Raw genomic sequence first — 576,716 nt, forward strand, 5'->3', positions numbered from 1 at the left:
TTTGGATTCCTTGACTGGCCCGTCCTCAAATCTCGTTCACTTTCGCACATTCAACAAAACTACTGACAATAAACTCAAGAACCAGTGTCCGCAATTTCTTTCCCATTGCCTTTTATCCTGCCTTGTTTTAACTGTTTTACGCCTTCAGAAGAATTGAAATGTTATGCACGAAGGTTATGGACGACTTTTAAGGTGCTTTGATGTGTGCTTTTGGTGCTTGGACAGCCACAAACACGATCCTCTCATGCCTTAGTCTTTTGTTTTACGGATGAAAAATGTCATACTGGTTTTGAACGACGAGGGTGACTAAATGATGGCCGAAAGGTCCGTTTTTATTTCAGAGGTTATTCAAGTTTGTCAGTATCATTAATCAGGCCAAGCGCCCCCTGGAGGAAGAAAACTTTGTGTCTCATGTAATAACTCTTTTGCAGACAACATGTGCAATTTGCAGTGTGTTCATGCCCGGGGGTTGGCATTATTATATTTTTTTATGTATTTATGTAACACATAAAGTATTCACAAAATAACAGAATAACCTAGTGACAAAAGTTGACAATTTAAATCTTTTTTTGTGTGTGAAGAGTGTAACTTTTTTCCTTTCAGTTTTCATTACATTTTTAAATTTAAAAAAATGTGTTACATGAAGTTGAAAAAAAATGTAGTGAAATCTTTTAAAAGCTTTTTTTTTTTTTTTCAGTAAACTGTATTTTATTAAAAAAAGTTTTTGAGTAGATTATTTGGTGGGGGGGTTCTTGTTTCAAAGGGGGCGTGAACCGAACAAAATTGAGAACCACTGCCCTGTGATATTCTATTTGGCCTTTGAAACTAATACCCAAAAGATTAAATTCTCTCAATATTTACTCACCCTCATGTCATCCCAGATGTGTATGACTTATTTTCTTCTGCAGAACACAAATAAAGATTTTTAGAAGAATATTTCAGCTCTGTTGGTCCATACAATGCAAGTGAATGTTGACCAGAACTTTGAAACTACAGAAAGCACATAAAGACAGCATAAAAGTAATCCATAAGACTCCAGTGATTAAATCCATGTGTTCAGAAGTGATATGATAGGTGTGGGTGAGAAACAGATCAGTATTTAAGTCCTTTTTTACCATAAATCTTCACTTTCACTTCCACATTCGTCTTCTTTTGTTTTTGGCGATTCGCATTCTTTGTGCATATCACCACCTGCTGAGCCGGGAGGAGAATTTATAGTAAAAAAAGCACTTAAATATTGATCTGTTTCTCAGCCACATCTATCATATCTCTTCTGAAGACATGGATTAAACCACTGGAGTCTTATGGATTACTTTTATGTTTCCTTTATGTGCTTTTTTGAGCTTCATAGTTCTGGTCATCATTCACTTGCATTGTATGGACCTACAGAACTGAAATATTCTTCTAAAAATCTTCGTTTGTGTTCTGCAGAAGAAAGTCATACACATCTGGGATGGCATGAGGGTAAGTAAATTAAAAGATAATTTTCATTTTGATAGGGTAACTTCTTCTACACCTTTAAGGCTATTTGCTGTGGTGAGTTTAATTTGTTGGCTGTTGTTTTGACATTTTAAATCCAACATTTCTATCCTCTGTTTATAAATGCTCACACTTGAAGTAGGATGAGATTATGAGCTATAATGTTTTGACAAATCCTTATACTGTATTAGTGTAGCCAGCAGTGACAAATAACATAGCATTTTTTTTTATTTATTTTTTTAAGAGTTTAGGTTAAACTTTATAAGAATGTATAAGGGGAAGTGTAGTATATTTTAGGTATATATGTTACTGGTCACCATTTGTTTTATGTTTCTTACCATTTTAAATCACTTTTCAATATTTTTTATTTTATTTATTTATTTATTTATTTATTTGTTTACCATTGAAGCCAGCTACCTGCAGTTATTACAATTGTGTCACTAGAGGGCGCTCATCTATAACGTTTATGTTGAATGACTGAAATTATCTGTTCTATCCCAAAATTATAGAATTGAAAGTCCAACTTTTTTGTGACAAACGTATAAAACACTGCAAAAAATAAATAAATAAATAAATAAAAATAATAATAATAATAAAAACTTTGTTAGGTCTGTCTCTGTCTGTATTGATGTGTGTCTGTGTGTGTGTGTGTGTGTGTGTGCGTGTGTCTGTGTGTGTGTGTGTGTGTGTGTGTGTGTGTGTCTGTGTGTGTGTGTGTCTGTGTGTGTGTGTGTGTGTCTGTGTGTGTGTGTGTGTGTGTGTGTGTGTGTGTGTGTGTGTGTGTGTGTGTGTGTGTGTGTGTGTGTGTGTGTGTGTCTGTGTGTGTATGTGTGGGCAGGTTTAAGTGGTTTACGAGGCTTATTTTTAGGTTACAAACTGGTAATTACAAGGGTATTAAGCTATAAATGTGGTTTATGAGGACATTTCTAGTGTCCCCATAATTCAAATCACTTAAAAAACATACTAAACGATGTTTTATTGAAAATGTAAAAATGCTGAAAGGTTTTTGTGAGGGTTAGTTTTAGGGGATAGAATCTATAGTTCAGACAGTATAAAAATTATTATGTCTATGGAGAGTCCTCATAATGATAGCTGCACCAACATCTGTGTGTGTGTGTGTGTGTGTGTGTGTGTGTGTGTGTGTTTAAACTAAGATTAAAGCTAACCTATTGGTCTAAATCTACATTTAGCCATACATATATAATCAGAAGTGATCTTTGCTGAATTACTGTTTTAGTACCATAAGCAGGATGTCTGACTGCATGGCAAGATTTTGTGGTAACATAAAATTTTTCCCAGTATCATTATCATCTCACTGTTGATTCAGCCCTGACTTTACCAAAAAAAAATGGAATCTTATGAGTTCAATCAAACACACATCACACAGAGCAAAACATCCCACACACTATTATCTAAATCAAGGATCTAGAGTGCCGTCATCCATTTGTCAGGTGATAAAAGAGAAGAGTGATGAAAAGACTGATAAACATACAGGTGGGGGATTTTAAAACAGCCACACACCAAATCTCAATATATGACCAATTTCCTGTAAATGTCCTTTGACTGCTCTATATACAGTTTGTCAAACAGACAGTCTGACTCACTCTGATGTTTTACCAAAGCCATTAGCCCAAATTTGCGCTACAATTTAAATACAGTATATTTATGTAATGACGATAATATTACACCTTGCTCATTTCCTCCGCATTGTTTAGAATGAGATGTGCAGTGTAAACAAGATGAAAGGATGTTCTTGCTTTCCACAATTTTTATCAAGCCCATTGATCACATGTGGTTGACGTTGTTCGCGCAGTCACAGCAACATGTTTCATCTGCTATCAGAAGTTAACTAGGTAGAAACACTATCTTTTAGAGTTTGTACTGGCTTACTGAAACTGTGAAAATGACAGGAAAGCGTACACCCAAATAGTAAATTTCTGTCAACATTAACTCAAGTAGATCCAAATCCGTTTAACTTTACTTTCTTAAGTGGAACACAAGCAGAAATTGTTTTCTAGAATGTTGATGCTGCTTTTTCCTATACAGTGAAAGTGAATGGTGACTGAGGCTGTCAGTTCCTAACATTCTGCCTAACATCTCCTCTTGTGTTCTGCGGAATAAAGAAAGTCATACGGGTTTGGAACAACATGAGAGTGAGTAAATGATGACATAATTTTCATATTTGAGAGAACTATCCCTTGGACTGAATGACCTTTCTATGTTGATAACGTTACATTATAAATGAAGTGATGTTTATAGATGCAATGAAGGAGTCACAAGCTGTACTCTGCAATGTGTTTCCTAAGTTGGGCCTCCTAACGGTGAAGTCTCTGAAGTGTGAACATGTCTCTTCCTGTGTATGTGTGTGTGTGTGTGTGTGTGTGTGCATGTTGCCGAGAGAATGAGAGATATATCAAACATCTCGCAGCTCCCATATCACATGTTCTTAAATACACTAACAGATAATGTACAACTGCCAAATACATTATTTGGTTGGAACTGTTTGCTCATCTTGATTCTGAGCCAGTATTATGGACTTTATGAGAAAACATGGTCTTCTGGAAACCTCTCTCATATTCAGCTTTAGGATTTCTAGTACTAACATCAAGAACTCTCTGTGAAATTCAAATTCAAACTGAAAACACATTTCCTTGAATGTTCTACAAGAGCAAAGAAGCAAAGTGGCTTGTCTTCATTAAAGCTTTCTGAGACGTGTCATGTGAAACCATTCACTCATTTCTCGACAGTCTCAAAGGCTTTAGAGTAATCTAAGAAAAGTGCTTGTTTGCTTTAAAAAAAGAGATGCAAGCTAAGTTCCCACCACACATTTTTGCACTTGTTATGCTACACTTCAACTGAGAACATAGAGTAGAGTAAACAACAACTGAATTTTGCCATTAGATCTATTTCACATTTAGTCCTATTAGGACATTTAAATCATATAAGCTGCCTAAGCTTAATTTAAATCACTTTAAAAAAGCCTCAAGTCTCATAAAATTGTTACATTCGAATTCAGACTCAGCGTTAGGTAGAAGACTTTCTGTGTTAACATGGTTTATTCATTTAAGCACTTAGACATCTTTAACCTCTTCATATTCTGCTTATTTATTTAATAGTTTTGTATGAATTATAATAGGAAAAAATAAAGTACTTAATAATTAAAGATTCATCTGTAACTATTTGTGCTCATAGCAAACCATTTTTCTCACAGTACATAAAGAACACTAATAAATAGTGATTCAGGTTTCAAGAAAAAAAAAATCAACAAAACATCATACATCTATTCTGAGATTGCAGAAGTGAAACTTTTTCTCTGCAAGCTTTGTATAGACCCTGTGTCATTGCGATCTAGAGCATACTAGCAAACTACTCTTACTCTTTCCCAGGGGTGAAGTTAGCACTAGGCAAAGGTAGGCAACCTCCTAGGGCCACCAGAGGCCAAGGGTCCCCTAGAAATACAAATAATATGCTTTTTTATGCTAAACAATAATGCTAAATAATGTGTGGTGAAATTTTAAATATTACTGTTAAACTTACTTCAAACTTACTTCTCTGTCTGCTCGTATGAATGTAACACATCATAAGAAAGTGTTTCACCGCTGTTCAAATGCACTTTGGATCGCATCATTTATATGTATAAATGTTTTCCATCTGAAAGGACTAAATATTAAATGAAACAAATGACAATAAAATGCAAATTAATCTCTTCAGTAATCAAAATACATTTTGAATGTAACTGTATTCTAATGACCAATTATTTAAATTGTAACTGTAGTGGAATACAGTTACTTATATTTTGTATTTTAAATACGTAATCCCGTTACATGTATTTCATGACTCCCCAACCCTGGTAGTGGGATATACAGTATTGTAGTGATTGTGTTTTTTATATTATGTGTTGTCAGACATTATTATTCACTCCTTTTTAGAAATTTGGCACAACCAGATAGAAAGACACAACCACGGACACATTTTTGTTTGCTGTTTACAGTCTAGTGCTGTCACACAGGCCGATGAGGTATCTTAGGACACTTATTGTATTTCAGTGATATCTTTCAGGACAAAGGAATATTTTCTCCATACCACTCCATAATATATATATATATATATACATATAATATTTTTTTACAGCACCTTTAAGATAACTAAATGTGTGGCATTGAAGAGGGCCCCATCCCTGTACTTTGCCTAGGGCCCCCAAGTCACTAAATCCGCCCCTTCTCTATCCACAGTACACAGTAGGCTATATACATTGTCCACAGTATGCAATTTGATCAGAGTGCCCGAAGAATTACACAAAATTGAATTGAAATTTAAAATGTCCCCCCTTGAGCCCTCCATAATTTGACATAATTTCAGTCAAAATGCAGGACGTTCTGGCTAATTCGGGACAGTGTTCGGGACAATATTACATTTTGGACAGGGATTAAAACGAGGCTGAGGGATAGACTTATCTTCAGTACAAGGGCCCTAGAGAACATCTAATGTTCACAACTCATGATTTGTGGAGTTTTTCTCTTTAAGCAGTGGTGTAGCCAATGACTTTTGGGTGGGCCACAATAAAAATGGGTGGCAGCATATTTTACAGCTCACTAATTGCAACATGTGTAGGCTATTGTGAAAAGCGCTTCACAAATAAAACTGACTTGACTTAATTTCCATTAAGTTACCTTTGCTCCTAATCAGTTTCTCTGTGCCGTTAATGTCTAGTATTTGACTAATTCTATTGTCCAATCATCTTTTCTGAAAATAAAAAATTATATTAAAAATAAAAACTGTTGTTTGCTTCGCCATGCTCACACTGTCATTTACCGACAGATTATCACTCTAATGATGTTTTTAGAGGAGTTGTCTATTTATTTATTCATTTATTTTATTTGATCACAGATACGGCTGCACATTTAAACGCTGTGTTGATTCATTGGTTGTGTGTCCTTGCAGCCTTTTTGGACATGCCCCAAAATGCTGCACGTGCCTATAAGTGCCCAAATATGCTGTGCAGGTAGGCAGCCTATGAGAGATAAGTCTGATGTCGTAACAGTAGAGCAGTAGTTTCATGAGAAAAGGGAATACCCCTCAGTCTCTTCCAACAGTTCATGGGCACACGCTCAGAAGAGGCGACAATGCGCAAGTGTTCGGCTGCCTTTTATTCCACTTTTGGTATGTGCTTTAGCTGTCTTTTCATGCCTCAGTATTTACATAGACACATAATACGTTATGCCTTTCATTTACATTATTGCTGTGGTGTTGATTTATTTCAGTAGGTTTATTCATGTTTCAGGTTTTCTGTTTCTCTTCACATCTATTCCTAAAGAGGTAACAGGTCAGTACAATTAGTGACTATCATTGCTATGCGTGTTTTTACATACAGTGGGATTCATAAGTCTGAGACCACATTGAAAATTTGGGATGTTTCATTTAAACCTGGAAATAAACATATTTTTGGGATTTTGAAAAACGTAAACAAATTAAAGTTATGATGTAATATTACAAATATGTTTCAGATTCTGTACTGTTGGGTCACTAGTCGAATGCAAGTTTTTGTGAATGTAAATGTGTGATACTGACCACGTTAACTCCTTTGAACAAAAGGTCAGATATCTTTTCTTCCCTTCCCTTAAAGCACACAAGATGCTCTTTGGAACATTCTTAAATCATGCTGAATAACATGGGTCAACAGGTTTGATTCATGCCCGCTCTAGTGTAAGCATGCTGCCTTTAAAAAAGTCTGAAATTCATGTCATTTCAATTCAACTTTTCACTCAAATTGTTATGCCGATTTTATAATTTCTACTAAAACATTTTGTATTAAATTAGAAAAGAATGCAAAATTAAAGCACTTTCACTTGTGTTCTCAGACTTTTGGATGGCACTGTATCAGGATGTTAAACCTATTTTGGCTTTAACTGGAACCGTTATTTGTAAATGAGTGTCTGGTTAGTGTTTGTGGGATGCCATTTGACAAGTGTCAGCCTATAAACCTTCACTACAGAAAGTCATCAGGAGATTAAATAAAACCTCTGTATGCAACTTTTCATTGTAATTTTACAGGGAAGTGTGACTGCAAGAACTTGGGCTTATTCAAAAGAAATTGTAACAACACAGAAGGTAAAAAAAAACAAAAAAAAAAAAACATTTCCATAAAAGATGTGTCTGTCTATTTGTTCTGTAGTTAGAGGTATTCATAAATGTTACTTCTTATATATTATAAATACGTGTATATTCAGATCTCAAGTTACAGTGGTCCCAAAAAATATTTAGTTAGATTTGATATGAAGAATGTTTAAAGTGGGCTTACGTTGACTGATCCAGTCACTATGAAGATTTTATTTGTTTATAGAATACTTGAGATGTTATGAAATGCCAAATCTGATTATAATCACTTTAAATGGTGCCCCCTTTTCTGAAGTGGTCATTTTGAATAAGCATGGTCTTAATTTGTTTCTTAAAAACATCTTGCTGTCTCAAAAGTACTTGCATAAGTTGTCAAATTTTACCTCTTGGTCAAAGGCCCCCTCGCCACCTTTTTTAAATGAATTGAATGAAACAATTGTAATTTCTTTTCACTCAAATTATGTTGCTCCACCAATATTCAATAAAAAGATATGTTTATTTTTATTTATTTTTTTATTTTTTTATTTTGATGCACTTTGTGACCAGAAAAAAAAAAAAAAAAATGCATACACAAATTTTCCTTGAAGTTCCTTAGTTCCACCAAAAATCAAAATTCTCTCATCATTTACTCACCCTCATGCCATCTCAGATGTGAATGACTTTCTTTCTTCTGCTGAACACAAATTAAGATTTTTAGAAGAATATTTCAGCTCTGTAGGTCCATTCAATGCAAGTAAATGATGACCTGAATGATGAAAAGTAATCCATACGACTCCAGTGGTTAAATCCATGTCTTCAGAAGTGATATGATAGGTGTGGATGAGAAACGGATTAATATTTAAGTCCTTTTTTACTATAAATTCTCCTCCCTGCCCAGTAGGTGGCGATATGCATGAATAATGTGAATCGCCAAAAACAAAAGGAGAAGAATCTGAGAGTGAAAGTGGAGATTGACAGTAAAAAAGGACTTAAATATTGATCTGCTTCTCTACCATACCTATCATATGACTTCAGAAGATCTGGATTAAACCACTGGAGTCTTATGGATTACTTTTATGCTCCCTTCATGTGCTTTTGGAGCTTCAAAGTTCTTGCCACCACTCACTTGCATTGTATGGACCAACAGGGCTGACATTTTCTTCTAAAAAATCTTCTTTTGTGTTCTGCAGAAGAAAGAAAACCATACACATCTGGGATGACATGAGGGTGAGTAAATGAGAGAATTTTCATTTTGCCACTATTCCTTTAAGCGGTGCCTTTAGCCCTATTGTACCCACAATCAACCTTATTCCATTATTCTTTAGAAGTGGCTCTTGCATTTTTTTTTTTTTTTTTTTTAAAGTCTTTAAGGTTTACTGGGTTTTTTTGTTTTCTTTCAGTACTTATTTGTGAAATTTCTTTGATTATCTCATTTCTCAGGAATCCGTGATTTTACCTGCTTTATAAGGTATAAAAAGAATTATCGAAAGTACTTCTGTGATTGGAAACCTGGAAGAGACAATTTAACATCATACACACTCTACACACATCAGTGAGTGAACACTGATAATATCAATTTAAATCAGGTCACAGTCTGTCACTTAGCTTTCTTGGTATTATTATTGTTAATACTACTTGATACCAAAGTGAAGAGAATTAGAAGACTTTGAGAATTACAGTATACAATACACACTCTATTTTGTGTAGGAGGACATGCAGTTGTGTGACTGTAAATCAGAAGTTGAGAATCAATAACTCGATTGTGACCTCAGATGGATTTTCTGTGATAAATGGATACAATATGACAGCTCACGTTATTGCAACAAGTGAGGATCAGAAGAGCTGCACCTACAAAGAGTTCAGTGGTACTCCGTCACAGATGAGTATGTTTTACTCACCAAAATTATTCTTATAATTTTTTATTTTTTCCATGTTGCATGACTTTCTTTCTTCCGTGGAACTCAAAAGTAGATGTGGGGCAGAATGTAAATGACTGACAGCCTCGGTCACCACCATACACATTTTTTTCCTTGAAAGTGAATGGCTGTCAGTCCCTACTACACAGAAATCAGGAAGGATTCGATTCTACATTGGGATGTCTTATTCTGTTTTTTATTTCTGTTAATACAGCACGGTGTGGTCCTCCAAGTCCAACTTTCAAAAGAAGCTCAGGTCATCTCTTTGTTGAGGCGCACTGGGGCGATGAGAGCAGTTATGTCAAACAATTCTCTGTAAGGTTCAGAGAGTTCAGCACTACATGGTGGAACGAGGTAAATGTCATAAGCAGCACCCTGCAGTTGATTTACAGTAAGAATACGACCATTTGGCCTCCTTGCTTTATCCTTTATTCACTAAAAACAGAAAATGTTTAACTTGTTTATTAAAAATAAGAGAGCAGTGTCAGAAATTAAATATTTACCCCCTGTAAATAGACTGAAAAAAAAGTTTACCTAAAAATGTGCTTCATGTGGTAACATCTAAATTAATTGGTTTTATTCATCAAAATTATTATTTAACATCAAATTTGCAAAACAAGTTAAGCTCTATCAAAAGCATGTGTTGCATAATGTTGATTACCACAAAAAATTGTGATTCGTTGTTCCTTATCTTAAAAAGAAAATTAAAAAAAAATTGAGGTTACAGTGATACCTACAATGGAAGTGAATTGGGCCAATTTTTTTAGGGTTTAAAGGCAGAAATGTGATTTTTGCCTTTAAACCCTACATTTTTGAAGTTGAAATTAGTTTTTGTGGTTATCAACTTTATGCCACAAATGCTGCTGACTGAGCTCTTGTATTGAACCCGGAAGATTCCTTTAATGTAACAACTGGAGGTTATCACTTTTCACAGCGTAAAAATCCAATCAACGTCAAACACACTGTAATAATGCACAATATATCATAACACCATAAACACTTGGATACATTTAAAAAAATGGCAGAGCAAATAGTGGCAGATACCATTTGCACTCATAATTAAATACTTACATACAGAACAGGGGCATCACTGCAGGATGTTTATTGTGTTTATTTAGTGTCCCACAGACGCACAAACCCCTATCCCTAAACCAAACCCTAACCTTACCTTACAAATATTAACCATGGTTTCACAACAGTAAACACAGTATCACCATGGTATTCTATATTAAACCACATACAGTATTATCCATTTACCATCATAGTAACCACATATTAACCATGGTTACTATATTAACACCATATTACTGTGATAACAACATGGTTAATTGCATTGAAACTATGGCTTCCGTTAAAAAACCTCAAACTTTTCTCTCAACTCACAAACCTTCAGAGTGACCAAATTACTGTGAAGCAATTAACCTTTATATTCCTTTTTATTTATTATTATAAGCAGTATTAAAGGAAATATTAAGAGTGGAGGCAGGAAACAGGATGGGAAAAAGTTGAATTCGAACCCGGGTTCGTCCGCACGAAAAAGACACATCCATGCCATCTTTACACACTACATCCATTGCAACAAAACTGGTGGGTGCAGTTTGTTTTCAATATCTCTGATTTCACCAGACTATTGGCGTGCAAACAGGTGCACTGTGAGGCAGGTGCAAATAGTCACTCCGTTTAAATAATCCCCTTTGCACCAAGCTCTGGTTAATTTCCGAGACTGGTTCAGAGTTTACATTCAGAGTGACTTGAGAAACACTGTATTTAGGAGTGATATGGCTTGTGTTTGAAGATCTGTGGTCTTATGTATTAATATTTGCAAAGATTTCAACCTTAAAGTGCAAATGACAGAATATGAGTATGCACAAGCTGTTTCTGATTCATTAAACACCATGTACGCCAGATCCTGCACAAATTGTAATCTTTAAATCAATTGTGCACATATGCACAAGCTTTACTTCCTGCCCCTTCCCCTCCCTGAAGCGGAGTACATCATGCATTCTGCATTTTGTTTCACATTATACTATTTTTAAAAAACAGTATGCAGTATACAGCATATAATGTGCAGAAAGCAGTATGCAAATATTCAGTTTCAGTATAGTCATTCAGTTATTGTGAGTTCATTATCTGGCCACCAGTAAAACATGTGTACGCATGGTGTACTCTAGAGAGTGTGTGAGGGTGTGCACATTTTCATATTTTATAAATCCTGAGATTGTGTGGGAAATGCAGTACATGCTTTTTGATAATACTGAGCAAATGTTGCATTTATACATGAGGTTACAGGTCGTGAGCTTGTAAGCTAAAGATTGAAGATTGACACCAAGATGGGGTCATTTCTGGGCTACAACCATTACGCTTTTAAGACTCCAGCGGGACTGTTCCTGTTGTAAAAATATAATTTAATGAATCTTTAATAAAAAAGTGCTAAGCTGATTAGAATAACTTGCTGGTTTGTTGCATTTGAAGCAGTGTAGAACAATAGCATAGCCTAGAGGATTAGTGTAAATGTACAATGAAATGTATGGGCCTATACAGTATATTATACTGTATATATATATATATATATATATATATATATATATATATATATATATATATATACGTATATATATTACATTGAGTTGTGAGCTTGCAGTTTAAACTGAATGCGAGAAAAAAGTGTACACCAAAATAACGGCAAAAACAAAATGTCTTTCTGTTGCATTGCATTCGCTGGCTGCATTCGAAAACAAACATGCAGCGTGACTAAATTAGTCAGATTCACGTGACTCACAAGCCAGTTTTTTTAATGAACTGCTCCAAAGGACTTAAGAACTCATGAATGACCAATTTGAATCAGTCTGATGAATCCTTCATTGTAGGGCTGCACGATTACGACAAAAATAGTAATTGCTGATTATTTCCCTTGATACTGTAATTGCGGTTAATTTCAATTAATTCAGTTTACAGTAAAATACTTAATTTGGGTGGATCAACTGCATGCCATATATTTACAATGGCTGCACATCCAAAACAACTGTGTTCCTGAATTACTTAATTACCGTTTTATTCATCAGTTAATTAAGACTATTTGCTTTAATGGTCAACTTCACATTGGCCGTCTTAGCAGCATAAAAAACAAAGCCGTTATTCAAATTTCTAATAAATTATACACAGAAGTGAGCAACGGTTTGGTCTGTGATTGGTTACAGTGCTCAACCACTGCACAAACACGTTACATAGAAAATTCTGACACAGCATGAGTGAACCTACACAGACTGCTATAACTGACACTTCTCATGATTAGTTAATTGTGGCAGCTCAAACTGTAATCTGTTATTCATTCGATTAACTTTGCACCCCTACTTCACTGAATGAGCTCATTCAATCAGAGCATTTTCTGATTTAACATCTGACTCAACTGCAGAACCACAAGCCTTTACTTTCAGTCATATCCAGCTTTTAAACAAGTTTGTGAAACCTAAATCAGTTCTTTTTTTTAATAAATGAAAAAATATTAAAATGTTATCATTTTATGTGCATAATATACTGTATAATTTTCAGGGTTGGAAAGAGTACTGAGAAACCATACTCAAGTAAAAATACTGTTACCTCCCAAAAAATGTAGTGTGAGTAGAGTAAAAGTAGCTGTCCTAAAAACTACTCAAGTAAGAGTAAAAGAGTAGCTCATTTAAAATATCTCATGAGTAGTGAGTGTTGAGAATTGGGTTGCGAATGCAATCACCCCTTATAATAAACAATGTATTCTGCAATTTCAAAATGTAGCATACATACTGTAATTTACATTCCTTTTTATGGCTGTTTGCCAGAAAGAATGAAAAATATAGGTATTTTATAGGTGTTTGTGATTGACAACTTTTATAATACATCACTTATCTATGATAAACACTACATGAATCTGATTCCAAAAAATAAAAGGGAGACATGATTACAGAGATGGAAAGATGAAAAAGTTATTTTCAATACAATGTGCTTTTCATATCGCATTTGCTTTTTGAACACTATTGGTTAGGTTTAGGTTAAAGTTTTAGGTGAGAGAGGTAGGTTTTACTCATTAAAACCTAATATTCTAATATTCACCTTAAAAACCTTGTCTGATTTCATTTTTTCAGTCACGATATGTTCATGAGATCAGACTAAATTAATAGCTGGCCAAGACCATGAACATGCATTTTAAAATACTTGCGTTCAAAATGCTACACTAGCTCAATTGACAATAGTGATGTAAATTTACTTTTGCTTACATTAATTTGTTTATTCCTCTTATTTTGTCCCCTTTCCTCTGTAGCAAATATCTGAAAACAACAGGGAATGTGTTGTGAGTAATCTGACAGCTTCTCGTTCTTATGAGATGCAAATACGTTGCGCTCGCACCTCAGAGTGCTCACAGTGTCTTCTCGGTAAGGTCATCACTGTCCCACAGGGTGAGTTGAGGATGTGGGGTTCCAAAATGGCTAAATAAAAGTTACTGTATTATGAACTTCGGTATTTTATGGATACACTGTCAAATTTTGTACATGTATAATTTTGCTATAAAGGTGTTGTGTGTAATTTCTGTGGCATTAGTGGCACCAAATAGAATTGCAAAAATAATGAATGTTTTCAAACACTCCCTCCATATGGCATAGTTTGGACCAAGGAGGTACCTTAATAATAATACCTTCAGAGAGTGACTCTGAATTAATCTCAATGGCAGTTGCTCAGCTGGCACATGCACCCCCCGGAAGTTTGCGATTTTGAAATCCATCTCTGCTGATGGGTTCATTTATTTATGTATTAATCATTTTGCCAATCACCTGAACCGTAAATGACATCTGACTAAGCACTCTGTCTAGAGTCAAAGGAAAATGACGTCATGGCTAATTGACTGATGGCACCATAAGAACTGGGCACAATCCGAAGCCCTTCACCAGCTACTACCAAATATAAGTCAATTTCACACTTTTAAGAGCCCTCGAAAAGGTCACTGTTAAAACATCTACTGTAATAAAATGGAATATTAGCATTTTATATGTTGCTTGCAAAATAATTTATTTTGTTAGAATACTTGACTACTGAAAAAACTGAAAAATTCTTTACTGGCCCAGATGGTGCAGTTACAGCATCTAACAGGGAGGGCTGGTTAATCAGCCTAACCAACCTTGACCCCTTAATCCTCCATGGTTTGGACAAACAGGTAGTCTAGCCCTAAATTTACACCCATGGCATAACCAGTGTTGTTATATCCAGTATGGAGCCAGATTTGTGCCAAAACTAAACAAATAAGATATAGAACGTTATGCAAAGAAACACAATCCACTTTGCATAGGAAAACTCGGCTCTCAAACAAACAGAAAGCGATTTGCAAATGCAAAGGGAAATTTAAGAGAAAATTAATGGTAGTTGTCATGCATCACTGGCTTAACAATCAAATACGCAGTGTTTTAAAAATAAAAAAAAATTGTTTCACATGAACCTACATCATACTGTATTTCACAAATAAATACAATCTATTCAAGAAAATTTACAGGAATGTTGAACAAATACAAAATCCAATGTGAACAAATCCATACCACTTATGAGTCATGTGACTTTAGGCACAATTTTCTCAACCACAGTCTGAATTTTCTCCCAAATGCATCAATGCAGATTTTCTCACAAATAGGTTGTGCAAAGTCCTCTTCCAACACAGTAGCTGGCGTAATGCTGCCACAAAGGCTACCTAATATATTTTTCAGTCCGTTATGTCATTATTATTACAATGATATGAGGGAAAAACAACTTTTCCTTTCTAGTTATAACAAAGTAGGTCATGAATAATGACATTTTCTAGTATAAAATATATGTTGTGGTAAAAACGACATCTGATCTGGTAAAAAACTAGATATTTTCTAGTAATAACAAGAAAAAAACAACATAATTATGTTGTAAAAATGGCATTCTTCACTGATCTGATCTATTTATACTTAATCCTCGCTTTAAATCATAAAGCAATTTTAATAGTTTCTTTAATTTATTAATAGTTTAATAATTTATGTTTTAAATATCATCTTACATTGTACATTATTTTACATTACACAGTGCTTAGACCTGAATTCAGAAGATCAGTGAATCAACGAAGTGTCTCCACATGGAGATGTGGAGTAGTTCAATACAAAGCTGAAGCCCGTCATATTTCTGTGTGTTCCTGTTTTCAACCAAAGGTGTTGTCACTGCATAGCCCATTATAATGATTAAATCGAGTTTAATAACACAATGCATTTATCTACTTTTATTAACCCCTATGAAGCTCAGCATCAATACTTGTAAAAAAAAAAAACCTGTCCTTACCAAAGCCATCATTATTTCTTATATTAAATAAATGCTTAATAATTTAAATTAGTGTTTAAACAAGATGATGTGCAATTTCCATGTTTTCCAGCATTTTCACATTATTTTAGTCTTGATTTTCAGCACCTTTGTATAAGACAACTTTTTTTACTTAGTATTTTTTTTTTACTAGAAAATAGATAGTTTTTACTACATATGGAGTAATAATAACATCACTGAGTGAAAAAATAGTAAGTATGTTACAGCACTGTTCCATCTACTGTTTTGAAAGAGGACACTGCACAGCCCAATTGCGAGAAAATATGCATTGATGCATTTGTGAGTAAATCAAGACTTTGGTTGGTGACACTTAATTGGTATGTATTTGTACTAGTGCTGTCAGCGTTAATGCGTTAACGCATGCGATTAATTTATAATGTATAACACGTAAATTTTTTCTTAATCATGATTAAGGCATGTACCGATTTGACATTAGATTTTGACATTTTATTCAGCTCCGTGTGAGTTCTGAACACTGGGTAGAGGGCAGAACCCTTGCGATATGCCCAGCGGGGACATTACACTCGTATACACACTACAAACAATCACACAACAGTGAGTCCGTGCTGGAGAAAGGACCTCTTATAAAACAAACGCTGATGGGACTTGTGACAAAAGTTACGTTCTTCGTGTCTTTTGTAATTCAATATTTTACCACATAAGCACGTCAACTCTTACAAGCCTGCTGTGCAGCTTGTTCTCCCATGGCGGGTCTGTTGATGCTCCACTCAGATTTAACCATTTCAATTTTGTGCCCGTTGCCGGCAAGCTTCTGAAGCGTCAGCTAATGATTACCAGACAATTCGGATGAATTAGATTTCAGTACCAGCACTAAAAGCAGAACAAGATGCGCTTTTCATATGGAGTTCAACACGGCACTTGCTGCCCTGATCATGTGCATTCCATATCCAAAGTGAAAAGACAGCCTGTTGACGATAAATAGTGTGGAGGATGAGGGTTTAAGAGATTTAATATGCATTGCAAAGAATAGTATTTCTATCAATCAATCAACATCCCACTTAGACTTTGGTAAATGTTCAGTGTTACTTGAATTGATGCTATTTTTGTGCATTTCTGTCTTTGTACTGTGGAGTTTGGAAAATGTTAATAAAGCATTATTGTTACATATTGTTTTGTTCTATGGTGTTGTTCTTTCCAAAGAAGGAAATAAATGCATTTTGACAGGATAAGTATATAGAGTCAAATTTCAGCACTTTTAAAATCTGAGATTAATCGCGATTAACAATGAAAAATCATGATATCACGATTAGAAATTTTAATCTACCGACAGCTTTAATTTGTACACATTGGATTTTGTTTTTGTTCAATTATCCTGTAGAATTTTTAGAATAGATTGTATTTATTTGTGAAATATGATGTAGGTTCATATGAAACAATTTTTTTATATATATATTTGTAAAACACAGCACATTTGTTTGTGGTACACAACAGCTACCCTTCGTTTTCTCTCAAATGGACCTTAGTATTTCCAAATAGCTTTCAGTTTGTTTGAGAGTCGCGTTTTCCTTTGCAAAGTGGGTTGTTTTTTTGTTTGCTTGTCTGTTAAGTTTTGGCACAAATCTGGCTCCATAATCCGGCTGCTCAAAAAAAAATATTGCACTTCAATTTTTTGCCATTAGTGGCTGCTAGAAGTTTAAACATTAAACACTGCATATTTAATTTAACCCTGTATTTTCAAAATGCTTTCCTTAGAACTCACAGATGCACCATCTATCCGGCATGAGATTCAAGACCACCAACAATGTAATTTCATATCAGCAGGGCAGAGAAGAGTAATCGTGAAGTGGGAGGTACTGACATATGTAATTTCCCAAGGCCATATATGGGTAGTTAAGTGTCCATGTGCTTTTTTTTATGACTTTGTGTAGAGTGTATGAAAAATGCATAAGGAAAAGTGTATACTGTATCCAATGTTCTGTAACAAGTCTCCATTTCTTTGAAGTTTTTCAAAAATTTTAAATCACATTTTTGTTTCCACAAGTTCATTTTAATTGGTCCTGCGGTGTGACAAATTAATTTTTAGAGGCACAAATGGTCCATGTTGTCTTTCAGTTAATATGAGGTCATTTAATCTGCATGCATAAAATTAACAAAAGCATTAGCAAAATGCTGTTTAAAATAGTTGCTTTAGATGAGTTTGGATGAGTTTTAGATGAGTTTTGTCACACCGCACAGCATGTGAACTACCTCTTTTCAGCTCATACTTAAATAAAAAATACTAAATAAATGTGTACACAATTCCTATTGGAATTATCAATTTGAACCAATCCTTAAGGATATAATGGGATCAAATAAGAGTCCTCCTAAACTCAAATACACCACACAAAATACACTTTATCTAACATGATCTTATTTGATTCTTTTTGGATTCTTAGTTGACCCCATTAGGATACGTTATGAATGGTTCCAAATTGTAATAGAAATTCCAATAGAAATCTAGTTCAGAATTCTTAAGGATATTTTAGAAACTAGAGCAATTCTTTTTTCCTCCAGTATGCAAACAGTGATGCTGTGAATGACTATAATGTGACCGTTTGGAAAGTGTCCGGGGAACGCAGCAATCAGGAAAATTACACCACCAAAAATCTATCGCTCACACTGGTGCTGTCTTACTCTGCCTACAACATCAGTGTCAAGGCCCTCAATACTGCTGGATCGTCCCCTATCGCCAGTACAGCCATCGAGCACATGGATGTTTGGAGGGGTATGTTTCTTTCTTACCTAGTTGCCAACTACCTGCAGGCTCAGAAGTACTGTGGTTAATCATGTACAGTTATGCCAGATGCTTAATCATACAGTATACACTACATGACCAAAAGTATATGGACAAATGAACACGACCCCCATAAGTACTTGTTGAATGTTTATATTTAAAACCATGGCCATTGATAGGGAGTTGGTCCTCCCTAACTTCTGAAAAGGCTTTCCACTAGATGTTTGGGGATTTGCTTCTATTCAGACACAAGAGCATCAATGAGGTCAGGCAATAATGATGGATGATGGGGTCTGATTCACAGACGCCATTCCAATTCATTCCAAATATGTTCAGTGGGATTCAGGTCTGGGCTTTGTGTAGGCCAGTCAAATTCTTCCACACCAGACTCAGTAAAGGGCCCTCCCTAATCTTGGAAGCATACAGTTCTCTAGAATAATTATAATTTATAATTATATTTCATTTATCACACATTTGCACATATACAGTGAAATTCTTTTTTTTCACATATCCCAGCTAAGCTGGGGTCAGAGTGCAGGGTCAGCCATGATACGGCACCCCTGGAGCAGATAGGGTCAAGGGCCCAACAGTGGCATCTTGGCAGTGCTGGGGCTTGAACCCCCGATCTTCTGATCAGTAACCCAGAGCCTTAACCGCTGAGCCACCACTGCCCCTGTTTTCGCATATCCCAGCCAAGCTGGGGTCAGAGCGCAGGGTCTGAATGTCACTCTAATGCCAAGTGTACACTACACAACTTGCCACTGGTGCTCTGCTACTCACAGTCTTGTTTTTCGTTATGCTGGTACGCACAATACAGGACTGTAATGTCTCAACCACAAAACCATTCGAATTCAGCAGAATGCTGAGTTATTTTAGTGCAGTACCTGTAACTGAGCTTCTAGTGTGCATGCTGCTCATTTTTGTGTCCCTATTGTGCATGTTCATGCATTCGCTTTTTTTATACTGTCCGTTCGTATGCCATGGGCGTAGCCTAGAAATTACTTATGGGTGGGCCTCAGTAAAAATGGATGGGCCAAGTTTTTGCCCAATTTGTATTTTTACCACATTTTTCTTAAGAACAGACAAGCTGTGCATTCAAACAGTTCTTTCACACTTTCAGAAATCAGAATTTAGAATTTTTTTTAAAGTATTTTATAAATATATACTTGAAGTCAAAGAGTAATCTCTAATATTCTGATTGGGCCTAGGTCTAGTTGGGTGGGCTGGCCTACCCTTGGCTATGCCACTGTCGTCCACTTATTTCCCTTTAAATCCACACGTTACCGGCGAAAAACTGGCAGTTATGGCCCAAAATGCATCTTTAAATTAAGATAACCAAATTCATTCACAAACTCACACAGGTTATTCTTGATAACGTGAACAAACATGAAAGAATGGCTCACACCCATTTTGCACTTACTGGCACCATTTGCAAAGGGAAACAATTATAAAAAATTTTTTTTAAAAAAATAAAAAAACAGGGATTAGGGAGATGTGGGTGATGTTGTATTTTATTTTCTAATAATTTTTGTCTCCTGTTATCCAAAACCCTGCTCTCCTTTTCAACAAACATGAAATGTCTCATGCCCGTTTTTATGCTTATTTGTGCTAAGGGGGAGAAAAACAAAAAACAGCTGAAAATAATAAAGACAGTGGGTAGGGAGATGTGGGTGAAATTTTATTTTACTTTCTAATTGTTTTTTTTCTTCTGCTTCCTATACCTATCTTTCCTCTTGCACTCTGTCTGTATTTCATTGGTTTTGGCTCATAACGGTCTCTTACTCAACGGTGCTCACACCTGACAACAAGACGTCTAGATTTCAAGCTGTTTCCAAAACTATCGTTGCATCTAGGACAAGTCTCAGCATGTCACAGGAGTGCGCACACAATAAGACCGTTCGTCGTGAGATCTTAAACTTCTCGTCGCAGACCAGTCGCCAACTCAAAACATCAAAGGAGATGAGCTTGAGTCGTGTAGTGTCCACTAGGCATAAGGAGTAGCCTTAAGATTAGTCTTCACTGGAATTAAGGGGCCTTACCAAATCCCAAAATGAATCCTCATACTGTTGGCCATTAGGTGTGCATGAACTTTAAATCTGTAGCCCTTTGGAATTCGGTAATGTTCTAGTGATTTCACAGGAAAAAATTTGCTACGTTACCACTGAAAATACTGGATATTATTTGTTTTTTTAGAGTGGTTTGGGTCGTTCAATGTCAGTATAAACAGCAACAGCAGTTTCAACCTGTCCTGGAGCAGCTCCATCTCCAGTGTGTGTTACTCTGTGGAGTGGTGGGCCAAAGGACAGAGACCAGCATTCCGATCATTCTATGTGAAGGAGACACATAGAGAAATAACGAAGATATCCGAGAGTGGTACTGTTCCATTTTATTCTCTCAAAAATACATTTTTGATTTAATACTACTGTATATTATGCTTTGCTATTAATATAATACACATAAAATGTCCATAGGTATTTTAGCTTTAATGGAGATAAGGCTGATATACAGTTTTATTTATTCACAGCATTAAAGGAATAGTTCACCCAAAAATGTTCTCTTTTAATTTAAAAATCAAAATGTATTTTCTTTTTTGATATTAACATTTTATTGATTCAAAAAACAGTATTGAAGAAACAGAACATACACACACAGAATCAAATTATATGTCCCTCCCCTTGAACAATCCCTCCTCCCCCTCTTCCCACACACTACAAACATCCAGTTGTCCAACACAAAATGAAACTATACACACATACAAATACAAATAAAAAAATTAATTAAAAAAAAGCCTTCTATATGACATTCCTTCAAATGCCGCTACCTGTCCATCTCTGTGTGCCACTCTTGAAACGAGGGCGCTCCAGCCGACTTCCATCTAAGAATGATCTGTCTGCTGATCATAACACTGGCTAGGACCCAATTTTTTATGTATTTATGCCCTATATTAATGACCACTCAATCTCCTAAAAGACAGAGTCTGGGGAAAAATGAAATTTGAGTGCCCAATACATCACACATAAAACTCGGAACCCTCAACCAAAATTCTTGGAACTTAACACACCACCAAAAAACATGGGTTGTGTCCCCATCTTCTGATTGGCATCGCCAGCAGGTGGGTGTGTCTTTAAGACCAAGACTATACAATCTAGAGGGGGTCCAATAGAATCGATGTAAAATCTTAAATTGCATAAGGTGCACCCTTGCATCTCTAGATGTAGACTTGACGTTATTTAGAATCTTAGCCCATGCTCCCTCTTCCAATACCAAGTTTAAATCTTTCTCCCATAATCTCTTGAGAGAAGTTGAAGCTCCGTCCCCCAGAGTCTAAATGAGTCTTGGATGGTAACTCTTACACTCACTTGGATCTTTGTCCTTTTTAAGAATCAGACTTATCCAGGCTTGTGTCATGGTTGGCGGAAGCTTTCCATTCTTTAATGATTCCGTATAAACTTCTAGCAAAGTGGAGCCAATTCTGTAGCATAAGATCTAAAGAATTCAGTGGCAAAGCCATCTGGCCCCAGAGCCTTGCCTGTAGGGAAGGCCTTAATTACCTCACCAAGCTCTTCCAAGTTTATCTCAGAATCAAGAGAATTTTTTTGCTCAGTCGTCAGTTTAGGGAGTTCTAAAGGTTCTAATAAAGTTACTAACATCTTCATTTGTAGATGAAGACATGGAACTAAAGAGATCAAGATATAATTTTTTTAAAGCATTATTAATATCAATGGCTGAGGTAAATATTTCACCACCAGCAGATTTCAGTGAGGGAATGGTAGAAAAAGACTCTCTCTGTTTTATATATCTAGCCAAAAGCTTCCCTGCTTTGTCCCCCGACTCAAAATATGAGTCTTGCCCTGAATAGCCAAAACTCCACCTTCCACGAAACAATGGTATTATATCTGTATTTCAATCGGGTCAATTCTCTGAGGCCATTAGATGACATTCGGCGCTTCAGCTCTGCCTCGGCACTTTTAATATTCCCTTCCAATTCCACGAGTTCTTGTGCTTTGGATTTTTGGTGAATGATAGACATTGATTTCAGCCTTTAGCATTTGTAGGATTTTGCAAAAGGGATACATTAAAGCGGCAAGTATATGATTTATTTTTCTCCTTATATGGCAACACCTCTAAACACACCAAGGCATGATCTGAGACTAAAATGTTTCCAATTGAGCAATCAACAACAGTTGAAATGAGGGACTTAGATATAAAAAAAATAAAAAAAATCTATTCTAGAGTGATGAAAAAATGTATAGTCCTTACCAGATGGGTTCAAAAGTCTCCAAATATCTATAAGACCAAGCTTTTTACACAGATTATAAAGACCACATTTCAACATTAGTGCAACCCTCAAAACCGGACCATCCCCCAGAACCAAACAAACAGAAAAAGGAAAAACATGCGCATTAAACCCGCGCACGACAGTGCCAACTGGCGTCCATCCCTCCAAACTCAAAGAGCTCCCAGGACAAACTTGCTATCGGATTGCTCAAGTCCGGTGTTTCTATACAAATTTTGTTAGACAGAATTACACAGCAAAAGATAATCAATAAAACAAACTCCAGCCAATAGGCGGAATAAACACAAAGAGCATGTAGATTCATCCATAAAACTGTCCTGAAGGTGTGTTACTCTACAAAATAAACTCCAGCTCATAGGCAGAACCAGCACAAAAAAAGTGCTCAGTTTCTTCAAACAGGCAAGCAAATGTTCAGTGAGCCGGTCCACTCGGCTGCAACATGAGTGCAAGCAAATGACTTACTCCAATGACTTTGCAAGAAATACTCCACAAAACAAACTCCAGCCGCTAGGCAGGACCAGCACAAAAAAAGCGTGCAAATTCCCCAAACAGTCAAGCGAATGTTTAGTGAGCCAGTCCACTCAGCTACAACGTGAGTACAACAAGAGGACTTACTCATTCCATGGACTTTATGAAAGACATCGCTTGCTGTGGGCATGCGAATGATTTACGGCCATCCTTAGCATCCATTCGCAATTTGGCCGGGAATATCAGTGCAAAAGTGAACTTCCGTTGATGTAAAATTTTCTTGCATTCCTTGAATCGATCACGTTTCTCTCTTGTCGAATTTGCAAAGTCTGGGAACAAGAAATGCTGTGGTTCTTCCAAGAAAGCCTTCCTTTACTCCTTACCTCTCGTAACACAAGATCTTTATCAGATGATCTCAGAAATTTGGCCAAAATTGATCAGGGCCTGTCTCCCTCCACGAATCGCTGAGCAGGAACCCTGTGAGCTTGCTCGATTTCCAGCTTATGGCCTGCTATGTCAAGCAGATTCGGAAAGAGCCCATCCAGGAGCCCATCACCATACCCTGTCCCTCTTCTCCCTCCGGGACTCCAACGATACGGACATTATTCCGCTGGCTACGTTTTTCCATGTCCTCCAACTTCTCTCAGATACACTCCAAATCCACCTTGGTTGCTAGCGGATTAGCAGATAATTCCCTCTCCGATGACTCCAGGTAATTGATCCGTATCTCAACATCCCCCACTTTTGTAACCACATAAGTAAATTTTGCCTCCACGGCAGTGATCGATCGACTTATCACAGCAAGATCCTCCAAGTCAGCAATGACCTTCGTCAGCAATGCCGATATGTTCAGCATCTCTCGCCACATTTCCTGCACCTCTCCAACCAAACTGACTACCAGGCCTGCGGCCTGCTCGAGGGCGTCAGCTTGAGCACATAAGTGTTTTTATTGTCTCCAGAGCCCGAGGATTTTGAATTCTTTGACATATTGTCCTCCTATAACAGTTATGGAACAGAGTGTATCGAATCCCACCGGTTTATGTCATAAAAAGTATTAAAACTAGCAAAGTGCGCAGAGCTCAACATTCACACGTCCGATCCTCGCATGGCGTCACGTGACTCCAAAATGTATTTTCTTGTCATTTACTCACCCTTGTGTCATTACGGCCCAACATTGGTTTCTTCCTTTCATAAAATGCAAAAAAGAGATGTTAGACAGAATGTCCAAGCTGCTCTTTTCCATACAACGAAAGTGGATGGTGATTTACAGTATATTGCCAAGCTCCTAAAAGGATAAAAGAACCATAAAAGTAGTCCATATGACCTGAGTGCTATATTCCAAGTCTTTTTTTATTCAAATTATATCTTTGTCTGAGGAGCAGAATAATAATTGAAGCTGTTTTCACTGATAATCCTCCCCTTCTCCGCAGCTCTCAAATCTTGGGTGAGAAAACAATCTTTCAGGGTGAACTGTTCCTTTAAAAATTTCAGCAATGATTTGCTAAGGTGTGCAGCAAAAAAAATAAATAAATAAATAAAAAAAATAAACTTTTTTTTTTCTGTGAATGCAGTTTTTCAGCCCTATATAAGATACTACTTCTTCCTGCATACCAGACCAGACACAGATACCTGCAACATGAAGAATATGAACAACAGTGAGAAGACCTGCAGCACAGCTCAAGCTTACCTTATTGAAGGAAGTGAGTGCAAATATACATTAAGTTGACTACATGCTGATTAGACCAATTTAGGGAGCTCTACGCTAGTCCAGGCTGGTTGGCAAGGAATTCGTTTTCTTGTCGCTAGAAATTAACACTCTGCAGGGCAGAGAGAGTTTTTATATAAACTGCAGCAATGCTGGATGACCAAGCAACATTGTTTGTTATACTAGTCATAAAGACAGCATCTAAAAACTGTATGTATAGTATGTACTGTATGCAGGTGAATGGCTATGCTGTTCTTTTAACAGGGTTATGTCACTGTAATGCTTGTCTTTTGCCATGGGATTTAAATGCATGAATGTTTTGCACTGAATGCATGTTTGGAATAATACAGTTTTTTTGGAATAGATATATTTGTAGTGTGAAAGAGTCAAAGTGAACTCTGAGTGGGTAAGTGTTAAGGGGCACATGAACTCTGGCAGATTAATGTACTGTACTACAGTGTATAAACTAAAAATAAAGGTAACATGCAAAAAATGCACAGCCTTAAAATAGGTGAATTATGAGTACTCATAAGTTACAGTGTTAATCACAAATGCAAAACAATGTTGTTTTAGTGCCACGTTAAAATGAAACAAAATAAAAACATTTAGTGAATAAAGTTGATCATTGCACGAATAAAGTTGTAATATTTGAAAATAACTTTATAATAGGTCTTTTACGAGAATACAGTCATAAACTTTCGAGAATAAAGTTGTAACGTTATGAGATTGTCAGGTTAAGGAACTGAACCAATGTGCAAACAAAACTATAAAACAAAGAGGAAAAGAAAGACTCAAAAAGGTCCAAAACAGGAAAAGAAAAAAAATTGTTGTGTACAATGTGTTATGTCAGATTTTGCTGCGAGAAGACATATACTGTGTTCCAAATGCCATAAACGATGCCCCAGTGATGAGCTTTTGTAGCCCTAACGGTACAATTCTTGCACATATTTTATGACAGAGGGCAGCCAAGGCAGTGCAAACCACTTTTACCATACAGACATTGGTTTTAACAACCCAAAGAGATGTGCTAAGGTGATGTAATACACACTGGTTGTGAGCCACCACAACGCGATAATGTATTGAATATCTCATGTGAATACGGGACACTTGAGCATTTTGAGCTCTTCAATACGGGACGTGGGTCCCCTTCAAGTGTTTCTCCATCTGACCCTTTGAGCATTTTCCCACTTCAATACGGGACACAAAGCCTTCAATATGGGACCCGTATGCATATCCGTATTTCGGTGCCTGTTATAATACGGGGAAAGAGGCGTTTTAATTTCGGCCAAAATATGGGACGTCCTGACTAAACGGGACAGCTGTCAACTCTAGCAGCAACAAACATTGCATGTGACGAATGTGTTCAGATGTGGATACTGCCCTCATGAAACCCATAATCAATGGTAAAACATCCATTGCTAAACTCTCACGCATGGTGAACATACGCAAGTTTGCATCATTACTATGTGGACGTGCTATAGAACAGAACAGAAAATAATTAGATCTGGCCACATATAACTTGTATGTCTTTGTAGACAACTTTGTAGTCTAAAAAAGTCGGATTTAATTGTCATTGCTGATTTTCTCTGCAGTGTGAACAAATCATTAGATTTGTATTTTAGCATGGCGCTAAAATGCTGTTGTAGATTTGCAATAAACGTTAAGCCTGTAGGTAATTAAATGGATGCAGATCTTGATTTTTTTAACTGATCTGGTCTTAAATCTATGTAGTTGTAGCAGTAGTTGACAGAGAAGAATATAGATAACAGACTACCTATTTGTCCTTTCAGATCCTATCATTGCTCCTGGTAATGTGAGCATTTTTAATATTACCCAGCATTCCTCAGTAATCACGTGGTGCCCTGTGTCTGAGGAGGATCTGCGTGGATTCTTACAAGGCTACATTATCTACTACACAGAAAACAACACTGAAACATGTAAGTAAATTCAACCTAATATAATACATATCATATAATAACCATAACTTGGTTTGATAGCCAAGTTCATTCGTTAAAATAATTATATTTCATTTTTGGGAAAATAATGCAATCACTATACATTTGGTGAAATTGAAAACCTGTTAATAATGATAATTACAAAAAGGTTTTTTATTTTGTACAGTAGGTTTTGTAAATGTGTTATGAATGTGTTTTTATGTTTCTAAATATGACAACTGCAGTCATGGGAATCTGAACAACACCCTTTCTAACTCAATATTTTTATCTTACTGTGTCATTGTACAATATTCAATTTTGACAGCCATCATAGTGGATCCAAGTCTGAACAGCTATGAGTTGCTGAACCTTAAAAGCAACAGTGCATACCAAATTCAGCTATCGGCATTTACAGCGGCTGGGGAAGGCGAGCGCAGCGATCCCAAACCCTTTGTTACAAACCCACCGGGTAAACACATCATTTTGCAAGACGACAGTATGTCTCAGTGGTGCTATTTAAAGTCAGCTGGTTATTTGTCTTAAAACTGTTGATGATAAGCAGTAAATGACATACTGTAAGTGTGTGAGAATGCATGTCTATGTGTTTGTTTTCTCATTACTTGGACTTAAGTAGTCTCATATTTATTAACAGCGTTTGCCTCATTCCTACAGCATCCACAGCTTTAAACAGCATTATAGCCGCAGTCATCGTGGCAATAGTCATCCTTTTGCTGGCTGTTCATTTCAGCTGTCGACTTCTGCACAGGTTAAGATCTTAAAGAATGGCAGTATTTAACCAATATACCTGCATGTTTTGACACTTAATGGATATTATGTATTCTTTTTTACAGAGCTAAGAAGCTGTTTTGGCCAAGTATACCAAACCCTGGGAAAAGTAATGCTGTTCAGAAAATCGACATTGGCCATGAACTGGTAAGCATGAGACAGGAAAAAAATTAGGAAATTATACTTTTTGGTTTATCATGGTAATGGAAAAGGAGTTTTCCATTTCCCAAAAATCCTTATAATGTGGCAGTATCCCGATACCATGATGGTATCAGATGGTAATACAATGGTACTTAAGGATTACCAAACTTACAAACATTTATCGAAATTACCATGGAAACTGTCATGTTTTTTTTTGTTTTTTTTTTTTAGACTTGATACCATTGTACTACCATGATTTTATTATTATTATTATTATTATTATTATTATTATTACTTAGTACCATGGTACTACTACCATTGTTTATTTATTTACTGGACTTGGTACCATGCTACTATCATATTTTTACCATGGTATTGCTATGTTTTGTTTTTGTTTTGTTTTTTAGGACTTGATACCATAGTACTCATATCTTTTTTTGGATGTGGTATCATGGTACTAACATCTCATGTAACAACTCTGATTGTTTATTCTTGCTGCATGCTAAGAATGAGTTTTGAAATGTTTTTTTGGACTTGGTGCCAAGGTACTGTTATATTTTTTGGACTTGGTACCATGGTATTACCATATTTATTTATTTATTTATTGGTACCATGGTACTATTGTGTGTTTTAGTTTTTTTGGGACCATGGTACTACTATATTTTTGGACTTGGACTTCAATAAGTCTCCAATAAGCATTGAAAAATGTACCACAAAAAAAGTGGTAGATTCCTTGTAACAACTCAAATTTTTATTTTTGCTGCATGCTGAAATTGAGTTTTGAAAAGAGGCCCAAATGAATGAACGGACTCAACTTTATCTTTTCTCTGCAGGATATTCTGGAGCCTCTGAACAGACAGAGGTTAGAAGAGAGCGAGGGATGTGATTCCAGTACAGTGTGTGTCATTGAGAGCAAGAAAGATGTGTCTCCTCTCAGCTGCCCTCCAACATCCCCGCCTGGTGTGAAGCCCTCCCTCCTGATCCTCAGTGAAGATGAGGCTAAAACACCCATCCTGGTGGAGACCACAACCCCAGACACCCCAACACTTGCCCCAAACAAAGAGTCTGTTTCCACAGAGACCTTTTCAATGGACCTGAATGAGAAAGACTCTACTTTAAGAGCTTTTACTGACAATGACATCACAAGTCCAGAGAGCAAAGACCCTGGAGATACCATCTCCAACATCATAGGAACAAACTCTGCCCCCGCAGCTTCTGGGAAGCCTGCTGTGGTTTTCATGAGTGATTACACCACTATGGAGTTATTCCAGCAGGTTGCTATGGCTGGTATTAAGGGTCCATTTGCCCAAACAAGGAGCTCGGGATTTGTTTCTGGACATCCAGGGCAGGACTATGTACGCCAGTCCTGTTTTGAAGGAAATAATAACCCATCAGGAGCATGTAACGGTACAGACATCTTGCGCACAAATATTGCTGTGCTCTGAGCGTACTTCTTAAAAGTGTATCAGTACTATACAGTAGAAAGTGTACACTAAGGACTGCTGACTTTTACATCTGCCTGACAGTGTCACATTCAGAAGATTTCAAGGATTGTTTCATGTAAAACAAAAATGTTAAAAAAAAGTTCAGCTCTGTAGACAGCATCTATGGCATGTTGTTAATTACCACAATCATTTTGGCTTGTCCATCATTTTGTAAAACAAATTGTGTTCACTGTAGTAAACTTTCAATGGAAGTCAACTTTATACAAACTTTATACCTATATGGTTAAATCCCAGAGATATGTGGCTCTTGTGTGGCTCCATGCGGAAATTGTTTCAGTGGTCAAAAACCAAATGTGGGTCACAAAGCCAGATTTTCTTGTCCGACAAAACAAATATCTGAAGTACAAATTATGTTGAAACTAGAAATATACCTTTATTTCAATATCAAGAGTCAAAAATACACTGTTATTAAGTATAAGCGACACGTGGCAAATCTTCAAAACTCTGTAATGCATCTTTACCCAACCGTGTTTGTACTATTTTCATATTATTCTTTTTCTGCCGTAAAAGTGTGTGGGTGTTAGAGATCTTAAATCGTATAGATAAACTCAACTTGGTGGCAGATGCTTAAGACTAAAACATAATTACAAGCTCAAAAGTTTGTGTAGACATGAACTGTGCTTGTTTTTACAAAATAATTTCCTGTGGTAATCGATAGCATGCCAAAGATGTCAATGAAGTTTAACTGGTTTTGTACCTTAAAATACATGACAGTGGAAAGTATTATTACACTTATTACAGGGACAATCCTCCTGGACAAGAGCTACTTTAGATGCCTTGTTCAAAGGCACAATGGTGATGGCTCATGGCTCATTCTTTACTGCTTACTGGCCGTGAGCTGTAGCCACTACACCACACCACCCAAACACAATGGAACAAGCCACTTGCATTAGCTGGGAAAAGACCCCGGTTTCCCACAGGTCACACAAGAACTCTACCAGTGAACCACCAATGCGCACTACAAGAGACCCAAACCCAAACATCAATTACACAGTCCCTGATGTTCCTTAATCATTCTGCAACATGTGTCTACTTCTGTATTTTCTAAGTAAATATATTTTTACAATATATAATTTTCTACATGCAAGTTTGGACACTCAAGCCACACTTCAAAATGTATGAATGGCGTTGCATTAGTTAAATATCAAACCAAGTGGAATGTTTTTAAAGAAAAAATATCACAAAATGAATTTTTTTTTTTTTTTTTTGATGTAAATGCTTAAACAAGATATTTAGTGTTCAAACTGAAGACAAAAAGTATCTGGACACTTTCTGGTTGTCAGACATGTGGATTTGAGGTGTACTGACTTCTTACCTCCACTAAAGTGCATTACATTACTGCATTCAAAAATGAAAATTATCTCATTATTTACTCATCCTCATGCCATCCTAGATGTGTAAGTCTTATTTATTTCTGTAGAACACAAGTGAAGATTTTTAGAAGAATATTTCAGCTTTGTAGGTCCATACAATACAAGTGAATGGGTATAAAAATGTGTATGCTCCAAAAATCACATTGCCTTTATGTGCATAAAAGTAATCCATATGACTCCAGTGGTTAAATCCACACCTTTATAAGTCATATGATAGGTGTGGGTGAGAAACAGATCAATATTTAAGTCAATTTTTGCTAGAAATTCATCTCCCTGCCCAGTAGGGGGCGATATGCAAGAAGAATGTGAATCACCAAAAACACAAGAAGAAGAATGTGAAAGTTTAAGTGGAGACTGACTGAGCATGGAGGATAATTTATAGAAAAAATTGACTTAAATATTGATCTGTTTCTCACCCACACCTATCAAAACGCTTCTGAAGACATTGATATAACCACTGGAGTCTTATTGATTACTTTTATGCTGACTTTTGTGATTTTTGGAGCTTCAAAATGTTGGCACCCATTCACTTGCATTTTGAGAACCAAAAGAAATCCTTCTGAGATATTCTTCTAAAAATCTTCATTTGTGTTCTGCAGAAGAAAGAAAGTCATACACATCTGGGATGGCATGAGGGTGAATAAATGAGATATTTTTGATTTCTGGGTGAACTATCCCTTTGCCTTAAGTGTTCAAATACTTTTGAGGGCCCCTGTATTTATTGTATGCCATATTTTACAGTTTTAAAGACCATTAACTCTGATATTGATAGACTTGAGGAGACTGCCTTTTAAAAGAGGGACAATTGTCTTATTGATGCACCTTGGGGTTCATTTAACATTTAGAAAAACACATGCCACAGTATCGAATATCTCAGAAGTATATCCTCTTTAATGTAAATGTATGTTAGACAAAATCTGTTTTATACACATATACTGTATATCTAAACAGATGCACAATCACACCGCTCACTAATCAATATACTGTAGTTACTTCCATCTTATTCATATTAGTTCCTGCTGCTAACAAGTATATACTTATATATACCCACTCACTAAAGAATAACAAAATAATAATATTCAGAAGCATAAAGCTTTAAATTGTCATTATTGTGAATGAGACAGCAGTAACCGTTAACAACTTTACTACCCTCACCAAGGCTTCTTAATTAAAAAAAAAAAATAAAAATAAAAATAAAATTTAAACATTAGAATATATGCCACAAAACAATACTTGTCTGAAAATATCACTGTAGGTCTCTGTTTTCTCAGGTTCAAGCAAAATACTGCTTAAAAAATAAAGATAAAAATATGCATTTTACACAAGCTTTGCTATGTTGTTTAGGTTACGCACTAGATAAATATTCATTTTAGACTGAACAATCATTTGTTTTTAAATGTTCAGCCACACAACCTCTGCCGAGGCACTTTAAACATGCACTGTGCTTCTACACAGCTCTCCAGGAGTGTTATTCTACACATATTTTACTAATAATTTTTTTTTTTTTCTTTAGTGAATAGAAATGGCAGAAGTTACTTGACAGGTACAATGGGTGAATCTCATGAAAACTGTCAAGAAATGTCATCAAAAAAAGTATAAAGAAATACAAATGTTCAGGACCACTACACTCGTTTATAAAAAAAAAAAAAAAAATTATATTCAAATTTTAAAGCAAATTTGTAAAGTAAAAATCGTAGTGTTTGATGAACTGTTTTAGAATACCAAAAAACCCGGACAAGATGATCATCAACTGTATTCCAGTGATGAGAATGAGATTTCTTGCATTACGTTAAAGAGAATTTGGAGGGTAAATTACCATAAATTACCATTAAAAATAATGTACAAATCCATATACTAGGGTCAAATAAAACCCAGACATTTAAGAGATTTGCCCAAGTATAGTAATAATGGCTGTTTTAGTAAGATGGATAAAAAGAGAGACATGGAGCACACAAAAACAGCATAAAATAATATCTTTTCACACGAGCGTAAACACGTTACGTGCAAAAGAAAACAATTTAAAAAGTGACCCCATTACAATCATCTCAACTGTTCAATATCCTGCAGCTTTCATCACAAAAAAGATCTTTCCAAAACTTTACATTATCATCCATATGAATATCATAGGACAGGCAGCATATTTACAGCGGTAGAAGATGTTTTCTAAGAGTTCTCAGAATCATACAATCACACACCGATGGACTCAAGAGAAAACACTTTAAAAGCAGTGTCAGCTGTTACAGTATGATACAGTATGATACAGTTTGTGCTCTCCAGACACAACCGTTACACATCACACTTCTAGGTTTGGCATGTACACATGTTGATCACTCAGCAGCCGAGAGTTCATCCTCCTCGGCGTACATGCTCCTGTAGCTGCCGTTGTGATGAACTTGGGGAGATTGGTCATCACTATCGGCAGATCCAGACCCCTCCATGTCACTGTCATACACATGGTCCACCTGCAAGGTCAAAACACAACTCAGTAAATGGCATTTCTCATGACCCACGTAAACTTTCCCCAATGCACTTGACTCTATGGAGTGAAGCATCGATAACAGCATTATGATTTCATCGTTGACCCTGTTTGCAGCTGACCGGACAACTCACGTGACATACGTATGTCTGCCTTTGCAATGACAGGTTCAACTTTGGCACCTGAAGTCTGTAATTTTCACGAATGATTTTGCCTCAGTAAGTTTCTTTTACACCTTATCCCAACCAGATGTGATGCGATGCGATTCCAGTGACAAGCAACAGCAATACGTTCACACTGAACATGATAAGGCTGCGGGATGCGGCGCAATCACAGTTGTTTAAAACATATTTGATAGGGGACCCGGGTAGCTCAGCAAGTAAAGACGCTGACTACCACACCTGGAGTCGCAAGTTCGAATCCAGGGCGTACTGAGTGACTCCAGTCAGGCTTCCTAAGCAACCAATTGGCCTGGTTGCTAGGGTGGGTAGAGTCACGTTGGGTTAACCTCCTCGTGGTCGCTATAACGTGGTTCTCGCTCTCGGTGGGGCACGTGGTGAGTTGTGTGTGGATGCCGCGGAGAATAGCGTGGGCCTCCACACACACTACATCTCCACGGTAATACGCCCATCAAGCCACGTGATAAGATGAATGGATTGACGGTCTCAGACGCGGAGGCAACTGAGATTTGTCACCCGGTCACTACGCCACCACAAGGACCTAGATAGAGCGCATTGGGAATTGGGCATGCCAAATTGGGGAGAAAAAAAAACATTTTATATTTAATGCACTGTTAAGAAGAGCTGCATTTTTATTCTGTTACCTGATGAAATGAGTCATAAGCATTACATGTGTCTTTGTTACTGATGACCGATACAGTATCAGCCATCAGATTTACATCCTGGAATGTAAAGAGCTTAAATGGATCAATAAAATGGACCAACATTTTTTCACACCTTAAACATCTTAAAACGGAAATAGCTTTCCTTCAGGGAACAAACTTGCTTAATTCGGATCACCTTAGATTGAAGAAATCATGGATAGGTCACATTTTTCATTCTAAGTTTAATGCAAAAGCAAGCAAACAGCCATACTAGTAAACAAAATAATTCAATTTTAGGTTTCTAACATTAATGCTGACCCCCAAGGCCATTATGTTATCGTTTGGGGGCATCTCTTTCACACCCCTGTCGTGCTGGTGAATGTTTATTGTCCCAATTGGGACAATGCGGCATTTGTGAATAAGCTTGTCTCTGCGCTGCCCAACTTAAATTTACATTATTTGATTTTGGGTGGGGATCTTAACGGATCCAATCTTAGACCACTTTAATCCCAAACCAGCAACCAGCTTGTCTTAATTTCTAGCCAAACTGGGTAAAGGCATTTTCCTTATTCTCACATGTCCATCATTGTTATACCAGAATTGATTACTTTATCACAGATAAAAACCTTTTGACGTCATTAAAATGGGTGGAATCTGACCATGCTCCCTTACGTCTCTCATTTTTTTTAGCTACACTGGTTGTCCTTTGTGGTGGTTTAATTCTAGGCTGTTGTAAGATAAAGTATTTTGCCAATTCATATCAATCTCAATTGATAACTTTCTAAACTTTAATTCATCAAACCTGGTTTCTCCTTCCCTTTTATGGGAGACTTTTAAAAGTTGTTATCAGTGGAGACATCATATCATATTCCACCTTTATGAATAGAGAGAAGGAAGAAACAACAACAACTTATTAATGCAATATCAGAAATCAATCACAAGTATTCCACATCCCCTAAGCCTGAACTTTATAAAGAAAGAATTGCTCTTCAAACTCAAAACAATTTGATTTCTACATCTCAAAAAGAGCAGCTTATTCTTCGCTCGTGTGGACTTTTCTAAGAGCATGGGGAAAAGGCTGGCTGACTCTTAGCCCATCAACTTGAATCAAGATCTGCATCACAGATTATTTCTCAAATTGAGGACAAGTCTGGAGAATTGTCCATTAATCCCCTCACAATTAATAATACTTTTAAAAAATGTTATTCTAACATACATAAATCAGAGTCACCCAGAGATCAGTTGTTGCTCATAGAATTCTTTAATAAAATAAGGGTTCCAACCATTTCATCTGAACAAAAAGAAGAGTTGGATGAACCCATTCATCTTGAGGCAATTTCTTTGATGCAGAGTGGCAAAAGCCCAGGGCCTGATGGGTTCCCAAAATGAAATTTTCTGCCAAATTAGTGCCCTTATTATTCAACATGTTTGAACATTCTTCATCTCAAGGCACTTTGCTGAAATCTTTTACTGAAGCATTAATTACACTTTTATTGAAACCCAACAAGGAGGCAACCAAGTGTACTTCATACCGGCCAATTTCTTTGCCAAGTTCTGATGTAAAAATTTTAGAAAAGTTTGTGGCTATTCGTTTGGAGTCACCCTTGGCCAATGTAATTTCAGCCAATTGAACAGGTTTCAATAAAGGGCGGCACTTATTTTTTAATGTCCACTGACTTCTTAATGTCCTTCACACTCCCCCGTTCCATGAAGTTGTAGTATCACTCGAAGCAGAAAAGGCGTTCGACTGTGTTAAGTGGGATAATCTTTTTTTTTTTTTTTGCAATGGACCAAATTTATAGAGTGGATCCATCTTTTGTAAACCTCTCCTTGAGCATCAAGGGGCAGTGGTGGCTCAGCGGTTAAGGCTCTGGGTTACTGCTCAGAAGGTTGGGGGTTCAAGCCCCAGCACTGCCAAGATGCCACTGTTGGGCCCTTGAGCAAGGCCCTTGACCCTATCTGCTCCAGGGGTGCCGTATTATGGCTGACCCTGCACTCTGACCCCAGCTTAGCTGGGATATGTGGAAAAAAAAGAATTTCACTGTATATGTGCAAATGTATAATGTGTGATAAATAAAATTATTAATTATTAAATTATTAATCATCAGTGATTACAAATAAATTGCATTCTGAAAACTATTCTCTAACAAGAGGTACCCGTAAGGGCTACATCTTCATTTCGTGGTATACATACACTACCGGTCAAAAGTTTTGAAACACCTGACTGAAATGTTTCTCATGATCTTAATCTTTTGATCTGAAGGCGTATGCTTAAATGTTTTAAATTCATTTTGTAGACAAAAATATAACTGTGCCACCATATTAATTTATTTCAATACAAAACTAAAATTTAATAAAAATAAAAAAAAATTTTTTTTGAAATTGATGACTTGGACCAAATAATAAAGAAAAGCAGCCACTAAGTGCCCAACATAGATGGGAACTCCTTCAATACTGTTTAAAAAGCATCCCAGCGTGATACCTCAAGAAGTTGGCTGAGAAAATGTCAAGAGTACATTTCTGAAAATTCTAGGCAAAGGGTGACTACTTTGAAGATGCTAAAATATAACACAGTTTTGATTTATTTTGGATTTTTGTTTAGTCACAACATAATTCCCATAGTTCCATTTATGCTATTCCATAGTTTTGATGACTTCACTATTATTCTAAAATGTGATACATTTATAATAAAGAATGAGTGTTTCAAAACTTTTTACCGGTAGTGTAGGTGGGGAGTGGAGCAAAAACTCTCTCTACAGTATATGCAGATTACCTTTTCCTCTATATATCAAACCCTGTATCATACATAAGTGACATTACCAATTTGTTTCATGCCTTTGGTACACTTTCAGTTCACAAACTAAATGAGTGTCTGCCTGTAAAAGAATTGGCTAGGAATATTACCATTTCATATAGCAAAACCTGGGTTTCAATATTTGGGTATTAACATCACACGTAATTTTAAGGGTCTTTATGAAAATAATTTTGCACCACTCTTAATAAAACAAAGCTGACTTGCAAAAATGGAGGATTCTATACGTATCTGACCTTAGCTGGCAGGGTGAATTAAAATGAATGTCCTACCTAGATATTTATATTTACTCCAATGTCTTCCTATCTTTTTACCCAAGACCTTTTTTCTTTCTGTAGAAAAAAATATTTTCATGATTATGGAATGGAAAGGTTCCAGGATTCGAAAAGAGTACCGTCAGAGGCAGAGGGTCGAGGAGGTCTGGCACTCCCTAATCTTATGCATTATTATTGGGCGGCGCAGGTACAAAAGATAGCTTATTGGATGCATTCGTCAGGTATTGACTGGTGTGAAATAGAGTCCAAATCATGCACAACAACTTCTTAGCAAGCCTTAGTTACAACCTGCTTACCTATTAAAACTGCACAGTACACATGTAACCCTGTTGTTCACTCCACTCTTAAAATTTGGACCAATTATGTCAGTAATTCCACCTACGAGAAACACTCGTTTCAAAGTCCAACATGTAATAACTATACCTTCCTGCCAGCTAAATTAGACTCCACCTTCTTGCATTGACAAAAGAAGGGCATTGTTCAATTCGGTGATCTCTATTCTGAGGGCTTATTTTCTAGCTTTACTGATTTACGTTCTAAATATAATCTTAGTCAGACAGATCTATTTCATTATTTCCAAGTTGGACAATTTGTCCGCACTCACAGCAAATCATTTCCTAAAATTTAATGGTAGTAAACAACCACACCGTCTTTTTCCAGAGCAGCCTGTATTTCTCCTGAGGTTACCTGTGGGTTTTTCTTTGCATCCCGAACAATTCTTCTGGCAGTTGTGGCTGAAATCTTTCTTGGTCTACCTGACCGTGGCTTGGTATCAAGAGATCCCCGAATTTTCCACTTCTTAATAAGTGTTTGAACAGTACTGACTGGCATTTTCAAGGCTTTGGATATCTTTTTATATCCTTTTCCATCTTTATAAAGTTCCATTACCTTGTTACGCAGGTCTTTTGACAGTTCTTTTCTGCTCCCCATGGCTCAGTATCTAGCCTGCTCAGTGCATCCAAGTGAGAGCTAACAAACTCACTGACTATTTATACACAGACACTAATTGCAATTTAAAAAGCCACAGTTGTGGGAAATTAACCTTTAATTGCCATTTAAACCTGTGTGTGTCACCTTGTGTGTCTGTAACAAGGCCAAACATTCAAGGGTATGTAAACTTTTGATCAGGGACATTGGGGTGATTTCTGTTATCATTATGATTTAAAAAGGAGCCAAACAACTATGTGATAATAAATGGCTTCATATGATCACTATCCTTAAATAAAAGACAGTTTTTTGCATGATCAGTCATATTTTCAAAATCAATGCCAAAATTTCACAGTTTCTGCCAGGGTATGCAAACTTTTGAGCACAACTGTAGATTAGAGATCTGGATTTGGTAGATTGTGAAGTATTCAAGAAGTCAAGAATTGTATTCTGTACAGAATAAGAAATTATCAATATATTTTTGACACCCCTGCTCAGTAACCATCTCAGCAGTATTTTATCTGCAGGTGGCGAACAAAACGTCCTAACCCCCTCCATCTCCCACCTGCAAAATGTTTTCACACTTTGTTTAAAATATGTCATATTTTGGGGAAATACATCAGCTTTACGGTTGAAACATGTTGATGGTTAACAGAGTCAGACATGGGCAAGCCTGTAAATGTCAATCTTTATGAGGTTCAGCAGTAGTCATCCGTTTCTCATCTAGAAAAACTAGAGCAGCACCCAAAGATAGGGCTCAGCTACATGTGCAAATTATTTCAAGTTATCTTACCATGTGCCGTGTGCTCAATGAGGTGCATAGGGAGCAATGCGATTTTCAAACAACATTTAACTGTGGGAACTCATTTCTTTTCATTCGCCATTTTAATAAATTTGTTAATGCTCTACAGAAACATCAATGCAAACATGTGAGTGATCATGAGAGTTGAAACCATAAGGAATCAACACTGGTAGCTTGAAGGCGCCTTCTAGAATTTTTCCATCACCAAATCTGATTACCACTCCGCTTTTCTAACCGTTAAAGACTATACGCCTCCAGAGATTAGCTGTTCCTGGTATTTGCGTAGTTTCATAAAAACCACAATATGAATAAAATGACTGTAATTTGGGTGGTGCTTGTAACCCTGGCAATTTTGAGCATTGCAATTTTTTTAAGTTAGAACATTTACACTTGTAGTTGGTTACATTCACGCAAGTAAACTTGTATGGGAGACACTTCAAACCAGCATTACTACTACTACCCTTTCAGCTGGCTATCGAGAGAAAAATCTGTGTAGAGCCAGGCGATATAGCAAATACTCATAATATATTTGCGCTGATTTTGCCGGCTATAAAAATATAAATAAAGTGACACTGAGAACATTGCATAATGCGCTTTTTATTTGGCCATTAAGTTTCCGGTAGCACTTTATTTTCCAGTACTGTTCTAAATATACTTACTATATAATTACAATAACTAGAGTAATTATTAGGTCCTAAACCTTACCACAACTCTAACCTTAACCCATATCAAGTGCATGCGGTTACCTAATATTACTCAGTAATTTCTTGGGTAAGTACAATGTAAGTATACTGAAAGTATACTTGTCCCACAACTCACAAGTATGAGAGTGTTGAAACAAAGATATTGCAACAGCATTAATGTTCTTCTGTACTTCAGAAATTTGGAAGTAAAAACGGCCTTAGACTTGGGAAGTTCAATTCATTTCAATTCCGATTTACAAGCTCTCGATTTGATAACGATTCACATGGGTGTATTTCAGTTATAATGCCCCTTTTGCTTACATATGAAAGAAATTATTTCCCAGCTAATTCTGTTAATTATACAGGGGACCTTCTAAGTAGGTACATTACATTTACATTCAGTCATGTACGAAATATATTAATTTTACTAATTATATTTTATTAGTTTTTCATCATTTTAGTCACATTTTGGCTTTTTAAAAATGAACAAATAAATGTATTCAATCTATAAATATGATGTTTCATATATTTTTTGTTACATGTTTATTGTATAATTGCATAATTTGTACAAGTATTTACATTGATTTGTTGAACACGTGTTAAAATCTGTGCGGTCTGCATTTCTGTAGACAGTGCCTTTAAATGAGCAAATGTTTACGAGAGACTCGAATGGTTTTACCTCATCTGTTCGATGCATGATTAAAATTAAATGTTTATTTTTTATTGTTTTTAAACTGACAGTAGAGAAAAGAAAGGGTATTAAAAGACATTATTCAGTGTCAAATGGGTCACGTGGATCTCGTCTTTGGACACGCATTACACGGAACAACTTTTACTCTAAACACGCAGTGAAAGGATCTCGCCGCGGAATACTCCACCACTATACTACACAATTACTGGCGAGTAAAATGCAAACAATTACCAGCGAGTTGCCAAATATATACATTTTAGCCGCATAGCATAAATTAGGTCGCAAATGCGAGTGATTTCCTCTCATTGTAGTAGAGGGTTGTGCATAGAGTTAAAGATCTATCTTGGGATTTAAGAATCGATATCGAGATCGTTCAAATGAAGATTTCGATGCATCTGAAAATTTATATTTTATCCACCCCTCTGTTTTTTTACTAAGCATTGTTATATTTGCACAAATAAATACAAATGATTAAATATCATTCTTCCTTGTGTTCATTCAGTGAAAAACATGCCTTCATTATTTTTACTGTTTTAGTTCTTCAGTTTTTGAATATTTCTAGCAACACTAGTTGTTTGGTTGCCATTTCACAGCAAACATAAATAAAAATATTAAAGATATATATTGTAAAAAAATAAAAAAATAAAAAGCAGAAAAATATTGAGATGTTATGCATTTATTTTTTGGCTTTATCGCCCAGCCTTGAATATGTTGTCAGGATTTTACTTGGCACTGGATAATGATCCCCCAAGACAATTTGTGCAAGTAAATGGTTGGTGTGTTTTTAGATGTTGCACTCACCTGTGATGGTTTGGCTTTGTGGTCATAATTCCTGCTTTTTCTCCTGAATGCTGGGCTCTCCCTCCTTTCCTTGCTAACGTCCCTCTCTTTTTCCCTCTTTCTATCCTTCTTCCCTCTGGAAATATACAGACTAAGTTAGGAGGTTCAAATGAGCCTGTAAATGCAATGATGTCAGAGACATAAACATGGTCAAAATAAGTGAACAGTTTTGGTGATGGTGACTAGACTTGCCACAGTATCATAATTTTCACACCAGTGCAGTGTTCACGTTCAAACCGACTAACACTGTTATTACCGCTGGTTGGATGCTAGGTGGTTCTATGGGTTAATTTTCTTTTAAGCAATAGTCTACACAATAATGCAAGGCAGCTTGATTTCAAACTTTGAACTTTATTTTTTATTTATTTTAACTAAAAATGCAAATGTAACTGGAAAAGTGCAATTAAAATTGTGTTGTTTAACTTTTTGAAACATGGCTTTTCAACAGTTGTGAAGGGCAACATCTCTTTGACAACGAACCTATGTCATCCGTGCATTCTCTACCGGTCGGGTATTTCGTTGTCCAGGCAAATACATCACTTATTGTGGGTTGTTGCGGGTTTAATGTTGCCGTTTTATTACCTTTCATCCCAGGACCCAGTTTAGCTGCTTCGGAAGGTTAATGACTTTGAATGTGTGTGAACAAATTTGTTTTGTTCCCTCCCAGGGCTGGACGATATGCAAGACATTTGTTCACAATATTTGTATTATATATATATATATATATATATCTCACAATATCCAATTACATCGTCAACCCCCCGGCTGAGGGATCGGTGAAGATTCTTGCTTTAGTGATTTTTGCATTAAAAATGAAATTCATTGGTTTAAGTTTTTCATTTTTTAAATAAAAGACATTTCTAAATACGAAGTGCACTTCAAACTAAACGAAAAAGCAATTAAAATAACAAAGTGGTTGCTAATTACTAATACATATTAAGATCTAAAAACAATTCTAAATGTAAACATAATAGTTATAATGATGATAATATTCACCATGGTTCGAGGTGAACGTGTTTTTGTATTATTTTATGTTTTAATCACAGATGAATAGGCTGCAGAGTTGCGTTCACAATGATCTGCTCTGTGGAAATAAAACGAACTGAACTCAGAGCACCTCCTACGCTGAGATGGTCTGAGATAATTTACAGCATTCTCATAGACGACACTGTTCTTGCAAAATGTTTTCAGTAGACTAAAACAAAGAAAGTGTGAGAACACTTTACATACACGTGTTTCAGGAGACTGCACGCCTCCGAACAAACAGTGCATCAAAAATGCGCATCCACAGCTTTTCTGTCATCTGTTCTTAAAAATATAATAAAGTGTGTTTCTTCAAGCATGTGTCTGTGTGTCTACCAGCATTTCTTGTGTCATTCTGAATCTGAGACGTCTTACAGTTACCCTCCATGTACATTATATTCGCTACCTGCAATTAAACGTCTTCTGTCAGTGCGCGTACTTTGCTGCCTGTGTAATTTGATACGTTGGTAAAGAACATCTGGCTTTCAATTGCGTTATTTAGGTTCATTTATCATGGGTTGCAAACTATTCTATATTTAAGGCTATTCTATTCATTAGGCTATTGTATTGATATTGGACGTTCCATTCATAATGTTTCACCCTTTTACCCGTTATAAAATGTCACACCGGTGTTGTCCCTTGTACCAGGGTAAAACCTTAAAGGTGACCTGGCTCTCCGCCTTAGCGACCTGGATCACACTGTAACATAATCTGTAAGAGTATTACAAGACTACGGTGTAAAAAAAAATTAAATTCTTAATCAGTACTTTTGCAATTTTTTTCCAGTAAAAATTTCCTTAAAACAAGATACATTTACCTGAGAAGTAAAACTGCCATAAGGTATTAAGACTTGTTTTCAGATAATAACTCTTGAATATATTTTGTGAAGTGTGTATTTTTACTTTTTCTATTGGTTGATGTTTTTCTCATGTTTTCAAAAATGTTGTGGCTTTTCAATCCAATATATACACGTTAAAATTATCTAGTCTTTCTCTTCTGGGAAAATGAACTAAAAACATTGCTGAAATCATCTCCAGCTCAGGGTTGCATACAATTTTTGTCCAATCAAATGCTCTCTAGTAGGTCTGAATGATTTGGACCAAAAAATCAAATTGCAATTATTTTGAAAAATCATTTGAACTGCGATATGATAAACATGAAAAAAAAAGAAGTGTGATTCATTCAACAAAAAAAATTAAACCATGTTTTGCCCATGATTTACTGCCAACTGGAAATACTGTTCTATAAAGGGAATCCTTTTAAAAAGAACCAAAATAAATAAATAAATAAAACACAGTGGGGAAAAAAACATCACAATCACATTGCATCTGTCCGATGTGTACATTTTTTTTGTCCATTTGTGAAAGGGATAGCTTGCTTTTCATCATTATTTTTTTTTTAAACCCAGCCAACTTGAATATTATATTATTGCAATATAAAAATAATATTAATGTTAAGAAATAATTATAGAAATATTGTATAATAAATAATAAATATAATAACATTATAATAGTTATAATAATATAGTAAAACAATTTATTTCTTTAATAATTTCTTAACTTGCTCTTGGCTTTACTATGCAGTCCGGTTAAACCTCAAGCCTCAAAAAAAATTTGGCAGAAGTTTTTATTTTGAACTTTGTAGTGGAGTTTTAATGCATCCTTTTAATGCAGTGAAATACTCATCTGCCTTGCTGTCCACAAAAACACACTGTCATGGGGCTATTTTAATTGTAGCGACCAAACATAGAGGTACAGTATGTAAAATCACGCAAATGTGCAATTAAAGTGAATCTGGAGTGCTTTAAATATAATGCGCTCAGCGCACGTTAGCACACTGAACAGAACTCAGAGCAAATCTGTCAGTGCGCCAGATAGAATTTGTGTGTATCGAACACAGAACCGCTCTGATACCTTTGAAACCACACTGACCCCTTTTACATTGAAACTTAAGAAAGCACTACAACCTACAGACAAAACAGCTGCGCACATAAGCGCAGCACAGCGAGCAACACGTTCAGACTATTTATTTATTAAATTAAAATCGCAGCCCTCTCGGTTGGATAATTGCACTGGGTCATATCATGATTTCGATTTTTTTCCGATTACTCTTTCAGCCCTACTCTCTAGAATAACAATGCCCCTCCCCCAATACCACAGGCCAATAGTACAAACCCATGGTTTGCTAACTAAAGGTTATTATTTAAGAAAGAGAAAAGCCATTTTTTTGCCATTTAGGTTATATTTCGAAACGTTATTTTAAAAGTGTACTGCAGGTTTAATGAAAACACTCTTTTCTGACCTGCTTGTACTGCGGGAATGTCTGGAGCCACTGGAGCCTTTTGGAAGCATCCTTCCCTTTTTGTCCCTCTGCCTCTTTTCATCCCAGTCATCATCCTTCCTCACCCTGCTGTCTTTCTCCTTCCTCTTGTCCCTGGGTAGAGGAGAGAGCACTGACCTTAAATGTCCTGTATCAGTACACAACAAACTGAGCATAAAGACGCCTGTGTTGTTATGCAGAATAACCTTGAGTGAGATTGACTGCGGCTGCGTTTCCTGTCTCTGGAGCGCGAGCGTCTCCTGTGGGACCCACGCGAGTCACTCATCCTCTGTCGGGATCTTTGGGATGGCCGACCCCTTCAACAGCAATAGACCAAATCAGTCATGTTTTACATAAATTATCGAACTGAAACAAACTGGAGATACAAACGTAAGTAGGTTTTAGGATGTGCAAGATCTACCTGTGTCTGGATCTGGATCGCTTTCTTCGCGAGTATGACCGGGAGCGAGATCTAGATCTTCTGGAATGCCTGGAACTGCTGGACGAGCGGTTTTTTACAGCTAGGAGAAATAACCCAAAACTGTGAATGGTGACTGAGGCTACACTTCTGCCATCTCTTTTGTGTTCCATGGGAGACGGTCTTATGGTTTTGGAAAAATATTATGGTGACTAAATGAAAGAGTTTTTATTTTTGGGTGAACAATCTCTTTAAAAACTGTTAATTGTGTCGCACGGAAAAAGTGTTAAATCACTCTCCGAACCTGGCTCAATGGCAGCAGCAATGGTGGATTGAGCCTCACGGACTTTCTTCATAACATCTTCCAACTCTTTGGCAGCAGCCTGCGGCGTGAGCTCTGGAGGCTTCACTATGGCATTATTGGAGTGGTTTATCCTGAAAATGGTGACGTTATGCTGATTAATTGTCATTTAAATCTAATACACAATCAGCGACCACTTTATTAGGTACACCTCTCTCATATTGGGTAGGACCCCCCTTTGATCCCAGAATGGCCTGATTTCTTCGTGGCATGGATTCAACAAGGTGCTGGAAAAATTCTTTAGAGATTGTGCTCTATGCTGACGACAGCATCACGCATTTGCTGCAGATCTGTCGGCTGCTTATTCATGGTGCGAATGTCCCGTTCCACCACATCCCAGGTGCTCTATTGGCCACTGGAGTACACTGAACTCATTTTCATGTTCCTGGAACCAGTTTGAGATGACGTGTGCTTTGTGGCATGGCACGTTATCCTGCTGGAAGAAGCCATTAGAAGATAGGTAGGCCGTGGCCATAAAGGGATGCACATGGTCAGCAACAATACTCAGGTAGGCTGTGGCATTTAAACGATGCTCAATTGGTATTAAGGTGCCTAATGTGTGCCAAGAAAACATTACCCACACCATTACACCACCAAGGCAGAATGGATCCATGGATTCATGTTGTTCACGCCAAATTCTGACCCTACCATATGCATGTCACAGCAGTAATCAAGATGCGACAGAGCAGGCGATGTTTATCCAATCGTCTACCATCCAGTTTTGGTGATCCACTGCAGCCTCAGTTTCCTGTTCTTAGCTGACAGTAGTGGTACCCAGAGGGGTCTTCTGCTGCTGTAGCCCATCTGCCTCAATGTTCAACATGTTGTATGTTCAGAAATGATTTTCTGCATAGCACTGTTGTAGTGTGTGGTTATTTGGGTTACCGTCATGTTCCTGTCAGCTTCGACGAGTCTGGCCATTCTCCTCTGACTTCTGTCATTAACAAGCCGTTTTCGCCCGCAGAACTGCCGCTCGCTGGATGTTTTTTGCACCATTCTCTATACGCTCTTGAGACAGTTGTGCATGAAATTCACAGGTGATCAGCAGTTTGAGATACAAATAAAAACACCCTGTCTGGTACCAACAATCATCCCACGATCAAAGTCACTTAAATCACATTTCCTACCATTCTGATGTTTGGTCTGAACAGCAACTGAACCTCTTTACTACATCTTCGTGATTTTATGCACCCAGTTGCTGCCAGATGATTGGCTGATTAGATATTGCCATCAATGAGCAGGTGTACAGGTGTACCTAATAAAGTGGTCACTGAATGTATATATCACTCAATGTTTGTATGTGCTTAAAACAGGAAATAAAATGTTAAAATACTTCACCCTAAACTTAAAGTAAGGCTGGTGAGTGTTGTGAATATTTAAAGGGTTCAAAAAGGAAACACTAACTTCAGTGGTCTGTCTCCAAACATGACTCCATTGAAGGTTAGCGCTCTCACTACTGAATCCTGATCCGCAAATTCCACGAAGGCAAAACGTGTAGGCTGAGTTTCATCTCCAGCCATCCGCACAAACTTTACATCTCCAACCTGCTTGAAGAACTCCAGCAGCTGCTCTGCTGTGGTAGTCTGTTTTTGCAGGAAAAACAATTATATATAAATAACAATTTAATTCTGAATACAATTAAATGACCTCAGCTGATGTGCTACATCACTGGTTTAATAAATAACCATGAGAGGGAGAAAATTCTGCATGATTATCACGTACCATGTGATTACCAAGTTCAGTCAAATTCACTATGAAATACCTGTGAATTCAAGTTGCCGACATAAACCGTCCTCCTGATCTCGTCGATTTTAGAGGGATCAACATTACCCATGAGTGGAGGCTGTGAGGTAATTCCACTCAGAGCTGCCACAGATGTATCCAAACTCGTCTTCAGGACCCCCAGATTAGCTAAAGGAAGACCTCGCTGACACCAGACAAAATACAACAATACAAGTTAGTGTCTGTTCGATTATACAACCCTCAAATATTAAAGTAAAATTCAAGGTAACTCATCATCAGCATCTGTGGCCGAATTACCACAGAAAACAATGTTGGCTCATCCCTCAGTTTGTACAGACCAAATGGAAAATGTGTCTACAGTAATACAATTACAATAGAAGACTAACATGAAATTACAAATAACATAGTTTCGAAAGTATAACCAAGAGGCTGAAACTGATGTGACAGAACTCTTTAATGAACCAATAAAATTCAATTAGTTAACTCTTTATGGTGCAGAATGAAGGGACTGTTTCTGGGTTCAACCCTCTTCTACGCAATCCAATCAGGAACTTGTACTGTGGTGTTCAGCCTCCTCCTCCCCAGCACTACATGTCTAGGTCTTCTATAGTGGAAGGGCTCCAGAATGCGACTAAAATGGTCGCAAATGCAACCAAAAATAATTGTTTGCGTCAAAAATTTAAAATCTAGTCGCCACTGTGACAGTCTGGTTGTGTGCGTTCATATGCGGTTTTGTCAGATATCATCTTGTGAGTTATTGAATATATTTTACTACCACTTTTTTCTTCTGATAATTATCGATTGGGATTGGAGTAGCACAATAAACTGCATTTGGGATTTCATTCAATTTGTACTCTTGTAGACTCTGTGTCTGGACCATCCAGTAACACTAAAGAAAAACTAAGGCAATATTTTAAAACAATTACAATTAATAATAATAATAATATATATATATATATATATATATATATATATATATATATATATATATATATCAAGCTTTTGACACTTAGGACAATTGAGGGACTTGTACACAACTATTACACAAGGTGCAAACATTCATTGATGCTCAAGAAGGCAACACACTACTATATGCATACTATATGTAAATATCTGTAATGTCGATTCTGAAGAGCAGTACTAAATAAAAAAATATATATATTTTATCTCTTATATTTTTATAAATTATGAAAGGGGTGTGAACATTTATGAGACAAAAGGGAATGCAAACTTATCTTCTCCAAAATATGTACTGTTTATTAAACTGACTCTGGCTTTCTATCTTGTTTCTGAACAGCAATCTAAATCGAGAAAATCTGTGATCTGGCGACTAAAAACAGCCATTTGGCTCCTTAATGTTTCAATTTAGGAGCCAATGGCTCCTAAGTAAATTTTTAGTCTGGAGCCCTGAGTGGCATGCATAAAGCAGATCTAGTCCGCCAAGACCAAACCTACCCCATTGTCATTACAATCAATTAATCTCTTAAATCTAATCAGAGAGTTGTCGTAACTGCACTAACGTTGTCTATGCAAAATTATATCCAATATTTCAAATAGAACAAAAACTAAACTTGGTTACTTTCGTTATGTATCAAAACAAGGATTACAAGAAGGGCCTTGAAAGTAATGTGATGTTGGAAATGGTCTTGAAATTTATGTGACTTTAACATGGACCAAACTCCAAACACAGGAATCTTGTCGGTAACACATAACCAGAAGTTCATCCAACTAAAGATAATTCAATCCATAATAATAACAGTAATTATAAATATTATATATTATATATATATATATATATATATATATATATATATATATATATATATATATATATATATATAATTCAAATAATTGAAAGCTAGAGCATTGATTAGACCAGGGGTTTTCAAACTTTTCAATGCCATGGATCCCCAAATATGATTAAATCCTTGCACTGGACCCCCTTCTAAAAATATAAATCCAGCTTTATTTTCACGTATAAAGACCAAATTTTACTGTGTAAGATAAATATTTTATGATATTATAAGATATCATGTTAGCAAAAATAATTTGCTTTAATATTGTCATTGTACTGAAGCCAAAATAAATGATTAAAATATCTCCAAAAATATAGATTTTCTATTTACACTATTTATTTTTAAGGTTAATAACTATTGCTGTCAATATAATAAAATAATAATGATTCATCTCCTGATTTCAGCCAGTCTTCAAAGCAGAATGAAACATTAACAATGCCAAATTTGGTAATATCAAAGGTTTTTTTTTCTTTCTCTCTCTCTCTCTATTACTTTTTATTTTATTTTATTCACACCCCCCAGCAACCCCTTGTGGCCCATTAAATTTATGTAGGTGATTCAACAAAATTTCAAGCTTTACATTTCAGTTTTTAAACCCTCCAATACACTTGCCCCACAGGCTTTATAAGGGCAACACTGATAACATGTTTTGGAAAATTTTTGTCAACATTATTTTCTGTGGTAATTGAGAGCATTCACACAAGTTGATTAAAAAAAAAAAAAAAAAAAAAAGTTGTACTTCACCATGAATATTTTATTAAGTTTAACTCTTTAAACTCTGATTCATTTTTGCGCTGCCCCCTGCAATTTTTCACACTAAATGTAAAAGTACACCATTCAAACACACTGTGGACTGATTGCAAAAAATAGGTTTAATTTTTCAGAAAATCCCCCAAATAATAATAAAAAAAGACTCCAATTATTCATAAATAATATTGTGTTTATAATTTTACGATAAACAGAAAGGTTTTTTTTTATCTTTATTTTTTAGTTGTTGTCACAACTTTGTAAGCATGTAATTCTGGTTCTGTTCACACTCTCACTTTGAAAAATCTTATTTCATTATTTAATTCCACTAGATGGCAGCAAGCACTAGAAAAAGATTTCTTTATCGCATTCCATCCCAATATACAGATCTGAAATGTAGATGGCGCTATAATGCATTTTAGCCCTCACAGATGTGCTTGTCCACAGACATTCCATCTAATTTTCAGTTTATGCACCACCCTCATTGTTTAATTGAATATCTCAGCCTCTGAGTGGACTAGAAGTTCAATCTAGGTGTTGTTAGAAAGCAGAGATCCATTTTTGTGCCACTATGTAACATTTTATCATCAATAGTCGAAAATATATTTTTATGATGATTTAATTATCATGCTTTTCCTGCTGGGTGGCATAATTTGTTCTGGATATCCTACATATAATGATGGATTATTCAAGTAAAAAACATTTTTAAAACAAATTTGGGGCTTACAGCAGCAATGATCAGTGCATTAAAGAGACATATGTATTTGATGACTTAAAAATAATATTTAAATTTGTGATTCTTTTGAAAATCTTTTGAACTGTGTTATTAGGGCAACAAAATAAACTGTGGAGTCACATTTCTGAGAATGAGCGCTTTCGTTTGATATATGACTTGTCCGTTTAAGTGCCAAGAAAAAAGACTTTTGTATTCAAATAAATATTTCTATCCCTTTACTTCTAGGGGGCGCTAATTTGTGACGCAAATGTTTCATTTCTTATTTTGATATTTTGTGTAACAAAAATACAAAAGTGATGATATCCTCTGTAAAGCTCAGATTCTAAGCTTTCAAACGATACCTCATATGCCTCACCTATGTATACGAGGACTTTAATGTTTTACGTGTAAACTTTTTCCCGCAATACAGTGGCCCCCTGTGGGCCCGCCGGCATAGTGAAATATTTGCGTCATTTACCGAATAAAAAAAATAAAATAAAATTGACGGAAAATTAATTTCTCAAATAAAAAACAAGAACACGACTTAAACCACGCACGGAAATTTTCCTTTTAAACATCCTTGTGTCGGCAGCTTAACTTTCTCTCTCTCCCTGCATGATGCACGTGTGTGAGAGAGAGCGTGCGCTCTCATGCAACTGACGGTGAGAAAATGGCACTTTTTAATACGAAAAATATCAGGGCAGCTATTCTTCAAGCAAATCATTTAGGTCAATGGAGTTCATCTGACAAGAAAGTTTGGGAACCCCTGGGATTGTGTTCAGAGTAAACTGTGTGTCTGTATGTGTGTGTTTTTACGTTCTGTAGCGTAGCGGGACTGGGAATGGGCAAAAGTCCTCCTCCGCTCATCAGGCTAGCGACGGGTGTGACGGGGGCCAAAAGCGAGAGCGCCTTTGCCTCTTCAGGGATTTTTCCTAGAGAACAAAAGCACTGGCATTACAGAGGCCAATGGAGACATCGCCCTCTGCTTCACCTACGACTGCACCCAAGAAGCAGTGTCCTCCAACTAACACCCACCCTGAGCATCTCCATCCCTCACCATCAACTGTCTTCTCAAACAATCTGAACTAGCATAGCTACTCTCCTTTTTTTACTATCAACACAAGACATACTGTAAAACAGGATGACTTTTGCACAAACAAAACAAAGAACATTTGTGATTTGTCCTTTCCTCTCTTTTTTAAAACAAAAGATTAGAACAGAACATGTAGAGAATGAGTTAACACTTGTGGTATGGGTCACCTGTACTGGAAACATATTGGTCATGAACCATACGATATCAAGCATGGACGCTTTTCTCCCTGGGGCGATCGTTTCGCAGTGTTGGAAAGGGTGTGCAACACAAGACAACCGTTCATGTTGGCTGCATCACTAATAGCACACATCAGATACAGAAAAGAAGAACATTTTAAGTGTCTTTGAGAAATCCCCTCCCCCCTCAAATTGACACCCCTAAAAAAAGTTTTGCCTTAACAATTAATTTAACAAATGTCAACAAATTTCCTTTTTCCAAATATGCGTTTCTGTGCTTACAGTTAATGTAGTAATCATGGATAAACTGATTGTTCGTATGTCTGTGCTTTTAAATGGGTGAAGAACTAAATTAAAACCTCTATGGATCTGACGTTCAACCACTTCAGTAGTACAAGTATGTAAATTTTAGGAAAATGTTCTCCCCCCCCCCACCCCCAAAAAAAAAACATGCAATAACATGCGCTATTGTATTTTTAAATAAATTTCGCTATGTCCTGTCATTGTGATGAATTTACTTACAGTGCCTTGGAAAATTATTCAGCCTCTTACAATTTCACTGAATTACTGTTCCTACACACATGATGTTTGAAAATACTTCTAATTGCAACGATTCAATCAACTGCTGTTCCTATTGGTGCTTCATTAGGCGGGCATTGTAGGATCAGTACCACCGCAGCAGGAATGTGGCCCAAAATTTCAGACTCTGTCAGAACTCCGTCAAAGGCCATCATCAGTAAGCATGTCAACCACCAATCCAACCCTGCTAATTTTCAATTAACACAAAATCTTCTATGATCTGCAGAGTTTGTCTCAGACAGCCACAGCTATAGAAAGTGGCTCTGCAAAATGTTACAATGTGAGGATTCAATTGTAATGCAAACATTTTAGTCTTCAACCTTTGTTAAGAATGTTTCAGAACATAAAAACGCACCATTTGATGAATGCGAAACATATTTTGAAATGTAAAATCACACAGAAAAAAATATTAGTATACAAAAGGACTTGTAACTCAGTAAAATTAGATAATTTGTTACAGTGGCAGTTCACCCAAAAATGAAAATTCTATAATAACTTATGGCATTCCAAACCTGTATGACTTTCCATGCTTCCTACGGTTAACACTTGACCCCAGGTCAGGCAGAAGTGTGAATGAATTCTAAGAGCTATGGCAGAGGGCAAGACTTTTAGTGAATAACCACTTAAAAATATGGTCAGTTTCTCACACAACACTATCGTATGGCTTCAGATGACTTGGAATATACACAATTTTTTTTTTTTTTTTTTTTTTTTATTTACTTATATATGTAGCATTTTGGCATTATGCTTTTTAAGTAGTCTCAACTTAAAATTTAATTACATTTTATGCCCAAACAAGAAAACTTTTGTTAAATATACACAAATGTATCAGTTCAACTAACTTTATTTACTTACTTTAAGTCACACGAATAAGATTTAACCACTAATAGCAAGTGGTTTCAAATGAACATTTGAAAGGAAATAATGAGGTCAGGCATTAAACTTGATTGCACATAAAGCTGCACTTCAGCAATGCAAATTCACATGTACAAAGAAAAATTATATGGATTGAACAGGATTCCACTTCACCAAAGCAAACACTAATTCCATCTAATGGTGACTTTACATGAAACAGCTATTCACAGTAAAACAAACTCAAAAATACTAAAAATAGCAAGAATCTCTATAAATTCTTAATAACGACTAATTCAATTATTTTTGACGAAACAAACATGCTTACATTAATCAAGCACTTTAAGCTATTCCCCACAACCTCAGTTAGGTTCTTGATAGTTTGAGTTAGTAGTACTTATTTTTGGTATTTTATGGATTTTTAAGCCAAAGTTCAAGAAACTCACAATTATTAATTTATTTTATGTATTGTTAAAGTTCACCTAAATAATTAAGTTTAAGTTTGCCTTAAAATTTATATTTTTTGTTGTACACATGAATGAAAATTAAGTAAAGCTAAACATTTTATATGTACATTTCTGAGTAGAAGCTATTTATTTTCATACTTTATGGTTGTTGAGCCAACATTTTTTTTCAGTGTAGTGCAAGAGTCGTATAGACTACGTTTCTTGAGCTTTTCAGAGCTTGAGAGCCTCTGTACACATTCACTTTCATTAAATGGAAAATGCTACCAGGACACTTTTCAAAAATTCAACTTCTGAAGAAGAAAGTCATACAGGTTAGATAATAAATGAGGGTAAATGGCTTAATGTAAATAATGACTATGAGGTGAACCATCCCACAAGGGGTCTGAATACATTCACAAGGCACTGTGTATACTACATATGCTTCAATTGATTGAATTTTAAATATTATTCTTCTGAAAAAAAAAAAAAAAGAAAAAAAACCTGAGCAGATCAGTGGAGAGGAGCTAGAGAAAGAGAGAGAGGAAGAGGAGATCTGAGCATAATTTAACATCAGTAACAGCTGCCCTTGTACCGTTCAAACTTCCCTCCAATACTTGGTGCCAAGTCAACCTGGACAGCTTTCAAAGACAGGCAAATGAGTGCAACTGTAGAATTGGGGGCGAGGGACAGGGGGACAGGAAAGCAAAAATAAAGAAAAACAACACAATGAATATGCAACTCTTCTAAAAGTAAAAAAGGGACAACATGTGAGAGAAATAAAAAAAAAAAATAAAAAAAAAAATAAAAGGAAATGTAAATAAAATAAAAAGAGACAAGGTGTCCATCTCGGAAGGTTCAGCGGCTACGCTCCTGGTCACATTCCCCCCTTGAAGGCAGCGTGGGCCCCCGCGGGTATAGTGGCTTGGAAAAGAAAGCCTTGAGTCAGGCTAGTGTAGTAGTGTAACGCCTGGGCCACTCTAGTCATCTGATATGCACACATAATCAACACAGAAAAAACATACAAAAACCAAATTAATCAACGTAGTAAGCCATCCAGAACTAAGTCACGAGGACAAGCATTTAAGGCAAGAGGGAAGCTTTGTTTGTCATGAATACGGACGTTTACAGTAAGAAAGAAAAAAGAAAAAAAAAAAAGTAGAGAGAAACAAGTGGTTAGCCAGTTGTTGCACTATAGACTTGAGAAGACCTCACCCTGTAACCTCATATACCCTGTAGCCATCATACTCTTACAATGCTCAATTCAAAATCAGCACTTTTCACAAAGAATGGCACACAATAGGGCTCGAAACTTCAAAATGTCAATTTGTAGTTCTGTATAAACAAATGGCCAATAAAAGCTGGTGCTTCATATCAAACTAAATCTTATTTTATTTGAGGTTTGTAATTTTTGCAATCCTTGTACCAAACTTTATGTTGGAGTACAGTTTAAAACCTACATTTATGATTATTATTTTCTAACAAAAAACAAAACAAAACAAAATAAACAAAAATACATGTTAAAATACATAAACAAGGGGTAACAGGGTTGAATATTTAGAAGGGCTGTCAATTTAATAAGTCAATTTAGTGCGATTAATTATATGAAAAATAATGCGTTAAAAAAATATACAAAATTAATCATGCCCCCGACCCGTAATAAGGAATGTTCCAACTATTGGAGCATTTCAAGCTTGATGTAACATTTTAATGTTTATGCGAATTTGAGGCAGTAGGGGGCAGTCAGCGCAACTCCAGAAGTACAGGCAACCTCGTCAAACCAATGAAAGCAGACAGCTCAGCCTTTCACAGATGATGCTCTTGCGCTCAAAGACAGATAGACCGAGCACAGTAGAATGCAGGGATCTTGAAGAGGTGTTTCAAACTATGTTTAACATAATACAGTGTCCTAAAAACCAAGCGGTTATGACTAGAGATGCTGAAAACGAATACGTTTACAGTGCAATGACATATAAGCATATTTAAGATCATAGATGGCTCCTTATTACAGTGGTTAGGTCAGAGTAGCTAGTCTTTGAAAAATAATAATAATAATAATAATATAGTATTTGTAATGGAAAAATAGTAGTCTAAACACATGAAACTTTTAACTACAACAGCCACAGTTGTAAAAAAAAAAAACAAAAAAAAAAACATTTGTGTCAAAATACCAGTTACTGTTAACACTGTAACATCGTGATGTATTTTAGTGAGGGTGATTGTGTGATTTGAAAAATATTTTATATGGCACACGTGTTTTCTCTTTTCCTCAGCGCTGTTTAAAAGGTTTTTCTTCCTCCATAGCGCTTTAAACAAGGAAATTATTACTGGAATTTAAATGGGTCGCATCAGTTTTGTGGTCTGCGCTGCAACATCGAGGAAAGTCTGGTTGTCACACGTGCACCAGAGATACAGTAGGTTAAAGCAGAGCAGGGCTGCATTTCCCAAAAGCATTGTAAGCCTAAGCAGATCGTAGAAACAATTGGTGCCAATGATCTCTACCATCAACTTAAGCTTGCGAAACTTTTGGGAAACCCAGCCCTGATCATTGCCGCAAGTGGTTCTGTGATGCTCGTGCGAAAACCAGACTTCAACTGCATGCTCATTTCAGATGAGAAGCATATTAAGCATGTAATAATGCAGAAAAAGACATGCATACAATTTTCAAAGGAGGAAGGACCCTGGCATTGTTCTTTCCCTGCTGTCCTGGGTCGCAACCCACCAGCTGAGAAACACTGATCTAATGTATTTAAATGATCTGAATTATAATCCTTAATATATATCATTTTAATTTATTATAATAGATTTGTAGGCGAATCTAGAAGGTTAATTCGCCATTGGTTCCATCGAAACTTTCCTATGGGTTTTTATAATGCTAGTTTTTTATTAATGAGTAAAATAAGGTCTGTGGTAAATATTACTTGAAGATACTTGGACTTTTTGTTCTACAATATAAATAAATTACACACTCAAATGTGAAAATCTGAAGCTGCAGTAAAGCAACATAAAAAACCACAAAAAAAAACAAAAAAAACATTACTGTTTAAAAATTCATATTTGAGGTATGAAAATGTGTCATTTATGTTGTAGAACAACAGATTGTGTTGTAGATTTTTTTTTTAAATCCTGAGGGAACCCATGGCTTAAAAATGCTAATTCTTTTCTGGGTTTTTGGACTACAACCTGAACAGCTCTATTAAGCCATGATTTGATAAGTGGTTAAATTGTTTTGTGCCAAATGTCAGTTTGTAGTTATTCAACTTAAATTTCTCATCAAGTAAAAGTCAAATATTTATTTAATAAAAGGTAAAAACGAGAATATTCCAATTTTGGTCATTAAAATAAGTAAATTATAACAAATATGTTTTTATGCAAAGAACTAGATATCAATTCAACATGTGTCAAAAATATGAAAGGTGGGACAGGAAAATTTACAACATTTTGAAGAGGCATTTGATGTGATTAAAACTAGCTACTTTTCATGCTATGTTAATTTAATTGTAGATCATATTTTAACATATACTCCCATGGGATTGCATGGTATGCATCTTTATTGCATTAAAAAACAAAAAAACAAAAAAAAAAATTATATATATATATATATATATATTGGATAATAATTTGTACCTCATCAGTATAAAGTACTAATCACTATGACAAGCTCACTTTCTATTAAAGGGATAGTTCACCCAGAAATGGAAATTCTCTCAGATGTGCACGACTTTCTTCTGCTGAACACAAACAAAGATTTTTAGAAGAAATTTCAGCTCTGTAGTCCATACAAGTGAATGGGTTTCAAAATTTTGAAGCTCCAAAAAGCACAAAGGCAGCTTAAACTCAATACGAACTCACACAGATCAATATTTAGGTCCTTTTTTATTATAAATATCCACTTTCACATTCTTCTTTTATTTTGTCTATTCACACTCTGTGTATATCGCCACCTACTGGACAGGGAGGAGAATTTATAGTAAAAATGTACTTAAATACTGTTCTGTTTCTCACTCACACCTATCAAATCACTTCTGTAGACATCAATTAAACCACTGGAGTCATATGGATTACTTTTATGTTGCCCTTATATGGATTTTGGTGCTTCAAATTTCTGGCACCCATTCACTTGCATTGTGCAGATCTACAGAGCTGAGATATTCTTCTAAAAATCTTCATTTGTCAAAATCTTCATCTTCAGCAGAAGAAAGTCATACACATCTGGGATGGCATGAGGGTGAGTAATTGATGAGAGAATTTTCATTTTTAGGTGAACTATTCCTTTAAGTTAGTGTGGACTGTTTTTGTGGTTCCTGTAAGCTTTATAGCTTCAACATTTATCTTCAACATAATTTGTCTAATAGTTCACACATAGCAAGCGACTCTCAGCTAAATTCAACAAGCAAGCTAATCTGAACAATTAACTATAGCATCAAACAGCAAGATACATTTAACTATCATTTACTCTTTCAGTTCAAACACAGATACTATTATTCAAAGGCCACTAAAAGGCTGGGGTGCAACAATTCACTCTCAACAAAGTCTGATACCTTCCATTTGATAATTGTTCATTCAAAATCATAAAATGAAATGGATGAACAATTTTAGCTTCAATCAAATTAATTTATTAATTAAATGAATTAATGGTCACACAGCTCTGTTCTTTAAAAACTCAGTGTTTATGTGACTATTTGTGATTTTATGCGATGTTGGCATCCTTTCTTACTGACTTCCTATATTTTATTAGTAGCCTATTATTATTTTAAAGTAACTATCAAAATTCTGGTAAATCTCACTACTCGGACCAATACATTAAAATGCTTAAGTGTAGGTCAGATGACCCCTTCATGAACTAATAACACTGTGCAGCACTGATCCGTTGAGTTAAGATCAACACTGAAAGTGTGTTCACACAGTACTGATGCTATTACATAACACAAAGTATGATCTTAATCACCTCCATCCTTTCCACATCCTCCAGCTCAACTGATAAACAAGAGAGCCGGTGTCACTCACTCCACACATCTCTACTGAACACAACAGAATATGCAACACAGCTGATAGCAGTCATACCTCAGCACACACACAATCATGGTTATATTACACACATCTGGGACACAAAATAATGTCAGGAAACCAATAATGTTCTGCTTCTTCTCAAAAGCTTGATTTGAAGTCAGATACTCAGTGTCTTTGTCTGATCAAGCACACCAAAGTAACACGCATGCAGGTATACTAACCTTCTGCGCAAGGCACAACAATCAATGCTCTGTCAATAAAAGCAGTGTTGGTTAAATGTTGTGCCACACCAACACTGGAAGGCTCTCGATACTTTATGTAACAAACTTTGGAGGAAAAGGAAAGAGGTGCATTGCTGAAAGAGAAAAGACAAGTGATTTAATCTCTTTTTGCTGGATATGAATGTAGTACGTTGCATATGAATAATATTTTTTCTCGTCCATGTTGAAAAAGGAGATCATTTTTGGGCAGGTCTTGTGAAGACTTCAAATAGTAGGCTAAATGGTGTATATAATAAAGTAGTGGATTTCCAATACCAACGTTCAGCCAGAGAAATTGTCAAATCCATCTAAACATTTCACAATGAAAGCATTACACCATTTCAAAAAGCATTTAATTAAAGCAATAGTTCACCTAAAAATGAAAGTTCTCTCATCATTTACTCACACTCATGCCATCCCAGATGTGTGTGACTTTCTTTCTTCTGCAGAACACAAATTAAGACATTTAGAAGAATATCTCATCTCTGTAGGTCCATATAGCAAGTGAATGGGTGCCAACATTTTGAAACGCCAAAATCCACATAAAGGGAGTAGGGATGGGCATTTTGGTCATTTTGTCTACTCGAGTACTCTAACTAGACTAATTACTCGTCGAGTGCTCGGGGGTAATGACATGTACATAACTGTATATATAATAGCATGTCTGACACACGTCTTTGATTGCTGCATTGTGTCTTGTTTCAGTGTATTGTCTATTCATTATTATAGGCTGTTCGAAAAAAATCTGTTACAAAATGTACAAAAGATTGCATAATCAAAATATTGCATCATATTTTGTCATATGAAAGAATGGGCACAACATGTGTCTGTTTGTTCTTCCTTCAGGTTACCGTAGTAATCTGTTTTTTTATTCATTTATTTATTTCCCTTTTTCTCCCAATTTGGAATGCCCAATTCCCAATGTGCTTTAAAGTCCTCGTGGTCGCGTAGTGATTCACCTCAGTCCGGGTGGCGGAGGACAAATCCCAGTTGCCTCCGCGTCTGAGACCATCAATCCTCGCACCTTATCACGTGGCTCGTTGAGCGCGTTGCCACGGAGACATAGCACCCGCGCTCAACTTACCACGCGCCCCAACGAGAACGAACCACATTATAGCGACCACGACTCTACCCTCCCTAGCAACCGGGCCAATTTAGTTGCTTAGGAGACCTGGCTGGAGTCACTCAGCACACCCTGGGATTCGAACTAGCGAGCTAGCGAACTCCAGGAGTGGTAGCCTGCATATTTTAACACTAAGCTACCCAGGCCCCCACCGTAGTAATCTTAGTAAGCACGCACCAGTTTTTTTTGTGACTGTCTGAACCGTCTATTTTCAAACCGCGTTTGGCTTAACAGGAGACGCCATAACCATTGCGTTTTTAATATGTGTTAAGCTGAAGTTCAGTTTTGAAGACGCTGCATTCTGTTCCATTTAGCTGCACCCTGTCTAGCTGTTTGAAACATTCGTCTGCTGTATATGCGCTGCGTCAGCACGTCGAGTCCACTGCCACACGCCTGGTGTGTTTGAGTGTGTGTCTCCCCAAGTGTTCGCTCCTGTGGGGAAAGCCACGATGCTCCGTATTGTTTTTGCTGTGATGATTCATGAAGCGTTCCATTCAACTTGGAGAGTCAGAATTTCCACCTTTCAACTGGGGAAAGTGCAACGGAATGACACTTTATATCGGACATCTAACTTAAAAACTTGTGCGTAAATCTTCATTTCGACGAGATGCTGGTGCGTGCTACATCACGCAAACATGTCAGCACCCAGGGCAGGGAGGTTTACAGTCAGTGACAAACATTCACTTTTATTAAAAAATATCCATTAATGAGTCAAAGTTCTTATTTCTTACATTAAATGATAGTAAAACGTGTTTAGCATATGTTTTGCAGAGACAGGTGTTCAAAACACGGGTAATTACACTCTCTTTGTTTTATCGTAACGATAGCATTGCAGCGTCGTATATCAGTTTGGTTGCCATGACACGTCTCTGACAATCAATGTACCCCTACAAATCACAACGTAATATATCTCAAAATCCCTCTTTGACACGTTTGTGTTTAGTTGTCAGGTAATTGACATTGAATTTCGAATTATGTGAAAAGTCATATCATGCATGATCACCATCAATCATCGTTTTCATGATCGAACATTGCTGCCACGTCCGAGTACCCGAGCCCATACCTAAAAGGGAGCACAAATGTAAACCATACGACTCCAGTGTTTAAATCCATATCTTCAGAAGTGATATGATAGGTATGGGTGAGAAACAGATCAATATTTAAGTAATTTTTTTGGTCATAAATTCTACTCCTTGCCCATTAGGGGGTGATATGCAAGAAGAATGGTAATCACCAATAACACAAGAATGTGAAAGTGAAATTGGAAATTTACTGAGCAGGGAGGAGAATTTGTACTAAAAATATGGATTTATCCACCAGAGTTGTCTGGAGAACTTTTATTTTTCCCTTATGTGGATTTTGGAGCTTCAAACTTTCAGCACCCATTCACTTGCATTGTATGGACCTACAGAGCTGAGATATTCTTCTAAAAATCTTCATTTGTGCTCAGCAGAATAATGAAAGTCATACACATCTGGGATGGCATGAGGGTGAGGAAATGATGAGAGAATTTTCATTTTTGGGTGAACTGTACCTTTAAAATGCTTTGACGTACCTTGGTGCAAAATGTAAAATCCAAGGAATATAAATAACATGGTAATGTTTCAGTATTATGCTACATATCAAAGTAGTATGGTATTCCTGTCTGACACTGTTACTGGTACACTGGCAATGACACAGAACTTTCTATAAGGGTATCACTGCAAAAGCCTGATCTGTGCATGCTGCGTGTATTTGATGTTTGTGTTGATAAGTAAATATGGTGTGCGTTGTGTTAACAATGCAAAAATGCTCTGATGTATATGTTGGGTGTGTGTGTATGTATCGTGTGTGCTAAATATGCGTGTTGTTATCACTGTAAAGAACGTGTGAATGTGTGATGTTTGACATGAATCTAGGGTGTGTGTTGTTCGTGTACAGTTTCCGTTTGGCGTGTTATGTGTGCGTGTTTGATGCGTGCACCGATGTGCTGATGTATGTTCAGTGTGTATGCATGATGTTTGTGTTGTTGTGACTCACTCCGGCGGGTACAACCGAAGCTCCTCGATGTCTCCCAGGAAGCCGAAGAGAGTTCTCATTTGATCACTGCTCACCGCCGATGACAGATTAGTTATTTGAATTACGTTCGTCCCAGGCAACCCGCTCATTTCACACTACACTGAGGTTCAATACTGTGGAATACAGTGATAGATCCGAGTGATCAGCCCTTAGCTCGCCCCGACCTGATGGAAAAGATGTTAGCAAAAACGCTGCGCACAGCAGCAGCAGTCTGACGATGAGCTCTGCTTAGACAACAGCGCCGCCCGCTGGCCTGGAGGCCCATAACCAATGGCGGATCTGCGTTCCATTTCAAATTTTTATGTCCTTCCCTCGCATACTTCACTCCGTGTCATGGCTGTACGTCACCGCTTACGTTTCGCGAGTGTCCACTACTGGCGGGAAAGAATGACATTTAAAGTTAAAGATCAGTTGAAGATAATGGCTAGCAAAATAACAACAGCATGCTCATGAACTGCTTTTTATTTTAAACAATTTAAGCGTTAATTATACAGTATTAAGAAGATAGCAACATTTGTGCCGCAGTGATGTACTTGAGGAATCGAGAATGGGCGGCGAGTGCTCCTCGTTGCTGCGAGTTGCGCAGTTTGCGCTCTTTTCCAGAAAAATCCCATAGAAAAATGCAAATAAATGTGTCCCCACTCAAGATATACATCCACTGAGGTGCAGATGCATTCTTTGTTAATTAAAATATAAAGTTGCATTTAGGCGGATTAGAACCCAGAACCTCTTACGCAATAAGCAAAATAATTACACTAGATCACCCAGTCAGACTCCTATTACTTCCCCCATCGCAATCTTCTGGGGTCGTAAATGTAAATTATGTAAATTCTGTGGAAATGAGACTGTTCCATTTGAAGATGTAGACCCTGAGATGTAAACCTACGTAGTGCTAAGGTGAATAAATGGCCTGCGGTGCAGAGATGTAAACATTATCGATGATGAAAAAATATGTCCATACCTGTGTGCTTAATTAAAAACCAACTATGTTCGTTTGCTCTAAATGTTTATTCCAAATGACCAAGAAATACTGAAAAAGAAACAAAATATTGACCACTTGTGGAAAGATCAGGTGTATTCTTTATTTTGAGCCCTCGCATTTTTTTACTGTGCTCCATTTGCAGGTCACTTTGGCTCTTCATTTGCTTCATACTTTATTTTCCTGCGTTGGATGTACGGCATGAAATTGGTCCTTTTCAGCTTGACCTTTGGCCAAGGTACCTCTGATAACAGAGGTCAGGGTTAATCTGTTATGTTGTGTACTGTTCAATTATGCATTTTGTAATGTATACTTGGACAGACAGATGAAGGCTGTATATTGCAAAATGATCAGTGTTGGGTAAGTTACTCTAAAAAAGTAATTAATTACTAGCTACTAATTACATCTTCTACAGTGTAATTAGATTACTGTACTTATTACTCTGTCTCTAAAATAATTGCATTACTTGTTACTAATTACATTTTAAAACACTTATCAACCTCGACCAGATGAAAAATACAAGGATAGACATGAAATTGTTCTTTTAATTCATTCAAATAAATCATATAAAATCAAATAATTTATTCATAAACTGGCCAAAGAATTTAAGACGGCTGCATTAAATTAGAAAACATACATTTTAACATTAGACGTTAAATTTACATTTTAAATTCACTATGGTTTTATATAGAATTGTTCTATAGTCCATCAGAAGTCACTGTAATTAAATTACTGAAAAATTAAGAGTAATCCCTTACTTTACTTTTTTCAATGAAAAAGTCATTATGGTAATTAATTACTTTGTAATGCATTACACCCAACACTGAAAATTATATATGACAGGGGCACTCGACTACGGCAATTCGCACCTGGAGATAAAGTGCTCATACTGCTCCCAACATTAAGCTCCAAATTACTTGCCAAGTGGCAAGGGCCCTTTGAGGTCACACGATGAATGGGAGATCTCGATTATGAGGTAAAATTAACAGATTGAGGTGACACAAATATACCATCTCAACCTAATGAAATTATGGAGGGAGGCGGTCCCTGTGATGTTGGCAACGGTAGTTGCCAACATGGGATTCTTACAGGAAATTGACTTATAGAAGTCAATGCAGTGTGTAAATTTGACGTATACTCAATGCCTCGCATTAATCAGTTGCTCGATCAGTTTTGCACAGCTCGCTTTTACTCAACTCTGGATTTGAAAAAGGGTTTTTGGCAGATCCCCTTAACGCCAATGTCCCGTGAAAAGACTGCCTTCTCCACACCGTTTGGCTTACACCAATTTGTGACACTTCTGTTCGGTTTGTTTGGGGCCCCGGCTACATTTCAGCGCCTTATGGACCGAGTCCTCAGACCACACTCTGCTTATGCCGCATATTATGCCATATGCAGTATCTGGGGGCCGTTCTGAGGTCGCTGCAGTGAGCAGGGCTCACGACAAACCCCAAGAAGTGCGCAGTTGGACGGGTGAGGTTCCACTTGGGTCACGGGCAGGTGCGTTCCCAAACTGATAAGACTGCGGTGATTGCAACCTGCCCAAGACCCAAGACCAAAAAGGAGGTGAGACAGTTCCTGGGGCTGGCTGGCTATTATAGAAGGTTTGTGCCTAATTATTCAGACGTCACCAGCCCGCTGACTTATCTCACTAGAAAGGGAGCTCCAGACCTGGTCCAGTGGACGGAGCAGTGTCAACAGGCGTTTACGCAGGTGAAAGCTGCACTTTGTGGCAGACCGCATTTACAGTCACCCTATTTCTCTCTCCCTTTCATTTTACAGACGGACACTTCAGACAGAGGGTTGGGGGTGGTGCTCTCGCAGGTGGTGGAGGGGGAGGAACACCCGGTGCTGTACATTAGCCGCAAGCTCTCACTGAGGGAGACTAAGTACAGCACCATTGAAAAAGTGTGTCTTGCCATCAAGTGGGACGTCCTCACTCTCCGGTACTACCAGCTGGGGCGTGCCTTCACTCTCTTTTCAGATCACGCCCCACTCCAATGGCTCCACCGCATGAAAGATGCCAAAGCGTGGATCACCTGCTGGTATCTGGCTCTACAGCCGTTTAGGTTCGAAGTGGTCCACAGACCGGGGGGAGTAGATGGCTGTCGCAGACTTCCTTTCCAGAAATGGGTGGAGTGGTGGGCAGACAGGATGACACCCTGGCCTGAGTTGGGCGGTGGGGGATATGTGGCGGTGGGGGCGTGGCCGAGCATTCGTCTAGAGAGAGAGAAAGAGGTAAGGGTGCACACACCTGAGTGCTATAACCTGTTTCTGATTGCAATAAGCATTGGGGAGAGTAATATAAGGAGGAACCATGCCAGTGACAGAGAGAGAGAGAGAGAGAGAGAGAGAGAGAGAGAGAGAGAGAGAGCTACCACACATAAGCTAAGACTGTGTAGAACTGTAGACGCTGAAAAGCGTGATCATTGAATAGTTTGCTGAAAGGCCATTTTTGAGTTTGTCTAATTAAAGATCTACCTTTGAGTTAAAGTCCCAAGTTTCCCGTTTCCTCCTTTCCCACTCAATGAACCTCTTCACAAATTGTTATTAGATTAAATTACATTTTAAAATACTCAGAATCAGATTACCGTTATGTTATTAAATTGTTAATAATTTATTGATCCCTCTAATTATTTTTTAAATATAAAAAAAATAATAATAATAATTGTATTTCAGCCTACAGCTGATATTGTTCGGAGGACTGTATATGAATGGAGGACGGGGGTGGGATGGGGTGTGGAACTGCACCCAAAGAACTGATACTAGCCACCAGCAATAATTATAGTAAAGATGGAGTGGTAATCCACACATAAATGCCGAACCAATTAAAAATGCAGTAAAGTTTGTTTACATTTTGCGAATTGCTTTTTTACTCGGCTTCAAAAGTTATTAGCATAAGCATTTGTGAAACTTTGGGCAGTTGGTGGCGCTAGAGCAGGGTTCCTCAATAGGCGGCCCGCGGGTCAGATCCGGCCCGCGAGAGACAACTGTTTGGCCCGCGTCAAAGGCCTGATCACACCGAATCTGTGACAATTTTGCGAGACGAACCTCCGACGAAACACAGAGTCCGTGAAAAATAAAAACCAAATACAATTTCACCCTCGTACAGTAGGCGGCGTTGTTGCTGTTCTACAAACATTTTCCCAGTCTCCTGCCCTGCCCAGCTGTGAATGCCAGATGAACGCTGTTAAGGCATTTAGTTACCTATTTTGGCATAACTGTTTCATTATGTTCTTTCCATGGTGTTGACGCATGTTGCATAAATATCATCCTGTTTATATTTGAACATGTATTTTGCTACGAGTAAACGGACACCCGAACCCAACTACTCTTTTTATAATGTCTGGATTAATGCCTGGATGATATAACACTTTTAATGCCAGGAGAATATGATATACATTAAATAATGTATATTAAGACAAAACACCATAAGCAGCCTTTCAAAAACAGACCAGGTGTTTGTAGTACAAACGGTTCAGTTATATAATTTTCGGGGGTGCCAGCTGCACCTACATCTGTGAGTCATAGTTCATCAAGAACCAGGATAGTGCACATCTTGATCAGTGTCTCAGGATTGCTACAGCAGAGTAAAGTCCCAACATCAGAGGTTGCTTCAGCCCGTCGCTGTCACTTCTCTCATTGAATGGGGAGTATATGTCAATTAATACAGGTACAGTTTGGAGAACATGGAGATCCAGATTCGTATTTGTGTTTGGAACAACCTTTTAGTTTAGCCACCATGATTGCTCTCCCTTCGGAGTGCCCTTGGGAGGCATCATTTATGCGGTTTGGTAAGTGTCAGTGTTGAATGATTGACTCACTCGTCACACAATTGTCGCCATCTGCTGGCGCGTGATAACTGGCCACATAAACATATAAAATAATCGTTGATATTTGAGCATATGATATTCAAATTCCATTAGGCCTGTAGTTTGCGTAAACGTGCTACGTCGTTTATGTAGCATTTTTAAATATGTTGCATTTTGAATTGCATTAAAATCGTATATTTTCTGTTTTTTATTTATTTATTTTGCATATGCCATATATCAGATTAACGTATGATGTAATGATGCAATACTGAAAGGAGTCACTGTATCTTCTCACTCTTTACATGTTTACAAGATAAATTTTTCCACAAAAAGTAGGCACCGGCACCTGTCATCTAAATCTCTCATAAATGCAATAGCCTGCAGAGCATTCAGGTGCAGGAATACATATAGGAGATCACAAGTTTGTGATATATATATATATTTATTATTATTATTATTTATGTTTTTATGAATAAATATGAATTTGAGAAATTAATATCATCAAGTTTTCATAGGGATACACCAAAATGTGCCATTTTATAAATGTCAAAATGCCAAATTTATTAAATAATATATAATAATAAAATAAATTAAAATTTAATGACCTTTACACTCAGCCATTAGTGTCCTCTTTGTTTTATGATTTTCTGGTCACATGTCAACACAATGGCTACCTGCATGTTAGTTACACAACACTGATTTTGATTTGGTGGACAAAAGTTTTTTAAAACAAAATTGCTAAAAAATAATAAGTAAATATTATTCCAAACTATATTTTTTAAACCATCTTTGCCTTTTAATGAGACTTTTTTTTTTTTTTTTACAATCACAGAACAATTAAACATTTCTTTTACTTCAAGCCCAAGAAAAAAAATGAAATTACTCTGAACTCCGAAATTGAACACCTGTTTATCATAGGTGTAATTTAGTCTTTTTTTTTTTTTTTTTTTTTTTTGTGAATTACATTTTTATAGTATGTTTAATAACTATGCATGTACAATTTCTTTGTAATTTTCTGCAGAAATATTACAATATGTGTAAAAGCCCAGCTAATGATGTAAACACCCTGTATCTCAGCTTGAGATCATTAAGTCTCTGTTGGGTCTGGTGGGTCCAATGCTCTTTGAGACCATCGGCGAGCTGGAGAAATACCATCCATGTATCGCCCTCAAGTGATAGCTGGGACATATATTTGCTCTCTTCCTTGCAAACCTTTACACATTCCTGCTGGCTCTGTTCAATGAGGTCAGTGCTAAAGTAAGAACCCTGATGAAGACAGGAAATCATTGTTTTTTAAGAAAAAATATACAGTATAATGAACAAAACTGTTTGTCTCTCATTAAGCTTGAAGAAGAGAAGTCCATAAAGAACACCAGCATTTGGTGCATGAAGGAATATTATGCCAACTACACCGCCAACAACCCAAAGACACAGACATTCCACCTCCTACTCACCCTGCTGATGTCATCAGAAGCCCGTGCTGGGAGACCACCGTGAGACTAGCAAAATGTCACACACCCTTCCCAAATAATTCTAATCTGTAAAGCCAACAGAAATTGAAGGAATAGTTCACCAAAAAATGAAAATTCTGCCAATACTCATTCAGAAATGAACCAGGACTTGGGGCTAAAACGCCAGAGAAAGCACTATAAAAGCATCATAAAGTTAATCCACATGAGTTAATCCAAATGTGCAATATATTCAAAGTGTTCAGAAGCCATATGATAGCTTTATGTGATGAATTGACCAAAATTGAAGTCATTATTCATTGATAGTCTTCACCTTTGCTGCAGCTCTCAAATCAAATATGGTGCCTATTCATATTTGATCTATATTTGTTGATGTAAGCAAACCATTTACCTCCAATTCCCATTTATCTAATAGGAGTTTGTGAAGCTGACCATATCAGATATACAGGAGAAGTGTCTGACCATCCTGATTGGTGACTTCCTGAGAGCGCTGACTGTGCATTTCCTGAATTACTGCTGGTGCTGGGACCTGCAGGCTGACTGGGTGAGTCCAATATACAGGCTCATCACAATCCATATCTGTAGCCTAGCCAATCAGAGCCATTTCAGGTTTTCATAACTAACAACCTCTTTCATTCCCAGCCTTCCTATGGTGAATTTGACATACTGTAAGCAGCAATGTGCTCGGTTTGGTTTTCAACTAAGGAATGATCTGGTAGGATTGAATATACATACAACAAGATAACTACTTCAATATGATTAGCAATGGGCTGAATGAGAAACAGAAATTCTTCTGTGTTGATGCACAGGTAAAGGCCTTGTTTAGTTACATGCTTTTTGAAGTTATTATTAGCTTAGCAGCATGCTAATGACTCTATTAGAGTGCTAGTCAAGTCCCTTGCACACTTCACGTGAGGTGCAAGTGAATGTGCATGAGTGAATGTTAACAAGATTTGCTGTCTTTAAAGAGTAACTTAATGAGGTTCCATTACATTTAGGATACTGCCTTAGAAGGCAGGTAGCAACCCATGTAGACAGTAGAAAGTGAGGCAGCACTCTAGGTTTTTGAACAGGACCAAAGTAAAGACATTGAAGTGTTTTTATCTTGAAGTGACTTCCCCTTTTTTTTTCTTTTTTTTTCTTTTTTTTGGTAACCCCTTACAAATGTATCACCATTGACTCAACATTGGATCCCTGTATACCTAAATTTAGAATTAGCCACCATACTGCTCTGTACCTCTAGATAGCCTGCTATTTATCTTTGTTTGTCAGGATGGGGGTGTTCTACGCTCCTGGTCTGGTGGGCATCAATGTCCTGCATCTCCTGACCTCCATGTACTACCAGTGCTGGGCTGTAATGGCCTGTATTGTCCCTCACGAGTGAGTCTTTAAAGCTTCCATATCCAATAACTTCTATATGGGCCTGTTACTGCTCATCCTCTTCCTGAGTCTCCTGCCTGTGGTTTACACATCATGTCATTACCTCCTTCCTTTGACCGTGGACTCTTCAAGACAGGGGCGTAGCAAGCATTTCAAAAGTGATGGGGACAGAACGATTAGCGCACTAAGACGAACATAAATATATAAGATATATTTTTAAGGGTCTCAATCGATTTAAATTTTTTATTTAATTAATTACATGATTGACCAGTGCATTTTAAATTTACCATTTACACATTTAGACATTTGCTGTAAGAAAGACACAGTGTAAACACATTTGCCCTGTGAAAAAGTGCAGGGGACAAACTTTGGTTTTATTGAAAGTGAGGGGGACATGTCCCTCGCATATTCTATGCCCTTGCTTCAAGGTAACAAGCACATAAACTCACATACGCATACATACACATGCATACACACAAAAAATCACAAGGACAGGTTGTTTTATAGTTTGGCCACCTCTGATACTATTGGATGAGATGCGTCAGAGCTGGCATATTTGGCCTTTATGTAGTATGGTGTCTTTAAAGAGAAGTTGGAGGTGACACATAGTTACATAATGGTCATGTTTCACTCCAAAATCAAAAACATTATATTGTAGAATGTAGCAATTCATTTAATTCCTTAGTCATTGTTTGTAACACAAATTTGTTTTAGGCAAGGAATGAGGAAAAGAACAGACGAAACAACAAAGACAGCACTAACCAGGTGTTGAAGGACCTGGAGGATCTACTTCACAATTGCTTTCTGGCACCCCCTGACCCTCTGGAGAAGAGTGCATGTGCGCAAAATTAGATAACATAATACCTTATTACAACTGACCTAAAAGCATTCAGACATATTATTTATTTGTCTCAAATTAGACAAAAACCCTGAAGCCCCGATGTGTTAATATCAAAATGGCTAAAAATCGTCTGTTTAATCAGTCTGGCTGATATTTATTGGTATGATACAGTTGGTAGCAACTTGAAGCGATAATTTCAAAATGGCCAAATATCGGTTGTTTAATCAGTCTGACCGATATATCCCAATGTTATGACTGGTAGCAACCCAATGTGATAATCTCAAAATGGCTCAATATCGGCTGTTTAATTATTCTGGCCGATATACTGTATCTAAATGTTATAACTGGTAGCAGCCCAGATGCGATCATCTCCAAATGTACAAATATCGGCTGTTTTATCAGTCTGGCCGATATATCAGTATGATATAATCATAGCAGCCCCATTGCAATTAAATATAAATGGCCAAAAATTGTCTGTTTAATGAGCCTGGCTGATATATTGGTAGCTGCCCAGATTTACATTTATGCATTTGGCAGACACTTTTATCCAAAGTGACTTACAGTGCCCTAATTACAGGGACAATCCCCCTGGAGCAACCTGGAGTTAAGTGCCTTGCTCAAGGACACAATGGTGGTGGCTGTGGGGATTGAACCAACAATCTTCCACTTACGCTGTTCAGTGCTTTAGTCCACTACACCACCACCACTCCAGATGTGAGAAATTGGCCTGGCCAATATATTGGTCTATCTCTAGTTAACAATATAAACAATATTTAAGTTTTATTTGTATTTTGGTTTAGTTTAGTTTAGCAAGCATAAGATCACTTACTGTATGCTACAGTTGGAGGCGTGTGTCACAAATGATGGATTCAAGGTAAAGATGAAGTCAAACAGACAGGTACAACCAGAACTGGTTTAACCTTGTTTAACCACTCAACCCAGCCTTGCCAGTGGGTGTGTTTAAGGAATAAAAGGCCTGGTTCTGTTCTTAAAATTACCTTTTTCAGATCAGTTCTCAGACTTCAGAAACAGGTGAGATAACTTTATAAGCACATTTTACTGCACAACCTCTTCAGTATACAATATCTCAAGTTATAGATGAAATTACGGAATCTATTAAATATTTGGACAAATTTTGCAATGACCGTTCATAAGCTCATAAGCTCAACCTTATGCATTTTGTAGCTTGTTTGACCTTTTCCAAAGGAGCAAGATGGCATTCTTCCAGAAATTTCTCGATAAAATATGTAATGATGACAGCACCAAGGTAGGTAAACACTAACAAATATACACACACCTACAGTATCTGACATTCAGTGTCTGTTACGTTTGAATTCTCCTGAGTAAACTTTTGTGCTTGATGTTTTATTAGGGTTATAAAGGTGGTCCCGCTGAGACAGCATACTTTGGAACAATCAAGGCTGATCCTAACTTTAATGCCCAAAATGATGCTGCAAAATTGAAAAAAGCCATTGAAACCAAAGGTAGAGGTTTCGTGCTAAATGCAAAGTTAAACAAGCAAATCATTGTCCTCATATTTGTGATTCAAGTAGATAGACTTTTGGACACTTTTTGTATGTGTGTTTTGATGAAAACAAGGATGACAGCCCAGATATAATATGTTGTATTTTTGTTCAACTGCTGTTATAATGTAACATAGAAAAAGTGCAGAGGACATACCCCTGCAGAACCTAGAAGAACTTTCCTAGAATGCATTCCTCGAATGATGTCATAGTTCAAAAGCAGAGAGCCATAAGCTACATGGCACTGATTCTTACTAGGAAAAAAAACAGGTTGAAGAAGGTGTATGCTTATATTTGGGTGCAACCCAAATAGTTCACTCAAAATGAAAATTCTCTCATTATTTACTCACCCTCATGCCATCCCAGATGTGGATGACTTTCTTCTGCAAAACACAAACGAAGATTTTTAAAAGAATATTTCAGCTCTGTTGGTCCTCACAATGCAAGTGAATGGTGATCAGAACTTTGATGGTCCAAAAGGCTGTATAAAAGTTATCCATAATACTCCATTGGTTAAATCCATATCCTCTGAAGCAATATGATAGGTGAGAGTGAGAAACAGACCAATATTTAAGTCCTTTTTAAACTGTAAATCTACACTTTCACTTTCACTTCCACATTCTGGTATGGAAGTGACTTTCACATTCAGCTACCTACTGGTCAGGGCTGGACAAAGGTGGAGATTTATAGTAAAAAGGGACTTAAATATTGATCTGTTTCTCACCCACACCAGTCATATTGCTTCAGAAGATATGGAACCACTGGAGTCTTTGGTTTACATTTATGCCTCCATGTAATTTTTGGACATTCAAAGTTCAGGTAACCATTGCATTGTATGGACCTACAGAGCAGAGATATTCTTCTAAAAATCTTAATTTGCGTTCTGTAGAAGAAAGAAAGTCATTCACATCTGGGATGGCATGAGGGTGAGTAAATGATGAGAGAATTTAAATTTTTGGGTGATCTATCCCTTTAATATACAGGTGCATCTCAATAAATTAGAATGTCGTGGAAAAGTTCATTTATTTCAGTAATTCAACTCAAATTGTGAAACTCGTGTATTAAATAAATTCAATGCACACAGACTGAAGTAGTTTAAGTCTTTGGTTCTTTTAATTGTGCTGATTTTAGCTCACATTTAACAAAAACCCACCAATTCACTATCTCAAAAAATTAGAATATGGTGACATGCCAATCAGCTAATCAACTCAAAACACCTGCAAAGGTTTCTTGAGCCTTCAGAATGGTCTCTCAGTTTGGTTCACTAGGCTACACAATCATAGGGAAGACTGCTGATCTGACAGTTGTCCAGAAGACAATCACTGACACCCTTCACAAGGAGGGTAAGCCACAAACATTCATTGCCAAAGAAGCTGGCTGTTCACAGAGTGCTGTATCCAAGCATGTTAACAGAAAGTTGAGTGGAAGGAAAAAGTGTGGAAGAAAAAGATGCACAACCAACCAAGAGAACCGCAGCCTTATGATTGTCAAGCAAAATCGATTCAAGAATTTGGGTGAACTTCACAAGGAATGGACTGAGGCTGGGGTCAAGGCATCAAGAGCCACCACACACAGACGTGTCAAGGAATTTGGCTACAGTTGTCGTATTCCTCTTGTTAAGCCACTCCTGAACCACAGACAACGTCAGAGGCGTCTTACCTGGGCTAAGGAGAAGAAGAACTGGACTGTTGCCCAGTGTTCCAAAGTCCTCTTTTCAGATGAGAGCAAGTTTTGTATTTCATTTGGAAACCAAGGTCCTAGAGTCTGGAGGAAGGGTGGAGAAGCTCATAGCCCAAGTTGCTTGAAGTCCAGTGTTAAGTTTCTACAGTCTGTGATGATTTGGGGTGCAATGTCATCTGCTGGTGTTGGTCCATTGTGTGTTTTGAAAACCAAAGTCACTGCACCCGTTTACCAAGAACTTTTGGAGCACTTCATGCTTCCTTCTGCTGACCAGCTTTTTAAAGATGCTGATTTCATTTTCCAGCAGGATTTGGCACCTGCCCACACTGCCAAAAGCACCAAAAGTTGGTTAAATGACCATGGTGTTGGTGTGCTTGACTGGCCAGCAAACTCACCAGACCTGAACCCCATAGAGAATCTATGGGGTATTGTCAAGAGGAAAATGAGAAACAAGAGACCAAAAAATGCAGATGAGCTGAAGGCCACTGTCAAAGAAACCTGGGCTTCCATACCACCTCAGCAGTGCCACAAACTGATCACCTCCATGCCACGCCGAATTGAGGCAGTAATTAAAGCAAAAGGAGCCCCTACCAAGTATTGAGTACATATACAGTAAATGAACATACTTTCCAGAAGGCCAACAATTCACTAAAAATGTTTTTTTTATTGGTCTTATGATGTATTCTAATTTTTTGAGATAGTGAATTGGTGGGTTTTTGTTAAATGTGAGCCAAAATCATCACAATTAAAAGAACCAAAGACTTAAACTACTTCAGTCTGTGTGCATTGAATTTATTTAATACATGAGTTTCACAATTTGAGTTGAATTACTGAAATAAATGAACTTTTCCACGACATTCTAATTTATTGAGATGCACCTGTATATTTCAGTCTTAATTAAGAATTGAGTTGGTCTGGTGACAGGTGGTTTAGGGGTAGGCCATTCTTACAATGCAGTACATTTTCATGTCCCCATCATATGTTTTAATATGCTGGATTATTTTAACCCATTAATGGTGTGACAAATTGCACTAGGTGTAAATAGCAGCTGCAGCATAGTGCAACTATTTGCACTCCAATAGAAACACCACAATGGAAACACAAAAATTGAAGACAAACTGCACACCTAGTGTTGCTGCAGTGGTGTATGGTGTAACAATGGTGTGGCTGTGCATTTTTGTGTGTGGATGATCCAGGTTCAAATCCACCTTTTGTCCCACTTTTTCCCATTCTGTTTCCTGTCTCCACTCTTAATATTTCCTTTAATATGACAAAAATTAACATTAAGGTTGATTTCCTCACAGTGATTTGGTCACTGTGAAGGTAGGATTGTTGAGAGAAAGGTTTGATCTGGGTAAAATTAGCCATGGTTTTACTATAGTATTATTGTAGTGACCAGTTGTTTTTTTATAGTTTTAATGCAATTATCAATGGTGTTACTACAGTAATATGGCGTTAATACAGATGTTTTTTGTTGCTAATTACACTTAGTGTAAATAGCATCTGCCTTAATTTTGTGGTTACTATGATTTTACTACAGAATACCATGGTGACACTATGGTTACTGGACTCTAAATAAACACAATAAGCATGCTGCAGTGATGCCCCTATACTGTATGTAAGTATTTAATATGTATGAATGTGTATAGTTTACTGCATGTTCAGGGTAGTTTACATCAGCGTCTTCCGCAGAACGCATTTACATACGCCCTCCGGAGAACAGCGACGGGACAATACCGCAACGGGGCACCCCTGCTGCCACAGGCCCCTGGGCTTAAGCCCAGGTAAGCCCGTGCATATTAGTATTTGCACTTTAGTTAATTATAAGGGCTCAACCAGACTTATATCTCTGAGAGTCTGGCATAGAATCAGTGCCATATAACATACAGTGCATCCGGAAAGTATTCACAGCACTTCACTTTTTCCACATTTTGTTATGTTACAGCCTTATTCCAAAATTGATTAAATTCATTATTTTCCTCAATTCTACAAACAATACCCCATAATGACAATGTGAAAGAAGTTTGTTTGAAATCTTTGCAAATTTATAAAAAAAAAAAAAAAAAAACCCACACATGTACATAAGTATTCACAGCCTTTGCTCAATACTTTGTTGAAGCACCTTTGGCACAAATTACAGCCTCAAGACTTTTGGAGTATGATGCTACAAGCTTGGCACACCTATTTTTGGGCAGTTTCTCCCATTCTTCTTTGCAGGACCTCTCAAGCTCCATCAGGTTGGATAGGGAGCACAGCCATTTTCAGATCTCTCCAGAGATGTTCAGTCAGGTTCAAGTCTTTGCTCTGGCTGGGCCACTCAAGGGTCATTCACAGAGTTGTCCCGGAGCCACTCCTTTGTTATCTTGGCTGTGTGCTTAGGGTCATTGTCCTGATGGAAGATAAACGAATCACCCCAGTCTGAGGTCCAGAGCGCTCTGGAGCAGGTTTTCATCAAGGATGTCTCCGTACATTGCTGCATTCATCTTTCCCTCGATCCTGACTAGTCTCCCAGTTCCTGCCGCTGAAAAACATCCCCACAGCATGATGCTGCCACCACCATGCTTCACTGTAGGGATGGTATTGGCCAGGTGATGAGCGGTGCCTGGTTTCCTCCAGGCATGACGCTTGCCATTCAGGCCAAAGAGTTCAATCTTTGTTTCTCATGGTCTGAGAGTCCTTCAGGTGCCTTTTGGCAAACACCAGGCAGGCTGTCATGTGCCTTTTACTGAGGAGTGGCTTCCGTCTGGCCACTCTACCATACAGGCCTGATTGGTGGAGTGCTGCAGAGATGGTTGTTCTTCTGGATGTTGTTCTCCCTCTCTCCACAGAGAAACGTTGGAGCTCTGTCGAGTGACCATCGGGTTCTTGGTCACCTCCCTGACTAAGGTACTTTTCCCCTGATCGCACAGTTTGGCCGGGCGGCCAGCTCTAGGAAGAGTCCTGGTGGTTCCAAACTTCTTCCATTTACGGATGATGGAGGCCACTGTGCTCATTGGGACCTTCAATGCTGCAGAAATTTTTCTGTACCCTTCCCCAGATCTGTGCCTCAATACAATCCTGTCTCGGAGGTCTACAGACAATTCCTTGGACTTCATGGCTTGGTTTGTGCTCTGACATGCACTGTTAACTGTGGGACCTTATATAGACAGGTGTGTGCCTTTCCAAATCATGTCCAATCAACTGAATTTACCACAGGTGGACTCCAATCAAGTTGTAGAAACATCTCAAGGATGATCAGTGGAAACAGGATGCACCTGAGCTCAATTTTGAGTGTCATGGCAAAGGCTGTGAATACTTATGTACATGTGATTTTTTTCATTTTTTATTTTTAAAAAGATTTCAAACAAACTTCTTTCACGTTGTCATTATGGGGTATTGTTTGTAGAATTTTGAGGAAAATAATGAATTTAATCCATTTTGGAATAAGGCTGTAACATAACAAAATGTGGAAAAAGTGAAGCACTGTGAATACTTTCCGGATGCACTGTACTTATCACCCAATATAGAGCTGTGTAGGAACATGTAGACTTTTAGCTATTGCCCTTATCCATTACTGATTATTCACCATTAATCATGTGCACTCTCTGCACATTTATAAAACATGTACACACCAAGATTCATCAGAATTACTTATTAGCATTACTAGAATTGGTATGATCATAAACAGACAGAGCTGTTTATGTGATAAACTGCATTGATTTTAGTCTGTTTTCCTCATGAAGGTGTGGATGAAGCCACTATTGTGGAGGTGCTGGCGAAGAGGAGCAATGCACAGAGACAACAGATCAAAGAAGCGTATCAGCAGAGTGCAGGAAAGGTGAGAACAAACATCACAGTAGAGGTCTGCGTGACCAATCCGACCCGTATCATTAGAATTTAAGCTTGAATCCAAACCATATTGTTAGATTTTAATCCCAAACCAGACCCAAACCTGAAATCGCTCACTCTCTTTATATTTTATTCTCAAAGCAAGTATTGTTGTAATAGGCTGTATTTTATGTAAGCATCGCCATACCCAACATCAATAACTAAGCAAGCTTATACTGTGCAAATACACAAGTCAATTTAGTCAAAAGTATAAAGCTTAAAAATGCAAAACTATCAACTGTACTTTATTAGCACTGGTATAACTACTTTAGAAGTGCAAAATTGAAAGATTTTTTATTTTTATTTTTTAAACCAAAGATGCCAATCACATGCACGAATTAATAATTACATTTAAAGAAATTCCTAGACGGTGCAAACAAATAAGATAGAATTCAATTACCAAATTAAGGTATGGGAGATGCCATTTACACTTATCGTAAAAAGTGGCTCATGCTACTTGCAGCCTGATGTAAATTGTGGCTGATATGATTTGCACAGCAGTGTTTTATAGTATATTCTGAAACATTATATAATCTAACAGCATTCAGTTTATCTAGTAGAATATGTATTGTGATGGAACTTAAATATATCTCTGGCAGCAAGATGAAACACACCTGATTTGTCACATAATGGTGCCTCTTCTCTAAAGATAATGGTCCAGGGAACAGGTAACCGCACTGCTGTTATGACCCTTGCTCCCCGCCGGATGAAAGGCGCGCATGTGTCCTCCCGCCCACCCTGCCCCGCCCTACCTAAACCAAACCCTTCTCTGCACTGCCCAACTTCCCTGATCATGATGATTTATTTACACCTTTTGTGTTCATAATTTAAAATAAAACATTCTCCTATGGCTGACAGCATTCAGTAACCGTGTTTCTTTACTTACCTGGAATGGATATGGGGAGAAGAGTAAAATTGGCAAAAATCAGCTCTTCACCAATCATGAGTCAAATTTACATACATATACTGGCGGCCAAAAGTTTTGAATAATTTACAGATTTTGCTCTTATGGAAAGAAATTGGTACTTTTATTCACCAAAGTGGCATTCAACTGATCACAATGTTTAGTCAGGACATTAATAATGTGAAAAATTACTATTACAATTTGAAAAAAAAATTCAGAACTTCTTAAACTAAATGAATTGGTCGACTCATATACAGTATTTTACAAAAGATTCAAAATAGTTGACTGGCAATATGGTTGACCTTGGAACATTGTGTACCATTGTTCTCTGTATTACCTAAGTAATCTGAAACAGACCAGACTCATGGCGAAATTATTGGAAAGTTAAAGATCAAGAAACTGTGGTCTTTTACTAATGCTAAGCTAAAAACGTGTAATATCACACATTATAATTGGGAAAAAAAAGATAATCCATGACATTACTTTGTCAAAACATGTTTTGGGAGAACCCCTTTTTAATTCCAAAAGTTTTAGGGTTACATTTTACAGGGTTGAAGATCAGTTAAAAAAAATTCTAATAATGACATAGCTAACAAATATCAAAACTGTGACGAGGCAGATGAGGAACGAGGATCTAAATGCAGCTTTAATGAAAAACAAAAGATGAACAAAGTAACTCGGAATAAAATGAAACAGAAACACGGGAAATCAGGCACAGAACATGACAACACATGTAAAGAGTGACAAAGAAACCAGCTGAAACAAGGGCTTAAATACACATGGGCAAACAAGGAAACGAGGAACACCTGGGGAAAACAAGCAGGGGAAAACCAATCATAAAATGAAACTACAAAAAGAACTACAAACTAACAGGAAACAGACACTAAACAAGAATTTCAACATAAAAGTCAACACAAAAATAGGGACTATGTGACAAAAACACCACACCACATTCTTTATAGTCAGTATTCATGTGCCTTGTACAAAGAAAAATATTTCATCTTTTGCATTTTGTAAAAACTTGATGACTATGTTTAGTTTAGCTTATTTTTTATTTAGTTTTTTTTTTTTTTTTTTTGATGCTTATTAAGAGTAAAAATAATGAAATACAGATCAATACTGAAATATGGATAAAGAGAAACATGTGAATAACTTTTTTTTTTAATTCTTTTGCTTTAGCCTTTGGCGAATGATTTGAAAAAGGCTCTTAAGTCTCATTTTGAGGAGGTGGTCCTTGCCTTGTTGATGACACCACCTGAGTATGATGCTTTTGAAATGAAAAGAGCCATGAAGGTACAAAGTACATACTTTGTTTTAAAAATATTTTTTTATATATGCTCCTTAAAAGTGAGTACTAGTGACTGTGTACACAATTATCTAATTTTGCATGTGTCTTTATTCAAAGACTTTAACACTAAAATGTAATTAACAACCAGAATCTTGGAACAAATGAGGCGCTCTTAAGTGAAATTCTGGGGACCAGATCAAATAAGGAGATCTCAGCAATGAAGAATACTTTCAAAGAAGGTAACAAGAAAAAAAAAATTCATGCATCATATTCCGAAATGTAGATGTGCGTGTTGTTCACCTCATTCTCTTTCACAGTCTATGGAGAGCTACTGGAGGAAGATATTAAAAGTGAAACTAGTGGACATCTCGAGACTGTCCTGCTTGCTCTTTGCAAGGTACAAAAATGGCATTGTGCCATGTATAATTGTTACACAACAACAACGAATTCTATTATGTGTATGGACTAAATTGTGAAATATTACAATATCTCATAACCTCAGGCTACCAGGTGCGAGGACCAAAACATTGACGATGGACTGGCAAAGAGTGATGCAAAGGTAATTCCACTGTGGAAAACCACTACACTACAACAGTTGATAAAAATAACACAATCTCCATTCACATGAGCTCATTTCTTTACAGAACTCATGTCTAAAGCATTTTGTAATGACCTGCTCTGAGCGAAATTAGATAGTTAAGTTGGTTTCCAGAAGTAAAATACTATTTTTCAGCGATAACCTATAAACCTATCTAGACTTTCTGAGCCATGAGCTCTAAGATTGTTAAGTGATGGCATAAAAAAAAGCCAAAAGTCAGTAAGATTTCAATTTCACTTTAAATACACCACCCACAAGCAAGATCCAGCATTCAGCTGGATGCTCCCAGCTGTGCAGTGATGTTGTGGTTGGGTTCGATGTGCTGACAGGGGGTTTCATTTTCGCAAGTTTTAGCAGAAGGTTCCGAGATGTCTTAAAGGCTGGCTGGGATATGAAATTGGGAGGTTGTCAGTCTGGGACAACCTGCGCAGCTTGCATATTGTTAAATCTTCTTGTATTTGGCTGACCAGATATGGGGTGGCTCGCCAATGTATAAGAGTTCTTCTAATACATAAAGAAGAGTAAGCCAGAACAATTGCTCATGGGGAAATGAGTTTATAGATGATGATTGTGTAGCAGAGCTCTTCTGAATCTTAACCCGAAGTTCTGTCTGTGTGTCAGAACTTTATACCTGAAGAGATACAGTACTGTTTGTATGGTTTTCCTCAAAACTGACCCTTTGTTGATCTGGTTAATGTCCCTGCAAAGCAGTGACCAGATGGAGACCTGTGATCACACTGTCCCTTTGTCATTCTGGTTGTATTTTACATTTGGTTCACCTTTACAAACAAAGATTCAGTTGATTGCATCTGAGGCACAGTCACAATATAAATACATCTGACTACAGATAATTAAAAATACACTAAATTCTTCAGTATCATCCAGGTACTATTAATAGGGGAAGTTGTGTGCTGTTGTGATTGGGCCCAACAAGTTGTGTAAATCGAGAAGAAGAGAGGGCCAAGCACTTAACTTTGAGGCAGAGTGAATAGCAAATGTTACTTTGACATCCCTTCCCTCCAGAAAACCTGGAGAGATCTGCCTATGAGGAAGGACTAAAGCTAGTGAAGTACAGTTCCTGTGATGCCCAGTTCAGAAAGGATGTCAAATGGTCTAATAAGATGAGATGTGCCATCTACTCTAGCTCTTTGATGAAGTTGCTCAGTAGACCCCAGTTAACGTTGTGTGTTGTGCCTTGTCATGATTGGCCTTCCACTGTGGATTAAGGCAGGTAGACTCGCAGGTCTTTTTTAATTAATTTTTTTATCCCCTTTTCTCTCCAACTTTGGAATGCCCAATTCCAACTACTTACTAGGTCCTCATGGTGTCACGGTTACTCACCTCAATCCGGGTGCCGGAGGACAAGTCTCAGTTGCCTCCGCTTCTGAGACCGTCAATCCATGCATCTTATCACATGGCTTGCTGTGCATGACACCGCGGAGACTCACAGCATGTGGAGGCTCATGCTACTCTCCGTGATCCACGTGCAACATACCATGTGCCCCATTGAGAGTGAGAACCACTTAATAGCGACCATGAGGAAGTTACCCCATGTGACTCTACCCTCCCTAGCAACCGGGCCAATTTGGTTGCAGGGGAGACCTGGCTGGAATCACTCAGCACACCCTGGATTCAAACTCGCGACTCCAGGGGTGGTAGTCAGCGTCAATACTCGCTGAGCTACCCAGGCCCCGAATCGCAGGTCTTAACACAAGGTAATAGTTCACATGGGGAGGGCTCCTCACGAGGGACAATGCTTCAGTTGATGCTCATTAAATAGTTATCAGGGCTGTCAATCAATTAAAAATTATTATAGTATTGATTTATGCATACTGTATATCAATATTTACAATATATTAATACTTAACCAATATTTATTAATAGTGTTAAAAATGATTATTATTATATTGTTAAAAATAATTACAATTCACTGATTCTTGAGATAAGGGACTAAACATGTCCTACATACAAAAGTCACCTTTATGTTAAAGAGATAGTTCACCCAAAAATGATCTCATCATTTACTCACCCTCATGATGTTCCAGGTGTGTATGAGTTTCTTTCTTTGGCAGAACACATTTGAAGAAAATGAACAAATATCTTAGCTCAGTAAGTCCTTAAAATGCAAGTGGATGGTGATTCGACTTTTGAAGCACCAAAAATCTAAATTCTAAAGCAACACGATCACTTTTGGTGTGAAAAAGATCAATATGTAAGTGCTTTTTTAACTCTAAATCATCGCTTCCGGTCAGCAGCAGAATGCACATGACGTAATTGCACTGGCATTTGAGACACGCGAGAACTGACGCATGTGCGACACAAGTGGAAGAGCAGCGCTGTTTACAAGTGAGTAGGAGGAATGCTGTACAGAAGCCTCATTGGTTTTGGTTTAGATCTGTATTTATCTGTTTCTTTACTCACAATGGTGCATTTGTGTGCTTAGACTGGATGTCTCAACCGAGAGGAGAACATGAGATTACGTCCGTAAAATGCCAACGTGAATACATCAGAGAGACTGCTTGAATTCTACCCTCTCGTGAAGCTTACCAGAAGCATTGGATTATTGTTAAAAAGCACTTAAATATTGATATTTTTTCACACATAAAGCAATCATAATGCTTTAGAAGACTTTAATTTAACCGCTGGTGTCGTATCGATGATGTTTATTCTGACTGTCTGTGATTTTTGGAGCTTCAAAAGTCGAATCACCATCCACTTGTATTTTAGGGACCTACTGAGCTTAGATATCTTTCTATTTTTCTTTAAATGTGTTTTGATGAAGAAAGAAAGTCAAACACACCTGAGATATCATAGCGGTGAGTAAATAATGAGAGAATCTTGATTTTTGGGTGGATGACCCCTTTAAAAACCAAAACATTTATAATAAGTAAAATACTGGAAAAGTTCAGTCTAAAGGAAATGTGAATACTCCGGGCATTTACTACTTATTAAAATATTTTGTAATCATTTAATTTGAAGTTTTTAAAATACATGCTTTATACTTAGAAGCACATGTAACTTAACCTGTCCTCAGCAAGAAGTCACAATGTTAAACGACCAAACAAAGTGTTTAAAATGCAACAAATTCATAAATAGTTATCAAACAATACATACAGTAAACTGTAAATTGTATTTTCCATAAAAAACTGCCAATCAAATTTGTGTCCTCACTTTGCGTCAACTCAGACACAAACAATCAGACAATATCATGGTCAGCTATAACTCTGAAAACCCTTTTCCCACTTCCTGCTCATGGTGGATGCAACAGTAGGACACGTGGTCTGGTAAATAACATTTTTTTAAATATTTTAAACAGACAATGTTGAATTTTCTGCAATCACAGCTTCAGCACGTCAACTCCATCATCCAGTTGTGATAATTTCTGTTAAGAATTGTGGAATCATTTTGCCATTTAAGTTTAGGTTATTGAGGCAGCTTCAACTAAGGGAAAAAAAAGAAAAAGGCTCCAGTGTTAAACACATGGTTACGATGGAAAAATATTCAATTTTGCCAACTCAGGAAAAACAGGGGGAAAAAAAATTATAGAATGTATTTTATCACTTAACTCCTTTACTGAACACCATTATTAGATAATTAAAGACTTTACACTCTTGTTGGATGGATATAATTAAATTAACATGCTTTTTAGTGTGTCTGACGGAGTTGACACAAATTACAGTAAGATGTAAGTTATGAAATGAATAAATGTCAATTTTCAGAAAAAACTGTGTTTTTATAAAAACCTGTTCCCTTAGATGGTTCGTTAGCTGAGAACTTTGTCTACAATTATATCCATTTCAAATTAATTTAGTATTAAAAAATAAAAACTAAGATTTAAAATATTTTTTGTCGGACAAGTCTATGGTAACTCAGATAACCGCTCTCTACAATTGTGGTGAGAAGAATATCATCTCAGAATGCTATTCTGAGATGCGGGTTGGCGCTGTTTTGGTGGCACGAGGGGGACCTACACAATATTAGGCAGATAGATTTAATGTTGTGGCTGATTGGTGTATATTGTGGCAGCAGACAAGTAAAGCATTAATACAGTACAAAAGGGGCTTCAAATTCAAAATATTGTTTGTTTTATTTCCATATCATTGAACATAGCCTACTTCTGTCTGTGTTACTTTTTAATTGTTGGTCTATGTACTCATGCATCAGATGATTTTGGAGCATCACACTGGTTGTGTCACGTCTTACTAGTTTTCAGCATCTCTAGCCATAAGCAGCATGTTTTAGGACTTTGTGTCAAGTTAAACATAGTTTGAAACATTGAAAAATGCGTCTTGAAATATTTGCATTCTGTTGAACTTGGTCCAGCTGTCTTTGAGTGTAAGAGTACGTCAGCTGTGGAAGGCTGTGCTACCTGTTGCTCCGTTGGTTTGACAAGGCACGTTGCCTGTACAGCAGGAGTTGTGCTGACTGCCCCCTACTGCCACAGATTCGCAAAAACAGAGGTGGTAGAAACATTCCCTATTACGGTCGGTACATGATTAATTGCGTTAATTTTCTTAACGCGTTATTTTTTATTTAATTAATCACTAAATTAACACGTTAATTGACAGCCCGAATGGTTACATTAATTTCACATTCTCTATTTAAAACTCAACATTTTGTTAACTATTTATTGACCACAGGCAAAGGTTGAAACATTGCCTACTGTAAAATGGGACATTTAAATATGCATTGTCCATCAAAATAATAAATACAATACTGGCTTTGACTTTGTTATGTTGCTGTTTCAGACTCTCTTTGAAGCAGGAGAACATCGTGTTGGCACTGTGTGCTCTGTCCTGATTGATGTCCTGACATCCAGGAGCGAAGCTCAGTTGTGCAAAAGTAAGTGGAGGAAACCATATGATGGATTACAACCAAAGATATTATACAATACATGGCCAAAATTTTGTCAAACCCAAACACCACACTCATATGTGCTTGTTGAACATTCGATTTCAAAATTATGGGCATTAAAGGGATAGTTCACCCAAAAATGAAAATTATCTCATTATTTACTTACCCTCATGATATCCCAGGTGTGTATGAATTTCTTTCTTCACCAGAACACATTTGAAGAAAATTAGAAAAATATCTTAGCTCAGTAGGTCCTTAAAATCAAGTGGATGGTGATCTGATTTTTGAAGCTCCAAAAATCACAGACGGTCAGCATAAACATCATTGATACAACTCCAGCGGTTAAATTAAAGTCTTCTAAAGTTATACAATCCTTTTGGTGCGAAAAAAGATCAATATTTAAAAACCACTGACCTCTTTAGTATGCCCCATTCTTCTGAAAATGTTTGATTGCATGGATGTACAGTATGTTTGATTATATGCACCTGAAATACCTAAATCCATCAATTAAAAGGGGGTGCCTATATATGTTTGGCCATGTATTGTATTAGATTATTTTTAGGTATAGTTGATCTGTTTGAGGCAGTAACAGTGTTATTTAAAATGCATCTGCAGTTTTCAAGTATTATGGCCAATACAGCAAGCAGAATTTTGCTAAAGCCCTGGAGGGTGAGCTGCATGGAAGCCTTGAGGACTGTCTGATGACCTTAGGTAAGGAAACAAGCCTTCAATTTAATCTGTGTGTATGTATGTGGGTGTGGGAGACACCCAGGCTAGACATATTAGATGCATCAGTGGCCATCTAAATGAAGGCACTCAACAAAAACATGTTCGAAAGTCTATTCAAATGAAAGGAGCTTTTAGAAAAGCCTGTTTTTCCAGCTTTGCATGTTGAGATGGGTGCAGTCAGCACTATTACACAAACCCTTATCGCACAAAGATAAGATACAATGAAGCAAGATTAACTAATTCACATTTGTGCACACATAAAGACACCAAACAATGATATACAAACTTAGCAGTGTTCTTACTGTCTCTTTATTGTTTTAGTGAAATCTGCTTGGAATAAACCTGCCTTCTTTGCAGAAAAGCTCCATCTGGCTATGAAGGTAAACTTCCCATGGAATTTATGAAACTTATTCCAGTAAATCCATTCAATACCAACACAGTATGTGCTGCACAAGGTTTTGATATTTTTAGGAATTTTCACATGAATTTAACTCTGATATGGCTTTCTAGGGATTGGGAACCAACACTGACACACTGACTAGAATCATTGTAAGCCGTTCAGAAATCGACCTGCTGAAAATCATTCAAGAATACAAGAGGATGTATGGCAAAACTCTTCAAGAAGACATTCTGGTTAGTGTCCATGATTCAGAATGTGTGGTCTAAAAATCTTAAACCTACTTCCTTAAGTCAACATGAAATCTAAATGTAACCCTATTTAGATTCTTAATACATGTCCCTGGTCCTGTTGTGCATGATTCATCGATAAACATTATTTCAGTCATGACCACTCTCAAAAGGATTTAGCATGTAAATGTGGGTATGATATATTGATTGGATATTGGTCTTGGCGGACTTAGAAAATACACAACATACTGAGTTAAGCATGTTGCCATGCTGCTGCTGGACAGTTAGACAAAACGCAAGATATGCTGCATCAAACACATGCACAAATAAACCTTACAAACAATGTAGCAGATCTAGGCTAGTGCTGCTGGGGTGGAGGAGGGTTTCAAAGAAAAAGTCTCACTGCACACAATGGTGAAACCCATTTATCTGCAAAACTGAAAATATGTAGAGAAAACTTTCCACGATCCAGTCAATTCCAGATGGATAAATTCAAATCCCTTCCATATCCTTTTTCACCTGCTGAAGGTTGAGCTGTAGGTGGTTCCTTTATTCAGGCCAAGACGTCTGAAAGGATGGCTGGGATATGAGCTATGATCGAAGGGTTGTCAGGTAGAGCTGTGTATCATCCATGTCGTAGTGATAAGTTAAGCTGTGTGCCTTTATAATTGGGCCTAGTGTGTTTGTGTATATTGAGAAGAGAAGAGAGCCAATCACTGAACCTTAAGGCATCTCAGTGTTTAGATTTTTGTGATATAGACACACCTCACTTCAAGGAAACCTTAAAGGATCTCCCCATGTGGATGTATTCAAGCCAGCAATGAACAGTTCCCGTGATAAATTGCAACGGATAAAATCATGTCCCACCCTAGATTTTTTTAGTCTGAAATACATCAAAAAGGGTTGCGAATGCCATTTCATGTTGACTTTAAGGGCCCTATTTTAAGAGTGTTATCATTAAGCACAGCGCTATACGATAACTCATAAGTGCAAAGTCAGTGGGCATGGCCATGAAGTTTTGGTATTTTCGTGCAAGCATACGCAAAGTCTAGTTGTAATGTGGGTTTGGTGAAATTGTGTGTGCAAAGAGCTAATGGGCTGGGTCAAGTGAAATTTAATTTTGAGGTACTTCTCTGGTTATTGCACCGTCTGCATCCTATTATATAGTCCATTCCCTGTCAAGCACCAGAGATATAAACAAAGACAGCACATTCATAAGAATTTGGTAGTGTAAATGGGCTATATGCTATGAATTAGAAGAATAGATATATGGACTTATGTTATTTTGTGCATTAACTGCGTCCTTGTTGAATGTCAGGCATATTTCTTCTTTTACACACATGGAACATGCGTTCCCATCAGAATTTGGATGTTGGCTTCATTAATTATAAAGAGTGAAAGTATTATTAATCAAATGTATCAAGAGACACAAAAATCATGGCTAGGATTAACAGTGATTTTATCGGCCTTCAAGGTTAGGCTGTGGATCAAGGGATTTTTTTTTCTTTTTTTTTTTTTTTTTGCACACACTTCACTTCTACCAGATGAATTTGCTTTATAAATTAAATTCAAAAACACACACACACAAAAAAACTTAAATCAAAATATTTCTAAATTCAAAATAACATTTCAAACCAATTGAAAATATAATCAAAATAACAAAGTGGTTAAACAATCATATAAAACCACCTCCCCAAATCTAAAAATTTTACCCTCTCCAACCTCTTCCACCGGCTCCTTTTCAGTGATTAAAAAATCACTCTATGACAACAGGTGGAAACATACCAATACAAATTAGATCATAAATACAATTCTAAATATAAACATAATAATAATAATAATAATAATAATAATTATAATAATTGAAAAATAAACCATGTCCAATAGAAAGTTTAACACAAATCTCATAAATATTTGTTTCATAAAACGGCTGCAACAGTGATTGTCAGGAGCATAATTTGATGTTCCTCTGGTGGAATCCCCAAACTGCAAATGCAGGAACTGAATTTAGATTTTGTGCTGAAAACAGACCTGCTTCTCAAACATCTTAGTGCAATTACCTATTTCTCATGAAAACAGCAAATTGCACTTTGCGCCACTTAATTAACATATAATACACCCACAGTTTGCGCACATACATCCACAGATAGTGCAAACACTCCCACCCACGCCCACTTGTGCTTTGCACTGGCATGTAAATTGTGCTTTGAATTAGCACTCTCACGAAAATTAATTAAGACGTTGCACACAATCGTTGTGTGTTGCACTGCACCTAGTGTGGTCACAAAAATAGAGCTCTAAGTCTTTTTAAATCCATTAATTTAACAATATTGGTTAATTTGTACACTAAAGTAGGTTGTGTGTTTGGTTTTACAGAAGGAAACTAGTGGAGATTACGAGAAGATTCTGCTGGCTCTCTGTGGAACTCAATAAACATCTTTTACTCAACTACATCACATAAAAATGTCTGTCAATTCATCACATGGGTGCATTTTCAGATGTTAGCACAACTCAGTCTCCATGGTGTGGTTCATGAAAAGTGTTTCATTAAAATAAAAAATAATAATAAAAAAAAAATGTCAGTCATTGTGCAATTTTAGTGAATATTTACTATATATTGCTATATGGCTATTAGTTGCCATACTTTCAAAGTATTATTATTATTATTTTTAGAAAAGTTCCACAGTTTATTACATTTACATGGCAACTGTATTCTAGTATTTCATTGTAACAAATTACTATTAAATCTTGTAAAATCCTGACACTATTTTACAAAGCAACACATGTACTGTTTTCTTTAACAAGTGGCACTTGTACTGTACAAGAATAAAAGAGCTCTGGCTTGACCTTATCTACAGTATGTCTAGTGTCAATCAAGAGACAAATTCCACAAGCTCATCCATCTACACCGTCTTGTACCACATGTAGTTAACAATTTCATTTCATAGTTAAGTTTAGTTTTGCATTAGACTTTCTTTAGGATAACCACTCATTATCCTTCACAAGACCACTCATCCTACAGTTAAAGGTATGTGCAGGAAACATTTTAAATGATAGATTCTTAAGTCCTACCGACAGGTACAACCAGAACTACCTCTTAACCCTCCACCCATTCAAAATCTTTCCTGTGGGTGTAGGTGAGGAATAAAAGGACCGGTTCTGCTCCTAAAAATATGCACTTCGTACCAACTCTTACAGACTTCACAGGGGAACAGGTGAGATTCAGTATCTTTTCATTTCACATCCTTTTGGGGAGCTTGTCTTAATTCATTAAGTCCGAAATGATGCAGTATTTCAAATGCAGTGATTGACAGCATTGATGGTATTGTATTACATATCTAGATTTACATACTGGATCTAGACAATGATTGCATGACTGTTCATAAACTCTTAAGATCAACCTTGTGCATTTGCTTAGCTCTTTATAGCTACAAAGCACAAGATGGCATTCTTCCAGAAATTTCTTGAGGAAATCAGTAATGATGACAGGACCAGGGTAAGCAAAGAATTTATTACTCTATATTTATTGGTGTTTTTGGTGAATGAAATCCGTCAACACAACTTGACCATATTTAATCTCAAAATCTGAATTAATTATATTTTGTAAAAAGAAAATAAATACTTTTTTTGAGACATTAAGAATCTTTTTTGTTTTTTTGTTTGTAACATTATTTTCATGACAGTTAAGAACATTGCCCTCAAAACTGTCATTACCATAATGTGTCCAGGTATTTTACTATGGGTATTTATATACTGTATATACTTTTAATGAAAATAATGTCATGATACAAAATACAAACAAACAAATCTTCATAGTCCTTAATAGTATTTATTTATGTTTTATATTATTATTATTATTATTATTATTATTATTATTATTATTATTTCAGTTATTATTTTAGACTAGTATCGTGGGATGAAATATGACCTGGACAGGTTTGTGATAGGATTTGTGAAATTCATCCCTTTAGTTCTTGGTCTGACATTCAATGGCTATTGCACTTGAATGTCTTCTGCTATATGTTTTATTAGGGTTATAAAGGTGGTCCTGCTGAGACAGCATACTTTGGAACAGTCAAGGCTGATCCTAACTTTAATGCCCAGAATGATGCTGCAAAGTTGAAGAAAGCCATTGAGACCAAAGGTACGGTAGAAATATCATGGGAAATGTGAGTTTAAACACATACAATGTTCTCATGTTCTTGACACTGCAAAAAAAATAAAAAATAAATAAATCTACGGATGAAAGGGGCACTGCTGCATTTGTGTGTTGTTGCAACTGCTGTTGTGCAACAGAGAAAAGATTTGGAGGACACACCACTCCTACTGTACATTTTATAAGATTTAATAGTAATTTGATACAATAAAATACTAGAATACAGGAAATGTGCCATATATGCATTAAGTACGTATCATCCAACATGCAGCCTTTTTGTGACTTGTATCATTAGGCTTATAGTTGTATTGCTCTTAATTATCGGCTTCTTGTACACTGTGCAAAATTGCCCTTTTACAAACCAGGTTCATATCAAGGTACAGTAGAATTACTTTGTGGTTTGTTCATAAACACAGTTGTTCATATAATAAACGGCAGTGATTATGGTTTGTGTTTTGCTCTCGTGAAGGTGTGGATGAAGCCACTATTGTGGAGGTGATGGCAAAAAGGAGCAATGCACAGAGACAACAAATCAAAGCAGCTTATCAGCAGAGTGCAGGAAAAGTAAGAACACGCACCACAGTTTTTTTTTTTTTTTCCTTTTGCCACATCTAGTCAAAAGGTTTGGACACAGCCACTCGTTCTTTTATTTATTTATTTATTTAAATTGTACTATGTTCCATATTTCAGAATAATTTTTAAGTCACTAGGACAATGAAATAATGCAAAACTCTTATTTTTATAATTTGTTAATAGTTTATATATTCTTGTGCTTCATTCAGCCTCTAGCAGATGATTTGAAAAAGGCCCTGAAGTCAGATTTTGAGGAGGTGGTCCTTGCCTTGTTGATGACACCACCTGAGTATGATGCTTTTGAAATGAAAAGAGCCATGAAGGTACAACAATGTCCTTGTCTAGAAATGTATAATACACACTATTATCACAAGGATATGTTATTGGTTCATTCTCAGGAAATGGTGCCATTTGTTCTATATACTGTGTGTGTGTGTGTGTGTGTGTGTGTGTGTGTGTGTGTGTGTGTGTGTGTGTGTGTGTATATATATATATATATATATATATATAGGACATATACAGGAAATATTATTTATTCAATCTATGATTTTTAAACAGAAGTGCAGGGATGAAGACAAATTCTGAATTGTCTCAGAAAATGCATAAAATGTTAAGAAAAAACTATATATACAGTTAAGTTATGACATGCTAATTTTAATAAAATCTAGATTTAGGCATATTATTTTTTAATTCTATTTAAAGCTGTGTCATGGCTGGCTGATATTCCAATGAAAAACAAAAATATATTATTTTATTTAATTTGAAAAGGAATGAAATACATTTACTTTTGCATTATGTAACTGAAAAGAGTTACATTTGTAAATCAAATAATCCAGTCCAGTATCCTTTTAATTAATTAAATCAGTGGAGACACACATTGAGAATGACCTTACACTGTATTTACACAACCATCCAGTGCATGCTGTTTTATACAAAGACTTGAATGACTTAATTGTATTCATTTGATAATCAGAATCTTGGGACAAATGAGGCTGTCTTAAGTGAAATTCTGGGGACCAGATCAAACAAGGAGATCACAGCAATGAAGAATACTTTCAAAGAAGGTAACCAGAAGACCCAAAAGTCATGTTTTCTTTCTTTTCTGCAGATACGAGTATAAGCTGTTTACCTCTTTTTCTTTCACAGTGTATGGAGAGCTGCTGGAGGAAGATATTAAAAGTGAAACTAAAGGACATCTTGAGACTGCATTGGTTGTCCTTTGCAAGGTACAAAAATTACTTTGTGTAGCAGTGTTGAGAAATAACTAAAAGTAGTGATGCTAATAACTACAGTCATGACAACGCTCGGAATGATTTAGCATGTTAATGTGGGTATGACATATTAAAAGGATTTGGTCGCAGTGGACTAGATGAGCTACGCTGCTGCTGCTGCAGAGCAAGTATACAGGCTTGCTACTGCTCGAACACAGACACACACATACGCAGACATACTGAGTTAAGCCTGTGGACATGTTGCTGCTGCACAAGTAGACAAACACAAGACATGCTGCTGTTGTACAATTAGACATACAGTCCCCCAACAAAACAGGAAAACTGCACAAACACATACAAAAAACACAAACCCTCAACAATACAGATCTACCACCAAGACTTTTGTACTGCTGCTGTTCCAAAAAGCCATATGCACCGAATGTATTTGGACAAATGGCGCAACTCAGCTTGATTTGCTAATAGAGTGCAACTCGAAGGACCTATCAGCTTACACATGCGAGCAGATTGGCTTAACAAATCACGTGTGAGCGAGCCAATTGGCTAACAGATAACAAGTTCAAAGAACCTATCAGCTTGTGCCATGTAGAGTATTTTGCATGAACTTTTTCATATTTCAGAAGCGTGACCATTTTTCAGCTGTTTTCAAAATAGTATCGCTTTTCCAATCAGACAAGTCCCTTTTTCAGACAAAACGCAACATGTTCCTATTCATATTGTATTGCGCACACACTTTACTGCAGAGTGAACTGAAGCAACAATCAAATGTGCTGTCCTAAAGTATCATATGCAGCATTTGAAAGTCTGATTCATTCTAGTGAATTGGTTCATGCAAATTAACCAATTAAAAAAAAAAAAAAAAAAAACTCATTGATAAGAGTCTCTGTAAAGCAATTTAGGCCTTGGGTTAATATAAAATATGCTGTATTCTAAATTTATCTTTTGAAGTTTAATGCTGTTACCCTAATCGAAAATTATATATATATATATATATATATATATATATATATATATATGGTTTTTTTTTGTTTTGTTTTTTTTGTTGTTGTTGTTGAGAAATATGCCTCAGATTAAATCAGATTAAAAATCATATCATCGTATAGTTATACTCATTTAAAAAGATATTTCCCCCTTAGGTTTCTTCAATGTAGTTAGCAGCTTAGTGTTAGTAACCAGTAGTGTAGCTAACTACTTTTCTATAAGGGTAGTCTGAATGTAGTTTTAAATTATGAGTAACTTGAAGCCTAGGAAACTACAAATTTAGTGTGTATTTATGTGTATTGACTAGATTGTGAAATATTACAATATCACTGTCTCTTAACTTCAGGCTACCAGGAGTGAAGATTCAAACATTGATGAAGAACTGGCTAAGAGTGATGCAAAGGTAATGATTCTTTAATTCACCTGTGGCAGTTGATCAAAACAGCACAAAACTTCCATTCAGTAACTTGTCTCTTTACATCCAACTCTACAAACTGAAACCAAGCATCTCATAATGACCTACTGTGATCATAGAACTTTTATCAAGACTTACTAAATGGTAAAGGAATATTTCACCCAAACATTCTCATAATTTACTCACCTGCAAACTGGTCAAACTATGACAGTCTTTCCTCTGTGGAACACAAAGATATTTGATTGGAGATATGATGTGAATATATCCATACAATGCAAGTCAATGGGGTCCAAACTTTCAAGCTCCAAAAAAGACATAAAGGCAGTATGAAGGTAATTCATGCGACTCTAATGTTTGAACCCATGTCTTCTGAAGCGATATGATCTAGTTTGGGTGAGAACATACCAAAATTGTACTTCTTTTTCACTATAAACGATCATGATTTAAAGCTCACACTTGCACTTCTTCATGCTTGATGCATGCGCAGAGTGCAAGGAAGTGTAATTGAGCTTCAAATTATGATTGTGCTTAGGAAACTTAAATTTAATAAAGCAGTAGTACCACAACGTTAACTGCAGAAGGCACATATCTCTGACTTTTGTAAATATGGCACAATCTATAATGAGCTTAATGTGCATAGAAAGGAGGTGTGTTTGTGCTAAAAAGTATGACAGTGACTATTAATGATGGTGAATTTAAATAAATATGCATGGTACAGCATTGTTCTAGCACATATAGTCTCTGGTTAAACTGGATTGTGGGTCGTTAGTGAAAAGAATGCAAGTTTTATGTGCTGAAAAACAGCGTGCTAAATTGGCACCACTGTTGAGTGAATTTGCCTCATAATGTGAAATAGGGGCAGTAAAGTGTACATTAGAGTTGAAACATTAAATATAAACTTGCTTTGACTATGGTATGTTGTTGTCTCAGGCTCTGTTTGAGGCAGGAGAGCATCGTGTTGGCACTGTGTGCTCTGTCCTGATTGACGTCCTCACATCCAGGAGCGATGCTCAGTTGTGCAAAAGTAAGTAGAGTTGATTTTCCAACCTAGTCTCATAGAATAAACATTACTATTAATACATTTTTGCAAACTGACTTTATGTGCCCCATTTTCATTGCAGTTTTGTGGTGTAATGAACACTAGAGGTGTTAAAACAACAGTGTGTTTTATTCACTTTTACGCAAATAACAACTACAACAGCTGATTATGACTTTATAAACACTTATTATTCGCACTATTACTCACAAAGTGCTATGTTTTAATATCGAAACACTTTTACTATAACGCATCATTTAAAAAAAACAATACATTTTAACAGTTGTATCACAGACCCACTGACATTTACACACATATTCCAACATGATTAGCTTGCGCAGTAGCTCAGAACTCTAAACTCTGAAGTCTGCTATTCGAGCTTAGCCAAACACACAAGATGACACGTGAGACGAAAGTGTCATAGAAGCGACAAAAAGGAAGTGTTTGCTTCAGAAAATGTGCTTTTCATTTCTCATTTTGTTTTAGGACACTGTCAGTTAGGTTTAGGTGTTAGGGAAGGATGTCTGTGTTGTGTAACTCTCATTTGCTTTTAGGACACTATTGGTTAGGTTTAGGCTAAAGTTTTAGGTTAGGGAGGTACGTTTTACTCATTAAAACCTCTATCTAATATTCACCTTAAAGACCTTGTCTGATTACAACACCATTTCACTCACTTTTGGCGCCCCCCGCTGGACGTTTCACTGGGAAACTGCAGCAAAACATGTAATAAGGCACATAATTTCGTATTGCATACATGTTGCCATGGTCACGTAATGTTCATGAGATCAGGGTGTGGATTTCTCAGAGGTTCATCCTTGAAAACCTCTAAAAAATTCACACACACAAACACACACGCACTGTGACACAGACACACACACATATACATGTATGCATGTTGTTGTTTTCTGAGGTTTTCAAGGATAAGGGGGATGTCAAAAAACCTTCTGTCACACAAGCCTTGTGTTGGCTTTTGCCTAACATAATGCACAATTATTATATGGTTACATTGTTTAGTAACATTGCATTAGTTGCATTTAGTTGAGAACCACTGGTTTAGATATACTGTATTACCATTCTAATAGACAATGTAATTTACATGTTCTTTGAGGCAGTAACAGTGTTATTTCAAATGCTTCTGCAGTTTTTAAGTATTACGGCCAATACAGCAAGCAGAATTTTGCTAAAGCCCTGGAGGGTGAGCTGCATGGAAGCCTTGAGGACTGTCTGATGACTCTAGGTAAGGATTCAAGCCTTCAATTCTATCTGTATGTATGTATGTGGGTGTGGGAGACACTCAGTTGACACATGTTAAATGCTTTAATTACCATCTGAATGAAGGCACTCAACAAAAACATGTTTGAAAGACTATTTAAATGAAAGGAGCTTTTAGAAAAGCCTGTTTTTCCAGCTTTGCATGTTGAAGGCGGGTGCAGTCAGCACTAGTACACAGACTCTTATCACACAAAGATACAAAAGCAACTAAATTAAGTTGTTCGAATTCACATCTTCATTTTTGTACACACAAATACACACACACAAACAACCTCACAATGTTCTGCTTCTTTCATGATGTAGTGAAATCTGCTTGGAACAAACCTGCCTACTTTGCAGAAAAGCTCCACCTGGCTATGAAGGTAAAGTTGCAAAGCAATTCCTGGAATGTAATCCGGTTAATCCATTTTGTTATTAGTATCTGATTTTCTGATTACTCTTTTATCTGCCATAAAAGTGTCTAGGTGTCAAAAACTTTACATTTCTGATGCCAGGGGCATTACATCTGAAAAAGATGTAAAAGTTGCTCAACTGTGTGTTGAAAGTTACCACCAAAACAACTATATCTCGAGCAACAGCATAATCTGTTCTTAAATTTGACAATTTCTGTCATTTTTTTCCACATGTGCTTGGAACCCGATGTTTGTCGTTTGTCGCTATATTTTCAATTATTTATTTCAGAATTTTTCACATGAAGTTTACTGTAATGTGGACTTGCTTTCTAGGGATTAGGAACCAACACTGACACACTGACTAGAATCATTGTGAGCCGTTCAGAAATCGACCTGCTGAAAATTATTCAAGAGTACAAGAGGATATACGGCAAAACCCTTCAAGAAGACATTCTGGTGAGTCTCCATAATTCAGAATGTGTGGTCTGAAAAGCTTTTGTATTAAACTAAGGATTCTCAGATCTCTCATTTTTAAAATCAGCATATCTAAATAAAAAGTGTATTTGTGTGTTTGGTATTACAGAAGGAAACTAGTGGAGACTATGAGAAGATTCTGCTGGCTCTCTGTGGCACTCAATAAACATCTCTTACTCAAATACATCACCTAAAAATGCATGGCAATTCATCAATTCACACATTGTATTCATTACTATGTAAACACAACTTAATATCCCTATGGTGTGGTTTTTTAGAAGTGTTTCATTGGAATATAGGTGAAAAATATCAGTCATTGTGGAACTCATTGTGTATTGTGTTCCTTGACGAATAAATTCAGTTGGACACCGGAATGCTTGTTTTTTTTGGAAATGCTTTATAGTAAAATTCATAATTAATCAATAATAAACATTATACATAACAAGCCATAATAAAGTCAATATATAATGCTTTCAGTCAAATATAAATATTTATGAAATATTTGATGCGTGATCATAGCCGCATAACTTTTCGAACTATTTTAATATTTTGTGTAAAAAGTAAAAACATGAAGCTGTTTCCATTAGGAGCATTTTGTACCTGACCTGACTTTGACCTCATGTTGGTGTAGCTCAATGAAGTCAGGTTGAAACTAGTAGATTACCGCATGAAACTTCAATATATTTTATTATAATAATAATTATAAAAAATATAATTTTATAAAAAAGATGTATTATTATTATTATAATATATATATATATATATATATATATATATATATATATATATATATATATATATATATATATTTAATAGAAATTTATCTAAAAGTAGATTTTCTTAGAAAAACATTTTTGCATTAGATTTATGGTTTAAAAGATCAGGAAGAGCGTACATTCAGTCAAGTGTGTCCTAACTTTTGAATGGTAGTAGATCTATAACATATTTCATACACAGACTAAGGTAATTCAGCATGTATTACATATTAAATAAATGAATAAATAAGAGTCAAGTTCGAAATCATTTCAGATAATAATATGAAATTGAATAAAATGAAGGAATTAATGAATTTAGGACAGAAAAATTAATAAGTTAATTTAATTATGGAGAAGAGAAAATAAGTAAAAATAAAATAACATACTATTTAATAAAATAATCCAATGTGATGCTTATTGTGACTAAACATTTTACAGTGTACATTACCATCTGTCAAGCATTGTCTTAATATTGTTTAAGATAATTTTGTTAATATTGTTATTAATGGCAGGAAGAGCTATTGTACAGTGTTTCCAGTATTTCCTCTTTGCTGTAAGAGCACACAGTGCACCTGTAGAAACTGATAGCACTGTAATTGGAGATGATGAGACACCAGCAGAGAAGCCATCACAGTGGAGTGGAGCTCACACAGTCAAACTAATGTAGATCCTTTAGGAACTATTTTACTGTTATTTATGAAAGTCTAGTCTAGTGTTAAAAATGGCAAATCACTTTTCAGTAAGAACTGTTCAATGAGAAGTCTAATAGTTCTGCATGAAGTGAAGATCTTAACCATCTGAAGATGAGACCAGCAGCTCTTTTTCCATATTTACTTTTTCTTGGGATCGGACTCCAAAGTGTCCAGATGAGATTATACACAAACCGTTGGGCGGTTAAAATAACTTTAGGTGCTGATGTTGCAGATCTTGTTGCAGAAAAATATGGATTTGTGAATATGGGCCAGGTATGTATACTGTAAAACATATTTTGCCATCAAGCATTTAAAATCAAAGAAACTATTTAATATGATGGAATTAAACATTGAGTTACATCGATGAAATTTTAAAGGTCAAAATGAAAAAATATAGCTTTTAAATGTGGCTCTTTCATGTGAAATGTTCACTTTTTACAGAGATAAATTGTTCATTAATGATGTTAGATGTTATTGCATTCATTTTAAGTTTGTACATCCAGTTTGAAATGATTGTTATAAGGCTAAAAAGGCATCATGAATGTAAGCGTGTTGAATATAAGATCTCAGAATTTTAACTGATAGCTTTTAATCACAAAAGTTATTATTATTAATATTATTTATTATTACCATATTCATATAAAATGATATTTACTACAAGGTACTACAAAAGGGTACAACCACGGTTCACTTTTGGGTAATTGTTTTGTGGTGTACCTCAAAACATAGTGAGCTGCCTACCTAGACAGTATTTTTTATCATAGGCATAATCTGAGTCAGCTCATCTTAAAAATGTTGTTTAGGTAGGCTGCTCACTAGGTTTTGAGACTGTTTTGTGCTTTTGTCACACATGAAACTGGTGCATATATTGGTCAATATTCACCATACATGTTTCTGATTTGCTGTGATATTGTTAATTTGTTTATTTTGTGTTCTTCACTACTCCTTCGTAAATTCTGATTTTGAATTTTTTATTTTTTTCCCCAAACTAGCCTATCATTCTTACAAAATCCATGTCTCTGGGTCACTGGCTCTTGTATAATAAATGTGTTTAACCATGCAAGTCGAGCTCCTAACCCTGATGGGGATCTTATGCCATACTTCAGTTAGTTAACCAACTGCCACACTTCCTGTGTACACTAAAAGAGAAAAAAGTCATGAATAAACTTAGTACACAAATAAATATAACAACTGCTGAATATTACCTATTTAGTGAGTAACTCAGAGACAGTTCAATGAGATGAGAGATTAATGGAGATTTTTTTAATGTCATTTGTTTTAAATAAATATTCTGGGTTCAATGCATCAAAAGAAAGGCCTAAATGTGAATGTAAAAGTTTTCTGTGGTACAACGTAAGATGCTGACATGTGTTCACATATATTCAAATAAAATGTTAACTATCATCCACTGCAGACCAAAGTTGGATTCAAGGCCCAGATCAATTATACCTCCAAGACCCAGACTAATACTAATACCAGTACCACTAAGAATCAGAACAATACTGTACCAGACCCCCTAAGACCCAGACCAATACCAGACCCACTAGGACCCAGACAAATATTAAACCCCCCAAGATCCAGAACAATGCTAGACTCCCCAAGACCCAGACAATACCAGACCCACTAAGACACAGACCAATACCAGAACCACTAAGACCCAGACCAATATTAGATCCCTCAAGACCCAGATAAATACCAGACCCACTTAGATTTAGACAACACTAGAGCTCCTAGGACCCAGACCATTACCAGACTCATCAAGACCCAGACCAATTCCAGACCCACCAAGACCCAGAACAATATTAGTCCCCCTAAGACCCAGACAAATACCAGACCCCCTATAACCCAGACCAATACCAGACCAACTTAGATTTAGACAACACTAGAGCTCCTAGGACCCAGACCATTACCAGACTCATCAAGACCCAGACCAATTCCAGACCCAGACCAATAGTAGACTCCCCAAGTCACAGGCCAACACCAGACCCCCTAAGACCCTGACAAATATTTGACCACTCAAAGACCCAGACCAAGACCTGTTTGTCCAAGAACTAGTAAGAGCAAGATCATTAGATCAAGACACCAACTCTGCTGTGGGCACTATTTAGTTCTGTTTAAATCTGGTTTGTCTTTGGCCAACATCATAATGTCATGCCACAGGGTGTCAAAGAGTAATCCATAGCCAAAATTTAAACTCAGCTGAGTTGTGCACTAGTATCTCAGGTTGCCTCTAATGGTAAGTCTATCGGCAGTGTACGATAACCCTTTTGCTGTTTCAAAGGCATGCATCAGGGATAGATGCATAATTTATATCTCTGTCAGTCATGGTTGAGCAGTGGCTGAGTTGTGGCATGTCTATAAAATACAAGACAATCCTCTTCTCTATTTGCAGATAGGTGGGCTGGAGGACCATTACCAGTTCCTGCACAGCAGAACTATCAAACGATCCACTGTTAAAAGCAGAGGAAACCACAGTCTCATTGCCACAGAGACCAAGGTACAAGGATCATACTCAAGGCACTGTGATGCCACTGAATAGTTAATATGTTAAACTACACCACCTCATTAACACCACACACACTTACCAAAACAGATTAAAGCAGCGGAACACCAAACCACATGGCTGCATGCTTAAACTTGCTTAAAACTAAATGATAAAAAATAATGACGCTTGCTCAATTATTCATTTACTTTACTGTGGTTTGTGAAGCATGTTATGTATACAGTAGAACGTCATAAATATGTTCTAATGTTAAAGGTGGAGTGGATCCAACAACAGATGGTGCAGAAGAGAGTGAAAAGGACAGACACAATGGGCCAAACCCACACCACCAGCTTCAATGACCCCAAGTGGGACAGCATGTGGTACATTGTTAGTATGCTACACGTCACAACCAGCTATTTTAAGGGCCTTTCCATTCAAATAAGACATTAATAAACTGACCAAAACTGAAGAACAAAAGCAATTGGTTGTTTCTTAAACTTTAGGCACTTTTGGACTTATAGAAATTAAACTCCCTTTAAGCTTTTCAGATGCATCCATTCCAAAAGAATACAATTTCTTAATGAAATATTCTAATGCTCATAAAAATTGATATTTGTCACATATTTTGAAAAAAGATGTATTGTATGTATCATTTGTTCTTTAGCACTGTGATCACAACTGCTTGACAGACATGAACATAAAGGGAGCCTGGAGCAGAGGGTACACAGGGAAAGGAGTTGTGGTCTCCATTCTGGATGATGGAATAGAAAGACAGCATCCAGACCTCAAGCAGAACTACGTGAGTGCTTTGACATAAAGAGAATAAATAATTTAATGAAATTGAAAAATAAACATCAGTTTAAGATTACTGCAGTGAGTTTCAATTAGTTGTTGACCGAAGTATTTCTTTAGCTGATGCCAGTATTTAGACAGTAGATAGCCGATATAAAGTACTGTACATAAATACCACATAAAGCAATCTAACGATAGCAAATAAGACGTATACAAAACTGAAAAAACAAAAACAAAAACAAAAACATTATTGTACATAATATTTACAAATACAAAATAAAAGTCCTGCAACCTGTCATAGTGACTTTATAAGATCAGCGTTTTGATCAGAGACCTTCATTTTCCAGACGCACTAAGACTCAGACAATTCATGTCCCCCTAGAACCCAAACAAACACCAGACCCTCTAAGACTCAGACAAATGTTTGACCACCAAAGACCCAGGCCAATACTAGACCCACTGAGACCCAGACCAAATTCCTTTTTATTTAAATTTTATTTTATATATATATATATATATATATATATATATACTTACCTGCAGAAGGTATAATGTATTTTATATATATATATATTTGTAATACTGTATATATAATAGGTATGCTTTCAGTAAAGTGACAAAAGTAATGTCACTATAAAAAGCAAATATCAAAAAGATTTTTAAAATACAAAATAACACCCATTCAATGTAAATTTTGAGATATTACGAAAAACACTTGTAAAGCTACAAGGTTGAAATATATAAACTCTCTCAAGAAAGAAAATCAGTTTGTATGTTGATCACACATGTAGACAAACTTCTTGGGTGTGTTTAAAGAAAAAAATCAAACTGATTCTATACTGGACTCTATTCAATAAACTTTAATGTTTGTGAATATTATTTGGAGACTTATTTTATAAATAACTTCCATTGTTTAAGTTTGACTTGTAATGTATTGTATGTTTCAAGTTTATGTCATGGCTGTTTATAAGAAGATATTGCTTTTGCAACTTTACTTAAAGTAGGCAAAGACCACTTATAATATGATCGTGCCATAAAGCCTTTTGACTGTTGACACTATGCTGCTTTTGCATGACAGCACTTATACAGTTAACTTTATTAGCTTCTGCTGCATTAAAGTTGGATGTTGCTTGTGTTATAATGCATTATACGCTTAAGTATAACTATGAATAGGGAAAGTCTTATAATTTATTATAACTGTTGTAATAATTATATATGAGAAGTTAAAGCTTGTTATAAGGTGTATTATGAGACATTATGAATGCAGTATAATGCATGTATAATGCCTTTACAATGCATTATAAACATGGGTTTTAGAGAAAGTGTTACCAAATTAAATTTTCAGCATTTTTTTTTCAAGCTATATAACAGTGTGACAGACTTTTTCTATTTCTATGACATTACTTTGCTTCTGCCTGTGACCACCCATGTGTGTATAAAGGATATTTATCTGTCTGTTGGAATAATATTTACAAATTGAAAATATTTCAAATATTTCAAAAATATTTTCAAAATTGATAAATAAATAAGCTGAAAACAGAAAATGTGCATTATCCATTCACATGCCTGATGATACATTTTGAAACTGACATCAGAGAGAACTGACACGTCTGTTATTGGCCAATGCAATAATCTCAAAATGGCTAAATATTGTCTTATAAATCACCCTGGCTATCAAGTCTATCAATAAATTTGATAATTTAATATTGTACGTTAATATTGTGAGACATACATACTGTGCAGCCCTGTTCATGTTGTCGGTATGCTAACAGATGTTATTAATGTGTCATTCTATCTACATAAGGATGCACGAGCCAGCTATGATGTTAATGGCAATGACCCTGATCCCACACCGCGTTACGATGCCACCAATGAAAATAAGTCAGTCCATTTCCATTGACCCACTACAGTCTCATACTTTCACATCTGTATACATTTAAACCCACAATAATCTGATAATAAGAACAAAAAGAAGGATTTTCCTTTCTTTCTGTTTTCTCTAAAGACATGGGACGAGATGTGCTGGTGTGGTGGCTGCCTCCGCAAACAATTCCCTCTGCATAGTCGGAATTGCATTCAATGCTAAAATTGGTGGTAGGTTATCAGAAGTTTTTATGTTTTTGTATGTGCATCTGGACACAGTGGAGATCTATGGTATACTAGTGCTGTTAACTGCATACTACACAGAAAAATAGTGTGTGAAACAGTATGCTGTATTCAACAATAATAATTTCAAACAGTGATGTGCTATATTGTTGCTACACGTTGCATTTTTATTCAGTAGTGGCGTCCAGTTATAAAAAAAATAATAATTATAGATCACATCTAATTTTCCACAACTAATGTTTTCTGGAGTTTTTATGTCTACTGAAATTTTTGGACCTAATCCCTTTTCCCTGCACATGTAGGTGTGCGTATGTTGGATGGTGATATGACTGATATGGTGGAAGCTCAATCGCTGAGTCTGAGACAGCAGTACATTGACATCTATAGCTCCAGCTGGGGGCCAGATGATGATGGCAGGACAGTAGATGGCCCTGGACCTCTTGCCCGACTTGCTCTGGAGAATGGCATCCGCAAAGTTAGTGTGTGTCTGTGTTTGTCTGTGTGCAACACCATTGGGTAAGACCCCCAGCCAACCCCCACCCCCACCCCCCATCTCTGACACTGGGTAGCAAATATTACTTGCTACTAATTGTTTCTATGGGTCAAGAAGTCTTCCTCCAGGGGGTTAAATCCTATTCATTTTCTCCAAAGTGTAAATGAATTTTAACTTTTTGCTTCAAATTGAAGTTTGTCATGTTTTATAATGTCATCTCTGTGCTGGTTGGTTTGGTTCAAGGCTTGGAGCTCTTTGAGAGTTTTTTAAAATACCTATTGATAAAATGAAAAATACTTCCAGAACCAAGGCCACTGAAAAGTGGACAGTCTGCTGTGCTTTCTTAGAGACAACTTCTCTGACCATTAATCAAACTCATTTTCAGGGCATCTTCTTTCATACTAATTGTCATTCCACCTGCTTATTCTATTCCTATGGTGCATGTCCATTCAATATTGCTGTAATTGCTTGCTGCTATACTCACACAGAGGTTCAAGTAAAATTCCAAACAACTAAGAACAATCCATACAGGAAGTGTTGCTCTTTGCTACTCAGGGCAGAAAGGGTCGTGGCTCGATCTTTGTGTGGGCTTCTGGTAATGGGGGACAAAGTCAAGACCACTGCTCATGTGATGGTTACACCAACAGCATTTACACCATTTCTGTGGGCAGTACCACTCAGAGTGGTCGAAAGCCGTGGTACTTGGAAGAGTGCACATCCACACTCGCCACCACCTACAGCAGTGGAGACAGCCATAGCCTGGGCATCGTGAGTGATTCTTCAATTATGGGCATTTTTTGATTTGTTGGAATCTTCATTTTGTGTTTTTTCTGTGGTAAAACATTTATCACATGTCCTGGAATTAACATCTTGTCATGGTCTTGATCTATAAATGCATTTTGGCAGCATGTGTGATGGTAATGACATTTCTTTAGTTTTAGTGGAAAATGTAGATAAGTCTTGGACTTGCTAACAGAACAAGATAGCGCTCAGTCATTTAACTTTAATGTTATTAATTAAATAAAAATGAATCACTTCTGAAATTAAAATTCTCAAATAATAACCAATTTGGTAATGACACCTAATAACCCTATCTCTCAGATCATAAAGCAAAAATCGAAAAATGAATTGCTGCTCTGGCAGAGATCTCATTTCCATCAACCAAAAAAGAAACTTGTTGGGGAAAACTCAATTGTTTTTTTAAAATGCTTAGCGTGATGATAATGACAGCATTATTGGGGACAGCAATTCTTTGTTATAAAAAAAAAAAAAAAAAAAATATCTTTTTTTTTTTAAAGTTCTTAGGAAAATGGGGGACGTAGAAATGTCTTTATTTTAACACTTTTTACACATTTATTAGAAGGAAAGTTAAAAAGACTTGGTAGGGGCTTTAAGCTAGCTTCAAGCTATTAAAATTTCTCCTTTAAAACTATTATATAGTATTAAAAAATAATAATAATAATCAACCAAGAGGACAGAAAAGTTCCCAAAACTGAAGAATCACCTACATATGTGTGTTTACAGGTGACGACAGATTTGAGGCAGCGTTGCACTGATGAGCACTCGGGCACCTCAGCATCAGCACCCATGGCTGCAGGAATTATTGCCCTTGTACTGGAGGCAAAGTAAGTGGTCACTTCTGTTTTATTTGCTCACTGTGTGTTAAGAGCTAGATGTGGTCATCTATCCGTTAGATCTGGCAAACACTTTATAGTCACATCAAGGGTGGTTGTCTGGAGGTCTGCCAGCATTACCTGGCAAGTGTAAAACGTTTATCATGGCTCAACTGAATGCAAATAGAAAGTGTTAACTCTCTCTATTAGTGCTCAGTTCTTTATCTATCCTAATTTCAAAACTCTGAGATAATTTTTGGCCACTTTTGTTGTTTCAGATTTCAGCCAGAAACAAGAATACCAAGTAAAAACAAATTTTAAGGCTCAAATACTGTAATTTGTTCAAATCCCATTTTTGGTGTTTGGGGATATTTGTAGTGGTGTAGTCTTGTTGGTAACGACAAGACAACACCACTCTGGAGCTGCAGGTAAAATTATACTTAAGACTTAATTGCTGTTCGGGTCAAATTTGACCCGCCATATAAAAATAAATGGGTGATACAATAACACACAGCATTTAAACAATAAAAATAAATAAGAAATATGCCACTTTGCAGAACACAAACACACACACACACATGTTGGTGTGGCTGTCATTATGAGGACTCTCCATAGATATAATGATTTTTATACTGTATGAACTAACGATTATATCCCCTACCCCTAACCCTTCCCTTAAACCTAACCCTCACAAAAAACGTTCTGCATTTTTACATTTTCCAAAAAAACATAGTTTAGTAAGTTTTTTTTTAAGTGATTTGAATTATAGGGACACTAGAAATGTCCTCATAAACCACATTTATACCATAATACCCTTGTAATGAACAGTTTGTAACCTAAAAAAAATGTCCTCGTAAACCACCCAAACCCGTGCACACACACACACACACACACACACACACACACACACACACACACACACACAAAATGCTTACTCAATGTCTTTTTTGTTTGTAACATAATGGTCAGGGTTGACTGTAAGCATTTGGCATCTCAAAATAAAAATCTCAAAATCTGACACATCAACACAAATAATAGTTTTTTTTTTAAAATGCCACAATTTGACAAATAATTGTCTTCAACGTATTTCTTTGACATTTGTCATTTGTCCTCAGTCCATCTCTAAACTGGAGGGATGTTCAGCACATCATAGTGAAAACGTCACGTCGTGGTCACCTGAGCGCCCCAGACTGGCAGAGCAATGGAGCTGGATATGATGGTAGACAAAAATGATCTTATATTTTTAACATCACTGGTTTTATATCATTTAACACATATTAACTGTGTGTAACAGATGTATGAAATATTCCTAAACCACAAATAGACTTCCAAGTTGAATGAAGAATAAAAAGTGAAGACAGTTGAGTTTATGATGTGTACAGTATAATCAGTTGCATACTGTTTATTGACTTGCCTGTTCAGACCATTTTCATTCACTGTATCTCAAATAGTCCCATCCTAAATAGTATGCAAGATTAGAATTATTGTACAGTATATTCAAAGTCATAGTATGTTGAAAAGAATAAGCTGAAGTTGCATGGCAGAGAACACCTGTATAGGTCAGAAAAAGCTCCAGAGAGATGGAGATGAGAGATGTAACAGGTGTTTAAATGTTTCTCTTCATCTTGCAGCAAGTACCATTACACAAAAAATGTTTGCTATTTCTGCAGTTCTTGTCAAATGTGTTGTAGTATGACATATGACGGAGCACCACGATATGAAAGGCTGCAAACCTGAATCGCTCCAACGTTATGCGCTTGCAACTTTGACAGCTTTGTTGTTTATAAATAGGTGCAATAGTTTTATCGCATCGCTCTCTTAACACAGGCGCAGTACAATGACATTCACATGATGAAAAAAATGCATCCACTTCGCGCGCTCACACCAAATTCAACAGGCGCTGCTGCACGAGAGAGGGAGAGGGATGCGCAAAAGCTGATTTCATGTATTCACGCAGATTTTGGAATAAATACAAAGAGAATACTCAGAATCCCACACAGAATTTCAGGAACTGTCAATTATTTTCAATGGCAGTATATATATATATACAGGTGCATCTCAATAAATTAGAATGTCGTGGAAAAGTTCATTTATTTCAGTAATTCAACTCAAATTGTGAAACTCGTGTATTAAATAAATTCAATGCACACAGACTGAAGTAGTTTAAGTCTTTGGTTCTTTTAATTGTGATGATTTTGGCTCACATTTAACAAAAACCCACCAATTCACTATCTCAAAAAATTAGAATACATCATAAGACCGATAAAAAAAAACATTTTTAGTGAATTGTTGGCCTTCTGGAAAGTATGTTCATTTACTGTATATGTACTCAATACTTGGTAGGGGCTCCTTTTGCTTTAATTACTGCCTCAATTCGGCGTGGCATGGAGGTGATCAGTTTGTGGCACTGCTGAGGTGGTATGGAAGCCCAGGTGTCTTTGACAGTGGCCTTCAGCTCATCTGCATTTTTTGGTCTCTTGTTTCTCATTTTCCTCTTAACAATACCCCATAGATTCTTTATGGGGTTCAGGTCTGGTGAGTTTGCTGGCCAGTCAAGCACACCAACACCATGGTCATTTAACCAACTTTTGGTGCTTTTGGCAGTGTGGGCAGGTGCCAAATCCTGCTGGAAAATGAAATCAGCATCTTTCAGCAGAAGGAAGCATGAAGTGCTCCAAAATTTCTTGGTAAACGGGTGCAGTGACTTTGGTTTTCAAAAAACACAATGGACCAACACCAGCAGATGACATTGCACCCCAAATCATCACAGACTGTGGAAACTTAACACTGTACTTCAAGCAACTTGGACTATGAGCTTCTCCACCCTTCCTCCAGACTCTAGGACCTTGGTTTCCAAATGAAATACAAAACTTGCTCTCATCTGAAAAGAGGACTTTGGACCACTGGGCAACAGTCCAGTTCTTCTTCTCCTTAGCCCAGGTAAGACGCCTCTGACGTTGTCTGTGGTTCAGGAGTGGCCTAACAAGAGGAATACGACAACTGTAGCCAAATTTCTTGACATGTCTGTGTGTGGTGGCTCTTGATGCCTTGACCCCAGCCTCAGTCCATTCCTTGTGAAGTTCACCCAAATTCTTGAATCGATTTTGCTTGACAATTCTCATAAGGCTGCGGTTCTCTCGGTTGGTTGTGCATCTTTTTCTTCCACACTTTTTCCTTCCACTCAACTTTCTGTTAACATGCTTGGATACAGCACTCTGTGAACAGCCAGCTTCTTTGGCAATGAATGTTTGTGGCTTACCCTCCTTGTGAAGGGTGTCAATGATTGTCTTCTGGACAACTGTCAGATCAGCAGTCTTCCCCATGATTGTGTAGCCTAGTGAACCAAACTGAGAGACCATTTTGAAGGCTCAGGAAACCTTTGCAGGTGTTTTGAGTTGATTAGCTGATTGGCATGTCACCATATTCTAATTTTTTGAGATAGTGAATTGGTGGGTTTTTGTTAAATGTGAGCCAAAATCATCACAATTAAAAGAACCAAAGACTTAAACTACTTCAGTCTGTGTGCATTGAATTTATTTAATACACGAGTTTCACAATTTGAGTTGAATTACTGAAATAAATGAACTTTTCCACGACATTCTAATTTATTGAGATGCACCTGTATATATATATATATATATATATATATTTAAAATAAGTGCTTCAGGCATATGCTGAATCACAAATAAACCTGGTATTTTTATCATTATAAAGGTTTCAATCAGGCAGCTTGTCCGGTCGGGCAAGTAAAATTCTCTTCCCCTTGCAAAAATCCACTTGTCCCGGACAAGCGGACAAGCGTTAATGTCGAGCCCTGGCTTATGTGAGAAAATGAGTTGCGTTCAATAAACATACTGTTCCGACTTGCTCTGTTTTCGACATTTTATTGTCAATTATCCTAATTTTAGTGTATGAATATCGCGGTGTCGCGTCAAGCCTGGTGTGGACAGACAGAATGCTTGTCACTGGAAACTTAAAGTGTCGCGTCTGGTTAGGACAAGGTGTAAATCGGTACTGTCTCTTTAAGAGAAAGTGCTTACGTGAGCTTCCACTAGCAAGTGTTTATAGTTGAATGAGCCCAGTGCACATTAATGAGAGAGAATGGCTGTTTTACATCAGATCCTGTCCACTGAGATAACTTGATTTGGCCAGTTTCAGCACAGACCCAGCCTTCACTGCCTTTGATATCCCAAAATCCTCTGTGTGTGGTTCACTGGTTGTTTGAAAGAATAAACATGGCTGCAGGTAATTTACAAATGTCATTGACTGGCTGGGCAGTGAGACATCAGAGCAGGTGCCTAAGCTTTTGGACGCAGCCAGTATGTGAATTGGGAAACAGCCATTACACAGCCATCACCATGCACTCAATGTAATACACTCAGGCAATAAAGTGTTCTCATTGTCTGCTTGGTGGCCAATTTCTTATACAGTTTATCATTGGCTTTTGTGCAGTTAGTCACCTTTATGGGTTTGGGTTGATGGATGCTGAGGCCATGGTAAAAGAGGCGGAGACCTGGAGGCAGGTGCCTGCACAACACGTGTGTGAGGAGAACTCAGTCCAGAATGGCAGGTGATATAATCACTGTCATATTCATATATCATATTCTTTTTTTTATTGATTATTGTTCAATTATGATTCAAACTGCTGTAGATCACATATATGCATACTTTCTTAGTACTGTGGTGGAACCATAGTATGGTGATGCTATCAGATGGTAATTACATGGAACTCTTATGCAGCCTACCATGTTTGGTGGGGTGATCTAAAAAAAAAAAGAAAAAGAAAAAAGGGAGATCTGGTGCTCCCACAATGAATGGGGCTATATGAAGGAAAGGTGGTGATGAAAGGGTAAGGTCCATGTGTAATAGGCGGGGGCCAGCAGCCGCAACGTGCTCCCCTGCTGGATCAAGGCATGAGGGGTGGCAGCTTCTCTGATCGACTTGGCTTCCCTGGGGCTGCTGCTTTCGCGGGGAAGGGTGGCCCAGCATCCTGACCCGGCATCGCATCTATTTCAAACCGGAGGTGTGGGTCTTGTGACACATCTAACATACACCGGACTCTCCCTGCTCCGTTCTTGGACCTAGGAGGATGTCAGTACGTGCACACGAGGAGGTGTGCGTTCTACGTTCTTATGGAAGTGGTGATGAGGCTATATTCACATCAGGTGCGCCTCATCATCCGCTGCCCAAAGAGGCTTATTAAATTGCACTACTTTTCTCTCCTGTCCACTCTCGTTGTGAGCCTGGCTGATGGATCGCCTTCAGAGGAGGGGCAATGATAACGAGAGGGAGGGGCGGGTCTTTCTTATGTATGAAGGTGTTTCTATGGTATTCCAAGGTACAAAGAATACCATGGTATTAGCATGGTACATGTCCAAAACACCATGGTATTTTTGGGCATTTTCTTGTTATTGTAAGTGTTATTTGCTTAAGAAGTCACTGACCCAAATTCTCTCCATCATTGTCAGGATCATTAGCCCAGAGAGAGTGTTGAGATCAGTGTTGAAGTCCTCAGGCTGCTCTGCTCAGCGTCTGCAGCATGTGATCTCTCTGGAACATGTCATTGTACGTGTCACAATCACACATCCTCACCGTGGAGACCTGTCAATCATGCTGACATCACCATCTGGAACCAGATCTCAGCTGCTCACAAACAGGTACGAATACACTGAGCTAACTCAACCATAAAGAGTCATAACAAGAATAATAAATACATAATTAATTGAAATACATAACATTGTCAGGGGAGTTGACAAACCTGAGTTTGCTTAAATGTTCAGCATATTGCAGTAAACTCCTATTTCACCCAAAAATATCCTCAGCAACTCTTACCTTACTTAGTAATAACACTGTAACATATGTCAACCCTCTTGTTCTTTTAGAAGTTAATTGGTGCCTTTTTCAAGTTTAGAGGGGAGAGCAAAGTTACAATTTAAAGAGGGGAATATACTATGGAAACAAACTGTGCTCGCTAATGGCGTTGTTAATATGCATGCACTGTCAGCTTCAGTTGTTTCAGCACCTTGTTCATTAAAGTAATTGATGCAAATCAGGTAATGGCGCAAACACGTCCAAAAGATCTGGAATACTTTACTTACAGAATTGTATTGTACTTGTTCTGCACTGTCTTATTTTCTGTGTTATGAGCCTTGACCTAAGCATTACAATGTCCGGTGAGGCACCTGAATTGGCTGTTTAAAATTGTGCACTTGATATTCCATTTATCAATTGCTTTACTCAGTGTATTGACACTTTTTATTTAAATTACAGCCCCAGTAAATGCCCTGGAAGATTATTGGACTATTATTTTATTGATTCTATTGATGTGTTCTGTCCAGACTGAATGATCACTCCACTGAGGGCTTCCAAAAGTGGGAGTTCCTGACAACACATTGCTGGGGGGAAAAACCAGCAGGAGACTGGATCCTAGAAATCAGAGATACACCGTCTCCACAGAGAAATAGCCGACTCCAAGGTGCCCATGCTTACAAGAAAGTACTTTGGCGATAGAACTGGAAATATGCATTGGATGTGTAAATGGAAGGGTGTTGTTGTCAGGGTTAGTGTTAAGAAGGTGTCCAGGACTCAAGTGCAGAGGACAAACAAAAGAGTTTATTAAATTAGGGCAACATTAGGTATCCTCAAAGTCCAAAAATGCAGTCCAAAAACAGGTGGCAGGACACCAACAGAACCAGGAGGGCATTGGCAGAGTAAATTGGAAGGGAGTCAGCCAAGAGGGGGTACCAGAAAGACAGACTAGGTGGATGCCAGAGGAGCAGGTAGGGAGGGTGGGATGGGGAGACCATGGGGTGGCTCTGGGTAGGGACCAGGGTCAAGCAGCTCAAGAGCATGAACAAGGTCAGAGCAGGCCTTGAAGAGCAGGACTGGAGAGGCCTTGGGGAGCTGCCACGGTAGTCAGTACTGGCTGAAGATCAGGGCCTGGCTGGACCAACCAGGGATCAGGACTTGAATGAGCTGACTTAAAATCAGGGTCTGACTGGTAAGAACTTGACTGGACTGACAGTAAAATCAGCATGGACAGAACAGGGAAGAGGAGAGCCCAACTGAGGTACGACCTTCACAATGGGTAGAGGGGAAAACGACTCCTGAAATGAGGGTTAAACAGAGCTTCAGATTAGAGGCAGTGATCGAACAGAGAGCTATAGTGGCAAATCCCTCAAGGGAACTGGCAGCTGTGTCTGGCTCTGGAAGCAGAGAAGCTTGTGTGACCAGTAGCTTCATAAGTGATAGATGTAGAGCTGACCTTGGGTGATGGGGAGATTGGAGTAGGGAGACAGAAGTCGTGGGGCAGCCAGTGAAACAAGACCAGGAGAAACTGACAGGGACACTGGGCCAGGACGGACACAAAGGGGAACCAGGCCTGGAAAGACTGACCAGCAAATGAGGTATGGAGGGACTGAATGGGATGCACACAGGAGAGCGGTGGCAACCCAGGAAATGCTGGCATCGACAGGGGACTCTGGAGGGGCGATGGCCTTTACATGGGACTCTGGACAGGCAATGTACTCCACATGGGACCCTGGAGTGGTGAAGGCCTCAACATAGGACTCTAGAGGGGCGACGGCCTCCTGGAACATAGGGGAAACAGCCTCAAAGGCCATGGCAGGTAACGCAGGTGTGGCCACCTCGGCAGTGGCAGGAAAATCTGATGGCCGGAAAACAGCCTCCTTGACCCTGGCAAGGAGATCTACTAGCTATAAAGCGGCTTTCACGGTTGCAACAGGGAGTTCTGGTGGCAAGGAAATGGCCTCCGTTGCCATATCAGGTAGAGTATCTGGCTGGGAAACAACCTCCTTAGCTTTGGACGGGAGCACAGGCAACAGGAAAACAGCTTCAGTGGCCATGACAGGAAGCGCTGGCAGCTGGGAACAGCCTCCATGGCCGAGACTAGGCTGGAAGGGTGAGAGCCCTCCTTCCAATCCTTCTTCTCTTACAGGGTTGAAGCGATGCTGAAGGCTGTGGGGATGCTGCAGCTGGTTAAGCCACTTTTGGGAAAACTGCTGCGGCTCTGGCAACCTCAGGGATAGATGCAGTGGCTCTGACCATCTCTGGGAAAGCTTCATCGGCTCCTACCACCTCAGTGAAAGCTGCAGCAAGAAGTGAGGCAGGACCGATCTTCCTCCTCCTTCTCCAATTATGAGTTATTGGAGGACTGGGGATTTGGATAGCTCAGGGTGGGGGGTGGGACAATCAACATGGGGGACAGACCATGGAGTGGGGTTTTAGACTCCCTGTGGTGGAAAACGTAGCCCACAAATTTCGGAAGGAAAGAATCCCCAGCCTTCTCATCTCCCAGGAGCTGAGGGGCTCGTTGAGGTAGGTGTGGAAAATGTAATTATGAGAAGCATCGTTGAAGTCCAGCCCATCTGCCATGATAAAGAAGTCACAGACAAAGTCCCTGACGTGAGCCTCCCCTTGATGTAGGGAATAGAGCTGGTCAAGCTAGAGCATTTGCTTTCTAATGGAGCCCTGGCGTGTGAGAGATGTGCAAAAGAAGTCCTCTTTTCTGGCCAGTTTGTTCTGTCAGGGTTAGTGTTAAGGAGGGGTCAAGGACTAAAGTGCAGAGGCAAAACAAAGAGTTTATTAAATAAAGGCAACATAAAATATCCCAGAAGGGAAAAAACACAGTCCAAAAAAGGTGGAGGACACAAACAGACTGGCTGGAAACAGGGGTTGACTAGAGGAGCTGGTTGGGTGGCCGAACCGGATGGGCAGAAGAAGCAAGCTGGCCAGGCCAGAGAATAATGCAGAGCTGGCAGGCACAAGCAACCTACAGGATTCAGCCAAGAGTCAGGAGTCTGTCTCATTTCTTAATCCGCCCCCTTGTTTGCCTTGTTAAGAAAAAAGACACAGGAGACCACATGGAAAGACAACCAAAACAGAAGCCATGTGCTCAATACAAACACAAAAGACAAGACATGGGTGTCAGGATTCTGACACAAAGAAATATAAACCAAGCTGACTAAGGTGACAGGTTCCTGACAGATGTCTAGAATACAATCTGTAATACATTGATATACAAACTTTAACAGCCTTGATTATTTGTAATAACCTATTTTTCTATATTAGGGAAACTGATAGAATGGTCTCTGGTTCTTTATGGCACGTCCATACATCCAGACACACGACATGAACAGCCCCGCTCTGCCCAGCTGCCATCTGAGGATGACACGACAGAAGAATACAATGGTGATTTGCCTGAATCTTTTTAAGTATACTGTATTCTTAAGCACACAAAGTGAAGATTATTTTTTATTTATATGTGCACATCTGTTCCCTTTTCTCTTCGTAAGGCTCTTGCAACCCTGAATGTAGTGAAGATGGCTGTGAGGGACCGGGACCTCACCAATGTGTCTCCTGTCTGCACTTTTTCCTCAAGTTCAAAAACAACACACAGTCAGCCAACTTCATTTCTCTCACTGGCATTTAAAAATTGGCAAACGTTGATAATAATACTAAACAGTACACCATCTTTATTAAAGCACTGAAATAAACCTAACAAGAAACTACCTGCAGTGATAGTTATAGGCTTTTCCTGTATCTGCATATGTCCAGGAGCTGTGTGTCTGAGTGTCCATCCGGCTTCTGGGGCGATAAGAAGAGATGTAAAAAGTGTTACTCCTCCTGTAAGTCATGTTTGGGGAGCCGCAGTGATCAGTGCACAGTCTGCAAGTCTGGATTCCATCTGAATGAGAAAAAGAACAGCTGTGTGACCAGCTGTGAGGATGGATACTACCTTTACAATGGTAAGTGTGATGCTACAAATTTTTATTACATTAAATAACAAAAACCCAAGTGGCATCTACAAACAAATATTGCTTCTCTCAGAACTTCACTTTCTTGAGCCATTTTTACAATTATGTTTAACAAACTGGTCTCGAGGTGATTTTTTTCAGTTTGTTCAACACTACTGGTGAAGAACTGCAAACTTCTGGCAAACATTTGCAGCGAATCGCAAGATCATTTAAATGTAAAATAAATTTGTGGCAAGTTTGTCAGAACTGTGGATGTTTTGTAAGGGTCATCACATTAATTATGGACATGTTAAACTAACTGTGACAACCAGAACGTGTCTAAATGTGAAGTCTTAATTTTTAACAGTATATCTATTGTTTTATAACCTCAACTTATTTGTGTGTTTGTGCTGTCTTACTTTCAAATAAATGTCATCTGATTTGATATTTTGTTATCTAATGCTATCACATTTGTACATTTTTAAGTGTGACTTATTTGACCAAATACCTTTTGGGGCCACTTAAAAATCTGACACACTTTGTGTGATTAATTTGTTTGTAATGCAGAGGACAACGTGTGCAGGAGGTGTAGTGAGAACTGCATGAAATGCACTTCAGCCACTGTTTGCACCGAGTGCTCTGAGGGCACAAGGTAATAGATTTTTATGACATTTTCAACCTTCTGAAATTGCATTGGTGTAAATGAGGCAGAGTAGCCTCTGTTCAGTGTGATCAGAGATGACAGTCTTTTTCTTTGTCCCTTTCAGTCTATTGGGCAATAGATGTCAAAAGAGTTGTGAGGCAGGCTGGTACTACAGTGAGCAGGGGGACTCATGTGAGCCCTGCCACCCAGCCTGTGCTACATGTGCTGGTACAATCTATAGAAACACTACAAATCATCAATAATTATGACATCCCTCCCTATGTATTCTGCTCCATAATGTTTTACAGTGTCTACATACTCTAGTCAAACAATCCTGAAGGAATGTATACAGGGTTCCTTTTGGAATTTCAGTCATAATTTGACCAATCCTGAAGCATCCAAAAAGAGTGACAGTGTTTACTAGATTACATGGTTTACTGGTGTTAAGTCATCATGACTGCGAAGTTGTAATGTTAGATATAACTTTACAGGGACAAGGTTACTAAGCGATTTTATTACACAAAAATCATGTTAACACGTTTAATGTTTATGTCTTGTGGCTGTACTTTTGAAACAATGTGTATTTAAATTTGTATGAACTGGCCCCATTCACTTGCACTGTAAATGCCTCAATGTAATAGCGATATTTTTTTTTTTTTTTTTTTTTTTTTGATAGACGAGGGATGAGTTGAAATAATTTTTTTGTGGTAATCAACATAATGCCACAAGTGCTGTCGACTGAGGTTAACTTGTTGTAAACCTGGAACATTCCTTTAATATTGACTCAAATGTGAATAAAAATTCCTGTAGGAATATCAGTTTTTCCAGTAGGATTCTTATTTGAAAATATCCTTAGAATAACTTTGGGTTGGTACAAATTTATTATAAAATTCCAATTGGAATCCTGTAGAAAATCTTTTAGAAGGTTTTGACAGGGGAGGTTGTATGAGTGTGTATGTGATGGTTTAACGACATGTCTTTGTACAGCTGCAGGTCTGGAGTCCTGTAACCGCTGTGCTGAAGACTACCTGATGGAGAACTGGAGATGTGTGTCCTCCTGCAGTCAAGGTTTCTATGCTGTTCAACTGAACTCAGACGGCTCAGATACACAGAGCACATGCAAGAGGTGTGTGTGCTATAACATCTCAGCTTTCCAGCAGTTATTGTCATCATATTTGACTGCTGTTTTGATTCTGAGGAGTGTGTGTATGTGTGTGCTCATCTGTGCAGGTGTGATTTGAGCTGTTTAGCCTGTGTTGGTCCAGGTAAAGGGAACTGCAGTGAGTGTGTAGATGGACACACACTTCAAAATGGCGTGTGTGTTCTCAGTCATAACTGTGGTGATGGTAAGTTTTATTCTACCTACAAACCTGTTAACACAATCTAAATATTTGATATGTATTGTGATGAATGCCAACAGACACAATTATGTTTCGTGTTTGTGTGTTCTAGGTGAGTATAAAGATGACAATGGAGAGTGCCAGGCATGTGATGTGTCCTGTCATAAATGTAAAGGTCCAAAAAGTGAAGACTGTCTCAGCTGCCCCAACACACGGTAAGAAAAACGTTTCCTTTTCACATTCAGTTTGTTAGTTTTACACTGTATTTTGCCGAGAAACAAGATTGATATACAGCTATGCTATACCAACAGTTCAGTCATGAAAACTCTTGATTTAGCATGTTAATCTGGGTGTGACAGATTGATAGGATATTGGTTTTGGCTGACTAGATCTGCTACGCTGCTGCTGCTGCTGCTGCAGAGCATACTGAGTTAAGTGTGGACATGTGGAGATGCTGCACAATTAGAAAAACACAAGACATGCTGCATCAAGCATGTATGACATGCTGCTGAACAATTAGACATAAATACAATCTCCCATGTAGAAGATTTAAACTCTCACACCGTGCAGCAGTGAAACCAGCTTACCTGCACACCTGCAAATTTGAAAGTTAGGCAAAGAGAGAGTACGCAAGTTGATTGGCTACACGATTACACATCAAAGGACCTATCAGCTTACACCATGTGAGCCAATTGTCTTGACTTATCACATGTGAGCCAGCTGATTGGCGAACAGATAAGAAGTTCATAGAACCTATCAGCTTGCGCCATTCAGAGATTCATGTCTAAACTTCATTTGTTCCCTTACCTGTTAGAAAAAAACAGATCTAACAAGCTTAAGGAGCCATTCAGACCAAACACGTTCTTTCACAAAAAATTTTTTTTTTTTTAAAATAGACACCACACAAAATATGATAACAGAATGCAGGTTTTCTTGAGGTTCACGTTTAAAAGTTTATGCACTTTTTAACTTGAAAGAGAGATTAAAAAACACACCGCTCCGGTACAGCGAGATGCAGCGCAAAGGTGAAAGACGTCCGTCTAACATGTAACAACAAAAAAACATGTTCAGAGTGAAAAGCCTCTAAGGTGGTCAAGTTAGTTTTTAAAACATGTTGATCAAGCTGTTATTGGAAAGTTGGTAGATTTGTTGTTGATTTAAGGTGGTCTGCCAGCGCTTACTAGCTTCACCAAGATGGTCTACCAGGTTGATCTTGACCCCACCAGCTAGTAGTTTAACTGATCAAGCATCCAAACAAGACTTGATCATCAAATTACCGAAAATGAGCAGCATGGGCCAAATAGAGAACATGTAAATCCAACTACCACTTTAAGCTGGTTTTAGCTGGATTTTCCAGCAGGATTATAATGTTATTTCTGCTCTGTTGCTGGTTTAGCTGGCTGGATGAGGGATATTGTGAGGTCACCTGCTCAAATGGGAAGTACCCATTCAATGGCCAGTGTCATCTCTGTGACCACACCTGTGACCAGTGTGTAGATGCTGGACCTGCTAACTGTACCAGCTGTGATACAGGTGAGGACTCCTTTACCATCTTAACCCATTTTAGTCCATTTGGTCAGTCTGGGATTACATGAATCAACTGTGGCAAGTTCTCCATGAAGATTGGAACAACCTATCTGCCAAAACCTATCTGCTTTATTTATTTATTTTTTTTTTTTAAACTGTATGCAAGTGTACCTAGGAGATTTGGTGCTGTTTTAAAGGGATAGGTTGGCCACCCCCCCAGTCAGATGAAAACAGAACCTGTTGCCTACCCTGAAAGTCCAAATGTCCACCCAAAAATTGTATCCTACTCCCGGCCCTGCATGGATGTATATTTTTTGTGTTTGGTTTGTGTTGTAGATAAATTTGGTGTGGACCGGTACCTGTATCATGGTGAATGTGTGGATGCGTGTCCTCAGGCTCATTTCCACATGACACTGAAGTCATGTGAGCCTTGTCCTGCACACTGCACACTCTGCTCCTCAGCATCACACTGTATCAGGTGTGAAGACTCCTTCTACATCGGTGACGGAGTCTGTAATCCTCTGGAGTGTGGAGAAGGTATGGCTAGTATCTTCCTACTCTGTACAGTGAAATACCATTAGTGATGCCATCATTTTTGCCTGTTTTACAGTTCAAGGAGAAAATCAATCAATTAAATGAATTCTGTGTCTGTATGTAGGGGAGGTGGAAGACCCAGAATATGATGTTTGCATGTCATGTGAAGAGGGATGCAAGAAGTGTGTTCTTTGTAAGTTATATCTGTTTTCTTTTCTTTTTTATTTGATGTATAGTGGTTGGCTGTAACAGGTCAGTTTGATGTCACATTTTTTAATAAACTGGATTGAGTTGACAAAAGATAATAGACATTACCTTCTATATTTTGCAGATAATCCCAAGCACTGTCTGTCCTGCACTAATGGGTATTACAAGTAAGAAGCGTTTGAATGAGTTAATATAAATATTTGCTAGCATGTACTTGCATGTGTTGGTCAGATCATGTGACTGAATCTTTCTGTGTGTGCAGGTATGAGGAGGGCTGCTACAAGCACTGTCCTGCCAAGACATACACAGTGGAGGAGAGCATGAGCTGTGTCTCGTGTGAACTTGATTGTGTCAGCTGTGATGAAGATGAATGTTACTGGTGTGAAGCTGACCTCTTCCTGTCAGGTAAGACCACAAGGTTATCTTGAGAAAACCTCTTACAGTACCATGAAGTTACAAATTGTCACTCATTCACTAGTCCAGGACTGAACCCTAACCAAGTAACCACCTAATAACAACTTCCGAGTGGCAAGGAACCTTTCTGTCCTCACTGAGTGGAAAATAATGAGTGAAGTGACAAAATCAAAGCTAGTCAGATTGTATATAATGCATTGTATAGCATACAGCTGTGTTGAGCACGAATGTAGACAAATTAGGTTTCACTGTGTGTGGGGCTGCCCAGCCTGAAGCAACAGAATTAAAAATCAAGGGACCATTATTATTGTTGTGACTGGTGAGGGTAAACAATTTTAAGATTTAATGGATTTAAGGATTCATCGCTAATAATTTAAGGCGGGTCAATAGTTGCCCCCTGGAAATCTTCAGGGGCATGTTTTACATTATTTACATTACATTACATTTTTACATTATATTGAAACATGTAAAAACATACATCATATCATCATTTTATGTCAAACACTTCTATAAATATAATGAAATGAAAAAATTATCAGTTGTTACACATTAAAAAACAGGAATTTCATTACAGGTGTATTTTTGCCCTGTAAAGTTTTAATTGTGGGGGCATTGTTGTCATGGGCTAGTTGGGACATGATGTAACATTTTGGTAATATGCAAAAAATAATACTAGTATAAAAGTAGATTGATGATCACATTTAGATGTGTGCTCTCAATTTGTACGTATGTAGGTTAAGATTCTGTGCAAGCTCAGCAACAAAGCACAATATAAATCTTTATTTTGACAAGACACAACATGATTTTGAAACATCTTAGAAACACTCACAACATATTTTATATTGACCAATTAATTGTAATAGGGCTTTCATGGGTTTATTGTCCTCTGCAGATGGGAAGTGTGTGCTGGAGTGCCTGGATGGTTTCTATGGTGATGAAGAATCTCAGGAGTGTGAGGAGTGTCACTCAGACTGCAGGACATGTAGCAGATCAGGGGATAATAACTGTGACAGCTGCAGTGATGGACTCACACTGGACAATGGACAATGTGTGTCTGAGGAGGACACCTGCCCTGCACAGACATACCTTACCGGTGAGAGACACACATCCTAGAAGAGCATTTTATTGCTCAAAGCTTGCTCTTCATAGCAGTTATATTTAATTAAAGTATTTTTGTTTCACCTAAAATTTCTTAGGATAAAATAATATAGGCACAAATGAGACAATTGTTGATACTGGAAGAGTATAGAGCTACAGTATAAAATTAATGAGGATAGCATACCTCAGATAATTTGATCTTGGAAGAATTTGATAAGAAATGTTTGCATTTATGTAGCTGGTGGTTATTAAAAAACAACACAGGATACAAAAATATCTTTTGGGGGTTTTATTCTGATGGCTGTTTTATAAAAAAGGACAGTGGTCGATGAGGCTGTATTGAAAAATGGAATAACAAATATAACAAATATATATATACTGTGAAGAACAATGTCCCAAATGAGAACAAAAATGATTCACTGAATTTCAGCACAATGAAAAATCAGTAGAAAGAAATACAACATAATGAAATACAGCAAATGAAATACGAAAAAATGAAATACAGTAATAAAATACGTTAGAGGCTAATGACAAAAGAAAATACAAACAAGGCATTAGTCCACCCATATGCCTCAACATACATACATCACCTTAATACACCTTAATACATGCTTATATCAATTCACAGCATCTGACACATGCTTAAATCACTCAAAGCATTTTATGCATTTAACACATGCTTAAATCACTCAAAGCATTTTATGCATTTAACACATGCTTAAATCAGTCACAGTATTTGACTTATTTTTAACCAGGCATTAAGGACATGTACAACAGTTTAAAACAATAGATTTCTCATATTTTCACATATAACACGTATTACACTTATTTGGAAAACACTCTGGGCTGTAAATCATTAAATAAGATATGATTAATACTATATTTACAAACCCACATGTGTGCACAGAATGTGGTCAAACTCCACACATGCAATCCATATGCATCCTTCAAAAATAACCCATAGCAAACACTCAATTTTAACATAAATGCAACATACATGTAAAATGTGATATTTACCCAAAGAACTCTCAAACGATTAACAAAACCAGAAGCTCTATTGCACAACGCACGTTCTGACGTGTCTAACATGAGAAAGTGCTGGAAAGTGGGCGTCGCAGAGCTCCGGTGTCGCAGAACTCCAGTCTTAAAGGGGTGACATCCAATTTATGACTAGAGTTAAATTACATGAAATTTATCCACTTGGCTACATTTATATTGAAATTTTTGACTTTTGCTTACAGACTTTGGTATCTTGGTAAGTCTGAGCACAGTTTGAAACATTGTTCAGAACTCTTTTGAAATTACAAGAGCCTTTTTTAAGGAAGAAATTCTAAGAAGCTAAAGACTCAACCAAAAGTCTCAATTTGCTCTCCATTTAATCTATTTTGTATCTAGAAACAATTAAGATATTGATGAGATATCATTGTTTGACTATGAGATTATATAAGGCAATTGATGATTTCATAAAGATGTTATGATAAATATTAATATGAGGATGGAGCAGGATCGTGCTGAAAACACAAACCTGACAAAAGAGCCTTTAATTTCAGAGTGTTTAATCACTGTGCTTCACAATTAGATGCTTCAGACCAAGCCACAGTACTATACAATGAGCTTTTTAAAGTGGCTAGGTTTCGAAGAGCCTACTGTTTTATTAACAGACTATGATCAAGACCCTGGAAAACTTTTACTATCATATAGAATTGATTTAGCACTGTAAGCCTATCAAATTTTTAATTAACATTTTAGACATATACAATATAATAAATAAAGGTTCTTCAGTGGTTCTTTGAAGCACCTTGGGTTCAGCAGAGATGCCTCTTCTTGTTGGGAAAGGTTTTTACTGGATGGGCTTCTTGAAGTTTATTTTATTTGCCAGGTAAAGGCCATACAAGGAATTTGGAGTTGGTTATATGGTTCTTTCGAAATTATTTGGCTCATACAAAAGTTTGGTTCTAGGTCATATTTGTTAAAAGAGGAAAGCCCTCCTGTGTTCTCTCAATGCAATACTGAATTGGTGGTATTTTGGAATGTAAAATGTTGGCATCAGAATGTAAAACTCTTATTGGTTTTTAAATGAAACTTTATTTTTGAGAAGGTTACTACTGTTTTCTGCTCTCATCTATCAGATTATGGGGAATGTGATGCTTGTCACTCTTCATGTAAATCCTGCTGGGGCAGATTGAAGAATCAATGCAACACTTGTGTCAAAGGTCTGATTGCTATCTCTCTCTCTCTCTCTCTCTCTCTCTCTCTCTCTCTCTGTGCGCACACCTTTCCTTCAGTCTCCTGCTCTCTGCACTCAAATGTGAGCCTGATTTATAAATGTTGTATAATAAATGCAAACATTGGATGGATGATGGATGGATGGTTGTTTGGTTGGTTGGGTGTTTGATTGGTTCATTGGATAGATGGATGGATGGATGGATGCATGGGCCGATATTTAGATTTTACATTGTGTTTTACATTTTTACATATTTTCCATGTGTTTTTAACCTGTGTTTTTCAGGTCAGTATCTGAATGTGGATCAGATGTGTGTGGCTCAATGCCCGGCGGGCAGTTTTGGCAGTAAGGAAACTGGTCACTGTGAGACGTGTCCTCAGGGTTGTGCCCAGTGCGAGGATGAACAGCTCTGCACAGGCTGCCAGTCAGCACGTAAAAACCCTCTTTATCTGCAGGCTGGACAGTGTGTGCGCAAGTGTACTAGGTTAGAGCCATTTACAAACATCTAAATACATGTGAATGAGAAATTAATGAAATACTTTAATGCCTTTACAATCATATATCATCCCTGCATTAACAGCACTAATATTTACAAAAAAGTTCCAACAATCCAACAAGTCAGTGTAAACAAAGGTGAAATGATATTGAAGAGGTGACAATGAATAGACATTATTATTTAGATTATACAGATTTAGATTTTAAAGGGATCGTTCCATAATTTATTATTGTTATTTTTTCCCCCATTTTATAATTTTTCAGCAAGGTCCACTTATAATGTTAGTCAAAGTTTCTTGCACCAAACACAGCCATAATTTAGTTTAACATGACTGTTTTCTACCCTTTATCTGACCCTTAGAATTAAATGGGCTGTTTTTTTTTTTTTTTTTTTTTGTTTGTTTTTGCTACATAATGTATTCATCAGATTTTGGAAAGAAAAAAGCTAAAAACATCTTAATGGGTTTTGAATTCTGAAAAATATAACATCCTTGATGGTCATTTTTAGTGTTGCTGTATGTAGTAATAGTGTGTATTTATGTGCATGCATACTATACATATGTTCAGAGGATATCCTATAGGACAAGTGTGTAAGAGCTCTGCATCTGGTTGTGCAACATGTGAGAGCAACGCCACACACTGTCTTAGCTGTGAAGACACACTACTGCTTCACAAACATGAGTGTGTGTCAAGCTGTCCATCTGCATACACAGTGAGGGGTGGGGAGTGTGTACGCTGTCCTGACAGCTGTGTGCTCTGCTCTGAGGATGGCCTGTGCACAGGTGAGACTGAAACACACCAACCTGACAATGTTGATTATTCATTGTTTATGTGAGATACTGTACATTCAGGAATGAAAAATAGAGATGAGTTATCAAAATGGTTGTGAATAGATTCATAATTAGTCATGATTAAGCACAATACATTTTTTTGTAGTTAGAACAAGTGATTTTATTTTAAATTTGCCTAAATTTAAAGTGGTGATATTTCATATCACCATGTAACAATATAAGGATGGGCAAGGAGGCGGGAACCAGCTGAACAGTCAAAGTAAAGTTTAATAAGAAACTCAACATAACATAAACATGAGGACACACAGACACAAATGCAGCGCGGCCACGTGCATCTCTTTCTCTCCCGAACTGGCGCCTCCGGCCCCTTTATCTCGCTCTCCCGCTGATCAGCTGATTCAGCGCCAGCTGTGCACCATCACAGCCCGACCACACATTCCTCCTCATAACACTCCTCCCCCGCCCCATTCAGGCCGGGGCGCCACCGGATTCCTTCAGCTCTCGGCGGTCGGCAGCGACCCCTCCGTCCCCAGGCAGATGGCCGCGGCTGCTCCCCTGGCGGATGGCAGTGGTGAGGACTCTACTACAGCGCATCCCTCCTCCCTCCTGGGTTTTGGCACCACTGTAACAGTATAAGGATGGGCAAGGAGGAGGCGGGAACCGGCTGAACAGTCAATGTAAAGTTTAATAAGAAACTCAACATTCAAAAAAAACATAAGGACATACAGACACACATGCAGCACGGCCGCATGCGTCTCTCTCTCTCTCCCGAACTGGTGCCGCCGGCTCCCCTTTATCTTGCTCTCCCACTGATCAGCTGATTCAGCGCCAGCCATGCACCATCACGGCCCAGCCATGCCCTGCTCCTCGTCACACACCATACTAGTCTTTAGAAATCACACTGAATGAAACAGTTGTAATGTCAAATTAGGTAAATTCTTTAATGATGATAAATAAATTGAATGGTATTTCACATAAGTGAATCTCAAAACTAACACATTAACTTTGGCAGCCCAAGTTATCAAGTATATTCACGTACATTGTTCTATCTCTCACTTTCTCTCTTTTCTTCATCCATCCTCTAACCATGTACGGTACCAGACTGTAAGGAAGACTTTTTCCTGCATGTGGGTCAGTGTACCGTGGTGTGCCCTGATGGATTTTTTAAAGACACAGTGCGAGGCGTTTGTGAGCGCTGTCACCCAGACTGTGAATTATGTGATGGGCCTGAATCAAACAACTGTGATGCCTGCTCTGATCCTGACAGCATGCTCCATAATGGAGCATGTCTACTGCCCTGCCCCTCACATACATATAGGGAGAGCCGCTCCAAAGAGTGTATGGGTGAGTTTGTTACTTTTACATGTTCTATCATCAGTATTTGTAAAAATCAAAAACACATTTCACAATTGTATCTTAGCAATTCTGCCATTTAATATTAATTTGGAAAAAATGTGTGCAAGTGTACCAAGGACAACTGTTGCTGTTTTAAAGACAAAGGGTGGTCACACCAAATATTAATTTAGTTTGATCATGTTTACTTCACTTTTTATGAAGTTAATTGATAAAAAAGAATTCAATTAAATTGAATAAGCCTGTCTTATTTCTTTTGTTGTCATGCAGCCTGTGACAGTTCCTGTCTGACCTGTTCTGATCCTCAAGACACCTCCTGCACCAGCTGCTCTGAGGGTCTGGCGATGGACGCCCACGGGCGCTGTGCCACACCCACCACCTGCCCATCACATCACTACAGCAACCAGGATGGAGAGTGTCACTTGTGTCACAAATACTGCCATGAGTGCTCCGGCCCACACCAGAACCAATGCCTCAACTGCAACCAGAAGCACTATCTACTGAGTGAGTTCATGCTGTGTTGGAGTTCATGAAATGTTGACTGATGCTAGCAGATTTACAAATGGAAGAGGATGAGGGCTGCAGACCTGTTGAATTATTAATTAGCAGGTTGCATTGACTCATGGTGGCATGCTTGAGTTAAAATAAATCTTTAAATTCAGTCTTGACAACTCGCAGAAAGATTTAGCATGTTAATGTCGGTATGACATATTGATAGGATATTGGTCTTGGCAGACTAGATCTGCTACGCTGCTGCTGCTGGTGGACGAGTACGGAGACCTGCTATTGCTAGAACATGCACAGACATACTGAGTCACCATGTGGACATGTTGGTGCTGCACATTTAGACAAAACGCAACACATGCTGCACAGATAGACATTACAAACAATCCCCATGTAGCAGATCTAGGCACGTGGTGCTGGGGTGGAGGTGGGTTTCAGAGAAAAACTCTTGCAGTGCACTGCAGTGAAACCAGCTTATCTGCAAAACTGAGCCATTCTTAGACAAAGAGAGAGATGTAAGTTGATTGGCTGCCCGATTTCACATCAAAGGACCAATCAGCTTACACCATGTGATAATTTCAGCAGACATTACCTAGTTTAAAGAGAAATTTTATCCAAATATATAAAATTCTGTCTTCTCCCCACCCTTGTATAGCTTTTTTCTTTTCTCCTTTTGAACATGTTCAGGCTGCTCTTTTCCAAGCAGTACAAGTGGATGGTGATTAAAGTGCTTAAAAAAACAACAACAAATAAAGCACCATAAATGTTCATAAAAGTAGTACATACAACTCATGCAAAATATTTCAGGTCTTTAGCTTTGTGTGAGGAACCAACTAAATGTATGTTATTATTCACTTAAACTCACAATTTAAAATTGCATTGTAGTGATTTTAGTGTAAACAAAAGGTTCCATTGTATCCACAGATGGCAGCTGTGTGGATGAGTGTCCAAAAGGATTTTTCATTGGGGAGACACAGCGCTGTGAACCCTGTCATCCAAACTGCCTGAGCTGCATGGGACGACACAGCCATGAGTGTCTGAGCTGCAGAGAATACCTGTTCAGGGACAGCAAAGAATGCGTGGACACATGTCGATCTGGGTAACTACAATACCATACAGAATATCCATAGATTACAATGTTGCTCTATAACAGTTGAATGAAAATTAAACTGAATAGTAGATTATGGGATATACTGTCACATATTCCATGTTTTTGTGTTGACTTTTATGTTGAAATTCTTGTTTAGTTCCTTTTTCCTGTTAGTTTGTAGTCCTTTTGTAGTTTCATTTTATGATTGGTTTTCCCCTGCTTGTTTTCCCCAGGTGTTCCTCGTTTCCTTGTTTGCCCATGTGTATTTAAGCCCTTGTTTCCCCTGGTTTCTTTGTCAGTCTTTACATGTGTTGTCATGTTCTGTGCCTGATTTCCCATGTTTTTGTTTCGTTTTATTCTGAGTTACTTTGTTCATCTTTTGTTTTTCATTAAAGCTGCATTTAGATCCTCATTTCTCGTCTGCCTCGTCACAGAAAGACTGACCATCAGAAATGGATCTAGCAGTGTGCTTTGTCCAGTTGAGCCGAGCGAACTTACCAATTAGAGAATACTCTCGTCTGTTTAGCACCATTGCCAGATACACGGGATTTACCGATTCCCACTTGTCCTTGTATCAGATCGGCCTCATAGCTTACAAGTGGAGGGAATTGCCGGAGACCGGTGATTACACGTGGGAGGAATATGTGGAGTTAATTTTAGAGACATTCACTTCAGAGGTACCTCCTCTCTCAACCCCGGTTCCGGTTTCCGAGTCTTCCACGCCTCAGCCTGTTCCATGTCATGTCACAGCCAAACCTCAGCCTGCTTAACACTATGTCACAGCCAAACCTCAGCCTGCTCTATGTCATGTCACAGCCAAACCTCAGCCTGCTCTATGCCATGTCACAGCCAAACCTCCGCCTGCTCCACGCCATGCCACAGCTACGCCTGAGTCTGCTCCACGCCATATCACCACCAAGTTTAAGTCTACTCCACGCCATACCACAGCCCAGCCTCCCACGGCCCTTGTTTCCAAGTTAAATTATCCACCACTTGTCAGTACTCTCGTCTGCCTCGGCCAACGCCCACGCCTGCCATGGCCAATGAGCTAGTACCCTCGTCCGTCCCAGAGCCAGCGTTGCCAACTTAGGCCATCCAGAGGAGGAAGAGAAGAAAAGTTTCTGTTCCCACGGAGGTCGTCCCCGAGTCTTCGCTCATGCCTGCGACCACAGAGGTCGTCCCCGAGTCTTCGCTCATGCCCACGACCACAGAGGTCATTCCCAAGTCTCTTCCCGTGTATACGACCATGGGGGTCATTCCCGAGTCTCCGCCCATGACTACGGAGGTCGTTCCTGAGTCTCTGCTGGTGCCCACGACCACAGAGGTCGTTCCTGAGTCTCTGCCCATGTTCATGACCTAGGAGGTCGTTCCCGAGTCTCCGCCTATGCCCTCGACTACAGAGGTCGTTCCCAAGTCTCATCCCATGTACACGACCACAGAGGTCGTTTCCGAGTCTCTGCCCATGCCCACGACCACAGAGGTCATTCCTGAGTCCCTTCCCATGTTCGCAACCACGGAGGTCGTTTCCCATTCATCCAGGACTCTTTGTCTCAAGCCTCCCATGGCTCCGCCCCCAGAGTATTCCACGGCTCCACCCCCAGAGTCTTCCACGGCTCCGCCCGCTCCCCCAGAGACTATTCCTCCAGCGGCTCCGCCCACTCCCCCAGAGACTATTTCCTCAGCAGCTCCACGGATGGCCAGGAGATCAGGGAGACCAGAGCAGATCAGGCAGATGGCCAGGAGACCAAGGAAATTACCTCAAGGTGGGGACTGGGTCAGGAGTCCTGGGAGGCGGCCACAGGACCGAGACAGGGTCAGGAGTCCTGGGAGGCGGCTGCAGGGCCCCCAGAGACTATTCCTCCAGTGGCTCCGCCCACTCCCCCAGAGACTATTCCTCCAGCGGCTCCGCCCACTCCCCCAGAGACTATTCCTCCAGCGGCTCCGCCCACTCCACCAGAGACTCCTCCTACAGTGGCTCTACTGCCTGACCCTGTCCTGCAGCTGCCTCCCAGGCCTCCTGACCCTGTCTCGGCCCTGCGGCCGCCTCCCAGGACTCCTGGCCTTTTCTCGGTCCTGTGGCCGCCTCCCAGGACTCCTGACCCAGTCCCCACCTTGAGGTCATCTCCTTGGTCTCCTGGCCATCCGCCTGATCTGCTCTGGTCTCCCTGGTCTCCTAGCCATCCGCCTGATCTTCCCTGGTCTCCTGACCATCCGACTGATCTGCCGTGGTCTCCCTGGTCTTCTGGCTGTCCGCCTGATCTGCCCTGGTCTCCCTGGTCTCCTGGCCGTCCGCCTGATCTGCCCTGGTCTCCCTGGTCTCCTGGCCATCTGCCTGATCTGCTCTGGTCTACTTGGTCCTCCAAGCCTGCAGCGTCACTCTGGCTCTCCATCCCTCTGGCTCCACCTTGGTTTCAAGCCTCCCTGTCTTTTCCTTGTTCCTCTGCTCCTCTTGCCCCTTGTGCCCCCTTGAACTGCCTGTTTTACCCCTTGTGCACCCCTGAACTACCTGTTTTCCCCCACACTCCATGGACAATTTGTTTTTGTTTTTTGGAGCGTCTGAAATCCGCTCCTTAAAAGGGGGGCTCTGTCACATATTCCTTGTTTTTGTGTTGACTTTGTTGAAATTCTTGTTTAGTTCCTGTTTCCTGTTAGATTGTTGTCCTTTTGTAGTTTAATTTTATGATTGGTTTTCCCCTGATTGTTTTCCCCAGGTGTTCCTCGTTTCCTTGTTTGCCCATGTGTATTTAAGCCCTTGTTTCCCCTGTTTTCTTTGTCAGTCTTTACATGTGTTGTCATGTTCTGTGCCTGGTTTCCCGTGTTTTTGTTTCATTTTATTCTGAGTTACTTTGTTCATCTTTTGTTTTTCATTAATGCTGCATTTAGATCCTCATTTCTCGTCTGCCTCGTCACATATAGTGTATTTTAATGGTTGTGCAATTTTTTGAATACTTCCAGATACAGTATGATGAATAATATTTGTGTTAATAATAGGCCGATAGATCGGCAAGGCCGATAAATCATCCAATTTTTGAGACTGGAAGTATCGGCTGAAAACCGGGCCTAAGTAGCTGAATAACTGAAGTGTTCCAGTTTTGTTCGTTTCAGAATCTACAGGATAATGCACATTTTCTGTTTTCAAATAGTTTTAAATGCATTGAGTAATTATTGTGTTAAATACTTGTTTATTTCAGTAAAAAAATAAAAAAAAATAAAAAATTGAGACTAACAGCATTGGCCACTATAACCATGCTCCGTTTGCCCACAACTCAGTTTGCCCACAACAAATGTCAATGGATGTAAAACATTTTCTGTTTTCCAATATTTCGTGGATTCCTTTTTATGTGTCCATTTCAAGTCCAAGTGTTGTGTCCAAGTAATTTGGTAACACTTTACAATAAGTTTGTATTTGTTAGCATGAATAAATGCACTGGATATCATGAACTAACAACGAACAATATATTTTTTATAGTGTTTATGAATCTTTGTTAGCAGTGGCGGATTTAGACATGGGCAACATGGGCAGTTGCCCAGGAGTGATATCTAGAAATTCTTGTTAAAACATTTTTCCACACACAATTGTTTAGTGATTTAGTTATTTTTTATACTAACAATTTCCAACAGTGTTCATGCATCACAGGAGATTTAGGTCATTTTTGTAATTTTTTCTGAAAGTCATGAAAATTTGCTCAATTCTGTAAACTTGAAAAATCTCAAATTCTGTTTTGTGTTTAATAGAATTCTGTGGTGGAAATGACAGTGATGTAAATGCCATTTTTTATGTTTTTTAAATAAAATGGCTGACTCTTTTGCCTTGCTAAGGTTAATTTCATAGCTAACATTTTGTGTATCCTATATACATACAAATAATATTTTTACACTTTTTAAAAAATTACAACTTGATTGGGAATAACACCCAATAAAATATTATGCTAACAAGTGATATTTACCTTAAATTTTGTTTGTTTCCCTCAAACATCTCATATTTCATCTCAAGGATGCTCTTCACTGACACTTTTGTCAGCTTGATTAAAAAGTACACTAAGTACTGCAAATATTTTATTAGGGATCAAATTTTTGGTGTGGTGGAATCCACAACTATGGGATGGATTACTTTTATTTAATAGTCATTATTTTTGAAAAATTGATATAAATCATTTTTACACAATAAATATTGAAATTGTTTATGTTTATTCCACTCTTTGTTTGAATTATAATTTTTAAACATGTAATTATTTGTATTTTTATAAAGGATTTTTATAGTTTAATATTGGAAGTCTGGGTCTGGGACAAGGCTAGAACAGTACATTCTAAACATAATATGCATTTAAAAAGTATCAAAAATAAATTATGAAAGCATGGAAAAACGTTTTCCAGTTTTAGTGAGACACTCATATAACAAAAAGAAAAAGTGGAAATATGTTAGTTTTAATAAAAATAAACCACGGGACAAGAAATTGCCCTAAGTTGAAGAAACACTCATACACTATATTGCCAAAAGTATTTGCTCATCTGCCTTTAGATACATATGAACTTAAGTGACATCCCATTCTTAATCCATAGGGTTTAATATGACGTCGGCCCACCCTTTGCAGCTATAACAGCTTCAACTCTTCTGGGAAGGATTTCCACAAGGTTTAGGAGTGTGTTTATGGGAATGTTTGACCATTCTTCCAGAAGCGCCTTTGTGAGGTCGAGAAGACCTCACGCATTTGTGAGGTCGAGAAGGCCTCACTGATGTTGGACGAGAAGGCCTGGCTCGCAGTCTTTGCTCTAATTCATCCCAAAGGTGCTCTTTCGGGTTGAGGTCAGGACTCTGTGCAGGCCAGTCAAGTTCTTCCACACCAAACTCGCTCATCCATGTCTTTATGGACCTTGCTTTGTGCACTGGTAGGCAGTCATGTTGGAACAGGAAGGGGCCATCCCCAAACTGTTCCCACAAAGTTGGGAGCATGGAATTGTCCAAAATCTCTTGGTATGCTGAAGCATTCAGAGTTCCTTTCACTGGAACTAAGGGGCCAAGCCCAGCTCCTGAAAAACAACCCCACACCATAATCCCCCTCCACCAAACTTCACAGTTGGCACAATGCAGTCAGACAAGTACTGTTCTCCTGGCAACCGCCAAACCCAGACTCGTCCATCAGATTGCCAGATGGAGAAGCATGATTCGTCACTCCAGAGAACGCGTCTCCACTGCTCTAGAATCCAGTGGCGGCGTGCTTTACACCACTGCATCCGACGCTTTGCATTACACTTGGTGATGTATGGCTTGGATGCAGCTGCTCGGCCATGGAAACCCATTCCATGAAGCTCTCTACGCACTGTTCTTGAGCTAATCTGAAGGCCACATGAACTTTGGAGGTCTGTAGTGATTGACTCTGCAGAAAGTTGGCGACCTCTGTGCACTATGCGCCTCAGCATCCGCTGACCCCGCTCTGTCATTTTACGTGGTTACGAGTTGCTGTCATTCCCAATTGCTTCCACTTTGTTATAATACCACTGACAGTTGACTGTGGAATATTTAGTAGCGAGGAAATTTCACGACTGGACTTGTTGCACAGGTGGCATCCTATCACAGTACCACGCTGGAATTCACTGAGCTCCTGAGAGTGGCCCATTCTTTCACAAATGTTTGTAGAAGCAGTCTGCATGCCTAGGTGCTTCGTTTTATACACCTGTGGCCATGGAAGTGATTGGAACACCTGAATTCAATTATTTGGATGGGTGAGCGAATACTTTTGGCAATACAGTGTATATCAGCATTCCAATGGCCAGTAGCCACAATACTCTCTGAAAACTGCCATCTGTTACTGAAAAACTCATTTTGGTCGACAACAATTTTTTGTGGCATTTAGGTCATAGTTTACAGGTACATAGTAAAGTACCAAATAACCGTACAAAAAACCAGGCCTCCATCATCCACTACTGAATCATTGCTATGAGCTTGTTTTATGTTGTTGTTGTTGTTGTTGTTGTTGTTGTTTTTACCCTTTTTTGACTCGGACACTATCTCTCCCAGTTACTATCCTGACGCAGGCTCTGGGGCATGTAAGCGGTGTGATGCGAGTTGTGGAGAGTGCATGCAGGCTGGGGAAGATGGGTGTGTGAGCTGCAGAGAGGGAACGAATTTTGTCAGGAAACAGGGCCGCTGTGTGTCTTCCTGTCCTGATGCGTACTACCACGACACACACCACAAAACCTGTGAAGCCTGCCACCCCACCTGCAGAACATGTACAGGTATATAACACCTCACTCATGTGACAAACTACAGTGAGGTCAAAAATTCTGGAGACTTGTGTCTCTGCAGAAAAAAATGGGTGTTTTCCAATCAGTGGATGCTTTCAAACCAGGATGGGCATTTTTCAACTGCTTTACACAATTTGCCTACTACATTCCATATCCAACATTCTTGAATCATGCTGGATAATAAGGATCTTCAGGTTTTGCACAAACTTGTTGAGTCCATGTCAGCTCAAGTGCATGCTGCCATTACAGCAAAAGGGGGATATACCAAATACTAAGAATTCTGAAATTCACATAATATAAACTCAGCTTTTGACTCAAATTGTTATGCTGATAATATAATTTGTAATGAAAAGCATTGCACTAAGCTAGATAGGTAAAGTTTGACATACAAGACAAAGAATCATTTGATATATTTGTCAAAAGCACTATTTCTTTAGTGGTAAACTATTTTAAAGTGGACAATATTACTTAGTGCACCTTTAAATCGTCATTTTAACCTTCATTAAACAATGCTGGGGTGTCATTTTGACTGGCAGGCAGGAGTGTCGAGGACTGTGACTCATGTCACCCAGGTTATACACTCACACAGGGTACCTGCGAGTCATCCTGCATCATGGGAGAATATGCTGTGGCTGAGGTAAACTATTTGATTCTATTCTAATCTATTCAAACATGCATATATTCAGCAATGCTTTGCTTTAATTTACGTATATACAATGCTTTTACCATTCTTGCAAACTAATTTAGACCTTGCTCATTTTTTTATGGATTTGGTCACATAGATTTTTGTCATCTCTCTGCAGGATCAGGGCTATAACTGTGAGTCATGTGATGAGTCCTGTTTGGAATGTAAAGGCCCTGGACCTCATAACTGCACCTCCTGCCCAACACTGTTCATCCTGACAGCAGGGGAGCGCTGTTTGCCCTGTTGCATGAACACGCAACAGGAAGACACGAGTGCAGTCCAGCAGGATTGCTGTAACTGTACTGAGACCAGAGGTAAATTGACCTGTGCTATTAGATTTATCAATGGTATGAAAAGAGTCTTGAGATAGTGTTTTGATATGTGGATTCTAGTGACTTAAAGAATAGTTCACCCACAAATTAAAATTCTGTCAACATTTACTCACCCTCGTGTCATTCCAAACCCAATGGGTGCTTCTCATTTCTTAAATTGAGCATCCTCCAACCAGAGACCCGGAACAATCATCTGCCATCATGAAGGATGAATAAATTCTCTAAATTCTTACATTAAACATATACATAAATTCTAAATAAATCCTTCCTTCCATTCATTCTTCCATCCTTCTCTCCTTCCTTCCTTCCTTCCTTCCTTCCTTCCTTCCTTCTCTCCTTCCTTCCTTTCTTCCTTCCCTTCTATCTTACTTTACTAATGTCATTTCTTACTTTACTTTCTTGAATTTTCCTTTCTTTTTCCTTTCCTTTCCTTTCCTTTACTTCATTACTTTACCTACTTTATTTCTTCTTTCTTTCTTTCTTTCCTACTTTCCTTTCTTTGCCTTAATTTACTTTTCTCATTCTAAGCCCATAAGACTTCCTTCCTTTCTTCCTTATAATGGGTCCAAATTAAATCTTTCAAATTTTCTGGAAATAAAATGCCTAAATACCTAATGCCTTGCTTGGGCTATTGAAAGGCGCCAGGTTGAAAAGCTGTGGTAGGGCAATATGCTGTCAGAGCAAGAGCTTCCGATTTAGACCAATTCGCCCTGTATCCTGAAAATTTGGAGGAAGAATTAATGAATCTATGAAGGCTAGGCATAGGTCTACTAGGGTCAGAGACAAATAATAATATATCATCTGCGTAGAGTAGAAGTTTATGCACCACACCTCCTACTACAATACCAGGAAAATCATCCTCTTTTCTTATTGTAGCTGCTAATGGTTCCAGGGCAAGACAGAACAATAAAGAGGAGAGAGGACAGTCATGCCGGGTTCCCCTACCAAGAGAAAAATAATCTGAAATGAATCCATTAGTTTGCACTGCCGCTAGCGGTTGTTTCTAAAGTAACTTATTCCACCCAATAAAAGTGTTCCCAAACCAGTAATTTTCCAAAATCTTAAAAAGATAGTCCCAGTCCACCATATCAAATGTCTTTTCAGCGTCAAGTGAGATGGCAGCGATCGGGGTCTGATCATTCGCTACTGACCACATAATGTTTATAAAACGTCTAATATTGTCAGAAGAACTACGACCATGAATAAACCCCACTTGATCTATATGTATAAAAGATGTAATAACTCTGTTTAATTGATTAGCCAGAATTTAAGACAATATTTTTACATCTAACTGAATCAGAGAAATAGTATGATAACTTTCATCTTCATTTGGGTCTTTATGTTTTTTTAAGAATGAGACTGATCTTCATGGTTGGCAGTAGTTCACCTCTCTTCAATGACTCTGTGTAAACTTCTAACATAAGTGGAGCCAGTTCTGTGACATAAGATCTAAAGAATTCTGCTGCAAAACCATCTGGCCCAGGTGCCTTACCTGTTGGCAAGGCTTTAATTACCTCAAAAAGCACCTCCAAAGTAATATCTGAGTCCAGAAAGTCTTTTTGATCATTCATCAATTTAGGAAATTCTAATGGCTCTAAGAAATTGCTAATATCCTTATCGGTAGCCAAAGACGTGGAACTATAAAGATCGAAATAGAAATCTTTAAAGGCTTTATTAATATCTGTGGCAGAAATAAATATCTTGCCTCCAGTAGACTTCACTGAAGGAATGGTGGAAGAAAACTCTCTCTGTTTTATGTATCTGTCAAGAGGTTTTCCTGCCTTTTCCCCAGACTCAAAGTATGACTGTCTTGCCCTGAATAACCAAAAATCTACCTTCTGTGACAAAACTGTATTGTACCTATGTTTTAGCTGAGTCAGCTCTCTAAGACCATTGGATGACATTCAGCGCTTCAGCTCAGTTTCAGCAATTTTAATACTGTTTTCCAATTCCATTAATTCCTGTGCTTTGATCTTTTTAATGAGTGAGGCATATCGTATGATCCTCCCCCTAAGGACTGCCTTAAGTGCCTCCCATGCCATGCCACGGAGGACACTGAGGACCAATTAATTTCTACATAAACATTGACTTCTGTCTTCAACATTTGTTGAAATGGTGGGTCCTGTCTATATGATTTTCTTTTCTCTATATGCAGCAACATCTCTAAACACACAAAAGCATTATCTGAAACTAACATGATCCCAATTGAGCAATCAGTGGCAAAAGGAATGAGTGACTTATATTAAGTAACAGATTGAAGTCTCCACCCAAAACCATATTGTGAAGGATCCCAGCTGCTTGTAACTTCACCTCAAGATCTGTAAAACATTTCTGATCATCAGCGTTGGGTGCATAAATATTAGCCAATATAAGATTTTGCCCCTGTATTTCAGCCAAAACAATAATGGCTCTTCCTAAATTATCTTTGATCTGTTTGAGACAATAAATTGTAAATGCTTACTTATCAATGTGATGACTCCCCTGCTCTTACTTGAACCAGAATTGCAAAATGCATACCCACCCCATGCCCTACCAAGCTTTTCAGCTTCCTGTGAAGAAAGGTGCATTTCTTTAAGGAACACTATATCATATATTTTACTCTTAAGGAAAGATACAACATTCCTTCTTTTTATAGGGTGCCTCAGCCCATTAACATTCCACATGGAGAGAAACATTTTACCTATATTATTAGTGTGACATATTGACATGCAAATATAAATTGTGTATCCAAGGAAAAATTATATAGACCACTTTCCAACATTGATGTAACCATAAAATCATGAACAATCCACAGAACAGAAAAAAGACGCACATCAACCCCACGCACAACACTAACTTGCATCCATCCCCGGAAATCCAACGGTTCATGCACGCTCACAAGATTTTCAGCTACACAACTGCTACCAGATTATTATGGTCTGGTGTTTTTTTTTTTTTTTTTACATAAACCGTGACATTAAACTGCATATAAATGTATTCAATAAAATAGGCCCCAGTACAAAATAACATCGAACCCACAAAATGAACAAATGAACTCAACAATAAGTCAATAAAGTGTGAAAAAAGAAAAAAAGGAAAAAAGTGAGAGTCAGTGGGCCTCCAACAGAATAACAGATCCTCTCAGACTGCATCAGCAAAATGTATGATGTGTAGTCTATATTATTGATTAAGTGCAGGCAAAGTTACCCACTCACACCATTGATTTAATGAAAGCCATAGCTTGTCTTGGGCATGTGAAAGTCTTGCGTCCATCTTTGGCGTCAATTCTCAGCTTAGCCGGGCAAAGCAATGCGAAGCTGACCTGCTCGTGCAGAAATTTCTTACACTCTTTGAATCTATCTTTCTTCGTTTGTGTCTCTCTGGCAAAGTCCAGAAAAGCCACATTGTTGCAGTCCTCCCAGCACATCTTGCCTTTATTCATCGCTACTCGTAAAACAAAGTCTCTATCTGCCAACCGCAAGAATCTTGCCAGGATGGATCAGGGTCTGTCGCCTGTTCTAGGAAGCTGACTGAGAGCTCTGTGCGCGCACTCTATTTCGAGCCAGCGGCACGCTGTGTTGATCAAATTCAGAATGAGCCCATCTATGAACTTAATCGCAATATCTTGATCTACGTCATGAGGCTCACTGTCATTATCATCTGAACCACTGCCATCTTGATGCCGCAATGCATCAGACGTGTGCGAATGCAAGTGCATTTTAATGTCTCCACAGGCCGACGATTTCAAATTTTTCGACATCCTACACTCACAGCACAGTTTAACAATCAAAACTATTTCATTTCTCACCAGTTAATATTGATTAAAAGGATTATTGTAGCAAAGTGAAGCAGAGCTCACCTCTAAGTGACCAACACTCGCATAGCATCACGTGACTCCAACCAAATAAAATCTTGATAAAAGTGCAGAGTACTTAACACCATGAGGAGAAGAGTTTGACTTCAGTTTGTTCCTCACACAAGTCTATTCTTTAGAAAAATCAACACTTCAGAAGACTTGTAATATAGTATAAATTAGGGCTGTGAATCTATTAAAAAAATGTAACTAATAAATTGCATGTTTTTCTGTAATTAATCAAGATTAATCCTGTTACGTTACATTAAAAAAAACATTAAAATAACCATAAATATATTTAATTTACACTTTGTCTCAAAGAAACTTGCAAGAAACTAGTTAGTCATCATTTATTATAATTATTTAAATATGTACATGTTAAAATGTTCATTTTTTTGTAGATATAGTTAATTAGACACATTTTTAGAGGTATAAATCTTTGATTCAAGTATGTGTATATATGCCATAAAATCAGTGAACATGGTGTATTTAAAAGTTGGGCAAAATCTTCTGCCATTTTTCCAGCTGATTTTTTAAAATAGGACCAAATGGGCAGATTCAATTCATATCATATCGCTGGAGATCTCAAAATGGGGCAGAATCTCCAAAATAGGGCGTGGTTTATTCAGAAGGGGCGGGGTTACTCCAAAAGGGGGTAGTGCCGACTTCAAAAGGGGGCGACACCTCCACAGATGATTAGGGTAAGGAAAAGGGTTAGGTAAGGGGCTCCTTAAATTTTTGCTGGTGGTTCGGAGCTCCCACCCTTTTTGGAGATCTGTCTGCAGCTAAACCCTTCTCTGCAAAATCCGCTCCCATTTTTATTTTGCCTGGGAATGCTCCACACAATCAGTTTCTCTGCTAGGATGTGCAGTCAAGCATGTACCTCCAATTTTAGCCACAGGAAGTGGGGAAAGGCTTTACTGAAGTTTCAGTAATTGGAAAAATAACGAATACTGCATTACTTGTGTTATTTTTTTATTTATTTTTTTACTCATTAAACAGTTAAAGGGACAGTTCACCCAAAAATCAAAAGTCTCTTACTCATTTATTCACCCTCATGCCATCCCAGATGTGTATGACTTTCTTTCTTCTGCAGAACACAAATGAATATTTTTAAAAGAATATTTCAGCTGTTGGTCCTCCCAATGCAAGTGAATGGTGGCCAGAACTTTGAAGTTCCAAAATGGACATAAAGGCAGCATAAAAGTAATCCATACAACTCCAGTGGTTAAAGCCATATCTTTTAAAGTGATATTATAGGTGTGGCTAAGAAACAGATCAATATTTCAAAAACTTCCCTTTTTTCACTGAAAATCGTCTCGGTTACTGTCGTAACCTCTGTTCCCTGATGGAGGGAACGAGAAGTCGCTACATCGAGAAGTGTCGATGTAGTGACTCTAGGGGTCGCCCTTGGGAGCCCCAAACACCTCAGATCTTTGAGAAAAGGCCAATGAGAATTGGCGAGTGGAATTTGCATGCCACTCCCTCGGACATACGGGTATAAAAGTAGCTGGCTCACAACCACTCATTCAAGTTTTGTGCTGAGGAGCCGAGACAGGGTCCCGGCCATTTCAGCAGGTAGTACAGCATTGTGGCAGGGGGGACACAACATCTCGTTCCCTCCATCAGGGAACGAAGGTTACAACAGTAACCGAGACTTTCCCCTTCTGTCACTCACTCGACGTTGTGTCGATGTAGTCGACTAGAGACGTATCTAGTATAGGAGCAGGCCACGCCAGCTGCGGCCTTTTCTCTCTATGTTTTCTCTCCACAGAGTATTCAGTTATTCGGCTGGGGCCATATTAATGCTCAATATATGCGCAGGGGAAGGTGTTCTTTTCCTATCCTATTCTTTCAGGGGGAAAAGACCCCGCGGAGACCACATCCTGCCCACAGGGAAGGTAACATGTGGCAAGCACGTCATGTGGGCTCAGAGCTGCACATGGAAGAGGCGTGGTGGTAGGTCCTGCCTGAAAGGTGAGGAGCTCTACAAACACGGCGACCGGGACAGAGAGGGCTCTGTCGAAGGGAGATGCAGGTCTGCCGACAGGGAGACCGTACTGCGGCAAATACATCACAGGGGGTTACCGGAGTAACTGGCACCTGTGGAGCACCTACCTTAGTAAGGGCATATTAGCACACGTACTGGTTCCGGCTGTGAATTCCTCCACTAAATTCGCGAGCCACAGGGCTAGGGAGGAAGCACATCCAGGGTTCACGGGTTCATGAACTCACATGGGAAAAGAAGCGCACATCTTCGCCTCTTTGGAGGGGAAAGGTGCTATATGCAAGTGATACATTCGGCCAGCTGTCCGTATTCCTGAACTTACCTGTTTGTACCTGACAGAACACGGGACGAAACCGGCTGAACCCGGAGATTGTAAAATCTCATGAAGGTATTGGGTGTCGCCCAGCCCGCTGCCCTGCAGGTGTCTGCTAGAGAGGTGCCATGGGCCAGTGCCCACGAGGATGTTAGACTCCTTGTGGAGTGTGCTCGTATTCCCGAAGGGGCGGGCACGGCCTGGGCCTGGTATGCCATAGTGATGGCATCCATGATCTAGTGGGCAAGCCTCTGTTTGGAGACAGCGTTCCCTTTTCGCTGTCCGCCAAAGCAGACATAGAGCTGCTCAGAGCGTCTAAAGCTCTGCGTGCAATCCAAGTAGATGCACAAAATACGCACCGGACACAGCAAAGACAGGGCTGGGTCTGCCTCCTCCTGAGGCAGCTCTTATAGGTTCACCACCTGATCCCTGAAGGGGGTTGTGGGATCCTTGGGCACATAGCCCGGCCGGGGTCTCAGGATTACGTGAGAGTCACCCGGACCGAACTCCAGGCAGGTATTGCTGACAGAGAACGCTTGCAGGTCCCCGACCCTCTTGATGGAGGTAAGTGCAATCAGGATGGCCGTCTTCAAGGAGAGGGCTTTCAACTCGACTGACTCTAGCGGCTCAAAGGGGGCTCCGTGAAGGCCCAGGAGGACCACGGAAAGATCCCATGAGGGGAACAGGCGTGGCCTAGGAGGATTCAGCCTCCAGGCACCTCTCAGGAACCTGATGATCAGGTCGTGCTTCCCTAAGGACTTACCGTCCACTGTATTGTGCCTCGTGGAGGGAGCTCTGGCCTGAGTGATCGTGTCTACTTAGTGGTGGTAGGCCACTTAGGTCTTCCGCGTCCCATCCAAGGGCCAGACATGGAGGTTCCAGAGGTCTGGGCGTGGGTGCCAGATGGTGCCCCGTCCCTGAGAAAGAAGGTCCTTCCTCAGGGGAATTTGCCAGGGAGGGGCTGTCGCGAGGAGTGTGAGGTCTGAGAACCAAATCTGGGTGGGCCAATACAGGGTCACAAGGGTGACCTGCTCCTCGTCCTCTCTGACCTTGCACAGGGTCTGTGCAAGTAGGCTCACTGGAGGGAACGCATACTTGCGCAGCCCCCGGGGCCAGCTGTGTGCCAGCACGTCTGGGCCAAGGGGGGCCCCGTCAGAGAATACCAGAGTGGGCAGTGGGAGGTTTCTCGGGAGGCAAATAGGTCTACTTGTGCTTTGCCGAACCAACTCCAAATCAGCTGGACCACCTGGGGGTGGAGTCCCCTGAGCGTCACCTGCTGGGACAGCGCAACCACTGTGGCATTGAGGTTGCCCAGGATGTGAGTGGCCCGCAGCACCATAGACTCCATAGGAGGAGACGGCGGGCAAGTTGCGACATGCGACGTGAGCGTAAGCCAGCTTGGCAATTTATATATGCTACTGTCGCTGTGTTGTCTGTCCAGACCAACACATGCTTGCCCCGGATCAATGGCAAAAGCCTCCGCAGGGCGAGCAATACTGGCAGCAACTCGAGGCAGTTGACCGCGACCGCACGCGCTCGCTCGTGAGTCTAACTCCATGCCAAGAAAAGAGATGCTCTGAACCGGGGAGAGCTTGCTCTTTTCCCAGTTGACCCGAAGCCCTAGCCGGCTGAGGTGCCTGAGCACGAGGTCCCTGTGTGTGCACAGCAACTCTCGAGAGTGAGCTAGAATCAGCCAGTCATCGAGGTAGTTGAGTATGCGGATGCCCACTTCCCTTAATGGGGCAAGAGCTGCCTCTGCGACTTTCGCGAAGACGCAAAGGGACAGATACAGGCCGAAGGGGAGGACCTTGTACTGATACACCTGGCCGTCAAAAGCAAACCATAGGGAGGGTCTGTGTCGAGGTAGAACCGAGACATGAAAGTACACATCCTTCAGGTATCTGCCACGAACCAATCTTGATGCCGGACACACAGCAAAATGTGCTTTGGTATCAGTATCTTGAACGGGAGTCTGTGCAAGGCCCGGTTCAGAACTCGCAGGTCCAAGATTGGCCGCAACCCACCGCCTTTCTTCGGTACAATGAAGTAAGGGCTGTAAAATCCTTTCTTCATCTCGGCTGGAGGGACAGGCTCTATCGCGCCCTTGCGCAGAAGGGTCGCGATCTCCGCACACAAGGTGGCGGCGTTCTCGCCCTTCACCAAAGTGAAGCGGATGCCGCTGAACCGGGGCGGGCGCCTGGCGAACTGAATCGCGTAGCCGAGTCAGATGGTCCTGGCCAACCACCGCAACGGGTTGGAAAGCGCTAGCCACGCGTCCAAGCTCTGGGCGAGGGGCACTAAGGGGACGATCGCGTTTAACATACCTGTGTGTGGGGCCTTGCGGCAGGAGGGAGCAGGGGATGCCACGTTGAGGAGCCTCGCTTCATCTCGAACTCGTGGCTGTGCTGAGGGGACCCTCGAAGCACATACCTTGCTCCATGTACCCGGCGTCGGGGGGGTTGGCGACAGGGGAGGTGGGACTTTTTGACCATCCTCGTAGTCCATCACAACCACCTGGCCGTGGGTGTGAGTGTGGTGCGACCGGACGCGCGAAGGCGGGGGGCCCGCATTTGGGCCATCTAAGTCGCAGGTGCTCAGTGCCCGGTTGCCGTGGTAATGGTGGTCGTAAACACTGGCTATGTGACCCAGGGAGTAAGGAAACTGCTCTTTTATTGAGAATGTGGGTACCGCAGCCCGTTTGGGGTGCGGCGAACATAAAAGAAAAGGAAACCAAGGATTTACCTCCCGGCCCTCCACTGGGGGATGGAGTGGTCTGGATACCAGCGCCGGGTTTGCAGCAGACATCTCGCTCCCTGGGTCATCCATCTCAGGGGCGCTTAGGAGCCTTCCGGGTCCTCGTGCCGGCCCGTGAGGCGAGGGACGTCTGCTTCCTGCGGGGGGCTCTACGCTGGCAGCGAGAAATGGGCTCGGGCTGAGGCGGAGCCTCCTGGGCTTTCGCCGCCGCAGGGGGATGCCCTCGGCGAGCAAACAGGATACGGAATCTTGAGCCGCGCCGAGGCAAGATGTGTTGTATAGCCTCCATTTGCTTCCTCACCGCCGAGAACTGCTGGGCAAAGTCCTCGATGGTATCACCGAATAGGCCGATCTGGGAGATGGGGGCGTTGAGAAAGCGAACCTTGTCTGCGTCCTTCATCTCGACCAGATTCAGCCACAGGTGGCGTTCCTGGACCACGAGGGTGGACATCGCCTGCCCGAGTGCTCGCACCGTGACCTTCATCGCCCAGAGGGCGAAGCCTGTCACCGAGCACAGTTCCTGCATCACATCGGGATCAGGACTACCCACGTGCAGTTCCTTTAGTGCCTTGGCCTGGTGTACTTGCAAGAGGGCCATGGCATGCAGGGCAGAGGTGGCCTGACCAGCGGCGCTGTAGGCTTTGGCCGTCAGCGACGACGTCGTCCTACAGGCCTTGGAAGGGAGTGCCAGTCGATCCCGCCAGATGGCTGCGCTTTGCGGGCACAGGTGTACTGCAACCGCCTTATCCACATGAGGGACCTCTGTATACCCGTGGGCCGCCCCGCCATCGAGGGTAGTGAGAGCGGACAAGCTGGGAGGTCGGTTTCGGGCAGAAAAAGGTGCCCTCCACGACCTCGTCAACTCGTCATACACTTCCGGGAAGAAAGGGATGGGGGGGGTGCGTGGCTGTGAGCGGTGCCCCGAACCCAAGAACCATTCATCTAGCCGTGAGGGCTCAGGGGAGGGTGGAAGGTTCCATTCCAACCTGACACACGCAGCGGCCCAGGCAAGCATGGCAGTCATCTCACCGTCAGCCTCAGACTGGGTGGGCCGACCCGAAGGTGGCAGCCCCGTCGAGTCCTCGGTGTCTCACATCGCCAGTACGCTCTCTGATGCAGCGATCGAGCACTCATCCCGCTCCGGAGCTCCAAAAGGGACACTTAGCTGGCCCTGGGGTGAGCTGGTCTCCTCTCGGAACTTGCAAGAGAGCGTGCTGGGGAATGGGAGGTCCGCGGGGATTTACCCAATGGAGCCGTGCCCATTGAAACCCCCAAATCACCTCCAGCGCCAGCCGGGCCGGCCTCGTACCCGGAGGTAGAAGGCATGGTGTGGGGGGCGGCTAGAGTGGCTTTCAGAAGCAGAGAGATAGCGACTGCATCCAGGAATCACACAAAGACAGAAAGGCATCTTGAAAAAGACGCATCTTTAAAAAGACGTTTGCGTCAATGTGTTTGCTCTAATAGAGAAAATATACTCTTTGCAGGAATATAAACTCTCTTAGTGTTGTCGAAGTGCCCGGGGGCGTAATCTGCACAGATCTGTGCAGAAGGAGAGAAAAGCCACTGGAATGTGCCATATATCCAACAGCAAATGCTTCTTGGGAGGTGAATGGACCGGTAGTGGAAGACAGCTTGCTGACACACAACCGCTCGGCTCCGATGAAAAAATCTGAATGAGTGGTTGCGAGCCAGCTCCTTTTATACCCGTATGTCCGGGGAGTGGCATGCAAATTCCACTCGCCAATTCTCATTGGCCTTTTCTCAAAGATCTGAGGTGTTTGGGGCTCCCAAGGGACGACCCCTAGTGTCACTACATCGACACAACGTCGAGTGAGTGACAGAAGGGGAACTCCACTTTCACTTTCACATTCAGCCACCTACTCGTCAGGGCTGGTCAAAGGTGGAGACTGATGGTAAAAAATTACTTAAATATTTACAGTATCTGTATCTCACCCACACCTATCATATCGCTTCAGTTTAACCACTGGAGTCAAATGTATTACTTTTATGCTGACTTACGTATGTGATTTTTGAACGTTCTGAGTTCTAGTCACCATTCACTTGCATTGTATGAACCAACAGAGCTGAAATATTCTTCTAAAAATCTTTATTTGTGTTCTGCAGAAGAAAGAAAGTCATACACATCTGGGATGGCATGAGGGTGAGTAAATGATGAGAGAATTTTCCCATTTGGGTGAACTATCCCTTTAACTCTTAATTGCAGAAATTAACCTGTTAAATTTCCCTGCCCTAGTATAAAAGTGTCATATTTTTAATATTGTAGAGGTCGTATGGACTACTTTTATGGTACTGTATTCCTTTCTTCTTCATTTATTTATTTATTTATTTATTTATTTTATGGTACTTTAATACCTATGCATGTTTACTGTGTGGAGAAGAGCAGCATGGACATTCTGCTAAATATCTACTTTTGTGTTCAATGGAAGAAATAAAAATCAAATGGGTTTGAAACAACATGAGTGTGAGTAAATGATGACCAGATATCATGCTTGGGTGAACTATTCCTTTAATGTTCCTGCAATAAAGTTAAATATTGTTCCTGTCTGGGTCCTTTGGTTGTGTTAAGAATCTTTTATGTCTGTTGAAGGTGAGTGTGTCCTCAGCACAAACTTTGCTTTCCGTAACCACGAGGAAGAGGAGTACACAGGAAACCTGCCGCTCTTCATCACCACATCTATCCTGCTCGTCCTCGCCTTGATGTCTGTGGTCATCCTCATTAAGCGTTCTCTCTCTAAACGGCCAATGGCCGACACCTCTGTCCCAAGCGGGTATGAGAAACTGGGTCACGGCGACGGCAGAGACAGTTACCACAGAGGCACATCATCCTCCTCCAGCTACGGTGGACAAGCAAGCTCTAGTTCTGGACGTTTCCACGAGGCACAGCTGGTGGACCTCAGCGATCGGAAGGTGAGCCGGGATGATGACGATGACGAAGATGAAGATATCGTGTACATGGGGCAGGACGGCACTGTGTATCGTAAATTCAGATACGGGCAGCTGGGAGACGAGCAGGAGGATGAGTTGGAGTACGATGATGAGAGTTATAACTACAGATAACACCTTTACATGGTTTTCATGTGGGGGGTTACCAGAGTGAAACATGAAATTATAACAAATGTCCAGTAAAACACAATAATTGTATAATTGCATATGGAAAATTCAGCAAAGTTATGAACTAACATGTGAATATTCATTTATTGTATATGATGATATGTATCGTCATTCATTTACTTAAAATGTCTTCATAAGTGAGTTTGAATTTTAGTTTTTAATAGTTGGTCCTGTCAGGTCAAGATGAAATGCTTGTCTGTTTTGGCCATGTCCATCTTTTAAGACAAAAGCAGGGTGTTGTTCATCTGAAACATGTTTTGATTGCTTTTTTGGGTTCTGTTTTAACTGTGTGAGTGGATTTTATGGAGTGTCTGCAGTATGTCATTGTGTAGCTATAAATTGTAATAAAAGTAAAGTTAATATTTTAGGACTCAGTTTAATGACCAAAAATCCAACATGCATGAAATGTGTCGTCATTACACATAACTAAGAATTTAGTAATTTATTGTAATTACTATAATAATACCCAGTGTACTATGTCAAGGGATTTCAACCTTTACAGACCCAGGGACCCCCCAACCAGACTATCTGTCATCTCAGGGACTGGACAACGAGCAAGTTTGTATTAATTCTATATTAAGCAGTGTTAGAAATGTCACAGGTGTTGGAATAGAGTCTTAATAAGTAGACCCACGCACAACAGTTCAGATTAGATTTAAATTTATTGATTTACTCTGTATCATGATATAACATCTCAATATCCTCTGCTGAAGAAAGGCCTCTGGATCAAAGTTTTCATCTACAGTACTCATATTATTTGATAGAATTTCAGTCTAAAAGGATCAGATATCGACAACCAGGGATGCATGCAGTAATAGAATTACACGTAAATGTCCTCCTATATTCACATTCACACTTGCACACTTCCTTTTATATTGTGCTTCACAGCAATCTTTTAATTCCCTTTATAACATTTGAACCTGTTAGTTGGAGAGACTTAACGGCATATAATACTCATACACCAACAAACATACCCACATACTGTACAAACCCATACACAAATATCCTCACACATATACACATGGCTACGTTTACATGCACACCAATACTCTGATTATTGCAATAATCAGAGTATAAGGAATAATTACACTAAGATGTTTACATGATTTGGGCAAACCTCTTCAATCCCGTTTACATGCTAGTTGCCAATACTCTGATTATTCGCTGAGAAATTTTAATGTTTTAATGCTTTTTTATAAAATATTACAAAAATCTTGTTGCAAAGATGTATCTTTAAATACAGCTTGGCATAAGGAAAATTAGTCAGTCAGTTTGTGAGTCTTTTTGAACGATTTTTTAAAATAACCGGTTAATAAGAGTCATTTTGACTACACTGGATGCGCTGTCTGTTTTGATTCACTAAAAAGAATCCGTTCATAAGAGTCACTTGTTTGTGAATCGGAATACACGCGCTGGATGTTGTTGTGTTCCGCCCGTGAGGAAAAGCTCTTTTGAAATACGTACGTGACATTTTTTTTTATCACACCAAAATTCAATTCAGACTGCAAACGGACATTCACAGCTCAGGAAAATATGTTTTCTTTTGTCGTGGGGCTGTACATTCTGCAGTTGGTGAGCACTACTGCTGGAAAACAGTGCAAGAACTGTCGGGTCGCATGAAACAGAGAAGTAAGTGCAGCTTCTTCTGTTTCGTGATGTTTTTGAACCCATGCTTGAGCGTAACTTCATCCATCTGCAGCACTGGCCGCAGTCGCACATTGTTCAGAGTGGAATAAATGCGATTAAAGCTATTAAAATAGGAGTACTCCACATATCTTACTGCGATTATCATTACTCTGATTATTAGCATAATCGCAATATCACAATCACAATATTCTGTTCACATGATTAACAGTTTAATCACAGTATAATCGCATTATGAGTGTAACGGGAGCCTGCTGGTATGTGATAGCTGTACGGTATGTTTAAACCTCACTCCCCTTGCTTCAAGAGGCAAAATAGCGACTGATGCTAGGGGCTGTAACCTTTAGCCTCCTTGTTAAAGCACCCGCCGCCCATGTCAGCTGACACCGGTTCGAATCCTGCTCGGAGCGAGTCGAGCAAGACCGGTTACATGAGGGTGCATGTAAACGTAGCCATTGACACGATAGATGTTTGGAAGTAGACAGAGCAGTCACAACGTACTTGATAAACGTCTAAAACTGCATGCTCTTTAGATTTTACAGACTATTTGATTGTGTCAACTATTTTTTTCTCTATACATTGCAAACATTCAAAATAAGACATTACATCTCTTAAAGATCTAGGACTGATCTAGGTCAACTAATGCATGACTATGGATTGATTCATGAAGATGAAGTGTGTAATTTCTGTGTCACTAGCAGAAAATCGTAAGTTTGATTGCTTAGAACATTAATAGCACACCTCTCCTCAATAAGAATTACATACTGACATTTAATACTCAGGGTTAGGGACTTTGAAAAACCCAAACCCAAACTATGAGCAAGCGAACATCACTGATGGTTGTTTTTAAACAGGTTTCCCAAATACTGTACTTTTACCGTCCTGCTACTTGTCTGCCAGTGTTCAACAAAAAGTTCCCAAAACTCTATCAAACTCACATCATCTTTTAACAGAGTCAATTTTCTGGAAAGTCAACCCACAAATGTCTTGCTTATGATAGTTTTCTCTGCACATTAAATTGGAATAGAAGAAAGTATTTTAACATAAACATTTTTTTACACACCACATCTTTAAGGACTACAAATGTTTTCTCCCTGCTGAATTTGAAATAAAAAAAAAATAAAAAAAATAAATAAAAATTATAAATGAGCCATTGTTTAGATTTAAACCCATGTAGTTTTTGACAATGGCAATAATTAACTAAGAGTGCTGTACCTCCTCTGCTTTCATGACACCACATAATTTAGCATGAGAAGGTACATTGCTGGCATTGGAGCTAACAGGGTTCTATACATTGTTTTTGTGTTTAGGATAATCATGCATGCATTCATTCTGGGCAGCTCAAGTGTTCTGGTTCGTCCGAGCAGGATGGAAACTTGTGAGAGCTTAGATTTGCAAGAACTTCAATAATAAGAATGTGAGAGAGTTTAGGGCCTATTAACAGAACTGTAAAGAACAGAATCCGGCCAGTGCTGTGTTGTCACTCTGTCTAACATTTGCTAAATGCTTAAAAAAAAAAAACAGACAAATAAATCACTCATTTTGGCAGGTAAGTGCTTAAAAAAAAAAAAAAAAACTACAGTATTTGTAAATGTGGAAACAAAAATAAACCTAATTCTAGATATATTCTCTGGAAACAACTCTTAATTTGTTATGCAATTAACTTTTTCTTGTTTTAAGGATGTTTAGATATTAACAAGACAAAATACTTGCAATGCAGTGAATGTGTTTTGATGACATTTGGTTTTCTGTGATTCACTGAACGTTGTTGTGAATTCTGCTGATTTACACTTGGTAACATTGTCTAGCTCACTGACAGAGATGAGGTTTTGTTAAAATTGAAAGAATGACTTATGATACGAATTATGGAGGACTTGGTGTGCCATATTAATAAATTAATGTAAATTAATATTATATTAAAAACAACAATATGCATCAATATTTCTCTCAATAAATAAGTAAATCATGAAATGTGCCAATAAATAAATATGTCAATTAATACATCAAAGTCCAAAGGAAAATGTATTTTGCAAGTTATTTATTTATTGACACATTTAATTATTTATTTATTGAAATATATACATGATTTTTTTATTTATACTGTATATTGACATGTCTAGTGATACTTTTAATAAAAAATGTATTTATTAATATGGCAGTGTTTTTTCCTCATATGCCATTGTTTTACAGCAAAAGTATGTTTATGAATTTGTATTGCACATAAAAAAAAATTAACGGTAGTGAAAATGTTGGCAGGGAATGTAAAAACCTGAATTACGTGCCCAACTGGGCAAGCATGAAAAAAAAAATTTCAGCCTTGCTTTATCATTTGTACATTGCCCAATTAGAAAAATATCAGTTTGTGAAAATGATAAGCCTAAAGGGTAAAAATACAATATTATTGCTAAGATGCTTGTCATGCATAATTGAAGTAGCAATGAGACGAAAACAGGTGATAAGAATGTTTCAAGCACTGAGCTGGTTTTAAAAGCTACTGTCCTGTGGTGCAAACTGAGATATGAGAGAAAAAAATAAAAAAAATTATAAAGGGGGGGGGGGGGGGGGGTTGTAAAAGAGTGTGTGGTGCTCTATTCATCCCAGCACTGTGAGACATAGACATCAAAGCATAAAAGTACCCATATTTTCTTATTTTACATTATTATTGCATCCACATCCTTAAAAGACCTTTAGGAACATATAGTTCATGCATCCTCTGCTGTCTGTGCTTATGAACTGCTCGTGTTGGGTTGAGATCTGCAAAAAAAAAAAAAAAAAAAATATATATATAAAAGTAATATAACTTATATTCCCTGCAAAAGAATTTAGCATACTTTAAAGTCAACATGAAACAATATTTTACTTCAGTATTGTGACATTTCAGAGTAAAACAGCATATTCAACAAGAAAAGGGATGGGACTTGATTTTATCCATCAGGAACTTATTGTGAAAAGTGGCCTTTACATTCTACAATGAAGACATCAATGTTTGAAGAAGCTTTTTGACTGGAAAATGGAGGCTGAAGGTTAACTACTACTCAAGAGCATCTTGATATCCCAATGGTAATGCTTCTTTTTCAAATTTATTGTCATTTGCTACAATTGCTGTAGCCATTATTAGATTGACATTACTTCCAATAAATTACAGAAAAGTCATTTCAGAGCCGGTTATTTTGGTGAAAGATTAGGAAGATTTTTTCTTCTTTGGAAAAACTTACACAGATGAACTGTGCACAATAAGACCTGGAACGTGCATTGAGAAAGTAAATGGGGCCAATCGTTTTGACATCAAGTTTTAAACTATACTGTCAACATAATCAAATGGATTTTTGATAACAAGATTAAAAAACTTACATAGATGAATTTGGTGGAATCTCAGGCCCATGGAGGAAGCTGTTGATTCTTTATAGAGAACGGAAAAAGAGGAAGATTCAGATATTCATGTAGCAAGGGTTCTGTATAGCAGTATGGCATTTATACAGTGTCAAAATTCAAAAGTATGCTACTGTCTAATACTCACTTAGAGCTCTCAGCTGCTTCCCGTAGCTCCTCATCGAGTCTAGAGATAAAGACATTCATTCATTTATATGTTGATACAAAAGGATACAAAGAACATAGGGTTTAATAAAACAGCATTTGCCAATGCAAAATTCAGAGTTTTCCTGGAAGAGGAAGACTGTACATTTTAAATGCATATATGTAATAAAGATTTATTTTGTCAACATATAGGAGTGCACTAGCATATACTGTAGATGGCCTCAGAGCTAACAGACATGGACTGAAAGCCACAAAAGTCAATCTGGTAACACTTTAACATAAGCTTACATTTGTTAACATTTGTTAACAACATTAGTTAACATGAACTAACAATGAACAATACTTGTACATCATTTATTAATTTTGTTCATTTTAATTTCAACATATACTAACACATTTTTAAAACCAAACATTATGTTAACATTAGTTAATGCACTGTGAATTAACATGAACTAACAATGAACAATTGTCTTTTTATTAACTAACATTAACAAAGATTAATAAATACTGTCAAATAAATATTTTGTTATTGAAACTTATTCATTTACTGATGTTAAAAAAATGAAAGCTATTATAACCTGTTACTGCCTATTATATTAAATTAAACTTATTATAAGGTGGTACCATTTTTATTCTGATCTTATATTAAAAAGAGTCATTAAATGTTTTATTCATTTTATTTATTTGTAATGTTGGAACATTACTTGAAATCTCACAGGGCATTTAAATAATAATAATAATAATAATAATAATAATAATAATAATTTATATTAATTTCTATAGCTCCTTTCCAAAGCTTAAGGACACTTAACAATCAAAAATTAAGGCAGAAATTAAACATAAGGGTAAAACAAATGCTGTATATAACAGACACGGTGACATGAAAATAGAAAACAACAGTAGAGTAAATGAGCACACTGAGACAAGTTAAACAACTGGAAGTACAAAATGAAAGAATAGTATCAATGCATGACAAACTTAGCATTATGAACAGAGAGACAACAGCAAGACAAAATGAACATTCAGAGGAGTAATACTGTGTGAGTTTTGAGGGCAATGATAGAGGTGATGTCACTGAGGGTCTGTGGGAGTAAGTTCCAGGATATACAAGCCATGACAGCAAAAGGTCTGCCGCCTATGGTAGAAAGTCGATGTTGTGTCGAAATCTGACTCCCCACCAGATTCTGACTCCCTGCTAATTGATTGGCCCTTATCCCTAAAGCCCACCCCTACACCTTCCCCAAACACTAACCTTACTGGTCCCTACCCATAAAGCCCATTCCTACACCTACCCCTAAACATAAGGATACTAGGAAGTCCAAATTTGATACTACATTGGAACAGTGAGTAGTGCTGATGGTGCGTTCAAGTACTTCTGTAAAGTTCGTACAGTACTTATGAGGTCGGAGATTGTAAATACGATCTGATGTACCTTCGATTTACTTCAGAAAAAAATTGACCAGTTTTGCAATTTCTTATTTCTTTCTGACTTTTTCACTTACTGGCAAAGCTTGTTAGAACAAATGCAACAAAATGAAGAGCAAAGCCATGCATTAGATGTGTAATTGATGCTTAATATATTTATTTGATTATTCTCGTGCGACCACATATAATAGTGAGGACTCTGGCTGCTGCTCTTTGAATGTATTGAAGTCTGGAAATAGTTTTAAAAGGAAGCCCGATGAGAAGTATTCAAGACTTGAAGTGATGAAGGTGATTAAGGATATAGCGGAGGTGAGCTATGTTATGGAGATGATAGAAAGTTCTAGCCATGGAGCAGATGTGGGCTTCAAAGTTGAGGAAGGGGTCAAATGTAATGCCAAGGTCATAGACAGTTTTAACTCCATCAGTGTCGATGGATAAATCTGAGTAATTGGAAATTACAGTTTGAGGTCCAATAAGCATGATTTCTATCCTGGAAGAGTTTAGTTTGAGAAAATTTTAGTTTACCCACTCTTTAATATTGGTGATACATGCTTCTAATACATGCTTAGATAAATCTGTGTATCATCGGTGATAGTGAAGACCAAGACGAGGAATTATAGACCAGATAAATTATGAAGTGAAGAGGACCAAGGACAGAGCCTTGAGGGACACCTTGTGAAAAGGGGGCACAGGAGGATTTATGTTGACCTATGAATATAAAGTAATGTCTGTCATACAGATTTGATTCAGACCAGAAAAGAACAGTGTGAGATATACCAATAGATGGAAGCCTGGAGAGAAGTATGAAGTGGGAAATTGTGTCAAAAATTAAATATTATACTGTATAGGGTTCAACAGACAAACATAGCTGAGAATCCCTGGTAAAGGACATACACTATGTGCATATGCATATAACGGTGCCCTTTAGCCCAGCTTTTTAAATGTCTGTTCCTATGGAAACATGCATCCACAGGTTTTAAATTATACAGTCACCACTCCTGCACAGATTCTCACAAATACACCCAACACCTCTTCAACAGCTAAAGCTGTCAGCAACTGTCTCTCTCTGCAGTCTTTTTACATGCACAAATGATCAGTGCCTTGATGGCTCCCCTGTTTACTCACATTCTGTATATTCTAATGGCAAAAATGCATTGCAACACATTTATATGTATCAGTCAGTTATTTGTTACCAGTCAAAAGTTTATACACACCTAATCGTTTTTATTATTTATTATTACTACACTTTCCACATTTTAGAATAAAAATAAAGCGATTGAAACTAAGAATAACTCAAAAGTATGTGAATTATATAGTGACCACAAAATGTTAAACAAATAAAAACTAGATTATATTATAGCTTCTTTTTTTTCATCCCCTTTTTCTCCCAATTTGGAATGCCCAATTCCCACTACTTAGTATGTCCTCATTGTGGCGTGGTTACTCACCTCAATCCGGGTGGTGGAGGACAAGTCTCAGTTGCCTCCGCTTCTGAGACTGCCATCTTATCACGTGGCTCATTGTGCATGACACCGCGGAGACTCACAGCATGTGGAGGCTCATGCTATTCACCGTGATCCACGCATAACTTACCACGCACCCCATTGTGCATGACACCGCGGAGACTCACAGCATGTGGAGGCTCATGCTATTCACCGTGATCCACGCATAACTTACCACGCACCCCATTGAGAGCGAGAACCACTAATCATGACCACGAGGAGGTTACCCCATGTGACTCTACCCTCACTAGCAACCGGGCCAATTTGGTTGCTTAGGAGACCTGGCTGGAGTCACTCAGCACACCCTGGATTTGAACTCGCGACTCCAGGGGTGTTAGTCAGTGTCAGTGCTCGCTGAGCTACCCAGGCCCCCCTTATATTTTAGCTTCTTTAAACTAGCCACTCTTTGTCAAGATTGCAGCTCAGCACATTCTCAGCATTCTCTGTTAAATGGTATTCTTACCCATTTCTAACAAACGAACAAACAAATTTTTGTTAAAAAAAATTATACACACAGAAGGCAATTTATCTTTGTCTACAAAACTAATTTCAAGCATTTACAGTAAGAAAATAAGCCTTTAGTTGAAGGAGTTCCCATGCATGCTGGACACTTGCAGCTGTTTTCCTTCACTATCCGTTCCACCTCATCCATTAAAAAAAATTAAAAAAATGTTAGTTTGTAAAGAAATTCATACTTAGGCACAATTTATGTTTGTCTACAAAACCAATTTTACAACAATGACTACTTGAATCTAAAATTTGTTAATTTGATTTGTAGAATAAACTGAATTGTTTAACAAAACTGAAGACTTTTGTGGTGTATTTTGACTTTTGGCATAGTCTAAATTTCTGAGATCTGATTGTGATAGATTTGCATTTGGAGTTCTGAATTTCTTCTTAATTTGGACATTTGAACCTGGAATTTGAATTCTATAATAATAATTCTATAATTGAATTCTATAATCTGAATATGTACAGCTTATTCCACCTCTAAAAATTTTTTTTTTAAAAAATGTAAAAATAAAATCAAAAAGAAATCTGCTGTTTAAAAATATGCCACAAAAATGTCATGTGTCTAGAATTCAAATTAACTTTTTTTATTATTATTTAAATACTGTACTTTTGTCATTGTGCTAGCTCCATATTTAAGCATAATCCTATAGATCAAAAGATTTTTAAGATCATGGCAAACATGTTAGTCAAGTGTGTCCAGATTTTTGACTGGTAGTTTACACATCACTAATTTTTAAAGCATTTATATTGCTCACCTGATGATGCATTCAGGTATGTGGACGTACTCCATTGGGATGAGTTCTTCTAGTTCTGCTAAGCTGTTCACATACCTGATCTTACTGCTGAACTTTGAGCTGGGCAAAGAGTACATTTTCCAGTAAAACAACAGAAAACTTATAATTTTGATCACTTTTGTGTTAAAATTGTCTTTATTTCTGTCACTGTACCTGATAAACGGTTTAGTGATGGCTAGAATTGTCCTGATGAACCATGATGGATGAACAATGATGAAAGATTTCAAGTTCTTTCTCAGCCTGAAAACGTGTAAACACATCAAACTCAGATCTTTTTTCATGTGGGTTCAAATATTTGGTGCTCTGCATATTCTACATTTAACGTAGCAATTTTATTGACACATATTTTACATTTTCAGAATAAAATGTGTGGGGTGCTTGCCAAAACAAAACTCACTGCCATGATGCTATGGTGTTGTGGGTAGTTTACAGGGCATTGCTTTGTGGTTTTTAAGGTTTTGTGAGTGGTTTTCAGCATGTTACTGCATGGTTGCTAGATATGGCTAGGCTCCCTTCTTCAATATAAGTATAAAGAGTACTTTCACCAATTTTATTGTCACGTTTTTAGCACATTGCTCAGATGCTGAAGTGTTCTGAGTGGTTGCTATAGTAGGTGGCTTACTGGCCTAAGTCAAAAATTCTCTATATTCTGGTCTCTAGATATGCTCATTTTCACCGGTTTATTGTCTGCCAGGCCGAAATCATAAATCTGATCACTTTTAATAGCTCACATCTCCTCAACAACCCCCATAATTTGAGGTATCATTCATTTCCATAGAACAAATAATGTGGGATGAGTTACACACTAAAGTTTAATTCTTAGAGTTAGGAATTTTTCAAAAGTAATAGTGATGCTTACCTTAGCAAACACCACTATGCCATTAGTATATTAACATATAAATATTATAGTATATATATTTTTGTTTTACCTCCTATCAATCATCTGGTAGCATCTCTTGAGCCAGTTGAGGCCTGGCATCCTGCGGTGTGGAGTGGCTCCATTCAGATAGACAATCATGTAGTCCTCTGCTACCATGAGCTCCAGTGTACTGATGGCAAACCTGAAGAGTAATTCACCTTCATTTAGTGATTTATTATCAATAAATCTCATATTACTACTTCTCTTTCATGACTTAACATGAGTTAACAAGTCTTTATCAGTCATTTCAATTATATCAGAGCAATCGATTAACTCAAAAATCCTAATGGGAATCTAATTCTGTTTGAACTTACAGAAAGAGATTTTCCATAATCTCGTGATAGTCCTCTCTGTCACTGTCAGGCAGGAAACATGCAGCAAATACAATGATAGCATTGGCACCATTGCCATAGTAGCCTGTAAGTGGAAGAAAATAAGTAATGTGAAGGATATCCTGTCAAAGCAGTTTTATCTTAATCATTTCTCCATTAGCACACAAAGTAATTTTACTTTGTCCCTCAGTTTGTGATATCAATGTAAAAATGCATGTTAGTATGTACTTACAATGGAGACATACAGTATGCGGCAAGTGTACAGAACTACAAATAAACATTTAACATATATAATTGTCACACTGTTTCAAAAGTACAACCATAACTCATTACACATGTTAGTGTGAGATTGGTGTGATAGAATCACTTACCAGCCTATTCTGTGCAAATTTATATCCGGTCTTTCAACTCATGTCATGATTTTGTAAACCCTGAAACTCCACCCACAGGAAATACATGATAACCCATAACCCAAAATTCATCCACCTAGAAAAGTAGTCCTGCACCAAGAGAATGGTTTGGACAACTTTACAACTCAAATCTCAAAATTTGAATGAAATATTAATGAAAATGCATTAACAAAAATATAAGCTTCACATTTCTTCTTTTAGAGCCTCTGGTCAACATGCCCCATAGACTTCCATTGTAAGTGCATTTCTGTATACACATACTTCTTTTGTTTTTACAAACTGAGGATATGAGTCAAAATGATTTTCTGTGGCAATCAACAATGCTACAGAGGCTGTCGATACAGCTTAACTTGTATTTAACCAGGAATATTCCTTTGAAAATGATTATCATGTAGAGCAAGGATTCTCAACGGGTGCGTTCAAAGGATGCCAGGAGGTGCTGAGAGCAAATTAGTAGAGAGGGGGTGTTAGGTTACAAATGGGGGGGGGGTGTTTATCAGTCATAATAATCAAATCTATCGTCAAGTTCCTCTTTGCATTAAAACATTTATCTAGACTTGGAGTATATCAGTTGGTTCTCAATTATACGGGTTGGTATGGATTTTTTCCATGGTTCATCTGATTTTGAAGTCTGGCGACGCATCTGAAGTATCTGGTTTAACAGCATCAAATACACAGGCGGAGGCACAACCTCGGCTAATGCACCTGTATGGCTCTGTAGATGGTAACGGCTTAATGGACAGCGCAACACAAGCGCAAAGCTCTTAAAGCTCGAGCTCTTAAACTCGCAGCTTTGCGAGAATCAGTGAGAAGCAAGGTGCAAGAAGAGGAAACCATTTGAATTCATTACATAATTCTATATCACCACCCTTGAATTTATTATAGTAACACTAACTGTACTTTAGGCAGAAATAGACTGATAATAAATATTATCATATCACTACTTCAGCTCTATTAAATTTGTCATAGGCTACATTAGGGGAGTGAGGGAATATAATTAATTTTTGTTACAACTTATAAATATTTGTATTATTTATTTATAGTTTTTACATGTGTTTAGAGTAGGTCTACTGTTTATAATTACAAAAATGGCATAATTTGTTTTATAGAAATCATGTTACATCTAACCATGGTAGTGAAGAAGATCCATGCTTCTGTGTGATTACTATGATCTTGTTACAAATACCACTGTTAAAACTATAAAAAATAAATAACTAATGAATAAATGAAATAAATTCCTTTTTGTTTGTTGGTACAACAAAGATCCACTGACTTAGAGGGTCAACGTACCTCCATGGGAGATGACTTTTTGGTAAGGTTCAATGCACTTCATGTTGATGCGATGTTCTTGCTCTCCAATGATGACGGTTCTCCAGAGTTTGGAATCCTGCCGCTCTTCTTCAGCGGTGTATGTAGGAATTGGCTCTGCGTGTGTGATTGTTTCTTTGACAGAATCTCTCTGGGATGCTTTAGGCTCTGAGGAAAAAATTATGTGCCAAGATAGTAGTTTTCTATATGTAAAACAGATAGTTCCAATGCTAAATTCTGATTAGACGAGCCTTCATCAAAACCAGCTGTGGAATTACTGTAAACGCACCTGTTACTGCGCATTCTATAAATTAATGGTGCGTTCACGTCATGTCGAAAAACTGTTATTTTAACTTGACAACTCATAGATTCTACACGGAGCAGTTCATGTCCTCTGAGAAATTATTTGTGTCTGTGGCAACGCTGATAACCCCAAAACGGATCCATGTGCGGCTTTGTTGTTGATGACACTAAAATATTTAATCTCTACATTAATTCACCTCTATATGTTCCTACAAAAAGTTTAAGAGCAGGACAGTGCATCAGGTAAAACTGTATATAAGAAAATAGTATATCAAACAGAAATATTTGTAAACCTCTTTTTAATGACTGTCAAGTCGGAGCTTTCAAAGAAGATATCTTCTACGAGGATATGAACACTTAAGTCAGAATCTCATCCTGCATTAATTTCGACATTACGCGCCAAGTTAGTTAACACCTTGGGTTAACATAATGAACTAAAAACCCTACTAAGTTGACTCTACTCAATGGATTGAGTAAACTCTTTCCTTCAATTGAATTGAGTAATGGTGTCTCCAAAACTTGTGTAATTAAGTTCACTCAACTTGTTGTTCATATAGAATGAACTTAACTATTTAAGTTAAGGTAACTACAGTTGCAATCAAAATTATTTAACACCCCCCCCCCCCTCAGTAAACAGTCAAAGTAAGTTTTTAATACACATTTGAGTGATTTTGAGAACAAAGAGTTCAGTTTACCCAAATTTTAAAATAAAAAATAACTAATTCTCTCCACAAATGTCATGTCAAAAATATTCAACCCCCAAAGTCAATCATTTGTGGAGCATCCTTTATCCTTAATAACAGCAAAATGTTTCAAGTAAGTGTTCTCAGGCTTCGGACACCTATCTATTAGAATTTTTACACATTTCTCATGAGCAAAAGCTTCCAGCTCATTGACATTCTTTGGTTTCTGTGCTGCCACTGCTTCCTTGAAATCCCAACAAAGGTTTGCAATGGGATTTTAATGATGGCCATTTAAGGACATTCCACAACCTATCCCTGAACCAGATTTTGGACAACTTGGATGTATCCTTGGTGTTATTGTCTTGCTGGAAAGTCCAGTGATCACTGAGCTTCAATTTACACACTGAAGGCATCACATTTTTCATGCCAAAATGGCCTGATACCTGAAAGAATCCATTGTGTCAGTCACATAGTCAGGATAGCCATTTCCTGCAGCCACAAAACACCCCCATAACAGGACTGACCCACCTCCATGCTTGAATGTGGGGATGGTGTCATTCTTGTCATCACCTTGTCATCTTACTCCAGACGTACTGCTGACCCATGGGTCTAAAACTCATTTTCAGTTTAGTGTCATATGTCTATAAAACCTTCTTCCAGGACTCCACAGGTCTTTCCTAATTACTTCTTGAATATTCAAGTCAACATTTCCCTTGGTGAAGTTTTGCTTTCTTCCACACCCCAAGAAGGTTGCTGTTGTACCATATTTAAAAAATGTATGAATGGTGCTGCCAACTTTGTCTGCTGGAAATTGAATTGCCTTGGAAATGTACTTTTAGCCATGACCTTTCTTGTGTAATGAAATAATCTCCTCTATTAGCTTTTGAGACAGCTTATATTTAATTGCATTTTTTGCATAGAAATACATTTTTGCTTACAACGCTAAACTTATATTTGAAAACTTAAATAAGTGCCATTGCAGATTGATGACTTCATTTTGTTTCAAAACAATTACTTGTGTAGCCTTACAAATTTAAGAAACAGCTACATGCAATAGGGGTTGAATAATTATGACATGGCTGTATTTTTAAAAAATCCTGCTATTTAGAAATATTAGGTTATATATTCACACTATGACTTTGAATGTGTCACTCAACTGATATAGATGAAAAGTAAAAAAAAATTCTGGGTCATCATAAAAGCTTACCTTTGTAAATCATTACTGTCTTGGGGGGGTTGAACAATTTCGATTGCAACTGTATATCTAAACTCAGATTTGCCATTGAAAGTTCTTGTTTTAACTGAATAATTTTAAATGAATTAACTCAAATTTCAGTCATACAATAACACAGCTTAGAAAATGAAGATTTTAACTGATTCTAGGTCAATCCTTATTTCTCCACAGAAATGCACAGACACCTGTAATTCAGTTGCAAAATCACAAAGAAAACTGAGATAGTGTTAACAGGGTCCAACTTGACCAAAGAGGACACAGATCACCCTAATGGTGACATCACATGAAACAACTGTTTGCAACAAAACAACATAAATAATGAGGTAAAACCTCTATTAATTATTAATAAAAACTATTTAAATGCCTCTATTTGTTCCCTTTGACCAAGGAAAGTTAAATAGTTCAAGGGCAATGTTTTGTAGGTATTCCCCAAAGCCTAAATTTTGTACTCAATGGTTTGATTTATTAAAACTTAAAATCTTAAGTCTATAGATTTTTAATTTAAATAAGTTCAAGGAACTTATTTGAGTTATATGCACCCAAAACTTGACATTTCAAGAAATGTTTAATTAAGACAACTTGATTTTTCCAGTAAATACAACATTAGGCTTTACAGTGATTACTTGGTGGAAGAAATGTTTTTCCCCTTTATGTTTAATAATACGTTTAACTATTCAATGAATATTGGTGTCTTGTATCATATTGCTGTTGTCACCATTTTATAAAAGCAATATGTCATTGCAGCTCGTACATTACAGCTATTTTACTGTGGGTAAAGGGGTTTTAGGCACTTTATTTTATTTTAGTATACTTATTAAGTGTCAGCGCTTCCTTGTGTCAGTTCCAAAATCCTTGTCAATGGATCATGTGGATTTTCAGATTTGTTTGTGAATTTTGTGTTAAATAAAAATTCTGCAATTTTGGTTACATTTCATGTGCGATCAAAATCAAAACTGTATTAAACACATATTTATAGTATACATTTTCATAACCGCTTCAGTCACCCTACCTTCCCTGCCCAAACCTACCAGTCAAGCAATTCCACACTGCTGGGCAGAGAAATACTGAAATTCAAAATTAGCAACTACATTTATAATTTGAACATACTATACACAGATAGATGGATGGATGGATGGATAGATAGATAGATAGATAGATAGATAGATAGATAGATAGATAGATAGATAGATAGATAGATACTATATGTGTTGGAATTTATTTCCTACCTTCCCAGTCTATTTCATGGTCAGTGTAATCTGCCTCATCAGGTGTGTCCAGATCATCCACATTGATGTCGAGGTCATCTGGTGTGTCAAACAGGTCATCTTCACTTTGGTCCAATGACAGGCTAATAAGAGGAGCGGACAGTTTTTTTCTCTGTGTGCCACCGCCCTCTTGGCCCTGTAGTGGCAGGGATGTGGGTGGGACTAGAGGGAATCAACAGAGAGACTATTAAATAGATCATACTATTTCAAATCTGTGTTTTAAGAATTCCAAATAATAATACACTGCCCAGACGCACAATGTAAATTACCAAAGTAGGACATGTTCCTGGAGCAACATCCTTTTTTTTTTGTTTGTTTTTTTTTTAAACAACATGCCTATCAAGTAATCAGAGCTCCGCCCCATCCATAACCCCTTACCCAACTGTTCCCTAAAAACAATATTGAAAAAATGGTTGATATGATCTGAGTAATTCATGTTAAGCCTAACATGACTGGACAGAATTAGACGATGGCTTTTAGTTTGCACCTCTGATTCATGACAGTTTCGCTGCTCTGTGAACTTTCAGTAAGCTTTGTAAATGTATTCACAGATATCTTGTGATATCTTAAATTCAATCTGATTCTGTAAGTGTCAGTATTTTGCAGTCTCACCTGGTCTACCCTCTGCCCCCTCAAAACTCATCTTGTGTTCAGGAGGCTGGGCCATCTACACATTGCCAGAAGGGGAACTATGGGAGACACAAAAATTAGTGTCAGATGTCACATCAAAAATCATCATCACTGCATTTAAATATTTCTGTCAGTCTTGTTTTTCTCTATGCTCTTTTTTTATAAACTTGTTGTTATATGGAAAACCATTAAATAAAATTAGAATGGTACAAGAAAAAAAATCAGTCCATAACATTGACCCTGATCATAAAATGCAATCATCATAATAATAAACCTAATATATTAAGCACCCTTATAAAGATGGTATATTTACAAACAAGTGGAAAGTTACTAAAAAAAATTCAAATGAACCATAATAAACCATAGCTAATCCAGCCATACTTACAGGTCCATACTTTTAAAACATTTCTGTTGAAATGCGAGCTAAAAGATAGGGACGTCAGAAAGAATCCGGAAATGTTGTAGCTCTTTGATATGTTGTAATAGCACTTTTGCAATTTCTGCACTCGCAATACACAACAAATGTGCAGGCTGTCAACAGAAAACAGGAAGTAGTGTGGATAGTCTTATCTGAACTACAATTCTCTTACCATTCCTACATCAATTATACATAACATTTAGAAGCATTTACTGAAAAAGATTTTGTGGTGAAGTAAATATAGCAGAAAATATTAAGTACTTTCTTCATTGATAAGTTAGTTTAAGCATAAACTTGAAAATAGTAAGTAAATTCAACATTCAAATGTGCAAAAATGATTGACCTACCATATAAGAAAATATTATTTATGATTGTTTGTTATCTGTACAATGTCATCATGTATCAATCCTAAATTAGAAAACCAAGTCATAGTTATTTGCTAAGTTGAGTAAATTTCACTGGTTAATAAAATAAGTCAGTTCTACTTAACATTTCAAAGCTGGTGTTCCCAGCATGCACTGGGCTTATATAATTATTGAGCTTGCATGGTTTCACTGTTTGGAAGTTTATTTACACCGTTTTTATTGTTAGTTTTGTTGTTCCGTTTGGTAACTCCTTATCTTGTGCAGTCTTAAGTTAATTTTCTGCTCAAAATTACCATTCACAATAAAAAAAATGATGTGTTGATTGTCACCGTCATGATGTTTTTGCCCTTTAATTTATTACTTTTACCATTAATGCAAGGTGATGTTGTCTCATAAACTACATAGCATGCATAATGTTTCCTAGTGGGAGGCTTCTGTATGTCACGTTATTCACGATTAAACATGTGATTGTAAGGAAAATTCAAAACGTGAAATGTTCTAATAATAAGTTAGATTAAAAGTTTATTTAAGTACCATGTATTTTACATGGGGTTTTATCAAACTATACAATGATGACTCTAAGACATAATAGATTTGACAGTTTTCATTTTCTGTTAATGTATGATTTTCTGTAAAGCCGCATTGAAACGATGCGTGCTGTGAAAGGCACAATACAAATAAAAATGACTTGACTTGACATGTACAGTATATCATAATTGTAAGTAAAAGTTACTGCATTCACTAAAATTTTTAATTACATTTACTCACTCACTTTAATCAATATTATGTCATGAAATTAAGTCGATTTTCCTTAATTTTATACCATTAAGATTAACTTAGAAAAACTGTGTGCAAAATCTTGTCTTTTTTGTTTCAGTATTGTGACTACGTGTGTAAATCTACAGTACCAAAGTGCACACCCACTCACACAGTCGCAGCACACACACACACACACACACACACACACAAACACTTTTTTTTAACATTTATACTGAGCTAATGATATTTTCTATCCCCTAACCCTCACATAAAGCCATTTTCCCCAAAAGGACTGCTGGCTGGTCCCCACAATATAGGCTGAACCCTAACAAAAATATAGAGTTCAAATTTGCCACTGATTATTTTCACATGAAAATGAGCTTTGCAATTTGCGGGAAATTATCGCCAGACCTCCACACACACATTATGGTAGGGACTTTCCAATGACTTCACTTGTTTTTAAACTGAGCCTATGAGATTTTGGTAACACTTCACATTAACATACCCTTTGTTAGGGGTTTTAAATTGGATCATTAATGACTAATAATTAATTTACATATGCATTATAAATCATTGATATTCAGTTATGAAAACATGATCAAAAAGGGTGACAGTCATGCAATACTTTACAAATGATGAGCCATTTTACCTCACATGTTATAAATGTGCAATAACTAGTAACTTAAGAAAATGTACTTTAATGTAAAGTGGACACATTTGAAGAATTTATTAAGGAGTTGCCAACATTAGAAACCTACGTACATGAGGTTCTGCATGATTTATTATGTGATATATGCTGTGAATGAGAATGCAGACATAAAAAGTGTTTTTGCGGAGGACTTTAGATAACTAGGACTAGGTGTGTTGCGACACCACTTGGAGAGCACCATTCTTTTGACATCCTATTAATCTCACTATAATAATCTGTTTTTGCTACATTGAGACATACAATAAATCATTAACAAGGTGTTTTCAATTAATATCAGTATAAACAACTGTATATACAGTATATTTAAAGCATTTATAATTATAATGCTTACTATTTGGCAAGAATAGCATGAAAGTTGCCCTTTTTATTTATGTTTTATAACTGCTTATAAATGATTTATAATGTATTTATAAATGACTTATTAGTCTTCAAGAACCACTTTATAAATCCTTAACAAAAGGAACATTAATGCAAAGTGTTATTGATATTTTATATCCCTTAACACTCAGAAACCTCTTTTGCATTTTTCATACATACACTATTTAGCATGTTTATTAAGCCATTTTCCGTGTGAGGATCGTTGGCTCACCCACAATGTAGGTAATTTCAGGTTTTACTATCCTATCCTTTTACAATATAGGCAAATCCTGACACACACACACACACACACACACACACACACACACACACACACACACACAACCACGTGAGTAGGAAAGCCTTTCTCACGGCACTACAACAAACTGCCAGATGGTTGCCAGTTTTCAAACAGAGAATGAGAGAGAAAGAGTGTGGTGGGTGATCTATTCCCTCTATTGCTAAGACACTGGATTAATCCATCCATCCTCAACAGCAAGAAACAGGAGAAGGGGGAAGTGCTTATATGTCACCATCAACAACCCTTCTTTTTCTTTGTGAATCACTCTTCCGCCTCAGTGTGCACAAACACAGTTGCACACACACATAAGCAAATACATGCAGAGCCATGGATTTGAATGCTGGCTAAAGCAGGTCAGCTGTTCTGATTGGCTGAAACATCATGATAAAAAAAGAGACTTCAAGCATGATAAACACTCATTTAGGGTGTATGCACACATAAAGGCAGTTGCCGTTGTCTTGCATCATAAAGGATGCTGAAGCAAAGCCTCTTCCGTTACCAAACGCGGATGCATCACAAACAGCCGCCTATCCCTCTTACCTGCCTCCATCCCTGTGGGTTCCCATCTCAGGGTTTAAAATACTAACATGTCTTTCTTAAAACCCTCACATCCCCTGATATAATCACCCATAATACACTCACCACCACGGCTGAGATGCAGTTCTTTCTCCTGACCTGGCTTTAAGATCATAGATGTGTGCCTGTATCTCTCAGAGTCAGGGATGCTCGGCTCATCTGCTGACGACAGCCTCCACCATTTTCTGGTCATGTGACCCTCTCAAGCAACAAATAAGGGCGTGAGGCTGTTCTCTCCACCCTGAGCTTGAGATGCACATGAGTGAGAGAGGCTCAACACACTGCTGAGCAGCTAAATATGAAGCCGCTGGGGTCTGACAGAACAGGTGAACTATGAATGAGTCTGACTGTACAGGTAGGGAGGGAGAGATTTGCCTCAGGGTGGATATGATATGAAGCTGAATGGACATGAATGAGTCTGTCTGTATGGCAGAATGTGAGAGCCATTGGAACAGCTGCAAATCTGTTGAGTCACTATGAGCATTTGGGTTCAGATTTATTAAATAAATAAAGCTGCTCTCATATAGGTGGTGCATTGCGTTTAGTTACTATTTTTTATTAATAATAAAGATTACAAAATATAGGTGGTTTTTATTTTATTTTATTAATGTGGGCACTTTTAGCACTGTGGACTTCTAAAAAGTAAAGTCCCATTAAACATTTTTCACACTCTTATTTTATGTATCATAAAAACACGTAAAAAATTTTACGTGCTTTGGAAGGTTACTGCTTGATTGGAAATGAAGTAATTTTTATATATATATATATATATATATATATATATATATATATATATATATATATATATTTATATATAAATATATATATTTATATATATAGCCACAACTGTGTCTTAATTTATGAAAATGTATAGTTCAATTTTGACATAGCAAATACTGAAATAGTTTAGGTTTATTTATTTAAACATGTAATAATTTGCATTTTTATATTTCTTTTTTTTTTTTTTTTGTTTAATATATAGTCTGGGTCACCTAACCTGACACTTTATGTTTTTTTTTTTTTAGATGCAAATGTTCTTTGTAGTCTCTCAATTAAAATGAGTTCATAAAAAGTGCATGTATAATAATGACAGGCCTACAAAAATAAGAAAAATGGTGTTTAAAGCAGTTTAGTTGGAGTATATCACACTGTAGAACACTGTTGTAACATGTCACGTCAACTGATGCATTTCTGAATATGTATGCATACTGAAATCATATGCAGTATTGCGGTCACTTTCATGCTTATGCTTTAGGTCGTTCACGTAGACAGAGGATCATTCTCTTTATGAGGTTTCTTCAATGGCATAAGCACAGACAGAGAAGACTATATGTTCAGTAGACTAAGTGCACTACACAGAGATTTGCTGGTATGAATCTGTACCTTCATAATAAATGATGACAACTGAAATCATTATGTAAAAGTGAGCCCAGCCAAGGCTCTCTTTGTTTCATATCATATTCTGTGATTTAAGATTGCCACAGTGCCGAGAGTATTGTGTTGTGCATTCAGCTACTCACCAGCTTTGTGTTCCTAGTGTCTTGAAGTGTTAAAGGAAGCAATTGGAGGTGCTCTATGACCCTTTACTCAGTCCAATGTTCATAGCTATGGCAACTGTGCCACACCTAACAAACCAGGTGTTAAATTATAAATCACTACAAAAGTTATGTCAAACACATCTCAGTTTGACTAGAAACACACACACGCACACACACACATGCACGCACACACACACACACGCACACACACACACACACACACACACGTGTGTACTTATCTATAAAGGAAAATTTTTCTTTCTTTTTTTTTTTTTAAATTTGAGGATCATTGAACATGCTAACTGATGTACTGTATAAACCCACAGTACCCCATACATCATACTCATTTAGATAAATGAATTGAACTGTTTTTCTAATGCACTTAGTAAGTAAAAGTATGTAAAAATGTTAGCAAGCTGACTGGAACTAAACATGTATGCCCTGGTTAGTTTTCGTTTAGTGGTAGGGACCGTTTAGATGTAATGCTGTTTCTGCTCAAGACAAAATAAGTTAAAAGAAATCAAAGTAAAAACAGAAAACTGTACATGCAGCTCTAAAGTAGCTGAATTCATTTTACTGTATTTAGTGATCAATGAGCAGTCTCTCTGTTCCTCGGTATTGAACACAGTATATAATCCACAGCAAGAGGAGGTAACATTAATCAGCTCCGAAAAAACAGACAGAGTCCTTTTGGATTTTTTATTTAAAGAGTCTTTTTCCTGAAGGGATGAATGTAGAGTTGGTGTTAAAAGAATTCTTATGAATCTTCATAATCTTCTTAACTGTTTGTGTATTTTTAAGGATGTTTTGACGTATTTATGTACTCTTGTTCTGTCATGTTTTTATTGGGTATTAAATATTTTGTATAATTCATATTATAGAAGAAAAGCTTCCATTATTTTTTATTTTTGGCTCCTTTTCACTGTGCCATATAATTTGAAGACACAATACCATGTGATTTTTCTTCAGCCCTCTGATTGGTTGTTTGTTAGTTTGAATCCTGTCTTTGTTTCTAATTGAATGTTTCCTTTTTTTTCCCACTTGTATTCCTTTAGCCCTGATGAAGGCCTTTGTGCCAAAACGCATTGGCAAATAAAGTTTTATTCTTCTATTTCTCCATTCCATGTGTGTTGCTGGATTTGCTTTTCACTAGTACTTTTAGTACGTTTTTTCTATGCACCTTGCTGGTTTTGTGAAGTTGCACTAGAACAACTTTACAACAATCTCTCTGCAGAGCCTGTAACCTTTTAAATGTAATTTTCAGAATTATTGCATTCACATTAAGAAAATCTTTGGGGAAAAAAAGATGTTGCCATTTCTTTTTCATAATGACAGTCTTGCATCAGGATTTCAGTTTAGTTTTTTATAATTTTATTTTTATAATTTTATATTTTAATTTGACAGCACTTACAACCATTATAAAACAGTAAAACATAAAAAAATAAATAAAATAAAATAATAAAAAAAAGCAGGATTTATGCAGTCTTCCAGCACCATATTTAACCAACAGTACATACGCAGCCAAAACATACTCAACATGCTCAATCTAAAAGCTATTTTTAAGTACATAATTGTATTTGGAACATAATGGTATTTACCTTCCTGGTACCATTTTGCAATAAGTTTGAATTTGTTAACATACAGAAACTACATCAGTTACCATGAAGTAAGTCAAGTCTTATTTGTACAGCGCTTTTTACAACACACATCTTCTCAAAGCAGCTTTACAGAAAATTATGCTGTAACAGAAAATGAAGCTGTAATGTTTGTAATGTCTTAAAGTCTTAAAGTCTTCTTCCCATCTGTCTAAACAGCATGAATGTAATGCCAGTATTAGTTATCTATGTGTAACACAAGTCATGGTTTAAATTAGTAAATTTAGTAGATGTTGGTGGCCAATGTTTAAACTAAAGGATTTTGTATGAACTTTTTTTTGTATGAAGATTAATGACTAAAAGTCTTTGAAGTCCATCCCGAATTAACTGCAGAAGTGCACATAGATGCAGTGTCCTTTGTTATTTGGCTGATGAAGGCTTTGGTTGGCAATTCATTTTAAGAGAGTGCAGTCCATCATTTTATCAAGATGATGCAGGCAGAGGTCAATGAGGGGCATCACAGTTCGGCTGGAACCTTTTGGCAGTTCATTTCTGGTGAAGTCCATCCAAAGTCCAAGGTTCAGGCAGTGGCCAGTGAAGTATCCCATTTTATACAGATGGAGTTGGTAGCAGTTTATCCTCTTTGAAGTCCATCATCGTTGACTGAAGTGATGTCTGGTGTATGCCTGGCTGTAGAGATGAGTCTTTAATAGGCTGCAGTAAGTAGTCATCAATCAGAAGTCCATCATCATAGACTGAAGGGATGTCTGGTTGGCATAGGCTGCAGTTAGTAGTCATCAATCAGTGACACATAGCAGTGGGAGTAGGACATTGGGCAGGACCGGAGCAGTATCTCATATGCTCTGGTAACCTCCAGAGTTGAGACAGGGAAACAAATAGAATAATATTAGTGTTGATGCCATTCACTTTAAAGCAGGTTTAGAGAATATGAGAAGTGTTTATATTTCCGGCAGACTTAACAAATGCATCATAACTATAAGTTGATGGATAAATTAGGTGTATGCCTGGCTATAGAGATGAGTCTTTAATCTAAACTTAAACTGAGAGAGTGTGTCTGAGTCCTGTACACTGCTAGGAAGGCTATTCCATAGTTTAGGAGTCAAATAGGAAAAGGATCCACCACCTTTTGTGGATAGTGATATTCTAGGTATTATTAGCAGGCCAGAATTTAGCAATCATAGTGAACGTGATGGATTATAGCATGATAGGAAGTTGCTTAAGGACTGAGGAGCTAGACCATTCAGAGTTTTGTAAGTAATTAAAATAATTTTAAAATTAATACGAAGCTTAACAGGTAGCAAATGAAGCAATGTTAAAATGGGGCTGATATGATCATATTTCTTGGTTTTAGTCAGCACTCTAGCTGCTGCATTTTTAACCAACTGAAGTTTGTTTATTGAACCTGCAGAACATCCTCACAGTAATGCATTACAATAGTCTAGTCTTGAGGTCATGAACACATGAATTAGTTTTTCGGCATCAGAAACAGAGAGCATGCAATGTAACCTAAAAATATTTCTGAGGTGGAAGAATGCTGTTCTACAAACATTGGAAATGTAATTTTCAAAGGACAGATTGCCATCAAATATAACACCCAAATTTTTTGCTGTTGAAGATGATGTAACAGTACATCCATCGATTTTCATGATCCTTCTCTGTCTGCCCTTCTGTCTTTGTTTTTCATCTGTGTGATTTTGTTTTATGTATGAGCACATGGCTTAGGCTAATGTTTATGTTTGCATTCATATGTTTCTTCTCTGTCTGGTTTGATATCTTGTTTATCAGTTATCAGTTTGTTATCGTGTTTAGTTCTTTTTGTGTTCTTACCAGTGTTCTACCTCATGAGAGTCTTGTGTTTCCTGACTGTTTTTCTTTTGTTTAATAAAATCATTTATTTTACTCATTCCTGCATTTGGGTCCTCCATCCTGCTTGCGTACCATGACATCGAGAGTCAAATAATATTTTAGCAGATTATTTTTAGAGGTTTTTTATCCACTAATTAGTACCTCTGTTTTCTCAGAATTTAGTAGAAGGAAATTTCTAGCCATCTAATCTTTGAAATAATTGATACGCTCATTGATGCTAACTTGGGAGGCGTGATGCAAAAGTTGCAAGGTGTGGTGCAACCGCGAGGTGAAAGTGCGAGCACGAGGCAGTCATCTGTGTTCCGCGACTGCTACTGGGTCCCTGAATAACGTATATCGTGCGAGTAAGGGCAGCCGGTGGAGTTTCTGGTGCCACCCTAGGGAGTTTGTGTCTATGCAGACTCTATACTATGCGTATAAGGAGCAGCAATACTGCTGATAAGGGCAGTCTCTGTATTATGATGGGGCCTAAATCCTGATAGAAAATATTTACAGATACCATTTATCTGTAAAAATTAACATAGTTGGGAGGACACTACCTTTTCTAGTATTTTCAACATAAATGGGAGATTTGAGATTGGTTTATTATTGGCCAACTCTCCAGTATAAAGCTGTGGTTTCTTAAAAAAGGGTTTGATAGGGGGCCTGGGTAGCTCAGCGAGTATTGACGCTGACTACCACCCCTGGAGTTAAAAGTTTGAATCCAGTGTGTGCTGAGTGACTCCAGCCAGGTCTCCTAAGCAACCAAATTGGCCCAGTTGCTAGGGAGGATAGAGTCACATGGGGAAACCTCCTTGTGGTCACGATTAGTGGTTCTTGCTCTCAATGGGGCACATGGTAACTGAGACTTGTCCTCCGCCACCCGGATTGAGGTGAGTAACCGAGCCACCATGATGACCTACTAAGTAGTGGGAATTGGGTATTCCAAATTGGGGAGAAAAGGGGATAAAAAATAAGGGGTTTGATAATTGCTGGCTTAAAGTTTCTTGGGACATGCCCTAAAGATAGAAAGGAGTTATTAATATTAAGAAGAGGTTCTGAGAAGAGGTATAGGAGACACCTCTTTCAGTAGCTTAGTAGGTATGGGATCTAACATACATGTTGTCGCTTTTGATGCTTTAATAAGTTTTGATAGCTCTTCCTGACATATAACATCGAAGGACTGAAGTTGCTTGTAGGGAATACTATGAGACACTGTCTTCTGAGGTGCTGTGGGAGACAGTTGCATAATTGTAATTTTGTTTCTGATAGTTTCAATTTTATCAGTAAAGAAATTCCTAAAGTCATCTGTGGCAGAACTGCTATATTATCAACATCAACTCCATATGATTATGGTGATGAGTTGGTCCTGTCACATTTTGTCAGACCCCAACAGAGTTTAGAATATCAATAAATGCTAATTCCAGTGTATGTAATCTCAGTATTTTCATTATCTATGTGAATGTTAAAGTCACCAACAATTAAAGCTTTATACACAATAACTACTAGATCTGACAGAAAATCTGCAAAATCACTAAGGAAATCATAATATGGCCCAGGTAGTCTATATACTGTAGCAAGAGAAAGATTTTTTATTCATATTAGACAATGTCACATTAAGCATTATCACTTAAAAATAATCAAACTTGTATCCTGACCTCTGAGTAACACCAAAAACATCACTGTAAATTCTAGCAACACCTCTTCCTTGACCCTTCAGGTAAGGCTCATGTTTATAACAATAACCTGGGGGAGTAGACTCATTTAAACTAATATATTCATCCGGTTTAAGCCAGGTTTATGTCAAACAGAGCGAATCCAAACTATGATCTGTAATAATTTCATTTACAATAAGTGCTTTGGATGAAAGCGATCTAATGTTTAGTAGCCCTACCTTTACAAGATGTTTATCTTAAGTTTGTCAGCAATGATATTTTTTTCTAAATGACTTACTGAGGGTTTTGTGTTTGGCAGTTCGGGGAACAGACACAGTCTCTATATGATATCTAGGTCATACAGTCTGTATTAGTTTTAGTTTATGTGACCTGTGTGATGTCTTAAGGCAGCTAGCAGATGGATGGTTCAGCTAGTCTGTCTGCTTCCTGACCTGGGTCCCAGTTAGTCAAATAGTATCAATATTAAGACTATCATCCAAATTACTAGAGAGGAAAGCGGCACCTTCCCTGGAGGGATGGAAGATCCGTCTCTCTTTAGCAGGTCAGGTCTACCCCAAAAACTCCAATTGTCCTATTGTCTATTAATCCTATGCTATTCTCCGGACACCACTCAGACATCCAACCATTCAGTGACAATAATCTACTATAAACCTTGTTACCACAATGAGCAGGGAGGGGGCCAGAATATATTACAATGTCTGACATTGTTTTTGCAAGTTCACACACCTTTTTAATGTTATTTATAGTGATCTCTGACTGGCAAAGCCAGACATTGTTAGTGCCAACATGAATGACAATCTTAGAAAATTTACGTCAGCACTTTTAAATTTGATCTGATGTCAGACGCTCTCTCCCCCGACAAGCATTTTACACTTATACATACTTTTCCTGTATAAATGCTTCCTGTCCAAGACTAAGTCAAAAAATTGCCATGCAGCCCAATGGAATATTCTGCTTTTACAGGCGGTAAGTACCCTCTTGAGGAAGACATGTTTAAATTTGAGCAACTGTGCCAGCAAAGGGGGTGGATTAGAGGTGATTTTAAAATGCTAGTATAACTGCACAGACTACTGATTGCCATCTCAAATTAACAATTTAGTCATGGCCAGTGGGGCTGCATGACATATATATATTTTTTCGATATACAACTTAACTTGCGGTATGATGCATTTAATGCATTCATCCATAAAGTTTATAAAGATACAGGGAGCTGAAAGTATTTGGCATGTGTCTAGTATGTGTGTGTTTCTATGACAACATTGGTGTGTGTGAGAGAGAGTCAAGCAAGCAGCTTGTCAAAATGAGTCGGTCTATGTCAGCACAAGGATGTTTGCATTTTTAACTAATATTTAATATTTTCTGCACACAATGTACAGCATAAATTTAGCCAATGCATGTTTTATTTTGCACATTGGAGAAGAACATTGGGGTAGATAGGAAAAGCATGTTTTGTCTATAAAATACAAGAAACAAAATGTAACCTTCGCAATCAAAATAGTGCTAGTAAAAAACAGGCTAATATTTAATATGATGGAGAAGAGGAATAGAAAATAAGACTTGTTATATGAGGAAATATTGTGCCTATAGACACTATACTTTCTCGCATTTTTAATTTCAACATTTTGAATAAAGTCCCCCTTTGCAATATGTCCCTACCAACTTTCAAACCAAACCTATGGAAGTGAAGGAGGGACTATTTTAGGATGGTTTGAAGGCAGAAATGTGAAGCTTATAAATTTATGAAAATGTGTGTATTATTTGAGCTGTAAAGTTGTTTAAATTGTGTCAACAGTCCTTTTAGGGTTTATAGCATTATGTCGTCATGGCAACACAGTTGGATAAAACTTTGCAGAGAAAAGGTTAGTAAGTGATTTTATCACACTAAAATCATGTTAACATGCATATTGTTTACATCTTGTGACTATACTTTTGAAACAGAGTATTTTAATGTTCATAAATTGGCCCCCATTCACTTCCATTGTAAGTGCCTCACTGTAACCCATATTTATTATTTATTTATTTTTTATTATTTTATTTAAAGAAAATGAGGAACGAGTCAAAATACATTTTTGTGGTAATCAACATTATGCCACAAATGTTGTTGATTGAGCTTAACTTATATTGAACCCGGAATATTCCTTTAAGATTCCTTTGTATTTCTATTTTGTGTAAAATAGCGCACAGAATTTCACATGCTGACACCATAATATATTTTTTTACATTTATAGTAAACACTGCTCTTAATAAATACTTATAAAAAACTGACTCAAGAGATTCAAGGCACAGAGAAGAGGAAACAATAGTAATCTTCAGTTATTTCTATTCAAAAGCTAACAATGGCAATTTTATATCTGGACTGTTAGATCATTTACATTTACTGTTGCATGTACTGTACATTATTACATTGTTGCAAAGGAATGCTTGAATTGTTTGAACTGAAACAGAAAACATGTTGAGATAAGAACAACATAAGAAATTCTCAGGAATTTTGGAATGTGAGTAATTGATAACAGAAACTCTCCCTTTAACTGAGGAAACACTATCAGAAAGGGAAGAACTTGAAACCCATATCAGCACAAATGATCTTGACATTGGCATACTACCCATTCTACTCTTACTGCTTCTGCCAGAAAGTTAAAAAATGTTCACATACTAAATTGTTACTTCCCTTTCACAAACTCAAAGCAATAGGCAGACACCCCGCATGCTTTGTGCTACTGTGATCTAAGGGCTAAACCACACAAACTACAGCAATACAATTATTTAGTCATTTGAAATTAAATAGTTCCTTAAAACCTTTGCATTTGAGAAATTTAGAGCAACTGCATTTGTAAGTTATAAATCGGCTTTTGTTATTATGATGTTCCACTAAAAATGTCCAGTTCACTGTATGATTAGCAGCAGCTTTGCTCTTGCATGTAAACTAGTTCAGATCAAGCCACCCAAATATATTGTGATCATTGTGACATTGTTGATGGATATGTTCTGTCCGCCTATATTACGGTATCATCTGTTCTGTATCCATGTCAGTGGTGGGTAGAATATTTGAATAGCAAAAACAGTGGCTAATTGATTTGCATGGATCAAAAGTTTGTCTTTTTTTTTGTCACACCAAGTCATAATAATTGAAATCTTGTGCGGGAATGAAAAATAACATGGCTACATGTGGACATTCACTGAACTCATGAAGTGTTGATGAAAACATTTATAGAAGATCTGATACTATTAAATAATGTTTTAAATGTATAGCTGCAAGCAGCCGTGAAGGGGCCAAGCCCCACTGAATAGTGTGGATATAATGTTCATTGCATCTTCTAAACAGTTGACAAGTTGTCCGGAGCAAGGTTCAAACTGGTATCCATTTGATCTCCGTGGTTAACAAGTATGGCACAGGGACCACTACGCTATATAGCCTCGTGCTAAAGAGGTGATAAAGAGACATACCAAGCTTCATGTCAGCAGGTTTTAAATTAATAATAATAAAAATAAAAAAAATACATTCTGAAATTTGTCTCTGCATTTTCTGAAAACTTCGAATAAGTAGGCAATGATACATCAAAGGTTTTGTCTAAATTGACTAAGCATTATGACCACTATGTAGTGCTGTCTCCAAACTGCTCAGATACCATCAGGACATGATGTCAAAGACAGATAATACTTATCATTCAAATCTGACAAGGCTTTCAAAAGCATTTTATTAAAATTCAGTTGTAAAAATCTAACTGAAGTGAAGTCAGATCTGTGCGGCCCGGAGATTCTGGAGATTATTTTGAGCCACTGTTTGGGAAAATCAGACCAAGTGATGTGAAAGGTTTCAATTGTAAACTACATAATCTAAGATGGTAGCCACTGTAATGGGCTGAGTTTTAATGTAAGGGGTCCTTTGGAATCATCAGAAGGAGAGTAATCAGATGCAAAAATAATTTTGTTTCTAGGTCAAACAGTTCAAAAGATATCCTCAAAAGAAAAGTGCATTTTTTTAACTGTTGGTGGTGCTATAGACTTTGTCCTAGAGATCCCAAATTTGCTATGGGGACTATTCATATCCACCTCTATCAATGTGCCAAATTTCATCATTTTCCTATATACGGTTCATAGGGCTTCCATAGACTCCCAGCCAGAATAATAATAATAAGAAGAAAACTAACTGATACAATAGGGGCTACAGCCTCTTTGAGGCTTGGTCCCTAATGAGTGAACATGAATGCCACCACAATGCCACAATTACCAGTGGGAAAGTTGGAATTCTCTTTGAGCCCAGACTTTCTGAGCTGAATGCTTGAAAATGAAAGAATCACTGGTATTGATAGGAGCTGCAAGTGTGAATGCTGACTGTACAGTTTCGTTTGGATGAATTTTGTGTAATGTTGATGAAAAACCGGTTTAAACTTCCCAGAACTTATTCGTTTAACCATTTTTAAGGAACAACAAAACAAAATTGACTGTCATTGTGTTGTGTTTATGTGTGTTCTTGTTTCATGTTTTGTTTTGACACGTGTTTGCTATTTTACAATGAGAGCCTATGGTAGTAATGTGTGTTTGAGTACTTTTAAGCCAGATTTTATCAAAATAATCAAAAAACTTTAAAACATGTTGTTGCCGGGTCATTTGTAATAGTGGCACAAGTTACCCCAAAAGGATACCCACAGTGTTTTTCTTTTTTTTTTTCTTTCTTTTTTTATAATCTTTGAATAAATCTGGAGAAGAGCAGGTTATGAATTAAACTGTCAGCTCTCATTCCCAAATGAACATACAGTATAACATCTGTAACGACACCTACATTTGCTCCAAGGAAATTAAAGCTAATAACTGAACGTTAATTCATTTATGTATTGATTCAAGTCATAGTAAACGCGACAGTAAATAAACAGTTCACAGCATCAAAATGAGTGTGTTATGAGATGTTGTAAACAGCTCTGTTCAATTATGCTAATGTTATTAGATGTGTAATCGTTATTTAATTAAGTATTTCTCTTTTTAAGGGACAGTAATAATCATTTGCCTTGATTCTGATTCACAGTCCCCACAGTTTTTCAATTAAATTACTGTGTAATTAAACAATTTCTTTAACAAAAAACTTCATATAAATATGCTTTACAATGTCACTCTTCATACCAGCCCACGTAAAAATATTATCCATTCTGTTTATGAGAATATTTTGCCAAAAACTGCATCGTTCACGGCAATCTTCATTCATTCCTATGGGGAGTTCTGCAGAGCTTATCAGAGCGAGCAACGGTAGCCAAGGAGGAGGAGCCAAACAAAGGTCAATTGCTGAGTTCGGAATGGCATACTACCCATACTACTCTTACTCCTTCTGCCATATGTGTCTTTGGTTGGCAACTCTACCCACCTTGTCAGTTTTATTCCAACCAAAATCACTTGAACGCACGTACCATCATAATTATGACTTGAATTATCGGAATTATGACATCATAATTACAATTTCCATGTAAGTAGGATTACTCAGGAGAAAGCAGCATCGTTTTACTGGGAAGTTTTTGGATCATTTGTCGATAACAAATAGGCAACATGTTAAATAAAAAGGATGCACTTTGTAACAGTGTTGCACACATAGAGAGATGTTCAGAAGTGGCTCACTGAGCAACCGTAACATTATTCAATTTAACAGTATATTTATATCTTTTTTATATATATATAGCTGTATATTTATTTATTTAAATAGTAAAAAATATTCAGTTTCACGTTGTATGTAAAAGCACTTCCGTCGCCTAGGCTAGCCCAAATTAAACATCGAAAGGTTGTTCCGCAGAATGGTGTGCTTCACTGCTTCAAAAACAAAGCGGATATTCTCTGTGTCGGTGGCACAGGTGAAATGTGCGTAGATTTGTTTCTGTGTGTCTGAGTTCTGTTGCTCGTACATACTCAGGATAAACTTCATTGCAGCATCTGCATCATTTTTAGGGCCTGTGGAAAGAGCAGATACACATTTCAGTGGAATTCTACTAAGAATTTTCTAAAGTGCAGTTTATTTTTGGGGAATATCAAGCCAACAGTAGCGATGCTACTAACTTATGCTGCCTTCACATGCTATCGGAATGATCGTAAATATGAGTTTCATACTTGGAAATAACACATGAATGCCCCCTCAAGTCGTAATTACAGCTCGTAGATCATTTTTTTAAATGTGGCCTCCTTGTTATCGCTTGACGTTTAGATCATATACATTTAAATATATCAGTAACCATTTGATGAATATTGTACATTTTTACTTAGAAAATAGCATGTAATTGACCAAAATTCCATTATCGTCAGCAAGCCAACTGACTAACATATATTAGGGTGTCAAAATAAGAGTTCCCCAAGAAATATGCAAGAATAAACTTGCCGTTCTCCATGTTTTCTATTCTCTCTGAAAGCAGGGAAGCTGGATCATTTAGATAGCAATATTATGTTATTTTAAGGGGAAATCTTTTTTCCAAAAGATTATCTTGACTGTAGTTTACTTTATGAGTAGCCTGGAGCTTGGCAAGCTACAGTTTTAAAGTAGATTCCTCAACAAAGTACTGAGGTTTATCCATAATTGTTGGAACATCTCATTTCTCTAACCTCTATATTCTGGAAAATAGTCTGCAAGGTGTGACGTTGAGATCTTCTCCTCCAGGAGATCTGTCTTATTGAGGAAGAGGATGATAGAGGACTCCTGAAACCAGGGGTATGAGATGATAGTTCTAAATAGAGCTTTACTCTCTTCCATGCGGTTCTGTGGTAGAACATCATGCAAATAAAATAAAGTACCATGAATCCAGCATTTTTCAATCACATGAATCTACTGCACTGTAATGATGCTGAACCTCTATAGCCCTTAAGAGCTACTAATAGCATTTAAGATTGTGGACTAACCTCATTCTCACACTCATATAAGACCTGATCATACTCGCTCAGAGCCACCAGGTAGATGATGGAAGTGACATTTTCAAAACAATGAATCCACTTTCGTCTCTCTGACTTTTGGCCTCCGACATCAACCATTCTACAGAAACAAGCAGTGGTTTTGCATTACACAGTGGCTCAGTCATACATCCATCTTCAAACTTTAAAAGTTAATTAAAAGTACCTGAATATGACTGTCTGAAGGTCAAAGATATACTCAGTGATGCCTGTGGTTGGGATTCTGACTCGTAGAATATCCTGCAGACTTGGCAAGTAAAATGCTGCAGAGATTCTGTCAATGTCGTCAAAGTAACTAACAAAAATAAATAAAAGAGATCATTAATTCTTGGACTTTTAAAACCACAGAAACTCCCTGTCCAAATCTCTTTGAGAAAACTACAAATCTCAAGTAAATTTCACACACACACACACACACTCTCTCTCTCTCTCTCACACACACACGTTAGTGCAGCTATCAAAAAATGATTTTTATACTGTATGAACTATAGATTCTATCCCCTAAACCTAACCCTCACAAAAAACTTTATGCATTTTTACATTTTCAATAAAACATCGTTTAGAATGTTTTTTAAGTGATTTAAATTATGGGGACACTAGAAATTTCCTCATAAACCACATTTATAGTATAATACCCTTGTAATTACCAGTTTGTAACCTAAAAAATGGCCTCGTAAACCACTTAAACCTGCCCAGACACACACACACACACACACAAATATATATACAGTATATGTACATATAAATGTTGCATTAAAAAGGAAGTGAGTAATTGCTGTGCTACTATCTGTACCAAATGGAATTGCAAAAACAATGGTTGTTTCCTAACAGGTTTCCCAAACACTACTGCTGCGCCACCCACAATCTGCCATTGGTTTGGACAAATATGAAGTCCCACCCCAAACTCATTCCACTGGTTGAGCCAAAAGTTATTTGGCCGGGAGTTTCAGCCTCAGATGACAAACCTACAGAACCCCCACAGTCCAGTTATTAACTGACTGACATATTAAGCAGATAAATTGACAAGAGCTGTCTGAAATCGCTAGTGTCAATCTGATTAGCTGAGGCTACGAGGGAGTCAGAGGGTGCACCAGTTCACCTGTAAACAAAATTGAGTGCACAAGATACTGGGTTCATACAACGCAAGTCCAATAGATAGCCACAAGCAGAATCATAAACTATGCCTGTACTTATTACTTTTAGAAGGACAGAAAATCTTAGTCTACCCAAATTTCTAGTGACTTTTTGATTATTTTCTTTACCGGTTTCATACCAACACTGCAGTGCAATTGTTTGAATAAGATGCCCATCTTATACTTATTGTAGTATTATTCTATTTCAGACAAACCCGCCCCAAAATAACTTGTAAAAACATAATGAACTGTGGTTGACTGCCTTACATATTATTCAGATATACCCTCCCTGTATAATGAGTTCTATTCAACTCGGAATGTTGGAATTCCCAAATTCCTCCAATAGAATGTAACAGTGCTTTCCCACTTTTTTGTTCCTGAAGCATTTTTCCCATTAATTGTTTTCCACAGGGATTTAATGAAATTCTTCATCAAATAATTTTAATTCATGAACCAAACCAACCAGCTCTAAGGTGAATCGCAACATTACAAACTTTAATTTGAAGATAAAAATTATTTGAAAATCTGACATAAAGACAAAGGTACAAAACAGTTCTTAACATCTTCAATGAGGGCACGGACTACAAATATTCAGATATATACTGTACAAATATATAAGTAGTTTGAGAGTGTAGGGAGAGCGGCTTGATTGCATCATTCACAGTGCATCATGGGAGTGGCCAGCCGCTGCAGAGCTCTTTTGTTGCGGTTTGTTTGATGCAGTTCATTGATTGGTGGATTTTCCCCCTAAAGGATCATGGGCTGTGTAGTTTTGTGTATGGCAATTTTACTGCTGGAACCAGACTGATTTGCTCTATAGAATGCCACTTGAAGTCAGACTTTCAGTTTGGAAACTGTAGCGAGCAGGGCGTGGCCGAGCGGCGTCTTGGCAGAGTGAGGCCGGGGAGATGAGTGGTGAACAAGTTCCACCTGTGCGCCACACCGGTCTTGTGAAGAAAACTGATGGGTGGAGGAAGCGGGAGCCCGGTAAACGTCCAAACATAGATATTTATTGTAAACACTTTTCAGTGTAACAAAAACACAATAAAAAAAAACTCTGCTTTTCAGCAGCACACACATCACTCTGCTTTTCAGCAGTACCAGTACACAGACACAGGAGGACAAACAAGGAGGGCAGGTGAATCAACTGAACAGAATTAGGCAGGACAAAGAACAACATAGAACAGACAAAAATATAAACAGATAATATAAAAAAAAAGAAAAGAAATTGGAAACAAGGATGACAGGATCATGCCACTAATGAGAAAGAAAAAGATCAATCAGAGATGGCAGGATCCTGACAATAATAAGCATAAATAATTAAAAGTTCCAAAATTACATAATAATAAAACTTGTTTAGCAAACGTTTGCAGAGACAGGTGTGAAAAATGCTTAATATACTCTGTTTTGTTAATCGTACACCTGTGGAGTTGTTCTATTATCTCCATATGCCATATAACATACATACATACATACATACATACAGTATATGTATATACTATATTATATAACATACTGTAGTTATCTTTATCTACCCAAATAGTAAATTGGATGCTAAATTGTTTACTTTGCTGGATTTACTATGCTATTTGCACAAAGCATGACAAATAAAGTTATCTGAAATGTAAAAAGAGGCTAAAAATATTGACTGCACTCACTATTTTGCAGAATCTGATATCTGGAACTCTCTCCTGCGGTCATAGCATGTCTGCAGTCCCCGATCTTTCCAAACAGTCTTAATGGCTTCAGCATGTTCAGAGTCCAGTGACTGTACTGTGTCTGGTTTCACTTTTATAAGTTTCGCAGCATAGGTCTACAACACACGCATACAAATTCAGTCACATCTTTTTGAGTGGAGAGATTATACATAATTACTTGGACTGTCAGTAGCTTATTAATTGAATGAAATTTTGATATGCTAATTAATATATGCAGTACATATTAATTATATGAATACTTGCTGAGAAAAAAGGTAATTCTAAGGCGTTACATTTCTGTAGTGTGAATGTTGAGGAGTGCAGAGAAGTGTTTGATCCGGTGACGGGTCTGTTGATTGCACTCGTTCTCACAGCTCGGGATTGCTTGTGTGTGTAGATTGCAGTAAACATGTTTTTTTGTTGGTTTTTTTTTTTGGCACAAACCATAGTTTAATGCAATTAACCATGGTGTTACAACAGTAATATGTTGTTAATATAGTAACCATGGTTAATTTTGAGGTTACTGTAAATTTACAACAAAACACCACAGTGAAACTGGTTACTGTAGTAAAATCAAGTTGATTTTTTCTAAGGTAAGGTTAAGGTTAGGTTTGGGGTAGGGGTTAATGTAGTGTGTCTGTTGGACTTTAAATAAACACAATAAACACTGCAGTGATGCCCATACTGTATGTTAGTATTTAAATATGGGTGGAAATAGTTTCTGACACTATTTGCACCAGGGTGCAATTCATATCTACCATTATTTGCACCAGGTTGCAAATAACATCTGCAAAAAATAAAGGTCTTAATTGTAATAGCTTTTGGTCCTGAACATAATAAAAGGCATTAATAAAATAAAATGTTTAATAACAGGCCTTTTACATTAATGACATAACATTTAGGGCCTTCATTAAATTAAGGGTTTTGTACCTTCAACATTCCTCAAATGGTTGGAAAATTCCTTATAACTGAACTCATGGGACCTGATTCATTTTAATTTGTTTAAACTATATAACTATTTTTCAAACTATTTAACTAGAACTTTTATATAATCACCCTAAATTAACACATTAATCACAGACATTATTTTTTTAAGAGCAAACATAGTGTTTCAAAATTCCTGATGCTTACCGCATTTTGGAGATCAGCAAAGTGGATGCTGAAGTTTTCCATGGCTTGGAGTATGGCTTGAATGGCAACAAAGATGTTCTGGAATACCAGCTTGGCATAAGCTCTCCTGTCCTCCTCTGTGTAGCCTTGGCCATGTATGATTCTCATTTGCTTGATAAAGGTGCTCTTCCCACTCTCTCCTGTGCCTGTGGAGGAACATGGAAAATTCATCATGATTATTAAATGACTTTTTCCCTTATTAAAGGGATAGTTCTATTAAAAATGGTAATTCTGACATCATAGTCTACTCTCCTTGCTGTCACTCAAACTTTTATAATTAGCAGTATGTCCAGTTTTTCTTTCTTGTTTTTTTTTTCCAGTGAAGGTAGATGATGACTAGTGAATCTCAATCTACAAAAAAGTCAGCTAAGTGCTTTAAAAGTAGTCCATACAAATTGCGCTATACTCCAAGTCTTTTAAAGCTATACAAAAGTGGAGTCTCATGGGTGCCATGCGAGGGTCGGACGTGTGAACGGTGAGCTCTGCGCACTTTGCTAGTTTTAATACTATTTGTGTCACAAACCGGTGAGATTCGATGCACCCTGATCCTTAATTGTTCTGGGAAGATAATATGTCAAAGAATTCAAAATCCTCGGGCTCTGAAGACATTAAAAGACGATTACGTGCTGGGGTTGATTCCCCTCAGCAGCAGGCCAGAAGCCCTGGACTCAGTTTAGACGGTGAACTGAAAGAAATCCAGTGTGAATTGATGAATGTGTCGGCAATGCTGATGAAGGTCGTTGCAGACTTGGAGGATCCTGCTGTAATATGTCGATCAATCACTTCCATGGAGTTGGTTACAAGATTGTCGGACGTTGAGAAACGGATCGATTACCCGGAGTCATCGGAGAGGGAATAATGTCTCAAACAGATTAAAGATAAATTAGGGAGAGTCATTATTGTTTTAGCAGAAATTCAGGGGCAAAGGTCTGATTTTGGCTAATATTTACGTACCTAACGCTGATGATCAGGGCTTTTTTATAGATCTTGAAGGGATGTTGCAAGCCCATGGCACCCTTCATGATATAATATTGTGAGGAGACTTTAATCTATTGATGGACTCAGTCCTTGATCACAGCGAAGCAAAAGTGTGTAAGCCTCCTAGAGCAATACTGTTGCTTCACAGGATGTGTCAAAATCTTGGTCTTACAGATATTCGGAGACTTTTGAACCCATCTGGTAGGGACTATACATTCTTTTCATCAGTCCATAAGATTTATTGTAGAATAGATGATGTTGTTTGAAAGTATATACAGTATATATATATATATATATATATATATATATATATATATATATATATATATATATATATATGTTTTATTTATTTATTTATTTTTTAATGTTCTAATTATTGGTGACCACTGTAGTGTATGTTTGTGTCAGGTGGGGGGTGTGGGGTAATGTTTGGGGGGAGGGTTTTAATTTATATAATTGATTCCGTATTTTATGTTATGTTTGTATGATTTATGTATGGAATCAGTAAAAACTGATAAAAAAAATAAAATAAAATACATACAAAAGTTTTGTTTGGGGAGCACACTGAAATTCTGTATTTTTTTGTCCTGTTTGGGATTGAAAGCCACTGGTCACCATCAACTTTCATTGTACGGAAATGAACAGTCTGAATATTCTTCTAAATATCTCTTTTTATGCTTCAAGAAAAAATATTTTTTTTTTAAAGTGATATGATGATGACAGAATTTTTTGTTGAAACTTTAATGCCAGTGGTAAAGCCATCAGTTTCAGAGACCTCTAATGGACCACTGCATTATTGCTGCTAAATTTAATCTAAAGTATGTGCAATAATTTTAGGGGAACTGTTGAAAAAATGACATTATTTTATGCAACAAATTAACTTCTCATGCTCATTTTTAGAGATGTACACAAAGAACTGACAAAGACTGGTTTTAATACAGTAGTTTGCATATTTGCTTTGTGAACATCACCAGTGTGTCATCAGAACAGTTTCGCAAGGAAAGTATGATTTGTATATGATTTGTCTGTATATGAAACCACAGTTTACAGTTAGCTACTGTATATTTAAATGCAATATAATTAAGCATAATAGACTACATTAAATTTGATAGTGTAAATACTTTGCAGTAGATTTGCAAGGTGACGGATGAATATTTTATCCTGTGTGCCTCTGATTGTGACTGTCAAAAACATGTAGAACTGTCTGTGTAGGAATAACAAAAACATCTGTGCGCATTTACTAGCCGATCTTGAGTTTGATAATAGAGTAACCACATGTTTGATCATGCCACACGATAAAGCATCATGGCACTGAAGTGATCGAGACTCATCCATTACATGTGAAACAGGTCTGGCAAACGGGAGTTTTGCAGAAAGAGTGCAGACTGTTATCAAGGTTAGAACAAGGAAACACTAACTAGATGAACTCATTAATGTGTCCTTATATTAACATGTCATTGAGACAACTTATCAGAAACAGTCTTAACCTTATTTATCGCAAAAAAATACTGTATATTCTTATTGTAAACCATTAACTTACTCAACCATGTATAACTGTATATGCAACAAGTGCACATAGGCTACAGCTGATGCTATCACTACATCCTATGAAAGGAATTCACTCAGTTTTTACTGTTTACTTGTTTTTCTTTTATCACATACACTGACATGTTTACTTTAGTTTCATTTAGAATTAAAAACTATTGCTTTACTTTATGACACTCAATATCCTTCCATGGATGTCTTTTTGCATATATTTGCATATGGCCAGTAACAGTCAGGCAGAATCTATCCTCTTTGTACCCCGACAGGCGACAGCCAGTTACTGTGCACTAAATCACAAATGTGTATCACAAATATTTAATTTAGCATTATCATTAAAATTATTAAAATCACTGCAAAACAAACAAATACTGTGGTTGAAAAACAGACCAAGTAGCACATATAGGTCTATTCTCCAATGAATGTCACGCCAATGTTTAACTTCATTACTTCGAAAGCAACTGAAATGAGATTAATCATGAGTTATTTCAACCAGTTGACAGATTTGCCCTATATTTACAATTTCTGTTTTATAGGTTTTACAAAGCAAAATCAAAGCAGCATTTGATGTTTGATGGTACCATCTTAATTGTTGTATTGTATTCCCAAACATTTTGAATCATTTTGTAAATGTACAGGAATAGTTTTGTAACATGCCAATAAATTGTTCACTTAAATTATTAACAAGGTTTAAATGGTGCTGCTGAGCATGACAGCCACATGGGGTGTCATTTAACAAAAAACAAGCCAAGAGCAAGAACATACCTAAAAGTAATAGTTTCAGCTGCCTGGATGCATCCCGCTTATCCATCCTCAGCTGTCTCTCAATTTCTTGGTGAATCCTGAAGCTTTCTCGGTCACCACCTGACATGCAACAATCCCTCATCTTGAAGAGTCCGATTGTTTTTCACGATTGTCCACTTAATTCATCAACTCGTTCAACAGCTGTAACAAAAGCAGCGTGATGTAATTTGCAGGTACGTTTCTTCCTTATTCAGTGGACAGGGGTGTACCATTTGAGTGCACTTCAGTTTCCTTTTTCCCCTTTCAAGTATTTCAAATCATTAGATATACAGGAATAAACTTTTGTGTCATTTATTCAATATGTTTGATTAGGAAGTATTATGGACAACTATTCTGAACTATTTCTCCACTTCAAGAACCAAAAGAAAGAGAAAACAAAGCTGGGTGAAGACCTAACCAACTGCATTTAACACTGCAAACTGCCTACTTAAGTACTGCTACCTGTTATTACTAGTCATTTAGCTTAATGTGATTAGAAATGTGTGGATTCAAAAGTCCAAGTTGGAGTATTAAAAGTGAGTTGAGTATTTCTGTAACTGCTGATCTCCTGGGACAGTCTCTAGAGTGTAAAGAGAATGGTGCGAAAAACAAAAAAACAACCAGTGAGCAGCAGATATGCGGACAAAAACGCTTGGTGGTGAGAGGTCAGCGGAGAATAGTCAGACTGGTTTGAGCTGACAGAAAGGCTACAGTAACTCAGATAACCACTCTGTACAATTGTTGTGAGCAGAATAGTGTCTCAGAATGCACAACACGTGGAACCTTGAGGCGGATGGGCTACAACAGCAGAAGACCACGTCGGGTTCCACTTCTGTCAGCCAAGAACAGGAAACTGAGACTGCAGTGGGTTCAGGCTCACCAAAACTGGACAGTTGAAGACTGGAAAAAGTAGTCTGGACTGATGAATCTCGATTTCTGCTGAGGCACACAGATGGTAGGGTCAGAATTTGGTATCAACACCATGGGATGTGGTACTGTAGAAGGGGAGATTTGCAGCATGAATGTGCAGCTGACAAATCTGCAGAAATTGCATAATGCATTCATATCAACATAGACCAGAATCTCTAGGAAATGCTTCCAACATCTTGTGGAATCCATGCCACAAAGAATTGAGGCTGTTTTTGTTTTTTTCTTGTACACCTTGTGCACACAAAAAGACTTTTTCAAACACTGGTTATCATGTTACATACAAGGAACTTGTTGTAGCTTTACATCTTGTGCTCAAAATGCAGATGAACACCATGAACTAAGAGATTTTTTTTCTTTCAAATTGTTGACTATTTAATGCACAATGAGCAAGGCTAGACACTTTTAGATTAGCACAACAACAGGAACACATGGTAGACTAGCAGGATGAACTAAACAGGTCAAGCCAGGGTAGCCAAGCTGGTCTGTCTATATGGCAAGTACTGAAACCACAGTTACTCAACAAAGTGTGTTTCATTTCAACCAGACACACCATAGTGGAGCAGACTATTACATATCTATGGTGTTAAAAAAAAAAAAAAAAAGCTTTGGTAAGCAGTCAGCAGATTTTAGGTATGATTTTGGAAATGAATTACAGTAATCACACCACACTCTTTGAAAAGTCCTTGATGTTACATTACTTTGGAGCAGAGATCAGCCATGTCTCATTTCAGAAAATCTCTGTTGTTTTGTTACCAGTTCTTATAATCTGAGCACGCTGGTTGTGAACAGTCCGAGTAGCTGAAGTTTATAATGTGAAATAGAAAAACAGCATTAATGATTAAATTATTGAACCTACACATATGTACACAGTCAATGTAAAGAGTATTTCACTTTAACAATCCCATACTGGCTAAACTGTATTTTTATGGTATTTAATTAATTCTTGTGTTTACATAAGTCACACTTAAAAATGTAATTTCATGGCATTAAATATATGTTAAAAAAAATTAAATCTATCGCAAAAAAAACGCATTCATTTAGCTTAAGTTAGCTCGTTTATTTTTTACATTTGAACAGCAAAAATCATACACTTTTCTCTAAAATAACAGTCCTTTATTGCAAAAAAAGAAAAAGATAAGCAGAAAATGAAACCAAATTTAGAGCCATCCACACTATTGCAACCACATAATTTTTAGATATACTCTACAATGAGTTTTGGAGGATCACAACAGCAGTTTGGTCCTTTACTCTTGGCTGAACATGAAACATAAATTTTTTACACACATAAATCACATGACACACTCTTTACAAATCAGTAAAGAGGCACTGTCTTTAAAAACAACGTCACATACTGACCTAAGCTTGATTACACCACTCTGTCAAGTCAATTCAATACCAGTATCACTGGCTCACTGATGACATGTTGGGCAATTAATTACATTAAAAAAAAAAAAAAAAAAACGATTGTTTTACAGTATTATATAAAATTTCAAAATGCCGCATTTGTTCTAGAGGTAGACCGATATATCGGTTTTTGCTGTTTTACCAGTGCCGATAGTTGCATTTTGGAACTATCTGTTATCTGTAAAAATCTATATAGCCGATAGTTTTCATTTTATTCCTCCATGTTCCTCTGTGGCCGGTGCTGGAGGATTCTACAGTTAGAACGGCTCAATTCTCCAGTAAAACAACAGCCTCTATAGAGGTGAAATAAAAACAATCACTCACACCTCGTGGGGATTCTTTGACAACATATATCCATATTTTTATCCTTAATCCAATGCATATTTTGCTCTTTTGAATAAGTTAAAGTGTTCTAAATTGCACCGAGAGAATGCAAAGAAAATGCGACTAAATGTGCCTGCACAAACATCGTGATCTCCAACTTCATACCTAGTGAATAATTATAAACCATATTCCTCATTATATATGATCTGGTGAATATATAATCTATAAAAAGCGGGAAATCTAATAGGGGCAACTTGTATGGTATGATTATTAGTTTAGCAATACATAAAACAACCACATTAGAAGACAACTTTGGCACTTTTACTGTAAACCTACTGAAGTCTATTGTCTATTCTATATATAAATGCCCTATATATATATATATATATATATATATGAGGCTTTAAAACTTAAACTCTTAAAAGAATACAATGTTAGAATACCATACCAGGAACTATTCATTACCCTCTAATGACCTCTTGCACTATTTTTTTTCTGTAAAGTAATTATATGCCCAATATTGAGGAACCTACTAAATATTAATAGCAAATAAAAGGATGTGTGCACTTTTACATTTGACCAAAAGAACCTGCTAGAAAATAAAACTTATAATGCAACTGCAGTAAGACAGACAGTTTAAGAACATAATTTTTTTTGTTTTTTTTTCTAAAAATGGAATAACATTCAAATTGGACCCTCTGAACAAGCTCCGACGTGCAAATAATGACACAGGTGTTAGCAGATTGTGTTACTTCATACAGTTCATGTGTAGAAATATCTTCCGTGTCCAATATCAAAGAGCTGAATCAAGGATGACCAAAATGGCCTTTACGTACAATTAAAGCAGACGTGAATGGCTCACACCACAAAGAAAGGCTCAAGTCTTTTAACCAGGCAAGACGATAACAAAACTGTAATCAGTCGTTTTTCAGACTAGATTGTATTCCTTCAACGTGAGCTGCAAGATGGAGTCCTTTACAGCAGCAAACACGAATCTAATGTTTTCTGTGTCAGTCGCGCAGGTGAAGTGAGAATAAATTATTTTCTGGATTCTGGAGTCTGGATTGAGGTCGACAAACATCTTTAGGATGAATTCCCGTGCGGCATGAGAATCTCTCTGGACTCCTAAAAACATCACAGAAGAAAACAAGGTTAACTTGGTTTTCTCTAAACTGATCTGTCTTTATGGTCATTTAATAAACTGACAACCATTGTTCTGGGTGGTTGCAGCTGCTTACTGACCCAAGTTAAAGATCTCACTTCCAGTTCTTTGTCTATGACATTCTGGTTCACGTTTCTTTGGTGTAACAGAGACATTAAGGATGAGACGGGTCATTTGTATACATAGGAATGGGAGAAATCGTAACACTCAATATGGCGGCCATAGGAACGGAAGTCCCATCTTACAGTTAAAAGAGCCAACCACCTTTTTGATAGGAACATCGCCTGTCAGTTTACTTAAATTATAAGTAAACCTCACTTGCAGGGAAAAAAGGAACTTCAATATGCATGCCTATAATGTTCTTCTGTGGTTTTTGACATAATATAGCCAACTCCTGGCCTGGCATGGTTTTTTTCATTCTATACTTGATTATAGAGTGATACTTGATTCGGTATGTGACTTGGTGAAACTTAATTCGGTATGTGACTTGGTGATACTTGCTATTAAATTGACAGTGCAGTAGTTTCACTGTCCTTAAACTTGCTCACCTGGTAAATATTAATGATTAATAAAATAAAGTTGGGCCAACATAAAAAAAAAAAATTGAATAAACCCAAGTAAATCGAGTTTGATGAACCTAAATTAGTTGGATAAAACTGATATAGTACTTTGATTTGATTCTGAATGAAAGACATTAAATTATGTGTGAAATTTTCTATAATTAAATTAAGGTAATGACTCTTCTTTTCGAATGTGATGTTCCCTTTCAAATCTCTCATGGATTACAAAACAACAGATTGCAGTATTTTTACTTACCATCATATTCAGGAAAGTAATCTACAAGATGTGAAAACATAATTTTCTCCTCCAGAAGGTCTTTCTTGTTCAGAAAAAGAATAACTGATGAATTCTGGAACCAGGGATATGTTACTATCGTCCTAAACAATGCTTTACTTTCCTCCATTCGATTCTGTGAAAAAAAAAAAAAAAAAAAAAAAACAACACAACAACATGGCAGTTTCAAAGGTTATTTTAGACCTGCTTTAGTTTAGCAATCAACAGTAAATGAATGTGCTTCCATTCAAACATCACTAAAATGAGCACAGCTTGCCGTTTTAAATTCATAATATAAACATAGATTGTCCTCAGTTATAGGTTTATACCATTCACCAAGAAAGCTCGGTAACAGGCAAACTCTTAAGGACAGATACAGCTCTCTTTTTTTTTTTTAAACACAAATAATATTTATATGGAATAGAGAGCCTGTTGTTACATATATTCATTACTCCAGTGAATATCTGTCAGAGTACGTTTATTTTTTAAAGGCTATTTTTGTATAGATACATCTAGAAGTCTTGAATAAAAAAAAGAAAAAAAAAGAAAGAAAAAGAACAGTTAATTAAAAGCATGTTGAGCTTCTTTTTTTCTGTCCCTATACAGTAGCAGCGCTAGACGTCACACTATATGGGTAGTAAGTAATCAAAATAAGAAGCTGCTTTTTTTTTTTTTTTACATTGATTTGAGAAGAATATGTTTTTGATGTATTAAATATTATCCATTACTTTTAATCCATCTTCCACAACACACCTGTATTTAAAATGTATTTAAATCTAGTTAATGGATTTTCAGCAATATTTAAATAAAATTATGAAACTATAAAGGTAACATGCAAAAATAAGAAACAACAGAAAATGTAGTTAATAACTTTTATAAAAAAACATTACATAAAAATACACGACAACTTGGCCAATATAAATATGGCGACCGACTTCACATTTATGAAAAATACCCTTGTCCTAAAAATCTATTTTTTGACTCTAGTTTAGCTTGACTTAATTTGCATTAATGTGTACAACACAAAATATTAATTATAAGGTGAACTCAGAGTGATGCATAAAGTAAAAGAACAATTGTGAGATCCCTGAACTTCTTTGGCTTAAAAATCCATAAAATTATGGTTTTAAGTACCAACAACTCAAACGATCAAGTACAGAACTGAGGTTGTGGGGAATACCCATAAAACGCTGGAATAAGTTAAGCATGTTTGTATGGTCAAAAGCAACTTTTTGAAGCATTTAATTAGTCGTTATTAAAAATTAATAAAGACTTTAGCTCTTTATGGTATACCTGTAGTTTTTCCCTGCACCTGTGAATGTCTTTAGATGAAGTGCAGCTTAATCTGTACTTCTTTGGGGAATTAAGTTTAATGACTGTCCTCAGTCAATGTTTTCTTTTGGAGACAATTAAATTAAGTAGAAACAATAATATCAAAGTTCATTTGAAACAACGTGATGTTAGTTGTTAAATCTTCTTCGTGTGACATACCTTTATAAGGAAATAAAGTTGAATGAACTGATACATTTGTGTCATACTGAATCTAACAAAGGTTTTGTAATTATGCTGACCTAAAATGACCATAAGTTGAATTAACTTAAAGTGTGATGCAAACATCCAGAACATAAATTTTCTTTTTAATTTACTTTTTAATTTTGGTTGCTTGCCTGAATGTATTCTATTGTGGTTTTATTGTGTTGTCTTGTTTACCCCAACAACATATGATGATATTGAAATTTTACTTTGGATGTAAGAATTCACAAATATTATACAAATCAAAGACATTTTTTTAATTAGGTGGTTGAAACCAACAAAGGTAACCACTACTAAAGAAAACACACTTATATACTTATAAACTAGCTCTGTCTCCACTTTACAACATGTTAACTGCTGAAAAGGTAGTATGGATCATTTGGCTCCCTCTGCTGGTAGTTTATTACCTCATTGTCAGACTCAACCAAGACTTGGTCATATTCACTGAGTGCTACCAGGAACATGATGGAGGTGACGTTTTCAAAGCAGTGGATCCACTTCCGCCTCTCTGACCGCTGGCCACCTACGTCTACCATCCTGATGGAACCGGAGATCGAATTACAATCGTGAACATGATATCATATGAGTGCTGGGCTGAATTTGACAAACTCAGTTCTTCTAAACAATGCTGTGAGACATAACCACTTACAGTATCTCACAGGAGTACAGCCCTCACATTTTTGTAAATATTTTATTATATCTTTTCATGTGACAACACTGAAGAAATGACACTTTGCTACAATGTAAAGTAGTGAGTGTACAGCTTGTATAACAGTGTAAATTTGCTGTCCCCACAAAATAACTCAACACACAGCCATTAATGTCTAAACCGCTGGCAACAAAAGTGAGTACACCCCTAAGTGAAAATGTCCAAATTGGGCCCAAAATGTCAATATTTTGTGTGGCCACCATTATTTTCCAGCACTGCCTTAACCCTCTTGGGCATGGAGTTCACCAGAGCTTCACAGGTTGCCATTGGATTCCTCTTCCACTCCTCCATGACGACATCACGGAGCTGGTGGATGTTAGAGAACTTGCGCTCCTCCACCTTCCGTTTGAGGATGCCCCACAGATGCTCAATAGGGTTTAGGTCTGGAGACATGCTTGGCCAGTCCATCACCTTTACCCTCAGCTTCTTTAGCAAGGCAGTTGTCATCTTGGAGGTGTGTTTGGGGTCGTTATCATGTTGGAATACTGCCCTGCGGCCCAGTCTCCGAAGGGAGGGGATCATGCTCTGCTTCAATATGTCATAGTACATGTTGGCATTTATGGTTCCCTTAATGAACTGTAGCTCCCCAGTGCCGGCAGCACTCATGCAGCCCCAGACCATGACACTCCCACCACCATGCTTGACTGTAGGCAAGACACACTTGTCTTTGTGCTCCTCACCTGGTTGCCGCCACACACGCTTGACACCATCTGAACCAAATAAGTTTATCTTGGTCTCATCAGACCATAGGACATGGTTCCAGTAATCCATGTCCTTAGTCTGCTTGTCTTCAGCAAACTGTTTGCGGGCTTTCTTGTGCATCATCTTTAGAAGAGGCTTCCTTCTGGGACGACAGCCATGCAGACCAATTTGATGCAGTGTGCGGCGTATGGTCTCAGCACTGACAGGCTGACCCCCCACCCCTTCAACCTCTGCAGCAATGCTGACAGCACTCATACGTCTATTTCCCAAAGACAACCTCTGGATATGATGCTGAGCACGTGCACACAACTTCTTTGGTCGACCATGGCGAGGCCTGTTCTGAGTGGAACCTGTCCTGTTAAACCGCTGTATGGTCTTGACCACCGTGCTGCAGCTCAGTTTCAGGGTCTTGGCAATCTTCTTATAGCCTAGGCCATCTTTATAGAGCAACAATTCTTTTTTTCAGATCCTCAGAGAGTTCTTTGCCATGAGGTGCCATGTTGAACTTCCAGTGACCAGTATGAGAGAGTGAGAGCGATAACACCAAATTTAACACACCTGCTCCCCATTCACACCTGAGACCTTGTAACACTAACGAATCACATGACACCGGGGAGGGAAAATGGCTAATTGTGCCCAATTTGGACATTTTCACTTAGGGGTGTACTCACTTTTGTTGCCAGCGGTTTAGACATTAATGGCTGTGTGTTGAGTTATTTTGAGGGGACAGCAAATTTACACTGTTATACAAGCTGTACACTCACTACTTTACATTGTAGCAAAGTGTCATTTCTTCAGTGTTGTCACATGAAAAGATATAATAAAATATTTACTAAAATGTGAGGGCTGTACTCACTTCTGTGAGATACTGTATCTACAACAGTGACCTAGAAGTGGAGAGTGGATTTACCTGAATATGACACTGTGTAGGTCAAAGGGGTATTCAATGATGCCTGTTGTGGGCACTCGGACCCTGAGCACATCTTGCTGAGTGGGAACGTAAGAAGGATCAGAAATGCGATCCAGTGAATTTAGATAGCTGTGGACAAACAAGGGCCATACGGAGTTTTCACAGATCTAAAGCATCTCATTAGGCCTGAAAAGGTTTTGCTACTGGGATACTATAGTTTACTAATGTTAACAAATACAACCTTATAGTAAAACGTTACCTGAATTTTTGTAGTGTGCTATTATTTTCATGACAATTAAAACCAGTTTCTTCCAAATCCCATTACTGAGGTGCAAAATACAATCTCATTTTAATTACAGTAATGTGAAAATATGATTTCAATCATAAAACGGTGTTCGGACAGGATGATTTTCATTTATAAAATAATGTCACAATGCAGAGAAAACCAAATTGGTCCTGAAAATAGGCTTTATTTTCTTCAGGGCAGGATTAAGACTCCTTAGGCATGAACACATATAGTACCCCCCCAGGGGCGAGGCTAGGGGTGGGCTTACCTGACTTAAGCCACGGATGTTTCAGGAAAAGCCCTTGATGTTTTTATAACCTTGTACTATTCACCGAATTTTCATGCGTACTTTAAAATAAAATCCTTTAGCAACAGTGTCTCCTCTTAGAAAAACGGACTTAAGACAATTTTAAAAATGCAGTCGCGTGGTGCCCCCCTGGACATGGTGCCCCTGGGCATGTGCCCAATTGCCCATATGTTAAGTCCAGCCCTGATTTTCTTTGTAGAACATTTTTAATTATTTATTTTCGATTTTGGGGTGAAATATGACCTGGACATGCCTTTATGAGATAGAGGAGGTAGTTACTTTAATCAATTCCATTTTATATGAATTTGTTAATAATCGAAACTTTCAATGTTGTAGAGCTCTCCAAATGGACACTGACAGATATAACTCTTCCATATTGGAATAGGTCACTGGATAAAGACAATAAATGTAAACCCTAAATGACACGTGACTGCATAAATTGGTATAAAGAATGTGTTGGATATCTCATATTGAAGCCAGACTACAGTCCAGAGGGGAAAATATGATGGCTTAGAGGTTGCTCTTTCATAGCTCATGAGTCTTAGCAGAGTTCTCAATTATGTTTCATTTAAGTGTCAACTTTGTATCAGACGTTCCTCCTAAAATTCCTAAGGAGAAATCAAACTAGAAACAAATGAGACAATTGTTGACATTCAGTATGTGTACAGAGCTACAAAACTGGTGTGGATTGCACGGCTCAGATCCTTTGGTCTTGGAAGAATCTGATGAGAAATGTTTAAGTTCATAATGAAATGTCTGGCTTTGATTGCAGACTCTGGCAAAAGATCTTAACAAATCTTATCACAGTCTGAGACATTGTTGAGATCTCTTCCGTAACTTCTGATACAAGGGTGTTTGTCTTGAGAAGACTTCCGCAAAAGCCTCCATTTAACCTCTTTGCTCTCTAAGAAAAAACAATTCAGATATTAAAGAGATCTCATTTGCGATTTTTCCATTCTTATGAAAGGTTGAGAACGCACTCACTATTTTGTAGAATCTGAGAGCTGGTACTCTCTCCTCCGGTCATAGCACTCCTGAATTCCTGGGTCATACCATAAACTCCTGATGGCATCTACATAGGGGCTGATGAAAGTGAAGACCTTCTCTACATCCATTTCACAGACTATGTTTGCATTAGCCTGTGAAGGGAAAAGGTATTTAAAAACAAAACAATGGCTTTGCCATAGTGATACCAGCATAAATCTGATGCTTTATTCAACAGGACACACTAAACCCTCTTAGTCACGTCCTAGCCAACTTATGCCTATTTGTAACCTGGTTAAAACTTTACTGACCCATTTTACTTGAGACTCAATTTTCGTAATATTCTCTGTCTCACTACATCTGACCCAATAAGATCGAACTAATAATATTTCAACAGCACTTAAAAGAAAAATGGGTTTGCCTTCCGGGCTATCTACAAATGGAAAAAAAAAACAAGACAGCACATTTCTGCAAGGCAGTAAAACGGTATAATTAATTTCATTGCTTGGAGGGGTAATTTTGTTAAGCTTGGGCAACTTGATTAGCCACAGTGAAAGTATCTCTCATAGTTTTCGTCTTAGCAGTTGACCTAAATATAAAGGTGAGGTTACTAAGTGGCATCTACATATACAAATGGGAATTTGTATATGCATAGATGGAGCCGTGACAGTGGACGTACCTGATTCACTGAGCCATAGCCCTCATGCAGGCAATGCAGTTTTGAATCTGGCTTGCAACATTTCACTTTTCCGTTCCCCCCTCTTCTCGTAATTATTTCCTGTCATCTCTAAACTATCCTATCCACAAAAATGTCAAAAGGGCTAAAGAACCTACTGTAGCTGTGACATTCTAAACACTATATAATGCATAACATATTACTTCCTCTATAGAATGCATTACAAAACATCTTACAGTACCTTATTATGTTCGTATTTGTAGGGGATCTGGAGAGTATCCATTGCTCGTATCATGGCCTGCATTGATGTGAAGATGTTTTGGAAGACCAGCTTGGTAAAGCCTCTCCTGTCCTCCTCTGAATACCCCGATCCGTTGATGATTCTCATCTGTTTAATAAAGGTGCTTTTCCCACTCTCTCCAGTCCCTGAAAGCGGAGAACAAATGTGTGAAAAATGATTTGAACTAGCTTTGAGAAATATGATTCATTTTAATGAACCGGTTTGCTTGAATCACCACTCAAAAGTGTTCCCAGAAGTAGTGTGTTTGTTTTTTTTTGCAATAAATATTCAGTTAAATACTGCTGTTATCATAGTTTTCAATTAGGCACTATAGATTAGGCTGCTTTTAATTGCATTGATTGTATTATTGTAAATGTATCTGTTCCAGTTTGATTCTGTCACTCTACTTGAGACCCCATATTGTTTTTGGCCAAATAAAAAAAGCCAAATGCTAATGTTGTGTTTTAATATCACTCACTTTTCCTCCCAAACAAATTCCCACCACAGTCAAGTGATTCACAAACGCTTTTCGAATCAGTTCAACCCAATAATAAAAAAAGAATCAATTTCAGTTTGATTCAGTCACTACTTGAGACCCCATGTTGATTTTTTCTTTGTTTTCACCAAATAAAACAGTCTACTATTAATGTTGTGTTTCAATGTCAGTTGCATCAAACTTTTCCTCCCAAACTAATTCCCACCACAGAATAATTGATTCACAAACGCTTTCCGAATCGGTTCAACCGTACAATACTAAAATAATTGATTCTAAAGAACGATTCGTTGGCGATGGACTCGCTGATTTATCCACAAGAATGGCCAAACGAGATGCTCAGCACCTGCAACAGTTGTCCCACCTGCTGATCATGTATGAATGTAAATAAAGAGATCAGTCGTTTCTTAGTAAGACAATTAATCGTGCAGTAAAATGAAGCACTTACACAGATGTTACTTTAGATTTCCCACGCATCATTTAATGAATAAACGGGTTCAGATGCCTGAATAAAACTCGGTGTGTCTGCATTCGTAACGCCGCACGAAAGTGTAATAAAAGCGTCAGATTTGAAGCATATGGTTTCTCGTACCCAGCAGCAGCAGCTTGAGTTCACGCCTCGCGTCTTTCTTGTCGCGGCGGAGCTGCCGCTCGATCTCATCGTTGATCCGCCGCGCGTCTTTCGCCTCCTCGCTGAGGCAGCACGCCATGACGGAGTCCAGTGTCATGACTCTCCACGACTATTTACAGTTACTCCACTGGAAGAACATCAGTGCCAACTCAAATCTAATCCATAGACGTTTTCCTCCTGTTGATGTAAATGCCAGTTAGAACAGGCTCGGTTTGAACTCTCCGCTACTCCATAGGTTATAGTGGTGTCGGAAAGAATCACTCTTTTGAATGGGTTCTTTTTTTGATGATTCTGTAGAACCGATTCGCAACGTGTTTGAATCACTAGACTGTCGGTGGGTATGTTAGAACCGTCCGTAAACACCGCAACATTTGACAGTTCGTGTGTAGTCAAAAACAGTAGTTTGTAAATCAAATTTATTTTACTGCAAAAATAATGACTATAGTATCGTGTAGGGAGAGGGACTGTGGAAGCATGACTCAATTGACTTGATGAATCGGTCTTGGGAGCCGGTTCATTGAAATGAACCATCCGAACGAACCGATTCGCTAAAATGATTCTGACTTCTCAGCACTGAATAACTGTTGTTCATAAAAGACAGTAGCAACATCCACTCCCTGCTGTGTGACGCGTGGAGATGAGGGGCAGCTGTTGACAACTTTGTGTATTGCACTTTTTTGTGCATTTCTGTTACACACCTTTGTTTTCTATAATGAAAAAAAAAAAAAAGCAAAAAAACATTTCTACCAGGTTGACTTGCATTCTAATAAAGAACATGTTATCTGAATCATGCTGGAGTTACTTTTTTGACAAATACATTTAAATGTAGGAAAATCGAATCGAGAATCGTAAATCATCCTTGAGTTTGAAAAAAATCGAGATTTTATTTTTTTGCTATATCACCCAGCCCTACTATATATACACACCGATCAGCCACAACATTAAAACCATCTGTCCAATATTGTGTAGGTCCCCCTCGTGCCGCCAAAACAGCGCCAGCCCGCGTCTCAGAATAGCATTGTGCTATTCTTCTCACCACAATTGTACAGAGTGGTTATCCGCGTTACCGTAGACTTCGTCGAACCCGTCTGGCCATTCTCCGTTGACCTCTCTCATCAACAAGGCATTTCCATCCGCAGAACTGCTGCTCACTGGATGATTTTTGTTTTGGGCACCATTCAGAGTAAACTCTAGAGACTGTTGTGTGTGAAAATCCCAGGAGATCAGCAGTTACAGAAATACTCAAACCAGCCCATCTGGCACCAACAATTATGACACAGTCTAAATCACTGAGATCACATTTTTTTCCCCATTCTGATGGTTGATGTGCACATTAACTGAAGCTCCTGACCCGTATCTGCATGATTTTATGCACTGCACTGCTGCCACACGATTGGCTGATTAGATATCGCATGGATAATTGTTGGTGCCAGATGGGCTGGTTTGAGTATTTCTGTAACGTCTGATTTCCTGGGATTTTCACACACAACAGTCTCTAGAATTTACTCCGAATGGTGCCAAAAACAAACAAACAACAACAACAAAAAAAACATTATTCACAGCAGCGGCATCTTTGATTTTTAATGGGAACGGCAACAAGGCTGTGAGGGATAGACTTTCAGTCTCTTCAATGGGCTGTACTGCAGTTTAAAGTGTTTCACGGACAAAACATTGATAAAATATCTGTCCAAGAACATTCAGTATACAAAGAACTCCAGACAACATGAGTTGTGGAAAATCAGATGTAATCTTGGAGCTTTTTACAGCTTTATACCGTTCGTGCCATTGAAGAGACGAAGTCTATCCCTCACAGCCTCGCTGCCATTCCCATTAAAAATCAAGGTCTCCCTTTTAAGAAAAACAATGTGCTTTATGGGGGGGCTTTTTATCCCAAATACAATAAACGTATTGGACAGTCATATATAACATAAAACAAAACTGAAAATGACCAATAAGTATTTTGTCTCAGAATAAATGTGATAATCTCAATGACCTCACGGATCATGAATATTTTGCAGCACATAGTGACAAAGGAAAAGTACTGTGATAGATTTTGTTTGCGGTTTAGTACCCCGGGGGGCCTTTAGCCCAATTGTACCCTACACAATATCCAATACAACTCAGAGAATCAAATAAGAGTTAGAACAAATCTGTTTATCCAGTAGGATCTTATTTACAAATTATGACTGAAATTCCTATGGTAATCACATGCATTTACGATTAGCAATATACTGTCAATTAAACAGTTTAGTGGAAAAAAAGCAATACATATATATCGCTTGAAATGATCATCTCAAAAACTGCCTGTTTTTACTTTACATTTTGTGATCTTTTGATAAGATTACAAAATGTGAAAAACTTAGGTTGTTTTAAAAATAACCAGCTTTTCAGTGATGGAACACAACAAAACCTTAAAGTGGGTGTAATCACCTATATATGAGAATTTGTGTGGATAGGGTGCTATAACATTAAAATATCGAAGCACTTTCTGCTCTTTCACCTCAAGACCAGACGTAGTACATTTTTTACAAATTATATTATCAGCATAACAATGAGTAAAACGTTTAAAAATTCAGATTTTATTTTTCCCTTTTGCTTTAATGAAAGCATGCATCATGGAGTCCACAAATTTGTGTACAACCTGATGTTATCTGGCATAAATAATAATAATAATAATCAAAAAAGTTTGAAAGAGAATCTTCAATGGAAACAAGGAAACCTGACCTTATAGGCGCTAAAATGTCTCATGTCACAAATTTACTCCTATCTGATTAGTGACCTAGAAATAGTGCATAATCTTAAATATTTCTTATTCATTGTAACGTTTCCATGTTTTAAAGACTTTTAAAATCCTAAAACATTATTTCCAGGTTTAAATCAGATTTAGAATCCCAGATTTTCAAAGTGGTCTCAGATTTTTTAACTCCACTGTACTGAAATTACCTCGTTAAACTAGTGATTCTTGCTTGGTTCCACATTCGATCCATGACATGCTTTGAACAATACAGTACAGTATAAACATCTACCAAGGACCTTAATGTTAAATATTTCAAATGACAGGCATTTTCTTCTTTACAGGTTTACTTCGTTAAGTGAGATTTTTATGTTTGTCTTCAACACCCTTGAGGCGCACATGTCAGCTCCACCACTCTGTCATGACACACATCAGTACTCATCAAAACAACTCCCATTTAATTGCACCTTGGTCTCCTCCAATGGAAATCCATTCATGCATTACCAATAAGATACAAAAACAAACCCAATAAGCCACAAACAAGTGTTTAGTAAAAGGTGGCACAGACTTTATTTTTTAGATATGCAGCACATTCTACAAAGACATCAGAGGGGACAGAGAGAGGAGAAAGATATGAGAATTTTTTTTTTTTTAAAGAGAAGCTTTTGTTTCCCTCTGTCTGTGGAGAGAAAGGTATCTAGAAAGATCCATCTAAAATGGTAAAAATGGTTTACAAACGGATACAAAACAAGAGCCAGCAAGACTTAATGGATCCCGATGTCGGTGAAATACAAACGATCGATTCATCTCCTGAAGTTATACGAATTTGAAAAACGAGTGGAGAGAAGACCCCACCTTTAATCCCCCCATTCTTCCAATCAAAATAGATGTTCATTCTTTAAATAAGACTGATACGGATACTAAAACTTTTAAAGAATTAACTGAATATTTACACTTTCCCAAAAACACTCATGATCAAGAAAAAGGGCAGGGGACAATAAATCCATTGGCAAAAAAAAAACAAAACAAAAAAAAAAAACGTATAAAATAAGATTACATTCTGCATGTTGCACAAAGCATGCAGCTCTGGTAAGGCCAACAGTGGACATTACAGATGGGCTCCCTCAACTTACAAAACAGTACAATCGATAATGGAAAAACAGCGTGCAAGAACAGAAAGAAAATATTACAGAAATAAATGGATCCACTTGCTATTGACAAAACGTTTCCTTCAAATGTGTCGTTTAAATGGTTAGGAGAAATGGCAGGGAGCACATCTATCCAAGAAGTAGAGGAATGTAGGCTCTGAAAATAAGTTGAAGTCAATGGGTATGGCAGTTTGGCTTCACTCTCCACTCTCTAGAAGAACCGACCGGAGTACTGCTTCACACTGAAAGAGGAAAACGACACAGTTGAGACAGAGGCTAGCCTGATAGATCCCCGAGGGTAAATACATTAGTATGACCAGAGACAAAATTTGAACTGTGAGTTCAATGTTCATCACATCAATCAGTAGCCTAGTGATTCTATAATCTGGCAATGCAGTTACAATAAACAAAACAAATCGTTTATGGACACTTTTGGCGTAGGTGTGACCCGTTAAAAAAAAAACAAACAAAAAAAAACACCACACACTCGCCAATTTTAAAACTTGTCTACTGAAAATGTCCAACTGTGTATGTACATGCATCACATGAGATTTATGTCACTTTTTGATGAAAGTCAGGGAAATTCCTGTGGAAATGCTGTGGTGGAAATGACCGAGATGGACTTTCAATGATTTTTAAATAAAATGGCCGACTTTAAGATAAATTTCATAGCTAACTTTGAGTCCAAAAGACACAATTAAACAATATTTTCACACTTGTGTAATTTGGCAAAATTACAGCTTGACTGGAAATAGCGCTCAATCGAAATACTGAGCACGTGATATGTACGTGATTAAGTATTTTCACTGACACTTTTGTTGACTTGGTTAACAAGTATACTTACTTTTGGGGGTGAAAAAATGTAATAGGGGCAAAATTGTTGTAATATTTGAAAAATTTATAAAAATCATTTTTCACACAAATACTGAAATGGTATATAGCATGCAAGAGGTATAAAGTCAACATGAAACAGCATTTGCAACCCATTTGACTTCCGTGATGTGAAGAACTTCCGAGGTAAACAAGATACTCGATTTTGAAATATGAAAAAAACAAATAAATAAATGTCCCGGCCAAAACTTGATCTTAGTACACTCCGTGCCCAATTATTAGGCAAACTGTATTACTCAGGATTCATTTTATTGTTGAACAAACACACTGCTCTCAGTCAATCCAAAATGTTATTGAACCTCAAACCTGAATGTTTAACAAAGAAAAATTGAGTTTTGTCTTTCTCAGGGGAATATATAAGTGTGCACAACTATTAGGCAACTAAATTACAAAAATAATTTCTCCCAACTCAATTGTTTATTCTCAATTTTTAGAGTAGGTGCAACAAATAAGTAACAAAAATGACAATTAAATAAATTTTTGGCCTTTCAAAAGTATTCAGTGACCAATACAGCCACCCTTTTCAATAACTGCCATGAGCCTTCCATCCATGGAGTCTGTCAGTTTCTTGATCTGTTCACGATCAACTTTCGCTGAAGCAGCAACCACAGCCTCCCAAATGCTGTTCAAATAGGTGTATTGTCTTCCCTCACTGTAAATCACATGTTTGAGAAGGACCCACAAGTTCTCAGTAGGATTTAAGTCAGGTGAGGAAGGGGGCCAAGTCATTATTTGGGCATCTTTGAGGCCCTTGCTGGCTAGCCAAGCAGTGGAGTACTTGGATGCATGTGATGGAGCATTGTCCTGCATAAAGATCATGGCCTTCTTGAATGCTGAGGACTTCTTCCTGTACCACTGCTTGAAGAAAGTACTTTCCAGAAACTGGCAGTAGGTTTGAGAGTTGAGTTTGTCCATCTTCAACTCAAAAAGGTGCAACTAGCTCATCTTTAATGATAGCAGCCCATACCAGTACCCCTCCTCAAAGTGGTGCCCTGTGTCCATTAGTGATCCAGCCACGGGCCCATCCATCTGGTCCATCAAGAGTCACTCTCATTTCATCTGTCCATAAAACCTTTGAAAAATCTGTCCTCAGGTATTTCTTTGCCCAATCTTGATGCTTCAACTTGTGAATATATTCAGTGGTTGTCATGTTTCAACCTTCTTGACCGTGGCCATGTCTCTGAGCACTTGACACCTTGTACTTCTGGACACTCCAGGTAGGTTGCAGTTCTGGAATATGGTAACATTGGAGGATAATGGGTTCCTGGTAGCTTCATGTTTAATTCTTCAAGTCTTTTGCAGTTAATTTGCGTCTTTTCTTCTCCATGCATTTTTTGCGCCCCAGTTGACTACTCAACAAAATGTTTGATTGTCCTGTGGTCACGCCTCAATAGTTGAGCTATTTCAAGATTGTTGCATCCATCTGAAAGGCATTTTACAATATTTGACTTTTTAATGTCAGTTAAATCTCTTTTTTGGCCCATTTTACCTGAGGTAATGAAGCAGCCTAATAATTATGCAAACCTTGATATAAGGTGTTAGTCACTTTCGCCACACCCTCCCTCATTACATAAATACATACCACCTGAAAATGATTGAATCCAATAAGCATTCAAGTTTATATGGTTTGGAGTTGGAAAATGTGCCTGGAAATAATAAGATCAGAATACTCACTTGCCTAATAATTGGGTACGCAGTGTAATTGGGAAATGACATGCTCTTGAAAAATGGGCGTTTCTTACCAGAATTGAGCCAGATTTGAATACAAGATTGCAGTCGATTGTGCAGGACAACTCCCTTCTGAAACACCACCAAAACCACTTAGACTTTTGACCGAGATGTGAAGGCCAAAGGTCAAGTTCACCCTCTAGAGCATTTCGACATACAGAATGTATGTACACGCTTTCAACAAATCTTTATTATTTGCTGCTGTAAACTTTATTCCATAAACTGATATTAAATTATGCTGTCAACAGTTGGCAAGACTTTAGAAAGGCTGGATTACCTACAGCCTAAAACAATGGCTGAATAAATATTTGGCTATTGATTAGCATTTACCGATAATCCATGTGGCGGCGGCCGAAAATGTAAGTCATTTCAGAGGCGGAGAAAATGAAAAAAAAAAAAAAAAAAAAAAAAAACACAACAACTTCGGAATAGCATGCAGTGATGAATCATGCACAAGACTAGGAACATGTATAAAGTGTAGAGTCAATTTTGATTTCATGTTGACTTAATATTTAAACAAGCCAGCTGCAGTTAAAAGGACATCCTAAATTAACAACATGCAATAATAGTGAACTGTCGCATTTGCATGGGTATACAGGATACAGCACAGCATGTTACAGAAAGGAAACAGGTTTGCATTTTACTGTTAGAAAGTAGTCAGGCAGGCATGTAACATAGAAAAGGCTGGTTTATTCTCCATTTTTCCGTGTTACATTAACAACATGTTGGTATGTTGTTGTTGCTTTTGTTAATAAGAGCCACAAAAAGCAGCTTGCAATAATGAGGTCAAACCAAGTATAAACCAGGAGTGATATGTGGTAAGAGGAGAGTTCAACACGTTAGTCAGAGTAGGTTAAACTGTCAAGCCTCCTCAGTTAGGGAGGGTGAAATGTGTTTGAGGGTGGAGGGGGCAGATGATGCTGGGCCTGTGCTGTAGGGCAGACTATGATTTGTTGTCACTTCATCTAACTAACAACAACAAAATCACAAGTCTTCCACACAGAAGCAAGCCAGCTTTCACTTCATTCTCCTGGGTGCCACTAATTTGCCCCTCTGTGAATTAGATTTGGATTCTATCCGAACAGAAATAATAAAACAACCCCTTTCGTACACATTTCACAACAGGAAAAAGAAAAGAAATTTCCCCCTGAAGTTGGAAGCGGTTATGTAGATCAGGCAAAGAGAAGTGCATTAGACAGCATTAAAATGTATATGAAGCATAAAGCAAGTCACTTTCAATTTAAACACTCAAGAAAAGGAGATAGGGAGTTGATGTAAAAAAATGTTTCATCCCATCACATAAAGCATGACTAAAGTAAACCCAGGTACAAAGGAATTGCTTTGTTTTAACATTGTGTCCTAACCAGGCACAACGTGATAGTGCCAAGTGTAAAATCCAATCTCCTCTGTTAATTTGGATTTTTGGCAACAAGGCATTTTGATGGTCGCTCGGTTTCTATATAGAGCTTAACAGTGACGGCCTACTTTTTCAGTCCTTCTTGGTTCCCTAAGTATTTTTCCCATTGATAATTTCCATAGGGTTAAAAAAATATATATATTTTTTTAAACCAAACAAACCAGCTTTAATTTGAAGCCAAAAATGCTTAAAAATCACACAAGACAAAAGGCACAAGACCACGATTGTTGCACAGCTGTTTTGGCGCAATTTGCGCGATTTTCTGGTGGATATTTTCTCCTACGGATCATGGGTAGTGTGTAGTTCTTCCAGAAGTTCTGCTATTAAACAGGATTTTAAGTTTGAATTTGAAATAACGCAGACTGATCGCTTCAACTGGGAGCTCATGGCAGATCTACTTTTAAGGATTTATAAGTGATTGTTAAAAATCAATACACTTTTGGTGAAAATTAATGTGGTTTTTCCTTCCGGACCATGTTGATTTTTTTTTTTTTTTTTACACCGTTTTTTGCTTTAGTCGTAGTTCTAGACTTTTGACAAAAATGTCCTTTAAAATTAGTCAATATTTCGTTATCATATATACATTTTAGTTTTACTCTGCCTAAAATGGCATATAATTTTAGTCAATGAAAAAAATATTAGTTCATGACAATGTGAAAAATGACAAAAACGTGTCAAACTGTAACAGACCAAACTTGAATGAAATATTCAAACATTTAGAAAAAATTGTAACAATTTCTTAGATCAAATCAAACATATACAAGATAGGCTACATCCAAAAGTTTGTACAACTGTCCTTGTGGAAACCTGAGCTCCTGAAATAATAGCATATAATGAATATACTGAAGTATTAGCTACTCTTTAGAAGTTAACCTACTGTATTTTTAATTTTTCATGTTTTAGAGACTATTATTAATTTTCCATCTTTAGCCAGTTTAGGATATTGCATTGTGTGGTGTGTTTTTACTGAAACAGTGTATTCACAATAGCTTTGTTTCCATCCACTTTGAGCTATTTTAATATGTTTCCATACAGAAATGTGTGTATAATCGCTAATTGTTTACCTTTCGTCTCCCAGATGTCCCTAATTTCCCCCCCCCCGAAGTCTTTGTAAAATGGCGAGAGTATTGAGACAATTCATTGAAATTAGCCAGCTTACTGTCATTTTAATTCACAAATAAAAATCAGAAGAGGAACTGCAATCAAAAGGGAGCAGTTGCCCTTCTGATAGGACTGCAATATTGGTCCTGATGTTGCGCCTATCGCAGGTTGCCACTGGTTCCGACCCGAAAGTGAATCGTCATGGCCCTGTTCAAGCTGGCAACCTGCACCAAGTAGTGGGGAAACTTTCGGTCTTAGTATAAGGACCATCCATCCATGTGTATATGCTGTGTGCACAACTATTAAAGAAAAACTGATGCGGCGTAATATCAGGGTTTACATATGATACATTCCTGATATTCAATAGGCTATTTTGAACAATCATCTAAAGCATCGCCATCACAACTGCATTATGACCCGCATATTTGTCCAGCAACTTTTAACGACCAGCTGAACTCGATTATCATCTAAAATTTATTTTAGCATCATAATGCAATTTACATTTTCTGAAGAAACTCAGCAAACACGATCCGAGGTAAAGATTTAAAATATTTAAAAGTTTTAAAATGTTCAAAAGCTTGTTTTCTGAAAGTGAACTCATTGGACAAATAGTTCTGATAGTTTATAGTCTTGAAAAAAGTGTAGAACATTCTGATAATGTCATTCTGCCGACTTTTTTTTTGTCTACAGAACAGGGTAAAGCTAATTTAAGTTTGTGTAAAGGCAATTATATTATATATTAGGTCTAAAAATATTGTTTTTTTCATTCGTTAATCAATTAATTTAATGCTTTTTTCATTTGGTAGGCTAATTTATTTAATTTCATACAGGGAATTTTGCCATAATTTTTTAAAAAGCTAAACAATAATTTAATAGAATTATGCTATATGTTAGTGTTCCAAAAAAGCACACTGATGCTTTTCTCCTATTATTGTGTATTTATTTTTAATTTAAAACATATTTGTGCACAGAAATAATATGTTTTTGGTATTGTGGGCTAATTCCGTGAATGCCGTCTATTATTTTGAACGGTTTGGAAAAGCAGCTTTAATAAATAAACAGATGGCTACTGCGATTAAATTAATCGCAATTTGTTCTCCGTGCACTTGTCGATACATGATGAGATATTTGTGTTGGCACTCCTGGAAGTGTCATGTTTGCAGTGATCGGATCTTTATGCCGTTCAGATCTATCCATAATCATGTACAATAAATTGGCTTTCAAGGATATATACCTTGTCATAACGATTAACACAGGCTAACGACTGGGGTAAATTCTGTCATGTAACACTATATTTTTGCGTTAATGCCAATTTTCTCGACAAAAAGTGTTTCCAAACCAGTTTTCGTGACATTTGATGTATCGACATAGTGTTTATGTGCTAGAGTTAAACAGAAAAATATTATGTCGACACTTGTGAAATTTTAGCGATAATCTGCATTTCCATCAGCTTTACTTTGATGCGCTAAAACTTTTTTCACAAAAAATCCTTGGATGGAAACGTAGTTAATGTGATGTTACGCAAAGCAAGTTATGCATATTAAGACTATTCAAATTCACCTGTTCATTCGCTTCATTGTCTGTGCAGATGTAAGTTGTAATATTTCATTTACAGTATGTTGCAGACAGTGTTTAATCTCATGTATAAATTGGATGCGTTTGAGTGAGTTAATCAACCCATTTTAAAGCGCTTCGTTTTTAACATGTTTAACTCGCGCAGCTCAAGCTGGGAAATCCCTAACTTACTGAATCATTGGATTAGATAAATCCATATCTAATATCCTCTTCTATAAACAGATGTTTCTCTATATGTTTTTACATCTGTTTATATCATGCACTGTTAATATCTTGCAGTATTTTTTTCTCTTGTCATATTTTCGTCAACAGTATGTTTCAATAACAATGTTTAATTATCGGCATGATGCATCTTTTCGTCTCGTATACATTATTATTGGTAAAATCAGAAAACCCTTCAACAAAGATTTTCGTCAGTGATTTAGTTAACGAGCTTAACACTGCTTCTGGAATCAGACTGTTACTCTCTATTGGAGTCATATAGAATTGGGTATCCCCACCAACAGTGAACTCTCATTGGTTTCTCATTGAATTCTGATTTGGTTTGATATTTTTCCACAAAAAAAGTAGACAAAGAAAAAAAAAAGGAGGACATTGTGTCAGGATGGTGATGCGTTATTGGGCTTGTAGTAAAGTGCTGGAATCGGTGATAGACTTGCCTGTTCTGTAGTAGATACTGGGCGTTCTGAATCTGGTCCTGTGTGCCTGTGATGGTAATGATCCTGTCCTCTGAGCCCTCCAGAGGCTCGTCGATTTTGATAGATGCTCCCGACTCATGACGGATCTGCTTGATCCTCTGCCCGCCTTTCCCAATGATGGAGCCGGCCAGCTAAAACAAAACACAACGCAGGCAAGTCTTTTGTGATTTCAGGGTTTTTCCATCTCTAAAATGGAGATGAAAACATTTTCATTAATGAAGAAATAATGCAAAGTAGATAAAAACAAAAATAGTGATTGAAAAACAAACAGAAATAAACAAAACAAAGTCGCTTTTCGCGGGCATCGAGCTATCTTCACACAACATTAAAAACATATGACTTTTTTTTTTTTTTTTTTTTTATCTATGTGAGGAAATGACATCCCACCTGCAGTTGGTGCCAGAGTGTGCCAGAAGTTAAACTGATGATTGCGATGAAAACGTGAATGGCAACAGTGTGCATGAAAGAAACAGTGAGAGACGTATGCAAAATGACTATGTATAAACATACGGAGTGCTTCAGAGCCCAAGTACAGTGGTGTGAAAAAGTGTTTGCCCCCTTCCTGATTTCTTATTTTTTTGCATGTTTGTCACACTTAAATGTTTCAGATCATCATACAAGTTTAAATATTAGTCAAAGATAACACAAGTAAACACAAAATGCAGTTTTTAAATGAAGGTTGTTATTATTAAGAGAAAACAAAATTAAAACCTACATGGCCCTGTGTGAAAAAGTGTTTGCCCCACCTGTTAAAACATAACTTAACTGTGGTTTATCACACCCGAGTTCAATTTCTCTAGCCACACACAGGCCTGATTACTGCCACACCAGTTCTCAATCAAGAAATCACTTAAATAGGACCTGCCTGACAAAGTGAAGTAGACCAAAAGATCTTCAAAAGCTAGACATCATGCCGAGATCCAAAGAAATTCAGGAACAAATGAGAAAGAAAGTAATTGAGATCTATCAGTCTGGAAAAGGTTATAAAGCCATTTCTAAAGCTTTGGGACTCCAGAGAACCACAGTGAGAGCCATTATCCACAAATGGCGAAAACAAGGAACAGTGGTGAACCTTCCCAGGAGTGGCCGGCCGACTAAAATTACCCCAAGAGCGCAGTGACGACTCATCCAAGAGGTCACAAAAGACCCCACAACAACATCCAAAGAACTGCAGGCCTCACTTGCCTCAGTTAAGGTCAGTGTTCATGACTCCACCATAAGAAAGAGACTGGGCGAAAATGGCCTGCATGGCAGAGTTCCAAGACGAAAACCACTGCTGAGCAAAAGGAACATAAAGGCTCGTCTCATTTTTGCCAGAAAACATCTTGATGATCCCCAAGACTTTTGGGAAAATACTCTGTGGACTGATGAGACAAAAGTTGAACATTTTGGAAGGTGTGTGTCCCATTACATCTGGCGTAAAAGTAACACCGCATTTCAGAAAAAGAACATCATACCAACAGTAAAATATGGTGGTGGTAGTGTGATGGTCTGGGGCTGTTTTGCTACTTCAGGACTTGGAAGACTTGCTGTGATAAATGGAACCATGAATTCTGCTGTCTACCAAAAAATCCTGAAAGAGAATGTCCGGCCATCTGTTCGTGACCTCAAGCTGAAGCGAACTTGGGTTCTGAAGCAGGACAATGATCCAAAACACACCAGCAAGTCCACCTCTGAATGGCTGAAGAAAAACAAAATGAAGACTTTGGAGTGGCCTAGTCAAAGTCCTGACCTGAATCCTATTGAGATGCTGTGGCATGACCTTAAAAAGGCAGTTCATGCTCGAAAACCCTCCAATGTGGCTGAATTACAACAATTCTGCAAAGATGAGTGGGCCAAAATTCCTCCACAGCGCTGTAAAAGACTCATTGCAAGTAATCGCAAACGCTTGATTGCAATTGTTGCTGCTAAGGATGGCCCAACCAGTTATTAGGTTTAGGGGGCAATCACTTTTTCACACAGGGCCATGTAGGTTTGGATTTTGTTTTCCCCTAATAATAACAACCTTCATTTAAAAACTGCATTTTGTGTTTACTTGTGTTATCTTTGACTAATATTTAAACTTGTTTGATGATCTGAAACATTTAAGTGTGACAAACATGCAAAAAAATAAGAAATCAGGAAGGGGGCAAACACTTTTTCACACCACTGTAAATCGAGCAAATATTCAAAAGCGTGTTAAAAATGTCCTCTAGCAGATTTTGAAAATTCAATTCTACGGTTTATTTCAGATAATTCAATACTCTGTTGTGAATAACGTTCTGTATAATTACTTTAACCTAAAACGTTCCCATGAAACAAACAAATTGCTGAAACGATCTAAAACTGAACTGAAAATCAAAGTAAACTTGAAAAGTGTATTACAAACAAAAATATAAAACCTTAGAAGGGTTGCGCATTCGTCAATAGCCAATGCTTATGTAGGTCTCTTATTTGTACTGTTATAAAACCATAATTAGATGTACATAATCGCCACAGGTGGGATGTTTCACACCAGGGACAAAAATACATCTGACAACAGAATTTTTTCCGATGAGTAGATAAATGCATTCTCTTAGTCTGCCAATAAAAACCAATATCCAATAAGCGTTGTGCACAACATACAAGTATGTGTATATTGTGTATTTTCTGTGCACTCACATCTTTGGGGATGGTCACTTGTGTTGTAATAACCGGCCCACCAATGTCGCTGTAGGAACCTCGACCACCTGATGAAAACAAACAACTGCGATTTAGCAAATGCTTGTGTAGCACTCTCATTAGTACACTTATACAACCGCAAATAAACATAAATAATCCATATTCCATTTTCGGAGACCACATTATCTGACACACTCACCAGACTGGAAGGGCTCCCAAGAAGAATTATTGTCTTCAGATAAAACAAGAAAAGAAAAAGAAAATGTAAAAAAGTGATAAAGATGTCAGAGCTACGACAGGGAAGGATACAGAAAGAGAAAAGCAGGAAACACTAGGTAATTGAGATAGAGTGCAGCGTTCTGTTGAGCTTGTGTACATGCGAGTGTGTGTGAGTGTGTGTGTAGCTGAACAACACTCACCATATCCACCTCCACTCTGTATACAACGTTGGAGGGGGGCAAAAAGAGAAAGTGTCAATTCAGAGAGCAAACGGTTTACTCAAAGCACATAGAGTTTTGACTCTTTAAGCTTTCAATCTGACACATTTCTTTCAAATTCAAACAATAAGCCATTCGAGGTTGTGCTTTACAGAGATTTTACCATGGTTAAAGGGGTTTTAGTCCACTTCTTTGCAGTGTGCCTTACCACCCCTTATATGTGGTAAAGTCCTTGTAATGCACAGCCTTGAGTTGCTTATTGCTTTTCTAAAATCAAAAATCAATTAAAAAATTACATTAGGTTTTTTGCATGGACACTTTAATGACAATTAAGCACATTCCCCCAATGAACAAAACTCAACCTCATTACTATAATGAGAAAAGATATTTATACTATTTAAACTGTAAAGTATTTATACATCATGGTAGTATTTGTTGTAATGCCTTCAATTCATCCAAATTTTAAAATATAACAAATTATATGATACTGTTACTATAATAAAAAGAATCACAATTTCAAATGTTGTGTTTTCTCATCAGTTGTGGTGGGAAATGTACATGAAAATGTCACAATGCAAAACATCCTAAAACATGGTCCTAAAATAGGCTTCACTTTCTTTAGACAAAATATTATTTCTTATCCACCCATATATAGCCTTGGTGCATAAGAGATAATTTACAATGGCTCAAAAGTGGCTTCAGCAATTAGATTTTGCAGACACAATTTGTCCATAAATGTTATTTTATAGGACGAAATTTGAGGTGGATGTGTTGATCCTCTATATGGGCATCAACAGGCTTGCCATGTTCCAGAAAGCCCAACTCATTCAGAGCAGTGTTGCCCAAAGTTCACTGGCGGGTGTGATGGCTTTCACCTATGTATTTAACTGCTCCTTGGTAACCAAGGCAACAAGTGATTAAAAAAATCTGTTGCCAAGCAACAGCAGGCCAAATCAGTGTGCCAGGCATAAGAGCTCCACATATGCATCTATTACACTGTCACTTCAGAAGAAAGAACAAGCCGTTCCACTCCGGTTTTCTAAAAATGCCCGTTAATGAAAGGTCTCCTGCTCTTACAAGAGATGACCATCAATGGATGAATCTCATGATGTTCACAAAAATACAAATTCATAAGTGAAAATGTTAATTTGTACTCACCATACTCTCGTAACGGTCTCCAGGTCGCCCCCTTCGGTCACTGCTTACAATAAGGGAGACAAGCTTAGTTTTATATGCTCAGAATCAGCATGATTAGGGCTGTTTATAAAACAATTATGAAATTTGTCTAACGATTCATTGTCAAACAAATAATTGCGATTATGGCGATTAATTGACTGTTTTAGGGCATTCATGATTAATTCTGATATAAACTGTAATATTTCTTAAGATGCATGAGTGCCTTATACTCCATAAAAGTCAAACAAATATTACAAAGCAAATAATAAAATAGGGGTATAAGATTTCCTTTTAAGGCTTAAAAACGTATGAACGACTTGAAAAATATATTTATTTTAAATCAAAATATTTCTAAATACTTAAAATAAGTCTCCCTTTTTAGTCAACTTTAGTTTTGGTCAATTATACATTTACAGTTGTTTTTGGAATCAATATTTTATAGTATATATATTTTTTTAAATAAATATATTTTATATTTTTTTATTATATTATAGTAAAATATTTCTGTCCTAATTTCTTGACTTTCACACATTATGCTATTTGATTGCACCCATGAGCCCTTTTTTCTCAATAAACAAAACCTTTGAGATTTCGTTTCATCATTTAATCAAACCACAGAAATAGAGTTAAGAACATTTGCCATTAAACGATCATTTAAAGTGAAGCCGGAGCGCTTTGCGTTCACTATCAAAGTTTAAATTTTTTAGTTTATATTTTTGTGGGAGTTTGTCGCGAGCCTCAGCTGACATAGCACTTCACGTGCTCTGGATGACCTCAGTGGTGCGGCTCAGAGACGTTCAGAGTTCAATGAATGACACACAAACGCAATGTTGATAGCACTTATATTTTAGCTCAAAATTCCCTTATTTAGGTATTTAAATGTTATTGGAATTTGAAGTGCAAAATAATCGCAGTTCTGTCAAATAACCGCGGTTAGATCAAATTACTGCGATCAGACAATTATATAAGAATCACGACCGGACTAAGCATGATACTGAAAAATCTAAAATATCTCCAAAAGCCCTGTTGGCCAAATATTTCTTAGATTTTTTTTTATTTATTAAATAAAACAACAACCAGCTAAATGTTTTCACTACTGAAAAAAAACTGATCACTTTCAAGTACCTTAGACACTAAACAAATAAAACAAGTTAATAGTGACTTATTTGAAGATTTATAGTGAATAAGAACTTACATTTGTTATTGGATCACTTCAGAAGACATGGATTAAACCACTCGAGTCATATGGATTACTCTTATGCTACAATTTATGTCCTTTTTGGAGCTTGAGAGTTTTAGACCCCAATGACTTACATTGTATGCACTAAAACACATCATACATCCTTAGAAATTTTTTTGTTTGTGTTTCACAGAAGAAAGTCACAATTTTGAGACAGCATAAGGGTGAGTAAATGATTAGTGGACAGACATTTTTGGGTGAACTACCCCTTTAAGTAGCTTATGGTGGATGGCAGAAAATCTGACAGAAGTCTTGCAACACTTAAAAGTACTGTGTGCATTTCCTTTGCAATTTCCTTTTTCTTTCATCTAAATAGGTGTGAACAGGCCTTAGGGTGTTTAAATCTCCCGCTTCTGTGTTTACTTACTTTGGTCTGTCATCCATATTGCTATGATAGCTCTGGTGGGAATATCGATCACCTCTGTAAACAAAAAATGGTGCTGTAACATCATATATTTAATAACATAAAAGACTGGACAGATGGTCCAAAGAACACACAAGGAATGCATGAATCCTTGAAATCTTGTACACACACACAAAAAAAAAAAAAAAAAAAAAAAAAAAAAAGCAATTTGTAGCCAATTAAATAACTTTGAGCAGAGTGCAGTGTTTGCTAGTAATGGACAGCATGTTATCTAGTTTACAAAAACAAGTAATTGTACTTAGTTTACATTGGATTTTTTTAAATGCGAGTAATCAGATTACAGTTACTTTTTGAGGAGGAGGAGTTCTGGACTCAAGGACTGACAAATATAATTTTTTTTTATTTGACGTTTACTAATGTTTAATAAAAGGAACGTAAAATGGTACATAATTCTCTTAAAATTAGAGTAATCAAAATGTTCAGTAAGTAACCCAAAAGTAGTCAGATGACATCACATAAAAAGAGTAATATTTTACATTACTGATTACAATTTCAGTTCAGTGCAATTTGTAATCATTACAGTATTAATACCAGATTACATTTCAGAAGTAATCTACTCAACATAGGCAAAGTGTGTAACTAAAATGTATCTTCACTATATTGGGTATCAAAATTTTCATGTTACATATTTCTAGGTTTTCCATGATTGTGGGAACCATGGAGTTAAGAAGAATTTTTTTTAATGCTTAAAGAAAAGCATGAAAACTTTGGCTATTTTGGAAAAACTCCATAAAAGATGAGCTTCATTCTCTTACCCTCCTCTAGGTAGTGGTGGTGGGGGCAGAGGCAGATTTCTGGCCCTGCTGCCCCCTCGTCCTCCTCTCCCTGTCGGGGGTGGAGGTGGTCCGCGGCGGGGGCTCATATCATCATAATCCCGTCTAGAAGGGGGCAAGGAACGACCTCCACGTCCAAGAGGCATGCGTTCGAACCCTCCCCGACCTCGCATCGGGAACCCTCCCATAGGCCGTCGACCTCTCTCCTCGTACATCATGGTGAAGCCGCCATAGTCGTAGGTCTCATCGTAAAAGTTTGGGTCATAGGGCTGGGCTCGACCTTTGATAGGCGCCTACAGAGAATGCAGAACAAATCAGAAGTTTACTAACCAATAAGCTTTACAAAACCAAACATCTCTCACCTGTATTTTTACTAGACATTTACTCAAGTAAAAGTGAGTGGAGTTGCCCGTGCTGCCACTAGGATGTTCTAGGTGATTGCCAGGGTAGTGGCCAAGAGTGCTTTGCAGACCTTAAAATAGTTTTAGGCATTCTTGGGTGTTGCTTATTGGCCCAAATCAAAAGAGCCCACTCCCAAGTCTCTGTAACATTCTGATTTTTGCCCGTTGTATCGTCCGGCAGGCAAAAATCTGTCTGACCGCTTAGAAAAGTAATAGCACACCTTTCCTCAAGCTGCATGAGGTATGAGCTGGATTAGTAACATGCTAAAGTTTAATACTTAGTACAAGCAATAATAATAGTGTTGTCTTTTCACCTCTGCAATCAGCTCCAGAAGGACCTTGATGCATTCGACCACACGCTCAGGTTTACCCCCAACTAACACCACACGGTCAGTGGAATGAGGGCAGCACTCCTGAAAGAGCTTGATGGTTGTCTGGGTGTTCTAAAAACGAGACAACCAATTATAAATGTCAGGGAAGTGCAATCTTTATGGCAGAACAGATTTAACAATATAAAGCCACCTGGTTACTAACAACAGTCTTATTTTACGGCATGTGTTATTTTTAGCACTGTTCTTACCTCCCTCAGTTCCTTGATCTTGGCACCTTTGACTCCAATAATGCCTCCAGCCAAACTCTGATGAATCAGCAGACGCAGCTCACAGTCAAAGTCAGTCCCGCTGTAGTGCTGATACTGCCAGACAGAGAGAGAAAGAACATCTAAAGAACAATTGCACACTAACATACATCATATAACACACATCCTCATTGAATATCATGTATATTTTTGTCAATAGTCCACCCATTAATGAAAATCCTAAAAAAATAAATAAAAAAAAACCTGTATGATCTCATTCAAATCAAATAGGGTGCGACTGCACATCTGGGGCACCACAACACATCTTAAGGAGCAGTCATATTTACATTGTGCTGCAAAATTCCGCAGGACAAACAAAAAACTAATTGTCAAGCAGCCTCTTTTTAATGCTGCACTTCATACTCTGTGAGATTGAAATTAAAGGGATAGTTCACCCAAAAATGAAAATTATCTCATCATTTACTCACCTTCATGTCACCTCAGATGTGTATGACTTTCTTTCTACTGCAGAACACAAAGATTTTAGAAGAATATCTCAGCTCTGTAGGTCCATACAATGCAAGTGAATGGTGGCTAGAACTTTGAAGCTCCAAAAAGCACATTAACGCAGCACAAAATTAATCCATATGACTCCAGTGGTTAAATCCATGTCTTCAGAAGCAATATGATAGGTGAAGGTGAGAAACAGATAAATATTTAAGTCCTTTTTTACTATATATATATATATATTCTCCTCCCTGCCCATATGCATTTGCGATAGGCAAATGCTAATTGCCAAAAACAAAACAAGAATGTGAAAGTGGAGATTTATAGTACAAAAGGGACTTAAATACTGATCTGTTTCTTACCCACACCTATCATATTAATTCTGAAGACATGGATTAAACCATTGTAGTCGTATGGATTAGTTTTATGCTGCCTTATTGTCCTTTTTGGAGATTCTGAGTTCTGGCCAACATTCACTTGCATTGTGAGGACCCACAGAGCTGAAATATTCTTCAAAAAAATCTTCGTTTGTGTTCTGCAGAAAAAAGTGAATATTCAGTTCACCAAATGGCACAAGTTCACCAAACTTGAGCGCCACGTGAAACGTGTGGGGGGAAATATTTGCCACCATAAATCCATTGCGTAAAAATTAAAGATTGCGGATTACCAATGAGATTACTGTATTTCGCCCACGGAATTTAGACGTGCAAAGATAAATGTGTGTGCGCCTTTAGTGCACCACATTTGAATTGAATAAAATGAGAGCTACAGCTGAGGGAAAGGTTTTGAGTGAATAGCAACTTAAAAAAAAAAATTCTGTATGTATGGCTTCAGAAGACTGAAGCACAGAAGTCTTTTTAAATCCTTTTTGGAGCTTGAAAGCCCGTGGTTGAGCTAAACTTTTCCTTCTGTGTTCCCTAGAAATAAGAAAGTCAAATTGGTTTGGAAAGATATGAGCGTGAGTAAATTATGTACATTTCTGGGTAAACTCTGGGTACACTGCGTTTAGCACGCTTACCTCCTCCAGGGTAGGAATGATCTTTAGCAGAATCTCACCAATGGTCTCGATATCTGCACTCACACTCAGGATACTGTAGCAGCACATCAAGCAAAAGGAAAGACAAAAGCAAAACAAATGGATACAAAACTTTAGATCCTGAACCCTGCTGTACACCACAAAGCAATCAAAGGAGGGGGGAAAAAAAAGACTCTGAACCAAAAGAAAGAAAGAAAATCAAAAAGAGGACTGCTGAACACATATGTTAAAGGGATGATTCACCCAAAATGAAAATTCTGTCATCATTTAATTACCAGTTTGTCGTTTCAAACTCGTATGACTTTCTTGCTTCCATGGAACACAAAAGATGTTAGGCAGAATGGAAGCCTGAGTTCCCATTGGCTTTCATTGCCTCTTTTTTCCTTCAAATGAAAATGAGTGGTGACTGGGCTCTCTAACATTCTGCCAAACATTTCTTTTTGTGTTCCACTGAAGAAAAAAATTAATACAAGTTTGGAACAACATGAGGGTGAGTAAATGACAACAGCATGCTAATTTTTTGGTGAACTATCCCTTGAAGTCTTCCAACATTGGACTAAAATATGGGCAGTTGACATGCACTTGGTTTTCGCATTCAAATGCAGGACTTGAAGAGATGGGCGACAGCGGAAGGGCAGAGACTGAGCAGGCACTGTACAGCTGCACGAGCCAACAGAGATGATGAGAGAGAGAGAGAGACAGAGAGAGAGAGCGAGAGAGAAAGAGAGATAGACAAGCCTGCTACTACTATCCCACCACCCGAAACATTTTGGGGAGAAGAAATGCATGGCCCTTGCAAATCACTCTATGGTGCCATCAGCACGCCACATTCTTTCAACGAGGAGTCAGAAAGAGAAATCAAACCAAAAACTAACAAAAGCAGCAAAAGAACGAGGCAAGGGGAGGCAGGGGAGGCAGGGAGGAATGAGAGATTTTGGCAGATAAAGAGCCTGAACGTATGTGGACTGAGAGAAATAAACAAGGGGATGGAAATGTAGCACCAGAGAAAAATCAAAGACAACAGTGATAAATGACAGAGAGGGCCGAGAGTCATGGACAGTGATGCTGGGAACAGTGAAAGGGGTGGGGGATGGGCTCAAGAAGGGGGCAGGGGGAAGCGAGGTGGGCCGACAAGGACAAAGCGAAAAAGAGATTTCCCACAATTTCACTGTCAGTACCTAACAACATCGACAATAATCATCAAATATCATTCAAACTAGGACTGGGCAGTATGACGGTATATACTGTACAATTACCATAGTGTGGTAATTACACAGTGGGAACCAAAATCACTTAAAATAAATCTATTTTGCCTTTCTCTTACTTAAAAGTATAGTTCACCCAAAAAATTAAAACGGAGTAATCATTTACCTACCCTAATGTCATTCCAAACCTGTATGACATTTTCTTCCATGGAACGCAAAGAGAGATGTCATGCAGAATGTGAGGGATTGACAGCTGCAGTCACCATTCACTTTCATTCAGGGTCAGAAATTTAGGGGGGCATATGCCAAAAATGCCATAAAAAAACTACAAAAATGCCCATAAAATGTTTAAATGAGAGGGCAAAAAATTAGCTCGAAATGAATTCTTATGATTTTTATTTGTACCATCTGATTAAGTTCTTAATATTCTATTATTGTCCAAGTTCAAATCAAATCACTTTATTGTTGAGAACACATATGTTATATGTATTATGGCATTTAGGAGCTGATTTGGGGCTGGAGGGCAAATATTGCCCCTTCATGTAAAAGTTAATTTCTCACACTGCTTTCATAGTATGGAAATGGTGCAATGAAAGTGAATAGTAAGGCTGTCAGTCCCTAACATTCTTCTCCTTTTGTATTCCACAAAATAAATGCATACAGAATTTGCATTTTTGGGTGTACCATACCTTTGATACATTTTTCCATTACAAATTCTGTTATCAGCATAACAAGTCTAATTGACCCTTCACTAAGCTCCGCCCCCCTTGGTTACAGCTGCTCGCTCTGACAAGCTCTGCAGAACTTCCCACTGGTATGAATGGGAGATTGCCGTGAAGGACGTGGTTTTTGGCCAAATACTCTCATAAACGGAATGGACAATATTTTTATGTGGGCTGGTATGAAGAGTGACGTTGTACTACATATTTATAATACGTTTTTTGAGAGAAATTGTTAAATTACAATATAATTAGACAGACTGTGAAGCAGGATCAAGGCAAACAATTATTAGTCACTTGAAAAGAGGAAAAACGTCATTTAATAGCTATTACACATCTAATAACATTAGCGTAATTGAACAGAGCTGTTTACAACATCTCTTAACACACTCATTTTGATGCTGTGAACTGTTATTTACTATCACATTTACTATGACTTGAATCAATACATAAATGAATTAATGTTCAGTTATTAGCTTTAATTTACCTTGGAGCAAATGTAGATGTCATTACAGATGTTATACTGTATGTTCATTTGGGAATGAGGGCTGACAATTTAATCCATAATATGCTCTTTTTCAAATTTAAAGATTATTAAAATAAGAAAGAAAAACACTGTGGTTATCATCTCTGGGTGACTCGTGTCACTATTACAAATGACCCAGCAACAACATGTTTTACATTTTTTTTATTATTTGATAAAATCCCACTTAAAAGTACTCAAACACACATTACTCCCATAGGCTCTCATTGTAAAATAGCAAACACGTGTCAGAGTAATGGCGGCAGAGTTGCTAAGACAGGATTGGTCAGAAGCGATTTTATGGCGGAGCTTAGCAAAGGGTCAATTGCAAAATTAACAATATTCAGAATTTCTTTTGCTTTATCAACGGTACTCCATGGAGCTTCTTGCGTGCTTCAATGAAAGCAAGGAAATCTGATCTTTTTAATAAAGGAGAAAACTTGGTCAGTGCCACAAATTTACTTATTTTATTAGTGACCTAGAAATAGTGAAGACTTTTAAAAATTTAACTCATTTACATAATTACATTTATTTGAGTTTTAGAATCCCAAAAATTTACAACAAAGAGTCGTTTAGATTTTTTCAGAGTACTAAAACTTTGTTTATTACCAGGTTTAAATTAAATTTTGAATCCCACATTTTCCATGTTGCCTCAGACTTTTGGACTCCTCTGTATGTGTGTCTATTAGTAAGCAAGGCTGGTTTATGTTAATATAATGCAAGTAATGTGATAATACAGTGCAAGACAGGGAAAAACGTATTATTTGGGTGCAACACGAAACTGAATTTAATTGTTTGTGATTGCGTCGACTTGCTTCATTAATATAGAACTCAACTGATATGCAGTCACAGGTGTGTATTTTGGCTATTTCAAACGACTTTGGATGTAGCTAATCATATTAGAATTTAGAGTTGGAGGCTTGAAGCCATAAAACTTACATTAGTTTTACATAGAGTACTTGGTTTTTAACTCAAGTACTAACTTAGGTCAAGTTAGTGATCACTAACTTTACCTTTTAAGAATGTGAAACGTCAGAATAATAGTAGAGAGAATTATTTATTTCAGCTTTTATTTCTTTCATCACATTTCCAGTGGGTCAGAAGTTTACATACACTTTGTTAGTATTTGGTAGCATTGCCTTTAAATTGTTTTACTTAGGTCAAACATTTTGGGTAGACTTCCACAAGCTTCTCACAATAAGTTGCTGGAATTTTGGCCCATTCCTCCAGACAGAATTGGTGTAACTGAGTCAGGTTTGTAGGCTTCCTTGCTCGCACATGCCTTTTCAGTACTGCCCACAAATTTTCTATCGGATTGAGGTCAGGGCTTTGTGATGGCCACTCAAATACCTTGACTTTGTTGTCCTTAAGCCATTTTGCCACAACTTTGGAGGTATGCTTGGGGTCATTGTCCATTTGGAAGACCCATTTACAACCGAGCTTTAACTTCCTGGCTGAAGTCTTGAGATGTTGCTTCAATATATCCACATAATTTTCCTTCCTAATGATGCCATCTATTTTGTGAAGTGCACCAGTCCCTCCTGCAGCAAAGCACCCCCACAACATGATGCTGCCACCCCCATGCTTCACGGTTGGGATGGTGTTCTTCAGCTTGCAAGCCTCACCATTTTTCCTCCAAACATAACGATGGTCATTATGGTCAAACAGTTGCATTTTTGCTTAATCAGACCAGAGGACATTTCTCCAAAAAGTGAGATCTTTGTCCCCATGTGCACTTGCAAACTGTAGACTGGATTTTTTATGGCGGTTTTGGAGTATTGAGTTCTTCCTTGCTGAGCAGCCTTTCAGGTTATGTCGATATAGGACTCGTTTTACTGTGGATATAGATACTTGTCTACCCGTTTCCTCCAGCATCTTCACAAGGTCCTTTGCTGTTGTTCTGGGATTGATTTGCACTTTTCACACCAAACTATGTTCATCTCTAGGAGACAGAATATGTCTCCTTTCTGAGAGGTATAATGGCTGCGTGGTCCAATGGTGTTTATACTTGCGTACTATTGTTTGAACAGATGAATGTGGTACCTTCAGGCGTTTGGAAATTGCCAGACTTGTGGAGGTTCACTATTTTTTTTCTGAGGTCTTGGTGGATTTATTTTGATTTCCCCATGATGTCAAGCAAAGAGGCACTAAGTTTGAAGGTAGGCCTTAAAATACATCCACAGGTACTACCAAATGACTCCAATTAGCCTATCAGAAGCTAATTGACTAATTGCCTAAAGGTTTGACATCATTTTCTGGAATTTTTCAAGCTGCTTAAAGGCACAGTTAACTTGGTGTATATAAACTTCTGACCCACTGGAATTGTGATATAGTAAATTAAAAGTGAAAATATCTGGCTGTAAACAATTGTTGGAAAAATTACTCGTGTCATGCACAAAGTAGATGTCTTTAACGACTTGTCAAAACTATAGTTTGCTAAAATCAAATCTGTGGAGTGGTAAAACATTTTTTTAATGACTTCAACCTAAGTGTATGTAAACTTCTGACTTCAACTAATATTATATATATATATATATATATATATACTGTAAAAAAAATTAAGAGACCACTGCAAAATTATCAGTTTCTCTGGATTTACTATAAGTATGTGTTTGAGTAAAATGAAAATTTTTGTTTTATTCTATAAAGTACTGACAACATTTCTCCCATATTCCAAATAAAAATATTGTCATTTAGAGCATTTATTTGCAGAAAATGACCACTTGTCAAAATAACAAAAAATATACAGTGTTTTCAGACCTCGAATAATGCAAAGAAAACAAGTTCATATTCATTTTTAAACAATACTAATGTTTTAAATTAGGAAGAGTTCAGAAATCAATATTTGGTGGAATAACCCTGATTTCCAATCACAGCTTTCATGTGATCATCTGTGATGATCTGGTGGTGCTTCACAAGGCTGAAATCGGGCAGATTCATCTTTGTGAACGACACATGAATCAAGCCACATACAAGGTTATCCTGGAACAAAACTTGCTTCCTTCTGCTCTGACAATGTTCCCTGGTTTTTCCAGCAGGACAATTCTCCATGCCACACAGCCAGGTCAATCAAGGTGTGGATGGAGGACCACTGGATCCAGACCCTGTCATGGTCAGCCCAATCTCCAGACCTGAACCCCATTGAAAACCTCTGGAATGTGACCAAGAGGAAGACGGATGGCCACAAGCCATCAAACAAAGACGGGCTGCTTGAATTTTTGTGCCAGGAGTGGCATAAAGTCACCCAACAGCAATGTGAAACACTGGTAGAGAGCATGCCAAGACAGATAAAAGCTGTGATTGAAAATCAGGGTTATTCCACCAAATATTGATTTCTGAACTCCTCCCAAGTTAAAACATTAGTATTGTGTTATTTAAAAATGAATATGAACTTGTTTTCTTTGCATTATTCGAGGTCTGATAACACTGCATCATTTTTGTTATTTTGACCAGTCGTAATTTTCGGCAAATAAATGCTCTAAATGACAATATTTTTTATTTGGGAGAAATGTCAGTACTTCATAGAATAAAACAAAAATGTTCATTTTACTCAAACACATACCTATGATAATTTGATAATTTTGCAGTGGTCTCTTTCCAGATATATATATATATATATATATATATATATATATATATATATATATATATATATATATATATATATAAAACATTAACATGATACAAAACTATTCATGCGTGATAAGCTTTTTGTCATACCGCCCAACCCTAATCCAAACACTTCATTCAACAGAGACTGATAAGAATGAGGGCTCTCTCCATCTCAACCAGGAGAAGAGATTGATTATATACAATTCTGTGTGACAAGAAAGTTCACAAATTATATTCAAAGACTTAATGGGGGTGTTGGGGGAGGAGAGCAGACATATATATGTATATATATATATATATATATAAAAAAAAAAAAATGTATATAAAAAAATAAAAATTAAGAAAAAAAATAAAAATCAAATGGAACAATACACGTTTCTTAAAAAGGGGGAGGGGGACTACATGTGTGAAAATGTTAAAATGAAACAGAAGGCAGGTTATCAAAGACATGTGTTCTCTTTCTAATCAGGCAGTGAGGCAATAACTGGTGGGACATACCGCTCTGGGCCACTGCTGTCTGGGACTGATACACTGGCATTGTACTGCATTGGCCGTGGAGGTTGGCATTGGGCAAGGGCATTCAATCACATGATGTCAAGTAAGGTGCCCATTTAAGGAGGGGCACATTTATGGGCGGGGCCAACCGGGGTGTCAGGTGGGCGGGCGTTCAGGGGCGGAGGTTGGGCCAACATCAAGGTGGGCAACGCAGGAGGGGCAAGTCGATCCAGTACATGGGCAACGGAGGAAGGTGGCCAAAAACAAAAAAAGTACAGGAGAAGGAAGAGGGGGAGAAGGAATACATTTTTAATTGAATACAAGGCTATACTCATTACTCTTACTGTCCAAAAATAGTTTTTTGAAGAGACTTGGCAATGAGTGCACAAGAAACAGGGCTGGACATGCGGTTTACGGTTTATGCAATGTCAAAGATGTCAGCCCCATTTCAGAGAGCTTGTCTGTCCGAATGAGCCAACCTATAGCTACATAATGGAAGAAGATCTTCCCTCAGGTTCAAATGCATGTAACACTTTAAGGATTTTAATATTAATGGGATTTTAATGGACGGATTGGTGTCATGGGCTTTGGTTTGAGGGATTTCAAATCTGATATATTTGAGTTTTGGGCTGATAAAGTGCTGAAATGCTCATGAAAACAACATTTGGTCAAAGGAATTGAAAAATGCTGTCAGAAGTCTTGCTGAAACTTGACCATTAGAGAACAGTGCTTATAAGTTCATAATAAGATCTTAATCTTAATACTCACATCTGTGCGCAAGGCTTTAATGTTTTTGCCCCCCTTTCCAATCACAGCCCCTGCATTCTGGAAATGCAAAATCAACAAGATTTCACTTTTAATGATGTGAAAACGCACTTTAAAAATATTAAAACAATTTCACAGGTCTGATCTATGATGGGCATGTATGCCACTTTAACTGACTCACTTTGCTCTGGAGAAGCACCCTGAGTTCCACCATTTCATCGGTGTTGCGAGAGCGCTTGAAAGCCTGCTCCTCATCCATGTCCTCAGCGGGGCGCTTGCCTGAGGGAGCACAAATCTGGCACATGAGCTTTGACGACAATCTAAAACATTCCTGATTATCAAATTACTCGTTATGAGAAAGTGCCATCATGGAATTCAAAACATAACTGAGAAAAGTTCTCATGAAACTTGAAGACCTATAGAAAACTTAAATTCAGCATTTATGTTGGGGGGGGGTAGAGAATGGAAGAATCTAGCCCGATATAGAATCAGCAAGATGAATTCAAGATTCATGCAACTCTTTCGGGAAACCTAAAAAGGTATTCTCTAGGGCTAGGTAAAAATATAGAGTTTTCAATGCCTCATGGTCTTAATTTGAACGATCTTGATATCTATTCTTAAATCCAAAGATCGATCTATGTGGCAAACCTCTACAATGAGAGTAAATCACTTGCATATGCGACCAAATGGTTTTGCTGAAATGTCAAAAAGTCTGGCTGGTAAATAAGATTTCACTCGCCAGTGATTCAGAAAGGATAGGGGTTCAGCAAGAAGTTCAGCACCGAGATGTTTTCACTAGATGTTCAGAGTAAAAGTTTAGTTTAATTTGTTCTGTGTAACGTGTCCAAAGACGAGATGCATTCAATACATTTGTCGCCGAATGTCTCTTAATATTCTTTCTGTTTTTTACAGTCGGTTGCTGATCAAAAACAACAAAAAACATTTTATTCTAAATCACACATAGACCAGGTGTGTTAAAGCTATTCAGCTCCATTCTCGTGAATATATGCTCTACAGAAACACTTCTGTAAGACGCTCGCTGAACTGTCACTATTCTTAAAGAGACAGTACCGTTTTAGCTCTTGTTCTACATATCAATGTAAATACTTGTAAACAGTACAAGTTATGCATGTGTAACCATTCTTTTGCAACATAGAAATGTGAAGAAGAAAAAAAAATACATATGCAATATATGAAATTTCAAGACATCATATTTGTCAATGGAATACATGGACATGTATCTTTTCAAAAATCTAAAATGTGACCAAAATGAGCAAAAAAAACTTGGGTGATTTCTTCTCCTCTACCTTTTCTCCTGCCTTGTTTAAACTTTCGCCAGGCACCGTAGCGCTTCCTGCATGGAGCTTTCCACAGCCCAAAGTGTTAAGTCAGTGTCGGATGCGCTCACATCTGCGATTATGTACAAAAAAAATTTCTTGTGCGCACCAGTTTCTAATGGGGGAAAAAGATGACTTGATACTTAAATTTCAGTCTGTTCCTCACACAACACTACTGAATGGCTTCAGAAGAATTTAAATATAAGGCACGAGTGATATGAATGACTTTTTTGAGATGGGTGTGAAGCAATTTTCTGATGGGGAGATGTGCAGGAGTGGGCGATCGTCTGGCGGAGAGTGTTATGCAACCGCTATCGGCCCTTCAATAACATATAATGTGTGGAGAAGGGTAGTTGGCGGACCTTTTGGTGTGGGCTTAGGCACGTACCCAGGGACACCACGTGATGGCTTTGGTCTCAAGTCTGTAATTATTTCAGTGGTTATTAGAGTTTTTCAGTATCATTAATCAGGGGTAAATTATTGTCCAGAGGTTCACTTCCAAAACACCGCGAAGATGGCACTGTCATGTGGTACCTGTTACTTTACTCGGTGCTGGCCAGGATGGGATGGGTCAGTGATTTATTATTACTGGAAGTTTAAAAATGCTTTTTGAAGATACTGCTGAGGTGGATTTCAATTTACGGGAATTAATTCTTGAATGAATTATTAGTTTTTATTAAAAAAAATGGTATTGTTTCAAAGGGGGGCCGGACCAAAAAGAAAATTGAGAACCACTGGTATAACTAACAGCATTAGCACAGAGAGCATTTCTTTCACGTTAGCAAAATGGACATTAATATCCAATCTCTGTGAGAACGCTACTTCAAAGTGCAATTTTCATGCCAGCGCAAAGCACAAGAGGGTGTGGGTGGGAGTGTTTGCGCAATCTTTGGGTGTATGTGGTTAAAATGTGGGTGTATTGTATGTAAATGAATTGGAAGTGTAAATTTGATATTTCCCTGAGAAATAGGTCATTGTGCTAAGACGTTTCAAAACCACATCTTAATACAGTTCATGTACAAAATGTCCCTGACACTTGCAGTTTTATGAAACAAAAATGTATGAGATTTGTGTTAAACTATCTATAGGTCATGGTTATGTTTATATTTACAACTGCATTTATGATCTAATTTGTATTGGTATTTTTCCACCTGTTGTCATAGAGTGATTAAGTCTGCAAAAACGGCTGGTGGAAAGAGGGTAAAATATTTGAAAGAATTTTTTTGACCACATTGTTATTTTGATAATATTTTTGTTTCGTTAGAAAAGTAATTTGAATTTAGAAATATTTTTGATTTAATTTTTTCGTGTTTCAATGAATTAAATATTTTAAAGTCAAAATCGACCAGTAGAAGTGAAGTGTGTGCTGATCCAATCACTGTTAATACTAGCCATGATTTATGTGTCAGTAGATGAACATGATTATTAATAGTTACATTCCTTATAATTTAACGAGCCTGCATCCAAATCCTGACAAGAATCACATTTTCCTTGAGTATATATAAGGAGCATATCACTGTCATAGAAATATGCTTGACATTCATCAAGGACGCAGTTGATGCACAAAAGAACATAATTTGCAATTCTTCCAATTCATTGCATTCAGTCCATTTACACTACCAACTTCTTATGAATGTGCTGTCTTGGTTTATATCGCTGATGCTTAACAAGGAATGGACTAAATAAAAGGACTCAAACGATGCAATGAAATTGCACACTCGATTTCGCCAAACCCAGTTGCATCTAGACTTAGCGCATGCTTGCATGAAAATACCAAAAATTCATGGCCATGCACAGTGATTTTGTACTTATGACTTAAAGCATAGTGTTGCGCTTAACGCTAGTGCTCTTAAAATAATGCCCTAAAACTGAAATATACCTATATGAATCTGAATCTAATCTGGAAATCTGTGTCAATACCCAGTGTTCGCCACCCATTTTACTAGTGTTGACCAATCTTCTGTATCAGCCAATAAAGCCACTTTCTGCACTATTGGAAATCAGCTGATTGTTTAAAAACAGCCGATGATCAGAGCTAATTTACTGGCAATCAAAAGGGGCGGAAAAAGGCATTTGACAGTTACACACGTGTGGTAATGATAATTGCAATGCAGCAATACTAGAACACACACATAATAATCACTGAAGCGGTCACTCGATGCAGTTCAGTGTGCTGACTGACTGTCAGACCAAAGAAATGCACTTTCGCAAATGCTTCCATTATAATAGAAAGTCACCTGAATCTACTATTTATACTGTTACACCATATTGGTGGAGCATTTTATTTTTGTAGTAAATTCAAAATACCTTGATATTAGGCCAGTTCTTTTCGCTTTGGTTTCTTTGAGTGTCAGATAATGTTTAAGCACAAATTTTTGTGTGCCACTGCAAACAAACAAAAAACACTGTGGATCTTTGAATTAATAGCATTTTATTTTCCACGCATCAACACATCTTTCCTTTCGCATGAAAGTCTTCAGCTATAATTGTATAATAAATAAATGTGGAAATCTGTTCCTGTAAAATTATTTTTAAAGACATTAAAATTACCATTACAATTTCTTTCAAAGTTTCACAAAGAGAACTGCCAAACTATCGGTATCAGCAGATGTATTGGTACAACACAGATTTTCTTAAATACTTCTGCAATATGACGTATTTCCGAGTAAAACAGAATATTCAATTAAATGTGGTCCAGGACATGATCCACCTGCAATTGATTGATATTGAAAAGTGGTCTCTGTGACAGGTGGTTGGAGGGGTTGAAAAATAATAAGAGGGACTGGTGACATCAGCTGAAAAATTTAAGTGGAGCAAAAGCGGAGCAAGCAGTTACAAATTGATGAAAACACATTCTTTGGAATAATGTGTACCGAATAATGTGTAGTTCACAACAGTAAATAGGGTCCAGTTTGAGTTCATGTTGACTTAAACTACAGCTACCTGTATTGAAAACTTGCTGCAGAAAATGTAGATATGATATGGAAGCTTTCGTGGCACTATGTGATTCAGAGGTATGTTACCGTTAGTGTCAGTGTTGCTGAATGTGTTCTCTTCTTCCTGCTGCTCAATTTCTGTCTCCATTGTCTTCAGCCAGCAGTGAATATGGAATAGGCTGTCCTCAACCGGTAACTCTGAAAGACAGAGAGGATTGAGGTTTAAAACAAATAAGAAACTACCTGGTCTGTGATATATCCAAAAACATGTCTTTTCCAAATAATAATAATTAGGGACTGAAAATGTTCCAAGGAAAGAAAACGAACAAGAGTTTTTGCAGAACATAACCGAAAACAGGAACAAAGTCCCTTTCAATTGTTCAGGAGTGAAAACTTTATTTATAAATGTTGGTAGCCAGGTATTAACCAGTTTTGTTTTGTTTTTTTTCATGTAACCTAAGTCTTAATAGTTTATCACAGTAAATTTTAGGTATTACACCACTTGTTGCCTCCCAAAAATGAGGCTTCTCTCTTTTTTAGTTGAACATAAGAATATGCTTTGATTCTGAAGGAAACAGCTGCATCACACATTTCTTTGCCTTAATGCATGTTGTGGATGTAGACTTCTGTGACATGCTGAAGACCTTTTAGACAACTATATACACACCGATCAGCCACAACATTAAAGCCACCTGTCTAATATTGTGTAGATCCCCCTCGTGCCGCCAAAACAGCGCCAATCCGCATCTCAGAACAGCATTCAGAGATTATATTCTTCTCACCATAACTGTACAGAGTGGTTATCTGAGTTACCGTAGACTTTGTCAGTTCGAACCAGTCTGGCCTTTCTCTGTTGACCTCTCTCATCAACAAGGCATTTCCATCCACAAAACTGCCGCTCACTGAATGTTTTTTGTTTTTGGCACTAGTGTTGTCACTAGAGCCCGACTGATATGGGATTTTTGAGACCGATACCAATTTTATAGGGGGAAAATTCACCAATTACCGATATGGTGGCTGATATAGTTAATTTTTGAGCTGGAATGAAAACAGACCATTTCTATGTGGATTGTCACCGATATGACTATGCAAAGGTACTCAGAAGGCTGCTTTCTTAAACAAATATTTTTATCAAAGAATATTTGAAATTATTATAATAGATTGTCAACAAATTCTAGAAATGTACACTGAGAAAATAAAGAATAAATAAAAATATGATAAATAGCTAAATAAACATCAGTACTGTTTAGTATCAGTCAACTGCTGACCATTAATTCTACATGTCTGACACGCTGATACTGAGGCGTGCAGTCTCGTGGAACACGCGCATGTAAAAGGTTCTCACTCTTTCTTTGATTCTGTCTTCTGATTTTTTTGTTTTTGTTTTGCAAGAACAGTATCATCTATAAGTCCAGTAGAGAATGCTCAGATGAAGTAGGTTCTTTGCTAGAGAGATGTTGCCCTTCACAACTGTTGTAAAGCCATCTTTCAAAAAGTTGAACAACACACATTTTAACTGCACTTAATTTTTTACCAGTTTCATTTGAATTTTTAGTTAAAATAAAAAAAAATTTCAAAGTTTGAAATCAAGGTGTCTTGCTTTATTGTGTAGGGTTAACCCTAACCCTGCTTAACGAAAATTACACCATAGTACCACTTAGCGTCCAACCAGCGGTAATACTCAAACCAGCCCGACTGGCACCAACAATCATCCATGCAATTAACTAATCAGCCAATCATGTGGCAGCAGTGCAGTGCATAAAATCATTCAGATACGGGTCAGGAGCTTCAGTTCATGTTCACATCATCCATCAGAATGGGGAAAAAAAATTTGTTGTCTGTGATTTGACCGTGGCATGATTGTTGGTGCCAGATGGGCTGGTTTGAGTATTTCTGTAACTGCTGATCTCCTGGGATTTTCACACACAACAGTCTCTAGAATTTACTCCGAATGGTGCCAAAAACAAAAAACATCCAGTGAGCGGCAGTTCTGCAGATGGAAATGCCTTGTTGATGAAAGAGGACAACAGAGAATGGCCAGACTGGTTTGAACTGACAAGTCTACGGTAACGCAGATAACCACTCTGTACAATTGTGGTAAGAAGAATAGCATCTCTGAGGTGGACCTACACAAAATTAGGCAGGTGGTTTTTAATGTTGTGGCTGTTCGGTGTATAATTACTGCGTTTACATGCATGGTCAAAGGAATAGTTCAACCAAAAGTGAAAATTCTCATCATTTACTCACACTCATGCCATCCCAGATGTGTATGACTTTCTTCAGCAGAATACAAATTATGACTTTTAAAATAATATTTCAGCTCTGTAGGTCCACACAATGCAAGTGAATGGGTGGCAAAATGTTGACGCTCCAAAAAGCACAAAAAGGCATCATAAAAGTGATCCACACGACTCCAGATTTTAATCCATATTTACAGAAGTGATATGATATGTGTGGATGAGAAACAGATCAATATTTAAGTCCTTTTTTGCTTGAAATGTTTCTCATATGAATGAAGAATGTGAATCGCCAAAAAGCAATGTTACTGCCATGTTGTCATATCCAAAACAATTAAAAAAAATAATCATATTACTTGGGTACATTTTCGTTTGTAATTTTTCGCTTTTAAATATTACACATATTAATATGTTCAACTCGAATTTACTTTACCTGCAATTTTAACAAAAGCACGGAGTATGAACAATAAATGAATATTTGAGAACGAGCATGTCGTGCAAATTACCCGATATATTACACAAAATATACCAGTCCGGCGAAAGGCAAAGTATAATTTCGCCCACTTACATGAAGCCTCTCGTTAACAAGATTTGACACTGGTTATACATTAAAACGACTCGTGTAGGGCTGTGTCAAGGCCCACTGCTTTCAAAATGGTGCGCAGGTAGCACTTAGCCTGCTAGCCTTACAGTTACAGTAACCTGACAGTATGAGCCATCATGAATTATCAACACCACAGCATCCACTGAACTCCACAAGACAAAACATCTGCATTTAGCAAACTATAACAACAGTGTCTGCCTCAAAAATGACAGTAAACGAGCCCTTTCTTGTGACGATCCTTGGGCACAAAATGACTTGTTTTCAAGCGGACTTCTCACGACGACACGAGGTTTTCTTAGTTTATTTGCTGCACTTATAAATAAAGAGCTTGTTTCATTATTTAAGTCTCCGTTTTGTTGGTAAATGCGAAAACGAAGCGAAACCGCGTGATCGATGACTGTTGTTTCTCATAATCAGGAAACTCGCTCCATTTTGAGAATTGCTCCTCTTGGCTAATTTACAGCACGGCAAAGGCATGCAATGCCCTAATTCACGCTTGATACCTCTGTCATTTATTACTTCTGAAGCTAAATGTAAGAATTCAACCTAAAGTGTAATTATTGCAATGTTTATCAAAATATTTCACAAACCTTAAGGCAGCCCTCCCGTCACACCAATTTTCGCTCGAGGTTTCTGCGCCGTCTACCTTGATTTCATTGTAGGTTTACGTGCATTTATTGAGCGCTGTGATTGGCTATAACGAAAATCAAACTCGCATTATCATTTGTTAGGAAAACTGTCAATATAAAATATAAGAATATAATTGGATAAGAAGGCTGTCAGTTGTGTCGGGTTGTCCCACCCTTTGGCTTTCGCTTACATTAGTGGCTATCGCCATAGCAACTGAGAAGCGCTCTCGTGTCGTTGTTCTACGTTTAAAAGCTTCGCAACAGACATCATAAAGAAATGAGATTAGTTTTTATCGTCATTTCCATGATGAATTGATCGGTAACACTGAATTTTACAGTGATTTTTGTGCAACATCTCATCTCATTCGCATCAAATTTGTCAAAACATACAAAACTAGACAAACTGACAAGAATAAGGACTAATGTATTACACTTTTTTAGCAAATGTATTCGTAGTCGATATTATTTAGTTGTTGGATTCATTTCTATGATTAAATGCTGGTTTAGTGGTGGGTATATCCCAAGCCCTTGACATTTATGAATTATAGCACAGGTGGGACCAAGTCATTGTTTTGCAAGTCACAAGTCACAAGTCAAGCCCCAAGTCAACACAGGCCAGCCCAATTCAAGTCCCAAGTCAAAACAGGCCAGTCCAAGTCAAGTCCCAAGTCAAGACAGGCCAGTCCAAGTCAAGTCCCGAGTCAAAACAGGCCAGTCCAAGTCAAGTCCCAAGTCAACACAGGCCAGCCCAATTCAAGTCCCAAGTCAAAACAGGCCAGTCCAAGTCAAGTCCCAAGTCAAGACAGGCCAGTCCAAGTCAAGTCCCGAGTCAAAACAGGCCAGTCCAAGTCAAGTCCCGAGTCAAAACAGGCCAGTCCAAGTCAAGTCCCGAGTCAAAACAGGCCAGTCCAAGTCAAGTCCCGAGTCAAAACAGGCCAGTCCAAGTCAAGTCCCAAGTCAAAACAGGCAAGTCCCAAGTCAAGTCCCAAGTCAAAACAGACCAGTCCAAGTCAAGTCCCAAGTCAAGACAGGCCATTCCAAGTCAAGTCCCAAGTCAAGACAGGCCATTCCAAGTCAAGTCCCAAGTCAAGACAGGCCATTCCAAGTCAAGTCCCAAGTCAAAACAGGCAAGTCCCAAGTCAAGTCCCAAGTCAAAACAGGCCAGTCCCAAGTCAAAACAGGCCAGTCCCAAGTCAAGTCCCAAGTCAAAACAGGCCAGTCCCAAGTCAAGACAGGCAAGTCCCAAGTCAAGTCCCAAGTCAAAACAGGCCAGTCCAAGTCAAGTCCCAAGTCAAGACAGGCAAGTCCCAAGTTAAGTCCAAAGTCAAAACAGGCCCATGCAAGTCAAGTCCCAAGTCCTCAGCTTTAAGTGTCAAGTCTTAATCAAGTCATTAGTGCTCTTTGCACAAATTAGTGTCCAAGTAATCATCCTCCACAGTATTAGCACGTTTTAGCACAATGTGTGGACTTTTCAGACAGCCCCTTACCCTCAGTAGGCAAAATGTCCTACTTAGTGTTACATTAACGATCCGAAACAATTTGGCAATGACACCATCTGACCAGCTTAAATACTGGACCAATCGCTTCTGTATTGATTCGTTACAAGACACATAATTTCATCTTTATTTACGGGATGGGTGGCAACTCTACCTTCCTTGGTCCACAGTGCATCTTTTATCTGGTTTCAGCAATGAGGCATGCAAAATAATTCACATCAAAACTGTAGTTGCAGTGCACTGAGCTCTGCGGAACTAAGAAGTTCGCTAGCTAACCTAGTTAACACGATAAGTTAAATGCTACTGAACCAGAGCTGAAAATTGGACGTTATTGATGAAGCATCTTGAATTTTTGAACCACAGGTTCTTCATGTTGCAATCCTTTTTGTTGCTTTCAATATTGTATTCTTTATTTCAAAACAATTTTTAGATTACCTTTGGTATCATTTTGGCTGTGTCATCCTTGTATGCAATCTTCAAACTTGGTCCTACTCTCGTGGAAGTTGATCGGTAGACTGTCTGATTGGCTGAATGTGGAGCATGGAAATGCAGATTTGAAAATTAAATGAATTGTTTATTGGGGAAATGAATCATTGATTTGCCTCACATTTTTAAATGTACAACTCTGATCTTTGGTTTTAGAAGGTATAAAGTATTTCCAAATCAGAGGGCTCAAGTCCTAGTTAAGTCACAAGTCATTGTTGTCAAAGTCTAATTCGAGTCTTCTTTTGATTATGTCGAGTCATGAATCACAAGTCATCAAATTTGTGACTCGAGTCCATGTCAAGCTTAAGTCATGCGACTCGAGTCCACAACACTGAATCATAGATATCTACAGTTAATATTTCACTAAGTAAAATGCTAATTCTTTATATCAGCAATGGAAATACTACTTGTGAAAATGCTAATTGTCAATATCAGTAATTAGGTTTGCAATCGTAAAAACATGAATTCTAATTGATATTAAAAATGACGTCATTCCTCGTGGAAACATTTTTTTTTTTTTTTTTTTTAATATCTGTAATTGCATTTCCACTAGTAGAATTTTACACTGATCTGTCATTCACTCCTGTTCAAAATGCAATTACAGACATTTCTTATTAGTTGAAATTCCAAATACACATATCAACAATGCACTTCTTAATAGTAACTATATCAACAGTTGAGTTCCAACTAGTGACAATGCTTATAATTATTATTTATATCTGTGAATGTGTTTCAACAAGTTAGATGTGGTATTTCAGATATCTTGAAATGGATTGAAGGTATCAGTAAATTGTAAAGTAATTAAAGATATCTTAAAGAGCTTTTTTACAAACAGAGAACTCTGTAATGGGAAATTCTCACAAGTAGAAATTATATTGTACAGCTCTCTAATTGAAATATTACTAGTACAAATCCAGTTACAATAAGCAATGTTGGGAGCATTAAAAGCTAAATCGGCTTGCCATATACAGTATTTGCATTTTTACTAGTAAGAATTACAAATGATGAAGCTTTCTAATGACATCTTTACTTGTAAGAATGCTTCATTTTCTACTAGTAAGACTTCCAATTAAAGAGCTCTGTAATTACCTTCTAACTAGTAAAATTAAAAAAAAAATTTACTAGTTAGAACTGAATTGTAGAGCTCTCTAATTGGAAATCTTCCTGGTAAAAATTCAATTTAGAGCTCTGCAATTGGAATTAGTAGTATTTTCATTGCTTATATCGAGAATTTTTTTTTTTTGTTTTGTTTTTTTTTTTTCGCCCTCTCCTGGAAAAATAACCATAACATTTTATCAGATATTTCACTGTTCTGTGCTGGAGACTAGTTTGCTGAATCCAGCAGAATAAAAAACACAAAATGTTTATATGAGTGGAATCTGGCGAATATGGGTTCAAACTTGTCTTGCAAGATGAGACGTAGAAATCCAACCTTTGCAGTCAAATGTGAGATTTAAAGGAGAACATTTTTCCGAATCCCTTCTAAAATACCGACTTTAGGTAAATAAGACAAGCTGATAGCCTATTATTCAAAGCGCTCTATTAATTTAGTCTCCTTTTACACATAGGCTGTACTTCACCATTATCGCGACTGGAATGTAAGACTAACATACCCAGTAAAAAAAAAATAAATAAATAAAACAGCCTGGCATTTTTGTTTAGAAATTATTTTTCTAGATGCAGCCCATCGTGTGCGTCAAACGGCACGTCACACTCCGGTAATAATGGCAGTTCATGAAGTTGTGTTTTTGTGGTATAAAAAAAGAGCGCGAGGGAAAAGCAAAACAACCTCGCGTTCGAGTCCAGCACATATTGCAATGTGGAAATCATAATAATAATGTTAAATAATTGCTTAACTTACTCAATATATCAACAAATTGCCTGTCAACGTAAATCTCCCAAAGATCGCCCCATTGACACCGCTGATGACCAATCATTGCCGATATCGCATCGTTGAGAGCATTTTAAACATGCCCCTCCACATGTAATTACAGCGATGGCTAAGGGAGATGCGGTCGATGATCAATAGACGCTTGCAGGTACGCGCTGCTGCCTCTCCTCGCACGCGCGCACGCACACACGCACGCGCGCACACACGGTCTCGCTTGTTCCGTCCCCAGCGCAGGATGTGAGGCGTCAGCATCAGCACCGCAGCCCGTGTCTGGAAGAAGCGAAAATAGCGCACAATTTTGGCGCCTCAAAAACATCGCGGTGCTGAAATTACACATTGCGTTATCACCTTTCTGCGGAGACAGGAGAAGGCCACTCCATGACAGTCTCGCCTCGCGCACAACGTCTTTGCGCATCACACAGCAGCGGCGTCTCATCGCGGAATCGCTGAAATACTACAGGACGCTATTACACAACATTTGGGTTTTACTGCGTACGGGACAATAACCTGCTATGGTCGCAGGGGTTCATGGCATGGCTCTCTGGGGATTGTATGGGCTTTTATTCGGGCTGCTAAGGCTCGGCGCGGCTTGTCCTGTATCGTGCTCGTGTAATGCCTCGAGGATCTCGTGTATCGATCAAGAACCAGGGATCGAGGATTTCCCTGTTTTGGTGCCCGAGACTGACATGGAAAACATCACGGAAATGTAAGTGGAGTGCTTAAGTGAGGGATAAACATCTGTGCATACGAGTGATGAAAAGAGCGCGCGAGTGATTGCGCGTGTTTATGAGTGAGTGTGGGTGCGCGCGAGAAGTCTGGGGAGATTTGCCAATTTATTGAGGGCCGTTACATTGGAGATTGATCCCTTTTGTATCCACAACCTTCCCAGTTTCACCCACCGTCATCTATGAGGAGTTTGCTATAATAATGCAGAACGTGAGCTCTTGACTCATATAGCCTATCAAATAAACACCATGCAAATGCATACTGTGGATATGCAACAGACATTTCGTGCCGTGTGTTTGTGAGTGTTATGTATTGTGTGTGGATGTGGGTGTTTGTAAGGGGTGGGGGCCATATAGGCAATAAGTTGGCATGATGGCAAATCTAAAGGACCTCTCAGAGCATCATTTAGTGGGCTGCTGACTCACCTTAGCAGACTTTCTCTTAATATAGCTGGCAGAATAGGAAATATAAGACGTTACACAAGTAAAATGTATCAAATGCCCACATAAAGCAATTCGATACGGATCGGTGGCGATACCGCGTCCGGTTCATAGAGGTGTATCACTCAGTGCTTGCATTAGGCACCACTGAAAGACAAGTCGACTCGAGAGACCGTCAAATGATTCACGCAGCTCTGTCCTGAAGGGGGAAAAACCATGCGTTTAGACCTGAAATGATGAATGCGTCACAGCTGGTTTCTGAAATCACTGCCGACTTAACGCATAATTGAGCGTCAGTTGGTGTAACGTTAATTGTTGTGTATGTTATAGTTGGGGAGTAGTCTACGCAAACATGTCACTCCGTTTCCACGACAACGGCGCAGCGGACTCACTCCATCAGCGCGCGCTGTAGTGAATTCATGGCTTTTTACCATTGCAAACCGATATTAATGTGTTAGTAAAGGCGCTAGTTTGATAACGGAGATGTCAAATGATGGTGCGACATATTTAAGATGTTTTCAGAAAACATAGTTTATACTGATATTCTAATATTTCTATTTTGTTTGTTTGTTTGTTTGTTTTTCCGCGATAATCCTATAGCCTACCATTATTTTTAGTTTACATGCCCATATTCATTGGAAATAAAATTGAACATTTTACACACATAATATTACTGAAACTTGAATGTTACTCATAAAGAATTAGGCTATACCCAGTGGTGTAGTAGTGTCTGAAGAGGTGGGCATACTGTGAATTGATGAAAGACCCCCCCCCCCCCCCCCCCCCCCATTAAAAATCAAATAAATAATAATAATAATAATAAAAAACATGCACCCGATCTCTAAAATTCATATATTTATATTTATATACAATACATATGTAAAAAGTGTAAGAAATTTAAACATTTCCATTAAAAATATGGCTGTTGTAATGATAGTCCCACATAAACGTACAAAATGTATATCAGGGTAAGTTTGGCCTGGTGTACAGTACACGAACCATGGTATGGTAACTTGATGTTAAATATGTATTTAAATGAATAGGTGTCAATAATGTTCCTTTTAACGTCCCGTCCCTTACTGAGACGAAAAATATTATTGTTTATCAAATATCCAATCGCTTCTGAAATGAACGTTCTGATTGGTGGATCAGCTCAGTGGGACTGTCTCTTCCCCGTGCTATGATGCTGCTGCTCCACGCGCATTTAGAGAGAATCTCTGTACAAAAAAAAAAAAAAAATATATATATATATATATATATATATATATATATATATATATATATAAGAGTCAAAAACACAACAAAAAAGCCACAACACAACAAAGTTAACCCACAACACAAAAAAAGCCACAATACAGCAAAATTAAGCCACAACACAGCAAATAATCCACATCACAACAAAGTTAACCCACAACACAAAAAAGACACAATACAGCGAAAAAGCCACAACACAGCGAAAAAACCCACAACAAAGCAAAAAGCCACAACACAACAAAATTAAGCCACAACACAGCAAATAATCCACAACACAACAAAGTTAACCCACAACACAAAAAAAGCCACAATACAGCAAAATTAAACCACAACACAGCAAATAATCCACATCACAACAAAGTTAACCCACAACACAAAAAAGACACAATACAGCGAAAAAGCCACAACACAGCGAAAAAACCCACAACAAAGCGAAAAAGCCTCAACACAACAAAATTAAGCCACAACAAAATTAAGCCACAACACAGCAAATAATCCACAACACAACAAAGTTAACCCAAAACACAAAAAAGCCACAACACAGCGAAAAAGCCACAACACAACAAACAATCCACAACACAGCAAAAAACCACAACACAACAAAAAAGCCACAACACAGCAAAAAAGCCACAACACAACAAAAAAGCCACAACACAGCAAATACTCCACAACACAACAAAGTTAACCCACAACACAAAAAAGCCACAATACAGCAAAAAAGCCACAACACAACAAAGTTAACCCACAACATAAAAAAGCAACAATACAGAAAAAAAGCTACAACACAACAAAAAAGCCACAACACAGCAAAAAACCGCAACACAACAAAAAAGCCACAACACAACAAAAAAGCCACAACACAGCAAAAAAGCCACAAGACAACATAATTAACCCACAACAAAGCGAAAAAGCCACAACACACCAAAAAAGCCACAACACAACAAAATTAACCCACAACACAACGAAAAAGCCACAACACAACATAATTAACCCACAACAAAGCGAAAAAGCCACAACACACCAAAAAAGCCACAACACAACAAAATTAACCCACAACACAACGAAAAAGCCACAACACAACATAATTAACCCACAACAAAGCAAAAAAGCCACAACACAACAAAAAAGCCACAACACAATAGAATTAAGCCACAACAAAGTGAAAAAGCCACAACACAACAAAGTTAACCCACAACACAACGAAAAAGCCACAACACAACATAATTAAGCCACAACAAAGCGAAAAAGCCACAACACAACAAAATTAACCCACAACACAACGAAAAAGCCACAACACAACATAATTAACCCACAACACAACGAAAAAGCCACAACACAACGAAAAAGCCACAACACAATAGAATTAAGCCACAACAAAGTGAAAAAGCCACAACACAACAAAGTTAACCCACTACACAACAAAAAGCCACAACACAACATAATTAAGCCACAACAAAGCGAAAAAGCCACAACACAACAAAATTAACCCACAACACAACGAAAAAGCCACAACACAACATAATTAACCCACAACATAACGAAAAAGCCACAACACAACATAATTAACCCACAACAAAGCGAAAAAGCCACAACACAACAAAAAAGACACAACACATCATAATTAAGCCACAACAAAGTGAAAAAGCAACAACACAACAAAATTAACCCACAACTCAACGAAAAAGCCACAACACAACAAAAAAGCCACAAGACAACATAATTAACCCACAACAAAGCGAAAAAGCCACAACACACCAAAAAAGCCACAACACAACAAAATTAACCCACAACACAACGAAAAAGCCACAACACAACATAATTAACCCACAACAAAGCGAAAAAGCCACAACACACCAAAAAAGCCACAACACAACAAAATTAACCCACAACACAACGAAAAAGCCACAACACAACATAATTAACCCACAACACAACATAATTAAGCCACAACAAAGCGAAAAAGCCACAACACAACAAAATTAACCCACAACACAACGAAAAAGCCACAACACAACATAATTAACCCACAACACAACGAAAAAGCCACAACACAACATAATTAAGCCACAACAAAGCGAAAAAGCCACAACACAACAAAATTAACCCACAACACAACGAAAAAGCCACAACACAACATAATTAACCCACAACACAACGAAAAAGCCACAACACAACGAAAAAGCCACAACACAATAGAATTAAGCCACAACAAAGTGAAAAAGCCACAACACAACAAAGTTAACCCACTACACAACAAAAAGCCACAACACAACATAATTAAGCCACAACAAAGCGAAAAAGCCACAACACAACAAAATTAACCCACAACACAACGAAAAAGCCACAACACAACATAATTAACCCACAACATAACGAAAAAGCCACAACACAACATAATTAACCCACAACAAAGCGAAAAAGCCACAACACAACAAAAAAGACACAACACATCATAATTAAGCCACAACAAAGTGAAAAAGCAACAACACAACAAAATTAACCCACAACTCAACGAAAAAGCCACAACACAACAAAAAAGCCACAAGACAACATAATTAACCCACAACAAAGCGAAAAAGCCACAACACACCAAAAAAGCCACAACACAACAAAATTAACCCACAACACAACGAAAAAGCCACAACACAACATAATTAACCCACAACACAACGAAAAAGCCACAACACAACGAAAAAGCCACAACACAATAGAATTAAGCCACAACAAAGTGAAAAAGCCACAACACAACAAAGTTAACCCACTACACAACAAAAAGCCACAACACAACATAATTAAGCCACAACAAAGCGAAAAAGCCACAACACAACAAAATTAACCCACAACACAACGAAAAAGCCACAACACAACATAATTAACCCACAACATAACGAAAAAGCCACAACACAACATAATTAACCCACAACAAAGCGAAAAAGCCACAACACAACAAAAAAGACACAACACATCATAATTAAGCCACAACAAAGTGAAAAAGCAACAACACAACAAAATTAACCCACAACTCAACGAAAAAGCCACAACACAACAAAAAAGCCACAAGACAACATAATTAACCCACAACAAAGCGAAAAAGCCACAACACACCAAAAAAGCCACAACACAACAAAATTAACCCACAACACAACGAAAAAGCCACAACACAACATAATTAAGCCACAACAAAGCAAAAAAGCCACAACACAACAAAATTAACCCACAACACAACGAAAAAGCCACAACACAACAAAATTAACCCACAACACAACGAAAAAGCCACAACACAATAGAATTAAGCCACAACAAAGTGAAAAAGCCACAACACAACAAAGTTAACCCACTACACAACAAAAAGCCACAACACAACATAATTAAGCCACAACAAAGCGAAAAAGCCACAACACAACAAAATTAACCCACAACATAACGAAAAAGCCACAACACAACATAATTAACCCACAACAAAGCGAAAAAGCCACAACACAACATAATTAACCCACAACAAAGCGAAAAAGCCACAACACAACAAAAAAGACACAACACATCATAATTAAGCCACAACAAAGTGAAAAAGCAACAACACAACAAAATTAACCCACAACTCAACGAAAAAGCCACAACACAACAAAAAAGCCACAAGACAACATAATTAACCCACAACAAAGCGAAAAAGCCACAACACACCAAAAAAGCCACAACACAACAAAATTAACCCACAACACAACGAAAAAGCCACAACACAACATAATTAACCCACAACAAAGCGAAAAAGCCACAACACAACAAAATTAACCCACAACACAACGAAAAAGCCACAACACAACATAATTAACCCACAACAAAGCAAAAAAGCCACAACACAACAAAAAAGCCACAACACAATAGAATTAAGCCACAACAAAGTGAAAAAGCCACAACACAACAAAGTTAACCCACAACACAACGAAAAAGCCACAACACAACATAATTAACCCACAACACAACGAAAAAGCCACAACACAACAAAAAAGCCACAACACAATAGAATTAAGCCACAACAAAGTGAAAAAGCCACAACACAACAAAGTTAACCCACTACACAACGAAAAAGCCACAACACAACAAAATTAACCCACAACACAACGAAAAAGCCACAACACAACATAATTAACCCACAATATAACGAAAAAGCCACAACACAACATAATTAACCCACAACAAATCGAAAAAGACACAATACAACATAATTAATCCACAACAAAGCAAAAAAGCCACAACACAACAAAATTAACCCACAACACAACGAAAAAGCCACAACACAACCAGATTAACCCACAACACAACGAAAAAGCCACAACACAACAAAAAAGCCACAACACAACAGAATTAAGCCACAACAAATTGAAAAAGCTACAACACAACAAAGTTAACCCACAACACAACGAAAAAGCCACAACACAACAAAATTAAGCCACAACAAAGCGAAAAAGCCACAACACAACAAAATTAACCCACAACACAACGAAAAAGCCACAACACAACATAATTAAGCCACAACAAAGCGAAAAAGCCACAACACAACAAAATTAACCCACAACACAACGAAAAAGCCACAACACAACAAAATTAACCCACAACACAACGAAAAAGCCACAACACAACAAAATTAACCCACAACACAACGAAAAAGCCACAACACAACCAGATTAACCCACAACACAACGAAAAAGCCACAACAAAAAAGCCACAACACAACAGAATTAAGCCACAACAAAGCGAAAAAGCCACAACACACCAAAAAAGCCACAACACAACAAAATTAACCCACAACACAACGAAAAAGCCACAACACAACATAATTAACCCACAACAAAGCAAAAAAGCCACAACACAACAAAAAAGCCACAACACAATAGAATTAAGCCACAACAAAGTGAAAAAGCCACAACACAACAAAGTTAACCCACAACACAACGAAAAAGCCACAACACAACATAATTAAGCCACAACAAAGCGAAAAAGCCACAACACAACAAAATTAACCCACAACACAACGAAAAAGCCACAACACAACATAATTAACCCACAACACAACGAAAAAGCCACAACACAACGAAAAAGCCACAACACAATAGAATTAAGCCACAACAAAGTGAAAAAGCCACAACACAACAAAGTTAACCCACTACACAACAAAAAGCCACAACACAACATAATAAAGCCACAACAAAGCGAAAAAGCCACAACACAACAAAATTAACCCACAACACAACGAAAAAGCCACAACACAACATAATTAACCCACAACATAACGAAAAAGCCACAACACAACATAATTAACCCACAACAAAGCGAAAAAGCCACAACACAACAAAAAAGACACAACACATCATAATTAAGCCACAACAAAGTGAAAAAGCAACAACACAACAAAATTAACCCACAACTCAACGAAAAAGCCACAACACAACAAAAAAGCCACAAGACAACATAATTAACCCACAACAAAGCGAAAAAGCCACAACACACCAAAAAAGACACAACACAACAAAATTAACCCACAACACAACGAAAAAGCCACAACACAACATAATTAAGCCACAACAAAGCAAAAAAGCCACAACACAACAAAATTAACCCACAACACAACGAAAAAGCCACAACACAACAAAATTAACCCACAACACAACGAAAAAGCCACAACACAATAGAATTAAGCCACAACAAAGTGAAAAAGCCACAACACAACAAAGTTAACCCACTACACAACAAAAAGCCACAACACAACATAATTAAGCCACAACAAAGCGAAAAAGCCACAACACAACAAAATTAACCCACAACATAACGAAAAAGCCACAACACAACATAATTAACCCACAACAAAGCGAAAAAGCCACAACACAACAAAAAAGACACAACACATCATAATTAAGCCACAACAAAGTGAAAAAGCAACAACACAACAAAATTAACCCACAACTCAACAAAAAAGCCACAACACAACAAAAAAGCCACAAGACAACATAATTAACCCACAACAAAGCGAAAAAGCCACAACACACCAAAAAAGCCACAACACAACAAAATTAACCCACAACACAACGAAAAAGCCACAACACAACATAATTAACCCACAACACAACGAAAAAGCCACAACACAACAAAAAAGCCACAACACAATAGAATTAAGCCACAACAAAGTGAAAAAGCCACAACACAACAAAGTTAACCCACAACACAACGAAAAAGCCACAACACAACATAATTAACCCACAACACAACGAAAAAGCCACAACACAACAAAAAAGCCACAACACAATAGAATTAAGCCACAACAAAGTGAAAAAGCCACAACACAACAAAGTTAACCCACTACACAACGAAAAAGCCACAACACAACAAAATTAACCCACAACACAATGAAAAAGCCACAACACAACATAATTAACCCACAATATAACGAAAAAGCCACAACACAACATAATTAACCCACAACAAAGCGAAAAAGACACAATACAACATAATTAATCCACAACAAAGCAAAAAAGCCACAACACAACAAAATTAACCCACAACACAACGAAAAAGCCACAACACAACCAGATTAACCCACAACACAACGAAAAAGCCACAACACAACAAAAAAGCCACAACACAACAGAATTAAGCCACAACAAATTGAAAAAGCTACAACACAACAAAGTTAACCCACAACACAACGAAAAAGCCACAACACAACAAAATTAAGCCACAACAAAGCGAAAAAGCCACAACACAACAAAATTAACCCACAACACAACGAAAAAGCCACAACACAACATAATTAAGCCACAACAAAGCGAAAAAGCCACAACACAACAAAATTAACCCACAACACAACGAAAAAGCCACAACACAACAAAATTAACCCACAACACAACGAAAAAGCCACAACACAACCAGATTAACCCACAACACAACGAAAAAGCCACAACAAAAAAGCCACAACACAACAGAATTAAGCCACAACAAAGTGAAAAAGCTACAACACAACAAAGTTAACCCACAACACAACGAAAAAGCCACAACACAACAAAATTAACCCACAACACAATGAAAAAGCCACAACATAGCAAAAAAGCCACAACACAACACAAAAGACACAACACAACATAATTAAGCCACAACAAAGCAAAAAAGCCACAACACAACAAAAAAGCCACAACACAACATAATTAAGCTACAACAAAGCAAAAAAGCCACAACACAACAAAATTAACACACAACACAACGAAAAAGCCACAACACAACCAGATTAACCCACAACACAACGAAAAAGCCACAACAAAAAAGCCACAACACAACAGAATTAAGCCACAACAAAGTGAAAAAGCTACAACACAACAAAGTTAACCCACAACACAACGAAAAAGCCACAACACAACAAAAAAGCCACGACACAACAAAATTAAGCCACAACATAGCAAAAAAGCCACAACACAACACAAAAGACACAACACAACATAATTAAGCCACAACAAAGCAAAAAAGCCACAACACAACAAAAAAGCCACAACACAACATAATTAAGCTACAACAAAGCAAAAAAGCCACAACACAACAAAATTAACACACAACACAACGAAAAAGCCACAACACAACCAGATTAACCCACAACACAACGAAAAAGCCACAACAAAAAAGCCACAACACAACAGAATTAAGCCACAACAAAGTGAAAAAGCTACAACACAACAAAGTTAACCCACAACACAACGAAAAAGCCACAACACAACAAAAAAGCCACGACACAACAAAATTAAGCCACAACATAGCAAAAAAGCCACAACACAACACAAAAGACACAACACAACATAATTAAGCCACAACAAAGCAAAAAAGCCACAACACAACAAAAAAGCCACAACACAACATAATTAAGCTACAACAAAGCAAAAAAGCCACAACACAACAAAATTAACACACAACACAATGAAAAAGCCACAACACAACAAAATTAACCCACAACAAATTATTTTGTTGTGTTGTAGCTTAGTTTCATTGTGTTATGGCTTAATTTCATTGTGCTGTGTCTTAATTTCTTAATGTTGTGGCTTAATTTCATTATGGTGTGTTTAATTTTTTTGCATTGTGGCTTATTTTTTGTGTTGTGGCTTTTCATTGTGTTGTGCCTTAATTTCGTTCTCTTGTGGCTTAATACTATTTTGATTTGGCTTTTTCATTGTGGTGGGCCTTAATTTCGTTGTGTTGTGGTTTATTTCCGTTGTGTTTTCAGTTTCCATTTGCTTTGCTAATTTTGTTTTGCTGTGCACCCCTGGGCCACCATAGTATTACCATATTTTTTGGACATGGAGTGACATGTCCTGGGCAGTGGTGTATGTTTTTGTGATGCTATTGACACCTTCTTTACATTCATCTTTTATTGAGAATTTGTCACTCGGTGTTATTGTCACTTTATTTGTGAAATAATCAAGTTGTGTTTTATGAATACAGATATTGTCAAGATGTTAAAAATTTTTTACCTTCAGCTTTTATGGGTGAAAACTGAACTGAACTGAATTTGAAAATGATTTGTTTGGTCGCAAAGTGTATTATGATTGGAAAAAAAAAAAACATTATTATTAAACATTTATGGAGCAATATAATTTGTGTGAAAATAAATAAGACATGGTTGTTTTGATGACATACTGTATATTGTTTTTATAAAGGGGTGGCAAGGGGGACATAGTGATATAGTGTACAGTAAATACAACGGGGTAATAGTTCTAGGAAAAAATGTGTCAGTTTACTGTATGCAAATACATTTTAAACAGCAAGATGCTTTTTTAAATAAACAAATAAAGAGACTGCTTTTTCAAAATAAACACTTCAGAAAAGGGTGCACCATTTCCTGTTCATTTCAATCATACTTGTCATTTCATAACATCTCAAGTATTCAATAAACAAACGAATCTCCATTGTGATTGGATCAGTCAGTGTGAACCCATTTTGAACATTCTTCATAACAAAGAAACGAATTGCTTTAATAAAAACAAACAGTTTTACCACGCGGGCCCTTTAGTCCCATTGTATACTGATCATTCATTACCATGGAAAATGTCAAAGTACCATGGTATTATCATATTATGCCTGATTATTTGTTAGGCATGGTCAAATTAAATAGTTTGTTCTTTGACAGTCCTTATGTAACTAAAAAAGTACCATTGTATTACAATATTTTCAGACATGTATGCTATTTTTGAAGTACCTGTGAATACCATATAAATACCATTATATATGAATAAATGAATCTTTCAGTTGGTATATATCAAAGTACCATGGTGTTGCCATGTTATTTTTGGACGTACCATTGTAATATTTTTAGTAGCATTCTTTGAAGTACCTTGGAGTACCATGTTAATACAATGGCATATATAATCTATGGTTATCTTTCAGTATCATGATACGACATATATCAATATCAACACCTTTTTACCTCCACAGTACTTTTTTGTAAGGGTATTCATTTTTCCTTTCGACAGATACATCTCAAATCAAAAAAAGCTATTAACAATTAACGAGGACCATATGAAGTTCTACTCAAATCTCAGGAATTTGTGAGTATCTGATATTTAAAGGGCATATGAAGTATTAAAGACAACTTATAGGCCAGCAGTACTTATTTGCTGTTAACTTTTGCCTCCCACAGAACAGTGACCAATACTCACCTGACATCTGTATCTACGATGGCCTTCTTCAACAATTCCAAACTTCAATATCTGTGAGTATTTCTTTTTCATACTACATTGAAACTAAATGATTTGAAATGGGAATGTTTCACCCAAAATTACAATTCAGTCATTATTTACTCACCCTCATGTTGTTCCAATCCTGTATGACTTTCCTTCTTCGGTTGAACACAAAAGGAGATGTTAGAAAGAATGTTAGCCTCAGTCACCATTCACATTCATTGCATCGTTTTTTCCATACAAAGAAAATTAATAGTGACTACGGGTGTCAGTCTCTAACATTCTGCCCAACATTTCCTTTTGTGTTCCATGGTAGGATGAATGTCATTTAATCAGGATGTGCACGGATAGTCAACATTCGGTTAACCACGTGACGCACCACATTTCGAATACCATAATCACTATTCGGTTATTCTAGACATGCAATAGAGGTCTTCCACCCGACCCGAAGACGACGATTTCTGACAAACCGTCGGGTTTTCTGGCCAGGTTTGGGAGTTAGGGGCTATTCAAACATACTTTTGTGTGCATCTGCATTGTTTTTCTATATACTGTTAACACGTGCTGGATGGACATCTTTGACCTGTGTGGAATCTCACTGTTTCCGTGCACTTTATTTGGTGCTATTTTGAGTAGTGTTTGAGGAAATTCCATTGCAATAAACGTTCTTTATTCCCACGTCCCTTCGAAAAACTGATAACCATTCTTGAAACATCCCGGTTAACTGAATGTTGAAAATGGTAACTGTGCACATCCCTACTGTTTAAAGCTGAAGTGCTTAATTTCTGCATCACTAGCACCACCAAATGGAATTGAAAAAAGAATGATTGTTTTCAAACAGGTTTCCAGAACATTTTGTATTGTAACTTTTAAAAAATGACACACATCAGCTTTAAAGAAATGTGTGATGTTTTCAAACAGTTTTTCTGTATCATTATTCTTTATTTCAAATGAGTTTTTCTTGTTTTCTGTTCTCTATCTATAGGAATCTCAGAGACAATAATTTATCAACACTGTCATGGATGGCAATTCGTAATTCAAACATGTCAACTTTGTAAGATCTTTTCAATACAAGAACTTTATTTACGGTATGTACAGTATGCTGTTTGTCCAGCATGTAAGCATAATCAACTGACTCTGTTTCTTTTGGTTTGCTTTAGGTTGTTGTCTGGGAACCCTTTGCAATGTGTATGTGAGAACATCTGGATTAAACTCTGGTTGGATGACAGTGAGAGAGAGGGGCTGCAATGTCTACAGGAAAGAGGAAGTGCAAAAGCCCTCATCAGACTCACTCTTCCTTCATGTGGTAATGAAACTACAGTATATGATGTTCAATGCGCAGATAAGTTGCACATGTTAGTGGCAAAACATCATAGAATTACTGGAATAGTTCACCCAAAAATGACAATTCTGTTTTGTTAAAGAGACAGTACCGGTTTTAGCACATGTTCAATAAATCAATGTAAATACTTGTAAACAGCACAAATTATTCAATTAAACAATAAACATGTAACAAAAAATATATGGATTATATTATCTTATTTTTTGATTGAATACATGGATTTTTTCATTTTTAAGAAAGACAAAATGTGACCAAAATGATGAAAAACTAATCAAATGTAATTAGTAAAATTAATATTTTCATAATGTGCCTAGTTAGAAGGTCCCCTGTATAATTAACAGCATAAGCTGAAAGAGAATTTCTTTCAAATGTAAGCAGAAGGGACATTTTAACTGAAATAAACCCATATGAATCAATATCGAATCGAATCAAGAGCTTGTAAATTGGAATCGAATCGAATCGGGAAATCTGTATCAATACCTAGCCCTACCTCTAATGTCATTCCAAACCGGTATGCTGTTATTATTTCTGTGGAACACAAAAGGAGAAATTGAAGAATCTTCATGCAGCTCTTTTCCATATAATGACAGTCATAAAGATCACAGCTGTCAAGTTCCAAAAAGGACAAATTGTACCATAAAAGAACCAAATAAACCATTTTCCATATCTTCTGAAGCCATATGATAGCTTTGTGGGAGCAACAGAACAAAATTTAGTTTGTCATTCATTTAAAATCTTCCCCTCAGCCACAGTTCTCAGTTGTCATTCTCTATTTCGTATACTGTATTTAAACTGCCGCATTGCATTCAGTTACAACAAAAGTAAGAATTAATTGCGTTTTTGGCTTCGATGACGTCAAACCTGGTGAGACTTCTCAATGCTCCATTTTTTAATCTGAATGCAAATGTATACGAAATCTCAAAGCTTCAACAAAGGTGAAAATTTTTAGTTAACCTTTTTTTTCCAAAAAAAGCTATACTGTGGTTTCAGAATACTTGGTATATCATGCATGAGTTGAATAAGCTGTTTTCATGGTATTTTTCTGTCCATTTTAGAGTTTGAAAGCTGTGGTCATGTGGTCATTGAATGGAAATTAGCTGCATAAAGTTTCTACTTTCATGTTCCACAGAAACGACATGAGTGTGAAATTGTGACCGAATTTTCATTTTTGGGTGAACTATTCCTTTTAGGAATAACGTTTTATAGCCAAACGGTCTGAAAATACTTGATTTTTTTGTTAGTTACATTGGAATTATTTTGGTAGTTGTATGGCACGGAAGAGAGGTCAATGACAAAACAAAAAGACAAAACATGTCATAGAATTACAGGAATAGTTCACCCAAAAAGGACAATTCTGTCATTCTAAATTTACATTTAGAATTCTTTTGGTAGTTGTATGGCACGGGCTATAAACTGGAATAAAATGAACATCACCTCTAATTCTGTCTTCCAGAATATCCGCATGTTGAGGTAATCCCTGCTGTCATCAATCAAATGGCAGGAAGTGATGCTACAGTGATGTGTAGTGCATCTGGGGCCCCGACCCCTGAACTCTTCTGGAGCTTAAATTCAAGTGATCACCCTCCTCTCATAACCAGCCACGAGGTAACATCCTGCTTATCTTTTAAAGTATAAGTCTAGTAACTATTTCTTCAATATGCATATTGTGTGCAGTATGCAGATTTTCTTTATGCATAAAATGACCAACTGACCCACTACATTTACTTAAATAACCTGTATGCAACAAAGTACACTGTGCTGAATACTATATCCCCCAATGTAATGCACAACTTGACTGTCCATTTCCAGTGTGATGAATGAATCAGAAATAATTACGGATGTGATTTTTAAATAGTGCTGTCAAGAATTTTTTTCTATCAAATTAATGACATGATAAGCAGATTAATTAATCAAATTAATCGCAATTAATCGCAATTAACTGCATACATTTGCCAAAAAAGGCCCCCAAATAAAAATAATAAAAATAATTGTAAATATCATATTTAATAATAAATACGTTTTTTATTATTTAATAAAAAATAATTCAGATAAATCAAAGACATTACATTATTGTTGCAGATGAGTAAATAGTTGATTAGATAATGCAAAAAGTGGCTTTAGAAGTCAATATAGAGTATTATTTTTTTCATATTATTGAACATAAGACTTTCTGGCCTACAGTCCACATCTACTACGTTGATCAGTTTTTCCGAGGGCACATTTTTGCGTTGCGTCTACGCTTTGTTCGGTGGTCCATGTACTCATGTGCCAGATGGACGCTTTTGAAGCGTCTCACTGTAGTTGTGTCGTGACTCCTGGTTCATTGTTTTTCAGCATCTCAAGCCATAAATGCAGCCTTTTTAGGACGCTTTGTCAAATGAAATGTATTTTAAAACTTTAAACTTTAAAAAACGTGTCTTGAGACCCCTGCTCCATCCAGCTGTCTTTGTTTAGCTGTCGGTTTGTTACTTGTATAACTGCGCATTTCCTGTGCCGATGGAGTTGTGCTTACTATTTAATGCATCGTTTTTTATAGAATTAACGCATTAAATCGAGCAGCCTTATTTTTTACATTTTATATTGATTATTTGATTGAGTTAAAATAATAGTTCACCCAAAAATTTTAATTCTCTCATTACTCACTTACCCTGATGGCACCCCAGATGTGTATGTCTTTTTTTCAGCAGAACTCAAAGTTTTTTAGAAAAAGACAAAGCTCTGTCAGGTCCTTATAATGCAAGTAAACGGTCACATTTAGGCAGCATAAAAGTAATCCATGTGACTCCAGTCAATCAATGAATGTCTTCTGAAGCTAATCGATAAGTTTGTTTAAAAAATAAATCGTTAATTAAAACGTTATTAACTTGCTTCCTGCCAGCAGTTGACGCATCACGTAGCTGCTGTGTGATGTAAGCAAGTCGGCGAGTTCACGTGAGAATTCGGAAGTGCTTATTTACAACAGAAGAACGAACGTCATGCGAGAGTTCGGCCATTTCAAACAGCATCAGAGCCCTGGATGGAAGCGCAATTTTAAAGTTAAAAACGTTTTAAAGAGCACCTATTATGGTTTTTCAAATATTACCTTTTATGTAGTGTGTTATATAGCTGTTTGTGAATGTAAAAAAGTCTGCAAAGTTTCAAAAATCAAAGTGCAGCACAAATGGAGTTATTGACTCCCAAAAGAAAGAACCGATTCTGAACACCTGAAATGAGTCGTTATTAATTCCAGACTTACTTCCTGTACTAACCTACGTAATTTGATAACAAAAACCCGCCTCTGGTCTTCATTGGCTGCTCGCGAACAGCTTTGTCCCGCCCTCAAACACTACACTAAGCGGTAGACCAATCACAACAGACTGGGACATCTGACCAATCAGAGCAGAGTAGGCTCTCTGAAAGGAGGAGTTTAGAATGAATCCTTTAGAACGGATCACTGAACGAGTCGTTTTTGACACTAGGAAAAAATGTAATGCTGAAATTTAAAGTATGAGCAAATTAAAGTGTTTTTTGACCTTGGATGCATGTAAACCTACTGTATGAGACCTTTAAAACAAAATTAGGGACATTTAAAAACCACAGTAAGTGCTTTTTAATTATCGACTTGTTTCTTACATAAGCCTAACGATTCGCTTCTGAAGACATTCATTGATCGACTGGAGTCGTGTGAATTACTTTTATGCTACCTAAATGTGACTTCTGGACCATCAGCGTGCTGGCATCCGTTTACTTGCATTATAAGGTCCTGACACAGTTCTATCTCGTTCTAAAAATCTTAATTTGTGTTCTGCTGAAGAAAGACAGTCATACACATCTGGGATGATATGAGGGTGAGTACATGATGAGAGAATTTTCATTTTTGGGTGAACTATCCCTTTACAAATGCTAAATAACCATATTACCGTAACTGGATGCCACTCACATGCAAAGTGATGAGGTCATGAGACAAAAATGAAGCATACTACTGATTGAAATGTTTACTGTTACATAATGCTTACTATTTTTTTTTTTTTTTAAATAGTAGGCAGTAGTGTGTAGTGTGTAGTATTCAGTAAAAAGTTAGCTAGTATTCCATTCCAAACATAGCCTAAATGTTTTGACAGGGGCATAGAAAAGTGGAGGGGACACATTTTAAAACTTTACAGCTTACCTCATGAATATTAATTATGTGCTGTGACATTCACCCATTAGTCCTACCTGATTTGCTGAAAAGCAGGGGTTGGTAAATAGGTGCTAGGATTGCTACGTTGCCCCCACCACCATTTTACTTCTGCTTCTTCTTAACATTTTTCAAATAATTATTTGCACTCTTAAAGGGTAAGTTCAAACAAAAATTACAATTCCCCCATAGTTGTTATGTCCCTACTCTTGAGCTTTGGTATCAGATCAACCATTTCATTCTTTTATAGATGCATAACAGTGAGATCTTCCACAAAATCACAAAGCTGAGTTCCTGATAATAAACTAAAAATGATGGTGAAATACAGTTTAAAATGTTTTTTTTTTTTTTTTTAACATTTTTTATTGCATTTATACATACAGAGACAAACAAGAAATTTGCTACAGTGAAGAAAATTACATGAAATACTATGTTTAACAGAATAATCAAATGTACAGGGAGCATATTTTGTCAAAACCCTATTTAGCACTTCATACTGTATAGCCTACAAATACTGCAGTCTCCTTCCCATCAGTTTTAACCTACCTACCCCTTACACCATTTTACACATTAAGAACATTTAAACACTTAATCTCTTTAGCATCCTGTAATGGGCTTTCAAATATCTCATTTGAACACAGTGGAACCGCAGATACTTGATCCTAACCCCTGAAAGCATTTTCCATTAATGTTAAAAACACTCAAATGAAACTTACATTAAAGGGGCCTTCATCCATAGTGAAAACAGCAGCCTGTGTGACAAGTTAAATTCTTTGGGGTATAGACGAGGAAGATTAATTATTTGGTGCCAACAAATGTTCATTTTTTTTTAAAGTTTTGTAGGGCATCACTACAGTATTGAGCTGTATAGGTTGTTGTCCAAAAACCTGGAAAACAAAGCAATTTTAAGCAGTGGGTTCCCTCTGGATTTCCCTATGAGTAAAATAAGGTCTGTGGTAAACATTACCTGGAGCTACTTGGTCGTAAATTACACACTTTCATACCTCAAATGTGAATTTTGAAGCTGCTGTGTTTTAAAAAAATGTAGGTTGCATGTTGCAAGATAAGGAGGACTACAACAGCTTTCCGTTTCACCATGCACATACACTCACATTCTTGTAGTCCTTATTTAGCAACTCCTTAGCAACATAATTTTTTTCTTTTAAAACACATCGACTTCACATTTGAGGTATGATTGTGTATAAATGATGTAGTATCTTCAAATAATGTTTACCACAGATCTTATTTTACTCATAAATTGAAAAACCCCATTATAAAAACCCATAGCAAATTCCAGAGGGAACCCATGGTGAATTAACCCCCTGGGTTTGCCTAAAAATTGGCATCATGGCTGAAAAACTCTATTACTTTTCTAAAAAAAGAAAGGAATTGTAAACCAGTAACCCTAAAAATTACACTTTTGGAAATAAGTCATCCTGTACTGTTTCAACAGACATGAATGATACCTCTTTTTACTTTTCAAAGCGATCAGACGATTTCAGGATGATAAAATGGGTGAAAAAAAACATACATTTATATTGAAGAACCCGACCAATGGGACCAGAATATCATGGAGGCTTGGGGGTGGGCACCTTTGACTTTGTTTTTTGGGCCAGTAAGCAACCACCCACAACATCCTAGCAACACCCTAGCAATGGTATTGAAATGCACTCATAACACTCATAACAACCCCATAGCATTGCCCTGGCAACCACCCAGAACACATTTGCATCATCAAGCACTCATGGTGGGTCTCATTCATTATTAATCGAGTCGTTGCATACTTAAAGAGATAGTTCACCCAAAAATGAAAATATTACCATCCCAGATGTGTATGACTTTCTTTCATCTGCAGAACACAAATGAAGATTTGTAGAAGAATATCTCAGTTCTGTAGGTCCATACAATGCAAGTGGATGGTGATCAACACTTTGAAGCTCCTAAAAGCACAGACAGTCACAGTAAAGGTAATCCATACGACTCCAGTGGTTAAATTAATGATACGTAAGCGCTCTGACATGTTAAAATGAAAGCAAAACCAATGAAGCTTGTGAACAACGGTCTCTTGTAAATAAATAGAGCTGCACTTCTGGTTGTATCGCGTCAATTCTCTGAAATAAACAATTACAGTATAGTGAAAAGGACTTTTTGTAAATATTGATCTGTTTCACACCCACTTATCATATCACTTTAAAAGACATTAATTTAAACACTGGAGTTGAATGGATTACTTGCATTGTATAGACCTACAGAGCTGACATATTCCTCTAAAAATCTTCGTTTGTGTTCAGCAGAAGAAAGTCATACACATCTGGGATGGCTTCAGGGGGAGCAAATGATGAGACAATTTAAATTTTTGGGTGAACTATCCTTTAAGCGCGCGTAGAAAAAATCTCTCACACTAAATTTCACAGTTACAGTTATGCAAATTTATTCTTACCCTCATGAATCAAAATTATTTTTGTACATTATTTTTGTACATGAGGGTGTCAGAGTTCAGCCACTTATGTTGATTCTGTTTTGTTGTCTTTGTGGCTGAGTTCTGACATTCTTGTTTAGTGTCTTGTCTAGTCTATGTGAGAGTGCATGGCTCATCCTTTTGGCACTGCCATGCATTCTCTTGTCTTGTTGGTTACTGGCACGAGTGCATTGCTCTTATGTCAATCTTGAGGCATGCACTCATGTCAGTTTTTTTGTGTTTGTCTCTCGCGACCTCGGGCGCACTTTGCGTTGCGCTCGCTTTGTGCTGCGCGTACGGGTCGCGATCCATTGTCATGTTGTGCTGGGCCGCTTCGGTCTTGGTGCCTGTTTATTTGTGGCTGAACCCTCGCACAAATGTCCCATCATGTCTGTTGTTTGGCATGGGCGTATGTTGCCTTTGTCTCTGGCGATATGCGTTTGTGTCATTCAGGTGTTGTGTCTGTGAGAGTGCGTGGCTTTGTTTAGTTTTTGTATTGACACATGTCTCTTAGTCTTGCGTCACACCCGGCCTCCTTGTCTGCTTATTATTAGTTTATTGGTTTCACCTGTCCCTCGTTTACCTGTTTGATTTCTCTCCCTTTATTAGCTCCTTGTGTTTGCTGTCCTGTGCTGGATTGTTTCATTTGTTGGTTGGTTTCCTTCCCTGTCGGTTCAGTTCTTCGTGTATTTATTTCAGTTGGTTTTGTTTGTGTTCTTTTCTCCCTCAAGAGAGATTGAGTTATGTTTGTTTCCTATTTTAAATAAAAGCTCATTGATGCCATCTGCGCTTGGGTCCTTCCTTAAAACACCCCATTCTGTGACAGAACAATCCAGTCAGTACTGGATCCAGCAGAGGCACAATGGGCATCTTCCTTTTTCCATCTCCCCCGATGGTATTTTCCATCCGTCAGCGCATGATCCATCTCGTCCACCTCTGTAACGTCTGTCAGAGGGGAACTAACATGAGGGATTTTGCCTGCAATTTATTTTTTAATGAAGTGGACGAGCTGGTCTGTGATGAGACTGATCTTAAGGAGCTATTTAACATCTGCTTCGATCAGTCTCTCAGTCAGGGGGAGATGGAGAACCTGGGGCATTTGGGCTTTTGGGACATTGTGTGTCACCTTCTCGAGTGCAGGGTGTCTGCACTTCCATCCCAGGAGGAGATTCCCCAGGTTTGCATTACCATCTTCCCACCCACAACAAGCCAAATCCCCAGTCCTTTTATGACCTGTAAATGGAAGAGGAGGAAGAGGAGAAGGGCCCATGTTCCCCTGCCGCTGTCAGCGTTCTTGGCCACAGAGGCCTTTTCCCAGTCGCTGCCAACACTCCCGACCATGGCAGTCTACACACAGCCTATCCAGCTCCCCGTGGTCATCGAGTCCGTCCGGTTCCCTGAGGCTGTCGATGAGCCTGTCCAGTTCCCCATGGCTGTCGACATGCCTGTCCTGTTCCCTGTGGCCATCGACAAGTCCATCTAGTTCCCTGAGGCTGTCAACAAATCTGTCCAGTTTCCTGTAGCCACCGATGAGCCTGTCCAGTTCCCTGTAGTCATTGAGTTTGTCAAGTTCCCTGAAGCTGTCGACGAGCCTGTCCTGTTCCCTGAGGCTGTCGACGAGTCCATCCAGTTCCCCGTAGCTGTCGACAAGTTTGTCCAGTTCTCTGAGGCTGTTGACAAGTCCATCCAGTTCCCTGAGGTTATCGACGAGCCTGTCCATTTCCCCGTGGCTGTCAACAAGTCTATCCAGTTCCTTGAGACTGTTGATGAGCCTGTCCAGTTCCCCGTGGCTGTCAACAAGTCTGTCCAGTTCCCTAAGGGTTTTGACGAATCTGTACAGTTCTCCGCAGCTGTTGTCGAGCCTGTCCAGCTCCCCTCTGTCGCTGACAAGCCCATCCAGTTTCCTGTGGCTGCTCCTGAACTCTCCCCAGTGGTCATTACCCTGCCTGCTCTGCTTAGTGTGTCTGTACTGTCATCCCTGTTGAGGCCTCATCCCTGGCTGCCAGACTCTGACCTCTTCAGAGACTTCCCCCTTGGCCACCTGACCCTGACCCACTTCTGAAGCGTCTTCCCTGGGTGCTTCATCCGGACCGGGTCTTAGAGTCAAGCTTCCACCTTGGCCATCAGACTCTGGCCTTGGTCTAGATCCCCCATCCTGTTTTCTCCCTCCCTCCCACCCCTGGTTGGTCCCGCCAGCTCCGCCCAGGTTGGTCCTGCCGGCTCCTCCCTGGTCTGTTCCGCCGGCTCCGTCCTGGTTCCCTGCCCTCCCATCCTTATTTTCTGTATGTTCTGTTCTGAGGTTGTGCCTGTATGTTTGATCTTGTGTCATGTTTGGTGTTTCCCTTGGGATGCCAGGAGTTCAGCCACTTATGTTGATTGTATTTTGTTGTCTTTGAGTTCAGACACTCCTGTTTAGTGTCTTGTCTAGTCTATGTGAGAGTGCATGGCTTGTCCTTTTGGCACTGTCATGCATTCTCTTGTCTTGTTGGTTATTGGCACGAGTGCATTGCTCTTATGTCATTCTTGCAGCATGCACTAATGTCAATTGTTTTGTGTTTGTCTCCCGTGACCTTGGGCGCACTTTGCGTTGCGCTCACTTTCTGTATTGCCACGTATCTCTCAGTCTTGTGTCACACCCTGCCTCCTTGTCTGCTCATTAGTAGTTTATTGGTTTCACCTGTCCCTCATCTACCTGTCTGATTTCTCTCCCTTTATTAGCTCCTCATGTTTGCTGTCCTGTGCTGGATTGTTTCATTCATTGGTTGGTTTCCTTCCCTGTTGGTTCTGTTCTTCATGTATTTATTTCAGTTGGTTTTGTTTGTGTTCTTTTCTCCCTCGAGAGAGTTTGAGCTATGTTTGCTTTCTATTTTAAATAAAAGCTCATTGATGCCATCTGCGCTTAGGTCCTTCCTTAAAACAACCAATTCCATGACAGAGGGAGCATGTGCCTGGAGTTAGTCATTTGTATAATATGCACAAATTTCCATATGAGGGCTTTCCTTACAACCTCTGCTGTACAGCCATTTGTCACTCTTTGCAATGATGTGCTGTCACCTGAGAGCATGCGCAGCAAGATCTTTGAGTAAAGCAAAGCATGACATTTTTTAAATCAGTTATAGGTCACATGCAGTCGGCTGTATTTTTATGCAAAACCTATCCCAGATTGCACCATAATGCACAACATCTTTGTTATTCTGAAATAAGTAATACTTATTTTAGAGTCACTTAGTTATTTAGTGTCTAGTATTAAAGTATATTAAAAACATTTCAGCTTCACACAGTCCATGTTTTTAGGGCTCTAAAAACAAATACATGCATATTCAGAGTGAATGAGACCCATTCTCAACAGAAAATGCAGAAGTCTGCTTTTCTTATGTAATTTTAGGTCTATTCGTTTTCCATTCAACTCTGAAAAAAAAAAAATGCATACAATGTATTCATATTCTTTTCAATATAACAGCCATTATTAGCTGTATGTTTGGACAGATAAACTTCAGTTCGAAACTAATTCAGATCAGATACTAGTGTTGTTTCTTTCTCATAGATTAACAAAATGGATCTGCAGTCAGTGTTGACTCTAAGTGGACTTTCACCTGATGACAACGGCCGAGAGCTCACCTGTAGCGCTGAGAACATCGTCGGCCAGAATGAGTCTTCAGTCCTGCTCAATATTCTCTGTAAGACTCTTTTTCAGAGTTTGTGATGGTACCAAGTTCATTTTTTTTTTATCATCTTATCCTTTTCCTGAGGTGCACTTATAATGTTAGTCCAGGTTTCTTACGAAAAAAAAACAAAAAAAAACTATTGCTACTCTACGTTTAAGAATTCTATGTAAATGCCCTTTTTGGAATGTTTACTTATGGTTTGTAAGTTTGCTGATGGGTCTAATATACAGTAGGTTGCCTAATCCAATTCATCAATAATAACAGCCTCTTTGCAAAGCCAGCATTACATTTTGACAGATTTAAACAAACAATCCATGCTGAAATGTGCAACACAAACTGTTTGGGTCGTACTGAAATGATCAGGGACCTTGTCAGCCGCTCTTTCCTAATGTTGGCATCCTTCAGAAGGCAATGCAGAGACATACGATAATCATGAAATTTTCATGACACTAAGTTATACTTTTATAATTCTGACTGGGATATGTGACCTGAATGTGTGAATATTGAATTGGGTTTTTTTTTAGAAAATGGTAGGTTGAACTATTGGACAGGGTTTAACAGACACATTTGAAAATATGCCAAATGCTTAAAATACAGGACATTTGCCCTCAGGCTATCATATGAGTCTACTGGGCTCTGTTAAACTCACAGGGCCCTATTTTAAGAGCAATAGCACTAAGCGCAGCACTTTGCCATAAGTCAAAAGTGCAAAGTCAGTGGGCATGGCCAGTTTTGGTATTTTCGTACAAGCATGCGCTAAGTCTAGGCCCAAGTGGGTTTGGCGAAACTGCGCACACAACGTGCTAATGGGCTGCATCAATTGCAATTTAATTTGGAGGTTTTTCTCCAGCTATTGCAGTGTCTGCGTCCTATTATACTGTATATTCCATTCCCTCATCACCAGTGATATGAACAAAAACAGCACATACATAAGAAGTTGGTAATGTACATGGACTGTATACAATGAATTAGAAGAATAGAAATATGGAAACTTTCCTTTTATATGCTTAGAAAATGTTATTCTCATCAGGATTTGGATGTATGCTCCATTACTGTAAATTATAAGGAATGTAAGTAATATTAATAATTCTCATCTACTGACACACAGATCATGGCTAATATTAACAGTGATTGTATCGGCAAATACTTCACTTCTACAGGTTGATTTTGAACACTTAAATTCATTTATTGAAACACAAAAAAATTAAACCAAACATATTTCTAAATTTGAATATATATATATATATATCAAAATAATGAAATGGTTAAACAGTCATATACAAAATCCAAACATTTTATCCTCTCCAACTTCCATCGGCCCCTTTTGCAGTGACTAAAAATCACTCGAGTTTGTTACCACCTGCGGGTGGAATCTCCAAACTGCAGATGCAGGAACTGAGTTTGGAAACAGACTTGCTTTTGAAATGTCTAAGCGCAATTACCTATTTCTCAGGAAAACAGCAAATTGCACTGTGCGACACTTCATTTACATACACTGCACCCACAGTTTGTGCGCATACACCAACAGATAACACAAACGCTCCCACCCACGCCCACTTGCGCTTTGCGCTGGTATGAAACTTGTGCTTTGAATTAGCGCTCTCACTTACATTGGATAAGATGTTTTGCATGGTTGTTGTGCGAAGCACTGTGCTTTGTGCACTCACAATAATAGAGCCCACAATGTTTCATTATGGCACTCTAAAATATTTCAAAGTTTCTCTACAATATGGCAAAGCTTTACGCATTCTTGTAGAATTTACTCATTGGATTTTGTGTGCCAATTACTGTTGTTTGCATTTAAAGGTGAAGTGTGTAAATGTTTGGGTTAAAGGAATATTCCGGGTTTAATACATGTTAACCCCAATCAGAGGCAGGGCACCAAATGTTGGGCCCCAGGCACAGAACTATTTTAGGGCCAGCTAAATAATTTGGGTTTGTGGTGGAGGTTATATAAAATTGAACTGAATCTTTATTGTCCATTCTCATGGAAATGAGTCTTTGGCCCGCCACAAGGTGGAATAACAGACAAGACAGTACAAAAACATGCAAACATTCACACTCTGCCTTATGGCACTACACATAAAAAAAATAAACAAGATTTAATATACCAAATAGTACATTAAAAATCAGTAAATTCCACTAAGTAAATAACAATTACATAACATAAAAAGGACAGATAATAAAAAGCCTAATAAAAATGTATAAAACACTGTACAGATGGATATTTAACCATATAATATTATTTATAAGTAATTCAAAATTGTTTTATTTTCAAACACAAACATTATTTGAATCAAGCCATAAATTAGTAAAACAAAATGCATACAAACAAAATTAATTATACATTTATAATTTACAAGTTCTTATATTGGCAAAGTACCATAAGATCTCTGAAATATGAGGGGTGCCAGGTTGTTCAGTCTATCCTGAAATTTTTCTGCTCTCAGGTAGTTTAAGCAAATCATAACTTGCTAACTGACATTTACATAATCAATAAATAAACTTTAAGTATTATTAAACTAATTATAATATTTATAATTTATTTATTATCAAATTATTTATAAAAGCAAATTCTGCAACAATCAGAGCTGCAACAGATAAAGGTAATCCCAGAGGCGATCTCTCTCAGTTTCTGAGCTTCTCTCTTTCGATCCCTCAAAATCAAATTCAAACACAAAAACTCACACACACACGCACTAACTTGTTACTTCAGTAAGTGCTCCAGTAAAGCAGCGCAATACTCCGTTCTGAAGTGACGTTTTCGAACTAGCAATGAAGGCTCAGACTGTATTAAAGCAAGACGCTGAATCTGTGATGGAAGAAAGTAGTTCCACTCACAAGAGCGTTTTAGGGACGAAAACCAGAAAATGTCTTGAGATTAAACCGTGAACAACATATTAAGGTGTGGTAACCGTGGTATGAGCGGAATAATTGACTCCAGCCCATTGAATTATTGAAAATAATGCACACCTGAGGTGCAACGGTCACTCCACTGCACGTCGTTACCGCATTACCACCTTGGGTGTGCATTATTTTTCAATAATTCAACAGTCCGTCATCAATTATTCCTTATATATATATATATATATATATATATATATATATATATATATATATAGTATATACAGTGTATATATATATATATATATATATATATATATATATATATTACTTTTATGTCTTATCATAACATAACTTAAAACTTATCTTCTTCACGTAGCTTGTGTATATATACTTGTGTATTATATAATCAATGCCAAACCAAGTAACCAGCCAAGTTGGAATTTTCTCCTTTTTGCTTTTGGTTATACATTGTATGTTTCTTTATGTTGGTTTCTAATATTACAGTAAGCCTCTTCATTTTTTATCACTCTCTTGTATTCGTCACCCTAGTACCCCTCTATACTGCCCCCCACTCCGTGTGCTGTCGGACACTGTCCTTTCATCAAACTGCAGAAAATGTTTCCACATTCCTCTCGTTTAATCCTGTGGTACATCCTGTGATCACACTTCCTCTCCTCCTCCTCTCTTTCCTTCTTTCTCCTTCCTCTTCTCTTCTTCCTGGGTCAGTTCCCCCTTCTATCGTGCAGCTGGAGGAGCCCGAAAGGCATCAGGACTGGTGCATCCCATTCACTGTGACAGGCAACCCGAAGCCTGAGCTGCGCTGGTACCACGAGGGGAAGCTGCTGGAGGAACAGCAGTACATCAGGACGGAGATCCATGAAATCACAGATACGGAGTACCACGGCTGTCTGCAACTGGTCATCCCGACCCACATCCATAATGGCATTTACAAACTGGTGGCCAGCAATGAGTTTGGAGAGGACAGCGGAAACATCACGGCACACTTCATGCACAGGCCTGAAGTGGACCACTCCGGGACAGGTGGATCTGTGTTTTCTTGTTTTAATAATTTTAAGTTCAAACATGAAACTCTACAAGGCGCATGGTGATTGGTCCTATGACATGCAATCTCTCAGCCAACCAACTCCCTCTTTGTCTAGCATTTAAGTTTCCCAAGTCGTTTGCTGGAAAGTAGGTAAACTGCAGCCCGCTACAAGAGTTTTCTCACTGAAACCCTCCTCCTCCTCGGCGCTACCTGTCTAGACATGCTTCACTGAGATTTTATATATTATGGGCACTCGACATAGCATCTGGGTATGTTCTTAAGCAGCAGGAGCGTAATCAGATCTAGTCCATCTTGTTATATTTGTTATATCTATTATAAAACGTTAAAACTATCCAGAGAGTTTTCATGGCTGAACAATACTCCATAATGAGTTGTGTTCTATTTTATTCTCTTATAAATTGCACCTTCCACAATTAGGGTACAAATTGTTATTCCATTATGTGTCTTAAAACAACAAAGGCACAAATCCTATGTTCTTTGGATTGGGAATTATTAGATTATTAGATTTTATATGATTTTGGCTTGTCCCATCTCAGAGCTTTTAACCCTCTCATCTGTATTGAACTATTAAAATCATACAACAGTGTTTGGAGATTATCTGTTGAACTGACATTTATTGTATAGATATTTTTAGTTAATAACTTACCTCTTACCTTGAATCTGTCTGCTTTGGAACTGTTTGCTTGGATCTGGACTGTAAATAAAGTTTTGCATGACCTCCAGTTCCATCGTCCCCAAATGTCCTGTTATGGCCGCCCCTGAGGTTCCTGTCACGGAGGCCGTTCATGCCCCAGGTCGTCAAGTCTATCCTATTCCATGTCCTGGTCGAGTTTGCTGTGGCCCCTGAGTCCTCCTAAGCTTCTGAGTCAGAGCCCCTAGAGTGATACCTTAACTGAGGCTAAATATGCAACCCTGTACTCATTCTGGTATAATTTTAAAATTTTATTATTGAATTTTTGTTTAATTAATGTTTATTGCTAGAAAACAATAAAAGCACACACATCAGGGATTTAAACTGTATTCAGACAGCAAACAGTTGTAAATCTGTGAAGAAAACAGTAAAATATATGGAAAATGAAAGAGCTCATAAATTTAGTTTGCTAAAAAAGTTACAAAAAAAAAAGTGACGTAATTTAAAATTCAAACCCTGTTTGGTACCCTTTTTGTTGAAAATGCCAGATAAAGTACTAAAATAGAATTTTTGCATGTATGTGTATAAGAGCAGTTTTAAACTTTGCAATGTTTTTGTTTCCGCAGATGGAACATTCTATTATGGTAAGTTATCCTGTGACACAGCATTTTGATTAATTATAATGAGTACATTTTTATTATAACAAAGTTAGCCTTTTACCCTAATGGACAAAATATAAAATATTGTGATGAGTTTATTTAATGTTATTTACTACCAAATTATTAATTTCACACTCCCTATCCATCTTACTTATGCGGCACATGGTATTTTCATACAGACACAACGTTTAGCCCTGGTAAGTGTGTTTCTCCTTTCTTTGTTGAAAATTTGTTAGGTTTTGAATTGCAATTGTATACTCAGTGATATTTTTTATTTGTTTTACCTTTTTAAAGAAACCCCGCCATTGGAGGACAAAGTTGCGGTAAGCTTCCCAGTTGTCCATTACACTTGAAATTCTGGTTTTCCCCTGTTTTACAAACTAAGAAGCAAGTCAAATTAGTTTTCTTTTTAAAATTAATTTAGCAACAGATGCTGTTGATTGAGCTTAACTTCTGGTATTTATCTCGTATATGAAAAGTTCCTTTCACTGTGATTTATTGGTAAGAGCACATATTTTTTATATAAGTGCATTAGGGACAACATAATAGAAACAAGTCATTTCAATAAGTAAGTGGCTTAATTTCATACAATCTTGCAATACTGCCATGTCACACTAACTGTGCTAAATCAATGAAAACACCACAAATGGGTAAATTGCTTGCTTGAGTGTTTCCTCATCTAAAGTACATTTACTGTGTTAATGTGCTTTCTATTCTAGGTGTATATAGTGGTTGGGATAGCTGGGGTTGCTTTAACTGGATGCATTCTCATGTTAGTTTTCCTCAAGTATGGCAGAAGCTCAAAATTTGGCATGAAGGGTAAGTCCATTATGTAGATTCCAATTCATCTTTTTACTGCTGCTGAATGTTTTTTTTAAAGCCACATAAAATCAAAGTTAACCCTATTTAGTTTCCCTTATGTGATGTTCGGGTCAAATTGACCCATTTCAAATTTTTACTAAAAGAAAAATGATACAAGGATAAAAAATTTCAACCTGAAATTCCATGGCCTTGGCTTATTTTCTGTGAAGAACATGTCATGTCATGTCAATTTGACCCGCATACACACAGATACACACAGTCAGACACACAGAAACATGCACACACACATGCATGCTGCTGATGAATGTTTTTTTTAAAGCCACATAAAATCAAAGTTAACCCTATTTAGTTTCCCTTATGTGATGTTCGGGTCAAATTGACCCATTTCAAATTTTTACTAAAAGAAAAATGATACAAGGATAAAAAATTTCAACCTGAAATTCCATGGCCTTGGCTTATTTTCTGTGAAGAACATGTCATGTCATGTCAATTTGACCCGCATACACACAGATACACACAGTCAGACACACAGAAACATGCACACACACATGCATGCTGCTGATGAATGTTTTTTTTAAAGCCACATAAAATCAAAGTTAACCCTATTTAGTTTCCCTTATGTGATGTTTGGGTCAAATTGACCCATTTCAAATTTTCCTAAAAGAAAAATGATACAAGGATAAAAAATTTCAACCTGAAATTCCATGGCCTTGGCTTATTTTCTGTGAAGAACTTGTCATGTCATATCAATTTGACCCGCATACACACAGATACACACAGTCAGGCACACAGAAACATGCACACACACACACACACACACACACACACACACACACACACACACACACACACATTCACTCACTCACACATAGAGAGAGAGAGAGCACACACACAGATAGAGAGAGAGACATACACACACATACACCTGCTACATTGTTACAATCCATACACCGAGAAGCCGTCTGCTCCTGCTTTCCCGCTCTCTTTACCCTCTGTAGTGTGGAAACCTACAGAGACACAGAGACAGACACACAGAAACATGCACGCACGCACGCACACACACATGCACACACACACTCACTCACTCACTAGATAGGTACATTTCCTGAAGAAAATGTGAGTGGTGCTTGCCGTGGCAAAATTTCTCACCACGATGTCCCACCAACTGCCCCAAGTTGAAAAAGGCCACCCACATGACAGTAGGATGTTCTGGTCCAGAGATATTGGTGTTGTTCCATGGTTGCTAGGGTAACCACATCTGGTTGCTAGGCAGTTAACAGGGTGATACTTATCAAGGCTCCTTGCTATCCTGAGTATAATAAGTCAACCCGGAAGTCTCTACAATTTTCTGGTGCAGAGATATATGTTTTGCTATTTGGTTGCTAGGGTAAGCCAATGTGGTTGCTAGACAGTTGCCAGGGTGATACTAAAAAGGCTGCTTTCTGTCTTGAGCTATACAAGCCAACAATGAAGTCTCTACGACTTTCTGATCCTGAGATACACATCTAAGCGTTTTGGAATGGAAGTCAATGGGGTTTGGTTGCTAGGGTGCTCTAAATGGTTGCTAGGGCATGGCTAAGTAGTTTTCATGATGATACTTGAAGACTGATTGCTCACCCAAGTTAAACAAGCCAACTCTCATGTCTCTAGGACATTCTGATCCGATGATATCCGATGGATGTCAATGGGGCTGGTTGCTAGGGAGTGGTTAACCATTAAACAGAGTGATTCTTATTGGCTGCTTACTAACCTGACTCAAAGGCGCTAATCTGCAAGTCTCTAAGACATTCTGTTCTGAAGATATCCAAGTCTTTATTATAGTGAATTTTTTTTACATAAATTATAACTTTATCACAAAAAACTAGCAGAGATTAATTGCAAACATTAATCATATATGTTATCTATATTGTTTGGAATTGAGATAAAGACAATATATGTTAAGGAGTTTTTTATGTAAATTTTTATTTCTGTATTGCTTTTAAAAACCCAATAATGTCCTGGGTCAGTTTGACCCGAACAGTACCAAAGGGTCCAAAAAGTGAACACCACACAAGGGTTAATATGATTCATAAGTGCATGTTATTTCAAAGGGAATTTTTTTTTTTTACTTTGTCTTTGATCAAAACTGAAGGCATTGAAATTAATTTCCTTTTCTTCTGACTTCACCAAGGACGTGCAAACACAGGATAATGTTAACCAATAGCCAGACAGCTATTCAGGCATTGTTTAAAAAAAAAAACACACATTCAGGTCTGGCTCCATTCTGGGATGAAACACCCACATTTCATGATCCAATCAAATCCTGATGGAGAAAATTAAGTCCCGCTCATTGAATATTCTTTTATTTTACTTGGAAATACATCAAGTAAAGAATGCTGTTTCAAAATAATGTTTCAACAGTAATGTTTTATCAGGTTCATCTAAATGTATGCTAAATGCAAAAAAAAAAAAATAATAATAATAATTCAACTTATCATTTATCATGCATAGTTAGAATTGCAAAATAACAATAGGCTTATCAACTTCTTCTAATATAATTTCTAATATTCGGCTTACAATACACCTTTGAAATTCTTTCTTAGAACCAGTGCATTGCCATTTATGCATTATTCATAACCAAGCGTATCCTTTTTATTTAGATTGATTATTGCATTGTCTGAGATTTTTGCCTTCTCCACCAGGCTCTTCATCTGTCATTAGTAATGACGACGACTCAGCCAGTCCCCTCCACCATGTTTCCAACGGCAACAACACACCATCATCCTCAGAAATCGGCCCGGATGCCGTTATTATCGGAATGACAAAGATCCCAGTCATTGAGAACCCGCAGTACTTCCGCAACCCTGGAAGCATGCTCAAATCGGACACTTGTGAGTTGCCATGGCATGCTGGGCTGCCAGCGACCCCACTCCATCATTTGAAATATTTTCCAGCCCTAGGTTGCTGCTGGTCAGTTTTCATAGTAACCTCCCCTTCTGTCACCACAGAAATGATAGCAGGGGTGGCTGATGCTGAGTAACTTAATCACTGTTAATTTATAATTTTCATAACCTGTATTTGTGTCTTGTGTCTAGTACAAATATTAAAAAATTCTTAAAACGAGATTACTTATGAACAAAATAGCTTAAGATATTAAGACTTGTTTCAGTGAATATATCTTGAATTAGGTTTACTTTCTTACCACATTTGCAAATTGTTTTTTCTTGTTTAAGGATAAATCTAAGAAAAATTATGGAGTTTTATGCTTTAAGGTATAGTTCACCCAAAAATGAAAATTCTCTCATCATTTGCTCCTCCTGAAGCCATCCCAGATATGTATGACTTTCTTTTTTCTGCTGAACACAAATGAAGATTTTTAGAAGAATATCTCAGCTCTGTAGGTCCGTACACTGCAAGTGAATGGTGACCAAAACCTTTAAGTTAAAAAAGCACATAAAGGCAGCATAAAAGTAATCCATATGACTCCAGTGGTTAAATCCATGTCTTCAGAAGCGATATAATAGATGTGGGTGAGAAACAGATCAATATTTAAGTCCTTTTTTTTTTTTTACCATAAATCTCCATTTTCACTTTCACATTCTTTTGGTTTTTTTTGGCGATTTGCAATCTCCGTGCATATCGCCACCTACTGGTCGGGGCTGGTCAAAGGTGGAGAATTATAGTAAAAAGGACTTAAATATTCATCTGTTTCTGACCCACACCTATCATATCACTTCTGAAGACATTTATTTAACCACTGGAGTCATATGGAGTACAATACTACCAAATTATAAATTTCACAATCTCTATCCATTTGACTTATGCAGCATATGGTATTTTCACACAGACACAACGTTTAGCCCTGGTAAGTGTGTTTCCGAATTCAAGACATTCTCTGAAAACAAGTCTTATTATCTTACACAATTTTGCTTCTCAAATAAATGTATCTTGTTTTAAGGATGTGTGTAAGGCAAGCATCACTAAAACGATTGCTTATAATTGGTGTTAGGGTTTTTCAGAACCCTTAACGATAAATATAAAACTTTTCTGCTCAACATGTCCTGCTCTGTTAAAGCTATGGACAACATGGATACCTCAAATAATTTGGCTTGTTGAGGAGAGGTGCACTTTTCGAAGGGATTTGACTTACGATTTTTGCCTGGCAGACAATAAAACATGCAAAAAATATTTTTTTTTACATTTTGACACTGAAAGAGGGACCCATGCATTTAACATTCAATAAAACAATAAATGTGTTCCTTCTTCTGCAGTCGTCCAGCACATAAAGCGTCACAACATTCTTCTAAAAAGGGAGCTTGGAGAGGGTGCTTTTGGAAAAGTGTTCTTGGCAGAATGCTACAACTTGACACCCGACCAAGAGAAGATTTTGGTGGCTGTTAAGGTATGTCATTTACATAACAAAACATTTATTAAATAAATTTTAACATTTAAGAAATTCGCTTCAGAGAAATGTCAAAATTAACACTTATTACTATAAATGAACATTAGCCCCCACTGGTGCCTTTAATTTTTGGGTAAACTATCCCTTTAAGGTAAGCATCTGTAAGCTATATCTGAAGTAAGAGATAATACATGGCATCCTTTCTCACAGACGCTGAAAGAGGCCAGTGAAAGTGGGCGGGCAGATTTCCACCGAGAGGCGGAGCTTCTTACCAACCTGCAACATGAGCACATTGTCAAGTTTTATGGTGTGTGTGTAGAAAGTGACCCCCTCATCATGGTGTTTGAGTACATGAAACATGGAGACCTCAACAAGTTTCTCAGGTTTGCAAGAAAGCATTTATCACACCCACACTTTGAACTGGTATCAACGTTAATGTTTTAGTCAAAGGAATATTCGGGGTTTAATCCAAAATTAATTCTAACGACAGCATCTGTGACATGCTTGTGATTAGCACAGAAATTAGCATGTCCCTCAGCATGTTTACAGTAATGCACTTACAATGGAGGTCTATGGGGCAAGTAGAAATGTGAAGCTGCTATTTTTGTTAAAGCTTTTACATATATTTTTCAAAATATTCTTTCAAATGTAAAGTTGTTTAAATGGTCCAATTTAACGTGGGACTTCTTTTCCAAGTGGATGAACTTTTGGTTGCGTGTTTCAGAAATTATTCCTGTGGGTGGAACTTGTAAGCACTTTTTCTTTTTTTCAGATAGTTACGCCATTTCTGATATCCTTGTGCATATTGTGTGAAAGTTACCAGGTTTACTGAGTTTACATGCTCATGACATGGGTTGAAAGATTTTATATAACTTTGCACCAACAATGATTCTATCACCCTAGTCTCATGCACATACTTTTATTAAGTCTTGTGGCTATACTTTTGAAACAGCAAGATAAATTTGTCAACATTTATTCTGGTTATCAAATGTTGTCCCATAGACTGTTGTAAGTGCATTACTGTAAATGCATTTTTTATTTTATTTTTTATCCCCTTTTCTCCCGATTTGGAATGCCCAATTCCCACTACTTAGTAGTTCCTCATGGTGGCGCGGTTACTCACCTCAATCCAGGTGGCGGAGGACAAATCTCAGTTGCCTCCGCTTCTGAGACAGTCAATCCGCACATCTTATCAAGTGGCTCGTTGTGCATAACACCGTGGAGACTCTGCATGTGGATGCTCATGCTACTCTCTGCGATCCACGCACAAATTACCACGCCCCCCATTGAGAGCGAGAACCACTAATCACGAACACGAGGAGGTTACCCCATGTGACTCTACCCTCCCTAGCAACTGGGTCAATTTGGTTGCTTAGGAGACCTGGCTGGAGTCTCTCAGCACACCCTGGTTTTGAACTCACGACTCCAGGGGTGGTAGTCAGCGTCAATACTCACTGAGCTACCCAGGCCGTAAATGCATTTTTGATGAGTTAGAGCTGATAGTGAAGGAAAAGAAGCCAACAAGTGCACAGCATACATGGGAACTCCTTCAATGCTGTTTTAAAAGCATCTCAGGTGGCACCTCATGAGAGAATGATCAGTGTGCAGAGCTGTAATGTAGGCACATTGAGGGTGGCTACTTTGAAGAAGCAAGAATACAAGAGATTTTTTTTTTTTTTTTTTTTTTTTAAATGTTTGGTCACTGCATAATCCCCATTTGCAATTCTCAGGGCTCATGGTCCAGACGCGGTTCTGATGGTGGATGGGCAGCAGAGTTTGATGGAGTTAACCCAGCCGCAGATGCTGCACATTGCTCAGCAGATAGCAGCAGGAATGGTGTATCTGGCTTCACAGCATTTTGTGCACAGAGACTTGGCCACACGAAACTGCCTGGTGGGAGAGAACCTGCTTGTGAAGATCGGAGACTTTGGCATGTCCAGAGATGTCTACAGCACTGACTACTATAGAGTAAGTGCGGGGATTCATTTACATGTGGACCATCTTCAAAATCAAAGTCTTTGGCATCATATTATCCATTTTGTGCAATGTCTTTTTGATCTAAGGAACCTCAGTATCTCTCTCATTATATTGTACTGCAGTGGCGGCTGGTGCTTTTTCAAAGTGGGGAAGCACAGACTATTGTTTATGTTGTCTGCAATGTTGCTTCCAAAAGTATGCAAACAGTGACATTTCTTAACAAACTAACTAAACTCTAAAGTGTTTTAGCAACAAAATCAGCTAAATATCCCATTATAAAAGTTGAAATAAATGTAAGTCAAGTCAGATTGCAGATAACTGCACATGTATCTTCCAAAGAAGTGTCCAGGCATGTTTAGAGTCTCTCGTGCAATCAGCATCGTTCTTTTCTCCACTTAAACCGAATAGTAGGCAACCTGAATCTGCCATAGATTCCCATAGGAGTACGGCTTCAATAGCACGTAAGGACGGTGTGTCTACTGTCTTTTATGGACTTAATGACGTAGAGAAAAGCAGATTGCTTTATGTGAATGAATAGTGATGTGACATTTTACACTTTTATTAGCTGAAATGTTGAAATGCACAGAGTTATATGTCGGTTATATAGTTTATTTTTATTAAACAGCTAAATAATAACTACAACACTCACAAGCATTTTTTGATTGTGTACACTGCAAAAAATTGAAAATTCATAGTATTTTTGTCTTGTTTTCCAGTAAAAGTATCAAAAAATTCTTAAAAAAAAAAAAGATCAATGTACTTGAGAAGCAAAATTATGCTATGATATAAGATATTAGAGGATTTGAAAATTCTCTCATCATTTACTCACCTTCATGCCATCCCAGATGTGTATGACTTTCTTTCTTCTGCTGAACTCAAATGAAGATTTTTAGAAAAATGTCTCAGCTGGTTTAGTCCATACAATGCAAGTGAATGGGTGCCAACATTTTGAAGCTCCAAAAAGCACATAAAGGCAGCATAAAAGTAATCTATATGACTCCAGTGGTTAAATCCATATATTCTGAAGCAATTTGATAGGTGTAGGTGAGAAACAGATCAGTATATATAAGTCCTTTTTTTTTTTTTTTTTACTATAAATTCTCCTCCCTGCTCAGTCAATCTCCAGTTTAACTTTCTCATTCTTCTTCTTGTGTTTTTGGTGATTCACATTCATCATACATATCACCCCTACTGGGCAGAGAGAATAATTTCTAGCAAAACAGGACTTAAATATTGATCTGTTTCTCACCCACACCTATCATATTACTTCTGAAGACATGGATTAAACCACCAGAGTCATATGGATTACTTTTATTCTGACTTTGAGCTTTTTTGAGCGTCAAAGTTCTGGTTACCATTTACTGTATTGTATGGACCTTCAGAGCTGAAATATTCTTCTAAAAATCTTTATTTGTGTTCTGCTGAAGAAAGAAAGTCATACACATCTGGGATGGCATGTGGGTGAGTAAATGATGAGAGAATTTTCATTTTCATTTTTGGGTGAACTATCCCTTTAAGTCTTTTCAGAGAAATCTAACAAAATGTATTAACATTAATGCACATAAAAAAAAAAAAATTAAAAAAAAATTTAAAACAATGTTGAAAGGGGAAAAATAAAACGTAATTAAAAGGGAAAAAAAAGTTCATTTTTCTTACTCCATTGGCAAATAGTCTTTTCTTGTTTTAAGCATAAACCAAATTGTGTTCGATTTTTCAGAAAACAGTACTTAATATCTTATGCCCTTCTGCTTCTCCAGTCATTTTTTTCCCCCGATATTTCTACTGGAAAATAAGGCGAAAATGTTTTTTTTTTTTTTTTTTTTTTTTTTGCAGCGTCGTCCTTATTTAGCAGCGTGTTAGCAAAATACTTAAAAATAAATAAATAAAAAACAGTGGCTTCAAATTATTGTTTGAGGTATGACTTTGTGTAATTTATATTGCAGAACAAAACATGAAAAATCTTTTCAATTAATATTAACCACATACCTTATTTTACTGATAAATCCAAAACTGCTATTATAAAAACTCATAGGAATCGACATCAAGGACGAACAGTTCTATTCAGATGACCAAGAATGCCAATGGATTGTTTGCTCCAAGTATAACACAAAGCCGAGCATGCATAGCTGGAAACATTCGCATTCACACTTATGTTTCGAGCCCCGAACAGGCTGGACGGACAATATTGCAAACACTGATTGGCCTTACATTTCCCTCATGTACACTTAACAGTGTAGTATCAGGTATTATGGGTTATTATGACCAATTATTTAAATACATGCATATGAACAGCTGACTAAATATTATGGTGCCACAAAAACCAACAGTTCCCCACAGTGATTTCCTCCAGAAAAAAAGGCCAAAAGCACCATCTGACACTGAAGGGCTCTCCTCATTCTGCACCCTGCCAACACAGCCGGAAACACTGCTGTGTCAGCAGGTGTGTGTGTGTGTGTGTGTGTGTGTGTGTGTGTGATGAAAGACTATCAGCTCCCTCTGCTGTAATACAAAAGAAAAACACAAAATAAAGAGTAAAATTTAATTTATGCATTTTTATCAGGGATCCAGCAGTGTAAAAAAATCATGATAATCATGATAGGTATTGTTATATTGCAATAAGACACTGGCTGCAAATTTCATATTTCATGTGAAGATAATTCAAGTTATGCTGTGAAAATGTGTGCAAACTTTCAGTCACATTCTCCATGCTTTTTTCTTTATGATCTTCAAAACAGAACATTTTACTTCACGTACAGAAAACGCTTGAAAGGTAAAGTGTAATTAATTTGGGTTGTAAACAGTATGGCTATGATGGTCCACCAGCACCAAACCAGCATTAAAAAAAAAAAATGGGGGGAGATCAGTATGTAACTGCAGTGTTGGGCAAGTTGCTCACAAAATGTAGCTAGCTAAGCTACCCACTACTCAACAGAAAAAATAGTAAAAGCTATAGCTAAAAGCCACACTTCAGAGAAAGTATCTTGTTACTCCACAAGCTATACACTAAAAGTAGCTTGCTACATTTAAGCTACTTATTTTTATTTTTCAACCAGATGCACAGAGCATACTGTCAGACAAAGCAGTTTACATCATGTGAATAAGACTTTTTAAAATGTTTGTGTAACAGGTTTATCAAAGCCTTGGCACAGTATAGTGCATTATAAAAGTGTATACAGTATAATGGAATATAAAATGTATGTGCATGTAAAAAAATCCTATTTATACATTTTACCTATACAAACCGAATATGCAAAACAACTATTTTTACATTTTATTTTTATATATTTTCACTACTACTTCTACAAACCTATACCCAATTGAACAATTTCTTTTGCACATTCCTGTATTACAACTCTACATATATACAGTATACTATTCATCTTATTCTGTAATTCCGTGTATAGCTGTTGTATTTCTGTATGTACTGGAATCTTCTGATCAGAGGCCAAATTCCTTATGTGTGAGAGCACATCAAGGCAACAACACTTGGATATCTGATGATATTAGATGGTTATACCATGGTATTTTGATATACAACTGCCAAATGTATGTACCATTTTGTATTTACATGGTTCTAGAATACCATGGTACTACCATGTACTTTGTTTACCATATTCATATATTACTCTATTGTATTTGCATGGTGCTCCCATGTAATGGTACATGTCCAAAAAACATGGCAATGCCGTGGTAACTTTATGTATTTTCGTGTAGGCTACTAAGTGTTTTGATACTCTTTTGGTTGTAAAAATGTCTTTACCTGCAGTAGTCATTCACAAGCTGCACACGTGTTGAACTAAAAGACCTTTTTCATCACCGGCAAATGATAGGACGCATTTGCAGGTTTGGTTTCCATTAAGTGTAGATAAACCTCCACCGCAACCAGCGTTATCTTTGTTTTCCATATTGTATAGTTTTCCATTAGTGTGTTAGCGAGTGAGAAAAAGCTCCAAATGATTCGGCAGCGATTGCGTGAGCTTCCAGAGTTATTTAGACTGAATCGCAAACCGATTCAGACCAATTTGCCATAATTTACCACACGGCTTGATGTAGCAATGTAGCTTTTGTCTATCAAAAATATAGCTTCGTTACTGAAAGGGTTTTTGATTTAAAAACTAGAGAAGCTACCACCTCGCTACTGAGAAATGTAGTTCAGCTTATAGCTTCGCTATTTGTAGCGAAGCTACTGCCCATCACTGAAATTCAGGGTGGTGTAAGCTGGTCTTTTCAGCAGGGATACAGGGAGATCATTGAATCACAGTGTAAACGTATATCTGTAACAACAGGTGGGTGGTCACACCATGCTGCCCATTCGCTGGATGCCTCCAGAGAGCATCATGTACAGGAGATTCACCACAGAGAGTGACGTATGGAGTCTGGGAGTGGTCCTGTGGGAAATCTTTACCTATGGCAAGCAGCCCTGGTACCAACTCTCAAATAATGAGGTAAGATAAGTCAGATTTTAACCAGTCAAAGCATAAAATATGAACAAATCCACAGAATCCATCAGGGCCGGTTCATAAAGCAACTTTTCTTAGTAGAGCACCAGTGATACAAGGTTTGGAATGGCTTAATACTCATACAATTTTAGCCATTTATAGATAAATCAGAAGTTGTATGGGTAGAACGCCATTCCGAACTCAGCCTATGTTCAGAATGCTAGCATACTGCAAACTATCCCGGATAAACTGTATACTGCCTACCATCCTTTAAAAATAGTATATGAAACTGAAAACAGTATGCCATAAATGTTCCAAACAGTGGAATACTACATTGTCACATGAACTCAGTGTTGCTTGTTTAATTCAGCAAGTGGCGTCCAATTATCATCTCAGGAAAAAACATGTTTTTGATCAAGCTTCATGTTTAGATATCTTCATTTTTTGCAGTCTGATTAAATAATGAGTAAAGAAAGATGTTAAAAATTGCGCTTGGTTCATTTGTCACACAAAGGTTGAGCGGATTGCATTGTGGGAAACAATACGCAGTGTGCACTGTTTTGTACTGCACATTTTGGCAAATTAAGTACATCATCCAATACATACAGTATTCTGCAGAAATATGCTAGCAAACCTTTCACTGATTCTTGAGACACTGGACAAAGCAGGTTACAAAACTGAAAAAACCATTTATATATGAAGATTTTTTTTTTTATTATTAATGTGTTAGGGACTGTTCAGAGGTATTCACTTGTGTTTGGGTGCAATTTCCCACTTCTTCCATTTTCCATGTTTTTGCTTTTCCTATAGTTCACTATGGGCCAACAACGTCAAATGCAAAAAATGGGTCAAATATTTATTATAAATATTGACAAATCTGGCATTCTCTTCAATGAATGAATAAACTAAGATTACTGGATGGTTTCAAACTGATGTTCAGCTCCATCTGTTGAATTGTCACCACTGTGGAACAATATCTGACACTGCCCCCATTTACATGCAATTTAATACGCTGACTACTCCCAAAAATCAGCTTTTTTACAAAATCAAAGCAAGAAATTCACATTTGCATGAGATTTGAAATTATCATGTTATTCTCTGCTTTTGATGTCAAACCGTGAAGTGGCATGTGCACATTGCGTAAGCCAGTAAGAACGCCGGTAAAGGTGTTTACGTGTAACGCGACATTGGAGTAATGAGAAAAAAATCTACCCGTGTCGATCAGTTAATTCTTACACCATTAATGACCTTACACAGATAAAGGAACGCTGTTTAATGCATTTACATGACCATACGCAGCATAATCGGTGTAAGAACGTGCATGTAAACGCACTCACTGACGGTGTTGACAGAACAATTATATAATTTTCTGATTAAAGGCAGTAACCTTTTTTTTCTGGTGTTGATAGCTACCAATAAGACCAACTTAAAATGAGGGAAATTATCTAAAAATCACTTAACAATTTCTTTACATTAAGTGTGAAGGAGGTAACATACTACATCATGGTTGCGGCACAGAACTAGCACAGTTACTTAAAAAAAATATATGTCTGTAGATGGTAAATATGGTTAAATGAATGGTACATTGTGTTCAGAACTTTCTAGTGATCATCCCATGGTTAATTTCAAAGTTGAAATGTTGCTATTTTAAAAACTAATGGCAGATCAAGTTATGGGACCTGTTGTGCACCATGTCTCAAGAATCACTGGTTAAGTTTGAGGTAGTAGTAGTATGGTAGTAAACATAGACACAGTGTCATTCTGGACTGTATTTGTGCTGCCTCCTGCAGGTGATCGAGTGCATCACACAGGGCCGAGTGCTTCAGAGACCTCGCACTTGTCCCAAAGAGGTGTATGACCTAATGCTGGGCTGCTGGCAGAGGGAGCCCTACATGAGACTCAACATCAAAGAAATCCACAATCTGCTCCAGAGTCTAGCCAAGGCCTCTCCGGTTTACCTGGACATCCTGGGCTGACCCTGTGTGGGATGTCTTTTTGTCAGTGTGGGTGTAATCGTGAGAAAGAGAGACCGTGTATATGAGTGAATGTGCGGGATTAAAGGAGTAAGGGATGGTTTAGATTAGGGAGAGTGATTAAATAAATAATTTTGTGCGAGTGTTTAAAAATAGCTTGTGCTTCAGCCTTCTCACCACATAGACTAAAGGCCTTAAAATTGACTTTTGAGTTTTACCCATCTGGATATGTCCATATCTCTCATGTACCATACTATTTTTCTTTAGATCCTAAATGATCTACAAAATGAACAAATGGAAAAATTTGTTGTAAATATGCGTTAAAGACAATGTAGACCCTTTGTTTAACGGCCTTTATGAAAAAGGTACTTTGGTTTAAGAAAGTTTTGTCACTTTTTGTTTAATGAGATGGACAAAATCTGGATTTGATGAGGACCCAGTCACTAGCACAATGCTGTCGATGCCCTGGCGACACATTCGGGCAGACTCGATGCAGATCGCAATACTATCCGCGGAGCAAACTATGGAGTAACAATCATTTAACTGCCAGATTGACAATGAGTTTTATTTTATCCATTATTTTTTAAAAGGTCCAATTTAATTTTGGATTATTATGCTAATCCATCCTCTCTGTGCCAAGATTTGATGTCTAACCCTGAGGTTGATGAAAGGCGTGTTTTTGGATGTGTCAGTGCGCCCCATCAAACTCAGTCTGAACTTTGTAATAGAAGCACAGGGATAAAGACACCTCCGATTTTTTCTTTTTGAAGAGGCTTGAGGGTGGATGCTGAGTCGTAACTGCCATGATGTGACTAATCATTTTGGAGGCACAGGAAAACTACATCCTGACATGCTGATGGCACTTCAAGAACGCTCACAGTTCCAAGCTTTTCACTACTGACTATCCTGACCTGTGACACCAATGGCAGCAGATAAGGAAAAATAAGTCTATTTCATGGCAAAATATACTGTAATTAAATATTTGCAATTTATATTTCATCGTCTACGTCTACTTTTGAATTGCTGTAAAATGAGAAAGATGCTTTTTGCCCACAGAATGGTGTAGGAACTGCATCTACCAGCAGAATATTACTGGAACATGCTAACCAGCCAAACCTTGACCCAACAAAAGTAAAAATCTTCTCAACTTTTGGTTGCATAACAGCGCGTCACTTTTACAATCTCGTGTTTTACCTCTATGTCCTACGTCCACCATCCCCATGGCAACCAATGGATTTCTCTGATGTAGCGTAAACTCTAGTGTGTAGGTGTCCTCGATCGTCATCATGTTGCAATTTAATGGACCTTGCCTCTGGGAAGATTTTGGGGAGATTTCTTTCATACCTGTTCTTAGGGAGTACATACCGTAGATGTTGTCCATAATGTAATAGACCCTACTGAACAGCTGGATTTGATTTGCTCTCTGATTATTCATTACTATCTATTTATGTATCGTCTACGAAATAACTGCTAAATAATACATGTATGTGATAATCGACGATCAATTTGTTTTTGGTGTATTGTGGACTGTTTCAAAGCGATGGGCTTGGTGGGCACTGTGATGTGAATGTTCATTTGACAATGATACGAGTTGGACTGGCCCTGAGGTCACAGCTGAAAGACCCAATGAAGGGACAGTCTCGACTTGACCTGTGTGCTTCAACCCCACCAAACAAGATAACAGAGGAGGACAACTGACAACAAACAGGATTAAATAGACTACAAATGAATGACCTTTAATTAAAAATACTAATATCATATGCCGTTATCAGTATTTCCTTAAGGCCAAAGTATACTTCGGTTTTCCACGTGCCGCAAATTTCGTCATTAGCACACTACACATGGACTGTCCTCGTGTAGCCCAAAATTTGTAGACAGTCCTGATCTTTCCATGTTGTTGGCACATGCACCAGCCATTGACTGTACTAAAGAGTATCACAGTAACGCGTCCGTTTCAGCTTGCGGTCAAAAGAGTATACTTTGAAGCGTAACTCGTCTCGCACCATTTCTGCTACGGACACGAATGTCATTGTAAATTGTTCATCTTAAGGAGAGGTTTCGATGTAATTGGACTACATATTTTTACCTGGCAGTCAATAAAACAGAACAAATAAGAGTTGTACTGAAGAAGGGACCCATGCCATCTCTAAGGACCAGAATATCAAAGAGACTTGGTGGGCTCTTTTGACTTGGGCAAGTAAGCAACCACTTAGCTTGATGCTTGAGTTACCAACTAGCGACCACCAAGAACTACCTAGCAACACATCAACCAGAATACGTTCAGAATCATGGCAGCGAGTTTTGCACTAGCAAGCAACACTCACATTTTCTTCAGAAAATTTAAGAATCTAGTTTGTGGTGACGTAGATTGACAGACTTAAATTTATCAAGCATAGAGCATTTCTACGGCATATTTATGAATATTACCCACATTGAATTTTAGATTTAATTGTATTCATAAACCCACTGATGACCCGCTTGACCACACAACCAATTACAATTCGTCCCATGAAGACTAAATCTAATCCAGTTTCTCAAGTTTACTATCATCTCTGTTGACTAACTCCAGGGTACAATATTTGTATGACTTGTCCTCCTCTGCATGGGTAAAATGTTTCTCTATTTTCAGATTGAGGGGGCGCTTTGTGGTCTCCATCAACACATTTTGTGCCGAACTACTGATTCTTTGGGGTAAGAAGTATTGCAGATGTATTGCTCCGAGTGTGTCTGTATATATGCAATTAGACTGTAAATATAAATGAGCAGGATCAATCATTCTTTGTACACTGATGTCAAAATTCTTTCCAAACGGTCCACTGGCAGGACCTACTTTAATAGCCGACTACACAACATCACAGAACGTACGAGTTGTTGAACAGGATGTCCAATCAAGTGTTGGTCATTACGGTCATGATCTTTTGAGCAGCGACTTTTAATGACCTCTTAGAGCTTTGCACTTTCTTTATAGATGTACTGCTCATATTTTTGTAGTTTTCACCCTACAATTGTAAGCACTGCAAAAACGGGGGGGGTGGGGGGTGAGGAGCAGAAATGCACTGAAAGAGGTTGTTTAAATTGAAGGGGGCTATTTGCTAACAGTACAGATATGGAAGACATGTATTCAGTCAGTTACGCTGAACAATTTTTCTTGAGTTGTGGCAGACTGACTTAATGTAAAGACTTTATTGAACAAATATGGCATTTTCTCAGTTCTTGGTATAAGGATTTATGTCTGTTCTAAAAAGCCAGCCTGTACTTTATAATCAATTCTGTACAGTTCTAATAGATGTCTATATAAATAGTATGTTCTCTCTATATATTCTGTTTAAAAAAAAAAAACAGGCATCATGTCAAAATGTGTGATATTATAAAGGGAAGAAAAACTCATCTAATGGACCTTCGGCAATATGTGAGTGTAAATACAGTTTATTTAACGTGGCAATGTATTTGTTTTTCTGTTGTTGTTCACAATGAAAAATTTCTTTAAAAAAAAAAATAAAAAAATAAAAATCTCTGTAATTGATCAACTAGCCTTTTCCCTTATGTAGTATGTAATTATTATAACCCTTAATATTGTTATGGGTTGGTTTTACATTAAGGAATGCCATATTAATGGCAACCTTTGTCCCAGTCACCATCTACATCCAGGGGGGAAAGGGTCAAGTGTTCATCCATCCTCATTTGATATATTAAAACCTCTTAAACATTCTATATGAATGAAGAACTGTGATTGATTACTGAAACACTGTTTATGAATTTGTTTTAGTTTGTTTCATGCTCTGTATGGGTGAATTTCATGAAAACTGTCAAGCAATGTCCAGGTCAGATTTCAGATTTGCAATTTAATTTATTCCACTTTTTCACCTTTTTTTTAAGCTGGGTCACTGGTGGTGAGTGTGAATGTGTCTGTTTACATGCGTGATCTGCTGTGCGTGTGCGAGTGCGCTCCCGGCAGACTCTCTCACGGCTTTAGGTGTCAGTACTCTTATGCTTGTGCATCCTGTGAGAAGCTTCTCTGCAGTCAATGGAAATGTTCCTTGTACTACTGTGCATTTAATAAAAGTGGTATGTCTTACAATGCTGTTTATGTTGCAAATCATATTCCTACCTTCTAAAAGTGCACCAAGTATTTTTTTCCAGTCACATGACATAATTTAAATAATATTTAGTGAATTTTTTTCTAAGTGTTTTTATTTTTTTTTTAGTTAAAGAAATTCTCTTGATGTGATATTTGGGTTTAGATACCGTTAGTTAGTCTAGTCAACTGAAGTCATTCATTGGCCTGCTGCAAATTCCTACTGTAATGTAGCGAAAACGTAATTCATCTCAGTTGTATCTTAATGACAGTGAAGAGGTTTTGAATGATTTCTTTGTATGTGTATTGCTCACAAAAGATTATTTTGGTAGAAAGGCCACTGTAAGACATGAAAGGCATCCCAAGGGTAATACTGAGGTCTAACAATAGCCAATGAAGTGACAGGGGCAGCTGCTTCAACCCAAGGTGTGATTCACATGGCCAATCTATAGTAGTTTGCGCTAAACTTCTTTTGGCAAAGTGCCCATGGCTTGCATGTAAAAAAGGTATGAAGTATCTTCAGGCTTGCGGGCTACACTATTGTTAGCCGGGTTCGTTGTGATACTGCTAGTGGCGGACATGCAACTGAAATCTACTTATTTTGTTATACCATTTGCCTCTAGTGGCACACTAGAAACTACACACTTCTCCTTTAAGAAGTGCACTTTTTTTTCATAAACCTTGTGTGTACTAATACTACATCTAAAAAGGGAGTAGGGTTTTGGGAACATAAGTAGAAAAGTTTCTTAACAGGCACATGTGACTAGTATTCAGACCACAGCCACAGAGAGTAAGAGGATGGGGTTTGGTTTTCATCAAAAGCTGTGCAATGTTTTTATTGTAGTATTCTAAATTTACATTAAAAAAAAGAAAGTATGCCCATGTCCTAGATCCATTATGAAAGTTAACGCACAAATTCCATATACATCTCATTGTATTTTACATAGAGAAAAAGAGTATAGGCATGGAGGTGGCATGATCAATCACAAGGCTTTAAAGAATCATAGAGAGAGACAAAAAAAAAAAAAAAAAAAAACCCTGAATAAATAGAAGGTGCTGTCTATGAGCGAGGAGTTTAGCATGTCACTCTTTTGAAAAGTTGAACAAAAAACTGCAAATGTGGCAAGTCTTGCGCCCTCCTTTACCAACAAAGAGAGAGGAAGCTGGCGGAAAAGAGGGCTTTCCAAGCACGCTAAAAGCAGATATGTGAAGAGTAGAGCAAAATGAAAATGGAAAGTCTAACTTGTCTGTACAGGTGCATAAGTTACTGTTTGAGAGTACATCTGGTGGTTACACAGACACTAAGACATCAACGCCTAGTTAAAACGGTATAAATCTTTTTGTCGACACCTGTATATTCTTTGTTTTTATTCTCGTAGGCAACAAAACATTCTTTAAGGCAGTGCTTCTCAACTGGATTTGCTTCAGGACCCATATGTATATTTATATTGTCAAACCAACACAGTACCATAACATCACCTATATTTAAAGGAACAGTTCACCCAAACATGAAAATTCTGTCATTATTTACTCACCCTTTATTTTGCATTCCCTTGCAATACGTTTTCTGATCCCAGGCAATAGTTTTGCATTCCCTCGAAATTATTTTGGGTTCTCTTGCAATAGCTATCCACCCTTTACAAAAATTAACCATGGTTTTACTACAGTAACCATAGCTGAACTAGGATATATCGAGTAAAACCATATTAATAACAGAGGAAAACCAAAACAACCACTGTTTCACTATAGAAAACCTGCATTAAACATTTTTGTGGTTAGAACCATGGTTTTAAAACACATGGTACATGTACCACAAATTAGCCATGGTGTTACTATAGTAATTTTGTATTTATTTATTTATTTTTTGGCAGAATGAGTTTTAGAATTACCATAATTTTGGTTTTCCTGTATTATTACTAGATTTTACCATGAATATCATGCTGGAAATATAATGTCGTAGAACAATAGTTGAACAATAGCTACTGCAGCAATACCATAGTAAATTTTGTGTTAACTATGGTTTTACTTTAAATACCATGGTTCAAGTATAGTTACTGTAGTAAAACCATAGTAAATTGTGTGGTTATTGTGATTTTACTATAAATACCATAGTTGAACAATAGCTACTTTAGTAAAACCATGAAAAATGTTGTGGTTATGGTTTTACTTTAAATAAAATAGTTCAACTTTAGTTACTTTATTAAAACCAATGTAAATGTTTTTATTATGGTTTTAATAAAAATACCACCATTGAACAATTTCTACTGTAGTAAAACCATAGTACATTTTACAACAATTATGGTTTTACTTTACCATAGTACAACTATAGTTACTGTAGTAAAACCATGTTACATTTTGTGGTTATTATGGTTTGATTATAAATAACAGTTGAACAATAGCTACTGTTGTAAAACCATGGTAAATATTGTGATTATTATGGTTGAAATATAAATTCCATATTTAAACAGTTAATGTAGTAAAACCATGATAGATTTTGTGGTTATAATGTTTTTACTATAAATACCACAGTTCAACTATATTAACTGTTGTAAAACTGTAGTAAATGTTGTGGTTATTGTGATTTTACTATAAATACCATAGTACAACTATAGTTACTGTAGTAAAACAATGGTCAATTTTGTGTTTACTATGGTTTTACTACAAATACCACAGTTCAACTATATTTTCATAAGGAATGGATAAAAGTATTGCGAGGGAACCCAAAATAATTGCGAGGGAATGCTAAACTTTCTGGGAGGGAACGCAAAACTATTTCAGAAAATAAAATTCCTTCACTGTCCTCTAAGAAATTGTGTACCATTATTATTGTTACAAATCTGTGACTTTCTTCTGTGAAACACAAAAAGAAATGCTAGGCAGTATGTTAGCCTCAGTCACCATTTGCTTTCTTTGTATCGAAGAAAAAAAACAAATGCAATGAAAGTTAATGGTGACTGAGGCTAACATACTGCCTAAATATGAAAAACAAAAAAACCTGACCCGGACACAAGCCATTTGACAGCAGCAACAAAAGATATGGGAATGGTTTTCTCCTACCTTATAATAGTGTTGCTAAGTGCATTTATTTTGCTATCCTAACAATGCACAATTATATGGTTAGTTGCAGTTTATTTTAAGCATTTCAAATTTTTCTACCCTTTCAGAACCGACCTGTGACTCACCAGTTGAGAACCACTGCTTTGAGTTCATTTGCCTCGGCAAATCAGGGCAGACCATTTGTTTGAACATCCTATAGTGTCGCAGATGAGGAGGGACAAAAAAGCGGATTGCTGTTTTTTTTCTTCTTCCAATTTTGCTTTTGATCTCCGTATTTAACAAAAAATAAACTAAAAAAAATCCTAAAATTTGAGATATTTCACTCGACAACCCATTTCTGTTCAAGTAACCCTTGAAAAGAAAAAGTTAAAGAAAGCTTTGGGATATTTTTGCCTTTTTAATGACAAGGTCATTAAAAATCATGCACGCTGCAAATAACCTCATGCAGTAGTTATGGTAAACCATCCAAGCACTTTTTATTCATTAATATTCATAAATACACACAGCAGCTTCATTAGAGAAGGTCTCTGGTTTCCCCTTCAGTTTTTGAATGTGGAGTATTTATAAGGAGAGCCTCTTTGCAAGACACAGGAAGCTGAGGTCTGCCACAGATACCTACGCTCACCTGCTAAAGGAGAAAAATTAGTTATGTGGAACTGATTATCAACATACATACACACACACACACACTAATATATATATATACATATATATATATATATATATATATATATATATATATATATATATATATATATATATATATATATATATATATATATATATATATATATATATACACACACACATACATATACACACACACACACACACGCATATATATATATTCTCTCTCTCTTTTTTGCTCACTCTCACACGCCTGTTCTGATGTGTTTTGATTTATTTATTTTTTCCCCTCGCGCTCTCCTTTTATGGATTTTTACAATGTAACAAAGGTGACAGACCTGAAATTACAATCACCGAAAAAAAAAAGAAAAAAAAAGGGGAGGGGGGTGGGGACATTAGAGAGTGCTGTGTTTTGCCCACCGTCATTGGCAGTTACAGCACAGAGGACATTGTCTGCGTGGTGGTGGGATATCATCAAAGAGGTGGTGGCGGAGGCTCTTTGCCTGTGGAGCTCTCCTTCAGGTTGAGGCTCTCCAGAGCCACGTCTAAAGGCATGATGTCCACGCAGCCCATGGCGCCGAAGTCAGCAAAGTCTCGCCTTTCGTCCTCGTCGGAGGATGAGCTCTCCTCTCGCATTAGCGTGGACAGCAGCAGCTCCTGCACGAACAGGCTGCGGTCGGCGCGCTCGCTCTCCAGCGCCTGTCGTTCCGCCTCCGACATTTTCGGTTCGTTCAACCTGGCGGAAGTAAACACAGAAGAGGTGACCACTACATTCCAACATACAGTATATTCATTAAATGAAAATCAACCTCATTTGTGGGGAAGGCATTTTTTAATCCATAAGAGCTAAGAATCTGCAGCTTTCATGTTACACAAGAGAACTTCTATGCTTAAAGTATAGAAGAAACTGCGCAAAAACTTCCTTGGTTCTAATGTAAATAATCAGTGCACCAGATTTGAATGTGCAGAAGTGTGAATGAAATGTAAGAAAAATTACTGAATGTACTAGAGGTAGACCAATATATCGGTTGTACTGAATAGTTGGTGTCAATAGTCGCTTTTTCAAACTATTGGTTATTGGCAAAAATAGTGTTTCTTTGTGGCCGCCGTTGGAGTCAACACTTTTACAGTACAACAGCAGTCTCTAGAGCTGAAATAAAAACAACTGCTGTATCTAAATCTTTCATCGACTTTCACTTTAATTCACTTCAATGCATATTTTGTTATTTTGATTAGATTATCAAGTGTTTTAAATTGAAGCGAAGGCATGCAAAGAAAAATTTGACATTATGGAAACTTCTCGTCGGCACATACCATACATCGTGTCTCCAACTTCAGATCTTGTGAATAATAATAGGGGTGGGAGTCACAAGGTAACTGGCAATACAATACCGATGTGTAGGTCACTATATTATTGTGATTCTTTATTTTTGGTGTATTGCGATTCAAAACTACAATATATTGCGTTATTTCACTCATGTTTCTCATTTGCCTTCACTGGACAAGAGAACTGTTTCCAAATCACCAAATGCATTGTCAAATTGATATAAAAGTGTCAGTTTACAAAACAAGGCCAGTTTATTTCCTAATATCGATGTACAATGCAAAGCCATATGCATATAAGACCATAATGTCTCCCTATTTCTGTGGTTAGGTCAATGTAGCTAGTCTCTCTAAAAATAAATTATAGTATTTATGAATACAATAGTAGCCTAAACACTTCAAAAACATTATTTATTACAACACAAATTTCAATATACAAAAGTATAATCGGATAAACTTTTAGGTGAAATCTATTTAATATTCTAACATTTTTGTCAAAATACCAATATAAATTTTAGTAAGGGAGGTTGATTATGTGTAAAGCATGATAACTGCACCTTCTAAGGGACTGTTACTGAATTCCTATCACCACAATATTAATGTGGAAAAACGTAAATAACAATATTGATATTTGGCGTGCAAATATCAATACAATATCACTTTGAAAAATATCACATTACTTTAACATATCAATATTGTTCCCACCCCTATAATAAACCTTATTCCTTATTAAACCTGATCTGGTGAAATCTACATATACAAAACCTTTCACCTAGTGAATGTATAGGCTTAAAAGCTTCATTTGGCCAATACTTAATACAGAGCATTATAAAGGAGCCAAGTTCCCATCTTTTCAAAATAAGAGACCCCGGTGTGGTTATGGCTTGTTTATATTTACAAGTACTGTGTTATGCTTAAAATCTTCATTTTCTCTGGTTAATATTGGGTTTTTGGTTTTGAATAAACTGCATCTGTGCTTTTATTAATTTTGGACTCTTGTAGTTTCTGGGTCTGTGCCCATCATAATAATAAAAAAGACAATTTTTTTTTTTTTTTTAAACAATTGGTTAATTAATTGTTTATCAGCCTTTTCCACCACTTTAGTTATCACATCAGAAAAATCCACTATTGGTCGACCTCTAGAGTGCACTTTTAAAATATTGCTCTGTTCTTCACACAAAGCCATCATGTGGTTCGAGAAGACTTGGAACATATCATAAAAAGTTGTAGGGACTACTTGTAAGGTACGTCAACCTCCATGTTGGAGTTTGGCAGCCATGATTGTTATTTACACTGTATGGTAAAAAGCAGCCTGGCCGTTCCACAAAAAAAAAAAAAAAAAAAAAAAAAAAAAAGAAATCACTGGTTTCAAGAGACATGAGAGTAAGTAGATTTTGAAGAATTTCATTTTTGGTTGAACTATCCCTTTAAGAATAATGATCTGATCTGAGCAATCTTCAGCATGTAGGTGGATCTCTTGAGCATACCGTGTGAGAAGGAACTGGGAGCTGTGCAAGGCCAGTGGGTTGCTCTCAGTCATGGCTGTGTTTGTGGTGGTGCTGGGTGGCGGGATGCTGGCGCTGATGTTGCTAGGGTTGCTGCGCTGGCGCGTGGTGTTGCGAGCTGTCTCCAGCTGCTGACGCGCCGCCTGAGCCTGCTGGCGCTCCAGCTGAAGCTGCATCTGCAGTTGCTGCAGCTGAGAGGCCGAGGGGCCTGAAGAGTTGAGCTGTCCTCCTGCCGAGCGACGCACACCCGACAGCTGAGAGAGCAACTCTGATGAAGACACAAAGATTTTTAATTCAATTACTTCAATTGCAAATGCTTCATAGGACTGTAGTTCATTCCGTCATTAAATCTGAAGTATGTAAGTCCTGCTACACTAGCGCCACCGAATGGAACTGCAAAAATAAACTGTTTTCAAATCAGCTTTCTGAATACGTCCCGTCTGCCATTGGTCAAAGAGACAGTCCCGTTCCCAACTCACGTCACTGGTTGAGAAACATTGTTGGGGCAGGTCTAAACGGGTCGTTCAAAACAAACACAGAAATGTTTATAGTGCCACAGAGACAAAGTGTTTACAGTTTTCGAGAAAATTAACCAATTTATGGCTTACTTACAGTTGTCAAAGTTTTTTTTTATTGAACCCTGTTTGGTTGTAAGGAGTAGAGTCTGTAGTTTCGTTTGATATGTCGCTTTAAAATATCCATTAATTTTTCGTAAAGATGAAGTCTACATGTGGAAATTAGGACTGCATTCCCTCAGAAGTTGAAAAAACCTGTTAGTTATTTTGAATAATTTTCAACTATAACACATTTGTGGGTCATTTTGCTTCATTTTAATATAAACGGTTATATTTTATTTTGTTATCACTATACAATACAGTTCTATTCACTAACATTAGTAAATGCATTACTATATATTTACAATGCATTTTCACATTGAATTAAATTTAATAACCAACACTCCTGGACACATAATATAATATTTGATGAAAAAAAAAAAAATGGACTTTCTATAGCTTGTTATTAATTTCACAACATAGTCCTGCTATCCACATATGTGGACATACATTTTTAGGAAAACTATTTGATCTAGAAACAAATATTTTTTGCTTGTTTATTAGGCGCTTCTAGTTACAAATCAAAAAGGGAAATGAAAAATGCACACAGCAGTCACGCGGGGGTCTCAGGAGGTTAAGCTGTGATAGAAGTATTTTAACATAGAAAACGTTACATACATAACACTTTAAAGACGTTAACTAGAGAGTCTTTTACCTTTGTCTTATTTTTTATTATTATTATTATTTTTAACATTAAAGTTTGTAATGTTGTGATTCACCTCAAAGCTGGTTGTTTTGGTTCATGGATTAGAATTCTTATGAAGGATTTTATGAAATCCCTATAGAAAAAAATGAATGGGAAAAATACTTCCCAGACGGCTAAAAAGTGTACAGACACTGTTGTGTTCAATTGAGAAAAAAACTTAAATACTAGGAATTAAAAAGTAGGATTGTCAGTCATTTAAAATTTTAATAGAATTGATAACATAATATGCAGATTAATTAATCACAATTAAATCGCATCTATAAATATTGCTGAGAAAGGACCTACAAATAAGAATATTTTTTTTAACTGATTCTGATTTGAACTTCATCTTAGTTACAATAATGAACAAACACAACCTGTTTTAACAAATAACACAAATTATTTAATTGTTCCTGTACATACTGAATACATCATTCAAACATTCACAGTGTAGGTTGGAAAAAGTATGCAAACCCTTGGATTAAATAACCAACTCAACCAAGTGTTTCCAGAAGCTGTGGATTAGACCTAAACAAGGTTCAGAAGGAACTTCTTCAGATCAGCCATATTCTTGGGATGTCTAGTGTGAATGGCTCTCAAGGTCATTCCACAGCATCTCTTTTGGGTTAAGGTCTGGGCTCTGACTGGGCCACTCCAAAAGGTGGATTTTATTTTTTTGAAGCCATTCTGTAGTGGATTTACTTTGATGTTTAGGGTAATTGTCCTACCACATCACCCAACTTCTACTGATCTTCAGCTGGCACACAGCCACCCTGATATTATCCTGTAGGATATCTCAAACAGCAAAGCAGCTCCAAATCATGAAGCTCCCTCCACGATACTTCACTGTTGGGATGATGTTTTCATATTGGTATGCGGTGTCCTTTTTACGCCATACATGCTGCATGTTCTTCCCAAACAATTCAACCTTGGTTTTATCAGTCCACAAAACATTTTCCCAGTAGTGTTGTGGAGTGTCAAAGTGGTCTTGGGCAAACCTCCGGCACACAGCAATGTTTTTGTTGGAAAACAGCAGCTTCCTTTGTGGTGTCCTGCCATGTACACCATGCCCGTTTAATGTTTTCCATATAGTAGTATCATGAACAGAGATGTTAACCAGTTCCAATGATTCCTTTAAGTCTTTGGCTGTCACTCTAGGGTTTTTTTTTTTCTTTCTTAACCTCAGAGCATTCTGCAGTGTGCCATTTGAGTCATCTTGGTTGGATGGCCACTTCTAGGGAGAGTAGCCACAGTACTAAACCGTCACCATTTATAGACAATTTGTCTAACTGTGGACAGATGAATATCTAAGCTTTTCAAGATAACTTTGTAACCCTTTCCAGCTATATGCAAAGCAATAACTCTTGATCGTAGGTCTTCCGAGATCTCTTTTTTTGCAAGGCATGGTCCATGTCAGCAGATGCTCCTTGTGAATAGCAAACCAGGGACTACAACAAAAATGTTTTTCATTTTGGTTCGTTCTGAACAAAAACAGTATTTTATCGTTCTGGTTCTAAAGTTCCGCAGCCTCCTTTCAAAATGGTTACCGGTAAGAACAAAAAAGAATGGTGTGACGAGGAGGAGGCCGTGGCCGGGCTGCGAGTGTGCGTGCCTGGTGCTAAGTGACCCAATCAGTGGGAGAGAGATAAGAGGAGTCGGGAGTGCCTGAGAGAGAGAGACACACACACACACACGGAGCTGTGTGTGTGTCGTCATTTTATTATGTTCCAGGACAGTGTTTTAAGTTGTAATTAGTCTTGAATGTCAATCTGGTTACTGCTTCCTCCTCTACTGACAAACGAGAGGCTTGTCTGCCACACTGGTGCTGAAACCCGGGACTGGAGGAAGACATGCCAGAGAGCCCTCGCCGCTGACGGAGGTTCGCGACGCCGAGGATGTTTGATGCGGTGGTACTGGAGCAGTTTGCCCGAAGGAGCCGCTGTCGTCCGATGGGGCGGGGGAGCTCGCTGCCATTCGCCAGGAAGTGGAGGAGCTGCTGCCATTCGCTAGAGGGTGGAGGCGCCGCTACTGTCCACAGGGGGGCGGGGGAGCTTGCCGCCATCCGCCGGGAGATGAAGCAGCTGCTGACATCTGCCGGGAGGTGGAAGAGCTAGCTGATGTCCGCCAGGAGGCAAGGTCCAGTGCCACCGCCCCGCATCGCGGAGGACCGCTACCCAGCTGGCCGAGGACCAAATGGCGGCGTGGTCTGGAACTGGAGTTATTTTCTCTCTCTCTCTCTCGCTCCCACCCCTTTTCCTCTCCACTCGTCCTACCCAGGAGGTGGGGAAAACCAGCTGGCGACATGGCCGAAGGGGCAACTCCTCCCCTCCACAAAGTAGTAAGTCAGCGCCTGAATCGGGTGGTGGGGGTATGTGACGAGGATTAGGGCATGGCAGGGCTGTGAGTGTGCGCGCCTGGTGCCGAGCAGCCCAATCAGCGGGAGAGAGAGATAAGAGTTGTCGGGACTGCTGGAGAGAGAGAGACACACACACACGGAGCTGTGTGTGTGTCATCATGTTATTATGTTCCAGTTCAGTGCTTTAAGCTGCAATTAGTCTTGAGTGTCAATCCGGTTCCTGCTTCCTCCTTTACTGACGAACGAAAGGCTTGTCTGCCACAAACGGTTAATAAAGTTCTTTTTTAATTGACAGTACTCTGAACTAAGTGTGGGTGAAATACCAGTTGCAGTGTTGCCAGACCTCACAAGAGAAGCATGCAACCGGTTCTAGAAAAACGATCCCAAAATAAGCCACTTGCCAAAAATGTACTGTGATAAACCCTTTGGCTTCATGGAAAAATTACCGGAATTAAATTATCCAGTTATAACAGTTACCAGCATTTAAAAATAACGTTTTGACTCCGGAACAATTGCAAATCACTTTGTTCCCATTTTCGGTTATGTTCTGCATAAAACTGTTTGTTTTCAGTTTTGTTCCATGAACCGTTTTTAGTCCCTGTAGCAAACTCAAAATGTCTGAGTGCTTTTTCTAAGTCAAAGTAGCTCTAACCCACACCTCCAATCTCATTTAATTTACTGGATGCCAGGTTTGCCACCATCTGACTTTAATTAGATTTTGTTGACGTCATTATCCTTGGGGTTCACATCCCAACCTACACTGTGAATGTTTGAATGATGTATTCAATATGTACAGGAATAATAAAATAACGTGTGTGTTACTGGTTAAAACAGATTGTGTTTGTTCATTATTGTATTTGTAACTTAGATGATGATTAAGCCAGATTTTAAGAAAAATTTATACATAAATGCAGGTAATTCCAAAGGGTTCACATACTTTCTTGCCACTGTATATATTTTAAATATAGTACAGATAATTTAAATGCATTCCATTATTGTGGCAGATGAGTAAAGCATTGATATAAAGCTACTTTTTGTATTTAATAAGGCAACACATTGTTTATTTCCATATTACTGAACATTAGCCTATCACTGATTTAATTTTGCAATTAAATCAATCTGTCCAAAATAGATTTATTATAAGGGCTTGTCAAAGAATGCATCAATGCACACGTGTCAGAAAGAAGCGTCTCACTTTGGTTGCACTGTCATAAACAGTGCATTTTTCAGTTGCTGTTTCAAGTTAAACGTGTTTGAAACGTAGAAAAACATGTCTCGAAATCCCTGCTTTCAGAATTGTGCTCCGTGCAGCTGTGTTTGAACGCAAGAACGCATTCTCATCTTGAGCTGTTGCTAGTGTGAAGCAAGCCTAAATGTGGTTATTGGTCTGTACAGCTACTGGTTGTCAATACATCTGGAGTTTCGCTTACTGCCCCCTGCTGAAAACAGGTAGTACTTCAAGCTTAAATTGCACCGATGGTAGGAATATTCCATATTACGGTCCGGGTACATGACTAATTTAATTATTTTTTTACGTGTTATTTTTATATAATTAATCACTTTGAATTTATGTGACAGCTCTATTAAAAACACATACCGAGACCCCAACATTCACCTCCATTCCACTCAATTCCATCTACCAGTTTTTAAATGCAAGAACGCTTCCTGTGTATATGTCCCCTAACCTGTCCTTACACATTACACACCTGCTATGGGGTCCATTGCTTCCCTATTGCTTGGTGAGTAGGAGGAGCTTTGTGAAGAGGAGAGACCACCGGTAGAGCTGCTGGTAAAGTGCATGTTTGTCCTGCGTGCCCGCGGACCACCCAGCCCCCGCCCGGGGTGGAACATCCGGCGCACGTGCCGCACGCCACTGCTCTCATCGTGCACATGCTGGTTAAGGAGCAACTATTGAGAATGTGATAACACACAGCCAATTAAAAGAATAAAATCATATGACTTGTCCTGAACACACAAATACAATAATAAAAAACACTAATTTTGTCTGAGCTGTGGCACAGTTATGTTGAGCTGTGGTGCTTATCTGGGTGATGCAGGTTCGAGTCTGGCTTGCAACATGTCCTGATGCTCTTCGCCCAATAATTTCTTGCCTCTCTCTCTACTACATCTGCCAAATCAACCCAAAACAAAGGCAAAAACCTCAAAAGAATAAAATTAAATACCTGCATTAATATCCTCAAAGTGGACACAAAACCTTAAGCGATAACCTCATGCAACCGCTGTGCATACATATATATATACTTTGGAAACATATACAAGGTTATCTGGTTATCTGTGGTAACTTGTCGATATACAAACTTTTTTTTTGAAATACATAATTTCATCAGTCAGATAAAAGGATATTAAATCTCTAGGTGCTCTGTGTTCAAGTGTGAGATGAGCAGCAAAGTCATCTGTCACATGATTGGGGTCGCCACCAGGCAAAGCTGCACAGATTGGGCAAATCTGAAAAAGAGAGACAGAGAGAATCATACAGACTAGAATAACTCTTATTTTAACCCCACATGATAGGTTAAGGCCTTTTGATGGCTTTTAATCTTTATGGCTTTTAATTTGTTCCAACATGCCTGTGGATAAAAAGCTTATGGTGAATGGCAGCTTTGGTATTTAATGATACCATTAATCTGTACTACAACACACACCTAGGCAATTCCAAAACAAATATTAAGCCCTAATCACAGTGATTTTGTATACTCTAGTACTCGAAGTGTGGTCCATCTGCCCATTTTTTAATTGGTCCACTTTGGCAATGGCATGGCATCTTGTTGTTTCAGTGTCTCATTTTCATTATTATAGGTTGTTGTAACATAACCTGTTACAAAAAGGTAGGAAAAAAAAGTGTAATAAAAACATAAGGCATCATATTTTGTCATTTATGTGAAGACTCGCTGACCGCATCTCTCTGCACTTCCTGCAGGTTAACGTAATTATCATGGTACCGCCGAAAATCAAAATTAAAAACAAGGTCCCATTTTTTACTGAATTTCCAATTTAGTGAAGTCTCACATCACGCATGTTTATTATTGATCATTGTTTTCATGATCAGTCACTGCTGTCACTGAGTACTCGGGTCCTAGTGCAAATCCCTTGTATCCATCCATCCATTTATCCCTTTTGCTTAGGGATGCAAATACAGATAAAGCAAGGTGGTAAAAATAGAGATAACCAATTATTCGGCTGATAGTTTTTAAAATTGACTTAATGAATGTACAAAAACAAATTCCGAGTCTTTCCTTACTGTGACGGACACTGACAAAGGCAACAGGAGTCCAAAATGAGTCAAATCCCAATTTCGTGATTGTTATGCAACCAAAATCCCAATTATAACCAGGAAAATAGATTTGCCGCTTAACGCGGGACTTTTAATTATAACAGGAATGCAAACTCATGAGGGGCGAAAAAGGTGAGACTCACTGATCCATGAATGTTTTAGGGGGATTTTTTTTTTTTTTTAAAGAATAAGCTAAAAGCACCAATTCCAGCCATTTTAATGATTCAAGTTTAGCATATTAACTGCACAATTGTGCAGAATTAGCTGCAAAAATAAATGGTAATTTGGTGTGGCTTGCTTCAGTTTCATAAATTTGTTCAGTTTTATTAAATGATTAGTTCAGTTCTGGAGCTGTCACTAGGTGGCAACAAATGAGCATCTTCTGCGCTATGGAGTCACCGAATCATTTTGAGATGTTCACAACCGAGACTTTATCGTGTTTAAGCATAATAAGAACAAAGCAGATCTATAATTCTCGTTCAGTTTGAGAAATGCTGAGCATGACTTTTCATAATAGTGAGTTTCAATTATGTCCTTTCCTTCTCCTTTATTACAATTTTCATGACTACAAATCTACTGACTTCAGTAGAATGTTAAAGTATAACAAGAGCAAAGGATATCTATCATTTTCCTTAAGTATTTAAACTGCTGAGCATGACTTATCAGAAAAAAACAACAATAATAGCCTAATAATAACAATTTTGAGTTTCAATAATGGCCTTTTGTCAGTGTAAAGTGCATTTATCATGAATTGCGTCCAGTTGTCAGCGCTCTGTCAGTGCCAACAACAAGTGCCGCTTTGGCCTCCACATGACATTGCAAAAGCGTCACAGAGGGGCGATTTAATGAGTTTGTCATGAAAAAGCAGGAGATGTAAACAAAATACATGGGGGGTGGGGGGGGGGGATTGCTTTGATTGCAGAAAGTAAAAAGAGGACTCATCTATTTTTACATCGGAGTATTTCCTTTGTGAATGTAATAATTGTAGTTCAATAACTGGGGGACACTCAGATGCGGTAAGGTTATATTTAATTTAATTTATGAAGAGATATTTGTCTGATAATTCCAGGAATTATGAGACATTCATTGTCTCTTCATAAATCTGGACAGGTTATTTTGTTGCTTTGTACTCTTTTAAGACATAATTTTTTAGGCTTCAATATATTCGGCAGCACTGACACGAGTCAAGTGAAAGCTCCAATTCTACGCATTAATAGCTCTTCCGCCCGTTTGTCTCCTTGAATAAGATAGACTCACATGCCCATGCCGAAATGAACGAACAGCATGCCCCTCTCATTCAGTCAATTGGTACATGTACCAGGTCATTCAGTTTGTTTAAAAATGAGAAGTTTCACAAATGCTGATTCTCCAGAACCCGATTCTCCAGAACCCTTCACACTCCATTCCTGTCAGATCAGATTCACTGTGAATGCGCTGCTGTAGCAAAGCACGAGTTTGGCCGTAGCTCTAACCAATCAAGCGATCTGCCTCGGTAGGACTGCGAATGCCAAGCACGCGATTACCCGCTGCTCTAATCAATCACATGGCAGTCCGACAATTGCACCCCCTTCCATTGATTGAGGTCCCCTTCGAACGAATTGGCATGGACCTCGTCGGGCCATTACAGCGGAAGGCACACGGGCACCGTTTTGTGTTGGTTCTGGTGGACTACGCAACATGATATCCAGAAGCAATGCTTCTGGTAACGGCTGTCCGCTCGAGTCGAGTTCCGGTGTATGACATAGGTGTAGCGTAAGCTCCGGTGAGAAGTGACGAACGTGGAAGCGCGTGTTGTTTACAGCAAAGGAAAACGGTGAAAAGAAGTTTTCCATTTTAAGACTTATACAAATCTACAGTATAGCTAAAACAACTCACCTCTTTTCCTTTGCTGTAAACAACGCACGCTTCCGTGTTCGTCACTTCTCACTGGAGCTTACTCTACGCCTATGTCATATGCCGGAACTTGACTCTCATGAACGCGCGGACAGCCGTTACCGGAAGCCAGTGACTATAGTATATGAAGTTATAAATATGGATATTTTTCTTACAAAAACGCATCGCTTCAGAAGGCCTCTATTAACCCCCTGGAGCCGTATGGATTACTTTTATGATGGATGGATGCGCTTTTTGGACTTCAAAATCTAAGGTACCATTCACTTCCATTATAAAGCCTGGAAGAGCCAGGATATTTTTTAATATAACTCTGATTGTGTTTGGCTGAAAGAAGAAAGTCATATACACCTAGGATGGCTTGAGGGTGAGTAAATTATGGGATAATTTTCATTTTTGGGTGAACTAACACTAAGGTCTCTGACGCCCAGACACTTTTATGGCAGCAAAAGAAGAATAAGAAATATACTGTAGCCGCAAGCGACGATTATCAGGGTTCAAGCACATATGGCAAGAAGATGACCAAAATGATGAAAAAGGACAGAATATATCATGTGGAATCTATAGAGACAGCTGTTTTTGTGAAAAAATAACTTATTTTCATCAAAGTTGCACAAATAGGATTTCATTTAAGGCATGCAGCCCAGCATCGAACAGAATGGGAATAGAAGTAGAACAACAAGAAGAATCAAAAGAAGAAATTTGTTGAAAACATTGCTCAACAAATTATGACATTAACAAAGTTATTTGTATGCATTTGATAGACAGCATTCTTTGTAATGAAATTAAACAGAATCAAAGACATTTTCATTTTGAAAAACTGAATTTGAGGAAACAGTAAATTCAATTTCAAAGGGCCCTCTTTGTGATGTTAATGTTTTCTTTTCTTTCTATTTGGTTCTATCAGAATTTTACAAGAGCAATAGGAAAGTCAAAGAGGATTTAGAAGGAATTTTAACACTGGCACTCAATCTAGTGGACAAAATTGGTGGTACATGCTTGATTTATCATGAATCCAAGAGATTGCGGATTGCTAGACCACTTAAATTAGAAGAAATAATGCAATGTTGTAAATTCTTTGCTGTTTTTTCATGTAGTAAAAACGTTACGTTTTCAACAAAATAATGTACAGTAATTAGTAATAATGAGCCACACTCAAAATCGTACGAGTCTGTAGATAATCTGGTGTGAATCTGACCAAGGACAAGTTTGGCAAATGGTTTTGAAATTACATATTCAACAAGCACATGAATGCTGGGGTTCAGGTATCTACAAAGTTTTGGCCATATAGTCAATACTGCTACGAAAATTGTTTGGCCCTCTAACATATGGATGATTTATTTATTCTTTGAAGCTTCAAATCTCATATCAAATATTTTCTAATGGTTTTAAATGTAATAGTCACAGCTACTTAATGTTTTGTATGTTTTTTTTGTTTACATACTGCAGTAAAATGCTTGCTAGTATGCACTCATTGCAATAAATGTCTTCTGAGACCGTTTCTGTGTTGTGTAAATCTCTGTAAACCAAACTGTCACTTGGTCCACCTGACCATATACCTGCTTGTACACACTGTGTCAAGGTTATGCTTTCTTTGGCAAAAATGTGCTTGTATTTTCATGTTTTAAAGACTGTTATGACATCCATTTGAAATGTCATACATAGCTATATAATATACCATATTTTAAATGCTAAAAAATAGCAAGCGACATCTACAATATTTACATTAGGCTAACTGTAATTTACTCATTTCAGCCTTACAAGGATTTTCTTGTCCTGTAGCTTCTCCTACTGAATAACATTGTTAGTACATCCTTTATATGTTGTACAAGATTAAGAATAATTTCACTTTGCAGTTAATAAAAAAATACTGATAATGTCTCAACAGATTTTCCAGATGTGACTGCTCAGTAAATTGGAGAGTCTATTACAAACTACACCGATCAGCCACAACATTAAAATCACCTGCCTAATATTGTGTAGGTCCCCTTCGTGCTGCCAAAACAGCACCAACCCGCATCTCAGAATAGCATTCTGAGATGATATTCTTCTCACCACAATTTTACTGAGTGGTTATCTGAGTTACCGTAGACTTCGTCAGTTAAATCCAGTCTGGCCATTCTCTGTTGACCTCTCTCATCAACAAGGCATTTCTGTCCACAGAACTGCCGCTCACTGGATGTTTTTGGCACCATTTGGAGTAAATTCTAGAGACTGTTGTGTGTGAAAATCCCAGGAGGTCAGCAGTTACAGGAATACTCAATCCAGCCCATTTGGCACCAACAATCATGCCACAGTCCAAATCACTGAGATCACATTTTTTCCCCATTCTGATGGTTGATGTGAACAGAAACTGAAGCTCCTGACCCGTATTTGCGTGATTTTATGCACTGCACTGCTGCCAAACGATTGGCTGATTAGATAATCGCATGGATGATTGTTGGTGCCAGATGGGCTGGTTTTCAAAAAATCAAAGTGGTACAAAAGTTTACGCAGAAACTGAAACCTACATGATCAAATCACTTGAGGGCACCGATGGATTCAGAAGAAACTGAATTTTTCATTCTAGCCCTTACGGTTCAGATGCTATTAGCAAAAATTGCAATTCGTTTTTTATAGTGCTAACTTGTGGCCGTTTCTCACCAAATTTGGTTTGCAGCCTAATTTTGGTGACCTGTAGGTGCATGTTAAGTTTCATAACGATCGGCCATTCACAACGCAAGTTATTAGCTGCTGAATTTTGATTGGCTGCTGGCGGCCATGTTTGTTGAGTTGTCAAATCAAATCGTTCACTCAGACATTTGCAGAGTTCCATCTATGAGCGAAATTGGACGAAACTTTGCATGCATCCTCAAATTGTTTGGATATGAATGTATACCAAGTTTTGTTACATTAGGAGTTTGGGTTCAGAAGATATAGGTCAATTAAGGAATTACAAGCCACGCCTAAAGAATTAATTCACTTCTAACATCGAAATTAATTGACAAAACAAAATTCTTTGAACAACTTTGTTAGCACTGTCCCTAGATTATACATGCAAATTTGTGCCAATTGGACAAGTGGTCTAAGAGGAGTTCAATAAAGTAGGTTTTTCAGAAATTTCAAAATGGTGAAAATATTTCTGATTATATTTCTGACTAGAAAATTCACATTTTGTTCGACTTGACCAAAAGAATCGGAGGGAAAAGAATTTTGATTCTAGCCCTCATGGTTCTGGAGGTATGAGCAAAAATGTAAAAGTGCTGCTTATAGCACCACCTAGAGTTGGATGGGGGTGTGTGTGTGTATGCACCCGAGAAGTAGGGGGATTTGGGACCATCTTGCCAAGTTTGGTGTCTCTAGCGCTTACGTTTTTTGCTGCCAAAACGCATTAAGGGCAGAATAACAATAATAAATATAGATGCAAGCAACTATTGTCGGGGGCCAAGCTCATATGGCGAGATGACCAAAGGATCCTGTGGATGCTGTGGACAGCTATTTTGGTGTGACATTTCATCTGCTTTGAGCACAGTTGCAGAAATAGGATTGTCTTAAGTTATAGCGCCCCCTAACATAAAAAATGAACGAAACTCGTTATGTTACCTCAGAGTGTTCTCTTGTCCATGTGTACAAATTTTGTTAAGTTTGAAAACTGCACACAAGACACATTAGTAATTAATTAGTTAATTAGTAATTATAGGCCACACACAAAACATTTTCTTATATCTTTGGAATGATTCGATGCATCAATTCTTTTGAAAACTTTGTCAGGAGGGTCTGTAGATGATATATACCAAGTTTTGTGAGAATCGGGCAAACGGCCTAGGATGAGTTCGAAAAAGTAGGTTTTTCGTATAAATCGAAACTGTAAAAAAAAAAAAACGTTTCTTGCGGAAATGGAAATTCAAGTGACCATATCATTGTGGGATTCAAAGAAGCTACAAATTTGTATTGTAGCCTATACAGTTCCGGAGCTATAAGCAAAAATGCAAATTAGTTAATTATACTGCCACCATTGGCCGATTGTCACAAAATTCGATATGTAACTTCCAATTGACACCCTGCTTGTGTATAGTAATTTCCATCACCCTCTGCCATTCCGAATACGAGTTATAAGGTGCTGAAATTTGATTGGCCGTTGGCAGCCATTTTTGTTAATTTGTCGAATCGATTTTTTAAGAATGTATTATATGTAATTTGTACTTTGTGGCTCAAACGGCTGTAAAGTTATGACAGTTTTTTAGTTGTAGTGCCCCCTAGGGGTGAAATTGTACGAAACTTTGCTGACAAAAGAATTTTGCAGAGATAGGAGTCAAAATGTAAAAGTGTTTATTATAGGGCCACCTAGGGTCAGATGGGTGTGTTTGTGCGCCTGAGTAGTGGGGGGGATTTGGGACCATCCTGCCAAGTTTGGTGTCTCTATGACTTATGGTCTCTGATGCCCAGACAATTTAGGACAGAAAAAAAAAAAAAAAGAAGAAAATCAGTACAATTACAATAGGGTTCCAGCAGCTTTGCTGCTTGGTCCGCTAATAGATATAGCCACAAGCAGCGTAAGTTTTCAAATATATATATATATATTTTTTTTTGAAGCAAAAGTGTTATCCAACACCTATATCACCCATGTGAAAAACTAGCTGCCCCCTTAAACTAAATAGCTGATTGTGCCACCTTTAGCAGCAACAACTGCAACAAAACTGCAAGATAACTGAATATCAGTCTTTCACAATGCTGTGGTGGAATTTTGACCCACTCATCTTTGCAGAAATGCTTTAGTTCAGCCACATCGGAGGGTTTTCGAGCATGAACTGCCCATTTAAAGCCCTGCCACAGCATCTCAATCGGGTTCAAGTCAGGACTTTGACTAGGCCACTTCTTTTGAGCCATTCAGGTGTGGGCTAACTCCTATCAGAGTTCATACAGGCATCAGAGTGAAAATCCAGGACTTTTCAGCACTTTTTCCAGTACCACTTTTTCATTTTCAAGGTCCTGACACAATACATGTTTTTTCTTAATTTACTTTTTATTCATGAAACATTTAGGAATACAGAGCAAGAGTAGAGTACCTGAAACAGATTACAAATCCTTTAAAAACAATCCATTAATAACAATCCATATGAACATGGATGAATTCTTCTAAAATACAAGAGCACTTAAAATGGACTAATATTAATAATCCATAGGAACATGGATAAATTCTTGCAAAATACAAGAGCACTTGAACAGACTACAAATACTTAATAACAATCCATGTGAACATGAGATTAATTCATACACATACTACAAACATTCATGCATTAACATAAATAGCACTAAATGGAAGTGCATGTTTTTTTTTTCAAATGTTTTTAAAATGAACGAAAAACGAGCATGGATTTTACGCATGTGCAGCTATACCATAATGAACGAATCACTCTCTGAGACTACTCGTTTTTTCCAAGTCATATAAAAGATTTGTTCAAAATCTTTAATCATTCATGAATGACCCGTCACTCGGAACGCATTATAAATTAATATCACTTAAACGTGATGTAGTAATTTGACACTGACGGTAGTCCACTACTTGTTGAAAAAGCTGCACAACTTTAAGTTTATAGACGTGTCACACTACTGCTGCACCCACAGTATTAACTTAACTGCTCCGTATTCTTACCTGTTCTCTCCTCGCAAGTGATGGAGGTCCAACGATGTCATGAATTGAAGATGACCCAACTTGAGAAACTGCCGCCAAATGTTTCGGCCCTTCATGTGGCTCTTGAAAGCCCAAAGTCGTTTTTGCATAATTTACGAGCTCTATGTACATTGCTTGTGTCTGGCAAGAGCCAACCATGATAAGTGTCAATGTCCAGCCATGCTGGATTGAATTTACACTGACCAGGCATGATAGTTATCTAAACCATTACTAAGGTTCAAATTAGCCGATTACCAAAAATGAGCACACAAAATCAACTGAATCTGAGTGTGAAAATGTCGCTAAATTTGATAAAATTCATCCACCGCAGTGGTAGCTGTAAAAGGGTGGGGGAGGGGGACTCCACTGTTAACAACTAATTCAAGGCAGAAGGCAGGCTATCTGTACTATCATTCACACAGCCCTTCCAATCACAGGCGGTTTTTTTCCTGCCTGCAGGGAATATTACGAATATCATTATAGAATTTAATGACTTCTTTATAATTTGTACAAACCGCATACACATTTCATTTTTAATTTCAAGCACTTTTCCACAAAACAAACCAATTTTCCAGGTTTTCAAGACCTTACATTTTGAAAAGCTAAAATTCAAGCACTTTAAGGTCCTTGTGCGAACTCTGTCCTAAGCTTTGGATCATTGTCTTGCTTCATAATCCAGTTGTGCTTGAGCTTCAACTCACGGACTGATGACCGGAAGTTCTCCTTTAGGATTTTCTGGTAGAGAGCAGAATTCATGTTTCCCTCAATTATTGCAAGTCACCCTGCCCTGAAGCAGCAAAGCATCCCCACACCATCACACTACCACCACCATGCTTGACCGTAGGTATGATGTTCTTTTTGTTGAATTCTGTGTTTGATTTAAGCCAGATGTAACGGGACCCCTGTCTTTCAAACAGTTCCACTTTCGACTCACAGTACATTCTTCCAAAAGGTCTGAGGATCATCAAGGTGTGTTTTGGCAAAATTCAGACGAGCCTTAATGTTCTTCTGGGTTAGCAGTGGTTTTCGCCTCACCACTCTTCCATGGATGGCATTTTTGGCCAGTGTCTTTCTGATAGTGGAGTCATGAACAGTGACCTTTATTGATGCAAGAGAGGCCTGCCGTTCCTTGGATGTTGTGCTTAGCTTTTTTGTGACTTCCTGGATGAGGCGTCGCTGTGCTCTTGGAGGAATTTTGGAAGGTCAGCCAATTGTGGGAAGGTTCACTACTGTGCCAAGTTTTCTCTATATGGAGATAATGGCTCTCACTGTGGTTCTTTGGAGACCCGGAGACTTTGGAATAGCTTTGTAACCCTTCCCAGACTGATGTATTTCAATCACCTTTTCCCTCATAATTTCAGGAATTTCTTTCGACCTTGGCATAGTGTGCTACTGGGTGGGACCTTTTAGCCAACTTCATGCTGCTGATGTTTTATTTAGGTTTTGATTTGATTGAACAGGGCTGTCAGTAATCAGACCTGGGTGTGTCTAGTCCAGATGAACCCCATTATGAATGCAGTTTCATAGATTTGGGGATTTGGTAACAAAGGGGGCAAATGCTTTTTCACACAGGCCCAGATGGTACTGGATAACTTTTTTGCTTCAAAAAATAGCATTATCATTTAAAAACTGTATTTTGTGTTTACTCAGTTTGCCTTTGTTTTATGTTAGATTTGTTTTTTATTTTTGAAACAACTTAGTATGATATACATAAAAACAGAAGGAATCAGGACGGGGGTAAATACTTTTTCACAGCACTGTACAGCCTAGGACTAGTTCACAAAAGTAGATTTTCCGAAAAATCGCAAATTGCAAAAAAAAAAAAAAAAAAAAGTAGATGGAAATAAAATCGGAGATATACGTTTTGTTCGTTGTGACTTAAGGAATCAGAGGAAAAAATAATTTGATTCAAGCCCTTACAGTTGCGAAGATATGAGCCAAAACGTAAAAGTGCTTATTATAGTGCCTCCTAGTGTAAGATGTGAGTGGTGGGGGATTTGGAACTATCCTGCCAAGTTCTGTCTCTAGGATTTACGGATTTTGCTGCCCATATGCTTTTAGGGCAGAAAAAGAACAATAATAATAATAAGAAGAAGAAGAAAATCAGTACAAATACAATAGGGTTCCAGCATCTTCGGTGCTTGGTCCCCCAATAAATATAGCCACAAGTGGCAATCATCAGTGTCAAAGAGCACATATGGCCAGAACATGACCAAAATAATCAAAATGTATCATGTGGACACAGCTGTTTTGTGTAAAATTTCAAATATTAATTATTTGTTTCATTAAACAGCAATGTCATCACCAAATATTTGTTGGTTTAAGCTTTACATGAATGGAAAACTCACCAGAGGTCTCTTTAAATCATGACTCATGAACATCAGCTGGATTTAGTTCAATAAAGAAATGGATGGATCCACTCAACAACTGACTTTGTTTTTTTTAACAAAAGTGCTGTGTGTGGGGTTGGAACACCCCGTTTCCCACAGAATATTGGAGAGTGAGTCTTTTTTTAAATTTCCACCAGATTGTTGCATCAGAACAAACACAGGATTTTACATAAATGATGATAATTCACAGGTCACCGTCATTGTTATCGTGTCTCCTCTATTAGACCCAGTTGACCCGTAGCAGCTGTTGTTCGTTAACTTTTTTATGAAGAAATTACATAAACTCTAATTGTAAACTACTTTTCATTTCCAAAGTGCTGTTACTTTGACAGATATGAGGTCAAGCATGATCTAACAATGATTTTATCTGATCAAGACCACCATATATGATATAACAGATACCGTCTCCACCACCGTAGCGCATGGACTATTGTTTGTGAAAGAATAAGTGAATAAAAATAGTCATACTGCTAAAATGATGTCTTTGAACAGTATTATTTACTGCATTCAAAATAAATACAATCGAAAACAGCTGTTATTAAGTTTTGATATGGAATATGATCATATTGAAGAATACTATTATTTATTGTATGTGGGTGATTAATTTAAGCAGTAAAGACACATATTGCATGATATTTCAGAAAAGAACCCACATCATTTCTACATTGTAAACCATAGATAAACAATTTATAATAACTTTTATTAACATTTGAAGACATTATTACATTCTATAAAGCTTAAAAGATTATTAAAACTGCAGCGCTGCCTATTTCCACCATTGAAATCTGCTGCTCGAAAGAACCCGGAAGCATAGTTTCCTGCAGTGTGACGTCAGAGTAATTTAATTTGTAGAACAGCTTAATTTTGGTGACCTGCACGTGCATGTTAAGTTTCATAATGATCACCCATGCACAACACAAGTTATTAGCTGCTGAATTTTGATTGTCTGCTGGCAGCAGCCAATAAAAATTCAGCAGTTAAGTTGTCAAATCGTTCTTGTAACAATATGTTAGCATGTGACCCAAAGATGCGTGCCAAATTCCAACTTGTTCACACAAATGGTTGCGGAGTTATAACAGAATTTTAGATGTAGCGCCCCCAATGGATGAAATTGGACAAAACTGTGCATGCATCCTCAAAATGTTTTGTATAGTTTGGACCTTGCCTTCAAAAGATATAGGCCATTGAGTAAATCAGGGTCACGCCCAAAGAATTAATTAGCTTGTATCTTTGGAAATTTGGAAAGAAATTTTTTTGGCAGGATGGTCCCTAGATGACAAATTAACTAAATGGCATCGGACTAACAGCCTAGGAGGAGTTCGAAATAGTAGTATTTTCAGAAAATTCAAAATGGCAGAAATTTTTTCAGGGCGGGATATAAGTTTTGTTCGTCTTGATTCAAGGAATTCAGAAGAAACGTAATTTTTATTGTAGTCCTTACGGTTCAGAAGTTGTTACCAAAAATACAAATTAGCTCATTATAGCGCCACCTCGGGCCGATTCTCACCAAATTTGGTATACAGCCTAATTTTGACAACCTGTAAGTGCACTGTAAATTTCATAATGATCGTCCATTCACAATGCAAGTTATTAGCTGCTGAATTTTGATTGGCTGCTGGCAGCCATTTCTAAGTTGTCAAATTGTTCTTGTAACGACATGTTAGCACGTGACCTAAAGAAGATGCATGCCAAATTTCAACTTCTTCAATCAAACAGTTGCAGTTATAAGGATTTTTTAGCTGTAGCGGCCCCCTTGTGTCGAAATCAAAGAATTAACTAACTTATATGTTCAAAACGATTTGACAAATAAAAAATTCAAAACATTTTTTTGTCAGGTCGGTCACTAGATGATACGTGCAACATTTTGAGCAAATCGGACAAACGGCCTAGGAGTTCGAAAAAGTTGGTTTTTCAAATAATTCTAAATGATAGAATATTTGAAGGAATTTTATTCTAGCACTTACGGTTCGGAAGTTATTAGCAAAAATACAAATTAGTTAATTATAGCGCCACCTTGTGGCCGATTCTCACCAAATTTGGTATACAGCCTAAGTCTGACAACCTGAAAGTGCACTGTAAATTTCATAACAATCGGCCATTCACATTTACGAAAAATCGCAAATTGTTAAAATGTTTTCTAGATGGAAATAGAACAGATATAGAGATTTAGTTCATCTTGACTCAAGGAACCAGAGGAAAAAATAATTTTGGTTCAAGCCCTTACGGTTGCAAAGTTATGAGCCAAAACGTAAAGTGCTTATTATAGCGCTACCTAGTGTCAGACGGGGGCCTGAGTATTGGGGGGGATTTGGGACCATGCTCAAGGACTAACGGTTTTGGCTGCCCATACACTTTTAGGGCAGAAAAAGAATAATAAGAAAATCAGTACAAATACTATAGGGTTCCAGCACCTTCAGTGCTTGGACCCCTAATAAACATATGGGCTAATTAATACTGTATGAGCAGTAATTCATCAACAGCAGAACATTAGTGATTTGTCATTTGTCATTTTTATAAAAAAGTGATGGTGACATAGTCTTGGCTCCATTACAATGCTCTATATGTAAATATTCACAATGTTAAGCCTTTTTGTAGCCTATATATTCAGCAGATGAAAGAATATGGCCACAGACAAACATTGAAGAATTACAAAAATGTATATCTGCAACTATCGGCACCGATTTTTTGCCAATAAGCAACTATCGGCACGGAACAATCGGTAAAACCAATACATCGCTTCATGTGTTTTTATTGAATGGTTTTTATGGGAACAAAACATCAAAGAAACAAAAACCAACACCAGCTTCACACTTAAAATTTCAAAGACGGCATGTGTACTCATCACCTCCGTAGAGGTCTCTGCGAAATACCGGGGAAAACAATATATTGGTCGACCTCTAAATATTACATGAATAAATGCCAGCAAAGGTCTTGGGAAATACTGTGTTACTATTTAATGATCTTTAAGGGAACAATACATTAAAGAATCAAAAGCAAAACCAGCTTCACCCTTAAAATTTCAAAAAGATGGCATTTGTACTCACCACTTCTGTAGAGGTCTCTGCATGCTCTGAGGTGACGTGCTCCTGTAGAGATGTTTCTGTGTAGCCCATTTTACCACAGTAAGGACAAGTAAATGACTGAGGCTGCTCTACTGAGAACGCCTCTCCCCCATAATACAAGTCTGCAGAGAGTTTAGATCAAACCAGTCACCTTTATTGCACCATCAAGACATCCTTACTATTTGCTGATGAAAAGACTGCTCTACTTACCAAAGTCTACCCTGGTTAGTATGCACTGCATTGGGTGCTCCGTGGTATGTCTAGTTGTTGTTGCTCCACTTTCGTAGCAAGATGCACAAAGGTCGTAGTCGTAACAAATTAAACACTTGTATCGGCGCCCTCTGAAGTTCCCTTTTAAACACGCATCACAGCTCACACCTGCAAGAGAACAGAAGACATTTAAACACAACCAAACAAAAGTAGATTCTCTGAGGACCCGTATGGCATTTATCACAGGCCGGACAATTTACATCACCTGGTTAGTTCTGATCTATTATAATAATGCAACATCAACACTTCACATGACTTGCAACTGATACGGAGGCAAAGAACACATTCAAAGCAGCTCTGCTTTGTTACAGATTACAAAGGCTATACGCCGATCAGCCACAAAATTAAAACCATCTGCCTAATATTATGTAAGTCCCCCTCGTGCTGCCAAAACAGCACCAACCCACATCTCAGAACAGCACTCTGAGATACTATTCTTCTCACCACAATTGTACAGAGTGGTTATCTGAGTTACCGTAGACTTGTCAGTTTGAACCAGTCTGGCCATTCTCTGTTGACCTCTCTCATCAACAAGATGTTTCCATCCATAGAACTGCCGCTCACTGGATGTTTTTTGTTTTTGGCACCATTCGGAGTAAATTCTAGAGACTGTTGTGTGTGAAAATCCCAGGAGATCAGCAGCTACAGAAATACTCAAACCAGCCCATCTGGCACCAACAATCATGCCACAGTCCAAAACACTGAGATCACATTTTTTTCACCATTCTGATGGTTGATGTGAACATTAACTGAAGCTCCTGACCCATATCTGCCTGATTTTATGCACTGCAGCCACACGATTGGCTGATTAGATAATTGCATGGATGATTGTTGGTGCCAGATGGAATTAAACAAAGGTGTGTAACAGTAATGCACAAAAAAAGTGCAATACACAGAAAGTTGCCAAGTGCGTAAAGTTAAATTTAAATCAAATTTATTTAAATAACACTGATGTTCAGAAATAATAGTATAAAATAAAAAACTACAAAATACCTAAAAGCCAATTAAGGTATTATTTTTATCAAGTCCATCTAGAAAGTTGTCTAGAAATCAATATCTAGAAATAATCATGTTTATTTATAAAGTATTTTTAGTATATCAATCAATTTGTATGTATAACCATAAACACCTGCAGATAGAGTCCAGATATCTGAGAAATTTCAGTGTAGTTGAAAACGCAAGAAGCAAAAAGCTCCATTTAAAATAATGACGTAAGTCAGTGCTGCGAGCACTCGGCACCATCTAGCGGTACATGCTGAGCAGAGCAGCAAAATGAAATAATATCGCCATTTATCAAAACGATCGCTTCGCTTCCTAAATGTTGGCTATAAATGCAGTACATTTGAAACATGTCACAGAACAAAGCAATAATTAGCACTCTATCTGAATCATCATGGTAAAAGATGTGGATGATTCTCCCATTTATAGTCTATCCATTATATGATTGATATGAAGCGCCCATAACTGTCAGGTATGTTCTAACACTTTATTATAAATACATACATTTCTGTTGACATCTCTGTTGACAAAATGTAGCTTAGTGCTTCATGACTTACACAACTTACACAGAACATAGTTATTGTTTGATTAAGCTGGTGTAAGCATGCATGATGGACAAAGTCTACCTACAATCACACTGTACAATCATACTGGAAATATTACTGGCTTTTATATCAGTCTCCGTGTTGTTAACCTATGTTACACTGGAGCGCGCAGCCACGCATATTTCCACACGTTCAGCTTACCAGATTGAAGGCAGCATCAAGTCAAGTGCTGTGAACATTTGTTTTTCTCTTTTATATTCAGCCATTGGTGGATTGACAGTGTATCTAATTACAGAGTCTACTAATATTTTATGCAAAACCTCGAAGAAAAAAAAAAAAAAACACAATTGTGTCAAAACGTAAATTCGAATTAATCAAATTATAGGTAAAATTTGAGAAAGTAGCCCGCTGTGAGAATGTTATAAGTTTTCAGATGTTTTAATACAATTTATTTAATCCCCCCCAAATGACAAGGAGAACATGAATAACCCATCTATAATGATTCTAAAGTCATTTTATGATATTACTCCACAGACAAAAATCCTAGGGGAAACACTGATGGATGTCCATAAAGATTCTCCATAAAGCACGAAAGAAGGTTTTCATGTAGCCTAATGATAAACACACTGGAATTAAGGTACGCTATAGGACTGGGCGATATGGCAAAAACAACTTATGGACGATTCACGAATCGATTTTTTTCAACTTTTAAATGTACTCTAACATGATTCAAATTGTACGTTCTTTATTAGATTGCAAGGCAACCTGGTTAGAGAAATCAAAGTTCTTTTCATTACAGGAAACAAAGGTGTGCAAGAAAAATTTACTAAAAAGTGCACCACAGGGGGTTGTCAACAGAGTGTAAATGTAAAATAAAATCTAATAAACCCAGATGTTCAAAAATAATAGAATAAAATAAGAAAAATGCTAAATACTTCTAAGCCAGTTTAGGTATTCATTTTATCTAAACCAAGTCTATCTATAAAGTTATCTAGAAATCAATATCAATATCATCAACATGCGCATGCCGAGGCAGTTATGGTCTTAAGTAGGGATGCACCGATCCGATACTGAAGCTTTTAGACGGATGGCGTATCGGTCCGACGAGCCCGATCCAAATCCGATACTGTGTTAGTCATGTTCGTTACTGTCAAGCTCAAAAAAATGACATAGAACCATAAAAACACAAAGTAGTTCATATGACTCGTGCATTTTATTCAAAGCCACTTAAGACGTGCAATAGCTCTGTGAATCACAAAAGGCTGTGTTTAATAAGTAAATATATAAAATGCACGTCAGTGAATGGCGCTGCTCTGTTTACACACACACTCGCGGCTGTTTTCAGCCTTCACGCGGTGCGCAATATTTGAGCACTACTCACGAACAACATCTCAGATGTAGATGCTCAATAGTTCGGTTCACTTATAATATGCATTTAGAATGGCACTGGAGGTGCTTTATTACCAGAATTTGAATAAGAAGCTAATTAAACTACTGTGAACTTGTCTACAAACAGACAGAGAGTTCAGAATGTCAAAATAAAAGCGTGAGGGTTTAAAAGGTTAAAGGTGCACAATTGAGATATATTACTATTATAATATTATATTATATATAATCGAATCGGGATTGGTATCGGCTGATACTGAGATTTCCGATATCGGAAGAGAAAAAGTGGTATCGGTGCATCGCTAGTCTTAAGCCGGTGTATGCATGCTTGATGGACAAAGTCGAGCTACAATTACACTGTGTACAATCGTACTGAGAATATTACCGCTGTCTTTTATATCAGCCAGAAGCAGGCAATAGATTGGTGCTCTCGCTGGATCCGTACGAGCGTGTGAGAACAACTTCAAAGTATAAGCGCTTCACATGTGCTATAAGTGTCATATTCACTGCACACTGCATGTACAATAAGTTTGATTTGGTCTTTTGTGAAAACGTGATTACTGAACTACTGTGTGCAATGTTGTTATTTGCTTCTTCCTAATATATTACAAATGTCTTTATGTGCAATCAATTACTAAAATGAGAAAACTAATCAGAAATCTGAGGAAAACTGATTCACTTCCTGAAATTTCACGCGACAGGTGCACCGAGTTGTTCCTGGCAGGCTGCTCAGCCTTAAAGGCTCTGATTAGGGTGGGGGCTGGGTTAGGGCATCTGCTGCCTACAAGGAACAAGCCCAGGCACTTTTGTACAATAGGCGAAACTTCTCACTGGCCAAGTGTAATAGCACAAAGATAATGTGTAAAAAACTTGTCTATGCTGAAGTGGACATGTTTCCCTAGAGAATCAAAACAGCACCATGGCTACAGGTGAGTCTGAGGGCATTTCTTGATTCACTAACTTGCTTGCTTCCCATTATAAAACGTTGCAAGTTCAAATGTCACTAAATGTGGGCCTGTAACAACGGTGCCATTACTAGTGGTGGGTAAAAATATAGTTTTTCTGATTAATCGCATTCTTCATTTGAACGATCTCGATCTCGATTCTTAAATCCCAAGATTGATCTTTCACTCAATGCGCAACCCTCTACTACAATGAGAGGAAATCACTCACATTTGCAACCTAATTTCACGCTATGCAACTAAAGTGAATATATTTGGGCAAGCGGCTGGTAACTGTTTACATTTCACTCACCAGTAATTGTGTAGTTTAGTCGAGAAATGTTCAGCAGCGAGATCCTTTCACAGCGTGTTGAGAGTAAAAGTTGTTCCGTGTAATGTTTGTCCAAGACGAGATCCACGCAACCCATTTGTCATTGAATACTGTCTCTTTTAATACCCTTTCTGTTCTCTACAGTCAGTTGTTGATTAAAAACAACTACAAAAAAAACATTTAATTCTAATCATGCATCGCACAGATGAGGTAAAACCATTCGAGTCCTCTCTAGTTAACATGCACACATTTAAAGGCGCTGTGTTTACAGAAATGCCGTTTTTCGTTAAAGAGATGGTACCGTTTTAGCACGTGTTCAACAAACCAATGTAAATACTTGTTGAATTGTATAATATGTACTATTTACAGTAAATATGTAACAAATGTGGCTAGATGTGGGTGTGGTGAGCAACATGACAAAGTTGAGAAAAGTACAACTTTATGCAAATGAGGAGCGACTTTTGAGAACAACCAATAGGAGTGAACGGTGTCAGTAGAGCTCACGTTTCTGTGAGTGATTTCACTGTTCTATATGATTCGTCTGTAACCACATACTGTACAAGGATATATGACTGCAAAAGAAAATGTCGGCAGTATTAGCGAGTTTGATTCGTACATTCGTTCATTATATCAATGTTATGATGCATTAAGCACTGCTGCAGTTCATATAAAAACACTCTACCCTGCAGAATGTGCATTTTTAGGGACAAGAAAACTGATGCTTTGTCAAATTAGAATATAATCTTAGTTTTACAAGCAAAATATCTCACCTGTGATCAGATTTACAGTAAGAGATATGGTCAATATCAGTCCACCAATAACATTAGAGCGACAGCTGTAGGAACGCCCACTTGCGACTTCACAGTACAGGGACTAGCGACATCAAGCGATAAACTCGCTGCATTTGTGTACAGGGCTTAAATAACCCAAGAAGACACCAGCCAAGAGAGGCTAGTTTGAGCAATTTTCAACTTGTCTAATCGTATTCGAAACGTAAGTTCACCATTTAAGAAACATTATATCAGTTCTATGACTAAGCAATAAGCATCGATTGATGAAATACAGGTTTTCCTCATCTTGATTCAATGTGACTATGCTTGAGCTTGCATTACAGAACAAACCTGGAGTTGAACAGCTGCCAAACTACCTTCACAAATCAACATATTACATTAATTAGTACCGGAGGTGTCACATATCACCAGGATCCACCCATTTCCAGCTACTCTCATGCACCATGTGCTGTATGCTGAGAAACGAGGAACTAGATTCATGTGCCTTCATTCGCAGGCAGGTGACACCTCACCGTCATCGCATGCTTTTTATGGTTGTGTCTCGAAAACCTCAGGAGACGCCTACCTAGAAAGTGCTTTTGGTACTCTTGGGCACATATGATGCAAAAAAGATGTTGTCTAGCTGGCATTTAAAACGTTTTTGAGAGACAAAGCAAGCGCCAAGCATGTCAATGGTATTACATCTCAAATTAGAACAACCTCTGTCCTACATAACCTACATAAAATATTACAAATTCCTAAAAGAAACAGAAAATCATTACAGGGATAAGTTACCTAAAAATTAAAATTTTCTCATCATTTACTCACCCTCATGCCATTCCAGATGTGTATGACTTTCTTTCTTCAGAACACAAAGATTTTTAAAAGAATATCTCAGCTCTGTAGGTTCATACAATGCAAGTGAATGGTGACCAGAACTTTGAAGCTCCAAAAATTACATAAAGGAATCATAAAAGTAACCCATAAGACTCCAGAGGGTTCATCGGTCTTCTGAAGCGATCCAGTTGGTTTTGGGTGAGAACAGACCAAAAGGTTACCGATCCTCCACCTGGTCATCTAATGGTTAGACGGACCTGGAGAGGCCTTCAAGCCACAGTGTCTCGCACTCACTGTGAAATTTGGTGGAGGATCAGTGATGATCTGGGGGTGCTTCAGTAAGGCTGGAATCTGGGCAGATTCATCTTTGTGAAGGACGCATGAGTCAAGTCACGTACAAGGTTATCCTGGAAGAAAACTTGCTTCCTTCTGCTCTGACAATGTTCCCCAATTCTGAGGATTGGTTTTTCCAGCAGGACAATACTCCATGCCACACAGCCAGGTCAATCAAGGTGTGGATGGAGGACCACTGGATCCAGACCCTGTCATGGTCAGTCCAATCTCCAGACCTGAACACCATTGAAAACCTCTGGAATGTGACCAAGAGGAAGACGGATGGCCACAAGCCATCAAACAAAGCCAAGCTGCTTGAATTTTTGCTCCAGGAGTGGCATAAAGTCACCCAACAGCAATGTGAAAGACTGGTAGAGAGCATGCCAAGACGCATGAAAGCTGTGATTGAAAATCAGGGTTATTCCACCAAATATTGATTTCTGAACTCTTCCTAAGATAAAACATTAGCATTATGTTGTTTAAATTTTAATATGAACTTGTTTTGTTGCTGTACATTGTGGCGAAGATATCAAGTGTCAACCGATAGAGATGTTGCTATATCGTGTATATCGTGATACTTAAATATACATTTATACATCCGTGGGCTTATCTATCAGTGGGCAAGACTTCACGTGAGTCTGAGAGAGATGACGAAACATGGACAAGTTTTTTCCAGGATTGAACAATTTTCTCTGCCCGCCCAAGCAAATTTAATGACCTTCATCACACATTTGCCGATTTAAAAGTGCTAAATATTCTTCTCATCTGACACGTGAATGTTTCACGTAACTGTGGTGCGTGCTGTCTCTGGAGCTCCGAAGTGCGGGCGAATCAAGCTGGCTTTTGACATTTCTGCTCCAGAGACAGATTGTTAAAACCAATTAGATCCATATAGGACTCCAGTGATTAAATCCATGTCTTCTGAAGAAATATGATAATTGTGGGTGAGAAACAGATCAATATTTAAGCCAGTTTTTACCATCAATCTCCATTTTCACATTCTTCCTCTTGTGTTTTTGTTTCTGGACAGGGAGAATTTATAGTAAAAAAAAAAGACAACTATTGATCTGTTTCTCACCCACAAATATCATATTGCTTCAGAAGACATGGATTTAACCACTGGAGTCTTATGGATTACTTTTATGTGCTTTTTGGAGCTTCAAAGTTTTGATCACCATTCACTTGCATTGTATGGACTACAGAGCTGAATTATTCTTCTAAAAATCTTCATTTGAGTTCAGCAGATGAAAGAAAGTCATACACATCTGAGATGGCATGAGGAGAGAATTTTCATTTTTGGGTGAACTATCCCTTTAAAGTAACATGTATATACCATGGCAGACATAAAAAAACATGGTATTACCATCTGATACCATCACTGTCTGCCACATTACATAGGGGAAAAGTGAAAGGGAACCCCACACAAGACATGCCATGCTGTTTTCCCATAGACTGGACAAACAAGACAAATCTACCCCTTACAAAAAAATACTGTGGTGGTACCAGATGACAATGCCATGGTACTTAACGTTATATGCTGAAGTACTGAATGTTTACCTTCACACTTCCATAAAACATGCACAAAAAAACATTAGTATTAGCATTGTATTTTTGTTAGTTTCCTTTGCTAAGAGAATATATTTTGATAAGAGATCCCAATCTGAAATGCCAGTGGCAATATTACTAGGTTTAGAAGTTATTATTATTAGTTCATTAACCCCAAAAATTGAGCAATCACGGCTATCGCTTCACTGACACCCGCTAATGCTAAATCGAGACGTGCAAGTCATTCACTTGTGCCGGCCTGAAACATGACATGACTCAAGACGGCTCAACACACACTCGCACATATACAAACACACAACATGCGCTCCGGAGCGGCCACAGTGTCTCTATAACCGGTAACCGGACTGAGTTCCGGCCTATAACCGTCATACTAGCAGGGCAGGGTTACTCTAACCAGAGAGACTGTGAAATAAGTGCCTTAAAGCAGGCCCAGCCGAAGCCCTGGCCTCTCCACGGTCTACCTGCGGGAACACAGTCGCACTCAGTCCCGCAGCAGGCCAGCGACCCGCGCGTCCTCCGCATGGCCTAGCACACAGGCCCGGCTCAAAACCACACCGGGCGGCTCCGAGAAAACGCCCTGGGCGCTCTCCGCACCTTATAAGTTCATAAACGCTGCTACATTCATGGCGGCCGCCATGAGGAGTTTTCCCCGAAGCAACTGAATTGAAAACATGGCAACCCGCGGGTCAGCACTGGCCTAACGTTCAAGCCCAACGACGCGGCGCTCGGCTGTTTTTTCGCACGTACCTTCATGTCGGGACATCCTACAGACAATGACACAGCCCCCTCCTCGGGCTCCCTGACGCCTGTGAGTGGGAAAGATGCCGCTAAAAATGAAATAGAAGTGGGACGCGGTCTTTCTTTCCCTGTTTTCTGTCTTGAAGATGGATCCGGGGCACACTTCTCTACGCTTCCCCCTCCCCGTCTGTCATTAAGCGCCTGTGTGTGTGACGGAGCAAGTGCGGTCGCGGTCTGCCGCCAGGAGGCGAGCCGGCTCATCTGCTTCTTCTTCTGTGGTGTTTGAAGGGCGGTAACAAAGTCAGTTTCAAGGCAAGTCAATCCACTCATCTTTGGAACGATCCGCGGCAGCTTGTTTCTATGAATACAAGAGGCATTACAGGATTTGTTCAGCAAAAAATGAAAATTCTCTCATCATTTACTCACCCTCATGCCATCCCAGATGTGTATGACTTTCTTTCTTCTGCTGAACTCAAATGAAATTTTTTCAGAAGAATATTTCAGCTCTGTAGGTCCATACAATGCAAGTGAATGGTGATCAGACCTTTGAAGCTCCAAAAAGCACAAGAAGTACTCCATAAGACTCCAATGTTTAAATTAATATCTTCAGAAGCAATCTAAGAGGTGTGAGTGAGAAACAGATCAATATATAAGTCCTTTTTTTTACCCTACATCTCCATTATAATGTTCACTTTCAGATGTAAAAGTGAAAGTGGAGATTTAGAGTAAAAAAAGGAAAATTGTTATCTGTTTCTCACCCACACTTATTGCTTCTGAACACATGGATTAAACCACTGGAGTCATATGGATTACTTCTATGTTTCCTTTATGTGATTTTTGGAGCTTCAAATGTCTGATCACCATTCACTTGCATTGTATGGACCTACAGAGCTGAAATATTCTTCTAAAAATCTTTGTTTGTGTTCTGCTGCAGAAAAAAAAAAAAAAAACATACACATCTGGGATGGCATGAGGGTGAGTAAATGATGAGAGAATTTTCATTTTTGGCTGAACTATCCCTTTAATGTAGGCTACAACTCCTATCTACTTGAATGGAGAAATATTGAAATCTCCACAAAAAATAAAAATAAAAAAATATTTCAAATCAGCAGTTAAATCTGACAACAGTTCTATTATAAATTGTGCTTATTTAGCTCAGATTACACAAAACAAATGCTATTTTTCAGGCTGGTCCAGCTAATGCACATGCACATTCTTGAGTTGACTGACATGCTGATTTCAAGTGCACCTGGGAAGCTCGACCTCCTGTCAGGCTTTCGTTACTATGACATCAAGCATTCATGTGGGAAACAAAATACGGAAAAGCCAAACTTAAACAGTTACGCAATGAACAGCTGCAAAAGCTCTTTTTCTGTTGTACCGGTGAATAAACAGAACATTTTCTGAATAAACCTGCATCACTTATAAACGACATAAATGAGTTATTAATGCATGGCATCTATCATATTATTAATTAATTTGCTTCAAACAAACCACAGAGGGTGAGTCATTAGTTGAATGTCATATATAACAAATTAATATTATTGAAATAAATTACTGAAGCTGAAATAATATAGCAAAATCATCGCTTCCCATCATCTTTCATGTCGACACACCCCTTCCAACTCGGAAACTCATGTATCATCTGGAATTCTGAGTTTCACACTCATTAATATGACTTCACAGGGTCATCTATGTGTTCAGAACGATATTTCCAGCTCCACTTGTAGGGCACAACAGGTGATGTCTGTATCTAAAAGGTGATTTGCTCTTTTACCTTTACTGTGGAACTTCCTTTACTACATCCGCCATATTGGGCGTGCCAATTTCTCCCATTCGTTTTAATACAAGTGGTCCGTCTTGAGCTAAACACTCTTTGGCATTACACGTGTGAATGCGCTCTTGTGGTGTTCACATCGCTAACTACTGTATATTATATGATTAAAAGTATTTAGACACTTAAACCACTTAATTCAGAAAAATGCATGATTTTATTTTTTGTTTTGTTTTTTGTTTTTTGCATTAGATATCAAATTATCAAACCAAATGGTATTTATGTAAAGATTGTACAAGCACACATCAAGCAAAACATTTCATAAAAGTAAGTTTGTTAGGTTTTTAATGATAAAACTATGTACTGTTAAGAATGAAGACTTTGAAGTGGAACATACTCAGAGAAATGTATGAATGGCATTTTATTAGAGAGCGGACTATCAAAACAAGTGGATTTAAAAAAAATAAATAAATAACACAAGCACACATTTCATGCAAACAGAAGTTTGTGAGGTTTTAAATTATAGAATAAAAGAAATTGCCTACTTTTCAAAATGATAACTTTCTGATTGTCGAACTTAGTCATACATATATTAGTCACGCTTAAATATGTATGAATGTCATTTCATTAGACAGTGAAATAACAAACCAGATGGCATTTATTTTAAAGAAAGATAATGATAAATGATAAAACAATAGACATATTGTCCAAAAATATGACTTTCTGATTGTCGAACTTAGCAGAACATATAGGTCACACTTCAAAATGTCATTAATTCATTAGCAATTAAAAATTGCATCGATCTTATGCATATGCTTCAGTATTTGTAAATGAAAATAAAACACAAATTCAACACCTCTTTTTACAGCCTACCCTTTCAAAAAGTACTGTGGTGATACCATGGCACGGTGGAGCAATCAATTGACTATATGGTACATTGATATATACTACACTGTAAAAATGTCTGTAATTTTAACGGTAAAAGACTGTAAAAATGCTACAGAAAAAAAACCATTAACTGATTAACGAGTATTAACTGTAAAATATACAGTCAAAATTTTTAATATATTTGAAAAGGTACAGTATAATTTTTACAGTAGTTTTTACATTAAAATGTAAAAATGAAATTTTTTTAGATGTAAAAGTATGGTTTTCTGTATAATTAACAGTAAAAATGTACATTATTTTTAACAAGAGAGTACATGTACTTTTTACAGTAAATTATTGTTAAAATTATGGTAAGAAACAGTAATGGGGCATTCCCAGAATTCCCTGCATGACACATGATATTTCATTCTATTTTATGGGAATAGTTATAATTCTTATTTTTAATATCAGTTATGTACTTTGGGGTGTTCTGTGTTATATTTGATGTAGTTTAGTTAATGTTTACTGCATTATGTTAACTTCACAAGTGTTACCCTGATGGTGTTTAGTGTTTGTGTGAGTGAAACTGAGCACTGTCTCTACATGTTTATTGGTCATTGCTCCTGGAAGAACCACTATTGGTGAACTTCATGTCATCATGTGCTCTTCTGTAATTACTACAGTGATTAACAATACATTATAAAGTACAAAGCAGATTTTTACAGTTTCAGAAGGTTAATATCAAGTTTGACCTTTTTTTTTTTTTTTCTGTAAATTTAACAGAATGTAATTTTTTTGCAGTGCCATTGTGGTCATGTAAATTACAACAGTTTTAAACTGTAAAATGTACAGGTTGTTCTGTAAAGTTGTTTACATTTTTACTGTATTTGTTACAAAATTATTATTATTATTATTATTTTGTGTTGTTGTTGTAAAATAACAGGATTTTTTTTTACAGTGCATGATGGTACTGAATGATTACCATATACCACTTACAACAAATACCTTGGTAGTACTATAGTATGTCCAAAATGTTTTTTATTTTTGTACTGTAAAGGTACATTTTTGAAAGTATCATAAACATAACATGCAGCTACATGGTACTCCAAGGTATTCTTAGGTAATTATTAGTTAAAGGCATAGTTCACCCAAAGATGAAAGATGTCATCACCCAAAGATGACAATTCTCTCATCATTTACTCACCCTCATGCCATCCCAGATGTGTATGACTTTCTTTCTTCAGCAGAACACAAATGAAGATTTTTAGAAGAATATTTCAGCTCTGTAGATCCATACAATGCAAGTGGTTGGTGACCAAAATATTGATGCTCCAAAAAGCACATAAAGGAAACATAAAAGTAATCCATACGACTCCAGTGGTTTAATCCATGTCTTCTGAAGCAATATGATAGGTGTGGGTGAGAAACAGATCAATATTTAAGTCCTTGTTTGCTTGAAATTCTCCACCCTGCCCAGTAGGGGGCGATATGCAAGAAGAATGTGAATCACCAAAAACACAAGAAGAATGTGAAAGTGAAAGTCAAGATTTATAGTTAAAAATGACTTGAATATTGATCTGTTTTTCACCCACACCTATCATATCACTTCTGAAGACATGGATTTAACCACTTGATTATTATGGATTACTTTCATATTGACTTATGTTTTATGATTTTTGGAGCTTCAAAATTTTGGCACCCATTCACTTGCATTGTATGGACCAATATAGCTGAAATATTCTTCTAAAAATCTTCATTTGCGTTCAGCAGATGAAAGAAAGTCATACACATCTGGGATGGCACGAGGGTGAGTAAATGATGAGAGAAATTTCATTTTTGGGTGAACAATTCCTGTAATGTAATAAACCAACAATCAAACAGAATCACAAATAAAAAAAATATACACATTCACCCACACTAGATTATTTTGCATTCTTTATTTACTGTGCTATCATATTGTCATTAAGAATGAGTCCTTAAACATGGAAACAGGCAGATAAACAAAGTTGACACACTTGTGTCATGTACAAAGTGACCGTCAAATGGCCTCCAATATCTTACTGTTAAATAGACAGCAATTCTTATCAGTAAAATACAGTGCATTTTAAAAAGACAACTGCAGCAGTTAAGATAAACATTCCTACATGCAAAACATTAACCCCTGTATTTCCATATTACATTCCTTAATTATGATTATCAAATGATCAAACAACATTACCTCATCCCATAAATCAAGCATGCTATAAAAATATCGAATAGGGTCGAAATACCTTCTTGCATGTGTTTTAAATCACAGACTTGTTGGTAAAGAATTTTAAGACGAGTCATATTGCCAGTTAATAAGCCATTTAGATTAACTGATAGCTGTTTAATAAGTGAAGGGGAAACTACAAATGAGACATTTTGAGACAAAATCCATTTTGGCACAAGCGAAGTTATTTCTTTGCAAGTTTTTTTCTTTTTTTTTTTTTTAGATTATAGGCTAGTTATCCTATGCCGAACACTGATTTAGACAAAAGTTTAATTCACCGTATCTCTATTTAAACAAAGCACAATATGTATACGCCCCCAGTGTGGTTTTCTAAGTTAAAACAAATTGTATAATACACTACAAAAATAAAAAATAAAAATAATAAGATTTACACATTCCAATTTCCTAACAAAATTCCATCAAACTGAATCATACCAAAATAAAATTAAATAAAAGTTTTATTTAATTTTGCTAAAAAATTACACAATTCAATTTAATGGAATTTTGTTATGAAATTGAAATCTTAAAATAGACTAAAATATTTTTTTGAGTGTAGTTTTCCTAACATATGAAATAATTTAAACTATAAAAGCATGGTACATTATAAGGCATTCTCATATGGAGGACCAAATTACTCAATTAAATCATTAAATAAATATTTAAATATAAAAAAAAAATTATAAAATACATAATGAAATCATTACAAAAATAGAAAATAATTAAATAATTAAATCACTAAATAAATCATCAAATGTCTGTTGTATTTTGTCTTAGCATTAGTTTGAGGCCATTTGCATTTTAGCATTATCTTTGGGTTGATTTTTCATTTACGCATGAGCTTCGTGTCTTTTCATTTTCAGGGATACAGCACTCAACGACAGTTGATTGCTTGAAAATGAAAAGACACGAAGCTCATGCGTAAATGAGAAATCAGTGAAATTCATTAAATGAAAATGGACGTAAACTAATGCAAAAATAAAATACAAGTGACATTTCTTGATTTTTTTGGTGATTTAATGATTAGTTTAACCATTATATATATATATATTCATTCATATTCATTATATTCATATTCATTATGTATTTAGTAATTTATATATATATATATATATATATATATATATATATATATATATATATATATATATATACTGTATATATAATGTATTTAGTCATTTATTTAAATATTTATTTTTGAGTAATTTGGCCCTCTATATTCTCAGCTGAAGCTTATGTTCAATTAAATGTCCACATGGAAATTCTTACATCTGTTTGTTTATCTTTAAATATTGCATAAAACCTGAACAAATAAAATAATTTCAATAAAAAGCATCACAAATGTAATTTATACAATTAAAGAGCTTAATGTCCATAGAGTACTTCACCTTTATGATAAGATGTTGATATTATCAAGAGCATGATGAAATAAATCTGGATGAACAAACATTGGGGTCCAAGGGTCTGAGACCAGTCTAGTGAAAATGTTTGCACTTTGCATTTTCTAATTTAATATAAAGTGTTTCATATAAAATAATAATTATAAATTATTAGCATAACAATTTGAGTGAAAATAAAACGCCAATATTCCAAAGAGCATCTTGTGTGTTTTAATGGAAGCAAGGAATTCTGACAAAGCAGTTAACATGTTCAGTATCACAAATTTGCTTACATCTGATTAGTGACGTAGAAATATTGCAGAATCAAAAATATAGCATTATAAATAATAGCATTTTATGTCATAACTTTTTTTACATTTTCAAAATCCTAAAACTTTGTTTATTACCATGTTTAGACATGAAAAAATCCCAGATTTCCAGCGTGGTTTCCGACTTTTGAACCCCATCTTAGATGTAATGATCGCATAATCTAATGACATTCAGTTCTTGTCATTGCCACCCACAATAGATGAATGTATTCATTCACTGTAAAAAAAATCCAAAGTTAAGTATTTATCAAATGTTGGCATGGTATGGCATTTGGCTGAGTCACAATGTGGAACTTTTCCATAGACAAACAGTCTGCATGCAGAAGTACCAGACAAAGTTCACCAGTTCAGTCCTTTATGAGGCCCACTGCGAAAAGCAATGAGTTCCTTTCATGAAGGGAAGTAGTTACATTTCTAATTCCAGTTCCAGTGTGGAAATCTAAGAGCCTTCATTCTGAATTTGAGGTTGTACAGTGTCTGGCTGAACTTCTGCTGTCTTCTGCTGGATGGAGTGGCTGCAGTCAGTCTTGTTGTTGTCTGTGCTGCCGTGGCTTCCTGCGCTGCCCAGTCGAGTTGAGGCCACCACCGCTTTGACCGCTGCCTATGTAACGAAAAACATGGTATATTGTAACATGTTTTTATAATAGGAAAGTGACATTTATATTTATATAAAGAACATATATTGTATTTCTTCACTGATTTATTTGCTTGCCACAAACGGAATTGCATAAATAATGATTGTTTCCAAACACACACATTTTTTTTTTACTTCCAATTTTGTCAGTTTTACTGAATCCTCCCTTGTTCATTTTACTCAAAAATTAATGTAACCAAGTGAACTTAAATTAACTGTGTTGGGACAACATAAATATTGTTTTTTTTGTTTTGTTTGGTTTACTGAAATTGGGCAGGGTACTTCTAATTCCCAGCATGCTTTGCATTGCATAAAGTGAGAGACTTGTAGTGTTTAATGTTTTGCTGTGTTGAAATTTAGGAGAATTTTTGTTATGTGTGAGGTTTTTTTTGGGGGGGGGTTACCATAATGGTGAAGAGTGAAGGCCTCAATATACTTCCTACGAAATCAAATAACAAACAGGTGTGACGTCATTTAGAACAAAATCTGTTTAAAAAAGAAGCTGTTTTTGCGTTCGTTTCGGTGGTTTGTAACAGCTCACTGGGGTGAACTTTTAGGAAAACTTCTGACCGGCTGCTAAACACCTTATTACTGCCATTGGTCCACGTCAATGGTAGGTGTGACCTGGAGCTCCACCTACCTTGAGGTCAACAGTTCATTCTGTTTATGTTGTTCAGTCAGTCACAATCAGTCAACAGGAACTCACCGGCATGTAGGGTTATTAGCAAGCTGGTGCAAATTTACCTACATCTGTATGATCGTTCACTTAGAGACATTTTCCAAGACCATGTCATGCAATTTTTTGTTGTTGTATTTATTAATTAGTCTACTAAAGGAATCAAATCTTCTCAAATACTCTCAAGTGCCCATTCACTCATGTGCCTTCTGCAGCAAAAGCCATTAACACATCTGTCTGAAGACATGCCTCTATCATTATTCTTTTGTCTTTATTCTGCACATTAACACTTTTATATACTCATATTTGCAGTAGTATCAGTGTCATGATAAATTACAATAACAGAGTTTAACCAGCGCATATTATGGCCGTGTATAGTATGATAGCATGCTATACACGGCCATACAGTGTCTCATCACTGTCACGACTGCTATGTTGCTTGGAACTGCACCCAAGAATTTCACACACCATTGCACTTGTGTATATGGCTGTGTGACAATAAAGTGATTTGATTTGATTAACGCTATTAATTAATAATGTAAACAAGACAAATTAAAAATGTTCTACTGCATTTATATTACTCTAAATCATCAACAAGTGGTTAAAACAGCTTCTTTTACAGACCTCATGTAAATTCTACTCATAGAATGAGGCAAAAGTCATTGATAACACATTTTTAACGTTTTACATGTAGCGTTCTCATATTTAAATGTACTTCTAAACGCCTCCCTAATTGGTGTGGCCGGTGTCTGAATGTTCTGAAACAGCATACCGTTGCTTGGCCGTTTAGAACTTCTTTTTACCCCTGAACAAAGAAAGAATAAGAACTTCTCTTGAAGTATATTGGGGTCTTTATTCTTGAGCTCATTTAAAGGTGCTGTAAGCAATTTTGTCTATTCTAGAATTTCCACAAGCTGATCAATTGGATTAGCCACACCCCCTCTTTCCAAAACCCCACCCTCCAAAGATATCAAAGGAGCTTTATTGAGACTGACAGAGCAGGTTGTCAAAAACAACAGCAGCAAAATAGCACCCTCAACTGACAACTGTTATGAGCAACATGCCATAAAAATGGCATTTAAGCCTCAATAATTAGCTGCAACCACGATACTATGAGAACGCGAAAAATGAATGACAGGCAGATCAGGGACCTCGGCTCACAGACACATATTTGTTTGCTGTTTACAGAGTCTAGAGCTGTTACAGAGTCTGGTCAGATATCTCAGGACATTTTTTTCATTGTTATCTTTCAGGGAGTAGAAATATTTTTTTGCATTCCTTTCCATGAAAAAAATCGCTTACAGCACCTTTAAGGACAGGCACATTTTCAGAATGTTCTATTTACTTATTGGGCAATTGGTATACTAATCATGACAAAGTGTTTCCCACACGATGAGAGAAAGGTGCCATCTGTTGTTCCTGTCAGGTTACTCAGCCTTACAGGCTCCATATGTTTAGGATTAGGGTGGGGGTGGGGTTAGGGCATCTGCTGCCTGCCAGGAACAAACTGTGGCCCCTTTGTACAATGGGCTGTTTCCCATTAGCATGCATTTAGCATGCTAGCATTTACTGTACTAGCTCGTTAATTACGGAAATAGATTAATATGAGTTAATTTAACGTGTCTTGTTTAGTTGGGTTTAATCAAATCAATTAGGTTCCCTCTACTTGAAGTATTGAAGTTGAGATTACATGGTAGTTTTAATTTAAGAAAATTCTTGGAACCACTGATTGAATCAAGTTCAGCCAAAGAGTTATTTTTTGAGTGCATGTTTTCAAAACACTCCCCCATCTGCCATTGGTTGGACAAACCAGTCAGTGAAACCAAGGAGGTCTGTTATACCTGGAGATAGCTATCCATTAGCAACTGTCCATTCTGACCAGCAAACCTTCACCTCCTGGTTCAACAAACCTGTCAATTCCTGTAAAGTATCTGACACTCTTCAGTAAGTCAAGCAACAAATGATTTATTTACAGTTGTCTGTGCACATTCAGCTGGAATAGGAGAATGTATTTAAAAAAATAGAAAGTAATTACATTCTTCCCCTTTAAACCATCATCAAAATATGCCATTGAAATGCCTCAAACCTTGAGCTTTCTTCGAGCATTGAACTCCTGGAGTTTCTTCTGTGCTGTGTCCATATGGGTGAAGTTAACAGCCTTTCCAGTGACCCAGGGGTGCTGCAGGGCCTGCTGTGTCGTCAGCCGTTTCTTTGGATCCTGGACAATCAGTTTCTTTACCTGGAGTGTAGAGAAAGAGGAGAAACACTATGTGTCTATCTACATTTATAACAACCATCTGTGTTACATCTTCATGTCATTTTTAACAATCTCTCCCTGGAGCAACCTGAGGTTAAATGCAATTGAAATTGAAGTGGTAAAGGAACTGAATTGGATTTTATAAACAATACAACTGAAGCACCAATGCTCAATAAATAATTGCTTGTATTAATAATCATCACAATAAACACCTCTTTTGCAAAATAAAAGTTCATTAGCCTAATTGTTTTGTTTACCTGTTGCAACTTGGTCCATTACAATAGAATTCATTGGATGTGTAGTCAAATGTTCATATTATTATAATTATTACTGTTGTTATTATTATTAAATTTTTTCTTATTATTATTTTGCACCAGCAGCAGCTTCTACTGTGGCTCATGCAATCAGATTTTAGAAAACATAATATACACAGTTTAAAAAAAACATAATATACACTAGGCTACCAAATACCTAAAAATAAATAAATAAATAAATAAATAAAAAACACTTAAAACTACAGCAAAACACCTCCTTCTGTGTGTGTGTGTGTGTGTGTGTGTGTGTTTATACACTCGATTTTTAAATTTATATATTTCAATTTCATTACAAAATTACAACCAATTTAATTGAGTAATTTTAAATCAAATAAAATATCAAAACCTATATATTTTACATTTTATTCATTTAATTTAGTTAAAAAATAAAAATAAATAAATAAAATAAATAAAAACATTTCAATTCCATGGATTTTTTAAATAAAATTTAAATGTGAAAATCTTAAAAATAGGTGAAATCTTTTTTTTCTTTTTCTTCTTCTTCTTTTTTTGAGTGTGCAATGCAATATACACCATACCAATCAAAAGTTTGGACACACTTGACTGAATTTATGTCTCATGATCTTAAAAAATCTTTTAATCTAAAAGTTTAGACTTAAATGTTTGAAATTAGTTTTGTAGACAAATAAAATTAAAGCCTTTTTTATTTTTACAAAATTATTATTATTATTATTATTATTAATGGATGAGTGAAGGACAGTGAAGGAAAAGCAGCCACATGTCCATAACACATGGAAACTCCGTCAAAACTGGTTAAAAGGCATCACTACATAATTGCCATATGTCAATTTGTGTTCTTTCACATTTTTGATGACTTTTGATGAAAATAGTAATTATATGTATGAGTAATATCAATAAGTATGAGTAGGTGTGTCCAAACCTTTGACTGGCCATGTATTTATGAGCAACAAAGTCATTGCGTTTCGACAGAATAGTGTGTGACCGAATTAACCCACCAGGTCCTTGGCGTTGAGAGAAACATTATCCCACCAGGGGGAGACAAATTCATATTCACAGTTCAAGATGCGTTTAAACATGTACTGGTCTCCTCTGTCATCAAAAAAGGGCTCAAAACCACATAACCTGTACAGGGAAAGGAAACAAACAAAAACAAAATACAGGTTTTAAAGTCCAAAAAATATATACAGTATATATATATATATATATATATATATATATATATATTATATATACTGTAAAAAAAATTAAGAGACCACTGCGAAATTATCAGTTTCTCTGGATTTACTATTTATAGGTATGTGTTTGAGTAAAATGAACATTTTTGTTTTATTCTATAAAGTACTGACATTTCTCCCAAATTCCAAATACAAATATTGTCATTTAGAGCATTTAATTACAGAAAATGACAACTGGTCAAAATAACAAAAAATATACAGTGTTTTCAGACCTCGAATAATGCAAAGAAAACAAGTTCATATTCATTTTTAAACAACACAATAATAATGTTTTAAATTAGGAAGAGTCAAAAATTATTTGGTGGAATAACCCTGATTTTCAATCACAGCTTTCATGCGTCTTGGCATGCTCTCTACCAGTCTTTCACATTGCTGTTGGGTGACTTTATGCCACTCCAGGTGCAAAAATTCAAGCAGCTCGGCTTTGCTTCCTCTTGATCACATTCCAGAGGTTTTCAATGGGGTTCAGGTCTGGAGATTGGGCTGGCCATGACAGGGTTTTCATCCGGTGGTCCTCCATCCACACCTTGATTGACCTGGCTGTGTGGCATGGAGCATTGTCCTGCTGGAAAAACATTGTCATTGTTGGAGAACATTGTCAGAGCAGAAGGAAGCAAGTTTTCTTCCAGGATAACCTTGTACGTGGCTTGATTCATGCGTCCGTGAAGCACCCTCAGACCATCACCGATAAGACCTAGAGAGACCTTCAAGCCACAGTGTCTCGCACCCACTGTGAATTTTGATGTAGGATCGGTGATGATCTGGGGGGGCTTCAGTAAGGCTGGAATCAGGCAGATTTGTCTTTGTGAAGGACGCATGAGTCAAGTCACGTACAAGGTTATCATGGAAGAAAACTTGTTTCCTTCTGCTCTGACAATGTTCTCTAACTCTTCTCCATTTGAAAGTCAGGGTTATTCCACCAAATATTGATTTCTGAACTCCTCCCAAGTTAAAACATTAGCATTGTGTTATTTAAAAATGAATATGAACTTGTTTTCTTTGCATTATTCGAGGTCTGAAAACTGCATCTTTTTTGTTATTTTGACCAGTTGCCATTTTCTGCAAATAAATGCTCTAAATGACAATATTTTTATTTGGAATTTTGTAAAAATGTTGTCAGTAGTTTATAGAATAAAAAAAAAAAATAATAATTTTACTCAAACACATACCTGCATAATTTTGCAGTGGTCTCTGAATTTTTTCCAGAACTGTATATATATATACATAGACATAGACATATGAGTATACTGTATGAATATAAAAGAATTGAACACTTGCTCCTTTTAAAAAAAGAAGCAAAAATCGAGTTAACAGTGAGACACTTAAAATGGAAGTTAAAGTTGCCAATCTGTAAACGTTAAAATACTCAGTTTCAAAAGTATAGCCACAAGACGTAAATAATATGCGTGTTAACATGTTTTTTTTTAGTGTGATAAAATAACTTACTAACCCCTTTTCTGTAAAAATGTATTTCCATTCATACAACTTTGTTGCCATGATGACGTTACTCAATAAACCTTAAAACCCTACAAAGACTGTAAAACAGCCAACTTTACAGGTCAAACAAAACACAAGCTTTACCAGAAGAATTAATGTAAGTGCTTTTATAAAATGATCAGCTTCACGTTTCTGCTTTAAACCCTCCATAAATTTTCCCCATTCACTTCTATAGTAAGTGCCTCACTGTATCCTTGATTTATGCTTTTTTAAAGAAAAGGAGGGACGAGTTGAAATAAATGTTTGTGATAATCAGCATTATGCCACAAAAGCTGATGATTGAGCTTGACTTGTATTGAACCTGGAATATTCCTTTAAAAGGGTTATTGTTCTATTCTTTGTATGATTTCTGTATCTGTATCTACATTCACAAATTCCAGGAATTACACCCAAAAGCTCAAAACGTGCCTCACGAGTTTCACAAGTGCAGCTGCTCTGAGACAAAACCAAACTCTCGAGAGTGAACCGACAGAGAGTTTGAATGACTAAGCACATAATTCTTGTGAAAGAATAACTTAAGACGGCAAAGTATGTTGTGTCACTCACAAAATGTACGTGATAACTCCCACAGACCACATGTCAACCTCAGAGCCATAGGCACATCCCCGCAAAATCTCAGGAGCTGAGGGAGAGAGAGATATAACATCAGAAGAAAAGGGGGAGGTGATGCTCCCTTGTAATGCTGCTGTAGAAAAGATTGTGTCTTCTCTGTAATTCTCTTTGTGGAACTAAAGCCACGGATGGTGTACTGTTAATGAACTCATCTTTAATGAACTCACCACAATAGCCTGGAGTCCCGCACACGGTCTTCATAGTAACCTGATCATCCACAATTTTTGACAAACCAAAATCAGCTGAAAAAGATGGAAAAAGTGAGAGGTTCTTGCCCGAGTAAAACTTGCCACCATGATGCTAGGGCGCTGTTATACGGTTGCTAAGGTGTTCTGACTGTTCTTTAGAGCAGTGTTTCCCAAACGCGGCACACTTTTTACGACTAAAGAATTCTACGGCACACCACTATCCCACATAGGCTAACCATCGTCAATATTTTTCCTTTTCAAGAACTTGTCCATGTTTTCTGTCCGTCTTAGTAGCGTGTATACTTGTAATGTTTGAAATTCGGCTATGCAAATAAATAAATAAATTACATAGGTAGGCTACGCTGTGTGAGGTCACAGGTAGCAAGAGCGCTAAATGGGTAATGCAGAAACAACAAATTTGCTTCTTTTCTAATTTGTAGATTTGTTCTTGCAATGCCACAACAAATTACAGGGATGCAAACTCATGAGGGGCAAAAAAGGTAAGACAATCACTGGTCCACGAACATTTTTTCTGGGGATATTTTTTTTTAAAGAATAATCACATTTTAGTGATTCAAGTTTATTCAAGTTTACAATTGTGCAGAATTAGCTGCAAAATAAAGAGTATTTTGGTGAGGCTTGCTTCTGTTTCAGAAATGTGTTCAATTTTATTAACTGATTAGTTCAGTGACCCCTTCTGGAAATGTCACTAGATGGCGACAAATGATATTCTTATGTGCTATGAGTGAGTCAGTGAATCATTTTGAGTCGTTCATGACCGAAATCTACCAAGAGACTTTATAGTGTTTAGCAGATCTATAATCTTCCTTCAGTCTGAGCATTATTTGTCATCCAAAAAGACAACAATAATAGTCTAATAATAGTGAGTTTCAATAACGTCCTTACCTTCTCCTTCATTAAAACTTGCATGTCTACAAATCTTCTGACTTCAGTATAAGAGTTATAAACACAAAGCAGATCTACGGTATCATTTTCCTACAGTAGCCTATTTAAACAGCTGAGCATGACTTATCAGAAAAGACCACAATAATAGACTAATAATAATAACTTTGAGTTTCAATAATGTTCTATCGTCATTGTAAAGCGCATTTCACATGAGTTGAGTTGAGGCGTCAACGCTCCGTTCAACGGCAGCGTCAAGCGCCGCATGGCCCTCCACATGACAAGTGTTGCAGAAAGCGTCACAGAGGGGTGATTTTACGAGTTTGCCACGTAAAAAAGCGGGAGGCGTGCACAATAAACATTGAAAACATGTATTTGGAAGAGAGAAAAAAATCTTGCAGTTGCTTTGATAGCAGAAAGTAATAAAAGGACTCGTTTATGTTTAGGTCTAAGCGTTTTCTTGGTGAATTTAAATGAGTTCGATAACTGGGGTCTCTGATATTCGTAAACGATAAACTAATATTTAATTAAAATAAATTATGAGACATTCAATGACTCTTCACAAATTTGGACAGTTTTTAAATATTCCTTGTTGCTCAGTACTCTCAAAGACATTATTTGTGAAGCAATAACTTGTGTGTGAGAAACACTTTGGTGTAAAGTGGCGTCACTTCATAGACTTCAACGTATTCTGCAGCGCTGACGCGAGTCACGTGAAAGACCCTTAATGTGTATAAATATCAGTCACTTTTGCACATTAATCATTGCTCTTCACAAAAGTGACCGATTATGATTTCAAAATGGCAAACTTCTCCAAAAGGTGAGGAGTCTGGATCCCTGAATTTATTTTATTTTTTTTTCCATGCATTTATTTATTTTGTGGAATTTGATAATTTTCCACGGCACACCTGACAATCTTTCATGGCACACTAGTGTGCCACGGCACAGTGGTTGGGAAACACTGCTTTAGAGTGTTGCTTCGCAGTTGCTAGGGTGTTGTGGGTGGTTGCTAAGTGGTTGACTGGGCCACACCCAAATCTCTATGATATTCTGATCCCTATTGGCTCAGCCCCTTCTTCAAAGTTAATCTATGGGCATCAATCAAAAGAAAGAAGAAATCATATTTTGTTTAAAGAGAATGAATGATATTTTTGTACAGTAGGACCATTTTAGCACCTTTCCTTCCCAATTCTTATTACTGTAAAAACAAAAAAAAAAAATCTAATTGATCTCATCATTACTCTAATGCATGAATTTATGCTGATGTAAGTCAGTTATTATAATTGTATTTATTATATCATATTTTAAATATAATAATATAAAAATCTAATAATATTATTAGTAAATAAATAATATTTTTATGAATACAGACAATGATTTTATTCATATTTAACTAAAAATTATTTAAAGTAATATAATAAGAGTATATAACATTTTAATGTACTGTTTAAAACATAATAATATTATTATTAAATCTATAATTATAATTATAAATTAAATTATTAATTTATTATAATAATAATATTTTTGTAATATCTTTTTTATATAATAAATATATTTATACTACAATATATTATTAATATATTAATACATTATTAATTAAAATAATATTAACAATATATTTTAATATGATTATTATATTTTTAAATGTAATACAGTAAAGAAATAAGGTTAATTGTAATGAAAATAATCTCACAATCCAAAAATAAATAAATCTTAATGGTCCTAAAATATGCTTTGTTCTTCATGCAAAATATAATGTATTCTTTTTTTTCCCCTTTGGGTATGTTTGAAATAGATATGTTTTCATGCACTGATTATTATTATTATTATTATTTATTATTTTTTATTTTTTAAGGTTTACACATTTAAATTTCATAACAACATTGCATCAATTTGACTTGAACAATATTTAATATATGTCAAACATTTTTTAATTTATTTATTTATTATTAATGAAATGTTAAAAATTACACAATTCAATTTGATGGAATTTTGTAATAAAATTTAAATGCTTAAATCTCAAAAATAGGTTAAAATATCTTTGAGTGTGAGTTTCACCTATTATTCCCCTGACTTCATCTGCCAGGTGAAAATCAGATTTCCAATCGCTTAGAAAAGTAATAGCACACCTCTCCTTAACAAGATGAACTAAATGAGGTAGTTTCAAATCCCTAATCATAATAATGAGGAAGCACCACTAAAAAACTGCACAAATCTGTGGCAAATATTTAAATGATATGACAATCTCTGAGATTATCCATCCTTTGAAACTGAAAATGAATGTTCCTCTATAGTCTGATTACAACAGGATTAAGCCGCTTGCTTGTAAAGTAATTCGTCAACAATGGATGTCTAGGCCAAATGCAGATCCTCCCATCAGACAAACAGAGAGCATTACCTATTTTGAGCGGCGCATCTGGCGCTGTGGTGGCGTACAGGAGGTTCTCAGGTTTCAGGTCTCTGTGCACTATGCCGTTCTCATGCAGGTACTGCAAACAGAGATGTAGACACAGACGGGGTCGCCTCATGTTAATCTGTAACACTTCATGTGGTGCACACAGACGTGTGACTGCACTCATTAATGTGTCGTCTTCATCATTTTGTGTGTGATATTATGTTTATCCTCTATATTAATTTGGGAAGCCCCTCTGTGGTTGGTAAACAGATTAATCTGGGCCTGATTATGAGCAAATTCAAAGTCATGACAAAGATCTACAGTACTGATTCAACTCGCTTTATAAGTGACCGAATTTAGTGCATCAAGACATCTTTTCTCTCCTCAGAGGCCATGCCATTTTTACAATGCTTGCAAGGCAGCACGGTAGTGACATTCTTTAAACATTCAATCTTCTTCTACATCACTGAAAATATCATTTTCTTAATCAGTATTTTTATCTATACTACAAGATGAATTTAAGAGGCAACTTTGAGTAAGAGAGCAATACTCATTTTCTGATAATCTTGAATTAGGTATTTATTTATGCAAACTGCATTTTTTTCTCATTTTAGGAATTTGAATCCAACCGAATTTAGTGAATTTAGAAGAAAACTATTAAATAAACAGATATATTTTCTGGAAGCCTTACTATCCAACACAGTTTTGCATTGTATTGAAATTGATCTTGATTAATGGATGTTTAGATTATTTTTTTTTTTATCCTCTTTTCTCCCAATTTGGAATGCCCAATTCCCACTACTTAGTAGGTCCTCGTGCTGGTGCGGTTACTCACCTCAATCCGGGTGGCGGAGGACAAGTCTCAGTTGCCTCCGCTTCTGAGACCATCAATCCGTGCATCTTATCATGTGGCTCATTGTGCATGACACCGCGGAGACTCACAGCATGTGGAGGCTCATGCTACTCTCCGCGATCCACGCACAACTTACCACGCGCCCATTGAGCGCGAGAACCCCTAATCGCGATCATGAGGAGGTAACCTCATGTGACTCTACCCTCCCTAGCAACCGGGCCAATTTGGTTGCTTAGGAGCTCTGGCTGGAGTCACTCAGCGATGTTTACATATTTTTAATGGAAAGTCAAAAATACTGATTAACACATAATTTTTTCAAACATTGTTTTGTGGCTAATTTCAGTTTTTAGTGTACTGTCTATTTTTATGTTTACTTTACACCACTAAATTGGCTAGATCTCTATGAAGCAATTTTAATATTCAGGGTGTGATGTTCCATCCAAACCACCATGTTTGAGTACTTTTAACCTGTACACATAATTCTATATGACTGCCCTGTTTATACGTCATTTTGTTTTTTATGGCAACATTAAATCAAAGCAGCTGAAAAAAGTGATGATGCACCAACTACCTCTGGAATATTATATACTACTATGTTCTATTGCAGTAGACAAGATTATAACTCTTAAAATACTACCTTTTGGAGGGAAAAAAGGGAATTCTTCTGTTCTAGTTTTGAAGTAAAAATGTATATAAATAATTGACATTGATGATGTGATGCATTGTTACTGTATGTGTGTACAGTCAAAAAAATAAAATAAAAATAAAAATACAAATGTGTGTTCAGCGTGCAAAGTGGCTCTCATTACACAAAACCAAACCTCTAAAACTTAAGCTTACCTAAGGATTTTACACGCCTTGGAAGCACAATTTTTCTTTCTGCTGTTTTATCGTCTGCCAGTCTGGTCACTGAGAAAAGTAACAGTCCGACTCTCTTCAAAAAGCCACAAGATATGAGGTATCCAGGGGTAAAATTGGGATTTCGGAGGTGGGGGAACCCTAAAATTGGGTGATTACTGTTATAACATCCCTTCAATTATAAATATGGGTGTCTAAATGGGTACAACTGGGCTAAAGGTCCCCTAGGATAAAAGGCACTTTTGATTTTATTTTCTCCCAAAACAATAAACGGTAACAAAACCTACCACAGCACTTTCCTAAAATGCTGTCAGCAAAATATTTCTGATCCTTGAGATCATTGCGTGCAATGTCTAAAAGGTTGATTTTGTGGTAATCTGATCTGATATTTAATTTTTAAAATGTTGCAAATTTATGTAGCTAATGAGAATCCCTGAAACCATCACATTTATTTTGAGACATGTTCAAATGATTCATTCACAATGGAGATTCATTTGTTTATAGAATACTTGAGATGTTACGAAATGCCAAAAGGGGTTGAAATGAACAGGAAATGGTGCACTCTTTTCTGAAGTAGTTATTTTGAGTAGGCATTTTCTTAACTTGTTGCTCAAAAAAGCATTTTGCTGTCTCAAAAGTATTTACTTAAGTTGACTAATTTTGCCCTATAACTATTGTCCCTATATCTACACAATATCACTATAAACCCCCTGGGGACCTGATCCTAATGCCACCTTATTTAAAAAAAAAAAAAAAAGGATCAGAATCAAGACAACCTTTCCTTTTTATTTCTTTTCACACAAATTATGTTGCTCCATCAGTATTCAATACAAAGAAATGTATTTTTTCAGTCTTTTTTTTTTGTGACCAGATAAAAGCACATTTTCCTTAAGGTGAGCATCAGATTGGGATTCTGTTATGACTTATCTGTCATTATTTATGTATGTCATTATTGAACATAATTGTGAAAATACATAGTCTATTTGGTTTAGTATTTCACATTAAATGACAAAAGTACATAATTAATGATGATATCAGATGTATTTATGCATTTGATAAAAATCAGATGACAGCTGGTACAAGTTTATCTTCTTGTTGTCCCAGGCAGGGGGTCATCTTAACTGTGAACATGTTAACCTTCTTAAAATCGAATTACCTTTTAAAATTTAAAAGGAAACTTTGTTCTTAAGGGGAGCATCTTCCCCTACCTTTTACACAACTACCTTTTCCTCAAATTGTTTTGCAGATAATATAATTTGTAATGAAAATATTTGCACTAAATTATAAAAGAGTTTAAATTATAAGCATTTCCACACAGTATATTTGCTAGAAAACACAGGCTGCATATTCTACCCTGACTTTCGGGGGTCTGTTTCTTTGTTTTTTTGTTTTGTTTTTCAGGTTTTAGAAAATCATACCGAGAATAAACATGTTGATGTCAAATTGAATATATGCACTACTACAGCGTTAAAAATAACTAGGGATGCCGCAATTATACAGTTTCACTATTAACCGTGATTAAAAATGTCATGGTTATTCAACCGCAAGAATATAGAATCCACAGTTAAAACCGTGAAATTCTTTACTTAGACGTGGCAAAAATATTATATATATGTATAAATATATAATATAAAAGAGTTGTTAGTACGATTTTGTAAGCCTAAATGTGAAAAACTCTTGTGCATGTGTGGGAACTGGAGCTGTTACTATGGTTACGGACGGTGTCCACGTGGTGCTTGGTCAGGTGTCGCAGACTGAACATGAAATTTAGAATCACATGTAACTGGGGCTACTACACACAAACTCCAAAATATATCAGTGGAATTCGATCTACCAGACTCATATCCACCACAAAATGCGACTTAAATCGGCTGATAATCATGAGCATTTAAATGACTGACTGAAGATGACGGATGTAAATTATGCAGACAGAAGTCATAGAAAGATAAACATCCTACAAATGGGACAGAATGCTCCACTAGTCGTCAAACAACAAACTAGTGTTTAATATTTTTAGCTGTGGTGCTTTTAAAGTGATGAATTAAAAGATGCCACTTGTTGTAATGTTTAAGCGCTGACAGTGTGTGGTGCATTGCGTGTAGTTACTATCAGCGAGTAAACTTTTGAAAAGTTGTGTTTTTTTTTGTCCTCATTATTTAACCCTTGTGCGACCTTCGGGACATTTTTGTCTTTTTCCTTTTTTTTTTTTTTTTTTTTTTTTTTTTCTCATTTTGGCCGTGTTAATGCCAACAGCATAAATTTTGTCAAAGGTGTGTATTTTTTGGGGAATTTTGATATTTCAACCTCCAGTTCCAATAATACAGGGGTCAGAAACCTTTTTTCACTAAGGAGCCAAATGTTTTTTTTATTTTTTATTATTTTTTTATTAAAAGTTTTTTTGGATTCCATATAACACATATATATACCAAGCACCACGTGGACACCGTCCGTAACCATAGTAACAGCTCCAGTTCTCACACATGCACAAGAGTTTTTCACATTTAGGCTTACAAAATCGTACTAACAACTCTTTTATATTATATATTTATACATATATATATATATATATATATATATATATAAAATAACAGAATATTTGGAATCACATTATATTATTTACAACACTTCCTCCCGAACATTAACCACCCCACCCCACCACCCAACACAAACAGATACCCCAGTGATCAAATACAATTGACAAAGACACACAAACAGACAATAAAACTGAAGAAAATATTTAGAAATACATTTAAAAAAAGTATATGCTCAAAAACAAAAAGGCTACAACATATACATTTAAAATAACACGTCTCCCTCCACTGCCCCTCCCCGAGAGCCCTACAAAAAGGCCAAATAGCTGCCCCACCTCCTGATGAACATATTCATGTTGCCTAACCTTCTATATGACAACTCTTCCCAAGCTGCCACCCTGCCCATCTCCTCGCACCACACACGAAACGAGGGGGTTCCAGCTGACTTCCATCCTCTAAGGATAACCTGTCTGCCCACCATAACACCGGACAGGATCCAATTCTTCATGTACTTATCTCCTACATCAATGACCGCCCCGTCACCCAAAATACAGAGCCTGGGGCAAAAGGAGATCCGAGTACCCAATACGTCACCAACATGGGTGGTGTCTCCATCTTCTGAATGGCATCGCCAGCAGGTGGGTGTGTCCTTAAGACCAAGCCTATACAATTTATAAGGGGTCCAATAAAATCAATGTAGAATCTTAAATTGCATAAGGCGCATCCTTGCATCTCTAGATGCAGACTTGACATTTTAAGAATCCTAGCCCACACTCCCTCCTAAATCTTCAGATGACATACGGCACTTCAGCTCTGCCTCTGCACTTTTAAAATTTCCTTCCAACTCCACGAGTTCTCGTGCCTTGGATTTTTTGATGAATGTAGCATACTGTATGATCCGGCCCCTAAGAACCGCCTTAAGTGCCTCCCAAGCCATTTTAAGAATCCTAGCCCACACTCCCTCCTCCAAAAACAAATTTAAATCTTCCTCCCATAATCTTTTGAGGGAATTTAAAGCTCCGTCCCCCAGACTCTGAATTAGCAGGGAGTAATACACTGATGCCACATGACCTTTTCCAAAAGCAGTAATCACCACTCCCAGAGTATTTTCCACACTGGGGGGGTGCGTGCCACTCCCAAAAATAGTGCAGAGTAGGTGGCGCAGCTGTAAATACTTATAAAATTGAGATCTGGGAATCCCAAAATTTTGAGCCAAATTTTCAAAAGGTCTCAATATTCCACTCTCATATAGGTCACCAAGTGTATTATCCCCCCCTCACAATCCAATCTGACCAACAGAAAGGGGACTTATTAATACATAGTTTAGGGTTCTGCCATATGCTCGAGGCTACGTTTAAATAAATATCCGAATTAAACACTCTGGACACTTTTGTCCATATCGAGTGTAAATGCAAAATAACGGGGTGTGACTTAACTTCTCCGATTAATTTGATCGAAAGACTATGCAGAGGCAAGATAGGGGCAAGAGCTTCCTTTCAATACAAAACCAGGGAGGGGCTCTCTCAGGTGGAAGCGACCAATGAGCCAAATGTCTGAGACCGAATGCATAATAATAAAACAAAATCTTGGGTAGGCCTAACCCACCTTTGTCAACTGGCCTATGTAACTTATTGAAATTTAACCTGGCACGCTTACCATTCCAAATGTAGGACTTCGCTATGCTATCAAATTGCTTGAAATAAGAGAGGGGGACATCTATAGGGAGAGATTGTAACAGGTAGTTGAATTTTGGAATACAATTCATTTTAATTACATTAACTTTCCCAAACTTTTCCTAAGTGTAATAAAGACCACCTGTCCAAACCTTTTTATTAAGGGATCAAAATTAACTCTGACTAAATCAGACAAATTTGCTGGGAATAAAATTCCCAAATACTTAATGCCCTGTTTGGGCCACTGGAAGGTGCCTGGCTGGAAGTCCGTTACTGGACAGTACACTGTCAAAGCCAAAGCTTCGGATTTAGACCAATTGACTTTGTATCCTGAGAATTTGGAAAAGGAATTAATAATTCTGTGGAGGCAAGGCATAGATCTAGTGGGGTCGGAGATGAATAATAAAATATCTTCTGCGTAAAGCAGAAGCTTATGCGCCACACCTCCCGCAATCACCCCTGGAAAATCATCCTCCTTTTTTATTGCGGCTGCTAATGGTTCCAGGGCAAGACAGAACAATAATGGGGAAAGAGGGCAACCCTGCCGAGTGCCTCTATTCAGAGTAAAATAATCTGAAATTAATCCATTTGTTTGTACCGCTGCTACAGGGTGTCTATAAAGTAACTTAATCCAACCAATAAATGTACTCCCAAACCCATACATTTCCAAAATCTTAAAAAGATAATCCCATTCTTCCATATGAAACGCATTTTTGGCGTGAAGTGAGATGGCAGCGACCGGACACTGATCATTCGCTACTGACCACATGATGTTGATTAGATGCCTAATGTTATCAGAAGAGCTGCGGCCCCGAATAAACCCCACCTGATCCATATGTTTAAGAGATGTCATAACCTTACTTAATCGGTTAGCCAAAATTTTTACATCTAGTTGGATCAGGGAGATTGGATGTTAACTTTTACACTCGCTTGGATCTTTGTCCTTTTTAAGAATCAGACTGATCCGGCCTTGTGTCATGGTTGGAGCAAGCTTTCCATTCTTTAATGATTCCGTATAAACTTCTAACAAATGTGGAGCCAGTTCTGTAGCATAGGATCTAAAAAATTCTGCGGCAAAACCATCTGGCCCCAGAGCCTTGCCAGTAGGTAGGGACTTAATTACCTCGTCAAGCTCCTCCAAGGTTATCTCAGAATCAAGAGAGTTTTTTGCTTAGTCGTCAGTTTAGCAAAATCTAATGGTTCCACAAAGTTTCTAATATCTTCATCAGTAGATGAAGATGTGGAACTATAAAGATCAAGGTAGCACTCTTTAAAGGCATTATTAATATCATATTAATATCGAGGTAAAAATTTCAATAAAAGGGAATGATAGAAAGAGACTCTCTCTGCTTTATATATCTAGCCAAAAGCTTCCCTGCTTTGTCCCCTGATTCAAAATATGACTGTCTTGTCCCTGAATAACCAAAACTCCACTTTCTGGGACAAAATAGTATTATATCTATATTTCAATCAGGTCAATTCTCTGAGGCCATCAGATGACATACGGCACTTCAGCTCTGCCTCTGCACTTTTAATATTTCCTTCCAACTCCACGAGTTCTCATGCCTTGGATTTTTTGATGAATGTGGCATACTGTATGATCCGACCCCTAAGAACCGCCTTAAGTGCCTCCCAAGCCATGCCCACAGAGGATACTGAGGACCAGTTGGTCTCCATATAAACATTGATTTCAGTCTTTAACATTTGTTGGAAATCAGGATTTTGCAAAAGGGATACATTAAGGCACCAACTATATGATTTCTTTTTCTCTATATGTGGCAACACCTCTAAACTCACCAGGGCGTGATCTGAGACTAAAATGTTTCCAATTGAGCAATCAACAACAGATGAAATGAGGGATTTGGATAAATCTTTTGGACTGATGAAAAAAATGTATAGTCCCTACCAGATGGGTTCAAAAGTCTCCAAATATCTGTAAGACCAAGACATCTACACATCCTGAGAAGAGTCAGTGTTACTCTAGGGGGCTTACACACTTTTGCTTCACTATGATCAAGGACTGAGTCCATCAAAAGATTAAAGTCTCCTCCCAATATATATCATGAGGGGTGCCAGTGGCTTGCAACATCCCCTCAAGATCTATAAAAAAGCCCTGATCATCAACGTTAGGTGCGTAAATATTAGCCAAAATCAGACTTTGCCCCTGAATTTCTGCTAAAACAATAATGACTCTCCCTAATTTATCTTTAATCTGTTTGAGACATTTGAATTGTAGATGTTTATTAATCAATATAATGACTCCCTTGCTCTTACTTGAGCCTGCACTAAAGAAAACATGTCCACCCCATATCTTCCCAAATTTTTCAGCTTCTTGCGGGGAAAGATGCATTTCTTTAAGAAACACTATATCATATTTCTTACGTTTAAGAAAAGAAATAACCTTCCTTCTTTTTATGGGGTGCCCCAACCCATTCACATTCCATGTGGAGAGAGATAGTACACTCATATTAACATTTGGCATTTTGATATAATAGAAAAAATTTATTGTGTGGCAAAAACAAAATTAAGAAGACCACATTTCAACATTAATGCAACAATAAAACCCCGAACTTCCCCCCAAACAAAACAAACAGAAAAAAGAAAACATGCGCATTAACCCCGTGCACAACAGCGCCAACTGCGACAACTTTGCCATTGGATTGCTCAATTTTGCCTCACAAATTTGTAAGGCAAAATTACATAACATCAAATATTTTGTAAAACAAACCCCAGCCAATAGGCAGAATAAACACAATGAACGTGTAGACTCATTCACAGAACTGTCTCGAAGGTGTGTTCCTTCACAAAACAAATTCCAGCCGATATAAAGCCATTCAGTTTCCTTGGTCAGACAAACGAATCTTCAGTGAGCCAGCTGATGAGTGCAGCAGATGACGTAATCATTCCAATGTCCCACGAAAATACTCCACATATCATACTCCAGCCATCAGGAGGCATAAGCACAAGGAACTGACAAATTCATCCATAACTGTCCTGAAGTAATGTTATTTAACAAAACAAGCTCCAACCGCTAAGCGGAACCAGCACAAAAGGAAACGAAACACGCATCCCGGTTCCTCGGATGGTCAAGAGTCAATTCACTCGGAGGCCGCATAAAAGTATATCCCATGACTTATACAGTCCACCAACTTTATAAAAGACATCTTTTGTGTGGGCATGTAGATATTTTGCGGTCGTCCGTAGTGTCTATTCTCAATCTGGCCGGGAACTTCATTGTAAAAGTGATCTTCCTTCAATGCAAACGTTTCTTTAAGGAAACGTGTTAATCCACGAAACAAACTCCAGCCGCTCGGCGGAGCCAACGCAAAAAGAAACAAAAATGGCGCCCAGCTTCCTCTGAAAGCCAGAGTACATACAATGAGTCAATCCACTCACAAGAGAAACACCCAATGGTTATTCACCCATTGTTTCTATAAAAGACATTGCCTGATTGGGACATGTAAATACTTTGCAGCCATCGTTGGTGTTTATTCTCAGTTTGGCAGGGAACATCAGTGCAAAAGCGATCTTCCGCTGATGTAAGAGTTTCTTGCATTCCTTGAACCGATCGTGTTTCACTCTTGTCGAGTTCGCAAAGTCCAGAAACAAGAAAATATTGTGATTCTTCCAAAAAAGCTTTCCTTTGCTCCTCGCCTGGCGCAACATGAGATCTTTATTGGATGATCTCAAAACTTTGGCCAGGATTGATCGGGGTCTGTTTCCCTCAGCAGATCTGTGAGCTGGGACTCTGTGAGCTCGCTCGATTTCCAGCTTGTGGCCTGTTATGTCAAGCAGACTCGGGAAAAGCTCATCTAGGAATTTCAACATATCTCTGCCCTCTTCATGCTCAGGAATTCCCACAATTCGAATGTTATTCCTGCGGCTTCTATTCTCAAAATCTTCAAGCTTTTCAAGAACACGTTCCAAATCAACTTTGGTCGTAGGCAGATTAGTGGCTAATTCCCTCACTGATGACTACAAATAATCAATTTGTTTCTCAACATCTGTCACTCTTGTGACTAACTCAGAGAATTTTTTTTCCATCGCTGTAATCGTTCGACGTATTACAGTGAGATCCTCCAAGTCCGCAAGTACCTTCGTCAACATCACCGACATGTTGGACAGTTGACGCTGGATTCCTTCTCCCGCTGCACCATCCAAAATGAGTCCCCGGTCCACAGGCCTGTCTGGGCTTTCATCTTGAACCTGTAAGTGTCTTTTAATGTCTCCAGAACCCGATGATTATGACTTCTTTGCCAAATGTGTAACTGGGTTTATCGAATTTCACCGGATTATATCATGAAAATAATTTAAAAAATTAGCAAAGTGCACAGAGCTGTCACTCACACGTCTGCCCTCCGCATGGCGTCACGTGGCCCTCAAGGAGCCAATTTTTTTATTTTTGGTTGATGCATTTTTTCAAAAGAGCCATAGCACAAATGAATAATTTACTATTTTCAAAAACAAAGTTTTACAATAAAATAAAATGTTTATATTGCCCATAGACCACTCAAAAACAAACAAATAAGCAATAATTAATAGGTAACATGTTGCAATATGGAATTGAGTACACGTGTTTGTGCGGGTCTCCATAAAATGACTTTGACCATGTTCATGAAAAACTGAACGTCCCTTTTGGGCTGGGCGATATGTAAAAAAATATTTTAACGATAATCACCTTAAAAATATCGCAATATCCGATTATATGGTCAACCCCCCTGCCAAGGGTCGGTGAATATTTTTGTTTTATTGATTTTTCTTTAAAAATTAAATTAATTTATTGAAACACGAAAAACTTAAAAGACATTTCTAAATTCAAATAGCACTTTAAACGAAACAAGAGAAAAAAGCAATTAAAATAACGAAGTGATTAAAAAATCTTATATATAACCACCTCCCCAAATCCAATCATTTACCGTCTCCAACGGCCCCATTTGCCATCAAGCAAGCATCCGTCAGCGACACCAGGTGAAAGATTACAAATAGCCTACAAATTAAGAACTAAAGACAATTATAAATGTAAAGATAATTATAATAATCATCATAATAAATAAGCCTAATAAATTCCCTTGTGTTCCCAAAAAATGCTGCCAAATGTGTGTTCTTATCAAATGTGTTTGGATCAGGGCGTACTAGGAAGAGAAATCGGCCCGGGATTTTAAATAGAAACTGGCCTTTTCTGCATATCGCTTCCCCCTTTGGCATATCGCAGCGAACTGCTCCGTGGAAATAAAGCAAACTAAACTCACTGATGATTGGAGATCATTTGCAGCATTCTCATAGACTACATTATTCTTTCAAACAGTTTTCAGTCGAATGAAACAGAGAAAAATGAGTGATAACTCTTTACATGCACTTGTTCCACGAGACAGGGTCTCACTGCACGCCTCTGAACAAACAGAGAATCAGACACAAACATTGACAGCTTTTCTTTTGTCTGTTCTTAAAAACATAATAAAGTGTGTTTCTTCAAGCGCGTGTCTTTTTGACTAACAGCATTTCTTGTCATGTGTCACACATGACGTCTAACAGGTCACCCACCTGCAGGGTTGGGAGGGTTACTTTTGAAATGTATTCCACTACAGATTACAGAATATATGCTGTAAAATGTCATTTGTAACCTATTCCGTTAGATTACTCAAGGTCAGTAACGTTTTCTAAATACTTTGGATTACTTCTTCAGCACTGGTAGATTTTTTCACTTGTTTTGACTATAAAAAGTCAAGGATGAACCAGACTTGAGGAGGTCCACAATTTTATTTCTGAGGTCTTGGCTGATTTTATTTGATTTTCCCATGATGTCAAGCAAAGAGGCACTGAGTTTGAAGGTAGGCCTTAAAATACATCCACAGATACACAACCAATTCAGTACACCTCCTATCAGAAGCTAACTGGCTAATTGTCTAAAGGCTTGACATCATTTTCTGGACTTTTTCAAGCTACTTGACGTGTCATGCACAAAGTAGATGTCATAAACGACTTGCCAAAACTATAGTTTGCTAATATTAAATCTGTGGAGTGGTTAAAAAATGAGTTTTAATGACTTAAACCTAAGTGTATGTAAACTGACTTCAACTGTATAATACACTGTGTACACAAAATAGTTACACTCAAGACCTTAAGGACAAAAATATCCCCATTGAAACCCATTAAAACTGCAATATTTGATCCCAGGGCCATTAAAGCATAAAATCATGAACTCTATGATATTATGCTATCATTCCAGAGCCCTGGCTTCAAAATGAAAATTGTTAATATTTTCCACCAGATGGTGCCATTTTTCTCATATTAAGCCTATGGAGCAAATACATGCTTTTTTCCTATTTTCTGTTTGCTGTATTATAGAGCACTGCAGGTCAGTTGAATAAATGATGCAGCTAAAATTGTGTGGGTGTGTTGGTATGGATGTTAGAGTGTGTTTTGTATGTGTGTATTGAGAAATTTGTGTGCATGTGTGTAAAAAACAACAGTGACATTATGTAAACAAACTGGCATTAAAATCCTGAAAATGAATGAATATTTGGTAGTTATGATCAGGACTGATGTTGGTTAAAAGAATTAACTCACTGAAAGTGGAAAGTAATATTAATATATAATATTATTATGGCAGTTTTTGACACAGACATTTTTGTCCTCTAATGACATCTGAGTAACTTTTTTAAACTGATGCACAACGGTTGAAGCATTTCTTCTGTACAAATTCATGTGTTCAACAATAAATGTAAATTTTATTCATTATCAGACTTTAAATTGCCTGCTGTGAGCAATGTTCCCATTATTATGCATAGTCCAAAGATTTATTTGTAAGGTGTTGTGGACAATAATTTTATAGTGTCTGTTGCCGATTCTTTATGTTGGGGTGTCTGACAAATGGATTGCTTTAATAAACTGTTGCTGAAGAAAAAACTGTTGGATGCCTTGAACTAGGCTACATGTTGCGCCCCCACAATAATCTTGCATTTATGCACTTTTGAAGCACTCTGGAGCATATCACTGAGCTCGGGATGTAAAGCAGTGTTGTGCCCTAGATTGGAGCATCTGTTATTATATACCTCCAATTTATTTTTTGTGTATTTATCAGTTTTCTGATTGTAGGGCTGTTCACATATCCCCCAGAAAAACATCCACAAAGATGCACACAAAATAAAATAAATGCTGAATCCAAAAAAGGAGTACATACATAAATACACAAATAACAGTGAAGATTTTTACAGTATGTTGGTCAAGAGGCCTTTTGATCTCGAGTGGAAGTAGGCCTATGATATTTTGATCCTATGATGTCGCTTTTGATGCAAGTGATCCCAGATTCAAAACCCTTCCGGGTATACAGCTTTATAAAAAACTAAGCAAAATTGCTACTGCATACCAGTAAATCTCAGAAATGGGTGAGCAGTTGATTCCATATTTCACGATTTCAATGAATCAGAGATTGGACCACGGAGCAATACAGAAGCGTCTATTTATGGGGGCACGCGTTTTCATGCTGCTCTTGAATATGCTGCCTCTACCAGCGTCTGCATCTGACTAGAATGAAGCATATTGAACTTTTGAGCAGTACACTCGCTAAATAAAGTCAGAATGTGTCAATTGGATCAAATAAAAACTGGGACAGAGCCTACAAGAAATGGCACACATACATTTTTTTCTTTCCTTTTGGAATCAAAGGTGCTGAAACGCAGTTTTGAACTGTTCTGGCCCAATTTAACCCCTGGAGGAATCATTCATGTCTGTAGCATAAACAGTGCGGGACGAGTTACCGAGTTTACCCCTAACCCTAAATATGATTAATGATAATAGTTCAAACACCACTAATAAATGACAGATTTGTTTTGTTTGTTTCTGGTGATACAACCTTCAGAAAAGCAACTGTGATAATCTTCCTTAGGTTCTCTCTATCAGTTTCATCAGCTCTCTCGGTAACACATGTTAGATGGTGACCACGTGCTGTTTCTCTGTAACCAGGCAGACTTCTATGGCCCGTGCTACTCTGTTTAATGAGTTTCCGTGGTAACACTCAACTCGGCACTGGCAAGAGCATCGGGCTGATTATAAAAACAGATCTTTTTTTTTTTTTCTGTTTGGACTTCAGCAGTGGATATTGTCCTAATTAGTGGTGTTTGCTAAAGCAAGGCAAAGTGGTGTTTGCTATTGCTCATACAGTACTTAGGGTTATGGATTTGAAAAAACCTTAAATTTTGGTGCATAACACATCTCGCACTGCTTGTGCAATGGACATGTAAAATACCTCAGATTGGGTGTTTCATACATTTATAAGTGATTGGCCTAGAGGACGTTAAAACAGGTGAAAAAAATTCCATTGGCTTACCTTGAATGAGGGAGCCGAGCCATTTCTAGATACCAAAATATAATAGAGACTGTGCCCTTTTGACTAGGGCCAGTCAACAATTAACTAGCAACCACCTTGAACACCCTACAAACCACCTAGCAACTACCTAGAACACCTTAGCAGCCACATAGCAATGGGCTAAAAACTCTTTAGAACACCTTAGCAACCACATAGCAACACTCTGGCGGCACCCAGACCACCCTGGCAACCACATAGTAGAGATGTTTCATTCGTGAACGAATCGGTCTTTTTGGACAAATCTTTTGAGTGAATGAATCGTTCTTATTCACCTGCATACACTGACTCATATTTTCCGTTCACTGACGTCTCTCCCTTTCAAAGCCAATGAGCTGCTTTTCATGCCTGTAAAGACTGACTATAGCACGAGCCAATAGCATTCGAGTGCCCGCTGTGAAGGAGCATATCATTGGTTTCACCCACTGAACAAATACACCCCATCAGTTAACTAGTCGGTCATTTGAGTCTCAACGAGACGAGAGGTGGTTCGTGAACAAACTGAATATACAGGTAAACTTGACTCGTGAACGAAGATCTGCTGAACGAGATGGAGAGATGTCGTTCGTTCAGTTCGGCATGTGAGTCAATCGTGTTCAACAAGGAGAGACAGGGGTGAGATGCACATAAGACAAGTTTATAGGTATGCACAAAACATGATCCCAAATTTGTAAAAATTGTAAAAAATAACTGAAGACCATACAGTTAAAATAACATGAATTACAGATGGAAATTTTGTGCTTTGATGCACAGTGTAAGATATTTAGACTTTTCCTAAACTTTTTATTTTTCTTGGTAATAATTAAGCCCACTATTTGACAAAATATATGGAAAATAAGACCTGACATTTGTGGTGAAAATGTTTATTTTTTTAAACAATTTTTAAAATGTTGTCGTATATATGTAGACATGCAAATTTCATTTGTGTCGCCTTTAAAGACTGACTTCAGCGTGAGCCAAAAGCATTCAAAAGCGAGCTGTGAAGGAGCATATCATTGGTTGGACCCACTGAATGAATACGTCTCTTCACTGAACTAGTCGGTCATTTCACCTAGAACACCATAGCAACCATACAGCAATTAGTTTAAAAACCACTTAGGACACTTTAGCAACCACATAGCAATGCCCTGGCAGGCACCCAGAACACTCTAGCAACAACATAACAACACTCTTGCAGCACCCAGAACACTCTAACAACCACCCAGAACACCCTAGCAACTACATAGTGACATTCTGGTAGCACCCAGCACACCCTAGCAACCACAGCAATTCTTTTATAAACCAATTAGAACACTTCAGCAACCACATAAGCAACACCCTGGTAGCCAACCAGAACACCAAAAAACACCAGAACACCCTAGCAACCAAATTGCAACACTCTGGCAGCACTCAAAACACCAGCAACCACCCTGCACACCCTAGCAACCACATAGCAATCCGTTTAAAAAAACTTAGAACACTTTAGCAACCACACATAGCAACGTCCTGGCAGGCACCCAGAACACCCTAGCAACCACCAAGAACACACTAGCAACCATAGGAATCCTTTTATAAACCACTTAGAACACTTTAGCAACCACATAGCAATGCCCTGGCAGCCACCCAGAACACCCTAGCAACAACATAGCAATGCTCTGACAGCACCCAGAACACCCTAGCAACCACATACCAATGCCCTGGCAGCCACCCAGAACACCAGCAACCACCCAGAACACCTGAGCAACCGCACAGCAATGCTCCGGAAGCCTCCAGATCACCCTAGCAGCCAACCAGAATAACCAAGCAACCATATGGCAACCCTAGCAAATGGATAACAATGCACTAACAATCATTCAGAACATCTTAGCAACTGCATAGCAACACCCAGTCGACATGTTTTGCACAGGCAAGCACTATTCACATAACAAATGTAAAAATCTAGTGTTATTATTAGGATTTAAAGTATTTACTTTGGATTGAATTGAGGGAAGCTGGGCTAAAGACCGTCATATCTTTCATCTCTAAAGTGTATATTGTTAGGGTCAGTGCTCTCCTGTACATATCATTCACATGGGAAAGTCAGGCCTTTTGAATTTCAGACAAATACCTATCATACTGTTAAACCAAGAATTTCAAGAATTTCACACACCATTGCACTTGTGTATATGGCTGTGTGACAATAAAGTGATTTGATTTGAACCAGTATGTAAGATTGCCCATTTAAAGGCAGGGTCACCACAGTCCTTAGTGTAAAAGCATTCCAACTCGTTTGTTTGCAGTATCCCTCAGAGGAAGAGCAGAACAGAGCTCTAGCTTCCCAACACCAATTATTATGGTGACATGAAGGAGTGCTATATTTTAGTTGTATCCGAGGGGAATACTTCCATCCTGTTCAAACCTCTGTGGGCCTGACACACATAAGGTATCTCTCTCTCTCTCTCTCTCCTCTCATCTGAGAAGTGCATGAGGTCTAGCTTGCCAATGATGCTGTCTGTCCTCATGCCATGAAGATTATTTTAGCAACTATCCATGTAGGTTGCTGGCCTAACAAACAAAGCAATGTCCACAGTGTCATTTTTAAGTAGCCTACCTTAAAGTTGAAGTGCATAATCTCTGCACCACTAGCACCGGATTGCAAAAACTATGAGTGTTTTAAACAGGTTTCTTGAACACTGAGCCCCCCATCTTCCATTGTTTTGAGGTAGTCCCTACTCAGTGGGTGCTCAAACAAACAGAACAATGTTTTGAAAGCACCACAGAGCCAGTGTTTTTAAGAGAATCAACCTAAAGACGTCAATATACTTCTAGCGAAATTGAAGAAAGAATGGGTGTGATGTCATTTAGAAACAAAATCTTGCTAAAAAGGTGTTTTTGAGTTTGTGATTCAGAAAAGCTTGCCTGCACACATTTTTATCAACACTTCATACCAGCTGTTAAACACCTTCTCACTGCCATTGGCCATGTCATCAGTGGGTGTGACCCATTGACTCCACCAACTTCTACGCCAACATCTTTTTCTGGTAAATCTCTTTACTCATTTCAGTCAACATGAACACACTGGAGTGCAGAATGTCTAATCATTAATCTGTAAAAGGCCCATTGGCACCCATCCTACACCCATCTTTGCAATAGTATCTAAAGGCGCATCCCAAACTGCACACTTCTGCACTATTCTACACCATTTTGTAGAGCGAGTAGTATGTTTACACTGAAAATGCAACAACAAGAAGTGTACTCTAAGTAAATGGATGATGCACTTTTTCAACCGTCAAAATGGAGTCTGGAATGTTGGACACTTCATACAATCAGCGCTCACAGCTTTCACTTTGGCTGTTACGCACTGTCTCCGTGTTTATATCAACGTCTCCCTCTGAACATGCTTAGATGGGCTATACGATATGGAACAGCCTTTCTGTGGCATCCTCCCACACCCCCCCCCACCCCAAGCCCGGGACATAAGTAATGGCAGTAATTGCAAGTAATTGTAAGGGCATAGTTTATAGTGCGTAATTTGGGACACAGCTTAAGTATTTCTTTAAAAAACAATTTTTACTTTTCCATGTTCTTATGTGGATTCTTTTCACAAAACTCATCATAAAAATAAAATAACGGATGCTAAAGGTTTCATATTATGGCTACGTAGAGTGTTAGCGTAGCATTAGCGCCATGAATGCAGAATGTAAACATGACAAATTACACATTATTTACTGCATAAATATAACATTAAATCCTCATCATGTAACATTTGTTTTACATGTAGTCTGTTTTCAGAACAGTGTGTGTCTAATATATACATTTAAACTTTATTTATTAAATATTAAATATTTAAACTTTAAAGGTACACTCAGTAATTTTTTTCTCATTAAAAAACGTTTACTGCTAAAGACATTGTCATTTTGAAACATATGTATAAAATCAAGAGCACTCATATGAGATGAAGACTCTAGTTATGTCAGTAACCTTATAAAAGCTGTTTTATTCTACATGGAGAGGGTCCCCTCAAGGGGGCTGCCATGTTATAATCACATGACCAGTCAAATACTACTATCTCAGTAACCACTCTGTTATTGGACACTTCCACTCTTGTATTCAATTAATCATGGCTGATTGTGAACAGTGAATTTCTACAATGGCATCTGTAACTGAAAACAATTAATTTTGAATGATGCTGCATCCACACCACTAGATGTCACTGTAAGTCCAAGACGACACAAACAAAAACTTAGTGCACCTTTAAATTAAAAATTCATTTTGCATTATAGAAAAAATATTTATTATAAATATATTTATAAATATATTTATTTTGTAATAAATGTATTCTGAATATCCTTGTTTTATTCTCTAAGAAACACAAAAATCGATGTTTTAAAGAATGTTAAGCGTATAGTGAGGAACAGGCCAAAAATGTGAGTTTAAACCTTGCACTTTGCTTTAGCTCTTAAATCTCATTCGCACTTTCGCATATTTAAACTTAGTGTGTTGTGTTCAGTTGTGAGAAATGAGAGAAACAGCCCTTGGTGTCATCTGTCATTTAGTGACCTCACACCTGACAGACATGTCTTGATACGGCAAGTATGAATACGTACGTGCAAGCGTGAACGAGGCTGCATCCACACTAACACGTTTTCATTTGAAAAGTCAGTTTTCAGATTCCTAACCGCATTATTTTTCAAAGTATGCAGTAATGGAGAGTGTTTCCACCATTTTGGTGGATGAAAAGACCATTCTAGTGTGAATGAGAGTTGTAAACGTAGTGAAGTTAATGTGACTTACAGTGGTCTGTTCATCACACAAAGTTATTGTATGGCTTCAGAAGTATTTTGAATATGTCATAAGGACTACTTTTATGGTGCTTTTTTGCTTTTCTTACCTGATTGACCAATTTTTTTATTTTATTTTCTTGTTTTAAGGATCAATCCAAGCAATTTTGCCTCTCAAGTAAATTTATGTAATTAAATTGAAGGAAAATTCTGGGTTCAATACAAGTTAAGCTCAATCGACAGCATTTGTGGCAAAAAGCTGATTACCCCAAAAATATATTGTGACTTGTCCCTCCTTTTCTTAGAAAAAGAGAACAAAAATCGAGGTTACAGTGAGTCACTTACAGGACAAGGGAAGTTAATGGGCCCAATCCGTAAACATTAAAATACTTACTGTTTTAAAAGTATAGCCACAAGACAGAAACAATATGTTTGTTAACATGATTTTAGTGTGATAAAATTGGTTGCTAACTTAGTGTAAAGTTATATCCGATTTTACAACTTCGTTGCCATAACTCACTTTCATTGTAAGTGCCTCACTGTAACCTTGATTTAAACTTTTTTTAAAGAAAAGGAGGGACAAGTCAAAATTATTTTTTGTGTTAATCAACTTTATGCCAAAAATGCTGTCGACTGAGCTTAGCTTTTATTGAACCCGGAATATTCCTTTAAATTAATTTTAATTTAATTTTTCTTTAACTGCAATATTTTTGTTGTGATTCAGTTCCCAACAAGAAAGATTCTCAATTCTAGCATTAGAAAATACAGCATTTTTGAGAGCCCCAGACTTCAAAGGGAAAACTGCAAAAATATTACGAAGCCACTGTGGACGTCCTTGCCGTCCAAGCCAATCAGACTGGCAGAAATCTACAAAACACAAATCCAGAGGGATATCAAACAGCCAGCTGGCTTTGATGTGACAAACAAATAGAATCTGCTGTTTTGAGCAGTCCTGTGAAACTCTTCACACAGCTGCACGTTAAAAACGCTCCCTGAAATGGAGGGTCACTTCAAAAGGGACTTGTGGTTTTCACGTTTCCTTTGCCCTGGATTTATAACCCAGTGGGTTGCCATTCGCTTCTTGTAGCCCACCAACTGAATCCAGCCCGTGCCGACTTACTAACTATCTCATCTGCTTGGCAACAGCCATCTGTGATAAAATGTGAGCAACAAGTAGAGAGCACAATTAAAAAAACAAAAACATTTAAAATCCATTTACACCAGTGCCGACTGTTTTAAGACTACACAGGAAGCACGGCTTCCCCTAACATTTCTTTTGAAATGCGGAATGATGACTTTAGCATACTGTACTGTATGTACAAATAATCTTCATTACATACCACTCTTTGTCCATGGAAGTCTGTGGATGTTTTTCCATTGGAAACGTTATCTGATTGTTCATTGGACTTTGGACTTTCAATCAATTAATTTTTGTCCTGCCTGAAAGCCTGGCTTCTCTATATGAGGATTGGTCGAGCTTTCAAATGGGCAGAACATTGTGGCAAATGGCCAGTTATAGAGCATAACAGTCTGGTTCCAGGAGTAAAAATCCTACTTTTTTTTTAAAGGGAATTGATTTTTAACGATTACTTAGAAACTTTCAAAGACAGACCCAAAGTGAGCTCAGAGGATGTTAAAGGGATAATTCACCCAAAAATTTAAATTCTCTGATGATTTACTCACCCTCCTGGCCTTCCAGATGTGTATGGCTTTCTTTCTTCTGTAGAACACAAATGAAGATTTTTAGTAGAATATTTCAGCTCTGTTGGTCCTTAAAATACAAGTGAATGGGTGCCAAAATTTTGAAGCTCCAAAATCCGCATAAAGGGAGCATAAAAGTAATCCATAAGACTCCAGTGGTTAATTCCATATGTTCAGAAGTGGTATGATAGGTGTGGGTGAGAAACATTTAAATATTTAAGTAATTTTTTGTCATAAATTCTCCTCTCTGCCCAGTAGGGGGCGATATACATGAAGAATGAGAATCACCATAAACAGAAGGAGGAGAAAGTGAAAGAAAAGGAAAAAGGACTTAAATATTGATCTGTTTCTCACCCACACCTAACATATTACTTCACAAAACATGGATTAAACCACCAGAGTCATCTGGAGTCCTTTTGTGTTGCCCTTATATGGATTTTGGAGCTTCAAAATTTTGGCACCCATTCACTTACTTTGTATTAACCTACAGAGTTGAAATATTCTTCTAAAAATTTTTGTTTGTGTTCAGCAGATGAAAGAAAGTCATACACACATGGGATGTCATGAGGGTGAGTAAATTATGAGAAAATTTGAACTAACCCTTTAATCAATGGTATATGCTTCTGTTGAAGCCATCAGTCCACGTTATTTTGAATTCATTTAAAAAGTGTTTAATAGCAGAAATGTAGTTTATTCCCTCATGAAAGACGGTAAGTCCACAGGTTTGTACCTTTGTCTTTTTGTCCAATTTTCTAACTTTTTGCTTTAAATAAAAATTGGTAATATTGTGATTCACCTCAGAGCTGGTTTGTTTGGTTCATGTCTTAGAACTATTTTATGAAGGATTTTATGAAATCCATATGGAAAAAAAATGAATGGGAAATACTTCCAGAGCCAAGAAGGCTGAAAAAGTGGGCGGGCACTGTTGCGCTTTATTGAAACCATGATGTGCATGCTTGATGACTTTTGAAATATAAAAGAACCCTTGTTGAAATTACTTTTAATCTATTAGTAGTTTTCTATGTCATTTTACAATATTGACAGCCCTAAAAAATTCTTTCCTGTGTTGATTTCCTGATTTTCCTTTTGAAACAGGAGGTTGATGTGGGACTTATTGAAGGGCATGTCCCTTTCTTTTTAAATAGTCAATAGCCTTTAGTTTACATCATTTCCATTAACATGATTTGTTACTTGCCATTGCTAGTCATAAGTAGGTGGTATGAGGGAGATCTCATTCTAGAGAGCGTGTTATTGGGTAAAGTGTGTGGGTGCAATATGCCTCATTAATATCTTTGGTTTGTTTTGCTGTAAATTTTAAATGTGTAAATCTCTGTAAAATGTGTAAAAATGAAATTTGTCAACATTTAAGAGTACACTAGCATACAGTATACAGTATACAGTAGATGCTTCAAAAACAGGCATGAGCTAAAAACCACAAAACATTGATTAATAGCATGGAGGGCACTATTTTCTTGATTGCGCTAGGCACAGTGCAAGATGCAACGACTGTGCACTACTTCTTATCCAACTTTTGTGAGAGCACTAGTTCTAAGCGCAATTTTCATGCCAGCGCAAAGCACAAGTGGCCGTGGATAAGAGTGTTTGCGCTATTGTGGGTGTAGGCGTGCAAACTTTAGGTGTATTGTATGTTAATGATGTGGCGAATAGCACAAATTGCTAATTTCCTGAGAAACAGGTCATTGTGCTTAGACGTTTCACAGAACCATACTTGTTTTAAGTGCAAAGTCTAAACTCAGTTCCTGCATTTTGGATATTCCACCAGCAGGCAGTAATAAAACTCTGAAAATCAGTCGTAGTCGTTTTATGAAACAAAAATATTTTGTACGATATTTGTATTAAACTTTCTAGAGGTCATGGTTTATTTTTCAGTTCTTATTATTTTTATGTTTATATTTACAATTGTATTTATGATCTAATTTGAATTATTATTATTTTTTCACCTGTTGTCGTAGAGTAATTTTTAAGTCACTGCAAAGGTGGCTGGTGGAAGACGTTGGAGAGGATAAAATGTTTTGATTTTACAAGAGGTTGTTACCTAAGATTTTTTGAACATTTCGTTATTTTTATTATATTTTCGTGTTTCAATAAATGAATTATATTTCTAAAAGCAAAATCGACTGTTAGAAGTGAAAATCCACAGCCTAACCTGAGATGCCGATACAATCACTGTTAATACTAGCCATGATTTGTGTCACTTGACCAATATGATTAATCATACTTTCTACTATAATTTAACGCAGCGTACATCCAAATCCTGATGAGAACCACATTTTCCATGCATATAAAAGGAGCATGCCACTGTCATAAAAAATATGCCTGACCTTCAACAAGGATGCAGTTAATGCACAAAATAACGTAAGTCCATATTTCTATTCTTCTAATTCATTGCATATAGCCCATTTACACTACCAACTTCTTATGAATGTGCTGTCCTTGCTTATATCGCTGGTGCTTGATGGAACGGGCTATATATAATAGGACGCAGACGGTGCAATAACTGGAGAAGAACCTCAGAATTAAATTGCACCTGACCCAGACCATTAGCACTGTGCGCACTCAATTTTGCCAAACTCACTTGCAACTAGACTTCATGGCCATGCCCACTGAATTTATGTGTATTAATTATCGCTTAGCGCTAGCGCTCTTAAAATAGGACCCGGAGGCTTTAACAAAGCAAAATCTAAATCTAAATACATACGGGGGGTATGTACCTCCTGGGGTATGTGTAACCCTGGTTTTGGTATCACCAATATATAAATTATAAGAATAAGCCTCGTTTTAGATTAGCTGCAAAAATAAAATACAATGCTGAGAAAGAAAAGGGGAAATACAAAGAGAAAAGTGTGGACAAGTGTGTACCACAAGGAAAGATAATAAATGGTCTCCTGTGGCCCTAAAATGCAATCTGGAACCACTTATGGCTAATAGATACTGGAAATAGAAAGGTTCCCTTTCCACTAATAACAGTTGCACTGGAAATCTAATGTTTGTACAAGGTCTAGCATCATGAATTATTTACGAATGAAAGTTCTGATGTCAACTGTTGTTTATCTCAATGCCTGATATATATCCATGAGAAATTACACAGTATCACCGAATTTCAGAGGTATTCAATCAAAAATGAAATGAAAAAAATGTCTCTGTGATATTCTGGTCCCTAGATATGGCTCAGGTCTCCTTCAATTGTGCCATCTGTCAGGCAAAATTCTTGAGTCTGACTGCTTAGAAAAGTAACAGCATGCCTTTGGAGGTTTTTCGTGGAGCTTCTAGTTCAGAAAAAGCAAAAGACCAGAAGAAGGAAATCATTTTCAGATAGAAAATGTACAATACTCACCGCAACTGCCTCAAGGACTTGTTTAACAGCATCAGCTGCATCTCGTTCACTGTAGTAGCCCTTCTCCACCACCCTGAAAAAGATAAGGCACCATTCAGTCTCGAGTTTAACTCCATACTGAGGTGAAAAAAGGCTGACACCTTTTTCTGATTTTTTCCTTCATTAATTTTCAGCCTTGGTGTGAGTCCACAACACCTCGGTACACCACAAGAGATGAATAGTGACTTTTCCATCGATTGTTAATAAGAAAAGGCTGTTTTTCGAAAATAACTTAGGTCACCGTACAATTGTACGATATCAAGAAATAAAATGATTTTAAGTGAGATTAAAAAGAAGTGTGTGGCAGAGTAAAACTAGTGGGTTTCACTGTCGAAAGTTTTCCTCTATTAAAAGGTTAGTTTACCCAAAAATGACAATTCTGCCATCATTTACTCACCCTCATATCATTCCAAACCTGTATAACTTCCTTTCTTCCAGTGTTGATGCTGCTCTTTTTTTTTTCTTCTTTTTTTTAACAATATACAATATACATAATAGTAAATACACACAATAAAAGTAAATGTTGACTGAGGCAATGTACACACTAATCCATTTATGTAAAAAAAAAAAAAAAAAAAACTGATTTCGCTATGTTTACGCCTCTTATCCACACTGGAACGACGGTTTCCTCCACTGAAAACAGAGATTTTCGGAAACGCTCTCCATAACCACATACTTTGGAAACCGATGACGTTAGGAAACTGAAAATGGAGGGTTTTTTCAGTCCCTAATAGTCTGTCATTAACATTTCATTTCATAAATTAAGAGTAAATGACAGAATTTTTAATTTTGGGTGAACTAAATGATGTGTGCCCTGGTCGGTGTTATTTTGCTAGGTGATTAGTACATGACGGCATACTTGCACTGTTATTCCATAAAAGATGATGAACTCTAGTCTAGATTTTTACATATTCTGAAGAAAATGTGAGTTCAAACCCATGCAAAACTTGCTGGCACAATGCTAGGGTGCTGTACTGCGGTTGCTAAGTGGTATTCACAGTGGCATTTAGCATGTTGCTTGGGTGGTCTGGGTGGTTGCTAGGGCTTTGCAAGGTGGTTACTAGCATAGTAGGGTGTAAGGGGGGGGTTTCAGTGTGCCCCTTCAAAAAGTAAGGACGGCGAAATTATCGGGGTCCCCACCCCAGGTGGACAGAATCTGCACACCCTAATGATCTAAATGTCCCCCCGCCCTCCCCCAATGATTGCACTATAGTATCGGCCCTGGGAACTGATGTATAAACTTGCATATGCACAAAACGGGCATTGAAGTATGCATACGCAATTTCATCGGGAAAACTAAACTTGTGTAAATATGTGTGCACCGTCCGTGTGCTGTGCGTACGCACTGTTTTACTGGTGTGTGTCAAATGGGGACTCCAACTTGTCAAGTAATGACCTGAGCAGACTGATTATAGCTTTTCATATAATAACCCACATTTAGAATAAAAAAGTATGGAGTTAAGCACTCAAATCAGAAATAATGTAATGCAGCCGATATTAGACTATATATTTATGTAAATAACTGAAAGTGCAATATATATATATATATATATATATATATATATATTAATTCTGGGGTGAAATGTGACCTGGAAATGTTTTGGTGAGGTATACCAGACATGGCTCAGGTCACTCCTTCAATACATGTGATTTTGTCAGCCGTTTTATTGCCCCACAGGCTACAATTATAAGTCTGATCATTCAGAAATTTAACAGCTCCCTTCTCCTCAACAAGCCCTACAATTTGAGGTATCATTAATGTCCATAGCACAAATGATGTGGGACAAGTTATGAGTTAAGTTTTTGAAAAACCCCTAACCATAATTATTGAGCAACAGTAATTATGATGTTTGTCAGCCACCACTTATTAAAATTCTGGAAAAAATTTCAATGCACAGCGTGCAGTTCAAAACTTAATCAGCAATTATTAGCATGTACTACTTTACCCACATGGTGAACTGACCTGTCAAATAATTCTCCGCCGGTAACAAGTTCTAACACAAGGCTAATCTCCGCAGGGGTCTCGAAGATCTCCTTCAGTTTTATCTGACAGAGAACAGCATGCGAAAAGAGAACATTTCACTGGAGGAATTCAAAAACTTTGCATGATAAATTATTGATATTCCACTGCGCTAGTCTACAGCAGCTTTAATGTCTGACCAACATTTGCATTACCAGACCTTGCTAAATCAATCTCAGACAGTGGTATAGGAACAAGAAAGAGTGAACATCTAAATGCAAGTGGTCTGGTATCTTTATGCATATTTTAGGAAGTGAAACATTAGAACTGCCACAGGACAAAAGTAGACAACTCATGAACAGCATTTTTTCCCTTTAGACTTACTATATTTGGATGAGAGAGGCGCAGTAATACACCTATCTCCGTTCGTACAATCTTCTTGTCAACCTGCGAGAACAAGCAGAGTTATTGTCTGAGGACAAAGTGAACAAGGTGCACAATTATGAAGCCATTACAATCAGGTAACATGGAATTGCAACATCAACTCACTACAGAGGGGAAAATTTCTCTAAGAAAAGGAAGTATATCAAGCACTTTTATGTATTTAAAACTTCCAATGACTTTAGATTTAAAGGACTAGTTGACCAAAAATCTATATTCTGACAACATTTACTAATCCACGTATTGCTCCAAACTCATAAGACTTTTTTGTGTGTGCATGTAATACAACTGAGAAATTTTGAAGAATGCACTGGTTGCTCTTTTCCATGCAATTACAATGATTGGGGACTGGAGATTTCAGGCTTCAAAAAGGATGTAAAAGCACCATAAATTTATTATAAAAGTGATCCATATATATTTTAGCCTCTTTTTAGGATTAAAGTATTTCAGTTCCAAAAAAAAAAAAACAACAACATCAAAAGTCCATCAAATTGAACTGTGTAATGTTAAACAAAATTAATTTAATAAAACGTAAAATATTTAGGGTTTGTCCTACTCAAGTTATTGGTTTGTTTTGCACATAATAAGTGGTATTTTACGTTTATTGAACTATATTAAGACTAATTATTATTGTTTTAGTAAACTGTTACAAATTGCTAAAATCTTAAAATAAAGACAATATGACACCCTGTTTTAAAGTGAAACATTAACTTACACAAGTTATTAATTTGTTTGACATTTATAAGGCAATTACAGTATTTGCATAAAACTAACAGAAGTTCAGAATTTTATTGTAATTGAAACGTGCAAAACAAACCAATAAAATGAATGGATAAAATGTTCATTTTAAAGAGGGTCCAGTTGTCTTTAATAGATTTTACTGATTAGTTAGTTACAGCTTTTAAAAGCCAACACTAATTAGCCTTAATTATTGGCTTAATATTGTTTAGTAAACTTGAAGTATATGATTCCTGAAATTGAGCATTAATTATATTGCTTTCTACACAAAATTAAGATGTTCAATTAGTTGTAAAGTATGGCTAAGATAGCCTTACTCTACATTCAGTTAATTATTAATTACTGTCTTATTTATGCTTAACTAGTGCATTACTGTGAACCCTTAAAATAAAGTGTTACCATAAACTCTCCTCATTTGTTTATTCTGATTTCTCTGAAACAAGACAAAATATCCTATGTAATTCTGCTTCTTATGTAAATGTATCTTGTTTTAAGTATGTTTAGGTATTTTACTGGAAAACAATACAAAAATACTCAACTAAAAATTTTTTAATTTTTTTTTGCTGTGCAGTCCCCATTCTTTGTACTGCATGGAAAAGAGCAATCGGTACATTCTTCAACATTTGTCATTTATTTGCCATGGAAGAAAGTCATATGGGTTTGAAACGACGAAGGGTGAATAAATGATGACAAAATGTTCCTTTTTGGGTGAACTTAAATAATAAGTGTTTAATGATTTATTTATTTTTTTATACAAAGCTGTATTGTAGCTGTGCAAAGGCTGCATGTTATCTGATACATATTAAAGCAATATATATGTTATTAGTTAAAAATACCACAACAGCAAAGAAAACATTTTAATTTGTAAAAGCAGTAAACATCCTGGTTACTTGCGTAACCTCCGTTCCCTGATGGAGGGAACGAGACGTTATGTCAATGTAGTGACACTAGGGGTCACTCTTGGGAGCCTGAGACACCTCTGGTCTTTAATAAAAGGCCAATGAAAATTGGCGAGTGGTATTTGCATACCACTCTCCCGGACATACGGGTATAAAAAGAGCTGGTATGCAACCACTCATTCAGGTTTTATGCTGAGGAGCCGAGACAAAGTCCGGCCATTTCAGCGGGTAGTTCAGCAGGGACACAACATCTCGTTCCCTCCATCAGGGAACGGAGGTTACGCAAGTAACCAGGACGTTCCCTATCTATCACTCACTCGACGTTGTGTCGATGTAGTGACACTAGGGGTCCCTATACAAAACGCCGCAGTCAACCAGGGAACACAATTTGTGAACGCTACTGGGAGTTAACGGCGCATGTCTTCAGCTCAGGGGAGGTGAAAGGAGCTATGTGCAAGCGATACACCCGGCCGGCTGTCCCGGACTTACCTGCTTGTGCGTACCACTACACGGGACGAAACCAGTTCCACCCGGAGGCTGTAGAACCTCACAAAGGTGTTGAGTGTTGCCCAGCCCGCTGCTCTGCAAATGTCTGTTAGAGAGGCGCCTCTGGCCAAGACCCAAGAGGCCGCTACACCCCTGGTAGAATGGGCTCATGGCCCTACCGGGGGTGGCACGTCCTGGGTGTGATATGCCATAGTTATGGCGTCAATGAGCCAATGGGCGATCCTCTGCTTGGAGACAGCGCTTCCTTTCCGCTGTCCACCAAAGCAGACAAAGAGCTGCTCAGAGACTCTAAAGCTCTGCGTGCGATCCAAATAGATGCGTAAAGTGCACACCAGACACAGCAACGTATGGGCTGGGTCTGCCTCCTCCTGAGGCAGTGCTTGCAGGTTCACCACCTGGTCCCTAAAAGGGGTCGTGGGAACCTTGGGCACATAGCCCGGTCGGGGTCTCAGGATCACGTGAGAGTAGCCTGGACCGAACTCCAGGCATGTTTTGCTGACACAGAACGCTTGCAGGTCTCCTACCCTCTTGATGGAAGTGAGCGCAGTCAGGAGGGCAGTCTTCAAGGAGAGTGCCTTAAGCCCAGCTGACTGCAAAGGCTCAAAGGGGGCTCTCTCGAGACCCTGAAGAACTACAGAGTGGTCCCATGAGGGAACAAGGCGTGGTCTGGAGGGATTCAGCCTCCTGACCCCTCTCAGAAACCTGATGATCAGGTCGTGCTTCCCTAAGGACTTACCGTCCACTGTGTCGTGGTGTGTCGCTATAGCGGCTACATACACCTTCAAGGTGGAAGGGGACAGCCGCCCTTCCAACCTCTCCTGCAGGAAGGAAAGCACCGATCCGACTGCACATCTCTGGGGGTCTTCCTGTCGGGAAGAACACCACTTAGCAAACAGACGCCACTTAAAGGCATACAGGCGCCTTGTAGAGGGGGCCCTAGCCTGAGTGATCGTGTCTACTACCATGGGTGTCTGGCCCCTGGCGTCCCATCATGGAGATGGAGATTCCAGAGGTCTGGTCGCGGGTGCCAGATGGTGCCTGGGGGGGGCTGTCGCGAGAAGCGTGAGGTCCAAGAACCACGTCTGGGTGGGCCAGTAGGGTGCTACCAGGACGACCTGCTCCTCGTCCTCCCTGACCTTGCGCTGGGTGCAAGTAGGCTCACTGGGGGATACACATATTTGCGCAGTCCAGGGGGCCAGCTGTGTGCCAGTGCGTCTATACCGAGAGGTGTCTCAGTCAGGGCGTACCAGAGCGGGCAGTGGGAGGATTCTTGGGAGGCGAACAGGTCTACCTGTGCCTGTCTGAATCGACTCCAGATCAGCTGGACCACCTGAGGGTGGAGTCTCCACTCTCCCCTGAGGGTAACCTGCTGTGACAGCGTGTCCGCTGCAGTGTTGAGGTCGCCCGGGATGTGAGTGGCTCGCAGCAACTTGAGGTGCTGCTGACTCCAGAGGAGGAGATGGTGGGTGAGTTGTTACATACTACCGTTGCCGTGTTGTCTGTCCGAACTAACACGTGCTTGCCCTGGATCAACGGCCGGAACCTCCGCAGGGCGAGCAGAATTGCCAGCAACTCAAGGCAGTTGATGTGCCAACACAGCCGCGGGCCCGTCCATAAGCCGGCGGCTGCGTGCCCATTGCAAACAGCGCCCCAGCCGTCTTGGAGGCATCTGTCGTGACTACGACGTGCCTGAAGATCTGCTCTAGGGGAACACCTGCCCGTAGAAATGCGAGGTCGGTCCAAGGGCTGAAGAGGCGGTGACAGATCGGCTGAAGCCAGTGCTGAAGCGGTCTCATATGCATCAACCCGAGTGGAGTGGCCACTGCTGAGGATGCCACATGCCACAGGAGCCTCTGAAAGAATTTCAGTGGAACCGCTGTTTTCTGTTTGAATGCCTTCAAACAGGTCAGCACTGACTGTGTGCGCTCATTCGTGAGTCACACTGTCAACGAGACTGAGTCCAACTCCAAACCGAGAAAAGAGATGCTCTGAACCGGGAGGAGCTTGCTCTTTTCCCAGTTGACCCAAAGCCCTAATCGGCTGAGGTGCGAGAGCACCAGGTCCCTGTATGCACACAACATGTCCCGAAAGTGAGCTAGGATTAGCCAATCATCGAGATAGTTGAGAATGTGAATGCCCACCTCCCTTAAGGGGGCAAGAGCTGCCTCTGTGACCTTCGTGAAGATGCTAGGGGACAAGGACAGGCCGAAAGGGAGGACCTTGTACTGATACGCCCGACCCTCAAATGCAAACCGCAGGAAGGGTCTGTGTCGAGGTAGAATCGAGATGTGGAAGTACATGTCCTTCAGGTCTACCGGCGCAAACCAATCTTGATGCCGGACGCTTGCCAGAATGCGTTTTTGCATCAGCATCTTGAACAGGAGTCTGTGTAAAGCCCGGTTCAGTACTTGCAGGGCCAAGATTGGCCGCAACCTACCGCCGTTTTTCGGTACAATGAAATAGGGGCTGTAAAACCCCTTCTTCATCTTGGCTGGAGGACAGGTTCTATCACACCCTTCCGTAGGAGGGTAGCAATCTCCGCGCACAAGGTAGCAGCATTTTCGTCCTTCACCAAGGTGAAGTGGATACCGCTGAACCTGGGCGGATGCCTGGCGAACTGAATTGTGTAGCCGAGTCGGATGGTCCGGATCAGCCATCGCGACGGATTGGAAAGCGTAAGCCACGCATCCAAGCTCTGCACGAGGGGGACCAAAGGGACAATCTCATTGGACGTACCGGCAGGTGGGGCCTCACGGCAGGGCGGAGCCCGAGGTGCCACACCATGTTGTGGCCGTGCTGAGTCTAGGGACATCGAAGCACTTACCTGGCTCCTTGTGACCATCCCCGGAACAGCCTGGGACAGTGGAGGAAGAGGCCTGTCCTCGCGACCCGTGGAGACTGTAACATCAGGGGCAGATTTGTGCCACAGCTGGGCGCGCAGAGGCGGGGAGACCGCCGCTGGAGCACCAACCCTGCAAGGATGAAAAGGTGGACGTGGTCGTGATGATGGCTGTGCACACCGGTTATGTGGCCCTGGGAACGAGGAAACCGCTCTTTGCTGAACTGTTGGGTACCGCAGCCACTTGGGCATGCGGCGAAATTAAATGAGAAAGCAACAAAAGATTCTCCTCCCGGCCCTCCACCAGGGGATGGAGTGGTCTGCTTATCAGCTCCAAGGTGGGTTTTGTCGTTCCTGGGTCGCCCATCTCAGGGGCGCTTCGAAGCCTTCCGTGGGTTCTTGGCAGCCGGCAGTGAGACGGGTGGCGTCTGCTTCCTGTGGTGGGCTCCACGCCAGGGCCGGGCCGAAGGGGCGGGCTGCGGCGGAGCCGGTGCAGTCACCGCAGGGGGATGCCCTTGGCGACGAGCAGGCGGGGCGCGGGATCTTGAGCCGTGCCGGGGCAGGATGTGCCAGATAGCCTCCGTCTGCTGCTTCACTGTCGAGAACTGCTGGGAGAAGTCCTCGACAGTGTCGCCGAATAGGCCAACCTGGGAGATAGGGGGAGCAAGGAACTGTGCCTTGTCGGCCTCACCCATCTCGACCAGGTTGAGCCAAAGGTGTCGCTTCTGGACCACTAAGGTGGACATTGCCCGCCCGAGAGACTGCGTCGTGACCTTCGTCGCCCGGAGAGCGAGGTCGGTCGCCGAGCGCAGTTCCTGCATCATATCTGGGGCAGAACTACCCTCGTGCAGTTCTTTTAGCGCCTTGGCTTAGTGGACCTGCAGGAGAGCCATGGCGTGCAGGGTGGAGGCGGCTTGTCCAGTGGCACTGTAGGCTTTGGCCGTCAGGGACGACGTGAACCTACAGGCCTTGGACGGGAGCTTTGGGCATCCGTGCCAGGTGGTGGCGCTCTGCGGGCATAGGTGCACCACGAGCGCCTTATCCACCAGAGGAATCGCCGAATAGCCCCTGGCCGCCCCACCATCGAGGGTAGTGAGGGTGGGGGAGCTGAAAGATCGTGACCGGGCAGTAAAAGGTGCCTCCCACGATTTTGTCAGTTCCTCGTGCACTTCCGGGAAGAAAGGTACTGCAGCAGGGCATGGCTGCTTTCAGCGGCGCCGCAAGCCCAGGAGTCAATCATTCTTACGAAAGCAAGTCACGACCGCAACATTGCCATGGTCATGTTCTCGCAGTGAGTACATGATCCATCCACAAAGGCTGTGGGTCGCGCCCAGACACGAAAGACAGCGATTGTGATCGTCTGAAGTTGAGAGGTAACGACCACAACCAGGAATAACACACAAACGGAAAGGCATCTTTAAAAAGATGCGTCTTTAAAAAGATGTTCCGTGTGTGCCGCTCTTTTAGAGAAATATACTCTTTTAGAAAAATATACTCTCTTTTTTCTGCCGAAGCGCCCAGGGGCATTCTCTGCAGTGCACCAGTGCAGAGGAGGGAGAAGCCACTGAAATGTGCCGTCAGATCCAGCAGAGGTGAATGAGCTCAGTAAACATCGACCGTTCGGCTCCGAAGAGAAAATCTGAATAAGTGGTTGCATACCAGCTCCTTTTATACCCATATGTCCGGGAGAGTGGTATGCAAATACCACTCACCAATTTTCATTGGCCTTTTATCAAAGACCAGAGGTGTCTCGGGCTCCCAAGAGTGACCCCTAGTGTCACTACATCGACACAACGTCGAGTGAGTGACAGATAGGGAACTTATTCTTATTCTTGTACATTCTCTGTCAGGCATCTTTAGTAGTTATTCAGTGGCCTATAGGTCATATTTCAAGACATATAACAAGATATTTATTTATAGCATCTTGACAAAATAATGCCTTATAAATAGCATCAGCAAAATATAATATAATCACATATGCATTAGAGGCATAAGACAGCCTTAATATTACCTATACAATAGCAAATGATGGAATGCACTGTAGCATGTGGTAAGGTATGAGAGGCACAGTATATTGCGCTAACAACAGACTAGCTGACAGCAATTACTACCCACCATGCATCAGAGTGATGTAGAGTAATGGAAGGAAACAACAGTGAGGCCTTTTACAATGTTACAGCTGAAAGGAAATCCTGACCAGCAAACAGTGAAAAACAAAGAGCAGAGCAGAAAGCCTGGTAACATAAGGAGAGAGATCTGTCAGAGCACTCACTGTTTTCTTCAGCATCTTCACAGCATAGTGTTTCTGGGTGTCTTTCTGTCGGCATCTGAACACCACTGATGTGGCTCCCCTGCAAGAGAGAAAAAGAGCAAATGATTGACTTAGAAATGAGTTTGAGTCCATGAATTAGTATGGCTCAAGGTTAGGGATACCAATAAACCCCTAACCATAAGTATTAAACTTTGGCACATAATTCATCCTGTACTGATTGGGCTATGAACACGAATGATACCTCAAATCGTGTGGCTTATTAAGGTCTGTTAAGGACTGTTACATTACTTCTAAGTAATCTTAAAAATAATAATAATAAAAAAAAAAATTCCTGGGAGAAATAAAACAGGCCAAAGTTCTGACAGACTTATATTGAAGGAGGGACTTAAGCAGATTAACAGAGAGACTTGAGAATGTGCTCTTTTGACTTGAGTCAATAGAGTGCAGAAGTCTGGTTCTGGAAGTAAACATCCCATTAATTTTATCAGTAGACAAGTTTATTTTATTGATCACTTCTGAACCTTTAAAGACAGACCTACTCTGAGCTTCGAGATTGTTAATAGGTGGTCCAGTATATGCTTCTGCTGAAGAAATCAGCTCACATTATTTCAAGTTCATTTCAAGTTCATTTCTGGTGAAGAACTACTCTACCCATGATCCTGAAGAGAAACAATCCACCAATCAGAAAATTGTGGCAAATAAAGCTCTCCACCCACTCCCAAGACGGACTGTGTATGATGCAATCAAGTTGGTCTCCATACACTCTCAAACTACTTATACTGTATATTTGTATATATCTGAATATTTTCCAATAAACTTAAAATATATTGTTTATATACAATCAGTAAAATCAGTCTTGTACCTAGTATATACTGCATATATATATATATATATATATATATATATATATATACAGGTGCATCTCAATAAATTAGAATGTCGTGGAAAAGTTCATTTATGTCAGTAATTCAACTCAAATTGTGAAACTCGTGTATTAAATAAATTCAATGCACACAGACTGAAGTAGTTTAAGTCTTTGGTTCTTTTAATTGTGATGATTTTGGCTCACATTTAACAAAAACCCACCAATTCACTATCTCAACAAATTAGAATACATCATAAGACCAATAAAAAAAACATTTTTAGTGAATTGTTGGCCTTCTGGAAAGTATGTTCATTTACTGTATATGTACTCAATACTTGGTAGGGGCTCCTTTTGCTTTAATTACTACCTCAATTCAGCATGGCATGGAGGTGATCAGTTTGTGGCACTGCTGAGGTGGTATGGAAGCCCAGGTTTCTTTGACAGTGGCCTTCAGCTCATCTGCATTTTTTGGTCTCTTGTTTCTCATTTTCCTCTTGACAATACCCCACAGATTCTCTATGGGGTTCAGGTCTGGTGAGTTTGCTGGCCAGTCAAGCACACCAACACCATGGTCATTTAACCAACTTTTGGTGCTTTTGGCAGTTTGGGCAGGTGCCAAATCCTGCTGGAAAATGAAATCAGCATCTTTAAAAAGCTGGTCAGCAGAAGGAAGCATGAAGTGCTCCAAAATTTCTTGGTAAACGGGTGCAGTGACTTTGGTTTTCAAAAAACACAATGGACCAACACCAGCAGATGACATTTCACCCCAAATCATCACAGACTGTGGAAACTTAACACTGGACTTCAAGCAACTTGGGCTATGAGCTTCTCCACCCTTCCTCCAGACTCTAGGACCTTGGTTTCCAAATGAAATACAAAACTTACTCTCATCTGAAAAGAGGACTTTGGACCACTGGGCAACAGTCCAGTTCTTCTTCTCCTTAGCCCAGGTAAGACGCCTCTGACGTTGTCTGTGGTTCAGGAGTGGCTTAACAAGAGGAATACGACAACTGTAGCCAAATTCCTTGACACGTCTGTGTGTGGTGGCTCTTGATGCCTTGACCCCAGCCTCAGTCCATTCCTTGTGAAGTTCACCCAAATTCTTGAATCGATTTTGCTTGACAATCCTCATAAGGCTGCGGTTCTCTCGGTTGGTTGTGCATCTTTTTCTTCCACACTTTTTCCTTCCACTCAACTGTCTGTTAACATGCTTGGATACAGCACTCTGTGAACAGCCAGCTTCTTTGGCAATGAATGTTTGTGGCTTACCCTCCTTGTGAAGGGTGTCAATGATTCTGGACAACTGTCAGATCAGCAGTCTTCCCCATGATTGTGTAGCCTAGTGAACCAAACTGAGAGACCATTTTGAAGGCTCAGGAAATCTTTGCAGGTGTTTTGAGTTGATTAGCTGATTGGCATGTCACCATATTCTAATTTTTTGAGATAGTGAATTGGTGGGTTTTTGTTAAATGTGAGCCAAAATCATCACAATCAAAAGAACCAAAGACTTAAACTACTTCAGTCTGTGTGCATTGAATTTATTTAATACACGAGTTTCACAATTTGAGTTGAATTACTGAAATAAATGAACTTTTCCACGACATTCTAATTTATTGAGATGCACCTGTATATATATATATATATATATATATATATATAGAGTAGCCAATTTAAAAGCTTAACACTAAATTAATCGACAGCCTGTCTGCTAATCTTCAACATTTTTACACTATACTTTTGTAGTGAACTATATGTAGAGTTTGCTACGATAAAAATGCTGTTTAATAAGACAAGGTGGTGTAGAGTAGGGATGGGCTATACTAATTATTTTCTTTTTGATCCGATACCAAGTACTTTACTGATACCTCTAATAAATGTAATTTTTATGAATTCTTTGGATAAAATTAACTCAAATTATTACTTACATTCTTTATATATTTATAGGAAATTATTAGGCTGCTTTGTTTACCTTTTTAAAATTAGTAAGTATAAGCAACATATAAATCCACAAAATTAACCATAGATATTATTAAATGGCTACTATTACTAAAACCAAGTTACAATATGGATACTACAGTAATGCTGTAGCAAAACCATGGTTAATTGTATCAACAAAAAAAAAAATATGGTTACTACAGTCGTGGTTACTAGTCTTGGTTAATACAGTATTACTACAGTAAATCCATGAGTAGTTTTCATATGGGTATCATTTATTAACGAGGATTAAAGATCATTATCAATGTTTTAAAACCTGAATTTAAATAAGCCTGTAAAAATGGTCACACAAGCCCATTATAATACATGTCTGGTTTGTCATTACTTGGTGTGAATAACTCCAGATGCTGTTTTTCTGTCATTACCTCAGAAAAGCACGGCTCCCTCTTTGAACAAGTGCTTGACTGAAAGGGTGAGTGCTGTCGGACTGCTGGAGTATTTTAATATTTCTGCACGTCAAGATGTGCGGAAGAAAAAATAGTTCCGTTGCCATGCAACTATTCGCTAATATAATTATTATTTTCCACTTCAAAGCTTATGAGATGCATTAATATTCATGTTATCTAAATAATAAGATTACTAGTTAAAAATAAAAACTTCATATCGATATTTTTGATACAACATCAGTATCGGAAGTATCGATACTTTAGTATCGATCCGCACATCCCTAGTGTAGAGAATGTTGCGACAGGTAGACCTGATTTAGTATTTTATATATGTAATTAATTTAAATAACTTTGAAGACATCTGTTTTCACTTTGATATTAAGGGATTTTTCTGTTAATTATTGTCATAAAAACCACATTTAATCTACTTTGATTCTGTGCTGTGAGACAATAAAACTTCTTAGGAAGATGAATACTTTATGATTTATAGGCACTGTACCATTTGTAACTGACAGTATTGTCTTTCAGGTCACCTATTTTGGACTGGTAGGGGGTCTGACTGTAAAATAAACTGTCTGGAGAATAATGTCAAAACTAATGACGAACCAACTGGCGAAGCAAATTAACTGGCGTGGAGTGAATAGGAAGTATGGCTTTGAACCACTTGCCATTAAAGATGTTGTCCTCAGTAAGTTTTATTTGTGTATCATAGTGTTAATTCATTTTCATCGTTAAAGGAAACACATTTACACTTTCTTGCCGAGAGTTAGATGAGAAGATTGATAACACTATCATGTCTATATGCTAGATATGAAGCTGGAACCAGGAGATGGTTAACTTAGTGCAGTGTAAAATAATAATACATTTATAAATAATAATAATAATAAAAACTATTTAGTAATGAAAAAGAACCAATAAGATTGTCAATAAAGAACCGTATAAGGCATATCAATAAAATAAAGATAAAATTCTAAAAATATACACAGCTCTTTAATAAAGTAAAAGTATTTCTTATCAGATTACTCAGTTAATCAATGTAATAATTGGTAGAATACTTGATTACTAAAATAGCTGTAAACTGTACCCATTTACAGGCTGTGATACTTGCCAAAGTACTGACCATGCAGGGTGCCCAAACTTTTGTTATGGGCCTTTTTCTTTTTGTAATTTTGAAACTATAAAATATGTCAATTGTATTCATTTAAAATTAAATCTACAACACAATAAAGTCTGCAAAAAGTGAAGGGGTCTGAATACTTTCTCAAATGACTATATAACCCTGTAAAGTGCTAGTTTTTTCCCATCTTTTCCAGTCTTTATGCTAAGTTTGGATAACCAGCTTCATGTTTGAACAGGCAAACTTGTGCCATATTCACCTGATTGATCAATTCTTTTTCTTTGCAAGAAATGCAAGTACTGCCAGTGCGTCAAACGGAGACATTGAAAAGTTCATAAAAAGATGGCTGCAGCTTGCATCTGACAGAGATGGGGGAAGAGAGCAGGCTCTTAAGTAAGCAAATTCTTTCTAAGGTATGTTCCAAATGTTGTTACCATTCACCAGAGTTACCATTCATGTCTTCAGTCTAAGATTTCTGAGATCTATCTGACTAATTAACCATATGTGTCATTGTCTGTGCCCCCTCTTATCTCTCTCTTTCTATCAATCTGTCCCTCTTTTAGGGTACACTTACTTGAGGAGGGTCCTGAGGTTTTCTAGTTTTTTTTGTTTTGCATTTGTTCATGACACTATTTGCTAGCTCATATAAAGCTGTATGTTAATGTTAGGGTTCAAATAAATTCTCATATTTCTCATATTTTCATGGTGTCATTTTTACTTGGGGAAAAGGAGCACATATGGATGTTATGGGGTAGGCATGGGGTAGTAGGTGGGGATGCCATGAAAAAGAGAGGGTGAAAGGGCCAAACCCTCAATCCTTGTAAACTTGACATATTTTCAAAATTCTTAAGGCCAATATAAACTAATTTGTTTAAGCTTATAGTCCCCCTCCATTCCAGTTTGTTTTGCTTATTGCTTATAAGAAGAGTTATACTGAACACAAAAATGTTTTCAATTCTGTTTTAGATTAAGTGCAACTATAAACTTAATTTAGCAAACAAGCTAATATTGCTTTGGCAAAATGTCTTTTGTTGTTCTTATTAAATAGATGTAGTTTTGTATTTCATACACATTTCCCTTTGGCACCCAGACTCGGGCCAGTACCGGCTAAGTGTACAATTTTTGTTGCCGTGATTGTGGCCCTATGCCGGCAGTGTCGGCTCAGTTTTAGCACCCGGACTCGGGCCAGTGTACTTGGGCCGATTCTGGGGCTTCATTCATTTCCCGGTTTCACAAGAGTCTGGCAACTGCAAGTGGGCCAAGTTATTTCTTCTGGCCTGCTGGATCTGGGCCATTATCGGACCAAACCGTTTTGGCTACCTGGGTAATGTTATAGGTTATCAGGCACATTGAAGTTCCGTGAACCTGTGCATTTTCCGATCGGACGGTTATTTCATTTAAAAGCCGCACGCACTGGTAAAGTTTTAAAATCTTGTCTTTCTAGCAAAGTCTTTCTAGCAAGTCAATCCACTGTCGGCCATCTTTGGAACGCTCTCTGGAGGCTATTTCCAGTCATGACAGTGCAGCTCCTATCTACTTGAATGGAGAAAGACCAAAATCTCAAAAACGGTAGGTCAATATTACGATCAAAAAACATATTTCAAACTAGCAATAAAATCTGACAAAACTGGTATCATAAATTGTAATACTTTACCTAATATTACGTAAAAAAAAAACTAAATTTTCCCAGCTTTTATAGCTAATGCGCATGTGTGTTCTAGAGCTGATTGACAGGTGATGTCTGTATCTAAAAGGTGATTGTCTTCCTTTCTACATCCGTTGACCATTAGGTGCTCAGAGCTCTGTGGTTGAGTGTTCCAATTTCTCCCATTCATTTTAATATAAGTGGCCCATCTCTGCTAAATAATCTCTGTTTTAGTGCAGTGGTTGATTGACAGGTGGCTACTTTCACCCAAGAATTCCTTTGTTTTCCCCAGACTTGCGCTTTGGGAGTCAAAAATATCATTAAGCCTATCCACTGTCATGTCTATGCCATTATAATGGATGCTACGCCCCTGAATGTAGTACTTATAAAATTAAAACAAGTATGACAGATAAAAATAGACCATGACGGAAATTTTACAACTCAGTCCGTCAAACTGACAGATAAATAAAACTTTTTGTTTAGGGAGGTATGTTTTTAAAAACTACATAACTACAATTATTTTTTTAACTAAAAACATTTTACTTGCTTTTGGCACTGGAAACCTGCAACCAAATGTGATGTACAGCAAGTAAATTTTGTCATGTTCACGTATATTTCATGAGACCAGGCTGAAACACTTTCTTACTGCCATTGCTCTGCATCATCGGTAGGTGTGACCTGGAGCTCTGCCTACTTTGAGGTTGACTACTAATTCCCATTCAGTCCCATTCAGACAACATGAACACACCGGCATGAAAAGTTATTAGTGAGCATGTTAGCGCATTAGCACCATGAATGCAAAAGATAAACATGACAAATTTCACTTTATCTTCTACATACAGTATAAATTACTTTAAATCATCATCGAGTGGTTTAAACAGATTATTTTACTGATCTCATGTGAATTCTACTCATAGAATAAGGCATTATTTTTATTTATTTTTTTGTTAATGCATGATTTCCTGTAAAGCTGCTTTGAAACAATGTATGTTGTGAAAAGTACTATACAAATAAAAATGACTTGACAATTTAATGTCATATTTCTCAAGGTTTTACATGTAGTCTTGAGTGTCCACATATTTAAAAGTTCCTTTAAATGCCTCCCACAGCAGCATGGCCGGTGTCTGAATGTTCGCAAACAGTATGTCATTGCTCAGCTGTTTTGAACTTCTTTTTGGCTCTGAGTGAAGAAGCACCAGTGTGTGCCGGGGCCTTAAGCCTAGCAACTACCCAAAGCACCCTAGCAACCGCATAGCAGCACATTAGCAAGCACCACTCACATGAGGGGTGAGAATCAGCAGGTACTTGGCGGTACGGAATTATATCGATATCTAGGCCATAATATTATGATTCTTATGTTTGGAATATAGTCATTGAAACTACTATATTTTAAGATCTTTTAGATCTCCCCAAAATTCACATGTGAAAAATGTAACTTAAAATATTGATTATTGGCATTAAAATATCAATACAGCATTGTAATGTAAAATATTGCAATACTTTGAAATACTGATTATTTTCCCTACCCCTAACTAGTTGTTTAGCTTTGTGAGTTTTCTCCCTCTTAACATCTGATTTATGTTCTGATATCTTAATATCTGATTTCGCTGGCCCGGGACCACACCAGTATGTTGGATCCAAGCAAAAGCCAGCAGTTACAAACAAGCAATCTCAGCTGAAAAGTGTCCAGTGTGCAAATAAATGAAATTTGGTTTGACAGCTTGGCTAATACAATTAAAGGGGAGAGGCCACTACAGTGTCCTAGAACGAGCATCTGGGTGCTCATTAGGAAACCGGTGCCAGATCCAAACAGCTATAGAAACCCTCCCTCTCTCTCTGTGCTGACAGTACCCTCCCACTGACAGTACATGTGAATAGAAATCAGGCAAGGATAGCAACTAGCTTATTTATGCTCCAATCTGCTTCATGTAATATCCATGTCCAAAAACATTAATTTCATTTGATTATATAACCAGAAAGTATGTTTGATAGAATTAATATCCCTGCCAGCATTCAATGCAATTAGCAAAATACAACTGTAATAATAAAACGCAACTAACCAAATAATTGTGCATAGTAAGGATAGCAAAATAATTTGGCTTGCTAACTTTTAAAAAAGAGAGGAGAAAACGGGTCACATATTTTGTTGTTGACATTATAGGCTGTGCTTCCAATCGAAATCTTGTGTGCTTTGCTAAAAATTCATCTGTCACTTGGTAGAAGCTACAGTAGCCAAATTAGGCAGATGCCAATATAGTCTATGAAAGTATGTGAATTCAAATGCTTCTATTTATGGATTTCACACATCACTGCATTCCGAAATGTGTCAGAACGTAATTCATAATGCATTCAAAGTCTTGTTGCAGTGGCAAACATTTGAAGGCAATTCTATAGAGCGCAACAGCCCGCCTTTTTTTTTAGCTTCTTGATATTCAGAAATATTTTTCAAATTAATTTCTTTCCATAGGGAATTCAGAAAATCCTTCCTAAAAACATTTTAAACCATGAACCCAAACCAACCAGCTCCGAGGTGAACATTACAACTTTGATTTGAAACAAAAAAAAGTATTTGAAAATCTGACATAATCTAATTAAACCGATGAGAATAAAAAACTATAAATTTTATGTTGTTGATTATCTTTATAGAATAATTATATTTCAATTAGGGCTGTCAATCAATTTAAAATCTTAACTGAATTAATAACATGGTGTGCCGAATGCATATCAATAATTTCTGAGAAAGGTCCACAAATAAAGATAATTTAGTATATAATAATAACAATTATTATAATCTAAATAATTGAGATAGTCTAATACATTACATTATTTTGGGAGCACACATGTAAAAATTGATTAGACAATACAAAAAGTCAATTTATTGTTTCTTTTACTTACATATCAATACACATTGAGTGTTAATGGCCTACTCTATATCGTTTTTATTTTGCAATTGAGCACTTAAATATCTCACAGGACACCTTCCATCTGTGTTATTTGAAATGATTATGTACACATGCGTCAAACAGATGCTCTTGAAGAGTCTCACTTTGGGCTATCGCATTTCAGCGTCTCGTGCCACGAATGGTGCGTTGTAGGATGCTGTTTTAGGTTAAAAGTTGTTTGAAACATTGAAAAAAGTAACTCGAGATCCCTGCATTCTATAGTGCTCGCTCCAGCTGTATTTAAGCACAAAAGTGTCTCTGCTGCTCTCGATGAAGCATGTTGCCAGTGCAGCCCCAATCTGAGGCTGTGCTCACTGCCCCCTACTACACCGGGTTTGCCAAAACATCAGAAGAATTCCTTAATACGGATTTAGGTACAGTTAAAGGGCATGATTATTTGCGTTCCTTTTGTAATGTGTTTTTTATTTTTTATAGTTAATTGCACTAGATTAATGCATTAAATCGACAGCCATAATTTCAAGTTTATTGCAAAATACTCAGATATACACAAAAATATAAGCAGTTTGAAAGTGTAGGGAGACCGAGTTGATAGTGGACGGCTGCTGCTGAGCTCATTTGGTGCACTTCGTTGGCCCCAATTCTCCGATTGGTGGATATTTCTCTTCAGGATCATTGGTAGCATAGTTCTTCACCAAAACTTCTGCTATTAAACACGACTTTTTCAAAAATAATCTTGAAATAAGGTGGGCTGATGGCTTCAGCAAAAGCATATACCATCGATTTACAACCTCAGTGCACACAGGTCTGTCTTTAAAGGTTTATAGGTTATCCTTAAGAATACATTTCCCTATAGAAAAAAGTGAATGTGATTTTTACTTCTGGAACCAGACTGTTGTGCTCTATTGCCCTTTTGAGTGACAAGGTTTGTTACTGCCATAGTAAAGTAAGAGCGAATGTGGAGTGTGTGCAACGGGACTGTGTGCTTGCAATGCGTCAAGTAGTAGCATCAGCATCTGCGGTTTCTGGCCTTAGCGTACTGTATGATTCTGGACCCATAATGCTTTTTTACATTTGATCATTAAAAGTTAATAGAATGCCATAGCAGAAGGACCTACAGTATATTAATGAGGACACTCGGCTTGCAGGGTGATGCATGACAGGAAATGGATTGGGCACTTTTCCTCCAGGTCCTTAGCATTTGTCATGGACAACATGAAGTCAATACACATTAACACACATATATATATATATATATATGCAGACAGGAAACCAAATGACTTCATTCTTAACCATAAAGAATCCTCTCATCAATGTCTGGACTGTCGCACTGGGTTCAAGTCAACATGAAACAGCATTTGCAAACCATTTTAGTCCCTTCTATGACATATTTCCAAGTGAAACTGAATTTTCAGTGAGAAAAAAATACTTGATTTTCTAAACAGTAGCCTAAAACTAAGCCAAAATAGTGATTTGGCTTTTGGTCAATTTCCATTCTAGGTGACGTCAGCAGTAAAGGAAAAGTCATTTCAGAAGCGGAGCAATTTATTACATTTTGATTAACTTTTCCTAGAATAAAATGCACTGATGACAAGTAGTGCACAATAAGACCCATACTGTATATTAAAAAGTGGGGTCAATTTTGAATGATGACGTCACACTTTTAATTTTGAAACGGGGTTAGCATGGCTTGTAACCACAGGTTATGAAGTCCTGCATGCTCCCAATTTATTCAGGGCATCAATGATAGTTTGTGTTTAAGATTTAACGTGTGAGAGCATATTTAGCCTCAGTTTCATGCAATTTTGTCTTACCTTGAACCTTCACAGTTGGACATTCTTTATAATCCTCCACATATAAGTTAGTCATTCTATATTAATGAAGTCAATCTCCTTTTGTTGTAACGCTCAATAGTTGGAATGAGATGCTGGATGTCATGGTCCCGGTGAATTCACCGGTTTGTTCTGTTTGTTTTGCTTTTCTCTCCCTCATTTGTCTCAGGTGGTGCTGGCATGCATGATCGGCATTTCCATGGGAACATTGATTGTTTCCATGGGAACGCTGATCATGCCACTAATTAGCATGCTGACAGCACCTGTTCTTCGTTGATTCTCTGCCTACTTAAACCCTTTGTTGTGTCATGATCTTTGCTAGTTTGTTGTTGTGTGTTCAAGTAACTCACCTCACTCTCTCAGCCTCAGTTGGTCCTGTCTCGTATATCTGTATTGGTTGCCCGTCTCTGCCTATGTGTCTGGAGTGCGGTTACCTTCCAGTTTGCTGCTGCGCTTGTCCTTCTGCCCACACATACAAAGGAGGATTCTTCATGGATCTGCTCCCTACTACCATGACACATACATGCCTACAAACACACTCTTCATGAAGGATTCCTCACAGATCTGCTCTCTACACTGACACGATGCATACACACCTACGAACACACTCTTCACGGAGGATTCCTCACCGATCTGCTCTCTACTCGACCACGATGCACACACATCTACAAACACACTCACCGCCTTCCTGCTTCAGTCGGTGCCAGGTTCCCCACGCTTCACCAGCCCTGTGTTCTAATTTATTGTCAATAAATCCTGTGAACTGTCCCTCTGCTCTTGGGTCTTTTGCTTTCTGATAGAACAAGGGTCAGATCTCTGCTTCTAACCGGGCTCTGGAGATGATGCCGTTGCAGCTCGATGAGCTCACCTCTGTCGTCCAACAACTCCACCAGCCTCCGGATACTGGTCCCACCCAGGAAGCACCCTCACCAGCTCCGGCGGTTCCCCAAATTTCTGGGTGCTCTGAACCTCAATCCTCCAGCCCTGTTCTCAGGTGAGGCAGGTTCTTGCTGCACATTCCTTTCACAATGTTCCTTGTACTTCTTGTTGCAGCCCTCTGTTTTCCTGCCGGAGACAATGAAGGCCCGACTGCAGTACAGATCAACCAGTCATGCTGTTTCCACATTAGTGGATTCTGGAGCAGAAGGGAATTTTCTGGACATCTACTCGGCTTCCAAGTGGCAAGTTGCGGTGGTCCAGTTGGACGAACTTATCACAGCCCATACCATCAGCGGCACGCCCCTGACCATCGTCACTCATTCCACCAAGCCAGTTACCTTCGTCTCCGGCAATCATTCAGAACAGTTATCCTTCTACCTGGTCTAATCTCCATCGGCACGGTAGTGTTGGGATATCCTTGGTTGGTCACACACAACCTACACATAGACTGGTTAACCAATACTGTTCTTGCTTGGAGTTTGTGCTGTTTGTCTCACTGTCTTAACTCTGCTGTCTCCCGTCCAGTCTTGTGTTTCATTTCATGACATACCATGACTTGAGGGCGGTGTTCAGCTGGTCCCGCACCGCGACCCTTCCTCCTCATTGCCCATATGACTGTGCTACTGATTTGCTCCCTGGCACTTCTCCTCCACGAGGATGGCTGTTTTTGCTCTCTGCTCCTGAGAGGGAGGCCATGAACAGGTAATGATTCTCTAGAAGCCGGTCTCATCCGCCATTCCTCTTCTCCAGCAGGGGCAGGGTTCTTCTTCGTGGAGAAGAAGGACGGCTCGCTTAGACCTTGCATAGATTATTGAGGGTTGAATGACATTACGGTGAAGAATCGTTATCCTTTGTCATTAATATCTTCAGCTTTTGAACTCTTGTAGGGAACGTCCATCTTGACGAAGTTGGACTTACGCAATGCTTATCACCTTGTCCGGATCAGGGAGAGGGATGAGTGGAAGATGGCTTTTAACAGGGCAGTCTGAATATTTGGTTATGCCTTTCGGATTAGTCAATGCCCCAGCCGTCTTCCAGGGGCTCGTGAATGATGTGCTCCGAGACATGGTCAACCGTTTTGTGTTTGTCTATCTAGATGATACTCTGATCTTCTCCCAGAATATCCAGGACCATCTCCAGCACATCAGGAAGGTGCTTCAGTGACTGCTAAAGAATCGTCTGTTCGTTAAAGTCGAGAAGTATGCTTTTTCATGCACAGTCGGTTCTGTTCCTGGGGTTCACTGTTTCATCTGAGGGAGTGCGCATGGACCCTGCCAAGGTCAGAGCCATCTCTGATTGGCCAACCCCAAATTCCCACAAGGCCTTGCAGAGGTTTCTGGGGTTCGCTAATTTTTATCGTAGGTTTACTCGTAACTACAGCCAACTCGCCGCACCTCTTACAGATCTCAACTCCACCCGCACTGAATTTTGTTGGTCTCCGCGGGCCGAAGCCGTGTTTTCAAAATTAAAGAAGCAGTTTACTACTGCCCCTGTTCTTAGTACTCCTGACACTTCATGTCAGTTTGTGGTGGAGGTGGACGTGCCAGAGGTTGGGGACAGAGTGGTTTTGTCACAGCACACTTCCTAGTACAGAAAGGTGCATCTGTGCATTTTTTCTCACACCGCTTAACTCCAGATGAACGGAATTACGACGTCGGTAACAGAGAATTGCTGGTGGCCCAGCTGGTTTTGGGCGAGTGGCATCACTGGTTAGAGGGTTCGGGGAAAACTTTTGTGGTCTGGACTGATCATAAGAACCTAGAGCCAGCCCAACGTTCAGGTCCTGTCTGCTCACACCTTTATTCAAAGGTGCCGACGCACCTGGAAAGCCACCAGAGAAGCCCTCAAACAGAGTGGCGCTCGTGTTAAGAGGTCGGCGGACTCCAGCTTACGTGTGTGGTCAGAAAGTCTGGTTGTCCTCCAGTGACATTCCACTTCGACTCTCCTCACGTAAGCTTGGTCCCAAGTTTATTGGGCCATTTCCCATCATTAAGGTCATTAGTCCGTTGGTGGTCCGTCTCAAGTTACCTCCCTACCTCAAACGCATCCATCCCGTTTTCCATGTTTCTAAGATTAAACAGTTTTTTCATTCCAATTTGCATCCCACCGCACCCATCCTGCATCCACCATGTCTAGTTCAGGGCTCTCTGCCATATACTGTCAAAAGGTTGATTGATGTCAGGCGAAGGGGCAGAGGGTTCCAGTACCTGGTTGACTGGGAGGGTTATGGACCTGAGGAGAGATGTTGTGTCCCGGCTTGGGACATCCTGGACAGCGCCCTTATTGATCAGTTCCACCTCCGGCAAGGTAACTCTGGTGGGGACGCCAGGAGGCGTCCCTGGGGGGGTACTGTCATGGTCCCAGTGAATTAGCCCTTTTTTTTTCTCTCTCTCCCTCATGTGTCTCAGGTGCTTCCGGCATGTGTGATCAATGTTTCCATGGGAACACTGATTGTTTCCATGGGAACACTAATCATGCCACTAATTAGTGTGCTGACAGTACCTGTTCTCCGTTGATTCTCTGCCTACTTAAACCCTTCGTTGTGTCATGATCTTTGCTAAATTGTTGTTGTGTGTTCAAGTAACTGACCTCGCTCTCTCTGCCTCAGTTGGTCCTGTCTCATGTATCTATATTGGTTGCCCGTCTCTGCCTGTGTGTCTAGAGTGCGGTTACCTTCCAGTTTTCTGCTGCGCTTGTCCTTCTGCCCACACATTCTTCAATGGAGGATTCCTCACGGATCTGCTCCCTACTACCATGAAGCGTACATGCCTACGAACACACTCTTCACGGAGGATTCCTCACTGATCTGCTCTCTACACTGCCATGACACATACACGCCTACGAACACACTCTTCATGGAGGATTCCTCACGGATCTGCTCTCTACACGACCATGATGCACACACATCAACAAACACACTCACCACTTTCCTGCTGCAGTCGGTGCCAGGTTCCCCACACTTTGCCAGCCCTACTGTGTCCTATTTTATTGTCAATAAATCCTGTGAACTGTTTCTCTGCTCTTGGGTCTCTTGCTTTCTGACACTGGAGGGATTTTCATCTCATTACCTCCCAACTGGACTAGCACTGTTTGATTAAACCCTTGTGTGGAATCAGAGGCTTTTCATTGTAAGGTTATTAGATAGAGGAGCTATCCAGGAGCAAGAACTTACAGTAATTGGACAGTGTAAACTAATTGCTAAATAGAAACTATAAGAAGTTTTATGGTTGTCACTACAAGCACAAACCCTTGGGAAGAATTAAAAAAATGTTTCACAGTTGCAGCACCCATGACAAATTACTGCTGAGCACCTTAGCTTAACCAACACACTGTCCTAAGCTAAGTCAAATAAGAGCTAGTCTCATGTACAACCCCAATCCAAAAAAGTTGGGACAGTATGGAAAATGCTAATAAAAACAAAAAGGAGTGATTTGTGAATTCTATTCACTCAATGCTATATTGAAAGCAGTACAGCAACACATTGATGTTTCACCTTGCAAATTATAATTTTAATTATTAAACGTACACTCATTTCAAATAAGATTATTGCAACACATTTCAAAAAAGTTGAGATGGGCAATTTAATCAATTGGACGAGTTGAAATAAAAAGGTTATTTGAAAAAGGTGATGTTAAACAGTTGAGGTAATCATGTTAGAAGTATGTAAAGAACCTAAAAAAAGCCTAGTCCTTCAAGAGCAAGGACAGGTCGAGGTTTGCCAATTTGTCAACAGATGCATTGGCAAATAATCCAGCGCTTTGAGAACAATGTTCCCCAAAGACAAAATGGAAGGATTTTGGGTATTTCGCCCTCTATAGTGAACAATATAGTTAAAAGATATCAGGATTCCTGTAAAATCTCAGTGTGTAAAGGGCAAGGCTGAAAACCACTTCTAAATGCACATTCTCCGATTCCTCAGAAGTCTTAAAAAACATCATTCGTTTGTAATGGATATCATGACATGGGCTCTGGAATACTTCAGTAAACCTTTGTCAGTCAACACCATTCGCCACTGCATCCACAGATGCAAGTTAAGGCTTTACTATGCAAAGCAGAAGCCAAACATCAACACTGTCCAGAAGCACCACCAACTTCTCTGGGCTCTGTCTTATCTGAGATGGAAAGTAGAACAGTGGAATTGTAGTCTGACAAGTCCACATCTCAAATAGAAAAAAGAAAAGAAAAAACACCCATCATGTTCTCCAGGCAAAACAGAAAAAGAACCATCCACGCTGTTATCAGCAGCATCAGGTCCAAAAGCCAGTGATGTCATGGTATGGAGGTGTGTCAGTGCCTATGGTATGGGTAACTTGCACATCTATGAGGGCACCATAAATGCAGAAACATATACTGCCATCCAGCACCATCTTTTTCAGGGACGTCCCTGCATTTTCCAGCAGTACAACTTTAAATCACATAGTGCCCGGATTACAAGTGCATGGCTATGTAAGCAGAGAGTGTGGGTGCTAGGCTGGCCTGCCTGCAGTCCTGACCTGTCACCAATTGAGAATGTGTGGTGCTTTATGAAGCGCACAATATGGCAGCAAAGGCCCCGTACAACTGCTGAAACTGAAGACCTGCATAATGGATGAATAGAGGAAAATTCCACTTGCTAAACAAAACAAACTTGTGTCTTCAGTGTCCAAACCCTTAATAAGTGTAATAAGAAGAAATGGTGATGTTACACAGTGGTAAACACTCGACTTTCCCAACTTTTTTGGAGCGTGTTGCAATCATCTGATTTGAAACGAGTATATATATACATAAAAATAAATAAATAAATAAATAATAAAAAAATTCAATTCACACGGTAAAACATCAAGCTTCATCAAAACCAGATCATGATGACTATTAATGTCCCAAGCTCAACCAATATTCATTAGCCTAATAATATCACATTATGAATGGGAGACACACACAAACCACAAAACAGCATCCACCGGTTAAGGCAGATCATTATGAACAAACACATAATATCAGGTGCCACTTGCAGATTACAGCACAACATATTGCGAATAAAATGTGACTTTCTTTTTGAGTTCATTTAGAAAACGTAAAAACATGGAGTGCTACAATTTGCACTTGCAACTGTGACATGCCCGGGCTCCAAGTGAGAAAACTAGCTTTATGAGATCATCCAGAATGAAATATTAGATTATGACAAGGCTAATAATGTAGATCATGAATGATTGGATGATTGTAGAGAATGTGGTCAGTTTGCTGCAAAAACATGACATACATTTTGTGTAATATATTTCATTATAAACAAGACCGTATTCACAAAGAATCTTAAGGCTAAAAGTAACTCCTAACTCAGAAATTTAGGAACATCTTTTAAAAAGTAGGAGTGTGTCATTGCACCAACACAGGATGAAAATGTGTTCGACAACCAGAAAACAAAAATTCCACAGGATCAATGAAAAAGTTGTTTGATGCCCAGTACAAGGTCCTCCACATTGTTGCCAAGTGGCCTGGCTCCATTCATGACTCTCGCATCCATCCATTCATCCATCTACATGAATATATATATATATATATATATATATATATATATATATATATATATATATATATATATAGGAGGGCGTGGGCGTGGGCGTGGGCGGGCCGTGAGGGTGCACAGCCAGGGCCGAGTCACCTTATCAACGGGAGAGAGAGATAAAGGGGAGCCAGAGATGCCAGTAAGAGAGAGAGAGAGAGAGAGAGACACGGAGTTATGTTTGTGTGTGTCTTTTATGTTATGTTGAACTTCATTTGTATCACTAAAACTTTATGTTGACTATTCAGCCGGGTCCCAGCTTCCTCCTTTCCCAACTGAACAGAGGTCTTTTACTACATATATACAGTATGTATGTGTGTGTGTTTATATACAGTACTGTATGTAGTTTCCGCTGTCTGTCTATAAAGAATTTGCTGACAAACAGCGGTGGGGGGGAAGCAGACAGAGGCAAAAATGTGTTTGATCCCTACGTGTGTGATTTCTGTGCCTTTAGCGACACCAAAGAGAAGTGCAAAGATAATGTTTTCAAACAGGTTTCTGAACTCTCCCCCCATCTTTCATTGGGCAAACAAACTGAGTGAGACTACTTTATAATTCACATTTGACTGGACAATCAAAAAAGTCACAAGAAGCAGTTTTTGTCAGTTTGAGTGTTTCTGCGTTTTGACTTTGTAGGGCAGCTCAGTGTTTACACTTTTTGGGGAAATCAACCTGCCATTGGATTGTAGTTTGTTTTTTGTTTTCAAATAAAACAAAACAAAACAAAACAAAACAAAAAAGCTGCGATAAGAGAGAGTATTTTAACATAAAAACATGCACCTTCAAATAATTTAGTAAATTTTTCTGCATAAAATGATGAGTATTTTTGATGACAATAAAGGTCAACTGTGAGAGGGTGCTGCTTATATATACACAAAACTTACAGGCAATAATAATGCTTATGTTAATTGCAAAAACACTGTTTTGATGGTTAACAGATTTTAAAAATGTTTTACATTGAATTTGAAATGACCCCGTTTTTCTGTTTTTACTATTGTATGACATACATTTTAAATGTATGACCTCATTGTAAACTGACCTCATTGATCCAAAAATAACAATTCTGTCATAATTTAGGCACCATCAGTTCATTCTAAACCCATATGTGATATTACGTTGAATGACAGTTACGTTGAATGACAGCCAGTCCCTCACCTTCTAATAGAGCCCGACCGATATGGGATTTTTGAGACCGATACAATACCGATTTTAGAGGGGGGAATTCACCGATTACCGATATGGTGGTTGATATAGTTAATTTTTTAGCTGGAATGAAAACAGACCATTTCTATGTGGATTGTGCACCGATATGACTATGCAAAGGTACTCAGAAGGCTGCTTTCTTAAACAAATATTTTTATCAAAGAATATTTGACATTATTATTATACATTGACAACAAATTCTAGAAATAAACAATGAGAAAATAAAGAATAAATTCAAATAAAATAAATAGTTAAATAAACATCAGTAGTACTGTTTAGTATCAGTCAAATGCTGACTATTTTAATACTGCCAGTCAATTAGGGGCAGGTTGTAAAACAAGAAGCATTTACACCTGCCGAGTCAAGAGATAAAAGCGGCAGCAGTGTTGCACCGTATTCTGCTATACAAGTTCAGGGGAAACTATCAAGACTTTTAAATATGACATTTTATAAATGCAATGACTGGAATTGTTCGGTTGAAGGGGGTACCAAACTGTGAATCCTGAACAAAACAGTTTGGTGAATACATGTTTACACATTAGCTTCCACTCAGCTGACAAGGTATGAAAGTAGCTACATGGTTAGCTGGTTAGCTATGAGCTTGTTGTCACGGAGAGTAAAAATGGACATTGATTATTTACTTTCCAGCATTGCGTCTCACCAACTAACAATGTAGCCTGAAATCAACACTCAACAGACACAATCCACCACCGCACCGGTGTCTGCTGAGCTGCAAAAAGATGCTCTAATGTTTACCTTTCAATCTGTTACATAACTGACTGCACTGACACACTATAGCTGGCTCACATAACAAACATATGTGATAAACATGAGTGACATGGTTGTCAGGGACAGGGTTAACGTTATAATAGTTATATTGAAAAGGGAAAATGATGGGGTCATTGTTTATTAACATTTCAGTATGTATTTCACAAACTAGTTAGCAACTTACCGAGAAGACACCGCTTAACACCGCACCGCTTAAAGCCCTGTCTGCAGAACTACCGTCAGTTCTGAGTCAGCTCTATAAACAATGGAGTCGGAGCATGCTCTGCTGGACAAACTACATTATGACACCAATTCAAGCATTGTTTTCTGCATTATATGTTCTGAAAATAAGTTTTCACATCTGCGCATATCGGTAAACATATACGCCGATACCGATATATCAGTGAAAGGCTAACATCGGCAGACCGATAAATCGGTCAGGCACTACCTTCTACGTTACATCTCCTTCTGTGTTCAACGGAGGAAAGAAAGCCATATGGGTTTGGAACAACATGAGGATGAGTAAATGATGACAGAACTTAAATTTTTTGATTAACTATCCCTTTACATTATGTTTGGTATATACTGTAAGCGTTTTGATTTTTTTTTAAATAAATTGCATCATGACCTCAAGATATCTGTCTAACATTTTTTTTTTTTTTTTTGACAAAAGGTTTTCAACTTTTAAAAAATATTGTATGCATTAATCTTGATCTAACTGTAGCACACATAACGTGTAACTGTAACTAACGTTTTCTCACAGCTCTCTCACTATAACCATAAAATGTTCAAATGGATTCTTTACTGTGGCGTTCCTAATACACAGCTGAGCGAGTGAATGCAGAAGTGTATGTTACACAAGCTGCTCCTGTTTCTGCTTTCTACTTTCCCAGCATTATATAATCACAGCAGCGAGTGAGTGTGAGAGGGAGGAAGAGGAGCTCTCTGGGGATGGTGCTAGGCTTCATTATTCAGCTTGCTCTGCCTTCTTCAGGACCTGGTCAGTTTACATCTGGCCCCATTTACAAGAGTCCACAATCTATTGCCATACACTCAAAGCGAATCTGCAGCTGTAATGCTATAATATTAATTTACTGCCAGTTCTGCCATTCTGCAAAACTGTATTCATTGCAATGCTTGTTTGAGGTCACATTCATGCTGCATGAATGATAGCTCAAATCTAGTGGCTTGTTGAGAAGAGGTGTGCCATTACTTTTTTTTATTGATTCATCTATTAAACAAAGAAAAGCAAAACAAATACAAACAGAATCAATACTTAACCCCCACTATTACCCCCTCCCCCAATCCCCGACCCCCAACAACAACCCAGTGGTCACATGATTACAGACACACACACACACAAAAAAAAAAACATATATATATATATATATATATATATATATGTTATTATTTTTGTGTGTGTGTCTGTAAAAAAATAATATATTTAAAAATATATATTTTTTTGTATATTTTTTTTAATAATCACACACATTAACAACTACACCTCTCTCTCCACTGTCCCTCCCCGAGAGCCCTCCAAAAACGCCAGATATTTGCCCCATTTCCCCACAAACAAGTCTAAATTCCCCAGTCTTCTGGATGACCCCTCTTCAAAAGCTGCCACCCTGCCCATCTCCGAGCACCACTTCTGAAATGGGGGCGCTCCAGCCGACTTCCATCCCCTTAAAACTATCTGTCTGCCGACCATAACGCTGGTTAGGACCCAATTTTGTATGTGCTTATTCTCTATATTGATGACCGCCCCATCGCCTAAAATACAGAGTCTGGGGAAAAATAAAATTTTTGTGCCCAATACCTCACACATAAAAATCTAAACCTTCAACCAAAATATATGGGTTGTGTCTCCATCTTCTAATTGACATCACCAGCAGGTGGGTGTGTCTTTAAGACCAAGCCTATACAATCTAGGGGGGGGTCCAATAGAATCTATGTAAAATCTTGAATTGCATAAGGTGCACCCTTGCATCTCTAGATGCAGACTTGATGTTTTTTAGAATCCTAGCCCACTCTCCCTCCTCCAATACCATGCCATTACTTTTCTAAGCGATCAGACGGGCAAAAGAATCCCATAGTATATTGAAGAAGGGACCCGAGTCAAAACTAGTGACCAGAATATTATAAAGACTTGAGGGTGGGCTCTTTTCTTTTGGGTCATCCACCCAGAATACCCTAGCAACCGCATATCAACATGGTACAAAACATTCAGAACACCTTTGCATGTGCATAGTAATGTCCTGGAAACCACCCAGAACACCCTTGCATCGTGGTGGCGAGTTTTGCACAGTCAAGCACCACTCACATTTTGTGTCAAAATCTAGTTTCATTTACAATGTTGTGCCCTAATTCTGCCAGGTAAGTAATCGCATCCACAGATTTAAAATACTTATTATTATTTTATTCCAGGATTAATTTGCTTTACAGAATTTAACTTTATGTGGTGTACCAACTGATACAAATCAGTCTCAGCAAAGTGAATGGCACAGTTCATTTGGTCTTATTTCTGCAGGCTGTACTACCTCCATATGCAAGTGTTTTGCTTTCATTTGTGCCGATTCATTCATGTGCTTGGTTTCCTTCCTCAAATTAGACACACCGCGATTAGACTAATTAACAAATTAGACTTTGTTAATTTTCACCAAATGTGATTTGAATGATAGTAAAAAGCATTAAAAATGAAATTCTATATAAAGGCAATATTTTCACTGCAAAAAATAAATAAATAAATAAATAAAAAAATATTGTGTTATTTTTGAATAAAATAATCGAAACATTCTTAAATCAAGATACATTTCCTTGTTAAGCAAATTTGCATCAGATATGCCTATTAAGACTTGTTTTGAAATAACATTTCTTGCAATAGATATTTACTTTTCTTAGAATTAGTTTCATTCATCAGTTACCATTTACACTTCCTTTTCTTGGTTATTTTTTTATTATTATTTTTTTTTTTTGCTTAAATTTAACAAAATGTAATTAAGTGGATGCTTAAAACAAGAAGGGAAAAAAACTATTTGCCAAAGGGGAAAGAAAAATAAACTGGTAACACTTTACAATAAGGCTGAATTTGTTAACTTTAGTTAACTATATTAGTTAACATGAACTACTGTATATGAAGAACAATATCATTTAATAATAATAATAATTTTAAAGACATAATTTTAAACCATGGTTTAATGAGCACTAATCTAGTTTGAGGACAGAGAAACAGGTAATTGTGCTAAGACATTTCAAAAGCAGGTCTGTTTTCAGTGCAGTCTTAACTCAGTTCCTGCATTTGCAGTTTGGAGATTCCACCAGCAGGAGGTAACAAAGTTCATGTTCAAACTCTGAAAATAAAGTGGAACATCAAATTCACTGTCAAATGATGTCCCTGACAATCACTGTTTATGAGATTTGTGTTAAACTAAATCTAAAGTTCATGGTTTATTTTTCTATTATTATTATTATTATTATTATTATTGTACTTACTATTGTATTTATGATCTAATTTGTATTGGTATTTTTCCACCTGTTGCCATAGAGTGATTTTTAAGTCACTGCAAAACAGGCCAGTAGAAGAAATTGGAGAGGATACATTTATTTTTATTTGGTTTCGATTTGGTATATGATTTTTTGACCATTTCGTTATTTTGATTATATTTTTATTTCATTTTAAGTGTAATTTAAATTTAGAAATATTTTTGGTTTAACTTTTTCATGTTTCGATAAATGAATTTATTTGTTCAAAATCAAAATTTTACCAAAAGTGACAATTCTTATTTTCTTATTAAACGCTGCTGTTTTCATTGCATTTTTAATAAACAATTTAGCCCCCTTCACAACAACTTCTCTTCTCTACTGACGTATGTCATGTCCGAGGGCTGGGCAATAAAGTTGACCACTAGCCAGGTGAGTTTCAACCAATCCACTCCAGCTACCTATCAATCACATGAATGACTGCAGCAATTAGCAAACAACATAGTGATAAGGTATATTTTATGTTTCTCCCCTCCCCAAACCCTCTTCCCTATCCCAAAACTACCCTGGTTGTATGCCCACTGGCTTGAATTTTTACACTTCAAAGAAGGAGGGATATCGGAGAATTTGCATTTGTTTTGCGAGGGCAAGTGGCTGGAGTTTATTTTATTTTTTGTGCAGTGTTCTTTATTCATTATGTTTGGTGTATTGTGATTAAAAGCATGGTTATATTATTTTTTACTTGCTTGTTTCTCATTCATCTGTACTGGCACAAGCCAAGACCACAAAGCGCTGTGTGTGTTTGTGGGCTGGTTATGTAGTAATGTTGACAGTAAGATCATTCTGTGAAATAAATTATAATAGTTAGGTATATTAAAACATTATTATTTATGTATAACATACTTTAAGCTAGAAAATGCTGTATGAGATCAGCCCTATATTGTGATTATGAGTTGAAATGGATGACCAATCTGTTTTTAAGCAAAAGACAATATCTCCTTGTTATAACAAACATATTGCTGAAGTCCGATCATATAACAACTTGTTTACTGAAGAATATACAATACATCCCTAAAAAACATTTTGCTGAAGTCATATCACATGAGAAATCTGCTGAGGTCAAATCACATGCAACTTGTTAACAAACAAGGAATTATACATAAGTATATCCTATATAAGCCTGCCATAAGTGTGTGTTTGGGAGAAGACACGGGACCATCTCCCCTGTTGGGGTGGTACGTGTTCTGTGTGTTTGGAACATTCACACTCGTGTGAATTCCAGGTGGAGAATTTCCATGACAATTTGGCAACGAAGATGGATCCTAACTCAGGTACACCTTGATCTATAACGACAGGTAAAGCTGTGCAGCCAGGGACTGGGTCCCTGAGTCCGAGTCACACCCCGACGTAGACTAATGGGTTTGTGCAGACGGATGCCTGTAACATGTAAATCATGAGTTCCTGATATGGCATCCAGTGGGCAAAAGAATTCTTACACGGGTGAGGACACAGTCCAACAATAGGGAAAAATTCTGTGAGCTGACAAGCTTCCAATGGCTACATTGGTCAAGTGACTGTCTGGGACAGTATAAGGTAAAAGTCGACTGGCGGTTTGGAACAGCAAAACTCAAGTTGTTGTCCGGGACCGTATAGATTGAAATAATGATTATATATAACAGGTTGTGTGCACAATTACAATTATGGGAAGAAAATGGGTTTTCAGATAATTTTAGGCTGAACCAAATAGAAAAACTTAAGAAATGTTTACAGGATGGTCAGCTGAATCGACAACGGACTCAGTGCTGAAGGATAAAGCTGTGATCACAGTCGGGGTTAGGGTCCCTGAGTTGGGGTTAGAGTCCTTGAGAAACCTGATCACAATTGGGGTTAGAGTCCCTGAGTCGGGGTTAGAGTCCCTGAGAAACCTGAACCTCCCCAATAAAAGAGGGTAAGAAGCAGGAACCTGAAGACTGAGGATGGAGTTGCCTCAACAAAGGTGACATTTCTGGTAAGAAAATTCCACTGTGATTCTCAATAGATGATAATTTTTATAATTTTTAGGAAAGACCAGGGTCGGAATAGCCGGTCTGGGACCGCAACAGAAATTCTGCAGTGATTCTTAATTAGGGAAATTTAAATCTTTAATTAAGGGAAGACCAATGCCGGAATAAAAGGGATTCTAAATAATTGATCAAATTATTTTAACCGATGGGTTACTAGGGCAGGTTTTGTACTGCTAGAGAATCACATAACTGCAGTAAAAAGGGAAAATGGGATCGAATTCGAGCAAAAATAATGACATCAATAGAGGTCCAGACCTCTGTCCAGATATGGATGCTCCAAATTGTAAATACATGTTAACTAATTACGGACTAAGCAGCCATGCTCAATTAGAGATCTGGGTAGCTGAATGTGGTTTTCCAAAGATTGGAAGTTTTAGCACACGACTGATCAAGAAAAACTGATAGAGAGGGAAAAAGCAAGTCAAGAAAAACATGATACAATGACTAAGAAAGAACAGAAAATGCCCACATATTCAAGGATGATTGGAAAGCATTTTCTGATTGGTTAACTGAAACAAACCTGAGGGACAGAAAAACGTACCAGGAAGGGACAGGGACCTCTAACAAAATCTCTCAGTGTCTGAAATATGTAGGTGACCCAGACCTGGACTCGACCGCCTTGGGACGACGTCGGGACCAGGACGAGGACCAACATGATGGTCAACAGTCTGCGGGCGGAGAACCAGCGCAAGACCCAGTTCAACCGACAGCACCCCAAGTGCCACCCCCTGAATATGAAGAGCCACAGCTGTCCCCCTCCACCACCAGACACCACACAGCATACCTGACATTCATGAACACATTAAAAACCACTGTGTGAACTGTGACACTGGCCGCCTGCAAGACATAGAAAATCATGCTGTGCACGCTGAGAAACTGTTGAACAAGAAAAGACAGAAGAAAGAGAAAGCCACTGCTGCCAGACTGCAAATGGCACAGCTGCAAGCATAGGAAGCACAAGCCCAGCCCATGAGAGGAAGAGGCGTGGACGAGGCAGAGGCTGAGGGAGGGGCAGAGGAGGAAACGGGGGGTTAGCAGAGGCACTGCAGATGGATGTTTCAACTGCAGGGCACCAGATCACTGGATCAGAGACTGTCCAGAGCCTAGAAAGGACATTAGGGAGTGCCTGCAGCCACATATACAGTACATCAAAAGGCGGACTGACTCCCTGGGGGGCCAAAGATGGTAGATGGTGAACCAAGGGCACGTGAGTTAGAATCTAACACACACACACTTGAAAACACATTGTATGCAATGCTTTCCAATTCAGCCTATAAAATGATGCCTACCATCTCATTGACAGATGGAAACAAACTAATTACATTTTTAGTGGATTCCGGTGCCACAGAATCAGTAATCATGAACAAAGGATTGACACCCCCTCCCAAATTTTGTGGTCGATACATTAGAACGATTGGAGCGACTGGTGATTCAGTAAAAGAGTTCCCTATCTGTCACTCACTCGATGTTGTGTCGATGTCTTTGATAAAAGGCCAATGAAAATTGGCAAGTGGTATTTGCATGCCACTCCCCCGGATATTCGGGTATAAAAGGAGCTAGTATGCAACCACTCATTCAGATTTTCTCTTCGGAGCCGAACAGTCATGCTCATTGAGCTGAATTCTCACGACTGTTCATTCACCTCTGCTGGATCTGACGGTGCATTTCAGCGGTTTCTCCCTCCTCTGCACTGGTAGACTGCAGAAAAAAGAGAGTATATTTTTCTGAAAGAGTATATTTCTCTAAAAGAGCGACACACACGTAACGTCTTTTTAAAGACACGTCTTTTTAAAGATGCCTTTCCGATTGTGTGTTATTCCTGGTTGCGGTCTTTACCTCTCAACTTCAGACGGTCACGATCACTGTCTTTCGTGTCTGGGCGCGACCCACATGGAGGCAGCGTTCGTGGATGGTTCATGTCCTCACTGCGAGAATATGACCATGGCAACATTGCGGTCGCGGCCTGCTTTCGTAAGAAAACCTGGGTATCCCCCCGCGGACCTCCCATTCCCCAGCACGGTCGTCTGCCCGGATTGGGCTTCCAGATGAGTCTGCCGGCTCGTCTCATGGCGAGTTCGACCTCTTGTTCAGAGCCCGTGAAGCTGATGAGCTCTCGAGCGCAGCATCGGAGAGCGGGCTTGTCCAGTCGGACGCAGAAGCCTCAGCTGGGCTCCCCCCTTCGGGGTCGATTGCCCAATCACAGGCTGATGCAGACATGACGGACATGCTTTCCCGGGCGGCCACGAGCTTCGGGCTAGAGTGGTCAAGGCACGGTCTCTCTGGTGGACGATGTCCACATTAGTGGTCCAGGAGCGCCACCTGTGGCTCAACCTGGTCAAGATGGGTGAGGCCGACAAGACATGGTTCCTTGCTGCCCCCATCTCCCAGGCTGGCCTATTCAGCAACACCATCGAGGACTTTACCCAGCAGTTTTTGACAGTGAAGCAGCAGACGGAGGCTATCCGGCATATCCTGCCCTGGTGCGGCTCAAGATCCCACACCCCGTCTGCTCGTTGCCAAGGACGTCCCCCTGCAGTGACTGCACTGGCTCCGCCGCAGCCCGCCCCTTCGGCCCGGCCCCGGCATGGAGCCCACCACAGGACGCAGACGCCACCCGTCTCACAGCCGGCCACTAAGAACCCACGAAGGTCATCAAAGCGCCCCTGAGACGGGCGATCCAGGGTCGACGGGATCTTTTTTTGCCTTTTTATTTGATTTCACCACATGCCCAAGTGGCTGCAGTACCCAACAGTTCAGCAAAAGAGCGAATTTCCTCCTTCCCTGGGTCACATACCCAGTGTGCACGGTCGTCATCATGACCACCGTCCACGGGTTTTTCCTTGCACGTTTAATCTGTTATGTTTGTGAAGCTGAAATGTTAAGTTACTACGTGCCTGTGAAGCTGACGAGTTTGTGAAGTTGTAAAGCATCGAAGTGGCCAATTAAAAGTCCTACCTGAGCCTACTTTTTCTCCCCAATCTGGAATGCCCAATTCCCACTACTACTTAGTAGGTCCTCATGGTGGCGCGGTACTCACCTCAATCCGGGTGGCGGAGGACAAGTCTCAGTTTCCTCTGCTTCTGAGACAGTCAATCCACGCATCTTATTACGTGGCTCGATGTGCATGACACTGCGGAGACTCCCAGCACGTGGAGGCTCATGCTATTCTCCGCGATCCATGCACAACTTACCATGCACCCCACTGAGAGTGAGAACCACTAATCGTGACCACGAGGAGATTACCCCATGTGACTCTACCCTCCCTAGCAACCGGGCCAATTTGGTTGCTTAGGAGACCTGCCTGGAGTCACTCAGAACACCCTGGATTCGAACTCGCGATTCCAGGGGTAGTAGTCAGCATCAATACTTGCAGAGCTACCCATGCCCCCTAAACATTACTGTTAAAAGAGGTACAGTTCTTAAACCTGTCACTTTCTCCCCACAGCAGATGATGGTGAACCACATGACTGTGTTGCTTCAATAACAGCCATTTACTCCCCCAGGCCAGACCTCAAGGATACACCACTCTCCAGTGCTGAGTTGGAACTGTTTATTTATGGTTAAATGCACAAGCAGATGCTGCAGCAAAGAAAGCTGCTCAACAGGAAGTTCAAAACCACAGTTTTGTTTCTGTTCCAAAAACTGACACACACACACCAAATGCAGATTTAATTGATTTACAGAGCAGAGCCACAGTGGAGGAGAAAGCTGCCTGGAAGAACGCTGACTGTTCAAAGCAAGATGGTATTTGGGTTGGTCCAAATGGTAAACCATGCCTGCCATGTCATTTATTTCCACATAATGCCAAATTGACACACGATGTAGACCATGTGTCAAAAGGAGGGATGTTAAGTGAAATAAATAGGAACTGGTTCACAAATAAATAGGTACTGGTTCACAAAGGGGTTTTCTTATTTATGCCCCAATATTAAAAACATTTGTAATATGTGCTAAATTAAGAAGGCAAAAAGTATTGCCTGGTGATTGTAGACATGTTCTCCAAGTGGGTAGAAGCATACCCCACTAAAAAGGCAGATGCAAGTGCAGTGGCAAAAATTCTAATGTAAGAAATAATACCCAGATGGGGCATTCCAGGGAAAATTAGCAGTGACAATGGAACCCACATTGTGAATCAAGCCCTACATCACACCGGTCAGTATTTGGGAATTGATATGACAATACACTGCGCCTACTACCCTAAGAGTGTAGGAGCAGTGGAAAGAGAAAATGGCACACAAAAAAACAAATTGGTCAAATGTTCGATTGAAACTGGACTAAACTGGGTTCAGGCATTACCATTGGTGTTAATGCTGATGCGGGCAAGGCTCAGGAAATGAAATGGTTTGAGCCCATTTGAAATTTTTTTGGCATTCCCCTTAACTCGGGAACTGAACCACAAAATATTTAGTTGCCTGATACTTACCAGTGTGAGGATGAAATGTTGCGTTATTGTGCAAACCTCTCTGCTGTGCTTTGTTATATTCGTAGACAGGTGAAAGCAGCGCTCCCCAGGGAGGCGAAAGGGAAATTGCATTCTCTGAGACTGGGAGACTGGATGGTGGTGAAGGACTGCAAAAGGAGAAATTGGAGGAAGCCTAGGTGGACCGGGCCCTACCAGGTGCTGTCAGTGACCAACTTGGTGGTAAAAATCGTGGAGAGGACTAACTAGATCCATGCCAGCCACTACAGGAAGGCCCTGTCAAGCCTGGAGGAGTGGGAAGGATCGGCGAGCACCTCAGTGCTTAGCAGTGGGGCCAAGGAAACGCAGCTCACACCAGGCGTGCCACTAACTTTGACAGAGGCAGAAGAATCCCTTAGGGGGACCAGTGAGGGTCAGGAAAATTGAGGGGGCCCTAAGATTGGTAATAGGGCAAAGATCAGACAAGAACACAATACAACCACAACAGAAAAGGAAAAACCCACCAAGGACGTGGTGGTTTAAACTTTTTGGACACACACGGAACTATCCATAGTGTGACCCAGACTTGTATACAGTTCCCCTTCTTATCTGAATTGTCATGAGGTGTCAAGAATGAACAAGTAATCAAGTATGTTTAATAGTAGCTGGGGAATTTTCTCTTATACAATACCAACAGGTGAATAATGAGGATGATGAAAAGGAAGAAGAATGGCAACCGCCATTCACAGAGGATCAGAGCGAAAATAGTGTATGACTTAGAGAACTAGTGCTATGCTGAAGGTTCCTTGTGGGGATCTAGTCCAGAGGCGAGGGGTTGGAATATCAATAGGAGTCCAGCGTCTCTACCCTAGTGGAAACATTTTAGAGTGAACTGCTTGTTAAACATGAGGCATGCATGAAGGAGGGTAAGTTTTGAATAACTCATGATGATATAACATGAAACAAACCCCCTATGTTTGCTCAAATATGTTAGCAAATAAAACAAAACAGCAAATGCTATTTAATTGTGATTAACAAAATTAATCAAAGGGGGGAGTGTGAAAGAAATTATAATAGTTAGGTATATTAAAACATTATTATTTATGTATAACATACTTTAAGCTTGAAAATGTAGTAAGAGAGCAGCCCTATATTGTGCTTAAGAGTTGAAATGGATGACCAATCTGTTTTTAAGCAAAAGACAATATCTCCTTTTTATAATAAACATACTGCTGAAGTCCAATCATATGACAACTTGTTTGCTCAAGAATATACAATAATCCCTAACAAACATTTTGCTGAGTTCATATCACATGAGATATGAACATGCTAAGGTCAAATCACATGCAACTTGTTAACAAACAAGGAATTATACATAAGTATATCCTATATAAGCCTGCCATAAGTGTGTTTAGGAGAAGACACGGGAGCTTCTGCCCCCGGCCAGGTGGTACGAATAAAGCTGAGCTAAAAACTGAGCTGTGTCCTGTGTGTGTTTGGAACATTCGCACTCATGTGAATTCCAGGTGGAGAATTTCCATGACAATTCCATTCTCAAAACTTTAGGAAAGCTGGCCGATATTGAGATCGCTTCTCAAGTTTCCCCAGTAAGTGGCTCTTGCATGTGCAGTGTGGTGAAGGGGTGTGTATGTGGCTGTAAACTAAAGCCTATTGGCTATTTTTAAAAATGGGACGAGTCGTTCGACACGTTCCACACTTCCTGTTTCAGTAGGAAATTAGTCAAAACAGCAAATCGAACAGCGCTCGTCAAGGCACTTCAGTGGACTTTAAATTCTTTAATATTTACAGTGTTTACTGAAGTTAAAATATTTCACAGTTATTGGCTATTTTTAAAAACAGGACGAGTCGTTCGACATGTCGCGCCCCACTTCCTGTTTCAGTAAGAAATCACTCAAAGCAGCAAATTGAACAGCGCTTGTCAAGTCACTTCAGTGGACTTTAAATTCTTTAATATTTATAGTGTTTTCTGAAGTTAAAATATTTCACAATGTATGATTGTGCCTTTTAAATATTTATGTATTTACACATTTATTATACTTACTACATTACTACATTTTGTAACATGTTTGTTTATGTGCACTTCTACGATTTATATTGAGTATACACTGATATGTATAACGAGCGCTAAATTGGTACTGTCTCTTTAAGAGAACCAGCAGTGCAGCACACATTAACGAGAGAGAAGTTGCATGTTTTTTTTTCTTCATTCATCTGTGCAATATATGATTAGAAACAATGTTTCTTTTAATCTTTTCGATCACTAACTGACTGTAAATAACAGAAAAGGTATTACAAGAGACATGAAATTAAAATGGAGTGTGTGGTTCTCATCTTTGGATACAAAATACATGGAATGAAGCAAAAGGAAACTTTTACTTGAATAATGTGTTAGACTTGCTTGTACAACTATTTATTGTACGTGTTCTCAAATTCAAATCTACAAGCTCTCGAGTTTTGCAACACTTTTACCTTCTAACTGAAGTCCAACAGGCACGTTACTGGTCTGTAAACATGCTTTAAAATGGAGAATGTAGTGAAAACAGTCCGGGGAAAAGTTTAACCAAAGTCAGAATTTATGTGGTTAAATGAAATGTCAATGCCATTTCACAGATTAACTAAAGTGATGGAGAGCATGATCATGACAGATTGGGACCCACTGCAGCCAAATAAAGTCAATTTCCTTCAGGGCGCACACTCACAGGACACAACATGCTGTAAAAGACCAAGATTGCCAGCTCCTTATTCAGTAAAAGGATTGCGGTGCTAAAGTTCTTCTTCGCCACTACTGTACACAACTCAATCTCTGGTGAGTAAAATCTAAATATTTACTAGCCAGTGTCTTATAACAGACATATTTTAGTTGCATAGAATCGAATTTGGTTGCATATGAAGTGATTTACTGGCTACGTAGAGGGCTGCCCACTTGTGCCTAGACTTAGCGTATACTAGCACGAAAATACCAAAACTTAATGGCCATGCCCACTGACATTGCGCTTATGACTTATGGTATAGCACTGTGCTTAGCGCTAGTGCTCTTAAAATATGGCCCATATTCTCTGAAGTCTCATTAACTTGCATAATTTTGTTTTCAAGTAAATTATCTTGTTTTAATAATGTTTAGACATTTTTTTCTGCAAAACAAAATATAGATTGCAGTGTTCACTGCAGAACACATATTGCCATACAGTGTTGTTTCTGGATATTATGATATGATCAGTTTTGGGTGAGAACAGACCAAATATAACAACTTTTTCACTTTACACCTTGCCATTGCAGTCTCTAGATGCAATCGTGATTTCAAGCTCGATTACACTTCCTAGTGCATGACACATGCGCAGAGCACTAGGTGGCACTAGAAAATGTAATCAAGCTTGAAATCGTGATTGTCAAGGAGACTGCTGATGTCAAGAAAGGGTAAGTGATGAGAGAAACAGCATTTTTGGGTGAACTAACCCTTTCAGTGTCTAGAAAGTACAGACTGTAACTCTATGCCTGGCTGAAATAGTTGTGTAAGACAGCCATTGTTAACGAGAGCCAAACACTTTATATGCACTCAGCAACAAATTCAAGGCCCCCTGTCAGAGATCGATGAATGTTCCCCTCCTACACACTGCGCTGCGCCCTGTTCAGAGATGCTGAAATGCCACAATCTGATTATCAAAGACAATTTGGGTTCAACACAAACTGTTATATGTGAGAGAGAGCTAGACTGTTCAAATGGTTAAAGAACACAAGCCAGATTTTGTGTATGATAAGATCACATCTATATATTTAAAGATTTTGAGTGCTAATTTTAAATTATTTTCCTGTTCGAGTAGCATCCCATGACTCCAGAGAGTACATTTAAGCTGAATCTGCCTGTCTTTCAAAAATGCACTGTTGTTTTGCATTGAAATTGAACTAAGAATTTCACATGGGACACTGGGTCATTTCTTATTGTTCAACAAGATCACACGGTAAATTGGCATGTTGTTTCCGAGAGTTCCGGTACCCTAGGATCGGCCACATTATGCCGACTCACCGACAAGCTGCATCTCCTATCAGACATTTTGCATTGGCTCCGGTGTGTATGCCTTCCTCAGTGAGGCGACCGGCGTAAGGGACCGGGTTTGGATCCTGTGTTGAAATCAAGAAGTAATCACGTTTGCATAAATAGTTATAAGCTGAATTCTGAGGTTTTCCAGCCTGTACAGCTGGAAACAACTCGCATCTCAACTCACTTTTGGCGCCCCTCTGTGGACACTTCACCCAAAAAATGGAGCTCACACATGCGCATATGCCCAACAACACTTACCGCTTTGGCCACTGGGGGCAGTGTTTCGGTAAGCACAGACCAATTTTATCTTAAGAAAATTCAATCTACTGTTTCCGATTTCACGGTGAGATCAGTCTGTATTGTTACACTACCATGGTACCAGTGTCGAGTAAGTTACTCAAAAAAGTAATTTCCTACAAATTATTATTTACTACTCTAAAATTGTAATGAGATTACACTTCATTGAAAACATATTCACTTTCTAATTACATTTAAGTTAAACTTTTCACAGAAAAGCTTTTGTTTTTCCGCTAAATTAATTTAACATATTGTCTATATTTCCTTGTTCATTGATCGTTGGGAGGAGCAAGCCCTTCAGTTGTCACAAAACGTAAACAAATGTATCTATTAACGTAATTCATGTTTGAATTCTACATATATAATATTATTTGAGAAATATCTATAACCCAAGTAAATTAAACATAATTAATTGAAAGTGAGTAACTGTAATCTGATTACAAGAATTTGAAATGCAATGTGCTACACTACTCGAAAAAGTAATTAGATTACAGTAATTAATTACTTTGTAATTAAATTACACCTAAAACTGCATGGTAAAACTATGGGTTTTTAGATATAGTATCATGGTAGTACCATGCTTTTCTTTGAAGTACCTTGGAGTACCATGTAAATACCATGTTACTTGAATATGGTAATCCTTCTGAATCATGGCATATATAAAAATGTCATGGTATTACCATCTGATACCATCACTGGTATTGCCACAATACTTTTTGTAAGGGTAGAAACAAAAACCAAAGCAATGCCATAGCACTATTGTGAAACTGAATGTAATGGTAGCCAGCTGGTAGGTAGATGTGCAGTGTGTAAACCTCACTCCCCCTGGCCTCCTCGTTAGCGCACCCACCTCCCATACCGGAGACCCCGGTTTGAATCCCGCTAGGAGCAGGTCGAGCAGGACCAGTTACATTTACACAGAATAATTGATACCTTGTTATAAAACTTGCTGTTTAAACCTGTTATTAAGATCTCACTAATAAAACAGTACCAACGTACCATGGTATTACTTTGTTTTTAGAAATGCAACCATGGTAAAAATAGAATCATAATATTCTTTGAAGAACGTTGGGGTACCATGTAAATGCCAAGGAACATGGTAATCATTCCGTGCCAGTATTTTTTTATTTGTAAGGGTCCAAGTCTCCTACAAGTCTATATCAAAAGTCACCTCCACTTTTCCGCAAGTTATTTTTTAAAGGTAAAATTACTCCAAATGTGACAAAAAATATTAATTATTAAAAAGCCTGATCTTCTGAGAAGAATTAATTAATTTAATATTTTACGTGGCACCTACATTTTATACTCTGCCAGAATAAAATCAGTGCAATATAACATTCTGTTATTTTTTTGATACTGACAAAGAGTTCAACTCAGTGTCCTAGACCAAGGGAACACCTTGTACTTTAAGGCTGTCCTCTCCTGTTGCACTTATTGCCTGGTGACAAGTGAAAAGGTGGCAACGTAAACAGTAGTTCAGTTTATCACTCTGGTTTAAACTAATGACACTTAGTAAGTCTTTTTCTATTATATTAATTTTCCTTGTGGCTACTGTAGAAATATTTCAAGAAACTCTAAATTTCTGTTCAAAACATGGAGCCATTTAAGAGTGAATTCATGATGAGGACCACAAAAATCCCTCCCTGGGAAATAGGATATGTTTTAAAAGAAAAAATTCAGATCCCTCGTCAATTACAGCAAAAAGCTTATAATATATAATATTCTTGCCTGTTTTGATGTGTGCCTCCAATTTAAAGTGATGGGATTTTATAAATGGCACTTACCATGAACAGGGTGTATAAGAAATAAAGGCACAAACTGCATTTCTTGCATGCAGCGAGATGTATTAGACAGGTTAGATACTGGTATTGTAATTTACAATGCACAGAAACTATTGTCGATCTCAACCACTCAATATTGTTGCCAAAATTATTGAAAGAAAAATGATCAAACAAATAACAGAACGAGGAAGTATGTTCATCAATAACTATAAAACAACATTAGGTCTCAAACTAGCTGCCCCCTCATGAGTGACTGTTTAATTTGAATTTTTAATGTAGACCTTTTTATGAATATGGTACATATTTATGTCTCATTACTATTTTTAAAAAAGCAATAAAGGCACATATCCCATGTTCTTTGGAGTAAGAACTTGTTTAAATAACCTTGTCAATTGTTACACATTTGTAGTGTTGACTGCATTTTACAAGCTCAAGCATCACTCAACCATTCAAACTTGTTGCCAAAATTCTTGTAAGAAAAATATCAATTTACATGTTTTTTTTGTTGTTTTTTTTTACATTAAAGGAAATATTGGTTATCAATATCGATATAAAGTAACATTTGGTCCCAAACTAGCCAGCCCCTACCTACAGAGTGATATCTTAAAGGAATATTCTGGGTTCATTACAAGTTAAGTTCAATCGACAGCATTTTGTGGCATTAGCAAAAGAAAAAAAGAAAAAAGAAAAACAAAAACATTATTTCGACTTGTCCCTCCTTTTCTTTAGAAAAAGCAAAAATCGAGGTTACAGCGAGGCACTTTCAATGGAAGTGAATGGGGCCAATTTTTTGAGGGTTTAAAGGCAGAAATGTGAAGCTTATAATTTTATAAAAGCACTTCTGTTATAACTTGTGTATTACTTGAGCTGTAGAGTTGTTTAAATTGTTGTTGTTTTTTACACAGAAAAGGTTAGTAAGCGATTTTTTCACACTAAAATTATGTTAACACACATATTGTTCATGTCTTGTGGCTGAACTTTTGAAAGAGTATTTTAACATTTATGGATTGGTCCCATTGACTTCCATTGTAAAAGCCTCACTGTAACCCAGATTTTTGCATTTTTTTTTTTTTTTTTTTTTTAGAAAAGTGTATGAGTCTAAATTAATTTTAGTGCTAATCAACATTAAGATGCAAATACTGTTAATTTGGCTTAACTTGTATTGAACCCGGAATATTTCTTTAATTAAAGCTATATTTGCACTTCTCTTATCCATTCTTGTATATTCTGTATTAGAGGTCCAAGCAGCAAATATCATCCGAAATTAAACAAGCGTTTCAATAAGCCTCCGACCAACCACATCCACCCCAATAACTCATCGGCACAATACAGCAGCACCTCCACTTACCGTCCCAGTTCAGACTCGAGCTCATAGAAGTCGGCCAGCGTCTCTTTCTTGGATCCGTCGATCCAGTATTCAGGAGCGGCGCGAGAGGCGGTTACAGTCACTTTCAGCATCTCTAGCGCTTCACGGGATCTGTATAGGCAACAATAACATCACAGCATCACATGGAAAAACCACACATACATTCCGCAAAGGCACATAATAAGCATGATTGTCGAAATAGTTGATGATTACCTGTAATGTGTGTTCCTGAGGTGCACTGAGTGGACGTGAATGTGTACCGTCAGTGTGTCGCGGTTGTCATGTCGTTCTCTGATAGGTGCTCGCGGCTTCCACTGGGTCTTACTGTCGCCTATGTAGGGCGCTCTGTGTGTGTGTGTGTGTGTGTGTGTGTGTGTGTGTGTGTGTGATTTACCTGGATTCGATGGACGTCATGGTCTGTTATTACATAAGTTTTAGCAGATGCACTGATATATCATTATGTTAAATTATTAGGCCTATTAATCCAGTGTATCCTATTGATTGCGATTTAATCCAAACAAAGGTAATAGCTACTGAATAATGAACATGTAGTCACACAACCTGCTGGATGAAACATGTCCGGGTCATATTTCACGCCAAAATTAAAAATAATAATAATAATCATCATCATATTTTGCAGTAGAAGAAAATGAAGCCTCTTTTGAGGACCATTTTTGCATGGACATTTCCCCCAGTTCGAATCATGTAAGAATAAATAAATAAATACAATTGTTATTCAAGTTTGAGAGGATTAATTCTTTCAAATGTTTTATTGTTTTGTCTTTATGCAGATTTGATAGGAATTTTCTGGGTTTAATACAAGTTAAATTCAATCGGCAGCATTTGTGGCAAACATTTATTTCGACTCGTTCCGAAAATGGAGGTTACAGTGAGGCACTTACCATGGAAGTGAATGGGGTCCATTTTTGGAGGGGTTAAATACAGAAATGTGATGCTTGCTAATACCAGTAGTTTTGGCTGAAGGTTCAGAGTTTGGTGTGTGATGTATTGGGCACTCGGTTATTTTGGGTGATGGGGCGGTCGTCGATATTGAAAATAGACACATAAAGAGTCTGGTCTTAACCAGTGTCATGATCGCCAGGCAGATACTTTTAAGGGGTTGGAGGTCGGCTGGAGCACCCTCTTTTCAGGAGTGGTGCTCGGAGATGGGAGAGTGGCGGCCTTTGAAGAAGGGTCATTTAGAAGAATGGGGAAGTATAACTTGTTTGTGGAGAAATTGGGCAGATATATGTCATTTATGGATGTGTGATTATATATATATATATATATATATATATATATATATATATATATATATATATATATACATATATATTAAACAGCATGTAGGACAATAAAGTAACATTTATAATTAATATTAAATACACAAAGCATTAAAAACATTAAACACCCATTGTATTAATAAAGGGACAGTTCACCCAAAAATTAAAAATATCTTATTTACTCACCCTCATCCCAGATGTGTGACTTTCTTCTGCTACTAAAATTGTTTTTGTTCAGAATATTTCAGCTCTGTTGGTCCATTCAATGCAAGTGAATGGTGACCAGAAATTGAAAGCTCCAATAAGTACATAAGGGCAGCATGAAAATAATTCATCTGACTCCAGTGTTTTAATCCATATCCCCAGAAGAGATATAATAGATGTGGGTGAGAAACAGGTCAATATTTAGGTCTTTTTTTACTCTAAATCTCCACTTTCACATCTGAAAGAAAAACTTAATAGGTGCCATGTTTGACTTTTAGATGTGAAAGTGAAGATTTATAGTAAAAAATAAATAAATAAATAAATAAAAAAGGAGGAGGAGGAGGACATGAATATTGATCTATTTCTCACTTTTACAGTCAGTTAATCACTGGAGTCTTATGGATTACTTGTATGCTGCATTTATGTGCTGTTTGGAGCTTCAAAGTTTTGGTCACCATTCACTTGCATTGTATGGAGCTGAGATATTCTTCTAAAAAGTCATACACATCTGGGATGGCATGAGGGTGAGTAAATGATGAGAGAATTTTCATTTTTGGGTGAACTATTTCTTTAACTGTTACTTATAATGCTAGCGTCTAATACTAGAAAACTATGTGAGGAATGATTCAAATCCATAAAATGTATTAAATTAAAATAAGTTTGCACCAGTTTGTGATTTTCCACACAAGTGTTTGCCTCACTGGTGATGGTATTAAAGTGCAAAGAAAAACTAGACTTTTATTCGATGGCTCATAATTTATTTATTCATTAATAGTTACCTTATTTTTCCCCTGACTTTTTTCTACTTGAGTGATGTGAAACGGCCTTCGCATCTTGTCCGGTGTAGTCAGGGGGAAACATGGTATTAACCAAATGGATCGTGTAGGTGATATACTGTATTTTGGACGAAAGGAGACATTTTCATTACAAAAAAAGTTCCAAACATTTCATGGTATTGACATTTTTAGACATGGTACCATGGTAATGCCATGGTTTTTTTTGTGGACATACTTCTACTTTTGAAGTACCATGCCATGTAAACATTCACATTTGTGGTTGATAAATATGAGCAAACCTTAAACCTTTACATTAGGTTACATCCTGAAGTACCATGCTGTAACCATCTGATACTATACCAGGGAATCGGTCCAGTACTTTTTTAAACCTGCTTTGAAACACCATCATGTTTTCTTCAAAATTTTACCCAAGACCTCTGGAGAGACTTCTTTTAGTTGTATTCTTTTAATAAAGGTGACAGCAATTTCCACTGTTTGACTTTATGTGCACTGCAAGGGATCCTTTCCTTTAATTTTCCACAAATGCCACTTTCAATGACAATTAATGTGCTATAAGGAACGGTCTGAAAATTCACCCACACGGAGTCCAAATCCATCCCGGCCTGCATGACTGGTCATCCTTTAAAGCTGGGCTCCCACACACACACAGGGGACACATCTGTTCAGTATCTGCTCAGCACAAAACAACCACAACTGCACAATCGCTCCCTTGCGGCTCAGTCATAAAAAAGAAGGATGATGTTGGATCATTTCTGCCATGGGACCACACTTTGCATCTGTAAGACTGAGGGAATTTTGGTGGCTAAATGGATGTGCACGCATTTCTATAACATAAAGTTTGTCACTAGGGAGCCCAAAACATATTTGAACACTTAAGCCACACTTAAAAATCACATATACATTTTGTATAATTTTAATTTGTTAACAATCTAGGTCAAGAAAATTTTGTCATACAAACATTCTTAGAAAAGCATAACAAAATCTAGGATGAGAAGGTGCTCTACAGCAGTGCACTCTTGATGTATGACAACAGACAAATGTTTTGGTTTAAGAGCATCTGCAGGGAGATCCACGTCTCCTCCAGAAGTCTGGACACTCTCTGTGCCTCCATCAGCTCCGGCTGCTCCGCGATGAACTGAAGATGCAGCTAAAACACAAAGATGAGGTTCTTTGTGACTTAAAGACCACAAAGGAAAATATCTGCATCACTTATTTAATGTCAAACATCCAGAATAGTGTTAAAAGATACTGTTCAGATGTTACTGAATTTTATTTTGGGTCAAATAGTGGCTGTATATGAAGGAGCCAGTTTGTGAATGGTATTTTGTGCAGGACTACGAACCATGAAGGTAAATATTTGTATATACTTTTGCTGCCATCTGCTGTTTCAGAACCAGACAAATCCAGTACAACTAGGGGTGTAATGGAATGACATTTTCACACATTATTTGATGTTCTACCTTGTGAATTCAATTGTGTGTGTTTTCTTTTTTTTTTATTATTTTTTTTTAAATATACACTCATTTCAAATCAGATAATTGTAACACATTCCAAAAAAGCTGGGACAGTTGAGTGTTTACCACTGTGTAACATCATTTCTTCTAATAACACTTATTAAGCATTTGGGCACTGAAGACACAAGTTTGTTTAGTTTAGCAAGCAGAATTTTCCCCCATTCATCCATTATGAAAGTCTTCAACTGTGCAACTGTACGTGGACTTTGCTGCCATATTGAGCACTTCATAATGCAACACACATTCTCAATTGGAGACAGGTCTGGACTGCAGGCAGGCCAATCTAGCACCCGCACTCTCTGCTCACACAGACATGCACTTGTAATTCGGGCAGTATGTAAATTGACGCTGTCCTGCTGGAAAATGCAGGGACGTCCCTGGAAAAGACGGCGTCTGGATGGCAGTATATGTTGCTCTAAAATGTTAACATTTCTTTCTGCATTAATGGTGCTCTCACAGATGTGCCTCGGGCACTGACACACCCCCATACCAAAACAATACTGGCTTTTGGACCTGACGCTGCTGAAAACAGCTTGATGGTCCTTTTTCCTCTTTGGCCTGGAGAACACGATGGCTGTTTTTTCCAAAATGTAACAAAACACAATACCACTGTTCTACTTTCCATCTCATATAAGACCAAGCCCAGAGAATCAGTGGCGCTTCTGGACAGTGTTGATGTATGGCTTCTGCTTTATATAGTAAAGCCTTAACTTGCATCTGGGGATGCAGCGTCGAATGATGTTGACTGACAAAGGTTTAATCAACTTGTCACATTGATTAAATTGCCCGTCTCAACTTTTTTGGAGCATACTGGAACCATCTGATTTTAAATATGTGTATATTTTCAAAGAAACAATTAAATTCACAAGGTAAAACATAAAATAATCTGTTATTGTAGTGCTTTCAATATAGCACAGGGTGAACAGAATTTACAAATCAACCCTTTTTGTTTTTATTAGCATTTTCCATACTGTCCCAACTTTTTGGGAATTTGGGTTATATTAGCAGTTCAATATTTAGTTATAGCTAAATTTAGACTAAAAAAAGACTTGTTCCCTACTGCAATTTATTTGTATGCCATAATGTCCAAAATATTTTGGAATTATTAATATTATAAGATCTATGGAATTGATTTTAGCAAAAACAAAGGCAAAAAAACAAAAACTTCTAATTTTGATCACGGTTAACAGTTCAGATATGCATTTGATTCAGTAACTGTTTGCTTTTACAATTTAGTTTGATTCTAAACAATACTTACTGTCTATTGGTGTTTTTCCCAGTACTGTCTATTTTCAGCTACAGTATCAATGTCCATTTCCTGTATGCCTAAAGCACCTTGCAAACCCCATTTACTCTAGTACTTTACCAATAAATCATTAGTATTGGTAGCAGGGTTGCCAACCTAGGTTACCTAGTTGGAGTGAGATTTTGATGAGGTGGTCAGGGCTGCATTAATGCACGGGTGAAACATTATTCAGGGCCTTATTGAGGTATAGTGCACATATATGATATTAGTACTAACACCACAACAAGACCTATTCAAACCCTTCAGATTAAATAATGATCTGTTTTTATGCTCACACCAATTAACCTGGCCTTCACAATTTCAAAACACCCATAGACTATGGCACAACCAGGTTTTTCCTTGGTCCAAAAATGGTCTTCAGTGGTGGCTGAGGTACACGGCCATCCACACACTCAAAGTTGGTTGGTTACATAATTGCAATTAATGACTAATTAACAATTACTTAATTACATTTCATGTTTACATTGGATATTGGAGTATTGATCACCTAAGCATCTGGAACCTTTAGAATTTAATTTTTTTTACTTCAAAATGCAACAGTAAAATCAAACTAAACTAACTTAATTATTTAAATAACACCTTATTGTTATAGGGCTAGTTTTAATAAGGCTCCTACTGTACCTTAAGGAACAATGCAAAGTAGGCTTGAGCCAGGTCAAAATCTCTTTTAGATTGAAGAATGCTGATGATCATCTTCAGGAAGCTCTGCATGACTCTGACATCTCCACCCATATCTGGAGACAGGGCCCGAAGTTCTGTTTCAATGGCAGAGGGGCCCAACTCCTTCACCAGCATCACAGGCTCCTCATCTATCATGACACCAAAAAAAAAAAAAAACACACACTCAATACAAATGATTGCTTTGCATTTGATTTATAAAACCTTTTTAATAGTAATGTATCACATCATCAAGCAGCATAAAGGACTTACACGAGCAGCTGTCTAAAGCATTCTCAAGCTGAAAGTAGAAGGTGGATTTCTGTGCCAACACTCCCAAGTTGACAACTTTAGACTGAAGAAGAGACAGAACATCATTTTGTTGGGTGAGCATTAATGTCTAGGTTAAAGAAAATTAAAGAATGTTCCAGGTTAAATTCAAGTTAAGTTCAATTAATGGCATAATGATTTCCACAGCAAAATTTAGACTCATTTAAAAAAACAAAAAGATAAAATCATGGTTACAGGACGGCACTTGCAATGAAAGTGAAATGTGGGTGCAAAACATGTCCCTCATAATACATTTTTCTGTTTTTTATTTGTAACATCTGATTTAGTTCTTAATATTTTCTTACGGTCCTAGTTGCGCATTTTATGACATAAATGTGAGTTGATGTTGATTTAATTCTTAAGGTAAAAGAAAATAAATTCTGAATCCTCAATCTTTTAATGTATTGATTATATTTACGTATTTGACATAAATGGATGAGATACAGTTTGTTTAAAATTGTTAGAAAAAATATGCCCTCATAAAGGTAAAAATGCCTCTGAAAATCAAATCCAGAGGCAAAAATTGCCCCTTAATATAAAACTTTATTTCTGACACTGCTACATATGCAATAACAATAATAATGGTGCTAACGATTGGATCCAAACAGGTTTCCCAAACACTCCTAATTCCCTTTTTACACCTTAATCTCAGCACTGCTAATGTCACAGTAAAACTAAGCCAGAAGTTGACGTCGCACCACTCAAACAAACAGAGCAATGTTTTGAGCCACAGTGTTTTCACTCTTCAGGAAGTCAACAAATGGTTTAATAATGGATGTCTCTGCACATTAAACTCCAATGAGAAAAAGAGAGTTAACCTGGTCCTCTGCAGGTGTTTCGGGGAGAGTGAACTGAAGAAGGGTGCAGCTTTGGGGATTTTTGGAGGTTCTTTGGCTTTGTTCCTTTTCTGTAGAAAAAGACTGTAATAATTATAAAGGATTTTGTACAGTCTTTCAAACAGATTACAATTAAGCAGGACTATTTTCGTAAACAAAATCGTATGTAAACATTTTCGTTAAATTTAATTTAATTTAAAAAAATATTATTAGAAAAACTTAAATTTAAACTATAAAATAATTAAAATAATATGTGTGTGTGTATATATATATATATATATATATATATATATATATATAAATAATGGCTCCAAAACTAACTTAACTAAAATAAAAAAATTTGTTTTTAATATTTGATATAATCAGATTTGAAACCTTGAAAATCTGCCTTCATTTAACATATCTACTTAGAAGATCTTTCTCTATCATGTAGGCTATGGGATTGTTGATGTGTCCTTGAGTAATTCCTACCAGTCTTTAGAAATGCAAATGGAAAGAAACGTTTATAATGTCGTTAAGTGTGTTGACTGTGTTAAATTAATTTAACAGCATTTCACATACATAAATATATCAGTTAAACAATTTAGCAGCCGTAATAAAATACAGAAACTAAATCCATTGAATCCAGGTAAATCACACACACACACACACACACACACACACACACACAGAACTAAACAAACAATGAAAAACGAAAAGAAAAAAAAATCATAGGGTGAAAACTAAATAGAAAAAACAAGTTGAAAAAGAAAAACTTAGATAACCCTGCAGGGAATTGTTCTTTGCAGGTTTTAGACCGATGCAAACCTTGATGTTGTCGAGATGCAGGAGGTTCTTCCAACGTGAATCAGGAAGCAGAGAGAGTGTGACCAGCTATTCGTCCAGCTGTGCTGGTGATATGTACTCCTCCATCTCAGAGCCATCATCATCCAAGACTTCCACCTCTTCTGTATCTGCTCAAAAAGAACACAATCAGTGAGATTTAATCATATGTGCTCTTTAAACTATAATCACTATAGTACTGTAGTCGCACCTTTGCTTAGGCAGGTGCCAGGCAGCATGATCACAGTGGGCTCATAGTCTGAAGGCAGAGGGCGCAATGACACCATACTGCACAGTGTGTTATTGGACCTAAAAACCAACCAGAACAAATGGCATGTAATAACACAGGCTGAATATGTCATATTTGAAAGAGTAATACTTGCAGAAACTCATTTGAATCATGATCTTAAAAAAAGAAACATTAAAACATGCTTTTCAAAGCAAAGGCTATGTTCAGAATAGCATACTACCATCATCCTTTTACTATTTCTACTGTATATAGTATGTACACTGTGCACAATATGCACATTTTCTGCATGCAGAGGAGCTGGATGACCTACATTTTTATTAAAATGTGCAGTGTAAATGATCTAAATAGTTACATAAAAAAAACCAAATACCCAGTTTTAACCCGTCACTAAAAATGTTTCAAGGAATGAAAACGAAAAGCGAAAACGAACAAATTATTTTGCAGAATGTCACCGAAAACGGGAAAGAAATCCCTTTCAATTGTTATGGAGTGAAAACGTTATTGTTAAATGTTTGTAACCGGTTAATAACTGGTTAATTTTGATCCGATAATTATTTCATGAAAGTACATTTTCGGAGTTACACCAATTCCTGTTGCCCGAAAAAATGAAGCTTCTGTCTTTTTAAAACATGATAAGCATGTGCTTTGATTCTAAAGGAAACCGCTAGTTTAAAAACCAGTGTTAAAACAATACAAATTATTCAGCCAGTAAAAGGTGAGGTTTAGTCCAAACAGTGTGCGTGCATGCAGGAGAGAGAGATTTTGGCTATTAATTGATTTTAGATGGCCAAATGAATGTTTAAAAATGTTAAATATTTTTGGGGATACATTTAATATTAAGAATACATTTATTGGGGAGCCTGGGTAGCTCAATGGTAAAAGACGCTGGCTACCACCCCTGAAGTTTGCTAGTTCGCTAGTTCCAATCCCAGGGTGTGCTGAGTGACTCCAGCCAGGTCTCCTAAGCAAACAAATTGGCCCAGTTGCTAGGGAGGGTAGAGTCACATTGGGTAACCTCCTCGTGGTCGCTATAATGTGGTTCGTTCTTGGTGGGGCGCATGGTGAGTTGAGCGTGGATGCCGCGGTGGATGGCGTGAAGCCTCCACACGCGCTATGTCTCCGTGGCAACGCACTCAACAAGCCACGTAATAAGATGCGCGGGTTGGCGGTCTCAGACGCGGAGGCAGCTGGGATTTGTCCTCCGCCACCCGGATTGAGGCAAATCACTACACGACCACGAGGACTTAAAAGCACATTGGGAATTGGGCATTCCAAATTGGGTGAAAAAAATAATAATACATTTATTGAAAATATGTTATTTTATATTGGCAAATACTATGGTTGTTTTGATTTCTATCCTGAAAATTCCCCTCACATGGGAAAAAACATAATTGCTTATTTTGGGTGAGGCAAGTCCCTTATTTTGAGCTTGATTTCCAAAAACAGATGCCCTGTTTCTCTTGTGAGATCTAGAAACACTGTAACTGGTATTTCACCCACCCTTAACACAGAGTACTGTCATTTTAAAAATAATATTATTAACCATTCTTTAATTTCGTTCTAACCGGTTACCAATTGGAAAGGAGGCTGTGGAATGCCGGAAGATGCAGTTTTTTTTAGAATTTAACGTGCTACGTGATGAGGATACTTTTGTTTTATAGATATGAACTTAATGGCATGTGAACGTCAATGGATGTAATATAGATATGTACAGACAGCTCTACATCAGCAGTTTCTTAATAACTCTATATTGTATTCATACTATATGCAAATTAAATCTCCTTCACACTCATGTTCAATTCAAATATCACTATTTCCCACTTCATTGGTTCTAGGGTGTTTGCCATTAGGGTTGAGGTCATTTATTTTTTATTTTTTTTGAAAATACTGGAACTGTATGGTTTTCATGACTTTCAGTTCCATTACCGCTTTCTGAATGTGCAATTTTCCGACAATGCGGATGGAACACTGCTTTGAATGAGTTTTGTTGTAATCAGTGTAAATTTATCAAATGAACGAATGAATTATGTTTTTGTTTTAGAATTTTTAATGTATAGTTAGGATCTATTATTGGATTGCATTTATGCCTGAGTAAACACACCTTTTATCAGCAGAAATTGTATTACATTTATTTCTGATTTGTTATATCTGCTCCGTCAAAATCTGAAATGATCTCATTATTTGGCAACAAGCTGCTGAGGGCATCAAATGCAGAAAGAATTGCATATCTTATTTCCAAATAATTCTTCTAAAAGAATCGTTAATGGAAACATTAAAGAATCAAAATCGTTAAGAAGAATTGGAACTGGAACTGTAAAATTTACCTTACAATTCCCATACCTACTCACCACTGCTGTCAAACTAGGCACAACGCGTCTTGCGAAAAAGAGATTTAAGAGATGCGACAACTTAAATTTTGGTTATTGTTTGGCTTCAGAAGACGCTCAAAATATAGGACTCATGGACTACTTTAATTCACTTTATAGTGTTTTTTTCTTTTTAGAGACCGTTAATCGCTTTGACCAAGATTTTTAACCAATACTTCCACTTAATCATTATTGGTTCTTTAATACCGGGATTAAATTAATACTACAGATTAAAGTTAGACACAAAAGACTTAATCTTAAATATTAGGGACTTTAATAATAATAATAATCATCATCATAATAATAATATGAGGGGCTTTGCACAAGTATATATTGCAACTAAAAGGAGTTAAATTAATTCTTTGTAGACACAATATTATATAATATTATGCATATACAAAAAATAATCAGTATTGAATCCGTCATTAAAAAACAATATCGTCGATCTCTAATTTTTTTTTTTTTAGCTTGACAGCCCTCAGTCCCTATTATTAAACAGCACTTTGGACATTCTGCTAAATATCTTTCGTTGTGCTACACAGAGAAAAAAAATGAATCACACAGGTATTGGAACAAAATGAGGGTTAATGAGAGTTAATAATGAATGAGAATTTTCATTTGTAGGTGAAATATCCCTTTAAAACTGTTCAAAGCCATTGATAAGTTATCAGCAGATTGAAGCTACAACCTCACGAAGTCTTGAATGCATTACAACCCACAACACCTTTTCATTTTCTCTTACAAGACAAACAGTAAATATGTTCAGTCATGATCAATAATGAGAAGATCATAGTTTTAACTTCTTACCAAAACTCTACCGCTCTAATCTCGGTATCTTATGGGTGAAACAACCAATTTAATAAGAAGTAAAAACAAGAGTCACAGTATCTGCAAAAAAATCTCTTACCATAAGTAAACACCTAGACTGTAGATATGCGACGAGGCCAGGAAATTCCCGGTAGGGGACATACTGAGACTGATGACTGCCGCATCTACCAGGAAACAGTCAACCAAACTGTGAAAGACAAGAAGAGAAAGAGTAAGCATGAAAGGGGGAAGGAAACCAGTGAAAGAGAGGACTAAACTGCAAAATAATGCATTTTCCTAATCAGTAGTTTTGTCTTGTTTCCTAGGAAAACATCTTTAAAACAAGATACATTTACTTGAGAAGCAAAGTCACATAAGATATTAAGACTTGTTTTCAGAGAATATACTGTATTTTGAATCAAGTTTATTTTTTCTTACCAGATTGATTTTCTTGTTTTAAGCATAAACCTCACAAAATCTTGGTTGATTTTTGCTTTTATTTGGACACTTAAACCACATTTAAATGTATTTCAATTATATATTATAATGCTAACACTTTACAAAGGTTCCATCCAGATTCCAAGGTTACATTAATTAACAACAATGGTTAACATGAACTAACAAGGAACAATACTTTTACAGCAGTTACTAATCTTGGATAACATTAATTTCAACATACATGTTTTAAATCAAAAGTTGTATTTGTTAACATTAGTTTATGTACTGAACTAACATGAATTAACAATGAACAATTGTATTTTTATTAACTAACATTAACTTGGATTGATAAAGATTGATAAGATTGATAAATGCTGTAAAAATATATATTGTTCATTGGTTATTCATGATACCTAATGCATTAACTAATGTTAACGAATGGAACCTTATTGCAAAGTGTTACATTAAAAATATCTATAAAACTAGATAGGCAGTTATTCAGGTCAAGACGAACTTTGATGTTGGCTTGACAAAACCTTGTTTTAAAAGTTTGAAGTTTGATGGTTATACAGAAATTACAGAAAGACAAACAGCTAGCTAGCTGGCTAGGTAGATAGTCAGACAGACTGTCACATAAGTTGGATTTTGATCCACATATTTTAATGCGCATTTTGGGATATCGCATAAAAACTGCTGGATGGAAACGGCAAGATGCAAATAAAATCTCCAAAATGCGCATTAAAACGTATACACTCGCTTGAGGTGGATAATTTTTTTATTTGAAAAGAAGAAATGCGCATAAATTGTGATGGAAACACATTTAACGGATAAACACCTATTGAATTTACTAAGAATACAAGATCATCGGGAGGGCCTGGGTAGCTCAGCGAGTAAAGACGCTAAAGGAGTTAGTGTTAGAAATGTTGGTATCATTTTAGGGATTTTGAAAAACCCTAAACTAAACTTTGTCAAGCCAACATAATTATAGCCTCAAATGATAAACAATAGATATTTTGTTCTTAATACAATTAATACATTTTTAAACCTGACTTAAGTGTACCTTTAAGTTTCCTAAAGTGTCCAAATACTCTTTGGGGCCCACTGTATAATGTTTTAAGGATTTTTAGATATATTTTTATTGGAAAACAAGAATATATAGACCTATATCTGGAAAAAAAGAAAAAATATATTACTTTTTAAAGAAATTTAAAAATGTACAATTGTGCCGGAGAGGACTTCATCTGCTGGAGGAATCCCCATTAGACAAATGAAAAAATATCCATTGCACTAAATGTCACTCCGGCCACATCTTTGAAAGATAATAATTATCTCTACAATTGGTTTCACTGGTTACTTTGAAAAGCAATATGTGACAGACTAAAGAAAAAGGTCATCACAACTATCTTGCTACTAAATAATACAGAAAGTGGAAAAGGTGTCACTGGACCGGCTTGGTCTTTCCCTCCTCTAAAGGGCTACTTCAGTGGTTTGTGGTTGAACAACAAAGATGCAATCTCGCTTACCTCTCAAAGCCTTACCTGTGACATACACGCTACAATACACAGAGTTTTAAAATGAAAGATTATCCTGTAAACTTAATACCTGCCAGATGGAAGATCCCAAGTTCTGATGGTGCAGTCCATAGATGCTGTAATCAGCCAATGTCCATCTGTGCTAAATGTCTGGACAACAGCAGAAAGGAGACTTCATAAACACTCCGTAATACACAAAACAGTACATCCAAATATGAACACTCATGTTGCTCCAAACTAAGAAAGATGTAAATGTCAAATGGAATTGTGAAAACTCTTTCCTGATCAAGAAACTCACCATGTCATTGACCTGACCACGATGTCCAGAGAACTTGCGGACAATTCTCCTTGTCTCCATGTCCAGGATGTGTACTGTAAAATCATCCAGAGTGATGGCGAGCATTCCACTGTGAGGAGAGAATCAAAAATAAACCAGCGTTTTCCAAACTACTGTCATTCTAACTAGGGCTGGTCGAAACATGTATAAAAATATTCAGCCCTTTGACGATATTTAATACATTAAGATAATTGTGCATTTGCTATGCAATGACTTAAAAGGGTGATCTTTTTTTATATAGTTGTTGTCCAGCGGAAACTTAATTTGGATCAAACAGCCATTGCTGAAGTCGAAATGTCAAGTCAAAATGTTTAATGCCAGAACAAAAAATACAGTTTTTACTATTTAAATATAATCAAGGTATGTTTTTTCAACGGCTGTTTTACAGGGGGTAAGTACACTTGATCATGCGTTTTTACTGATCGGATTGCTATCCGACTGAATAAACGCATTCCATTTACACTTGGACACATCAATGTGTCTCCGCCAAACAGATATAAATCCGATCTTCAATTCCAACACTACACTCAAATCAAACAAGAGTTCACTTCTGTGATTATGCTAATGCCAGGCAGCTAATTTAAAAGATGTGATTTATTATTTGATTCCAAGTGACTTTTCCCAGTGCGCATGTGTCTGTGTGTATGCGCGTACTGTGTATTTTTCCCCTTAGGGATTGTAGTAGGCACAATATGTCCATGCGCGTCAGCTGCGCTCATAACGTCAGCGCTCAGCTACAGTTTCGTCCGCAATCTGCATCAAATAAATAACAAAATTTCTTTCTCTCCTACAACATGCATTTATTTCTTAAGTCCAAAGTATACATCGATTTTGACGCGAACACTCAGCGTCTGCATTTAGCCGAATGCGAGCCAGTATATTACATTTGACAGTATGTGCATACACAGATGGTTGGCGTATGCGTGCTACGACTGTACGAGACACCAGACTATCTTCAGGAGTTTAGAAGATTTCCTAAAAAATTATATTTATAGTCTTTCAGACTCAAGTTATACAATTAGAGGTTTCTCCAGACCTCCTCACACACACTCTTGACGTACACATCCACTGTTGACGTTTTTACCTTTGTCTCCTGTTGTTTACCGGCGATTACATCTTCTAGCGTATCTTTGTGACAACAACGACACAAATGCTAGTGTTGCCACCTTTTGGACCCACAAATAAGTGCACATAATTCCAGGCGCATGTGCATTCTGCGCGTTCAAAGACGCGTGGTTACAAAAATCGGTCTGCCTGTGTTCATGAGATGATGAGAATTGCGTCACGTGTCCTGTATGCGAACGCTCAGTGTTTGACCAAAGTATGCTTTGCTATTATTTATTGCATGACACGAGCACTATGCAGCAGCTGTTATGTTGTGCATTTTCCCAACGCTGACGTAGCGCTGTTTGGGAAGAGTAAAGTTTACATATGCAGTTTGAACAGCCAGATGCATTTACACTAGGGATGCACCGATACCACTTTTTCTCTTCCGATCCGATTCCGATATCTGAAATCTCAATATGGTCCGATACCGATCCCGATCTGATACAAGTGTTGTTTTTTTGCATAATCAGTTTAGAATATCTTTACATTATTGTGTGGAACTAATTACTCTGTAATATGAAAAGAAACACAAACCTCTAACTACACATTATTTCAATATAAATGTATGCAGTAGACTATTAAAAAAAACTTTATTGTTAACTAGTTTACTGGATAATGCAGCAGCAAAATTAACAGGAATTCCAGTCTAAGTCTTCAGTAGAAAAGAAACCAGTTTTCTTTGCAAACATTTTTCAGGTCTCTTTTTCGTTCAATTTATTTGTAAGATATCAGTCCACTTTCATTCACATAGTTATTTTTTGGATCCCATCTGTGGCAGGGCGGAGGGCGGGGCAGGGCACACACCCGGCCCCTAATTGGGCTGATTAGCCCGAGAGGGATAAAGGCCAACTGGAGAAGGCAGTGCGGCAGAGAGAGAGTTACGGATAGCTGTCCGACACCTGTGTGTATTTGTCTTTTGATTCCGTAACTCTCTCTCTGCTGCACTGCCGTCTCCAGTTGACCTTTATCCCTCTCAGGCTAATCAGCCCAATTAGGGGCCGGGTGTGAGGAATCACGACCCGGCCCTGCCCTGCCACACCATCCAACTTAAATATTGTTATAATATGTAAACAAATAATAATGATTATAACAATAAATTATTATTATGATTATTATTATTATTATTATTATCATTGACTTAGAATTTTAAATACAACAGTAATATATTCAATCATGCACCTTTAACTTTAAAGCCTTCGGGCATTTATTTTGACATTCTGAACTCTCCAGGAAGTCCTGTATCTGGTATGTAGGCGAGTTCACAGTAGCTTAATTTGCTTATTCAAATTCTGGTAAAATGTTCGGTTCTAAATGCATATTATAAGTGAACCGAACTATTGAGCATCTACATAAGAGTTGCTGTTCTTGAGTAGCGCTCAAATATTGCGCACCGCCGTGGAGGCTAAAAATAGCCACGAGTGCATCACCAGCCTATACGTGAGTTTGTGTCAACAGAGCAGAACCATTCACTAACGCACTGCACACATGTTTACTTATTAAACACAGCCTTTTGTGATTCACAGAGCTATCGCACGTCTTCAAGTGGTTTTGAATAAAATGCACGAGTCATATGAACTGCTTTAACGGTGTTTTTATGGTTCTTTTATGACATTTTTGGAGCTTGACAGCAACGAACATGACTAACACACAGTATCGGATTTGGATCGGGCTTGTCGGACCGATATCCGATCCATCTAAAAGCCAGGTATCGGATCGGTACATTGCTAATTTACACTTGACCAAGTTTTGAATGGAATGCATCTCAAACTACCTCCAGAGGTCTTTTCACGATCGGATAGCAGTCTGATCAGCAAAAATGCACAAAGTGACCAAGTGTAAATACCCCGTATTTGAACACACAAAATAATTTTTTGTAATTATACCCATTTATTAGTACCATTAATATGTGTATGACAACACATAACAATTAACACCTACATTGTACACCTACAATGTATTTTGCTACAAATTTATTTAACTAAAAAATTTAAAGTAAAATGCCCTGTGAGGCCTTCCATAAAATCTTTCGTGACGATGCAAACAATCTGTTTCGTGACAGGCTGAATCTGTGCTTGTTTAAATTCAAAATTAATTGAAACGGACAGTTTGAAAGAAATGATTCCTGAAAATGAAATCGGATTTCCTATCTCCAGCTTCAGTTTAGATTGAGACTAACTTCCTGCCACAGTGATTGCAAAAGTTTACTTGCCTAATAAAAAGCAGATTAAGATAACCAAGATAGTCATGAAGACAATTTTAAATTGCCAACAAATCTGTGAATATATTGTAAATATTTGTTATATAATCAGCCCTAATGCTATTTCCATCCACATCCTCAAAACACAGTTCCCCAATTACAAATTAGGAGTCCTGACATGATTTTTTTCATCTTTTATTTGACCTTAAGCACTCTTCAGTATTACTAGAAAAATATATAGCACTTTCAAACAAATATTTATTTACATTGTATGATACTGTGAGGTCACACATGTATGTGAAGCATCTTTTTAAAAGCAATGACTGATGTCTCTAATACCTGTCTCTATGAAGCAGAGAGGAGGCAGGGGTGGCTGGCAGGCTGTGTGTGTGTGAAAGCTCCTTAGACTTAAACTTCCAGATTTTGAGAAGGTGATCTGCTCCCACACTGACAGTCAGCTGGTACAGCGCATCCACAGAGGAGTAGACCTGCATGTGCTGCAATGCAATGCATTAAAAAAACTACAGTTGAAGTCAGAAGTTTACATACACCTTAGCCAAATACATTTAAACTCAGTTTTTCACAATTCCTGACATTTAATTGTAGAAAACATTCCCTGTCTTAGGTCAGTTAGGATCACTACTTTATTTTAAGAATGTGAAATGTCAGAATAATAGTAGAGAGAATTATTTATTTTAGCTTTTATTTCATTCATCACATTCCCAGTGGGTCAGAAGTTCACATACACTTTGTTTGGATTTGGTAGCATTGCCTTTAAATTGTTTAACTTGAGTCAAACGTTTTGGGTAGTCTTCCACAAGCTTCTCACAATAAGTTGCGGGAATTTTGGCCCATTCCTCCAGACAGAACTGGTGTAACTGAGTCAGGTTTGTAGGCCTCCTTGCTCACACATGCTTTTTCAGTTCTGCCCACACATTTTCTATCAGATTGAGGTCAGGGCTTTGTGATGGCCACTCCAATACCTTGACTTTGTTGTCCTTAAGCCATTTTGCCACAAATTTGGAGGTATGCTTGGGGTCATTGTCCATTTGGAAGACCCATTTGCGACCAAGCTTTAACTTCCTGGTTGATGTCTTGAGAAGTTGCTTCAGTATATCCACATAAATTTCCTTCCTCATGATGCTATCCATTTTGTGAAGTGCAACAGTCCCTCCTGCAGTAAAGCACACTTCGTTCATCTCTAGGAGACAGAATGTGTTATGATGCGGTATGATTGCTGTGTGGTCCTATGGTGTTTATACTTGCGTACTACTGTTTGTACAGCTGAACGTGGTACCTTCAGGTGTTTGGAAATTGCTCCCAAGGATGAACCAGACTTGTGGAGGTCCACAATTTATTTTCTGTGATCTTGGCTGATTTCTTTTGATTTTCCCATGATGTCAAGCAAAGAGACACTGAGTTTGAAGGTAGGCCTTAAAATACATCCACAGGTACACCTCCAATTCAGTACACCTCCTATCAGAAGCTAATTGGCTAATTGTCTAAAGGCTTGACATAATTTTCTGGAATTTTCTAAGCTGCTTAAAGGCACAGTTAACTTAGTGTATGTAAACTTCTCCCACTGGAATTGTGATATAGTCAATTAAAAGTGAAACAATCTGTCTGTAAACAATTGATGGAAAAATTACTCATGTCATGCATAAAGTAGATGTCCCAAACGACTTGCCAAAACTATAATATGCTAATATTAAATCTGTGGAGTGGTTAAAAAATTAGTTTTAATGACTTCAACCTCAGTGTACGTAAACTTCTGACTTTCAACTGTACCACTAAGATCTAACTGAAAATTGCAGGACTCTACAGGAATATTAGCAAATAGCCATCTGATGTTCGATATACTGTGTTTGTGAACTCACCTTTGTCTTTTCCATAATGCCCTTGATAAAGACTGCAAAGTTCCCACAGGAGGTGATGTCCACAGCCTGCAGAACATATGGCCAAACTGGATTTTAAATCGGCTGTTAATTACACAGACAATCTGTAGTAACTACGCCAAAACTGACACTGGTTTTAAAGGTGCACTAAGTAATTTTTTGGTTTACGTCATCTTGTATTTACACTGACAACTAGGGTTGTGGATCAACATCATTCAAACACAACAGTTCTCAGTTTGCAACATCATTGTAGAAATTCACTATTCAATTGGCAATGATTAGTTTAATACAAGAGTGAGTGTCAACTAAGTGTCTTAATACTGAGATTAAGCGAGTAGTATTCGGCTGGTCATGTAATCCTATCCTCACAGTGCACCTTTAAAAAAGTAAAATGGCTTCAAAATTTTTTTATTGTCTAGCCAAAGGTGGATTTTAAAATAGTCCCACTGTGGTTTCTCTGAATCTAAACACCAAATTCATCTGTCATAAAATATTATCCCAGAATAAGAATTTAAAAAATAATTTCATGGGAGACTGCACTCACAAAAAGCAATTTATTGCCAGTGAAATATTTCAGAGATGCACATAACTATAATTTTTTTTTTCACTATAGAAATTCCCATGATTTTTCCATAACTTTTTGATTTTATTTCCATGCAATTTTTAAGAAAGAAATATATTTTCTTGGAAATCACAATTTCCTGATATTTCCAGGTTCTCCATTTTAACTAAAGGGCAAAAGGTCCGGTCCACATTGCAGCCTTTTCTGGCTAAGAACCACCCACTAAAAAGGAAGAGCATGTACTACGATCAATCACAGTTAGTTTTTATGTGTCATTTAGGGGTGGGTTTTTCTAAGATAAATAATACTGCAATAATAGGTGGGCATAGGAAAAATGTTAGTTATAGGGGCCATGAGATGAGGAATTCAAGTTTCCTTGATCTTTTAACATATAAGAGGTCATTCTACTATAAAAACATACTGTTAAGTTACAGAACTCAATACTTCCTCATCACTGTAAAAAGTGCAATTGTTTAAATCAAGCTGCCAGAATGACTCGTTCTCTACTTCCTCCACATAGTGATGTCACACTGTTGTAGACATATACATCTGATCACCTCCACAACAACACATCAATGCCTACTTTATCTTATCATTTCCATAGCCCCGCCCAGCAGCGGTGAGCAGTGAGATGGCAAAGAGAGATCAGGTCAGTCAAGAGCAGAGAGCCAATCATAACAGTGGGCATTTACTGTCAAGTCTTAAAGGAAAAGCAGCAAAACAACAGAGCGTTTCTGACACAGGGTTAGAATGAGGGTGGAAAATTATCATGTATTTTTGTGCAAAAAACTACTAATATTGTAAGTGAACCTCAAGGAACATATTTCTTTTATTATTTTAATACCACAGCAGTCTCCATCAGTGTCAGAAATGAACTTTTCCATAGAGGGGCAATAATTGCCCCTCGATTTGAATTTCAGGGGCATTTTTATGGTTCTGAGGACATTTTCACATTTAAAAATATTCTACATCATCCTTTTATTAAAACTCTTAAGTTTAATCAATTAATTAACATACATTCTCGATTTGCATATTTAGATTGTGAATATATTACCTCCTACCCATAAAATTAAATCATCAAATCATTTTATTTCATTTCATTTTCTTTTTTTATTTCATTTTATGTTTTATTGTTGTTATTGTTTATAACTAGGCTTAGAATTGAATATTAATAACTCTATCAGATTTGATAAATAAAATAAATAAATGAAAAAAGTTGTCAAGGAAGCATTTTTTTGCCCCCACTTTTTGAATTTCAGGGGTATTTTTGTCACTTTTGGTGGCCTTTTTGCCCCGAGCCCCCTTCAATTTCTGACCCTGGTCTCCATAAACATTTGGACTATTCTACTTTCCATAAAAAAAAATAAAAAAAAATAAAAATAAAAAAAAAACAGTGCAGTATACAGTGGAAATAAAAAGTATGTGAACCCTTTGGAATGACCTGCATTTATGTAAAAATTTGTCTTAAAATCTGGTTTGATCATCATCTAAGTTACAATAATGAACAAACACAATCAGTTTTAACTAATAACACACAAATTATTGTATTGTTCTTGTACGTATTGAATACACCATTCAAACATTCACAGTGTAGGTTGGGAAAAAGTATGGGAACCCCTAGGTTAATGATGTCAACAAAAGCTTATTAGAGTCAGGAGTTGGCAGACCTGGCATCCAATTAATGAAACCAGATTGGAGGTGTGGGTTAGAGCTACTTTGACTTAAAAAAAAAAAAAAAAAGCTCTCAAACTATTCACAAGAAGCATCTGCTGACATGGACCATGCCTCGCAAAAAGAGATCTCTGAAGACCAGTGGCGGCCTGTGCATTTTAAGTCTAGGCCTTCAGTGCGTTTCATGCCATTAAGAAAACACAGTTTCACATTGAATAAGACAACGTATGCCTATCATGTATTACGTGGCAGTCAACTAATAATACCAATTGACATTTTAAAAACGTGTCCACGAGGGAGTCACGTGACACCATACGAGGATCGGACGTGTGAACGGCGAGCTCTGCGCACTTTGCTAGTTTTAACACTTTTAATGTCATAAACCGGTGAGAAACACTCTGTTCCATAACTGTTCTAGGAGGACAATATGTCAAAGAATTCAAAATCCTCGGGCTCTGGAGACATTAAAAGACACTTATGTGCTCAGGCTGATGCCCCCGAGCAGGCCGCAAGCCTGGGAGTCGATTTAGTTGGGGAAGTGTGGGAAATGCGGCGAGAGATGCTGAACATGTCTTTGTGAATTCGACAAGAGAGAAACGTGATTGATTTAAGGAATGCAAGAAACTTTTATATCAATGGAAGGTCACATTTGCACTGATATTCCCGGACAAACTGATGATAAGGATGGCCGTAAAATATTCACATGCCCACAGCAAGTGATGTCCTTCATAAAGTCAATGGAGTAAGTCATCTTGTGATACTCACATTGCAGCTGACTTAAAGACCAGCTCACTGAACATTCGCTTGACTGCATGCTTTTTTTGTGCTGGTTCCGTCTAGCGGCTGGAGTTTATTATGTAGAGTAACACACCTTCAGGACAGTTATATGGATGAATCTACATGCTCTTTGTGTTTATTCTGCCTATTGGCTGGAGTTTGTTTTATAGATTATCTTTTGCCGTGTAATTCTGTCTCACAAAATTTGTATAGAAACACCGGACTTGAGTAATCCGATGGCAAAAATGTCATGGGGGTTCTCGTAGGCGTGCATGGACTGTTTGAGTTTGGAGGGACGGACGCCAGTTGGCGCTGACGTGCGTGGGGTTAATGCGCATATTTTTCTTTTTTCTGTTTGTTTGGTTCTGGGAGATGTTCGGGTTTTGATGGCTGCACTAATGTTGGAATGTGGTCTTTATAATCTTGTTTTTGACACACAATCTATTTTTTCTCATATGTCAAAATGTCAAATTTTAATATGAGTGGATTGTCTCTCTCCAGGTGGAATGTAAATGGGTTGGGGCACCCCGTAAAAAGAAGGAAGGTTATTTCTCTTCTTAAGCATAAGAAATTTGATATAGTGTTTCATCAAGAAACGCATCTTTCCCCGCAGGAAGCTGAAAAATTTGTGAGGATATGGGATGGGCATATCTTCTTTAGTGCTGGCTCGAGTAAGAGCAGGGGAGTCATTACGCTGATAAGTAAGCATCTAAAATTAAAATGTCTCAAACAGATTAAAGATAAATTAGGAAGAGTCATTATTGTTTTAGCTGAACTTCAGGGGCAAAGTCTAAATTTGCCTAATATTTATGCACCTAATGTTGATGATTAGGGCTTTCTTATAGATCTTGAAGGGATGTTGTGTCACTCAAGGCCAGCTAGAAGGCCTGGACTGAGACATATGCTAAAGACCACACCCACCAAGAACAAATAAATCAATCTGATTTGCCGATGAGTCTGATAATCTGACTTTACCTAAGTGCGCAAAATGTCCACCGGATTAATTTTTTTTTTACCCTTGATCTGCCCAAATGAGCTCAATATAAGGGCTTTCTGCACAACCTCTTCTGTGCAGCAATTCGACAATTTCTCAAAAAGCTCATAAACCCAAGTGTGCCATTCTTAAAACCAGTTAAATCTCAGCTGTCTTTTTATGCAGAACCTATCCCAGACTGAGGTTTAACATACATAATTTTTGTTACATTGAAATATTAATTATTCAATTCTTTATAATAATATGCATATAATAATATACAGTATACACAGTTGAAGTCAGAAGTTTACATACACTTAGGTTGAAGTCAGTAAAACTCTTTTTAACCACTCCACTGATTTAATTTTGGCAAACTATAGTTTTGGCAAGTATTTTAGGACATCTACTTTGTGGATGACAAGAGTAATTTTTCCAACAACTGTTTGCAGACAGACTGTTTCACTTTTAATTAGAGCCCGACCGATATGGGATTTTTGAGACCGATACCGATTTTAGAGGGGGAAAATTCAACAACTACCGATATGGTGGCCGATATAGTTCATTTTTGAGCTGGAATGAAAACAGACCTTTTCTATGTGGATTGTGCAACGATTTTGCACTGATATGACTATGCAAAGGTACTCAGAAGGCTGCTTTCTTAAACAAATATTTTTATCAAAGAATATTTGACATTATTATTACAATACATTGTCAACCAATTCTAGAAACACTGAGAAAATAAAGAATAAATAAATATACAATAAATAGCCAAATAAACATCAGTACTATATGTTTAGTATCAGTTAGTTGCTGACCATTTAAATAAAGAATACATTAAAATTATAGCTAAATAAAAATCAGTACTGTATGTTTAGTATCAGTTAGTTGCTGACCATTTAAATAAAGAATACATTAAAATTATAGCTAAATAAAAATCAGTACTGTATGTTTAGTATCAGTTAGTTGCTGACCATTTAAATAAAGAATACATTAAAATTATAGCTAAATAAAAATCAGTACTGTATGTTTAGTATCAGTCAATGGCTGACCATTTAAATAAAGAATAAATTCAAATAAAATAAATAGTTAAATAAACATCAGTAGTACTGTTTAGTATCAGTCAAATGCTGACTATTTTAATACTGCCAGTCAATTATGGACAGGTTGTAAAACAAGAAGCATTTACACCTGCCGTGTCAAGAGATAAACAGCGGCAGCGGTGTTACACCGTATTCAGTAATACAACTTCAGGGGAAACTTTCAACGGTGGAAAACCAGAATTTTAGATTTTGTAAATGAAACGACTGGAATTGCTCGGTTGAAGGGGGTACCAAACTGTGAATCCTGAACAAAACAGTTTGGTGAATACATGTTTACACATTAGCCTTCACTCAGCTGACAAGGTTTAAAGTAGCTACGTGGTTAGCTAGTTAGCTATAAGCTCGATGTCATGGAGAGTAAAAGATGGACGTTGTTTATTTAATTTCCAGCATTGCGTCTCACCAACTAGGTAACAACGTAGCGTGAAATCAAAACTCAACAGACACAATCCACCACCACACCGTTGTCTGCTGAGATGCAAAAAGATGCTCTGATGCTTACCTTTCAATCTGTTACATAACTGACTGCACTGACAAACTATAGCTGGCTAACATAGCAAACAGATGTGATAAACATGAGTGACATGGTTGTCAGGGACAGGGTTAACGTTATAATAGTTATATTGAAAAGGGAATATGATGGGGTCATTGTTTATTAACTTTCCAGTATGTATTTCACAAAGTAGTTAGCAACTTACCGTGAAGACACAGCTTAACTCTGCACTGTCTGTAGAACCACCGTCAGCTCAGCTCTGTAAACAATGGAGATGGAGCGCGCTCTGCTGGACAAACTACGTTATGACACCAATTCTAAATCACCCCAAGCATTGTTTTCTGCATTATATGTTCTGAAAAAAAAAAAAAAAAAAAAGAAAAAATCATATCTGCACATATCGGAGAACATATACGCTGATACCGATATATATGTGAAAGGTTAATATCGTCTGATAATGGGCACTACTTTTAATTGACTGTATCACAATTCCAGTGGGTCAGAAGTTTACATACATTAAGTTAACTGTGCCTTTAAGCAGCTTGGAAGATTCCAGAAAATTATGTCAAGCCTTTAGACAATTAGCCAATTAGCTTCTGATAGGAGGTGAGCTGAATTGGAGGTGTACCTGTGGATGTATCAAAAGAAAATCAAAAGAAATTAGCCAAGGCCTCAGAAAAAAGATGTGGACATCTACAAGTCTGGTTCATCCTTGGGAGCAATTTCCAAATGCCTGAAAGTACCACGTTCATCTTTACAAACAATAGTATATAAGTATAAACAACATGGGACCACGCAGCCATCATACTGCTCAGGAATGAGACACATTCTGTCTCCTAGAGATGACCGTAGTTGCAAATCAATCCCAGAACAACAGCAAAAACCCTTGTGAAGATGCAGGAGGAAACAGGTAGACAAGTATCTGTATCCAGAGTAAAACGTGTCCTATATCGACATAACCTGAAAGGCTACTCAACAAGGAAGAAGCTACTGCTCCAAAACTGCCATAAAAAAGCCAGACTACAGATTGCAAGTGCACATGGGGACAAAGATCTTACTTTTGGAGAAATGTCCTCTGGTCTGATGAAACGAAAACTGAATTGTCTGGCCATAATTACCATCGTTATGTTTGGAGGATAAAGGGTGAGGCTTGCAAGCCGAAGAACACCATCCCAGCCATGAAGCATGGGGGTGGCAGCATCATGTTGTGGGGGTGCTTTACTGCAGGAGGGACTGGTGCACTTCACAAAATAGATGGCATCATTAGGAAGGAAAATTATGTGGATATATTGAAGCAACATCTCAAGACATCAGCCAGGAAGTTAAAGCTCGGTTGTAAATGGGTCTTCCAAATGGACAATGACCCCAAACATACCTCCAAAATTGTGGCAAAATGGCTTAAGGACAACAAAGTCAAGGTATTTGAGTGGCCATCACAAAGCCATGACCTCAATCTGAACTGAAAAAGCATGTGTGAGCAAAGAGGCCTACAAACCTGACTCAGTTTCACCAGTTCTGTCTGGAGGAATGGGCCAAAACTCCAGCAACTTATTGTAAGAAGCTACCCAAAACGTTTGACCCAAGTTAAACAATTTAATGGCAATGCTACCAAATACTAACAAAGTGTATGTAAACTTCTTACCCACTGGAAATGTGACGAAAGAAATAAAACCTGAAATAAATCATCCTCTCTACTATTATTCTGACATTTCACATTCTTAAAATAAAGGAGTGATCCTAACTGACCTAAGACAGGGAATATTTTCTACAATTAAATGTCAGGAATTATGAAAAACTGAGTTTAAATGTATTTGGCTAAGGTATATGTAAACTTCTGACTTCAACTGTAACTAGGGCTGTCGATTTAACGCATTAATTCAGTAAGATTAAATGAATATTCCGGGTTTAAAAGTTAAGCTCCATCGACATAATTTGTTGATTACTACAAAAATTATTATTGACTTGTCCCTCCTTTTCTTTAAAAAAAGCAAAAATGGAGGTTACAGTGAGGCACTTACAATGAAAGTGAATGGGGCACATTTTTGGAGGGTTTAAAGGCAGAAATGTGAAGCTAATAATTTCATAAAACTCAAGTATTATTTGCACTGTAAAGTTATTTAAATTGTCATTTTTTAAAGTCATTTTAGGATTTGTTGACATTACTTCATCATGACAATGCAGATGAAAAATTGGCTTTAAGTTTACACAGAAAAGGTTAGTAAGCAATTTTATCACTCTAAAATCATGTTAACCTGTATACTGTTTACATCTTGTGGCTAAACATTTGAAAAATTTAGTATTTTATTTTAAACAAATTCACCCCATTCACTTCCTTGCTTTTTTTTTTTTTTTTTTTTTAAAGAAATCGACGAGTCGAAATACATTTTTGTGGTAATCAGTATTATGTTACAAATGCTGTCTATTAGGCTTAACTTGTATTGAACCCAGAACATTCCTTTAATTATATAAAAAATTAACGGGTTAAAACATTAACGCAATTAATCATGTCCCTTGACTGTAATAAGGATTATTAATGGGCTGGGTGATATGTCTTAAAGTATATCTCGATTTTTTTTTCAACCTACTGACGATATTCGATATATCTTGATAATTATGTATTTGCTCTAAAATGGCTCAAAAGTGTTTGTTTGTTTGTTTTATCAGAGGAACCATCATTTCATCCAAACAGCCACAGCCAAGTAGATTCAATATTTTAAAGACATTAAATAAAAATCTAATAATTAGTTTTTCATTAAATAAACACAAGGGAGAATGAAATTAAATCATTTTCATTGATATGCACTTTATATTTATATTTCATACACAATGATACATAGTAGCTTAATTAAAAGCATTATTTACCTTAAAATGTTTTACTGTGCAAAGCTACTTCACTGAAATATTTCTGAAACCCCAGTTGAACATTGCATAATACTAAATTATTACCGTGGGACACATCTGGTTTTATTATTATAATATAATGCTGAATTATTATTATTATTCTGATGATTAGATTAGTGTTATACAAAAGTAATATATTTCTGCCCTGTTTAATTCATCTTCACCCGGGGGCTTTTATTTTGACACCAAAAGTGCTGTCGTATTTACTTTAACTTCACAAGGAGCTTTTATTGTGACACAGAAAAGGCGATGTGTATTTGACAGTTTACAATGTTCTGCATTTCCTGAAGCACTGTAATCTCCTCCTTTTCTGTTATTCTGTTCCGCATTTGTAGATTTGTATAATGTCTTGATGTGGTTACTAATGTTTGGAATTGTGCGAATGCTTGAACCTGCATTACTTTGATTTCACAATGCACGTGAACTGATCTGAGAGCAATGTCAAGCGCGTGCACACAGATCAGCACGTCACTGGTTTGTTCTGAATCACACACAGACCGTTTATCTGTCTTCAAATCACAGCCTTTTGTGGATTAATAATCACATATGACCAACTTGCCATTTTGATTAATTGTGCAGCCCTGAAATTAGTCTACTGATGCGCTCTTTATGAAACTTAATGGGCAAATGAAAGCACAATAAAATCATCGTGATATTCACTATATTGGTCAACTTTACATCGTCAGCAAAATTGTCTCAACTATATTGTTAATAGAATTAGAATCAGAATCAGCTCTATTGCCAAGTATGCTTACACATACAAGGAATTTGTCATGGTGACAGAAGCTTCCAGTACACAACAATACAAATCAGCAACAAGACTTGTAAAAAATAATTACAAATTGAATAAAAAAAAATAAAATATATATATATATATATATATATTGAAAAGAAAAGAAAGTATATATAGAATACACAACAGACAATTGTCGATATATCGCCCAGCCCTAATTATTAATAGTCCTTATTCACACTAGCGCCATCTTTGATTTTTAATGGGAATGTGCGGGATAGACTTGGTCTCTTCAATGGCACGAATGGTATAAAGCTGTAAAAAGCTCCTAGATCACATCTGATTTTCCACAACTCATGTTGTCTGGAGTTCTTTGTATACTGAATGTTCTTGGACAGATATTTTATCAATGTTTTGTCCGCGAAATACTTTAAACTGCAGTACAGCCCATTGAAGAGACTGAAAGTCTATCCCTCACAGCCTCGTCATTAAAATCAAAGATGGCGCTAGCGTGAATAATGTCTATTAATAATTAGGGCTGGGCGATATATCGAATATTAAGGATATAATCGAGACAATTTTGCTGATGATGTCAAATTGACCATCAGAGCAATTCAAGCTTTAAGTACCACCTGTTTTCAGCAGGGGGCACTACGCAAAACTCCAGCTGTTTAGGCGAGAAGCGTCATCAAGAGTGATTTCTAGACTTAACTTCAAAGCTCTGTTTAGTAAGTGTAGCATGCACTTTATTTAAAGAAAGTTCTGGGCTCAAAACAAGTAAAACTCTAAGAACAGCATCAATGTTGATAATGACATACTGTCGATTAACACAGATGATAATTTTTACTCATCCCTCAGTTTGTAAAACAAAAATAGTTTTTACAGTACTGCATGTACAATAGAAGTCTATTGGGCAAGACATTATGAAGGGTTAACAAGCAGAAATGTGCCGCACATATTTTGCTTTAGTTCATTATTCCTCACGTCTTTTTTATGTGGGACTGCTGTTCTAGGCTGATGAGCTTCTGGTTGAATATAGCACAGAAAAAGTTCTTAAGTCTCATGTTAACACTTACTGTGTAATGTTACAGAAACAGTTCATCCAAAAATGAAAATGCTCTCATCATTTACTCACCCTCATGCTATCTTAGATGTGTATGACTTACTTTCTTCTGCTCAGAACAACCTAAGATTTTTAGAAAAATATTTCAGCTCTGTAGGTCCATAAAATTCATGTCAACAGGGTCCAAAACTTTGAAGACCCAGAAAGCACATAAAGGCAAAATAAAGGTAATCCATACGACTCCAGTGGTTAAATCCTTATCTTCTGAAGCGATCCAATTGATCTTGGGTGAGAACAGACCAAAAGTTAACTCTCTTTCACTATAAATCTTGACATCAGCAGTCTCTAGGTACCATCATGATTTCAAGCTCGATTACACTTCCTATAGTGCTTCACACATGCTCAGAGCGCTAGATGATGCAAAGAAGTGTAATCAAGCTTAAAATCATGATCGTCAAGGAGATTGCTGATGTCAAGATGTACAGTGAAAAAGGAGTTACATTTTGGTCTGTTCTCATCCAAAATCAATTTGATCGCTTCAGAAGACATTGATTTAACCAGTGGAGTCTTATAGATTATTTTTAAGCTGCCTTTATATGCTTTTTGGAGCTTCAAAGTTTTGATCACCATTCACTTGCATTGTATGGACCTTCAGAGCGGAAATATTCTTCTACAAATCTCTGTTTGTGTTCAGCTGAAGAAAGAAAGTCTGACACATCTAGGATGGCATGAGGGTGAGTAAATGATGAGAGAAAAATTTTCATTTTTGGGTGAACTATCCCTTTAAGGTTTTGTGGTTATACTTTCAAAGAGTTTGAATTTAAATGCAGTACAGCATTTACAGCAGTACAATTCATTGTTCCATAGACTTGCATTGTAAGTGCAATCATAAAAGTAATTATTTCTGGTTGTAATGAACGGCATGTCAAAGGTGCTGTCAGTAAAACTTAAAATTTTACTAAACCCAAAAAATTTTTTAACAACATCTGTAACACTTTTACTTGTACTGAAGGATAAGGCTGTGATCGGACCCCAGTCTTGTTGGAACTTCGTCAGAGTTTCATCAAACCTGTTATTGTGAATGATGATCTGCCCAGAAGCCAAGCCCACACCCACAACATCCACAGCTGGAGTCTGAAGGGGATCCCAGAAACTTCAATTAATCAACTTCAACTGATCGAATAAAAGAAGCACAGGGTGAAGAATCTGAATGTAGTAACAGTACAAATCTGCTGAAGAACAGTAAAAGCAGACACCATCCAGAAAATATGAACAGGAGTTTGCTGGATTGAGAGAAGCAGATTTTTGTTTTTAATGTTTTGTAAATCAAGCAACAGGTTGCATCTGCTAAATTATATGTAACACAATGGCAATACATATTAAAGGAACATTCCGGGTTAAATACAATTAAAGGGATAGTTCACCCAAAAATGAAAATTCTCTCATCATTTACCCTCATGCCATCCTAGATGTGTGACTTTCTTCTTCTGAACACAAAAAAAGATTTTCAAAAGAATATCTCAGCTTTGTAGGTCCTCACAATTTAAGTGAATGGTAACCAGAACTTTGAAGCTCCAAAAAGTACATAAAGGAAGCATAAAAGTAATCCATAAGTGGTTAAGTCCATGGGTTTTGAAACTATATGATAGGTGTGGGTGAGAAACAGATCAATATTTAAGTCCTTTTTTACTGTAAATCTACATTTCACTTCCACATTCAGCCACCTACTCGTCGGGCTGTTCAAAGGTGGAGATTCATAGTAAAAAAGGACTTAAATATTGATCGGTTTCTCACCCACACCTATCATATCACTTCTTAAGACATGTATTTAACCACTGGAGTTGTAAGGATTACTTTTATGCTACCTTTATGTGCTTTTTGGACCTTCTGATTTCACGTCACTATTCATTTGCATTGTAAAGACTTTCAAAGCTGAACTATTCTTCTAAAAATCTTTGTTTGAAGAAAAAAGGCATACACATCTGGGATAGCATGAGGGTGAGTAAATGATGAGAGAATTTTAATTTTGTGTGAACTATCCCTTTAAGCTCTAGCATCTGTGTCATGCTGTTAAGTAACACAGGCAACATTTTTGACAAATAAAAACAAATGAGTTTCGCACTTGCAATAGAAGTCTATGGGGCAAGTGTATAACAGTTGCCCCATAGACTTCAATTGTAAGTGAGCTTCTGTACAATAATTTTTTTATGTTTTTACGAACTGGGGTCTGTAGAGCTTAATGTTGTGTCCTTAATATTAATATTCCTTTAAGACACAATTAACATTACAGTAATGATATTTTGTTTTTACTGTGAATGATGCAATTATAAGTATAATGCAAGTAATCAACATAAGAATCTTGACACCTTTTGAAATTTTAAAGGCACAGAGTGTGACATCCTATTGTAGAAACATTCACTAAAATTTCAAAGGAATTATGTATGAATACCACCAGCATGCCACTGAAGCTACTATAATAACAGTAAGCGTTAGAAGTACATACTTCGACTTGATGTTCCACAACTAAAGACTGCCTTGACTGCTTCCAAACAGAATTTTGTTGATGTAGGTGCTCGGGTGCATCACAGCAGAGACCTCAAATGACACTTTGTCAAATGAAATCTGCAAGTAAGTGTCTACAGTCACATTGACAGGATGCGGGAAAGAAAGAAAAGCAGCACATATTTTATACACAATGAATACATCCAGAATTTTGCTTAAAATGAATCATTAAAAATGAATAGAGACAATGTAATAACAAACCAACTTCTAACTCAACATCCCAAATGATGACAACATTGTCCTTGTCAACAGAAATGAGATGATCTCCAAAAGGCAAAAGCAAGTGCACTTCAGCTTGATGGTCTGAGTATGTATGAACAACCTGTTTGGTAGAAACATTCAAATTTATTATGACTTCTATTAATTCTTATTCCCAGTCTTGTGTGGGTAAATAATAAAGATAAAGTAAACTGCAATGTAAGTGATAATTTCTCAAGGGTTCCTGTTTTAAATAAGTTTCAACTACAGGGGATTCAAACAGCACATTTTTATTTTTTATTTTTTTGGCATTACCTCTTTGTTTTTTGCAAAAGCAGAAATGACTTTTCCATGTGCAGCATAGACAAGCATTCAATCTGCTGCCAAGCATGAAATGTCTTCTGGGAGGGCATTACCTGTACAGGAGATCAATATTTTCAACCAAACTAAAAGAGAACGCTTTCAATCAAATGTCCACATATTTACCTCAGAACTTGTGGGGGGAAATATGAGTGTTGCATCATGAAAATTAACATGCAGAAAATAGGCTGTAATCATTGAAGCGTACTCACTGACTGCAAAAATTCCAAGTTTCTTTACCTGCCAAAAGAATAAAGCCAGGATCATTTGCTTTTGCACTGAAAGCAGCAACACAAGGAAAATGAACTGCCATCAATCACTATTGTAATTATGATATAACTTACTATTATTACCGTAATATAGTTCATTAGTTCTTATGTTATTAATGGGCTATTATGCAAGGGATAATGTACAGTCAGCCGGTTGTTATCACACAATAAACCCCGACAAGGTGATCAGGTCTTGTATCACCCTGAAGGGGTTTATTTTGCGATGACAACCGACTGACTGTACATTATCCCGTAATGTATATTATTACATGGCTACTAACCAAATAGATAAATACATGGACATAAAATATTGATTTGCGTTTAAACTATGTAATTTGAGAAAAAAAGAAATCGCTGAACAGCTGGAACCGGTTTGCATCGGAGTTCTGTTGGTTTATTTTGTGAGAATGATTGTCTGACTCCTAAATAATCAGTCAATTACAAGACTACTTGCCAAATAAATAAATGGACATGAAACATTGATTTGCGCTGAAATTACAGCTGTTTTTGTGTATTTTTCATAATTGTTTTAGCTCTTCAAACGAGATATAAAACAAAGGCAACCTGAGTAAACACAAAATACAGTTTTCAAATATATAATTTTTTTTTATTGAAGCAAAAAAGTTATCCAACACCAATATCACCCATATGAAAAACTAACTGCCCCCTTAAACTTAATAGCTGGTTGTGCCACCTTTAGCAACAACAACTGCAACCAAATGCTTCATATAACTGAATATGAGTCTTTCACAACGCTGTGGTGGAATTTTGGCCCACTGTTCTTTGCAGAAATGCTTTAGTTCAGCCACATTGGAGGGTTTGAGCATGAACTGCCCATTTAAGGTCCTGCCACAGTCAGGTTCTCAATCGGGACTTTGATTTGGCCACTCCAAAACGTACATTTTGCTTCTTTTGAGCCATTCAGAGGTGGACTTACTCCTATGCTTTGGATCATTGTCTTGCTGCATAATCCAGTTGCGCCTGAGTTTCAACTCACGGACTGATGACCGGACGTTCTCCTTCAGAATTTTCTGGTAGACAGCAGAATTCATGTTTCCTTCAATTATTGCAAGTCACCCTGCCCTTAAGCAGCAAAGCATACCCACACCATCACACTACCACCACCATGCTTGACCGTAGGTATGATGTTCTTTTTGTGGAATTCTGTGTTTGATTCATGCCAGATGTAACGGGGCCCCTCTCTTTCAAACAGTTCCACTTTCGACTCATCAGTCCACAGAACATTCTCCCAAAAGCTTTGAGGATCATCATGGTGTGTTTTGACAAAATTCGGATGAGCCTTAATGTTCTTCTTGGTTAGCAGTGGTTTTCGCCTCACCACACTTCCATGGATGGCATTTTTGGCCAGTGTCTTTCTGATAGTGGAGTCATGAACAGTGACCTTTACTGATGCAAGAGAGGCCTGCCATTCCTTGGATGTTGTCCTTTGCTTTTTTGTGACTTCCTAGATGAGTCGTCGCTGTGCTCTTGGAGGAATTTTGCAAGGTCAGCAACTTCTGGTAAGGTTCACTACTGTGCCATCTCCATTTGGAGATAATGGCTCTCACTGTGGTTCTTTGGTGTCCCAGAGCCTTAGAAATAGCTTTGTAACCCTTCCCAGACTGATGTATTTCAATCACCTTTTTCCTCATAATTTCTGGAATTTCTTTCGACCTTGGCACAGTGTGCTAGTGGGTGAGACCTTTTAGCCAACTTCATGATGCTGAAAAAGTTCTATTTATGTGTTGATTTGATTAAACAGGGCTGTCAGTAATCAGGCCTGGGTGTGTCTAGTCCAGCAGAACCCCATTATGAATGCAGTTTCATAGATTTGAGGATTTAGTAACTAAGGGGGTAAATACTTTTACACACAGGCCCAGTTGTATTGGATAACTTTTTTCTTCAATTAATAACATTATCATTTAAAAACTGTATTTTGTGTTTACTCAGACTGCCTTTGTTTTATGTTAGATTTTGTTAGATTTTTTTTTAAACAAAAATTTTGTTTAGTATGAGATACAGGTACATCTCAATAAATTAGAATGTCGTGGAAAAGTTCATTTATTTCAGTAATTCAACTCAAATTGTGAAACTCGTGTATTAAATAAATTCAATGCACACAGACTGAAGTAGTTTAAGTCTTTGGTTCTTTTAATTGTGATGATTTTGGCTCACATTTAACAAAAACCCACCAATTCACTATCTCAAAAAATTAGAATACATCATAAGACCAATAAAAAAAACATTTTTAGTGAATTGTTGGCCTTCTGGAAAGTATGTTCATTTACTGTATATGTACTCAATACTTGGTAGGGGCTCCTTTTGCTTTAATTACTGCCTCAATTCGGCGTGGCATGGAGGTGATCAGTTTGTGGCACTGCTGAGGTGGTATGGAAGCCCAGGTTTCTTTGACAGTGGCCTTCAGCTCATCTGCATTTTTTGGTCTCTTGTTTCTCATTTTCCTCTTGATAATACCCCATAGATTCTCTATGGGGTTCAGGTCTGGTGAGTTTGCTGGCCAGTCAAGCACACCAACACCATGGTCATTTAACCAACTTTTGGTGCTTTTGGCAGTGTGGGCAGGTGCCAAATCCTGCTGGAAAATGAAATCAGCATCTTTAAAAAGCTGGTCAGCAGAAGGAAGCATGAAGTGCTCCAAAATTTCTTGGTAAACGGGTGCAGTGACTTTGGTTTTCAAAAAACACAATGGACCAACACCAGCAGATGACATTGCACCCCAAATCATCACAGACTGTAGAAACTTAACACTGGACTTCAAGCAACTTGGGCTATGAGCTTCTCCACCCTTCCTCCAGACTCTAGGGCCTTGGTTTCCAAATGAAATACAAAACTTGCTCTCATCTGAAAAGAGGACTTTGGACCACTGGGCAACAGTCCAGTTCTTCTTCTCCTTAGCCCAGGTAAGACGCCTCTGACGTTGTCTGTGGTTCAGGAGTGGCTTAACAAGAGGAATACAACAACTGTAGCCAAATTCCTTGACATGTCTGTGTGTGGTGGCTCTTGATGCCTTGACCCCAGCCTCAGTCCATTCCTTGTGAAGTTCACCCAAATTCTTGAATCGATTTTGCTTGACAATCATAAGGCTGCGGTTCTCTTGGTTGGTTGTGCATCTTTTTCTTCCACACTTTTTCCTTCCACTCAACTTTCTGTTAACATGCTTGGATACAGCACTCTGTGAACAGCCAGCTTCTTTGGCAATGAATGTTTGTGGCTTACCCTCCTTGTGAAGGGTGTCAATGATTGTCTTCTGGACAACTGTCAGATCAGCAGTCTTCCCCATAATTGTGTAGCCTAGTGAACCAAACTGAGAGACCATTTTGAAGGCTCAGGAAACCTTTGCAGGTGTTTTGAGTTGATTAGCTGAATGGCATGTCACCATATTCTAATTTTTTGAGATAGTGAATTGGTGGGTTTTTGTTAAATGTGAGCCAAAATCATCACAATTAAAAGAACCAAAGACTTAAACTACTTCAGTCTGTGTGCACTGAATTTATTTAATACACGAGTTTCACAATTTGAGTTGAATTACTGAAATAAATGAACTTTTCCACGACATTCTAATTTATTGAGATGCACCTGTATATACAAAAACAGAAGAAATCAGGATGGGGCAAATACTTTCCCACAGCACTGTATGTAATTATGTGTGATGAAATAAATCGCTGAACAACTAAAATCCACCTCCAGTTTGCATCGGAGTTCTGTTGGTGTTTACTTTGTAAAAATGACCATCTGACTCATTATTCAGCCTATATTACACGACTACTTGCCAAATAAATAAATAAATGCACATGAAACATTGATTTGCGTTTAAATTATTTTATTTGCTTACTTGTAGAGATCGCACAGTGATCCAAGAAGCAGGAGAGACGGCTCGCAGAACCTGAATGAACAGTCTGATATGTCTAAATCCCCAGATGTGGGGTAGTTAAAAAGCAATATCTGACCACTGGATGGCATCATTGACCAATCTGAATTGAGTATTCCAGAGAGCCATGTAATAAATGATTATATAAGTTACATTATATTATTATAAATACTATTGGCTTTTCATCTTTTTTGACCAATGAAGTTCCATGAATTATCCATGACCCCTCCAGTCATTTGGGACTGCTGGATAAAGATTTTTGAGAATAATTTTGATAGATTGATTATTGAAACATTTTGACCTATTCATTGACTCACAATCAGTACTCTACAAGAACTGATGACATATACACCAATCAGCCACAACATTAAAACCACCTGCCTAATAGTGTGTAGGTCTCCCTTGTGCTGCCAAAACAGCACCAACCTGCATCTCAGAATAGCATTCTGAGATGATATTCTTCTCACCACAGTTGTACAGAGCGGTTATCTGAGTTACTGTAGACTTTGTCAGTTCGAACCAGTCTGGCCATTCTCTGTTGACCTCTCTCATCAACAAGGCATTTCCGTCCACAGAACTGCTGGTCACTGGATGTTTTTTTGTTTTTGGCACCATTTGGAGTCAATTCTAGAGGCTGTTGTGTGTGAAAATCCCAGGAGATCAGCAGTTACAGAAATACTCAAACCAGCCCATCTGGCACCAACAATCATGCCACGGTCCAAATCACTATCATCACATTTTTTCCCCATTCTGATGGTTGATGTGAACATTAACTGAAGCTCCTGACCCGTATCTGCATGATTTTAAACACTGGACTGCTGCCACAAGATTGAACTGACAAAGTCAACAATAACTCAGACAACCACTCTGTACAATTGTGGTGAGAAGAATATCATCTCAGAATGCTATTCTGAGATGCGGGTTGGAGCAGTTTTGGCAGCACGAGGGGCACCTACACAATATTAGGCAGGTGGTTTTAATGGTGTGGCTGATTGGTGTAAGTTAAGGCAAAGGAAAACCACCTGACATGATTTTTAAGATTTTAGAAATGTCCATGACTTTTCCAGGCCTCATGGGCCTCATATTTCCAGGTGTTAATGGCAGTGGAAACCCTGTCATTAATGTCAAAACTACTACTGCTGCACAAAAAACAAGACAACTAACAAAACTACCAATTACTAAAAAGTACTATGCTACCACCATGGTTTTTGAACATGGACCTATTCTTTGAAGTACCTTTCTTTTTTCTTTCTTTCTTTCTAATTATCAAAGCACCGTGGTGACACCATCACCATATCATGCAATTACCACAGTACTTTTTTTGTGAGGGTGCATCTTTCCAAATATCCCCCCAAAAAAAATGAATTTAGTTGGTGGTTTGCTAAAAAATAACAGTAAGCCATTTGAAATAATCATGATAAAACATTATGCACACAATATTCAAAATGATTAGCTGTCTAGTCAATGACAACCCTTATAAAAACAATACTGTGTAACATAATACACTGATGGATGGCTGTATTCATGTACCACATAATTTACACTTTAAGAGTCTGACCATGGAACATGTCAAAATATCATGGCATTACCATAGTACATGTGCCAAAAAATGGTCTTACCATGATACATCTGCACATCATAGTGCCACGGATGGCCGCCACGGTATGGAGCTCTCCAGTTCTTTTGTTCTTTTTGTTTAGTAATTTATTTCAGATCAGTTTTACCAGAGATGAGCTGCTGAATATTCGGCATAATATTGAATATTGAATATTGAACACGCAGACAAACTTTTACTGGTTTTTGATTATTTGGACGTTTTGCTGGACATTTTAGTCGGAGGAGTAGTGATGCTGTACAAGCACGTTAAAAGACGCAAACGAGGGAAGGGAGCCGGCATGCTGGTATAGCTCCGACAGCGCGGCTTTCGAACTGCGCTGCCTAGCATCCATCTAACGAATCTCCGCTCTCTTCCTAACAAAACGGATGAATTATTTCTCCTCACCCGCAGAAATAAGGACTTTGCTAATTCTGCTGCATTTTGTTTCACGGAAACCTGGCTGAGTGAAACCATTCCGGACAGCACATTACATCTACCGAGCTTCCAGCTGTTCAGAGCGGATTGCACCACGGAGTTAACGGGGAAAACGAAAGGTGGTGGAACGTGTTTTTACATCAACAAATGTTGGTGTACAGATGTAACAACGCTGAAGGCGACGTGCTGTCCTAACTTAGAGGCGCTCTTCATAAACTGTAAGCCTTTCTACTCGATGCAGGAGTTTTCCTCGTGTATTCTTGTTTGTTTATATTCCTCAAGCGTGTGAGAGTGCAGCGCTGCAACAGTTGGCTGATCACAGACATGGAATAACAATACCCGGACTCAAGGCAAACCTCACACGTGAACTGCCCAAATACAGACAGCACATTACATGCCCCATCAGAGACATCATTTCTACACAACATTAAAAGGATGTATATCGCTCTGTCCCTCAAGCAGCTTTAGGACTCTCTGATCAATGTCTGGTACATCTTCCAATCTACAGGCAGAAACTAAAATCAGCTAAACCTGTAGTAAGGACTGTAAAAAGATGGACCAATGAAGCAGAGCTGGAACTACAAGCCTGCTTTGACTGCACTGATTGGAGTGTTTTTGAGGCAGAAGCCACAGACCTGGACGAGCTCACAGATACTGTGACATCATATATCAGTTTCTGTGAGGATATGTGCATTCCTACTAGGACTTATTTAACATACAACAATAACAAACCATGGTTTATAGCAAAACTCAGGCAGCTTCATCAGGCCAAAGAGGATGCTTTCAGAAGTTGGGATAAAATCTTTTATAATCAGGCCAAAAACAGACTGACAAAGGAGATCAGAGTGGCTAAAAGAAGTAATTCCTAAAAGCTGAAAAAACAGTTTTCAGCTAACGACCCTGCATCAGTGTGGAGAAGCCTGAAATGTTTTACCAACTACAAGACACCATCCCCCAACACTGTAGGGAATCAACAATTGGCTGACGACCTAAATGTGTTTTATTGTAGATTTGAAAGGCCCAGTCTAACACCCCACACCCGATCTGACTTTCACAGCACACAAACATTTATACCTCCTGCAACCCCCCTCCTCACCTCTCCTGCTACTCTATGTGCACTTAAGATTTATGAAGAGGATGTGTGCCAGGTCTTCTGGAAACAGAAGACAGATAAGCACAGGGCCAAGACGGTGTTTCACCCATTTGTCTAAAATCAGCTGGCCCCCATCTTCACACAGATCTTCAACAGATCACTGGAACAGTGTGAATTTCCCTGCTGCTTCAAACACTCCACAATCATCCCTGTCCCAAAGAAACTCAAAATCACAGGACTTAATGACTGCAGACCCGTCCCTCTGACGTCTGTGGTCATGAAGTCATAAATTTGGCGCCCAACATGGGGCTGGAAAAGGGGCCAAGAGAGCACTGCTGCAGGTTTGCTGACACAGACTATACAAAATCACTGCCGCCAAAAAATTTAGGTAAGCGATTTTGCTTAAAAGGTGTTTTGTGTAGTCTGTTGTAAGTTAGACCTGGGTAGTGATAAATCAAAGAGCCTCTCCAGTCTCGAACTTAAATGATTAATTGGATAAAATAGAGAATTGGGTTCCAGATTTCAAACACTGTGCATGCAAATGTAAATAAGTATTGTAAATAAGTTGAAGCATGCAAAATTCTGCGGATGTCACTCTCAGTGGTGCCCCAGTTAGGAGAGGGAGCCTGCATTGGACAGAGGCCCTTGAACTGGCAGTGAGTTCACAATTTGATGGTTGGCACTGCATCTCAAAATACCACTGCTGAGAGGTCTGGCATTGGCAGATCATGCAAGAAGCATGTTCACCCAGAAGTGGGTTGTGTGGAAAAATTCTATGAATGCCGCTTTCTGTAGTGACACCAGTGAAGATAGGGAGCCTGTTTTTGAACAGTGGCCTTTGAGCTGGCTGAAAGATGATGTGCCCACAATTTGATGGTTGGCATTTTCTCTCAAAATAGCACTGCAGATAAGGACTGGATTGATAGGTTGCAGATAAGGACTGGATTGATAGGTTGCCAAGAAAGGCACTGAGAAGTTTGAAGTATTTAATATTATAAGCCCAGGCTGAATAGAGTATAGAGGTCTATTAAAAATTTGAATATATGTATTGGTCATGTTGCGCTGTGTGTGGAATTGACTGCATTGTTTGTTTATATGTGCTGCTGGCTAAAACTGTGCTGTGTTTATGTTGGCTGGTTTATGTGCTAATACTGACTGCGCTGTATTGTGTTGTATTTGTGAATATACAGTTGAGTGTGCTGTGATATAAAGAAACAGGTGTATTAGGCTCTGTGTTTGATAAATGTAAAATGATTGATGAAAAAATGTGACAGAAGTTAGAAAAATCATTCCAAGAACTACAAACGTTCCAAGATATTGGCTTTGCTGACTATTTGGACATCATCCAAATTGTAGTTGGTGTGATCCAAATAAAGAAACACAATTATTAATAAAGAAACTAAGTTAAGAAAAAGCACCTGTTTCTCTCTTCCACAGTGGGAGTAAATGAGTACAGGATTGAGAGTGTGTGGCTGAGAGAAGGAGAGCGAAAGGAGGGGCCGAAGTCATAGTTGTGTTTTAGAACTGTATTGTATTTTTTGAGAGCTCTGTGTTTATAAAGGCCCTGTGATGTAAAACATGTGAACGTTTGTGTGTTTGTGAGAATGTTTGCATTTGTGTCTGAAAGTGTGTGTGAAGTTACTGTGAAGTGCGATTGTTTGTAAAAGTGTGAATGAAAGCATAAAGTTAATTCTTAGCTGGTTGGACAAAATTCAGCCTTGGGCTGTTCTTTTCATGCCATGAAGGAAGTATAATATAAGATTAAATAAACTGTGAAATAGCAAGTGGTATATCTGTGCTTAGAGTTAAAGTTCGTATCACATTATCTGGACAAACAATAAAGTTTTGAGTCCAGTGTATTACTTCAACCTAAAGTCAACTAAATAATTGGATTTTAAACAAAAGTTGTATTGAAGATAAGTGTTGTTACATTACAATAAGGTATAATTATGGTAAACACTCCAGTGAAAATACTAACATCTAGAAATCCACTGTGTAAAGAATTGATTGATAAAATCTCAAAGAAATGCAAAAGAGGAAATTATTTTTTTTTTGAAACTGACTAAGAATTTTCTTTTCCAAAACCAGATTCTATTTTGGAATTTGCATATGAACAGCAAACCTTAAATGTGAAAGCTTCACATTCATGTGTCTGTTTTACATTCTGTCTGGTCCAGTTTATGAGATAATAAAATGTTGAACAATATTAAATTAAACACTGTAAAGTCTTGATATTTAAATGTAAGAACCTATGATTATTTGTTTTGTTTTTGATTTCTTATATGTTTGAGTATGTCTGGAGAACAAATTTACATGGGAGTTGCAACTTTGTCGGTGTAAACTTGATCAACCAACAAAAATAAGACAGGTAGAGTTTATTATTGTGTTAGGGACTGTGTGATGGAGAGATTGAGTGAGACGCTGCTCTGAAAGCAGAGTGAGTGGGAGGAGTTACACCCCATACTGCAAATGATTGTCTGCAGACTCCGAATGGGAAAACTCGTCTCTCTTGGTGTCTCCACTCATACAGGGGTGCCCCGAATTTAGAAAAGATAGATAGCAGATTCTTTTAGTTTAGATATTTATTTTTATTTTCTTTCTTTTTTTTTATATACACAGTGTAGACACTGATTGATCATGGGTACACTTAGAGCTGCCTTTGAGACTAAAATTAAAGGAAAAAAATTTAAGAATGATTTGGATAATTTCATGTTCTCTGCTTTTTCAATCCACTTAAATTGTGCTCTTAATATCTGGTTTTCTGATTTTTATGTGTGGCAGCCTTGTCAACATTGTGATGCTTTTTCCTTGGGTTTGATCTGTGACCAATCATGCCAGATAAAATGGAAAATAAAGTCCCAACCTTCAATAAGGAGGCACAACTATGCAAACGTTGTAAACAGTTTTGCTCAGATGCTCTGATATCTAATAAAATAGAAGTTTTCTTCTTTTGAAAGTGCATAAAATGGAAAATGTTATTTGTGCTAGAAGTTCTGGTTTTAAGAATTGAGAAATATCTTTGATGTATTTGATTGTAAAAATGATTGATACTGCTCACTGGTGGCAGATAATGCTCATTGGTGGTGGGTGAAACCCATGAAGAAACATTAAGATTAAATTGAACATCATAACTTCTTCAATTATGAATGTTAATACCTTCATATTCATGCGTCTATTCTGTGTGTGTCTTTGATACTATGTTTTATCCTTCTTTTGTCATCATTATGTTTATGTTGTTTCACTAACTCATTCTGGAACCAGTCTCTCACCACTGCAGATGGTTGGGCCAGATGATTTATTGAAGCTGCTAATACTGTAGGTGGAAATCTGGAGAAAAAGACTGAAAAGGATGTGGGCTATTATCTGGTCCTCCCGCTCTCATGACTGCTGGTAATCATTACTGATTTGCTATTTCTAATGTGGATTAAAATTTCTCTGGATAAGTTGATTTCAGTCTTATATGATCAACTGGGTTTATGATTTTCCAGACTGCCATCCATGGGTTCAATACCCATGTCTAAATTGTTCTGAGGGTCTAAATTTAAATCCAGCAGCTAACCACTGATTTATTGATTTGAAGAGTAAATATTACAAACTTGATGGCAAATTTAGTTACCTACTGGATTGGTTACTCTCCAAATTTTCCAGAGAGTACCCTCACTTTAAAAAAAGGGGGTTAGTGGGTGCTACAAAGAGTCGATTGAGTGTCTTTTTCTAGTACTACCATTTCTATTTTGAGAATAATCTATGAAAGTTTCATTTTAGAGGCATACAGTTTCTGCATTGTGAATTTTGGTTCTGCTATTTAACTGAATCATTTGTCAAGAAATGCTGATAAGTATAAGAGAATAATAACTGAAAAATCTTATTGTTAAATGATGCTGAAATATTTGGATATAGAAAAAAGTGAGAGTCATGAGTTAAATTGAAAAGGACGTAGTGTATTTTACTGAGCAATTATTTCAAAACACAAGAAAAGAGATTTGTTTGAATTTCCATTGTGCCTTTTTACTACTTCATCCTGTTTAAACTTTTACTTACTTTTCTGTTAGTTTAAAAACTTGATTTATGTTATATTATTAGATAGAACTGAAGTTCCTTATCCTGACAGAGTAAGGAAAGGGAGAAAGTAAACATAAGAGAGTTATTATTACTATTTTCACTGTTGAAGAATAACTTAAATATATTATTGTGAGATGCTAAAATGAAAAAAGAAGGAATAGCTGTAACAAGATTAGAAACAGCGTGAGGGAGTGGAATGTTCCCCCTCCTAATTTCTCCCCCGCCCTACTCTCTCTCACTCTCAGTCTAAGTTTGATAAGCGTCTGCTTGAAACAGAAACACAAGTGCAGATTTTGAAGGCACATCTCAAAGTTGTTTTATTTTATTTTATATGTAAAATGATGTGATTTGACAATAAGAGTAGATACAGTGATATGAAGGAGAGGTTCAAACTGCTTTCCTCATCATAATTAAAGATTTTATATATTCAGAGGGCAATCTAAAGTTAAGGGTTTATACTAAAGACAAGACATTCAGATGAAAGTTGATCTGACACACTTAATGTTGGTTCAAAACAATCTAGAGACTATTATTGAATTAAGGTGATGTTTTTAAATTAAGCTTCCTAGAAGCTTGACAGAGGCTACCCTTTATTTTGTTTTATTCTGGTGTTAGTCCCCACCATGATATATGGTCTTTTGTAACGTTTGCTAAAGCAGAAAAACAACCTGAACGGAAATTAGTGATCTGTAAATGAGTTCAATTTTAGCACTTACTTTTACCTTTAATTTGGACAATTTTAATAGATTGTTGAATTTTGAATGATGTTTTGTGAATTTAACCATGTTTTGAATTGTTTCCATATTTAAGCAGTTGTAGATGGATCCATTGGCTGTGACAGTTCTCAGGTGATACTCCCTGAAACAAAAGAAAAATATCTGTTTACTGATACCAAATTATTAAGGATTGGCCAATAGGAATGAGCGGTTTTGAGACCAGTGGCAAGAGGTGATGACCCAATGACGGGTAAGACTCTCCAATGGCAAAAAAGGGGGGCAACCTAAGGCAGGGCATCACCACCCTGGAAGCCTGCCCAAGAAGGTTTGATAAGGGTTTAAGGAAGTGGATGAATGCCCTTAGGTCAGAAGCATCAAAAGGGAGGTCTAGAAGAGACCTGCCCGAAAGTTGTGAATTCCACTCAGCCCGACTGCATTTTAATAACCGCTTTACTAATACAACTTATCACAGTGTTAAATACCAAGCATTCTGTCACTGTGCCATCAGGGGATCATACCCCATGTAGAAGATTATTTATAGATTGGTTTTAAAGGTAAAGTTTTGAGAACCATTGCAGACAAAGGAGTGCCTGACTTATTAAAGAAGTATGAAACAAACCTGGGAATGTTTGTATGATGAATAATTAAGAATGGAAGATGATTTATTACTTTTACTTATGCTTTAATTGAACTCATGTACATTATAATAGTAATGAAGAATGGGGAAAAAAAAAAAAAAACATGGTGGTGACTAAAGATTAAGATTGCTTGTCTTGTTTGTTTATAACAATCTAAATGGAATTGTTTAAGAAATGGGGTGCATGGTTGGCTAAAATTGGTATAATGATTGAAACAACAATTCTTGTGAGAGGAATAATATTCTGTCGTGTGTTACCATTGATCAAATCATTCTTGATCCGAGCAACAATGAAGCAGATGACACTGATCAATGTGAATGGTCCAATACAATACAATGACAATCACCCTGGATGGACAGAAAGACCAAATTGGGAGGAAACTGATTCCTCCAATGAAGATATGTATGAGGAGATGAATGATATGTTACATATTTAATCATTCTTTTATTGATTTAATACTCTGATTTACTCTGATGCAGTCAAACTATGGAAAACAGCTTAACTTGCAGTTTCTCTCTGTGTAAGGCCTTTCTGTGTCAAGGAAAAATTAGTTGATGTGTTACAGACAGTGAAAGACCTTGGGAAACAGGAGGAGACGGGATGTACAGTGCATCCGGAAAGTATTCACAGCGCTTCACTTTTTCCACATTTTGTTATGTTACAGCCTTATTCCAAAATGGATTAAATTAATTATTTTCCAAATAATACCCCATAATGACAATGTGAAAGAAGTTTGTTTGAAATCTTTGCAAATTTATTAAAAATAAATAAATAAAAATCACATGTACATAAGTATTCACAGCCTTTGCCATGACACTCAAAATTGAGCTCAGGTGCATCCTGTTTCCACTGATCATCCTTGAGATGTTTCTACAACTTGATTGGAGTCCACCTGTGGTAAATTCAGTTGATTGGACATGATTTGGAAAGGCACACACCTGTCTATATAAGGTCCCACAGTTAACAGTGCATGTCAGAGCACAAACCAAGCCATGAAGTCCAAGGAATTGTCTGTAGACCTCCGAGACAGGATTGTATTGAGGCACAGATCTGGGGAAGGGTACAGAAAAATTTCTGCAGCATTGAAGGTCCCAATGAGCACAGTGGCCTCCATCATCCGTAAATGGAAGAAGTTTGGAACCACCAGGACTCTTCCTAGAGCTGGCCGCCTGGCCAAACTGAGCGATCGGAGGAGAAGGGCCTTAGTCAGGGAGGTGACCAAGAACCCGATGGTCACTCTGACAGAGCTCCAGCGTTTCTCTGTGGAGAGAGGAGAACCTTCCAGAAGAACAACCATCTCTGCAGCACTCCACCAATCAGGCCTGTATGGTAGAGTGGCCAGACGGAAGCCACTCCTCAGTAAAAGGCACATGACAGCCTGCCTGGAGTTTGCCAAAAGGCACCTGAAGGACTCTCAGATCATGAGAAACAAAATTCTCTGGTCTCTTTGGCCTGAATGGCAAGCGTCATGTCTGGAGGAAACCAGGCACCACTCATCACCTGGCCAATACCATCCCTACAGTGAAGCATGGTGGTGGTGGCAGCATCATGCTGTGGGGATGTTTTTCAGCGGCAGGAACTGGGAGACTAGTCAGGATCGAGGGAAAGATGAATGCAGCAATGTACAGAGACATCCTTGATGAAAACCTGCTCCAGAGCGCTCTGGACCTCAGACTGGGGTGAAGGTTCATCTTCCAACAGGACAACGACCCTAAGCACACAGCCAAGATAACAAAGGAGAGGCTACGGGACAACTCTGTGAATGTCCTTGAGTGGCCCAGCCAGAGCCCAGACTTGAACCCGATTGAACATCTCTGGAGAGATTATTTTGCACCGATGCTCCCCATCCAACCTGATGGAGCTTGAGAGGTCCTGCAAAGAAGAATGGTAGAAACTGCCCAAAAATAGGTGTGCAAAGCTTGTAGCATCATACTCAAAAAGACTTGAGGCTGTAATTGGTGCCAAAGGTGCTTCAACAAAGTATTGAGCAAAGGCTGTGAATACTTATGTACATGTGATTTTTTTTTGTTTTTTATTTTTAATAAATTTGCAAAGATTTCAAACAAACTTCTTTCAAGTTGTCATTATGGGGTATTGTTTGTAGAATTTTGAGGAAAATAATGAATTTAATCCATTTTGGAATAAGGCTGTAACATAACAAAATGTGGAAAAAGTGAAGCGCTGTGAATACTTTCCGGATGCACTGTATGTGATAAGCGAATGAGTAGAAAGTTTTAAGATAAGGAACACCTGTGGCAGTTTACCTCCTCTAGGGAGAATTACGGCCTTTCTGTGAATGACCCTTTCTGTGTATGACCCAGAAAGAATTTGTGTATTGATACTAAAGGGATGATCTAATGTTTTTAATTAGAACAAAGCCAGGTTCTGCCTGGCACCTGCCTGAAAGAGGCAGAGGACCCATGTGTGTTAATTAGTGCTAGGAACAAGATGAAACAAATGTATGTGGGTGTGCACACGTTTCCTGTCTTACAAGAATGTGTGTAACCAATGACTGTAATAAGGGAAATCATTTAATATACTAATCAAATTAATGCAGAAAGTATTGATTGTTAGTTAATATAAAATATGTAACCATATGAGGTGATTACAGTGTGCTTTATGCATATAAAATGAAATAGTCATGCTGTTGCCATCATTGAAGCAAGTTGGGTCAGGATGACCAGCTGAAAGAGAGAAGGTGGAACAGAAACTTTATAAATGTGTAACAGCCAGTAGAGTTGTAAACTGTATATGGCGATCACATGAAGGACACATGATTGCTCCAACAGCACTCCTTACTATTCTAATCTCAGATGCGCATTGGTTTTGACCACTGCGCAAGGGGGGAGGTGATTAGAAAAATAAAACGACAGGGATATTGGTCCCCAAAATTGTACAATAAAAGAAGCCCATTTGCAAAAGCCGCAAAGCCCCAGGATGCTTTAATACAACTGGGGAAGGATGCCTTTTAAATTGTGAAAACCAAATCTAGTTTTTACTAGGATAAGAACATTTGAGGAACAAACAGTAGCCATAGCAGACTACTTTTGGATCTGTGGAGGAAGACGATTGTGGGCTACATTACCCAAAGGTGTACCAGAGTAAGATTAGTACAAGAAATAACAATATTAGACTGGAACCTAAAAGAATCTGAAAATCTGGATGAAACTAGAGAAACTGTACTAAAAAAATACCAGCCAAACCCTGATGTATACTTAGATGCAATTCATCAACCATAAATTTAAAGCTAGAGATGAAGTAAAATCAGGCTTTGAGTCTATATTTGTATGGATACCGGTTAATAAGAACACAGAATTGATTAATTACATTTACTACAATCAGCAAAGATTCATTAATTACACTGATGACGCATTGAAGGCCTTAGGAGAACAACTAGAAACTACTAGTAAAATGGCATGGTTAGAAATTGGTTTGACAAACTATTTGGATCCTGGAAAGAATGGCTTACTAAAGTGGGAGTAATAATAGCCATCAATCAATGCTGGCCAGTGCTGCAGTCAAACAAATGATCAATGTGTCTGTAAAGCCATCTGGAATTGACATTGGGGCCACTGTATACCCCATAGGCCCTGGACTGGATGAGCTGGACGAATTCTAGTAAAACTTTGGAAGTATACAAGAGTGGTAGGGAAGGGGAGCCTCTTATTTTTGACTCTTTATTTTCAATTTTCTATTGTTTTTGGATAGCAAGGGAGTCAGTATACTCATTGTATTTTCTTTTATAACAAAATTAGGTTGTACTTTAGATTGGATAGAGTAGGCAGGAAGCTAGAGGGTGTTATGTTAATTATTTTGGCATATGCCCCTTCCTGAAGTTATTACTCTTTTACTTTTTTGAATTTTTCTGAAGTCATTTATCATTTTCTTTTAAACATTCAATTTATAATGTTCATTGTTTAATCAAGTTATGTACTCCTTGAATATCGTTTACTGTTTGAATAATTTCTGAAGGTACTATTAACCAAGTAAACTGCTGTTGAATGAAACATAGTATGCATTTATAAACTTTAAAAAACACTGGAAGTACCACTGGAGGTGCCAGAGGGTATGACAACACAAAATGAAGAAAGGCTCGACGAGCACCTCAGTGCTTAGCAGCAAGAGCAAGACTCAACTGGTGGTTTAAAAACCCGTTGTCTGCTCCAACACCACCAGAAAGCACAGAAAGGCTACCGGAAATGTCTGTGAGTTCCTCTGGCAGCGTGGGATGTATCATATGTTGAGTAGTCTACTGATATTGTTTAATCATTGAAGTATGTTAATCTACTGAAATAAGTCTAATCACTGATGTACTCTACATAACGCAAGGCCAACTTTGCACACACATGCTTTATACAAGAATTTGATTGCTGTTACTCTCCAGAAAGAACTTAGTTAGGGAGATGAGATCTTTTACTTACTCCTAGCCAAATGTGGAGGGAGACGTTTGGTCTTATTTCTCCTCCGGAGTGCAGTTCCATAAGAGCAATCATTGTTAGAGGAATGTGTGACTTATATTGGTCACTTGGTAGGAATGAAGGAGACTGACTTGTCAGGTTGCACTCTGGGTAAGGGCAATAGAGGTGAGACTTTTAATAAGTCTCAAAGGAAGGAATATATAGTATATTTTTATATATTATAGTATATTTTCATATATCAAACATAGAAAAAGTGCTTATATAGAATAGTTTGAGCATTATTTTAATCCAGAAAAATAAGGATGAGACTGTAAGGTCTTCGTGACCTTGCTGAGAGAAATCTGGGCACTCAGCCATGACAGAAAATTACTAGGGAGAGAGTTCTCTTCAAAGCACTGAATGGTACAGACAATAGTTAAAGATTACCACAGCTAATAGTCAAAGTACTTTCATAATAAATGAATTTAAAAGGTTATTTTTAAAAATAGACTAACTGCCAGAATTCCACCATTAAAAAGAAGTCAGAGAGTCTGTGAAATAATGGTGGAGAACAAGGAGAGTGGAGAAGCATGCTTATTGGTTAAGATAACAGGAGGGGTGTGCTTATGAGGTAATGTGTGATAACAGAAGTGTATAAACAAGTAAGCTTTAAATGAGAGGATCAGACGATACAGCTGGCGTCTCGGCTTTGTTGTTTTGCTCAATAAAGTCTAACCTTTGACATCTGGAACCCCTGACTCGAGAGAATTCTTACTGAGAGAGAAAAAGAGTCTTCAATATTCCACGACACTATCAGTGGATCACCAGCTTTCTGACAGACAGACAGCAGCTAGTAAGAATGGGGATTTTCACCTCCAGCACATGTACAATCGACACTGGTGCCCCCAGGGATGTTTACTCTCCCCACTACTCTTCTCCCTGTAAACAAATGACTGCACCACCAAGGACCCCTCTATCAATCTCCTGAAGTTTGCGGACAACACTACAGTCATCGGCCTCATCCAAGATGACAATGAGTCTGCATACAGGAGGGAAGTTGAACAGCTGACTGTCTTGTGCAGTCAAAACAACCTAGAGCTGAACAAGCTTAAAACAGTGGAAATGACAGTGGACTTTAGGTGGAACACCCCAACATTACCCCCGCTCACCATTCTGAACAGCACTGTGGCAGCAGTAAAGACATTCAGGTTCCTGGGCACTACCATCTCACAGTACCTGAAGTGGGACACCCTCAGTTCTGAACAGCAGAGGTTGTACTTCCTTCGCCAGCTGAGGAAGTTCAACCTGCCACAGGCACTGCTGATAACAGTTCAACTCAGCTGTCATTGAGTCTGTCCTCTGCACTTCAAACTATCTGGTTTGGTTCAGCTACCAAGTCAGACATCAGAAGACTTCAAAGGATAGGTCGGACTGCTGAGAGGATTATTGGCGCTCCCCTACCCATCCTGCTAGAACTGTACACATCCAGAGTGATGAAAAGGGCTGGTAAAATCACTCTTGACCCCATTCACACAGCACGTTTCCTTTTCGAACTGTTGCCCTCTGGCAGGCGCAACAGAGCACTGAGCACCAGAACAGCCAGGCACAGGAACAGTTTTTTCCCTCAGGCCAGCCACCTCATGAAAAGTTAAAACTGCCCCCAAATACTTTCCTTTTGTCAATACAACCATGTGCAATATTCAATCCATCCGTTCCTACTTATATCCATATTTCATTTATATTCTTTAACATATCCTACCTCTTCTTCAATACATCACCTGCACATAACTGTATATAAAATATTCTAACAACATTATTGCTCTATTGTATATTTCTCTCTTTTAATCTGTCTTAATTTAATCTTAATTTTATGTCACTATATATATTTATATGTTTAAATGTGTTTGTTTGTATGTATGTATGTATGTATATATGGTTGCATTCTCTTTGCACTGGAAGCTTCTGTCACCATGACAAATTCCTTGTGTGTGTAAGCATACTTGGCAATAAAGCTCATTCTTATTCTGAAATGTCAAAAAAAAAAAAAAAAAAAAAAAATAATAAAATAAAATAAAATAACATTACCATTGTAGCCTATATATAAAAATGTGGTATTAGTCAGTGAGTACATTTCTAAATAATATGGTATTACCATAGTACATATCTATAAAAAACGAAAAAATAAATAAAGTGGTATTACCGTGGTACATGGTATATACAGGTGCATCTCAATAAATTAGAATGTCGTGGAAAAGTTCATTTATTTCAGTAATTCAACTCAAATTGTGAAACTCGGGTATTAAATAAATTCAATGCACACAGACTGAAGTAGTTTAAGTCTTTGGTTCTTTTAATTGTGATGATTTTGGCTCACATTTAACAAAAACCCACCAATTCACTATCTCAAAAAATTAGAATACATCATAAGACCAATAAAAAAAACATTTTTAGTGAATTGTTGGCCTTCTGGAAAGTATGTTCATTTACTGTATATGTACTCATTACTTGGTAGGGGCTCCTTTTGCTTTAATTACTGCCTCAATTCGGCGTGGCATGGAGGTGATCAGTTTGTGGCACTGCTGAGGTGGTATGGAAGCCCAGGTTTCTTTGACAGTGGCCTTCAGCTCATCTGCATTTTTTGGTCTCTTGTTTCTCATTTTCCTCTTGACAATACCCCATAGATTCTCTATGGGGTTCAGGTCTGGTGAGTTTGCTGGCCAGTCAAGCACACCAACACCATGGTCATTTAACCAACTTTAGGTGCTTTTGGCAGTGTGGGCAGGTGCCAAATCCTGCTGGAAAATGAAATCAGCATCTTTAAAAAGCTGGTCAGCAGAAGGAAGCATGAAGTGCTCCAAAATTTCTTGGTAAACTGGTGCAGTGACTTTGGTTTTCAAAAAACACAATGGACCAACACCAGCAGATGACATTGCACCCCAAATCATCACAGACTGTGGAAACTTAACACTGGACTTCAAGCAACTTGGGCTATGAGCTTCTCCACCCTTCCTCCAGACTCTAGGACCTTGGTTTCCAAATGAAATACAAAACTTGCTCTCATCTGAAAAGAGGACTTTGGAACACTGGGCAACAGTCCAGTTCTTCTTCTCCTTAGCCCAGGTAAGACGCCTCTGACGTTGTCTGTGGTTCAGGAGTGGCTTAACAAGAGGAATACGACAACTGTAGCCAAATTCCTTGACACGTCTGTGTGTGGTGGCTCTTGATGCCTTGACCCCAGCCTCAGTCCATTCCTTGTGAAGTTCACCCAAATTCTTGAATCGATTTTGCTTGACAATCATAAGGCTGCGGTTCTCTCTGTTGGTTGTGCATCTTTTTCTTCCACACTTTTTCCTTCCACTCAACTTTCTGTTAACATGCTTGGATACAGCACTCTGTGAACAGCCAGCTTCTTTGGCAATGAATGTTTGTGGCTTACCCTCCTTGTGAAGGGTGTCAATGATTGTCTTCTGGACATCTATCAGATCAGCAGTCTTCCCCATGATTGTGTAGCCTAGTGAATCAAACTGAGAGACCATTTTGAAGGCTCAGGAAACGTTTGCAGATGTTTTGAGTTGATTAGCTGATTGGCATGTCACCATATTCTAATTTTTTGAGATAGTGAATTGGTGGGTTTTTGTTAAATGTGAGCCAAAATCATCACAATTAAAAGAACCAAAGACTTAAACTACTTCAATCTGTGTGCATTGAATTTATTTAATACATGAGTTTCACAATTTGAGTTGAATTATTGAAATAAATGAACTTTTCCACGACATTCTAATTTATTGAGATGCACCTGTATAAGCAACAGCATATACCATAAAACAACACATGAGATGTTTAAAAAAAAAAAAAAAAAAACGAGATGGTTGTCGTTGATTTTATCCGCACTTACATTACAAGTGTGGAAACACTGTCCCACTGCAGAGATCACATATAACTCTCGGTGTTTCTAATGGAAACGAAGCGGTGCGCCAGATGATTGGAATAAAGTCCCAGAGCTCTGAATCCAGAGAAGATAACGCTCCCTTTCTTTCCCGCAGACATCTTCGAAAAGTATTTTCACCCGTGGAGTCTTAAGCTCACCGACTATATAGTCACATTTGATTAATATTTAAATGCGTTTCCTGCACATTTCTGAATAAGCAGCTGCTGTTTTCAAACGGTGTTACACTAAACGGGGTCCGTAAGGAAACTCTATACAACGCGTTCCTGCTCACCCAGACCACATACATCATGTAAGAAATACATCTCAACCAAACTAATAGAATTTCCTTTATTACAAAAGTACAAATGGCATTACAAGCATAAATAAACATTAAAGGCGTGCTTCTTTACTGTGCCGGTACAATGATGTGATTTTTTTACTTTATTTTTTCAGTCCCCCTAAAGATAAAATTACTAATATATTAAACCATTTTAAATACTGAATATTTTGCAAATACTTCAAAATTACATTCAAAACACATTCGTATTTGTACACATTGTGCAGAACAAATACAATCAGCTTAGACTAACTTCTAGGTTAGAGTGTAACTTTGCAGACAAAACTTGTGAGTAGCTTTCATCATAAATTCTTTTGCATAAAAACACACCAGCATCTTAGGAAGTCTGAAGTCGAGCAGCCCTTCAGTGGATATAGATTCGGTGGTCTACTGATACACTTCCTCTGATGATTAGACAAAAGAAAGAACATTTTTTAAATTCCTCTTCATTTTTTAAATGAAAGCAGTAGCAAAACATTAGTAATAGTAGTAATTTAGTAATAATAGTAGAAATAACAGCAAGTGTTCATATTAGTAATAGTATTATTAACACATGTATCCTTACGCTGCTGACTCGTATCAAATTTAGAATTTCTTTCATCTGAGATGTACATGAGCTCTCAGCTGAAGCCCAGTTAAAGATGCACATAGGGTCTTTTTCAAACTGGTGCAGCTGGAAAATAATATGACAAGAAATCTTCAGTACACATAGATGCACATACACGTCTATTTTACAGACCCGTTCTGTTTGAAACGTGTGCACTGACCTTATAGATGGAATTACATGAGCCTAATTTCTTGGAGGCCAAACAAAAAACAAAAACAAACAAAACATCAGTTGCAGACATGCTTTAGGCCAAGTTAGGATTTGTACAAGGATTGTTCACCCAACAATGAAACTTCAGTTGCCATTTGACTTTCTTCTGTGGAACATAACTGGAGATGTAACATTAGAGAGAATGTTAGTGATGATAGCCTCAGACACAATTCAATTACATTGCATCTTTTTTCTTCCAGAAAATGAAAGATAATGGTGACGTAGGCTTTCAGTCTCTAACATTCTGCCTAACATCTCCTATTGTGTTCCACAGAATTGAGTAAGAGCATCTTACAGGTTTGGAACAACATGAGGGTGAGTAAACAACAACAGAATTTTCATTTTGGGGTGAACTATACAAACATTAAAATGACAAACATAAAGACTTACTTTGACATAAGGCATTATTATATAACGGGAATCCTGTTTTACAGACTTGAGACATTTGTAGTGCAATTCTTGATTCGACCTGACGAAGTGTAATATGAGAACTATAAACAACAACTCTGAAAAAGAAATGTTGCAAGATATTAAGAATAAAAAAAAAAAAGAAAAAAAAATCAATAAACAAAAATAAAAATAAAATACACTCATTCAACTAATGCAAAAGAAATGGCTCTTACCACAAAACTTTCTATTCTTCATCTTAGACCACTTTTGAAAATCACAAAAGATGCCTCTTTTATACCAACCTGAGTACACAAAAAGTTTTGACTCAAGCCTTACTTAGGCGTTTTGACAGAGATAAATGCTTACACGTACAAAAAGTTATTATATATATACGATGACTCAAATCTCTTCACCCCACACATTTTCAAAAGAATTCCACAGTAAGATGTAACCTAACTACCTAGAAACTCTAATCAGGGGCAGGTGTATATATGGATCATCTCCAATAGAATTTATTTACAAATACTAAGCAATTACAGCAGAACGTGATTTCATCACAAATATTATTATATTTGCAGAATGGAATGGAAATGGTGTTTAAAATTAGGTTTGATAAAGATCACCACAGCTTCCCCACAAAATGAGATTAGATACAGTCTCTCAAACCTTTAAAAAAAAAAAAAAAAAAAAAGTGTTATTGCAAGCCTTCGCAATAGCAGGCAGAGCTGTATATCAGTTACTGTAAGATGTTGTATCAAAAGTCAGATTACACAAATGTGTTTTCTCTAGTTTAGTTTCAGCGAATGTTAGATTCAAACCCCTTGCCTCTAACTGTCTTCATTTAGAATGTTTTGTGAATTCTGTTCAACACCCCTAACTCTAACTCTAAATTCCAGGATCATCTTATTTTTGTAAAAGCTTTTTTGCAACAAGTGAACACAATAAAACCACACTGAGTTACATTAAGGACGATGCCAACTCTTTAATGAAGATACTGTAGATATTAACTGAAAAACTGAACTTTTTTCTCTCAGGACAAGGGTTGTTAATGTTGGTCCAAATTGTCACAATTGACACAAAACAATGTGTCTATTTACACATGCTACCTTTTAGATTTTTGATTCTGATATTGTCACAAAAGGCCAAACATATGTTATCCCTTTCATGCATACCTCAGCTGACCCAGGACTTCATTCCACCCCCTTCACCCCATTTATTTTCTGGAGCTATGCCCTCACATTTTTTTCTTACTCAACCTTTCGCTTATGAATGTTTTTTTTGTTTGTTTGTTTTTTTGTCACAGATACTACGAAATGTGAATTACTTTGCATCTGCATAAAAACACACTACCAACAATATTCCCCCAAATGTTTCCCAAACTAGCCTAACAGAGTTGTCTGAACGAACAATTTCATATTGAACAATGTTGCCGATCTGTGCATTCCCAGCATGCATTACAATATGAATAAATTATGCGGTTAGTGTTATAGGTATTTTTTTGTTGTTTACTGACTTTATGCATTTTGTGTCATTTTTTTGTTGCCACTGTTTGTCGATTGTTATGTGGTGATGTTTGGAGCTTATAACTTAATGAGGTTTGTTCATTGACACATTTATTGAGGTTTGTGTGTTAATGGGGTCATAACATGCCTTTTTTTTATTATTTTAATGTTACTCGAGGTTCACTTATTATATCAGTAAAGTTTTTGTGCACAAAAAACAGTCATATGCTTGTAAAACATGATTATTTTCCATACTTATTCTGACCCTCTGTCAGAAACACTTGGTTTTGGTGCTGCTTTTCCTTTAAGATTTGACAGTAAACCGTCACTGTTATGTTTGGCTCTCTGCACTTAACTGACCTGGGCTGCGTTTCCCGAAAGCATGCTTAAGTTGATCATAGAGACCACTGGTTCCAACGGTTTCTACAATCTGCTTAGGCTTACGATTCTTTTGGGGAACGCAGCCCTGCTCTCTCCTTGCCATCTCACTGCTCACTGCTGCTGGGCTGCGGAAGTGGCAAGGTCAAGTAGGCATTGACGTATTGTTGTGGAGGCAGCAGAGAACATGTCATTTTGGCAGCTTGGTTTCAACACAATCTTTTTGCAGTGAGGAAGTTTTGAGTTCTGAAACTGACAGTATGTTTTTATTGTATAATGACCTTTTATAAGTCAAAAGATCAAGGCAGATTTGATTCCCTTATGTCATGACCCCTTTAAGGGTCTATTGTGTGTCTGTGTCAAACATTTGTACCTACTGCCTTGTCTTGCGAGTCTTACCTCTTCAGAGGCAAAGACTGATGTTGACTTCATGTAAAAGTAATTGAAATAGTGACAAAATTAAAGTTCTCATATTGAAAATTGATAGTTGGCTAAACAAGTTCTTTTTGCATTTAGTGAACAAACAAATTCACATTGACTAAACAAAGCAATGTTACTGACGAGGATTATTATGACTTACTGCATCACGTTGCCTTGATTTTTTAATTTTGCTTAACAGTTTCTATTTTTACAGTGAATTAAAAAAAGACCAACATTTTCAAATCGCTCAATTATCAGTGACATTTTTTGTGCTTCCATATTCCATAAATCATATCTGATTGATTATTTCATATCTAAATAAAATTTCCATCACAAGATATCAATTTTTTGTTCATTACAAGACAAGTGACTACAATAATCATGCCAGTGGTGAATTATCAGTATCCCATATTCATGTACACAATCATATTATACATGCTATTTCTTACTCATGTTGGTTTCGGTGATTAACTTGATTTACATTTGGCATTGCTATTTGATGAAGAAGCAACTTGGAAGTATTTTTCTTGGGCAATAGTGCTAAAATGTTGATAAAGTCTTGCTTATACTGTAAAAGTCTAAGGAGTGTGCCTATAGATATTGACTTTTAAAAAAAAACATACAATGAGAAATATTCACTGAAGTATTGTAAAGAGTGTGACACCCAGCCCCAGTCTCCCCTATACCCTTTATACTGTAACTTTTCACAATATTGCTAGACAAATAATGATAAGGTGTGTCTGCTTTACAGACAGAACAGTATTTTCATTGCCTTATTTTTTTAAACATGCGTCACGTACAAAGGCAATTCATAAAAAAACTTTTTGTGAATTGAAATAAAAAAAAATTAAAAAAAAGTTTTCGCACAAAAGCGATTTTAGACATTTATTTTAAAGCATGGTGCCCAATAATTTTGAACTTGAATTTACTCACCAAATACCAGATGCTGATTAGTTTTACACATGCTTTTTTTTGGTATATAATGGCTACCAATTCAAGGAACTGAATTTAAAATCTTTCATATCAAGTTAAATCTGGCAGGAAAAGACATTTTCACAGTTAGACACACTGGCACAAGTTGCACTAAAGTGCAAATAATAATTTAATAACAAAAATACAATTTCTATACATGTTGTAAGACTTGGCACAGGCCTTCAACCAATGCTGCCAAATAAACAAGTACCACATTCACACACACCACATAGAGACATAGTGTCCAGTGGCGTGACTGAAACAGGGAGAGAACAGTATGGAAATAGAATTACAACGGTTGATGCTTCAGAAATATCATACCTGTTTTGCCATGGTGGTGGGGAAGTGAGGTGGGTTTGGGGGTCACTATATGAACAAATAAAATGTACTGCTAGTATGGGGGCATATTGACTATTTTGCATTTTGATAAAATAAGTCATGCAATTAAGTAGACAACCAGTGCTTTATGAAACAACATAGCCAAAGAAAACATCACATATCTCCAGTTAGCAATTTGTATAGGACACACTTTTTTGGAATATCCAATTCAACCAAAAAAAAGGACCTCTGAATAAATTAGGAAGGAATCATTTTGTCAGCAAAGCTTTCCGAATCTTTCTACTCAAGCATTCCGCAACAGTGTTAAATAGATCATCTTGGTGATCTGCAGCACTGTGGCATGCAGCGAGTACTGCACGACGATGGAGCCGAAGCCCTTGTAGAAGCCCATGGTGCCTTCTTCACGCCGAATGGCACTGATACAATCCCTCATTCCTTCATATTGTGTGTTTATGGGCAACACCTCAAAACCCAGGTCAGTGTTGTCAATGATAGTGCGTGTCCCTTGGATATGCAGCCTGTGCAGCACTGTTTCCATAGGAAACAACAGCACATCTGCACACAGGCTGGCCGCAAAGCTGGCCATGAGCTCAGGGAAGTAGGCATCCAGCATAGACTGGACCGTGTCCATTCCCGAGTTGGTTGACGAGTGATTTGGGGAGCCGTTATTCCGATGACGCAACAGGTAAAGAACCAACCTCTGCACGCTGGAACTGATGAGATAATGTAAGATTCCATGGAGCATTGTAGGGAACACCAGGTTCCACAGGGGCAGGAGGCGCTTGCTGTGGGGCACTCCCATGCCTATCACACGCCCAAGACCCTCTTTGACACAGTCTAGGATGCCAGGATTATCTCCGATTATTTCACTCTGGTGAGGGAACATCAAGAGTAATCACTAAATCATGTTTGGGTGAATCTCACAAAAACACGTCCAGGGCATATTTCTGGACAAGAAATATGCCCTGAAATAAAACATATCTAAATATACTGTATATTTCATAAAAATTAAGCCTATTTTAGGACTGAGATTTGTGGCATTGCGATATTCTTTTCATGACAATTAAGCACACTTCACCCCAAAAGTCTCATTTCCATAATGTTGCCAAGTGTTTCATGTTATGTACCTCAGACCTTTTTACCTTCTATGGGTGACTAGGATTTTTCTTTTTATGCTCCAAAATTGTGGAACTTGCTTCCATCTGATATTAGAGAAGCACAGACTTTAGGTATATTTAAATCTTATATTATAAAAAATTTTCAGGGCAGATTTTACTTGATTTTTTTTTTATTTCTGATTTATTATCAACTGTTTTGATATACAGGTTTATGTATCCAGATATATATATGAATAGGATTCCGAGATGCTATTCTTCTCACCACAGTTGTACAGAGTGGTTATCTGAGTTACCGTAGACGTTGTCAGTTCAAACCAGTCTGGCCATTCTCTGTTGACCTCTCTCATCAACAAGGTGTTTCCATCTGCAGAACTGCCGCTCACTGGATGTTTTTTTTGTTTTTGGCATCATTCGGCGTAAATTCTAGAGACTGTTGTGTGTGAAAATCCCAGGAGATCAGCAGTTACAGAAATACTCAAACCAGCCCATCTGGCACCAACAATCATGCCACGATCCAAATCATTGAGATCACATTTTTGCCCATTCTGATGGTTGTGAACATTATCTGAAGCTCCTGACCGTATCTGCCTGATTTTATGCACTGCAGCCACACAATTGGCTGATTAGATAATCACATGAATTGTTGATGCCAGATGGGCTGGTTTGAGTATTTCTGTAACTGCTGATCTCCTGGGATTTTCAAGACATCCAGTGAGCGGAAACACCTTGTTGATGAGAGAGGTCAACAGAGAATGGCCAGACTGGTTTGAACTGACAAAGTCTACGGTAACGCAGATAACCACTCTGTAAAATTGTGGTGAGGAGAATATAATCTCAGAATGCTATTTTGAGATGCGGGTTGGTGCTGTTTTGTCAGCACGAGGGAGACCTACACACTATTAGGCAGGTGATTTTAATGTTGTGGCTGACCAGCATATATATATATATATATATATATATATATATATATATATATATATATATATATATATATATATATATATATATATATATATATATATATATATTATATGATATTATGCTTTGTATTCCTATATGCTTGTCTTTATGGAAAGTGCCTTGAGAATATATTTCAAAGGAACTATATAAAAATAAAGTTTATTAATATTAAAATCACACAAAGGACAGATGCAGTAAAGAAGCCATTCAACTCCCCTCCCATGCATGTTCTTGACAGGCTTCATAAGATTCACCCAACAGGCAGAAAACAATGGGCATTTGACTGATGAGACAAAATCCTATGCGATTTCATGGCCCTTGTAGCAATGCTGAGAATGCAACATGTTATGAATTGTGTTCTGACGCATTTTGGAATGTAAAGCATGTGTGCAATTTCCTTTTCCAAAATATGCAGATCTCTCTATGGTAAAGGATACTTTCAAATTAACACAACTAGCCTGAATTCCCACAGAAGTCCAGGAAAGCATGTAGCTGTTATCGCATACAGACACCCTCAAATTTTCAGAGATAAAATTGCAATGGAAACTGACGCACTGCAGAGTTCCCCAAAACCAGTTTATCCATCCACCACAAGATCAAATCAACAGTATTTCCTGAGACAACAAATCTTAGTGTCTGTTTGAGATGTGTTAACACTCATTTAAACTATTATTAAAAGGTGCACACAGAAATATATTCCTCATTAAAAAAAGTTGTACACCTAATACATGTATTGTAATTTTGAAACATATGTATAAAACAACGAGCACTCAATATGAGATGAAGACTCCAGTCAGGAACCTTATAAAAGCTGTTTTATTCTACATGGAGAGGGTCCCCTCATGGGGGCTACCACGTTATGATCACATGACCAGCTGAATACTAGTCGTTTAATCTCATTGACAGACCTGTTTTTGTGCACTTTCACTCATGGATTACATTAATCATGGCTGAATGTGAATAGTAAATTTCTATAATGGCACTGTTAACTGAAAACGATTGTGTTTGAATGAGGCTGCATCCACGCCCCTAGGTGTCAGTGTAAGTCCAAGACATGCATAAAAATAATACCGAGTGCACCTTTAATACTTCATTATTACACAAATATATAAGAATGCATTTAGTACTGTATATATTAGAGCTGTCGATCAATTAACTATCAAATTAATTTAATGTGTCGATTATTCAAATTAATCTCATAACAATAATTACTTCGAAAGGCCCCAAATAAAGAATTTTGATTATAATAATTATAAATGTAATATATAATAATTGTTATAATTCAGACAATTCAAATACATTACATCATAAACATATTTTGTGGAAACGTACAACTAAAGCATACAGAAAATACAAAAAGTATCTTTAAAAGTGAAAATATTGTTTGTTTTATTTCCATATCATTGAACATTAACCCTATTGTTGGCCTAAATTCCATATTGGCTTTTGGAGGGTCTCACTAGTTTTCAGCTCCTCTAGTCACAAGCTGTTTTTTTTAGGACTACATGCCAAATTAAACGTAATTTGAAAAACACGTCTCGAGATCCCAGCTCGGTCCAGCTGTCTTTGAGCACAAAAGTGCATCAGTGGAACGCTGTATGCTGCCTGCTCATTGGTTTGGCGAGCCGTGTTGCCTGTACAGCTGGAGCGCTGACTGCCCCCTACTGCATCTAGGTGATACATCAACCTTGATTGTGTTAAATTAACATGTTTAAATCAACAGCCCTAATAATACGTACTGTAAAGTCCTATTTATTAAAGTCCTATAAAGACAAACCATATCGTGGCATAACTCGGTATTTCGAAATTTGCAACATTGTTTGTCCCTGTGATCATAAATGAAATGACCCGTCAGACATCATAATCTCTCTCTATCACTTGATTTTACCACCACAGCGCTTTTTTCTACACTGTTTACAGAGTTCACACAAGGTCTTTGAAGTGCTTAAAGTACTGGAATTTAGCTTTTAGTAATTTAAGTATTCTAATGCCTGTAAAATTGCCTTGTTTTGATGTAAAGTGCTTGAGAATAAAATGGATTGTTTTCTCTGTGTAATGTGTGTCCATTGAAGATAAGACGACTCCACTTTCAATGAATAATGAAATAACTGAATAACATCCTTTGTTCTTTACAGTCAGATTAAAAAAAAAAAAAGAAATATTAATTTTAATCTCACACAGCATGGATGCACTAAAGAAATCTTTCGTTGATGTTCCCTGAATCGGAGTGAAATGCACGTTGAAACTCTTAAAAGTGACGGTACCTTTATAGTGTTTCTTATACAAATGAATGCAAACTCAAGTGTTTTTACTTGTAAATTGTACAAATTATTTCAAACAGTGATAGCTCATACCATTATTATATATACCATTTCATGATATAATATTAATTAATATAATGTGGATTAATGTATTATATAAAATGTAATTATATAATAATATAATTACTATTTTTACAAAGTTAAATGTGATTACAATAATAATAATAATAATAATAATAACAACTAACAAATTAAAATTAAATATTCACTTTCACATTCTTTTTTCAGGACAGGTTTTTCTAAGTTCTATTGCTTGATCTGCACCTGATCAGACTGAATGTAGCCCACTATTTTTGAAAGCTTACTTGTTTGTGATCTTTTCTTATAGAGAAAGGTATATGAGCAACTCTTATTATTTAAACTCTGAGCATTTATATTATGTATTAAAGAAATTTATTTTGATGAGAAATTATTGTGTATTTTACACACATTTTTTTTTTTCAGAAAATACAAAAAAAAAAATAAAAAAATCTGTAATTCTTTGTAATTTAAGTGTTATTATAACAAATCGAGATTATATCGAATTGTGAACTTCATATCGTATATCGAACCGAATCGTGAGATAACCATATCGTCCCATCCCTTGTAAATGTAGATTTCCTTAATTGTTAAGCATAAACCTCTCTAAATCAGTGTTCATTTAGTATATGGGAATTTGTTCACTTACCTGTACAGTCTCTATGAGACTGGCTGAGTAAAATGGCATTGCAACCACATGTGTCAAACTGGAAAAAAGACAATGATTTGAAAAGATCAAAAAGACTAAATAAGAGATAAGGAGATGACAGATAATTTAAATGTCAACCATATGGAATTCCCTTTCCACATTCTTTGCGAGAGTTTGTTTTATAAATAATTACCTGCAAATTAAGCTTAGTCAGATTCTTATTAAAAACGTTCATAGATAAAGAGCAATGTAAAATTATGACTCATAAAAGACACAAGATAAACAACATGCAGCTGATGGCATTTTCCAAAAATACTACTGAATTTACTTGATTAGCATTATTAACTAATTTAGGCCAAAGTTTCAGCTTACCCTTTGAGTACTAGGTGTCCTACAACTTGTTTAGGGTTCCACTTGTGTGATAACTCCCTGTGAACGTATATGACAAGGTTAGACATGAGAAATCCACACTTGGACAGACAATCCGTCTCAACACTTGCAAGACACATCAATGATGACTGATCAAATTGAAATCCTTAAAAGCTACATGCTGCCTAAAACCCATAATTTATTACAATATTAAAATTTAAAGATAAAGATCTAGAGATATAGAACTTCTCACTGTGACTACTACAGGACATTGGTAATAGTCTTTAGTAAAACCAAACTAACTGAATCGAATTGAGTAGCAACTAATCCTTAAAGGAGGTTTTTAGGGCACTTATAAGGAATGGTATATTTCTATACCTTGGTAATGGGGTGCATTCACTAATGATGCCTTCTGTACCAAGGGCGACTCCCTGTACCACAAATGTGCTGCCCATTCCTTTCCATAAAGCCTTTGGTCCCTGAGAGTATGCAAATACAATACCAAAATTATTTTTGTATAAGATGCTTTAATTAGTTCCGAGAAGAGTCGAAGCTGTTATAGCAGCAAAGGAAGGAATTAATTGCCATGCTATTGAAATTAAATGTTCAAACACAACAAGCACATCAGTGAGGTCAGCCACTGTCGGTGTCTCACAAAAAAGACTGGTTACTTAAAAGAGGGTGTCATACTTTTGACCATATGGTTTATTTTATAGGTCATACTGCATGATTTAACTTCCTGGAGTTTTATGAAAATTGGGTCACTGGAAGAAACTAAATGTATACACTTAACTGGATATCATTATATTTGAAGAAAAAGTTTTAAACTGCATTTAAATCTTTTTTGAGCGACAACAACATAAATTATGTATTACCTGAGTTTTAGTGACATTGTACATCACGCTGATGGCAGTCAATGGTGACAAGTGGTAACACCTGGCATGGTAATTCACCTGAAACACAGTACACTTGATTAAACCCTGATTATATTGCAGGATTAGACAAAATAATGCAATTTGGGAAACAGAAGTACAGGTGCATCTCAATAAATTAGAATGTCGTGGAAAAGTTCATTTATTTCAGTAATTCAACTCAAATTGTGAAACTCGTGTATTAAATAAATTCAATGCACACAGACTGAAGTAGTTTAAGTCTTTGGTTCTTTTAATTGTGATGATTTTGGCTCACATTTAACAAAAACCCACCAATTCACTATCTCAAAAAATTAGAATATGGTGACATGCCAATCAGCTAATCAACTCAAAACACCTGCAAAGGTTTCCTGAGCCTTCAAAATGGTCTCTCAGTTTGGTTCACTAGGCTACACAATCATGGGGAAGACTGCTGATCTGACAGTTGTCCAGAAGACAATCATTGACACCCTTCACGAGGAGGGTAAGCCACAAACATTCATTGCCAAAGAAGCTGGCTGTTCACAGAGTGCTGTATCCAAGCATGTTAACAGAAAGTTGAGTGGAAGGAAAAAGTGTGGAAGAAAAAGATGCACAACCAACCGAGAGAACCGCAGCCTAATGAGGATTGTCAAGCAAAATCGATTCAAGAATTTGGGTGAACTTCACAAGGAATGGACTGAGGCTGGGGTCAAGGCATCAAGAGCCACCACACACAGACATGTCAAGGAATTTGGCTACAGTTGTCGTATTCCTCTTGTTAAGCCACTCCTGAACCACAGACAACGTCAGAGGCGTCTTACCTGGGCTAAGGAGAAGAAGAACTGGACTGTTGCCCAGTGGTCCAAAGTCCTCTTTTAAGATGAGAGCAAGTTTTGTATTTCATTTGGAAACCAAGGTCCTAGAGTCTGGAGGAAGGGTGGAGAAGCTCATAGCCCAAGTTGCTTGAAGTCCAGTGTTAAGTTTCCACAGTCTGTGATGATTTGGGGTGCAATGTCATCTGCTGGTGTTGGTCCATTGTGTTTTTTGAAAACCAAAGTCACTGCACCTGTTTACCAAGAAATTTTGGAGCACTTCATGCTTCCTTCTGCTGACCAGCTTTTTAAAGACGCTGATTTCATTTTCCAGCAGGATTTGGCACCTGCCCACACTGCCAAAAGCACCAAAAGTTGGTTAAATGACCATGGTGTTGGTGTGCTTGACTGGCCAGCAAACTCACCAGACCTGAACCCCATAGAGAATCTATGGGGTATTGTCAAGAGGAAAATGAGAAACAAGAGACCAAAAAATGCAGATGAGCTGAAGGCCACTGTCAAAGAAACTTGGGCTTCCATACCACCTCAGCAGTGCCACAAACTGATCACCTCCATGCCATGCCGAATTGAGGCAGTAATTAAAGCAAAAGGAGCCCCTAACAAGTATTGAGTACATATACAGTAAATGAACATACTTTCCAGAAGGCCAACAATTCACTAAAAATGTTTTTTTTATTGGTCTTATGATGTATTCTAATTTTTTGAGATAGTGAATTGGTGGGTTTTTGTTAAATGTGAGCCAAAATCATCACAATTAAAAGAACCAAAGACTTAAACTACTTCAGTCTGTGTGCACTGAATTTATTTAATACACGAGTTTCACAATTTGAGTTGAATTACTGAAATAAATGAACTTTTCCACGACATTCTAATTTGAGATGCACCTGTATGTTTCAACTACAGTGCTGTGTAAGTATTTGCCCCTTTTCTGATTTCTTCTATTTTTTTTTTTTTTTTGTGTGTGTATTTTTCATACTAAATAGTTTTAGATCTTCAAACAAGATATAAAACAAAGGCAACCTGTGTAAACAAAAAATACAGTTTTCAGATTTATATATCTTTTTTTGCTTCAATAAATAAAAAATATCACCCCTGTGAAAAACTAACTGCCCCCTTAAATTTAATAGCTGGTTGTGCCACCTTTAGCAGCAACAACTGCAACCAAATGCTTCATATAACTGAATATGAGTCTTTCACAACACTGTGGAACACAATTTTGACCCACTCTTCTTTGCAGAACAGCTTTAGTTCAGCCACATTGGAGGGTTTGAGCATGAACTGCCCGTTTAAGGTCCTGCCACAGCATCTCAATTGGGTTAAAGTCAGTACTTTGACTAGGCCACTCCAAAACATACATTTTGCTTCTTTTGAGCCACTCAGAGGTGGACTTACTCCTATGCTTTGGATCATTGTCTTGCTGCATAATCTAGTTGTGCTTGAGCTTCAACTCACGGACTGATGACCGGACGTTCTCCTTCAGCATTTTCTGGTAGAGAGCAGAATTCATGTTTCCTTCAATTACTGCAAGTCACCCTGCCTTGAAGCAGCAAAGCATCCCCAAGCCATCACACTACCACCACCACGCTTGACCGTAGGTATGATGCTCTTTTTGTTGAATTCTGTGTTTGATTTACACCAGATGTAACGACTCAAGGGTCCGGTCTTTCAAACAGTTCAACTTTCAACTCATCAGTCCATAGAAGATTCTACCAAAAGGTATGATGATCATCAAGGTGTGTTTTGGCAAAATTCAGATGAGCCTTAATGTTCTTCTTGGTTAGCAGTGGTTTTTGCCTCACCACTCTTCCATGGATGGCATTTTTGGCCAGTGTCTTTCTGATAGTGGAGTCATGAACAGTGACCTTTATTGATGCGAGAGAGGCCTGCCGTTCCTTGGATGTTGTCCTTTGCTTTTTTTGTGACTTCCTGGATGAGTCGTCGCTGTGCTCTTGGAGGAATTTTGGAAGGTTCACTTCTGGCAAGGTTCACTACTGTGCCAAGTTTTCTCCATTTGGAGATAATGGCTCTCATTGTTTTGTAACCCTTCCCATACTGATGTATTTCAGTCACCTTTTTCCCAAAACATTTCTGGAATTTCTTTCAACCTTGGCATAGTGTGCCACTAGGTGAGACCTTTAAGCCAACTTCACACTGCTGATGTTCTATTTAGGTGTTAATTTGATTGAACAGGGCTGTCAGTAATCAGGCCTGGGTGTGTCTAATCCAGTTGAACCCCATTATGAATGCAGTTTCATAGATTTGGGGATTTAGTAACTAAGGGGGTAAATACTTTTCCACACAGGCCCAGTTGTTACTGGATAACTTTTTTGCTTCAATAAATAACATTATAATAAAAAAAAAATAATAAAAAAAAATTGTTTACTCAGATTGCCTTTGTTTTATGTTAGATTTTGTTTGAATTTTTGAAACAATTTAATATGAGATATACACAAAAACAGAAGAAATCAGGAAATTACTTTTACTACAAATACTTTTTCACAGCACTGTACACAAAGCAATCCTATTACAATATCTAGTATACAGATTGCAATTTATATGCTGTACTGCAATAATGTTTTCACAGTATAAGCACTTTTATTTAGACAGACATGGAGTGTGTAGGTTTTGAGTGTTCAAAATCTGGGTTTACCTGACACTGACGCCGAAACACGATGCAGGGGTGGGCCAGGACATTTTCTGTGAAGAGGCTAGTTGAAACATCAGAAAATGATTATAAATTGACCAACATTATTTCTCATATCAGAAGCAAGCTTTACTCTAAATACAAGTTTACTGATAGCAGCTGCTTAGGCAGTGAATATTTGGGTTTTCGTTACCTTGCAAGACCTATCCCGAATCCAGCAAATCTGTTCAGTTGCTCTGAAAGAAATATTTAAGGACAGTAAACTTAAAGGAATTATTTTCGATAGGATTGTGGTTCTGAATACAGATTTACTTTTTAAAGGTCTCTGGGTGAGCCATGTAACAACACTTCAGGATTTAATGTTGAAGAATGACATATGCACAACAATAAAAATGTGTATTGCAACAAATGTAGTAAAGTTCTAAGTCATTTGTTTCATGTCCTGATAAATTCACTATATGCAATAGAGAAATATAAAAATGTATGTATTTGTTTAGCTGGTACCTCAGTTATACTTGTGGAGCACTATGCTTGCTTAATTTTGTACTTGAAAGAAAAAAAAATATCAATTTAACAGTTTTACGTGCCATTACGAGACATCCAACTACCATATGAAATTGAGTTGATACCATAGACTGGCATGCTGCATATTGAAGTCCCAACATGGCATTTAAAGGAATAGTTCGGCCAAAAACTAAAATTCTCTCACCATTTATTCATCCTCATTCCATCCCAGATGTGTATGACTTTCTTTCTACAGCAGGAAAAAAATAAAGATTTTTAGAAGAATATTTCAGCACTGTATGTCCATACAGTGCAAGTGAATGGTGACCAGAACTAGTTTGAAGCTCCAAAAAGCACATAAAGGCAGCATAAAAGTAATCCATATGACACCAGCGTTTTAATCCATATCATCTAAAGCCATATAATTGGTTTTAGGTGTGAACCGACCAAAATATAACCCCTTTTTCACTGTACATTTTGCCATAGCTGTCTCTAGGCACCATCATGATTTCAAGCTCGATTACACTTCCTAGAGCTTGACGTATATACAGAGTGCTAGATGGCGCAAGGAAGTGTAATAAAGCTTGAAATCATGATCACCAAGGAAACTGAAGATGTGAAGATTTATAGTGGAGAAGGAGTTATATTTTGGTCTGTTCTCATCCAAAAATTGACTGGATATCTTCAGAAGACATTGATTAAACCACTGGAGTCTTATGGATAACTTTTATACTTCCTTTATGTGCTTTTTGGAGCTTCAAAGTTTTGATCACCATTCACTTACATTGTATGGACCTACAGAGCTGAGATATTCTTTTAAAAATCTTCAATTGTGTTTTGCAGAAGAAAATAAGTCATACAAATCTGGAATGCATGAGGGTGAGTAAATGATGAGAGAATTTACATTTTTGAGTGAACTATCCCTTTAACACGTGTTTTGTGTAGGTAAATTATATTATATATATATATATATATATATATATATATATATATATATATATAAAAAAAATTTCTGGTTAAGTACTGCTCTTAATACTGTTTTTGGTTGTGCTATATAAATAGGTGAGCATAAATATGTTCCAGTTTGATACTACCACTTTAATTAAGACACTGCCTGTTTTTTGGTTGGTTTGTTAGTTTAATAATAAATATATTTTCCAAACAACTTGTAAACAATGTTCCAACATGTCACCCACCTCACAGTGTTTACTCTCAAATTCAATCAAAGTTCTCCTTACAGTTTAGGATTTCACGAACGCTTTGCGAATCGTTTCGACAGAATCATTAAAAAAAGACCAATTTAAAAGAACGAGTCGATTAGAAGGCGAATCGGACATCATTAGCAGGAGATGGGAGGAGTGACATTTGTCATATATACAGCGAGACTGCAAGGGCGGGTCCTGTGTCTTATAGAGCTCATGTCTGTCTCTCAGTGTTCAGTGTCAGACACTGCTGCGGTACTCAAATATGTCGTTGGTCAGATAGTATTCCTTTTAACAACAACACATCACTGCATGCAAACTGATGATAAACTGCAGTCAAATCTCACCGGACGGTGGAGCCGCTGACTGCGCTTCGTCCGCAGCTCCAGGCGGGGCAGGTGGCGTCTCAAATTGGGGTGTACGATCGCCGAAATGCAGGTTTCTGCTGCCAGGTATATCCGGAGGTGTGGTGACCCAGTGCTGGAGATCGGCACTGGACGAATTATTGAATGACCTGCCCGAATAGCCCCCGCTGAATGACGGGTCGTCTCTGCCCCTATAACCCAAACCATCGAAGCTGTCAGGCCGACGAGAATTCATGGTGGGGAAACGCGGGGAACACTACACTGAAATGACAAAATATCTCAGTCTGACTCCCTACGACTCAAAATATCGTGCTGTGATACGAATTCATTGAAAATTTTGAGAATGGAAATGTAAATTTCGAGAACAAAATAATTCTGGTTCACCGAGGCTGTACGCAGGCTACTGCTTCAACAAAACTTGTTCTTCTTCTTCTGGTGTTTTACGGCGGTTGGCAATCCAACTTAAATGGTGCATTCCCGCCACCTACTGGATTGGAGTGTGGAGCGCTAAATAGTTGGGAAATTAGGAAAACACAATATTTAAATATATATATATATATATATATATATATATATATATATATATATATATATATATATATATATGCTGCGAGCAGCAATTAACGGGGTTCAAGCGGTTTAAGGCGTTTAAGCACATGCGTAAAAAGGTATTATGTTTAATTTAGCAAGCATGTAACCACCTAGATCATAGATGGAATAGACCATTTTCAGCCAATACAAGCAATTTACTTAGGAAATACATGGTGTTTAAAGCTTTTTAAAGCTCATAGCGCCAACTATGGTCCGATCTCCATAAAAGTCTGCATGCTTGTTTAGAGTCATATGTCGCATGTGCTCACCCAATTTCGTGAAGTTCTGAGTTTTTATTTAGGAATTATGGGCTTATTTGTACACTTGACCATGCCCACTTTCTAAATGACACTGTTATAGCTACCCAAAGGGTAAAGCTCAACATTTATTTGTTATTTATTTTTTGATAATTATTGACCTAGAGGTTGAGCAAAAAACCTAGGACTAGTTCTCAAAAGTATGTTTTCTACATAATTGTGAATATTTAATGAACGATTTGATTGAGGCAAAGTTGTTCAGTATGAGGAGATCTAACAAATGATATGAATTATAGCTGTGTCCCAGTTCAGAGGCTGAATCTTTCAAAGGTCGCATTCGAAGGCCGATTGCATCACTGCTGCGCGATAAAGCCTGTCCCAATTCGAAGGCTCCTTCAAATGCGGCCTCCTAATGCGTCCTTCGTTTCCCGTGAAATAGTAAACAGATGGACCCTTCGCGGCCTTACCTAGCCCAGAATTCATTGCACGCCAGTGACGACAGGATTTTTTTGAGAGAAATTGCCGAATTACACTTTTAAACGTAAGTATTGGGTTTCAACTTACTCAAATATCTAATGATACAATGATCAAATATTTAGACAGATTGTGAACCCTGTTTTGTTTTCAGACAGTTTAATATAACTTTCAATAAAGTCCAGTACAAACGTTACAGTTACTCGGCAGTTGTCACAGTTGTTAGGCGACAAGAACAGTCCTCGGTAGGCTAGACTGTCCCAATTAACAATGCTCAGTCCGACCTTCGCGGCCTTTGGGGGCATGACCTTTGAAGTCTTAGTTCTTCGAAGGATGCAGCCTTTGAATTGGGACACATCCATTGTCAACCACATGATTACAGAGGTGTAAAACTCGTTAGCGCCATCCATTGGCCGATTTCTTTCAAATTTCTCACAGACCTCTAGGGTCAGGAGTCGAACAGGCCCACTGAGTTTTGTGCCGATCGGCCTCCGTTAACCTTGTCTAATAGGTGCTCAAATTTCATTGGTCGATGGTGGTCATGTTTTTTGATATACGCCAATGTCCTCATAGACAGTCATGGCACCATAGACAAAGACACTGCATGCTGATTTTTAACTCAATCAGACTTAATGGTTGCGTAGTTAGAGCTGTTTTCATGATTTTTTCCTGTTATAGCGCCACAAAGTGGCCAAACCCATTTTTTTTACTGTGACCTCAGATTGAGCTCATACACATGTTTACCGAGTTTGGAGAAAATATCTAATTTCGTTTGGGCGTTATAGCCATTTTAGTAAAAATGGCCCGCCCTTTTCGAACATTTTGGCACCCCTTAGCGACCGTGAGTTGAAATATCAACTTTTTTGATAATTATTGATAATCAGACTTCAGAGTATATTTCTGCACTGGTGTGGTTCCGATTGGGCAAAAAACTTAGGACTAGTTTGCAAAAGTAGGTTTTCAACATTATCTGAAATATTTACCGAACGGTTTGACAGACACCAATGTTCTTGAAGTAAAGTTGTTTAGAATGAGAAGAGCTATCAGATGATATATATGACTTGTGTTTTTTCACAACACTGCATTATATACAACCATTAACACCTACAAAAATCTTGATAGCACCACCTAGTGGCCGATTTTTTAAAAACTTTGCACAACCCTCTCAGACCAAGAGTCAAATAGGTCCACCAAGTTTCGTTCTGATCGGTCATTGTTAACCTTGTGTAATAGCTGCTGAAATTTGATTGGCCAATAGCGGCCATGTTTTTCAACATACGTGAATGTCTTTGTCTCAGCTGCCATCATTGTCTATATGGACAATGTATGAACATTTTGAAGTCGATAGGATTAACGGTTTCATAGTTACAGCCAATTTCATGTTTTTTGGTATTATAGCGCCACCATGTGGCAAAACCGCGCCAACATTTCTGGGCGACCAAAGATTAACATCTTACGTAAGCATGCCAATTTTGGTGAAGATATCTAATTTCCTTCAAGAGTTATAGCTATTTACGTAAAATTGGCCACTCCTACTTCCGATGTTTTCGCATACCGTAGCTAGCTCGATTCGAAAGTTCAAACTTTTTTTGATAACTTTTGATATCGAGACTCCATAGAATCGTTTGGCACTGGTTTGGTCCCGATCGGACGAAAAACCTAGGACTAGTTCGCAAAAGTAGGTTTTATGAAAAATCCAAGATGGCGAGAACTTTTTATAGGCGGTAATGAAATACGTTTTGTTTGGTTTGAGCCAAGGATTCCAATGGTATAAAGCACTTGAGTCTACGACAAACGGAGTTATGAGCAGTTTTGCGTTTTTGATCGCTGTAGTGCCCCCTATTGACCGATTTGGCCGAGTCTGTGTTTCTGAGTAGCGAGCAGCACTACTACCATCTGACCAAGTTTGAAGTGTCTAGGCCTTACGGTTTGCTCTGCCCAATCAGTTTTATAGCAGAATAATAATAATAACAATAATAAATATAGCTGTGAGCAGCAATAAACGGGGTTCAAGCGGTTTAAGGCCTTTAAGCACATGCGTAAAAATGTATTATGTTTTATTTAGCAAGCATGTAACCACCTAGATCATAGATGGAATAGACCATTTACAGCCAATACAGGCAATTTACTAAGGAAATACATGGTTTTTAAAGCTTTTTAAAGCTCATAGCGCCACCTATGGTCACCTATTTTTACATAATCCTGAAAATTTAATGAATGATTTGATTGACAGCAGTGGTTCTTGATACAAAGTTGTTCAGTATTAGGAGATCTAACAAATGATATGAATTATAGCTGCATCCCAATTCAGAGGCTGCATCCTTCAAAGGTCGCATTCGAAGGCCGATTGTGTCACTGCTGCACGACAAAGGCTGTCCCAATTCGAAGGCTCCTTCAAATGCGGCCTCCAAATGCGTCCTTCGTTTCCCGTGAAATGAAGGATACAACAGATGGATCCTTCGTGGCCTTGCCTACCCCAGAATTCATTGCGTGCCAGTAACGACAGGATTTGTTTGAAAGAAATTGCCGAATTTCAACTTTAAACGTAAGTATTGGGTTTCAACTTACTCAAATATCTAATGATACAAATGTAAAAAAAAAAAAAAAAAAAAAAAACGTAAACCGTAAACTTTTTTTAAAGTGGTTCAAATGTTGACTTATATCTTACTAAGATGCGATTATATATAGTTTATACTCTTTATTATAGACAGAAATGGACCATGGTGGAAATATTTAGACAGATTGTGAACCCTGTTTTGTTTTCAGACAGTTTAATATAACTTTCAAAAAAGTCCAGTACAAACGTTACAGTTACTCGGCAGCTGTCACAGTTGTTAGGCGACAAGAACAGTCCTCCGTAGGCTAGACTGTCCCAATTAACAATGCTCAGTCCGACCTTCGCGGTCTTCGAAGGCATGACCTTTGAATTGGGACACAGCCATTGTGTGTATGTGTGAAACACCACTTGATTACACAGGCGTAAAACTTGTTAGCGCCATCCATTGGCCGATTTCTTTCAAATTTCTCACAGACCTCTAGGGCCACGAGTAAAACAGGCCCAGCAAGTTTCGTTCTGATCGGCGTCCGTTAACCTTGTCTAATAGGTGCTCAAACTTCATTGGTCGATGGTGGTCATGTTTTTCGAGATATGCCAATGTCCTCATAGACAGTCATAGCACCTTGGACCTTACCAAAATTGTTGTAAATGTAGTGAAGCTGTTGTTTATCTTGTTTAAACCTATTCAAATGTGCTGACACTGCTGGTTTGTTAGTAACTGTTGAGGGCTTTATGAAGCACTTGACCGTGTGGCGGCGAGGTCAAAGTATTTCATAAGTCTGTTTTTCTCCATTTGTGTTATAGTCTCTCGCACACAGATGCACACACATACACACATAAATTTGTTTTTATATGATTATGTAGACTTTAGACATAATGATTTTTATACTGTACAAACTTATATGTTATATCCCCTAAACCTATCATTACCAGTAAATCACCCATCACAGAAAATTTCTGCATTTTTAGATTTTCAAAAAACATCACTTGGTATGATTTATAAGGTGTTTTGCTTGTGCGGCCTGACCAAATGGGCCTACAATGTCAAAATGTTTTCCTTTTACTATCTTGGTGGGTAAATATGGTCCTTACAGTTAGGGCCATAGGCAGGGTTTTATAATTAGAAGTGCCAAATTTGAACTAGTTAGGAGGACGCTCCCACGAGAACATTTTGATTTTTGTGCTTTACATATGTGCATTTTAAAATGTTTAAATGCAAAAAACTGGATAACAATAGCTTTGAAACAATGCCAGTGGGCAGTACATTGTCAATGAATGCTCTCTTGTCATCTCCATAATTTCCATCATGCTTTCATTTTCTTTTAGTCTCCTTATTTTTCATTCTGTCCTCCCAGGAAAGCGATGTGACAAAGTTTATTAAATGCATTTAAAATATGTGCATGTTCATTTTTAATCTTTTGCCTAATATGCTGAAAACGGCTTTGTTCATGTAAATACAGGGTTATTTTCATTTCAAGATGGTGAAATTAGACAAAAGTTTATTAGTTTTTATCACTGATTATCGGAAAACAGCTGTCAAATATGAAATGTTTAGTTTAGCTTGTTACATCTTAAGTGATGAAGTGTCACGCTGGAATTTGTGCTCAGTTGCTTTTTTGAACAAAAAGCTCGCCTAGTTTGATTTGATTGGTTATTTGAAACATTTTGACATTGACAAGCGGTGACAGGGCTGGTCAATCCATTAGGCGTCGTAGGCAGCCACCTAGGGCGTCACCATATTCGGGGAGCCGCCCCACCGAATCCGATTAACAGTACCTAGCCACATTTAATGTTCCTCTTATCTCTTATTACCTCAGAAAAGTTTGTTTGGTCAAATTGGTTGGTTGGCGCCCCCTAGTGCCAATGTAAATAAGCAGCAGTGTGTGCAAGGCTGTATTAGGCCAAGTGTAACAAGACACTCATCACCGGTGGTTTTTTATTTATTTAGTTTTTAATAAAATTAAAAAGTACATCATACTTATCAGTCATCACCGATGGTGTGTCTGTGTGACTGTGACGTGTGTGAGTGTCAGTGATGATGATTTTGTTTTTTTACGGCATTATTGACGATAATGATCATGGCATAATTTTTGCTGCTGACATATTACCGGCAGTAGCAATCAAGATTGTTTGTTGATATAGATACTTGGAATAAATGATAGGTAAGAAAATGCTTACTTCAGGTCTCCCCTTTACAACATCATTTCCCGATCTCACTGTAATCATAATGTGATATAATTGCAAACCCTGATACATCAAATGAACAAATGAGTGATAATCCTTGACAAAATGTGGTTTTTAATGTTATTATAATGATTTTATAATGTCTAAATATGATTTCAAAAGAAAAACCTTTGAAAATAACTATATTATTGACCAGAATGAGCCAAAGAGTGGTACTCTACTGCCATCTAGTGGTTATAATAAGCAATTTCAGTGAATTTACCATAAGAATATAGTCATTTTTCACCTTTTTAACTGTCATAGAGATAACTATTGCCCGATCTACATACAATTTTGTGTGCTTGTTCAGAGTCATATGTCACATAAGCTTACCTACCTTCCAGAAGATCTAAGCATTCCTTGATGAGTTATAGGCTTTTGGGTACACTTGCTCAAGCCCACATTTTAAGGCCTTTAAGCACATGCGTAAAAATGTATTATGTATTCTTTAACAAGCCTGAAGCCACCAAGATCAGAGATGGAAAAGAAAATTTACAGCCAATACAGGCAATTTACTATGGAAATATATGGGTTTTAAAGCTTTTTAACAGTTATAGCGCCACCTATCGTCCGATCTCCATAAGTTTGCATGCTTCTTTAGAATTATAAGTTGCACGTGCTCACCTAGATTCGTGAAGTTTTGACTTTTCGTTTAGGATTTATAGGCTTTATAGGGCAATTTTGCCATGCCCATTGTCTAAATGACCCTGTTATAGCTATCCAAAGGGTAAAGTTCCATATTTATTTGATAATTATTGACCTAGAGAGTTTAGAGAATTGTACTGCATTGGTTTTATTGAGTTTGAGTGAAAAACCTAGGACTAGTTTGCAAAAGTAGGTTTTTTACATAATCGTAAATATTTAATGAACGATTTGATTGACAGCAGTGGTTCTTGAGGCAAAGTTGTTCAGAATGAGGAGATCTAACAAATGATATGCATATTTTGTGTATGTGTGACACTCAGCGTGATTACTGAGGCGTAAAACTCGTTAGCGTTACTCAGTGTCTGATTTCTTTCAAATTTCTCACAGACCTCTAGGGCCAGGAGTCAAACAGGCCAACTGAGTTTTGTGCCGATCGGCCTCCGTTAACCTTGCCTAATAGGTGCTCAAACTTCATTGGACGATGGCAGCCATGTTTTTCTTTCCTGTTATAGTGCCACCAAGTGGCCAAACTCCATGGTTTTGTACACATTTGTACCGAGTTTGGTGAAAATATCTAATTTCATTCGGGCGTTATAGCTATTTAAGTAAAAATGGCCCACCCTTTTCGAACGTTTTGGCACCCCTTAGTGACCATGAGTCGAAATTTCTACTGTTTTTGATAATTATTGATAATCAGACTCCAGAGTATATTTCTGCACTGGTTTGGTTCCGATCGGGCGAAAAACCTAGGACTAGTTCGCAAAAGTATGTTTTAACATTATCTGAAATATTTACTGAACGGTTTGACAGACACCAATGCTTCTTGAGGCAAAGTTATTTAGAATAAGAAGAGCTATCAGGTGATATATATTACTTGTGTTTTTTCACAACACTGCATTATATACAACCATTAACACCTACAAAAATCTTGATAGCACCACCTAGTGGCCGATTTTTAAAAAACTATGCACAACCATCTCAGACCAAGAGTCAAATAGGTCCACCAAGTTTCGTTCCGATAGGTCATTGTTAACCTTGCGTAATTGCTGCTGAAATTTGATTGGCCAATGGTGGCCATGTTTTTCAACATATATGAATCTCCATATAGGCAATGATGGCAGCTGAGACAAAGACATTGTACGCAAATTTTTAAGTCAATAGGATTAACAGTTTCATAGTTACAGTCAATTTCATGTTTTTTTTTGGTATTATAATGCCACCATGTGGAAAAACCATGCCAACTTTTCTGGGCTACCAAAGATTGACCTCTTACATAAGCATGCCAAGTTTGGTGAAGATATCCCATTTCCTTCAAGAGTTATAGCCATTTACGTAAAATTGGCCACTCCTACTTCCAATGTTTTCACATACCGTAGCTAGCTCGAGTCGAAAGTTCAAACTTTTTTTGATAACTTTTGATATTGAGACTCCATAGAATCGTTTTGCACTGGTTTGGTCCCAATCGGACAAAAAACCTAGGACTAGTTCACAAAAGTATGTTTTATGAAAAATCCAAGATGGCAGAACATTTTTATAGGCAGAAATGAAATCGGAGATATACGTTTTGTTTGGTTTGAGCCAAGGATTCCAATGATATAAAGCACTTGAGTCTACGACAAATGGTCTAGGAGTTTTGAGCAGTTTCGCGTTTTTGACCGCTGTAGCGCCCTCTATTGACCAATTTGGCCAAGTCCGTGTTTCTGAGTAGCGAGCAAAACTATTACCATCTGACCAAGTTTCAAGTCTCTAGGCCTTACGGTTTGCTCTGCCCGATCAGTTTTATAGCAGAATAATAGTAATAATAATAATAATAATAAATATAGCTGCGAGCAGCAATTAACGGGGTTCAAGCGGTTTAAGGCCTTTAAGCACATGTGTAAAAAGGTACTATGTTTTATTTAACAAACATGTAACCACCTAGATCATGGATGGAATAGACCATTTACAGCCAATACAGGCAATTTACTAAGGAAATACATGGTGTTTAAAGCTTTTTAAAGTTCATAGCGCCACCTATGGTCCGATCTCCATAAAAGTGCACATGCTTGTTTAGAATCATATGTCGCATGTGCTCAGTTAATTTTGTGAACTTCTGAGTTTTTGTTTAGGAATTATGGGCTTATTTGTACACTTGACCATGGCCATTTTCTAAATGACACTGTTATAGCTACCAAAGGGTAAAGGATGTCCAATTTCTTTCAAATTTCTTCAGCGCTAAGCGCTTGAACCCCTAATAATAATAATAACAATCTTAACAATTACAATAGGGTTTCAGCGCTAAATGCTTGAACCCCTAATAATAATAATAAAAATCTTAACAATTACAATAGGGTTTCAGTGCTAAGCGCTTGAACCCCTAATAATAATAATACAAATCTTAACAATTACAATAGGGTTTCAGCACTAAGCGCTTGAACCCCTAATAATAATAATAAAAATCGTAACAATTACAATAGGGTTTCAGCTCTAAGCGCTTGAACCCCTAATAATAATAATAAAAATCTTAACAATTACAATAGGGTTTCAGCGCTAAATGCTTGAACCCCTAATAATAATAATAAAAATCTTAACAATTACAATAGGGTTTCAGTGCTAAGCGCTTGAACCCCTAATAATAATAATACAAATCTTAACAATTACAATAGGGTTTCAGCACTAAGCGCTTGAACCCCTAATAATAATAATAAAAATCTTAACAATTACAATAGGGTTTCAGTGCTAAGCGCTTGAACCCCTAATAATAATAATACAAATCTTAACAATTACAATAGGGTTTCAGCACTAAGCACTTGAACCCCTAATAAAAATCTTATCAATTAATAGGGTTTCAGTGCTAAGCGCTTGAACCTCTAAAACTTTTTTTTATTTTATTTTTTATTAAAAACATTTTTCAATATTGATCAATCTTGTATCTTTTAAGTAATTAAATAATTCTTGATAAATTCTTGATTGCTTTGGGCCATTTCCTAACAAAACCTGAAGTCTTAAATCTTAAAGCTTGAGTTAGATCAAATCTTGTTCTTTCATACGTATCACATGTTATAATTACGTGTTCTACTGATTCTTCTTGACCACATTTGTCACATTTACCATTCTCATGTTTCCCTATTCTGTACATACACTTATTTAATGTACAATGTCCAATACGCATTCTGGAAATTAAAACATCCTGTTTCCTGTTTCCAAATTTTCTTCTGTCTAGACCAACTTTTTCTTGAATGTGATGCAAGTTTCTACCTTTTGTTCCACTATCCCACTCTTTCTGCCATATCTTTCTAATTTAATTTGCTATTAATCCTTTTACTTCTGTTTTACTTAAAGACACTTTTATGTCAGTTTGTGAATGTTTCAAAGCCTGCTTAGCCAGATGGTCTTCCTCCTCATTTCCTTTTACACCCATATGTGATGGCACCCATAAAAAGTTTACTATAAGTCCAGACTGCCTTATTCTAAATAGACTCTGCATCACTTCATATATCAAATCTTGTCTTGCTACAGATATTCCACTTGACAAACTATTAATAGCTGAAAGGGAGTCTGTACATATCACTGACCTTGTAGGTTGTACTTCTTCTAAACATTGAAGTGCTAGGAATATTGCTATTAATTCTGTAGTTAATACAGAAATATGATCAGAGATTCTTTTTGAAATTTTAACTTTAAAATGGGGTATAAAAACTGCTGCTGCTGTAATTCCAGAATCTGGATCCTTTGAGCCATCTGTATATATTTGCACTGCGTTATAGTATGTTAGATCAATATATTGTTGTACTGCTAAACTTTCTAACGTATTCCTTTCCTTGTTATGCTTTTCTTCATATAACTGAATGTCCACTAGAGGCATAGGGAAAAGCCAAGGAGGTATTGCTGACATAGCCACAGAAGGGGCAATGTTGATATCACTTATTCCTATATTCTGTGCCTCTTTATTGGCTGTCCATCCAAAGCTTGTTAATTTTTTATAGTCATATTCCCAGCAATCATTCAAGACTTTCCTAACTGGATGACTATCCGAGTGACCTTTTATATTAGTCCAGTATCTCATCTTTAACTTGAGCTTTCTAATTTCTAGAGGCATTTTGACCACCTCTACTTGTACTGCTGTTACTGGAGATGATCTTATTGCTCCACAACATATTCTCATTGCTTGTAATTGCATTGCCTCAACCTTTAAAAGTAGTGGTTTAGATGCAGAACTTTACACCATCCCCATTAAATTCCTGCCAAACACCTGATTACATTTATTGCTTTTTTGCATTTGTCTATCATTTTCTGAATATGTACTTTAAAATTAAATTTTGAATCCATCCACATTCCCAGGAATCTAATTACTGATGTTTGCTCCAATTGTTGTCCATACATTTTAATATTTATTGTTGAGTTAATTTTTCTTTTTGCAAAACAGATCACCTGAGTTTTTGCCACTGAGAAACGAAAACCCCATTCAAAAGCCCAATTCTCTACCTTTCTTACAGCAGTTTGAATACACCTCTCCACATGCCCAACATTGCGTCCTCTTTTCCACAGCGCCCCCTCATCTGCATATAATGACCTCCCTATCCCCGTATCTATCTGTGTAAATACGTCATTGATCATTATGTTAAACAGAATAGGACTGCTAACACTTCCTTGTGGTGTTCCATTCTCTACTTGATATACCTGAGAAAATGCAGAACCCATTTTTACTTGTATAGTTCTTTCAAACAAGAAATTAATAATCCAGTTATAAATTCTTCCTTTTATTTCCATTCTATCCAGTTTTATTAAAAGTCCCTCTTTCCACATCATATCGTATGCTTTTTTAACATCAAAACATATTCCTACTAACACTTCCTTGTTTACTTGGGCCTTTCTTATTTCAGCTTCCAAGCATAAAACAGAATCCATTGTGTTTCGCCCTTTTCTGAAACCACTTTGGTATGCAGAGAAAAGGTTTTTCTTTTCAATAACATATACCAATCTGCCTATAACCATACACTCCATCAGTTTACATAAATTCGATGTTAATGCTATGGGCCTGTAGTTAGTAGGCTGCGAATGATCCTTCCCTGGCTTCGCTATTTGCACATTGATCCCATGCTTCCAGTCAGCTGGTAATTTCCCTGATTCCCACACCTTATTAAAAAGACTCAAAATATTGGTTAGAGATGTTTCTGATAGATGTTTTACCATCTCATAACAAATGTCAATTCTACCTGGAGAAGTTTGTTTTACCCCTGCAAGCGCTTTCTTCAGTTCAAACAGGGTAAACTCTAAATCTAACATACAGGTGCATCTCAATAAATTAGAATGTCATGGAAAAGTTCATTTATTTCAGTAATTCAACTCAAATTGTGAAACTCGTGTATTAAATAAATTCAATGCACACAGACTGAAGAAGTTTAAGTCTTTGGTTCTTTTAATTGTGATAATTTTAGCTCACATTTAACAAAAACCCACCAATTCACTATCTCAACAAATTAGAATACATCATAAGACCAATAAAAAAAACATTTTTAGTGAATTGTTGGCCTTCTGGAAAGTATGTTCATTTACTGTATATGTACTCAATACTTGGTAGGGGCTCCTTTTGCTTTAATTACTGCCTCAATTCGGCGTGGCATGGAGGTGATCAGTTTGTGGCACTGCTGAGGTGGTATGGAAGCCCAGATTTCTTTGACAGTGGCCTTCAGCTCATCTGCATTTTTTGGTCTCTTGTTTCTCATTTTCCTCTTGACAATACCCCATAGATTCTCTATGGGGTTCAGGTCTGGTGAGTTTACTGGCCAGTCAAGCACACCAACACCATGGTCATTTAACCAACTTTTGGTGCTTTTGGCAGTGTGGGCAGGTGCCAAATCCTGCTGGAAAATGAAATCAGCATCTTTAAAAAGCTGGTCAGCAGAAGGAAGCATGAAGTGCTCCAAAATTTCTTGGTAAACGGGTGCAGTGACTTTGGTTTTCAAAAACACAATGGACCAACACCAGCAGATGACATTGCACCCCAAATCATCACAGACTGTGGAAACTTAACACTGGACTTCAAGCAGCTTGGGCTATGAGCTTCTCCACCCTTCCTCCAGACTCTAGGACCTTGGTTTCCAAATGAAATACAAAACTTGCTCTCATCTGAAAAGAGGACTTTGGACCACTGTGCAACAGTCCAGTTCTTCTTCTCCTTAGCCCAGGTAAGACGCCTCTGACGTTGTCTGTGGTTCAGGAGTGGCTTAACAAGAGGAATACGACAACTGTAGCCAAATTCCTTGACATGTCTGTGTGTGGTGGCTCTTGATGCCTTGACCCCAGCCTCAGTCCATTCCTTGTGAAGTTCACCCAAATTCTTGAATCGATTTTGCTTGACAATCGTAAGGCTGCGGTTCTCTCGGTTGGTTGTGCATCTTTTTCTTCCACATTTTTTCCTTCCACTCAACTTTCTGTTAACATGCTTGGATACAGCACTCTGTGAACAGCCAGCTTCTTTGGCAATGAATGTTTGTGGCTTACCCTCCTTGTGAAGGGTGTCAATGATTGTCTTCTGGACAACTGTCAGATCAGCAGTCTTCCCCATGATTGTGTAGCCTAGTGAACCAAACTGAGAGACCATTTTGAAGGCTCAGGAAACCTTTGCAGGTGTTTTGAGTTGATTAGCTGATTGGCATGTCACCATATTCTAATTTTTTGAGATAGTGAATTGGTGGGTTTTTGTTAAATGTGAGCCAAAATCATCACAATTAAAAGAACCAAAGACTTAAACTACTTCAGTCTGTGTGCACTGAATTTATTTAATACACGAGTTTCACAATTTGAGTTGAATTACTGAAATAAATTAACTTTTCCACGACATTCTAATTTATTGAGATGCACCTGTACATCCAAATGAACCTTTTTCCTCCAAAATTTGAGGGTTCTTACTCAAGCTCTGATCCCTATATCTCCTCATTTCTTCTGTTATATTTGAATTACTATGCACTTTAGCAAATGTTTCTGTTAACACCTCTGCTTTTTCACTGTCTGATATTACTGGTCTATCGTTATATACTAAGACAAGTATGTTACTGTTTCTTTGTTTCCCTCCCATATTTCTTATCATACTCCATACTTCATTAATTTCAATTTCTTTTCCAATATTATTGCAAAATTCCCTCCAATATCTTTTCTTAGATGTCCGAATTACTCTCCTCACTATAGCCTGTGAGCTTTTATAATGAATAAAATCATTATAATTGTACGATCTTCTTACTCTCTTAAATGCTTTATTTCTTTTTATAATTGCCTCATTACATTCCTCATTCCACCATGGGACAGCTTTTCTCCTGCTTCCTGTCCTCTTCTTACCAATTACTTCTTCAGTTGTACTCCGAAGAACTTCACTTACCTTATAATTAAAAACTTCTACATCTTCTATAGAATTACTAATTTGACATAACTCCTTATATTTATCCCAATCAGCTGTTTTAAATTTCCACCTTGGTAATCTTTCTACCACTGTTTGTGTTATATCCACACCGATTTTACTACTGATAGGAAAATGATCACTACATATTGTACTTTGATTTAATCATTTCCAATCACATTTTCCTGCTAAATTTTCAGAAACAAGTGTCAAGTCTAACATTGAATATTTTCCTATGTCAAATCTATTCTTGTATAGCTTCCATCATTGATGTATACTAACCATCTCCATTCTAGCATGTCTTCTATTATCTGTCCGTTATGATCTGTTATTATACTACCCCATAATGTACTATGTGCATTAAAGTCACCACACCACACTACTTTATAATTTCCATTCCCTCCAATATTTTCTAACTTATCCTTACTTAACCTGTCACATGGATTATAGAAATTAATTATTCTGGGGCCTGGGTAGCTCAGTGGTAAAATACGCTGGCTACCACCCCTGGAGTTCGTTAATTCACTAGTTCGAATCTCAGGGCGTGCTGAGTGACTCCAGCCAGGTCTCGTAAGCAACCAAATTGGCCCGGCTAGGGAGGGTAGAGTCACATGGGGTAACCTCCTCGTGGTCACTATAATGTGGTTTGTTCTCAGTGGGGCGCATGGTGAATTGAGTGTGGTTGCTGCGGTGGATGGCGTGAAGCCTCCACACACACTATGTCTCCGTGGCAACACGCTCAACAAGCCACGTGATAAGATGCGTGGGTTGACTGTCTTAGACACGGAGGCAACTGGGATTCGTCCTCCGCCACCCGGACTGAGGCGAATCACTATGCGACCACGAGGACTTAAAAGCGCATTGGGAATTGGGCATTCCAAATTGGGAGAAAAAGGGGAAAATCCCCCCCCCCAAAAAAAATTAATTATTCTAATACTCTGTGATCTTCCCAAATTTCCACCACCACTACCTCTTGTTCCCCATTTACCCAATACCTTGTTTAATAAATGTTGCTACCCCACCACCATTTCCTTTATGTCTATCTCTTTGAATTGTAGTGTATCCATTACATTAAAAAATGTAATTGTGGTTTTAGCCACGTTTCTTGCACACAAATAATGTCAGGATCATTTTCTTGGTTTGTTATGAATTTATTGAATTCTTGTCCATTGGCAATTAAACTTCTTGCATTCCATTGCAGGACTGTAATCACCATAATGTACCGCCACATGCTGTCTGACTATTTACTGTCTGACTGTTTGCATCTGAAGCCTTTCGTTTGTCATATCTACAGTAACATCCTCTAATTCCAAATATTTTTCAGCAGCTCTGAAAATGATTTTAATTATTTTGGTCCTGCTTTCGGTTCGGGCAGAGCAATTCACCACTTCTGCCATGAATGCTACGAATGACACTTTATCCACAATCACTTTTTTCTCTTTACTTTGTTCTTGCAACTTAACTTTTAGTTGTGGTGTTGTTGCCTTGGTTTCTATTACATTGGTTGTCTGTTTTACCTTCTTTAGAAATTCAGCGTATGATATTCCTTCCTCCACTCTGACATTTTGAACTTTCACTGCACTTTTCCTCACTAAACATCCTCCATATCCTGCACTATGATCGCCTCCGCAATTACAGCACTTAGGGTTTGTACCTTGCTCACATTTGCCATATTCGTGCTCACCTCCACATCCCGCACATCTCTGTTTGCCTCTGCACACAGCTGCTACATGTCCATATTTTTGACCCTTATAACATCTTAACGGTGGTGGAACATATGGTCTAACCACATAACTCACAAATCCTAAGTATACTCTCTCAGGTAACTTATTCTCATTAAAGTTTAATACCACTGAGAGGCTGTCTGTCTTTTCATTGTTTCTGACGCACTTCAGCCATCTGACATCATTTACTGAAGCTCCAGTTATGTTTCCTTTGATCTTCTCAACTGGAACATCGGTTGGAATCCCCGTTATCACACCTCTAACCCAAATCTTTTCTTTAGGGAAAAGATTAAACATACCACTTTATGCCCGATCAGTGATTTAATTCCCAGAGCCATTTTTTGTTGACTACCATCTTTACAAAACAGCATCATTTTACCATCCCTCAAGGTCTTAACACTTCCCTATTATTTCTTTAAGTGCTTTTGTTAATTTCAAAGGGTTGATGATATTTACAGACTCGCTTTAGCAAAATAACCCAACAACACCAGGTTAAATGACTTTTGCCAGGCCCAGTTGACACTTTTACTTCTGCTTTTGAATCTGGCATTCTGGGATATGTAGTCCTGCTGCGTCTATGCGTTTAGAAAACCTATTTCAATGGCAAAATCTTGTGTGTTGGTGCTAATTATTGTTGTAATGTAATAGAATACAATGAATATAATTTTGTATGCAATTCTTGCTGAAATAAAATCTTGCTTGAAGGGATAGTTCACCCAAACATTTTAATTATGTCATCATTTACTCTCCATAATGCCATTCTAAACATGTATGAACACAAGAGTAGAAATGTTGATGTTGCTATTTTTTTTAATGCAGTGCAAGTGAATGTTGAATAACGATATCAGTCCATATTTTGTTCCATGAAACAAAAAAAGTCAAACAGGTTTGGAACAACATAAAGGTGGGTAAATGATGACAGAGTTTTCATTTTTGGGTGAACTATCCCTTTAACCCTTTAAAGCATACCTCGTGTCTTTAGTGACTCTGGACCTCATTTCACCCCCTTTACCTTATCTATTTTTTTATAGTTATGCTAAGTATTCCTAAACCATTCTCTTCTGAACAGTGTTAAAAAAAAGCAAAATTGCAAAGAATATTAATTTTTTTTAACTGCTTAATCACAGGATATATATTTCTTTAATTATTATAAGACAAATAAGTACTATATTCATTCAAATGAGTATTATATCACGTTGCTTTTCAGTGTGACAATGCTGAATTATCAGTATTCCATATGCATGTAAACATACATATCATATGTTATATTTATTACTCAAGCTGGCGCTGATGTTTCAGTGCTTGACTTGATTTACATTTGCCATCGCTATTTGACAAAGTAACATGAAAGTAAACTAGAGGAAGAGTGGCAGTACATCAGCTTGAGGTGCAGCAGCTTTCACAGGGATACAGGACCAGCATAAGAAACTGTAGTAGGCAATATACAGTAATGGAGATGTGAGCGCCTCCTGTGGAGGAAGAGCGCCAGTACATCAGCTTGAGATACAGCATCTTTCACAGGGATACAGGACCAGCATAAGAAACTGTAGTAGGCAATATACAGTAATGGAGATGTGAGCGCCTCCTGTGGAGGAAGAGCGCCAGTACATCACCTTGAGATGCAGCAGCTTTCACAGGGATACAGGACCAGCATAAGGAACTGTAGTAGGCAATATACAGTAATGGAGATGTGAGCGCCTCCTGTGGAGGAAGAGCGCCAGTACATCAGCTTGAGATGCAGCAGCTTTCACAGGGATACAGGACCAGCATAAGGAACTGTAGTAGGCAATATACAGTAATGGAGATGTGAGCGCCCCCTGTGGAGGAAGAGCGCTAGTACATCAGCTTGAGATGCAGCAGCTTTCACAGGGATACAGGACCAGCATAAGGAACTGTAGTAGGAAATATACAGTAATGGAGATGTGAGCGCCCCCTGTGGAGGAAGAGCACCAGTACATCAGCTTGAGATGCAGCAGCTTTCACAGGGATACAGGACCAGCATAAGAAACTGTAGTAGGAAATGTACAGTAATGGAGATGTGAGCGCCCCCTGTGGAGGAAGAGCGCCAGTACATCAGCTTGAGATGCAGCAGCTTTCACAGGGATACAGGACCAGCATAAGAAACTGTAGTAGGAAATATACAGTAATGGAGATGTGAGCGCCCCCTGTGGAGGAAGAGCGCCAGTACATCAGCTTGAGATGCAGCAGCTTTCACAGGGATACAGGACCAGCATAAGGAACTGTAGTAGGCAATATACAGTAATGGAGATGTGAGCGCCTCCTGTGGAGGAAGAGCGCCAGTACATCACCTTGAGATGCAGCAGCTTTCACAGGGATACAGGACCAGCATAAGGAACTGTAGTAGGCAATATACAGTAATGGAGATGTGAGCGCCTCCTGTGGAGGAAGAGAGCCAGTACATCAGCTTGAGATGCAGCAGCTTTCACAGGGATACAGGACCAGCATAAGAAACTGTAGTAGGAAATATACAGTAATGGAGATGTGAGCGCCCCCTGTGGAGGAAGAGCGCCAGTACATCAGCTTGAGATGCAGCAGCTTTCACAGGGATACAGGACCAGCATAAGAAACTGTAGTAGGAAATATACAGTAATGGAGATGTGAGCGCCCCCTGTGGAGGAAGAGCGCCAGTACATCAGCTTGAGATGCAGCAGCTTTCACAGGGATACAGGACCAGCATAAGAAACTGTAGTAGGAAATATACAGTAATGGAGATGTGAGCGCCCCCTGTGGAGGAAGAGCGCCAGTACATCAGCTTGAGATGCAGCAGCTTTCACAGAGATACAGCACCAGCATCCACTGACGATCTGCGGGGCCTGCGGTAAGACCGTGATTTTACATATCAAAACAGAACCTCACAATTCTGACAAGCCTGTGTACGATAGTTCATATGCGCCAGAAATAGATATGCAGCGAATGTAGTTAAATAAATACATATATTAAGAAATCCTTATCGTCTTCAAAAGTTGTTTACTTGAATAGCATTTGCTGGATAGCTCACACGCTACCTGATTATGTTGAGTGCGATCTTTAAAACAAACCATTACTTTCAATATTGTGTACTGTCATCTTAATATAACTATTAAGTATAGTGTAATAATAACTTTTAACATTTATCCGGTTAGTTGTGTCGTACTGTATTTACTGATTGTTGTGACATTCAGGATGATCTGTGCTGAAGGGTAGATCAGATTAGTCCGGATGTGCCACATTTATTACATTTTCATAATTCACAGATTAGTACAAATCTATCTTTTAGTATAGGAAACAAATATATTTGCAGAAGGTTATAGCACAATTAAAATATTTACATTCGAATAAAAAAGTATTTTGGTGCAACTGTACAGTTACACTTGAAATGTTACTATTATATCAACCCACTGTATGTAAATTAGCTCACAGTAAAGGGATGATGTCACTGTTTTTATACTTTTGAATATTACTCAATAGTTTTCGCCTTTTTATGGTATGAGCTAATTCTTTTAATTTTGAGGAATAATATGCGTGTAAGCCTAATGTCTAAGTGGGACCAACATTAGACTATTTGAAATTAGTTAAATCGGTATAAATAAATACTTTTTATTAGCTAAATCAATCCTTCTTCAGCCAGATACCTTAAAGAAATGTTTCAGGTTCAATACAAGTTGAGCTCAGTCGACAGCATTTGTGGCATAATGTTTATTAACATAAAAAAATTATTTTGACTTGACTGTTTTTCATTTAAAAAAAAGGCTAAAATTGTGGTTACAGTAAGGCACTTACAGTGGAAGAGAATGGGGCCAGTCCATAAACGTTAAAATGCATACTGTTTTAAAAGCACAAGACATAAACGTCTGACGTGTTAGCATGATTTTAGTGTGATAAAATTGCTTATAAGCTTTATAGACATTACGTTGTTATGGCAGCGAAGTTGTAATATTGGATAGAACTTAACACAGATAAGATGTTTAAAGGAATAGTTCACTCACAAATGAAAATTATGTAATCATTTCCTCACCCTCATGCCATCCCAGAAGAGTATGCCTTTGTTTTTTCTGCTGAACACACAAACACACACAAAAAGATTTTTAGAAGAATATCTCAGTTCTGTAGGTCCTCACAATGCAAGTGAATGGTGACCAGAAATCTGAAGCTAGAAAAGCATGTAAAGACAGCATAAAAGTAATCCATAAGACTAAAGTGATTTAATCCATGTCTTCTGAAGTGATATGATAGGTGTGGGTGAGAAACGGATCAATATTTATATAATTGTTTCACTATAAATTTCCACTTTTACTTTCACATTGCTCTTCTTTTGTTTTATAGCGATTCACATTCTTCGTGCATATCACCACCTACTCGTCGGGCTGGTCAAAGTTGGAGATTTATAGTAAAAAAGGACTTAAATATTGATCTGTTTCTCACCCAAAGCTATTATATCGGTTCTTAAGACATGGATTTAACCACTGTTATGCAACTCTTATGGATTACTTTTATGTTGCCTCTATGTGCTTTTTGTGCTTCAAAGTTTTGGTCACCATTCACTTGCATTGTGAGGACCTACAGAGCTGAAGTATTCTTCTAAAAATCTTCATTTGTGCTCAGCAGAAGAAAGTCTGGGATGGCATGAGGGTGAGTAATTGATGAGAGAATTTTCATTTTTGGGTGAACTATGTATTCTTTGTATTGATCCAAGAGGTCAGCGTGTGACGTTTCGATCTTCTATTGGTCATGCGTCCTCTCGTCAAACAGATTCACAGTTCAGAGTTCACAAAACTTGAACTTTGGATAAGCATTGTAGTACGAAATTTCTTCGCATGAGATTGCGTTTCCGTTCTCACGCATTCAGATGCGTTTGAATGGGAGTGAATGGAGCACGAAGTGTAGTGTGACCAGCACTTAAGTCTGCTATGAAAGACAGAACTGGACTACTCTTTAGGAGTTAAGACCCATAAATAATCCTTTATAGTCCTACAGACTCAAGTTATGCAAAAGCAGGTTTCTCATCTTGACGTGCACATCCACTGTTGTTGTATTCTACCTTTGTCATCTGTTGTTTAACAATGATTACATCTTCTACTAGTGCTTCTTCATGAAAGCAACGGCTCAATTGTGAGTATTGCCACCTTGTGGACCCACTAATTAGTGCAAATAATTCCAGGTGTATGCACGTTTAGAGTTCAAATAAAACCGGGCCGCACACGTTTAGTGCTCGAGCAGTCTGCTGATGACAAAATTTGCTTCTGACTGAGGTATACTATTGGATTAAAGCAATTTTATTACACTAAAAGTATGCTGACACTTTTAATGTTAGTAAACAAAGAACAGAATGATGGCAGATGTGCTACTTGCTCAGACGACATATTTTTCAGATACATCTTGCAGGACTTTATTCTTACTATCAGTGACTCTTGATGTAGCTACTAAGATCCACTCTGATATGGTGATCACAGGCTGAAGCACAAGTAGCTTGCAATTTTTATGTTACAACTGCAAATGTCGATAGAGAGACCAAAGTTGTATACTAGTTCAGTGCTGCTTTAAGTAGTCTGTTTAAAATGCAAATTTTCATGGTATTGTATATATGCCGCTTCAGATGCAACTTCTTTGCCACCTTTGCAGTGTAAAGTCTCTTTGTAAACAACCATCAACATCACTATTTCTTCAGTAGTTATTGATGGTTATTGAGAAACAGAGGGACTACAGATGTAGCCGAAGGAGCATTGCACTGCCCCCGCTGGTGTTCATACCCCACACTGCATGGCTTCACCTGCTAGTGTTTCACATCGTGTCTCCATAGCCCAATCCTGCACACCCTCATGCTGAGGTTGCAGGCATCTGACAGATTGACCAATGACTGCCTGGATTGTTCTGCCTGTCAGCTTGTCTGCCTTCTCCATCACGGGCATATGGATCGTGTGAGTGTTTAAGTTGTTAATTGTTATGATATTCACAATTAGGGTTGGGAATCGAGAACCGTTTCTTGTTCAGAACCGGTTCCATTCTTTAAAAAATACTGGAATTGTATGATCTTCATGGCTCTTGGTTCCGTTAACGGTTCTCCAACGTGCAATTTTCTGCCGATGCGGCTGGAACACCATCCTGAAATACTCTGACAGTGTTTCCAGCAGCACATGTCTGCAGCAGCGCTGCCCTCTACTGACTCTACATTGTAAAACACACAGCTCTACCAGTGTATTTGATTCCCGATCGAACGAATCTCAAGCAGGCTCTTTTGAATCTACAGCACGAAACATACACGCTTCCGGTATAGTCCGATCCCAAAAGAACCATTCTAATGAGCCGGTTCTTTTGAATCTACAGTGCGAGACATACAGCGCTTCCAGTATACAAGTAATGTTATACTGATGTGCAAGTTATGAATGTCCAACTCGAAATTAAATAAGAACTGTTGAAGTCTCACATGCCTGAAGTACAACATTAGGCTACTGCTCAATCACACATCGCTGACTGAAGTGCTGAATGCAGACTGTTTTATAAAACTGAGCCTTTTGTGGTTTAGTAAACACACAAGGCTATATCGTGATTTCATTCTTAATTCAATCAATCGTGCAGCATTAATGGATACCAGACAGTTTTCCCCTTATCATTAACAATAAGTACTAGGGGTGTAACGTTGTATCTTGGCACGATACATCACGGTTCAAAAAAATGATGATACGCATCGCGGAGATTGGATGGTATTTGTTTGTTTGTCTTTTAATTATTTTACAAGCATCTATATCCAATACGTGCAACGTCCTAAACATAGGTGTAGGTATACGCATGGAAATCACTTCAATGCACACAAGGAGCTCTAAAATGCGATTACTAGCTGAATCTGCAAGAACTGAAAGTGCAACCAAGTAAGCTAATGTAATACAGGGAGCGGGAGAGAGAGAAGCGCCTTTTTATAACTGGGAGGGATCTTGGGGCGTATAACAGAAAACTTCCTATCTTATGTCTTAAGTCAAAATCTGATCAGTTAAGTTAGGATTTTTCACAAATTCATATTACCGAATCAAATCCTAACTGTAATTACAGTAAGATAGCATAATGCATTTTAGGAAATGTTATTCTGTAATACACTATATTGCCAAAAGTATTCGCTCATCTGCCTTTAGATGCATATGAACTTAAGTGACATCCCATTCTTAATCCATAGGGTTTAATATGATGTCGGCCCACCCTTTGCAGCTATAACAGATTCAGCTCTTCTGGGAAGGCTTTCCACAAGGTTTAGGAGTGTGTTTATGGGAATTTTTGACCATTCTTCCAGAAGCGCATTTGTGAGGTCAGACACTGATGTTGGACGAGAAGGCCTGGCTCGCAGTCTTCGCTCTAATTCATCCCAAAGGTGCTCTATCAGGTTGAGGTCAGGACTCTGTGCAGGCCAGTCAAGTTCTTCCACACCAACCTCGCTCATCCATGTCTTTATGGACCTTGCTTTGTGCACTGGTGCGCAGTCATGTTGGAACAGGAAGGGGCCATCCCCAAACTGTTCCCACAAAGTTGGGAGCATGGAATTGTCCAAAATCTCTTGGTATGCTGAAGCATTAAGAGTTCCTTTCACTGGAACTAAGGGGCCAAGCCCAGCTCCTGAAAAACAACCCCACACCATAATCCCCCCTCCACCAAACTTCACAGTTGGCACAATGCAGTCAGACAAGTACCGTTCTCCTGGCAACCGCCAAACCCAGACTCGTCCATCAGATTGCCAGATGGAGAAGCGTGATTCGTCACTCCAGAGAACGCATCTCCACTGCTTTACACCACTGCATCCGACGCTTTGCATTGCACTTGGTGATGTATGGCTTGGATGCAGCTGCTCGGCCATGGAAACCCATTCCATGAAGCTCTCTACGCACTGTTCTTGAGCTAATCTGAAGGCCACATGAACTTTGGAGGTCTGTAGCGATTGACTCTGCAGAAAGTTGGCGACCTCTGCGCACTATGCGCCTCAGCAACCGCTGACACCGCTCTGTCATTTTACGTGGCCTACCACTTCGTGGCTGAGTTGCTGTCATTCCCAATCACTTCCACTTTGTTAAAATACCACTGACATTTGACTGTGGAATATTTGGTAGCGAGAAAATTTCACGACTGGACTTGTTGCACAGGTGGCATCCTATCACAGTACCATGCTGGAATTCACTGAGCTCCTGAGAGTGGCCCATTCTTTCACAAATGTTTCTAGAAGCAGTCTGCATGCCTAGGTGCTTCATTTTATACACCTGTGGCCATGGAAGTGATTGGAACACCTGAATTCAATTATTTGGATGGGTGAGCGAATACTTTTGGCAATATAGTGTAGCTTTTGTCCTGAATAAGATCCTAACTGGAATTTCCATGGTTACCAAACAGATAGTATTCTAAAGTTAGGATCCTTCTGTAATACACCCCCTGATGTCCATCTGATGCACAAGATCGTGTTTACAGAGGTACTATGATAGTGCCATATTAATCTACTATATATAATTCTGAATTTGTATTATAATGCTTGCAATATTTTGATTTCATCAGTACATTTCAGTAGGTTTTTAAGTAGGGACATTATTTGACTGGATAAGCATGCACTTTCATGAAATACAGTGCATCTGGAAAGTATTCACAGCGCTTCACTTTTTCCACATTTTGTTATGTTACAGCCTTATTCCAAAATTGATTAAATTCATTATTTTCCTCAAAATTCTATAAACAATACCCCATAATGACAATGTGAAAGAAGTTTGTTTGAAATCTTTGCAAATTTATTAAAAATAAAAAACGAAAAAAAAAAATCACATGTACATAAGTATTCACAGCCTTTGCTCAATACTTTGTTGAAGCACCTTTGGCACCAATTACAGCCTCAAGTCTTTTTGAGTATGATGCTTCAAGCTTGGCACACCTATTTTTGGGCAGCTTCTCCCATTCTTCTTTGCAGGACCTCTCAAGCTCCATCAGGTTGGATGGGGAGCATCGGTGCACAGCCATTTTCAGATCTCTCCAGAGATGTTCAATCGGGTTCAAGTCTGAGCTCTGGCTGGGCCACTCAAGGACATTCACAGAGTTGTCCTGGAGCCACTCCTTTGTTATCTTGGCTGTGTGCTTAGGGACGTTGTTCTGTTGGAAGATGAACCTTCACCCCAGTCTGAGGTCCAGAGCGCTCTGGAGCAGGTTTTCATCAAGGATGTCTCTGTACATTGCTGCATTCATCTTTCCCTCGATCCTGACTAGTCTCCCAGTTTCTGCCGCTGAAAAACATCCCCACAGCATGATGCTGCCACCACCATGCTTCACTGTAGGGATGGTATTGGCCAGGTGAGGAGCGGTGCCTGGTTTCCTCCAGACATGACGCTTGCCATTCAGGCCAAAGAGTTCAGTCTTTGTTTCTCATGGTCTGAGAGTCCTTCAGGTGCCTTTTGGCAAACTCCAGGCAGGCTGTCATGTGCCTTTTACTGAGGAGTGGCTTCCGTCTGGCCACTCTACCATTCAGGCCTGATTGGTGGAGTGCTGTAGAGATGATTGTTCTTCTGGAAGGTTCTCCTCTCTCCACAGAGAAATGCTGGAGCTCTGTCAGAGTGACCATTGGGTTCTTGGTCACCTTCCTGACTAAGGCCCTTCTCCCCCGATCGCTCAGTTTGGCCGGGCGGCCAGCTCTAGGAAGAGTCCTGGTGGTTCCAAACTTCTTCCATTTACGGATGATGGAGGCCACTGTGCTCATTGGGACCTTCAATGCTGCAGAAATTTTTCTGTACCCTTCCCCAGATCTGTGCCTCGATACAATCCTGTCTCGGAGGTCTACAGACAATTCCTTGGACTTCATGGTTTGGTTTGTGCTCTGACATGCACTGTTAACTGTGGGACCTTATATAGACAGGTGTGTGCCTTTCCAAATCATGTCCAATCAACTGAATTTACCACAGGTGGACTCCAATCAAGTTGTAGAAACTTCTCAATTTTGAGTGTCATGGCAAAGGCTGTGAATACTTAATGTACATGTGATTTTTTTTTTTTTTTTTTCCCGTTTTTTATTTTTAATAAATTTGCAAAGATTTCAAACAAACTTCTTTCACATTGTCATTATGGGGTATTGTTTGTAGAATTTTGAGGAAAATAATGAATTTAATCCATTTTGGAATAAGGCTGTAACATAACAAAATGTGGAAAAAGTGAAGCGCTGTGAATACTTTCCGGATGCACTGTATGTGTTTTTGAAAATAATATTTAGATGTAATCAGAGAAAATATTATTTTAGAGCAATTCAGCTTTAATTTAAAATATTTTAAATGTATGTAATCAGTGACAGTGTGTAAGAGAGACAGGGACAATCTAACATTATTCCATATTTTCTGCAAAGCTAATTATTAGCTCATATTTACATTTGGTGTCACCATTGCCCTGTTCTAGGCTGATTTTTAATCCCAGTACATCTCTGATGGATCATATAGCACTTTTAAGAACAGTGCTAAATGTTTTGCATGTCTTTAAAGTAATAATAATAAAACTTTCAATCTTAACTTTTCTTCATTCAGGCTTAGTTGAAAGAATAGTAAAATGAACCGAACCGTGAGCTCAGTATAGTGAACTGAACCGAATCGTGAGATGAGTGAACCGTTACACCCCTAATAAGTGCTAATTTTACAACTGTCACATTCGAAACCATGACCATGGTATAAGCGGGATAATCCACAGCTAGGTGTGCTTTAAGCAGTTATAATGCACTTCATGTCGGCTGGTTCTTTGGCTCTACGTCGTGAATTAAAATCGTTTAAAGCACACCTACCAAAGGCTTGTCCCTTACTTTAAACAGAATCTTTTTTGTATTATTATTATTATTTTTTTTTTTTAAGCTTTTTTATTGTTCAACAATATGGATGATAAGGTTGTCCAGTTTTAGACAACACATGTTTAGCTGCATCTGGTTAGAAAAAAGAATACATAAAAAATAAATAATTTTATGAATTATACAAGGCATATTTGCTATGTGGAAACTATAAATGGAATAGAGTTACATTGAAAAACAGTTCCAGTTTAAGCCTCGCCCACATCCAGTTATATTGAATACAGATACAGATCATTTTGCCATTGCAACAGATATACAGGTGCATCTCAATAAATTAGAATGTCGTGGAAAAGTTCATTTATTTCAGTAATTCAACTCAAATCGTGAAACTCGTGTATTAAATAAATTCAGTGCACACAGACTGAAGTAGTTTAAGTCTTTGGTTCTTTTAATTGTGATGATTTTGGCTCACATTTAACAAAAACCCACCAATTCACTATCTCAGAAAATTAGAATATGGTGACATGCCAATCAGCTAATCAACTCAAAACACCTGCAAAGGTTTCCTGAGCCTTCAAAATGATCTCTCAGTTTGGTTCACTAGGCTACACAATCATGGGGAAGACTGCTGATCTGACAGTTGTCCAGAAGACAATCATTGACACCCTTCACAAGGAGGGTAAGCCACAAACATTCATTGCCAAAGAAGCTGGCTGTTCACAGAGTGCTGTATCCAAGCATGTTAACAAAAAGTTGAGTGGAAGGAAAAAGTTGGAAGAAAAAGATGCACAACCAACCGAGAGAACCGCAGCCTAATGAGGATTGTCAAGCAAAATCGATTCAAGAATTTGGGTGAACTTCACAAGGAATGGACTGAGGCTGTGGTCAAGGCATCAAGAGCCACCACACACAGACATGTCAAGGAATTTGGCTACAGTTGTTGTATTCCTCTTGTTAAGCCACTCCTGAACCACAGACAACGTCAGAGGCGTCTTACCTGGGCTAAGGAGAAGAAGAACTGGACTGTTGCCCAGTGGTCCAAAGTCCTCTTTTCAGATGAGAGCAAGTTTTGTATTTCATTTGGAAACCAAGGTCCTAGAGTCTGGAGGAAGGGTGGAGAAGCTCATAGCCCAAGTTGCTTGAAGTCCAGTGTTAAGTTTCCACAGTCTGTGATGATTTGGGGTGCAATGTCATCTGCTGGTGTTGATCCATTGTGTTTTTTGAAAACCAAAGTCACTGCACCCGTTTACCAAGAAATTTTGAAGCACTTCATGCTTCCTTCTGCTGACCAGCTTTTTAAAGATGCTGATTTCATTTTCCAGCAGGATTTGGCACCTGCCCACACTGCCAAAAGCACCAAAAGTTGGTTAAATGACCATGGTGTTGGTGTGCTTGACTGGCCAGCAAACTCACCAGACCTGAACCCCATAGAGAATCTATGGGGTATTGTCAAGAGGAAAATGAGAAACAAGAGACCAAAAAATGCAGATGAGCTGACGGCCACTGTCAAAGAAACCTGGGCTTCCATACCACCTCAGCAGTGCCACAAACTGATCACCTCCATGCCACGCCGAACTGAGGCAGTATTTAAAGGAAAAGGAGCCCCAACCAAGTATTTAGTACATATACAGTAAATGAACATACTTTCCAGAAGGCCAACAATTCACTAAAAATGTTTTTTTTTATTGGTCTTATGATGTATTCTAATTTTTTGAGATAGTGAATTGGTGGGTTTTTGTTAAATGTGAGCCAAAATCATCACAATTAAAAGAACCAAAGACTTAAACTACTTCAGTCTGTGTGCATTTAATTTATTTAATACACGAGTTTCACAATTTGAGTTGAATTACTGAAATAAATGAACTTTTCCACGACATTCTAATTTATTGAGATGCACCTGTAGATAATGGTTTTGCTGCTCACCACTATTATTAACACTAATTCTAAAATATTTTTTGTCTCTAGTTATGCCATGGCAGTAATTAACCATCATGTATGTCCTGTTGAGAACTGGTAAGTTGAATCCCAAACCTCCCAGTATCTGCATGCACTTCTGCCCAATCCGGTCCAGAGTCACTTTGTAGCTAGTACTTCAGTGTTTCATGCTTAGTTCTGTGTATCGTAGGTCATACAACTTAACATGTACAGAGGTAACGGCTAAGAGGGGCTTCCCAAAGACCTGCTGCACTCTTCAAGACATCCCCCTCATCAGGTGAATGCTTGCTGTGAATTTATCTGGAATACCACAGAATGACCACAATTTTAAGATGTCTCATTTCACTGGTTTCGCTATTTTTGTTAACCTTGACCTAAAGTGTTATCTTTTGTTTTCTTTTGACAGTAAATGTGGTTGCTATCCACCAGAGAGCTGTCTCTTCAGTTTGATAGGCAATGTTGGGGCTTTTATGGGTAAGAATTAGGATTTCAAAATGACTAAATACTTCACTTAATATTCAATATGCACTCCACCTTTAAACGGTTGGTGATTACCCAAGCTGTCTTTTAAAGGCGGAGTGTCTGTTTTTTGTTTTTTTTTTTTCTGTTAAAATACTTTCTATTCTAGTTTAATGGGTATACTGCTACAAGTGGCGCAGAAAATGCACACTTCACCTGTTAATATATTTTCTTTGAAATGACCATAAACAGACCTTTTAACTCAAGTTCAGTAGATTGATATCTGAATATTTTGTATAATTAATCTAATTAATAATATTAATAATCAGGATATGCCTCATTGTCATTGAGAGCAGTATATTCCCAACAAATGTCTTATATTCTGTTCCTTCTCTCTTTTCCTCTTGTGATCTGTCTCTGCAGTGGTTATGGTGTGCATGCTGCGCTATTCTCAAGTGATTGAACACAGTCATCACTGCTGGACCAATACGAGCGCTTTGGTGTCTGGCTGCATTAACGCCCTGGGTCTGGTCATGGTGGGCAACTTTCAGGTGAGCAGGCGAGAGACTTCCCTGGCGACTTCAGCCCATGTTATGCAAATGTCAGTGGCATCACCATTTGTGTTTTGGCTTCCTCTCATTCTCTGTCTTTTTTTGTTCTCTCAGGTCGATCACGCTAAAACGCTTCATTATGTTGGAGCTGGTGTTGCGTTCCCTGCCGGCTTGCTCTTTGTGTGTCTGCAGTGCGTTCTGACGTATCGTATAGCGGAGACGGCGCTGGACTACTGGATGGCTCATGTGCGTATAGCTCTCTCAGCTGGAACTCTGGTCTCGCTTGTCCTCAGTATCCTTATCAAGATTGTTTCTATACAGCAACACAATGACCCCGTTTGCACCCGGTAGTCACATCCGTCTCAGTGAATAGTGTTAAATACAGCTGTGGTCCAAAGCATTTTGTGATCCGATCACTTGAAACACATTCAGAGGCTGTCGAAATCACATTTGCAGTGTGAACACTAATTGGTCCTGTCTCATTGCTCTAAAACAAGGGTTTTAAACTTTGCCAGTTACATGCAACTTTAAAAGAAAAATCGAAAAGTTTGGAAAAACTCATGCATGAACAAGACTTCACAGAACATTTCCTCTTTTTTATACTTCCGGTTGGCACTGTTCTCTATCTTGGCGCAGCTCTCAGCGGCCGAGGCGTTTATACTTGATGCGCCCCTCGGTTGCATTATTCTCCCAAATGACAGATGGCAGTGCAGAGAGCTAAACCAACAAGAAACGGCTGTGAAGATGTGCTTTGCTGAACTTTACTAAGCCACGTTTAACAATAATAATAGCTCATGTTCATTGGTCATGTGTAATAGCCGAACAAAACAAAAACACTTAAGAACCAGTAGGCTATTTATACTGGCTGTCTGTCTGTGTCTAAACTTAAACACTTAAGGTTGCAGTTAAAGGAATATTCTGAGTTAAACTCAGTCGGCAGCATTTGTGGAGTAATGTTGATTGCCTCCTTTTCTTTAAAAAAAGGCAAAAATGGAGGTTACAATTTTTCTTTGATAAGGGTTTATAAAGGGGTTTATTAATGACTAATTATTAATTTACAAATGCATTATAAACCGTTGATATGTGTTTATAAGGGAGACTTGCCAAATAGTGAGCCATTTTACCTCATATGGTATAAATGCTTAATAACACTTATTTAACATTGGTAACTGATAAAAATGTACCTTAATGTAAAGCGGACACAATTGAAGAATTTATTAGTTGCCAACATTAGAAATCTGTTTCCATAAAGTTGGTTTAATGTCAAGAAATTAAAGTAATTAATATAAACACAAATTGGACTGTAGCAAAATGACACAATCCCTCCTTTTAATCTCACTATAATTATCTGTTTTTTCTGCATTGTGACATAAATCATGAATTGGAACATTTTATGTTTCTGATTTATGGAAGTATGAATAAGTATATTTATTAAGCATTTATAAGATGTTAACAAGTTTAAATGCTCACTATTTGGCAAGTATTGCATGAAATTTGGCCTTTTTATTCATGTTGTTATAACTGCATATAAATGATTTATAATGCATTTGTAAATTACTTACTAGTCATTATTGAATGTGAATGAGGCCAGTTTTTGGAGGGTTTGAAGGCAGAAATGTGAAGCTTATAATTTTATAAAAGCACATTTTTCTGTTAAAACTTGTGTATTATTATTTGATCTGTAAAATTTGCATTTTTTTGGTCATTTTAGGGTTTAAGGCATTAAACCGACATGGCAACTAAGTTGTAATATTTGATATAACTTTACACAGAAAAGATTGGTAAGTGATTTTATCACATAAATCATGTTAACATAAATATTATTCACATCTTGAACAGATTGGCCCCATTCACTTCCATTGTAAGTACCTCACTATAACCCAGGTATTTGCTTCTTTAAAAAAAAAAAAAAAAGAAAGAAAGATGGACAAGTCGAAATTAGTTTTGTGGCTATCAGTGTTATGCCTCAAAAGCTGTTGATTGAGCTTGAAGGAATAGTTCTTCTAAAAATGAAAATTCTCTCATCATTTACTCACCTTCATGCCATCCCAGATGTGTATAACTTTCTTTCTTCTGCAGAACACAAATTAAGACTTTTAGAAGAATATCTCACCTCTGTAGGTCCATACAATGTGTGAATGGGTGCCAAGATTTTGAAGCTCCAAAAATAATATAAGGCAGCATAAAAGCAATCCAGTGGTTAAATCAATGTCTTCTGAAGCGATTTGATAGGTGTGGGTGAGAAACGGATCAATATTTAAGTGCTTTTTTACTAGAAATTATACTCCCTGCTCAGTCAATCTTCACTTTAACTTTCACATTCTTCTTCTTGTGTTTTTGGTGATTCACATTCTTTATGCATATCACCCCCTACTGGGCAGGGAGTAGAATTTCTAGCAAAAAAGGACTTAAATATTGAAACATGTTTAACTTGACACTGTGTCCTAAAAACACAGCGCTATTTAAAAGGTTTGTCTATGTACGAATGCTTCAGATGGATGATCTTGGAGTGTTTCACTTTGGTGGCATTGCGTTTCAGCGTCTCACGCCATATGTACGGGTCAGGGGCATGATTAATTGCATAATTTAAATATATATATATATATTTATTTATATAATTAATTGCACAAAATTAACACGTTAAATCGACAGCCTTAATTAGAAATTACAAGTCACATTAATAACACACTACTATTAATAAAAATATGCAATTTAACATTATTAATTTTAATTAGGTGTAATGCAGTAGCATATCAATACTTACAATACAACAATACTTTGAAAAACATTTAAATGTTTCCCAGCATTGCTTGTCTATGAGGTAATACCATTACAGGTGATTAGTTAACTGACAGTGACATGTACCATGATTTACCGGGACTTTTAATGCTGAAGGTAAAGTGTGCCCTTCATTTTTATCTCTATTCCTTAACATCATCCTTCCTACTTAAGGTGGCATCTTCTTCATCCACGAGAGCTTTATGTTGCAGCACGCCGCAGCCATTTGTGAATGGGTCTTCACAGTGCTGGTTCTGGTCTACTACGGCACCTTCACTTATGAGTTCGGCACGGTCAACACTGACACCATGATGGCAGCCTTAATGAAGCGCAGTCAACATCACCATCCGGGCTCAGGGGTCATCATGGGAGGCATCAACAAAGGTGTTGTGATGGGATGTGGTGCCCGCAGCCTTAAGTCTCCCCGGGGCAGTAGCACCTCCACACACCTCAACTGTACACCAGAGAGCATCGCCATGCTTTAGAGCTTAACTGATACACCATTCTCTCAGACCTTTCAGTGTATAGTCTCAGATATAAATCCTTTTCACATTCACATCACGGATTTGTGAACAACCGGCACAAGCAATATATATTTATTTTTTTTACCCAATTTGGAATGCGCAATTCCCAATGTGCTCTAAGTCCTCATGGTGGCATAGTGACTCGCCTCAATCCAGGTGGCGGAGGACGAATCTCAGTTGCCTCCGCGTCTGAGACCGTCAATCCGCGCATCTTATCACGTGGCTTGTTGAGCAAATTACCATGGAGACATAGCGCATGTGGAGGCTTCACACTATTCTCCGCAGCATCCATGCACAACTCACCACGCGCCCCTCTGAGAGCGAACCACATTATGGCGACCACGAGGAGGTTACTCCATGTGACTCTACCCTCCCTAGCAACCGGGCCAATTTGGTTGCTTAGGAGACCTGGCTGGAGGCACTCAGCACGCCCTGGATTCGAACTTGCAACTCCAGAGGTGGTAGTCAGCGTCTTTACTCGCTGAGCTACCCAGGCCCCCCGGTACAAGCAATATTGAATTACTTTGCAAAGTTACAGCAAGTTTGCAGATTTGTTGATTATAATCTAAAAGTAATGGCCAGTCAGTCATAGCTAATATATTTTGCGTGATATTTTGCATTCATTTTTAAGACAACTTGGAGCAACGCAGCCCCAGTAACCAGCGCAAATGAACCCTTCTCATGATTCATTGGGCCTCTGATAAAAGTGTATTCATTTACTGTGTAAAACTGCAATAACTTGTATCTAAAGGTGAGTTCACACTGACAGCGATTGAAGGAATAGAAAGGATTCAAGTAATAGAAATGTTCATGTGAGCCACTGTAAGTGAGCTTCTCTCATGCACAACGGATGTCAAGTTTTTTGCTGAAATATGACTTGAATTGCTTGTTGTTTCTCACAAACCCGGAAGCCTTGGAATATGATGCATGAGTTGCATGGATTACTTTTATGATATTTTTAGGTTATTTTTTAAGCTTTATACCAATAGTTGCTGAAATATATATATATATATATATATATATTTTTTAATTTATTATTATTTTAAAAGATGAAGGGTTTTGTGTGTGTGTGTATATATATATATATATATATATATATATATATATATATATATATATATATATATATATATACACACAAAACCCTTCATTTTTTAAAATAATAATAAAAAAAATATATATATATATATATATATATATATATATATATATATATATATAAAACACACAGTTGAAGTCAGAAATTACATACACTTATGTAATTTGACCACTCCACAGAATTAATATTAGCAAACTATAGTGTTGGCAAGTCGTTTAGGACATCTACTTTGTGCATGACATTAGTAATTTTTCCAACAGTTGTTTACAGACAGATTGTTTCCCTTTTAATTGACTATATCAAAATTCCAGTGGGTCAAAAGTTTACATACACTAACTGTGCTTTTAAGCAGCTTGGAAAATTCCAGAAAATTATGTCAAGCCTTTAGACAATTAACTTCTGATAGGAGGTGTACTGAATTGGAGGTGTATCTGTGGATGTATTTTAAGGCCTACCTTCAAACTCAGTGCCTCTTTGCTTGACATCATGGGAAAATCAAAAGAAATCAGCCAAGACCTCCACAAGTCTGTTTCATCATTGGGAACAATTTCCAAATGTCTGAAGGTACCACGTTCATCTGTACAAACAATAGTACGCAAGTATAAACACCATGTGACCATGCAGCCATCATACCGCTCAGGACAGAGACGCATTCTGTGTCCTAGAGATGAACAGAGTTTGGGGCGAAAAGTGCAAATCAATCCCAGAACAACAGCAAAGGACCTTGTGAAGATGCTGGAGGAAACAAGTAGACAAGTATCTAGATCCACAGTAAAACGAGTCCTTTATCGACATAACCTGAAAGGCTGCTCAGCAAGGAAGAAGCCAATGCTCCAAAACCGCCATAAAAAAGCCAGACTACAGTTTGCAGGTGCACATGGGGACAAAGGTCTTACTTTTTGGAGAAATGTCCTCTGGTCTAATGAAACAAAAGTCAAACTGTTTGGCCATAATGATCTTCGTAATATTTGGAGGAAAAAAGGGTGAGGCTTGCAAGCTGAAGAACACCATCCTAACCATGAAGCATGGGGTGGCAGCATCATTTTGTGGGGGTGCTTTGCTGCAGGAGGGACTGGTGCACTTCACAAAATAGATGGCATCATGAGGAAGGAAAATTATGTGGATATATTGATGCAACATCTCAAGACATCAGCCAGGAAGTTAAACCTCGGTCGCAAATGGGTCTTCCAAATGGACAATGACCACATGCATATCCCCAAAGTTGTGGCAAAATGGCTTAAGGACAGCAAAGTCAAGGTATTGGAGTGGCCATCACAAAGCCCTGATCTCAATTCGATAGAAAATTTATGGGCAGAAATGAAAAAGTGTGGACGAGCAAAGAGGCCTACAAACCTGACTCAGTTACAGCAGTTCTGTCTGGAGGAATGGGCCAAAATTCCAGAAATTTTGTGGAAGGCTACCCAAAACGTTTTGACCCAAGTGCAAACAATTTAATGGCAATGCTACTAAATACTAACAAAGCGTATGTAAACTTCTGACCTACTGGGAATGTGATGAAAGAAATAAAAGCTGAAATAAATCATTCTCTACTATTATTCTGACATTTCACATTCTTTAAATAAAGAGTGATCCTAACTGACCTAAGACAGTAAATGTTTTCTACGATTAAATGTCAGGAATTGTGAAAAACTGAGTTTAAATGTATTTGGCTAAGGTGTACATAAACTTTTGACTTCAACTGTGTGTGTGTGTGTGTGTGTGTGTATATATATATATATATATATATATATATATATATATATATATATACCGATCAGCCACAACATTAAAACCATCTGTCCAATATTGTGTAGGTCCCCCTCGTGCCGCCAAAACAGCACCAACCCACATCTCAGAATAGCATGATATTCTTCTCAGCACAATTGTACAGAGCGGTTATGTGAGTTACCATAGACTTTGTCAGTTCAAACCAGTCTGGCCATTCTCTGTTGACCTCTCTCATCAACAAGGCATTTCCGCTGACTGGATGTTTTTTGTTTGTTCTGAGTAAATTTTAGAGAATGTTGTGTGTGAAAATCCCAGGAGATCAGCAGTTACAGAAATACTCAAACCAGCCCGTCTGGCACAAACAATCATCCATGTGATTATCTAATCAGCCAATCATGTGGCTGCAGTACATAAAATCATACAGATACGGGTCAGGAGCTTCAGTTAATGTGCACATCAACCATCAGAATGGGGAAAAAATGTGATCTCAGTGATTTGGAGCATGGTATGATTGTTGGTGCCAGACGGGCTGGTTTGAGTATTTCTGTAACTGCTGATCTCCTGGAATTTTCACACACAACAGTCTCTTGAATTTACTTCGAATGGTGCCAAAAACAAAAAACATCCAGTAAGTGGCAGTTCTGTGGACAGAAATGCCTTTTTGATGAGAGAACATAAAATGGCCAGACTGGTTTGAACTGACAAAGTCTACATTAACTCAAATAACCGCACTGTACCATTGTGGTGAGAAGAATATCATCTCTGAATGCTATTCTGTGATGTGGGTTGGCACTGTTTTGGCAGCACGAGAGGGACCTACACAATATTAGGCAGGTGGTTTTAATGTTATGGCTGATTGGTGTATATAATTTCCTCCAGAATAATATATATAGACTATTAAAAGCTTAGTTTGATAAATAGCAAATTAACTATAGAGCATTGTAACTGAGCCAAGTCTTACTAATTTCAAAATGCAAGAGTCCCTGGTGGGTTTTGGGCTTGTTTATAGTTAAAAGTCCCACTTTTTGCACCAAATATTCATTTTTTCTGATTATTGGTATTTTGGTTCAACAATAAACTGCATCTTTGATTTTATTCATTATGGACTCTTGTAGCTTATGTCTGTGCCGTCATAGTAAGAAAAGTATAATATATTTTTATTTCATTCTATAAATCAATTTTAAAAACAATCAGCCGATTAATCGGTTATCGCCCTTTCCACTACCATCGTTATCTGTATCGGCAAAATCCACTATCGGTCGACCTCTACTCACTATCAGCTGCCATTGTACTGAAAAGACATACTGAAATATCCATTAAAATATGAACATAAGTCAGAGGTTTGGAATGAAAAAAATATGACAGAATTTTCAGTTTTGGATAAACCATTTCCTTTAACTTTGTCACACTGCCAACAGTTGGTCGTGCCCCCTGAAATCGGCAACTCTCTAAAAATTTAGAGACACACGATTGCTTTGTATCAGCAAATCGCCATCAGTGTGAACACCCCTTAAATCTGTTACAGAGCTGCCAGCAGTTCAAAGACACTTGCCTAGACAAAGAAGATAATTGGCTAGTTATCCAACCTTCTTCCACCCGTCTAATCTGTAGTAACTTTGATTACATCACAGATCAAGTTAGTATAAGCCCTTACTGTAGCAATGGAGATTTTAAGTCGGATGCATCAGCCATTGATGCAAATAGTTTGGGTTGCAATTAAGTTCTTTTAACCAATAATAACCAATGTTTTGTTCTCATAACATTGCATTAATGTTTATGTATTCATTCAATCATTCCAAGTGTTGTCATGGCCTAGTTTGATCTTTGACACTTTAATGGCATGACATCAGGTGCTGTGGACTGCCTGTCCAATAGTGCTAGATTTAACGTGGATGCAACTATTCAGCGTCCATCTATATATGAAATAAGATTTATTTAGTTTTTAGTCATGTAAAACCTGTCGGACTGTGTGGCATCAGCCAGTAGCTTCACATTCTGCTTGATTCAAACAGTTGCATCATAGGTATCATGAAAACAAGGTCTTAATATTTTAAGACAACGGGCAAACAATATTGTTTTGTTTCAAGCATATTTGTTTTATAGTGAAATTAATCATACTTTTATCAAGTGGTTTATCTTTTCTAGATACCAGTCATAAGTCACTGTATATGAAAATAAGCCTCTGTACTTCAGTTTCTTATGTTCATGTTCTCATATCGTACCCATGAGCAATCTTTCTAGGGGTTTTCTAGAGGTATAACCAGAATGTTTATTGGAACATTTATTTTATTCTTCTAAATTGTCTTCACAATTTCAAAACAGGAAATGCTTGTATTAGAGCATATGTCCTGCTGAAAATGCAGGCAAGCTGTGCACCTGAGATGAAGAGAGTTTGAAATAAAGTATTTAATGAACTAATTATTTGGGATAATTTAGTTGGGGAACTAAATAATGGGTGGTTATTTGGTGCTGTTGACTGCTTTGCATTTATCTTTGTAAATGCTTAATATGTCAACATTTTGTCAACAAATGGTTTTATTATTATTATTATTTTATTTTTATTTTTTTCTTCACTTTTTGTCCTGACATTAAGAGGTTGATTTTGGCCATTTTTATCTGTAGTAATCAAGTCATATTTTTTAATTATTATTATTATTTTTTTATTATAATTATTTTTTAAATATTAAATAAAAAAATAAATAAATTATTTTACCACTTGGTTATTAACTCAGTTTTAGGGTTACATAACTAGCGTTAGAGAAGCTCAGAGATCGTTTCTGCAGTTCATTTGAATATTGAAATGTATTATTTTAAAACATTAGCATAAATGATGCAGAGCAATTGTTATGAAGAGCTGAGCATAATGTTGCATTAAAGAGTATACTGCAATGAGACAAGTGTCTAGTAAATAATGAAGAAATGAAGGCTAGTCAACATCAGTCCTCTGTTAACACCACTTTTCCTAGAAATGTCATTTTGTAATATATAGAATACTCTGTAAAAAAAAAAAAAAGAAAAAAAAAAAAATTATCGTAATATGTTGGAAATAAAATAGCAATAAGGCAGGGAAACCTGAATATGTTTTTTTCATTTAGTGGACCCGAAATGTGAAGTTCTTCACAATGAGATGTATTTTGATGACACAGTATTTTAGTTTCTAGATATTGCTCATTTTAAAGCAATATGGGTTATATTGATGAGTATTATTGAAACCAATGGTAGTTGGTTTTGTATTATCTATTTGTTTTATAATTTATTTGTAATGCCAGACAATGAAACAATGCAATATTCAACTTTGTTAAAGTACTTGTATACAAGTATACCTCTATGTGGTGAGAAAGATAGTTTCCTAAAGGAGCTGCTAAGGCATATTATGGAATTTAAACTGAATCCGTTTATGTTGTTTCTGTTTTGTGTGAAAGGCCAAATTCAAACATGCATAGAACTCCTGTGAACTACCTACTGCTCCATAAAGCTCAGCCAATTTGTTACATTTGTAGATCAAATATTAAACATATGAGACTGTCAGTGCAGCTGTTTTAATAAAGCACTAATCACATTTTATACTAATTTAGTTACCTTTGTTCAGTGGAATTTTTCCAACAAATACACCAATGTCGGTCACAGTGTAAAGACTTCAAAAACAATGTTTAGTTGGCAAATTTTCTGATAAACATGTGAAATGTAAACTGAAATGGATCTGTTGACTTGTTACACTCAACTTTCTTTTGAGTTATGACCCATTCATCTGCATATTTCCTAATCTTTCATATTTTCTTTTTTTTTGTGAAATAAAATGTACCCCTGAATTTAAAAGATGCTGTTTGTTGAAAAGCTTGTTTGCTGCCAAAATGATTTACAGCACAATTACATCATGTTTAATATACAGTTGAAGTCAGAAGTTTACATACACCTTAGCCAAATACATTTAAACTCAGTTTTTCATAATTCCTGACATTTGATTGTAGAAAACATTCTCTGTCTTAGGTTAGTTAGGATGACTACTTTATTTTAAGAATGTGAAATGTTAGAATAATAGTAGAGAGAATGATTTATGTCAGCTTTTATTTCTTTCATCACATTTCCAGTGGGTCAGAAGTTTACATACACTTTGTTAGTATTTGGTAGCATTGCCTTTAAATTGTTTAACTTGGGTCAAATGTTTTGGGTAGACTTCCACAAGCTTCTCACAATAAGTTGCTGGAATTTTGGCCCATTCCTCCAGACAGAACTGGTGTAACTGAGTCAGGTTTGTAGGCCTCCTTGCTTGCACATGCTTTTTCAGTTCTGCCCACAAATTTGGATTGAGGTCAGGGCTTTGTGATGGCCATTCAAATACCTTGACTTTGTTGTCCTTAAGCCATTTTGCCACAACTTTGGAGGTATGTTTGGGGTCATTGTCCATTTGGAAGACCCATTTGCGACCAAGCTTCAACTTCCTGGCTGATGTCTGAGTTGTTGCTTCAATATATCCGCATAATGTTCCTTCCTCATGATGCCTTCTATTTTGTGAAGTGCACCAGTCCCTCCTGCAGCAAAGCACCCCCACAACATGATGCTGCCACCCCCATGCTTCACGGTTGGGATGGTGTTCTTCGGCTTGCAAGCCTCACCCTTTTACCTCCAAACATAATGATGGTCATTATGGCCAAACAGTTCAATTTTTGTTTCATTAGACCAGAGGACATTTCTCCAAAAAGAAAGATCTTTGTCGCCATGTAGTCTGGCTTTTTTATGGCGGTTTTGGAGCATTGGCTTCTTCCTTGCTGAGCAGCCTTTCATGTTATGTTGATATAGGACTCGTTTTATTGTGGATCTAGATACTTGTCTACCTGTTTCCTCCAGCATCTTCACAGGGTGCTTTGCTGTTGTTCTGGGATTGATTTGCACTTTTCGCACCAAACTACATTAATCTCTAGTAGACTGAATGCGTCTCCTTTCAGAGCGGTATGATGGCTGCATGGTCCCATGGTGTTTATACTTGCGTACAATTGTTTGAACAGATGAACGTGGTACCTTCAGGCGTTTGGAAATTGCTCCCAAGGATTAACCAGACTTGTGGAGGTCCACAATTTTTTGTCTGAGGTCTTGGCTAATTTCTTTTGATTTTCCCATGATATCAAGCAAAGAGGCTCTGAGTTTGAAGGTAGGTCTTAAAATACATCCACAGGTACACCTCCAATTCAGTACACCTATCAGAAGCTAATTGGCTATTTGTGTAAAGGGTTGACATCATTTTCTGGGATTTTCCAAGCTGCTTAAAGGCACAGTAAACTTCTGACCCACTAGAATTTTGATATAGTCAATTAAAAGGGAAACAATCTGTCTGTAAACAATTGTTGGAAAAATTACTCATGTCATGCACAAAGTAGATGTCCTAAACGACTTGCCAAAACTGTAGTTTGCTAATATTAAATCAATGGAGTGGTTAAAAAATTAGTTTAAATGACTTCAACCTTAATGTATGTAAACTTCTGACTTCAACTGTAGAATTTATATGACTTAAAACAAGTGTTTCTCGTCAGGGGGAAGACTGATGCCAGATGCAAAACATCAAGCAGATATCTTACCATTGTATCAAAAGAACTCACGAAAGAAAATTAAACATTAAATATTTGTTGTTTTGCTGTAGCCCTGAAAAAAGATTATAATCACAAATCGTTATAGTGATTATGAAAAATAATGGATTGTGGAACACACAAAGAAGTAGGAGAATTATGTAGTGTCCAAAAAGTATTTTTTTTAAATCAAAATAATCTTATATTTTAGGCTCTGATATTCATCATATGTCTTGATAACATCTTTGCACATTTGTGCCATTTTTTCAACCAAATTCATCTACCTGGGATGCTTTTCCAGTTGTCTTGAAGGAGTTCCCGATGCCACTACAACATTAGGAACTCCTTCTGGGCTTAAGCGAATGTTTTTAGTAAAGCCCGAATGTAATTTTTGTCACTAATAACCCTCCTATTGTCATTCAGGTCATTTTTGACCCGTATTGAAAACCATTTAAAATGCATAAATTCTTGATAAGTGTACAATGGCACTTAAGGCCCCCTTAATGAAAATCTGTTATACTGTGGTCCCAAAGTGTATAATGACAGGGAAAAAGATACTGTATATATTGAATATTAATGGAGTAATCTACAATATATATTGTAGGTATAATTGCAGGCCGGAGACCTCCAAATGGGGGCGGGATCTCCAAAAGAGGGCGTGGTTATGCCAAAAGGGGGTTGTGCCAACTCCAAAAGGGTTTGGAGCATCACTTCCACTCACGGTTAAGGTTAGGGAAAGGGTTAGGTAAGGGGTTCCCTATATCTTCAATGGCGATTTGGAGCGGCCTCCCCTTTTTGGAGCAATGCCTGCAGCTATACCTTTCTCAAAAACTTGGCCAATATTGGCCAAGGATGTCTCAATTTACGTTTATTTTAATCACTTTTGGCATTTTATAATATCTCAGCTATATTACAACAAATTCTGATTTATTCTGCTTGTAGAAAACCAACAGCAAACATTTTTTTGTTATAGTTTTAGCATATGCCTGTTTCACAAATGAATCTGTATTGTCTTTTTCCAGCAGTCAAATTGGACCCACTTTGCACGTCCATTGCAATAAATCCATTTCTTTCCACTAATGTCAAATAATTTGTTGCAGTATAACAGGGGTTTAGGAAGGTGCCGTTATAGTTATTTCTGCATGTCTAATGTTTTAGAAGAAAATAACATTCAATAGGTCTTTTACCATTGGGGGGCATTTAGTCCCATTGTACCCCATCATATAAAATCAGGTTAGTAAGGTAACATTCTACAATAAGGCTCGATTTGTTAACATTAGTTAACAACATTAGTTAACATGAACTAACAATGAACAATACTTATTATGCGTTTATTCATAATAGTAAATGTTAATTTCAACATATACTAATACATTTTTAAAATCAAAAGTTGTATTTTTTAACATTAGTTAACACTATGCACTATGAACAAACATGAAATAACAATAAACAATTGTATTTTGATTATCTAACATTAAGATTAATAAATGCTGTCAAAATATATATTGTTAATTGATTGTTCATGATACCTCATTCATTAACTAATGTTAACGAATGGAACCTTATTGTAAAGTGTTACTCTTATTGAACTTATTTACTAACATATCTGTTAAAACCTATAAAAACTCTGTCTGTATGTGTTTTTGGACATGTGCATGTGTGCACAAACCCCATTTGAGAGAAAAGTATAATTAATAATTATTTATCACACATATACATTTGCACATATACAGTGAAATTCTTTTTTTCCCCAACATATCCCAGCTAAGCTGGGTTCAGAGTGCAGAGTCAGCTATGATACAGCACCCCTGGAGCAGGCAGGGTCAAGGGCCCAACAGTGGCATCTTAGCAATGCTGGGGCTTGAACCCCCAATCTTCTAATCAGTAACCCAGAGCCTTAACCACTGAGCCACCACTGCCCCACTTTGGGATTTGTAATTTGTGTGAAAGATGTAGTACCCAGTGAGGCAGGTGGCACAACTAGAGAACAGTATAGGGCAAAATTTGAGAAAATGTAAAATATTTCAGGACAAATTTGATTTATAAATGTACAAAAACAATTTAAAGCTGTATAACATTAAGAAAGTCAGAAGTTGAAAGGTCACAACTGGTTCACCCATAAGGGTCAAAATTGACACGTGAAGACATGGAAGGAACAGTTTGTATGTGGCCGAGCGATGAGGGACGGTTGGGGGAGAATGATCACAATCAGCCGGGAGAGGGATAAGGTGGAGCTGGAGCTGCAGTTCGAGAGAGAGAGAGATGCACAAAGCCTGTCTATGTGTGTGTGTGTCTTTGTTTATATGTATACAGCTATAGCTGTCTGAAAAGCAGTGCGTGTTTTTGTTTTGTTATATACTGAAAAGTGTTTATTAAATGTCTGACGTGGATTGTTCACCCGGTCCCCGCTTCCTCCTTTCCACATTGAGAACCTGATTTGCCACATTCCTCCGTCCCCTGGTGGATGGCAGCGGTTCCTCTGGCTCCTAGCGGACGGCAGCGACTCCTCTGTCCCCTGGTGGACGACAGCGGTTCCTCAGGCTCCTGGCGGATGGCAGCTGTTCCTCTGGCTCCTGCGGACAGCAGCTGTTCCTCCGGCTCCTGGCGGACAGCAGCGACTCCTCCATCCCCTGGTGGACGGCAGCGGCGAGGACTCCACGACAGTGCATCCCTCCTCCTTCCCGGGTTTCGGCATCAATGTAACAAGGTTCTTAAGATGGGCAAGGAGGAGGCAGGAATCAGCTGAACAGTCAACGTAAAACTTTAATAACAAACTGAACTCAAACATATCATAAAATGCAAATCAAACAAAGGCACACACAGCTTCGTGCATCTCTCTCTCGATCTGACATCTCTGGCCATCCTTATCTCTCTCCCGCTGATTATTCAACTCAGCGCCAGGCTTGCATCATCAAGGCCTGGCCACGCCCCCTCCTTGTCACACACCACTACAACGCCCATGAGTCTTTTCTTGGTCTTCAGTTTCTCATGTGAAGTCACCATGTTTTTATTCTTCTCTATTACCTTTTTGCTTTCTCATAAAGACAATACAGTTGAATGTTTCTGTTGACTGACTTTAAAAAATGTCACTTCAGAGAAGGGCAAGTTCTGTGTAGACACGCTGATGCATTATTTTGTGTTTTTACCGACATCAAAGTTTATTTACAGTACATAATATGCCAATAGAACATGATAAAGGTTACTGTTAAATGTTAAAATTAGCTTTCATATCTACAATAAATAGTGCAATTCAAGAAAAAGACACAAATCTATAAAACAATCAGTGCTGATTTGGCCATTAGGGGAGTAAAGAAATCATTACAACTGACTACAACAAATGTTCTCCTGAAAGATTTTTTGCCAGTGCCATGGCAAGGAGCTTTTCATACACACTGCAATTCAGTTAAGGTTAGGTGTGACCAGTATATTCTTAATGAAAATGTATTGATTGCGTCATTGCAATTGACTGAGAAAACAGTGATTAGGGATAGATGCTTAGTTAGATTTCAAGGTATGAACCACAACTGATGACTTTAACTTTCTTCCCAATTTACATACCGCATAACCAAACATGAGATTCAACCAGCCCTTGTGGTATGAGTTCATAAAACATTTTTGACAACTTAAATTGGTTTCCAAGTCAAAAATAGTGACAAAATATGAATTTTTATTATCACAAATTCATATTTTTAAATAATAATGTTTATTATAATAAACTTTTATATTAATCTAATTTGTAAGCACATGTAACACTGATGTCAGCACAGTGCACAAAAAGAGGGGATGTTGTGCACTGGACTTTAGAAAGTGCCCTTGCTTTTAATCTTCTTGTGTTTACATACCAAACTATCAGCACTATTATCATGGGGACCAAGTCTTTAGTTGTATAGCCTTTTCTGTATAGTCATGTTCACACTGTTAAAAATCAAACTTCATTTTCGTCAGATAAACTCAATTTTAAAAGTTGATTGAACTATGTAATGTAGAAAAAGTTGAGATTATTTAAAACAATCAATAGTCAACATTTATGCCTTTTCGCCGGCATATATACTATATGTTATTAAAACTGAAATACGTTTTGGATTTTACATGACAGTTTTGCTCAATAATTTGAGTTAAACATGAATGTGCATGATTGTGTACAATTTTTAAGTATGTTTAAACAGATTCCATGAAATTAATTCTAAATATTATAAAAAAGTTACATAAAATTATTTATAACAATTGATTTTACTCTCATCTCAGCTCAGATAATATGTATATCCTAAAACATTACACTCAATTTTTTTTTTTTTAAAGATTTAAGAATTTAAATTTCGTGACAAACTTCAATCAAACTGAATTTGAATAATCTTTAAAATAATAATAATAATAATAATAATAATAATAATTATTATTATTATTATTTATTTAATTTGGTTTAAAATTACACTATTGAATAAGATGGAATTTTGTTATGAATTCATACATCTTAAAAATAGGCTAAAATATATATTTTTTAGTGTACAAACTATTGTTGCCCCCCACCCTGTAACTGTCTACAAATGAAAAGACCCCTCTACAGTGAATTGCAATTCCAAGTGGTAATAAAATCAGTTATACTCCCCTGAACAAACAATTCTGGTGTGTTCATGGTGATTTGTCCTCTTCTTGTTCCAGTCTATAGTTAATGCTATGGCTCTTCTAAGGTACTTTCTACTACTGAGTGCCTGTGCTCATATGTGTCTTTGGTGGCAAGCATGGCAATCACCACAGCAAGTATAATAGCAGCTGAGACCACTAGGATGCTTACAAGTCCTTTATTAGCCCGCATGTACTCCATCTTCTGGTTCACTTTCAGCTTTGTTGAACTTTTTAGCTTTGCTGCAGTTTTACTCTGAAACCAAAATTTAAATAATTTGAGTGGATGTGAGTGTTATTAATGGACACCTTTAACACAAAGATGTAAAGTGCTTGAGAGTGTGTGCAAATTTCCTTCCAAAATAGAGCTTTGTTGATATGGCATTTCTGGGTTTAGAACTGCATTTTACGTTTCACAGAATATTCAGAACACTTATGTTTATGTTTACAGTATACGTATGTTGAATGTTTATACATGAAATCTATATTAGGATTAATATGAACTCAAATAGACAGTTTAATTGTTTAGAGTTGCACTCTTCATATTTGGCACAAATCTTGAGTTCTCTGGCCAGGCTTAGAGTTCCTGGGTACAATTCCCAGGGAACACACATACTGATAAAAATGCACTCTTAGTCACTTTGGAAAAAAACATGTTTGCATAAATGTAAAGTACAAGTAAATTAGAAGGCATCCTAATTTAATTTTGATCGGGATGTATTAAATCTAGATCTGGCATGTATCATTTTGCAAGTTACATGCCAATATCAGACTCTATTTTAGGTGACACAGATGTATGTTATACTCACGGTGGACTGAAGTTGTTCAGCTCTCTGATCCTTGACATTTCCTTCTCGTTCTTCTGCGTTGTTTACATTTTCCAGCATAATGACTTTCACCTCCTCAGCCTCCCTCTGAGCACTCTCTAGTTTGCTATCCTAAAACAGATACAAGTAATGACAGAATTTAAGGTCATGTGCTTGCCGATAACCAGTGTATGCAACATGCAGAAATAATTACTGTGCCTCTCTGGGGCTTTTAATACATATGACTTATTAATACAACATTATTTATTTTATAACAGAATAAAGTTGAAAAATACAAACTAATCAAACTAATTAACATGGCCTTCAAGTGTAATTCAAAAAAAGTATTCAATCGGACTTGATGAAAAATTTTGGAAAATCTGTTGTCTTGCAATAACAGGTGTGGTTTGTCACATTAACAGTGGACATGTTCCACTAATTCTGACAACCAGAAAGTGTCCAAATTCTTTTTTCTTAATTTTTAATATGATCTTACAAAGCACCCTTAAAATTCTATTTATTTGCTATTTGGCAAACTCAGGATAGCCTCATTTTGGATATTTTTCTGGAAAAGTATGACGTCAGCGGCTTAAATGGTCAACTATGTTACTGACAAATTAAGTGATGTTGTACACATTTGGAAAATACCAAGAATTAACATAGCAACCCGATTTGATAGATTATCACCAAAAGCAACAATTGTGATCTTTAACACTTTAATGAAAAAAATATTTAGAGTGATAATACCTCTCTAGTTCTACAAATAGAACCCAGTGGTCACAAAACACACTTCTTGAAGTCACTTGACACTCTACATAACTGTACAGGATAATTTTTTGATGTAAAAACTCATGGTAACATAGTTGACCATACTGAAATAATCAGACACATGTAACTCAGTTGACTGAATAGGAGAAAGTACAGTAGCAACTTGAGCAATGGTTAATATTTCACAGGTTACAATTATGGCAATGCTCCTTTTTCTTTATTATTTCATCAAAATAATTGTTTAAAAGTTATTGAGCTGAACATGATTTTAAAATGTTCCAAATGACTGCTAAGCTAATGTTCAGTAACTCCTTTAAATTTCATTTTACAAATTGTGGACAACTCTTAAATGTCAACTGTGTCACATTTGTCCACTATTTTACCTTTACTGTGTAACATTGATGACGGGTAACATTGTTGACATTTTTAAAACATTTTGGGTCTTTACTCAACATAGAACTACTGAGCACATTGTGTCTTTGGAAATGCATCTTCAAAAATATTGAATAATTTTTTGTCTTTTTTTTTTTTTTTTTTGTAAAGTTTTAAAGCAATATTACTTGAGTAACACTTTTGACAGCCAATTAATCCACTCTTAGCCCAGGCTTGGCTTTTTCCACAAATATTTGGTAAAAAGGGAAAGAACATAACTTTAAGTCCTTCAAGTCATGTAATATTGGGACAAAATGTTCCTTTCTGAAGTGGGGTTTTTCAGATGGGTAACTTAGTTGACAAATATTTTTCGGACAAACAAAATTAAGTATATCACAGTAAAAAACAATTTTTAAACTTTTTTTTTGTAGTGCATAAAATGTCTTGATAATCTAATCTATATCAAGGCAGAAGTATGAAAATAATTCATGTTTGAGGTCATTTTCATGCATATTTGCAAAGTAGAATGACCAACTCTACAAAATCAGACAGCTGAATACCAAGGTTTTATGCCAAATACACTTTCATTTTTAACAAAAGAGATGGCTTTTCCAACAAATAATGATGTGATTTGGAAAAATATAATTATGTACTAAAAAAATAAGCATTTGGTACTATATGTTGATGAAAATGCATTACATATACAATATATCCCACGGACATGAAATGTGCCCGCAATTATAGAATGATCTATTTTTGTATTATTTACTTCTTTTTGTTTGAAAAATCTGCCTGTGCTATCTTTCTTTAAAATGATTGCCACTTAGTTTGATATTTTATCTAATGCAATAACAGTTATGCGTTTTAGGTGATAAAGTGTCCAAATATGTGTTGTTTTTTTTTTTTTGACCACGTTATTTCCATATTAAATAAATAAATATTTAGTAACATTTCATAAAAAAATAGTTATATTTTGCATTTAAAATGGCAAAGTAAAACATAACATACTGTATAATCTGTCCTCCCACCTGATAATTGTAAAATCATGCCTCGATTGCATTACTGACTGTGATAAACTACTGTATGACCTACATATGAACTAAAATGAAAACAGATTTCCAAGGAGTGCCAACAGGTAAAAGGTGCATACATTTTGCTAGTAGCACACATACTTTCAAACTGTTTAACATACTATCTCTAAGAGTTGTTCAGCTTAATGGAATGTTGCACAAAATATGTTGATTTTCATGGAAACAAAGTTTAGAAATTTTACAAAAAATTGTTCATTTTTGATAAATAAGCTCACCATAATGCAGCACTAACTTTTTGAAGATCGCCTTTGTAACCTTCTTGATTCCGATGATGCAGAGAGTGAATAAACTCAGATCAATGAAAACAGGTGACGTGAGAAGCAAAGTCCACATATAGCATGTTGATAAAGCTTTATATAAACAGCGCAAGACACCTCCTCACTCCACTTGAACAACTCCTCCTTTTATATTTGCTTTAGTGTAGAGGAGGTGTACATGTTTTCTTTAACATCTTCCTATAAAACAATGCTTTTCATTTCTTCATATATAAAGACATCATCAGTTACTGATCACTAATGATGTATTGATAAAGAATGGCCAGTATAGTAGGGGAAGATAAGGGAAGATAACAAAAGGTAAGTTTGGCCCTTGGGGTGAGATGCTCCTCAGAATTGGGCCCAAAGTGCATGTTGTTGCTGGTGTTATTATTAGAATTTCATTTTATAATTATTAATTTATGGGGTTATTGTTAAATAATTAAATGTGTTAGATTCAAACATCTTCACTATTCATTATAAACTAAACTATTAAAAATCTAAATATATACAGTATTGAGGCATATTCATATGTCTATGTATAATTAATAGAATAAGTTTAACTTTCAGAATCTCTTTGGGGTTGGGGATCTTGCCCTAAGGTAGAGGGTCATTGTGACAAGGAGGAGGGCGTATTGCCGTGCCGTGATGGTGCACGGCCGGTGCTGAATCAGCTGGTCAGTGGGAGAGTGAGATAAAGGGGAGCCGGAGGCACCAGTTCGAGAGAGAGAGAGACGCATGCGGCCGCGTTGTGTGTGTGTGTCCTTGTGTTTTATGCTGGTTTAAGTTTATGTTTACCATTCAACTTTATGTTGACTGTTTAGCCGGTTTCCCTCCTCCTCCTTGCCCATCCTTATACTGTTACAGTGGTGCCGAATCCCGGGAAGGAGGAGGGATGCACTGTCGTGGAGTCCTCACTGCTGTCATCTGCCAGGGGAGCAGCCGCGGCCGTCTGCCTGGGGATGGAGCAGTCGCTGCTGGCCGCCGGGAGCCGGAGGAACCGCTGCCATCCGCCGAAGAAGGGAAGGAGAAATTCCGTCTGCCAGGGGCCAGAGGACTCGCTGCCGTCCGCCGGGAAAGGAGCAAGCTGGCGTCCACCAGATGGTGGAGGACCGGTTGAGGGCCGGATGACAGTGTGTCCAGGAGCCAGCGAGCAAGTTCTTCTTTCTCTCTCCTCTTTCTCTCTCTCTCTCTCTCTCCCTCTGTGTGTCTCCGCTCACCCTTTCCCTCTCCCCATGCCTCCCCTCATCTCTCCCCCAGGTTCACAAGAGGCGGGGTGCACCACCGGCTGACAGAATGGCCGGAAGGGTAGTGTCTCCCCTCCAGAGATGGGGGTGGGGGAGTTAGTCAGACCGGTGGCGCCCGGTTGCCTGAATGGGGGGGGGTAGGAGTGTGACCAGGAGGAGGGTGTGGCCAGGCTGTGATGGTGCACGACCGGCGCTGAATCAGCTGATCAGCGGGAGAGTGAGATAAAGGGGAGACGGAGACGCCAGTTCGAGAGTGAGAGAGACACATGCGGCCGCATTGTGTTTGTGTGTCCTTATGTTTTATGTTGGTTTAAGTTTATGTTTACCATTAAACTTTATGTTGACTGTTCAGCCGGTTCACACCTCCTCCTTGCCCATCCTTATACTGTTACAGTCATCTTATCCCACTACTGTGACCCCTGTTCATAAATGTTTTTATATTTTTTGATATGACAACTAATTAATTTAAGTTTCTGTTTATTTCCCATGATAATATATTAGATGATGCATCATCATACATGTTAAACTTATATCTAAATAGAAAGTTTTATAATCTAAATTTAAACGTAAATGCACATCGCTCTTATGTCTAATCTTCCCTCATCTATATAATTATGATAATAATAATTTAGGTACAATTTAAAGTTTTAATCTCTCTTTTTGTTAGAAAAATTACAACATAAATAGTTACAATCGTTTTGGTTTAAAACAATCCTAGTATATCCACAATTTTTTTTTTTTTTTTTTTTTTTGTGAAACAACCTTCGGCATCAAAAACAACAACATACTCCCTGGGTTTTATAGCAGTGGTTCTCAACTAATTTTACTTCAGAGCCCAGATTTTACTTTGGACATCAAGTGGCGACCAAACAACACTGCACGAAAAACGTTTAGCATACAAAAGTTAAACAAAATGTAATTACATTAAACAATAAATTTGACTATTATTACCATTTTACTATCCTATATATGTATATTGTTAGTTTCGTTTAATTTTTTTTTTGCATCAAGCAATGTTTATCCTACTGTCTGGAACCCTATGAGTACACACCTGTGACCCGTTTTTGCGTCGTGACCCACCATTTGAGAACCACGGTTTTATAGTTACCTAAATTTTTCTTTTTCCACATAAACTGTATATATCAAAAACCTTCCTACAGTAAGCATTAGGATTTAAGAATCAAACCAATTCTTTGAATAAAATTGGGGGAAATATGATTTCTGTTTATGGTAAAAATTCAATGAAGCATTTATATATATATATACACCTGAAGGACTCTCAGACCATGAGAAACAAAATTCTCTGGTCTCTTTGGCCTGAATGGCAAGCGTCATGTCTGGAGGAAACCAGGCACCACTCATCACCTGGCCAATACCATCCCTACAGTGAAGCATGGTGGTGACAGCATCATGCTGTGGGGATGTTTTTCAGCGGCAGGAACTGGGAGACTAGTCAGGATCGAGGGAAAGATGAATGCAGCAATGTACAGAGGCATCCTTGATGAATACCTGCTCCAGAGCGCTCTGGACCTCAGACTGGGGTGAAGGTTCATCTTCCAACAGGACAACGACCCTAAGCACACAGCCAAGATAACAAAGGAGTGGCTCCGGGACAACTCTGTGAATGTCTTTGAGTGGCCCAGCCAGAGCCCAGACTTGAACCCGATTGAACATCTCTGGAGAGATCTGAAAATGGCTGTGCACCGACGCTCCCCATCCAACCTGATGGAGCTTGAGAGGTCCTGCAAAGAAGAATGGGAGAAACTGCCCAAAAATAGGTGTGCCAAGCTTGTAGCATCATACTCAAAAAGACTTGAGGCTGTAATTGGTGCCAAAGGTGCTTCAACAAAGTATTGAGCAAAGGCTGTGAATACTTTTGTACGTGTTTTTTTTTTTTTTTTAATTTTTTGTTTTTTTTTATAAATTTGCAAAGATTTCAAACAAACTTCTTTCACATTGTCATTATGGGGTATTGTTTGTAGAATTGAGGAAAATAATGAATTTAATCAATTTTGGAACAAGGCTGTAACATAACAAAATGTGGGAAAAGTGAAGCGCTGTGAATACTTTCCGGATGCACTGTGTGTGTATATATATATATATATATATATACTGTATACAAATCTGTTATACACAGTTGCAATGAATGTATGGCAGAAGAGTTAGGATATGATGGATAAAACTGTGTATATGCTTAGTCTAATAATAATCTGTAATGCTTTGCATAAAATCAACCTATTATTATTATTATATTTTTATTATTTTTTATATCTTCAAATTCTAGTAGCCCATGTTCCACTGATCGAAACCTAATCTGTTTTGTTTTCATATGCACTTTTCAGAAACTGATTGTTGAAAAAAAAAGCAAAAAAAAAAATAAAAAACTGCTATGTGCAGATCAATAATTTTAGAATGTGAAAATTAATTGCTTTTATTCACGTTTTTCTTCTGGGGTCTCAGAGTAGCCTTATGTAAACTTTTCATAAAAAGACTTTTGAAACATTTATGTGGTTTATAAGAAGTTCTCACTCATTTAGGAAAAGTCATGCATACTAACGGTTAGTGTTATTTGGAGCTGTTTTCTCTAGTCTTTCCATTGCATTTACACGTCTTTACCAGCAGATGTCCTCAGCGTGCGGTGTTTCGACCTCTGAAACATTTTGCAAATGGTTCAATTGATTCGAAATTTCAGAAAGCATCGTTTCCCTACCACAAATAAACGCAAAGCTAGTAAAATAGCCGATATCTGCATACCTGTGATCTAACAACACATCTAAACCGGTGGGAAAATCGTCACAAAATGAGCCTCTCGTGGCATATTGCTCCATTTTAACAGAAATATTTTAATTTAATAATAACGCTAGTTGGCGTAGGTTTCGCTTTCACTGACAGTGACAGAATTTTTCCTGGAGTTAAAATCAACTGCAAAGCAGGTTTGTTGATGGTGAACGATCAATTATTGACAAGGCGCACCAGCAACTTCTCTTTTTATGTGATTTTTCAGTAAACGTAAATTTCTCTACAACACAAATGCTCGAAAGCTGGACTGACTGAAATTCACAAAAATTTGAAATATGGAAGACAAAGAGTTTTTAACTTCCAAATGGGACCCATTTGGTCGCCAGGATTGGAGTTGTGGAACACTGACATGATACACCGGATGTCTAACAATATTAGTGTGTCAGTGTATCCACTTACTAAAACATATGTTTTGGACAGAGTAATGCCATGCTATTATTCTTTGAAGTACCTTGGAGTGCCATGTAAATATATACCATAAAGATGTGCCATTTAAAGAAATACTTCACCCAAAAATAAAAGTTCTCTCATCATTTATTCACCCTCATGCCATCCCAGATGTGTATGACTTTCTTTCTTCTGCAGAACACAAATTAAGATTTTTTTTAAAGAATATTTCAGCTCTGTAGGTCCATACAATGCAAGTGAATGGTGACCTGAACTTTGCAGCTCAATAAAGTACATTAAGGCAGCATAAAAGTAATCCATATGACTCTAGTGGTTTAATCCATGTCTTCAGAAGTGATCCAATATATAACTCCTTTTTCACTATAAATCTTGACATCAGCAGTCTCCTTGACGATCATGATTTCAAGCTTGATTACATTTCTTGGCCCCATCTAGCACTCTGTTTATGCATCAAACGCTAGGAAGTGTAATCGAGCTTGAAATCATGATCATTTCTAGGGTCTGCAATGGCAAGGTGTACAGTGAAAAAAGAGTTATATTTTAGAGTTTTATTACTTTGAAGTTGCCTTTATGTACGTTTTGGAGCTTCAAAGTTCTGTTCACTATTCACTTGCATTGTATGGACCTACAGAGCTGAAATATTCTTCTAAAAATCTTATTTTGTGTTCTGCAGAAGACAGAAAGTCATACACATCTGGGATGGCATGAGGGTGAGTAAATGATGAGAGAATTTTCATTTTTGGGTGAACTATTTCTTTAAATGGCATATCTTTATGGCATATATTTACATTTTTGGGTGAACTATCCTTTTAAGGAAGCAAACCTTATCTATTTAATATAATGGCCATTTTCAAAAAACTACTGTGGCAGTACCATAGAACTGTGTTGGTGTCAGATGGTCATACCATGGTACTTTAATTCCACCTGGGGATGAATTTAGTACTATCTTACCAAATCCTACCCAATTCCTTTGAAACAGTAGATACTGAATGATTATCATATTCATGTACATTGTATTTATATGGTACTCCAAAGAATACATCATGGTTACTTGTGTAACCTCCGTTCCCTGATGGAGACCGCGGGTGGTAGACCGCTTAGGTCTTCCGCGTCCCGTCCAGGGGCCAGACATGGAGATTCCAGAGGTCTGGGCATGGGTGCCAGAGGGTGCACCGTCCCTGAGAAAGAAGGTCCTTCCACAGGGGAATTCGCCAGGGGGGAGCTGTCGCTAGGTGCGTGAGGTCCGAGAACCACATCTGAGTAGGCCAGTAGGATGCTACCAGGACGACCTGCTCCTCATCCTCCCTGACCTTGCACAGGGTCTTTGCAAGCAGGCTCACTGGGGGAAACGCATATTTGCGTAGGCCAGGGGGCCAGCTGTGTGCCAGCACGTCTATGCCGAGGGGAGCCTCGGTGAGGGCGTACCAGAGCGGGCAGTGGGAGGATTCTTGGGAGGCGAACAGGTCCACCTGTGTCCATCTGAATCGACTCCAAATCAGCTGGACCACCTGAGGGTGGAGTCTCCACTCTCCTCTGAGGGTAACCTGCCATGACAGCACGTCCGCTGTAGTGTTGAGGTTGCCCGGGATGTGAGTGGCTCGCAGCGACTTGAAGTGCTGCTGACTCCAGAGGAGGAGACGGTGGGCGAGTTGTGACATACAACGAGAGCGCAGAACGCCTTGGTAGTTGACATATGCTACCGTTGAAGTGCTGTCTGTCCGAATAACACGTGCTTGCCCTGGATCAACGGCCGGAACCTCTGCAGGGCGAGCAGAATTGCCAACAACTCGAGGCAGTTGATTTGCCAATGCAGTCGCGGGCCCGTCCAGAGGCCAGCGGCTGTGTGCCCATTGCAAACAGCACCCCAGCCCATTTTGGAGGCGTCTGTCGTGACCACGACGTGCCTGGAGACCAGTTCTAGAGGAACACCTGCTCGTAGAAACGAGTGGTCGGTCCAAGGGCTGAAAAGACGGTGACAGACCGACGTGATGGCCACGCGATGTGTCCCGTGGCGCCATGCCCATCTTGGGACTCGAGTCTGGAGCCAGTGCTGAAGCGGCCTCATATGCATCAACCCGAGCGGGGTGGCCACCGCCGAGGAAGCCATATGCCCCAGGAGCCTCTGAAAAAGTTTCAGTGGAACCGCTGTTCCCTGTTTGAACGCCTTCAAACAGGCCAGCACTGACTGGGCACGCTCGTTCGTAAGGCGCGCCGTCAAGGAGACTGAGTCCAACTTCAATCCGAGAAAAGAGATGCTCTGAACTGGGAGGAGCTTGCTCTTTTCCCAGTTGACCCGAAGCCCTAGTCGGCTGAGGTGTGAGAGCACCAGGTCCCTGTGTGCGCACAACATGTCTCGAGAGTGAGCTAGGATTAGCCAGTCGTCGAGATAGTTGAGAATGCAAATGCCCACCTCCCTTAACGGGGCAAGGGCAGCCTCTGCGATCTTCGTAAAGACGCAAGGAGACAGGGACAGGCCGAAAGGGAGGACTTTGTACTGATACGCCTGACCCTCGAACGCGAACCGCAAGAAGGGTCTGTGTCGAGGAAGGATCGAGACGTGGAAGGACGCATCCTTCAGGTCTACCGCTGCGAACCAATCTTGATGCCGGATGCTCGCCAAAATGCGCTTTTGCGTCAGCATCTTGAACGGGAGTCTGTGTAAAGCCCGGTTCAGTACTCGCAGGTCCAAGATTGGCCGCAACCCACCGCCTTTTTTTGGTACGATGAAGTAGGGACTGTAAAACCCTTTCTTCATCTTGGCTGGAGGGACAGGTTCTATTGCGTCCTTCCGTAGGAGTGTAGCAATCTCCGCGCGCAGGGTGGCGGCGTTTTCACCCTTGACCAAGGTGAAGTGAAAACCGCTGAACCTGGGCGGGCGCCTGGCGAACTGAATCGCGTAGCCGAGTCGGACGGTCTGGATCAGCCATCGCGACGGATTGGAGAGCGCGAGCCACGCGTCCAAATTCCGCGTGAGGGGGACCAAGGGGACGACATCGTCGGACGTACCGGCAGGTGGGGCCTCGCGGCGGGGCCTCGCGCAAGGTGCCACAGCACGTCGTGGCCGTGCTGAGTCTAGGGACATCGAAGCACTTACCTGGCTCCTTGTGACCACCCCCGGAACAGCCTGGGATGGGGGAGGAAGAGGCCTGTCCTCGTAACCCGTGGAGACTGCCACATCGGGGACGGCTGTGTGCCACAGCTGGGCACTCAGGGGCGGAAAGGCCACCGCTGGAGCACCAATCCTGCAAGAAAAAGCCCGTAGATGGTAGTCGTGGTGACGACCGTACACACCGGGTATGTGACCCAGGGAGGAAAGAAGCCGCTCTTTTGCTGAACTGTTGGGTACCGCAGCCACTTGGGCATGTGGCGAAATCAAACAAAAAGGCAACAAAAGATTTTCCACCCGGCCCTCCACCGGGGGATGGAGTGGTCTTCTTACCAGCTCCACATGAGTGGGTTCCCTCGTCCCTGGGTCACCCGTCTCAGGGGCGCTTCGAGGAACTCCGTGAGTTCTTCGGCGCCAGCTGTGAGACGGGTGGCATCAGCTTCTTGCAGTGGGCTCCACACCGGGGCCGGGCCGAAGGGGCGGGCTGCAGCAGAGCCGGAGCAGTCACCGCAGGGGGACGCCTTTGGTGACGAGCAGACGGGGTTCGGGATCTTGAGCCACACTGGGGCAGCATGTGCCGGATTGCCTCCGTCTGCTGCTTCACCATCGAGAACTGCTGGGCAAAGTCCTCAACTGTGTCGCCGAATAGGCCCGCCTGGGAAATGGGGAAGCAAGGAACCGTGTCTTGTCAGCCTCGCCCATCTCGACCAGGTTGAGCCAAAGGTGGCACTCTTGGACCACTAGTGTGGCCATCGTCCGCCTGAGAGACCGCGCCATGACCTTCCTCGCCCGGAGAGCGAGGTCAGTCGCCGAGCGCAGTTCCTGCATCAAATCTGGGGCGGAACTACCCTCGTGCAGTTCTTTCAGCGCCTTGGCTTGGTGGACCTGCAGGAGAGCCATGGCGTGCAGGGCAGAGGCGGCTTGTCCAGCAGCACTGTAGGCTTTAGCCATCAGGGACGACGTGAGCCTACAGGGCTTGGACGGGAGCTTAGGGCATCTGCGCCAGGTGGCGTGCTCTGTGGGCATAGGTGCACCGCGAGCGCCTTATCCACCGGGGGAATCGCTGTGTAGCCCTTGGCCACCCCGCCATCGAGGGTAGTGAGAGCGGGGGAACTGCGGAGTCGGGGCCAGGTGGAAAATGGAGGGCCGGGTAGAAAATCTTTTGTTGCCTTTTTGTTTGATTTCGCCACATGCCAACGTTGCCGTGGTCATGTTCTCGCAGTGAGAACATGAACCATTCACAAATGCTGCCTCCGTGTGGGTCGCACCCAGACAGGAAAGACAGCGGTCATGACCATCCGAAGTTGAGAGATAACGACCGCAACCAGGAATAACACACAATCGGAAAGGCATCTTTGAAAAGACGCGTCTTTAAAAAGACGTTCCGTGTGTGCGCTCTTTTAGAGAAATATATACTCTTTTAGAGGGGAAAAGCTCTTTCAGAAAATATACTCTCTATTTTTTTCTGCCGAAGTGCCCAGGGGCGTTCTCTGCAGTGCACCAGTGCAGAGGAGGGAGAAGCCGCTGAAATGCGCCTTCAGATCCAGCAGAGGTGAATGAACAGTAGTATTCAGCTCAATGAGCATGACCGTTTCGGCTCCGAAGAGAAAATCTGAATGAGTGGTTGCATACCAGCTCCTTTCATACCCGTATGTCCGGGAGAGTGGCATGCAAATACCACTCACCAATTTTCATTGGCCTTTTATCAAAGACCAGAGGTGTCTCGGGCTCCCAAGAGTGACCCCTAGTGTCACTACATCGACACAACCTCGAGTGAGTGACAGATAGGGAACCATCAACAAATCTATGCAAGATAAAAGAAAATGTGACCCAGGCTACATTAAATACACATATATTTTTTTACTATGTGGGATCGCCAGTTGATGTTCAATGTAAAACATGGGTCCTGACGCAATACCAGTTGAGAACCACTGTTCTATCGTTTATTGCAAAGAACATAGCCTACCTAACAAAAATTTATTCCATTTTAAACAAAGTGCATATAAGTGTAAAATCAAAAGATTTTTATTCAGTTCATATTCTTAAATCTTAAATAAAAAGTAAAATGAGAAAAGAAACGATACTACTGTGTTTTTCAAGCTTCAAAATAGCAGCAGTACCACAGTGTTTTTCATTGATTACATTTGTATGCTTGGTAGGAATATTCCCAGGTAGTAGTGGTATTCAGTTGAATTTTCAGTTGTTACATTACCACTGTAACAGCATGTGTCTGAGCCCAGTGCTGCAGTGGGGCTGTTTAAGCAGAACAAGGCGTGCTTTTTGATATTGAACTCCGTACAACTTGACACAGCATTTTAAATCGGACTGCTTAAGCTGATGCCACACTAGCAGACTCAAAACAACTCAACATTTGACCGAGGGTGTCACATTTGTCGACTGTTTTGCTGATTTCTCACTCTCTTCAGTCGGAGCTATGACACACTTGCCGATTAAGAATGGTGGAGGGTTGACAAACATACCAATGCACCACAACTCTCTCTGATTTCCTGTCACATGCAGCTCGCCGGATTAACAATTGGAGTACCGCGTGAGCATAAACAATTGTAATAGAGTGATTTAGGAAGCGATTCATGGAGTAATTTACCATGTGAAATGTATTACCATGTTGTGTATTTATCCCCTCAAGGCTTGCTGTAGAATGCGTATGTCCATATGCAGCTTTCAGTAAGTATAGAAATTACGTTCTGTGCCTCCGCTTTCTGATTTCATTAGTCAGATGCACAGGTAAATGTCTAAAGCTGCTGGGCATAACTGCTTGCTGCACCTCCGCCAGTGCCTTCAGTTGTCCAGCTATGGGGTCATCAGCCAGGAGATGTTTCACCTCATTAATTCCGGAACATCTCCTGGTGGTGGAGCAGTGGTCAGGGACGTCTAACCCCCCCCCCCGCCATGAGCAGACCTACCCTACGTCCAAGGCCTCTTCTCTTTTAGAAAAAACACAAGCTATCAATCACGGTTCCCGCGGATCCTTAAAAAGTCTTAAAATGTCTTAAATTCAGTTTTAAATTTAAAAAAAAAGTTTTAAATATCTTAAATGATACAACAAAAGTCTTAATTATCATTTATAGAGGTCTTAAATTTTGGGGCAGAAAGACAGGAATCTTGATATGACCTAATATGATTATCAAACTTCAAAAGATTATGATCTGATTAAATAAATGCGTGCGCTATGTCCTTCAGAGTGAAAACGCGGCACTGTTGTATTTTCTCCAAGCATGCGGGGGCTTGTGAGTGTTTCCTGCTTTTGCAGAGCAGTTTGAAATCATTAGGCCATATTGGAAATTTATGACAAGTGATTACTAATGATCAACTGTTGATTTTACTTTCAATTGTTTATATTGTAATACGTTGTAGATTATTGTAGGAGTGCACATTTTATGTTCCTTATCTGTTTGAATGAGCAGCTGGAAGCAGTGAAGTGCATACATTTCAAAATAAGAGACCCCATGTATTTCAGCCTTTAAAGTTAAAATTTCCATGCCATGAATCAAATCCCCCCCCCAGTAATTGGTATTTTGGTTGCACCATAAACTGCATCTGGAATTTAATTAAATTTGTAGGCTCTTGTAGCCTGTGTCTGGCCCTCCCCATCATAGGAAGGAAAGACTAAGAACATTTAATATAGGCTAGCAATTTTAAAAACTATTAGCAGATTAATTGCCTTTCTTTCAACACATTATCATATCAGCAAAATCCTATATTGGTAGACCTCTAATTTGTATTTATTTATATAATGGTACATAAACCAGTTTTAATGTGATATACTATATTTATTCAACACTCCTTTTCCAAGTTTTACCATCCACCTAAAACAAAAACAAAATTTGTGCAAGCATTGCATCAGGTTTTCTAGATGGCTCTTTGCCTAGAAACCATCATTAAGTACTGGATATATCAAACAATTATTCAATACTTAAGTCTTCACTTTTCTCTGTCTTTTCTTAAACAATCTAGGCTAGTAACTTTCCGAGATGAATTTAATGCAGCAAGAGGCAGATTGCTAACGTTAGCTAGCTAGCTTTGCTAGCATAACTTACACTTAGCTTATCTTTCTTTATGCCTCCTTACTAAGTGCCAATAAATGTTTGACGTGGTCCCAGCCATCTCGGTAAGCATATCATTGTAGAATTTACATACTGCTGTGTGTTTTCTTTTGGACGCTTTTTTGCAGATGAACTCTTTGTTGTTTAGGTCAGTGTTTCCCAACCTATTTCTGCCACGGTACTGATTTTACGATTAAAAAATCCCATGGCACACCACTATCCCACATAATCATCGTCGATAGTTTTCCTTTTCAAGAACTTGTCCATGTTTTCTGGCTGTCTTAGTAGCATAAACTCATAATGTTGAGTTACGCTGTATAATGAGGTCATAGATGCCAAGAGCGCTAATTGGATAATGAAAAACCAGTTCAGGATGTCAAACATGCTGCGTGAATATTACAGTACCTTATAATCTACACATTGTATCACAGTGATTTTGGACTTATTTAAAACAGGAGAATTTGCTTTTAGTAATCATTTGTATCAGTTTCTCGTATTCTTTTCATGAGAGAAAGTAAGCCACATTATTCATAACATCTTTAACTCTATGCTGTTCACAAATAAACAGCTTTTAGTCTTTGAGTAAAACAATACACCTGTTGTATTCTGTTCATTCATTCGGTTCACTGTGTGATGATGAAGCATCATTTTGTGGGCATGTGAGGATTTGCGTTTGACAGTGGACTAGAGTTTGTTAGAACAATAATGTTATGATGGACAAAATATTTAAACTGATTGCATAAAATACTTTGTAATGGCAAATATACTGAATTGGCAACTTTAAAACTCTTCTAACATCTCTATGCCTTCACTAAATTACTGAAGAAAGAAAAAAACGGTTTTTATTTATTTTGAGGAATTTGATAATTTTCCATGGCACACCTTTCATGGCACACTAGTGGGCACAGAGGTTGGGAAACACTGGTTTAGGTAGCCAGATTGTATTACAGAAGATGTGGCTGACATCTCTCAGACAGCCACAGTTTCTTCTCCTGTCTCCCTCATTCACTTTTTTTTTCTTGGAGTGCATGTGAAGAGGGGCGGGGAGGGGTGACAGCTGTTAAAAATAACAAAAATTTCAAATTAGAAATGAGTCATGTTATTGCTTGCATTTGAAGCAGGAAGTTTTACATCTAATCACAGTAATGATGTTAACAAATAAATCCGACAATGCACAAGCAATTTAGTGATATCCCCGCAGTTGTGGTCTTGACTGGTCTTGAAATAAAATCATGAGTCCTCTTTGTCTGAGACCGAGACAAGACCGAGTAAAAATGCGTTCGATTCCGAGATGAGACCGAGACCTTCAAAAAGTGGTCTCGAGACTGATCTCGAGTACTACAACACTGACAGAGAGAGAGAGAGGAGAGAGAGAGAAAAACTGGCTCGCCGGTCCCCGAACTTACTGTCGACTAGTCCTCAACAAGCTGTGCAGCGGGCTCCTCCGCCTCCTGGCAGACTTCAGCAGCTCCTCTGCCTCCTGGCAGATGGCAGCGTCTCCTCTGCCCCCTGGTGGCTGGCTGTGGGCTCCTCTGCCTTCTGGCGAACCGCTCCAGTACCACCAAACCATACCTCCTTGGCGTCGCAACCCTCCATCAGCGGTGAAGGCTCTCCGACAGCACATCCCTCCTCCCTCCTGGGTTTGGCACCAGTGTAATGAGGGTTGTGATGGGGTGCAAGGAGGAAGCAGGAGTTGGTAAAATTCAACACAAACTATATTTCTTTTCATAAATAAAACAAACTCATTTTTCAGTGCAGTCTCAAAGGGCTCAAAGGAACAGCACAGTCTCCGGGGTGTGTGCGTAGCTCTCTCTCCTTTACTGGCATCTGCCTCGCTTCTAAATCCATCTCCAACTCTCACTACACTGACAAACAGCTGTTAGAGACAATCATTGTCAGGTGATGATCCATACTGTTCTCATCATCTGATCTCACTCTCCATTCACAAGCTGGCACTCAACCACGCCCCTACCACCACAGATGGGCTGACCTGCAGAAGATACCCCAGGCCAGGCTAAGTTTTCTAATAAGATCCACATATGACACTCTTCCAAGCCCTGGAAATTTGAATCTGCGGTATAATAAAGAGGAGAACTGTCCCCTTTGTGAGACCCCAAGAGCAAATCTGCAGAACATTTTGGCTGGGTGCAAGACCGCCTTGAACAGTAGCTAAAATTTCCTTCTGAGATCGCCATTACCTCCTTGAGGCTGGACATAGTGTTATGGTTGGCATCAGTTAGGAAAGTCATAATGATTGACCTTACTGTCCCATGGGAAGGGGGACTGGAAGCAGCCTATGAGAGTATGAGTTAAAATATGCTGATCTGGCCGTCGAGTGCAGGGAAAATGGATGGAGGGCTGCCACTTACCCTGTGGAGTATCAAGGGTTTATTGGAACATCAATACAGTGTCTGTTGAAAAACATTGGTATCTTTGGATCAACGTAGAAGAAGTCTCTGAAGGAAATGGCAGAGGAAGCTGAAAAAGGGAGCTTCTGGCTATGGTTAAAAGGAATGATGAAAAGTGGGGTGTGTAGAAGTGAGAAAGTAGGAATAGGGATCAATTGTGATATGTGGTGAGGTAGCATGTAGAAGAGGAAAAGGGTAGGGAGGAATTATTTCCGCTGACCCACTCAGTCCTTATCCAGGGGTTTCTGGAGAGGGCTTGAGTGGGGTTGCAAACCAGGCCAAACTAGGCATTGGAGGGGCGACTGATGCAGTCTCACAGTTCACCTCTCACGTTGCTCTCCTACTTAATCTGTTGGAGGATTGGTTTAAGTATAGGCACTGGACAGGTGTAAGGCAGAGATTGACAGTGTTGCTGCATTTTAAAACAAATTTAAGACTTTTAAAGACTTTTTCCAAGACCTGAACACATCAAATTAATACCGTAATTGTCTTTCTTATCCAAGCCCTCTTTCAGCTGCTTCAGAACCAACCCTGCAATGTGTTTATTTGACAAATCTTCTGTGTATTCTCTCCCTAAACTTCGAATGGGCTGCTCTGTCAGCACCGGGATTCTTTCACCATCCACCTCAAATGATATCTGATTGATTCTAATCCCCTTATGAATAGAAAGGCTGTGAACAGGATGGGAGAGATTGAACATCCCATTGCAATACCTTTTTCAAGTTGCTGCCATCTATTTATGTAATCCAGTGTTGCATGACATATTTTCAGGCCCCTATAGTAACTATCTACCAAGCTCTTAATACACTCTGGTACATGGAAAAAACTCCAGTGCATAGCTGACGAGCTGGTGTGGAACCGATCCATAAGCATTTTCCAGGTCCAGCCAGATAACATGGAGGTCTTTCTTGTCTCTCTTGTCTCTCTTGTCTCAAATAATATACTCCCATATTACTGATGCATGCTCCACATGCTGGTCTTCTGGCAGACATCCTCCTTAATGCCACAGAAAATAAAATATTTTCCTCCACATTCAGTTGATCAATACTCCTAAACTAACTTATTTTGGTGGATTCCTGTTCTTTTGGTATAAACATGGCCACTGCCCTTCGCCATTCCAGGGGTATGCACTGCTTCTTCCAGGCAACTCTCAGTAGTTTCCATAACAGTTTAAGAACTGTTGGGCACCGCTTATACAACCTATAAGGTATTCCGTTCGGGCCCGGGGCTGAAGTTGCCCTGTCTTTTTCTACCACTTTCCTGATCTCACTCAGCTTGGATGGAGCTACATCAAATCCCACTACTGGCTCCGCTGGCTGTGGGACATATCAAGGAAGGATCATCAAAGATAATTATTAATTATTAAAATCAATAGAACATTGATGAGAATCAATGTTATCTTTTCCAATCCTTTAAATCAACAATTATCAAAGATAATCATTAATTGTTAACATCGATGAAACATTAATTAAATTTAACACTAGCTTATTGATCATTCAAATTCAACAATCATCAAAGATAATTATCAATTATCAAAAATCAATAGAATATTAATAAGGATTAACATTGATGGGGCACCACCCTGGAATCAGGGACTAATAACCAGATAGTATAACAGTCTCAATATTAGATCATTAGATTAGATTAGAATATTACATCCGAAGAATATCGATTTTCGGGGAAAAAAAAACAATGAATGAAGGCTTGAATCCGAGCACTGACATCCCGTCAGCATGAAACAGGTGTATGCAAAACAAACGAAAACACTTCTCTTTGTAATATAACAAAGTTTATTTATGCAGTAATATCAATTAATAATTAATACAATGCAGTCAATAAACTTCCGACTTACAACTACAAACTAAACAGTGATATGATTAGATATGGAAACTAAAATAATCCTATAACACATAAGGTGTGTGTGTGAGAGTTTGTGTGTGTGTAAGGAGAGATGCGAACAAAATGGCGGACGTGACTCTCGTGGAGAGTATGTCACGCGAGACTTCCAGCCAGGGAATATGGCCGCGAATGTGGGCGGAGAGAAACCAGTCAATGGTAGCTTAGGAACAAAGCTGAGCTTTATCATGAAGCTATCTACTAGCCAAAAATGTGAGCCAGAATGTTTGTGAGGGGTCGCGTGTGTGTGTGTGTGTGTGTGGTTAGTATGAGAGAGAGAGAGAATTAAGTGACGGCCCCAAAGCCAATTTCGCGATCGTGGGAGAGAAAGCAGCTGTTAGTTTATCACTCAGAGACGCGGTGGATGGCTCGTAAACCATACCGGTCTTTGATTCTTTAATGGATAAACTCAGTTTGCCAGTCTCACCCATGATGGCGGAAATGCACAACAGTCCAATGTGGTTGGACCACAATACAGCAAATCAAATTCGTGATAATTAATACCCCGAGTATTAATAATGAGCGGACATGGCGGTCTGTAAACTGTACAAGCAATAACCTTGATTCACAAGAATAACACACTATAATATTCTATCTCTGCCCAGACGTAAACCTCTTACTTGAATTGCATGAGGATGCAGAATGTGTGTTCATCCGTCCTTTAACTCAGACTCAGTTCCTCAAGGCTCGGGTGATGACGGGAGGCTGTTTCCTCACTCTGTCGGCGGGCAGTAGGGCTGCTGATTCTCGGCAGGCTAGTGGAGAAATCAGCGACGTTGACTTGATTGAAGAGGAAGAGAAATCTTTTCTCTTCACTTCTGCAGGCATACAGATAAAGATGCTCCTTCGGATCCGTTAGAGTGTTCGGTGGAACACAGAGTGATCTCAACTCGTCCAACAAGATGCAGATTATATGGCCACAGTTTCAAGTTGTCAGAGCCAGGAATCAAACTTGGGTCTCTGGTGCAAGAGTCTTAATTTCTACCACTGAGCCACAGAAGGGAGTTGAACCCAATAGTCAGACGCGCTCTTAAAAGAACTCAGAAGAGTTTATTAACAAAAATAGCAAAAGAGTACAAAAGCAATTTCTTACTGACAATCACAAAAAACAGAAAAATCTTTAGTCCAGAAAAGGATCCGAAAGGAGAAAAAAATAATCTCCAAAAAACAGCAAAAAATAAACACGGGGAAAGAACAAACCAAAAGGCTTACAAAGTTTAGTACTTGGAACTAGAGCAGACATACGGCAGTAACTGGCTAGGAACATCAATAACCAAGCAAAGAAACAAAGGAAGTGATCAACTTAAATACACAGTCCAGAACGATGCACAGGTGAAAACAATAACACATGATAAAATGGCGGGAAACTGAAATGAAACACAATGAGGGCCTCTAGTGGCCAAAATAAAACATTAAAGCAAAAAACTCTGACAGGACCCCTCCCTCTAGGAACGGCTCCTGACGTTCCCTCCTGGACGACTGGACTTGCGAGCATGAAATTCTTGAATTAGTTTGGGGTCCAAGATGTCCTTGGCAGGAACCCAGGAGCGCTCCTCAGGGCCATATCCTTCCCAGTCCACAAGATACTGCCGGGACCCATGTACTTGATGGGCATCCAGTATTCTGTGGACTGTGTAAGCTGGCTGGCCACCAATGATACGAGGAGGGGGAGGTTTACCTGTCGCAAGAAAAGGAGAAGACAAAACAGGTTTTAACAGTGAGACATGAAAAGTGGGATTTATCTTCAAAGACCTAGGCAAATATAAATGGTAAGTAACTGGGTTTACTTTATTGGCAATCTTGAAGGTTCCAATGAACCTCTGGGAAAGTTTATGGGATTCCACCCGCAAGGGAATGTTCTTGGTGGAGAGCCAGACTCTTTGGCTGGGGCGCAGAGTGGGGGCAGGTCTGCGTCTACGATTGGGCTGGTGCTGATACTGCTGAGAGACCTTCAAGAGCTTGAGTCAGGCTTTTTTCCATGTCTGGCGGCAACGTTTGACGAACTGTTGAGCAGAGGGAACTGCAACCTCCACTTCTTGCTCAGGGAATAGAGGAGGGCTGTATCCCAACTGGCACTCGAAAGGGGACATGCCTGTAGCTGAGGAGCGAAGGGTATTGTGGGTGTATTCTGCCCACATGACGAAGGAAGACCAAGAGGACAGGTTGTTAGCTGCCATACACCTCAGTGTAGTCTCAAGATCTTGGTTAAGCCTCTCCGTTTGCCCATTGGACTCTGGGTGGAACCCAGAAGATAGACTCACTGTAGCCCCCAGAGATTGACAAAATGCCCGCCAGAATCGGGAGGAAAATTGGGGTCCTCGATCAGAGACGATGTCTTGTGGGATGCCAAAGACTCAGAAGACGTGGTTTATAACCAATTCAGCAGTTTCTTTAGCGGTGGGTAGTTTGGGCAGAGGAATAAATCGGGCGGCCTTGGAGAATCTATCAACTATGACCATGATAGTGGTGTTGCCTCATGATAGCAGAAGGCCAGTGATAAAATCTATAGAAAGATGAGACCAAGGTCTATGAGGTATGGAGAGAGGATGCAATAGCCCCTGTGGAGAGTGGTGAGGGACCTTATTTTGGTTGCACGTGGGACATGCGTTTACAAATGTTGTCACATCCTCCTTGATAGTTGGCCACCAAAATCGTCTTTGGAGGAACTCAAGAGTGCGAGAGGTACCAGGATGACAAGTGAGACGAGAGGAGTGTCCCGGATCTGGGAGCGGACGGCTTTAGGGACAAACAGGCAGTGGGTTGGCCCCCCTCCTGGGTCAGGTTCTCGGGCTTGGGCTTGTTTTACAGTATTTTCCAGATCCCACCTGATAGGAGCTATTATCTTGGAACTGGGGATAATTGATGCAATAGAATCTTCCTGAGGAGTGTTTACATATACTCGGGACAAAGCATCAGGTTTTAGGTTTTTAGAGCTGGGGCGGTAGGATAAGATGAACTGGAAACGGTTGAAGAATAAGGACCAACGTGCCTGGCGGGGGTTGAGTCGCTTTGCCTGCTGAATGTATTCCAGATTTTTGTGGTCCGTGAATACTTGGAATGGGTGTTTGGCCCCCTCAAACCAATGCCTCCACTCTTCAAGCGCTAGCTTAACTGCCAGTAACTCTTGATCCCTTACATGATAGTTCGTCTCAGTCGGTGTAAGGCGGTGGGAAAGGAATGCACATGGATGCAACTTGTTGTCCTCCCCTCTTTGGGACAGCACAGCTCCAACCCCTACATCCGAAGCATTGACCTCCATGATGAAGGGTTTATCTGGGTTAGGGAGAATGAGAATAGGTGCAGAGGTAAAATGGCTTTTGAGTTTGCTGAAGGCCAACTCTGCTTCATGTCCCCAATTAAAGCTGGTTGTGTTCCCCTTGGTGAGGGCAGATAAAGGAGCCGCCACAGTACTGAAGTTCCGGATGAACTTGCGATAAAAATTGGCGAAACCAAGGAAACGCTGTACTTCCTTTACCGATGAGGGGGATGGCCATTCCACAACTGCTTGAACCTTTTGAGGGTCCATTTGTATCTGGCCAGTCTTGATAATGAACCCCAGGAACTGAACTTTGGTCACATGGAACTCGCATTTCTCAGGTTTAACATAAAGATGGTTATCAAGAAGACGTCTGAGAACCTTACTGACGTGTTTTACATGTTCTTGGAGGGAACTCGAGAAGATGAGGATATCGTCCAAGTAGACAAACACAAATTGGTTGAGCATGTCTCTGAGAACATCATTAATGAGAGCTTGAAATACTGCAGGAGCATTGGTGAGACCGAAGAGCATAATCAAATATTCATAGTGCCCAGTGGGTGTGTTGAAGACGATCTTCCATTCATCTCCTTGCCTGATGCGCACGAGATGGTAGGCATTGCGCAAGTCAAGCTTAGTGAAGATGGAGGCTTCTTGCAGAATTTTGAAAGCAGTGGTCATTAATGGCAAGGGATAGCAGTTTCGAATAGTGATCTTATTAAGGCCCCTCTAATCAATACATGGCGGAGTCCACCATCCTTCTTCCCAACGAAAAAGAATCCAGCTCCAGCAGGGGAAGTGGATGGTTGGATGATACCTGCCGCAAGGGATTCGTTAATGTATTTGTCCATAGCAGTTCGTTTGGGGGGAGACAAAGAGAATATACAACCTCTGGGGGGCAAGTTCCTGGGAGCAGCTCAATGGCGCAATCATAGGGGCAATGAGGAGGTAAGGAGGTGGCCTTCCTTTTGCTGAACACTGCTTTGAGGTGATGGTACTGAGCAGGGACTTGAGACAGATCTAGGGTTCCTTGGGACTCGAGAACAAGATCAGGGGAATTCTGGGCCAAGCATGTAGTCTGACAGGTGGGACCCCAACTGAGAACAGCGCCAGTGGACCAGTCAAAGTGTGGGTTCTGCTGGAGGAGCCAGGGGTGACCGAGGATAATAGGAAACTCTGGAGTCTGTATAACGTGAAAGCACATTCTCTCCTGGTGCTGGTAAGTGACGAGACCAAGGAGAGAGGTGAGGTGGGTTATTTTCCCTGGAGCTAACGGTCTTCCATCCAAGGCTGTCGCAGTTAGGGGAGCAGGAAGGGAATTAATAGGAATCTGGAGACTTTTGGCAAAGGAAATATCCATGAAATTCTTGGCAGCACCAGAATCAATCAATGCCTGGAGTTGGTGTTTTTGATCTCCCCAAGTGAGTGTGATGGGAAGGAACAATCCAGAGTTGGAAGGTGAAGCTGTGCATGTAACTCCCATTACAGTCCTTCCTTGCCTGTACGGGACTGGGCGTTTCCCGAAAGCTCGGGGCAGGTGGAGCAAAAATGACCATACAATCCACAATATAGACAACAGCGCTCTCTCATGCGACGGTCTCGTTCTGATGGGGAAAGCCTTGTCCTTCCCAATTGCATGGGTTCCGAGGACTCGTGGGGCACTGATAGCATTTGAGCAAGTGCTGGACTGGCAGACAATGTGGAAACAGATGGCTGGTTCAGTCTTCTCTCCCTCAGGTGATTATCCAGCCGGATTGCTTGATCTACGAGGGTCTCGAGATCACGAGCAGGTTCTCTGGTAGCCATATCATCCTGGATTGCCTCAGACAGACCATTCAGGAAACACACCATGAGGGCCTCGTCATTCCAGCCGCTCCCTGCTGCAACTGTCCGAAACTGTATGGCATATTCAGCTGCACTGCCGTTACCTTGTCGGAGGGTGAAAAGTCTCTTAGATGCTTGCCGGCCACTGAGGGGATGGTCAAAGACTCGCTTGAACTCCTTTTCAAACACAGAATAACTTGAACAGAAGGGTGCCTGTGCCTTCCAGACGGCTGTTGCCCAAGAAAGAGCCTTGCCAGAAAGGAGGGTGGTAACATATGCGATCTTGGCCCGATCTGAGGGGAAGGAAGATGGTTGTAATTCAAATGTGAGAGAGCATTGAGTTAGGAACCCATCACATGCACTGGGATCACCTGAGAAATGTTGTGGTGGAGGTAGGCGAGGTTCAATCAGAGGAGAGAGTACTCGAGAATCCGGAAGGGATACCAAGGCAGCAGTAGAAGCAGTAGCTGAGGTAGAGGGTAGCCGGTTCAGGATCTGACAAACAGAAATCATGAGATACGACAGCACTTGTGAGTGTTTAGCCATCACAGTCTCCTGCTGGACTAGTGCTGACTCATGGCATTGGATTGTGGACTCCTGCTGAGCAATTGTGGCCAGGAGTTCTTGAGCGTTAGGCATCTCTGGGTTCATAATGTGGCTTGGTTATTCTATCAGAGCCAGGAATCAAACTTGGGTCTCTGGCACAAGAGTCTTAATTTCTACCACTGAGCCACAGAAGGGAGTTGAACCCAATAGTCAGACGTGCTCTTAAAAGAACTCAGAAGAGTTTATTAACAAAAATAGCAAAAGAGTACAAAAGCAATTTATTACTGACAATCACAAAAAACAGAAAAATCTTTAGTCCAGAAAAGGATCCGGAAGGAGGAAAAAATAATCTCCAAAAACCTCACCAAAAAACAGCAAAAAATAAACACGGGGAAAGAACAAACCAAAAGGCTTACAAAGTTTAGTACTTGGAACTAGAGCAGACATACGGCAGCAACTGGCTAGGAACATCAATAACCAAGCAAAGAAACAAAGGAAGTGATCAACTTAAATACACAGTCCAGAACGAGGCACAGGTGAAAACAATAACACATGATAAAATGGCGGGAAACTGAAATGAAACACAATGAGGGCCTCTAGTGGCCAAAATAAAACATTAAAGCAAAAAACTCTGACATAAGTCGGACGTTACTTCCTTGTGCCACGAGGCTGCACCTGAGAGCAGCGATGAGCAAAGTTGCTGGAAGCAAATCCCGGAAGCCTTTCAGAGGTATTTCTACTAATTTTTTTCAGTATAATTTATGACTTGGTATGTGGGCCTGAGTAAGGTTTTACGACTGTGTTAGGCCTGCCTTTGTCTTCTATCTGAATACGTGAGGCCCAACAAAGCCCTCACATCACCAAAGCACTCTTCCGCTGCGGCCAGGTTAGAGCCATTTGTTTTCCACATTTATGTTGTTTGTTGATTATCTGAACAAAATATTTTAAAGTAAAAAGGATGTTGATCTGAACAGACAGATACTTTAGATTTTTCTTAGTTTTCTTAGTCTGTGTTTATTTGTGTTCAGTCTGCAAATTAGTTGCTAGACTATAACTGGGTGAATCTCACAAAGAAATGTTTGCATGAAGAAAATTAAGTTGTGGAATTTTTATAAAATTAAGCTAATTTTCCTCCCAAATTTGTATTACTGTAATGCAAAAAAATACAAATTATATATATATATATATATATATATATATATATATATATATATATGATAGATAGATAGATAGATAGATAGGCAAATACAGCAATACTGTAATACAGCAGTAAAAATTAACCTCTTAAGACACAATATTTTTTTGTAGTATTTGTTTTTTGACAATATATATATATATATATATATATATATATATATATATATATATATATATATATATGTACAGTATAATTTAATTAAATAAATGTACATTTAAAATTGTATTTTATTTTAAATTGATGTATAGCTCTAATTGACCCTTTGCTTAAAAGTCCCGCCTTAAAAGCGCCTCTGACCAATCCTGTCTTAGCAACTGTTGTCCTGCCACCATTACTCTGACACGCGTTTGCTATTTTACGATGAGAGCCTATGGTAGTAATATGTTTTGAGTACTTTTAAGCAGGATTTTATCAAAATAATCAAAGAAATGTAAAGTACGTTGTTGCCGGGTCATTTGCAATAGTGACACAAGTTCCTCAGAGAGGATACATGCAGTGTTTTCTTTCTTTCTTCAAAAGAATCTGTAGAAGAGCATTGTAGAGCCGAGGAGGGCGGGGCCGGGCTGGAATGACGCACGCCCGGTCCCCAATCAGTCTGATGGGGCGCGCGAGGGATAAAGGTGGCCGGGACGACAGTTCGAGAGAGAGAGAATTACAGGCAGCTGTACTGTGTGTGTGTTTATGGTTGTGTGTTTTTGTTTAAGTTGTTCATTAAATTATTATTTAAGTTGTCAAACCGGTTCTCATCTCCTCCTTTCCTCGAACTCCCTTACAAGCATGTTATGGATTAAACTGTGTCAGCCCTCATTCCAAAATGAACATATAACATCTGCAACGACAACTACAATTTGCTCCAATATAAATTAAAGCTAATAACTGAACGTTAATTCATTAATGTATTGATTCAATTCATAGTAAAAGCAATAGTAAATAAACAGTTTAAAGCATCAAAATGAGTGTGTTATGAGACGTAAACAGCTCTGTTCACGTACGCTAATGTTATTAGATGTGTAATCGCTATTAAATGAAGTTTTTCTCTTTTCAAGTGTCTAAAAATCGATTACATTTATTCTGATTCACAGTCTCCACAATTTTTCAATCAAATTACTGTGTAATTCTTTTACAAAATACTTCAGATAAATATGCATTACAATGTCACTCTTCATACCAGCCTACGTAAAAATATTATCCACGTCATTCACGGCAGTCTCCCATTCATTCCAATGGGGAGTTCTGCAGAGCTTGTCAGAGCAAGCAACCTTAACTAAGGGGGGCGAAGCTTAGCGAAAGGCCAATTGTACTTTACAAATATTTTAAATTTAAATATTTTTTCTGCATTACAGTATGCTACTGAGGGAGTAAATGCACTTAACTGTCATGAAAATAATGCCACAATGCAACAAATCATAATGGTCCTAAATAGACATCTTTTTTCTTTATGCAAAATATATATATACACCGATTAGCCACAACATTAAAACCACCTGCCTAATATTGTGTAGTTCCCCCTCGTGCCGCCAAAACAGCGCCAATTTATTCGCCATTCTGAGATGCTATTCTTCTCACCACAGTTGTACAGAGTGGTTATCTGAGTTACCGTAGATTTGTCAGTTCGAACCAGTCTGGCCATTCTCTGTTGACCTCTCTCATCAACAAGGCATTTCCATCTGCAGAACTGCTGCTCACTGGATGTTAAAGTTTATGTTATCTTATTGAGTGTTGTGAAGAATCTATGTGAATTGAGTGCTGTAAAATACAAGACTCTGAAGGCAGAAAATAAAAGACTAGCCTGCACTGCTTCATTGTCTCCTGTTCTCCTCCGTTGCCCGAAGATCCTAACTTTTTACAGTGGTGGCGAAACCCGGGAATTTGGAGGACAACGTCGTTATGGAGTCTCCACTGCTGGGCGAAGTTATCAAGTCCCTTGCCAGCATCCAGCAGACCCAGCATCAAGCCCTCATGGAGTTATGCCTGGAGCAGGAACAGCGCTTCCAACTCCTGCTCCAGGCCCAAGCAGAGGACCGGCAGGCGTTCCAGAGCCTGATCGACAGAGAGGGGGCTGGTGCTGCGACCCTCCCGGAGGTCACTTCCCCCGTGACCCTCATTAAGATGGGGCCAAATGATGATCCAGAGGCCTACCTTGACCTGTTCGAGAAAACTGCCGAGGTGTGGAAGTGGCCACCCGACCAGTGGGCGGCCCGCTTGTTGCTGTTACTCTCCAGGGAGGTGCAGCTAGTGGCCCAGCAACTTCCTGCCGCCAGCCTCCTCAGCTACCAGAATCTCAAGAAAGCCATCCTGCAGCAGGTTGGTCGTAGTCCGGAGCAGAGCCGCCAGCGGTTCCGATCCCTGAGATTCGGGAGGCACCGCTGCCCGTTTGCCTTTACCCAACGTCAACCTGGTGGGACTAGAACAGTTAATCTCCCAGCTTCCTCGTGGTATGGCCAAGTGGGTCCAGTGCCTCCACCCGGCGTCGCTGGAAGAGACCGTCCAGCTGGCAGAGGACTACATGATGACGTTTTCAGGAGGCAGCGAAGCAGATTCTTTTTCTTCTCTCTCTTCTCTCTCTCTCTCCTGCATCTCAAACCCACTTTTTAAGGGGATTTATTTTAAGAAATTATTGAGAGAAATATGCGTGGATAGTCCTGTAAAATGTTGTTGCGGTGTGTGACGTGCGATGCAATGGCTGGAGAGGAAGTTCCGGGGCTGTCTGTGTCTGCTCCGCGTCAAGATGACGCAAGAGAGGGAGTGCCCGTTCTTGGGGTTCCCTGAGGGGGATTTCCCTCTGAAGCAGTCACGTGACGAGTCCCTCAAACACGCATTTGACCAAGTGAGAGTCATCGATGGTCAACAGCTCCAGCCTGGCGTCGCACTCACATACCCATATTATTCAATTATTAAAGTATTGACGCAGGATGCAGGACACTCAAACAAAAGAAAATACAACCCAGATATTAATACCGATGAGCAGTCGGGAAACCCTCTTCCAGGCAGCTCACTATAATCCAATGGCTGGCCATTTAGGTCACGAGAAAACAATTAACTGAATAATGGCCCGTTTTTTTTTTTGGCTGGGCATTCATGGGGACATTCGCAAGTGGTGTGCTAGATCGATTCGCACCAGTGTTTATCACCCACAAACAGATGGGTTGGTGGAACGATTTGATAAAACCTTAAAAAATATGATTCGTAAGTTCGTACACGAGGACACTAGGAATTGGGACAGGTGGCTCGAACCCCTGTTATTTGCAGTGCAAGAGGTCCCACAAGTCTCTACAGGGTTTTCCCCATTTGAGCTGCTGAATGGGCTTCAGCCGCGTGGTGTGCTTGACGTCATGCAGGAAGCTTGGGAAGAGGGACCCTCAAATAGTAAAAATGAAATTCAGTATGTTCTTGATCTTAGAGCAAAACTCCACACTTTGGGTCGATTAATACAGGAGAATTTTCTCCAAGCTAAGGAACGTCTGAGAAGCCGGCTGTATGACGGGGCACTCGAGAATTCACGGGAATTCACACTGGGAGATAAAGTGCTTGTATTACTGCCCACCTCAAGCTCTAAATTACTTGCCAAGTGGCAAGGGCCCTTTGAGGTCACACGGCGAGACGGAGATCTCGATTTTGAGGTTAAGCAAATGGATGGGGTGGAGCACGTCAAGTTTACCATCTCAACCTCCTAAAATCATGGAGGGAGGCGGCCCCTGTGGCCTTAGTGACGGTAGTCCCCGAGAGGGCAGAGCTCGGGCTGGAGGTGACTCTCAAACCAAATTAATTCACCCCGGTCTCGTGTGGAGACCACCTCTCACCGTCACATCTCACAGACGTGACCAAGTTGCAGTCGGAATTTGCGGACGTGTTCTCGCCTCTCCTCTGTCGCACGAACCTCATAGAGCACCATCTCGAGACCACCCTGGGGGTGGTGGTTCGTAGCCACCTCTATCGCCTTCCTGAACACAAAAAAAAAGGTTGTCAAGGAAGAATTAGAGGCGATACTTGATATGGACGTAATAGAAGAGTCGCACAGCGATTGGGCCAGCCCGGTGGTTCTGGTACCTAAGAGCGACAGGTCGGTCCGGTTCTGTGTAGACTATTGTAAAGTGAGCGTGGTGTCCAAATTTGACATGTGCCCAATGCCTCGGATTGACGAGATACTCGATCAGTGGGGCGCGGCTCAATTTTATTAGACACTGGACTTAACAAAGGGTTATTGGCAGAACTCCAATCTCCCGAGAAAAAAACTGTGTTTTCCACACCTTTCGGCTTACACCAATTTGTGACCCTTCCGTTCGGTTTGTTCGGGGCCCCGGCCATGTTTCAGCGTCTCATGGACAAAATTCTCAGATCCCAAACAGCATATGCCACCGTATATTTAGATGATATTATTATCTATAGTAGTGACTGGCGGTGGCACATGCAACATCAAAGATCTGTCCTGAGATGGCTAACCCAAAGAAGTGCGCAGTAAGGTGGGTGGAAGTTCGGTATCTGGGGTTCCGCTTTTGCCACGGGCAGGTGCGTCCCCAGATTAATAAAACCGCAGCGATCCAAAAAGAAGGTGAGACAGTTTCTGGGGCTGGCTGGCTACTAGATAACAAACTTTTAATGCACTCAGTACATCGACACCGTGCTCCCGGGTCGCTCTCTCTCCCCCAAACTGATGCATTGGTCATGTGGGCACATGTCTGTCTATGGAGAGGGAGAGTGGTAAGGCTTGTCACCTGGGTTGTAATTATCTCTAACACCTGTCTCTTATTATAGTGATGGTGGAGGGAGACTTGAAAAGACGCACCAATGCATCAGTTTGGGGGAGAGAGAGCGACCCGAGAGCACGGTGTCGACGTACTGAGTGCATTAAAAGTTTGTTATCTTATTGAGCAGTCAGATTTATTCCTGGGCATGAACCTCAACTAAGTCTCTATGATGGTGTGCTTGATGGAAGAGCGCGTTCATTCCATTCACAGGTGTTTGAACATTTTCAAGCTTGGAAAAACGTTTCCATTTAAGATTTTTCAACGAGCCTTGGGCCTCATGGCCTCTGCAACAGCTGTCACCCCACTGGGACTACTGCGGATAAGACCACTTCAGTGATGGCTCAGACTTAAGGTAACCCATTATTCATGGCGACACAGCTGCTTATGCCTTGTGGTGACACGCTGCTGTCTAGCCACATTAACCATTTGGAAAATGCCTGCATTCTGTCAAACGGGCATGGCACTCTGTCAAGTGTCCAGACGCAAAGTGGTCACGACAGATGCGTCGAACACTGGCTGGGGAGCCCTATGTGATGGGCGCTCAGCCTTTGGCACCTGGACAGTTGCTCAAGTGACCTGGCACAAAAGTTGTCTGGAACTACTCTGTATATTTCTAGTATTAATTACTTTCTGACCAGTCATCCAGGGGTTTCATGTTCTGATCAGAACCGACAACACGGCGGTCATTGCCTACATAAATTGCCAAGGGGGAGTTCGATCATGGCCATTGATGAACCTGGCATGGCAGCTTTTCCTCTGCTGCGAGAGCGACACATGTTCCAGGTCACCTGAACTGTGGCACAGATTTGCTCTTGCGACAGGGCGTAAAAAATGTTTTGACTTCGTCCTCAGACAGTTCTGATGATATGGAATCAATTCGGGGAACCTGAAATTTGCATCACTGGAGACAACACACTAACGCCTATGGTACTTCCTGACTCCCTGGGCCTGGACACTCTAGCCCGCAAATGGCCAGCGGGATGCAAGTATGCATTCCCTCCCATCTACTTCAAGTATTGTGCAAAATTCTGAAGGACAAGGAAACGGTACTGCTGGTTGCACCAGTATAGCCCAACTGCCCATGGTTCCCAGAGTTAATAGAGCTCTTGAAAATCACGGGCCAGCCATTCGAGCCATTGGATTCAGTGAGTTTACATGTACTCTCATTAGACTGCGCTGCTTTTTGCTTTGGCTTCATTAAAACGTGTCAGGGACCTTCAAGTGCTGTCGGTCAACAACTCCTGCTTAGAGTTTGGACTAGGCTTATGAAAAGCTATTCGTAAATGGCTATGTGCCGAAAGTTTTGACCACTCCCTTCAGGGCGCAGGTTATTACCCTTCAGGCTTTCTCCCACCCTCTTTTTGCTTTGGACAAAGCGGAGAGGTTACACACTCTGTGTCCCGTAAGATTATATATATATATATATATATATATATACACACACATATATCGATCGCACGAGGCAAATGCAGGTTTCGGATCAGCTCTTTGTCTGCGTCACAGGTCACTTTAAAGGGTTGGCTGTCTCCAAACAAAGGTTTTCACGTTGGATCGTGGATGCCATTGTGCTTGCATATGACTCGCAAGGAATACAGTGCCCTATTGGAGTAAAAGCTCACTCCACTAGAGGCATGGCGTCTTCATGGGCATTGTCTAATGGTGTTTCCCTTGAAGACATCTGCCTAGCTGCAGGTTGGGCTTCCCCTGACACTTTTGCCAGATTTTACAACCTGGATGTCTTCTCTCTACCCAGGTGCTTACTGTGAAGGGGAGTTAAACTGTGTATTCTGCTGCTTACTACCAGCTTATTTATACATGGTCATCCCATAAACCACAGTTAGTGGTCACTTTATATAAGCTTTTACTACCCATTTGTTTGGTCCATTTATATATATATATATATATATATACACTTATTCACAAATGGTAGTGATTTATTTTATTCTGCGATGACTGTGCTACCCAAACCGGTTAGCGTCATCGCCATGTATATCCATCCATTTATCATTCTGCTTCTCCATTCTTATTGCGATGCAAAGAGGAGACTCTGTTGGTGCTTTTTACTACCCCATTGGTAAGTAGACATCATTACACATGCGAATCAGTAGCACGGTGTGATGGTATACATTCCCCATAGTGTCAGCTATGATGAAGAATTCATGACTGAATTGAGAGGGAACGATAAGGTTACAACTGTAACCATGGTTCCCTGAAATGAGGGAATAAATGCTACATAAGCTGGTTGCGCAACTGAATCTTCACTACAAGGGTTGAGTATCACTTGCACCCTTCAGTAGAATATTCTGAAGAGATAGTGCTCTGCACTGCCATTATACTTGGTGTAACAGAAGACGCGAGAAGCAGTTTTCCTTTTTCAGGTGACACTTTTATTTCCCCTCTTCCTCAACACCACTTTATAGTTACGTTCATACACTCTATCCACACTAACACACACACTGCTTCTACAAATAACTTCCACTACTCAGGAATGGACACTCTGGCTCAGCTCTGTCATATCCAGTCTCTCTCCCTAAGCGTTGTGTCGCTCTCTTTATGCCGCTCTCCCCGTGCTCACTGAAATTAGAGACAGGTGTTAGACATAATTTAGCTCAGGAGTAAGCGCCCTTACCGCTTTCTCTCTCCGGAGAGATGCTTGACCACGCCCCCGCTGCCACATATCCCCACCGCCCGACTCAGGCCGGGGCGACATCCGGCCTGCCTACCACTCCCCCCCATTCCTGGAAAGGAAGTCGGCGACAGCCATCTGCGCCCCCGGTCTGTGGACCACCTTAAACTTAAACGGCTGAAGAGCCAGATACCAACGGGTGATCCGGGCGTTAGTATCTTTCATGCGGTGGAGCCACTGGAGCGGGGCGTGATCCGAGCAGAGGGTGAAGGCCCGCCCCAGCAGGTAGTATCAGAGAGTGAGGACCGCCCACTTGATGGCGAGACACTCCTTTTCCACGGTGCTGTACTTAGTTTCCCTTAACGAGAGCTTACGGCTAATGTACAGCACTGGGCGCTCCTCCCCCCCACCACCTGCGAGAGCACAGCCCCCAGCCCCCTGTCTGAAGCATCTGTCTGTAAAACAAAAGGGAGAGAGAAGTCAGGTGAATGTAACAGCGGCCCCCCGCAAAGTGCGGCTTTAAATTGTGTGAACGCCTGTTGACACTGCTCCGTCCACTGGACCGGATCTGGAGCTCCCTTTTTAGTGAGATCAGTCAGCGGGCTGGTGACGTCCGAATAGTTAGGCACAAACCTCCTATAATAGCCAGCCAGCCCCAGGAACTGTCTCACCCCCTTTTTGGTCTTGGGTCTCGGGCAGGTCGCAATCGCCGCTGTCTTGTCAATTTGGGGACGCACCTGCCCGTGGCCCAAGTGGAACCCCAGATACCATACCTCCACCCGCCCAATCGCACACTTCTTCGGGTTCGCTGTGAGCCCTGCTCGGCGCAGCGATCTCAGAACCGCCCTCAGGTGTTGCATATGCCACTGCCAATCATTGCTATAAATGATGATGTCATCTAAATAGGCAGCGGTGTAAGCTGAATGCGGCCTGAGGATTCGGTCCATGAGACGCTGAAACGTAGCCGGGGCCCCAAACAAACCGAACAGAAGTGTCACAAATTGGTGTAATCCAAACGGTGTGGAGAAGGCGGTTTTCTCACGGGAAATTGGTGTCAAGGGGATCTGCCAATAACCCTTCGTCAAATCCAATGTCGAATAAAAACGAGCAGTGCCCAACCGATCGAGCAACTCATCAACGCGAGGCATTGGATATGCATCAAATTTAGACACCGCGTTGACTTTTCTATAATCCACACAGAATCGCACAGACCCGTCGCTCTTAGGCACTAGAACAACTGGGCTGGACCAATCACTGTGGGATTCTTCTATTACCCCCATATCGAGCATTGCATCCAATTCCTCCCGAACAATTTTCTTTTTGTGTTCGGGTAGTCGATAGGGGCGGCTACGTACCACCACCCCCGGCTCGGTCTCGATGTGGTGATGGATGAGGTTTGTACATCCCGGTAGAGGGGAAAACACATCTCCTGTTGCAACCTGGCAACCTCCGCGAGTTGGCTCGGTGAGAGGTGGTCTCCGCAAGTGACCGGGGTGAACTGTTTATGTTTTGAGCTCACCTCTGGTCCGAGCTCCGCCTTCTCGGGAACCACCGTAGCCAACGTCACGGGGACCGCCTCCCTCCACAATTTTAGGAGATTGAGGTGGTATATTTGACGTGCGTCCCCTCTATCGGATCGTTTAACCTCATAATCGAGATCTCCCACTCGTCGTGTGACCTCAAAGGGTCCTTGCCACTTGGCGAGTAATTTAGAGCTCGATGTGGGAAGCAATACAAGCACTTTATCTCCCGGTGCAAATTCCCTTAGCTGAGTTCCCCTGTCATATAGTCGGCGCTGTCGTTCTTGAGCTTGGAGCAAATTCTCCTGTGTTAGTTGCCCCAAGGTGTGGAGTTTTGCTCTAAGATCAAGAACGTACTGAATTTCATTTTTACTGTTCGAAGGTCCTTCATCCCAGGCTTCTCGCAATACATCAACCACGCCGCGAGGGCGTCGCCCATACAGCAGCTCGAATGGGGAGAAGCCAGTGGAGGCTTGCGGGACCTCTCGTACTGCAAATAACAGGGGGTCGAGCCATTTATCCCAATTTCTAGAATCATCGTGCACGAATTTACGAATCATGTTTTTGAGGGTTTTATTAAATCGTTCCACCAGGCCGTCGTTTGAGGATGGTATACACTGGTGCGAATCGATTTAATATTTAATAACTCGTACAGTTCGCGTAGTGTCCGTGACATAAACGTTGTGCCTTGATCGGTGAGGATTTCTTTCGCAATCCCCACCCGGGAGATTATTTTGAAGAATGCCTCCGCAACACTGTGTGCTGAGATGTTGCGAAGAGGCACTGCTTCCGGATATCGCGTTGCATAGTCCACTAGGACCAATACAAAGCGATGTCCGCGTGCTGACCGTTCTAATGGCCCGACGAGGTCCATTCCAATTCTCTCAAAGGGGACCTCGATCAAAGGGAGAGGGCGCAATGGCGCTTTTGGGGTGGCCGGTGGGTTAACCAGCTGGCATTCGCGGCATGCCGCACACCACCTGCGGACATCGCCGCCAATGCCCGGCCAATAGAAATGGGCTATTAGACGGTTCAGTGTTTTCCTTTCTCCTAGGTGACCTGCCATAGGATTATAATGAGCCGTCTGGAATACCATTTCCCGACGGCTCCTTGGAATCAAAAGTTGGGTTGTATCCTCTTTGGTTCGAGTGTCCTGTGTCACTCGATACAACCGCTCATTTATAATTGCAAAATAGGGATATGAAAGTGCGATGTCAGGCTGGAGTCGTTGACCATCGATAACTCTCACTTGGTCAAAGGCGTGTTTGAGGGTTTCGTCTCGCGACTGCTCCAAAGGGAAATCCCCCTCAGGGAATTCCCTGAGAAGGGGAGGGGCCGCAGCCTCTCCCCCTCTCTCGTCATCATGACGTGGAGCTGTCGAGGACGGCCCCTGCTCCGCCTCCCCTGCCAGAGCATCGCACATCACACATCTCCCTATTCTCACACAGGACCCATCCGCACAAATTCCCTTTAATAAAGCTTTAAAATCAGGCCAATCAGTCCCCAAAATCAGCGGATGGGTGAGGCGGGAACTAACCGCAGCCTCCACTCTATGCTTTTTCCCCCGAAATTTAATTGTCAGGGTCACCACTGGCTACTTGTGAATATCCCCGTGTACACACTTCACCTTCACTGTTTTGGATGTGACCAATGCCTCGGGTTGAACCAGGCGTTGGTGGATAGTGGTTTGATTACACCCGGTATCCACCAACGCTTGGTGAGTAGCCCCCTTGACACTTACCGGTATCCGGTATGCTCCGGCCCGGTCGGGGACAGGCTGTGGGAGGTCAGAGACCCGCACCACCGTCCCCAGCTCCATCAGAGGGCACTGATCTCGGAAGTGGCTCGGGTCTCCGCACCTCCAGCAGGCCGGCCCAGGCGCCACGCCCGCACTTGCATCGGCGGGCGCCCCCCCCTGAGGGGGAGAGCGGCGGGGCACTGGAATAGGGGAAGGTGTCGCCTCCCACACCCGGGGAACTGGTCTCAGGGGCTGGGTTCCTCCTCGTCTGCGTGGGGCAGGAACGGGACCTGGAGAGAGAGCAGACGAGAGAGAGAGAGGGGAGGGGGAAGAAACAGAGGGAGGAGAGAGAAGGTAGGAGGGATCTTCTGTCCTCGGGATCGCCGCCATGTGGTCCTCCGCAAGTCGGATAGCTTCCTCCAACGACGCCGGGCGGTGGCACTGGACCCACTCCGCCGTTCCTTTTGGCAGTCGAACTATGAACTGTTCCAGTACCACCTGGTCGATAATTTCCTGGACGTCGCGATCCCCCACTAACAGCCATCTTCGGCAGGCATCACGGAGCCGCTGGGCAAAGGCAAACGGGCGGTCAGAGCTTTCCAACTTCAAGCTCTGGAAGAGTTGACGACTTTCCTCCGGAGTGCGACCAACCCATTGCAAGATGGCTTTTTTTAGATCTCCGTAGGCCAGGAGGCTCGACGCTGGCAGTTGTTGAGCTGCGAGCTGGGCTTCCCCGGACAGTTGTGGGATCAGTCGCGCTGACCATTGGCCGAGCGGCCAGCCCCAGATCTCGGCGGTCCGCTCAAACAAATCCAGGAAAGCCTCGGGGTCGTCCGCCGCCCCCATTTTCTGTAATGCTGGCGGGAGTAACGGCGTGGGTGTGTCCGGGGTCGCGGCTGAAGATGCCCCCTGGCTGAGGAGGCTCCGGATCGCCTGCCAGTCCTCGGCTTGAGCATGCATGAGCTCGACAAACCGGCGGTCTTGATCTTGTCGGAGCTCAAGCAGCATTTGTTGGTGGATCCGATGTAGGCTGGCGAGGGCTTGGAGGATCTCCGCCAACTGGGAGGACTCTACGGGACAACCTCCATCCATCTTCGACCCAAACTTCAAGTTCCCGGGGTTCGGCACCAGTGTAACAGAAGACGCGAGAAGCAGTTTTCCTTTTTCAGGTAACGCTTTTATTTCCCCTCTTCCTCGACACTTTATAGTTACGTTCATACACTCTATCCACACTAACACACACACTGCTTCTACAAATAACTTCCACTACTCAGGAATGGACACTCTGGCTCAGCTCTGTCATATCCAGTCTCTCTCCCTGAGCGTTGTGTCGCTCTCTTTATGCCGCTCTCCCCGTGCTCACTGAAATTAGAGACAGGTGTTAGACATAATTTAGCTCAGGAGTAAGCGCCCTTACCGCTTTCTCTCTCCGGAGAGATGCTTGACCACGCCCCCGCTGCCACACTTGGGTATAATTATTAGTATTATACCTAAGTAATATTTCTCTAATAATTTAATGAACTTGTAAGCTGCATTGCTATGGGATCCGATCTGGTTAAACCCTCGAGATGATCTCTTCTCCTCTTCCACAAAAACCTGGTGTCATAGGGTTGTTTAAGATTTGTATAGGAGCTTGTAGTGAACAATTACTGCACGAAACCAACTCAACACATCTGTTATTCTGTGCGCGAGGGAGGCGGAACACAAAGCGCTATTTGCCAATTAAAATTGGTGAGATTAAAATTTTAATAACCCCATATAGTCGGCTATAAAGCAGCATTTATTCCCTAATTTCAGAGAACCATGGTTACAGTCATAACCTTATCGTTTTAATGCATCCCTCGCTTACGGAGACGCATCTCGCATGTTGAATGACCAGGTTTATAGATCTGTAACATCTTAAGTTCAGTAAATATACGCTTCCTCGCTGCACACTACTCAACGAGTGTTTAATGTGCTGCTGAAAGCTGCACAAGTGAGAGAGGGAGAGAGAGACTCGCTCAGATTGTGGAATTAGTTTGATACTAAAAAAAAGATTATTGTTTTGATTTGTTCATCTGTATGGATTGGTTAACCAGGCCTCAGTCACATGTTAAATTGTTTAAAATAGTGTGTAAATTCCCCGCATTATGAACGTGGAACTTGCGCAATTGATTAGCTACATTTGTGCTCAATACTTGCAATCCCGTGCTGAATTTCAGTCAGGCCCTAATAATAATAATAATAATAATAATAATAATAACAATAATAATAATAATAATAATAATAATAATAATATTAATGGTCATTATTACTACATGAAGAAATTACCGAAATATATTACAATTGTATTTTAATTACTACATTAATATTATACCCAAGTAATATTTCTCTAATAATTTAATGAACTTGTAAGCTGCATTGCTGTGGGATCCGATCTGGTTAAACCCTCAAGATGAACTCTTCTCCTCTTCCACAAAAACCTGGTGTCAGCGCATGCATACTTTGATTAAATCACATCACAGCCCTGTGTGGTTTAATATTCACACAAGCATATCTTGATTTCGATTTTATTTCAATGGATCGTTCAACCCTACACAATGCAACAGAAATTTGTTTTTGCATTATTTCATGGCATCCGTTAATTTTATCTCATCACATTAAATCTAGACTGCAAGCCCACATCTTAGGTATCCTCTTTGCCGTGGCTCTGGAGATTCAGTAGCGGTGGAGCTACTGAATAAAAGGCAAAGTCCCGTTAAGGCAGAGCAGGGCTCAAGTGATTCAGTGAATCATTTATGTGAACTAGCTCATTTACAGTACATGAACTATCCAAAAGAACTGACTCACTAAAATGAATTGGAGTTCCCATCACTAAATATAAGGAAATAGTTTATTTTAACTGGTTCAGTTGCATGATCTGTCCGAAAGAACTGATTCACTTAAATGATGGACTTCCCAGGGCTAGGCCTACATGAGAGAGGGCGGTTTAGTTGAGCACGTTTGATTACGCCCTCAGCTCCATTACTGCGTTCGCAATACTATGTGACCAATAGCGTTTTTAATTAAATGTTCAACAATCACATCTGTGGGGTTTAGGTGTCAATTGTACATACTTTTGGCTCTGTAGTGTAGTGTGTTTCAGTGTCCGACGGATTTTTTAAAGGGTGTGTAAGTGATGACGGCAACTCAAATTCAGATCCAACAGATCCACAGATTAGCACTTGTTGTGAAGTCCTTCCCAGCTGAGAAGCACTTGAGCAGCTGGCACAAATAGTTCAGTCTGGCGGTAGTGCTGACCCTGCCTTTCTTATGTCTGACCTCCATCTGAAAGGCCACAGTGTACAAAAGAGAACACTGGCCTGCAGTCGTTTACATCCAGATGCTCGAGTCAGTGGTCACAAACAGCAATCGAGTTGGAAAGTTCATTACCGACACTAGGTCGGTAAATCTTAGCAATTTTATCACATTAAATCATGCAGAACAGAGATTTATCACACGACAGTCATGTTAATGTGTAACATTTACGTCTTGAGGCTATATATTTGAAATAGTGTGTATTTAATGTTGGGACTGGCCCCATTCACTTCCATTGTAAGTGCCTTACTGTAACTATGATTTTTAAATCAACAAGGGATGAGTTGAAAATATTTTTTTGTGGTTATTAACATTAAGCTGGAAAATTGAGCTGAACTTGTATTGAACCTGGAAATTTTTCTTTAAAAATCATAGGAATGGGAATCAAGTTGAATGCATTGCATTGTTGCACTGAGTATCCTGGGCGGTAAAACTTTTTATATTGCACATTTCGGCAAATGTAGTGGGTCAACCATTCTGTGCATTCAGTAAATTTGCATTTTGTGCACAACATAAAGAACATACGATATACTGCATTAGTAAGCGTAGTATGGTGGCACAGAGTATACTATTCCAAACATGATTTCATTCTGGAAAATGCATGAAGAGTTTCTGGGAATTGACAGCCCCAAGTCTTAACTGATGATTAAGTTGGTTACTATTTGTGTAAATGGGTAGAGGGTTCCGCCTGCACCCTCTTCTGAAGTGGAACTGCCAAAAATGTAATATACAAACAGGGCTGTTTTTGTTCAGCTTCATGCATAAGCAAACCCTCCTTTTTGTGTGTATCTCAGCCTCTCTGTAATTAGTTACAGATCTCACTACTTTACTCAATGTTTTAATTCAGATATATATTAAATACATATTTGTAAGTTATTGCACAATAAAGATGCTTTTATATCTTAATATAATGATATTTTAGTGGGACTAAAATGTCTTGGACTGATCAGGGCATGATGGGGTGCTGTGTTGTGCACAGTACTGTAACTCTATTTAGTACTAAACTTCAGGACTGCTTGAGCTCTCTGGGGCACTGTTTGCCCTGGCAGAGAACTGAGGAGGTGGTACGATGCACCATGGTTGCAACAGACAAATTGGCGCCTGTGATTGTTGTGAATGAAAAACCAAAAGTCATACCCACCCCCCCCCCCCCCCCCAGGTATGACTGCATGGTCAAGGCAAAGAGTGAGTAATGGATATGGGTGTGCCCATTATTCTTAATTTAATTATATAAAATTATATTATTAAAAGAACTTAAAGATGTAAAAAGACCCAGTCTTGGTTGCATGTATAAATATGAAAAATATGATTATATGACTAAATACACTTAAAAATAAAGGTTCCAAAAAGGGTGTTTCTCAACAATGCCACAGAAGAACCATTTTTGTTTCCCCAAAGAACCTTTCAGTAAAAGGTTCTTAATAGAACCATTTTGAAGAAACTTTTTCAAGTCTAAAGAGCCTTTTCTCAGTACAAAGAACCTGTTGTGCAATGAGAAAGTTCCATGGATGTTAAAGGTTCTTCAACCATACATGCTGATAAAGAACCTTTATTTTTAAGAGTATCATATATGCCAGTGGTTTTAAACTGGTTTTGCTTCAGAAACCACATTTTACGCTGGACATCAATTGCCAACCAAATACAGTACCAAAAGTAACCGGTATTTATTGTAGTTGAGTTGTTGTTCTTTTTTGCTTTTGTTTACCTTGTGTAGTTTTGTTTATGGTTTTTGACGACGAGAGCATGTAACCCATGTTGACATCTGTGTAATATTGTCTGAATTTATGGGATCCATTTTCTCCTTCATTTTAAAAGTCAATTTATTTTGCTATCCTAACTATGCACGGTTATATGGTTAGCTGCATTTTATTATTCACATTTATCACTGTTCCTTTCCATGACCCTATCAGAACAGACCTGCGAGCCATTTTTGGCTACAAAAACACCAACACTATACACCAACAACAAAAAGTTAATAATGGCATTTTGTTTTCTATAGTTTCATACAATAGTCCTCGTATGAAATGTGAGTTGGCCAGCAAAATAAATAATTTGGCAAAAAAAAAAAAAAAAAACACATCCATCCTGCAAAGTTTTAACAGGCCAATGGAGACCATTATCTGTTGCCTCCAAGTGGACACGTCGTATTGCAAAACTTCTTAAAACTACTTAAAGCTGCTCACAACGAGGCTGTGCCTCAGGTCTATTTCCCTCATTTTGCTCATTTTGTGCTCTATTCCACATGTATTATATATCCACATTATTGGTCCCTAGTGTTCATGACAAGTAAGGATTAGAAATGGCTTTTGGATTTGTTTAGATGCCCCTGTAGCAAAGATGCATTTTACATCCTGGGTTCTTGTTTACAGCCTGGAAGGGGAACTTATGATTTGAATACTGTACTAAACACATGCTATTGAAAATTGTCCAAAAGACTTAAAAATATGTGGAACCCTCTGCTTATGTCATTCTTCATGACATCCAAACCCTTTTTGGAACCTTTAATTTTTAAGAGTGTAAATATGTTATATGAAATCCACTTTAATAAAAAGACTCTGTAAGTTGGATTTACAAATTTAATCGAGATTTGTAACTGTATTTTATTTACGTTTTTCTAGTTTGCACCCCACCCCCGTCCCCATATGTATATTATCTTATTTTAAATAAATATAAAGTTTATGATTAGAATTATTTATTGTGACACAAAGTTTTTATCTCTCACAGGCGATTGGTAGGAACATTCTATTCTCTACAGGAGCACTGTATTTTGGCCATATGCATGATGCCATTTTCAGATCGTGTTGAGACATCAGCGCTATCTCAGACTTGTTCAGGAAGGAAATGTAGACTAGGATTTTTTTTCTTTCTTGTACGAATTTGTCATTGTTTACACACATATTACCATCTATCTAATTGTTCTGTCACAATTTACAACTATCACTAATACTATTGCTCATCTACCCAAAGTAGGCCTATATTTCGGTCAGATGCGAATGCTAGGTGTCTGTGTACAGGACGTGTAATGCAAATTTCGTCATCAGCAGAGTGCTCAAGCACTGAACGTGTGCGGCCTAATTTTTCAAACCATGCGTGCTCTGAACGTGCGGATTGCACATGCGCCTGGAATTATTTGCACTAATTAGTGGGTCCACAAGGTGGCAATACTCACAATTGAGCCGTTGCTGTCACGAAGAAGCACTAGAAGATGTAATCGCCACTAAACATCAGTTGACGGAGTTTGAAACAACAACAGTGGATGTGCACGTCAAGAGCGCATGTGTGAGGAGGTCAGGAGATACCTGCATTTGTATGACTCGAGTCTGAAGGAATATAAAGACATCTTTATGGGTATAAACTCCTAAAGAGAATTTGTCCAGTATCTCATAGCAGTAATGGCACGCATGCGTCACCGCCTGTGAATGCGTGCACAGTTAAATGAAGTATACTTTGAAAGGCGAGCGTTCAACTGAAATAAACTTAAGGCTTTAGTGTTAAGGATTTTTTTTTGAAGTAAAAAAAAAAAAATCTAATCCAAGTATTAAACTTTTTCTTGTCCTGTACCATTTGCGCAATGGATATTAATAATACATCAAATCACACATTTCTAAATGATCCGACTGTCCTGTTTTGCCTGATAAATAGTGAAACGGTCAAAAATATCCTATAGACTTACATTGAAGGAAGCCATATTAAGGGACTGGAAAATTCCCTTTAAAGGCAAGTCAATCCTCTCAGCGGCCATCTTGGGAACACTCCCAGGCAGCTATTTTCTATGGATACAAGCAGCCTAAAAGTACAGCAATTGAATGGGGAAAGACCAAAAAGATCTCCAAAAGGGTTGGTCAAGATTAAGATCAAATAAAAAATTTCAAATCAGCAGTAAAAATCTGACCAAAATTGTATAACAAATTGTGCTTCTTTAGCTCAGATCATGCTAAAAATGGCAATTTTTTAGGCTGTCTAGCTAATGCACATGCACATTTTTTAGTTGACTTACAGGCAATGCCTGTATCTAAAAGGTGATTTTCTCATTTACCTGTAAGACGGGACTTCCATTTCTACACCTGCCGTATTGAATGTTCCAATTTTCCCCATTCATTTTAATACAAGTGGTCTGTCTCGGACTACTCTGGGGAGTTGATTCTTTTAACTTGGACCAGCAATTAACCAACAAGCAAGCACCCGAATAGTTCATCAACATTTTTTATTTTGTTACCATTTACTTTCCTTCATGTTGTTCCAAATCCATTTCACTTTCCAGATCATGTTTATGTTAGTCTCAGTCACTATTCACTTCCATTGCATCTTTTTTTATACATATAATAAAAGTGATTGGTGACTGAGGTCTTCATTCTGCCTAAAATCTTTTTTTGTGTTTCACGAAAGAAAGAAAGTCATATTTGAAACAACATGAGTGTGGTTAAATGATGACAGAATTTTCATTTTTGAGTGAACTAAAAATTACTTTAAAATCCATGTTATTTAATACTGCCTCTCTAGATGTTTGCAAGTCCCTTTTTAATTCCTCCACAGGCATTTTGTGGAAGCTAAAATCTCTCAATTATTTTTGTCTCATTTTCAATGCGTGCAGGAGAATGAAAGCTGTCAGTGTGTGTTTCAATTAACATCGTAATTCATCATGAAGCTACACTGCAGGTTTGAAGAACAAGGCATGATATTGTGCAGCCCTGCCAGCCTTTGCCAAAAAATACCATATATGTTTTTCTTTTTTGCTTTCTTTTTAACTACGCTGCATGGCAGAGAAGAATAGTCTCTAAGTGTATGTGAGCCTCATGTTTATGTTAGCTTCGCAGTAACTGGAACACAGGAATAGCAGATGAGAGAGGAGTGAGAGGGGAGGTAAGATGGAGAAAAACAAGTGCTTTAGTGATGGAATGGAGGAAAGCAGTTGAAAGAAATGAAGAATGTAGTCTCTGAGTGACAGATTATGAAGAATCAGATTATTTCCATTTTACCTCCCCACTCACTCCTCTCTCATCTGCTATTCCTGTGTTCCAGTTACTGCGAAGCTAACATAAACATGAGGCTCACATACACTTAGAGCCAATTCTTCTCTGCCATGCAGGGTAGTTAAAAAGAAAGCAAAAAAGAAAAACATATATAGTATTTTTTTGGCAAAGTCTGGAGGATGATTTCCTGAACAACATGTGGAGGGGTGGGAACAGTGCCGGGGTCTAGAGAAAGACATTATTGGTTTCTAACCTGGCAGGGAAATAGCATTTCACCATATACACGTTTTGATGTTATGGGGGAAATACATGGCTGAGACTCACAAGGCATAATTTAGCTTGCTGGTCAGATTAATTAGTGCACTGAAATGGTTTTAAGGTATGTTTTGCTCAAAATAAATAAATAGAGAATAGAAAATAAAAACAAAAATTTGTGACTGCTTGTGTCTTGTAGTTTCCATTATACAAGACTATACAATGTGATTAGTTCATTACCTCACATGTTCATTTTATACCATAATACATATTATATTATCATCATTTTATACCATAATACATCATTGATATTAAAATGATATATTATTATATATCATTCTAATATCAAGCCTCAAGCAGGGGGGGTCAAGGTTTGTCTGGTTGACATCAAGGTTTGGTCCATTAACAGCCATTCAAATGAAAACGAACGGTGTACTTTTTGAAATAGAATATGCACATGAATTAGTTGTTTATGGGTCAATTACATGAAGCACTTTTTTTATTTATTTTTGTCCGGATCTATTAAGTTATTCAAAAACATAAAAAATGCAGTTCACACTAATCGGTTACTTGAACACACCTCCACAATTTCTGAGTTCGAAGCCATTTTATAATTTTTTTCAAAAATGTGTGTTGTTGTTGTATTTAAAAAAAAAAAAATGTAAAGTCCAAAAAGTGGTGAAACCATCTGAAGACAGTTAAACGTCATTCCCTATCTGTCACTCACGCGACGTTGTGTCGATGTAGTGACACTAGGGGTCCCTATACAAAACACCACAACTAACTGAACTGTGTTACGTGAAGTGGCGGTGTGTGATGGGCAGACTGCTGTGTCCCTCGTAGCCAGCACACCAGGCTGTCATGTAACCTCCCCCAACGATCTTTATGAGCGTCGATCAGTCCTTCAGGAACAAGTCGACTGCCCAACAAATAGGTGGACAGGCTAACCCAGCCGAGGCCACTTTTCCTTCTCTTTTCTCCCAAAAAGAGTGGAATTTGTTAACTGACTGGGAGCCTTAAGTGTCTACGTCGGGGGGTGTCACTCCCAAGGGGAAGACACAGCGGAGATCACACCCCACCCAAAAAAAAGGGGGGGGGGGGTATTTTGAGTGGAAATACATCACATGGTCTTTACCGAGCCTTGTCGGAAGTATGTCATGTGGAGAGGTCCCATGGTAGGTCCTACCCAAAGGGGGAGGAGTTTCTACAAAGCATGGCGGGGCCTCTGCCCAAGGAAGATGCAGTTTACCGACAGGGAAATGATTTTGCGGAAATATCACATAGGGTTGCCTTCGGGGAACCAGCGCATGCGGAGCACCTGTCTCATTATAGAGCCTCATTAGCGCACTTACTGATCCGGCAGTGAGTTTCTCCGTAAACTCGACTGCCACAGGGCTAAGGAGGAAAGTCATCCAGGGACCACAGTCTGTGAACACTACTGGGAGTCAAGAGCGCACGTCTTCCCCTCATGGGAGGGGAAAGGCACTATGCGCAAGCGGTACACCCGGCCAGTTGTCCCGGAACTTACCTGCTCGTGCCTGCCACTACTCGGGACGAGACCGGCTCAACCCGGAGATTGTAGAACCTCGCAAAGGTGTTGGGTGCTGCCCAGCCCACTGCTCTGCAGATGTCTGCCAAAGAGACACCACTGGCCAGGGCCCAGGAGGCCGCCACACTCCTGGTAGAGTGGGTTCGTAACCCCGCAGGGGGTGGCATGTCCTGAGCCTGATATGCCATCGTGATGGCGTCAATGACCCAGTGGGCGATCCTCTGTTTGGAGACAGCGCTTCCTTTCCGCTGTTCACCAAAGCAGACAAAGAGCTGCTTGGAGCTTCTAAAGCTCTGCGTGCGATCCAAATAGATGTGTAAAGCTCGCAACGGACACAACAACACCAAGGCTAGGTCTGCCTCCTCCTGGGGCAGCGCTTGCAGGTTCACCACCTGATCCCTAAAAGGGGTCATGGGAACCTTGGCACATAGCCCGGTCGGGGTCTCAGGATCACATGAGAGTAACCCGGACCGAACTCCAGGCATGATTTGCTGACAGAGAACGCTTGCAGGTCCCCTACCCTCTTGATGGAAGTGAGCGTAGTCAGGAGTACAGTCTTCAAAGAGAGTGCCTTAAGCTCAGCTGACTCCAAGGGCTCAAAGGGAGCTCCCCGTAGACCCTGAAGGTCTACAGAGAGATCCCACAGGGGGACGAGGCTGGCCTAGAGGGGTTCAACCTCCTAGCGCCTCTCAGGAACCTGATGATCAAGTCGTGCTTCCCCAAGTACTTACCATCTACCGCATCGTGATGAGCCGAAATAGCGGCTACTTACACCTTCAAGGTGGAGGGGGACAGCCGCCCCTCCAACCTCCCATGCTGAAAGTAAAGCACCGATCCGACTGCACATCTTTGGGGGTCTTCGCGTCAGGAAGAACAATACTTAGCGAACAGACAACACTTCAAGGCATACAGGTGCCTTGTAGAGGGAGCCCTAGCCTGAGTGATCGTGTCTACCACTGCAGGCGATAGGCCACTTAAGTCCTCCATGTCCTGTCCAAGGGCCAGTCGTGGTGATTCTAGAGGTCTGGTCACAGGTGCCAGATGGTGCCCCGTCCCTGAGAAAGAAGGTCCTTCCTCAGGGGAATTCGCCGGGGGGTGGGGGGGGGCTGTCGCGAAGAGTGTGAGATCCGAGAACCATGTCTGGGTGGGCCAGTAGGGTGCTACTAGGATGACTTGCTCCCGTCCTCCCTAACCTCACTGGGGGAAATGCATACTTGTGTAGTCCAGGGGGCCAGCTGTGTGCCAACATGTCAATACCGAGAGATGCCTCGGTCAGGGCTTACCAAAGCGGGCAGTGGGAGGATTCCCTGGAAGCAAACAGGTCTACCTGTGCTCAACCGAATCGACTCCAAATCAGCTGGACCCCTGAGGGTAACCTGACGTGACAGCGCGTCCGCTGTGGTGTTGAGGTGGGCCAGGATGTGAGTATGCTACCATCGCTGTGCTGTCTGTCCAGACCAACACGTGCTTGCCCTGGATCAACGGCCAAAACCTCCTCAGGGCAAGCAGTACTGCCAACAACTCTAGGCAGTTGATGTGCCAACGCAGCCATGGGCCAGTCCAGGAGCCGGCGGCTGTGTGCCCATTGCATACAGCGCCCCAGCCCATCTTGGAGGCGTCTGTTGTAACCACAACACGCCTGGAGACCTGCTCTAGGGGAACCCCTGCCCGTAGAAATGCCATGTCGGTCCAAGGGCTGAAGAGGCAGTGACAGACCAGCGTGATGGTCACGTGATGTGTCCCGCAGCGCCATGCCCATCTAGGGACTCAAGTCCGAAGCCCGTGCTGAAGCGGTCTCATATGCATCAACCCGAGCGGTGTGGCCGCCACTGAGGATGCCATATGCCCCAGGAGCCTCTGAAAGTGTTTCAGTGGAACCACTGTTCTCCATCTGAATGCCTTCAGACAGTTCAGCACCGACTGTGTGCGCTCGTTCGTGAGGCACGCTGTCATCGGACTAAGTCCAACTCCAAACTGAGAAAAGAGATGCTCTGAACCGGAGAGAGCTTGCTCTTTTCCCAGTTGACCCGAAGCCCCAGTTGGCTGAGGTTCAGAAGCACGCGGTCCCTGTGTGCACACAGTAACTCTCGAGAGTGAGCTAGGATCAGCCAGTCGTCAAGATAGTTGAGGATGCGGATGCCCACTTCCCTTAGCGGGGCAAAGGCTGCCTCTGCGACCTTCGTGAAGATGTGAGGGGACAGGGACAGGCCGAAGGGGAGGACCTTGTACTGGTACACCTGGCCTTCAAAGGCAAACCGCAGGAAGGGTCTGTGTCGAGGTAAGACCGAGACGTGGAAGTACGCGTTCTTCAGGTCTACCGCCGTGAACCAATCTTGATGCCGGACATTTGCTAGAATGCACTTTTGCGTCAGCATCTTGAACGGGAGTCTGTGCAAAGCCCAGTTCAGTACTCGCAGGTCCAGGATTGGTCGCAACCCACCACCTTTTTTGGTATGATGAAGTAAGGGCTGTAAAATCCTTTCTTTATCTCGGCTAAGGATAGCAATCTCTGCACGCAAGGTAGCGGCGTTCTCGCCCTTCACCGAGGTGAAGCGGACGCCGTTAAACCTGGGCAGGTGCCTGGCGAAGTCGGACGGTCCGGACCAGCCATCACGACGGGTTGGAAAGCGTGAGGCACGCGCCCAAACTCCGGGCGAGGGGGACCAAGGGAATGATCATGTCGGACGTACCAGCGGGTGGGGCCTCGCGGCGGGGCGGAGCTCGAGGTGCCACATCGAGGGGATCCGGGGACATCAAAGCACTTACCTGGCTCCTGCCGCCCACCATAAGATTGGCCAAAGAGGGGGGAAGGAGTCTCATCCCCGAAGTCCACCGGACCCAGCCTCGTGTGGGCGTCTTTGTGCCACAGCTGGGCGCACAGGGGCGGGGGGGCTGCCGCTGGAGCACTATACCTGCAAAGATGAGACGGTGGATGGTGGTCATGACGACGCCCGTGCACACTCGACATGTGACCCAGGGAACATGGAAACTGCTCTTTTGCTGAACTTTTGGATACCGCAGCCTCTTGGGCATGCGCCGCAATTAAATGAAAACGAAACAAAAGATTCTCCTCCCGGCCCTCCACCGGGGGATGGAGTGGTCTGCTTACCAACTCCCTGGGTCTCCCATCTCAGGGGTGCTTCGAAGCCTTCCTCGGGTTCTTAGCGGCCGGCCATGTGATGGGTGGCATCTGCTTCCTGCACTGGGCTCTATGCCGGGGCCGGGCCACAGGAGTAGTCTGCGGCAGAGCCGATGTCGTTGCAGCAGGAGGATGCCCTTGGTGATGAGCAGATGGGGTGCAGTGTCTTGCGCCACGCCGGGGTAGGATGTGACATATGGTCTCCGTCTGCTTCTTCACCGCCGAGATCTGCTGGGCAAAGTCCTCGACAGTGTCGCCGAATAGGCCAACCTGGGAGATGGGGGCATCAAGGAACCGTGCCTTGTCAGCCTCTCGTATCTCAACCAATTTCAGCCAAAGATGGCACTCCTGGACCACGAGGGTGGACATCGAGGGTGCCCGAGAGACCGTGCCGTGACCTTTGTCGCCCGGAGAGCGAGGTCGGTCACCGAGCGCAGTTCCTGCATCAATTCTGGGTCAGAACTACCCTCGTGCAATTCTTTTAGCGCCTTGGCTTAGTGTACTGGCAGGAGAGCCTAGGCGTGCAGAGCGGAGGCAGCTTGTCCAGCGGCACTGTAGGCCTTAGCCATCAGGGGCTTCGTAAACCTACAGGCCCTGGACGGGAGTTTCAGATGCCCATGCCAGGTGGCAGCGCTCTGCAGACATAAGTGCACCACGAGGGCCTTATCCACCTGGGGGATCACCGAGTACCCCCTGGCCACTCCGCCATAAAGGGTAGTGAGAGCAGGGGAGCTGAAAGATCGGGACTGGGCAGTAAAAGGTGCCTCCCACGATCTTGTCAGCTCCTCATGCACTTCTGGGAAGAAAGGAATGGGGGCGGGGTGCAGCTGTGAGCGGCGCCCCGAGCCCAGGAACCAATCATCGAGCCACGAGGGTTCCAGGGAGAGTGGAGGGTTCCACTCTAGCCGGACACTCGTGGCTGCCCGGGAAAGCATGTCCGTCATTTCCGCGTCAGCCTGGGACTGGGTGACCATTCCCGAAGGAGGAAGTCCAGTCGAAGCCTCTGCGTTTGACTGGACGAGCCTGCTCTCCGATGGTGCGCTCAATATCTCATCCTCTTCCCGGGCTCTGAACGAGGGGTCGAACTCGCACTGAGACGAGCCGGCGATCTTGTCCGAGCGCGTGACCAGGGCAAACAAGCATGCTGGGGAATGGGAGGTCCGTGGGGGGATACCCGGCAGAGGTGGTACCATTGAGGTCCCCAAATCGCCCCCAGTGGTAACCGGCAAGGCCTCATACCCGTAGGTAGAAGGACCGAGGTGGGGAGCTGCTGGGGTGGCTTTCTTTCTTACGAATGCAAGCCGTGACTGCAGCGTTGCCATGGTCATGTTCTCGCAATGAGGACGTGATCCATCCATAAACGATGTCTCCACGTGGGCAGCGCCCAGATACGTAAGACTGCGATCGTGGCCATCGGAAGCGGAGAGATAACAACCGCAACCCGGAATAACACACAAAACGCGTCTTTAAAAAGATCTTCTGTGTGTGCCACTCTTTCAGAAAGAAAATATACTCTTTTAGAATATACTCTTTTAAATGTTCTGCCAAAGTGCCCAGGGGCGAGAATGAACTTGGCGGATGAATTCACCTCCATGAATAGAACCGCTCGGCTCCGAAGAGAAAATCTGAATGAGTGGTTGCATACCAGCTCCTTTTATACCCGTATGTCCGGGGGAGTGGCATGCAAATTCCACTCACCAATTCTCATTGGCCTTTAAAAAAAAAGATCAGAGGTGTTTGGG

At 38.4% G+C, this 576,716-nt stretch overlaps 14 protein-coding genes, 2 long non-coding RNA genes and 1 pseudogene across 31 annotated transcripts; 6 read left to right on the top strand and 11 right to left on the bottom strand.

Annotated features, from left to right (window-relative positions):
• Window positions 1-6,497: 6,497 nt before the first annotated feature.
• Window positions 6,498-32,476, top strand: LOC127437013 (leukemia inhibitory factor receptor). 3 transcript variants are annotated; one of them, XM_051691613.1, is made up of 16 exons: window positions 6,498-6,639; window positions 6,761-6,802; window positions 7,531-7,587; window positions 9,013-9,124; window positions 9,280-9,455; window positions 9,703-9,842; window positions 13,783-13,918; window positions 17,556-17,653; window positions 18,357-18,567; window positions 20,770-20,949; window positions 24,913-25,041; window positions 26,837-26,983; window positions 27,306-27,449; window positions 27,653-27,746; window positions 27,832-27,913; window positions 28,741-32,476. In XM_051691613.1, the coding sequence occupies exons 1-16, from the start codon at window positions 6,576-6,578 to the stop codon at window positions 29,350-29,352; spliced, it is 2,424 nt and encodes an 807-aa protein (XP_051547573.1). In that variant the 5' UTR covers window positions 6,498-6,575; the 3' UTR covers window positions 29,353-32,476. The 3 variants fall into 3 exon arrangements, with proteins under 3 accessions (XP_051547573.1, XP_051547583.1, XP_051547594.1); XM_051691623.1 differs by having other exon boundaries at window positions 13,783-13,894; XM_051691634.1 differs by lacking the exons at window positions 6,498-6,639; window positions 6,761-6,802; window positions 7,531-7,587 and adding an exon at window positions 8,763-8,799.
• Window positions 32,419-62,065, bottom strand: srek1 (splicing regulatory glutamine/lysine-rich protein 1). 2 transcript variants are annotated; one of them, XM_051691653.1, is made up of 13 exons: window positions 61,792-61,806; window positions 58,611-58,744; window positions 53,975-54,367; window positions 51,497-51,625; window positions 51,053-51,168; window positions 46,998-47,162; window positions 46,640-46,818; window positions 45,179-45,309; window positions 44,878-44,977; window positions 44,663-44,773; window positions 44,439-44,570; window positions 41,076-41,190; window positions 32,419-33,247 (listed from the first exon to the last, which is right to left on the bottom strand). In XM_051691653.1, exons 4-13 carry the CDS (start codon window positions 51,525-51,527, stop codon window positions 33,113-33,115), a joined length of 1,215 nt encoding a protein of 404 aa, XP_051547613.1. In that variant the 5' UTR covers window positions 51,528-51,625; window positions 53,975-54,367; window positions 58,611-58,744; window positions 61,792-61,806; the 3' UTR covers window positions 32,419-33,112. The 2 variants fall into 2 exon arrangements, with proteins under 2 accessions (XP_051547613.1, XP_051547607.1); XM_051691647.1 differs by lacking the exons at window positions 51,497-51,625; window positions 53,975-54,367 and having other exon boundaries at window positions 61,792-62,065.
• A 5,577-nt stretch (window positions 62,066-67,642) lies between these two features.
• Window positions 67,643-70,276, bottom strand: LOC127440093 (uncharacterized). The gene is made up of 3 exons (XR_007897068.1): window positions 70,233-70,276; window positions 68,076-68,159; window positions 67,643-67,887 (listed from the first exon to the last, which is right to left on the bottom strand). It is a non-coding gene; the product is annotated as an uncharacterized LOC127440093 (long non-coding RNA).
• Window positions 70,277-71,429: 1,153 nt separating this feature from the next.
• Window positions 71,430-89,379, top strand: LOC127440092 (annexin A1-like). Its single transcript, XM_051696479.1, has 12 exons — window positions 71,430-71,578; window positions 71,684-71,795; window positions 77,237-77,331; window positions 79,465-79,578; window positions 79,722-79,812; window positions 79,891-79,970; window positions 80,076-80,132; window positions 84,920-85,013; window positions 85,641-85,736; window positions 86,076-86,134; window positions 86,265-86,387; window positions 88,758-89,379. Exons 1-12 carry the CDS (start codon window positions 71,525-71,527, stop codon window positions 88,812-88,814), a joined length of 1,032 nt encoding a protein of 343 aa, XP_051552439.1. The 5' UTR covers window positions 71,430-71,524; the 3' UTR covers window positions 88,815-89,379.
• Window positions 89,380-89,508: 129 nt separating this feature from the next.
• On the top strand, window positions 89,509-97,283 carry LOC127440091 (annexin A1-like). The gene is made up of 13 exons (XM_051696478.1): window positions 89,509-89,596; window positions 89,800-89,877; window positions 90,414-90,525; window positions 91,007-91,101; window positions 91,320-91,433; window positions 92,084-92,174; window positions 92,257-92,336; window positions 93,667-93,723; window positions 94,666-94,759; window positions 95,913-96,008; window positions 96,347-96,405; window positions 96,769-96,891; window positions 97,019-97,283. The coding sequence occupies exons 1-13, from the start codon at window positions 89,555-89,557 to the stop codon at window positions 97,073-97,075; spliced, it is 1,098 nt and encodes a 365-aa protein (XP_051552438.1). The 5' UTR covers window positions 89,509-89,554; the 3' UTR covers window positions 97,076-97,283.
• Window positions 97,284-98,467: 1,184 nt separating this feature from the next.
• Window positions 98,468-147,641, top strand: LOC127436987 (proprotein convertase subtilisin/kexin type 5-like). The gene is made up of 37 exons (XM_051691546.1): window positions 98,468-98,629; window positions 100,749-100,853; window positions 101,115-101,228; window positions 101,506-101,640; window positions 103,438-103,514; window positions 103,639-103,727; window positions 104,042-104,214; window positions 104,788-105,000; window positions 105,757-105,857; window positions 106,961-107,064; window positions 110,298-110,415; window positions 111,314-111,502; window positions 112,184-112,320; window positions 114,936-115,055; window positions 115,160-115,262; window positions 115,422-115,612; window positions 116,168-116,252; window positions 116,368-116,471; window positions 117,231-117,369; window positions 117,474-117,589; window positions 117,696-117,798; window positions 118,980-119,116; window positions 119,447-119,647; window positions 119,769-119,837; window positions 119,976-120,018; window positions 120,114-120,256; window positions 121,158-121,358; window positions 123,493-123,576; window positions 123,873-124,071; window positions 124,650-124,864; window positions 125,975-126,217; window positions 126,497-126,730; window positions 127,655-127,829; window positions 133,837-134,054; window positions 134,600-134,700; window positions 134,867-135,062; window positions 146,596-147,641. Exons 1-37 carry the CDS (start codon window positions 98,468-98,470, stop codon window positions 147,063-147,065), a joined length of 5,607 nt encoding a protein of 1,868 aa, XP_051547506.1. The 3' UTR covers window positions 147,066-147,641.
• Window positions 147,642-147,762: 121 nt separating this feature from the next.
• On the bottom strand, window positions 147,763-167,287 carry LOC127439894 (protein prune homolog 2-like). Of its 4 annotated transcripts, none has more exons than XM_051696185.1 (11): window positions 167,167-167,287; window positions 163,598-163,674; window positions 162,947-163,147; window positions 159,483-159,668; window positions 157,765-157,867; window positions 157,461-157,592; window positions 156,685-156,771; window positions 156,493-156,591; window positions 152,281-152,319; window positions 152,115-152,162; window positions 147,763-151,517 (listed from the first exon to the last, which is right to left on the bottom strand). In XM_051696185.1, the coding sequence occupies exons 2-11, from the start codon at window positions 163,650-163,652 to the stop codon at window positions 151,490-151,492; spliced, it is 978 nt and encodes a 325-aa protein (XP_051552145.1). In that variant the 5' UTR covers window positions 163,653-163,674; window positions 167,167-167,287; the 3' UTR covers window positions 147,763-151,489. The 4 variants fall into 4 exon arrangements, 3 of the variants coding, with proteins under 3 accessions (XP_051552145.1, XP_051552144.1, XP_051552146.1); XM_051696184.1 differs by lacking the exon at window positions 167,167-167,287 and adding an exon at window positions 164,001-164,084; XR_007897020.1 differs by lacking the exons at window positions 147,763-151,517; window positions 152,115-152,162; window positions 152,281-152,319; window positions 167,167-167,287 and adding exons at window positions 152,326-155,238; window positions 155,323-155,867; window positions 164,001-164,084.
• Window positions 167,288-169,976: 2,689 nt separating this feature from the next.
• Window positions 169,977-188,141, bottom strand: LOC127439890 (guanine nucleotide-binding protein subunit alpha-14-like). Of its 2 annotated transcripts, XM_051696180.1 has the most exons (8): window positions 187,973-188,141; window positions 184,649-184,833; window positions 183,479-183,633; window positions 180,854-180,982; window positions 180,640-180,769; window positions 180,346-180,499; window positions 179,662-179,703; window positions 169,977-171,104 (listed from the first exon to the last, which is right to left on the bottom strand). In XM_051696180.1, the coding sequence occupies exons 1-8, from the start codon at window positions 188,091-188,093 to the stop codon at window positions 171,088-171,090; spliced, it is 933 nt and encodes a 310-aa protein (XP_051552140.1). In that variant the 5' UTR covers window positions 188,094-188,141; the 3' UTR covers window positions 169,977-171,087. The 2 variants fall into 2 exon arrangements, with proteins under 2 accessions (XP_051552140.1, XP_051552139.1); XM_051696179.1 differs by lacking the exon at window positions 169,977-171,104 and having other exon boundaries at window positions 175,885-179,703.
• A 1,836-nt stretch (window positions 188,142-189,977) lies between these two features.
• gnaq (guanine nucleotide binding protein (G protein), q polypeptide) lies at window positions 189,978-200,388 on the bottom strand. The gene is made up of 7 exons (XM_051696178.1): window positions 200,117-200,388; window positions 198,993-199,177; window positions 198,076-198,230; window positions 196,499-196,627; window positions 194,585-194,714; window positions 192,627-192,780; window positions 189,978-191,773 (listed from the first exon to the last, which is right to left on the bottom strand). The coding sequence occupies exons 1-7, from the start codon at window positions 200,250-200,252 to the stop codon at window positions 191,577-191,579; spliced, it is 1,086 nt and encodes a 361-aa protein (XP_051552138.1). The 5' UTR covers window positions 200,253-200,388; the 3' UTR covers window positions 189,978-191,576.
• A 3,047-nt stretch (window positions 200,389-203,435) lies between these two features.
• Window positions 203,436-235,754, bottom strand: LOC127439873 (heterogeneous nuclear ribonucleoprotein K-like). Of its 5 annotated transcripts, none has more exons than XM_051696148.1 (16): window positions 235,682-235,754; window positions 232,338-232,448; window positions 228,159-228,256; window positions 227,981-228,037; window positions 227,216-227,259; window positions 220,641-220,713; window positions 219,119-219,232; window positions 218,853-218,981; window positions 218,120-218,430; window positions 217,308-217,361; window positions 215,683-215,722; window positions 214,507-214,522; window positions 214,287-214,319; window positions 214,088-214,155; window positions 211,409-211,578; window positions 203,436-204,279 (listed from the first exon to the last, which is right to left on the bottom strand). In XM_051696148.1, exons 2-16 carry the CDS (start codon window positions 232,396-232,398, stop codon window positions 204,249-204,251), a joined length of 1,299 nt encoding a protein of 432 aa, XP_051552108.1. In that variant the 5' UTR covers window positions 232,399-232,448; window positions 235,682-235,754; the 3' UTR covers window positions 203,436-204,248. The 5 variants fall into 5 exon arrangements, with proteins under 5 accessions (XP_051552108.1, XP_051552107.1, XP_051552110.1 ...); XM_051696147.1 differs by having other exon boundaries at window positions 215,683-215,725; XM_051696150.1 differs by lacking the exon at window positions 214,287-214,319.
• Window positions 235,755-239,794: 4,040 nt separating this feature from the next.
• Window positions 239,795-286,214, top strand: ntrk2b (neurotrophic tyrosine kinase, receptor, type 2b). The gene is made up of 18 exons (XM_051696103.1): window positions 239,795-240,299; window positions 251,514-251,588; window positions 251,681-251,752; window positions 252,706-252,774; window positions 252,881-253,026; window positions 254,516-254,667; window positions 263,221-263,353; window positions 266,915-267,229; window positions 268,512-268,529; window positions 268,724-268,741; window positions 268,839-268,867; window positions 269,264-269,363; window positions 272,048-272,236; window positions 273,617-273,747; window positions 273,958-274,130; window positions 275,478-275,715; window positions 280,011-280,169; window positions 281,954-286,214. The coding sequence occupies exons 1-18, from the start codon at window positions 240,106-240,108 to the stop codon at window positions 282,137-282,139; spliced, it is 2,397 nt and encodes a 798-aa protein (XP_051552063.1). The 5' UTR covers window positions 239,795-240,105; the 3' UTR covers window positions 282,140-286,214.
• Window positions 286,215-286,998: 784 nt separating this feature from the next.
• On the bottom strand, window positions 286,999-321,611 carry kcmf1 (potassium channel modulatory factor 1). Of its 3 annotated transcripts, none has more exons than XR_007897018.1 (8): window positions 321,388-321,611; window positions 312,873-313,040; window positions 312,645-312,784; window positions 298,743-298,844; window positions 298,085-298,262; window positions 292,706-292,991; window positions 290,316-290,631; window positions 286,999-289,893 (listed from the first exon to the last, which is right to left on the bottom strand). XR_007897018.1 is itself a non-coding variant. In XM_051696170.1 (7 exons), the coding sequence occupies exons 1-7, from the start codon at window positions 321,401-321,403 to the stop codon at window positions 290,370-290,372; spliced, it is 1,152 nt and encodes a 383-aa protein (XP_051552130.1). In that variant the 5' UTR covers window positions 321,404-321,611; the 3' UTR covers window positions 290,035-290,369. The 3 variants fall into 3 exon arrangements, 1 of the variants encoding a protein (XP_051552130.1); XR_007897019.1 differs by having other exon boundaries at window positions 286,999-289,896; XM_051696170.1 differs by lacking the exon at window positions 286,999-289,893 and having other exon boundaries at window positions 290,035-290,631.
• Window positions 321,612-327,442: 5,831 nt separating this feature from the next.
• Window positions 327,443-409,407, bottom strand: LOC127439888 (calcium/calmodulin-dependent protein kinase type IV-like). Its single transcript, XM_051696177.1, has 12 exons — window positions 409,281-409,407; window positions 409,050-409,178; window positions 372,439-372,517; window positions 365,127-365,189; window positions 364,746-364,828; window positions 362,744-362,816; window positions 338,675-338,765; window positions 335,350-335,424; window positions 335,117-335,192; window positions 332,834-332,960; window positions 331,372-331,524; window positions 327,443-328,576 (listed from the first exon to the last, which is right to left on the bottom strand). Exons 2-12 carry the CDS (start codon window positions 409,157-409,159, stop codon window positions 328,415-328,417), a joined length of 1,092 nt encoding a protein of 363 aa, XP_051552137.1. The 5' UTR covers window positions 409,160-409,178; window positions 409,281-409,407; the 3' UTR covers window positions 327,443-328,414.
• A 1,932-nt stretch (window positions 409,408-411,339) lies between these two features.
• On the bottom strand, window positions 411,340-462,392 carry LOC127436992 (WD repeat-containing protein 36-like; annotated as a pseudogene).
• A 4,698-nt stretch (window positions 462,393-467,090) lies between these two features.
• Window positions 467,091-479,614, bottom strand: LOC127439877 (mitochondrial outer membrane protein SLC25A46-like). Its single transcript, XM_051696162.1, has 8 exons — window positions 479,176-479,614; window positions 477,316-477,358; window positions 477,129-477,186; window positions 473,628-473,705; window positions 473,131-473,231; window positions 472,756-472,812; window positions 472,384-472,441; window positions 467,091-468,188 (listed from the first exon to the last, which is right to left on the bottom strand). Exons 1-8 carry the CDS (start codon window positions 479,426-479,428, stop codon window positions 467,601-467,603), a joined length of 1,236 nt encoding a protein of 411 aa, XP_051552122.1. The 5' UTR covers window positions 479,429-479,614; the 3' UTR covers window positions 467,091-467,600.
• Window positions 479,615-497,450: 17,836 nt separating this feature from the next.
• On the top strand, window positions 497,451-513,038 carry tmem150ab (transmembrane protein 150Ab). 3 transcript variants are annotated; one of them, XM_051696192.1, is made up of 8 exons: window positions 497,453-497,875; window positions 500,705-500,951; window positions 507,767-507,814; window positions 507,927-508,013; window positions 508,143-508,210; window positions 508,619-508,746; window positions 508,861-509,038; window positions 511,699-513,038. In XM_051696192.1, the coding sequence occupies exons 2-8, from the start codon at window positions 500,887-500,889 to the stop codon at window positions 512,007-512,009; spliced, it is 885 nt and encodes a 294-aa protein (XP_051552152.1). In that variant the 5' UTR covers window positions 497,453-497,875; window positions 500,705-500,886; the 3' UTR covers window positions 512,010-513,038. The 3 variants fall into 3 exon arrangements, with proteins under 3 accessions (XP_051552154.1, XP_051552152.1, XP_051552153.1); XM_051696193.1 differs by having other exon boundaries at window positions 497,855-497,875; window positions 500,656-500,951; XM_051696194.1 differs by lacking the exon at window positions 500,705-500,951 and having other exon boundaries at window positions 497,451-497,875.
• An 8,893-nt stretch (window positions 513,039-521,931) lies between these two features.
• LOC127439918 (uncharacterized) lies at window positions 521,932-528,424 on the bottom strand. The gene is made up of 3 exons (XR_007897022.1): window positions 528,306-528,424; window positions 525,863-525,991; window positions 521,932-525,309 (listed from the first exon to the last, which is right to left on the bottom strand). It is a non-coding gene; the product is annotated as an uncharacterized LOC127439918 (long non-coding RNA).
• Window positions 528,425-576,716: the final 48,292 nt, after the last annotated feature.

The sequence above is a fragment of the Myxocyprinus asiaticus genome, chromosome 4, assembly GCF_019703515.2.
Source record: "Myxocyprinus asiaticus isolate MX2 ecotype Aquarium Trade chromosome 4, UBuf_Myxa_2, whole genome shotgun sequence".
In the NCBI taxonomy this organism is placed as follows: domain Eukaryota; kingdom Metazoa; phylum Chordata; class Actinopteri; order Cypriniformes; family Catostomidae; genus Myxocyprinus; species Myxocyprinus asiaticus.

Bases quoted from the DNA above. Each gene is read 5' to 3' on its own strand.
- LOC127439873 (XM_051696147.1), bottom strand. From the start codon at position 232,398: ATGGAGACAGAAATTGAGCAGCAGGAAGAAGAGAACACATTCAGCAAC. The intron at 220,714-227,215 runs GTATGTCCCACC...GTGCTGCTACAG, and splicing joins GACAGCAGTGGCCCAGAGCG to TATCCTGAGTGTGAGTGCAG. The intron at 218,982-219,118 runs GTAAGAACAGTG...TCTCGTTTTTAG, and splicing joins AGATCAAGGAACTGAGGGAG to AACACCCAGACAACCATCAA.
- LOC127439877 (XM_051696162.1), bottom strand. From the start codon at position 479,428: ATGAATTCTCGTCGGCCTGACAGCTTCGATGGTTTGGGTTATAGGGGC. The intron at 472,813-473,130 runs GTATAGAAATAT...ATACGTTCACAG, and splicing joins GAATGCACCCCATTACCAAG to GGAGTTATCACACAAGTGGA. The intron at 472,442-472,755 runs GTAAGCTGAAAC...TCTTTTTTCCAG, and splicing joins GGACACCTAGTACTCAAAGG to TTTGACACATGTGGTTGCAA.
- tmem150ab (XM_051696192.1), top strand. From the start codon at position 500,887: ATGACTGCCTGGATTGTTCTGCCTGTCAGCTTGTCTGCCTTCTCCATC. The intron at 508,211-508,618 runs GTAAGAATTAGG...CTGTCTCTGCAG, and splicing joins CAATGTTGGGGCTTTTATGG to TGGTTATGGTGTGCATGCTG. The intron at 509,039-511,698 runs GTATCCTTATCA...TTCCTACTTAAG, and splicing joins TCTGGTCTCGCTTGTCCTCA to GTGGCATCTTCTTCATCCAC.
- gnaq (XM_051696178.1), bottom strand. From the start codon at position 200,252: ATGACACTGGACTCCGTCATGGCGTGCTGCCTCAGCGAGGAGGCGAAA. The intron at 194,715-196,498 runs GTAAATCCACTC...CGGTTCCATCAG, and splicing joins CTACACAGTGTCATATTCAG to GATGGTAGACGTAGGTGGCC. The intron at 192,781-194,584 runs GTAATAAACTAC...TTTTTTTCACAG, and splicing joins TGGTTGAGTCTGACAATGAG to AATCGAATGGAGGAAAGTAA.
- LOC127436987 (XM_051691546.1), top strand. From the start codon at position 98,468: ATGAGACCAGCAGCTCTTTTTCCATATTTACTTTTTCTTGGGATCGGA. The intron at 101,641-103,437 runs GTGAGTGCTTTG...TATCTACATAAG, and splicing joins CAGACCTCAAGCAGAACTAC to GATGCACGAGCCAGCTATGA. The intron at 123,577-123,872 runs GTCTGATTGCTA...TGTGTTTTTCAG, and splicing joins ATGCAACACTTGTGTCAAAG to GTCAGTATCTGAATGTGGAT.
- LOC127440092 (XM_051696479.1), top strand. From the start codon at position 71,525: ATGGCATTCTTCCAGAAATTTCTCGATAAAATATGTAATGATGACAGC. The intron at 85,014-85,640 runs GTAAGTGGAGGA...ATGCATCTGCAG, and splicing joins CGAAGCTCAGTTGTGCAAAA to TTTTCAAGTATTATGGCCAA. The intron at 85,737-86,075 runs GTAAGGAAACAA...TTATTGTTTTAG, and splicing joins GGACTGTCTGATGACCTTAG to TGAAATCTGCTTGGAATAAA.
- LOC127439894 (XM_051696185.1), bottom strand. From the start codon at position 163,652: ATGGCCCAGCCTCCTGAACACAAGATGAGTTTTGAGGGGGCAGAGGGT. The intron at 156,772-157,460 runs GTAAAACAAAAA...ACACGTTTTCAG, and splicing joins TACCAGATGATTGATAGGAG to GCTGAGAAAGAACTTGAAAT. The intron at 152,320-156,492 runs GTGAGCAATATA...CTTTATCTCTAG, and splicing joins ATACCTGAATGCATCATCAG to ACTCGATGAGGAGCTACGGG.
- srek1 (XM_051691647.1), bottom strand. From the start codon at position 61,919: ATGAGCGGGTTGCCTGGGACGAACGTAATTCAAATAACTAATCTGTCA. The intron at 44,978-45,178 runs GTTCGGAGAGTG...TATTTCTCCTAG, and splicing joins TGCTGCTGCCATTGAGCCAG to CTGTAAAAAACCGCTCGTCC. The intron at 44,774-44,877 runs GTAGATCTTGCA...TTGCTGTTGAAG, and splicing joins CGATCCAGATCCAGACACAG to GGGTCGGCCATCCCAAAGAT.
- kcmf1 (XM_051696170.1), bottom strand. The intron at 312,785-312,872 runs GTAAGTAGAGCA...AACTCTCTGCAG, and splicing joins ACTAACCAGGGTAGACTTTG to ACTTGTATTATGGGGGAGAG. The intron at 292,992-298,084 runs GTGTGTAATGTG...TGTCTTCATCAG, and splicing joins AGCAATGGACCCCATAGCAG to AGTTGCTCTCTCAGCTGTCG.
- LOC127437013 (XM_051691613.1), top strand. From the start codon at position 6,576: ATGGGCACACGCTCAGAAGAGGCGACAATGCGCAAGTGTTCGGCTGCC. The intron at 9,125-9,279 runs GTGAGTGAACAC...TATTTTGTGTAG, and splicing joins TACACACTCTACACACATCA to GAGGACATGCAGTTGTGTGA. The intron at 25,042-26,836 runs GTGAGTGCAAAT...TTGTCCTTTCAG, and splicing joins AGCTTACCTTATTGAAGGAA to ATCCTATCATTGCTCCTGGT.
- LOC127439890 (XM_051696179.1), bottom strand. From the start codon at position 188,093: ATGAGGGATTGTTGCATGTCAGGTGGTGACCGAGAAAGCTTCAGGATT. The intron at 183,634-184,648 runs GTAAGCATCAGG...CGTGTGTTGTAG, and splicing joins TTGCTGATCTCCAAAATGCG to ACCTATGCTGCGAAACTTAT. The intron at 180,983-183,478 runs GTGAGTGCAGTC...TATTTTTGTTAG, and splicing joins ATATCAGATTCTGCAAAATA to TTACTTTGACGACATTGACA.
- ntrk2b (XM_051696103.1), top strand. From the start codon at position 240,106: ATGGTCGCAGGGGTTCATGGCATGGCTCTCTGGGGATTGTATGGGCTT. The intron at 275,716-280,010 runs GTAAGTGCGGGG...CTGTAACAACAG, and splicing joins ACAGCACTGACTACTATAGA to GTGGGTGGTCACACCATGCT. The intron at 280,170-281,953 runs GTAAGATAAGTC...TGCCTCCTGCAG, and splicing joins ACCAACTCTCAAATAATGAG to GTGATCGAGTGCATCACACA.
- LOC127440091 (XM_051696478.1), top strand. From the start codon at position 89,555: ATGCACTTCGTACCAACTCTTACAGACTTCACAGGGGAACAG. The intron at 89,878-90,413 runs GTAAGCAAAGAA...ATGTTTTATTAG, and splicing joins GTAATGATGACAGGACCAGG to GGTTATAAAGGTGGTCCTGC. The intron at 96,009-96,346 runs GTAAGGATTCAA...TTCATGATGTAG, and splicing joins GGACTGTCTGATGACTCTAG to TGAAATCTGCTTGGAACAAA.
- LOC127439888 (XM_051696177.1), bottom strand. From the start codon at position 409,159: ATGCTGAAAGTGACTGTAACCGCCTCTCGCGCCGCTCCTGAATACTGG. The intron at 365,190-372,438 runs GTGAGTGCTCTG...TTGTTCTCGCAG, and splicing joins TGAAGATGCTGAAGAAAACA to GTTGACAAGAAGATTGTACG. The intron at 328,577-331,371 runs GTTTGAGGCATT...TTCGTTACATAG, and splicing joins ATGCTCGAAGAAAGCTCAAG to GCAGCGGTCAAAGCGGTGGT.